Source organism: Sabethes cyaneus, chromosome 2, assembly GCF_943734655.1.
Source record: "Sabethes cyaneus chromosome 2, idSabCyanKW18_F2, whole genome shotgun sequence".
Classification (NCBI taxonomy): Eukaryota; Metazoa; Arthropoda; class Insecta; order Diptera; family Culicidae; genus Sabethes; species Sabethes cyaneus.
This window is the reverse complement of record NC_071354.1, coordinates 215956757-216533472: the sequence shown is the minus strand read 5'-3', so window position 1 is coordinate 216533472 and position 576716 is coordinate 215956757. Positions and strand designations below refer to the sequence as shown.

At 40.3% G+C, this 576716-nt stretch overlaps 7 protein-coding genes and 1 long non-coding RNA gene across 12 annotated transcripts; 4 read left to right on the top strand and 4 right to left on the bottom strand.

The window, feature by feature from the left end:
- The first annotated feature begins 16479 nt into the window (after nt 1-16479).
- Nucleotides 16480-56848, top strand: LOC128736986 (myosin light chain kinase 2, skeletal/cardiac muscle-like). The gene is made up of 6 exons (XM_053831509.1): nt 16480-17326; nt 45325-45619; nt 45803-45944; nt 46338-46433; nt 46491-46594; nt 56245-56848. The coding sequence occupies exons 1-6, from the start codon at nt 17293-17295 to the stop codon at nt 56585-56587; spliced, it is 1014 nt and encodes a 337-aa protein (XP_053687484.1). The 5' UTR covers nt 16480-17292; the 3' UTR covers nt 56588-56848.
- Nucleotides 56849-64924: 8076 nt separating this feature from the next.
- On the bottom strand, nt 64925-100908 carry LOC128733917 (nuclear factor NF-kappa-B p110 subunit). Of its 2 annotated transcripts, none has more exons than XM_053827788.1 (9): nt 100087-100908; nt 76917-77198; nt 76245-76841; nt 76075-76179; nt 75470-76009; nt 75126-75390; nt 65884-66337; nt 65254-65823; nt 64925-65188 (listed from the first exon to the last, which is right to left on the bottom strand). In XM_053827788.1, exons 1-9 carry the CDS (start codon nt 100130-100132, stop codon nt 65084-65086), a joined length of 2964 nt encoding a protein of 987 aa, XP_053683763.1. In that variant the 5' UTR covers nt 100133-100908; the 3' UTR covers nt 64925-65083. The 2 variants fall into 2 exon arrangements, with proteins under 2 accessions (XP_053683763.1, XP_053683764.1); XM_053827789.1 differs by lacking the exon at nt 100087-100908 and adding an exon at nt 95222-95513.
- Nucleotides 100909-109709: 8801 nt separating this feature from the next.
- LOC128737052 (uncharacterized) lies at nt 109710-112404 on the bottom strand. The gene is made up of 3 exons (XM_053831599.1): nt 112336-112404; nt 111822-112196; nt 109710-111733 (listed from the first exon to the last, which is right to left on the bottom strand). The coding sequence occupies exons 2-3, from the start codon at nt 111969-111971 to the stop codon at nt 110510-110512; spliced, it is 1374 nt and encodes a 457-aa protein (XP_053687574.1). The 5' UTR covers nt 111972-112196; nt 112336-112404; the 3' UTR covers nt 109710-110509.
- Nucleotides 112405-113360: 956 nt separating this feature from the next.
- On the bottom strand, nt 113361-114039 carry LOC128737967 (uncharacterized). Its single transcript, XR_008412064.1, has 3 exons — nt 113908-114039; nt 113536-113804; nt 113361-113469 (listed from the first exon to the last, which is right to left on the bottom strand). It is a non-coding gene; the product is annotated as an uncharacterized LOC128737967 (long non-coding RNA).
- Nucleotides 114040-127814: 13775 nt separating this feature from the next.
- LOC128736643 (RING finger protein vilya) lies at nt 127815-129127 on the top strand. Its single transcript, XM_053831130.1, has 8 exons — nt 127815-127935; nt 128000-128064; nt 128132-128254; nt 128323-128538; nt 128598-128621; nt 128681-128851; nt 128913-128936; nt 129008-129127. Exons 1-8 carry the CDS (start codon nt 127815-127817, stop codon nt 129125-129127), a joined length of 864 nt encoding a protein of 287 aa, XP_053687105.1.
- An 8806-nt stretch (nt 129128-137933) lies between these two features.
- On the bottom strand, nt 137934-505016 carry LOC128734974 (serine/threonine-protein phosphatase 4 regulatory subunit 1-like). Its single transcript, XM_053829397.1, has 12 exons — nt 504464-505016; nt 496206-496293; nt 200789-200898; nt 155632-155783; nt 147418-147573; nt 144986-145156; nt 144740-144919; nt 143164-144677; nt 139426-139873; nt 139244-139366; nt 139038-139173; nt 137934-138967 (listed from the first exon to the last, which is right to left on the bottom strand). The coding sequence occupies exons 1-12, from the start codon at nt 504471-504473 to the stop codon at nt 138573-138575; spliced, it is 3483 nt and encodes a 1160-aa protein (XP_053685372.1). The 5' UTR covers nt 504474-505016; the 3' UTR covers nt 137934-138572.
- An 8957-nt stretch (nt 505017-513973) lies between these two features.
- LOC128736642 (tubulin polymerization-promoting protein homolog) lies at nt 513974-514409 on the top strand. The gene is made up of 2 exons (XM_053831129.1): nt 513974-514191; nt 514283-514409. Exons 1-2 carry the CDS (start codon nt 513974-513976, stop codon nt 514407-514409), a joined length of 345 nt encoding a protein of 114 aa, XP_053687104.1.
- A 9780-nt stretch (nt 514410-524189) lies between these two features.
- LOC128738731 (zinc transporter foi) lies at nt 524190-576233 on the top strand. 4 transcript variants are annotated; one of them, XM_053834069.1, is made up of 5 exons: nt 524190-524339; nt 525817-526012; nt 559851-560520; nt 573458-575086; nt 575185-576233. In XM_053834069.1, the coding sequence occupies exons 3-5, from the start codon at nt 560017-560019 to the stop codon at nt 575332-575334; spliced, it is 2283 nt and encodes a 760-aa protein (XP_053690044.1). In that variant the 5' UTR covers nt 524190-524339; nt 525817-526012; nt 559851-560016; the 3' UTR covers nt 575335-576233. The 4 variants fall into 4 exon arrangements, with proteins under 4 accessions (XP_053690044.1, XP_053690043.1, XP_053690042.1 ...); XM_053834068.1 differs by having other exon boundaries at nt 524190-524369; XM_053834067.1 differs by having other exon boundaries at nt 524190-524571.
- Nucleotides 576234-576716: the final 483 nt, after the last annotated feature.

Sequence of the window (576716 nt, the reverse complement as noted above, 5' to 3'; positions counted from 1 at the left end):
TGTCATGTTTTTCACCCGATCGAACGGCTTTTCTGCTCGGATTTGTGTTTTGTGCAGTGGCGCAACGTTAACTGGATTCGTATGGAGAGAGTTTACCTTTTAATTTAATTTAAATTTATTTACAAATCTTCGTTTAATTAATACAGACTATCGCTACATATTATTTATTCTATATTTTGTACCCGTGCAGTCAATGGACTTTGGACGAGAACACTATAAAAATATTCTATGTCTTCTATTTTCCGAAAAAACTGCAAAGGAAATATTCTGGTTTTTTCTCAGACATCGCTTGTTTAAATCTTTATAACTATTGACCCAAGCATCATAGAATTAAAATTTTTGGATGAAAATGTTAGCAAACTTTCTTAGCGGTTCAAACAAAGTATCTTCTGGAAAAAGTTTGTGATAGTGGTGGAGAAAATCTGAAAAAATAATGTTCTAAATTATGGTAAATTATCAAAATACTTTCTTCTTATTTAAAATTCCAAATCTTTTAGTGGTAAAAATTGCTGTTTTTGTTCTTGAGTCCGTCCATATCAGTTAGCTCCGTGGTACAACGCTGGTCTAACAAACCAGTCTTCAGGCTAGGCCAGAATCTCGGCTAGGCGGTGCTGCTAGATAGAATCAGTAGGATTGTTGCACCAGCCCCATAATTATCCTGTACTCTAATAGCCGACTGCTAAGTCTGTCGATAAAGGCTTTGCTTTGCATTTGTTCTGGAGTCAGGGCCTAAGGTTCAAGAGTTAAATTAATTCTAAGAGCTAAAGATATAGACACGAAAAGAAAAATTTCGACAGACGTGGAGTAGGCAGTTGTAAATGCCATAACAATGGTCAACATGGAATATAAACAGTTCATTAAACATTATCAATAAAATAATTAAAATTAAAGAAATCCCGAATCTGTCACTATCCGATTTTTATCATCCTTAACTTCATCATGGGGGAGACAAAACCGGGTTATTGCTCTATTTTGATAAATTGATTTTCTGATTTTTTTAGATTCGCTTCAGTGGCTTGTTTGTTTAGTTTAGTTTAGTTTATTTGCTCACAAAAACTTAAGACTATTATCTTTTATGTTCACGATTCGACTAGATGAAGTGTTGTATAAAATGGAATTAAACTAAATGGAAAATTAACAATAAACAACAAGAATATAAAAATTAAATTCTAATCAAAATGCTCTAGACACGCCTTCTTAAACCCTATTCTTGATTTGATTTGTTAAACAACATATATCGACGACTTAATTTACTGATCATGATTATTAGATTATTAACTAGTTATCAACGATTTATTGATTTATTGATTTATTTATGGATGTATTGGTTTATTAATTTTTTTGATTCAATGATTTTGGCCTTTGCAAATTATTTTTAAAGCTTTTGTCACCCCCTTCCCCCCTCTTTGAAATTGGTATGAAAAATCGTGGGGCAGAAAACTAATTTGTCGGACATAAGTCAAAATATTTTTATAAAATCAATTGTCTGTGGGCTCTACAGCCTAAAAAACTCGAAAAATGAAAATAAACGCTTCTAACACGGAACAGAAATGGAAATTTCGAACAACGGAATTTCCGAAAATCGGCAAAAAAGTTTTCATTCGATGTTGTATTTTTTGCATGGAAATTAATAACGGATATATAAAAATCAAGAATAGATTTAGCTTTCACGTTTAAAGTTTAAGTAAAAATGCTAAAAACGCAGTTTTTTTGCTCGATTAAAAAAATCTGCTTTTTTTCGCCCCCCCTCTTCAGTTGCCCAACTCCGGAAGGACAAAAACTTTTTTATATATTTGTAATGGTTTTATTGATTTTTTAAATTTTTGATTTATTTATTTAATGATTTGTTGAATTTTTAATTTATAAATATATTGATTCATTGATTAATTATTCTTTGTTTTTTTTTGAATTTTAGATTTGTTGATTTATTGAATTATGAATTGATTGATTTTTTAATTTATCGATAAATTGATTTATTAATTTATTGATTTATTAATATATTGATTAATTGGTAGGAGAAGGGCGGTAAAGACGGACACCTTAAGATAAAGACTCAATATCTACTCAAATATAGCTGTATTGATCGCAATTTTCGTACAAACCTTTAAGTCAAATAAAGTTACAACGTGTGTTGGAAAATTTGTTCCAAAATTTATGCTTTTTTTAAATATTATAAACAGCATGTTTAAATCAGAGCTTCTGCGCATGGGCGGGAAAGACGGACACTTGATATGGTAAAGACACTCGCAAAAAGGTGTCACGCGTCGTCGAATTTTCAGTACTAAGAAAGATTAACATATTTCGTCATGTATTTAGGAAAGAATTCGTTTGGGAAAACCCCTTCCCCTGCCCGATCCCCTTTTTGAGCGAAAAAATAAAATGATTCCCTTCAATATTTTAATTGATGACGAATTAATCGTTTCTCAAAGTTGGCCTGTTCCAACTGTTATATGACTTCTGGTTACTTTTACATATATAATATGTAAGTATTTGCATTGTTAAATCGTTGTTGGGCAAAATGGGCTTAAAATCTGTGTGTCCATCTTTCCCTACCGTTGGGTGTCCGTCTTTCCCGACTTGGATACCATTTTTTCAAACTTCAATATTTTTTTACTGAATATTCAAAAATCCACCAGGTTTCCATGGATATTCAATGAAGGATCAAACTAACGCAATGTCGTCGGGTTAGCATGAATATGTTGTTTTTTAACGATTTACCAGCTATTTTCTTCACACACAAAATTACATCGGTTAGCGCATCTACGCATTTTTTCTTTGTTTTGCTTATAAATTTGACAGCTGCGCTGCTAAAAATCGACAGTTTAATTCAAAAGTGGTAATTTAGTCTATAGAAATATTTCCCATCATTGATTTGCTTAAAAAATTATTGTTTATGAAATATGACAAGTGTCCGTCTTTCCCGCAGTGTTCGTCTTCACCGCCCTTACCCTATATTGATTTATTGATTGATTTATTGATAAATTGATTTTTAATTTTTTTGATTTCTTGATTTATTGATTTTATAATTTCTCGATTTTTTGATTTTTTAAATTTTTGATTTATTGATTTAGTCATTAGTCATTAATTTAATGACTTATCAACTTTGAACCACGACCCAGTTATCTATATTGTTATCTTTTAAATAAACATCCTGTATCGGTAGTACACTTCGGTTTTAATTAATAAACCATTATAATCTACCCTAGAGCACAGAGCAATAATTTAATCTTTGAAATTACCAAGATAAAGCTTTACAAAAAATAGCTTAATACTAATCTTTTCTATGTTGAGTTTTGCTTTTTATTAATAATAAAAAGTAAAGCAAAAACTAGCAATTTTAAATTAAAATTATATTTAAACATACTTTTAAATTTGAACCGCACTATTGAAAGTGATGCGCCCTAGTAATGCGCGTCATAAACAAACATCTCCAGCGACCGGTGCCGGTCCGCCATCGCTGCTAGGTGAAAAAGGGTTTCAGTTGTATTTGTTTTGATCAAGTCCGCTTCGAACGCCAGCCAGCAGCAGCGGCTTTGCTTCAAAACAAATACAACCAAAACGCACTCCCGTTTTCCTGGTCCCGTATTCGGGGCCAACAACCGACCCACTCGTGGGACCGGCATCGATCCAACTAGAGGTGCTCGAGCCGGATTCATCGGATGAATTTTCAATCCGGCATTTCCGACATTTTTGTTGCAAAATCGTCCGACAACGGATTCGAAACGGACCGACATGTCGGATCGATGTTGAATTGACAAGCAGAGTTGTGGAATCGATGTGGAATCAATATCGGACCAACCATTCTTACAGGGATCCCTCCACGTCTGGCGTCTCTCGTCTGGGACGGAGCGGTAACTCACTCGGGAAGGCCTTTTCAAATACAACCAGAAGATTCCTCTGTAAGTGGGATAACCCTCCACGTCCCCGATAGACGGAGGGGTCCCCCCCCACAGGGTTGCCCACAGATACCATGAGAAACACAACCAAGGTATTCAGAGCCATAGGGTATTATACAGTAAATAATGGTTGCCAGGACAAAAGATTGTTAAAAATTGAAAAACTTTTAAAGATTCAATTTTTAACTGACCGAACTTATAAAAGGGCTCAGGCTCGATAAACATATCATTTGATGTTTGGAAAAGTAAACGACAATAGTGCGCGAGAATCGTTTTGTCCGTTACTATTTTAAATATATATTTATATCGATTTGATTATTGTCGGTGAGATAAAAAGGAAGATTTTGTCGTGTGTTGTGTAAAGTTAAAAGGACTAAACTAGGTAATTGTCAAGTGGTTAAAAAAAAGTGTATTGTGGAAAGTAAAAAGTCTATTGTAAAATCTATTGTTTATTCTAGTGTTAAGCTATAAAAACACAGAAAGAGCTAAAAGCGAACAATTTACAAACACGTAACGAAGAAACAAACGTGGATAAAAAGAATTATAAAAGTAATAGTGCCGATATACAAGGAAGAAAAAGGTAAAAATAGTTTTAAGCAAATTATAAAATGTGCAAAAGTAAACTAAGGCTGGTGTAGGAAAAACTAAGGCTGGTGTGTGAAAAAGGCTAATATCCCTCGAAAAGGTCCTCGAGGGGCCTTTTATTCTTGGACTATTTCACAGGCGCAGAACATCAGCGCTAGCAACTGTACCCAGTGAGCCTGCGTGCCCGTCAGCATTCGGCGCAGAGCGAGTGAATCGGTGTTCTTGGCCGTTGGATCGTTTGGTACAGGCCGAGTCGCAATACCATCCGGTGTCTACTGTTGACCGTACCCGCCGCAAAAGCCTCCCTGCGGCTAATTCAACATATCTGCAATTCGAACACCCTTGCGTTGTGTAACGTAGCTGTTGATACACTCATTGCGGGACGAGAACAATACCCCGTACCATCAAGCTACGGTAGCCGAGGCCACTTTGACCACATTAACATCAAAATTGCCGTGTGTGGAAAAACCGTCGTCGGTGTTGAGAGGAGAAGGTCGTTCCACCAGCCTTAGATAAGCAAGTAACCTAGATTTAAGCCAAAATTGTCGGGAGAGGGCAAATAAACCTGTAAATTGTATACATAATCTAGAGTTTTACCAACAGCGTCACCGTCCTCTAATTTTAACTTCACCTTGATTGTAAATTTCGTTTGCGAGCTCGAAAGGAGTTTCAGTCCTGGTCGTTTATTTTTCTCCTGAGGTGTGACCCGAATATAAACTCGATCATTGTGTTTCTGGTAGCATTATTCATCGTGATATTATCCTAATTGTTGGATGATTTCCATCGGTTTCTGTTTGCGACGGAAACACTTATTGTATTTAGGAATAGCCGTGACGCACAACCGTTTCTATCCGTTTTAGCACCATTACCCTTCCCTTCCCTTCCCGCTGAGCAGTTTGTAGGGTTACAACAGGTACACGAAGATATATGCCAAGTAACAATGTTGGTTTTATTGCGCACTTATGACGGTTCTGGTGACCAAAATAAGTCATAAAAACCGCAATAAGAGCGCAATAAAACTCAAAATGTTACTTGGGATATTTTATACCTATATCCGTTGTTTTATGTACCCAACAAGTCATGTGCACCTTGTGATTGGCTATGGCTAAGTCATTGAAGATGAAAACATGGAGACTAATGAAATTATCCAGCCGTTGGAGGAAAATGACACTAAAGATACAACAAAAAACACTAAAGATACATACAACGGCAAAAGCCGAGTACTTGTGGTAGATGAACGACTAAGCGTAATTTCCGAAAAGTTTTACTGGATCAGCAGGCTGCCGAATTTGGTGAAATACGTCGTTACATGTCAGATTGTTCACGCTACGCATTAAAGCAATATAAAATCAATGAGCAGCTATTTCAGCTTGAACAAAAGCGGTTACGTTTAAAGGAGAAGTTTCTCCTCAAAAAACTTGTTGGAAAAACAGAAACTAAAAGCCGAGGAGCTCTAGATGCAATTGAAGATGCTGGAATACAAAAAGCAGAAACTTGACCTTGAAATGATGCAAAGTAATGTTAATACCGCAAATAGGAATGTCAATAATGAAAAATGTGATTCATTCAGCGAATAAATTTTAATTTACGTAATTTCTAATTGTCAATTTAATATTAATCCTAAAAGATACCAATCCCCTCGTCTCAATAGGTAAAAGATTCTTTACGTCGTTCGTTCTGACTTATACTAATTTGATATCAGTGCTTGGGAAGTACACCGAAAAATGTGAAAAGGCATTTCACAACATTTCTTAGGACCGCGACAAACCTTGTCCAATTTGATGTCCTGAAGGTGAACAGTTATAAAAACGTGAGCGATCAACCCTGCCTTTTGCCCGAATTTGAACTTATTCAAATGTGATGTCTTGTATGAAAAACGGCTTGACGGAATATTCATGCAGGTGACGTGATGCAGCAATTATCAAAGTGAGGAAGAATTAGCGACTGTCTGATCCGAAAATAGGTTTTGGGTTTGCTGCTTTACAATTAGTTGCATGCATTTGTTTCTATACTTTTAATTGTATTGCTGTCAATTGTGAAATAACTGTCAAACAGAGTGTCAAAAAGAACTATTACTGTGTAGAAAACGTTAGCTAATTGATGCTATTTTAACTGTTGTAATTTCTAATCGTTGTTCATATGTTTGTTGTTATACTATTAAAAATAGTTCAAATATCATTCTCAATATGACATCATTTGCTAATGCGGACAATGCACATGAACACGATTTGTTTGTACTGATCTAGCGTGTTTAATCTGTTTCACATTGCGTTTCCCGCATTTTCCGAACGGTTATAGTAGAAATCCGATCGGAAAATGAAATATTCGCTGCTTGCAACTGCCAACTGAATCAAACCACCAAAACAATAACAAAGAGCAGGGCAGCCAGTTCACACAAACTTCAGCATATTTAGGATTGCTAGTTGTTCAAATTGAAAACTAACCCCGTTAGTTTGCATGAGGAATCGTTCAAACGAACGGGGGTCCACTGTATAATAGAAGTCACACATTATCAAAAAAATATTTTAACAAAACTCATTCCGAAAAACAACGTTTATCGTTGTCAGGAATGCACCTCTCATGCCAAGAGGTGTTGTGTAAATACAATCGAAATGGAATGCACAATCGTTTTAATAAAACTGAAAAGAAAACTGAATGAATGGTGCGCAAGTGAAGAAATGACGTGAAGATTCCTTCTTTACACTTTTCAAATATTTCAAAGCGTTATATTCGCATGTTGCTTCAAAAACTAAAAAGCTCCATTGATATAGAGTGAAATCCGCCCCCGCGCCACCCTCAAAGAGCGTGTAAATATTTACAGTAGGAATGCAGCTAACAAGATATCGTCGATTTTGGTGCCATTGCTGTTGCAAAACATTTCTGATATAATAGATTACGATAGAATTTGAATTTATTTTTTGTTTATATTATCATTTAGATAACAATCAGCATCCATTTACCAAAAATAGAAATCAAGTTGTGATATTATAAATACATGCCTGCCGAAAGCGACTACACAGCGACTCGTTCCAAAGTTTTGGCGGATTTACTACTTTGTGGCATAAACAAAATTTTGCTTAGGATTAGGATGTTTCCGGGAGGGAAACAGTGTAGTTTCTAGACTGCCGACTGTCGGTGCTTATCGCACAGTTTTTGCACAACCAGCTTCGCTGATGGTTTGCTGTTTTGTTTCACTTTTGCTCTCTTTGTCATGCCAGCTGCTCGAAATCGAGTGTGCCGCGTGCCAATGTGTGGGGCGATTAATATTCAAATTAGGTGTATTTTCTTCGGTTCACTGAAACAGCCGCTGACCGAGCATCGGTCGGGGTGGTGGGGGTCTGGCAGCGCAACGCGGGTGGAAAATATTACAACAATTGAACAAAATGAAATCGGTACAAGCGAAGCGGTGTTCTAAAAATATTTCAGTCAAGCCGCTCGCCCTGCGCTCTGCGACGTTCCCGCATGCCGCAGATCGTGGTTTGGCCGTTTTCACCGCACCACCGTGCGCGAGATGGGTTCTTTGTCATGAACTGTCGGCACGGGATACACATTAGGCGGTCAGCTGACGGAGCGAAAGCCTTTCCTGAAAAGAGTGGAGTTTTCTAGACAGCAATGATAACTTGTAAAGTCAGTCATTTTTTCTTATTTCACAGAAATTTAACTACAAAGGTTAAATTAACATTGCCGATTCGAGGAAATTAGAACCAGCCACACCGAATTTAAAAGTTTCTGGACTTAATTTGACGAATTTTTCTATTGGCAATGCTATCCTGAAATTACTGTCAAGAAATCGTCACTATCGATCATAATCGTAGAGATTTAACAATGATCCTTTTTAATACCATGGCTCTGCACTGCACTGTTCATATAGATCCAGACTGAGGATCTATTTCGAGGAAATTTATATGCACAAATGTGAACATATAGTATTTTAAGTTTATCCGAGATGGCTGTCTAGTATCAAATGAAAACTTATGATTATTCTGAATTTTTTTTGGCAAGTTTTAATGTAACTATTTCCATGGAGGTGCGATATACACCAGAATTTCGAAAACTAAAACTGAGAGCTAAGTTAAAAAAGCAAAGCCATCCCAGGTAGCCAATAAGCATTCCTAATGCAATTTAAATGTAAGCCAATAAGCATTTAAGTTGCCCTAAATGCTACTTAAATGCTACTTTGGCAAAATAACCGGCTACTTTACTGCTAGCCGTCTTATAGCGCTGACAATGCTTATTTGCAGCCGACAAGAAGAATTTAAATAGAATTGTGGATGCCAATTTACAACAGTTATGCAGTCAGAAGTCTGATAAACAGCAACCTGCAGTATAAAACGCCAGGGATGCTAGTACACGATTGATTTACTACTTATACTAATGCTTATTGGTTACCTGGGTACTGGACTATGGTAGTTAGACTGTTTATTCGCCGTTGATCAGCTCTCCAGCGGTTTTGTAGCTCAAGTACAATCTGGGTAGCAGCCGCATTGACCGCTTGGTCTGTGCCTAGAGGCACGGACGAGTGACTCACGTAAAAAACTACGACCTTTTGCAAATGTTTATCATGCAAATTTTTAATTTACCGTATTGTAATAAATGCTCTGAAACAATCCTATACATTTAGACAAGAATAAAAGAAAGAAGTTCCACCACTAACATCATCATCAGGCCACAATCAGACTTCTTCTAGTGATTGGTGACGATATCGCATTTTGAACATTTTTGTGCGACATAGCATTAGTCAACTTTAGCTAACTGGCTTGAAACTGGTATGCTGTTGACGCATGTTAACTGGTTCAAGGATCTTGCGCAATATATAAACGTAACGTTGTAATTGGACACACAACTTACGGTTGAAAGAAAAAAATATAAATAATCTGGGCTATCATTCTGGGCTGGTTCATTCGTCAATTTCCTTGAAAATAGTTAATATATAGCACCATTTATTGTGACAGGTTGATTTGAAATATAATTATAATAGTATAACAACAAACAAATGAACAACGATTAGAAATTACGACAGTTAAAATAGCATCAATTAGCTAACGTTTTCTACACAGTAATAGTTCTTTTTGACACTGTTTGATAGTTATTTCACAATTGACAGCAATACAATTAAAAGTATAGAAATAGTTGCTTGCAACTAATTGTAAAGCAGCAAACCCAAAACCTATTTTCGGATCAGACAGTCGCTAATTCTTCCTCACTTTGATAATTGCTGCATCACGTCACATGCATGAGTATTCCGTCAACCCCTTTTTCATATAAGACATCAGATTTAAATAAGTTCAAATTCGGGCGAAAGATAGGGTTGATCGCTCACTTTTTCATAACGGTTTACCTTCAGGACATCAAATTGGACAAGGTTTGTTGCGGTCCTAAGAAATGTTGTGAAATGCCTTTTCATTTTTTCCATACTTCCCCCGTACTTCTTTTCATGTACTTCCCAAGCGCAGATATCAAATTAGTATAAGTCAGAACGACGTAAAGAATCTTTTACCTATTGAGACGAGGGGATTGGTATTTTTTAGGATTAATATTAAATTGACAATTAGAAATTACATAGATTAAAATTTATTCGCTGAATGAATCACATTTTTCATTATTGTTGACATCCTTATTTGCAGTATTAACATTACTTCGCATCATTTCAAGGTCAAGTTTCTGCTTTTTGTATTCCAGCATCTTCAATTGCATCTGGAGCTCCTCGGCTTTTTCTTTCTGTTTTTGCAACACAACCTGTTTTTTGAAGAGAAACTTTTCCTCCGTTAAACGTAACCGCTTTTGTTCAAGCTGAAATCGCTGCTCATTGATTTGGTATTGCTCTTGTGCGTAGCGTGAACAATCTGACATGTAACGACGTATTTTACGAAATTCGGAAGCCTGCTGGTCCAGTAAAACTTTTCAGAAGTTACGTTTAGTCGTGCATCTACCACAAGTGCTCGGCTTTTGCTTACAGTTTGTTTCCTGAGATGTATTCAATGTCTTCAATGTCATTTTCCTCCAATGCAATGGCTGGATAATTTCATTAGTCTCCATGTTTTCATCTTCAATGACTTAGCCATAGCCAATCACGGGTACACACGACTTGCTGGATACATAAAACAACAGGTATAGATATAAAATATAGATCTTCGTGTACCTGTATGGCTGTATGGTCCACGGTTCTATTCAACAATAGCAGCTCTATGATCGCTTCATCATGACTGGAAATCGAATTTAACGTGTGTGGTCCACCACCTGTGGCTCGCATCTCCCTGCTGTTGTGCTGAAGTTTTTTTACGCTTGCCCTTTTATCGGAACATATCTACAAAAAATCATTCGATTCGATATTCGATAAATTAGTAGTAAATAACTGCCATATCGCAGCCGATTTTACCGGTGGCCCCAAACTGTTGAGCTCTGCTTGGGCTCTTCTACAAACAGCAACACAGGGCTCTCTCGTCCCAGTTAAGCGGCCGCCTCTTGCAATGTCCGTATACTTTTCTAGGAAAGAAATAAGAAAGTTAGAACGTTAAATCACCGCAATATTATGATTTGAGATTGCTTGATTCTTTTCGGTGAAATGATAATTATGTTTGTTTTATGCGTGACGCGTTTCAGCCTACTGCATTCTTTCGGCCATCTTCGGACGCCTGCGGAAGTGTAGAATTTTATTTATTTTAGAAATAAGAAAGCCTATTTGTTGTTGATTCGCCTTTTTGCTAAACGTAGAAATGAAGATAAATATGGTTATTGAATTAAAAACTAATTTATATTCAAACTTACTCCATTTTCGTTGAATCTTTTCACCTTTCAAAAGCTAGAACAGGGCGCCCGCAAAAAAAATAACCATAAAACAAAGATAAAAATTATTGTAACAGTAAGATACAAAATACAGTAAAAACAATAAAATTTATCGTCAGAAAAAATAACCAAACGAGCAAACTTATTGTTGTCCACTATAACTTTCATGGTTTTTAGAGATTCTACCATAAAAATGACGGGTTGTTAAGTATCTTAACAATAAAAAAAATCTAGTTTTTCGCGAACAATAATTTCAACAACACAGAAAGCGTTACCGTGTCATGCTTTCCAACAAACGGGTGCATATCAGTTTAATCAGTCAGAAATTGGATCAATATTGGATAAACGTTGTGGTTGCTCGTCATATTCTGGTTTAAAAGTAATGCTTTAAGATAGATTCTGATTAAATATCAACTACCGTCAATGGAAAATAATAACTGGCCAATATAACGGAACAGTACCGGATTGTTGCATACATTTGCCTACTCGTGGTGAGCTGATGCTATAAAAACTGCGGTCTCTCCTTAATGGTCAGTGCAATAAAATGAATGGCCTGTGTATTGGAATCGCTTTTAGCCTGTGATATGTCGTTCTGTTGACGGCGGCTGACTTTCCATCTATCTTCATGTACAACATTGCACGCATAAGTGCCATATTACCATCTGTATTTTAAATTTCGGCTGGATGTTCCAGCCTCTGCACGTCAATTCTGCTTTAGGAAAACTGAATAGCAATATCTTCTGTATAAAATCTGCAGCTTTTAGCAGAATACTGTAACTTTTGTAAATGCAATTGTAAATGCAAAACATACACGTAATACTTCCTTTACTTTTTCGGCGACAATCCGCTTATCGAATCCATGCCGAATTCAGGAGCCGTCTCCACATTACTCGGTTTTGAGCTACCACTCTCCAGTCGCCCCTAACAACTCGTCAACAGCGCTCATCCTCGAAGTCGTCGACCTCTGTCGGGTTCTCTGCTAAATATTGTTTTCGCTGGTCTCTCATCCGGCATCCTTGCTACATGGCCAACCCATTGTAGCCTGCCGTATTTTAGTCGCTTCACAATATCCGCATCTTTGTACACTTGGTATATTTCATGTTTTATGCGCCTGCGCTACACTCCTTCGTCTAATATGCCGCCAAGAATTGATCGCAGGATCTCACGCTCGAAAACACCAAGAGCTCGTCGGTCACTCTGTTTCAACGTCCACGCTTCGTGGCCATAGAATGTACGGAGTTATAGACTACGGGTCCTCGGCTGGCTACGTATTCCGTAAAAGGACCTGTTGGCAGCCGCTATCCGCCTTTTTACTTCACGGCTCACGTCGTTGTCACATATGTCACTAACGTACCAAGGTAAACAAATTCGTCGACCACTTCAAAAGTATCTCCATCTGTCACCACCACAATTCCAACATCCGAAGGGCTACCGCGCTCTCTACCAGCCACCATATACTTTGTTTTGGTAGAATTTATGATACGCCCTATCCTCGCAGCTTCCTCCTTAAGATGCGTGTACGCTTTGCTATCCTGACGCTTGATTTTGAACCATCAAGGTTAGCACGTATCAGCCTAATCAGTTTTGTTGGAAAACCATGTTCAAGCATAATCTGCCACAGCTCGTTTCGTTTAACTGAATCGTACGACGCCTTGAAGTCTATAAACAAATGATGAGTCAGCAAGTTGAATTCCCGGAATTTATCGAGGATCTGTCGCAAGGTGAACATTTGGTCCGTGGTGGAGCGTCCCTCTCGAAAACCACACTGGTATTCGCCAACAAAGGCTTCCTGCAACGCAAAGTGGTTCAAACAGCGAAATACTTGATCGTGTGATATTGCGCCGAAACGTGAAGTGTTTCGCATGTAGTGTTTCTAGGAACATTTATTGGTATAATAAGCCCCTTCTTGTGAGAGAAATCTTTGGTTGATTAATTCCCTTAAAAGTGAGATACGAAATTTATTTTCTCGTATATTCGGGATACAGGTATGGTACTTTCGGCAAAGTGGTAGTAAATATCAATACAAACAACTTTGTCAAAGACAGCATACTTGTATCTCTTCATGGAAATTATCTATAAAGCGTTATTCGTGGACAAACGTTTTAAAACAGTTTTTAAACCCTGAGTTATTCTGGCCAATTTTTACGTGCTCATAGTGTTCTAGAAAGTTGTTTATCTTGCTAAAATCAACGTTTCTGTAGAACATTATTATATGTTATTTTCTAAAGTTTCGGAGATTTGGAGCTTTTTTGGTGAAAAATAGTACTTCTGTGAGCTTAAATATTTCCCAAGGTGGCAAATGGTGGCAGATCAAACAACTCCTATTTAAAAGTACAACGAAAAACCTGTAAAAGCAAGTGTCAATTGACTGTATCTGTTTGTATCCTCAAAAGTTATAGTTGTTTTAAAAATCCTTCTCAGTCATGCCATGTCTTGGGCACTCCCCATATGTCCTGTCGAGAAGATTATAGAACGCCTCTTTTACGTCATCGGGCTTGTCGTTCGTCGATGCGTACACATTTATCAGACTGTAGATAAAGATTTTGCCCTTAATTCTCAACACGCATAGACGGTCATTGATGGGCCTCCATTTAATGACACGCTTCATTTGTTTTCCATGTAATACGAATCCGGCTCCATGCTCTGCTTTATCGCCGCCACTGTAGTAGATGTGATACTTGAATGTCGTACCCGCAATAGGATCTACTGTGCGGAATTCACGTTCTCCCGTCTTCGACCACCGCACTTCCTGGATGGCTGCAATCTCGACCTTCGTCTTCTGCAGCTCTCTTGCCAGGATACCCGCACGTGCCGGTTCAAGTAGAGTCCTGACATTCCAAGTACCAAGTTTCCAATAATCGTTGTCCTTTTTCTTTTGCCTGGCTCCATGCCGATTATCCGGTTGTAGTTTCTTTCCTGAATTTCTCCTATCGAAAGTTCTTTCAGCATACTACCTTACTGGGGCTGCGACGCCTAGTCTCGCGGACAGGGCTGCTGTCTTGGGTATAGCTGGCGAGACACAGCGTTTCATAAGTCAGCCGTCCCCTCCGGATCAGTCGCTGTTGTATGCCGCCCCTAACCTGGAATACATCCGCTTATCTAGTACGGAAACGGCGATTCACCGTGCAGTGCAAGCACCGTCGCGAGCCGCCTCCAACATGGAGTCAGACTCTCACGGCTGGCAAGGCTGTTCCTTTTGCCAACACTCAGCAGATGCATGAGTGCCTCCTTCCCTGTCGGTATACGACCTTAGCTTCCACCGGGGTTGGTTACCCGATCTCCACCAAGGTTGCTCGTATTCCGGCTGGTACCACGAGGAAGCATGGAGAGGAGTTGCTGGATAAGAGACTAATGACCACTGCGGGGTCTATGTTATAACTGCAGGTACGCGAGGTACCGATGTTACGCATTACCCAGCCATTTACCAACCTAGATGCACGTAATATTACTCAGAAATATTTGGTAGGCAGTCATTTTAGCAAAAGCTGTCAGCTGTCACCTTCTACTAGTGATGTTCTATTACCCGTAGTCAACGGTTAATTTAAAACGACTTGATCGCTTACTTAACGGTGCATGCGGCTACATTGGGTGCAACTTTAACTAGGTATGAAACCATTGTAGTAACGATATTTTTGGAGTCTTTTTACAAATAATTTTGGTTTGCTAAATCCTCCAACACAACGCAGTAAATACACGTGATTACTAAAAACTATTATGAAAAACCTACTTTGCCACTGTAACACAAAACCACGGTGTCAAAAGAAGAGATAACTTCTGTTTTCACAAAACTTTTAGTGGTCGCTCTTGTTCGCGCATCAAAGCAACCGATCTCTTTTTAATTTTTACACTGGTTTTACGAAAAAAATTCTTAAGATAACATTTTTATAACGGCAATTTTTTACAATTAACGTAGGAGACAGTAAAAGAAAGTAATGAAACATATAGCGAATTTGTTTATTCAATCTGAGTTGGAATCAGATGAATTTTATCTGTCAGATAGAAGCAAATAAACACAAAACATTCATCCAGTTCCAACCTGGATTGAATAAACGAATTCGCTAATAGATGTTGATAGGATCCAACAGAATGGGACTAGGCATGAAGAAGATGGAGCGGAAAATTAAGTAAGCAAGGATCATTGAACGCTAAACACGCTAAAGAAATTGTGTACCGCTTCTTTTGATCCAAGCTAGGGTATCCGCGGATCGAACCAAGCTATAATCGGAGCCGATTATAACCGGATTCGAACCCACTTCTCCTCGGAGGCCCTGTAGATCGCAGATGCTGGTGGAGTTTAAAGTACGTCGCACGCTTTAAGGGGGTTATGAAGTCTCCCTATTGTCCAGTCCGCTGTAGTTCAAAGGTTCATCACTACCAATCCAATTCTTCCAATAATAATTAGTGCTTAAATCGATGATGTCGTTGCTGAGAAAATCACAACTATTACTATACTTACTAAATGCACAGCAGTAAAAGAGAACAACCATGATTTAATCAACTATCCGCTGCCAAAAACTGTGAAATAAGCCTTCATGATGCATACGAATAACCCTTCACGCGGCCATGACTTACGAATTCGCAATATTTATTAAAATTTCCTTAGGCCGCGTCAAATGCTCCGGTTGTGAATTCAATAGTAAAGAAGATTTATTATCTTACTTAGCACATTGTTCATGTTGTGGAATAAGTACAACCTTAAAAAAACATTTTTCATCCGAAAAAATCCTTGTAATCGGCGGTTGAACCCGATAGAGCGGCGACTACAATGTTTCTTCAAAATAGATTTAATGATATACTAGAATTGTTGTGAGATTAGGTATACTTTTAAGTTAGGCCTACAAAGGGTGAAAGAACGAAAAGAATCCGATCCGGATCAAGCAATACGACGCATATTTCCAACCTATTGTTATACCTACACACACTTCGCGTCCGCCGGTCGATAGTAATAACTTCAAAGTTGACATCCGTGCCGCGGACATCGTGGCCCTCGCGCTGGCGCTGGTTGAGCACGGGAGAATCCTCGAAATTCTCCTCCATCTCGCAGCGGCATGGCGCGCTGTGGATTATTCTGCTCTGCTTTTGAAACTTTTCTCAAATTTTCCGTTCGAGAGTCCCTTCGCCGATCCGCGAGTGGTTTTTGCACCACTCGAGCGAGAGCACTTGACTTTGGCGCGTTTCCCACGGCGGACGCGTTTCGGAAGCGCAGATTTTGGCCGATTTTCGATTTTCACTTTCTGTTCGAAGTATTCAAGATCACACACAACTCGGTCGGTATTCGGTTCGTCTGAAATCGCATTATTCGACTATTGCGTTTGTTTCTGTGTCTGTGCGTGTCGATGTAGGTTTCGGTAGTTGAAAAATAAATCTCCAAACCTCGTATCAGTCGACTTCTGCGAGCAACTTGTTAAGCTGTTAGTGTAAGAAGAAGGAAAGTGAAAGCATTGCGCATATTAGTTATGATCTCGGATTTCCATCGATAAGCTAGTTTGTTGTGCCATTTGTTTGCCAAAAAAGTTGAAGCTGAATGAACGAGTTTCATACAGAAGGATAGCACCGGAAGTGCAAACGAACCGCGAAATTTTCTAATAAATTGCCAGCTTGCACTGTGATTTTGTTTATAATTTCTGCTGCAGCTGAAAGAGTAATAAATCTTTCCGAAGAGGAATTCTAACTGAGGTTATCGGGGGACAAGAAAACCTCGCATCTGTTACAATTTATATACAAATTCGACTGCGGCTGAAAATTCCGCGTCACACTTAAGTCGTGAGTGCGTGTGTCTGTGCCTCTGTGTGTATGTGCTGAAAAACGAAGAAACTCTGAAAATTTACGACTTCAATGGCCATCAGACCAACAGAAGAAAGGAAAATTGTTCGAATGAGAAAATAACTTCAACCTCACCAGAGGGTGTTGAAAAGTGAAAAGTGACCTTTTGGGGTTGAGCTGGGCGACATTCCTGCCTGCACGTAGCGACTGGTAGATAGATCGCGACGTAACCGCACAAGAGAAGCAGCGTCCTTTCCAGTCCATCATGATCAAGGTCGACGAAAACTACCCTACAGTAGGTACGTTTACGCTGAAATGAAATTTCATTTTAAGAACGCAACAAATACCTCATAAATACACAGTAAATCTCGCTAATTGATGAAGTAAAACGAGCGCAAAATGAGTTATTTAGTAGTAAATCATGGGGCAAATATCTCGTTCCTCAAACATGCAGATGAGTAAGTTCCGATCAGTTTTCGCAGTCTTTTCACACACGTATAGGAAACGCAATAAAACCCTTGCTTTTCCATCGATCGCCATTCAAAAACCGGTGGAGGCGCGCAGGTGGTTTGCTCGCACGCTGATGAAATATTTGTTGGCGTTGTTTTGTAAGCTAAATAAAAGTAAACATTCTGTTGATTTATGACGACCAGTAAAATCATATTCGGCAAAGAAAGAAATATTTTTCCTCGTCTGATTGCTAACCCATGGTAAATTGTTTCCATTTTACATTTATTTTCAACTTGCAGTTTATCTTTTTGTAGTCTAACGATTGAATTTTTAATTGGTAATTTATATTGAAATTATATTTAGAGGTCAAAAATGTGCGTCACTTAATCAAGCGCGTAGTCTATTTTATTTGAGGCAAAGATGGGATGAGCTGTCAAAACCCACTATTAAAAGCGCAAGGGTTAAACACGTCGGTCAGCTGGAATCCGTGTTTTCAAATATAACCAACAGATTTTCCCTGGCAACAGACACCTGACTGTTTACCAAAATATTTTACTGCCGTCGACATAGTAGTCCAAGGAATAAACCGTCATCAATTGACTGTGACAAATGAATGAAAAAGTGGATCGCGGCAGTTGTAGGTAGCGAATGCTAAGATGTGACGTTCGAACTTAACCCAATTGTATCCAACAGAGCGAGGGTTCAGAGCTGGTGAATAAATTTTTACGTTTTGCTTACTAACCGTGGTTAGGCGCTCATCCTTGATCTGTCGGCGACTATTTCATTTCGTCAGGTAGGTACGCCAACAACCAACCTGGCGTGCACTCAGGCAGCAACTGCCGCCGCTGGACGGGATTTAATTGCCCAATAAATCAAATCAATTATTACTAAGCATTTAGAGCTAGAATAGTTAGCGGTACTCAGACGATGAAGATTCCGTCTAGTATAATGGACCGTACGATACAGATGCTTGCATTAAATATTTTGATAAATTGTTTGAAATTTGATTATAAAAATAAAATGGGGATGGTTTCTACTCTAAATTTAAATATAGTTTTTCTTGTTCTCAAGTTCAAGCGGTGTTTGGAAAGTGGGGCATGTTTCGCTGTTTATTCAACACCTATGAAACTTTTGTTTTTGTTTTGCCACTTGTGATAAAGCACGGTTTTTAGCAGTAAAATGACCATATTAGGCCGTATGAATAAAAGTGTTAGAGCAAACTCTCCTATAGGATTTACACGGGAAAAGCAATAAGCAAACTGTTTTATTCATACGGCCTATTGACTCGACTGAAAATAAGTACACTCCGCCAAAGTGACAGACGAACATTTCTTAGTAGACCAGACATCCATCTATAGGTTTCAAAGAGGTTTAGAGAATACTCCAAGCGAATTTGGTCTTCATTCGTCGTAGAGATACTACTAAGACCTATGTTCCAGTAGCCTTACAAGCCATGAGCGTGTGTCCCTGTATCAGGAGCGACTCTTAACGATATGAAGCTTCCTCAACCCTTCTTCTTCTTCAGCAGCATAGAGCCGGGGTGGCTCGTGCTGTTTCAAGCACTCGTCTCCATTCAACTCGGTCTTGGGCCACTCGTCGCCAGTTTCCTAGTCGTCTCAGAAGTCGCAAATCGCTTTCGACCTGGTCGAGCCATCGTGCACGTTGGGCCCCCCTGTTCCTGGTGCCGGTGGGGTTGTTGAAGAGGACTATTTTCGTCGCACTGTCATCCGGCATCCTTACGACGTGTCCGGCCCACCGTAGCCTGCTAACTTTCGCTAGATGTACGATGGGAGTCTCCCCAAGCAGTGCCTGTAGCTCGTGATTCATACGCCTCCGCCACTCTCCGCTTTCAGTTTGTACTCCGCCAAATATCGTCCGCAGCACTTTCCGCTCAAACACGGCAAGGGCGCGTATGTCCTCCGTAAGCAGCGTCACGGCTTCAAGTCCATAAAGAACTACCGGTCTAATAATGGTTTTGTACATTGTTAGCTTCGTGCGGCGGCGTATGCTTCCTGATCGTAGCGTTTTACGAAAGGCAAAGTAGGCCCGATTTCCCGCTTGGATGCGCCGCTGAATCTCCTTCGTCTATTCCCAATAGCAGCAAATTTCGTAGGTTAGTACCAGGCAAGCTTTATAGAAGCCCGTGCTACTACGGATCAAATTTTCATAATCCGAAAAATGCTCTAGAAATTTCAGGAGTACAACGTGCCCACGCTCCATATTTTTGTGGATTTCAAAGCAACATAAGATACGGTCGACCGTGAAGAGCTACGCACAGACTAAGCTAAGGCAGATAATGCACGAGGACAATTTTTCGGACAAACTGATCCGACTGGTGAATACCACCCTAGAGTGATTGATTTTACTACGTGTGTGTTTCTGGGGCACTTTCGAGCTTTTTGGGACTCAGAGTGAGTAAAGGGCCAAACAGAATGCTGTGTCAACGCATCCGTCACTTACTGTGGGAAAACTGTCAGAATAACGCTGACTGACGCGTTGACGTAGCATTCTGTTTGGGCCTTAACTTTCGACTCATGCAAAGGGTTGCAGCAAGGAAATTTACTGTCCCGTATGCTATTTAACATCGCTATTGAATGTGTGATCCGGCGAGCAGGCATCGAAATGAGAGGAATGATCTTAGGCAAAACTAGCCAACTCCATCTTCGCAGATGACTGTAACATCATTACTAAAAATGTTGGGACGGCGAAAGCACTCTGCGTTAGACTAAAAACGCAGCCTAGCAGAATTGGGCTAAGAATCAAAGCGTTGAAACCCAAACGTATGGTGGAAAAAGACGCCAATTAAAACAACGTTTTTCTATTTTTCGAAACGGTGGTTCTACAATTGATTAAGGACGGTAGGGGAAAGTAACGAAAAGTTTTTTGAAATGGAGGGGAAAGAGTGGAAAGGTGAGGGGGGGGGGGTAATTAGTAGCTACGCTTAGCAGGTTGTCGTTGTGACTCCTACCTTTTGTCTAATGCTGGAAGGTGCATGGGTCGAATCAAGCTATAATCTGAGATTATAACCGGATTTGAACCCACAACACCCGCCAGGGCATGTGGCTCGCTGGTACTTGTACCTTTGAACCATAGAGGCGCTGGACAAAAGGAGACTGCACAACCCCCCTGTTGCAACACGGCACTCCCCTGTTAAAGCAGGCTGGTTGACAGACCCCTGGCCTGACGTTTGCAAAGTGAGCAGTCTGACAGACCCTTGGTCTGACGTTCCGTATCAGATAGAGAAGAAAAAAATGTAAACAATGTGATATGAAAATTAATTACAAAATCATTGCGCAAGTGAATAATTAAGCTATAGCGAGAATTTAGATAACGAGGATTAAAATAGAGTGCTGAGATACGGTTTGTTGTCTTTGATACAGCAAAATAGATCTGTAAGTAAAATGATAAAAGTTATGGTGAAAAAATAATTATAGTTATACCTACTTACCTGCAGCAAAGCGATACCTGTAAAAGAGAGGTTAGTTAGACGGAGATTACTTACTTGTTGAATCAAATTGAAATTCGACCGGGAAAATTCCTGTAAAAGAAGTATGTTGAACAAAACCTAGGAAAATACTTACATTAATACTTACCGTGTTTCTTCGCAGAACGTGAAAGTTAAGGTAGTTTGTAATCGATATAGCGTGAAGCAGCAGTGGAAAGTATAGGCAGATTAGAGGAATTAATAGAACCACTTCTTGTAAGTACATATTAAGATGAAATAATTTATAAGACTAATATCGATAAAATTATTGTAGTTTGAGCGACATAAAATAAAGGTCTGCTACAAAAAGGGTTTCTTTCGAAACATTCTCAAAAAGAAGGTGTCACATATAGGACACAGAGATGTCGATCCAACCTCGAAATACGTCTTCCGATGCTGAATCTACTGCTGACGAAACGGAGATGAACTTGACTGCGACGCCGTGCGAAATTTGTGGACCGTCAACTATCAATGAAGAAATGATAGAATGTGATGGATGCGAAAAATGGTTTCATTCCCGCTGTGTAGGAGGAGTCGACATATCAAAGTCAGCTAAGTGGTACTGTAAGGGTGCGGCTTGCCAGCAGCTGGCTCAAGAGTACAAAAAGCAGCTGAAAGAGGCTTCCAAAAGGAAGAGTAAGGGCCGTAAGAATACGGACGAAGCTGATCAATTTCCTGTCGATCCGGGAAAAGGCGTTTCCAGTATGGAGCAGAAAATAAAAGCACTCAAGGAAAAGCAAAAGCGGATGGAGGAGGAATTGGATGCAGAAATGATGTTGAAGCAAATGGAGAGAAAAATGATGCTGGAAATGGAGAAAAAGAGGATTGAAATGGAAAGGAAGAAGCAATCGGAAGAAGAAGAAGAAAAGAGACTGATGCGGGAAACAGTTCTCAAAGAAAAGTGCGAGCAGATAAGGCGAATGAAAGCTGATCAATTGGCATTTGAGAAGCAAGTAGCAGAGCTGGACCGGAAGTTGAGCGAACTGAAGAATGTGTCACCGAAGATCACGCGGAAACAGAAGTGGAAAAGCTGAAGAAACCTGAAGAAGGAAATGCCGGAGAGGATTCCGAAGATGAGTTCGACGATTGCGAGCGTGACAGCGATCAGTCTAAATTATCGGCTAGGGCGCACAATGTCGCTATGATAGAGCAGAAGCAGATTGGGCCTACGAAAGCACAGTTGGCAGCAAGGAGGGGCTTAGCGTACAAACTTCCTACGTTCTCTGGTAAGCCATCCGAATGGCCACTGTTTTACGCGGCTTACAAGGCTTCGAACGAGATCTGCGGTTATATGGACCATGAAAACCTGGTTCGATTGCAAGAGTTTCTGACGGGCGATGCTCTAGACTTGGTCAGTGGGCAGCTGCTTCTTCCGCAGTCTGTCCCAAGAGTGATCGAAAAGCTTCGTATGCACTATGGTCGTCCGGAGCAACTGCTTAAAAGTCTGCTTGATAAAGTCCGCAGACTAGAGTCACCAAAATCGGACAAGCTAGCTAGTTTCATTCCCTTCGGAAACGCGGTAGAGCAGCTGTGTGAGCACTTGGAAGCTTCGGGACTTCAACAACATCTGGTTAATCCGCTGTTGATCCAGGACTTGGTCGACAAACTACCCGACCCCGATAAGCGAGAATGGGTTCGGTATAAGAGGCACAAAAGGGAAGTTACCTTGCGTACCCTGACGAACTTCCTCATGGATATAGTGGCGGATGCATGTGAAGCTAACGTCAGCTTCGACAATGAGTCAGAGTTCAAATCTAACGGAAATGGACAGTCTGCTAAAGTGAAGCTGATGGAGAATAGAACATTTTTTGATGGCAACGAATCCGATACGTTGAGTATTGAGGCGAACGAGCGTAAGATCCTGAAACCCTGCAAGGTATGCCAGAACACGAACCATCGTCTGAGGAATTGTCCAGAATTTAAAAGGCTTTCGTATTCCGATCGGTTAAAGCTGGTGAGACGCGAAAAATTGTGTTGTGTGTGCCTAAATGAACACGGTGGACAATGCCGACTTAAAATCCGCTGCAATGTGGGAGATTGCAACGAACAGCATAATGCATTGCTGCACCCGATCGGAAACGTGTCGGGATTTAATGCGCACATTCAGTCAAGCGAGTCGGTTATGTTCCGAATGATACCGGTGCGGTTGTACAGCGGTAACAATAAGCCAATTAAAGTGCTAGCGTTCCTAGACGAGGGTGCTTCAGTGACATTGGTGGAGAATAACTTAGCGAATCGGTTGGGCATCACCGGTGAGCAGGAGGGTTTGACGATCAGGTGGACAGCCCAAGCAACAATGTGAGTTTTATTGTACTCTTATGGTGGTCTTCAAGACCAATTTTGGTCTTAACTGCCATCATAAGAGTGTAATAAAACTCAAATTGTTACTTGGGAGCAGACGTCACGCGAGAAGAAACAGAGTCTCGGCGGATGAATATATGGGCGTCAGGCGTTGGAGTGGGCGCGAATAAGAAATTGCTATTGCATAGTGTTCGTACTGTGCAGAAACTATTGCTGCCGTGTCAAAAATTGGATACGAGCGAGCTAGCTACACGTTACGAACACATGCGAAATCTGCCGATTGAGTCGTATGACGAACAACCGAAACTGCTGATCGGACTCAACAACATTCACTCCTTCGCTCCCTTAGAAATGAAGGCTGGTGGAGCTAACGAGCCAATCGCAGTGCGATGCAAGCTAGGGTGGACGGTGTACGGACCGAAATGCCTCACGTTAGCTGATACAGACTGCTATATTGGTTTCCACCAGGAGATTAGCAAAGAAGACCTCCATGATTTGCCTAAAAATCGCTGCACTCTTGAGGAATCGCTGATAGCAGTCCACCAAGAATCTAGCGAGGACAGAAGAATGGACAATAAACGTCGCCAAGAAACTCGGCCGGTCAGTTGCTTAGGCTTCGACAACCTAGGACCCTCTAAAGTGCTGGTGAGCCGGCGAAAGACGCAGTGTAGCAAATGGCGGAAGAGAAGCGTAGCAGAAGCGGTAATCCAGCGAACCGATGGACGAATCCAGCAAGCGAATATGGGAGCTGCGAATATGTCAGAAGGCAGTGTACAGAGGTGTGCTTGGCAGTGTTGGAGATTGAGTAAATCCAGAACGACCAGGAGTACACTGGATGTTACGGGCGGGGGTGTTGCAACACGGCACTCCCCTGTTAAAGCAGGCTGGTTGACAGACCCCTGGCCTGACGTTTGCAAAGTGAGCAGTCTGACAGACCCTTGGTCTGACGTTCCGTATCACATAGAGAAGAAAAAAATGTAAACAATGTGATATGAAAATTAATTACAAAATCATTGCGCAAGTGAATAATTAAGCTATAGCGAGAATTTAGATAACGAGGATTAAAATAGAGTGCTGAGATACGGTTTGTTGTCTTTGATACAGCAAAATAGATCTGTAAGTAAAATGATAAAAGTTATGGTGAAAAAATAATTATAGTTATACCTACTTACCTGCAGCAAAGCGATACCTGTAAAAGAGAGGTTAGTTAGACGGAGATTACTTACTTGTTGAATCAAATTGAAATTCGACCGGGAAAATTCCTGTAAAAGAAGTATGTTGAACAAAACCTAGGAAAATACTTACATTAATACTTACCGTGTTTCTTCGCAGAATGTGAAAGTTAAGGTAGTTTGTAATCGATATAGCGTGAAGCAGCAGTGGAAAGTATAGGCAGATTATAGGAATTAATAGAACCACTTCTTGTAAGTACATATTAAGATGAAATAATTTATAAGACTAATATCGATAAAATTATTGTAGTTTGAGCGACATAAAATAAAGGTCTGCTACAAAAAGGGTTTCTTTCGAAACACCCCCTTATTAACGTAGCTACACGGGCTGGGCTATTTTTAGACACAGATCATGGCCCAGCCAGCACCAACTCGTATATCGATGTACGAAAATTATAGTTGATATTCTATCGTTTATAATGCTAGTAGCTGATAAATATACGATTTTCAGTACAAAGTTGTATAGCTGTGTGTAGCTGGTAGCGCTTAATCGGCTACAAAAAAATATTAATATATCCGGATATGAATATGGATATGGATATATATGATTCGCGACTCCAGCGCAACTAGCCGAATGTAAACAAATCGTTTTATTGCACCATCTGCCTTAAAAAGACTGATAATATCAACGACAAGTCTTCTGTTTTAATGGATAGAGTTATTTAAAACAAGTTTTTAGTTATGGGCGATAGAAGTGTTTAATCAAAACAAAAGACAATTTGCAGTTTAGCCCCTTTCATTGTTATGAAGTAACAGGTAATCGTTTTGTAAACAGGTGATAGTAAAGAGCGAAACTGCGTTGTTTTCAAAACACAGGCGCATGTAAACAGGCGAAACCAAATAAAAAAATCAAGGCAATGCGAAACAGGGCTGGCGAATCTCATTGTCAAAATGCTTTGAGGCTTATTTCCTAGAAGACACATCAATTTTTTTGGTTGAGTTCCCGTTATCAAACCAACCATAGCAAACGGGACCTCGACCAAAAAAATTAATGTGCTCTAAACCAAATGGAGTAAACTCTATTTGATACTGTGGACTTCTTTACGCAAAGCTATTAGGTTTTTGTGTTTTGTTTTCTTAAAATCTTGCTTGGTACAGGGGAAAAAAGGTAAAAATATGGTGAAAATAGGGGAAAATGAGCAAAATGGGGCACTTCTCGATGGCAAACAGGAAAGGTGTGGGCACCACGCGATTCTCCAGAAAATTTTACATAAGATCACCTACTTTTTATCAGCCTGTATGCCGTATCTTAATTGCGTCTGTTTTTTAGTTCGTTTTTGCTCATAGTGCACTGCTTGGAAGGATTCTCGACAACGTCGAAAGTCGAAAAAGTCTACCGTGGGCCGGCCACGTCGCAAGAATACCGGACAATTTTGTAGCGAAAGCTGTTTTCTTCAAGAACCCCACCGTAGCTCTATACTGATAGAGGAGATCTGCCGAGTCAAGCGAAAAAAATAGTATATGCTGTAGTGGACTGGACACGTAACAAAAATATGCAATGAGCGACTAGCAGAAGCTATTTTTAACGGAGCACATTTTGAGTTATAATATGCAAATCCAGTTAAAATTAATGATTATAGTTTAAAGCCAAGTTAGTAGTAGATGAATGTTAAGTCGAGATGCATGAGGAAAACCAAACATCGTAATATCGTTCCTCGGACGAACACGTGTGTCCGGGTTTCAAATCACAAACAAGGAACATTAAAATGTTCCTTGTTTTTGTCGTTCATTTGCAAAGATTGAATTCATTTAAATTGCCGCAAACGTTGGCACTGGCTCAACACAGTCTAAATTTTAAAAACAAACGAAAGTAATCAAACCAGACGCCAAGTCGTTGTTCAACTTGAACCTGAATCTCGGCGGCAAATGTCGCTGAACTTTGACAGCAAGTCAGGTGCAAGGCAATGCTAAAAACCATCGGACCATCGGCTTACCAGAACACATTCGCCAAAACAACAGATCGCCGACACCCGGCACTGGCCGGCTCGCTGGCCGACAAAGCTACGGGGTGCTGCGAATTTTCATCATCACTTGCACCAGCTAGACACCATCCATCGGACGACGTTGTTGCGATGACTAATGAGCACTAATTACGCCAGGAATAACGTCGTCATCGGCCAACATGCGGGCCAACCTTCGGTGGAGCTACGAGCGACTGTCGCAGGATTGTGGACAACGCGAACGGTTAATTATCGAAATGCTTCTAAAACGGCGAAACTTTTACAACTTTATTCGTTGAATATTTTTGAAAATTTGATTACTCCCTTACTCGCCAAGAAAAGTCTTGTTAACTAAGAGGTTTAAGGCGAGAAGACAGCACTAGAAAATAACGCATATGATTATTTTGAAAAGTAACCAAACTCGCGGTTGCTCTTTTAGTGAACAAAGTTATTTAACCGAAAACCTGTTTCAAAATCTTTTTCAGTAAATTTAAACACGTGATTCATTTTTTATCCTGTTGAACACACAGACTAAATAAAGAATTTTTTCCTAAATCAGCTCGATTTACCATCCATTTTTGCTACTCTCTCTTGCCCCTACTGATAAAATTTAAAAGATAGCTTTTTCAAATACCTCGGTTTAGTATCACACCACATTAATATAAAATTAATGCGGAGCATTTAATGTGAGCAAAACTGTGAAGTTGAAAATGTGTTAACACCATTGTCGTTGCCTTACTGCTTCCGCTCGAAGAATAGCAATTTTCTTCGCTCAACTCCTACCTTATTTCAGTAACCTTAAACTAGCAACAGCCAGTGTGTGAAAAACACACACCCCACTCGTTCATTGCTCGCGGCTTCCTCGAACTTGACAGTCAAATTTTTTTAAATAACAAAACGCAGCATCCAACAACGCTGTCATAGTGTAATTGACGTGCCATTTAATGGTCAAAATTTTTAATTTCGTTCAAAAAACATTTAGCAAACTGTTAATAGAATAAATTGGCAATTAGCTATCTATTAATCAAGCTATAATGGACCTTTTTTGCACCGAAAAGAATTCCACTGAAAAAATTATTCCCAGTATGGCGCAAAACACAATGCGTTCCCACTGCCGGCTGACGACGAACAGGAAAACGACAGCAGGAAAGTGTGAACTTTCGCGTCTCAATAGGAAATGGCCTTGGCAAACTAATTGACTTGGATCGGGCTAGGGATCGCGAGTTTCGAATAATTTTGGCAACCTCTGCTACCGAATATGTTGGCGTCACTATCCGCCACCATCCGGCGATCCCCGAGTGATATAGTTTTTCGCATCACCATCTGAGCACTCGATCGGTTCGGTGGTACAGTTCATGTACGCTAGTACGTAGGTGTAGTAGACTGATTCAAAGTTTATTCAAAGTCTGCGTGTTTTTTTTAAAGTTTTCAAAGTTTTTTTATTAAATATAACTTATGTTTTATATTCGTAAACATATTTTGACTTCGTGAAAAAAAGCCAACATTTTTTTTAAAATCGATGAGCCAAACTACGGTCATACATATTCAATGACGTATGACGAGCCAAAAACAAATGGTTGTTGTTTATTTTGATAAATTATTTATGTAAGTGTTTTCCTCAGCGCAAAGTCGCAACATAATCCACTATATTTCAAAGGAAATTTGTCGTATCCCAGTGGTTTTATTGTACGCGATAGATTGGCCTAACTTTGCTACTGCCACCGGAGACCGACTGTGTAATCCTTTAGGTGGCGCCGCCGGGCAGATGTTCGTTGACATAACAATAGTTTATTTAAGTGAAACGGAGCCGGTTGGTTTTGGCTGGCTACCACTACCACAACAATAATGACAGACACGGAACCAAGCGCTAGTTCAAGGCAGAATTCACAGGTTGTTTGAGGTTTGCTTAAGGTACCGACCAGATGATGAATTGATAGGCGAAAAAGATGAAAAGATAGGATTGTGTACATGTTCGGCTAATTTATGAGCAAGAATTTGTTTTCATCTATAATGCTTCAAATAGTTTGAACTCGACCGTCACTCGGTATTACGTATTAATCTTGATACTACTAGGAAGCTGGGATGGTTACTAAGTAAATACCAAAAACAGGTGGACAAACAGCAAATTTAGAAACTGACTTAGAGCAGGTTTATAGGAACGCGACTTAGTTTTAAAAGCAAACAAAAGTGGAATTGGTTTCATTACGGTCTATTTATAGTCGGTGAAAATAAAGTGATAACAACTAAAAACGATCGTTATTTCAATGTTTAAAATGTACCAAGCGTCCGCTTGTAGGCCGCTATAATAAAGATGACTACACTCTAAAATATCGACACGTGCCGTGTTTTGAGTGAAAGTTTAAAATCTAAATACCATTAACCCCCCCTGGTGCAACCTCTGTACTTTAGTCAGAACATTTATATTCTGCACCTCGGTGATATAAATGCGTTCACAGTAAAAAAAAATTAAATGTCTCACACACAATTGACAGTTAAGTTGTCCAGACGAATTGGTAAAAAGCAAAAACAATGTAATGCGTTCACTCTTGCCCAACCGCTTTGACGATATAGCTCATAAGCAAATTACCTCTCACCAGCATCCAAAATAGACTGTTTTAGTCGGAATTACCAACAGGGTTTTCTACAATCCGAAAGTTGAAATTTCAAAAATATGCACGTTAGACAAAATTTCAAAATGTTGTACGTATATGACAATGAATAGAGTTAGGTACCGAATATTCAGATTCAAAATGTATTCACTCAATGTGAACGAAGTGACATTTACATAACCGAGGATTCACGGTACATAAAAGTGAACTTAAATATGTATATGGGTCATTCCACGCGAAGTGTCAAAGCCCCGTGTAATCGACCTTCACGAATTTGAACCAAATTTCGTCACATTGTTCGTTTTCGGTCAGAAAGCAAAAATCGAAAATTTGGTGCCGATCGGACATTTCCTCGATTAATGGGAGCGCCTCCATTTTTAAGAAAAATACCCTTTCTTGTCAAAACCTCTTATTAGCAAAATAACTTTTGTTTGAAGCAGTGATTCTCTACGCAATGTAAAACTACTTCGCCATATCGGGAAAGCATTTATACAATATATAGCAAAGTTTTTCTTAACAGTGGTTCCAGCTTTTCATCGAACGATTGACAAAAAGGGGGTTCTCTTGCATTCGGATCGATAACCGTTGATATGAAGAGTGCGTAGTGGTATGAAAAGGCGAGTTTAAAGACTAAGGGCGAGTTTAAAATAAGTAAACAAGCTTTGTTTCTCTGTCATCCTAGGAACTTCGTAATTACGTAAATGCCTCTACAGCAAGTTTCCTGATTTCAGTTCATCATTATCCTATTTGTGCGGTAGAATTCTACGTGTGCAGCTCGACTCCTGTTTCTCTTCCCAGTTTACCAACTGCACGGGTGTCCCTCAAGGCAGCAACATAGGACCTCTTCTGTTTGTATTGTATTTCAGTGATATTGTGACGCTGCTTGGAGTGGGATGCAAACTGATGTATGCAGATGATCTGAAATTATATTCGGTGATTCGTTGTGTCCGGCTGCAGAAGCTCTTGGATTTGTTTGTCGATTGGTGCGGGAAAAACTGGCTTGTGATCAGCATCCCGAAATGTCAGGTAATGACTTTCCACCGCATCGGCGGTCCAATCGTCTACAACTATCAAATAAATTAACATGTACTCACTAGAGTTGATGAAGTTAGCGACCTCGGGGTACTGCTTGACGCCAAACTCACCTACAACTTGTATCACACCACTGCACAGTGGTCCAAAATGGCGAAAAGCGGAACTTTTTTCCTAGTGTATTTTGCTTTCATTTTATCATGTATGGTCTTCCGCACTTTTGTTCATATGAGTATCTCCTTTAATCTAGCACTATCAAAAGTTAGTTATTGCTTACTATAATGAAAATAAAAATAATAACTTTTTTGTATTAGGAAATATAGACATAGTTTTTTCGGCAAAGTTGTAAATATTGTAAAAACAAGCAACTTTGCTGAACTAAAGGGCATATTCTTTGAAATTTCTTTAAAAATTAGTTTTTCACTCTTAGCTTTTGTTAGTTGCATTTTACAAGAATACAATGTTCTAGGCAATTATAGAAGCTCTCAAAACACACGTTTTTGCAGAAGATCGCAAATCTCTAGAACTTTTACTTTCTAAGTTATCGTATATTCAAGCTTTAAATTTCCGTAGCTTCACGAGCCTATGGGTAAAATGGGGCAAGCGGATTTATGAAATCAGTACTTCATCTTAAACCTTAAGTCGAGTACTGTAAACTTATATGGGTTCCGCTTGTCCCTAACCACCAAAATGAGAGTACGGCTAGCATACGTTTTATGTGTTTCGCGTTCGCTAAAGGCTCGATACACGTCCATTTTTTTTCATAGATAGACACTCCATACTCCGATAAATGTCGTCTCCTGCGATCCAGACACTCGAGCGTCGTAGGAACGTTCAGCAAGCAGTGTGTGTGGCGAAGATATTAAATGGCGAGATAGATTCACCGACAATCCTGTCTATTTTCGACTTTCGTGTGTCGCAACACTCACCTCGATCGACTGAACTACTACAGCCGAATTTCCATCGAGCAACACTTGGATTCTACGAACCCATAACTGCCTGTATCCGTATCCGTACTTTCTCCGCCGTCGAAGCCTTTGATCAAAGGTTGTCCAAATTTACACAAAAATTAAATAGTGTAAGATTTTTATGAACATGACTCCGAATATTCAATAAGGCATTTTTGTTAGTTGAATTTCAATTAAACAAATAAACATTTATTGGAAAAAATAAACACCTATCAGATTTTTACGTACCGTGAACGAACGTAATTTCAATCAGCTCCTAACTTCAATCACTCTAGTAAGTTGTCGATTTTTAGAAGATTAAATCAAAAACCATAATTAATGAGAATCCTCATGATCAAAGCTTGCCTTTGAATTAATTTTATTTTAATCTTTTTCTTGAGCGATTAGCATTAGAAACTGTTCGGAATTACTTGCGTTCACGGAAATTGCATTGTATTGCGTGCAAACTACATTGAATTCATGTAGGTTGGATGGAAAATATTCACATAATAACTTTTCCTGTAATTTCGACGTAGAAGTTATTTTGAGTGTAGATTTTGTTTGGTTTTGAGGGCCAATAGTTCCGTAATTTGCTGATCGATCTAAATAGGGTAGAAGACCAATTTTTAGCCTACTAGGCGGAAGTCTGAACAAGCTATTTCATACAAGTTTTTATAAAAAATCGTTTGCTAACATTTACAGAATATCTGAGTTCATTTTAGTATTAATAACACGCTTTTAATTTAATTTATAGGCTCCATAAATGATAAGCTTGCTGCGATTATTTCAAACCTGTCGGTGTCTGTCAATTCTATTCTCAGCCAATGTGTATTCTATTTCCAGCGTATAAAAACCTGTATGATTTAAAATATAGCAATCCCCCAAATAACGCATTAGATTAGATGATACCGTGAACCACCGTTCGTTTGACCAGTTTTAATCTGAATACTTGTTAGTTTAAACCCCGCTGATTTGCACAACGTGCAAATTAAAAATGATTCAAATGTCATAATTAACATGACATCATTTGCTTATGAAGACAATGCACATAAAAACGAATTGCTTGTATTGATCCAGTGTGTTTAATCTGTTTTACATTCCGTTTTCCCAACGATTCTGATTCTCTGCTTGCAAATTCCAACTAAATCAAACCACCGAAATAATAACAAAGAGAAGGGCGGCCTGTTCATACAAGTTTCAGCATATTTGGGGTTGCTAGTAGTTCAAGTTTAAAACTTACCCCCGTTGATCAATGAATGAAATCAATGAAATCAATGATGAGAAGTTGATCAATTTAGCTCTTAGTCCGTTATTTCGGTATTCGGTAAAAACTGAAAGCGAAGAGTGGCGGAGGCTTATTAATCACGAGCTACAAGCACTACTTGGAAAGATTCCCACCGTCCGTCTGGGCAAAATCGGTAGGCAACGATGCGTCGGACACATGATAAGGATGCCGGACGAAAACGGTTCACTTTAACCACCCTACCGACCGCTTAACGTGCAAGATGACTCGGGCAGGTCGAAAGCAACTTCTGAGATGCTTAGAAAATTGGCAACGAGATGACTGAAATGGACTGCTTGAAACAGCACTAGCCACCCCGGTTTTATGCTGGCGATGACGACAATGGGACATATTGAATGGGACATACTTTTGGGGTTTACTGCCTGCGACGTTATAAAGGTTCAACTACCGTGATTACATCTCTCCACAGCATCAGGGGTTCACGCCTGATCGTTCAGTGAACACAAACTTGGCGGAGTTTACTGTAACAGGCATCAGGAAGATGCAATCTACACAGACTTAAAAGCAGCGTTTGATCACATTGATCATGACATTGTCATTAAAAAGCTTCGACATCTAGATTTTCCCTGACAGCTTTGTGCATAATTGGGATCTTAGCTTGAAAACAGAATCCCACAAGTTAAATTCCGTACCACCTGATTGCATAAATTTTTTTAACTGCTCCGGTGTTCAAAAAGGCAGCAACCTCGGACCTATCTTGTTTTTCTTGCTTTTTAACGTTGCAGCCAATGTTATATAACGGTAAAATACGAACGTGGTCCCAAAATTTACAACATCGTCGAGACTCTCGCTGACTGCTACCTTCTTCAAGCCCATTTGCATCGATATGCAGAGCGGTGTGAAGTTAACAAGATTATCCTTATCGTAAGGATGTATGTCGTTATATTTTTTTTTTTTGACGTAGGCCTACATCTTACGACAAGGTTTAGGATAGGGTGTCATTCCAAAAAAATCGAAAAATACGAGCGGCACGAAAAAATAAAAGATTTTGAGCGCTAATAGCTTAGTGGTTTCCAGGTCGATTTTCAATATTTTTACGCCAATCGATCGTAAAATCCTATGAAACCTATTAATTTCAAAGTATGTACTATTGAAAATAATGAAGCATTGTCCAACTGGAAATCGCCGCTTCGTGATTGGTTGGAAGATTCTTTACGATGATCTAAACCTATACCAATTTGATATTTGCGCTTGGTAAGTAAGCTAAAACAAGTGACAGAGCTTCCTCGTCTCAACAAGATTTCTTAACACGCGGTTAAACCTATACTATTTTGATGTCCTTGCTTGAGAAGTATGCCAGAAAGAGTGACAAAGCAACCTCATGCCAACAAATTTCTTACGAACACGATTAAACCTAGTCCAATTTGATTTCTGTGTTAGGGAAGTGTACCAGAAAAAAATAACAAGTCCATTGTCCCAATAGATTAAAAATTCTTTACGGCGAGACACTTAAACCTAAGCAAATTTGATATCTGTGTTGGAAAAATACGCTACAGCTATAGTGCTCGATTATAATATGATGTTGTATGAAGACGCAGGTTTGCGGTTTCATTGGAAGTGTAATGAAAAGATGTACTGTTGATAAAATTCAATGTGGGGAAACCATTGGTAATAAAAGCAATCTTTAATTTCTATAAGGTAACAGGAAAGCAATAGTTTGTGTTCTAGATTTTATTAAATTGTTTCCAAATTCACATAGAAATAACTGAAATCTATTAAGGATTAAACGTATACAATGTTACTACTTTGATAAATGTTACATACAATGCATGCAGCATGTATGTATGCTGCCTAGAACATGGATACATGCTACTACCACTACAAAGAGACTTACGTAGCCCTGCGTCACCTACATATGTGGTCGTGTCTTGTACACAACCTCTCTGATTTTTGTAATTTTTTTATCACAAAGAGAGTCAGGAAGTCTTCAGCTTTAACTATGCAATCGTAAATCACATCTTCGAGCGGACAGAAGATCCAAAAAGCTCAGGGATGTACTTAAACTTAAAACTTACGTTCCGACGGCAACAAGTATAAGAGGTTGACCGAACTTTTTGGAGCATCTTAATAGAATACGAATCTTGAAATTAAATAAAAGAAATAACTTTTTGCAATTTAAATTCCACTATTAATATTCGTGACAGATACGTATTTCGCCTACACTTAGATTCCCAGTTGCGAAAATCGAACCCAGCTTTGTCACATTGATGATTTTAAACCTTAAATCTTCGTAAGATTTTCGACCCGTCCTAATGCATTACAATCCGTGCAATGCAACCCGTGCTGAGTGGAAGATATGTCGTTAACAAAACAGCGCTTACAATTATTTCGAACAATTTGGATGCAGCTGATAAACTGGTTATTCTACGGTAGTTTGGATCATTTCAACAGTCACCACTCTTAAAAACCGGGAAGCTATACGAATGTTTCCAGAATTCAGGGAATTATCTGCAAAACACGGCTTGTTGAAAACGGATCGTGAGACGGTTCGATCACTTTAACCCAATTTTGATTTATTTGACAGTACCGTCTCAGCAGACTAAAATTTGATGAGACATTTGTAAAACTAGTTATTATCTACAATTTTGCTGAATAAAGTTTTGCTTTATCTTTCGTATTTACGGTGCTACAATGCTAGTATCTTTTTAGTAACTAAATGAACGTTCGTTTAGTCACTAATGAGTGACTAGCATTGTAGCGTCGTAAACACAAAAGATACAGCAAAACATTTTTCTGCAAAATTGTAGATAACCACTAGTTCTACAAATGTTCCATACACAGCTTTTTCAAATTTTGCTCGTTTGAGGTGGTACTGTTCAATGAACCAAAATTGAATCAAAAAGATCGAACCATCCCTGGGCGCAGTCAGAATTTCCATGCAACGGTACAATAAATCGCCGTTATAAATCAAAAGAAAAGTATTTTGATGACTAACACGAAAACATATGACAAAGCTAATTTTCTGTTCAAGATTTCGTTGACCAGTGAAATCAATAGTCTAGCTTGGTTGGCATCGTACATGAATAAATTAAATTAGTTGCTCAATTATAGAATCACCTAATTACCCCCATATAAAATTTAATCAAATACCATTCTATAAATTACAGCATAACCGACAATATTCATGATTGACTTATTTCAAACTCGTCCTGCCACCAGCGCGAGAAACACGTGCCTGACTTGTCCGGGCCTGCCTGATTTGATGTACATAGGAAAAGCCAAGTTTCCCGTTGTTAGCTGTCGCAAATCATTGATGGACGAGCCGAACGGATTAGAAAAAAATAAGTTGCTCGCGCCAAAATGATAGAGAGTCCTCTATATATTGCAATCCGTCATCAATGTGCGAAACGTTGCGCGCATGACTAGTGCCGGCACAACTATATCGACCTATAGGAAAAACGATCGTAAATTTTTCCCGCCGTTCAGAGTGCCAAGTCGCGAACTGTCGAGGAAATGGTCCCTAAATAATTAAACTGCAGATGTTGCCTAACTGGAATACCCGCCGAAAAAGTCGCCGTCGAACCGCGGTACCGTTGAAAGGCTTATTATTTTGGCCCAACGTCGGTCATTATAAACAGACACCATAAAATATGGTAAATGTTATTTGTTTTGGGAACTATAAACATATAGTCTCTCAACTGAGATACTTTTTGCGGTAATTCATAATCCTGAAATACGCCGCTCCGTCTAGGTAAACTGAATTTTATTTAAGTTAATTCCGCAATTCTACCGGAAGACGGAACGAAAACCTAAGGTAAACAGTTCAGCGCAACCACAACGGCCGAACAGAGTGCAGTTTAGTAAAAAAAACTGAATGCCGAGCTCACCGAGCAAAATGTAGCATGAAATACTATGGCTTTGGCTCACTGTCAACTTGAATTAGGACTGTAATAGCTTATTCATTTGGAACCGGAGAGAGTGTACTTCCAAACTGTAAGTAATTTTATTATATGACTGACATTGTGCCATATGGCGATGGACGGATTTGAATAAGTTTTTTTAATTTACGGAATATGAAAAAACCGGCAATTCATAAATTTTTGCGCGGTATTAGGTTCAGTCTCAACAAACGCTTTAAACAAGTCAATTGATCAAGCGTCTCCTTCAGAAAGAGTAAGTAGTAGGACAAACAAACAAACAATTCTGTATGTAATCAGATCAATGTTTTTCTGTTTTACTTCTTATGCTTCCGGGAGTCATTTCGATTTCATTCATCGAAACGTAAATGACCAGATTTCCGCACGTCCACTTACTTTCAGCTCAGCTGAGGAATTTCGCACAGTTCTTAACTCGAACATAAACATAAGCGCCAACCAATATAAACAATTTCGGTTAATCACCGCATGAGGGACGGCGATCGGTTGCGCATCGGTGGAGCCGCTAGATGATTTACTATATTTGGGTCATGTATATAATCCGAACAGGTTGATGCTAATTAAGTGGGTGATGCTTTATGATCTATTGCTTTAACCCCTTTGTTTTGTCGATGATCTATGAAATCAAATGTTTAGGCAAAATGTTGGATCACGTGCATTAATTATAGAGTTTACTAACATTTAGCAGAGTTTAATGTTTATGAAAACGTTTCCGGTCCCGCTTTGATGATTCATTTGCTTCTATTTTTCCATTCGTGAAATGTATAAGTATGCTGTAAACCTGGGGGGATTTTTTGTGTGGGAGAAAACACGTTTATCGATGCAACAGAAGGCAGAACCTCGAATGTGGGAAAGTTGAAATGACATAAATAGCAAGCTTCTGAATCTGAACCTTGCTTGTTTATATGTAAATAATTGCGTGTGCGTGTGATAAATCCTTGCTCTACTTATGGACAGACATTAATAGTTTAAAAGTTGGTATCGTGTAATCATTCCCTACACGATTATGAGTCATTTTAAAACATACAAGACGTCCATTTAGTTTACGATGGAGTATTCATAAAAATTCGGTTCAGTAATTTTTGAATTTCTTCGTGTGTTCCTCTTTGAATAGTTTCCATTCAGTAAATCTTGAAATTCGATAGGTGATCAAAATATATGAGGCAAATCGTTTGAAACGATCCATTGTGCCAGATTCCGGTAGAGCAGAGTGCTAAATCTTACACTTCCTCCCTGCCAGATCGTACAAAAGTTGGACAATGTCCAATGTTGAGTGCGATTGAACAGATGAGTGAAAAATATGAGTTGCTGCGACTAACTGGATGTGGCTATAGATGTTACAACATATTTAATTGCGGATGCTTGCCTACTAAAAGCTATTATTAAGTCGACTAGAGGAATCCCATATGGTGTAACTTTCATCTTGTGAAATTATGCAGAAGAGCTTACGAGCCTATAAAGGTTACTCTGCATCCGCAAGAGCTGGAACAAGTCCCGTAACAACGTTTCCTGTTTCGGCTTAATAAAATGCTGTCAAAATCAAAATATTGTCAACTTATCTGAAATTAAAGAAAAGAGAAAACTTTTTCCAAATTAAATTCCACTATTAATATTTATTCGCGACTGGGAAAAATTAAAATGAATCAATATTTGCAAACAACAATGATTAAAAGCAAATTCTACCATACGCATTAAAAATGTACTAGTTTCGGATGATGATAACAAAAAGTACAATGAAATAAATATTCCTTACATCCTGTGTTTATTAACAATTCTATGAAAATGCTTCGACGCCCTGCCGGGTGGCAATTGGCCTGAATCTTAGCCGTGGTTGATGAAAAGACGGATGTGGGTATGTTCTTCAACTCTTTCGTGACTTTATCTCCAAGATCAATTGCTTCTTCGTTTTGGCCTCGAAATTTTTGGCCCGTTTGCCCAAAAATTTTCTATCAGTCGCAGCTTGGGGACATTGGGACGGTTGACGGTCTTCGGTGCAATGTTTATCTTCAACCGCTCCATCTCCTCTAGTGATCCCTTGACGTAATGGGCCGAGGCCAGATCCGGCTAAAAGACCTCTAGATGAAGGTGGTAACTAACGGCACTCCGTTTGGGTTATTGCCTGCTGCTCATATATAGCCTCGGTTGACGCTTCCCATTGACGATTGTCCGTTCGACTGGTTTCTCCTGACCCCAATGCACCTTGCTCTCGGTCTTCTTCTTCAGCGTCTGCTGCACTTTACGGTCGTCGGCCGAAAACATACTTATGTTCGACGCTCTCGCCTTTTTCCAGAAGAGTGTGAACATACCGGATCGACTATATCTGGCGGACACGAAGTGCCTCATGATATCCAACTTCTTCGCTCCGGGGTAAAAATGATAGTACGAACAAAGCATCGAACGTAGTTGCTTATCAAATAATTTTCGTCATGGCTGCCGCAAATAAACTGATAACGCTGTCAAGTTTTTTCTGTACACAAAAGGCCCGCTACTGTTGGCGATGCATACGTAGATTCACCACCATCTTACCATCTTACTTGTTATTTGAGGTAAAAATCGACACGTCTTTGGAACACATTTCAACTGTTGGTTAACGCTGTGCTAGTGCATATAGATTCATATCACTTCCACTAATCTATTTATATAATCTATTTATATCTGTACTGCAAACCAGGTCTCTGACAGGACGTCATAAGAGGCTTTTCGGTAACTAAAAACAGGTTCCTGACAGGACGTCATGCTTTCGTAGCAATGGGTTGTATTCTCAGTCACCTCACTGGTCGACTGCTGGACTGCTCGATTGCTCAACTGGTTGACTAGACTGCTCGACTGGACTGGTCGATTAGACTGCTCGACTGGTCTACTCGGCCCGACTGCTCGACTCAGCTGCTCCACTGGACTACCTGACTCAATTGCTCGGATAAACTGTTCGACTAGACTACTCGACTCAACTGCTCGAATGAACTGCTCGACTCAACTGTTCGAATTAACCGCTTGACCCGATTGCTTGACTAAACCATTCGTTTCGACTGCTCGACTCAAGTGCTCGACTCAACCACTCGATTCCACTGCTCGACCGGACTGCTTGACTGAACAGCTTGAGTTAACTGCTCGACTAGACTGCTCGACTTGACTGTTCGACTCGACTGCTCGACCCTACTGCCCAACTGCTTGACTCGATTACTTGATTCGACTGCTCGACTCGCCTGTTCAACTCAATTGCTTGTCGCGATATATGGTCGGTGTTATATCAGACCGGACCAAGTCGCAAAATTTCAAAAAATGAGCTAATGATAGTAAACGATCAAGAATTTTCTAAGTAACATTTTACCACTGACAAACTGACGTGACACGGGCGTTTCATTTTTGACTCGACCACTTGCTTACAAGCGAGCGATAGGTTATGTCAAACAGCAGAGCGATGTACAAAGGTACGGGAGACAGATTTATGCAAAATTCAATTTGTTTCACCGGAATGTTCAATTTTTATCAATTTTTCAATAAATAACCTGTAAAACCAATTCTTATGAAATTTCGCAGATATATTTGCAGTGCTAGAAACGCACGATTACAAGTTCAATAAAAAAACAACTCATCTATCAGGCCTAATTTATCAGGCTACATTACCTTTCAAATGAGACTAATAACGTATAAATCGGTTTAACCATCTCTGAAAAACAGGCGATCATTTACAACTAGTCAAAACAGGTTTTGTTTAAAACTTTTAAACTGTTTGTGTATTCTTAATAAAACTCCTTGAAAATTTTTATGGTAACTCAAGCTTTGATTTGATTGTTGAAATCGGTTGGGTGGTTCCAGAGAAAATCGTGTCTCGTAGTTTTCATATGTTTCCAGACAAGTAATAGCGGACGAATGGTTTAGCCATCTCTGAGAGACAGACGATAGAAAATAATGATGTCGCGGAAGGCTCATAAAATTCTGCAATAACAGCTTCTGGCGCCAGTGTAATGTTTATAGGGTAGAAGTACCAAGTATCGTAGTAGCACCCATTACGGTAATACGAAAGTGTTTATTATTATTTTAGGACGGATAACATGCTTTTCTTGATTCTGACATATGTTTTTATACAAGAACTAACTCTCCTGTGTTAATTTCTTAAATTATTTTGAGGCTAAATATGTTTCTTATGTGAAACCCCATAGTTTGAAAATTTCGTATTAATAAAAGACTTGATTCTTAGTAATTCGCTAAGGTACACGTAATCATAATTGTGATGTTTTTGATATTTAAACTACATTTTCCGTAAACAAAACTACATGGGGGAATTAGTTATAACCTTCTTAACGTTGTAAATTAAAAAAATAACACGACTGTATTCAAAAATAACTATTTTTCTGTATTACCATGATTGGTAAAATTTCACTACGACGCGCCTATCATCGTAGTAGGCTATTAGTAGGCTACTAGTAGACTGTAGTAGGCTATTAGTAGCAGGCGCCTATTATCGTAGCATACGAAAGCACCATTTTTCTCCGCTGTCACTTTTGGTCATAGTGCGTTGTTCACCGGGTGTGATCGAAAATTAACTTGCCCTTATTAGCTTTTGCTATTATTAAAATATCAGGTATGAACAAAAATTGATCATATATTGCTTATCACATAACTACAATATTTTATTTACGTTCTACGATATGGGTCCACAGCGAAAGCAAAGCAAGTTTAGTTACGCAAGTTCGAGATTTCGAATCCCATATCTTTTATATGCAGGAGAAATGTGCTGTCGAAAATAGAGGAGCGGCAAATTATCAGCTGGTTGAACAGTGTGCTGGATCGGGATTTTACTGTCCCCCCACCTTCTGTTTGAAGATAATGAGTACCTGACGTCAAATGAGCCGATTACGCCATTCCGGAATAATCGGTCAAGTATAAAGACACTTGTAAGTAACGAATTCTATTTAGGATCAGTAGGGATCACGAGAGAACCCGTTGAAAAATTGTGTGAGGCAAATGGTGCTCACGTTTTGCGGTGTTACCTCTGATTAATCAAAGTTCTCATGATAATCAGCCTTCCGATCCCAAAAAGTTCTGAAACGTTTCCATGCTTACCAAATATGTTAGTCATTTTCAGGCCACAAAAGAATGGCTGGTTTCATGTGTCAAATTCTTGGTTTTCTATCCGCACACCAGAGGTCATATACGAACCCTATATGAGGCAGCGTGCACTAATTACGTACGTCTTCCTGCTTTAGGCAAAGCTTTTCGAGCTGCTTTTGATAATGCTCCATGTCGCAATGGTACTTTCGCTTCCTCCTTAGATGTGTTATTTAAACTATAAATTATTTTTAACAATAAAATTAACACAAACGTCATGTATTTTTCGTTACTCATTTTGAATTTATTTGTAATTATTAATTGATTTTTACGAATTAGTCTTTGATGTTCTAGTATATTACTATAATTGGTACACATATAACGAAATGCCAGAAACACTGCTACTATATTTGGTACATTGCAATGATATTTTCATATCAAGTTTCTTAGACCTGTAATCAAAAAATCTTCAAAACTTAAGCTTGATTCATTTTCTACTGATCCCAAATTACTAGAACACTTATAGGTATTATACGTTTTGACTCATAATTGGATATTTATACGAAAATTTGTCTTAACGGATGACATATCTCCACCATATTTGGTACATCTACCCTAGTCCATATATATCAGCGCTAGAGGTAAACTGTTATAAATGTGTAAATCATTTAGTCTAGAAATGAACCATCTAGTTGGGGAACTAACGTGGTGTGGTGGTGACGCTAGTATATTAAATGATTTTATTTCGAAATTTAATCCAAGAATTCTCGAAAAATCTGTTCCTGAATGAATGTCTGTTCTCTGTGGTTAGGACACACTCAGGTCGGCTTCAACCTGGTCATGCCGTCTAGCACGCTGGGCCTGTCTAACTATTCCTGGTGCTGGTGGGGTCCTTGAAGAAAACGGATTTCACCACACAGGCCTCGGACACCATCGCGACGTGGCCGGCCCTCCGTGGTCTACCAACTTTCGCCAGGTGACGACAGGAATCTCTCCAAGTAGTGCATGCAGCTCACGATTCATACGCTAGTGCCACTCTCCAGTTTCCATTTGTACTCCGCCAATAATTGTTCAATAGTTCGCCACATCTTTCGTTCAAATACGGCAAGTGCACATTTGTCTTCCGTATGAAAAGTTGCAATCTCAAGTCCGTAGAGAACAACCGCAACCGGTCTGATTAGCGTTTTGTACATCGTCAGCATATGCACCTTAATCGAAACAATTTGCGAACAGAAAAGTAGGCTCGACTTCCAGCATAAATGCATTGTTGTATCTCATTTCTCTGGAGCCTCTTCCCACCATATATATTTGGTTTTCGACTCATTGATTTGAAAGCCAGCCCTCATAGCCTCCGTTTTCGGTTTGGCGCAGATTACCTCCGCCGTCCCAAGGTTTCTAGTAATGATATCGAGGTCATCTGCGAATGCTAGGAGTTGGCTTATTTTTCCGAAATTCGTTCCTCTCGTTTCGATCTCCGTTCACCGAATCACACCTTCAATAGCGACGTTGAACAACATACATCACAGTCCATTCCCTTACCGCAGTCCTCTGCGCGACACGCACGTAGCACATTACTCGCTCCAAGGTAACTTTAATCAGCCGCGTCAGGTAGTCCGGAAACCGTTATGCCATAGCTATTTGCGTTCGACTGTATCGTATGCTGCCCTGAAATCCACAATTATATGATGCGTGGACATGTTGTACTCCCGGTATTTCTGATGGATTTTCCGGAGAGTAAAAGTGTGAATGTAATGTGAAACTAGTATATATCAAATTCTGCTTGGTTGAGGTGCAAAAAGGCAAAATCGAAGTGATAAGAGCATGCGAAGTCTGCTTTTGATCACTACGCCTCGGAAAGCCGCAAAGTTGATGCATCCCTGGCCGTTATCGTTCGTGTCGATGGATGTGTAAACTATGTGGCCCGATCACCGATCTATACCTACATCGCTTCCCTGCCTATCTGGGAATTCAAATCCCCGTTGACGATCATGATATCCCGTGGCGAACTGCTGTCATATGCTGCCTACGGCTGCGTACAGAAAGCTTCCTTCTCGTCGTCGGGTCTACCTTCGTATGAACAATACACGTTTATGACGGTGTAATGGAAGAAACTATTTTTTATCCTCAACATAAACCTTTCGTTAATCGCCATCCAATCTATCACGTAATCTTGTATTCTGCCCATCACTATCAAAACCCGTACTCAGCTCATTGATCACTCCACTGCTCTGGTAAAATTGGAACTTGTCGCCACGGATCCTCCACACCTCCTCGCCTTTGCAACAAATCTTCTGCAGTGCCACAATGCCGAACTTTCCGGGTACTAACTGATCGTGTCGCCATTCACGGAGTTACAGATACAAAGCATCCATTCTATGTTCTCATTTCGGTGTCTTTGTCCCTACTTGTATGTTCTAAGTCGAATTTTTTTGATTGTACGTAGTGTTTTATATTTAGGTAAATTGCGTTACTAGGGCCAGGTGGGATGTCATCTTAGGTGCAGTGCCGAGGCAACACATTTCTCAATTCAATCGGCCGCTCCGGATCAGACGCTGTCGTGAGCAGCTCCTAACCTGGAGAACAACCGCGCACTTGGTTGAGGAATCGTTAAGCCACCAAGAGCTGCTCCTGACAGACGCTCAAGGCAATTCCTCGTTACTATTTACACTCCTACCAATACAGAACAAAGGCCAAAGATTGGTATGACACCAACAACGTACAGTTGGATCAGTTCGCATTGTTTCATACTTAGTACATAATAACAACATATTTGAATAATTTTCACAAATCTCAAGTGACAACAAAATAAAAAGGTGTTAGAAAGTCATTTTTATTTAGCTTAAAGTTTTGAAAGTAATATTTTTACAAATGAAAAGATAATATTTGTGTCAAGCAAACCGTTTGCCAGAAGCACTTTGAAAATGATGTTTTCAGTTGGGTGAATGATAAAATGATTCATTATTCAAAATTGCTAGTATAATGTGAAACGACCGATTTAGTTAAAGTGAGTATTTGTCCAAATTTTATTATGTACTGTATGAATTTTTTTTAATCCCACGAAAGTTTAACTTGTAAAATGTAAATATGAATATTAAACTTCGAAATATGAAACAAACCATATTGCCATGCAGCAAAATACACAACAAATACTAATTTATATGCGGCATAAGTCATCGTACGATAATGATCGTTGCAAGATTATGGTAACAAGTGCACAAACTAGGATGCTATAAATAACGCCGGCTCGTCGCGACAAAACAAGCGCAGAAATCACAACGCGAGAACGAGGGTGGGTTCGTAAATTTTCCGAAACCATTGGAACTCTTGTGGAAAAAATAACTTCTAATCATGTCGAAACGCACTGTTTACATCTGTCCCACACGTTGAACCAAGCCGAGCCAAGCCAAACCGAACCAGCCAGCCAGCCAGACCGTACACCGCAAAATGTAACGAACCCATTACGTGTTTTCTGTTTTCATCTCTCGGCCAACTGGTTGGGACCAAAAGCATGCGTCAGAACATAGCAAAACGTTTGCCCCGCGTCAAGGCAATCTTCAGTCTCTTTAAATAAAACACCATTAATCCGTCAGTCGCACATATTTCGCAGGATCGGGAGCACAGTGCGGGAAATTTTCGAAAATTTGGTTGAAAATTTTGTTTGCAAATCCATTTAAGCTACTGGATTAAGATTTACTTCACTAGCATTTCCCCACACTGACAAGATATTTTCCGAAAAATGTGTCCACCCAGCACTCTATATGCGGTGTGTCGTCGTTCGCTTGCAGCTCCCCAAACGGCGCATAAATAATCAGCTCTGAGTGGACGCAAACGCCAACGAAAAACGACCACTTGCCGGCCGTCCCTCGCTTTGACCGGCCGTAGACGCGATCGACATGTGGCTGCGAAATGGATGCAGTCATTCGAGCTTAGTTTACAGTGTTTAATCCGACTTCCATAAAATCCACAATCAAACGATCCAATTTGCAGTCCATTGCGAGACTGTGGAGGGGGGAGGGGTTTGATGTTTTGATTTCAGCTTTTAACGGATCTCTTCCATTTGGCGTTGCTCTTACAGATCTCGCACCGGCGTTCCCGTACCGGCAAGTGCAGCTCAAGCAGGACGTAGACCCGCGGCAATCGTTTGACATACTTCCCGAACTGGGCCGGGGGACATTCGGTACCGTATTTCTCTGCAGGGAAAAAGGAACCGATTTAGATCTAGCGGCCAAAATTGTCCCGTACAAAAAGAAGAAAGATCGAGCCGATGCCATCCGGGAGATTGACATCATGAGCTGTCTACATCACCCACGACTGATACAGCTATACGATGCATTCGACTACGAAAATAAAGTCTATGTGATACTAGAACTGTAAGTACCGTTGTCGTAATCGTCGTCGTCGTCGTCGTCGCCGCCGGTTGACGGTATGAATCACATGTCGCCACTGTGGCTCCCGCTGAGATTTATGATTCATTACGATTCATTTTTTTTTTTTTTTTTTTTTTTTTTTTTTCATTCATATCCTCTACCATCATACACCATCGTCTCTTCCAGAGTCCAAGGCGGAGAACTGTTTGAGCGAGTCATAGACGACGACTTTGTGCTGACGGAGAAAGCGTGTGCCGTGTTCATGAGACAGATTTGCGAAGGTATGGAGTACATCCACAGTCGCAATATAATTCATCTGGATATGAAGGTTGGTATACATGGTCGTAAAAATAGTGACGATCTCCTCGGGCATGGTTTAAATGATATTTTCATCCACAAATTGTTCAGAATCTTCTTAGGATGTGCAAACTCCGATTCTGAACAATTTGTCAGGAGATAATTTATAACCAGATATAAATTGGTGAAACATAATCGAAAATGTTATAAATTTTCTGCACTAAATCTGAATTTATGGGAACCCTGAGAATTTTATATCAATTTTTGGTTCTACTTAAGTTTAGAGCGTGTAGAGTGACAACTAATGTTAAACCAAAGCAGGTCATTTTATTGTAGATTATTTGATCACAAATCTAAGGAGGCTTCAACTTTCAAGTGTTTCATTATTTTCTTGCTTATTGTTAATATTTTGTTATGTTTTTAGCCAGAAAATATCCTGTGTTTAACAAAGACTGGAAATCGGATTAAAATCATCGATTTTGGTTTCGCCAGACGGTATGACCCCGATAAGAAGCTTCAGGTAAGTATTAAAGGTAACAAAGTTTTCTAAAAATATTAGCAACAAAACTTTTTGTAGGTTATGTTCGGTACCACAGAATTTACCGCGCCCGAAGTTCTCAACTACGACGAAATATACTTCTACACGGACATGTGGAGCTTAGGGGTAATCTGTTACGTTCTGTGAGTAAAAACAATGCCTTTCCATCCGTTTAAAGAAATTTTGCATGGTACTTCAACCTTAAAACCAAATTCATCAAATAACTACCTTCTAAATTTTTGCTAATATAACATTAACAAATCATGTTTGACTTATTGCATGAATACTTAACGAACTAATAACAAAATCCTCTCCCAACTATTCTATAACTGTCATAAATTCATAAATTGACTGATAATTATTAATTCGCCCTTAGTTAAGTTCTAGACAGCAGACAGCATTGCTGATCTTTCAAACCAAACTTTCATCTGTCCTTCGTTTCGACCGATTAGTTCTTCGACGTTCCGTCTTCCATTGTTAAAGTATTACATCAACGATTATTTGGTAGTTTACACTCTTCACACTATTTAACATTTCTTCTCAGCCATCTGCAACGGTAGAATCAGGACTACTCCAGATGGCTGTCCATTTCTTTGTTTTCTTTTTGGAGTGACCTTTCCCCCTTTCCATTACCGTACTATGACGATGCACTATTAAATATAGTGTTTAGGTATCTCTTTAATTTCGGAAACTGACTAACAAACCTTGCTGGAATATTTCAACCAAGAACCTATTTATCCTTTATTAGAATTAGAAGATCACTCTTTTCAAGCCTTTATTCCACAGAAGCGTTTGCGGACGAGAAGGTTGTGCGTGGTCAGTTCTTGGTAACATAACGTTTTAACTTTGGTTTTTATTATCGATAATCGAAATACACTGGTTTCCAATTTTACTCAAACTGAGAAAGTAATATCCATGAAAAAAAACTGATTGATAATAAACCATCGGCATCATTAGTTTGTCGAGAAAAAAAGTGCACAGCAAGGGCTGTCAAAATGCATTATTATCAATTAGCTTTTTTTGGGTATTTTTCTCACAATGCCATTCCAGCATTACACGAAGATCTACTATCGACTAATTTTCATTTACACACTATTACAATAATCCTGATATAAATTCAGTTGAACATTTGCTCCCTCACGGCCTGAAATGCTTGATATTTTTATTTTATTGGGGGTGGGGGTTGACTCCGATTTCAGACACTTAAAGAATTGTAATATTTTTGGCGCGGTCATGATATGCTTATTTCATTCGTGAGGCTTCTTCATTAAACAACATTGTTAGATCAATTTTCGAGTGGAACAGTGACATCCAAAGTGCAGCTCGCGAATCGCAAGCGGCACCCTGAAACGGTTCGTACTCCCCGTGGACTGGTTTGAGAGATGGTGGCGAAGAGTTTTTAATGATTTATAAAGCATCTAATTTAGTCATGATGCCTCGAACAATTCTCTTCAGTATAAATGCTGTAGTCAGTTCTAGCATGTGATTGTTGGCAGTACGAGGCTTTCAGAGCGAGATTTGATTTCGCCCGCACTATGCAACCACTAGATAGGAATATTGCTTACTTACTTGATTAGCTTTGTGTCCTAAGGCAAGGCCTAATGAACGAAATTTCTCTAATTCACTCAGTTGTGAGCTACCGCTCTCACCCTTGGACTTGGACATCTCTGCTTGCCACCAGATCTCCCTGCACCTAATCTAACCATCTTGCTCGTTATGCTGCTGGTTATCTCGATCTTGTGAATCTGAAGCAAACTTCATCTTCACAGAGTAATTGTCCGGCATTCTTAGAATATGCCCTGCCAACCGTATCCGTCCAGCTTTAGTCACCTTTTGAATGCTAAGTTCGTTCGCAGCACTCGTCTCTTGAAAACTTCGAGTACTCGAGAGTCTTTCTCGGGGATTATCCGCCTGTCATTCCCGCACATCCAGTCTAATGAGCGTCTTTTATTAAGTACACTTTGTACGAGTGTTTAGTTTGTTTGATAACAATTGCTTGAGAAGTGCATAGTAAGCACAACTTCCACTGAAAATACGCCTGAGCTTCTCACGACTGGTGTCATTGATACTGCAGACACCACTGAGCCAAGATAGACAAATTCGTCAGCTACCTCAAACTATCGGTTTCTGTTCAGAAACCGCCTCAAATATTCTGCCGACAATGCCATGTCGAATTTTCTTAATTTGTTGAAGTTCGTAGTTCGTACCCTGCGAGTTAATATCTGCAGGCATGAGAGCCCACCACCGTGACGAAACCCTTTGAGGGACTCGGATGAACTCGACTATCCACCCGAAATCCGCACACTGCACTGTGTAACATCCGACGAGGATTTATTGAGTCTGATCAGCTTCCCATTCCCAGGAAAGCCGTTCTCATTCATGATTTTTCATAGTTTTTTGCGGTCGATAGTATCATATAGGGGAATTGTGTATAACGTGCCCCCCCCTGGCCAATGTGCCCCCCCTTCGTTTTTCGCTAAACAAGCGAAATCAAAATGCAAAACCACCCAGAAACCATAGTATTTGATGGAACTAGCCTACTATGCAAGTATGACACTTGTCACATGCTGTAAAAACAAAACAAAAATAAATTTGTTTTTGAGCAGCTTCCGATGTAACTTTTGGCGTCATTTCCATAAGCTATTTTCTTGTCAAAATCTATAAATAACCGGTTGTTGCGATTCGATTGCGTAAAGTGAACTTCAAAAAGACATCCCTGCCAAAAATAACGGTATGAAACGCTTGATTTGCTTTAGCATTTAACATTTTTTCAAATAAGTAAAAGCAGGCCAATATGCCCACTTGCGGTGGTGCAATTTGCCCCCCTTGCAAATGTGGCTATAAACATAGGTAAACAGATCTAAGTTGAAGCCAATTGCCATTATTTAATTCAATTAGTATTGTAGAGCAACCGTGGTGGGAATAATTTATTACCAACGTCCAAATTCTAGGTAATTCAACTACCCGGTACAAAACGCCACAGCTGCAGTATAATGTGCCCCATGCAGAAAAGAAAAAGTGCACCAGAAGGCCGAAACTAGGTTTATTTTACGTAAAATAACGATATTTTGCAAAACAAAGGAAATAGTTTTACTTTTTACAAAATAGAGTTGGTTTGTCACTGGTAGAAATACTCAAATTACCGCATTGGGCATATTATACCGCAGGTGGGGCATTTTACCCCGCGCAGACGAGAAACACAACATTTAGGTGCTTTAATTAAATAATTCATAGCATGTTTATTCCACAATACTAAATGAAATAAACAATTGCAATTGGTAGTCAGCTTAAATACCAACATATACACGTGGTTGAAACGTTAATTTGGGGACGTATAACGGAGATATATCCATTTATTCTTAGAGGGGGCACATTATACACATATCCCCTACAGCTTTGAAGTCAACGAAAAAATGGTGCGGAACGTTGAATGGCCTTTATGAAAATGATTTGGGAGAGCACTTTATAGGCGACATTGAAAACGGTGATCGCACGATTGTTCTCTCAGTCCAGCTTTTCGTCTTTCTTGTAAATCTAACACATAACTCCACTCTTCCACTCAATCCTACGGTAGCCGTTGAGTATCTTAAATTCTTTCAATCAGCTGACGCAACTTAATCCCGATAAATCCAATTCGATCTGCTACTCGTTCCAGCCATTGTTCTTTAGCTGATTAATGACGTAATTCTTCACCTATCAGGGGGGCTGGCACCTCTTGCACGTTTGCCTTCCCCACTGCCATGGCTCTCTGTCTAGGTATCATTAACCCTGACAGCCGGAGGATGAATGAATTTTTTTTTTTTGAAAGGCACCCCGTAGGCCCCCTCCAGGAAAATTTCCTAGCTACGCCAATGCCTAGCGGTCCTCCAGATAAATATTTTCCCATGAAAATCAACACTCGAGCTTCTTTTGAGTGTACTTTCATGATAAAGTAATCATTTGCTCGATCGCATCGTTTTTACGATGTTGCCCGTTAGAGGGTTAAGATGTTCCTCGAAGCGCTGCTTCCGCCTTTCGGTCTTCTCACGATCATCCATCAGGATCTATCAGTTCGTATTCCGACACATTTAAGCTCGCGATATGAAGCCGGGATACGTTTAGTTTCTGGTAGAACTTTCCCATTTCCTGAAAATTGCGAGTTACACCAGCTCTACATATACCTCCTTTTCTACAGGGCACATTTTTTCCGAAAGATTAGAGCTCACTGCATCTTCTTCTGTCCGTGCTTTTCCACGGTTTGACAAATGACACCGTGTATCTTTGCCATCCAAGCAGCGCTATCACATCCTTCAGTTGATCCATCCGTCAGTGTTTCCGCTCCTTGTACCTATAAGGATATTCTCTGCCACGCTGTCGATAGCTGTTTTTGTAAAGTTCCATAAGTCCTCAAGAGAGTTTTTTGATCAGTCCGTCCTCTTCCGGCGGTGCAACTCTGAGCGAATGCACCTCATTTTTGGCAAGATCAGGCGGCTCCAGTTACGCGAGATTTGACCGAAAATGGCCTAGGTACTACTACCGCAGAACTCTACAAAAATGGCATGGGACTACCAGCAAAGTAATTTCAAGGAATAAGGCAGAGGAGAACTTCCGGAGGAGTAAATAGAAGGTGTAGTTTATCCTATCTACAAAAAGAGTGATCGGCTCGATTACTGTAATTACCGCGGCATTACACTGATCAACACCACCTGAATGTTGTTACGCCTTATATCCCCAATAGCAATAGATTACGTAGAGCACTATCAGGCGGGTTTTATGGGAGGCTACGGTTCAAATTTCCAAGCTACGACAAATCCTCTAGAAACGTCGGGAGAACAACGTGCCCACGAATTTTCACGCCACGTAGATTTCAAAGCAGCATACGATACAGTCGAGCGCAAGCAGCTGTGGCAGATGTTGACTGGAAATAATTTTCCACACAAACTGACGCGGCTGGTCAAGGACATCAAGCCGATTCCTAGCCTTCAAAGACGACCTTGATATCATTACTAGAAACCTTCGGACGGCAGAGGTGATTTACGCCAGACTAAAAATGGAGACTAGGAAAATTGGGCAGCGTTCGCGGGATGAGGAGGACATTTATCGTCATGCCAGTCATTCCGCTGATTCCTTTCCACGTGTCCGAGAATGTTCTCTGCTACGCTCTTGGTTACTCGTATCCCGGTTGGTACCGCTTGGAGGAATGGATAGAATTGTTAGTCTCAAAATTAAACTTGAAATGATTCTTGAAACTGGACTTAATATTTGAAGAATTCGAAAACTTGAAATTGGACTTTAAATTGAAATTAGAGTTAATCGGATATGGAAATGGACTTGAAATAAATCTTAAAATGGGATTTAGATTGAACTTAAAAAGAGACATGAAACAGGGTATAAAAATAACCTTGAAATAGGAAGGTGAATTAACATTAAAGTTAAAACGAAACTTTAAATGGAACATTAAATGGGTTTTGGAATGATACATAAAATTGGACGTGCTATTGGATTTGAATTAATTTGTACTTGGTTTTCTTCAAATTGAACCAGAAATTTTGCTTTGAACTTACAGTAGGATTACAAATTGTACTTGAAACTGATAGCATTCGACGTGAAAGCGAACTAGAAATTTAACATGCCAACCCATATAACAATGTGAGTGTTATTGAACTCTTAATGCCGTTTTCATTACCAAATTTGGACATAAAATCTATTTTAAGAGTGTAATAAAGCCCAAAATGGTAATTAGGAATGGACACTGACTTGAAATTGAAGTTTTTACATGAATTTATGAATTCGGAGTTGAAATTCGACTTGAAAAACGAAATCAATTGAAACTTAAATTAAAGTTGACTTAGGAATTGAAGTTGTAATTTGAGCTTGAATTTTTAAATTGTGACGTGAAGTAGAACATGAAAATGAAGTTGAAATCGAACTTAAAATTGAATTTGAAATCGCTATTGAAACCGAACAACAAATGAGATTTTAAGAGGGATACGAAATTGGTGGCTTGCTCTCCATTCTCTCCCTCATTTCCTGTTCTCTCTCCTTTTTTTCCCTGTCGCTCTCCTTTATCTCTCACTCTCACCTATTCTTCTCTATCATCTCGTCGTACATCTCTCATTGTCACTACTTTCTCTTTCTCTCTCACCTCATTCTCTCACTCTTATCTCTTTCTCTTTGACCTCTTTTTCTCTGTCAAAACTCTCTATCTGACCTCATTCTCTCTCACACAGCTCTTTCTCTCACTTCTTTCTCTCTTTCATTTCTTTCTCTCTCACACACACGTCTTTCTCTCTCTCTTCTCCTTATTTCACCTCATTCTCTATTTCACCTCTTCTCTCTCACTCACGCACTTCTCTCTCTATCACTTCTTTTTATCTCCTGTAAGACTTGTCCGTCAGATGTCTGAGAGTTAATTCTAGCTGGAGCTACGTGCACTCCCGAATAACGCTTGGATTGAATTGAATTCTATAAACGTTTTTTTGCAGTATTACGTTTATTTCGAAACGCAATACCAAGATGATACGAGACAAAAAAATACTTGCAGTTAGCTATACAACCATGATTAAACTATTTTTAAAACAGTTAACAGTTAATTAAAGTAGTTAACCGTGCCTTACGTCTTATAAAATTACTGTAAGTGTTTCTACGTAAAGGCATAGCAATACATTAAACTGTGGTTACTTATCAAACCACAACAAATCTTTTAGTTCTATAGAGGCATTGAAATGGTAATACCTTGACTAAAGAGATTTATTGCTGCTATTATGAAAAATACTAGAATGCTGGACCAAATTGCTATATATTAGCATTTTCCAGTTCGCAAACAAACATTCATTAAAGCAAAGTGTGAGTTGCAGAATGGAAACTATTATCAATCGGTTTTCTCGTCATAGAATGTAAATAGAATGATTTCGCTAGAAATTGAGATTGACTAATCGAATATTGTTTCAAAAATTTTAAAATTTACAAAACTTTTGAAAGCGCGTTGATTTTATTCACGTATCATTTCAATATACACAATAAACTTTGATGCACATATGCTGCACAATGACGGAAAATGCTGAAAATTTATTATCAATTCTTTTGGTTATTTCATTATAGTCGTTATAAGGAATGGTACGATCACTTTGACTAAATTCACATGCATTTGGCAATACCGTCTCAACCAAGCAAAATTTGACAAAAATTTTTATGAGACATTTGTAGGATTAGTTATTATCTACAGTTTTGCCGAATAAAGTTTTGCTGTATCTTTTGTAGTTATGGTGCTACAATGCCAGTAGCTCATTAGTAGGTAAGTGAACGATCACTTGGCTACTAATGATCTACTAGCATTGTAAATACCGTAAACAGAAAAGATACAGCCCAACTTTATTCGGAAAGGTTGTAGATAATTCAATCGTCCCATATGTAACTTTTTTAAATTCTGCTTGACTGAGACAGTACTGTCAAATGAACGTGAATTGAGTCAAAGTGATTGTGCCATCCCTGGTTACTATAAACCGAATAGTTCAGGATGATCTGTCAGTAAAACTTTAACTTTCGTACTTAGCACGCCATAATTTGTAGCCACTGTTTTAACTTGCATTCTATTTTTTAAAGCTTTTGTGGCATTTTGTTATTCTGTGATTACCGATTACCTTTACACATAGGAATCTATAGGAATCTTCAAAGCGATCAGATAACGCAATAAATTTGAAATCTCTATGTCCGTCTTCCATTCCTTTGGGAATTAACCTGGACTTGAATACTGTATTTCAGACTGTACAGTACTGAAGACGCAGTACAGGTATACCTCGATATAAGACAGCCTCGTTATAAAACAACCTCAATATAAGACAATTCGATATAAGACAATTTTTGTCTTATATCGAAACAAATCCCTTTGACATAGCTAATAACGATGCCAGAGTTAATTTTTCATTCCAAAATCAGCGTCATGAGGATGTTCATTATTTCAAAATAACTCTAAAAATTGTAAAAATGTAATAGTTCAAACAATAATAAATAGTTCAAAAGATGTAAACACACATCACAGAGCAAAATTGGCGACCGCTAAGGCAAATTTTTTTGAAAAAAATCATGTTTCGATATAAGACAATTTCGATATAAGACAACTTTTTGAAATTATAAATTGTCTTATATCGAGGTCTCCCTGTAAATAAAATAAAATAAAATAAAAATTTCAAACTCTAATGTTATTTTTACTGTATATTCAAACAATCAGGATTAAACTAACTCAATGATGGAGACAGAATGCGAAAATATTGCTCTTTGACTTTGATTAGTTATTTTCGATGAAAATAATGTAACAGATCCGGTATTGATTCCAAGATCTCATGTTATGTGTATATGTATATTTACAGAAAATTTAATTAGAGATTTTAAACTCGAAAAATTATAATGGAAACTTTGATTTGATTTTCTACTACTGTTATATACAATCATTATCACGTGTGTCACTCACGTGCTGACTAGTGATTGCCTCATTCTGTGTGCCTCGCTCTGGATATGACTGCCATATGCCATCCGTCAGTAATATTCCAATTCTTACTCCCAACTGTACACTGAATGTTCCTCTCAATGCAAAATATGTAGCATTAACTTTTATCAATAATCCAGTAAGCATGGATTAGCAGTACTATGATAAATAAATCATTTCATCAAGCAATTTCTCCTAACTATGTTACGACTATGTTACAGTCAATTATAAAAAAAATCTAAATTTCCAAGAACAACATTTCAGTATTTTTAAAAAAGTTCAGAATTTTATGAACTGAATAAATATTGGTGTAACTACTTAATTTTAAACTTTTTTTAAGATTTAACTTTTTTATGTTTTCTTTGTATTCAAACCTACATCATGTTTTTCAAAAAAGAAATGCTGCTTGCTGGTCTATCATTTTCCCACCAAACAAATATTTCGCATTCTTTATGAGGAGGAATATAAAAGATCCCCTGTTCAGAATTCCCGCTTACGTAGCAGCATGCCCGAGAAACTTCGAATGGCTAACCTCAAACCAAGCTAAGCTCTTGTTGCTTCCACACCTACCTGGCGAGATGAAAATCTTGGGTTTTCTCACAATATCTCCGCTGCCTAGATTATCTAATCTGTTGTAATACCCTAACACATCACCGAAGCCGCCACTCACGTTGTAGGCAAACTGGATATATAGGTATAGATTTACAATTCCGGCGATAATTGCAAATTGAATACTAATTACGACATTACACCCTGATCTCCGATGATCAGTTGTGACCGACTGGGAAAATACTAGCCAGTACTAGCCACGCTGCTCTCAGTAGATCTTCCAGAAAGAGCGCACTGTATGTTAACACTCTTCCACCCATGGACTAACTGACTGACAGGTCAATTGAATTGGAAATGATAATTGCTTTGTAGAACTTCAGCAGTACTGCAAATACCAACGTGCTTATTGTACAGAATTTATTGCACTCGTAAAATTGTATATAAAATAATATACGGAGTTTTTCCCAATATTAAATGTTAGTACAATATAAATGTAAATAGGATGTATCTTAACTGTACCTGAACTATAGTTTGCAGTTAATTAATAAATTCCTGATCGGATTTTGTTGGCCACTAAAACACACTGAAATTGCAAACTAAACGATATTTGACACACGTAACACGCAACTAATGTCCCTGGTTTTGCACTACAGTTCAATAACACCACGTAACTGCAACAGATGCACTGTACAATGCTATCCCCACCATCCACCAACCACCACCACTCCTCCCAACCCGAAAGACACCCTCTCAACCATCTCGTCTATATTCCGCTTTTCACAGACTCTCGGGGCTATCACCGTTCGTGGGCGAGAACGACATGGCCACGATGAACAACGTCCTGCAGGGTAAATACTCGTTCAAGTACAGTTCCTTCGATGCCGTATCCGAGGACGCCAAGGACTTTGTCCGCAAACTGCTGGTGCGCGATGGCTCGAAACGGCTCACCGCCAAGCAAGCCCTCAAGCACAAGTGGCTCGCGGAAACGGCTCAGAACACGACCGAATTATCCATAACAAAAACAAAATTGAAACGTTATGTTATTAAAAAGCGATGGATCAAGGCAGTCAACACGATCATCGCCCTGCGGCGGATGGGCGCCAGGATCGACTTTGATCTGATCTAAGGGGGCGGAACGGTGGTACCACGACCTCCCCGTGCGTGTGTAGGTATTTGTGTATAGTTTATCAACGACGAACCGGCGACAACGGGTTAACAGTAAGGATGAGACCAGTAAAAACGCTTGACAAAATTTTAATTGTAGCTCGTAAGGTGTAATTATCGTGTTCGTAATTAAATGTGCACTTACTTTTACTTTTAACAACAACCGTTCAACTCGAGTGAAACTAGATTTATGTATATAAATACCACTGTTGACGTTTGTCAATACATAGCAATAAAGTGATAATGATAGTTATAGATGTATTTTGCTCTTTAGATTATTTTCTAAATGTTATAGCTTGATTTCGGTTAACGCTCAGGTAGGTATTATTTATTTGATTACTTCGATATTTCTATTTTTATTTCATCGAAATTTTGTAGGTGTAAAGGATAAGTATAGTATACTTGTAGTTCGCAAAAATCCATAAGTACCTTTCGTATACGTGTTTAGAGAACGAAATCCAGGGACGAAATGATATGTCGATCATTGTGGCTTGTCTGGCAGCGCCACCCGCCACCAACTGATTTTCTGATTTACCAACACCTTATTTTCTGATGTTTATCGTTTGATTTTAAGGATTTGTTCAACAAAACCGTACCTTCATTCCTCTAGTTTAATCAAATACGAAGAAACGAAAAAGCACATTTTGTTGAAAAGTAACCATGAGTCTACATAAACTTTTAAAATTATGGAGACGCCTTGTTCATTACACTTGCAATAGTGGTTCCGTGATCGATACAATCACTATTTTCCCCACAGTAGAATTAATAGATAAGAGGTATAGTAACTATTAGGTGAGTCTGCAACTACGTATTATTTCGATAATAACTTCTGTTTAGTAATTTTTTAACTTGATTTCGTAATCATAATTCAGTTGAACAAAAACTCAGAAGGTGAAATTCCGACAATGGAATATAGCGCCGGGAGTTTACTTTTTACTGTGCTCAACGGGATGTCATCTTGTGACTGTATATAATCTAAATTTTGTGATTTTTTCGAATTTATCCAAACGGTTTCAGATACATGTTCTAAATTTATCGCCATGATTCTGCAATGTGGTCAAGCCTGTTTTAATCAGAATCTCGATTTTGAATTCTGATTAAACTGTTCGCTTTCATCCAGTCTGATTGAACTTCAGAATAAAAATACTAATCAGAAGTTGTTCGATCAAGAATGTACAATTGGAGTGAATGTCCATCTTTCGGAATAATTAATAGGAAAAATTAGATTTTTTAACATCAATAAACTCGTGTTGAATATGAGTTTTATAAAATATATAATTATTTCAAAGAATTTTCCACAGTTTTCCCCTCTAGACTACGTGAAGTGGCAGTTCTCGATTCGGTTGCTACCACGTTTGGCAATTAAATAAACGTTCACTTGGCAACCAAGAAGGTGGCATCACAAACTTAGTTTGTGGTAGCAGCATTGTTGCACCGTAAATACAGCATGATACAGCAAAACTTTATTCAGCGTAAACGCGATAGAAAATGGTACCATAAGGCTGTTGGAAATTACGAAATTTTCAGTTTAACGAGAAATCCTTAACTTTTCGTCGGAAAGCCCAATTTCGGAAGCAGTTGTTGGTCCCAAAAGCGAGGTTCTGTTTTCAGGCACTGCATTCTTCTTGTCAACCTGAACACAGAGAATATATTTCAACGAGCAGAATTTTTGTTTCAAACAAAAAATTGCTTTTGAAATTTACAGAATTAATGCCGACTTATTTCCCCTTAGAGCTGCCGGTGGTTGTTATCGTGTTTCGTAATTCTCTCTAAAAAGAAGTAATTCTTAAGGTTAAGGGGGGCCCATAACAAAAACGGCGATTTTTTTATCATCCAATATGACTACATCCAAGATGGCCGCCAAAAAAATACTGCGTTTGAATGCCCTATTTTTCTACTTTACAAAACTATGCCATTTGTCGGTTGTTTCTTTGCAAATTTAGGAAATATCACATCATATAGATCTCAAGGTTTACTAAAAAATCACCTTTTTGAAACTTTCGGGCCCCTTGGCAAACGAGGGGTTCACTGTTTCGAGATATTCAAAGTGCAATTCTTATGTTTTAACTATTTTCAACCAATCAAGTGCAAAACTTCCAATATTTGAAGACCTCGTATCAGTAGTGGCCCGGTTTCAGCGAGAATTACTTAAAGGTAAACTTGCAATTTTTTATAACGATAGTCTATCTAACTGACGAAGGGGAACTGTGGCAAAAGTAATAAAATAAAGGTCTTAATAGTATCTGTAAGACATGACAAGACGTAAAAAAGAAATAGCGGTAAATTAGATAAGGGAGGGTCACCCAGCAAGCATTGGGTGCGCAAAATTGGCATATCCGTGGTATTTAGGAGACGATATACGTGATGAGGAATAAATATACGAATATAGACCAACCTCGTGTTTTTAGTCTTGACCTTGAAATTCGGTCAAACATATTTTATTAATATTAAGTAATTTATTAATATTAAGTAATTATTAATATAAATTATATACGATAATATCCGATTAAGCACAACCCGCTCTCTACTGCTATATGATTTTGTGCTGAATATCGTATGTATATCAGCTATTATCATTATATACGACTGAAAATCAACTTGGGCAGACTTTATTAAGCTTCAGTTACGATTCTGAATTTGTTAAGAGTTATTTACGATAAATTTCCGTTATTGATGTACGATTAGGCGCTAGCTGGGCATTGAAGCAACGCTTATTAAGTTTGTATAACGTTCCCCTTTACCCAAGCTGGGAGACGCGCGAATCGAACCAAACTATAAAGCGAGCCAATTATAACCGGATTCCAACCTAACTTGTTCCCCAGACCCTGTGAAGTGTTAATCTATACCTATAAAAATGAATTTCTGTCTGTCTATCTGTCTGTATGTTCCTTATAGAATCGAAAACTACTGAACCGATCGGCGTGAAAATTTGCATGTAGGTGTAGGGGAAACACAAATTTCTGTATAACTCGAGAACTAATAAAGCAAATGGAACAAAATTTGGCACGTGGTTGTTTTTGAAGGCAGGAATTTTTTTATGATGGTTAGAGCCCCTCACCGCTGTGGTAGGGGGCTATGGACTCTCATACAAATAAAACAGAATTTTTTGCGTAACTCAAAAACTAATCGAACTCGAGAAATTTTAGACTCTTCCATAAAACATTAGTCAATAACAAGACCCCCAAAAACTATCGATAGTAACACTAGATGATTCCGGGAAAGACGGCCGCAGGCCGCGAGTGTTGCCGGCGACCCTGTGTACTAAGTTACAATTTTGTCACGGTTTCTCTAACCATACAGCAAAAATTATCGAATCATAATTAATTTCACGAACCCTTGTAGCTCTTTCTCACAACCAATCGTTTCTAGCGTTCCTCAAGGTGCGATTCTTGAACCCATCCTATTTTCCCTCTATATAAACGACCTACCAGATGTTGTTTTAAAGTTTTACCAGATACACCGTTTTACCGACGACGGACAGATCTATTTTGATAGTGCTGACTTGACTTCTGAAGAAATGTCGGTCAGTATAAATCACGAAATCACGACCATAGGCCTAGTAATCGAAACCGAAAACCATGTCTAATTCTCCAGGATAGCCCAACAGAATTTGTCACGAATACCTGGATATTATAATCGAACTAACTGAATGCCCAATCTTATTTGGGGCCCCTTTATCTCTCAGCACCAAAATGCATAAACTATTATAATGGAATTGTCCATAATCTCTATATATAAAAGTGAATTGTTGCGAGCATTGCAGTTTAGTGTTTCGTGTTCTAAGATTTTCTGTTGTACGGATAAATTATTACAGTCATTTGGACATTACTCTTTCCCCCTCCTGTTAGCTCCCGCCGGTCGGCAACCTCCCTCCCACGATCAGCTCAGTTTAGTAACCATCGCCATTTCAACGCCCCCCCCTCCATAACCTCCCCACGCTCTTGCGCAACTACAATCAGTCTAAAGAGCAGAGACTCCCATTTTACTTATTTTGACCTCCCTTGTTAGGAACCACCACTCCCCCCACCCCCCACTTTTGTCATCACCCAATGATAATTCCTTTATATCAAGGATTACATGTGCCAAGTTTGATGGAGAACGGTCAAGGCGTTCTAGAGGTATGCCGCTCTCCCCTCACCTTCTTCTTAGGAACTACCCCCCTCCTCCTTTTGACAACTACTCGGGCGCTAATTCCATGATGTCAAGGAACATGTATGCTAAGTTGTGTGAAGAACGATCAAAGTGTTCTGGAGTTATTCCGGAACATAAAAACAAATGTTCACTTTTGTATAAACAGATATTATGGCCGAACGGGTAAGAGAAGAGAGACGAAGAGAATCTCTCATTTGCAGTTAGGACCTACACTCAAAAAAATCGGCACGTCAAGTTTAAGGGAAAACATAGGTAATTCTCATCCATCACTCTTTTCATGTAACATTCACGTGAATTATTAGTAACTCGCACTCATACTAACCAGTTTACGTGCGATCCCGGTAAATTTTATCAGCTTTCCCATTAACTAGTACATGAAGTTCATGTCAGTTGCTGTACAGAATTTTACATGATTTTTCACGTGGATGCGACGTGTCGATTTTTTAGAGTGTATTGAAAAATCAGGTCTTATATGTTTGAAGAGATAGAGGCAAAATGTCTTCGACAAAGTGTCTCTACGTTTTATTTTCTACAAGTTTCTCGAAGAGGCCATTTTGTTTTATTAAATCAATAAAAAAAATATTTTGTTACCTCCCTTTATTTCCTTTCAAAAGACATGCTACGACTTTGATTATAATAATATGGCATTTTATTTATGTTTTCGCACCTAAAATGCTGCTGATCAACTGTGACTCGCTTCTGCATCGCCATTTCATGATAACAAATGTCATAGATCGATGCGCGAGGATAGTGTGAGTCATAACTTTGACAAGTGTATCTTCAAAATGTCAGTAAAACACCCTCGTTTAACGGGAGAACCTCCATTTTTAAAGAAAAGACACGTTTTTGTCAAATCCTGTTATTTTCATTTACTTATACATATAATTGACCAAACTCGTGACTTTAGTCATGACCTTGAAATGCGGTCAGGCATATATTTTTTTGAAACGATAATTCTACAATTGATGAAGGGACGGTAAGGGAAAGTAATGAAGAAGGATTTTTTCGGGAATGAAGGGGAAGGGTGGAAAGGAAGGGGGGGGGTAATAGGTAGCTATGCTTAACAAGTTGTCGTCGTGACTCCTATCTTTTGTCCAATGCTGGAAGGTGCATGGGTCGAACCAAGCTGTAATCAGAGATTATAACCGGATTTGAACCCACAACACCTGCCAGGGCGTGTCGCTCACTGGTACCTTTGAACCACAGAGGCGCTGGTCCAGCGTCCCTTCATCAATTGTAGAACCATCGTTTCAAAAAAAAAATATTATACATATAGCCGGAAATATTGGGTTAAGAAAAACACACCCATTTTTACTGTGTGAACTGCTTCCTGTTTCACCAATTTTTTGTCAAATACCTTGTAAAATAGTTGATTAACGAAGTCATTATCTTCCACTTGAGTTCTAGGGGTTTGATGGAATAGCAACTGATTTGCATAGTAGGAATGGCGTCCCGTAACGCTGGAAAGTGCTTATTGGACATTTTCAAAGAAAATTGCCCAAGGAATTCGATGTTATTTTTTAGCAACAGTACTGCCAAATATTTTTAGCACGAAATTTATTTACTGTTTTACAGTCTTCGGCACAAGGTAGTACTGACTAAGTATATCTTTAACTAACTTCCATCTGCAATTCGTTTTTTTAATATCGAACACGTGTTCGAACTTGGTAACAATCTTCAGGAATAATGTTAGGGGTTATTCCGATCACATTGAGTTTGATGGGTTGGGTTGGAGTCTAGAGAAACGTTCGCTCGAATTCTTCGAGGCGCGTACAAATCTATTTCTTTTAAGAGATAAGTACTGTCGATAATTTCCATATAGCAGATCGTAAACATACAGTATCTGTGACGTACGTAAATCTTCTTTCGGCTATCGTGCAAGGTTTTAACTACCGACAACAATTTTCCTAAGCTGGAAAGCTGGAAAAATAATATCTTTTTCGAATTCCTTTTGGCGATTTTCGATCAAAATATGAAAATAGTGTCTTTCTAAATCTAATATTTTCGGAGATATACCTACATGTATATTGACTATCCAATTAGCTTCGGGGTAAAAATGCTGGCCCAAAAGGCCATTCGTCGTATGTTAGAAGTAGAATCGTTACACTGGCCCCGTAACGGTCCTGTACTCTAATAACCGGCTGCGAAGTCTATCGATAAAGAAGGGTCAAATTCTTTGGGACGTTTATACCCATGGCTATTTCTAAAACTTTTAGACGATAATGATAAGGTCACATTACTGTAACACAACACTTCCGGTGCACGAAACACAACGTCACGTGAATTGGAAATAGATAGATACTGCCTATAATCGTATATCAGTTTCATATGCATTTTCATCGTTTTTGAGTTAAATATTAGATTCTCTCTTTTTCTTGCTTTACTATCCATTAACCCATTATGACCCAGCGTATGATATATCATACCTCGTCTTCAAAACCTGTTTACTGCTGAATTTCAACAGTTAGCATTGTTAATATATCACTACAAAAGAGATAAGACATCAATCTGATGTGTGTGTGATATAATTTGTCAGTTTTTGTCATTTCATCTGTATTTTCAACAGTGCAAAGTTGTGACAAATGGCGGAAAAAAAGTTGAAAAAATGGCGAAAAAATTTTTGTCTCCAAAACGCATGAAAAAGTCTACATTTAGTGACGAAACATTACCTGACATGTAAATTAGTATTTATATGTAAAGTCTATCACAAAATTCGATAAGAAATCTGCAAAAAACCTTGTAATTTGTTGGTTTGAAACTGAGCCTATAAAATATTTAACCTGTGATATTTTGGCCTTGAAAGCATTCCAAATGACGATTTTGCGTTTCCCGACACATTCGAGCCATAATATAATAGATTACAGAGTTTCACTTCATTTGGTCCAAATTTAGGTATACCCGGGTCATAATGGGTTAAGAATATAAAAAAGTTGTTTTTATTCCAAAAAGTCTGAAAAAAATATGAAGCCAAATTGTCCTATCTTGAAAATAATCGCATATCAGTCCCACCAAAGGTTTTTCCTGGGTGTGGACATATATTTTTCTTCAATCCATTTAAACAATATTTGTTTGTAGTTTTCACGCTATTTAATTATTAAAAACCATCAGTTAATTAATAAATACAGGGTTGTTTCAAATAAATTTCGTTCGAAAGTTAATTGAGTAGTTTTCGTTAAAACGGGGCCACTATTCCATTATATTATGTCGAAAAAATAGGAATAAACTACGCTCAACAGGTGAAATAACCAAAACCTTCAAAAATGCCTTCAAACACTGTTTTCTCAACTCGATGAAATTGCAGATGGGACTGATATGCGATTATGGGCAGGATATAAAATAGAAGAACACGTTCCCATTATTGGCGACGATTGACGATTAACATATTTTAACAACTTTTTGGACGTTAAAAATAGATGTATCAGAAACCTGAAATATTCGACTCATGTGATGCAACGAAAACAACACAATTCTTCTGTGCAACTGTTTCGATGTATTTCTGGCGACTACGTGTGACTAATCGTAAAATGTAAATTAGGCAATAAATATCGAATTATCGAAACCGCAAAATAACGAGTTCGATTCTGACCAAAACCATAATCTCTTCCGGTCAAAACCGGTTACCTTTCCAATTTGAATCACGTTCCCCCAGATTGCGAGAAATAACTAGTACACTTGCAATAAACAACTGTATGGAAGATTTCAACTGATAAAAGGTAAAATAATGGCATATATTATTAGCTCTGTTAGACTGTAGTTCAGACAGTAAATATCGAATGTAATCGAGAAGCTATTCACCGTGTAAATAAGAAATGACTAAAGCACGCGTGCAAGAATGTGTTAATTGTAGTAGACACACTGTATCGGAATGGATTCACGGTTCACTAGAAACACGTGCATTGCCGCATCACGGCACATGAGAAAAAACAGGTTCGACGAGCCTGTACAGCAAAGCCCGCAATCAATACACGTGCTTAGCCTGGTGCTAGTTATGAAATATCGGTAAGCGATATATCACTAGAGGTTCTAACAACCCCCATTTCAGAGAAATAATAGTTTCGAGCGATCATTTTTTATACCTTAGCAGATAGAGTTGGGTTGGGTAGTAAAATGGACATAAAATTAAAAAAGAAAACTTTTTATACCAAAATATAACCATGGTTTAATATACTTAAATTATCAAGTAAGATGCACATTGTATGATAAAAAAAATCACTAGCATTGATATGATGGTAGACAGCTGTAGCTCAACAAATGCTTGAGCAGAGCTTTGATATTCTGTAGGTTGATCTTTCGGGCCGGAGTACGATCAATTCAATTTCCGGCACACCATTTCGTCGATTAAATGAACGGCATCCTTCTGATCCAGCGCCTGTAGCATCTCTATCAAGTGGTCCAGTTTCATTTTTTGCATCTACATATGTAAAAGATAAATTACAATATAATATTTGTTTTCCCACGAATTACTCTCGGGCCTACCTCAAAGCAATTAAGCAGCATGCCGGTGGGATTCGCTGACTGTTCCCAGATGGCGAAAAAAGCGTTGAATTCAAGCAGTGAGCCGAGTTCCTTCCACGTATGATCGTGGTTTAACAGCTCGCAGAGCTGCGAAAAACACTCTTCATCAAACATGTGATCTTCTACGGTTTCCTCCACCGTCAAATTGTAGGGCACATTCTTAAGTGGCGTTAACTCGGTTGTCTCTTCACCTTGAACGGTATGTTCCTCCAGTATCCTTACAACTTCACCCCGATCACAAGTTAAATTCATCGATAGAAGCATACCTTCGGTTGACGCAGGACTACTACCGGGAGTGAGCTGGCCCTCCTGCAGTTCGGAGTCTTCATCATCTTCATCGGTGGAGGATTCTTTCTCCAACATACCTCTCGGATTGAATCGGAGCAGCTCTTTTATAATAAGTTTGTTATTCGAGTTCGTCAAGTGCCGGGCACCTGCCAACTGAAGCGGAGTGTAGCCGGCGTTGTTTGGCTCGTCGGAGAGGCTCTTGTCTACGTTTTCCAGAATGTAGTTAACCATATCAAGCGAATCCTGTTAAAAAATAGTCAAAAATGTTATGCTTATTTAAAACAAAATTAAAATACTACTTACGCTTTCCACCGAGATGTGAAGAATGTTGTTGCCGTGTTTCAGATCCCGTACCTTGTGCGAACAACCACTATCCAACAGCAGTCGCGTAATCTTCAGATTCTTACAAATGACCGCCAAATGTAACGCGGTAACACCGTCGTCGTTGGTTACATCCACCCGTGCTCCAATTCGTTTGCAGTGGTCCATCAGTGTGCCTAAGCTTTCGATGGCTCCGTCAACGACGGCCCGGTGCAACACGGAATTCCCACGATAGTCACAGCCATTGATATTAGTCCCGGCGAGCAGCAGTGCCTCAACCACTTCCACCAGGTTAGCGGAAACAGCCAGATGTAGAGCACTCTCGTTGCGATCGTTTATCAGGTTCAGTAGTTCGTGCAGCCGGTAGTTCAGCAGTAAATCGATCAGTTTGCACACGATGGTGACGTTTCGTCGTTCGATTGCCTTGTGGAGACAGCTGCAAAACGGAAAGCAGACGTAAGTTGTGACGAAAAACGTGATAGAACAGTGGTGTTAGTGCTAATTTGTTTGAGGTGAAGCTCGGGCGTGCTTAACTTGCTGTAAAAATATTATTTAATTAGTGCGAATTTTAATTTATTGGATTTTTGGTAACGTTCAGTTTATCTATTTATTTATTCGATAAGATAAATACCGTTACAAATTTGGAATATTCATAAGGGTGTAGATGTTATTTTACTACTTTTCTTACACAAATTAGCGGTTCGCTGCTGTAACGTTCTAAGCCGCTCACGTTTTAAAATATGGTCAAATGTAAATTTCATTACAAAATTTATAAACTATGTTCGTGACCTCTCTTTTTCAGAAATAATTTATAGTCACACATATTTATATATATTTTATTATATTATATAATTTATAGTCCACAATCATGGGTCACACACAATTATAGGTCATTTAGTTTTATCTGCCGATTAATGTGAGAATATGATACTAATTGATCGATAAAATTATTACTCATAAGTAGCACTAATAATTTGATCAATCATTTGTGATATTTAAACAGAAATTAGCTTCTAAAGCCAAAATGACCCACAATTGTTGGTGACCCATGATTGTGGACTAGCTGTACTTGATTTCAATACCAAATTATAAAATCATCATCAATCATTGGAGAGCGGTAGCCCTCAACCGAGTAACATGGAGAAACTTTGTTCAACAGGCTTTGTCTTAGGACGGCAAGCCACCTAAGTAAGTAAGTAAGTATATCTCGAGAACGGGACGGAACACCTCGTGGTTTTGAGTGATTCTTATGTAAAAAAGTCTGAGGTACACGATGGTGTTGAAATTTTTGACATCAAATTGTACTCATTGAGAGAAAAATACAAATTTAGTTTTCAAATCGCAAATAAAAGTATTTGGCAGCGCTGCCGCAAAAACCTAATATTTTTTACGGATTCCTCAGATGATTTCCCATGAAAATGTAGAAAAGAGTTTTTTTCTCAAATGAATATTTACGAAGATATAAGCAAAAGAAAATAACCGAATTTGACGAAAATGATGCTTTTTTGATGATGGGGGGGTTCTTAAAAATCGAGGGAAAGTCCAGTTGGCACCAAACTTGGGGTTTTTGCTTCCTGACCCAAAACAAACAATCTGGCTGAGTTTGGTGAAAATCCGAGAAGGTCGATTACAAGTTTGTACTTTTTCTCGGTCACTTGACGTGGAATGACCCATATGTAATATGACGAAATCGGCAGAATTTTCAATGGGGGTTATCATCAACATCAGCAATTCAATGGAAGAAGTATTATCGAAGTTAAAAGTGTCCTGATTATATCCAAATCTTGTGTACATGTTATTTTTCGGAAGATCTTGGACTCGTACTTTTTTTATAAGCGCTTCGAGTGGTCCCATCTAAGTCATAATAGTCCCAAAAGTTACAACTTTCACCCATTTTTGCCTTTAGAACTTTTATTGAAAATTTTTAACAATTACTAATCACTGAGCCAATTTTTATCACTTTGATATCAAATAAAATTTTGACCTTAAATAATTATTCTTGTAGTTGAGTAATTCTCGCTGAAACGGGGGCATTACTGACACGAGGTCTTCAAATATTGGAACTTTTGCGCTTAATTGGTTGAAAATGGTTAAAAAATAAGAATTACACTTTTGATACCTCGAAATAGTGGACCCCACGTTCGCCAAGGGGCCTAACAGTTTCAAAAAAAGTTGAATTTTCATCAAGTCTTGAGATCTATATCATGCGATATTTCATGAATTTGCCATGAAACAACTAACAAATGGCCCGGTTTCGTAAAGAAGAAGAACAGGACTTTCAAATGGAGTAAAAAATTTTTTGGTGGCCATCTTGGATTTAGTCACCATATTGGATTTTATCAAAAAATGGCCGTTTTCACCATGAGCCCCCCAACCGATTTTCATTTTAGGATCACCATTGGAAAGCTGAGAAAAAATGATGTAAGAAACATTCATAAAATTAGGCGTGCAATAGCATTAACTGAATAAAACAATCAGTTATTTGTAGCAAGGTTCACAATTTTCATATAATAATTAAGATATTTCCAAAATATACTATGAAATACACTACAAACGACACGAGTTTGTAAAGAGGACAGATAGGGTTTATAAACAAAGTAAAAAAAATTAGCAGCCATCTTGGATTTGGCCGCCTTGTTGGATTTTATCAAAAAATCGTCGTTTTCGTCATGATCCTCCAACCGATTTTAGTTTCAAGACCACCATCGGAAAGCTGAGAAAAAATACTATAAGAAACATTCATCAAGTTAGGTGTGCAATGGCATTAACTAAATAAAACAATTAATTTTCGGTAGCAAGATATTCCATTATATGAGCGTTGTAAACCAAACAATCAATTTTTTCTTTTATTTAATGCCACTACACATGTAATTTGATCAATGTTCCTTATAGCATTTTTTCTCAGCTTTCCGATGGTGGTCTTAAAACTAAAATCAATTGGGAGGATCATGACGAAAACGGCGATTTATTGATAAAATCCTGCATGGCGGCCAAATCCAAGATGGCCGCCGATTTTTTTTCACTTCGTTTATAAACCCTATCTCTCCTCTTTACAAAACCGTGTAGTTTCTAGCTTGTTTTATAGCAAATTTTGAAAATGTCACATAATTATATAAAAACTATGAACTTCGCTACAAATAACTGATTGTTTTATTTAGCTAATGCCATTGCACACCTAATTTTATGAATGTTTCTTATAGCATTTTTTCTCAACTTTGCAATGATGGTCTTAAAATGAAAATCGGTTGGGGGCTCACGGTGAAAACGGCCATTTTTTGACAAAATCCAATATGGCGACCAAATCCAAGATGGCCGCCAAAAAATATTTTACTCCATTTGGAAGTCCTGTTATTCTTCTTTACAAAATCGGACCATTTGTTAGTTGTTTCATGGCAAATTTATGAAATATCACATGATATAGATTTCAAGGTTTGCTCAAAATTCAACTTTTTTAAAACTGTTAGGCCCCTTGGCGAACGAGGGGTCCACTATTTCGAGGTATCAAAAGTGTTATTCTTATTTTTTAACCATTTTCAACCAATGAAGCGCAAAAGTTCCAATATTTGAAGACCTCCTGTCAGTAGTGGCCTCGTTTCAGCGAGAATTATTCAGTTTTAAAAATTTCAAAAATATTAATTTTTTCGTGTTTCCATGGTTTGAGGAAGGAACTATTTTTTATGTTTTTCCAAAAAACTTTTTTCAATAGCTATCAAAAATACAAAGAGGAATGAAGTTTTGTTTTTGGTAAACATTTTAAAAAGTGAAACTGCGTTACATTTCTGGTTCCATTCTCACAACTTAATGTCTAAAAAATTATTTCTCAAAGACTAAAACAAACCAGCTTTCTAGAAAAATATAAAAAGTGGCGGTATCTTTGGTCCTCAAACCATAATATCACAAAAAATAAACAAATATTTCTAATGTTTTTGAAATTCCATTGTACAATTTTTCTTGGTATGCTCATTAACATTCTGTCGGTGCATATATGCTGTACCTTGGAGTCAATTAGACCCCAAAATTCAAATTGCCATATCTTAGTGAAATCTCAACGGATTTTCTAACTTTTAGACAATTTAATGAACTGAATGATAAAATGATGAATGGTGACTTGATGAGAGGGGATCTTTTACAAAAGCCCAAGCGGCACACATTGCGCTCTTCTGGTTGCAGCAACTTATTTACGACTGAAATTAGTAGTCAAATATCGGTTGGTGCAACTGCTTTGTAACAACTGTGTTAGCAAGGAGGGGTTGTAGTAGAACTAGATCGAAAAATTTTCGGATTTATTAATATTTGTGATCTATACCACCTAGAACGATGCTTTCTTCTACATAAATATACGCAAACAAGAGATCTTTCGAAGAAATCTGTTGCAAATATGGATTCTCATTAAAAAGCTGGATCTACATTTGAGTGAAACTGTTTGGAGTCAATTGGTGTTTGTGCAGTTTGAAGCGATTAAAGGAAATTATGTGTGTCTGTACATTTGTCAAATGGAAGGTAAATAAGGACTAAATATATAGGAGAACGATGATGTCTAGAAAGATCAGGTCGTAAATTTAGTAGCTAGATGAAATGATTTAATGCACAAAAGGCCGTACCAAAAAACTTAAAGTTAATTTTTTTAAAGACAATCTTTACAATAAACGAAGTATGGTACAAGCAAATGAAAAAATTACAAATATGCATAGTATCCTTAGGGTAGGACAAACGTGAAAGGAAAAGAGCGAAAAATTAATTAATTAATATGATAGTATACAATACTATCATATAGTATAGTATACAATAATGCGTAGCCATTGAACCACGTGAGGACTGACCCTAAAACCAAACCATCCATATTTTGACAGATTTAAAGGTTAATCTCGAAAAAATGCAGGCACACAAAAATGTTCCCTTTGAACAAAAATTTTCAAATTTTCACTGAATTATATTAGAAGTGTATTTAATCCCGGTAGGCATTTGTTGTCAAGATTATTCAGCTCAAAATCTTTCACACCCGCAATGAAGTATTTCACCACGCACACATATAAAGATTTTTTGACATTAGCTGGGGCCCTCGCTGAGGCTGTTTGCAGTAGGAATAATATCAACAACATCCAATTTCAAACTCCCGGATCCTCTCCTCCACTCTTTGCTCTTTTCTCACTCCTACATAAACGAGCCTCAGCTAATGTCATTCTCGTTAGTGACGAAACCGCAAAATACTTCCATGAAAGTCCCGTATTATTCAGGAACAAATCAACCGCAACGATGTGAATGTGTCCTGAACCGGTCTGGAGAACGTATGATTATGACAGCAAACCACTAAATGCAGACAAGCAAAGGCAGCTAATCATAAACTCACTCGAAAATCTTTTCAAACGAAGCCGGAAATCGTCAGAGAGAAACATGGCAAAAATGGCAGAAGTTTCGCGATCCTCTGTTCAGAAAGCAAAAAAGAGAACTAATGTGAAAAGTTTGCAGACGTTCGACCGTAACGCGAAGCAAAATGCTGGAGGCAAAGAAAAAGAAGCTTTGCTGATGAAATTCGATAGCGTCGTTTTGACTGAAGAATCATCCTAGACAAGAATCGACTTCTGAAATAATGAATCAGGAAATTTATTGAAACGAGTACCGCCAGAAGAGGCTTCTGCCTTTTCTAGAGCAGTATGATCAAGACTGGTATTTTCTGATCCGACCTTGTGAGCTGACACCATTCAAAATCGACCAAACAGTGGTACAATGACAATGGCGTCACTGTGGCTTCCAAGAAGTGGAATCCAACCAATGAAACTCGAGTCATTTAATATCTGGACACAATGTTTATTTTATTGCAGCGCTCATGGTAGTCGGTATTTTATTGAAATGTTTCCTCTTTCAGTGCTCAAAAGTTCATCACAACTCGTTTTGTTTCAAAGAAGTTATACTTAATGGATACTTGATGGAAGCCGAACCGAAAACTAATAACGGACGTCCACTCTGAAATTACGACGTTCAAAAACCACGAAATCCTTAAAATTGACCGAATTGACCATGTGCAGGGTTCTCAAACAATTTCGTGAGCGGCATACTGTTGACCGGCAGGACCATAGCAAGCGTCTTACTGCATCGGAAGTTGAATTTAAAAGTGTTAAGAAATTCAATGCCGGCTAAAGCACCGTCAGTGGTAGCATTCATCTGCGAAAAGAATTTCAACCTCTCCGGGGTAGTATGATGATTTGTGCTATTCGAAGAAAAGTTCGAGATTTCATCGAAACATCCGAAAAAATCTATAATTTCATTTTTTTTTCTTTACAGTGAAATAAATGGTCTTCATTTTGAGTACTCAACATTTTTATTTCATTGAAATGGTTCCGAAATAAATCAATTTTTTGCGTCCTGATATTAAATGACTCAACCTTTACACAGGCACGAAACCCAATTGAGGAATACTGGTCGATGTTAAAGAAGAAACTAAACAAGAAGAAGAAGAAGGCTGGAACTGCAAATTGGCTGCCAAACAAATGGAAAAGCTGGCAGAATAATGATGAGCGGTGGCGGACGAGGTAGGACTAACCTCAATAGAAACACCATTCCCAGTCATCGATCCAGTTTCCAAGAACAAAAACAACCCTTTCGGTGTTTTTTAACAGCTTGGGTCAATCGTGACTTTTGCGGGGTTCGGATTTAAACCCGGGTCCTGAGCGTGAGAGGCGTGAAAGCTAACCACTACACTGAAATTGACCCGTTTTTCGGTATTTGAAATAAAAACAATTTTATATTATTTGTTTTCACATTTTTATTAACCAATCGTACTGGATAAAGATAATGCTTTATGTAAAATAAATAATGTGACAAAATATTGTCCATCGCCAGTGATTGTTCTAGTCTTGTAGAAGCAAATAAATTCCACGAATCCGAAAAAGGCTGCATCCCTCGTGACCAAGAATAACTCATGTCAACGAGTCGTCATTCCTTGGTCAGAGGTGAGGTACATTCCGGTGGCGGCAAGCCCCGTTGCTTCCATCGAAATAAATAGTAGTGGGACGGTTCCAAGTCTGATGAATATGGCGGGTGCGGTAAAACTTCGCAGTAACTGTTCTCCAAGTACATTTATAGTACGGTATAGCATTCAGTTTTGAATTTGATGTACAAAAAGCTGTGTGGCACCCAATTTCCTACTATTTCGGTGAACATGTATCGCGGCTAGTCAAACGAAAGCTTATTTTGTGTTTGGCGAGGATCTGTAGTAAGCAGGGTCTCTAATTTTACGACTTCATTTTTTTCTTTTTGTTCTTGATATCCAAATTGTAATTGTTGAGGTGTGAAATCAATTCGAATCTCGGCGGTACTGCTAGATAGAGTCCGTATGATTAATGCACCGAGGAGCACGGTGCTAGCGGACCCTGCAATATTTCGTTTTTTGTTATTTTCTATCTAATGCATTCATATTTTGGGCACGTGACTGAGCTGTTAGAAAACTCGGGATCGGTACTTAGGCTCTGTACTCGGGATTCGTATTGTAGCTCAGTACGGTCCGGAGAGCTGGTACGGTGTCACTCATAAATTTGGTGATCGGTGCGCAATACAAGTAAGAATTTTTCGTCAGACACCGCAAGCAAAAGTTTCGCTTGTTCCGGATGACGTCTGTCCGATCCTTACTTTTTACTGGGATGGTTACAGCCTACATCTTTATGAAAGACAGTGTTTGCCTTTAATAAATGAATACGAGTGAATGAATTGCTCGTCTGCCGTTCCCCGGCACGGTGTCGCACAGTGCGCTCCGAACACATATTACACAGCATCGGCCAAATGCATCGAAACTGAGACTTTGCGTGCTCAATTTTCACAAAACTTTTCGAAATGATTTTCTGCTGACCGGATGCCTAGAGCCCTAGATAAGGGCTTCAGTCTCATGATTACCGAATGCCAAGAAACCTGATTCGTTATCTTTGGTAGATCATAATAAACGACGTGGATGTAAAACAACGCGCGAGACTTTCCGGCGACGACGACTTTGTGAAAATGATCAAATATTCAATTATATTTCATGGTGACAGAGTCCTCGCGTGCGTTCTGTTCGTGAGATCATACCAAGAACCAATGGTCAATAGCAGCTAGACGGTATCGGACTAACATTGCTTACTCTTTCCAAACTGGTAGCATTAAACAATGTAATTGACCTCAGAATTTAATTGGGTAGGTGCATTAAAAATTGCACAATGACAAGCTCACACTCCGCATTTGTTTGAGTTTTGTTCATTTTATTATGCATTTCTGGTTATTGACGGAGCTCGGCTGGTGATGTCTAATGAAACTTTTATATATTTAACCTTCTTAATCTTAACTAATAGGTAAACACGTGTGTGGTAAAGGAAACTCGACGGCGCATGCAGGGGTGTGATACGAAATAAAGTAAGCTGACGCAACGCGACGGATGGATGGCAGCCAGCCAGGTGTAATGCATTCATTCATTTTATTACATGCGGTGTTGTCCCGTAATATTGTTTTCTCAGAATAGACAAACGAGACACGACTAGACTTCGCGATGCACACAGGTCGATAAAACTACGACGAGTTAGTCCAGGGCGCATACCGGTTGCAACAGACAACGAACCAAAACAACCCAATCACTCGAGACAGTGAATGTCACTATTCACGTGGATTCACAGACAGTAGCGCAGTTGAACTCATGTTAACAATTAGTAATTTTCATTTGTTGTTTTTGAAGAACGTAAAGTTCTTCAAAAAAAAAGCAAAATGTGTATTATTTGTACACATTTGATCCGGCGATAAATTCAAGTTAAACATTCCAAAATCCACGATTCGATTGAAATACTATATTATTGTCTTATCAACTCATATATTATACATATAGCAACGTTTCAGTGCTGGTTAGTTAAAAATTAAAACCGATACTCACTAGTCTTAAAAAATAGTCACATCCAGTGAATGATGATACGAGTAACAAACACATTTACATACAAGTAAGCAAAACTTTCGGATCTAATTAAGCAAATATTCTTAACTAAAATAAACAATAGGGGGAGGAATTCATGCTATTCCCAATAATGCCATTCAATTAAGGTACACATACAAAACGCGAAAGTGGCAATACAATTCGCCACTTCGTGAGTTAATTTAATTTCCTAGCAGCGCAGCGGAAGAGCTAAACGATCTGGTTAGTAACAGCAACCAAAAATATAAAATAAAATAAAACAAGCACGCGCATTCTAATTCGCAATTTAATCCTGCGTACTCACTTGACTTTCTGCTTATTGGATGACATCCACAGAGCCGATATTAGCTCTCGACATCTGTCGTAGTCACTTCGAAACAGCCTTATAATGGCTAGAATCTTTTTCAGAATATCTACATCTTTTGCCTGCTGGTTCTCGCTTAAATATGCCTCCAGAGCCCGCTCGAAACGGGCGGCCTCCCCATCGACCTGGGCAGCCGAAACGGCATCCGTTTCTAGCTTTGCCAGTTCCTGCGCTTCCCCGATCTCGTTGATGAGCTTATGCAACTCTATGGAAATCCGAGAAACACCATTAATCAATCGTCCACAGGTGAGTCGAATAGCTAGCGCACAGCTGAGACAAATTACCTTCCGAGTTACAATGTACGAAATCTTTGAAATCATTCGAACTGAACGAAATGTCACCGGCGATCGTGGTGGGAATGTGGCTCTCCAGAATTTCCTGAATAATGCCGGACTTGTTGAACTCCTTACTGATGGTCCCCGGCTCCGGCATGTGGCCCTGCGTCTGCACCATCGGGAATGGCTGATGAAGCGGTGGCAGCCGACTCGGACCGGGTACCATTTCGTTGGGAACGACGGTCGGTATTTCGCAGGAAACGTTGCCCGAGTGTACCCGTTGCCGTTTGCGCGATTGATTCACCAGCGTTACCATTCCGGGACGGGGTTTGAACTTAAACGGAACCGGTTCGCTTTGGCACTTGTCGCGGGGTCGGAACAGCTGCATGCACACCTCCACCGGTTCGGTGATGTCCTTGTTGTGGTAGGCGGGCGTTTTGAAGGCGATCGCATACTGATGGTGTACGTCCGCCTCCGAGAAGGAACCCCACCCGTGCCAGATCTCCCGGTCGAATTCGTCCAGCTCGTAGAAGCGGATTTTGATGTTATCTAAATCGAGTAAAAGAAAGTTTGTAGGGGATTAGTTATTACGCCAAAGGATGAATTGAACTTACTTTTACAAACTTTTTCAACAAACATGAAGATTTCTTCTCCCCCATCGACGCTGCCAACGGTAGAACTGAGTCGACAGATTTTGAGTTCCCCCGTAAGTGCACTTTCTGCAAAGCAACATAATCAATGGTTAAACGTTATACTTAATCAAAAGCAAATATAATGATCTTACTCATGTTATTAATGGGATTGGAATACACCGGCTCGCACAGCTGGGTCCACCGTCCCGACACCGGATCCACTTGGAATGCCTGGAAGCAGAGACAAACCTGATTCAGGTTCATCGTTTTTGCCATTTCCGCCGCCTCTTTCTGCAGCTGATGTTCTTCGCGGAGCGAAAGTTCTCGGTTCATTTCAACCATTCGCTGCTTTTTGATTTTTCTGCACAGCTCTTCGGCGATGTTCTTTTTCGCCGTGTGAATTATTCCCATGCCCTGAAAGGTGGCAACGTAACCGGTTTCAACGTTCACGTCAATATCGTGCGGATCGTTCAGATCGATCTCACCGCTTTTGATCACCAGGTGGTGCGAGTGAGCTGCCCTTTTGGACGGATCCACCTGGTACAGCGAGCATCGCACTTTTGCTTCCCCTTGAAATCCTCGTATTTCCACCGATGGGAACGTCTTTTTGCTCTTTTCCGTGTGGACACCCATCAACGAACCGTGCGTGCCGTGCATTTCGGACTGATACCGAAAGCGAAACTTGTCCACTGGTTGCTCCAAAATCACCAAGTGAGGCACGGTCAGTTCAATGCGTGGTTGTTCAGTCACTGCAATGGTAGGTAATAAATGTTAACAAACCTTCCGACCTTCGCCGTTCGTTCGTTCTTGCGCTGTTATCTTACCGTTTCCTTGAGCAGGGTAGTTGAATGTTTGCAGTCTGCCATCGTCCCCCACCGTTTGGGGACTGTAGTAGTGGTAACCGGTGGATATGTTAAGATTTTGCATATTGAAAGAACTCGTTTCGCTGAGTGTTGACTGCGGGGACATATTACTGGTGCTGGACGGAGAATTGCTCGAATAGTTCTGGTTGTTGTTCTCACTGGTACTCGGCGACGACGTCGAAGATTCCATCGAGAGCACCGAATAGGTCGGCGAAGACGACAGCTGCTGCTGCTGTTGTTGCTCTGCACGGTTGGGAAAAGAAAAGAAAAATTAGATCACAATTGACGTCAGTCAGTAAACCCGCCCGCACTCGAACGTGTGTGCCCGGCAGGAGACTTCGACTTTCAATCACTCGCGGCAGAGAAAGGCACGAACCGTGATTCATTCACCGAGCCATGTCGCACTGCTTCGGCTTCAAAATGCTGTCCCTAGCCTGATTAAACAAAATCTGTATTTCCCAGACCGTTCGGAAACGTTCTGCCATACTTCGCACGTGAGGTTAATTCTTGGTTGCAGCAAGCTACTCATTGAGGAAAATACCAGTGCCAATAAGATTTCTGAAAGACATATGACGTGTCCGGTGGAATGTGGGTTGAATCTCGAACTCAATTATATTTAGGAAAATATCTCTTCAGAGAGGTGTGTCATCAGGTGAGCAATTGTAGAATGTAAACAAAACCTACAAAATTTGGCACTTCATTACTATAGTACTTGTTAAGGTATTTCACAGTTCAAATTTCCTCTTGAGATGAAGAGGTCACACTAAAGAAAAGTCGACTTGAGTTGTTAATGTTGTTGAAGATCCAGTAGCAATCTAACTTACTGAGAAAAAGTAGCCTCTTCATTTGAACTATCCTATTAAAAAAAAATTTCCCAAAAACACGACGCGAACCAACCCAATCAACAACCAAACTAAAAGTGGGCCAACATCTTCGGCAGCGATTTAGTAAACTAATAACCCCGTGCAGCATGGCAATGACTCAGAGATCCAATTGTTCTTCACACCACTTTATCTATCGACTGCTCTACTATCAATCAGCCAGGTCACCACAGCCGGTCGACGGCAGTGCGCCTCCTCAAATCCCTTATCACGCGATACCCCATCACAATGACTCCTCCAGTGAGAATCCGCTTTTGGAGCCATGAATCATCATCGTCGTCGTCTGCAAGTAGGCAGCACCTCCCAAAACAAAACACAAAACTGCAAGCCCCCCCGAAAAACAATATTTACCTATCAAGTGACGACAAAATTGCGTCCACGGAGTCCCGTAGCCGTACATCGCAACTGACTTTATTTGTTGTTTGCTCTAACCGCAGACACCGCACTTCCTAGAGGGTTTATGTAATAGTCCAATAGTGGCCCGACCAAATACTCCCGAAACTGTAACACACTTTAGTCAAATGACGCTCAGCTGACGCCAAACTTATGGGACTCGCGAATCACGTCCAGCGCTTGTCGTTGTTCGAAGCGAAATCAATCTCGGAGGAAGTAAGTTATCGGTTTTGTGGCTCGCGCGCACACACACAATTGACCCGATATGCTGGACTGTCATGAGTAGGTCTCACCTGGTCTAGCGACCGGTCTTATCATTCAGCCGGTGGCTTATCAGCTAAGGGGTTCCACATATGCACAACGGTTTGTTGTCCGGTTTGAACCAAACCTCCACGACTAATTCGTTCCAGCTCGTCACCCAAATACTGTTCATATCTCTGTTCGCACATACATATTTTGCATGTGATTGGTGAACTTTTTTCCGCTATCGGAGATTTCGTTATCATGATTACTTCCGTTTCTAGATATGTTTTACTAGTGAAAGAAAAAAAAAGGGTGAGAGTACACGCGCATGTTTGAAATTCGTCATCAAAACAGCCAGCGTGCGAACCATGGGTAGCAAATCAATGTAATCTTTGGCGCTTCGAAAACGTTACGTCAAGGAAACGATATCCATCTGGCCCAATTGAGGGATGCCGGCTCGTGTTGACAGTTATGTAAACAGTCATGAATCGTGGAAGTGATAAAAAAAATGTAATCTTACCTTGTTCCAGATAGGATTTCCAGGAAAGAAAACATTGGCGTTTTCGCAGTAAAATGTTATCAACACTAATTATAATCATTAATGATTTCCGTTATTGAATTTTGTTGTTTGAAAATTAATACCCTAATGAACATTTGAAAGTTCAAAGTCCAGTTTTGAAATTCCTCTTTCATATCAACGCACAGAGAAAATCAGGTTGAAGTGATTTATTATTTTGACATCGGTAATAGGTATATGTTTTGTTGCATATACAGAAACATCAGTACTCGAGAAAATAGCGATTGTCGATTAGATATCTCATGTCTCTCAGAGGTCATATAGCCAGTTCGTGGAATTGCCCAAGACTTCAAGACTAATCTTTATGTCAGAGCTCTGGCCTTATTATTTTGCAGGATACCAGCGAAGCCTATGTAGTCGGTCTGTATGGAGATTTAAGATACTAATCGATGTGCCATTCATGTCAAGCGCATCTTAAGTCAATTGGCTTTCGTCTGATCTCAACATCGATGAAACATAAGTTAATTATTTAATTTATTTATGCTCTTGCTTTTCATCGACTACAGGTCAATTTACTTTACTTTTTTGGGAAGAGTAAATGCTTCATGTGACAAATGAAAAATTTGATGAATTGAAAAATCTTGAACTTACACTAAAAATATTGACTAAGCGAAAGTGAGAGTGGAACGCTCTTAATTTCTAGCTGAGCCAGTTAGTTTAATCAATTACACCACTAAGCCGTCTGATATTTCGCTTAGTCAATATTTTTAGTTTAAGAAAAAGATGTTCAAGCTTTTCATTTCTCACGAAGTATTTACTTTTTGCAAAAATAAAATTACTTATATTCGATAAAAAGAAAAAAATCTAAGTTCTCACTTTTTTCCAGCGCCTGCTGATTTCTTACAAGGAGTGCTACAGTTCAATGGCGTACCTCACCGGATAGAGGACATTCTAACGAACGGTGGTTTACAATAAGCAAAATATTTTATCATATTAGCGATACTAACTAGCGAGCATTTTATTCTGAAGTGTTCGAAGTTTGAGACTGTTCTAAGTTTAAATCAGAACGGTATAAAGTGGATCTCGACCGACGCGACGATTCGAATCAAAATAATGATAAAACAAGTTAGGGAGTGAATTCGTCGGAAACCTACATAATCCGGGCGGGCCATTAATGGACAAAAGCTTAGGTGCAGAAAACAGCGAATTAACGAAGAAGCAGATACAGGCTAGAGTGATATGAAGTTGGAAGCTGCTGCGAGGGAACGACGATTGAAAACCCTTTTTCCGATGAAAAAAAATGTGTTTGTAACAAAATACTTAAAACAACAAAATGATCGTCTATTCGCAGCGTCGTTTATGGCGGCCCATGCTACTACGGATCAAATTAATCCTCCAGAAATATTGAGAGTACAACGTGACCACGCGTCACATTTTCGTGGGTTTTAGAGCAGCATACGATACAGTTGAACGCGTACACCAATGGCAGACAATGCACGAGTACGGTCTTCCGGACAAACTGACGCGGCTGATCAAAGCTACCTTGGTGGAAGTGCAATGTGCGCGTTTCGGGGACACCGGGAATTCCTTTCGAATCACGCAGAAGGTTGCGGCAAGGGGATGGACTGTCCTGTATGTTATTCAATATCGTTATTGAAGGTGTGATCCGGCGAGCGGGCATCGAAACGATAGGAACGATCTTCAGCAAGAGTTGCCAACTCCTAGCCTTCGCAGACGACCTAGACATTGTTACATTATTGAGACGGCGGAGGCAATCTACACCAGACTAAAAATCCCGCAGAAAATATGCCTAAAACCAAAACAACAGAAAGCTGCGTTGTGGTTAACAATACGGGAAACAATATTTCCTTCAATTTGAGATATGAGAATGCGTGCTTGTTTGTTTTTAAAAAACAATTGAGAGAAGCACATTGGAACAATCGGAAAGTTTTCGTGAATGAATTCGGTGGCAATCTAAATATTTGTTGAAAACAAAAATTTAATTTAGATAGAAGACTTATACGCTAAAAGAGTAGAAAAATATGGGAGTAGGATACTGTGATTGAAAAACATGTACTATTATTTTATTATTAATTATCGTTAAAAAAAAAAGCTGAAAATTGAACCTCCTTTTCCCTCCGCAAGATGCTTCAATCTGGGAGCATGCGCCGCCGCATAAAGCTGACGATGTACAAAACGCTAATCAGACCGGTAGTCCTCTACGGACTTGAGACAATAACTTTGCTTACGGAGGACATAGGGTATGTTGCTACATCGTCGTAATTGCCTATTCCCGTCCTATCCAACACAAATTATTAAAAATATCAGCATTTTTATGACACACAATGCAAAACTAGTTATTCCCTAATATTTTAGTTAGTTGTCTATCATACGCGATCAATCAAAGTGAGCTGAGATCCATTTAAATGCTTTTTATCATTAAAGAAGTCCTACCAGCCAAATTTCCTACGTTTTTTCGTGCGACGAAAAAGACAATGTCGGCTAATCGTTTTAATTTCCGTCATTCATAAAATGAAAATAACTCACGCAAGGCATTGTCGTTATTTTACAGCCAAGAAAACTTGCCTGACCTGCAGAAATTTTGCAGAATAACCTTTTGTCATGCCGTCCTACACAAATACATGCGCGTTAGCTTCGTCAATGTTGTTGTGATTTTTAGTTCGGACGATGAAAAATTTTGATGGACGGATTTTAAAACGGTACGACGAATTTGAGAAATGAAGTCAGTTGCGTAATTTCAATAATATTCTTTAATAGTCGCTTTTCAGTGATTTCAAACTTCACGGATCGGAAGGTAAGTGTGTTTTAGTCAAATCAGCACAAGAACTTTTGGAGTATTCATTGAATCCATCCAACGAATGATGAAAATTAGAATGGCTTTACTTAGTACGACGGGAATTAGAAAAAAAAAACCCTACGTGCACTAGCCGTATTTGAACGAAAGGTGTTGCAGACTATTTTTGGCGGAGTACAAACGGAAAGCGGAGAGTGGCGGAGGCGTATGAATTACGAGCTACAGGCACCGCTTGGAGAGATTCCCGTCGTACACCTGGCGAAAGTTGGGAGATTACGGTGGGCCGGCCACGTCGCAAGGATGCCGGACGACTGTGCTGTGAAATCCGTTCTCTTCAAGAACCTCACCGTTACCAGGAATAGAGGGGCCCACCGTGCTAGATGACTCGACCAGGTTGAAGCCGACTTGCGTGTGTCGAGACGCGCAACGAATTGGTGACGAGTAGCCCAAGACCGAGTACAATGAAGAGGTATTCTTGGTACGGCAAGAGCCACCCCGGCTCTCGGCTGCTAAAGAAGAAGAATAAGAATAGTAACGGTTTGGCTTGAAATTTCATGGAATGTCTATCTTCCGCTATCGAAACTGAGATAAAAATGAACGCTGTTTTCGAGAATCATTTGCTAATTCATGCTACGAAAGCAATCCAAGATGGAAGCTACTGCTTTCAACAGGATTCTGCTTCTTCTCTGTCAAAAGTAACACAAGTGTAGTGCTATCCGAATTTTCATATCATTCATTCATTCTTTCATATCCACACCTTGAGGAAAGAAGCGAACGAGGTTTGCAGAGAAGCACTCGACTGGAATCCACAAGGACAGCGTAGAAGAGGCAGACTCAGAGGCTCATGGCGACGCAGCCTAGCCAACGATATTCGGGCTGTAGACGAGACCCTGTCCTGGCGACAGGTAAAAGCCATGGCGGGTAACCGTCAGCAGTGGAGATCTCTAATTTCATCCCTTTGTTCTGCCGGATAAAAAAAAATCTTCCATATCAATTTCATATCATCACAAGAATGGCTTACGTCTTCACTGGATCTCAATCCTTTCCAATATTATACCTGAGGATACTTGTTTACTGAGCATGAAAATTGGAAGCATAGTCAAACTTTGGAATCATCCAAGCAAGTTTTGGTTACTATTTGGGACGATATGTCTCAGGAAATCGTGCCAGCCAGCTGGATCATCGTTTCATCGTCATCGGATGGGAATCTCTTCATGTATTTGGTCTCCAAAGCGGTATTTTTAGCCCAGATCTCTCCACTTTCAGTCTGGCGTAGATTGCCTTCGCTAACGCAATTTTTTTGGATATATTATTAAAGTCATCTGCAAGGCCTAACAGCTGGCTGACCTTTGCCAAAAATCGTGCCTCTCGTTTCGATGCGATGAGTACAGTATGCAGCCATCATCTTGTTCCAAACCCTCGCCGAGTCTAGAAGGGATTTAAGAGTATCCCCGCGATGCGCACGAAACACATGACTCACTCTGATTAACTGCGTTAGTTTGTCCGAAAAACCGTGTTCGTGCATTATCTACCCGAGCTGGTCTCGATCGACTGTACCGTATGCCGCTTTCAAATCAATAGAGATCAATAGTGATGCGTGGTGGCACGATGTATTTCCGACGTTTCTGCAAGATCAGCCGGATGGTAAAAATTTGGTCCATAGTACCACGAGCTCTCACGTAGCTTGGTAATTCCCTATAGAAGCTTGTGCTAATGGTAACAACTGGCGTAAGAGGATCTGGGAGACTCCTTATTTCTTCTCAGTTGCACGACTTTGACGGTATATGCCAGATGCGATTATTTTATAAATGGTCGGTGTTAAGTTAAGTCAGTCCGGACCAAGTGACAAAACTTTGTTTTCGAGAAAAACGCGTTCAAAGTTTGCTGCTCTGTATGGTTTATAGATATCAATCGTTCGAAATCATCTCATAACTCTGGCTGTTTGCAACATTTATGTAGTCTGATTAGAGTAAAATGTACCTTAGAAAATTCTTGACCGTTTGCTGTCATTAACTCATTTTTTTAAATTTTGCGACTTAGTCCGGTCTGATTTAACACCGACCAAATGATTAAAGAATAAGAAATGGTGGCTGAAGATTAAAGACGAACGATTCGATTTGATTCATAGTTTGTAATTTTTAAATATTAAAATATAACCTTTGCAAATAATAAAAGTGTTAATTTTGAAGCTCTTGTTTTGATTTTATGCGACTCTCGAGTGACTAAGGTTGATTGTCAGTAATAATCAACCTAAGTCACTCGTTACTAAATATAGTCCTAGTTTCTTCAATGAAGATAATCTGTCCTTAAAAAGGTGCATAGGCAGCAATTTAGTGCGGACAAAACTATTCATTTTGCGCGATTCAAACTATTCGAAACAATAACGAGCCAAAGCGTTTTTTAATTTGACGAATCACTGGGGACGAATTTAGCTCAGTTTACCGCGAATTGAATGATACATAAGATAATAATAAGATTTCGAGCAAATATTCCATTTCGCTATATTAAAACAGCTTTTAATCACGTAGATCACTACTCGATTTTTATGACATAATTCTCTGCGCATCTTTATAGGTACATATATTGAAATAAAAAATGACGAATCATAAAATTTATCGAATTTTTCGAGCGCTCCGCTAGGAACAAGTTTGGGATCATTACTGCATAGTAAGCCGCGATAGGAGAAGATTGAAATATGCTTTTTAAACATCGAATTGAAATTGTTTGAAGTTCTTCTTTACAAAATTAAGGCTGCTTAGTAACCTTAAACTTGAAGTAACAAAACTTTTTTGTAATAACATTTACTGATGCTTTGTGATTCACACCAACTGTAAATATTTTCCATATTTTTAAGGGTAAATTTAAAATTGGCTGCTCTAGAGCTAACAAATCCATTAGGAAATTCTGCAGTAAAACTATTTTCCAATTTTGTGAACCGCCCTGATGAATAAATGTAAGAGTAAAACCAGCCACAGGCTGAAAACCTACGAGATAAAGTATAATTATAATAACAAATAAAGGTTTTTTACCGATTTTTGATAACAGATTTAAAAACAATCACACAATTTTTTTACAGACACGAATGCACCAAAAGGTATAAAGAGACTCTAAGTCTCAAACGGACTCAAACATCATGAAAACGATCCGATCAAGCTAATGACTTTTATTTCATGAAAGTACAGTTTTTCATGTCTAACGGTGACCTTCATATTTTATCAAGTCTGTTATTATAAAAATTTCAAATAAAGCGTGTAAATTACACACAGAAAATTGTTAAGGTAGATTATTTTGTTCTAGATATCTTTTTTCATCTAATTATAAAATTACCAAAATTCGCAAAATATTTTTTTTCCGAAATTTTCATGAATAGGGTATGTTGCTGCTTCGTCGTAATTGCATATTCCCGTCCTATCCAACACAAATTAATAAAAATATCAGCGATTTTTATGACACACAATGCAAAATTAGTTATTCCCTAATATTTTAATTTGTTGCCTCCCACATGCGATCAATCAAAGTGAGCTGAGATCTATTGAAATGTTTTTTTCATTAAAGAACTCCTAGCAGCCAAATTTACAACGTTTTTTCGTGCGACGAAGAAGAAAATGTCAATTAATCGTTTCAATTTCCGTCATTCATAAAATGAAAATAACTCACGCAACGCATTGTTAGTATTCTGCAACCGGAAAAACTTGCATAACCTACAGAACTTTTACAGAATAGCATTTGTCATGCTGTTCAACTCAAATACATGCGCGCTAGCTTCGTAAACATTATTGTGATTTTTAGTTTGGACGATGAAAAATTTTGATGGACGGATTTTAAAACGGTACGATGAATTTTAGATATAAAGTCAGTTGCGTAATTTCAATCAAATGCTTTATTAATCGCTTTTTAGTGAATTCAAAGGGCATGGATCGGAAGGTAAGTGTATTTGAGTCAAATCAGCAGCATAGCTTTTGGACTATTCATTAAATCCACCTAAGAAATGATGAAAATTAGAGTGGCTTTCCTTAATACGACGGGAATTAGAAGTAAACCCTACTTGTTTTTTGAAAAATGATAACTTTTGAACGCATGGACAAAATGTTATACTACGATGCAATTCTTGAGATAAGAACTTTTAAAGTCGGTAACATCATGAATATTTGTCTTCGCAATCAATATAACAATATTGACTATTACCATGACTATTATGAAAAAGGTGCGCTGACAGCCAGCATAGTTTGTAATATTCATGGTGACAATGCTGTAACCATAACTAAAATACAAGCAAATACAATAAACTACCATACAAAGCTAGCTCATTAGAACGTAAACATCAAAAGCGCTACTGTCATTTTATTTCACAAATTTTATTCTTTTACGAATTTGAATACCACAGAATCACCATCATCATCCGTAGAGTAACAGTAGCAGCAAAATGGTTTGGTCCTATTCTGGAAACATCCACCAATACTAGTAAAAATGGAATGAAACTCTTCGATGAAGTTGAGTTAAACCGTCACGTAAGCAGTGTATTCCTGGTCCTGGACCAAGAAATCGAACGCCGACCATAAAACTCAAACTAACCATTTGGAAAAAGTTCGGTTCACAAAGAAGCTTGATATCTGGGTGACGCGTGATTGATCGTAACAAATTTAAAGACCGACTTTCTACTAAAACGAAATGGAGTTCAACCTGGTTTGAAGATGTTGATAAAGTTAAGATAATGTCATACGAAAACGGTCATGCTCTAGAAAATAAAATTTTACAGTTCATGATGTGTAAAACCGTTGCTTACATTTTTGAAATTTCAACTCTATTACCCAAAGCTCAAGAACGATGGGCAGAAAATTGGTTTTCGCACTACCATATAGCGCCATTTCACACTTCAACTTCCACTCTGGCGATATCGTTTTGAATCGATTGAGTAGATAAAAGCCGAATGGAAGAAGTAATTGAAAGTTATTCCGGAAATCGAATTGAGCAAGCGCTTTGGGAATTGCAAATTACGCAGCCATAAGTGTACTGCATCGGAAGACGCCTAATTTGGAGGAGATGAACAAGGGTTAGAAAAAAGGCGCTTATAAAAATGCAAACTAAAGTCACCTTTCAGGTTTTACATAGCCGCATTGAGTATGGTATAGTCTAATATACCCGAGCAGGAAGTCAAATCAAAAGAGTATCTTACCAATATTTTATTGCTTTATGATCGGATGATAAATTTTAATAAATATTAACAAACATAATATATGTTGAGTATGTGTATATGATATATATGATTTGGTAGTAGGATGAGTTTAATAAATGATTATGACATCATATCTTATTATGTCTTTAAAATAGTCGGTGTTAAATCAGACCGGATCAAATCGCAAAATTTTAAAAAAGAATGAGTTAATAACAGCAAACGATCAAAATTCTAAGCTGCATTTTGCTCTAATCAGGTTGCATGCATGCATCTCAAACAGCCAGAGTTATGAAATGATTTCGTACGATTAATAGCTATAAACCATACAGAGCAACTAACTTTTTTTTGTTATTCTTCCAAGTACGTCAGCCAAAACAAGATCAAATTTTGATGTGAAGTTATTAGATTTTTATAACGTAGTTTGATTTTGCCTTTTACCGCTGCTCGAGTATGTCAGGATTCTGCATGTTCTGAAAATGTTGTTTACAAAATTTCAGTTTCAATTATAATTATTGTTATTATTTTTCAATCTTTTCTGCTTATAATAATTGTAATGATTGAAAAAATTGCCATTTCAGTATAGCAGATGTAGGTTTTAAGTTACGCCAGAGCCTGCATTAACTTCTTATCTACTATGCAGTTACTGCAGTTCAATGGATTTTTATAAATGTATTATTGGAGTTAAATTATCGTAATAAAACACTTTTTCCATTAATGTAACTGCATTTGTACGTTGCTGCTATGGTTTGTAAATTGCCACTAATTGGAATGCACTGGTCAAACATTCGGATTGGAATTTTCTATAATTTCATACCTTGGACCTAAACGCTCATTTGCAGCGGAACTGAGGAAACTTTGAGTTTTTCCGCAAAATGTGTATCGGAAACGCATATGATGGCGGAAGCTGCGCACAGCAGGAACGGTGCAGTTCCTCCAGCTGCATCCGGTATTCCTGTTTACAGTTCCTGTCGAAATGCAAGCTTGCGTCATTTCGGGTGTCCAAGATCTGGCACTCAGCGCGGACCGGCACGGCATGATCGGTCTAAACGCTATAAACGTTTTAATAAAATTTCGGAAAATACAGAAAGTTGGCAGATTGTTGGCTGCACGCGCAAAAAAAATCACCGCGAGTATCGTTTTCAATTGCTGACGGGTAATTAGGGTACATCATTAGGGGCAATTAAAAATTTGCAAGAACACGAATGGACTGCATGCCAGTGAATGGTGCGAACAATCGGGGTTAGCGCCGGTCAAACTAAGGCGAAAGATGCTCTGTACAAGTTGTACATACAGTATACATGATGGACGAGACTCCTGCTGGTGTACATGAACCATATATGGATAAGGACGTCAGCAACGATTGATCGTTTATCAGAGCTCACTTTTGCGGCAATTATGCCGTCTTCTTCATCTTTGCGCCGATAAAAGATGTCTAGTAAAACGATTGGTTATTCCTATTTCGGGAAAAGAGGGTTTCTACCTACTGTTATTCAAGCAAACCAGACAAAGTTATGTTTTGAATTATTTTTCGTATTCTTCCTGATAGGTATCGGCTAGACTGGCTGTCCGATCTGGCACTATCCGAGACAGTGGAGTGCCGCTTAATTGATATAACTGCGCTCTACGTTTTGTTTTTCGTCATAAGAATTAATTTTTATTCCGTTATATTTAGATTTTTTGTGTATAAAACAAAATCAGAGTTATAAAAAAATTACTATTAACTACTGTAGTACAGTAGCAAGGGTTTATGCTCGTTTGAAATTGGTACTTTAGGTAGAATTAATTTATGAATTATTCAAACTGGGAAGATGCGAGTTATTCACAGAAAATTACTAGTGTATTTTAAAACTGCATTTTATTCTGAGTTCACATTTAATTAAACTCGGATTGAAATTGTGAACATTTGTTTGTCTTATTAGTTGTAACATAACTCACATACGGTGGGAATATATTGCAAACAATAATACAAGAGCAATCATTTATTTTGCTTTATTGTTTACTAAAATCGAGTAAGCTAAAAAATTGTTAGTAAACTTGAAACGTTTCGAAATACCGACGTTTGTTAATTTAATAAAACTGTAGTTAATTTTGCTTGGAAAACTGTTTGAAAGTTTAAATCACTTTTACTTTTTAAGATAACCAAAGTAAAACCTTGGTGTTACATTCCGCATTCAAAACTTAACTTTCTCTTTCTTATTCGACAGACTTCGGTGCCAGCTGTTAGAGTAAAGGACACTTCCTGCGCTAGTGCTGCGATCCTATTGACTCTTACAGTCCCTCACAATCGAGTTGCGAACATTCATGTAAATCTAGCATCTTCCGTCATTACGATCATCATATCATTCTTCATCATATCTTACTTAACGCGGTATAAAATCCAGTACAGATGTACCCCGGTAGTTTGTGCCCTCGTTAGTACGTACACTTTACAAGACTCTTTTTTTTCATTTTACTGTTTTCAAAGGTTAAAATTTGTTTGTTAGGTGGACCTTTAATGCTTAGAATTTTTTATAAGTTAAAAAAGTACTTAGGAAAGCTTAGGGGATAACATAACATGTAAAAATTTAGAAATGTATATTTTTTTAGTTTTTAAGTCATAAATTAAAAAAAAAAGTTGTAAGAATGCAGTGGAGACGCGTGGTCTTTTTTACTTGCAATGAAACGAATAATTCTAGCAAAAAAAATGCAAATTTCTGGTTCATCTGTATGTAATTATGTCTGGGAGAAGCCATCATCAGTTCAAAGTCTTGCCAATGTATGTGGCTGGAATTGTAGTAGATAGAAAATAAATTGATGTGTAAAGTAAATACATACCACTTTAATATGTAGTTATTTATCGATACGTGCCAATTTACATTTTTTGACAATATTAAACATTATATAACAATGCACAATGGGCAAAAACGAGCTCGTAATCCCAAGAATTAGAAGCCGCTGGTTTGGAATCCGACAGGTACCTATTCTTATGTAAAAAAAACGCAGGAAATCGATTGGTGATGGTTTCATCCTGCGCAGACTTTGGGAAGTGGTCCATTTTGCACAATTTTCCCCTAAAATCGTGTTAAAAGCTAATTAAATAGTATAAATACATATTTGCAACCCGTGAAACGAACTCAAATAGCTTCCAAATGTTGTCAAAAAATCAGAAGAATCAAATCTCATCTATTCCATACTGTGCGAAATGCAGGTATAGTCCATTTTGTCCAATTCATCCCTAAATACACAATAATACCTAATTAGAGCGATTAAAACTAATTGAAAGACAGGGGAATAAGCTCGAATAGTACCAATTTATTCGAAAGACTTTTAAGAAGAGTTGATTGTCATCGATTTAGTACCGTGATGAATTCATAATCGGTTCGTTTTATTCTGATTCTCTCCTAGATCTACAAAAACACGTTCAATTGCCATTGCGTAAAAAATCGTAATTTTTCAACGATGGTGTCTTTGGAGAAGTTTCTCAAAAAAATACAGCGCATCTTTTCAAACTATCAAGGTGATCTTATATTCATCTATCAGGGTGATACAAATTTTTGTTTTTTTGAATACGTCAAAAGAAAATTTTTTTTTCAGAAAAATTATAGAACACACTAAAATGAGCAACTTTGCCGAATACAGTAACTATCTATCTTATGCAAGTTGTGGGATATAATGATTTATTTAAAAAGTACACTTAAAAATCAATTCTGCACAATAACTCCGCATCCAATTAATTTATTGCTTTCAACTGTTCTCATAAGTTATTCAGTATGTTAAAATACACATTTTCTTGAAGACTGTTTTTAGCTTTGAGTTAGTTTTAATCGTCTTAGTTAGGTTATCTATGTATATGGGGGTGAATTGGGCAAAATAGACTATTATTGCATTTCACACAGTATGGAATGGATGGAATTTGACTCTTGTGATGTTTTGACAAAATTTGGAAGCTATTTGAGTTCGTTTCACGGGCGGCAAATAAGTTTTTATACTGTTTAATTAGCTTTTATCATGATTTTTGGGTAAAATTGGGCAAAATGGACCACTTCCTGAAGTCTGCGCAGGATGAAAGCATCACCAATCGATTTCCTGCATTTTTTACATAAGAATAGGTATCTTGTAAGATTCCAAACCAGCGGCTTCTAATTGTTGGGATTACGAGCCCGTTTTTGCCCATTGTGCAATGTTTTAAAATTAAAAATTGTGATTCGATAGTACGTACATTTCGATAATACGTACTCTAACCGAAACTGGAATGTACTTACTATCGAGGTATACTTGTTTTTTTCAATAATACACAAAAGTAACATAAAATGCATAGCAAAATTACACCCAATTTACAATTGCGATATTGACTAAAATGGAAAGTTATTTTCACGTCGTTTAAATTCCAACGCCCAATTGGTTCGTGAAGACCATAGTTGGTGCTGTGGGAATCAACGCATAAAACTTTCTAAGCTGTTGGTTCCGTTGTGGCTGAAGAGAACAGTCTAAATGAACCTAAAATTAAAATAGAAGAAAACTTGTCCAATTTAATTCTACTATGTATATTTTATTTACGACAGATACGTATTTCGCCAACGACTTGCAGGCTTCCTCAGGGTCTATTTTCGAACTCTTCGTTTTCGAGTTCGAAAACGGACACTGAGGAAGCCTGCAAATCGTAGGCGAAATACGTATCTGTCGTGAATAAAATATACATAGTAGAATTAAATTGGATAAGTTTTCTTCTTTTTTAATTTTAGGTTTCGTATTCTACTAAGACGCTCCAAAATCTTCAGTTAGTCTAAATGAAGCCACGACAAAATGGCGGGACACTCAAAGGTATCCGAAAGGATTTTATAAGCGGTCTTGGCAATAATAAATTTTCGCCGCTGCTGATGAACAGATAAAGTTCCTCGTAAGGTGGCGATGCATCCAAGTAGTGTGCAAGCTGCAATGATACGCCGTCAATATATTCGTAATCGAAAACTATTGGATGCTTATTGCGGTCATTTCTGGATGCTGATTAGCATACGATTAGTCAACTAATTTTTGCCATCTCATACAATCTGTGGCGGTCTCTATTAGCGAATAAATTTTCACGTCATCGGCATAGCACAACCTTGTTCCAGGAGAAACCAGTGGAGTGACTTCGTCAAGGAACGACTAGAATAGTAATGGTCCTACAATGCTACCTTGAGGTACTCCTGAACCGTTTTAAAACCAGCTCGATTGAGAAGGACCCAGTTAAACGGCAATTTTTGCAATTGAGTAAGTATGTGCTCAGCCAGCAAAGGAAACTGGATGAGACTCCCAATTTGTCCAGCTTGGCTAGCAAGATATCATGGTCGACACTAGCAAATTCCATCAATCGGCGTCGATCTAATTACCCTGTTACGTACACATAGCGAGGTGAACTCTAGTAAATTAGTTTTCACTGTATGAAATCCTTGTTGGGAAGGGAAGTGGAAATACAGCTTTTCACGTGACACAACAGATATTCATTGTCAATTGACTCAAAAATCTTAGAACAAGCGCATAGGGAAGTAGATAGTTACTGCGCTTGTCACCTATTCACTCTATTTGAAAATAGAGTTTATAGACGATGACCTCCAACTTTCAAGGAAACTTTTACCTTCATAGAGTAAGTTTAAATATATAAATAGCGTACATTAATGTAGGATAATTTTGAAAAATAGTCCAAGTTATCTATGGGACACATATAGAGCTAACCATCATTTACAAAATTGTGAATAGAATTGTGATTGTGGGATGATAAGGCCACAGCCCTGTTGTTCCCAAAGTGAGCGCTCAGTTAGGCAACAATAGAGTAGCGACCTTGTAGTGCTGCTAAAACTATAAAAATGAAGCAGGACACAATCTACTTAAAATCACAAATGTTCGAAGAAAAATTTTCCAGTGGCTTTGATTGAAGTATTGCTAAAGCCAATGGCATTTAGCATTTGTTTTTACAGGAGGTACAAAAAACGAAATGATGGGTCCGGTACCGATAATATGTAAGTTTGTATAAATGTATAATTAGGTAACCATGTTAGGAGGTGCGGGATCGTTGAGGTTTTCAGTTCCTGATCTTGAAACTGTAATTTTAGACACTCATTGAACCACACGTCTTTATTTTCAAGTATTATATTATTAAGGCTAATATTTTTGGCAGTTTAAGGGCGAAATAAGGCACTATATCCTTGACCAATTGTAGTACGGCTTCTGGTATAAATGCTATTAGTTCACTCCCGTGGGTCTAGAGCATCACTTAAAATTTATGAGCAAAGATACTTCCAGCGACGTTAAATAAATTATCATCTCTATGAGACGCGTTTGGTATGGGACGTCCACGCTTATTTCCTTCCCCTCGTGATTTCAAGAAGTTGAATGGTATTAGGTATTAGTTCCATTTGATTCCCTAAAATTCTCTCTGCGGTGCAGTTGGCCTGGTCGTTGACAAAAAAATGATTGATAATCGTCATTTTCCAGAATGCTTTCAAGAATTGGCTGCGCTAGTATGAGATTAGTGATTAGATTAGAAGGTACAAAAATGAAATAAAGCGCAAATGGCTCGAAAATTGGAGTAGTAGGAAGTCTATCAATTCCGTGGACACTGCATCCAGCTTTCGAACGAGCAAGTGGCTGGATATTGCAGTAAACGTCGAAATCGACTGGAAAGTGCCTGCATACTTTGCGCCGTTCTTCTTTTAGAAAGTCTAGAAACACCAAGTACCTAATCAAACCAACTATCTCTTAGTTCAAGTTTTAATCCACAATCAAATTAAACAGACGGACACCAAACATAAGTTCTCTCAAACTAATATTGGTTGAATATTTTCAATTTTCAAAGCACATTACATAGACACATTGAAACACAATTGCTGGTCTAACAATCCAGTCGTCGTATGTTCGAATCACGGCTATTGGCTGTGCTGCTGGATAGAGTCAGTAGGATTGTTGCATTAGCCCCGTAACTGTCCTGCACTCTAATAACCGGCTGTGAAGTCTTTCGCTAAAGAAGAGTAAAGTCTTTGAAACGACGTTTTAGCCTAAGGCTTTGCTTTTTTGACAAGACACATGACCAATTGTTGTACTTGTTTTCACTAATAAACACATGATATATCTTAAAGATACGGAAAATACATGTTAGATTAAGCTTATTCCCATAAAAACGAATTATTATTGCTAACTATCCCATTTAGCTAAGCATCGAAGGTAGCTTTCTTCTAAAAGAAAAAGCGATGAAGTCATTTTTCTTGAATGCCTCATGAAATTTATGTTAGAATGTTTTGTTAGAATTTTTTCAGTAAACGAAATTTTTCACCAAATAAACAATATCAAGTTAATTCAACTAGAGTTCATCGAGACCATCATAAACTCCCGACCTAAATCTCTCAATGTTGAAATATATAATTTAACACTTAAAGGGTAACATACAGAGACTATAGATTACAGAGGCGACAGGCACTCAAAAACCGCTAAATTTTGAATCATAGCGGAGAGTTACTTTTATTTATAATGGCTTTGATTCAAAATTTAGCGGTTTTTGAGTGCCTGTCGCCTCTGTAATCTATAGTCTCTGTGTGGTAACAATAACAAAACTTTATCACTGGCATTAATTAATTAATAAAATAACTTCATTTTCTGACTGACCTCCGCTGGCTTTAATTTTGGGACCTTATTATCATGGCGCTACCGCTATTCACATTCAGAAATTGCCTTATGAACCAAAGTCTTTGTGAACTTCTGTTTCGTGGATTACGCCATCAATTATTACGACATTAAAATATTCCTCGGTGGGTGATTCATCCTGTTACTATACAGAACTTTTCTTATGAACTACTTATGCAAAGAGGCAACCACTAATTATGTGTGGATCAAACCGTGAATCACAATCTGCCTTTTTTTAACATGAAACATGCACCAAATACAATCATGTGAATCGTTTAACTAAACAATCAAAACTTCACAAACTTTTATTAATTTATGAATTCAAATCTACTTAATGAAGTATCCAAATATCTCACAGTAACATTTTAAATGTTGGTCGTAAAATAAATTTTAACATAAAAGTTAGCAATCTATTTCGAGAAGCGCATGAAAATAAACAAACCAGCATCTTTCAGAGAAAAAAAACTGTAATTTTTTGCCACCATAACTACACTTAACAGCATGAAACACGCTGTTTTCACAAGTCAACGTACACACCGAAGCCACAGTTTAGCCGGCCGCACATCACTTATTGTCAACACCTCCAAACATTCGGTTCGGCTTCAAAATTACCTCATTGCTGCTGTTGTCGCCGCTTACAGGTACAATATTTACGACTAGAATCGACCAACCAACAACGGGCAACCACCACTTGAACTGAAACAATGTTTACTATCAGTAGAATATATCTGCGAGCACCGGCGTTATGCAAACTGTCTGTTCCGTATCTATCAAACTTCTGTTCTCACTGGCACAGCACCACCGACCAGCCCCGGCCAACCGAAACGAACTGAATTGACGTACTTCGGCGCTGTCGCACTTTTGGTAAACCTACAATGTGTAAGGTAGCTGCCAAACAATCACGTCACAACAGCGACGTAATTGCGCTGCTTTGGCGGGTCAACCGGCGAATGAGCCACACCGACCACCAACCGTACCATTTATCACTCTGATGTAATAATATTTTCTCCGATGCTCCGCCAATAAACGGTTTGTACGGAGAGCCACGACGCCCATCACTCGGCCGGCTGCATGACTAATCTTCCGCAAACCTCATGTGCGCGCTTGTGATATCTAGCGTGCTAAGTCAATAGCGCACACACGTGCTGACAGTTCTCTCGCGCTCGCTCTCTTTCTGCAACAAATTGGCCTGGAGCAATTGGGTTTGCCGAATTTCCGAAAAACATGGTAAACACACAAAATTGGCGTAGATACCTGTCGCGTCTTCATCGCGTCTTCGCACTTCACACTTCGCGGTCGGCAAACGTCATCAATCGACATTCACCACCCGATTGGGTCGATCACAAAAAGAAGGAAATACACACATCCGAAGCCAAACTCGTTTCTTCAAAAGCGACTTTTGCACGCCGTCATTTTATGGCAGGCAGGCAGGCTCAGGCAGAGAAACAGAAGCAAACAAACCGGCAACCGGCTGATCGTTACCGAGAAAAAAAAGCCAAGATCATGTATGTGTTTATACATAAAGTGGGGAATTCCCAGCCCCGAAGATCCCCGCTTCTCCGCCATGTGCACTCCCCAGTCCAGCCCAGCCCGGCCCGGCCAGCCGACTTGACACCGCGTCTCTCGTGGCGCTACATTGTTAAATCCTCATCATATACGCGGTAAAGGGTGTTGCAATGGAAATCTGGCCGATATCTAAAAAATCTGAACACCACTCATTTTGCGGGTGCGTGTGCGTGAGAATGATACTATTTTGATTTTGGCATTTGCTTTTTAAATAAAAAGAACCAAAAACTTCAGTCAATTTGCTTCTTAGTTATCAAACTGGCGTTCGAACGATCAAAATTTCGCTCGCGAAATTCTAAACTACTGGCATTTTAGAGAACGTTGTTAGTTAGTTGATCAAATCAACTGTCACCAACGTGGTAAAAGTGCTCAGGAAATGTTTGTGGATAATCAAGTCAAAGCCTGGATCGGAGGGTAATTGAATACCAAAAGCCGCAGTAACAACAAAAACAGTGGCCAGCGCGTTCAAGCGGAACCCCAGCTTGTCCGTCCGAGATGTCGTAAACAAGCTGCAAGTGTCGTCTACAACTGTGCAAAAAACTTTACCTTCTCTTTTTATACGCAAAACTTCGTAGACAGCTGTTAGTGTACAGAACAATTGCGGGGCTAGTGCTACGACTCTGTTGGCTCTAACAGTTCTTCCCAGTCGAGATTCGAACATGCGATACCTGGTTGTTTAGACCAGTGTTGTTCTTTAAGGCCAACTGTGAGGCTACAACCGTACTTCGTGCTAAAAAAAACGAGCCGAGCTGCCGACTTATAAGAAGGTGCTGACTCCAAATCGCTACTATAAATAAAATAAGACGGCCGAAACACGCTGTACATGACGACGATGACGATGAATCGAGCGTAGTGATGGACGACGAATCCTGCGTCAAGGTAGACCTCAAACAGCGTCCTGGGGAGGAATTTTAAACGGCAACCCGAAAGAGAAAGTAGCAGAAATTTTCAAACATATGAAACTGTCGAAGTTCACTAAGAAATACGCGACAAAAGCCAAAAACCCATTTCGATTTTTGCCTGATTTAGTGATTTTAAGTCCTTTTTCAAAGTGTTTTTCAATACAATTAATGAAATTCGTAACCGGAAAAGTGTACTTGGTCGTAAATTTCAGCTATAATTTCATATAAAATGCACCTAAACTATCACTGACGGAAACCCAGGCAAGGTAAAATCAAACAAGAGATCGCAGCCTTTCTTGAAAATCAAAAACATTCGTTTGTACTGCTCTCCGTGATCCAAAAACACATCCGGCAACTGGACGTCCTTGGAAATCCACAGCTAAGAATGTGGATCACATTGAACGGCTGTCCAAAATTGATCCGTTCAAGCCAGCATCTACGATAAGGGCTGAACTGAGTTTGCCAGTGAGTTCCAGAATAATTTAGAGCCGACTTGTTGAAAAGCAGTGCATCGGTAGCATTCCAAGAACAGTACCCATCTCCAAGCTCGTCTGAAATTCGCCATTCGACTGAATTGGACCCAAAAAGGGTAAGAAATGGCGGAATATTCTGTGGTTTGTTGGTACAACAGTGAATTTGGTTGGATCCGTCTCCGCCCGAATACCTCTGCTTTAAAACCTCAGTGCACAATAAAGCCATATTTAAACATGAAGGAGGAAATATCATGAACTAGGGATGTTTCTTCTGGTTTGGGACTGTTCCGGGTTGTATTCAGAAATACAATCGATAATGCTGCAGTATTCGGAATGGGAAATGTCGTTAGATATACTGCTTGATCGATCAAGAAATGGTTTTAAAAACAAAACTGATCTTATGCAATGGCCGACACAGTCACTTGATCTGAATCCAATAGAGAACCTAGGGCAGATCATTAAAAATTCCGTGGGTCGTGTGAAATCAAAGCAAAGGGAGGAACTGTGGATCAAAATCCAGAAAGCATTGTATGCTAATGCTGCGCTAATGTCGCTAACACATGTCGAAGCCTTGTTGAGTCCATACCTTGGAGAGTACGTGGAGGTATCCGAAACAACGGATTATATTGACCGTCACTGTATGTACTCGTAAGTTAAAAAGCGACATTTCCATGGCAACTTGTCCCATCAACCAGGAGTTTTAAGCGAACGAAGGCCACAGTCTTCAAAATCAAATCAAAGCGTGATTGTTTCGTGCTGTTTTGGCCGGATTTATAATCCTGCCAATATGCAACAAAGCGCTTGGAGAGGTACGTCGTCATCAATCTTCTAGATTAAACCTTCCAAACACACCATGCTCCGCTCAATCAGAATACTTTGGAAATCATCGCCAAGCGGAACCTCAAAAAAACCCAAAAAACTATTGAAAGCAAGAAGCTGTCTAAGTCAAACTGATACTCGGTGTCGTGGCTGTACAAAATCTGCTGGCAGGAGCTAAACGAATTCGATTAACTTGAAGCTTAGCTGAACATTGCGTCTCTGTTTTATACTAATTGCACTTTAAAATCGAAAATAATTTGAATTTTTCCACAGAAAATTCAATCAATTGTCCACTTTTTTGTCCAAATTTCGGTCGTAACACCCTTTACTCGAGCCAAGCGCTGCACACTGTTCCATACTGCAGCAGCTCCTCACGAGTGAGATGAGAACTAAGCGCCCAACAGCCGATGCAATGGACCGGATTGGATGCTGGTGTTGGACTGTTGATGATTAACAATCGAATATATAACAAAACTTCTTAACCACTTCAGATGGTGTCGCATTCTCATTTCTTAATAAACGACAATGATGATGGTCCACTCATAGCCACCGTCATCATCGCTTATACCGTCTTCCTTTATTTCATCGCTGTCGATTAACTGCCGAGAGCAATGGGCTTTCCCAATGTCATACAAGTTTACATTTTTTCTTATTTCGAACATCGGCCGGTTAAACTGAGCGTCGGATATAACTGCGCAAGCCGCTTTGCATGCTAGTCGCGTGCTAATGTGCATATTTAGCTTGTGTTTATACCTGTTTATCGTGAAACATACAGGGAACACGTTCTACCGTGCTTAGCACAGTATGCATCCCCCCGGAAGAGGGCTGGGATTAAGAGGAACGAGAGGTGTGTAGGGACTAGAAATCACAGACAATTGGAAATGTGGTCACGGTTCTAGGAAACCCCCTCTCAATTATTACGAACCATGCGGTCGAGCATATCAAATGAATTATTATGATTATACGTTCTAAAGTCGATAAACCATACCCTCTGGCAGGAGCTTTCCCAGGGTGGATTACTAAATTCTACATGCGCATACATTACGAAAAGTCCATATGGGAAAAGTTTTTCATTCATCTGCGCTATCTGCTATTTTAGTGTTATATTTACTCCAGGTTTTCCCCGGTATTAAAATATTTCAACATAACAAATGTCAGAACGCTGAACGTCTATCTAAAAGATGTCAAAGGTGTTTTGGCTCTGTGTTGAGTCATAGTAGGCTAAACGACTTCTGTGATAAGAAAAGTTCGAATGTCAAATACCCTGGAAGATTAGCTAAAAACTTTTGATCGCACAAGTCACGTGCACAAGTGCAAGTGAAATAGACAATTCTCATTATATAAGCAAACGTGGAAAAGAAAAAGAACCTAAGCGTTGACTTCCACTTGCAGGCTATCGAATTTTGACTTCCAATCATTTTAATAAGCTAAATTAAATTATTGTTTGCATTAAAGTTTACGTTTTGTGAGATGAGAAATCAATCCGTCGTTACTTTTATAAACAAAAATAACAAAAACGAGCAACTAACTCGATTAAAAAGGTTCATCACGTCTAAAGCAGTAGGAAATAGGTAGGTATGATAATCATCGATAACCTTAACTTTTTTTTTCAACAACAACAAAAACAAGATGCGTGGTGATTCATAACCAGTCTGATACATCTAGTCCGGGAAAATAATAATAATAGCCAACTTCCGAACCGAATAAAATCACTCACCGAACAATTCATGACGATAACTGTCCAGGTTCAGAAGCGTCGACATGATAACCGATGACCGAAATCGATGATGACTGTTCCTCCGATGATTTTAGCAGCGTTGATTTATTATCACTTATATTTTTGCTTCGCTTATCTTTTGCTATCAAAACACACTTAACGCAGCGCAGCCGTGGAACGGATGACAAACACCAATAAAAAAGTGGTTAAAAGTGTATGGATCGAATCGAATTCACATTCGAATCTGGCCTTCAGCATACGATGAACGTCGCCCAAGCGAACGAATATTCGGAACCGTGTTTCTTCTGCACTTCCCTCTTATCGCATAATGTGACCACCCTGTGCCAGCTCTAAATACTAATTTAGCAGCAGTAACAAAAAACAAAAATTAAAATTAACGGAATCGCACTCCACCGCATGAACGGTAGCAAACACTTGTCACTAATAGTATTCAATGTTTTCGTTTTGTTACTCGCGCTTACTAGCTTATCTGCACTTTAGAGCTCCGTTTTTCCAATCAACACTGGGCTCCCAAACTGCACATCACACAATCTATGCTGCAACACTCTCTGTGGAACTACGTCAAAGTTTGCACACGATCTACGCCGTTCAAGCTCAGGATCAATACTAAACTTTCGCAGCAGATCCTCGCGTCACTGAAGCAACACTGATGCAGCGATGAACACAGCGTCGAGAGCCAGACCCAGAATCCCAAACAGCTCCGTCATCCTCCGCGCTCCGGTCGACTAGATCGCGAAAAATACACACGGAATAAAGCGATTTTTTTTTTTGCTTTTGCTGCTCTGTGACTGGACAAACTAGCTAGCTAGCAGTCGTCGTCGTCGTCGTCGTCGGTGTTAGCTCCGGCAAGCGATCCAACCTTTCCAGCGTACACGTACTGCGCCGCACAGTCAATAGCACTGAAACTCGTTTGCGGTCGATCGCAGTGTGATTCCCCGAAACAACTTGTTTGCACTACATTCATACGACAGACGGAGCCGCCACAGCAGCGGTTCGCGCATTCGCCGACGAGGGATGAAGCGAACGCGAACGACACGAGATGATGTCATCACGCGAAGTTTCACGCGAACGCACACACATTCGCCTATAAATTAAAGCCCAACGCAAAACTTGCGACACTCGTCATCAAAGCTCACCGAATGTGCCGCCCAGCAGTAGGTCCACTACAGTTCAGTACTATCAGCTTATCATCGACCGGAGAATGAGTTGCCCTCAACCGCGAGTACATCATCACGGTCAGTTTTGAGAACCAGAAGTAGGCAACTAATGGAGCGGAGTGTGTTGCACTTTGAAGCATGTTATTCTATAGAATTGAACCCTTTTAGTAAACATTCAATCAAAAGCGTAGTCGTTTTCGCTTTCTCATGTCAATTGTTGAATGTTCGGCCAAATCGAGTCACATTGTTATTAACCAAGCGACTCCGTTGAAGTCACGAGTGAGTGCTTAACTTCATACCATAATTTTCGCCCATGTAAAGTAAATGGTATAAGACGTCTTAGGTGAAAAAGCATTTGCAGAAAAAAGGGACTGCTGCTGAAAACACATCATTTTTTTACCAACTAACTCCTGATAGACTTTAAAGCTTTAAACCGACCTTTTTCCAGTTTCAGTAGACAATGGGGAATTTCTTTTTCTAACTGTCACCGTCAAGCTCTGATTTATAATTCTTTGAACTCGGCAACCTATCCGTGTTTCGTCTCTAACAACCAACGCTTTCAGCATTCTAAACCAGAAAAAAAAACTCTGTTCAGCTTTTCCCCACGGGACATCGAGGTCATCATCGACCGGGTACCGATAGGTACCGGGTATCGATAGGGTAGAAATCCGATGTTCGGGCCCAGTAGCCTACACATCGCCACGAACGAGAACGGCCAACGATGTATAAACCTCGCAGCTTCCTGAGGGCTTTCTTTTCCAGCAAAGATATCCACGCAGTCACTTTCGAAAACCGGTTATCCGGAATATAACCAACATTCGTTCCCTTCTTCTTCATTAGCATAGAGCCGGGGTAGCTCGTGCTGTTTCAAGCACTCGTCTCCATTCAACTCGGTCTTATTAAGCCACTTTCCTAGTCGTCTCAGAAGTCGCAAATCGCTTTCGACCTGGTCGAGCCATCGTGCACGTTGGGCCCCCCTGTTCCTAGTGCCGGTGGGGTTGTTGAAGAGGACTATTTTCGTCAACCTGCCGTCCGGAATCCTTACGACGTGGCCGACCCACCTTAGCCTGCTAACTTTCGCTAGATGTACGATGGGAGTCTCTCCAAGCAGTGCCTATAGCTCGTGATTCATACGCCTCCGCCACACTCCGCTTTCAGTTTGTACTCCGCCAAATATCGTTCGCAGCACTTTCCGCTCGAACACGGCAAGGGCGCGTATGTCCTCCGTGAGTAGCGTCACGGTTTCAAGTCCATAAAGAACTACCGGTCTAATAAGGGTTTTGTACATTGTTAGCTTCGTGGGGCGGCGTGTGCTTCCTGATCGTAGCGTTTTACGAAGGTTAAAGTAGGCCCGATGTCCCGCTTGGATTCGCCGCTGGATCCCAAGTACACGAACTCCTCTACCACTTCTAGTTCGTCGCCATCAACGGTTACCGTCCGTGGAAGACGCGCGTTTGTTTCCTTTGTTTCATGTATTTAGTTTTCGACTCATTTATTTTTAGCCCAATTCTCCTAGACTTCGCTTTCAATCTGGCGTAGATTGCCTCCGCCGTCGCAAATTTCTTGCTTTGATATCATTATCGAAGTCATCTGCAAAGCCTGGAAGTTGGCTACCCTTCCTCTCGTAAAGATCGTGCCTCTCGTTTCGATGCCCGCTCGTCGGATCACCCCCTCAAGAGCGATGTTGAACTACGTGCAGGATAAACCGTCACCCTGTCTCAACCCTCGCCGCGTCTCGAAGGGACTCGAGAGTGTTCCAGAGATGCGTATGAAATATATCTCTCGATCGAATGTAGCTCTAATCAGTCGCGTCAGTTTGTCCGGAAAACCGTGTTCGTGCATTATCTGCCATTGCTTGTCTCGATCGACTGTATCGTACGCTGCTTTGAAATCAATAAAGATGTGATGCGTGGGCACGTTGTACTCCCGACATTTCTGCAAGAACTGTCGGATAGTAAAAATTTGGTCCGTAGTTGCGCGAGCCCCCATGAAACCCGCCTGATAATTCCCTACGAAACCTTGTGCTATCGGTGACAGCCGGCGTAACAGGATCTGGGAGAGTACCTTGTAGGCGGCGTTTACCAGCGTAATACCGCGATAGTTGTGTAGCTTAAACGCTACGTAGATAAAAAAAAAGCACAAGATGGGTGTGTAGAAGTTTATTACTAAAACTAAAATCACTATCTACAAGTTTTCCTGAATCACACTCTCAACCCCTACATTTTGGATCTGAATCTAGCCCCCACCGGGGGATAAACTTTCTGCACTTTTCACTTGAGTTAGAATTTTTCCTAGTGGCGTTGCCGCCCGTATTTATAGCAGCTTTTAATTGTTCGTAGTAAGAAGTACTAGAACAGTTGCTGAGAAAAACAAAGAGAGAGTAGAGCGGAACTTAAGTTCTATGAGAGTTTCAGTTGGCGCGCGAAACCTCTCACACATGTACTAAGCTAACTCCCATCGCACGTTCGACGTACAATGTTTGTTATTTTCCATGTGCAAACGTTGGCGCTTGCCCCTGAAACTGTCATAGCAATAAACTTTATAACCGCACCGAAAGGTAAAACTTTCGCTGCCGCGGAAGCTTCGGTCAATGTTAACCGTCAATGCTACCGTTGGTCAATGTTACCCGTACTGGGCACTGACGCTGCAGTTGCAGCAGTCTAGCCGATCACCCTTTTTGTAGATGGGACAAACCACTCCTTCCATCCATTCCTCTGGTAGCTTTTCCTCCTCCCAAATCCTCGAACAAACCCAGTGTAGAACCTTTGCTAGCGTTTCTCCGACATGTTTAAAAAGCTCTGCCGGTAGGCGGTCCTTCCCAGCGGCTTTATTAGTCTTCAGCAGCTCGATTTCTCGTTTGACTTCTTGGAGATCAGGTGCTAGGACATTACTATCTTCCATGGGCGCTCCTAGGTTAATTTCCGTTCCGCCTCCTTCTGCGACTTCGCCATTGAGATGTTCATCGAAGAACTGTTTCCATCTGTCGACCACCTCGCGCTCGTTTGTGATTAGATTACCTCCCTCATCCCTATACATGTCAGGTTTCGGTGTGTAGCCTTTCCGAGTTTGGTTCACCTTCTCATAAAACTTGCGCGTGTCATTAGCTCGGAATAGTTGTTCTAATTCTTTACGATCTCTGTCCTCCTTTTGGCGCTTTTTTCTCCTCAGGATCGTGGTCAACTGGTTCCTCTAGCTCGTCGATATTTGGCCAGGTTCTCTCTAGTGGCAATACTTAGATAATTTTTCCAAGCAGTTTTTTCCCCTGGCATTCCCCATCAAACCAATCATTTTGTGTACTCCGAGGGTCAATACCTAGTGCCGGCCTCTCCGATGGCCGAGCGTATTCTGCCTAAACCGTCTTCGAGGTTTGAAGCACCTAACTCCTCGGAAGAAGGCAGTGCCTCATTCAGTATTCGCGCGTAGTTCTCGGCAACTTGCGGGTTATCTAGCTGCCTGATGTTCAGCCGAGGAGGGTGACTTTGACGCGTCCAGTATACGGTGGACAGCTTTGAGCGCACATGTACTGCTACTAGGTAATGGTCAGAATCAATATCCGCACCCCGTCGGGAGCGTATGTTCGTGATATTAGAGAAAAACCGGCCCTCTATGAGAACGTGGTCAATTTGGTTCATTGTACGTTGGTCAGGTGATCTCCAGATGGCTTTGTGGATATCCTTGCGTGGGAAAAAGGTGCTTCGGATCACCAAGCCTCGGGAAGCTGCGAAGTTTATACATCGTTGGCCGTTATCGTTCGTGTCGTTGTGCAGGCTATGGGGTCCTACCACCGGTCTATACATTTCTTCCCTACCGACCTGGGCGTTCATATCCCCGATGACGATCTTGATGTCTCGTGACGAGCAGCTGTCGTACGTTGCCTCCAGCCTCGCGTAAAATGCTTCTTTCTCATCGTCGGGTCTACCTTCGTGCGGACAGTGCACGTTCATGATGCTATAATTGAAGAAATGGCCCTTTATCCTCAATACACACATTCTCTCGTTGATCACCTTCCAATCTATCACGCGATCCTGCATTCCGCCCAACACTACAAAGCCCGTTCCCAGCTCGTTGGTAGTGCTACCGCTCTGGTAAAACTGAACCTTTCCGCCACGGATCTTCCATACCTTCTCTCTTCTGCGGCAGAGCTACAATGCCCAATTGGCCGGGTTCAAGCTGTTCAATCAGCATCCGCCCGCCACCTGCGAAATTTAGCGATCTGCAGTTCTAAGTACCGAGTTTCTACTCCTCGTCCTGGTTCTGTCACCTAGGTTGATGCCGAATATTCCGCTCCGAATTTGCTTGAATTTTGTAAGTTATTTAATTTAGGTGTGTAGCCGTACTGGGGCAACACTACCGAGTTTCGCGATGGGCCTGCCATCTTATAGTGCCGAGACTAACTATACCTCCTTCCCGGTTAGTATACGACCTTAGTTTCCACCGGGGTTGGTTACCCGATCTCCGCTAAGGTTGCTCGTATTCCGGCTGGTACCACGAGGAGTTCGCGATCGGAGTTGCTGGATAAGAAACTAACGATCACTATGGGGTCTATATTCCGCATTATCCAGCCATTTACCAGGCATTCGTTTCCTACGGGGTACCAATTTCGATGCGGATCATTAGCTTAAACATTCGGCAATTAGACAACCCACGATTTGCCGAGAACTACGCGCGCCTACTGGATGAAGCTCTACCTTCCTGGTTTGACGATTAAATCCATCAAGCAAAATATCCAGCATGGCCACAAGGGAGAATTTCGCCAAGTGTGGAATGAGCTATAACTATAACAATTATTCCAAAATAATTACTTGCGCAAATTCTTTGAGAGGTGATCAATAGCAAGAGATTTCAGGGCAGCATACGATAGAGTGCGAACAACTACGGTAGATAATGCACGAGAACGGTTTTCCGGACAAACTGGCGCGGCTTATCAAAGCTACCCTGGAGCGAGTGATGCGCTACATGTGGGTTACGGGGGCACTCTCCAGTCGTTTCGAATCGCACAGAGAGTTGCGACAAGGGTTTGGACTGTCCTGTATGTTATTTTACATCGCTATTGAAGGTGTGGCAAAAGTAACCAACTTCTAGCCTTTGCAGACGACTTTGTCTTCATTACTAGAAACCTTGGGACGGCGGAGGCAATTTACGTCAGAGTAAAAATGGAGGCTAAAGGATGTCCCACATCAAATTGCGCCGCGGAAGAAACGCTGTATAAAATTATCCATTAGGTATTTTCTCTTGAAAATTTGGGTAGAAATAGTTTAGAGTGTATTGTTTTTACTGTATTTTTATCGCTGCGTTTTTCGAAAATTGGAAAAATGACGTCACCCGAAAAGGAACGCCGCGAATTGATTTTGGACAAGCATCTGAAATATCCTCAACTATCTTATCGGGATATCGGAAAACAACACGGAATCGTGCATTCAACTATGAGTCGTGTGGTAAAACGTTACTACGAAGCTCTGAGCATCGAACGGCATTTAGGTAAGGAGAATTTCAGTGCTTCGGTCTGGGATGTATGTATGTATGTATGGGAGTAACCACACCATCACCTCAAGGGTTTCTCATTGTATGCAAGTAGAATTACTGCAGAATCGAATTTATCTTTGTAGCAACTTTCATGTCAATGCTGTTCGTGAAGGACCAAAAGGGGTTGGGTGGATCTATAAGCAATGTCGCTCATATGATTCCACGTGAATATAAGACACTCCTTCCAGCATAGACTTCCGGTGTCTAGATACATAACTTCGCTGTGCCAACTTATCTTGCGTGATAATTTGTATGCTAGAAGGGCGCGTCAAAATCTTCGCCGACCTTATATAACTTGGGCTGAGGCTCCTTCTCCTTCCCCTTTACGATAATGATGGTATATGGCAATGTAATAAAATATGTGTTATATATACATTATATGAAGGTATATGGACAAAAATAGAACAACCTCACTAGCAGTCCTTCGAATGGAATAGAGTTGCATCATTTGAGTTTACATGAGTGCTTCCATTATTAATTTAATTTATTTCTTCTGGAATCCATGAGCATTATTTAAACTTTATTCGGCCCGAGATTTCCCTGTACAGTAGGAGGTGCTTGCTTCATGAGCTAAAACGAAACAGATAATTAAAATAACTTATGTAACAAGGTCGTGTGGCTCAGGCGTCATCCAAACCCGCAGTTTGAGATCAGGCAGTCGGGAACCACCCATCATCGCACCTCTTGGAGTTTGGCTACTCAATAGAACATTACCGGGTAAGGCCACGTGGAGGCGCTAGGTAGGGGCTTGGAATGGCCTCTTTTGCCTTTCCCATTTCATACCCTCCAGTGCTTCGGTCAGGGATTTTCCAGGGTTTGATGTTCCAGAGGAAATAAGCAAGCAGAAACTTTTAAAGGTTGCCAAGAAATACATGATTTGGCAAGCGACCTGCTCACAGGGCCGGCGCTTTCCTTAAGCAAAACAAGCAGTTGCTTGGAGCGCCACTTGGAGGCGCCATTTCGGTTACATTAAAAAAACTGGAGCATTAAATAAATGTGTGGCTAATATAAAACTCTCCTCCTAGCCAGGGCTGTCCTGCACTCAGTGCACCTACTTTGCTTATTTAACTGTAACACCTCAACCAAGCAAAATTCGAAAATGTTATATTTGGGGCATTTATAGAGTCAATTATTATCCACAAGTTTGCTGAACTAAGTATTGCTCTATCTTAAGTATTTACGGTGCACTTGGTGCACCACCCAGTGTGAACTGGGAGTGTGCCGTAAATACTTTAGATAGAGCAATACTTAGTTCAGCAATAATATGGATAGTAATTAACTCTATAAATGCCCCATACATAACACTTTCGAATTTTGCTTGGTTGAGGTGTTACGCAGTTAAATAAGCAAAATTGGTGCACTGAGTGTAGGACAGCCTTGCTTCTAGCACTCTGGATTTATTTTAAATGCCCCGCATTTCGATCGTTGCTCTTCTGATAACGCTTTCAACCGCAATGTTGAATAGCAGGTAGGAAAGACCATCTCCTTGTCGAAGTTCCCTGCGAGATTCGATTGAGTTCGTCAGTCCACCCGAAATTATCACACAGCACTGGATCCCACCCGGCACGTAGCCATGATAAGCCTAGTAAGCTTACCCGGAAAGTCGTTTTCGTCCAGAATATTCCATAGCTTTTGTCAGTTTACACAATCATATGCTGCTTTGAAATCAATTAAATTGAACAGGTGATGCATAGAAACTCCGAATTCGAGGCAATTCTGGAGGATCTGCTGCAGAGTGAAGATTTGGTCCGTTGTAGACCGGCCCTCCATGAAGCCGGTCTGAATCTATTGGCTATTAGCGACAGTTGAAGGAAAATGACTTGGGAAAGTTACATAGTGCTTCAGGATAGTAATTGCTCGGAATCCACAATCCACAATCCAACTTATCGCCTTTCTGGTAGATAAGGTAAATAATGCCGTCTATCCACTCCTTAGGTAGTCGTTCCGTATCCCATATCTAAGCAATCAATTGTTGCAAACAGCTGACCAACTTGTCCGGGCCCATTTTTATAAGTTCCGCTTCAATGCCATTCGTTCCTGCTGCTTTGTTTTTCAGCCGCTGGATGGCTGCCCGTCAACGATGCGTATGAAATGCAACAGAGCGTCTGACTGCATTTCAGTCAAGAAGCTCAAAATTGATCGTTCTTTGCTAGTCCTGATGATACTATTCAGCAATATATGGGACATCGCAACTTTTCCGGTAGACTGGACGCAGGGATATTAGTCGAAGTTCTAATTAGATAAGACTAAACCACATGGTTGGTCTATGTAAAAAGCGTTTGACCGACTCAACCATGAAACCATTAGGCTTAGGAGAGTTCCAGACAAACCAATCCATCTTATCGACTCGTCAACCAAATTGACCTTAACCTTGCCAACAACATTGCCTTACTCACCCGCGTTGCACTAACTAGATGAATTTCGATGAGGTCTCTCTGTCTGTACTGTTGCAGGTTTTGTCAACCATTACCTACGATACATCATTCGAGTGTGGTAGTCTCACATTTAAATCTACACGGTCAATCTCACCAGCTTCCAATAGAAAAAGAAACTTAGCAGAGGTGAAATCAGATCGGAGATACCTTGGGTAGAGAAGCGAACGAAATCTCAAAGAGGCACCCGATTATATTACTTCTTTTATTTTTTTTTCTGCTGTCAGGTCCTTTGGTTCAGCTACTCATCTGATTTATCTACTTTACGATGGCCATCGAACACAAACGCCTCTATTCTACATACAGATCGGAGCCGGATCCGATCAGAAATTGTGCTTCGATCGGAATACATCGTATGCTGTAACACACGTCGATCGGGACGTTTCTGATCGGAATGCAGAATTGAGACGAAATTATATAGTTAGGCAATTTTTATGATAGTATAGATTAAAGTTTATTTCTTACGCACGTCCACAATATTACTATTAAATTAAAATCCTTTGAAACAATTTTAGTCCTACACACTAACAACTGGCTGCGAAGTCTGTCGAACAGAAGCTCAAATTCTGGAAACGAAATGTACCGCCTTTGCTCCGACAAACTTCACAACCAACCGTGTGTCTCCACTAATTACAAACAACTAGCCATCCGTCTCCATACAGCATAATTTGTAAAACAGTTGACTATAACTTTAAAATGTTTAACTGAGAAATAATGTCTTAAAATTAAAGCTAAAATCTAATACAGTACCAGTAAACAAGACGGATGCAGAATGTTAAACGATCTTTATTTTAAATGTACTGTTTACTACTTATGATTTACAATTCTATGTTATAATTGCTATGCTGTCTAAGGACAGATAGTTAAACTCAAATAAATAATGTGAAATAAGCAATATTTTCAGTTCAAATAGCTCATCTTAACAACTACATACCTATCAGGTATAGCGTATTCTAAAAAGTTTTCAAGAAATTTTCATGGTATTTTTGCCAAGGCACAAACTTAAATATATCCAAAACAAAATATTTTTTTGTTGATTCCAACTACAACTAGAATTAATGTCATACATTTTTCTTAATAAGAAAGTGTTTCAACCACTACAACCTACAGCTTCTCATCGGTTTCGATATGTTTAAACAGGTGCATTTTTCACTGTACAATTTCTACGGCTTCCCTAGTGGAAAAACTATTAGGTATAAACTGTTCATTTAATGTCAGCAAAATGTCATCGTAATGTTTTGTTTTTCAAGCTCCCCTTTCCTAACAGCACGGTTCTCTTTTCACCCTTACTCATGACAGCCGCACCTTGTCGGCACTCGAACCGGACGATACCCAAGACCTGAACGACGGGGTAGCATTTCGTCGTCGTTTCGAGTCACTTTCACCGGTATGGTCAGCACCAGCACCACCTGTCGTCGCATGTTCCTGTCGCTTACCGCGTTCCTCGCGAATCTTTTCCCGCAAGGACCGCAGCTTGCTGGGACTGATTAAGCTGGAATCGGAAAGTCTCTTTCGACTTGAGGGGCTTTGTGCTAGCACCAGAAAATTGGTTTTCTTTTTTTCACTGCCAATGCGTGGAAACAGTTCCAACGAATGCCGGCGGGTTGCGGGATAGGACAGATTTGCCACTTCTGGTTTCTTCTGTTTGATCTTGTCTTCCTGTTGTTTGTTTCTAGCATTGGCACGGAGTTTAGATTTGGGAAATAGAGCTCCATTGACCATATCGATGGTAAGCTGGGACAGTATACTCTGCATTCGTTTCGATGGTTTGCATTTAGGATTCTGATTATTTCCATCTTCGGAGGACTCGATTAGGAGAACTTTTTTATCATCTTCAGATGTTTCCTTGGCATCCTTACAGTTTTCATTCACAGGACCTAATACTTTTGATTCGCAAGAATCGACGGTACTAGTTGAACCCAAGAATGCTTGAACGTAATCTTCATCGCCTTGCTGGCTTACATTGCGACTGTCAACCACGACCATAGTACTATCGCGTCCACTGGAAGCAAAACTTCCTTTGCTCGAAGATGGAGATGAATCAACAACTTGTTTTTCTGCGGAATTCCCACAAGTTGCAGCCGCCGTTCTTAAATTGTCATTAGCTTGAGCATTTATTGTAACCGTGCTTAATGGTGAAATGGTTGAGTTCGATAACTGCTCAACAGTATCGGAATTTTCCACTTTAATTCGTATTGGCAACAGACGAGTTTCCTCCGTTGGTACCGTGGGTATAGTTTGGTTAGCGGAAACCTCTAGCACCGAAGACGAAACTGAATTAACCCTCTGATTGACGCGGTTGGACTCAATGGCCCGTCCGGTAACTGGCGCATTCGAAACTCGATTGCTCTGAAAGGAGAGTGGATCCTTCATGATGTCGATTCCGTTCTCGATCAAATATTGGCGCAACTTGGTATCGGATTCAGTAGCCTGTCGCTTGAAGTTATAGGCCACATTCAGCTGAACAATGCACAAATCACATATCATCGGAGGAAGGTTTTCCGCTTCATCGATCTATAAAATATACCAATACATTTTAAGATTAGGTAGATGATTTTCCAAGAAATCGCTTCGTTCAAAGCATTGGTCATTGTTCACTTACCTTCAACAGTGTTACGTAGCGCAGCTTTTCCGAAATTCGGTTCAGTGACGAAACATTATACAGGGCGTCAGGGCGAACTGATTTTTGAAATATGTGCCGAGAACCCTCGGTAAGACATATCCGACATATTTTCAAAAGATTTTCGTTCATTTTTCTATGGTGTTATGTTATCCAAAACAGGAATACTACAGCAGTGACGGAATGCACTTGAAGTCTAAATACCGATGCAGATAATACACTAAACGGACAACTGGTGCTGTTGCTCGCCTTGCTCTCCAAAGATGGTATGTATTAGATTTTTCACTCTTCTATGCTGCACTGTCCCGTTGTGCTCGTTTTTTTGCTTACGGGGCGAAACACAACGCGAAAGATATCCTAAGTTTGACTGGAAAATGGCGCGTTACTTTTCATTCGTTGATTTCTAGGAAAATCTTCAACTATTCTACACTGGCAAATAACGAAAACGTCTCTTCAACCAATTAAGAACCTTTTTAGCACTTTACAACCTACTTACGCACATTCCTTCACAAACTTTTTACTTCATTACAATTCCATTCAACTAAACTGTGCTTCGCAGTTTGCACAAAATCTTTCTAGACAAAGTTTTTAGTTTAACGTGAGCAAAAGCAAGAAGGAAGTATTTTTACTTTTATCGTCACCCACAGAATGACAGTTCATTAGGGGATTTTTTGCAAGTGCAAACAGGCTATGAAATCTCTTGTGGCTCCATCGTTCCATCCTACTTCGTCAAAGCCAATCACTCACACAATCATAAAAATGTTCTTTTCCTTTTCGAAGCAGAATATTGGATGCCAATCTGACGATCTCGCTTTGTCATTGAAAATAGCACGCAAGTGCGAAAAAGATGTTTGTAGCCACATGTTTCTGTTTCACGCGCAGTTCTATCAGCTGTCTCAGCAAGCCCTGCGGTTGGGAATGTTGACGAATGGAGTTAAACCCACCCTCACGCTCATTTATTTTAACTCTAAATTGAGTAAAATTTAAGTTAGAATTAACAAAAGAGCGAATGTCGCAAGCGTAAACAAACTGAGTGAGGGTTGATTTTCCTATGCTGGCCCAGCAAAAAATAACTCTCACTCGTTTTGTTTACATTTTCGACATTCGCCCTTTTGTTAATTCTATCTAGAATTGTACTTAGTTTCGCAAAATGTGGACCTACTCCGAATAGAGTACACAGCAAAAAATTTGATGACAATATTACATCAAAACGATGCACATCACTCTTTCCGACCGTTTGTTGAATATTACACGAATATGCTTTATTTAGAATGATGTACACAAAATCGTGTAATGGAAACGACACGTAACGACAAAGTTGTAAAAAAAATCGATGTACTTAACAACGACGTAATGACCAAAATGTAAAAAAAATCGATGTACTCAACAACGACGTAATGACAAAGATGTAGAAAAATCGATGTAAATGACAACGACGCGGATTTCTTTCAAATAATTTGATTTGATTGAATTATTTATTATTTTTTATTAATTATTTGATTATTTAGTAGTTCATTGTTTAAACAATAACCAGCAAGCTTACAGGATAGCGCGAATTCCAACTTTTGCTTTGTCTTTCGTGGAGCCTTTTTCTTCGAGCTAGACTCTTAGTCGCTACCACGTTGGAAACCTGCGAAAAGAATAGAATTTGATGAGTTTTGAAACGACACACTGATAATAATAGCACTCGCTTTACCTTGTACGCGTTTGAACCGTTGCTAGCCGGCCCCCTTGTAGTCATCGGCGTCGTTTTTTTTCCTTTTACATGCGAATTTACATTACTGGGAGTGTAGCTGCGGACAGGTAGTGGCGATTTGTGACCCCACCCATTGGTTTTTGGTGATGATTTTCGCGATCGGATCCGAACCATCGCCCTGACGTCCGTCACAATCAACTACGCGTTGATCAGCACGATATGGATGTGCAGCTTCTAACGTCATGGTTGCCCGAGGCTTACATTTGCACCTAGTAGAAAATATACATAGACAATAAATAACTAAATTCTTAAATAATTACTGATTGGATTGAAAATATTTTTTTGTTGGAAATAAAAAAAATAAATCTATACCTATAGGCAGTGGTTGGAGAATTCGCGAAAAAGTGATCATTTGAATCGATGAACATCCCTCATGAACATACACTATTCGCCTGCCTCGCCGATAATGCACGCATCAGCTTTGAATTTTATCACGAACAGAACCTCAATGTGAATATCAGAATTCGTTCAAAAATTGAATATTGAACATTGAGTGTGTTCGATTTTTTGGATACAGAATGCCCGGGGACGTCGGAAATTATTCAAAATAATATTACCACGTACAGAGAATAGTTTAAAGTAGTGTTAGTGGCTTTACAAGCAGCAAAAAGCGTCCAATCGCACTTTTGCGTTGCTCACGATATTCGTATATTCAGCGATGCTACGAAGCGTGAGTGTATGTTGCTCATTGTTATAGGCGAATTGAACCACTCGCGTAGCTGTTTTATCATGATAAAAACCGTTTGCCGATGCTCGGCGTATCTATTCATTTTGCGAGTTTTCCAACCTCTGCCTATAGGTAAAATGGATTTCTGTCTGTCTGTCGGTCGGTATGTTCCTTATAGAAACGAAAACTACTGAACCGATCGGCGTGAAAATTTGCATGCAGGGGTTTTTGGGCCAGGGAAGGTTCTTATAATAATTATAGACCCCTCCCACCACTAAGAGGGGCGGCTCCCAAACATGTGAAATAGAAATACAAATTTTCTCATAACTCGAGAACTAATCAAGCAAATGGAATCAAATGTGGCATGTGGGGATTTTTGGAGGCAAGAATTATTTCCATGACGAGTTGGGACCCCTCCCCTTTTAAGAGGGGGGGATCCCATACAAATGAAATACAAATTTCAACATAACTCGAGAACTAATCAAGCAAATGCAACCAAAATTGACATGTGGGGGAATGAATCATCTAAGGTTGAACTCCTAAGAAAACTTGCAAAACTCGAGATTGTGACAAAGATCATTCGAGATTCATGATTTATGTACAAGACAGTTTAATTTGTGGCAATACGAAGTTTGTCGGGTAACCTAGTAGATAAATAAATAAAACATTTTTTTGTTCGACTATTTAGTCACTTTAACTTTGGTCATTCGCGACATCGGCGGGATTGGGTGGGATTTGAACTCGTGTCCTCCGCGCCTTCTCGGCTTCGCAACAGTGCCAGCTGCAGTGCCACGATGCCACGAACCATTTTCGTGGTTCTAGCTGTTCGAGCAGCACCCTGTCGTCAACCATGAAATTTAGCGATCTATAGTTCCAGGTATCAAACATTCAATCTATGACCTTATTTAGTCGGTTTTGTCCATGCCGAGTGCTTCTAATTGAATTTTCTTGACTTTATAGTAATTTGTCGCTATTACTACAGAGTCTCGTGATGGAGCATGTTAACAAAAGTAATTACACTAAGATCGTTAGTCTTAGGAGAAAATTTATTATTTCAACTTTCGTGTATATGGCATTAGAGTCGCATTCATAGTAAGCGAGTCCAAAACAAGTTAGCGTAGTGTTGAACAAAGTTATAGAGCATTTTGAGTAAACTTTGCCGAAGAATTAAAATCCCTATAGTTTATCGTTGATATGCTGGGAGAGTTTATAGTTTTTTGGTCGGCGAGGACCCTAGAAATTCATTTTTTCTTCAAATCTCCTTTCTATTTCTTTCTATTTTTCAATTCCTTCCGATCGAACACGCTAAGTCCGCGAATTAAATCCGTCGGCAAGCTGGAGCGTTCGAAGCACGCTCATGGTGGCTTACGGGGTACGCGATCGCAAGAGAGCCTACTCTCCAATCATGCTGTGATGTACACCATCTATCTTTCTTGCATCGGTGCAATCGGAATGGTCCCGATATATGCCTCCGTTCTCGGCCGAAGACATTGCTTCCAGGTGCACGGCGGTCCTCACAAGGAGCGGTACTATAGCTGCGGATCTCGCCTGAAGTGGGATCTTTGGATACACAGTTTGCGAAAAACGATTGCACCTAACGCTGAGAATACCAGGCGAATGGACAACTCACCCAAAATGTGGGTGTATGAAGCTAAAGCATTACTACCGAAGAAATGAGTTGAGTACTTCAACTCTCCGGACATGCCGAATATAAACGTTATAACGGTTAACGTTAACCAAGGCGAAAAAAACGAGAAACTGGTGCGCTGCGTGAAAATCCCAATTTACGAAATAACCTCCCGGACATTCTTTGAAGATTGGTACCCGATCATAGCGGAAAAGCACGATAGTATGAGCAAAAACTCTTCTAAAGAACTCATTCCTACGTTAAGGATAAAGTGTCGCTTTCAAAGCATAGATATTCTTCCCATTGAAGTTTACCAGGAATTTCTGGATTACCTGAAGGAAAATTATAAGATTGTGAAATCTTGAACCTGTGATTGGCGTGAAAGCTAAAAACTACAAGGTATGCAGCCCTAAGGGTTCTTCTTCAAGGGAACTTCATTGCCAAAGTTGCTCATTGCTGTGTTTTCATGCCAGTGAAATGTTTTTAAACGTTCTTTTTCTTTTCGTCCGGATGAATTGAATCCCACAACTGCGCCCTTTTGCACCGATTTTTTCAGAAATTTGCAGCAAGCGAAGTTTCCAATTACATTACTTGGCAGCCATATTTGAAATTTTAAACTGGTTGTCAAAGTTTGACAATGAGATTCCTTTTTGATGAATCTCAGGCACACACCCATATGCATATATACTGTAAATACATTATCTGAACAAGTGTGATATTTACCACGCGCACTGCAGCGACACTGGCATTCTATATATATTGATTATACTGTTTTACTAGTTTACTTTCACAGCTTACCGCTTGCTATATAGCAAAAAATATGGCACATACGCAAAAATTTCTGTTTCATTTGATGAGAGTCCTTATCTTCCTACCACAGAGGCGAGGGGTCTCAAACCTTCATAAAATAAATTCATGCTTCCAAAAACTCTCACATGCCAAATTAGGTTCCATTTGCTAGTTTTCGAGTTATGAGGAAATTTGTATTTCATTTGTATAGGAGTCCCCCCCCCCCAAATTTGGTTCCATTTGCTTGATTAGTTCGAGATTTATGTGGAAATTTGTATTTCATTTGTATGGATGCCCCCCCCCCCCTCTTAGAAGGATAAGGGGTCTCAGTACACCATAGACAAAATTCTTACCTCCAGAAACCCCCACATTCCAAATTTGATTCCATTTGGTTGATTAATTCTCGAGTTATGAGGAAATTCGTATATTGTTTGTATGGGAGCCCCCCTTCCTAAAGAGGGGAGGGGTCTCAATTTATCATAGAAAAAACCTTGCCTTCTGAAACCCCTACATTCCAAATTTGGTTCCATTTGCTTGATTATTTCTAGAGTTTTGAGAAAATTTGTGTTTCATTTGTATAGGAGCCCCCCTCTTACGCCCCCATTAAAATTGCTCGTTTACCGATTGGTCATTTTATCTATCCAACGACATATAAATTGTTCAGTTTCGTTCAGTAGTGTAGCAGGTATTAGCATTTGAAATCTTTCATTCAAACGTTACACTTCTATTTTCGTTTTCACAAGGTGCTACCCAGTCCCAGTATAGTAAACAAAGACATAGTCCTACGTCAAAAAACATAGGACAAGCACTGGTTTTGCTGATGCACGCACAGGGCATGGCAGCAGCATTCTGACCGATGTTGCTCTAGATTTGCTGCGCGTAGGCGACCAACGGTAAACCCGTAGAGGCGATTAACTTTCCACTAAGAGTATGGAAGCTTTTCTCAAACTGACCGGAAAACAGTACCTACAGGACACTCTCTCTGCTCCTATATCGGATATAATCTCCTCAGATCGCGATTGTTAAACAGATCCTTCAAAGGCAAATGGCTTCTTGTCCCGTCAGCAGCAAGCATTGAGAAATGTGGTGAAAACTGCTTGGAGCAGTATTGTTGACAGCGGCAAAAACTTTCCAATGCAACTGAGATTGCTTCTCAACATTGCGCGAGCGATTGCAGTTACTCGATCGTGAGGATATGGCTGACAATCTGATCTGTGCGTCAATTTTCCTACGCTTTCTCTGTACAGCGATTCCGTCACTTATTCTTTTCAATTCAACATCACTGAGCTTCCCTTCGTGCGAGCAACCCGTAATTTGACGCTTTTCGCAGACTCTTTAAACGTTGGCCAATTTCTCGCGCTTCTAAGGCAAGGAAAATTTCATGGAATTCCTCAATGATTTTCTAGAACAGGAAGCTCCCTGAATGAAACAAGTTTTTCACAGTATTTTAACCCGTACCCAATCCCCACTGCATTCTTGTATGGACTGGCTACATTGACCGAGACAAACAGCCCACGACTCTGAACTCTACTTGCTGAGAGCATTCAAAAGTTTCCAACATCAAAATAAAGAGATGCTCTTCCGGCGATTCAAGAAGCAATCACGTTTGCTAAGGATACCATCAACTTCATCACCACTCAGCAACAAAAAGAATCACACTCAAAATCAGAACACAGTAATTGTATATTTAGTAAAGCTAGGCTAGGAATGAATCGGGGTGCCCTGACACCAACTTCGCTAGAGAATAATATCTTCCGTTATAACGATCTGACGGTTCAACCGCTGTTGAGCCAAAACCAAAGTATGAACCCTCAGCAACACTCGTACACCTTAAGTATGAATTCTGCTATTTCAACGTAGTCAGTGCAAATATTTAACATCACAATGTTTTCAGTACCAATTCCAACGAGAACAAACATCACTACCCAATTACACTCAAGTCTTTTTTTACACGGTTTGTTTTTTTCGATTACTCGAAAACGGTACAGCTAAAGAACTATTTACAATCTACGTAAGGAATGTCGAGCTACTCCCAAATATATTGAGAAATAAATGAATGGTCTCTAAGTAACCCCGTTCTCAATACTCAAAAAACTAAACCGTGTAAAAAAAAGTACTTGAGTGTAGCACTATTCGAAACTACGGAACCGTTTCGCACTATTACTAAATACCTAGTAATAGTAATTTTATCAATCAATGAACAGCCATTTTATTAATGACAGAAAGAATATTTTTGCAAAATATTAATTCGTACTCACTTACCATACATGTCCGACTTAAAACTAAGCCCAGTCAATCATCTCACACCTCACCCTCCTCTAGTCCTCAATCGCAATCGCCCTCCGAGAGCATCCCAGGGCGCCAACCTGCCCGGTATGAACACAACCGATCCGGACGTCCGGATGGACTACATCGATTGTATGTTTGGTCAGTTCATCGGAGCTAATGCCGGGTTGGTTACTACCGGTAATTTTGATACCCGCAATCTTATCCGATTTGCTGGGTTGATGATGGTTCCTTGATATGGGTTTGCTGCTGGTTGCAACCAGTAGGGCCAAAGATTGTGGTGGCTCTACCAGGATCGGAACAATCGGAATGACTTTTCCATCGACCGGCTTCACTGTACCTATAATCGTACCTGACGTCCGGTTCATCGATTCGTTGTTGCTTTTACTAAATTAATATTAAAGGATGATAAACCACTCAATAAGGATGATAAATGCTCAATCGGGTATTTATTTTATTTGTAAACTCACACGAAAGATGAAAACAAACAACGCGAACAATATTGAAAAGAGAAAATTCGGAAAATTCCTGTCTTGAACTTCGTACAAACGTTACGAACAGTCCGAACAGTCAAAACCAAAACCGACAAAACGCGTGCGAGGCGTGCGAGATTGCCGTTGCCAGCAGTAAAAGAGATTTCCTAAACTGCTCGCACTTACAGCAAATCTCATGCCGAACTGTCAACGAGTGATGTGATGACAAAAGCAAAATTATTTCCCTCCCTTTTCCACGTAATCACAATCAGTGTTGCTATTTTCATTTGAAATGCAGTAAAATGCCGCCCATGTGGCGTAAAATAGCGGGCTGCGCGCATAATATTACACAAATTGCACGTAAATGATGATGTGCACCATTTATGTGTAATATTACATCAATTTGTGTATAAATTTTACGTCGAAACTGTGATAATATTACACGAAGTTGATGTACCAAAAAGTGTATGTAATTTTACACGATTGTAGGGAATATCACATGATGTTGTAATATTGTAACAGATTGCGTGGAATATTATGTTTTTTTTCTGTTTACATCTAATTTATGCGTACATCGTTAAAATTCCGTCATTTCCGATTACAATTTTTTTTACTGTGTAGTTATGCTGTTACTCACTTTTGAGTATAGGTACATGTCAAAGCTAAGTAGTTCTTACTCACTTCTCATTCCACATGAATTAACCAAACTGAGTATCTTTTACCCATTTCTGTTATTTCAACTCGGTTTGTTTACGCTTGCGACATTCGCCCTTTTGTCAATTCTAACTTCATTTTTTGAAAAATCCATCAAAAACGCGAAATGCAAGAATCTTGTAAACAGTTTGCAAATAAAACTCTGGCAGTGACCTGGCAAATATTTATGTCAACTTGTTGCGAGTGTCAATCGCAATTGAGCTTGCTGACGTTTATCGTACGCACACATCGACGCGCGATTTGTTGTTGCTGTTGTTAGATTTTACATTGATTTTACACGTTTGTTTTTGTTTTCCCCCAGTTATACCCCGGTAAAAAAACATACGTTTGAGTGATAAACGATAAGTTTTTGTAGCCTTTTGCACTGGGCTTAGCAAGCTCTATAAATTGACACAAATAATTGACAGCTCCCTGCAAGGATTTTACTTGCATGCTCTTTGCAAGTTTCTTGCATTTCGCGTTTTTGATGCAATTTGCAATATTTTATATTGTGTACACCGACGAACCGACATGACATCCCATACATTTTTCATGAAAAACTTGTGTCCGAAAATTTTGAATCAAAATACGTTAAACAGTAAGGGCCCAGACACAATACATACGGATTTTACTACGTTGCGGAAATTTGACAGAAAACCCATGTAAAACCTGCCAAATTGCCGCAACGTAGTAAAATCCGTATGCATTGTGTTTGGGGCTTAACACCATCTGCACAACGGATCACTATTTCCCAAGCAACCAAAAGTTCGAATATTACTTGACACGCGAACTCGAAAGTTCATAATTAGTTCAGATTAAGTTCCCTGGAACTTTCTTGCTAATTAGTAGTGTATATCAAGTATACGTGGAACTAAATGCTTTAAGGGGATCCCTAAAGGGGCTGCAATATGGCAGGATAAATGGCTGCCGCTTGATTTACGCACAGGTCTGCGCCTTAAAAATGCATCTGTGTTGGTAGTCCCTACTTTCGCAATATAGTTCGTGTGTCCAGTTACATTATAATTATTTGAAATGTGTCTCTCCACATATCGACCCGCTATACATGAAATAACGTGTGGCAAAGTATACCCAGTAAACCATTTGGTTTGTATATCTCGATTGCAACTGAGATGTACGAAATCATATCTGAACGAAAAAGTTATATTTCACGCCATATAAGAACATATATGTACCAAAGTGGAGGCGATATACGTGCGAAAATTTTGACAACTATTTGTAATTCTATTTTGCGTAGTTTTTATAACACGCAACTAAATACTCCTGAATATATGATTAAGATATAATCAAATATTGCAATTGTCTATCCTGCTTTATAATTCACAGTCATGAATTGTATATGAAGATACGCACGACTGCAAAACAACTTATTGTTCACTTCGGTTTGACATACTCTAATCATTATACAATTCCAATGTGAAATTGACATGAAAACGATTTAATGGGAACTTTCTATTACGATTTTGTGTTATCTGGGTACTCGCTATTTCAAAATAAATCAATTCTATTATACCGCGCGTAGCATGCACAAACATTCTGTAATTGTATAGTTTTGAATGAATAATAATAAATTTGTTGGTGCACGAAAATTGCAACATCCGCGATTTCTGAAAAACCGGCAGCACGGTATCCGATCTGTCATTGACGTGGTTATAGCAGCCCGGTGTCACCAATACACTCTCACATATGATTTGACAGTACCCCCATACTGATGGGCCCCTCGTTGCTGGGCCCCAAACAACAATGGCCGCTCCCACGAATGACACTTCCAATACCAACCTATACAAAAAAAACGTAGCCAACATAGAGCGGGCCCAAGCTGACAGCTTCATAGATGGGCTCAAGCTGACAACCGAGTCGGATGTGTAAATTGTTAAATTTTGTTAGTTTTAGTTCGATTTTAGTCAAGGTTTTAGCATCACATAGCCAATTTCAGGCAGACAATTAATGCGAAATACATGAAACTGTAAAAATGGTTAGATAAATTCGTTTTGTGAAATCGCATTGCGTTTGCCGCCTTTTTCATGTGAGCAACGAAAATGTGACGTCATATCAGCCCCCTGGCCGCTCCATATATTTTCTATGAAATGATTTCCCGCCCAGTGTTTTGACGTTTCAAATTGCAGTCATAGAAAAATGGCGTCGTGCCGGGGGGTCGGGTTATAGTCAGCGGAAAAAACAACAATCAAAATGCCGCAACAAAAACTGACTCAGTTTGGGGAGAAAAACAGCCTACCAGATTCAATAACTGATGGTAAATATCATTTTGATAAGTGCTCTTTTATTATGTCATATTCGATCTATTTCAGATTTCCAGATTTTCGTCCGGACTGCCGGGATCATCAAGCTTCGACGTACAAAAACGCGTATCATCGAAATACCGGCCGTACAATCTAAACAGGTCAGTTCACAGGATTGCACTTGCAGTGCTTGCCTAAAATGGATAATATTTTATGAAGCAAAAGGTAGTGAAACTGAGACTGCTCCTCCATCGCAAGTAAATAAATCATTGGCAGAACAGGACATTCTGAACACTTATAGCAAAGTTCACAATTTGAAGCTGCTAAAGAAAACTATCAGAAGGCGTAAATATGCGGAATTGTTTCCTCTCATTGTCGAGCAAAAACAAATCACAACTGCTCCGAGAATGCAGTAAGTAAAGATATAGCTTTTACAAAATAGAAAACCCTACCAACATATATTTTAGATTATATGCAATTGATGGCGACAAATACGCACAGGTCGACGTATTACATTGGAAAAAGCTCGAGGGACGACGAATAATAAATCTTGACCATACTTTGAAATGGCTACTTCTAGCTCAAGCTACACATGCTAGAGAATGCTTTGGACTTTGGTGCCCAATCGGCGAAGACATTGAAGAAATGCAATCGACCATTTATATGCAGTGCAACGTTTGTAAAAAGTTTCTTTGTGGAACTTGTGAAGGCTCAACAGATAAATCTCGCTTACGATTATGTGCCAGTTGGGCTACGTTGTGCTCGGGAGGAAACTTTACTATGTCTCAAGAATTGTTCTCTTTTCTAAACATACCTTTTATGAACAGTTCTGCATATTCAAAAGATGAAATGGCGATGGATGATACTATTGAGACTGCTCTCACAGTATTTCTAAATGCTGCTATCGAACAAGAGAAGGATGCAGTGAGTAGAGCTTACGCAGCAAGGTTTGCCAATCTGAAATGATTCAACAATTGACTCTTGCTGTGCACTGGATGGTTCGTGGGGGCAACGTAGCTACGGCCATAGATATAGTTCTGCTTCAGGCTGCGCTGCAATTATTGGCTGGCGTACCAAAAAAGTATGTTTCGTTCGATGCAGAAATAAAAGATGTACTGCTAGATGTACTGTGTGTCTCCGCAAAAATAATTCTCAACAACAGCAAAAAAAAGCAAACATAAATGCTATCGCAATTTTTCTGGTCCTTCTGGAGGAATGGAGCCAAGCATTGTAATTCAACAATTCAAAGAAGTTTTCGAAAAGGGACTGAGATTCACTACAGTAGTAACTGATGGAGATTCGACCACTGTAGCCAAATTAAAAAATGAGTGCGTTTATAGGCACGAAATAAAGCAACAATTATGTTGCAATCATACGACCAAGAGCCTTGGGGAAAAACTACGTGATGTAAAATTATTAACAACATGTCTTGAATAATTAAAATAATTTTAATTTATATTTTAGATCAAATGCCCCAAACATCTTTCGGATATTTTTTCCAAGTCGATTGAAAGGATCACAAGAGATGTGCGATGCGCTATAGTTCATTGTGCCGCTGAAACAAATGGTGACGACGTCGAGGGTTTACGTAATGATATTAGAAACACCCCATTCCACGTTTTTGGATGTCATGAAGAGTGCCGATCCTATTTCTGTAAATATAAGAATGAAACTGATGAACATAATAATATAATACTTGAACTGAAAAAAAATGGAGTATGGGATCATATACTAATTGCTGTGGAGCAGATGGCTGCTAAATCAGAATTTATAAATGAAAATAAAACTAGCAACTTGTAAGTTCAACTTGATAAAACACCAAACCAAACCAACTTTTACAAACTACTTTTTCAACTTATATTAACTTATATTCGTATTATCATTTATTTTTAAGTACCTAGCTATTTATTCAAAATCCATGAAATTTTAGTATCTATTTCATTGTTTCTCTAGGGCAGAAAATTTGTTTAGCAGGCTATGCAAGTATAATATGGGGAAAAGAATAGACACTATGAGCCGGGGATCATATCAGCGCAGAGTACCCTACAACATAACGAAGGGTACGGTTGGCATAAAAAAATCATGAAATGTTTTACAGGGTAAAGTCCTGGATACTGGATGGAAAAAATGATGGCAAATAAAAACAAATCTTTACAGAAAACAAGGGCGTATAAGAATAGTTCTAATTGCTGCAGACGGTCGAAATTGTCATATGATGGCATAGATTTAGATTACGGAGAAAAAGCAATAGAAACTATGGAAAATCAAAAGAAACCGTTTGATGCAACTGAAATAATAAATAAGTACAAGCACAGAGAACAGACATCCAGGCTGGCATACCCAACCTGTGTAAATTTTTGTAACGGCCATTTCGAAATAACCCCTCGTTCACGTTAAAGTTACCCGAAGTTACCCCTCGCATTTGTTGGTTTGGCGATTCGTTTGATGGCGGCGCCACCCGCAAGCATCTGTCAAAACTGAAATCCAATATATTTCTTTCCCTTTTTTATTTATGCAAAAACCAAAAAAAAACATCAAAAGCTCATCAGTAAACAAACCGAACGAAGGGAATGGTACAAAGGTTTGTTGATACTATCGAAACTAGTGTGGTATCGATAGTATCGTCAAACTTCATTGTTAGAAATGATTTGCGATTTGTGACACACACGTAGCAAAATTCGGTCTTCTTTTGATGTTATCGTGTTGTTATGCTAATCATCATTATTATTACTGTTGATGTTTGACTAGTTTTGTTCGAAATAGTATCCGTCAGATCATCGATAAATAGCCCCGTAATATCGATAGTTATTTCAAGTGTTATCTCTCATCGTTAATTGACGGAAATACTTGACGGTGATTGACAGTCAATTTAGTTTGGCGATTCGTAGGCTAGGCGGCGTTTGATAACTGTTGTAATTTTAACGGTTTTTCGTTTGAATTTTTACACAGAAAATTACGAAAAATTTGTTCTAGCTTGGATGTCTGTTCTCTGTGCTTCAAATAAAACACATTCATTAAAACACCTGGGCAGTAAATGCCCAAGTAACAACGGTAGCTGAATTCCAAGAGCAATGGCTGTTTACGGGTTGGTTTAAGGCGATCAAAGCTGCTAAAGTAAGCACTCAAATGGTATTTAAATAAGCGATGTTTAAGCTACTTTAAGTTTTTCAAACCAGTTCTCTCCCAAAAGCTGATAAAAAAAAAGCTTAATAGCGGATTTTTCTGCTAAACAATCTGCTTCTAAACAGCCATAAACATCAAACCGTTTTACGGCTGCTTAAAGGTGTTCAAATGTAGAGTGGAAGCTTTTCATTATGCTCACAGCTTTCAAACTACTTCAGGGCTGCTTAAGGGTGTTAAAGTGGCTTTACAAACTTCTACCAAGTTTTCTTTCGGCTCACAGCACACATACTGTCAGATCATAGAATTTCGCAATTCGGCTGACAGCAAAAGTTTGTCAGTTATCGACATTATCGACTACTTCAAGCTAGGCGGGCTAGGCTTCAGGTGTAAAGATATTCTCACTGTTTGTTCTGCAGATGCAAATGGGGCGGATCATACGGTGAGTGCTTATGGATCAAAAGATGGCGGGTTCAATTCAATTCCCGGAAAAAGACATGCGTTTCTAATTTAGCTAGCTTATACTTATACGAATTAAAGTTATTCGAAAATAAAAATATCGCGTTCGACAATGTTCACGGCAAAATAAAAATGACGCATTCCATTTTTTTAAATTTAAAAATAGATTTTTTTGGCTGGAAAAGCAGATTGCAAAACTATTTCTCGCTCTAAAAATAGAATTTACAGCATTGCGCAAATTGGCTATTTAAAAGCGCAAAAAAGTTTATATTAACCTTCATTGCAGCTTCGAAAGCAGCTATTAATTAGCCTGAACCACTGACGAACTGACATGACACTTAGAAGAAAATCCTTTAAAAACCATCGTCCTACACATTTTGCTTGCACACTAGCACCCTCTGTTATGCATGTTGCGGAGTAGCTTGCATTTGCAGGGTTTTATGCTGTAAGGTTTTGTACATTTGAATGGTTTTATACTGAAAACTCAAAGCAACACTTGCGCGCCGCGGTGTGGCCATTTTGCGAAACATGCTTTTTTGAAAAATGAGTGGTTTTTGATTGGACGATGGAATTATCGCGAGTGTCTCGTCTGTTTGTCTGTGCCTGAACCTTGATAAAACCACCAGATTTAGATGTTTAAGAGCTGAAAAAAGGTTTTTATTTCCAAACCTAAATCACAGACTAACAGACGTAACACTGAAGCCTCATCCCATCGTCAACAAAGACGATCATTTCAAATTTTCCCTTAAGCCAACACTCAAACAACAGTCGCCGCGTGAGAAAGCCGCTCGCCTACGCTGGCGCTGTTGTCAGATAATATACAAGTAAATTTATAGTATTGCTAAATTTATAGCAACTTACTCTGCGTAGCGCGAAGACTGCACCAGGTGATGCTAGTGTTTTTTTCAAGTTTTAGGGGGTCAATGAAACGATGTTTTGTTAGAAAATTTGTTCGGGGTGTTACGTCTGTTAGTCTGTGCCTAAACCATAGATCAGCCACAGGTTGAATAAAATCGTTTGATCAGCCTGAAATTGTTACTTGGGTAGTTTCCACCGGGGTTGGTTACCCGATCTCCGCTAAGGTTGCTCGTATTCCAGCTGGTACCACGTAGAGGTAGGGGTAGGAGTTGCTAGATAAGAGGCTAGGGACCACAATGGGTTCTGTTTTACGTGTTATCCTGCCATTTACCAACCGAAATGGGTTGCGGTCGCTTTTTTGAGCGTGCAGTTTACTTCATCAGGCACGGCCGCAGCGTACCGACTCAAATAAACTTTGTAGCATTTTTTAAATGCGGCATGCAGCGTGGTTCAGCTTTGAGACATGCTTGTTTGGAATGCTTGAGAACTGAAAAACGCGAATTCGATAATTTGACAAAAAGTTATGCGTGAAAAGCTGGCTTTTCTGCAGCTTTCGATACCTATAATATCGGAATAAAAAGTATCGATATCCGATAATATCCCGTGCGGTGAAACATCGATGCCGGATACTCGATATATCGAATAAAAATATCGATACGTCCTTTATCGATAACATACCGCACATCCCTACTTGCTAGCAAGCAACTTTCGTCTTGCACTATAATGCTATAACTTTAGTTATAACACTTTAGTGACTTCTAGCAAGGCCAAGATGATCGCCCTGCCTGAATACAAAAGAAGATGCTTCGTCTGTTTCCTCTATTTCCCACCGCGCAGGTCAGGGTACTGTTATAGCAAATTTATAGCCAACTAGTTTTATAACACAGTTGCCACAGAGCCCTCAGCCAAAAAATTGTTTACGCGGAAACCACGTGGCAGTGAATCCGTTCGTTAAAAACGGTAAATAGGTTTGAAAAACTACAATCCTGATGGCGTCAGTACAGTGGATTCATTGCAATCTGTGCTATTATCTACTGTCACGAAAAGATCGAAAATTTTACACGACAAGTTGTTTACATGTAATTTGTAAAAAGTGTACAATTAACAGCAGTAAGTACTGTATATGAGTAGCAGTATTCTCCATCCAGTACTCTTCAATTATGTTCATTTTCAGACCGTGGAACTATGTGCCCCGTTTGTCAAAGACAAGGGATTCGTTTTGCCGAAATCTGTAATTCGGTAAGTGGAAAAAATAAAACTTTACTGTCATTTTTTTTCCACAACGTCGTTTTTCTTTCGCTTTTAGATGGATAGTAAGATAAAAAATATGTTTAATCCCTCACCGGCTACAGTGCTGGAATCGGCCATAAATACCATGAATTTTCAGTACAAACAAAAGCAACATCTAATCAATCAGATAATTGCAGCCGTAAGTTTTCGTTCGTATGCCCTCAATAAATATTTATAGCCGTTAATCGTTTTTACTGTTATTCAAAGGAAGAGAAAACGGCAAAACTCAACCAAGTTGAGCAACGTTTCAAGCAAAAGATAGCCGAATGTCAGCAGAAGTACCAAAAGCTTCGCAACTACCGGAAAAATCTAATGGATCAACAATCTTCCCCGGAGTTTTGTGCGCAAAGCGAGAGAAGCTCCAAGGCCTCACCGCAGTTTTTCGATAGTCCAATGAGCAGCGGTGGATCGAAGGCTAGCAACGTAAGTTTCGAACTAATACGTCAAAAATTACCTAATTTTGCCAATTTGTTTCATTCTAGCGCGATTCTTTTCTTAATATGAAGGTAAAAAAGAGTTGAATAAATTGTATGCACTGAAGCCTAACCCCCTTTCTTCAACCCAGGGTGCATCAACATCATCAGGATCTCACAGATCGGAGGGCAGCGGTGATCAGCGTAAAATGGATCAATTTGCTTTTCCGAGATCCAGGGAACAGATGGACCGACAACAGCACCCGAGACACTCAGTGGTCTTTTCCGATGGTCACTCCAGTCGATCGAGCACCGGATTTCAGGTTCAAGATTATAACCTGAGTTTTTGACATTATTTTACAACGATTTTTCTTTTTGTTTTAGCGAGACTCATTCCTGAACATGAAGGTATGCTTTGTGACAGCGATTATTACTGTACCGCTAAAATTAGATCATTTTTCTGATCTTATTTTTATTAGGGTGCTTCAATGTCATCCGGTTCTAACAGATCGGCAAATTTTGGAACCACACCATCCAGTGGTGGTAATTCAACTTGTAATATCAGCGAGCTGCTCCATGGAATGGCACTTGATCGCTAGTGGCGTCTAATGAGCAGGATGGGTTCTTGACAGTCAGCCGGTGTGGTTGAGGGAATTTTTCTTTATGGAGTTTTGTTTACTGATACTCCATTTTTTTGTTATAATTGTTAATTTGTTTGGATGTTGAACTCATTGTATTGTACGTCACTGAAAGTGACATTTTGTATTTGTCCTTGATTTCGGGAATTAATATTATGCAAATACTGTTTGTTCTCTATCAGTAACTTCAGTTTTACTGAACAGAGAGACATTTCAAGTAATCAAATATCAATTATAATGAAGTACTTTATCAAACTTCCACAACTAACTTCCACAAAGTTCCACAAACAACAAAAAAAGAACGTATGCGAATACCAAACTGGTTTTCGAGAGGGTCGCTCAACGACGAATCAATTGTCTACTTTGTGACAAATCCTGAAAAAATTCCGAGAGTAAAACCTACAGACTTATCATCTGTTTGAGGATTTCAAGGCGGTATGCGATTCAATGAAACGGAGTGTTTTGTGGCAGATTGCTGCTTAAACATGGTATTCCGACGGAATTGATTAAATTGATGTCGGGTAGACTAAAGTAAAGGGGATGTCCTCTTAGCTTTTGGGCGTTCAAAAGAGAAACTGGGACGTTAGGCTTAATATTATTTTGGTATTAAATGGTATTTTAGGGTTATTAAACGACCTGAAGTCCAATAGTTCTCAAACTCACACCAAAATAGTGCTGAATTTTTCGAGTGCTGCAATTAATACTTTACAATACGCTCCGCATTATATTGGAGAAGATCAACGCACTCCAGGACTCTTCTGCTGGTGTTCATTGACTTCGAAAAGGCGTTCGTCCGCCTTAACCACGAAAACATCTGGGGCGCACTTAGGCGTAGAATAACTCCAAATAAGCTAGTCCATCCTATCAAGGCTTAGTACGAGGCGTCCTCGTGCAAGGTTTCGCACAACGGCGTCTTGTGCTACTACTGGCGTGAGACAAGGCTGCATTTTATCACCGATTCTGTTTCTCATTGTTATGGATGAGATATTAGTTGGAGCAATTGACAGTAGGCCAAATCGAGGATTGCCTTGGAAACCTCTAACGATGGAGCAACTAAATGGCCTCGATCTAATCGATGACATTATCTTGCTCGCATAGATGACCTCTCCGAGAGCGTGAACACTGACAATGCCACCAACTTCACAGTAGCGGGACAACAAGTTGAGCAGGTAGATGCTTAATAGCCAGACAACGACCGATGGTGGTACCACGCAGTGCTGTTCAGTCCTATTCAAGGAGCTTCAAACTCCACTATTTCATGGTGTCTACGAGAGGGGCTTAATATAAACCCCTCCAAAACAGTCGTGATATCATTTACTAAACGGAGGAGACATACTCTTTCTCCCCCTACACTGAATGGAATCAGACTAAGCTTCAGCAATGAAGTTAAACATCTGGATATTAATCTGGATCATAAACTGAACTGGACCGGTCACCGGTCATACTGGATGACGTGCCTCCGGCCTAACATGGATGTTCCGTACAGTGTAATTGTTACTAATCGCGCTGTATGAAGCGATGGAAGGCCTGGGTCGCCGAGGTCATTAAGGAGAATCATCATCAAAAGAAGAGGAACCCTGAAGTCCGCATCGTCAAGGAACTGAAAGAAAAACCAGTATACTACGTGAAGGCAGACAAAGGTAACAAAGTGGTTGTAATGAAGAAGGAGGACTACGATCACCAGATGTTAGAAAAAATTAACAACGGCCCAAATAGATAACAAAGAACGGACCCACTATCCGAAATAGTTAAGCGAGTTAAACGTACAATTAAAGAATGCCAACAGGCACTAGGAGATGATATCAGAAAATTACGGACTTCAAACCCTACATTACCCAGAATAAAAGGACAACCCAAAATACACAAACCAGGAATGGAAATGCGGGAAATAATCACGGCAAACGGATCACCCACGGTAAAGATTGCCAAGTGGTTGGTAACCGAGTTTCAAGGAATGCCTATAAAGTTCCCGAGCCGTTCTGTCAGTAGCACACGAGAATTCGTCGAGTACCTAAAACATCGGGAGAACTAGCAGAAGACGACATAATGGTCTCTTTCGATGTTACAGCCTTATTTCCAAGCGTCCCCGTGAAAGAATCGATAAGCCTCTTGGAAGACTGGCTATTGAAACAGCATGAGGATAACGCATGGAGAAAAAAGGTGGGAGGATATTTGAAGCTGACACGTTTGTGTATGGAGGAGAATTACTTTACATTCAGGGATAGTTATTACAAACAACTGAAAGGTGCACCGATGGGCAATCCTATATCACCGTTTCTGTGCGAACTATTCACGGCTAACCTTGAAAACAAGCTGGAACAAAACCAGGTACTCCCAACAAGATGGTGGCGCTACGTCGACGACATGTTTAGTATCATCAAAAAAGAAGAGCTGGAAACCATTCTAGCAGCCATGAATGGTACACAGGAACACTTCACATATGAAATAGAAAAAGACGGAAAACTTCCGTTTTTTGGATATCATAATAAGACAAATTGAAGGCACAGAAACAGAAATGGAAATTTATAGAAAACCAACAAACACCAAACGAGTTATACCTAGCTCATCTTACCACTTCCACCAACACAAAATGGCAGCTTTCCATCACATGATACATATAGGATGGAAACATTACCGTTAAGTAAACTAGGAAAACAAAAAGAACTAGCACACATTCTCGAAATAGCAAAACTAAACGGATATAAAGAAGCGACAATCCAGAACATGATTTCCAAAAAAAAAGCTTCGTGGTTTTCAGCTAAAATTTGTGTTTAAACAGCAATATGGATGGATCTTTAAAGCTGCCATTGATGCTTATCGGAAAGCATAAAAATCCAAGACCGCTTAAGTACCTGAAAGAGCTCAAGCCATCAAAAAACGCATGGATGTCCAGGTAGCTGTTTGAAAATTGGTTCTTTGAGCAATTCGTACCGTTAGTCCAAGCGTTTTAGAAAGAGTCTGGTCTGCCTCCTACGGTTGTACTAGTACTTGATAATTGTTCCGCTCACTTTGATGTCGAACAGCTCAAATCAAGCTATGGGGCAATTTTTACAAAGTTCTTACCTCCCAACACTACGGCCGTTATACAGCCTATGGATCAAAATATCATACAGATGATAAAGGCACGCTATACCGTAACATAATGATGAGGGAAATCCAGAGAAGAAATGGAGATTTTCATGAATGTGTTAAAACAATTAACATTAGGGATGCGCTTTTCTGGATTGCACAAGCATGGGAACTGGTCCGTGAAGATTCTATCAGAAAATCGTGGAATCTTCTGAGCAGAGCAGAGTGACGAAGATGATCTTCCGCTAGCAATATTAAGAGGAAGAATAAGAGCAATCTCGGAAAGAATACAGGAGTCTGAGCGAGTTGATGAGGAAAGCGCTGGGTGTGAATTGCTCACAGGCGACGAAATCGCGGAGCGAGTTCTAAATTCGTTCGATGGTGATGAATTATTGTGTGGTGAAATTAGTTCTACGATCGACAGCAGCCAAAATACCGATGAATTATCCGTACTAGACGATGAAACACGTGTGACTGATGAAGTGATGAAGCCGCGTTGAATGGAATGGACGTGTTGATTAAATACTTACTTAGGGATGAAATCAGAGATCTCCACTGCTGACGGTTATCCGCCATGGCTTTTACCTGTCGCCAGGACAGGTTCTCGTCTACAGCCCGGATGTCGTGTGCTAGGCTGCATCGCCATGAGCCTCTGGGTCTGCCTCTTCTACGCTGTCCTTGTGGATTCCAGTCGAGTGCTTCTCTGCAAACCTCGTTCGCTCCTTTCCTCCTCAAGGTGTCTTCGATCCACTTCCACGTACGTTCACGAATTTCTGTGGCTATCGGCCGTTGATGACACCGACGATGGAGTTCCTCATTGGATATGTTATTACCATAAAATTCTGTAAACAGCTCCCCATGGCGTCCCATGACGCGTTCAAGGTCCGCGTTGTTTGAACCAATCTTCGCGTTGAACTCGCCCATGTGAAATTGGATGTCCCCCTTCGGGATTTTCTCAACCACGCTGTTCACCTGGCTGTAAAAACTCTCTTTCTCCTGCAGATCGGCAGCATCTGTTGGCGCATAGCACTGGATTGCTGTAAGGTTCCTAACGCGTGTTCTGAATCTGGCAACAATTATTCGCTCATTTATCGGTTCCCACTTCATCAGAGCCGCATGTGCCCCTGGGCTCAGTAGGAATCCAACTCCTCTTTCTCGAGAAGCATTTTCACCTCGTATGCCAGAATAGAGCAAGACTTGCCCGGATGATGTCCTGTGTTCGCCAGTACCCGGCCAGCGGACCTCGCTCAGCCCCAGGATTTCAAGCTTCAGACGGCTAGGTTCGCTTGCAAGTTGAGCTAGCTTGTCCTGTTGGGCAAGGGTCAGTATATTCCATATTCAGATTTCGTGTTTTCATGCTAAAAGTCGTTGCCAATAATCCAGAGAGATTTCTTCTTTCATTTTCGTTAACTTTTTTGTGTTCCGGTACAGTAGGCTGTTAACTTAAGGTCCTTATCCCACTCTATCGCCATCTTAATGTAGGCGGGAGCCACTGTGCCCCCTTTCCTGTTAGCATACGACAACCGAAGTTGCGTATTCTTTACCTTTCCTCGTCTCCTTACAATCCCTTGCGATGTGGCCTTAGCGGTGACATTTTCTGGACATTTTGGATCTTTTGCCTGAGTAGGCTGGTCACGATTGTGACTATGCACAATCGACGCAGGTTCGTACAGGTACGATTGTACTGTACATTTCTTGAGATGATTCCGCATTCAGCAGCAGAATAATTTCAGCTTCGCTTTCAGGTTCTCCTGTTCGTCCATAGCTTCGAAAGTTCCATCTGGATTCTTCACATGTTTGACTGTTTTCCAAAGCTCTTCCTAAAGAAAAGTTTTCGCTGCAAACTTCTATTTCATTTATTTATTATTATTATTAATCAACGGGCTCAATTTGGCCCCAATGATTGTCAGGTTAACACAAAGATAGTCAAGTCGAATTAAGTGAATAAAATTCTATCCAACGTATACAAACAGATCTTAAAATAACTGTATTTTCTTCGAGGTTTACCTCTCCCGAAAAAAGCGAGTGAATCTGCCCTGTAGTATCCGTCGTGGCAGATGAAAGTCGAATAACGACGATACTTGATTAAAGGCCCGCTGCAGACCGCCGATAGCGCCGTTCATACTGTAGTTAGTGCGACGAGGTGGCTATCTCAACATTGCATTGTTCCGCAACGCTCGTGGTTGAACATTTATGTTAATCTGTCCCAACAGCGCGGGGCAGTCAATTCTCCCTTGTAAGCTATCTGCGATAAACAGTGCTCTGGAGCTAGCCCGACGAACACGGGGAGGTTCTAGATCGATCAGTTGACAGCGGCTTTCATAGCTAGGAAGACGGGACGGGTTTCTCTATGGCAATTTTCGCAAAGCGACTCTAAGAAATCGACGCTGAACGGACTCGATTCTTTCAGCGTTGTTGTTGTAGTTAGGATTCCAAACAGACGAACAGTATTCCAGAACTAACCGCACCAGCGAACAGTATAGCGATTTGAGGCAGTATATGTCAGAAAAATTTATCGCGATCCTAAAGATAAAGCCTAAGGACCTTGAGGCTTTAGCGACAACATACGAGATATGACTGCGAATCTAAGATAACACCCAAGTCTTTAATATGCGAAACCCGTTCAATTACTGTGCCCTCGAGCGTATAACGAAACAGGATCGGATCATTCTTACGGGAAAATGTGATTGCTGAGCACTTCTCCGAGTTCACTATCATACAGTTCTCGTCGCACCAAGTGGCAAAGCCCTAGAGTTGATTTTAAAGAAAGTGACAGTCGTCAGCCGAGCGGATCCGAATGTACATTTTAAGATTATCTGCATACGAAAGTCGTGGGCCCTTAATGACTAAATTAACGTCGTTGAAATAAAGCAGAAAAATCAGAGGACCTAGATGGCTTCCTTGAGATATACCTGATGAGGCTGCATAGCTATCGGATCGACAATCTCCAACGGCAACCACCAGCTGTCGATCGATGAGATACGAGAGAAACCATTGCAAAAGGTTATTGTTAACACCCAGTCTATGTAGTTTTGCAATTGTGATGGCGTGGTTAATCTTGTCAAAGGCTGCCGACAGGTCGGAGTACAAAACATCTGTTTGAGCTCTGTAGCACAATACATTGGCCATTTGGGTATAATTCCGAATGCATGTGCGAATTTGATTCGGCTGGCGAAGTTGTTGTAAACTTGAATGCATCTTAAAATTGAGCCAGGAAAAGCTCATGGCCAAAGCATATTGAGGTTCAGTTGGAAAACCATTTGTTACGGTGTACTCATTTTATGCAGGGGGAGGGTGAGGCATCTTGGTATAAACCATATTAGAGGAATTGTCTGAAGTGTGTTTTGTTTACATTTTACTCGGGTAGTCCATACCCTCCGTTAATAATGTAAGACACAGCAGATTAGTAGTGGTAGAGCGCTGGAACGTGAAGCCATGTTGATCAACACTTAGATATTGCTTACAGTGGGAAAGCAGAGGTTCCATGACCCCCAGCTCGAATAGTTTCGAGACTGCGCTCAACGATTGTGTACAGGGAAAATATATGCAAATTTCCAACACGACAGGAAAATCCCACTGGAAATGGACATTTGCAATAAACGAAGCAACGGTGTCAGCAAGCAGTCTATATGTCTCTTCAGGAATACGGAAGGTACTCCATCGGGTCCAGGATTGAAGGACAACTTGAGCATGGTCGCAGCCTTCGAAATCATCTCGACATTGATGTCGATGGAACCCAGCGTTTGACCATATATTGGAACGTTGTTGGCTGCTACGGCAACACGGTTCGCGCTCAATACCTGATTGGTGAAAACACTTGCAAACTTCTTGGAAAAGAAACGGCATGTATCCTGAGGAGTGGCAGCAATTTCCCCGTTGTATTCCATTAATGATGAGAGCCCGGACTCTTTGCGCTACTCGTTTACGTAATTCCAGAAAGACTTCGGGTGATGCTTCAATCTTCGTTTAATATTGTGTATATTAAATATATATTAAATATATAGATTGTTTATCCTCGTACAGTGGAGTTTTAGTGAAAGCGTACGAAATTTCGTGAATCGTCTTAATGCTGCTCTTTTGTATGACTTCAGACTGCGTAGCTCATTCGTGTGCCAAGAGGGATGAGATGTACTGCGGAGACTACTTTTCGGTACATGTCGATCAATATATCAGGACATGAGTGAAGGTCTGCGCAGCGGCTTCGACGTCGTCGGGATCTAGTTTGCCCAGTCAATACTAGACAACAAATCATTGATGCTTTGTTGAACAGCTTTACGGAAATTATATGAGATAGCATCTGGACATTCATTGAAGTCCTGAAGGAGTTTATCTTCTATGCAGACGATCAGAGGAAGATGGTGCGGAACTTCCATGATAACCAATTCGTTCTTCTGATCAACTATCTAAGGCGGGCAGACTTGATCGGGCGTACGAAATTCCAGTGATTTCACTTCCAGAACTGGTACTTGCACCTTCCAATTAGAGCAATAATTGCAATAATCAATAATCTTGATAAGATCGGAACCGATAAATTAAAGATTAATCATGACAAGATTTAGAACACGAGTTGGAAAACCATACTGCAATCCGGTGCTATGCGCCAACAGATGCTGCCAGTCAGCGGGAGAAAAAGGTTTCTTCAGTCAGCTGAACAGTGTGTAGGTAAGCAAATCCCGAAGCGGGACATTCAAATTTACTTGGGCGACTTCAACACCAAGTTTGGCTTAAAATGTGGACATTGACTGCGTCACGGGCCGTCATGAGAGATGAGTGGATACGAGGAGCTATTTAATACAGAGTTTTGTGGCAATAACAACATGGTCCTTGGGGGATTGCTCTTTCCTCATAAACCCGCGATGGCTGGACACCAAACAAAATTGATAACATCTGCATCAGCAGAAAGTGGAGTTATATTGTCCAACGACGGGAGGAGAAAGTAGGGTGTCGTCAGGACGTCAGCCGACTAGAGAATCCTCGCCGGATCGACGAGCGGAGAAAAGCGAAAAACAGCATTGAGCGAGCGCGACCCAGAACGGCTAAGCTAGAAACAAACAAAACCAGTAAACATATGACGCCACTACTCCACGAGGAAGAGAATTCAAGGCACCGGTGGTAAAGGCCAATAAAACGCGTTACCGTCGATAGTCAATACTTGGAACTTCGTGTATCGGAAGACACAACACCGAAAGCTTCTCTCTTGCTAGGAATTGTTTTCTCATCCAGAATTGTACCAATAACTGTATTATCACTTCCAAGAAGCTGTTGTGAATCAATCCCCTCAAAAACACCACCAATTCGGTTGGTAGAACCACGTACGTTTCGATAATATATCGGCAATCGCGCCTTTTCGTGCAATATTGTTGAGTTAGATTACGGTTTTTTTCGTTTTCCGTATAGTCTAGGTTTATCACTGTACCCTGTGCTGCTCAATTTGGCAATAAAAGCCATACTCTCTCAATCTTCGATGCTGTTTCAGGTGCTAGATGCTGTTTCAGATGTGTTTTTGTTTTCGTTTCAGAGCGCATGAATTTAGTACTTAATTTTCTTAGCCTGAGTAATTTTAAATTCTCATCCTAGAAATTACTCCTTCCGAGTAAACCTAAAAAACTGACTCCTCAAATCCTCCATAAATTGCCTTCTTTCAATTGTCTATTTCACACCACGAACGCACACTTGGCATCATTTCGATTAACTACAATATATATTCATTTAGCTTTCACATTGCCTAGGTAAAGTCTTTTGAATTGCATCGCTTGATTTTTGTTTGTTTGTTTGTTTGTTTACTTTTGTTTTGTGTGAACCTAACAGTTGATACCATCATACTGCTACTAATAGTTGTTGTCGATAGTTTATTTCGAACATAAGAACTCAACATTCTAGACATTTCTAAACAGATTGCTCTACCCCTACAACCCGATATCTCTCTCTCGGTTTGTCATGACCGGATGCCATGCTATGGTGTTATGTTAGAGCAAATAAAATCTAAACAGTCTGATGTAATAAGCTTTTAGTATGTATCAGAAAACACGCTCACGCTTTAAAATTGTACTTTCAGAGTAAAAAAAACATTGGATCGGCTTAATTGAGCTACACACAAAATTAAAAAAATAAAGAAGAAATACTTTTCTTAACACTTTTGAATCGAATTAAAAGACAATTACCCAGACAGGTTTTTTTTGTTCTATACAATTGAGCGCTGGGTAATGCAAATTTAAATTGAATTGAATAGCAGGGAACTAAAACTGTGAACTAAGAGCTAATAATTTCAGGTGGTTGACAGATTTTGTTCTTTCGTTCCTAGTAGGTGTGTGTGTAATATTGTGAGCGATGCCATTCATTAAAACTCATACTCCTGCTGCTGGTTAATATCGAAGTACCAAGTATCGTTGCTCAGGACTGGAAACTCCAGCTGCTGTGGTTGCAGTTGCTGGTGGTGCTGATGCTGACGTTCCTCTGGGCTTGCCGTCGCTGCCGCTGCCGCAGCCGCCGATAAATCGACGGCATGTGGTGGCGGTGGAGGAGACGACAGCGATGAGGTGGAAGAAGTCGACGAACTCGAGTTGGAATCGGTAATGGCAATCATTTCCGGAGCACCAACCGCCACGCAATCATCTTCCTCCGTATTTTGGTACCCATCGATGTGGCCACGAACGTCCCGGTCCGGATCGGAGCGCAGCTTGGCTAGCACCTGCTCGATGGCATCGGCATCCGGACAGGTCGGCGAAAAGCTTGCTGCAATGGTATAGGACGATTGTTATAATTGACCTAGAATAATAGGAAACAAACCCCGGTTGGTACTTACCGTGTGGCAGGATGATGTCTTTTAGGCACTTGCCTAGTTGTATTCTGACATTGGGAACGGCATCATTCACAAGGGCTAGCACATTATTGAGCACATATTTTCGGAAGGTTTCGACCTCGATGTTACCAGTCTCCAACTGTTGGAAAATTAGAACGGAACATTTAGTAAGAGTTCTGGCTGCGGAATTTGAATGATTAAGTTTTTACCATTTTGCCTGCCGTAATAATATAGGTCTGTCGACGACGCCAGAACACGTTGTTGGCAAAGTGTTCGGTAAAAAATTTGAAAACCGCACCATTTTTCTGGAACTCTGTTGTACACTCAACGAACTGTAAACCAAAGTAACGGTTAGTAAACCCCTCTGTTAGTAAGAACATACGAAACTCACCGCATCCACTCCTGCTTTCCGCACAAAATCGTACTTATCCATCATCAGGCGCATCGCCAGTCCCGTCAGGTACAGCAAACAATTTTCCTTACGAATCTTCGTGTGGATCTTCACCAGCTCAATCAGCTGGCGGGCGATTGCCTCGCGGAAACGCCAGTTCATCATGTTCAGCGGTGGCTTCAGACAAAGGCTTAGCTGATCCATCAGCGTTTCGTGTTCACTTCCATCGATAACCTTCAAAAATTCGGCCAACGTATTGACCACCTCGATTTTAATCTCGTCCGAATCCATCAGGAATTCCGTGTACGGAGCCACCAAGTCACGGGTCGCGTGTTCGCGACCAATAATCAGTGCGACCTTACTGATGGAGGCAGCCATCGTCCGGCGGACCGTGTTCTGAATGTCGTTGCACAGCGCGAAAAAGTGGCTGCTCAAAATGGGCCAAAACCTGAAAAAACAAGGATGATATGCATTTAAAATGACAAGTTTTCTAAAAAACAGAACCTACAATTTATTGCTGTTTTAGGAAAATATGAGAATACGAACGCGTGTCAAATGAAAATGGCCAAATTCTTGGCCTACTTTGGCAAAGTTAAGATTTTCAATGCTAAAAAATTCAAAGCTTGTTAGATAACCTCCTAACGGCCTAAGACTTGTCGACTTCTCCGCCTCCAAGAACATGGCCATACGTAGTACCTTCTTCCAGCATAACCTCTACCAACGGTACACCTGGAGATCACCCAACCAAACAGAATCACAAATCGACCACGTTCTGATAGATGGTCGGCAGAACCTATCCGGGCGCTAACATTGATTCGGATCACTACCTAGTGATAGTAAGAATACGTCAAAAACTATCTGTTTTAAACAACATACAATACTGGCGCCCGGCACGGTATAATCTAGCGCGACTGAAGCAACCGGAGGTCGCCGAAAACTACGCGTTATCTCTCGAAACCGCGCTGCCGGAAGAGGGTGCGCTGGATGAAGCCCCTCTTGAGGTCTGTTGGAATGCCGTGAAAACAGCCATTAACAGCGTAGCGGAGAACGTCCTAGGCCGTGTAGCACCGAATCGACGTAACGAATGGTTTGACGAAGAATGCCAGCAGATATTGGCTGAGAAGAACGCAGCGCGGGTACAAATGCTGCGTAGAGCCACCCGTCAGATTGTGGAGCGATACAAGCAGAAGCGGAGGCAGCAAACCCGACTCTTCAAGGAAAAGAAGGGCCACCAAGAAGAGAATGAGTACGAAGAACTCGTACAGCTGTACCGCTTTCACGACACAAGGAAGTTCTGTCAGAGACTCAACGGATCTCGTAAAAGCTTCGTGCCGAGGGCAAAAATGTGCAGAGATAAAGATGGAGATATCTTGACTGACGACCGTGCGGTTATGAAGAACAACAAAGCAGCGGGAAAGGATGGCATTGGAGCGGAACTTATTGAAATGGGCCCGGACAAGTTGGCCGGCTGTCTGCATCAACTGATTGTCAAGATTTGGGATACGGAACGACTACCGGAGGAGTGGAAAGACGGAGTTATCTGCCCTATCTACAAGAAAGGTGATAAGCTGGATTGTGAGAACTACCGACCGATCACTATCCTGAATGCCGCCTACAAAGTGCTGTCCCAAGTCATCTTTCATCGACTATCGTCAATAGCCAATAGATTTGTGGGAAGTTCCAACGGACCAAATCTCCACCCCGCGGCAGGTCCTCCAGAAGTGCCGCGAATTCCGAGTCCCCACGCACCACCTGTTCATCGATTTCAAAGCCGCATATGATAGCGTAAACCGACAAGAGCTATGGAAAATTTTGGACGAAAACGGCTTTCCGGGTAAGCTTACTAGACTTATCATGGCTACGATGGATGGGATCCAGTGCTGTGTGAGAATCTCGGGCGGATTGTCGGACCTATTCGAATCTCGCAGGGAACTTCGACAAGGAGATGGTCTCTCCTACCTGCTATTGAACATTGCGCTTGAAGGTGTTATAATGCGGGGCACGATTTTCAATAAATCCAGTTAATTTATCTGCTTTGCTGACGACGTGGATGGACTAAAACGCGAAGCAGAGAAGATTGGATTGAAGATAAATACGTCTACAACGAAGTATATGCTGGCGGGCGGGACCGAGCGCGACAGGGCTCACTTGGGTAGTACCGTGGCCCACGCAGTACCGGCCTCTGTTGGCAGTACCGGCCAACTCACTGGCAACAGAGGACAACAATACCAGCCGTGAGATTAAAAGACGTATTATTAACGGAAGTCGGCGTTTGTTAGCGTTTGTTAGAGTTGAGTCGAGAAAATCCCAAGGCTAACAGGTATGAAATTTGAGCAACAGATATGAATCCTATGAGGCCAATGTTTTGAAAATATCAAAACATTAAATAGGAGATTTATCATGACCATTGATTTCAGGAACATATTACATGAGATTCATAGACGAACAATATCAATATACCAATGACAAGATATGGCAGATACTGGGACGATTATGGGTGTCCTAACAAAAATTTTAGGACAAGTAGTATTTTCTATTTTAGTTAATCACATTACAAAATGGAGAGCGATTTCTTTACAGGCTATGTATAAGAGTTAAAGAATTCAATATAGCAAACAAGAATAATTTGATGACTGCACCAAGAATGTAAAAATAATCTATAATTGACCTAGAATAACATATATTGAATTGTTCATTTTACGCAGGGGGAGGATGTGGCATTCTGACATTTATACCTTACTGGAGGATTTGCCTGGAATATCTAATGTGTGTTATTTACACGTTATTTGGGTAATTGCCGGTAGTGTGTAACTGGAACAGGGAGAATATGTAAAAGTTGGTTGACAGCTTTTCGTGTAAATAAGGTCGGTGATCAGTCGTGTAGAAGGCGAATTACAGAATTTCACAGAATTCACAGAAGAAGTTTGAAGTTTTCGAGAAGCTTTGACGCTACGTAGCAATGACGGCAGCGGCGCTGGGCCACACTGTGTCAATGAGTTGACCAAGGTCGCAAATGTGGTTTCAAAGAGCCGAAGCGATTCTATGAAGAGAGAGGCATTCAAATCGCAACCCTTTATAATAAGAATTTGATTCAAACCTTGATACAGCAACCACGAGGCATAACGAACGGGAGCGCAGGATTCCTTACGCAGACGCTTGTGATAGACCCTCGCAAACAGCTTGAATGCCCTCTTTGCGAGGGTTTTTACGAGATTTTTGACCGCTTCGATGAATGGAACTGAAGCAAAACGATGTCTGGCGTCTATTTTGCCGATCAAGACGACATGGGGTTTTCGCATCAAGGAGGATAAAAATGGTAATCCAGCCAAAGATTTCAGCAGAAAGCATGATTGGATTACATAGATTGGAGATCTATGTTTCGGTTGCAAGGATGGAGATGATTCGGACTGTCCTTTCTGTAGTAGTTACCTAGACGTGAAAATGTGAGGTTTCGTCTATGAAAACCTTCAAGAGAATGTATTCACAATATTTGTATTTGATCTACGAGTACAACCGTAATTGTTTTTTAATGACGAAGACCGTAGAATGCAAAAGGGTGGAACATATTGATGTCATGTTCTAGGAAACATTTACTTGACTAAAAATTAATTTTTGGTACCTAGTTTTTTGTAAGAACGAAAAATTGAAAGATTTTTCAATTGGAATTTTGCGTGGAAATAGAATAATAGTGAAAACTAATCTTTACGAGATACAATTCTAGCTAAAATTTCTACTTACTTTTCGCCAAAAGTCAGCACGATAGCGGGAAAATTAAATGCACAATCGTAGCAGAGCTCCTTGTTAATGTTCTTCATGTGGACAAAATCTTCCAGCAGGTTCCATTCCACCTCTTCGTTTTGCCACTTGATTAAATCCTTGAGACGGTCACTTTCCTTGCCAATGGCAAGAGCACCTATACCGACACTGACGGCATCCAAATGTTGATGGAACGATCCGACACTTCCGGCGCTGAACTTTTGGTGCTGATGCTGCTGTTGCTGCTGCTGTTTCAGATCGGAACAGTAACGTTCGACGTCGGTGTCCGGTTTTTCAGACTCTGAATTATTAATGCTACCGTAGGACGAATCGCTATCGTTGGCAGGATCGTTTTCGGGTGTGACTTCGTCCGTTGTGGACATGGTACTCGTCTCTTGCGCTTCCGAGGCCACTTTGGAATTATTATTTTTATTATCCTCCTGGCACTCCAATTCAGTTTTGGCAATGGGAGCCACGAAGGTAGAGGAAGCAATCGGCATGGAGGCACTGATTGCATTGTTATTGCTGATATCGGAATTCTTATTGCTATCACCGTCTTTGCCGAGCGTATCCGCATCGATAAAGTCGAGATCGAGTGGCAGTTCCGGACTGATGTACCAAAATTGGTGCGAATTAAAGCTTTGATCAACGGACTCGTCCTCGGATGGGTGTTCGCCGAAGTGTAAATTCTGCTCGGAAGCTCTTTTCTCCGGTTTTTTCTCCTCCGTTTCAGGCACACGTTGGTTATTGTTAGCGTTACTATTAATGGTGCTATTTGGTTCGTCAAACCTAGCGGTTCCTCCTCCATCACCGTCGTCGCTGCCACCTAAATTAATTTTTATCTGCATGGCTAGCATCGAGTAGCTGTCCTCGTCCGGAGCCCAACCCCCGAGATAGTCATCGGACTCGCTGTCACGACCGTTTCCGGTGCTACCTTGTTTGGCAAATGCATCGGAGAAATTGTTCTTCAGCGGCCAGCAGTAGCGTAGAAAGCGATTTAAAGGATTCTTTTCGTCGTAATTTCTCCCACCACGGTGCAGCTGAACCGGCGGAGGACCACAAAGCGAGCTGGACGACAGCGACTTCCTCACGTAGTACTTGTAGGAAAAGTCGGAAATTTTCGAAATACCTCCATCGTCCGAATTGGACCCAGTGGATAGCATATCGGAAGAACGGACGGCGTACACTATCGAGTACAAGTACACTTCGACGTTGATCATTTCGTCGCCGCGGGCTTTCCAAGGCTCCTCGTTAGATTTGACCAGCGACAGCAAAGCGTAGCGCTGAATGGAGTCCCGAAAGCGCTTCTCGTAGCACTCGAAGTTTTTCAGCAGCACATCCGCTGACGGCTGGTTTCCGTAGGTAACGCGACGCATGTCCAACTGCTGGAAGCTCTGATGATCGGCGGCATTCGTCACCATTAGCTCTAGGTTACTGTTGTAGGCGAGCCCAAGCACTCGCAGTTGGGTGAAAGTTGTCAGGAATTGGCCTAAATTCTGAGGGAAACAAGCGATTTGAAGCGGATTGATTTGATGATTTTTTTCGCAGACGAACTTACCTTTAAAGCTGCTACGATGACCCACTGACTGGGATCAAACATAAACTTTTTCATCGCCGGAACCAGCACCTTGCGACGTTTATCCAGCGTGCAGAGCAAAGCAACGATCGGTAGTACTTCGGCGCAAGCTTTGCGCACGGTCCATATCTCATCGTCGCACAGTTTCATGAAAATTGGCAACTGAAATGTTGGTTTTTTTTTGAGAGAATTTCGAACCCAAAGCGCCGTCCAGTTTGTCTGGCTTACCATACTCTTTTCGAACAGCTCATCGCCGAGCACTTCGCACATTACCGGAAAGGCAGTGGCACACTCTCGTCGGACGAAATGCTCCTTGCAGCGACACAGCTCGAGGAACCGCTCGTACACCAGTTCGTACGTTTTGGCATAACCCACGATCGGGACAATCTTTACCATCAGCTGTTTGGGTCGGCCATTAAAGCAAAACAAAACAAAAAAAAAAACGATGCTCGAATCATTGTATTGTTCGCATAAGTTTCAAAGTTTTAAATTGATAAAAGGGTTGAAATTTCGGGCAGCACATTTTTGGCGATAGTTGGTTGAACTTTTCGATGACAGCTGGAATGGATGATAGCAACAAACACTTTTTCAGCCCCTCGTTGCCTAGTGAGTGATAGTCCAGCTCATCAAAGCTGGCTGTGATATGGAATTGCAAAATTGCCAAAGCACCATTTCACAGCCACTTTGTGAGGTTGGAATACACTCCGATATTGGGAATCACTCAATTAACACAAAAAATAAAGCACATGAATTCACTTAGGTGCTAGCTTCGGTTTTTAGCGATGATCACGGAAACCGTATCGCTCTTCAAAGCTGGCTGTGATATGAACTAAAATATGAACGCATTTCACAGCCACTTTGAGAGGAGACACAGCTTCCTCGCAGAATAGCTTAACGCACTGATTTCGATGATGGTTCGTCACATCCTATCCTAGACAGAGACAGTATCCGGATTCGAACTCGTCAAAATGGCTGTGATATGAAAATTAAAACCGCACACAGCACAACCATTTTTACGAGGCGAACACAGGACATTCAGTCGGTTTTTTCTTTCACTTTTTATGCGCTTTTGTTGTTCTACTATTCTCAACTAATGATGATATTTACCACCCGACTGAGCTCATCAAAATGGCTGTGATATGATGGGGACGTTTCTAAGACGAAGCGAAACGCAACAAAAAGCACATAGCCACAGCCAATTGATGACCTCAGTCAAGCATCCGGACTCTCCCCGTGAAGATCCTTCACGGGAGGATCACTATCGAGAGCGGATGCGGTGTGGTCTTCTGTGCACTGTGTGTCGGGCGGGTGAATTACGTCACGAATCACGAGATGTTCTGCAAGATTTTGTGTGATTGAGTGATGTGTTGCTCATCAAAGCTGGCTGTGATAGCAATTTAAAACACGGTTGAACTAAAACAACCAAATTTGATGCCAACACAATTCACTCTTTAGTTGCGTCGAACGCGTCATTTTTATTACAGTTGTTATGAACTTTAGAAGTGTCAAACGTACATCAATTCTACGCACATGCCATTAAAACTGCACACCGAAAGTCGGACTTCCGTTGCGCGTCACTCAGTCTACTAAACCGGCAGCATCAGCAGCAGCAGCAACAGTTTCTCTCTCCGTTCGCCTCCGTAAAATTATGTATTCATCAACATGAAAGACAAGGTAGTGAGATCCCAGTGCATCAGGGTAAAACTATCTCACTACCCATGTCTTTCTTGCCGCCAAATACCGGCAATGGACGGGAGAAAGCTGCCTATCAAACTATCCAACATCACACCATAGTGCTAACACGGCGCTGCTGCCCAACGCCCAACACGCCACAACCAAAGCTCCATCAAAGGAGTTCTACACGGTAGCTACTAAAACACACCACACTCCGGCTGCCTGCATCGGCTCCAGCATCGTCATCATCATCATGCTATCAGTGCTGCAGCGGGCCAACTTTAGTTATAAAATAATATGAAATCATATTCCTCGCCAAACAGCATCCACCTAACATTTGCTGTTTTTTTTGTTGTCTTCGCCCCTGTGTTGATATTCTCCCAGCGGATCGCATGTCATTCATCTTTATCATCACTATAGATCGTGATGAAACAGTATGTCGGCAAGCAGTCCTCTAATGCCCGCACCAGCAGCACCATCCCGGGGAAACCCGGGGCCTCCCCCAGTTGGCCTTAGTGAGCCATCATCACTAGAGTAACATAATTCCTCTTACATTATGCACATTTACGACTAACAAACACACATACACACACAATGAAAACAGAACGCTATTACTTTCAAGCCACTACAATACGGTCGGTCGGTCCTCTCTCTACAGCCCGAACCGGAAGGATGTTGCTGTTCCTTTTATGCGCGCTGCCATCATCACCACACTTGCTTGCTTGCTGCCCCAGGACTCGTCGCATCGTCATCGTCGACGACACGTCGTATAGCAAAAGACGAATCGATATTATATAACCTCGTTACAACTTCATTACTATGCTGCCTCATTTTGTGCCCCAAAGAACAAACTACCAACCAACAACCGTTCGCTCTGCGTCTGTCTCCCTCTACGGACACCAGCCAGCAGCGGTCGGCCGGCCGGATTCACTACACTAGCTGTGTAAAGGGTAGCAAGCAGAAAAAAAAGGAGAAAAAAAACCTACGTGTATGAAGATCGCGTACAGTTCCTCGTCGAACGTGTCCAGCGGTTTGCGGCTGAGCTTTTCCACCACCGGGCAGACCGTTTCCTCCGTGGTGGCCTTGTCCAGGAAGCCCTTCTCGATCAGGTAGCTGAGCGTTTCGAAGGCACCGCAGCGAACCTGCGCGAAACAAAAAAAAATTGGGGAAGAGAAAAAAAAAGAAGGTTGTATTAGTGACGAGAAAATGATTGATGCTGGAATTATAGATGAAATTGCCGGGATTAATTACGTATCAGTAAACCTGAAGGAAAGCGGAATAGAACGGGAAAGCCAAACTGATATTAGTTACGTTTTACTTTCCGCTTTTTGTTTTTGATGAATACTCAACAGTTTCTTAGAATGATGCATGGATCGTGGTACAATTTATAATCATTTTTTTGTTACAGCACTTAGCTTAGTAACAGGTGAAACACCCTGTCATGGATATAGTTATCAAGCATTTCCCCAAACTCTTTTGACACCGCGAAAGAAAAATCAACAATTACCAATTTGCGATTTCTGGATCAACTTCTGAATGATAAGGTTTAGATCAACAGTGAAACGAGGTAAGGGACGGAAGCTAAATTTGTAGTAACAAAAATGCTAAACCAGGAATCACCCAGAATGGGTTTACTGTTTAGCTATAGAACAATGCCATCACCCACACCATAATGATGGATTATTTATGTGGAAAAACGCTCAGAAGCATTATTCTTCTATAAGGCAACACGTGCCGTACAGGTACACTTAGAGCTGGCGGACGACTTTTGATTTGCTTGAAAATCAACAGAGAGAATATAAGTGACCGTTTTTATCACCACACTTTGGCGGAGTCTGGGAATGGATGGTATGGGAGGTGTTAAACCAAACGTTGAAGCCCCTGACAAAACCCAAGGAAAATGGGCTACGAAACGCATTTGTAGAGAATTCAGCATTTACTGAACTCCCGACGACAACACGGTGCAGCACATTCCATTGGACGGAAATGATGACGAACTCAAAGAAAAAATCATAGGTGCTACCGATCCGATAGACATATGGATAAACATCTTCGCTAAACCGATTAATCGGAACAAGCCGTGCTGTGGAATGTCAATTCTCAGCATTTTACTGGCGAAGCGTAGAAGATGAAATGATCTGCTCTCTCTAGGTCGGGAGTTAACTTCTCCGAAAAGCGTGGAGAATTTTTCCTTTTGCAATGATATCCTCTGCAACCGAATTTTCTGCCCCCGAATGCACAAGGTGAGTGGTTGCAAGAGAAAACAGTATCCAAGCACCATTCGGAGGCAGAGCAAACAGTTGAACAGAAAACGAAAGCACTTGGTCGTTGTGAGAAGCAGATTTCTCCGTCTCTTCAGAGTTGAGATGAGCAAAAACAAGCCTGCGCGGTGCGCTTGGCACGTGTCCCATTTTTTTTAAATTTAATGTAAAACAGTAACATAAAATATTGCCCGCAGATGTAGCCCGGAACTCCGGATTATTTATTTTACAGGCCGGTTAATTGATTGCGTAAAACTAGATCCAGCCTCAATTCCAATTTTAGGTCCGTCCAGTTTCTAGCTTAATTTCTAGTCCAAGGTGAAGTATAATTTGAAGTCCAAATTAAGTTCAATTTCCAGTTCAGACCTGAAATTTGAAGTAGAGCTTCAAGTCTAAATGGACCCAAACTTGATTGTATGCCAATACAATCGATTCGATTTCAAGTAAAATTTGAATTTAAAGTCTAATTTCGTGTCCGGTTTAAAGCACAATTCCATGCACAATACCAATGTCGAGCTTAGCTGAGGTACAATACCCATAGTTGCACTCCGTGATTGGCCAAACCAGTAAGATTGCACAAAGAACCAATTGAATGGCGTAATTAAAACTTTACCTCCAATTTTAAGTCCAATTTCATTTGACTTAAAGTTAAATTTCAAGTCTAATTTCACTCACATTTCAAATCCATTTTAAATTCTGATTTCGAGTCCAATGTTAAGTTCTCTTGTTCAATTTTGAGTATGATTTCAAATCCACTTTCAAGTCTGACTTAATTTTATTTTCAAGTGAAATTTTAAGTCTCCAATTCCATGATCAGTTTTATGTACAATTTTAAGTTCAATTCCTTGTCTCGTCTTAAGTAAAATTTCAAGTTTAATATTTTAAGTCTAAATAGCCCAATTTTGTTGCTGATTTCTACGCCAGTTTCGTGTTCAGTTTTCTGGTCAATTTCGTGTCCAGTTTTATGTTCAATGGCAAGTTCAATTATTATTTTAATTTAATTCCAATTTCAAGTAAAATTTTAAGTCTATTTTGAACAGCGATTTCAAGTCCAATTTCCAGCAAAATTTCAAGTTTAATTTTAGGTCCGATTTCAAATAAATTTCAAGTAAGGATGGGGTTACGCGCGCGACTGTAGTCCCCCCACAATGGTCCAAAAGGGTCAAAAGTGGAACTTTTTTCCTGCCGTCTTTCACTTTTATTTTATCAATGTCTGTGTCTTTGGAACTTTTGTTCGTAGGAATACCCACCATAATCTGAAACTGTCCAAAGTTACTTGTGGTTTGCTATGATAAAAATAAAGAAATAAGTTTTTTGTGTTGGAAAACACAGTCCTAATTTCTTCGGCAAAATTGTAGAAAACATAAAGGCAAACAAATTTGCTGAAGAAATGATATTTCTGTCTCAGTAGGGTGTAGAGATACAGAGCATTTATTTTGGATGTTCTTGTTTGTTATGCACAGCTTTTCTTGGTTGTACTTTACAAGAACATATAGAGATCTGCAGTCCCCTGCAAAAACGTGTACTTTAAGTGCTTCGATAATTTTCTAGAACAACGTATTTTTGTAAAATGCAATCAACAAAAGTTAAATATGAAAAACTAATTTCTTTCTAAGAAAAACTAAGAACTTTCCAAGAGAATGCTCTACAGTTCTGCACCGGTTAGAGATAGAAATGTTATTTCTTCAGCAAATTTGCTGGTTTTTACATTTTCTACAACTTTGCTGAAGAAACCATGTCTCTAACATAACTAACATAAAAATTATGTTTTTATTTTTATCATAGTAAGCCATGACTAATTTTTGACAGTTTCACATTATGGGGGGTATTTATACGAATAAAGCTGCTGAAGACCCGAAATGCTAAAATCAAAGTAAAAGACGGTAAGAGAAAAATTTTACTTTTTGCCCTTTTAGACTACTGTGCAGCGAAGGTACGGATTTGCAGGATTGAGGTAGCGAGCAATCAGCGAAACCGACTGTTGTTTGCGGACCAAGACTAATTTAAAACTACTTCTCGGGCTTTTCCGTCTCTTGCTAGTTACCTTACTGATGTGAAGGCCTTTTTGTCCGGAGAGAAGAGAAGTGTTTCGCTACAATTAGTATTTAAGCTTCTTGTAGCAGATTATTTCACGGCCTGGCCAAGTCTTCTAGCTACCCGGAAAAAGATAACCATAGCACGAAGATAAAAACTATTGTAACAGTAGGATACAAAATACAGTAAAAACAATTAAACTTATCGTCAGAAAAGATAATCAAACCATCAAACTTATCGTAGTCCACACCATAACTTTTATGGTTTTAAGAGATTCTACCATAACAATGACAGGTTGTGAAGTATCTTAACAATAAAAAAATCTATTTTTTCACGAACAAAAATTTTCATTTACAGTGAAAGCGCGTGGTATGGTAATGGTAATTTTTTTAAACGAAAAAACAAAATGTAACTAAAAAAGGCAGTAAAATTGTGATGAAATACGGCTAATTCTATTGCATAAAACAAGAAACAAAAATATGAAAAAATTTGAATTTGGGACACCTTTACAATCAATTTACCATCAGTTTCAATGTCCACCTAGCCTCCCAGTTGGCTTCGAGGTATGACGCTGGCCTAATAAGCCAGTCGTCGTATGTTCGAATCTCGGCTGGGAGAGGCTATTAGAGTCAATAGGATCGTAGAAACTAACCCTGCAATTATCCTGTACTCAACAGCTGGCTGTGAAGTCTGTCGTATAAAAACAGAAGGTCAAGTTTCGATAACGGAACGTAGCACCTAGGCTTTGCTTTGCTTTCAATGTCCACAATCAAAACTGTTGTAATCGCATTGTTTCTACTACAAAATTTAATGTAAATTTTTTTATGGGTACTGGTCTCACTACATGAAGGTCTATTGGTCCCGAGGAGAAATTAAGGAATAATTCTGCAATAAAAGTGCTAAGGGAGGTTTGATTAACTCAAAGTTAGCTTTGAAACTAACCAAATAACTCCATATTTCCTTTTCGATTTGATTTCCAATTTCCTGTCTGGTAATTTGAAATAAAGTTTTAACTTCAATAATAAATCCAATTTCAATTACAGTTTGAACTTCAATTTCATGTCAAACTTCGTGTCCGATTTAAAGTCCAATTTCAAGTAACATTTTAAGTCTGATTTGGCATTTCAATTCCAGTTTTAAGTCCAATTTCAAGTTCAATTCCATGTCCGATTTGAAGTAAAATTTCAAATCCAATTTTGAGTCCAAACAGCCCTGCTTCGCTGTTGATTTCAACGCCAGTCTCGTGTCCAGTTTTCTGCCCAGCTTTGAGTCCAATTTCATGTCCAATTGCAAGCCCTGTTTTAAGTCCAATTATAAGTTTAGTTTAATTCCTATTTCAAGTAAAATTTTTAGTTCAATTTCAACTACAATTTCCAGTCCAATGCCAGCAAAACTTTGTCGTCCGACATTGAAATAACGCAAGCAAAAGCTTTGTCGAAAAATTCTTAATGGGATTTTAAGTCTGATTTCAAATCCAATTTTAAGTCTACTTTATTCTAAATTTCAAGTAAAATTTGAACTCTAGTTCCAAGTCCAATATCAAATTAAATTTCATATTGAAATTTAAGTCTAATTTAAATTCCAACTGCAGGTTCAATTTCATGTCCAATTTTAAATCTCACATCCACTTTCAAGTCTGATTTAATTTTAGTGTCACGGAAAATTTTAAATCCAATTTCAATGCAATTTCAAGTCTAATTTCAGGTCCATTTTTAGGTCTAATTTCAAAAAATTTCAAATGGAGTTTAAGTAATTTTTTATAACGTTAGTTTTTGCAATCGACGAAGGTAACGGTAAAAGAAAGTACACTGAAGTCGCTTTTTACGCGACTATTTTTACGCGAATTTCGGAATTTACGCGGTTTTTTACGCGAATTTCGGAATTTACGCGGTTTTTTACGCGATTTTCGGAATTTACGTGGATTTTTTACGTGAATTTCGGAATTTACGCGGTTTTTTACGCGAATTTCGGAAATCACGCAGTTTTTTACGCGAAATTCGAAATTTACGCGGTTTTTACGCGATTTTTGGAATCTACGCGGTTTTTTACGCGAATTTCGGAATTTACGCGGTTTTGATTTACGCAGGACGTATCCTTCGCGTAAAAAGCGACTTGAGTGTAATGAAATAATGGTGTTGATAGTATCTCAACGGAGACAAGGCGTGACGGGGAAAGAACGGAAAATTAGGTAAGAGAGGGACATTGAAGCAACGCTTATTAAGTTTGTATAACGCTCCACTTTACCCATGCTCCATGGGGATCCGTGGATTGAACCACGCTAATAATGGGAGCAAATTATAACCAGATTGGAACCCAGCTTTTACCCCAGGCCTAGTTGAAAAATAATTAATACATCAGTCCATTTTCGCTTCCGATTCTTGTTTTCTAACCATGATAACGAAAAGCCCCCATAGCAATAACACTCTTTTAACGCATTTGTTAAACCATTTTAACGTTTTTAGTAATATTTTGGTTTATTTTCGGTTCTAAACGACAACAGGAACAGGGTCATAGGATCACAGAACCACAACAAGAGCGTAATAAAACTCAAATTGCAAGTGCTTCTACTAATTTGTACAAATCATCAAATGGATGGCCTCATTTGCCCTAGCTCTAGTCCATTCGTCCTATTTGTAGAAAAGCACATCTACTCAAGTGTAAAAACTAACAGAGGCCTACAAGGTGGTGTTCTCCAGAATCCTGTTCTGTAGACTGGGAGTCGCTCCACGACGGAATGCATCAGTCACTAGGAAAGTTGCAGGAGTACAATTTACTCATTACTCATCATCTGTTTGTGGACTGTAAGGCAGCGTACGAGCCGATCAACCGAAATAAGTTGTGGCAGAAAATGCTGGAACATGGTTTTCGAACGAAACTAGCTGGATGGGCCAAAATTCTGTATTAGAATAGAACAGAATAGCCTGAGGTTTCCCCGCTTTCGTGACGTTGGATGGACGGCAGCCTTGGAAGGTGCAGTACGAAGAACAAATGTGGAAATATCACACATGCTATCATCGATATCATCGGAATCAACTGCAGGACAACAGAAAAGATCCGTAGTCTTTTAAATTGGAAGCAGCGAAATTGGGGCTCACAATTAGTACGGCCAAAATGAAGTACAAGGTTGGTCGCCGCGAATCAAGCTTTTAGCGGATTACGTGGCCAGCAAAAATCTCATAGTTTACGAATTCGTATGAAACTCGTGCTTTACAGAACAACTTTTCTTCCGGTGGTTCTTTGCGAATATAAATCATGCTGGACGTTGAAGGAAGCTGATCGACGAGTGTTTGGGGATTTTGAGCGTAAAATTCTGCGATGGAAAACGGAATGTGGGGCAGACACATGAATTGCAAGTTGGAAAAGGAAAATTGAATCAAGATGTACAAATATGCTTGCACTGGGCTGGGCACGTGGCCAGAATGTCCGATGAAAAAGTAACCAAAACTATGTTCAGCAGAGAACCTACACGAGACCGGTGACCTTGGGGAAAATCCAGCACCGTCAAGCCCAGGACCGCCAGTACTGGAGGACCTGATATCGTTTCGCACAATATCGATAACAGGTCGTTGCCACTAAAGTGAAGTAAAACTTTGCATTGTAAAACCTTTTGCCTCTTGGATTTGATTAGGAGTCGAGCATCGACTTCCCGTTTTAGCAGTCATTCCTACTCCGAAAATTTCAAAGCAAATTGTTAAGTTTATCGTAAGACCAGTTCAACTGCTGTCCGCCATAATGGTATTCAAAAATACGTCGGATTTAGAACAGGATACCAAGGAAGTTTTACGACATTTGCTGTAAACTTTCAAGCCAGCTTCAGTTGAAGTCAGGCACTATTTGTCGATGTTCAGTAGACTAACTAGTATATGAACGTATGAACGTCTTTTATTTAAAAAAAAACCAATAATCACATCTTCACGGTCCACAGAATTCAACCTCTCGACAATAAAGTGCACTAAAAATCTAAACAACAGCAAACTTTTCCTCTAACTTTAACTCCACCGTACAACTTCTCCCAAAGAGGGACTCTGATGACCGATATCCAGTGTGGACGCCGTGCCGCCGCCACCGCCCAAGGTGTTGTTCGAGATTGCAGGATTTTCCGATACCGAACCACACAAGCACACACAGTTCAGTTCAGCAGGTTATCGTTCCACCGAAACAACCTACATCGAACAAATGACTGAATTCTGAAACAAGTGTGCCCGTTGGGCGCGCTGGTGGGCGGAAAAACAAGACATAAAACAATAATCAACAGTCATTTTATCGATAATAAAAACACCCGCCGGCGTTGTTCCACTTCTATCACCCCTCCCCCTGCGCTCGTATCGCAGCCTTGCCTTGCCTTGTCCTCCGCTGAAGGTGCGCGCAGCAGTCCCTCATAGCTTCGGGACATTTTCACTGGTCTGTAACGAGTGGGCAGGAGTAAATACACTTTTTCGCATCCTGCGCGCTCGCTTGGTATGCTTGTTCTTTCAACCAGAGCGGCGTGCTGGTCGGCGTTTGTTTTTCACTGGTAGTAGACAGCCTCGTCGTTTGGCCAAACCAAACTCGGGCTCACAGATGAAACGACAGGAGCAGGCTCACCATCGCACCACCCCCATTTGATGTGGGCGATGCGATGGCGATGGTACAAGGTGGCAAATGGTTGTAGTCGACGGTGACGGTGATTACGGTTTGGTGCGGCTTTGGTTCACTTGTTTCATCCACTTGTTGATTTGTTTGGTTTTGCTGTGCTAGTGGAAAAGCGCCCGGACGAACGTTAAAGGTAGCAGAAGAGCGCACTAGCACCAGCCGGAGCAGATCCTTTTTTGTGCGGTGTTCGCAGTTTGATGGTTGTTTTTGTTGAATTTTAAAGCGTAGAGATGTGGTAGGTACTTGGAATAATAGCCTAGAATGGACACTTACCCCTGGTTCATCTGTGAGGTAGCGGATGGTGATGTTCAGCACCTTTTCCAGCACACACCGGCCGAACTCGCTGTTCACGCTCTGTTCCCGATCGAGACAACTCACGCAGAGCCGCTGCAGCCATGATGATAGACTGGATCGTACCGAGATTTCTGCAAATAAGAGTGTAGAAATGGATAAATTGTTAGTATTCAAATGAACGTTTCTGGATAGTTCTGGTATAAAACGGCGGCGTACCGTACGCGGTAATTATGTTTCACCGAGCGAAACCTTTATAGCTTTCGGCAAGAAAAAAAAAACAGTGCTCAGTAAAGGTAACGAAACCACGCCCACTTTATTATAAGGCACTACATGCAATCCAGCAGCCGTAGCAGCAGCAGCAACCTGCCCATTTGGATGAGTGTCAGCCGGTCCTTCCGTTGCAGCTTGCATGGCGCAAGCAAGTACTAGCAGCAGCCTCACCGTGGAATGCGCGAATGCTTACGGATGTGAAAATATGATAATTACCAGGACTTGCATTTATCGTACCCGACCGACGAACCCAGTCCGTCCGTCCTTGGCGGAGGTATTCAGGTGGAGAAATTTGCCATATTTTGGCTTCCTCAGGGAGGAATGGCTAACATTTTGTGTACGAAAATAGCTCATATTAATTTTTTTCTGTGAAATAGACAAAGCTATTTCAAATAACCTCCATTGATGGAAAATCTGAATTTGAAAAATAACTATTTTAAAATCGAATTCATCCAACATGTTACGGAGAAGCAAGGACCAATAAACGAGACAAGCACATTAAGTTGTTCAGAATAACGAAAGAAAATTAGGCAATTGTGGATTCCCATTCACGATTCACGATTCAATTTGTGATGAATGCTTCTTAAAAGGCAAAGCATCCGCACCACTTTTGCTAACAAATTACTTCCCATCAAGTAGAAGAAACAATTATCCCCGACGACGATTAGGCTTCTTTGATATCACACCCTATACAAGTTTCCTAAACCCTGGTTCCTCGGTGAAGGAAATAGCACACTATTTGTTCATCCGAGTCGGTGCGAGAAAAGTATAGAAACCGAGAACGCTTTGTGTGAGAAACCGGGTGCGTGTTGTATATCCTTCGAATACCTACAGCAAACAAAATCGCTAACGGGGCAAGCAGACCCGGCAGGCAGCAGCAGCAGCGGCCCAGTTCGGGGGGTGTTTCACCAAATAGGAAATTAATTCACTATCGATGGAAATTGACCTACAAACAAACGGGACGATTTTACTCTATCAGAAAGGATGGATGGGTGGGTAGATGGGTAGCGTTTGCTTGCCGCTTGTATTACTGAGGTGGTGGTAAAGAAATTGAAATGTCAAGAATTTACTATGTGATGATGTACAGGCCACAGGAAGAGGTTGTGGAAAATCGATACCAGTCTGGGTGAAATGTGAAAGGTCATCCACCATTGAAGCAGAAACTCGGCACGTGTCGAAAGTAATCGTATGGATTGGAGAAAATTTGACTTTCAGTTGAATGCAATTGCAAACCACCAGAGTTAAAATATGTTAGAAAATTGACGAAACATCAAAAAAATATATGGAAAATATTCCTGCTGTGGATTTACTAGAGAAAATACATAGCATAACATGACAAAACCGGATGCGCGACGTTAGGCATACGCACTTGAGGCATACAGACACTAGGCATAATGGATATTAGGCCTAATGGACGATAGATATATTGGACAATAGGCATAATTTACCAAACTTCGCTCTCCTATAAAACCCCTTGGCAGCCATTAAGATTGTTTGACATAACGTCGTTTGCCATAAAAACATTGGCATATTCATAAGGGACCATTGGCATAAATACGCAAGGTATAACGACCTTTTGGCAAAGGCCGAAAATGTATTTGGTCGAAACACGAAAGACCAAATCACTATTTAGCCGACTCACAAAAGACTGAAACACAAAAGACCGGATCCGTACTCACCTGAGTTTTAACGAAAAATATTTTCTCGAATAAAAACGAAGCAAAGCCTAGGTGCTACGGACCTAGGGATCAAGTGCTCGTATCTACGAATTTTCATAAACTTCATGGAAATGGTTGAAAGTTCTTATCAGTTAAAAACCTAACGAATACGCTACGTACAAGTGAATAATAATGAAAGTTTCTTAAAAAGTTCTTCTGAGAAAAAGAAACGAACAAGATTTACGATAATGCACGATGCTGTCAATAGGAACTTGCATTTTTCACAACAGATAGAATTTCTTCAGTATTTTATGCGTTGATAGCAAGATGTTCTTAACTTTCAGGTTTTCTCTCTCGGGCCGTAGCATATTCACATTAACTCTGTTGGATTATGGCAAAAGGCGAAAGATTTTCGTTTCAATTTCTTCGTACATGTTGATAGTTCCCAATATAATTACTGTAGTGCGATAGGGCTCTAAAATCCTTTACTACCGTCAAGCGAACAGAGCTGTTCGTAGTAATTTGTTTATTTGTTTAATTAAAAATTCAACTAACAAAAATGTCTTATTGCATATTCTAAGTCATGTTCATAAAAATCTTATACTGTTTAATTTTTGTAAAAACTTATACGACGGTTCGTTGAACTCAAAAAGGCTTTTAACGGCGGAGAAAGTTCGAATGCTGGCCGTTATTGGTTCGTAAAATCCAAAGGTTGTCCGGTGGAATCGCGGCTGCAGTAATCCGGTCAATCGAAGTGAGCGTTGCGACGCACGAATGTTTAAGGCAGACAGGATTGTCGGTGAATCGATCTCGCCATTTAATATTTTCGCCACACTGCTTGCTGAACTTTCCTGCGATGCTCAAGTGTCTGGAGACCCAGGAGACGACATCTATCGGGGTACGGCGGTAGATTTGCTGGATCACGCCAAGGTAAATCTCTCAACGCAAGCCTCACAAAATGTTTTTGAACTCGTTCGATGCGTAGATTCCATGCCAGCTGGTAAGGGCACCATACCAAGCAAGCATTTTCAATGAGTGGACGTACTAATGAACAATATAGTGCCTTCAGACAGTGTGGATCATTGAAATCATGAGCGACTTTAGCGATGAAACCTAGTTGTCGAGAAGCTTTTGCTATTGCAGTGGTGCGATGCAAGTTGAAGGTGAGTTTGGCGTCAAGCAGTACCCCCAGGTCGATAACTTCATCAACTCTAGTGAGTACATGTTCATTTATTTGATAGTTGTAGACGATTGGACTGGCAATGCGGTGGAAAGTCATTACTTGACATTTCGGGATGCTGATCACAAGCCAGTTTTTCCTGCACCAATCTACAAACAAATCTAAAAGCCCCTGCAACCGGACACAGTCATCTATAGAACGAATCACCGAATATAATTTCAGATCATCTGCATATATCAGTTTACATCCCACTCCAAGCTGCGTCGCAATATCGTTGAAAAACAACACAAACAGGAGAGGTCCCATGTTGCTGCCTTGAGGGACATGATGTCAAAGCAGCAACAAAAATAACTACAAAAACGTCAGAAAATAATCAACGGAAACTGTCAAAAACTAAGGTCAAAAATCGAAGGGGGAACACGACGGAAATCACATGAAAATATGATGAAAACGACGAAAAGAAATCAAAACAGCGTCAAAAAATGAAAAAAAATCCACAAATATACAACTAAAGGACGAAACGACAGTAAGAAAAACAACATTTTGATTGTCTTTTTTCACATGCCAGAAAGGCATTGGGTTAAAAGGCCGCTGCGAGAGTCTTTTGTGGCAGTTTGGGTTGTCTTGACAACCAAAACAGAACAAAGAGAAAAGGTGCCTAAAAGGTGATGAAAAGACAACCAAAAACGATGGAAACATAACCAAAAACAATTAAGAAAAATCAAAAAAATGACGATACCAAAATGAAGGTACCAAAATAGCAACAAAAGGACGACAACAACGGTAAAATGCCGAAGAAAAGCGACGCAAAATGCAAAAAACGGTGTCAAAAACTGACGAACAGACGACGGAAATGTCATGCAAAACGACCATAAAAAGGCGACAAAAATACGACAGAGAGATGAGAAGACAAAAAGACGTTGTAGAGGCGGTAAAAAGTGATGACAAGTAGATGAAAAGCTGATGAAAATAAAAGATAAAGCTGGTAAAACGCCGAAAAAATGACAAAAATGTCAAAAGCGTCGAAAAGAATACGAATAGATGTAGAAAAGGCGACGAAGAGAAGATTAAGTGACAACAATTCGGTGACAAGATATGCCATAATAACCTACAAATGAGAACAAAAAGACGCAATTAAAAGTTACTAAAATCGCAACAAGACAATAAAAAATTAACAATTTGACTAAAAGACAATGCTATAATGCCAGAAAGGCAGATGTTAAAGAGAACGAACCACCACCGAACCGAAAAACCACACGAAGGAAAAGATCAAAAACTCAAAAAAATATTTTAGAAAGGAAGGGAGTGTCTGGTGTAGGAAAACATAGATAAAAGGCGAATGATGAAAGATCAACAACGAAAGTCGAGAATAAGCGTCCTTAATTAATTTAAGTCAAATCTCAAATGTTTGAAATGATTTATTTCAAAAAAATACTAATTTCCTTCAAATGCAATTAAGGACAAAAATGCAAAAACCTACAAAATAAATGTGATAAAGAATAATTACACAAAAAGCTGAGTTCATCCGTGTTAAAAGAAACTCTAGTATTCTATGATATTCGGTCATGTGTATTTCGCCCATTCGTAATTCGGCCATCCGTGAATCGGCCATGCCTAATTGTCCATTATGTCTAACGTCCGCATACCAAATGGGGTACACCCGACATAACCCACCTTTAACCCATTATGTCCTAGCGTATGGTATATCATACATCATCAATCACGGATTTTCAACAGTGCAAAGTTGTGACAAATGGTGGAAAAAAGTTGAAAAAATGGCGAAAAAAACTTTGTCTCCAAAACGCATGGAAAAGTCTGCATTTTGTGATGAAACATTACCTGAAATGTAAAATGGTATTTATATGTAAAGTCTATCACAAAATTCGTTAAGAAATGTGTAAACTGCTTTGTAATTTGCTTACTTGAAACTGAGCGTATGAAATATAAAACCTGCGATATTTTGGCCTTGAAACCATTTCAAATGACGATTTTGAGTTTCCCGGCACATTCGAGCCATAATATAATGGATTACACAGTTTCACTTCATTTGGACCAAATTTAGGTGTACCCGGGTCATAATGGGTTAATGAGATCACTCCAGAAATGTGGGTTACTTTTTACTCAAAGATTTTCGAAGAGAATTTTCTTGGACAAGGTATTTTATGAAAACCATTCAAGAAACTCATAGAACTATACAGAGAGAGTCATGATCACCGAGTTAAAATCAGCAAAGCTTTAGGCTTAAACTTCGCAGCCGGCTGTTACAGGAGGATAGGACAATTACGCAGCTAGTTTAATGGTCCTACTGACTCTAGCCGCACTGCCAAGCCGAGATTTGAACATACGACGACTGGCTTGTTAGACCAGCATTGTAGATAAAAGCTAACTGGGTTGTCAATTGATCGCGGAGTTGTAGTACTCAAATTGAGTGCTAGTAATATGGAGGAGCAGTGTTTTCAACAAGACGGTGCAACATGCCACAAGAGAAAAAACTGAAAAAAACTGTGAATTGGCCTCGAATATCATGCAATTTAACCAAGACTGACCAAGTGCTTTCATTTCCGGTTCAACCGTTTGCTCTCTTACAACCACTCATCTTGTGCGAGCACAACTACAAAAAGAGTTAATCTTTTTTTCACAGCACACATTGGAGACTACAGAAGATAATAATATCGGACAGGTAATTATACTGACTGAAATAATTGGCATTGGACTTTAAGAGCATGCATTCTGAGGTGCTCCGGCAGAAAAAGAAAAAGAAACAAAATAGATGTTCATTAGATGGCACAGCAAAGCAACCAAACATGGTCTGAAATTTCAGGTTTCGTATTCTACTAAGACGCTCTAAAAACTTCAGTCAACAAAACATTGCAAAAAAATTCTCTTCGCTTTTCGGAGAAGGTAACGTCTAACAGAGAGAGAGAAAGCAAAGCAATTCCACTTCTGCACTTTACTGTAAAACACTGAGAATTGAGATTATTTGCAGAACATGGGGTAAGCCTGCTGGTGACTGCTTCCTGCATCTTCAACTTGCACTTCTTTATCGTCTAGTACTTTTGTATTGGACATTTCTAAAAAAATGGTGGATTCAGCTCTCCTAGATCTCATTGTTGTTGTAGCATTGTAGCGCGTCCTAATGCCAGTTTGCTAGATCAGGCCAAAACGTCACGGGGCCGTTGAGGTACTCCTTTTTGCATACTTCCGATTTCATGGTCTTATTCATTAGAAAACGTTAGCATTTTTGCCACAGAAACAGATCCCTAATCATGAAATGTTTCGCGAATTTATCCGTTAAAACAAACTTTAATCTGCTAGGAGCAGGAGTGCAGAATTCAATCCCCTGCGTTTGATTGAAATTGACTTTCGTATAAGCTTCATCACATCAATCAGCACACATCATACCTGGGGGGCTCTGTAGCCGCAAGGTTACCGAGTCTGCTTTGACAAGCGAATGGTCATGGATTCGAATCTTAGTAGAATCAGGCCATTCGATGTCAAAGTGACTTTAGCATGGGTTTATTCTCAGGCCCCTCATCGCCCTTCCTTCATGCTGAGTTTTATATTATCCCGATATGGCCTATTGACAGTGCAAAAATGAGACCCTTATAGTAAAAATGCACTGGTTTGCTACGCCAGGGATGACTATAATTGGGGACTGCGCGCTGTCATGTGGAACGAGGTGGGTAAAGTAGAGTAAAGCATTGAAAGAAGGGTACCCAATTACACACAAGCACGCATAAAAAATTCAATAAGCATACCGCTCAATCAATAGCGACTATAGCCAAAATAAATGCAGTGCGGGTTATACAACAAACACCCGGGCGATATCACAATAGATCTAACCATACTGGTCGCAGTGATGAGTCCATACAGGAAAAAAAAAGCTTCATCACTCTTAAACGATACCTGTACCTACTAGCACCATTCCTGTGATACTGGTGGAGATGCGAGTGTAAAGATTCGAATCTAAAAATTTACGCATTGAAAGGACTCACACCACCAACAGTCAGCAATGAACAACCGTCATATACCATCAGAACAACAATCCTGCGGGTGGAGGAGGGCATTTGCGAAAATTCCTGTCACTAATTTTTAACATGCATACAGGAACGAACAGCTGATACGAACCCACCAACCAACAGTCCGTTCGTCCGTTGCCACTCGTCATCACCCACCGCTGCTGCTGCGCTCGCTGTATCGCAACAAAACGTTTTTCCCACTTTGTTTACCTTTAAGTCGTTGCTCTGTTTTGATTCAACCGAAAAGCGGATTGTTTCTGGGACAGCTTCCAACAACCAGGAAAGTACAGGGAAAAAAACGTCAGTACAATTTCACTTTCATTCAACATACAAATACACATACACACACATACAAAGCAGAGCGTCCTACAGTAAACTTTCCGTGCGACACGCACGAAACAATATTGATTTATCCTGACAGGGGGTGTTGTGGGTGGGTCAGACTGTGTTGGTGCGTACGTGCGTGTGTTTCTCTGCGTAGGCGCGGGAGCGGACGTGCGTTAGTAAGTGCTGTTTCGTCATCCCTCCCGTCCCGTCCCGTTGCTGTTTCTGAACTCTCTCACGCTTACTATCCACCCGCGCCCGCCCGCCGTGTCAAATTGGTCATGTTTGCGTTTGCAGATGGAAATCACTTTCGCAGCAGCAGCAGCACAGCGAAGGTTTTGTTTATCTTTCGATGGTCAAACTGACCTTTCCGCTCGTACGCGTTCTTGTATTACCACAACAACAACCATTTCAGTTCACCAACCATTTTGAAGCTTCAAAGATCAAACGAAAGGAATTTAGCGTTTTGACCTTTGATCCCTCCGACCGGAAACACTGTAAAGTGAGAGGTTTTAACCCAGAAAAATAAATCTATTGGCTGTGGTTTCAATGTTTGGCAAATTAGCATACTTCTCTTGTTATTTCTTCGTTATCTGATTCCAGCAAGATTTCTGCTCAGCTCTTAGATTTATGTTTTGCTGTACATATCATCTGCTATCTATCTGCTGTTCCAATCCTCTTATCAGTGTCGTGCCCGTGCACTACACCGGGGACGCCAGCGTCCTAGGTCGGTCGGTTGGATTTAGGAAACCAACACATCCGTACGGGCCCGTCTCGCTCTTCTTCTGGCTCGCTGACGAGAGTAAGAGTTATCCGGGAGCGAACATCCTTTTCCTGCTATCGGAATTTGTTGAAAAATTGAGATGTTGTTGCGCATTTTCTTCACGCCTTTGCCTTTTGCACACTACACCCTACTTTGAGGTTATGTCACTTCAGGCTAGATCCATATTTTTATAGTATTTTACCCGTTGCTAGCATTAACTGATATTTTGGCCTAAATTGCTAGCTAGCTTGTTGCAATCACAATGCAAACAGATGGATAGGAAACGAAGCGTTCTAATGCACACCCAGCAGAAAAACTTTGCAAACGACATCTGATAATGCTGCCTTCTTTGGCAATTGTACGTACATTTCAACACATCACAAGACCTGCATTGCACTTCAACATAAACATCAAACAAAAAGATGGTGTAAAACATGCAGAACATTTCACCTGTCACTAGCGAACATCACAAAATCCAACAGCAATTGTTTAACCGTGCTTATCACCATTCAGTAACTCTAAATTACAACCTTTCGTTCGCTTCCAATTCGGAGTAGAATTTTATAACGTCTCGAGAGACGGACCTCGAATACAGACACACGGACACCGACACACCAGCACAATACAGCATCCGACGCGTCGTGGCGAAAGGAGAGCGCGAGGCTGATGTGGCTCTCAACCGTAGAGCACGAATCTCATCGTAAATCGTGTGTGTGGTATCAATTGAAGAGATTATTTCGCAGTGCTGATGCTGTTATCACTGCTGCTGAGCCGGAGCGTCGTCGTTGCTCGAAATTTTCGGTCAGCAACGGGTGGACGCCAAAGTAGAGCGGAAGTCAACAATAACAACAATTATCGCCGTAAATCTGGGAAAAAATAGTAGCGAAACGAGAGAATAATCCGGCGATGGCGGAAGCACCAGCAAATGTTGTAGGAAAAGGAGTGCATTTTTGGTTGATACATCCTTTGAAATTTTGCCGGGGTGAGTGCCGGGGAAAGCAGGATGTCATTAATAGGATTTTGGTTCGGTGGATATTGGGAGTGTGGGTGGCAGTGCAGAGTATGTAATCACAACTTGTAAATTAGTGCCAAAAGTACATAACTTCGGTTCCGTGTGCAGCAGAACAGTCAGTCAGTGGGGCGAGCAGTGCGGTGCGGTGTCGCGAGACAAGTGGATTGCACTTCGAATGGGTGTGGCGCGGGCCAAAGTTGTTGGGGCGCTACTAGCTAGTCACAGTCACAGCTCATAAATTATTAACTGATAGCAGTTTAATTGAGAAGCAACAGGTTTGTCAACGCGACCACCGCACAGCGACATAATTGTTGATAATGAGATAGTTAGCATTCACCGGTGGTAATCTTGTATCGCAATTTTGACGGTACGTACCTACCGTGGCACAGTTACGGCTATGCAACAGTTTGAGCTTGTTGCCATCGTTAAAAGTGATGATTGGTATCTATGAAACAGACAGTCTGATGTCTATTTTATTTAATGGAACGATTGTCACTAGTTTAGTCTGACTCTTTAGCGATTAAACTGTTTAGTTTAAGAATTTTTTAAGCTCAGCTTTATTTGGTTTTCTAAGGTTTTTAACAGATTGCGTTTGTTTTATTTTTGCGATCAAAAATTTGTCACGAAAATTGGATTAAGGATGCAATTAAACTGAAATGCACACTCGAAGGAACTAGATGTCACATTGAACGTAAATTTTGGGGCCAATATGATATCGACTGCTTGTCCAAACCAGTAAGCACTTAAACCAACCGACAAATATTTCCCATGAAAGTATGAAATAGATCCTAAACGCATCCATTTATTGAGTGTACCTCAAGGAAGCAATGTCGGACCTTTACTATTCGGCTGATAGTCAGGATCTGAGCAAAACAACGGCTACTAGTGGAGCGGAAAGAGAGTGATATGCCAAATTTTTGCGCTGCAACAGATCCTGCAAAAGTGTCGCGAATATCAAGCCCCTTCGCACCACGTATTCATAGATTTCAAGGCCGCGTACTATACTATCAACCGTGAAGAGCTATGGGAAATTATGGACGAAAACAGCTTTCACGGGAAGCTGACAAGACTGATTAAGGCCACGATGGATGGTGTACAGTGCTGTGTGAGGACATTGGGCGTGTTATAAAGCCAGTTTGAAACACGCAGGAGACTTCGACACGACGATGGAATTCCCTGTCTCCTATTCAACACCGCGCTAGGAGGTGTTATGAAACGTGCGGGTTTTAACATGCGGGGCACGATCTTCAACGAATCCAGCCAATTTATCTGTTTCCCGACGACTTGGACATTGTCGGAAGGACGTTCCAGGCAGTTGCTGAGCAGTACACTCAAGGCTTTTTTTACACGTTTTTTTTTATTACTGAAGAACAGTGCAACTTAGGGAACATTTACAAAATACGTGACATAGGTCGGGCCCTTTCCAAATGTATTGAGAAATAAAAGCATGATCTCTAAGCTGCTCCGTTCTTAATAATCAAAAAAAATCCAGCCGTGTAAAAAAAGTACTTGAGTGTATACCAAAGTAGTGGTGAATCCGTCTAAAACCAAGTACCTGTTGGCAGGAGGAACCGAGCGCGATCAAGCTCGCATAGGTAATGGTGTGGTAGTCAACGGAGGTGAGTTCCCACATGCCAAATTTGGTTCCATTTGCTTGATTAGTTTCAGAGTTATGAGAAAATTTGTATTTCATTTGTATGGGAGCCCCCCTCCCTCCTAAAAAGAAGAGTCCTAATTCATCATGGAAAAAATTGCCTCCAAAAACCCCCACATGCCAAATTTGGTTCCATTTGATTGATTAGTTCTCGAGTTATGATACAATGTGTATTTGATTTGTAGAGGAGCCCCCCTCCTAAAGTAAAGAGGGGTCCTAATTCATCATAGAATAAATTCTTGCCTCCAAAAACCTTCACATGTCAAATTTGGTTTCATTTGCTTGATTAGTTCTCGCGTTATAAGGAAATTTGTATTTCATTTGTATGGGAGCCCCTCTCTTGAAGGAGAGAGGAGTCATAAGTCCCCTCCTAAAGAGAGGAGGGGTCTCAATTCACCATAGAAAAAATTCTTGTCTCCTAAAATAATCACATGCCAAATTTTGTTCCATTAGCATGGTTAGTTCTCGAGTTATGCAGAAATTTGTATTTCATTTGTATGGGAGCCCCCCCTCTTAGTGGGGGGAGAAGTCTCTAACCATCATAAGAACCTTTCCCGGCCCTAAAAACCCCTACATGCAAATTTTCACGCCGATCGGTTCAGTAGTTTTCGATTCTATAAGGAACATACGGACAGACAGACAGACAGAAATCCATTTTTATAGGTATAGATTCTATGGGATATTTTATTATGGTCGCTATAAACCAAATCAATCAGGATGATCTGACAGTAAAACTTCACTGATGTTTTTTCAAGTTTACAAAGCTAGGTGGACTGATTTAGCTTTTCGGGCTGGAAAAGCGAAAAGCATTATCAAATTATGGCGGTGGCTGTCAAGCAGCGAAAGCTTAACCGGTTTTTTTGCTGCTTTCTGCATAGCGTCTTACGACTACTTGAGCTTATAGCCTGACTCTTAAAGAGGTTATAAAAATCTTCTGAAAAATGCCTTTCGACCAGGCAGTTTTATAGCGATCATCAGGAAGTTCTGGTGGAGCGCATAGTTTTATGAGCGGTTTTATGAAATAGGTTATGGAAACCGCTAGAGGAACCTAATAAAATTTAGAATTGTGACTTGGGTTCAGCTTTGTATTTGTAAAGCGTGTAGGAAGCGAGCTGCAATTCTAACCACGAAAATATGGTGTCCTGTCAGGGACCCGGTTGTAATTACAGACGAAATACGACGTTCATTGACCAATTTTGGTCATTAAAACCGTCATAACAGTGTAATAAAACCTTCACTGTTGCTTGGATTTCTGTTTGTCAAATTAGAATCAGAATTAGAAGAATTAGAATTAGAGTACGCGTATAAATAAGTTGTTTCTATAAAATAGAAAATGGTTCCGAACAGAAACCACTCATAACAACAAACCGAATTGAGAGGAAAGTGAGTTTTAACATTAGGTAAAAGAACTTCAATGTGGGTTTTATAGCCTTCTTATTGCAGGTTTAGTGGCCAATTTTGGTCCTAAAAGCCATTATAAGTGTGTAATAAAGCTTAAATGATCAGTTGGGATTACTGAGAAAAAGACACCGATTAAACCTAAAACAAAAACGAAGTAACATCGAGATGAAAATTAAGACAAAATTTAACCTATTTTGTTGGAGTTAACCATTTGATTTGTTTCATCTCAGTTTTATCTCATTTTTTTTATTTTTACTTTAGATTTGGCAATTTGGTCAAATTTTATTTTAATAGAAACAAAAACGAAGATCAGTTTTAACGATAAACAACTGCTTGACATAAGAAGAAGGAAAAGAAGCTTCCCCAAATTAAGTGAATGGTTAAAAACTGCAGTTAATGACATCATCTAAGATTTAAGAAGATTTGAAAGAACGCGGTAAAATGAAAAAAAAAATCAAAATAAACTGGTAAACAACATTAAAAACTGTACTTCCGGTATATCATTTACATTAGTAGAAACGCGGACCCATTTTGCGCCTTCACTAAAAACCCCGCACAAGAAGTCGGCCCCGTACCGTTGCCCACCGCCGATTACAATCCTTGCTTTTGGGCGTTACGCCCTGGCGGAAAAATGTCCTCCACACATAAATCATCTTTTCCTCGAACCGAACCGTACCGAACGGGCGATGGATGGCAGCACTCAGTCACACCCAATCACACTTGCTAGTAGTCTGCTGCCACCACCGAGGAGCCGAGAGTCCGCAGCCCGCCAGCGAGCAGTTTTGCAGGTCGATCGGATGGCGTGTTCGTGTCCCTGTTACTACACATTCGGTAACGCAAAAGGACACGCCAACCGTGTCTTGTGCTATCAGCGAAGCTTCTGTTTTCATTCTAAAGGTTCGATCGCTCTTTCCTTACTCGATGACTGGTTCTCGTTCGTGTGTATGTGACAGTGTCAGCAACTTATGTAACTTTCGAAACCGTGGTAAAAGGGCGTCCTCCACGAGCAGAAAGAAAACCGTATTGACTCTCCAAGATTCCGGGATGGAGAGGGAGAGGAAAATTCGATTAGGCGATTTTCCAAATAGTGAGCGAGTTATCTAAAATAAAAGTTGACACAGTAGGAGAAATCCGAAGAGAGAGACAGGCAAGGAGAATTCAAGAGAAAATCGAACGTCGACGGTGTTCGATGCTGATAACAGACACCACCACCAACACCGCGCTCTGCTGCCTGTAGCGAAACAGTTACACAATGGAAAAGCGCATCCTTTGCGCGCTTTGTCGGTGTGCGTTCTTGCGCGAATGCTGCGCGTTGTCTGATAACGAATTGCCTAAGCATCGCACAGCCAGTGGAATAGGGCGCAATAATAACAGAGAGCAATCCCTTCCGTTTGTTTGTTTGTTGGGTGGGCTGCCGTTGAAACTTTGCCAGTAACTCGGAGTCCTGTAGGTAGCCTATAGCACTGAGCACGAGTGGGTGGCAAACGGGCGTGGTACGTGGACGGACGGTGCGGTGTGCACCGAGTGGGTGGCACTGTAAATGGCAAAGGTTGTCCGTCCTGCCTTGGCTGGCTGGCTGGCTGGCAGGCAGTCAGGCAGTGCGTGGTTTGGAAAATTGCTGGCAGTAAAGATGAATTATTGAATAGTGCCGAATTTTGGAACGGTGGAACGAGTGAGATTAACACACTTGTACGTTAGACCGTCGCCTTGGCGCAGCGATACATAGTTGCTGGATGGTGGTTGCCTAGAAGGTGGTTGGCATGGATCGTACGAAAAGGACGAGAGGAGGGTGTCACTAATGCTCACATTTTTCATATGCGTAGAGGAATGGAAGATTCCATGACGGAAATGGCCGACGGATTGGCCCTTTTTGGGCGCTACCGTTGTTGGAATTGCGTTTTGTTGGGGGCATAAATATAGGACTACCGAAATATATGAAGAGAGAGAAAGAGTTACTGACGGAAGAAGTAAATATTCCGTCTTGCGGCTCTGCAGTGCATTAATAATGCAGGCCGGTTACATTGATGGTGAAGCCTTGTAACAGAGTTCCGGATGCCAGTGAGAAGAGACCGTGAGCTTATGGGGTTTTGTTCTTCTCGACGCAGCACTAAATTGATTTCGTTTCATACGACGGTTTGCCTGTTGGATATTTGAACTTAATCCTTCAATTTGTGCAATTTTTGAGTGATGTTCGTCCATAAGGCAGGGCGTTTCTATTCTCCATATTTCTGCTCCTAAAATTTCTGAAGATTTTTTTTATCTCCGTTAAGCACCATGTTTGATGCCAAAACTATTACGTAGAATGCACACTTTTCTTTTCCGTGCGAGCAGAGGCTTAGCCTGAACGGACGGAACCGGTTCGTAGAAGACGGATCCATTCCCGGGAAGTCGTAAAACGATCGCCAATAAAGTGCAGCCGTCCAGGGCGCGTGTGTGCTTGCTTGGCGAAAAGGGCTAAAAGCTAAACATTAGAAGCGCGAAGCAGCAACAATGTTTTGCACGCCACCGCCAGCCAGCCAGCCAGTCAGCCAGCCAGTCAGCCAGCCAGCTGCAGCCAGAAGGGTCAGCCGGCACTGGGCGGGCACTGTTTATGTTTATGGAGCAGTTCAAGTTTATTAACACCACCCAAGATGCACGGCCGGCCCATTCCGTTCCGGCAGGTTCGTATGAATGAGGTGTGCTGTAGGCTTTCGCTGAAATTGCACTCGGTCGTGTGTCAGGTTATTTTTCATTAATATTACAAAGAAAAAAGTATTGGGTGGACAATGATTGATCTAAGAGAAACAATAACCGAACTCAGAAAACAAGTTGTTCCTTGAAGAATAGATTAGGAATCAGCAGTTTAGGAGCTATAGCGTTGACGACGGCAAGTCTTAGCAATACTTATGGCATGAAATCAGAACTTCAGAAAGGGTCGACAACTTTGATAAACGGGGCTAGTGCAACGATTCTTTTGGTTCTATCTAGTAGTACGGCCCAAGCGAGATTCAAACATACGACGACTTTGTTAGACCAGCATTGTACCCCGAAGCTAACACTTTTCATACATATTTTGACGTATTTCTGTCGCACTGTTTATTACTCGAAAAGTTATGGGCGAGAACTGGTCGCTACTGTCGCTGAAATCAATAATTGCAGCAGCGAATCTTTCTAGTGCTAGGTTTCAGTGAATCTGAATCAGTATTACTGATAAAATTCCAAAGAAAAAACACAAATTATGTATCGAGTAAAACAGCTTGTTCACATTCTCTTTTTACCTCCTTTGTTGATACTGAATTAGCACCAGGAACAATGTGTTGGCATGCTTGTTCAATGAGATCGCTGAACCAACGCGCTCGTCATGTTGAACGTTTTACTCATCAGCTTCGTAACGGGTTTTCATAAATTTTACGGAAAATTTGTTTCAATTACAAATATCACGCCAAATGCAGTGAATAAAATTCCGAAAATCTTAACTTTACTGTTTATTAAAAAGTGAAGATTTACGGTAATACTGCCGTACTGTCAATGCGAACGTATGCATTTCCACTTTTAGTATTATATTCTTTACTTTCATACTTTCACTCTCTGACCGTAGCATATTCACATTAATAAAAATACTGATATTTTTCTGGTTTAAATACGCGAAAAAGTGAAATAATTTCGTTTCTATTTGTTCGCACATTTTGACAATACAACAATACGCAATACAATTTCTGTCGTGCGATAGACCATCAAAATCCTTAACTATTATCAAGCGAAAAAAGTTGTTCGTTCTTTTTAACCACGTAGCTAGAATTCTAGTTCTATTTGTATTAGTTAGCTTTAGTCTCTTAGGCGATAATTAAAAGCCTTCAGAAAACATAACAAAAGCGCGATGAAAAAAGACTAAAATAGGTAGAAAAGACAACTAAGAGATGGTAAAAAGAGGGCGTAAAAAGGATGATGAATGAGATAAAAATTTGATGAAAAGTCGACGAAAGACGACAAAACTATGACGGTAATAACCAAGAAATATGATGCAGCAACCAAAAACATGACAAAATGGAACAAAAAACTTTTAAAACGTGTTATAAATTGATGAAACATGCAAAAACGACAAAAAGATGACGAAAGAACGACTAAAAGCTAGTAAACAGACAGCATTGTTGTTGTCAGGGCGATGAAAAAATTAAAAAAAAGGATGAAAAGACCAAAGAACTTTGCTAAACGACAAGGAAGGATGATATAAGGATGACGACGAAACGCAGAAAGGACGACTAAATGAAGAAGAAATGACGCCGAAACAAATGACGGTGGAAAGATATTAAAGACAACAAAAAACGAAAAAAGCGTCATACATGCCAAAAACATATATAAAAACCTTTGTTATAGTATAACAAAGGTAAAAACGACAAGCAAGTGACGAAAACTCGACGAGAAGATCGCAAAATGACAGCGAATACGCAGAAAACGCACCAAGGAAATGACAAAAGACGGCGAAAAGGCGCCAAAAGACAGTGATAAGTCGACGGAAAGATGACGAAAAAGTGGTGACAAGTGAGTAAAACGACTAAGGATGACAAAAATATGATGAGAAACCGCCGAAGAATCGACAGAAAAAGAAAATAAAAACGATGAAAAGGCTATAAATAGATACAGACTAGGCCTTTAAGGGGGACGTTAATGAAGTATGAAGGTCTGTGCCAAGGGGAACGAACCAGGGGTTCACGTAGGACTACGATGCGGGTATAATTCGACAATGCTTGACAATTCGAAAATTAATATTTTTTGAAACGGTGGTTCTACAATTGATGGACGGTAGGGGAAAGTAATGAAAATTTTTTTGGAGTGGAGGGGAAAGAGCAGGAGGTGAGGGGGGGGGGGGGGTTCTTGGTAGCTACGCTTAACAAGTAGTCGTTGTGACTCCTACCTTTTGTCCAATGCTGGAAGGTGCATGGGTCGAACCAAGCTATAATCTAAGATTATAACCGGATTTGAACCCACAACATCCGCCAGGGCATGCGGCTCGCTGGTACCCGTGTGCCCATGAACCGCAGAGGCGCTGGACAAAAGGAGACTGCACAACCCCCTTGTTAAAGTAGCGGCGTATGTGGTTGGACTACTTTTAGACACAAATTGTGCCTCTTCCTCCGTCAACTGTTGAAAGCACCGACCGAGAAGTTTTAATCTAACTTTTTTACTGTTAGGGACACTATGCAGGCCCGCAAGGTACTGCGCGTGACGCTGTTCGCCTGTCAGCGTGTTGGTCGCGATTCTCAGGGCGGGTTTTCGGAGAAAGGCTCCGAAATGGTGAACTGAAACGTTGGTTCTACAATTGATGGGGGGACGGTAGGGGAAAGTAATGATTCCAAGGTCAAAGACTAAAAACACGAGTTTGGTCTAATTCGAAAATGTTCAGCAGTTTGTTACGCAAATTTAAAAATGTCTGTACTCTGTATATCATATTGTCAGTTTTTTAGAGTTTGTAGTTCCACTAAGAGTTAAAGTATTAGTCTAAAATTACACACCTTGTAATGATTAGTGATGATTTCGCACTTTGACAATTTTTGCATGACTTGCAGCACTAGTCAACTTTAAGTAACTGGCTTGAAACTGGTATGCAGTTGATAAAGTTAGTTTACTTAAGGAGCTTAGTTACAGCTATTGTTAAACCGAAAAAAAACCATTCTGGGTTGTCATTTACAACACTGATTCGCATTCGGCAATTTCCACGAATTTGATAATAACACCATTCATTGTGATTGTGATAGATTGATTTGAAATATAATTGTCTTACAACTAACATGTAGACAGCCAGTTAAAATATCAATTAACTAACGTCCTCTGCATCTTACTAGAAATTTTCGACGCTTTACTTTACAGTTATTTGCATACTTGACAGAAATACAATCGGTACTAGGTAAAGAATTGCAAGCAACTAACTGACGCAAAGCAGCGATTGAAACGCTCAAAAACTATTCTCGGATAAGACAGTCGCTAATTTTCCTCGCTTTAAGATTTGCTGCATCACGTCACATGTACAAATATTCCTTCAGCTCTGTTTCCGTGCAAGACAACACTTCCGAAAAAAAATTCTTCCGGTATATTGATGCAATCTGGCAAAAGAAAAGGACGATCACTCACTTTTCTATGACATTTCACTTTTAGGACATCAAATTGGACTAGATTCAATATTTAAAGATAAATTCGGTTGAAGCAAAGGGGTGGTTTTGTATTCTGGCGTACTTCCCAAGCACAGATATCAAACTGGTTTAGGTTTAAATGGCATAAAGAATCTTCGACCTGTTAGGACGAGAGGGTTTTGTTACTTTTTTTGTAAAAGGAAACCGCACCAAACAGATGGTGTGTTTAACTGTCGTCCCTGCCTGTGAAGCAAAGTAATCGCCAAGAAAATGTATGGGGAAATTTGACCTTGAAATTTTTTGTTAATTTTCACACAAAAATTATAATAAAAACCACATAAATGCTGCTTCTATTATGGATCGATTGGTATTCAAAACATCAAAATTCATTCATAATTGGCAGAGCTATTAGTGTTCAGAATCACATTTGGTGGTGCTTAAGATAGAGTACTACTTAGTTCAGTAATCTTATGGAAAATAATTGATTCTATAACTGTCCCATACATATTGTTTTCGAATTTTGCTTAGTTGAGCTGTAACAGTTAGATAAAAGTAAAATAGGTGGGGTATGTTGCTGCTTCGTCCTAATTGCCTATTCCCGTCCTATCCAACACAAATTATTAAAAATAGCATTTTTATGACACACAATGCAAAACTAGTTATTCCCAAATATTTTAGTTTGTTGTCTATCATACGCGATCAATCAAAGTGAGCTGAGATCTATTTAAATGCTTTTTATCATTAAAGAAGTCCTACATTCTTACGTTTTTTCGTGCGACGAAGAAAACGTCGACTAATCGTTTTAATTTCCGTCATTCATAAATGAAAATAATTCAAGCAAGGCATTGTCGTTATTCTACAGCCAGGAAAACTTGCCTGACCTGCAGAATTTTTGCAGAATAACATTTGTCATGCCGTCCTACACAAATACATGCGCGTTAGCTACGTAAACATTATTGTGATTTTTAGTTCGGACGATGAAAAATTTTGATGGATGGATTTTAAAACGGTACGACGAATTTAAGAAATAAAGTCAGTTGCGTAAATTCAAAAATATGCTTTAATAATCGCATTTCAATGATCTCAAAGTTCACGGATCGGAAGGTAAGTGTGTTTTAGTCAAATCAGCACGAGAACTTTTGGAGTATTCATTAAATCCATCCAACAAATGATGAACATTAGAATGGCTTTACTTACTACGACGGGAATTAGAAATAAACCCTGCATTGAGTGGATACCTTACTGAGAGAAATAGTCGTACGTCAGGAATATAAAACGATAAAAAGACGTTAAAGCACTGGAACATCAAACAACTGGCAGGTTCGTCAAATCGCCACTAAATTTTATATTGATTGATCCTACACAGCTGCTTTGAGGCACTTCAGACGTGATTATACAGTAACACAGTCTCCGATTGTCACAGACGTCGAGCCAGTTTAGCAACGATCCTTGAAATTCTAGTTATATGCATAATCAACAGGCTAATTTTATACCCTAATGATATTTAAATTGATTAAAATTGCTCTATAATTACATTTATTTGCTTCCCTGGACAAATTGAAATCAAACTCTTCGGGAACTCTACTGAACAATCGGAGAAGTTCAACTTTTCTACCGTAGATTTCGTAATTCGTTCGTCTAGCTGGAATTTGCGGAAATCCAAGGTTTCGTAAAACTCTTCGTTTTACTTGAGTTGGATATTTGTGAGTAAAGCAGGTCATTTCGTTCCATCAGTAAGCACGCCACACACGAAAATAGCACGGGCAACGTTGCGTTCGAGTGTCCAGATGCACGAGTTGGCAGCGTAGAAGAGCAGCCGGAACGGGCCTCTCCGTGGAAGGCGTCGAAGGGTAAAGCGCATAAATTTCCGCTGTACAGCTTCGATTCCACTTCATTCTGTCCCATTGCTATTGAAGCATACGGGCATCAGTGATAAAACTAAACTGGCTGAAAGTTTTCATATCATTGGCGAAAGACACAAACGGAGAACTTTCAGTTTGTAATTCACATCGTTGAAGTATATGAGGAAAATCAATGGTCCGAGGTGGCTACCTTGAGGGATCCCAGACGGAGCAGCTAATTCCTCATGATAATTAGCAAAAACAAAGTACGTTCAGATCAAACAACAACAGGGTTTGTACTCAGATATTTTCTGTTATTTAGTTAACAATAAATATACGTACGTACGTACGTAAAATGGCGTGTAAAATTGGCAATGGTTTGTTGAGGGAACATGAATTTTTTTCTATCCAGCTTTGTTATAAATTTCAAAGCAACTAACGCCATTATGTTTGAGCTTGACTCATGGTGGCCGGACGGCCAGAAACGTTTCCGCTAATGTGTTTTTCGTGAAATGACCTCATAATCGAAATCCATTATCATAGCGTGATGGGTTCTATTATCTACATATTGGCGTTACTTCTACAAAATTACAACATTTGGACTAAGCAACTTTTAGAAACACTGAAAACTACACATGTTGTAGGTTGTATGCATTTTTCTTCTTCTCAACAATATCACGATTTTGTTCTTTTGAAGATGTGAATACTTTTTGAGTCGAAATCATAAATTACGCTGCTAAATCGACATCGGCTTAGTGGCACTCAAGGTACTAGGAGAAAAGCATCAATCGTACCAAGCATATGAACAGTAAATTTCCGTTTGCATACGATGCTCTTTGAATGATTTCTCGAAGCATGTGCCGCTGTCTGTGGTGTAGTACGGGCGTGCAGGATTATATGGAACGCACTGCTGCAGAATGGTAAACTTCTTGGAAGTCAATTGGATTAGAAGAATGGCAATGTTCACGGGAAAGTACCGAATTATGAGCTGCTATACCACTAATCGCAAATTGAGACAACTTCTTGCTTATCCTGGATGTGACCAGGAAGGTCACGTTGTGAAAGTCTAGCTTTTCCTTTGCCAATAATTTTTACTTTCTAGAAAGACACAATATGGTTTCGACTTGTAGTATTCCAGCGTAAATTCTGTTTAATCTTTCTACATCTGTCCCTTTGTTGATTGGGTTTGGGACATTGTTTATACGACGTACATCTATAGTGTATCTAGTGATGATCGTTTGTAGCTTTGGTCTAATATTTTGGTAGTTGTGAGGAGAGAGTCTATGTTGTTCGTTCAGGTTCAAAAATTTCCAAACTCTGTATAACTCAAGCGCCAGCACTTCTCGTTCGCAGCAAATGGAAGTTTTGTGCCTTACAAGTTAATTGAATTAATATTGTAATGGAAAGCAGCAGTAATTTCGCTCTTAAAAGCTCACTAAACTATTCAATTTACAGCTGGCATATTAAGGAACGGTCGTTCATGAATCACAAATAAGCCTAACCTTGTCCTAGGTAACGCCCCCGGTATCTAATGAACTGCCGGAACTTTTTCGTTGACTGTGGAAGTTACTAACCTGCAAAAAGAAAAAAAGAAGAAAACAAAAATCAGTACGGAAACAATAACATTAAATCTCCAATGTTAATGAATAGTAATTTCGGCAGATATCAGGGCAAATAACCATGAAACATCACAGGGCAGCAACAAAAAAAAAAAAAAGAAAAACAAACCGAAAACGGTTTGCGAACAAATCGTTCCCAAAAAATATACAATTAACAAGTAATCCCATTCCGACTCATCAGCAGCGGGCAATGCGGAGAGGTACTTAAAGATGAGCAACCACTTTGCCACAAATCGAAAAAAAAAGGTTTTTCACTTTGATTGTGCGAGATTTTATCTCCGCTTAACAGTGTGGCGAAATCTGTACCACAAGAAGTCGAACAAACCGAAACAACCACCGAAAAAAAAACAATTCCAGTGGCAGAAAGTGCACACCACAGTTTGGTAGGGCAACAACAGCAACAATATAGTTATAAATATCAACGACCTAGAACTAATATGCGCCGCTGCTGCTGTGGCTGGGGTAGCGAGCACTAATTATAGGTAGTTCCCGACTCTAAAACCCTTGTGGTTTTATCAAGACCATTTAGACCGGCCTCGCACTGGTTCAGCTGACTGATGATGGAGGAGGCGTTCATCAAATTCGTTGGGTAGAAAAAGGGGAATTGCAAACTTTTGTAAATTGAAACACATCTTAATTATTTACAGTAACGGTCGTGAAATTTCTCTCTGTCGGATGGAAGCTAGGATCCACTGGACTGACTGGTCGGTCGGTCGGTCAAGCTGTCAGGTCACTGCATAGCAGCATTAATCAGTGACCAAGGTCCATGGTTCGGCGGCGCTGCGCTGCTGTTGTGATAATTGCCACTCCAATTCCTTCCGGTCGAACGGTACCTACTGCCGGTCCCGTGGTGGGTGGGTTCAAGTAATTTTTCTCCGCCATAATTTATTTGAGGTATTACTGACAATTAGAGTTCCGGCGCTTGAGAGTTACGGGCTACGGCCAACGCACGGCTGCACAAAAGATTCCGGTGGGAGATTAATAGGCTCATTTTCTAATCTGGGCGAGCGCGCAGCAATTGCGAAACCTGGCCCTGTCTCGCTCGGGCGAGGACGAGAGGACAGCGTCGTATGCCATGTGGTGCCATGGCACGGTACGGGACGATGTGGCATATGGAACGGAACCGTCCGTCGACGGAATAACGACGACCGACGACGGCTGTGAGGATGTTTAATAATTCATTCTCAGCGGAGCGTTCGGGTGCGGCTGTGCGTAGATCATTTGTTAACCCGGAAGGAACTCTTCTTTCCAGGTTCACTATATAGTGTATAACGTTTGCTACCGAATCACGTAACGAGATTGATCTATTATGTTGTAACTGTAAAAACGTTTCATCTATTAGCAAATTGTTGAACTTGAACTAAAACTTATTCGGCGATTTTAAAAACATAGAATATTAGATGACAGTGCAGCATGGGACTAAATGAGCATCCTGTCTAAACTTCATCACAGCCAAAACGAAACCTGCGACATCCGAGAGCATGGCATCATCATCGTTGACATACTTTCACGGACGGGATTTCAACTTTTATCGTGTTTTTATTGTTCAATTTTCCCGCGTGTTGCGCGGCGTCGTCCTCGGTCGGTCGGGTGCAGACTTTTCCCTGCCGCCGCCGCCGCCGCTGCCCCGGCATACTAATTACCGCATCGGACTCGGCCTGATCGCGCCGAGTGGTGATCCGCGGTCCTAGGTGGCCAGGATACCGGCAGGGAGCAGTCTGCACTCTAGCGGCGGAAGCACACTGTCCTGCAGTGTGTATCGAGGCGCAGCAAGTCTTGTGTCCCGACGATACACCGATTTGTGTCGCACTTTTTGGAAGTATTTTTAGAAAAGTCACCACACATCCACACAAATGTTGCGACCGGCCTCGCCTACAATGTTTCGGCTGGCGGCCAGACTGTGATGTGTCCATCGGCGAACGTCGTCGGCATGCTCAGACGGCAAGGAAACGCATGTCGTCACAAAATTGGGGAAGGAAGAAATTTGTCGGCCGAGACTGAGAGGTCGTGCCAAGAGCCGCTGCAAAACTGGCAGTAGACGGTGTCATTCACTTTCTCGACCGACCGACAGTTTCCCAATGTCTCTGCTGTGCAGGTTTTTGTCTGACCGAAGGTGCTACAAATCAACAGTACTCCGAACCTAACGAAAACAAAAAAAAGAATCAAAAATCTAAAGCTAGTTAACTCCAAATAAAGGTTGTCGAGAACAATCACACTAAATGGCCTATCCTTTTTAAACAATGACAATCAATCTTCGCTCTTCAAAATCAATGAGCCCTGGCTGAAAGTCTTTTTTTTATTTTTGTACCCAACTAATGACGCAGAACGGCACAACATTGTTGCAATTGTCTCCACGGTATAAAACAAGCACTGCCCTCTGGCTCCAGAGCTCCACCAGTGCCGGAGCTACATTGGCAGAGAAATCCCATTCATAAAATCAAAGAAGCGTGCTGGTATGCGCGCCTCTCTAATCACAACGTGAGCTGAATGTGTCATTCCACCACAACCGATAGATAGAGAGCCCCATCATTTTCGCATTACTCTAACGGATTTTGGGGCCCAAAAGGCTGTACGTCCGTACGGGACCACCATTTATCCCCGCACAATAACAACAGCGGATTGGGTTGGACGACACAAGTCCAACAACCAACGACGGCTTGCATGCGTAATCGCCACTGCCACCGCCGAATCCGGTTCAATGGCGACTTGGCGTTTTTGTTTGTTTGCCTGCGAGCCCCGATCGTTTCGCGATGTCGAGAATGGGAATCCATTTTTTATTTAATGGCGCATAAATTGTCCCACACACAACGTGCATCACCGAAAATTCACCACAAATACCTACCGCACAATGCGATACGGCATGCGTGCTAGCCCGATTATATTTATCGTGAGAATGGTAATCTATCAAATTAAATTTACGATTTATTGGTAATTCATTGAAATGATAAAGCCGCGTGAATCTGCATAGAATGATACATTTTCTCGAAAATGTATCATTTTGGATTGAAGAACTCAAGAATAAACTGCACTTTTATGTTTTAATGTTTTTCTATAAAATGAAGCAAATAGTGTGTAAGTGTATTGCCTGACAGGCATCAATTATATTTTTATGTGCTAGCTTTATTTTGTCCATTAGTGCTAGAATGCTTGGCTAAAAGCCCTCTATTGGCACAAACTTATTACAGTTTAGTTCTTTTCCTTTTCGACATATGAAAATTGCTGTTCAAACCGTACTACGAAAGCTGAATCGACTAGACAATTGACAAATTTGTCTGCTAAATATCTTTAGGCATTTTGTAAACACTTGTTGAATAACCGACAGGGTAGAGCTTGGCTCTATCCAATCGTGTAATTTCAGTAACAATTTCGATTTTCTACAGGGAAGCAGTTTAGGATCATTACTTTTCCTCATGTAATAAAACTAATAACTATCGCGGAATTTCAATTCTAAACTGGCTTTCAAAAATTCTTGAAAAGATAGTCAACGATGATGTTGTTGATCATGCAATGAGCCCAATGATTTTCGAACATCAGCACGACCCAACACCAAACTTTATACAACCACAAATTTGACAGTATCCGTCAACTCGCTGATAAAGAGTATAGAACGGAGATGATAGGTTTAGGCAACAAAGTTCCACACGCACTCGCGGTAGAAAAATGAGGTGCATGGGCTTACCACAAACGGGCCGATACAGTGGATCTGATCATGTCTTGCCGAAGGCCTCAGTTTTGTCAACATCTATGATACTTATTCGCCTTGTTTCAAAAAAGTTACCATTTGGCATGCCCCAAGGTAGTCTTCTAGGACCTTTGACATTTTTACTTTTCTTAAAAGAGCTGTACAGTTGTTTTAGCTCCTATAACTTGTTACTTGTTAGTGATTCCAGATTCAATGAGCATATCTCTTCGATAATAACTAAGGCCTTCGTAATTCTAGGTTTCGTGCAAAAAAAGAAACCTGCGCATTTCAGGATATTAACGCGCTCAAATTATTGTACTGTACACAACAAAAAATGAACCCAAAAACGTTTAATAAGCATCAAAAAGGCAACAAAACATTTTTATAAAGACAACGAAAACGAAAAAAGACAAATATAAAAACAGAAAGACGACCGAAGAACGAAATAAACGAAGAGAAAACGACAAAATAATGACGTCGAAAGACGCCAATAATTGCAAAAAGACGACAACAACAACAAAAAGCCGCCGAAAAAAGCGACAAAAAAGGCAAATCTAAGGGTCGACAATTCACAAACAGATAACAGAACAGAAAAATGCGAAAATTAAAAGTTTGTGAAAAAAACATCTGAAGACGACAAAAATACGACTGAGAGATGACAAAAAGACGACAAATACGAAGAAAAGCCGTCAAAAAGATAAAAAACATCATGAAAAACCGTCGAAAAAAGACAACAATGAAGTGAAAAGACGTTAGAAAAACAACGAAAAGACATCAAATAGACACTTTTTCTTGCTTCCGTGCCACCGTAAGAGCACCACAATACGAAAATTGATGGACAATACACAAACACGTATCGCTCTTACAACATTCAACATACAACATTCAAATTTGAATGTTGTTAGAGCGATACGTGTCTTGTCCATAAATTTTCGTATCAAATAGACGATGAAAAGGCGAAGAGAAGACAGCGTAAAACAGTGAAAAGACAATGAAAAGAACCCCCAAAAATGCCAAGAGAAGTAACAAAAAATAGCAAAACCAGAGGCAAAAAAGGCAAACAGAGGACGAAAAAGCGAAGAAAACACAACAAAAAACCATGAAAAGACGATAAGAATACGACAGAGAGATGACAAAAAACAACAAATATGAAGAAAGTTAACGGAAACAATGAAACGGGGGCATGAAAAGAGAGCAAAGATGAAAAGTTAACAATAAGACGACGAAAGACGGAAATAACATGAAAAGACGCCAGTTTTGGAGTGTTTGAGAGCTCAAGTAAAATTTCAAAACAAAAAAAAAAGGTTTAAAACGATAAAAAATGGTTTAGAAAGCGTCAACAAATTGTATGCTTTGTTGATGCTTTTTACGAAAATGAAAATACGAAGACGAAAATGAAAGTAAGATGAATACATGGTAAAAACACGAAGAAAAAGCTGTAAAAAGAGAATATTTTTGTTGATAAAGAATGACGAAAAAACAAAGAAATGACAACAAATTGACGACGTAAAAGAAGCAAACAACGAAAAAACGACAAAAACTGTAAAAAATCACCGAAAAACGCGACACAAAATGGCAAAACTGGCAAAACGGTAGATCAATAATGACAAACAGAGGACAAAAAAGCAATGAAAAGAATACAAACACATGAAAAGACGACAAAAATACGACAGAGAGAACACAAAAAGGTGACGAACGCGTAGAAAAGACAACGAAGAGGTGATGAAAAGAAGGCGTGAAGACGACGAAAATGCAATTTATATATAATTGTGAAAAAGTGACAAACAGATTACGAAAATACGATGAAAAGTTGATAAAAAAGACGACTCAAGACGACGAAAATAACATAAAAAGACGCCAAAAGAGATACAAAAAAAGAAAAAACACGAAAATGAAAAAAAAGATAAATATAGGATTAAACACGACGAAAAGGCAGTAAAAAGACAACATTTTTGCTGATGAAAAATACCTAAAAATAAAAAATAAGAAAACTTATCCAATTTAATTCTACTATGTGTATTTTATTCACGACAGATACGTATTTCGCCTACGACTTGCAGGCTTCCTCAGTGTCTGTTTTCGAACGTTCGTCGTAGGCGAAATACGTATCTGTCGTGAATAAAATACACATAGTAGAATTAAATTGGATAAGTTTTCTTATTTTGTATTTTTAGGTTTCGTATTCTACTAAGACGCTCCAAAAACTTCAGTGATGAAGAATAACAAAAAAAAAGATATAACGATAAATTGAGGACTACTGTTAAAGAAGGTCGCGATAAAAGCGACAAAAGGTGGAAAAACGGAAGGTCAAACAACAACGAACAGACCACGAAAATGAGATAAAAAGATGGCAAAAAAAACTTTAAAAGATGACTAAAATACAACAGAGAGATGACAAAAAGACGACGAACACGTAGACAAGACAACGACGGGGTAAAAATGACGAGAATGCAATGAAAATGTAACGAAAATACATTATAAAGTTGACAAAAATAGAATGGAAATAACACAAAAATGTGCGAAAACCGCAACAACAACAACCACGATAGAAAGTGACGAAAATACGATGAAAAGTTGACAAAAACACGACAAATATAGGATGGAAATAGTACGAAAAAACGCCAGAACACCTACAACAAAAATAAAAAACACGACATAAAATAACAAAAAGACAAATAAAAAGCATCAAAAAGGTAACCAAAGGAAACGATAGTGAAAAACATGATATATATACGATGACGAATATACGATAAAACACGACGAGAAGATACAAATAAGATAAGGAAGATAATAACAAAAACTAAAAAATGGCAAATTGACGACAAAAAGACGCAAACAACAAAAACACAATAAAAACTGCAAAAAAAACACCGAAAAAGCGACAAAAAGTGGCTAAAGGGGAGGCCAAACGAACGACAAAAATGCGATAAAAAAAATGGCAAAAACTTGGAAAAAAGACAAAAATACAACAGAGAGATGACAAAAAAACGACGAGCACGTAGACAGGACAACGAAGAGGTGATAAAAAGGAGACGTGAAAACAAAGAAAATGCAATGGAAATATGACGAAATAGTGATGAAAAGATTGCGAAAACACGATGTAAAGTTGCCAAAAATAGGAAGCAAATAACACAAAAAGATGATGAAAAGAAACCAACAAAAAGCGCGACAAAAAATGATAAAAAGCGTAAAAAGGCAACAAAACATGTTGAAAAAGACAACGCAAACGAAAAACAGAAAGGACGGTTTGTTGTTTTGACAATAAGCAGAATGATGAAACAATGTTAAAAGAAGTGACGACAAAAAAGCATTGAAACCGCCGCTAGAGACGATACAAAGATGACAAAAAAACGAAGAAACGCCGACAATCAAAAATTAAAAAAAAACAACAAAGAGCCCCCGAAAAGAGCGACAAAAAATGGCAAACAACGACAAACAGACGACGAAAAAACATGCTAAAAACGAAAACAAAAAACTGAGACAGAGAGACGACAAAAAGGCAGTCAAAAGACAGCAAAACACGAAGAAAAGGCAACAAAATAATGACGACGACCCACACAAAAAAAACGACAAATCTCCGCCGAAAAATGCGACAAAAATGGCAAAAGCAGAGTTTAAAAAACTATAAAAATGCGATTGCAGGATAGCAAGAAACATGAAAAGGCGACAAAAATATGACAGTGTAATGACAAAAAGACGACGAATACGAAGAAAAGACAATGAAGAGACGATGAAGAAAGGATAACGAAGAGGATGTAAAGATGAAAAAACTGGAATGAAAATATACGATTATGAAAAAAAGACATCCAAGAGATGACAAAAGACGGTGAAAAGGCATCGAAGAGACCACAATAAAGTGACGAACAGACGATAAAAAACGACGAAAAGACAGCAAATAGAACACAGAAAGACGACGAAGAAGTGCCACACAGATAGCGTAAAGACGACGGAAATGTATGATAAAAAAAAAATGATGACAATTACGCAAAAAAAACGACAAAAAGGTGATCTTGAATTTGTGCCTGAAAATTTGTTGGTGCGTTTCAGATATGAAATGCGGAACAATCAAATAGAGTAGGAGCTAGTAGATTTCAGTGTTGGTACTAGCAAAGGTATTCATCGCGGCTGAGGAAGATAATAGTAAGCTTTATATGATTAAATTTGACACTGCTTCACATTTATGTATCTGTCAATAGTAAATTTTTACGTTCTCAAGCCATTGCCTATTGCTACTATTGTGCTTTCCATATCCATTCCGTTGTTTCGTTTAATAGCTCGCAGCGATCACTTCCTGACGGCGCGGCCGTGAAGAAGATAAGGTTTTAATTTGGTCTTTCGTTTGTGCTAAAATTTCCACCAACGCCGGCTGGAGATTAATCCAAACCCCCGCGTCTGAATGTGAAATAAAAGTTCCCGTCGTCGTCTGTCGTCTTGCTACCGTCACACCGGCATTATTCACAACGTGATGGGGGGACAAACGTCTGTTGGGTCTCCCCGCTGATTCGGTTCAGTTCGGTTCGGCTCGGTTTGGGAAAGTGCATTCTCTAGTAGACAGCACCGTTCCGGGGGAGCACGCTAACAACCGGATGACAGGCGACGAATTAAGGGCGGGCCAGTAGTGTGGGGGAATTTCGCAACAACTGCACTATAGTAGATGCAGTGGCAGCAGCCGCGCGCCCCGGGTTGGTGAGTTGCTCTAATAAAATAAATCCGGCTTGATTGTTCTGCTGTGTTTTCGGGTGCTCTGTATGTGTGGTGAGAGACAGAAAGAGAGAGAGATAGAGTGAGGGAATCCGGCCTGGCAGCAGATCCGCTACTTCCGATGGGAAATTGTTGCATCAGAACGCACCGGCTGGCCCCGGCCGCGCAAACCGGAGGTCGCGCGTGGAAACGTGAATTTACATGGGAAGACTTTCGATTTTATTCCACTTGCGAATGGTGTGGTAGTAGCATCAGTTTAATCAGATGCTTTGAAAAAAGTCTGCGCTTCTGCTGGAGTATTGTGGACCGAGCACGGAAGAGACGAAACACAGTGGTGTTTCCTATTGCGCCGGATGCAATTAATTTAACCGTAATGATTCACCGGGCGATACTCGTGGATCAACGTCACCCCCACCCATGGCCTGGATGCGAAATTCAACGGTACTGAGTGAGTGGTGGCTTGGGAAAGTTCCCTAGCCCAAGGTCAAACTTTGAGAGTAATTTTGAGGTTTTTTTTTGAGAAAGTTTAACTACAAATAGACAAACGACGATCCATTCTAAAACTTAATGTTTTGTATTGGAAACAGCAAAGCCAAACAAAATCAATGGTTCCATACGTGCCACCGGAAGTTCACATCGAAATCTTTCACTGCCAGATTTTTTTTTTTTTGGCTTGGTGAGGAAAGTAACAACTTCCTCCCTGCTCCGTGCTAAACGACGAGCGGATCAAGTTCTGCTTTCTAGTGAAAGTGACACCCCCTGCCCTGTGCTGTGCTGGAGGATAGCAGTCAATCGATAAACCATAAACAAACAATCGGAGGAACGCTATCAGATTACTGACTGTGCCAGTTCCACTCTATTGTAGCTCTGATGGACAACTGCAATCCACCCGGTGCCGTCAGCGTTTTTCCTCGCACTCCACTACGTACGAGGATCGCACGGGGAAGCAGGATGCCCGCGCGTGACAATTGATGATATTTTTTCCCGTTATTTGTGTGTTTTCGCTTTTCCGCCGTTTACGCGGGGAAGAGAAGAACCAACAGAACGAGGAAAATCAAACCGGGACGGTGGAAAAACGCTATTTTTGTACCGTTTCGGAGTAGTACCACCTCACTGCCGCCGGCCTCCAGCTGCCAGCCATACTCCCAGCAGTTGGATTACATTTTCGAAGGCTTGTTCTGCTCTGCTGGGTGGCTGGCTTGCTGCCACGCGCGTGCCACTCAGCGTTTTTCCCGACCGTACCAGCAAACAAACGTAGGTAGACTTTACTGCCAGTCACAGCCAGGAGGGAAGGAAGGGATTGCCTAAAAATAGACTGACAACCGGAGTCGACTCCTTGGAAGAGCCGCCGGCAACTGCAACAGCACAAAAGACTAACGATTCCAGCCAGAGAGTGTGCATTCGAAAGTGCTATTCTGGGAAGATTTGAGGAATGAAATTTGTGACATTGTTGTACCACTCCCTACCTCGACACGTATCTTCCGTCCCGAGCGGGTGGGAGGAGGAAAAATCTACGAAAGGAAACCTGTACCGTGCCGGGAGTTGCGGAGGAGGTGATAATGGTGTGGTGCCCTCCCTCGAAGATCCGAATTACATTCTCGGGTGTCTACTAGTAGTAGCAGCAACGGTGAAAAACAGAATCGAGAGGGAGATACGCCTTCGAGACAACTGCTGGCGAACGGTCGGCGTTTTGTCACATAGTCGTCGTCGTCGCTGACAATAAAAACCGGCAAGAAACACCGCGTGATTGTTGTGTTTATAAATGGAACACAGTCGGAACTGCTGCGACTGTGGCACCAATGCTGCGCTCTTGTGTATACTATTTCGGTAGGACGTACGATGACGACGAGGGGAGTAGAGAGTGCGCGATCTGTCAGTTATCCATCCTCCAGGCGCGCACATTGCACATAGTTAGCGTAGAAAGATCGGGTCATAGGCCAGCGGAGCAGGCGGTGGTGGCAGCAGCCGCGACCAGTAATAAGAGAAATGAATAATTTTAAGAACAACTTCCTTCCGTTTGCGTCCGGTCGGTCCTCGCGAGATTCGTTCGCTTTGCTGGGGAGAAGAAGTATTTTTAGCCGCCGCCGCCGCCGATATGATTGTCTCCGTATGCCGTCGATCACTCGAGGAAAGGTAGCAAAAAAGGGACACATAAATAGACGACGGTGATCAGAAGTAGGTGGCGTAAAGAGAATTATTGCAATCTAATCGTAACTGATGTTTTAAAGTACACAAAATTTACCAAAAATAACAAAAACGGAATCAATGCATTTCAACTACGAAACGTACGGGAGAGTAAAAAATTACAATCCAGCTTCTACTTTGTGCAACCTTCACTCTGCTGGTGGTGCAAATCCCATTCATAAATTTCCACTGCCGCTGGCGACGGCTAGGTTCGAACTAATTGATTGCTTCTCTGTTACACGCTGCGTTGTAACGTTGTTGTTAGTGCGTAGGCGCCTCCTCACGATGGCATTCATTACCTAACTGGGAAATGGAGCCGAACGATCGATGCGTGGTCCCGCGATATTAGCCCCCCCGCTCCTCCCAGTCCGTCAGGGGCGCCGGATGAAGTCGGCACAGTATTGTACAAAAGATACCGCTAGGTTTAGGCGTTTTATTGCCCCCACCCATCACCGGTGCCGGTCGGTAGAATGTTGACGGAATGGCGGGCAATCGAGCGAGGTTTGTACTTCGTCGTTCAGCATCAGTCACCACCATAGGTGACAGCTGTGAAATATATGTTAATCTGCAATTGATTATTACACGCTTCGGCTTTTGAGAGAGTGTCGAGAAGCGCACCCATTCATGACGACGACGACGACGACGGCGGCGACGCAGCGGGAACTGGAATGGTAGCATGACGACACTTTTTCCACCGTCGTCGGTCGTCCGCCCTTGGTCTCGGGAACCGAAGCTGATGAAGGTTCACTGGTCGTAGGAGTCATCCTAGTAGCGACAGCACAATCCCGCAACCCGCGGATAATTTGCACCACACGGTAAGCCGCAATGCGTGGCCGGAAGTGGTGGTCTAACCGCGGCAGGCGTTTAGTTGAGGTGCAGCACAAGACATGGTGGAACCGGCGGCACCGGGCGTGCGGTGCAAAAATTGCTCACGCTTTTATGAATGAGTATGGCCTTTTCCACAACGGTAAACGCGGCAGAGGAATGGAGTGAAGAAGAGATGCCACGCGGGAGATACAAGCCGCCCCACCACCACCACCGCACACTCACGAGATTAAGGCATCAGTAGTAGAATTGATTTCCGGCCGCTTCGTGACGCCAGGGAGGCCGGGGAATGGTTTCGTAAACAAACATATTTTGCGCTGTCTTACGCAATTTTGGAGCATTGCACCGGATTCGTGCCAGCCGCCGGTCGGTCGGACGGCCGTTCAAGTTCTGTCGGGCAGATTCTAATGAAGGTAATATGTCACTTGTCACTCACGTTGCCGCCAGGCCGGGCTGGGCCGGGCTCGGGCCGGGCATTTGCGTGTTGTGTCGCCGCGTCTCACGACTTCCGATTTCGCATTGTTTGTCTTTGTCTGCATCCAAAGGCACCGAGTACATTATTGTGTACAGTCGGTCACCGGAAGCAACCAAGTGTTGAACCGGATGCTAACGGAAGTTTGTAGAACACCTACTACGAGACGGGAAGCGTGTCTGTTTCCGTGTAGTGCAATAATTAATGGAGCTGCTAACGAGCTGATTTCCTCCTAATCTTGCGTAATTGTTACTTTTTTCCTCCAACTTCTTCTATTATCAGCACATTTTTTGCAGAATTGAATTTATACATCTTCGTTAAGACTTTCGTAAAACGTTTGTCTAAATGGTGGAGGCAGACTCAGTTAAATTCAACACCTAATACATATCAATTTTCGTCGCAGAATTATCATGAAATAAAAGGGGGAGATGTTGAGCTGCGTTACTTTACCCCGTGTAGAACCATGTAGAAGTTTCGTTCTAGCGTCTAGCGTTCTCATACGTGCCAATTGCTCTGACTATGTGGTCTACGACAAAGGGATTAATATTGCTGCACCGCCAGACTGCAATGTACAGTCAACTGTCTCGAAGACAATTACGAAGTACTTACTATGATTTGGCCGCGAATTGTGGGTACATGTGGCACCTTGAGGAAGCACGTATAGTTTCAGCAGTAATCTATGCTGCTTTGACTTGTCCCCTGGCCCCGTCTATTGCATTCCTTAAAAGAGTTGCAGCAAGCTACAGAAAATGCAGAAAGCGATGATTCTTGGAGCCTGTAGCAAAGTAGCGGAGCTTCCTGAATCACCAAAACTATTCTAATCGAAGCAAACTTGCAGATAATTTGCAGATTCATCATCTGTTTGTGGACTTTGAGGCGACGTACGATTCAGTCAAGCAAAATGAACATGGTTTTTCAATGAAGCTAGTTACGCTGCTGATTCGTGCGACGCTGGGTGGGTCAAAATCATGCGTCAAAATAGCGGGTAAGACCTCAGCCGCTTTCGTGACGTTAGATGGACTGACGCAAAGGGGACTCTCCAACCTACTATTATACATTGCTAACCTACTATTATACATTGCTTTGGAGGTTGCGTTCATGTTGGTGTTGTTCTCTCCATTGATTCATTCTCGACAATAGTGAATGAAATCAAATGTGAATCATTCATTTATTTTGAACTGCCGGCAACGGCAAACGAAATTATAATAATTATAATTAATTTGCTTCAGTCAGATTTTGGTTGATTTAAAAAAGCAGGCATCTTAAAAACTTAGCTTTAAGACCTAAAATATCAGTCAAGATCAAGAAAATTGACTGACAGGATAGTCGAACAAACATTCAGCACAGCGATTCATGAATGAATTCTTTTGAAGGATAGAAAACTGAGAAAGACAAACACTGTCAGTAGTTCAGTAGTCATGTCTATGGACTGATGTTGCGTTTAGATGCGTTTTAGATTCATGCAGGGTTGTCAATTTTTTCGAGTACTGGAAGAGGCTTTTAAGCCTTTTAAATGGGAGGCGGCGAGACTGGGACTTACTATTAACACTGCCAAAATGACGTACATAGTTGCTGGTAGAGAACGTGGGAGTCCAAACGAAGTATTAGAGAAATTCATATCCCGTACTTAGTCCCATACTTTGCAAATTCGCACAAAACCACTAACCCTCCCAGTATCCCTTTACTGACATGAATCAAAGACGCCAAAGGAAACGAGTACTTGGGTTTTAAGCATAGCTTGAATTCTGTGACTTGGCGGCAAAATGGAAAATGGAATATGGTGCTGACGCATGAACCACAAACTATATCAGGTACATAAATATACTGATATGGTGAAGGTAGTACAATGTGGCAGGCCGCGATGGAATGGGCACGTGGTCGGAATGCCCGACGAAAAGGCAGCTAAAATTATTTACAGCAGAGCACCAGGAAGGGGTTATAGAGTTCGGGGCAAATCACGCACCCAATGGATGTGCACTGTCGAGGGCGAAGCACGTTCAGCTGGTGTTCGAGGGGATTGGAGAACGGCAGCCCAAGACCGCAAGAACAAGAAAAAAATGAAGGCTTCGAACAATAATAGTCTTTTAACTAACAAGCGAACTAATTACTGAAACGCACTCCATGAAATGAGCTACATATGACGATTAATTTTATATTCCATCGACTAAATTTTCACACGAGACGTCAGTTTCGATTAACGTTTTACGAACACATTTTACGTTCAGGACATCAAACTTGCTTAGGTTGTCATTCGGAAAACAATGCCTCACCTTTTGGGATGGAAATACTTTATCATTGTTCTGCAGACATGGAAACGAATGAAATCGCAAATGCATATGGTTGTCGTTCCAGACTTGGGAAACAAAAAGGGTTTTTTTGATCTACTTATATAAATATCTTTCGAGCTGGTTAAGAAATGACCGAGATTGTACTCCATTTTTTATTTTTTGAAATGATCCCTAATCTGCACTATTTTCCAGTGAGACGTAGTCCTACGTCAAAATTTTACTCATGTCCAACTTCTTTTTTTGCCTCCTGATCAGTGCTTAGAAATTTCATATTCAATTTATGCAATACGGCTGAACTGATGCAATATACTGCTCATTCTTGGCTGTTTCTAGTACAAATGAATTGAACCCAGCATTGCCAACCTGATAGCCAAGCAACAATTCAAACGAATTACTTGCGTTCATGTTTATGTTGTTCTCTACATCCTTTTTGAACTGCCGAACAACGGCGAACGAAATTACAATAAACGTAAATATTGCTATTGGTTCATCTTCAAAAGTAGACAGTTTAAAAAACTAAACTTTGAGATCTAAAGTATCAGTCAAGAGCAAGAAAATTGCCTGACAAGCTAGTCAAGAAAATTGAGAAAGATAAATACTGTCAGCAGTTCAGTAGTCATGTGCCTGGTAAAAGAAGGCGCATAACTGTATGCGCTGGCTAAATGCGTTTTATATTCGCCTTCATGCAGGGCTGTTTTTTAAAAATGGTTTGTAATAGCATAAATGGCTTTTTTTATAACGTCGAAAAAAGAAATTTGCGGGAAAATTTATCCCTATAACATAGATTTTTGCAAGAATAGAATTGAGAATTGAGAATTCGTTACTTGCCCAATAGCGAACAAAAACGTTTCACATGATTGGTAAAACATTATTAGGGTTATTTTCAATAACGCATATCTCACAGAACATTTCTACACAGTGTTCCACAAAGTAGTGTATTGGATACTTTGCTGTTTATTTCGTACATTAAGGGGACCTCAAAAAAATACATTTTTTCATTGATTTATTTCTAAATTCAAATATCTTGGATAAATTCATTTAAAAATCTGCGTCTGAAACCGTTTGGATAAATTCGAAAAATGGACAACGTTACAACTGTTTGTACCGAGCGTGGCGTGAGCTATTGTTCAGTGAACGAAAACTTCAATAGCGTTTTACTCGAAACTATGTTTTAAAAACTGGTAAAATAAATATCTCAAGAACTGCTCGAACAAAGCACTTTGCGTATATATGTGATTTAAAGCGTATAAAATTATTTGATGTTTAACCGGGTTTTGTTTCACGATACTGTAATTTTTGTACTTTTTAGAGAAGGTTGAAGTCAATTTTTAAACTAAAAAACTGACTTTTATGTTTAATATCCACCATTTTTTTGTGCATTCAAATCTTCCAAAAGAATGAATTGAAGATAATTTAATATACTTTCAAGTCGTTATGAAATTTTTCATTTCGGATAAGCTCGGGCCCAGTTTTTATTTAGGCTTATGAAGCCGTAGGGGAGGGCGAGAGAAGTTCCGGTATGAAGACAAAATTATTAACGCTAGTCTAAAGTGCAATGTTTAGACTGTAAAACACCCAAATCAATTCGTTGTTCATGTTTTATAGAAAAAAAATTGTAATGAGGTAAATAACAGGAGTTAAAACTCCTATACCCCGGTAAATCCACAAATTCTATCAAGTTTAGAGATCCATCCCCAACCGTTTCGTAAGTTTTCATGATTTAGCTTATTGTTTATATACGCAATTTTATGAAAAATGTTAAATTGTTTCAAAACAGAGCAACCAACAACTTGATAATAAATATTCTTGCCAGCTTTCTTAAAGATAACCACAATCACAGGACGAAACGTCGGACAATCCAAAGGCAAAGTGTCGGCAAATTATTTTTGCGGAACAAATCTTTTTTATTTGACAATTTTTTAGGTTTTACAATTCATAGAAATTGAAATTTGTTTTACATACTCCTAACGATGCAAAAAATCGCTTTCTAGTTTGAACAAAACCTACAAATAATCAAAACTCTTCCAAAGATCCAGCAAAAGTACAACGCTAACGGAACATCTATTACTGTATATCTGCAGATTACACGGCCCACAAGCTCTCAAAAAACTAGAGAAAAAAACACGAAAATCTTCAACGCCAGCGGAAAACGCATCACGAGAGAAACGACGGTGCGCCAGCCAGAAACACGCGACTCACGTCGGTTGGTCACGGGCTCGTAGCACCGCGGAACGGCTGGAAGTCGACTTCGGCATCGACCATTAAATCAACGACCCCCAGCAGATCCACATATATACAGACACACACAGGATCCGCACAGCAGCAGCGGCACGACCGGCAAGGCAAACGCAGGCGTCTATGCCGTGGCACGCGGTTCTATTTTTCCCCGGTACCACATCATGCAACGTCTTTCCCTTTCCAGGGCGAACTCCCGGCCCCGGGAACGGGCGGCGGCGGTGGCGGCGGCGGGTGCCAACATATGGTTTAGTGAGATGGAATGCTCGCACGCCATCGCGGTCGATCTTCTCTGTTTTCATTTTTAACGTTCCGCCTGTCTACCTCCGCGCGCGCACTCGCTTGTTCCGTTTGCTCCCTTGACAGGGCTCACACCTTTCGATGAACCCCACGGGAGTCGTAGGTATGCTAGCGTAAACTGCCTGTGTGCACTTCCTGCCGCTCAGAATTGACAGCGATGGGCGGCGGTAGCGACGACGGCGACGGGCATGGCGACGCCGACGGCGGAGCCTGTAGCAAAGTAGCGGAGCTTCCTGAATCACCAAAACTATTCTAATCGAAGCAAACTTGCAGATAATTTGCAGATTCATCATCTGTTTGTGGACTTTGAGGCGACGTACGATTCAGTCAAGCAAAATGAACATGGTTTTTCAATGAAGCTAGTTACGCTGCTGATTCGTGCGACGCTGGGTGGGTCAAAATCATGCGTCAAAATAGCGGGTAAGACCTCAGCCGCTTTCGTGACGTTAGATGGACTGACGCAAAGGGGACTCTCCAACCTACTATTATACATTGCTAACCTACTATTATACATTGCTTTGGAGGTTGCGTTCATGTTGGTGTTGTTCTCTCCATTGATTCATTCTCGACAATAGTGAATGAAATCAAATGTGAATCATTCATTTATTTTGAACTGCCGGCAACGGCAAACGAAATTATAATAATTATAATTAATTTGCTTCAGTCAGATTTTGGTTGATTTAAAAAAGCAGGCATCTTAAAAACTTAGCTTTAAGACCTAAAATATCAGTCAAGATCAAGAAAATTGACTGACAGGATAGTCGAACAAACATTCAGCACAGCGATTCATGAATGAATTCTTTTGAAGGATAGAAAACTGAGAAAGACAAACACTGTCAGTAGTTCAGTAGTCATGTCTATGGACTGATGTTGCGTTTAGATGCGTTTTAGATTCATGCAGGGTTGTCAATTTTTTCGAGTACTGGAAGAGGCTTTTAAGCCTTTTAAATGGGAGGCGGCGAGACTGGGACTTACTATTAACACTGCCAAAATGACGTACATAGTTGCTGGTAGAGAACGTGGGAGTCCAAACGAAGTATTAGAGAAATTCATATCCCGTACTTAGTCCCATACTTTGCAAATTCGCACAAAACCACTAACCCTCCCAGTATCCCTTTACTGACATGAATCAAAGACGCCAAAGGAAACGAGTACTTGGGTTTTAAGCATAGCTTGAATTCTGTGACTTGGCGGCAAAATGGAAAATGGAATATGGTGCTGACGCATGAACCACAAACTATATCAGGTACATAAATATACTGATATGGTGAAGGTAGTACAATGTGGCAGGCCGCGATGGAATGGGCACGTGGTCGGAATGCCCGACGAAAAGGCAGCTAAAATTATTTACAGCAGAGCACCAGGAAGGGGTTATAGAGTTCGGGGCAAATCACGCACCCAATGGATGTGCACTGTCGAGGGCGAAGCACGTTCAGCTGGTGTTCGAGGGGATTGGAGAACGGCAGCCCAAGACCGCAAGAACAAGAAAAAAATGAAGGCTTCGAACAATAATAGTCTTTTAACTAACAAGCGAACTAATTACTGAAACGCACTCCATGAAATGAGCTACATATGACGATTAATTTTATATTCCATCGACTAAATTTTCACACGAGACGTCAGTTTCGATTAACGTTTTACGAACACATTTTACGTTCAGGACATCAAACTTGCTTAGGTTGTCATTCGGAAAACAATGCCTCACCTTTTGGGATGGAAATACTTTATCATTGTTCTGCAGACATGGAAACGAATGAAATCGCAAATGCATATGGTTGTCGTTCCAGACTTGGGAAACAAAAAGGGTTTTTTTGATCTACTTATATAAATATCTTTCGAGCTGGTTAAGAAATGACCGAGATTGTACTCCATTTTTTATTTTTTGAAATGATCCCTAATCTGCACTATTTTCCAGTGAGACGTAGTCCTACGTCAAAATTTTACTCATGTCCAACTTCTTTTTTTGCCTCCTGATCAGTGCTTAGAAATTTCATATTCAATTTATGCAATACGGCTGAACTGATGCAATATACTGCTCATTCTTGGCTGTTTCTAGTACAAATGAATTGAACCCAGCATTGCCAACCTGATAGCCAAGCAACAATTCAAACGAATTACTTGCGTTCATGCTTATGTTGTTCTCTACATTCATTTTAAACTGCCGACGACGGCAAACGAAATTACAATAAACGTAAATATTGTTATTGGTTCATCTTCAAAAGTAGACAGTTTAAAAAACTAAACTTTGAGATCTAAAGTATCAGTCAAGAGCAAGAAAATTGCCTGACAAGCTAGTCAAGAAAATTGAGAAAGATAAATACTGTCAGCAGTTCAGTAGTCATGTGCCTGGTAAAAGAAGGCGCATAACTGTATGCGCTGGCTAAATGCGTTTTATATTCGCCTTCATGCAGGGCTGTTTTTTAAAAATGGTTTGTAATAGCATAAATGGCTTTTTTTATAACGTCGAAAAAAGAAATTTGCGGGAAAATTTATCCCTATAACATAGATTTTTGCAAGAATAGAATTGAGAATTGAGAATTCGTTACTTGCCCAATAGCGAACAAAAACGTTTCACATGATTGGTAAAACATTATTAGGGTTATTTTCAATAACGCATATCTCACAGAACATTTCTACACAATGTTCCACAAAGTAGTGTATTGGATACTTTGCTGTTTATTTCGTACATTAAGGGGACCTCAAAAAATTACATTTTTTTCATTGATTTATTTCTAAATTTAAATATCTTGGATAAATTCATTTAAAAATCTGCGTCTGAAACCGTTTGGATAAATTCGAAAAATGGACAACGTTACAACTGTTTGTACCGAGCGTGGCGTGAGCTATTGTTCAGTGAACGAAAACTTCAATAGCGTTTTACTCGAAACTATGTTTTAAAAACTGGTAAAATAAATATCTCAAGAACTGCTCGAACAAAGCACTTTGCGTATATATGTGATTTAAAGCGTATAAAATTATTTGATGTTTAACCGGGTTTTGTTTCACGATACTGTAATTTTTGTACTTTTTAGAGAAGGTTGAAGTCAATTTTTAAACTAAAAAACTGACTTTTATGTTTATTATACACCATTTTTTTGTGCATTCAAATCTTCCAAAAGAATGAATTGAAGATAATTTAATATACTTTCAAGTCGTTATGAAATTTTTCATTTCGGATAAGCTCGGGCCCAGTTTTTATTTAGGCTTATGAAGCCGTAGGGGAGGGCGAGAGAAGTTCCGGTATGAAGACAAAATTATTAACGCTAGTCTAAAGTGCAATGTTTAGACTGTAAAACAACCGAATCAATTCGTTGTTCATGTTTTATAGAAAAAAAATTGTAATGAGGTAAATAACAGGAGTTAAAACTCCTATACCCCGGTAAATCCACAAATTCTATCAAGTTTAGAGATCCATCCCCAACCGTTTCGTAAGTTTTCATGATTTAGCTTATTGTCTATATACGCAATTTTATGAAAAATGTTAAATTGTTTCAAAACAGAGCAACCAACAACTTGATAATAAATATTCTTGCCAGCTTTCTTAAAGATAACCACAATCACAGGACGAAACGTCGGACAATCCAAAGGCAAAGTGTCGGCAAATTATTTTTGCGGAACAAATCTTTTTTATTTGACAATTTTTTAGATTTTACAATTCATAGAAATTGAAATTTGTTTTACATACTCCTAACGATGCAAAAAATCGCTTTCTAGTTTGAACAAAACCTACAAATAATCAAAACTCTTCCAAAGATCCAGCAAAAGTACAACGCTAACGGAACATCTATTACTGTATATCTGCAGATTACACGACCCACAAGCTCTCAAAAAACTAGAGAAAAAAAACACGAAAATCTTCAACGCCAGCGGAAAACGCATCACGAGAGAAACGACGGTGCGCCAGCCAGAAACACGCGACTCACGTCGGTTGGTCACGGGCTCGTAGCACCGCGGAACGGCTGGAAGTCGACTTCGGCATCGACCATTAAATCAACGACCCCCAGCAGATCCACATATATACAGACACACACAGGATCCGCACAGCAGCAGCGGCACGACCGGCAAGGCAAACGCAGGCGTCTATGCCGTGGCACGCGGTTCTATTTTTCCCCGGTACCACATCAGGCAACGTCTTTCCCTTTCCAGGGCGAACTCCGGGGAACGGGCGGCGGCGGTGGGTGCCAACATATGGTTTAGTGAGATGGAATGCTCGCACGCCATCGCGGTCGATCTTCTCTGTTTTCATTTTTAACGTTCCGCCTGTCTACCTCCGCGCGCGCACTCGCTTGTTCCGTTTGCTCCCTTGACAGGGCTCACACCTTTCGATGAACCCCACGGGAGTCGTAGGTATGCTAGCGTAAACTGCCTGTGTGCACTTCCTGCCGCTCAGAATTGACAGCGACGGGCGGCGGTAGCGACGACGGCGACGGGCATGGCGACGCCGACGGCGGTGGCTGCAACATCATATCTGGCGTATATTCGTCGAGAAGTCGAGGGGCACAGACTTTCCCTCTTCAGGGGCTAAAGATAGATTTTTAATTCCAAAAATGTACAGCAAAAATAAATAAATACCGTGCCGTTTCGGCTGGCCGTTTAAATGGATGGCTGCAACGGACTTGAAGAAGACATTAGACGCACACATGGAGTGTGCCTGCAAGGGATGCCAGTTGATTTTTCACGTATCTGAGCAGGAAATCTACTGGCAGTTCGAAGATCAGTCGAAGGTAGAAAGTCTAGAAAATTTTGAAAGTGGATGGAAAAACTGGAATTGAACAACTGGCAACCCTACCTAGCGATCTGCTAGAATGGTGATGCACTCCGGTATGTCTACTCCGCAGAACTTCGGCCCCACGGTGGGGTCTTACCAGTTCTACAATAGTTAAGACAAGCGAACATAGTAGGTACGATCGATTACGGGTAATAAATCTTTGAGTGAAAAATGTCAAAACCGAAACGGTACAACTGCATATACAGAAAAAGGAAGGGTGCTAAATTTAGATCCAAATTTAACTTCAGAAACTAGGGGTTCGAGAAAACGCCATATGCGATCTGAATTGCCAGTGTCGAAAGGCTCGACTTTCGACGAGTAGCCGGAATGTCTCCCTAAAGAATAGCGATCAAACAAGCCAATATCTTACAGGAAAGTCTAAGTTTAAAAATTTCACGAAGGAGCGATAACGCCAAACTTTAACCGGAAATCGCCATAGCCAAAATATAAACTGCTCCATAAATCACAGCGCCACCAACCAGGGTTGCATGACGTCAACGACGGCCTCATGTAAATTTTCGCCAAATTGTTCCTGTAGCAATAACCACAACGGGCCAGAACACAACAAGAATGAAACGTACCACATGCATGCCCATCATATGTGTGTATGTGTGCGTTTGTTTGTGCCGCGCATTTTCAAGGCGCAATTTCGAACGATCGAGTGGTCATCATCTAGGGTGGTTCTCACGGTTTTTGCGCGGTGCGAAAAAAAAGTTCCGTGTCACATCCGCGATCATTCTACATATCTTGATCGTCACCGTCAAGTCCCGGACAACATTGTATCTCGGTGAAAACAAATTTGCGATACCACCGAAACCGGTACTGCCCAAAAGAAATAAATTCTCTAGCGAACTCCGTCGGACCGGGCCAGCCAGCGGCGACGAAAATATTTTGGCAGAACATTATCACCGATTCCGTCCGTCAGCCGCGCGCGCGTCTCCGTATCGCAGCAAAGCAAGTCAGTTTAATTTCCCCACCGGCCGGTCCCTCCTCCGGGCTCGTTGGACAGACCTTGGTGGGCACACCAAAAAAAACGTAAACAAAAATTTCAATCGCATTCGCACATGCACACCGCTATACCGGCGGCGGCTGTAAGAAGAACACACCGCGGACAGAAGCAACGAAGCAAAAATTCGCCGGTGAAGACGACGATGGCTGAGCGGTTCAACGACCGGTCGGTCGGTCGAGCCGGTTGCGAATTCGGCCGTGGATCCTTGCGGCATTGCGGCTGCTCTGTATTTTTCCTTCATTCAAGGCTTACTCTGCAAGTCGGTCTACCAAGCGCTCAGTACAAAGGCGTTGCTTTGTTATTGTTTGACGCTGCTGGCGACGACGACGACGACCAAAACGACATCCGGAGATCGCGCAACTGCTGGGTGGCAAATTTGTATCAATGAATTCTGAGTTTTTTTTCGCGTTGGGACCAGCAGCGATGATCAGCACCGATGGTGGGGCAACCGAAAATTGGAAAATTAACTTCGGATTTAGTTCTGCAAAATGTCACCTGCAGCGGCGCTAAATGAAGGAGCATTGCCGGGGAAACGGGATGGACTGAGTCCTATTAATAGGCCGCGTCATCCAAAGACAGCGGTGCCGGCGACGGTAGGCGTTAGTTGACTACTCTTGGGATGATTGATTTGTGCGATGGAACGACCGGCAGCGACAGAACCGCTAGCAGCGGTTCTCTAGTCGGCTTGGTATGATCTATGTTGCCCCCGTGGGTGTACTGATCGTAATTGATAATGAGTTGCCCAAAAGAAGTTTCTAGAGGACACCGCCGATTGGTGGTACCGGGGACACAATGGCCACTGTGATTTACGCGGGCAGGATACTGACCTGAATCGCTGGATACGATGTCTAGGGTGTTCAGGATCTCCTTGTAATCTCGGCTTAGCACGTACGGCTGCGTGTGGATGATATGTTCCAGGACGCGCGGGTAGTTTTCTCTGTAAAAATAAAATAAAAAATAGAAAACAGAGTTAGAAATAAAAGGAAAAGAAGAATATTTGTCAAACTAATTATTCAAGAGAAGTTATATGTATTATTTAATATCAATCTCATTATCATTGGCATTGACACTTGATGTTGGGCAAATCTTCCAGATTCCAAATTTAAAATCACTATGCGTCTCCATCAAACTATTGAGAAACTAGAAATGACGCATAATATATACCTAACTCAGCAATTACATCAAAAAAGTACAACGATTTCATTAAAATCTTGTGTATCTGTTCATTATCTGAAAATTTGAAATCCTTATATTCTTTCTTATTTGATGCCCACGATGCTTAGGATGATACCAAAAACCCTCCACTTTTGCTTTGAAACCGGTGCACAGTGGTCCAAATAGCGAAATACGTGATCGTTTGATATAGCGCCAAAACGTGAAGTTTTTCACATATAGTACTTATAGTATATAGGAGTACTTATAGTACTTTAGGAACATTTCTTGGTAGAACAAGCCCCTCCTTGTGAGAAAAATCTTTGGGTGAATAATTCCCTTAAAAGTGAGATACGAAATTTATTTTCTCGTACATTCGAGATACAGGTTTGGTACTTTCGGCAAAGTTGTAGTAAATATCAATACAAAAAACTTTGTCAAAGACACCATACTTGTATCTATTCATGGAAATTGTCTATGAAGCGTTATTCGTGGACACCCTTCAAAACAGTTTTTAAACCCTGACTTATTCTGGTCAACTTTTACGTGTTCATAGTGTTCTAGAAAGTTATTTATCTTGCTAAAATCAACGTTTTTGAAGAACATTATTATACGCGATTTTCTGTAGTTTCGCAGATTTTGAGCATTTTTGATGAAAAATAGTACTACTTTGAGCTTAAATATTTTCCAAGGTGGCAAATGGTGGCAGATCAAACAACTCCTACTTCCCCACGTGTCCCGAAACCGTGGATGTTGAGGAAACTGCAGAACATGCTTTCTTCATATGCCCTCGTTTCGCGGGCGCTAGAAACAACATGATGGCAGTGAGCGGACAGAACACTACTCCGGATAACTTAGTCCAAAGGATGTGTTCCAGCTCGGACGTCTGGGTAGCGGTCAATGCGGCTGCTACCCAGATTGTACTTGAGTCACAAAACCGCTGGAGAGCCGATCAACAACGAATAAACAGCCTAACTACCATAGTGCAGTAGTTATCTAAGAGAGTGCGTTAACCACAATAGCCCCTCCTGGAAGTAATACCGATAAGGTGGTGCCAGGGGCGATTGAGGTTGAAAACTCGAGTAGGGTTTTAGTGGGTCTGGATCCTCACGCCCCATTAGGGAGGTCGGGATACCTAACCCCCCACCCTAAGTTGTCTTCTCAGGTGTCTGATAGTACCGTATCTTCTAAGGTGCTCAGCAGATTTCCGATTTCCCTACTCGTAAAAAAGGGGTTTAGAGTACACCCGCGGACCAACGAAATGGGGCTAAGAATTATCGACATTGCCGCCTTCAAGACCATGACTGTACGTAGTACCTTCTTCCAGCATGGATTCCTACACAATTACACTTGCAGGTCACCAAATCTGACAGAATCATAGATGGACCACGTTTTGATCGACTATCGGCACTTAGTGGACATCATAGACGTTAGATCGTATCGAAGTGTTAACGTTGACTCGGACCATTACCTAATGATGGTTAATACGCGTTAAAACTCTCCGTTCCGAACCTCGCACGACCGAAACAGCTAGACGTCGTCATAAACTTCGCAATTTTACTCGAAGCTGCGCAGCTGGAAGTGGACGAAGCCCCACTCTCGGACTGTTGGAACAACATCAAAACAGCCATTAGTCGTGTAGCGGAGAAATTCATCGGGAACGTGCCACGGAATCAACGCAACAACTGGTTTGACAATGGATGTAGCAGGATGATGGATGAGGAGAACGCTGCGCGGGCGGCATGCGTCAGAACGTGGAAAGATACAGACAGAAGTAGATTTAGCGAACCCAAATCTTCCGCATGAAAAAGCGCTACCAGGAAGAGTAGGAGTATCTGAAGTTAGACCGGCTGCATCGTTCTCGGGAAACGTGAAAGTTCTACCAGAAACTGGACGGATCTCGCAAAGGCCTTCTACCGCGAGCCGAAATGTGTCGGGATAAGAATGGCAGTATTTTTACAGACGGTCCTAAGGTAACCGGAAGGTGGAAGCAACACTTCGATGAACACCGATGAATGGCGCCCAGGTGGAAAACTATGGCGGCGAGGAAAGCAACTTCAACGGTACGATAAACGGAGAAGACTAAGGAGGACTGTGAGGCTTGTGGATTCACCGTGCGACCACTGTTCTGAATGTCGCCTACAAAGAGCTGTTCCACATCATTTTCCGCCAACTATAACCAATTGCGAACAGATTTGTTGCGAATTTATCAAGCTGGCTTTGGTCAACAATAGATTAAATATTCATACTGCGGTAAATGCTCCAAAAAGACCCTGAACACAGAATTCCCACGCGCTATTTGTTCGTTGACTTCAAAGCTGCATATGATACCATCAATCGAAAAGAACTATGGAAAATCATCGACGAAAACGGTTTCCCCAGGAACCTGATCAAATTGATTCAATCTACGATGGATGGTACACAGCGCTGTGTTTGGATTTCGGGTGGATTGTCAAGTTCATTCGAACCGCTGAATACCTCTGCAGTTTTGGGAAATTCGAAGCATTTGGGTTCCCAATTCAACTATCAAAGTTTTATTTCGGACGTGGGGTTGCCCCAGCGGTTGGTTTTGCGACTGTAATCGATGGTTTTGGAATATTTTTAAGTTACTTGCTGTCTCCCCCTTCAATTAGATATGGAGCTAGCTTAGTGACGCTGTTCCTGCTGCTAATAGTAATACAGCCTTTCACCAGCATTGGAACGTCTTCCTGACACTTTCACATCAGCTAAGTTAGAATATCCCACGATAAACTTCCCATAGACAAAACTCAGCTGCTATTCCCACCACCCCAGTAAGTTCCCATTAATTAACCGAGTTATCAAGACTCCAAGTCGCGAACAAGTTGTGGGCTTTTTTCATCAGAGTAAAGGGCAAGCACAGGCTAATAGAAAAGATGCAGCTGTGAAGCTCTTCAAAACTACTCTATCTTACAGAAACACAGACACATACAAAATATTCAATGAAAAAAAAAACGTAAGTGAAGGGTTACCATCGCATCACCGTCCAGGTTGGTAGCGATCAGATCAACGAGCGCGCAATTAGCGATGACGATGATGACGAGGCAGTACTTTTCTTTTGTTTGCCGGACCAGCAGCAGCAGCAGCAGCAGTGAAAAAATCGCGAATCGTTCGCAATTTTACCATCTTCCATTCGCTGGGAAATTCCATTTCGCTGTATTTAAAAGCTAACTCTCTCCCTGCCGATGATGCCGGTTGGGGTGATTTAAAAGAAGCGAGAATCTGCGCTGCGCTGCGCTGTGCTGCCCGCCCGGTGAAGTTTCCCGCTGGAGAAGTTCACGGTCGCGGTCGGTAGTAGTGCGGAACAATCTCTTTCCCGGACGGGGGGAGTGGGGGGAGGATGGGAAGGATTTGGTAAAGAAAGACGCGGTGAGCGATGGGGATGCCGGCCGGCGGCGGAGGGAGCACATCACCGCGGGAGGAACTTTAAAATTGCGGAAATAATGAGCCGCGATGGAAAGAAATTCGCGCGCATTCGCAATGTAGGAGTGATGAGCCGGTTTCGGTTGAAAAGCCAAATTTTACAGCGAGTGATGAGCGACGCGGACGCTCCACATATTATTCAGATGAGATCGAACCGCGGCGCGAAAAAGCCGACGACCGAAAATAGCACCTCACACTCTAAGTTTCGGTTTTCGTTGAGCCGGCCAGAAGCAGAGTGTTGATCAATCGACGCGAATCTACATGTGCGAACGGTTTTTTTTTCTTCACTGCTTTCCTTCTGCTAGTGGTTTTGTATATTCGACTTTAGTTCTCTTACTTTGTTGATTTTTTTTTCGATTGGTTATTGACCTGGTTGAAATTGGGTTTCGCATTACCATCTCTCCTCGCAGTTACCGCAAGCCCCGCCAACCACAAACACTAGCAGCGAGGAAGCTTCCTGATGATGCGATGGTGTGAATCCACTGTTTTTTCGTTTACGCCAATTTTCCCGTGAACCGGTCCACTGCCACTGCCGAAAACGTTTGCCTGCCCGCTGGACGCTACTTTAGCACACTCACTGTTAGAAGACAGTTTTTTCCACATTGGTGGTTGCAAAAATTGAATAAAAGATTATGCCTCACATTTTCCGGTTCGGGGTTTCCCCGTTTTGGTTTCGGAGTTTGGTTGCTTTTTCTTGTGCCGCCGCCAAGACGGTTCCTGTTGTACCGCCTATGATGGGAAACCTGGGTGGTCGTCGGTCGGTATTGGACGTACATAATTGCAATAGAGTTGAACAAATTGATGTGCAATCGCTCTTTACACAAGTTGAACTATCTCAAAATATCTGCCATCTGCATTTTGTACCTAGTGAAGATTCATGTTTTTTCTTTTATTCTCTAACAATTTTTAATTGTCATATTTTATCGTGTGGTGAAATAATTTCCAAATATTACTTTACCATCAATCAGTTTCCAAAACAAGATCAGCAGAAAACAGACATAATTATTCATTTACGAGTCCAAACTTTCACTGAAGGTTCGCAAAGTATAACTAACGATATCTGCGAAATTAATTTTCATTAAAATATTTTTTGGTTAAAATATTTTTTGTACCCGCGGGTCTCCCAGCTTGAGTAAAGAGGAACGGTACACAACTACTTAAACGTTGCTTCAATGACTCTCCCTCACCTTATTTTCCGCTCCTTCTCCTTCATGCCTTGTCCCGTTCTGTTTGGATACTATCAACACATCCCCTCCGTCGATTGTAAAAAACTACCGTTTTAAAAAATTACGAAAATCTTTACAATCGGTAAAATGGGTCATAAGTTTTTATAACTTTATAACTTAAAAGAAGACCTAAAATGGCACCAAGAATCGATTTTGAATGTAAATTTTATACCGGAAAACGGATATGAAACGGGCCTAAAGACGAGTTTCTGAATGATGCTCAAAACACTTATCAAAATGGACCTAAACTTATACCAAAAATTTGATCTAAATTTGATTTGATTTGAGCGTTAAAATTGGTTCTAAAAATGGACCAAAAATGGGTAAAAACATGGACTTGAAATGTTACCTAAAATTGGACCATTAAAAAGACCTAGAAATGAACTTGAGCATTGACTTACAATAACCTGAAAATGGACCTAAAATACCTTCATGAATCTAAGAATAGAGCTACAAATAGGCCTAAAATTAAAATAGGCCTAAACTGCCTATAAAATAGGCCCAAATATAGGAAACTTCAAAGAAAATCGGACTATCATGCTAGTAGCAGCAGTAAACATAAACCTAAAAATAGACGTCCAAGTGGGCCTCAAAATAAATTTAAAAATGAATCTAAAAGTATTCCAAAAATGCATCCAAAAATTATTTGAAAATGGATCGAAAATGACTTTGAAAGGGATCTAAAATGGAACACAATATTGTCCTGAAAATCGATTTAAAAATGGACTTAAAACAGTCCAAAAAAGGATCTGAAGTTTCACCCAAAAATGGACCATAAAAAAGGTTGTAAAAATGACGCAAAAAGTACTTGAAAATTGACCTAAAATGTAAATTAAAAGAGGCCCAAAATTGAATTTAAAATATACTTGAAAATAGAAATGAACCTAAAAATTTGCTTGAAAATGAACTTTAAAGTTGACCTACAAGTTGATCTGAAAATAGATTTAATTTTTTTCAAGTATTTTTAGTAAATTCTCAAATCTGAATAAGGCCATTGCAAATCATCATCACACCCCCCCCCCCCCCCCCTTGGAAATTGGCTTAAAAAATCGGTGGGGCAAAAAAATACTTTGAAGGATATGAGTTAATTTTTTTTTATAAAATCAATTGTATCTGGGCTCTACAGCCCGAAAACCTCGAAAGTTGAGTACGAGTTGAGTTAACGCTTCTAGCACGAAATAGAAATAGAAAGTTCAAACAGTGAAATTTTCGAAACTCGGCCAAAAAATTTTCTTTCGTTTTTGTCTTTTAGTTCGTAGATTTTTGCATGAAAAATAACGACGTATTTATGAAAAGCAATAATAGATTTGGTTTTCACGTTTAAACTTTAAGTAAAAATGCCTAAAATCCATATTTTTTTGTACCCTCCTAAAATCCATATTTTGTTTTGATACCCCCCCTTCAGTGGCCCAACACCGGAGGGACAAAAACTTTCTTAAATATTTGTGATGGCCTAAAGCAAATGCAAAAAAATCCTCGTTTACTTAAGGTACCCGGGGCAAGTGGGACCTAAAAATGCACAGTTAGGGTTTATTTGACTGTGCGATCTGTACCTATGATTATTTCGAAATTCTTTCAACACAGAATCTCTTCAGTGGTATCACTTCGAAGATTTAATTGCGGAAAATCCCCATAAATTTATATGAATAGAATCTGAGGGACAATTTTCAAAATCATGAGCAACATAAAAGCATAAAATAACAGAAAATTGTGTATGTTAATATACAGCAACGTTAAAGCATTGCAAGAAGCAATCAAAGACAATGTTTCAACGAACGGAATGGTCCATCTGTCTGTATGACCCTTATAGACTCGGAAACTTCTGAATCGATCGGCGTGAAAATTATCGTGAAGTATGCGGGAGTTTTTGGGGCCGGAGAAGGTTCTTGCGATAGTTCGAGACACCTCCCCGCTCTTGAAGCGGGGGCCCTCACAAATTTCTGCATAACTCTAGAACTAATCAAGCAAATGGCATCAAATTTGGCATGTGGAAGTATTTGAAGGTGGTGAATGACCATTGCACAGTGGTCCAGAAACGAAAACTAAGTGGAAATTTACTTTTGCGGCTAAGCGATTCAGAATAGCTTCCTGCAATGTTCAGCAAATTTCTTCAACTCTAAAAGACAATTAATGTGAAATCAACAACTAAGTTCCAGTTTGGCTTGTAAACACATAATACATAATAACTTTTTTTTGAAAAGAGATAAAAGGATAATTTTTTCGACAAAGTTGTAGCGAAAGATTATATAAGTAACTTTGCCAAAGACATAGTAGCCGTATTTTTTAAAGTTTCTATTTCACAGGGCATTTTATATGAAGGCCTCCTAAAAATCACTTTTTCGCTAATTACTTCAAATTTAATGGTTTTATTGCATCATAATGTTTCACAAAGTTGTTTCTGTTATTAAAAGACAAATTTTTGTAGAACATTGTATGTAGAAAACTCATACGTATAACGAGTTATAATGTTTGTCCTGTGTTTTCCTGTGTTTCTCAAAAAGACACTATCGATAGTAGATTAATGACATTTGCAAAGTAATGAAAATTGAAAGATTGATATGTATCCAAAACTACTGGTGCAGATAAAAAACTGATGTTATATCCGAAATTCGAAGACTATTTGGTCGGTGTTAAGTCAGGCAAAACAAAACGCTGACTTCGATAAAAACGCATTCAAAGTTTGCTACTCTATATGGTTTATAGCTATTAATCTTTCAAAATCACCCCATAATTCTCGCTGTTTGTAACATTTTCGTGATTTGTAATGTAATGTAGCTAAGATTCTTGATCGTTTGCTGTCATTAGGCCGTATGAATAAAACAGTTTGCTTTGCTTTGCTTTTCCCGTGAAATCTTATGGGAGAGTTTGCTCTAACTCTTTTATTCATACGGCCTATTAACTCATTTTTTTAAATTTGGCGACTTGGTCCGGTCTGATTTAACACCGACCATTTTATGTGACAATTAGAAGAAATTATGTCATGGCACGACAAATTTCTTTTTTACTATTGACTTGGCTCTAATCGACTTCAAGAAGATATTGGAAAATGTTCCATAGTGGAAAATGGCCCAACATGGAATAATTGAAGTGAAATTAGGTCATTGCAAATTATTTTTAAAGTTTTTGTCATCATTTTAAAGTTTTTGTTGTTTGGGGGGGGGAGAGGAGAAGGGGGGGCCCTTGGAAATTGGGTTGAAAAATCGGGGCACAAAAAAATAATTTGTAGGATATGAGTTAAATTATTTTTATAAAATCAATTGTCTGTGGGCTCTGCAACCTAAAAAAACTCGAAAAATGAGTGTACGAGTTGAGTTAACGCTTCTAGCACGAGTGCGAAATTCAAACAGTGGAATTTTCGAAAATCGGCCCTAACAATTTTCTTTTGTTTTAGTCTTTTTTCGTAGATTTTTGCACGGAAAATAATAACGTAGTATATTAAAAGCAAAAATAGATTTGGTTTACACGTTCAAAACTTGAAGTACAAATGCCCAAAATCCATTTTTTTACTCGATTAAAAAAGTCTCTTTGTTTTTTTTCGCCCCCCCCCTCCCATCAGTGGCCCAACACCGGAAGGACAAAAACTTTTTAAAATATATGTAATGGCCTTACTCAAGTAACAGAAAAAACCAGTTTTTTGTTTTCACATATGTTTGAAATAAAATTTCAAGCTTTCAGAAACGGCTAAGTTTTTTCCCGTTTGCCCCTTTTTGAAATATTCTATTTTGAAAAAGACTAAAAAACACAGGAAAAATATTAGAACTCGTTCTACGTAGAAGTTTTCAACATTCAATGTTCTACAAAAATTTGTCTTTTGACAAGAGAAACTACTTTGTAAAACATTATGATGCAATAAAACCATTAAATTTGAAGTAATTAGCGAAAAAGTGATGTTTGAGAGGCCTTCATATAAAACGCCCTGTGACATAGAAACTATAGAAAATACGCCTACTACGTCTTTGGCAAAGTTACTTATATAATCTTTTGCTACATCTTTGTCAAAGAAATTATCCTTCTATCTCTTTTCAATAAAAAGTTATTATGTATTATGTCTTTACAAGCCAAACTGGAACTTAGTCGTTGATTTCACATTAATTGCCTTTTAGAGTTGAAAGTTGTTCAACATTGCTAACCATTGTAGGGAGCTATTTTGAACCATAAAAATTTTTCCACTTAATTTTCGCTGCTGGACCACTGTGTATTGGTAAAAACCACATTAAATAAATAATAATAAAAAAAAAGTATTTGAAGGTGGGACTATCATACCAATGAAATACAAATTTCAACCAAACATGAGAATTATCTGGGCATCTAAAACACAAAATGTGTATTTCTCGGGTAAGAAGCATGTTCTGATAGAACCCCTCCTTAGTCAAGGAAGGGGGATGCTTGAGCTAGTCTCAGTGCTTCACAAGAAGTTCACAAGAAGTTAATCTAAGGTTATGCAAGAAAACTGACAGATATGGCGAAGTTTGAAGATAAAATTTTGGTCTATGAAATGCTTCTCACAGAAAGAAAAACCATAGTAGAAAATACCGATTCGTAGCTGTTGCTTGTGAGGACTCATTGCGCTCCTCTGACCAGTGCACTTAAACTATAAGAGTGACTTTTGCACTGTCAAGAGGCTTCTTCGGGGTAATATAGAATTCAGTATGAAGGAAGGGTAATAAGGGGCCTGAGAATAAACCCAAGCTAAAGCCGCTTGACATCGAATAGCTTGATTCTACTACGATTCGAACTCACGACCACTCGCTTGTCAAAACAAACTCGGTGATCTTGCAGCTACGGTGCCCTCTGTTTCATTTAGATTCTAAATTAATGCTGTTTTGTCTCGCATTAATTTATACTTTGACTAACAAAATAAGCTGACCAGCTTACTTTTCAGTTGTTTAGAAGTTCTAAAGTGTTGTTAAGAAATTCAAAGTAGGTTACTAAAAACAATTCAATAAATAAATAAAAATACACGGTTTAAGAACCCGTGCCCTGAATTTTTGCGTTGAATTTTTCTCTGAATGAAAAAAATGCTATAAATCGAGTTAAGCCGTTAAAAAAATCGCAGTAAAACTCGAAGGCGGCGGCATCGTTAACTTCCACCGAAAGCGATTCCTTTTCTTTCGGCCGAGACAAATATTTGCTGACACGACGCAAACATGTAAAGCCGCGCGGCGGCGGCGGCGGCGGCGTTGCTGCTTGCCTGCCTGCCTGCCAGTGCCTGGAGAGAAAAGTCATTGCACGCCGAACATACTTCTTTTCCCGACGCCTCCCGGCACCACACCACCCTCTCCACCAGTCAGTGACGACTTCTACACCGTGCTGGCTTACTGCAAGGAAGGAAGAAAGGAAGTAACGAGAACCGCAACAGCAACCCAAAACCGGTGAAGAAACATAAGCCTGTGAGCTCAGTGAAAAGATAACGGAAAAATGCGTACAGACAAAACAGAGGCTACCAACCATCCAGCCAACACCAGCCAGTCAGCCAGCCAGCGCCAGCATAGTCCGATTTCCGCAGCGCCATACTTGTAATTTTTTATGTTCTGATCGTCGGAGGCTTCGACTGGTTGAGCTTTTACTGAACATATTTATAATGTTCCCTAGAGGGGTGTACCGACAGACACGCACTTCACTAATGCAAGCGAAAGTTAAACCGAGCGGACGTCCATTTAAACCGTGACGAGTCCCTGCGTGTACCTACGCGTGTGTGTGCGTCTGTATTTACGCACCGATAAATGCATTCTCCCAGACGCGGATGATATAGGGGGGAAGCTTTCGCAATGCGTTCGCCGCCACTATCGGAGTGCTCAGCCGCTCAGGGTCAGGGGGGTGAGTGAGCCATACTCAGTCAGGTATGGAGGAGTTGTTTTTGTTGTTGACGGAAGCCTTTACCTCCACCGGACCGCACCGCACCGCAACGCAACGCAAGCGTCGGAAGCATCGGACTTTAATCCAATCCAGTTGTTTTTCGAATGAGGCCCGTTCGTTGAGCACTTGCTGAAATCTGGGTCACCGCTGCAAATGGGCTAGAAAACGAAGGGGCAGAAGACATCTGATGAATGGCGATTGAGCACTAGCCAGCCAGAGCCGACTTCCGCGAAACTGTTGTGCCTGCGTGTATCAATGCCACACCAGCGCTAATCGAACGTGTTAAGTTGCAATACGTGACCTGCTATTATTGCCGGGTCTCAATGATTCCACTTTCCTTCATTAGCAGGCAGCATCTCATTGAGAAATCTTCTATCGCCTGTCTCTGGACTAGACGACGAGCAGTCGACCGTACCCACATTCGGAAATGAAAGCTGCGAACTTCGCAACTGTCGCAGATCGTGAACGAGAATAGATTTCTTCGAGTCAACTTTAATTTCAATAGCAGTCAGTGGGACTTCAAGTTTGCACAGGATCGAGGGGGGTCCTGGAACTGGGGGTCGGCATTCTTTCTGCGGTGGAGCGGGGTTCCACTGGCGGCGGCGACGGCAGCGGCGGCTCTTCCAGTCGCGCTGTGTAATGCCATCCGATACACGACGTATGGCTGTGTGTAGTGTATATGGTAAAATATGCATAAAAGCTAACTGTAAATGTTGAGCAGCGGAATGTAACAAGTGTTTATCGGCGCGCTGTTCTTTTGAAGATGCGACGACACGATGAAGCGTAGCAGCAGCAGTGGCCCCCAGCAGGAATGGAGTGCAGCAGCAGCGGTTGGGGGGTGGAGAGGAGAAAGGGATCTCTTGGTTGACCAGCCAGCGCAGCGCAGCGGTGAGGCAGCCGGTCAATTGATGCACCGTTCGTTTTCGATCCCACCGATCAACCAGCGAAACCGTGGCACCGGTAGGAGGTCCTCGAGCTGTGGACGGGAGGCACTCGAATCTTGATGTTGGCCAGTAGGTATATACCTATACAGTCCGTCCGCTGACGACAGCCAGCCATGTTGCCTCTACCGACCGACCGGACGGTAGAGTAGCGAACGGTGATGTCTTGGGTGGGTAATTGATTGTTCGCTGTTGTGGTGGATCGAACTGCAACTGGATTCATCGTGGCGTTCAGGTTAGAGAACTTCCGCAATTTCATAGCTTTTAGTTTTTGGGCCTGTGACTGAGAGAGTTTTAAATTTAGTATCAAGCTTTATACAGCATAATTTGGGTTTTATTACACACTAATCACGGTTCTAGAGAGCAAAATTGAGCAAAAAAATCCAATCGCAACGAAGCTGCGAGGCTTATGCTACAAATCCAAAACTTCACAGGGCCTTTGTGTGCTTTGATATATGGCAAAATGTGTTTTTTCAGGCTCGTTTTCTATTAGCTCTTCGAGCTCACAGTCTGATTTGTAACGAAAACTTTGGGGTTTTGGCTGTAACTGTAACTGTAGATCCCTTACTAGAGCAGGAGTTTCCTAGTAAATTAGTCAGTAAAAAAATTATTCAAATTTTCCAGGAACATTTCTTCGAGTCGTGTCCAAATGGAACCTTTGCCCAGGAAGCTGCTCAAAATCCATCTTCACATACACAAGTCGTTCGTCCACAAGGAAGCATCCCTGGTACTTCGCCAGAACCTTGTTGTACAACTTTCTGGCCTGAATGTCCCTGGATATTTTTTTTCTTTTTTTTTCGGCTTCCGTTTGTTAGTTTTTTTTATGAAACCGTTAAATGCTAAGCCAGCCTTCATCTTACCTAAAAATTGGAAAACTTTCTAAACAAACTGCTGTCGAAAGATTTCAAATATGACTGCCAAGAAGTCGAGATCTTAAGTTAATCGATCTTTGGATGGTATATTGACAAGCTTTATGGTAGTACATGAAACGCAGGGAAACTAGATCCAACGAGTACCAAACATAAAATGCCTAATTACGGAAGAAACAGCGTAATCTCATGCGTTCTAAAATTCAACAAAATATTTCCAGGCTACTCACCGCATGCTTCTAGCTTTATGGAATTTGTAATTTTTACTATAAATGTAATAAATGATAAGCAGCATAATTAGAAACGCTATTGACTTATCTTTATAATTATCCAAAAAGTCTTTTTCTTAACAAGTTTAACTAGCATAGTAAACTGCAAAAGAAAATTTAGTCAAAAGGTCTTTTTTTTACGAGTAGGGAAATCTGCTGAGCACCTTAGAAGATATGGTACTATCAGACACCTGAGAATACAACTCAGGTAGTGGGGTTTGGTATCCCGACCCCCATAATGGGGCGTGAGGATCCGGACCCACTAAAACTCTAGTCGAGTCTCCAGCCTCAATCCCCCTGGCACCACCTTATCACTTCAGCAAGGGGCTATTGTACTTAACGCACTCTATTAGATAACTACTGGACTATGGTAGTTAGGTTGATTATTCGCCGTTGATTGGCTCTCCAGCGGTTTTGTTGCTCAAGTACACTCTGGGTAGCAGCCGCATTGACAGCTCCCCAGACGTCCGAGCTGGAACACATCCTTTGGACTAAGTTATCCGGAGTAGTGTCCTATTCGCTCACTGCCATCATGTTGCTTCTCACGCCCACGAAACGAGGGCATATAAAGAAAACATGTTCTGCAGTTTCATCAACGTCCACGCATTCGGGACACGCGGGGGACTCCGCTGCCCAAACTTGTGCAGATACTGTCTAAAACAACCATGCCCTGACAGAATTTGTGTCAGGTGGAAGTTGACTTCGCCGTGGCGCCTGTTGACCCACCCGGATAGTTCCGGGATAAGTCGGTGTGTCCACCGGCCTTTTGTGGAATTAGACCATGCCCGCTGCTATGTGATCATCGAGGCCGATCTTGTGGTACTCCGTATGCCTCTTGTTCCACGTTGGTTGAAGCACCCTAGGTCCTCGTTGATGATGATGCCAATAGGCATCATACCCGTTAAGACGCAGATTGCGTCATGTGAAATCAAGCACATGATACGATAGGTGCTTTCCAGCTTGGCTGGATACCTTTTGGTACCTAACGCCGATGACCACACCGGCCCGCCATACCTGAGTATGGACTGGATCACGTTGGCTAAAAGCCTTCGCTTGCTGTTATATACCGCAGAGCTATTAGACATCATACGAGACAATGCCGAAATAGCTGTGGAAGCCTTCTTGCAGGCATAGTCGACGTGGCTTCCGAATTTGAGCTTGTCGTCGACCATGACTCCCAGGAGTTTTAAGGACCGCCTTTACGAAATAGTGCAGTCCCCGACACTGATATTTGCTTGCTGTACCGACTTGCGGTTGTTCACCACGATAACCTCCGTTTTATGATGCGCTAGCTCCAGTTTCCTGAATCGCATCCAATCTTCAACAATGCTTATAGAGTGGGCAGCCGTCTACTCAACCTCTCTGATAGATTCACCGTAGACTTCTAAGGTGATGTCGTCCGCAAAGCCGACAATCACCACCCCTACCGGGAACTTTAGCTTCAACATCTCGTCATACATGACGTTCCGGGCCCGGTATGGAACCTTGCGGAACCCCTGCGGTGATTGGAACGCACTTCTGACCCTCCTCCGTGTTCTAGCATAGCACACAATTCTGGAAATAATTTTTCAGAATCCTGTACAGCGACACCGGAATTTGGACGTTCCGAAGCGAGTTGGCTATGGAGTCCCAGCTAGCGCTATTAAACGTATTTCTCACATCGAGCGTGACAACTGCGCAATAGCGGATACCTGTCCTCTTGCGCTGGATCGCCACTTCGGCTGTCTTAGTGACAGACAAGATGGCATCCACCGTAGATTTGCCTTTTCGGAAGCCGAATTGGTTTCTTTACAAACCGTTTGTACCCTCAGTGTACTGTACGAGTCTGTTAAGGATAACCCTCTCCAGCACCGTGCCGGCAGTATTGAGCAGACAGATCGGCCTATATGCCGAGGAGACACCCGGAGGTTCTCCCGGCTTCGGCAATAGGACCACGTTCTGTCGCTTCCATCTGTCCGGGAAGAGTCCATGCCCCGAATAATTCGGGAGCCTCTAGAATAGCTGCTTTAATAGCCATATTCGGGATTCCGTCCGGCTCCGGTGCCTTGCTCACCTTTAGGGATTTAGGTTCCTCGTTCGTAACCGTCGTTTCCTCTCCGACCTCTAAACCCACGTCGCCCACGTTACTTTGGATGTTCGGCATGGAGGCCGACCATCCTACACTATGGTCTGAGATACTGGAGTCGAAAGGTCTGCACCATCCTCACCGAAACTAATAACAAATTAGAGTCGCCGACTCGCTACGTCAGTTACTAGATTAGTTCCGGGAATAAAACAATACAACTTGTAGGCTATGATGGGCCTATTTGCTGAATTGAAGGCTGCGTACGATTCAGTAAAACGAAATAAGCTGTGACAGATAATACTAGAACATGGTTTGTCGACGAAACTAGAACTAGGCTGATTCGCACGTTGCTGGATGGGTCAAAACCATGCGTCAGAATAACAGGTTAGACCTGAAACAGAGGGGATCACTTTCTAATCTGCCATCCAATATTACCTTGGAAGGTGCACTACGAAGAGCAAACATGGAAACGAACGGGACTGTCATCACGAGATGAAATATCACATGCTTCTTAGTTTTGCGGATGACCTCTGCGCATGCGAATGATGATACCTCTAGGATGATACCTCCTTCGGAATCGGAAGCGGTGATATTGGGACTCTCCACTAAGACTGCCAGCACGAAGTACATGGCTGGAACACGGTATTGATCTTAGCTGAAGCTCTAATGGTGAACGATATGAACTATTGAAGGACTTCATATATCTTGGTTTGTGACATGTGACAACGACGTAAGCCACGAGACGAAGTAAAACGGCGAATTGTCAGTTGAAGTCCCGTAGTTTGCGAATTCACACAAAAGTGCGCTCAATAGATTCTCAGATTTCCAGTGTGCTCTGCAAATACAGATTCAGATTCTACTCATTCTCCCGGTGGCACTTTACGGACATGAATTGCAAATCCTGTAGGAAGTTGATCGACGAGCGCTTGGAAATTTGCGCCAGTACTAAAGGCAGCTAAATGGAAAATGGAGTGTGGCGCAGACGAATGAAGCACGAGCTGTATCAAGTGTCCAAATAAGCTGATATAGTGAAGATAGTACAGTGTATCAAGCTGCGGTGGGCTGGACGCTTGACCAGAATGTCCGACGAAAGAGTAGCCTAAACTACTTTCAGCAGAGAACCAAAAGAGGCCATAGACACAGACAGGCAGACTTCGCACCCGGTGAATGTGCGCTGTCGAAGATTATGCACGCTCAGCCGGTGTACGAAGGGATTAGAGAACGGCAGCCCAGGTCCAGGAACGATTGTATTAAAGGACAATAGTTCGTTCGGCGCGGGATCGATAGCAGACCATTGCTACTAAAGTAAAGCGGGCAACAAATGTACAAACAAGGTACAAATAAGAAAGTGGTATTTTTCTCCTTCACTATAGGGATTTCCGGAGAAAAAACACCTCGCGTAACCTCGAACAAGATCTGACCCTCAGCTGGTGTTCAAATAAATGTGACGCAAACTGAACAAATTTAAGACATAATTGAAACACAAAAACACCATTTTTCTGCTACATTTTTCGACTGCAAAACCGAAAGAAACTGCATTAAGTAAATAAATAAACTTTCCAGAAAATTCTGGAAATTTTTTGTGTACTTGAAAGTTTAAAATAAGAACTAGGCTGAACATTATACATCCATAAGCCGGAAAATTAATTAAACTACGAAACGGAAACCTGATAACATATTCTTGCCGTAATCAAAACAATCCAAAGAGAATATTAATTGAGCACTGAACCTGAACCGTTGGATTTTTTTCCGGGATGATGAAATGATTTGCTCAACTACATCATAGTCACAAGTTCATGTACTCAATAAAGAAAGGTTTCCAATAATGGTGCACTTGCCCTGTGGCATTCGAACACCTGAGATGTTTTCAAGCAGCATTTTCTACATTGCCTCATTAAATTTACGTGTGGAATTGCAAAAAATCCAAATGTATCGTCGGCCGGCATGCCTAGATTCCGATGTAAAAACAAAACTTTTTCTTTTTCTCTACAGTAAAAAAAAAACACAACAAAATTCACACGAAAAAACGCACGCACTGCCCCATAAACATCGCTCTCGAGGGGCAAACGCCGACAAGAAAATAAAAAAAAATCATATATAATATATACATATGAACAACTTTTCATGCCCGATAAAGGAAGACAATCCTCAGCATAAAAATAATAAAATTACCGCAACTCGCATTCCATTCGGCGAACCGCACCGAACAGCATCGGTTCGGTGCGGTGGCCGGAAAGAGAGCTGTAGGGAAGTCAAGTCGTCTGCGTCTCCTCTGTCCACACGCGCAGCGCAGCGCATGGAACACAGGCAGAACGTGGACACAAAACAATCCGTTCCACCAATACTGGCCGACCGACCGACCGAAACCGACGCGGCCAGTTGCTGAATGCCATGCACGGCATCGGATTGTCATCTCTATCTCTTTCTCTGCGGCCGAGCGCCGCCGCATACTGTCAAAGCGCAACGACATTGACAGATTGTGCCGTTGATAACCTCCGATCGTCGTCGTCGTCGTTGTCGTCGCTCTTCGGGTCTGCTTGGGGTCGATCAACCTGCGCGAGGGGGTCTTGAAAAATTTACTACTATATTTACAACATTTCGTTCAAGAAGGCCTACAGCGATCGCAGTGTCCGCTGGTGGACCTCCGGTTGGAGCTGAACTGGACGGACGGTGCGGGGACCAATGTTGTTTTTCTTCGATCTCTTTTCATTTCCATTTCTCCAATCAGGTCCGGGTCCTAGCGGCGAGGGCCTTCGCCGAGGCCCTGGAAACGGGAGGAGGCTAAGATTCCATGGAGAGTGCAGCTCCGAAGCCTTTTCTCCTCGCAGCCAGCGTGAAGCGAAAGGTGGAGAAAGAAGTCGATCGCGATCGTGTGAAGAATTCCGCGCGTTGGGTCGAAAAGTTGCCCCGCACTCACTCACCGGTTTACCGGTTAGGATCCCTTCCCCGGCCAACGGAAAGGGTTGGCGGGCGGTTGTTTGGAATTCACAAGAATCCTCCTGGGAAACGAGCGCGCGCGACACGCGCGGTGGCGAAGGCAGCGATCGAAGAATGGGCGGACTGAAACCGGTTCCGAAGCAAAATTCCAGCGCCGGGCGAAAAGGCAACAACACAAAGCCGGGGTCCGCACTGTGCGAGCGAGAAAGGCCAACAGCAGCAGTGCGGCAGCGTTCGCGGGTTGTTCGATGATGGAAAATGTACCGTTTGTTGATTGCAAGCTTTTTGCTTTCGCGCCGCGCGGCGCGCACTCCACGGGGAAACACAACAGTGAAAGATGTGCGAAAGCTCTTTCTTTCTCGGGCTCGAATGGTTGATGTTGAAAGATTTGAGGAGTGAGCAGGAGAGAAAGAGAAAGCACGGACGCTGGCCTGGCCTGGCCAGGCCAGGCGTAGGCAAAGGGGAGAGAAAGCGGTTGGTTGTTTTGCTTCCTTCGGCAGTGGCGGCGCGGTGACGACGGCCGCAGAGGAGGCAGCGAGCTGGAGCTGGAAATCGCGGTCATTAATAAACCGGGTGGTCTGGAATGCACATATCGCTGATGCTGATGCTGTTGTCGTTGTTGTTTTTGTTATTGTTGGAGGCTTAAGCAGCTCCGCTCTTTGCGTGGCTGCTAAATCGGAGTTTCGCAAAAAGGGTCCGTGATTTGCGTGAGCGGGTAAGCTGACGGCGGAACGGAACGGGGAAGGAATAGTTATTGCAAGTTATTGAAGAGAGAGAAAATAGTGGCCAGGCGGAATTGGAAAACGTTTCGGTTTGACCATATGGTTGAAATTTAAAAGGCTCACGTTACTGCTTAAGCTTAAGGTAGTGCTGCTGGCCGAAACCAATTGCGCGCAAACAAATGGTGGTTACGGTAAAAAAAACTAGAAATATGAGAAACATTTTCTGCGTCTAAGTTTATCTTTTTGCTCGACAGAAATCAATTCCCAGCATCGTTAACAGCTAGATTGAACTATGAAATGGTTCTGTTAGCAAAACTTTATCATTAAATGTTAATCATTTCACTTTTTCATCACTTTTTCAAAATGTTTCCTTCTTTTTCTGTCTCGTAGGTAAAGTGTATGCCCTTATGTGGGCTGTTTATGATCGTAAAAGTGGTTTCCAGTTTTTCTTTTTTGGGTATGTTGAAAACGTCATCGATGTATCGCCACGATCTTTTCGGAAGTAATTGTTTTTGTTCCAGCTTATTTTCAAGATTAGCCATAAACAGTTTGCACAAGAATGGTGATAGCGGATTGCCCAGTGGTACTCCTTTTAACTGTTTGTAAAAGTTAAGCTGTTTGTACACATAATCGTCAGAGCAGTGTCCCCATGTTTCAAGTTTCAATTCAATCTTCCAAAATGCTTACCGATTCTTTCACAGGAACGCTACGGAATAAAGCCGCAACATCGAAAGAGACCATCATATCGTCTACTGTTAGTTCTCCCGATGTTTTTAGGTGTTCGATGAATTCTCATGTGCTACTGACGAACCGACTCGGCAATTTTATGAGCATTTTTTAGAACTCGGTCACTAACCACTTGGTAATCTGCTCCGTGGTTAATCCGTTTGCCGTGATGATTTCTCGCATTTCGATTCCTACTGCTTGTGTTTGGGTTGTCCTTTTATTCTAGGTAATGTAGGGTTTGATGTCCGCAGTTTTCCGATGAAGTCTTCTAGCGTAGGTTGACATTCTTTTATTGTGCGAGTAACTCCTTTTACTATTTCGAATGTAAGATTCAAATGTAGGGGGTAGCATTCCAGAGTTTTTGTGTTAAATTTCCTGTAAAGGCATTTGCATCACACCCTATCATAAATTGAACGTTAATTTTTTTACAGTAACTTATAAAATTTGTAACCGACGGAGCAGATATATCAGTGTCTCCAGGAAAATAATCTGAAGCAATGCATACTTCTGTCTTTCTTCGGGTCATTGGTACCTCCACCAGGATCGCAACAATATCTTTACTTATAAATTCAGTAATGGGAACAAACTTTGCCTTTCTATTGGCTAAAATTGCGGTCTTAGGTTTGGACACTTCGCCCTTGAAAGAATGAGATTCGAACAACGAGGGTTTTTCCATGCACCTCCAAGTCAATCAGCATTCGGCTTAGAAACTTTCAATAAAGCACACTTACGAAACTCATAGCCGTAGAGCGTATGGGTTTTTTGCGTATAGGTATGGGATTCAGAGTATGGGTTGCTGCGAAGAAATGTTGACATAGCAACGCTCGCGAACATCACCAGTCAGCTTGTCAGACACAAATTCACCATTCCGTATTCTGTTGCCATAAAGAAATTCGATTTCGTTTACTGTGAAGTCAACAGTCGTTAGACAAGCCTCCATCAACTTACATTCTAGGGCTGCAGTCACGCCTTATACCGTGTCTTGGGAAGACTTACCTAGAAGAAAGCAAAAAGAAAATATTAGTTAGAAAGATGTAATAAATTGGAACAATGTATGAGTAAATTATGTTAAACGCCCTCTAGTGAATTAGAAAACCCTCGAATCCCACCGGAAAGACTATGTTCAAGCTAAGGATATGATACTCCGGTTCTAAGCGCAGGGCCTCGGCGATGTAACCTACGCATCAATTCGTCGTCGTCGTCGACGTCGTTCCAGTTAGTCCGACGATCGATGGCGCCGATCGAGCGAGACCCCGCGTACGCAGGCAGTGCGGCACTTTCAAGACCCAACAAAGTCTCCGGAACACTCGCATGAAATAGCACAGGGCCAACAGCTTTTCGCAGCTCCCTGGACCCAAGCGAGAAGAAGCAGGAGAAGCACATAAAATTCCAAAAGCATAAGTCTTCTCCTCGATTGCAGGCTGCGGCGTTGGAATGTTAAGCGCAAACACCGATTCTTGCGCCGACTTCCCGCGACCGACGACGGCCACCACAAAACAGGCAGCAGCGGCGGCGGCGGCGTCGGCTTCAGTGGCTGAAAAATGCTATAGTCTATGTTTTTGAATCGATCATTGCCCTTCTGACTGACTGCACGATGCTTGCTGCTTCTGTTGGTTGGTTCTTTCATTACTCGCCAGTAGTGGGTACCATGCCATGCCGGGTCGCGCCGGCGATCACGTGTGAGTGTGTGTATGAGTTTGTATGTTCACCATACATTCGGTTTACGGTACGAAACGACACCAGTCAAGCTGAACCTCTCGCTGAACAGCGCACTCAACACACCAACCACACATATCGCTCGATGCTGGCTGGCGTAGAGTGACCCTTTCAGCATTGAAAACATAATTTTTTATGGTCATCAACGGACCTTGACATTTTGTGGATTCTACTATGTAACGTGATAGGGGAACATCTCATATCTCACGCACTTGTCGTACTGATTAACCGTTTAGCATAACTTTTAACTAATATATATTCTAAATTAGCCACTGATATGCATAGCTTTCTTGGCTAAGCCACCCTAACATAAGCATAGACCCTCGCCATATTCTGGCAGGCACTTCGATGGCAGGCAGCAGTCGTCGATGGTTGTTTGCTCGGTCGTTCCCTGTAGCACGGAACGGACGGCCTCATTGCCCGAAGGGAAAAGACAGAGTTGTTTTTGTTTCGTTCAACCGGACGTGATGTGTGTGCGTGTAAATCCCAATAACATGATTACAACGCCAGCAAAAACAACGACGACGGCGACGGCTTACGCTTGGTAGTGGTATTTAATTGCAACTCCCGAAAAAAGCATAAAAAATGAAAAACAAAACGACGATAGGCGAGATATCACAACAAACTTATCGCAGCTCGGTTGTCAAAACCGATAGGACTGTGATAGGAAACTATAGAAGGCGTCATCTTCTATCTAATAAACAATCAAAACGACGCCCATCTCCTATTTTGTAGTGATTGTCATTGGATTGGGCGCACGGCTAACATCTCTATCAAGGCCGAAATGTTTTTCATCAACACAGCAATCACATGACCAACTTTTTCCTTGATTGAAACATTACAAACAACATTAATTAGTGCTTGGAGTCCTAATCGAGTATATTTCTCGAATATTTTAACTGTTCTTACTTTTAGCAATAAAATATCGATGTCATAATCGAAAAAGCCTGTTACCGCTGAAAAACGACGTGAAAAATTGACACCAAGCTGCCACTAATCCGGCTCAGCCCAAAACCCGCGTGCCATGCCTATTGCCGGCTTAGTCAAATATTTCACCGGACATTACTCATCCGACGAGCTGACCTAAATTTTTCGACTGCGAATTCTGAAACCATTTTCCCACACATCTCAGTTTGCGCAGTGATGATTAAAGATGCGGTGGGCACACCGAACCGCAAACCGGTTCCATATTTGGCGCAAACTCCCCCTCTACCACCCCTTCACCCACCCCCTCAACCTACCACCTTCTCTGGCCGAAACAAAATGCCAAAAGGTGGTACTGCGCACTAACCTACATTACTTCGGGTTGTCGTGCACTGACAAAATCCAATAATACCATCCAGTGCCGCCGTTCCCCTCCACACCACGCGGCGGCATTGATGTTTCGGTTGTCGTTTCCAAAATCGAAATAACATATAAACAAACAAACTAGTGAACGAAACAACAATAGCAATAAGCTAAAATTTCACCTATCGTAGCATGCCAGGCAGCTGGTTTTTTTGCTTGTTCCACTCGGAACAAGGTCAGTTCCATGACGTGAGACTATTCGGGTAGGTATTTGTGCATATGTTGAAGGCACGGTAGAAATTCCGCAGAAAATTGGCAAACTGCGCCCCCCTCCCTCCGTTTCGCCTTTCTCAGGTGAGTAAGGAGAAACACAACAAAAACAATAAATAACAAATCAACTCAAGCTAGAATTGAAAAATATTCGGCTGACATCAGCGCACATCGATCGTGTGTACACAATGGGCGCAGGCTTCGATCGAAGCTGTCCAAAATGTCACCATTTAATCCAGCGCTGAATGGAATAATTAAACCAAATTGCGACTTGAAAATTGCGCTGGAAACCGCCGACCAAATTTCCCCGTTGTTGGCAACGCGTTCAAGTTCGATGTTCGCATTTTGCCTGTTTGACACCTTTTCTCCGTTCCTGTCCCTGTCCCAGCCCCAATCCCGGTCCCAGTCCCAACCCAGCCCATGTGGAATTCCTAGATCTGACTGATTGCACACATCGTCATGTCAGGAACCGTTTGTTTTATTGTTCAAACATAACTGATTGCTTATAGTGGCCGTACCCCGGAGGAGTGCCCTCGCTTGCTCACTCGCTCGCTGGTTCGTGTGTTCCACAGCCAAGTGCAAATGGGTAGAATTATAAGCAAAATGTCATTGTCCTATGCACGGCGACCCAGGCAGCCAGCACTGGACTCGACTCTGGTGTCGTCGTCTGTGTCTTCATCGCGGTCATCGTCTACGTCTGGGACTACTACTAGGCTAGTAGAGGTGCCGGACACTGTGGAGTCCGAACCGCCCCGCCGTATGTCGAATGGCAATTTCAATCCCCAGAAGGCACATAAGAAGAAAAGCCAATCCTCCTAATGCAAACTCGAAAGTCATTTGTGTCGCATGTTTCGCACTGGCTCTCCGTCGATGATGATGATGATGATCGGCTGAAACAAAGCACACGGGGCACAGAGGGGGGCCAGGACAGGAGCAATGACATGAATTAATCCATCGGTTGTATTTGCACAACAATTATTATTGGCGGGAATGGCCACCATCATCCCGACTGCGTGCCACCAGCGAGGCCTTCTCCTGTTTTGCGATTGCGGTAGTTGGCAGCAGAATAAGACACACGCGGGCACTTGGATGGTGTCAGCAGAGACGAGACGACCTGTTGATTCGATGACGACGATCCGGCCGACCGATTGATTGGTTGTTGGTACGCGCAAAACGGAAACATCATCGTCGTGACCATCAGCAGCAGTGTTTACTACCTACTTTTCGATCGGCTTTGAAAGGTATCCCCGCTGATGTCATTTGAGACGGATTCGTTGTCCAAATTTAGAATATAAGCATTACTTTGATAAAAATAGGTTAGAATAAATTTTGCATTTTGTGAGAAATATATTAACAGACTTAGGTTTTTTGGGAACTCCAACATTTTCTAGAATAGATTACTTATCGGTGAGATTAGCGAATCACGGCAATCTATCACAAGCTCAGATTACACTATCAAAACGTGAGAGGTTTGCGTACGAAGATCGTTAAATTGTTGGTTGCCGTCTCACATTCAGAGCATGGAATATTCTTTCGTAAACCTGCAAAAGCAAAAGCAGATGCAAAGAACAAGACTATGCACTTGCATTTTTCACAGCAGATAAAACTCTTCACGATTATATGCGTTGATGGTATGATATTCTTCACATTCAGGCTTTCGCTCTCTGGCCGTAGTATATTTACATTAAAAATAATACTGCTAGTTTTCTGCTTGGAGTACAGGAATAAGCCAAATTTTTTCTTTTCTATTTCTTCGCACATTTCGACAGTTCCTAGTATGATTTATGTCTGCGATAAAACTTCAAAATCCTTTACTATTGTGAAGCAAATAAGCTTCTTGTTTATATCTCAACAGCGGGAATCCTGGTCCTTTATGCAAAGTAAAGTCTTGGGCAGTGCTTAGGAATCTCATATTCTATTTATGCATTAAATTGAAACATACAGATGAAATGAATTGCCAACCTGAAGCCAACGACTCGAGCGAATCACTTGCATTCATGTTCGTGTTGTTCTTTACATTCATTCATTCCCGGTGATAGTGAATGAAATAAAACGTGAATCATTCATTCATTTTGTACTGCCGACAACGGCGAACGAAATTACAATAAACGTAAACATTATTCCGAAGTTTTAATGAATTTCCCTTAGCCAGGTTTTGGTTGATTTTAAAAAGCAGGCAAACTTTCAGATCTAAAATATCAGTCAAGACCAAAAAAACACAGGCTAGTCGAGCAATCATTCAGCACTGCAATACATGAATGAATTGTTTTGAAGGGAAATAGTGAGAAAGAGAAATACTGTCAGCAGCTCAGTAGTCATGGTCATGGGCTGACAGATAAAAAAATTACTGCCAGGGGTAAAAGTGTATGCGCTGAATGCGTTTTATATTCGCCTTCATGCAAGGTTGTCAATTTTTTCGAGCCCTGGGCTTGGGTATAAACGTCTTGATCCTTCTTTATTCATACAAACTTCACAGTCGGTTAGTAGAATACAGGACAATTTCGGGGCTAGTGCCACGTTCCTATTACCTAGCCGGACTGGTTAAGAAAGGCGATCGCACGACTGTGGAAAACTACCGAGACCAGCATGGATTTTTTCCAGGACGGTCGACTACCACAAAACTCACAGAGTTCACATCATTCTGCATCCACAACATGGAAAACGGCACTCAAATAGGCGGCCTTTGACCGTGTGGACCATGATTTGCTTCTGGCCAAAGTGAAACGGATGGGTGCGGTACCGACCTTTGTAGACTGGCTGAGGCCATATCTGATTAACCGGCGACTTTCTGTGAGACTAGGCAGCGCACGTTCGAATCAATTTTCTAATCGATCTGGTGTCCCGCAAGGTAGCAATCTTGGGCCTTTGCTGTTTTTCACTATTCTTTAATGATGTATGCACTACCTCGAGGATGCAGACTTTTGTATGCGGATGATTTGAAGATCTTCCTCAGTGTAAAATCTATGGAAGATTGTCGCGAGCTTCAAAGGCTTCTCAACAACTTCGTCGACTGATGCAAAACGAACGAGCTCCTCATCAGTGTACGTAAATGCTCGGTCATCTCTTTCAACCGCAAAAAACACCCGATTCAATGGAGCTGCACTATCGATGGCGAGTCACTGAATAGAGTCTCAGTTATCAAAGATCTGGGCGTACACCTGGATGAGAAGCTCTTGTTCCGTGAGCATTACTCGTACATAATAGCGAAGGTCAATAAAAACTTGGAATTTATCTTTCTAGTCACCAAGGAATTTCGGGATCCATATTGCTTGCGCGCGCTTTACTATTGCCTTGTGTGATCCGTAATGGAATACGCAGCTGTAGTGTGGAATCCTTATACAGGTATTGGGTCGTCCAGATTGGAAGTCACCCAGCGCAAATTCGATCGATACGCGCTTAAATATCTTCCTTGGAGAAACACATACAATCTGCCTCCGTATCAAGAAAGAAGACGGAAAATTGAAAGGTTCTCTTCGTTAGGAAGGTTAGGTTAGTCGGCGAAATAGCTTGCCCAGCGATCCTGGCTCAAATCAACATCAGTGCCATCCCAAGTTTTCTACGAAACAGAGAGTTTCTTCGACTGGACCTTAGACGCACCGAATATGGCCAGAATGAACCCATTCGTGTTATGTGTTGTTTGTTTAACAGTGTAACAATTAAAAAGCCATTAGAAACCTGAGACCTCACTAAAATAAAAAAAAATGTCATCCAAGAGACGGCGTGAAGACGACAAAAATGAAATAAAAAGACGACGAAAAGACGCGGTTACAGACAGTTACAGAAAAACAAAACAAAAAACTGGACAAAACGCGACAAAAAGACGCTTAAAAAACGTCAAAAAGACATACAAATGTGAAAACATACAAAAAAGACAGCGTTTTTCAACAAACAAGGCGAAGAATGAATGGCACAAAAAGTGACGAAACAATAAACGAAGACAAAAGAAAAGATACTAAACAACGTAAAAAAGACGACCATATAAAGACGAAAAAGTGCCAAAACTGCAACAAAAAAGGCGACTCAGGAAGACAAAAAGCCGTTGAAAAAGCGAAACACGACATTGAGCCGACAAAAAAACGAGGAATACAAACAAGCCGCAAAAACTTACAAATGACTGAAATCGCAAATCGCTGATATATAACAAATCGATGAAAAAGAGCTAATATCTACCAATAGGCGTTGAAAAAACCAAAAAAAGTTCGATAGCAAAGACGACAGGCTATACATAGCAAAAATAGGCAAAATTTAAAGACAAAATACGAAAAAACCAAATCACGAAACATGAAAAAAGAAAGGCGAATGATTCAGAGTACACATCCTTGAAAAATTCAATGAGGAGGTGTTCATCCGTGACTAGAGGAAACTTCAATCTAATAGAAAATAGTACATATCGAAATTAATGTATACTTTTCAGCAAAATAAACAAATACTACTGGCAAACCTTCAAATGCAGCAAAAATCTCAGTTAATCCAAAGAGAAAATAGATGAAAGAACGATGAAATGACAATAAAAAGATATTATTAGTGACGTTTTGTCAACAAAACGACGCAAAAATGGCAAAAAAGTGACGTGTCAAACTAACAAAAGCTAACGAAACGAAGACAAAAAAGCATAGGAAAGATAACAAAAAATCAAAGAAAAGAGGACAAAATTACAACGAAAAAATGCTAATTAAAAAGACGACAAAGGCGACAGAGAGCCACCAAAAATGAAACAAGAATGCCAAAAACAGACGTCAAAAAACGATGAAAATACAATGAAAAGTCGACAAAAAGACCATGAGATGACAGAAAGGCGACGAATACAAAGAAAAGAGAAAAGATGGTAAAAGACGCCGAAAGGACAACGTAAAAAATACGAACGAGTGATGACAAATAAGCAAAAAGACGACGGAAAAAAACCAAGAACGACAAAATTACAATGAAAAAACGCAGAAAAAGAATCAAACAAAAAATGTCAAAAAAGATAATAAAAAGTGACAAAAGATAAAAAAATATAACAGAAAAGGTGATGAAGATACGATGAAAAACGGCAAAACAGCAACAAGAAGTACCAAAACAGACTACAAATCACCACTAAAAGATGCCAGCAAGAGCAATCAAAAACGCAGCAAAAGATGAAAAAAAATGAAAACAAATCGATGACAAAAGAGACAAGAACTCATTGTAGTTACAAGAGAAAAATGTTATAACGAAATAAGATTGAAAACCTAAATAAAATATTATTTGATTTGCAGAACACAATCTGCTCGTTAATGCAAAAACTTCGAGCGACCTAGTCAAATTTCCTCAAGTGAAATGCACTTTCTCTTCTCTTAGCTTCCTAACTTCTGCTGGGAATGCTGATTATTTTCAACATATTTTTTTCATATTATAATAACATCTACAGCAGACTGAAAACAATTTTCAAAGCAAAAAGTCTATTATGAAAGGCACTGGCAAACTAAGCCAGTGCGACGATGCATGGGAAGGGAAGTGACCGCGGCGCGGGACGGAAGCAAAACGGTTTATGAATGAGCTTAGCACCAGCACTAAACTAAACAGCAGTAGGCAGGCAGGCAGTAGCAGTCGTAGTGAACGAACGGTGCTGCGGCCATGCTTAGATTGAGCCGCAACAACTAGTGCATTGACAGTGTTTACTATATGTACAAAATACCCCTTTCCCCTTCCTGTCCGTGCGTCCATCCGTCCGTCCGTCTGTCTGTCTGTCTGATGCTGTTTTGTTGCTTCCATACACAGAAAGAACATGATTACGCTCCAGCAGTACCAAACAAAGTGGCGGTGGCGGCGACGGCTTGATGATTCGCAAGAAAGAAGCATGAATGAATTTCGGACATGCGGTGATCACTTGCGGTTACTAACACTACTAATGCCGTTTTTAATCCTATCATAATAAGTACCACGCAACCAGTCCGAGCCAGTCAGTCAGCCAGTTCGTCAATTGCCGAAGTAGCACTAAAGCACTGACGGACGAACCGTAGGCTTCCATCAGAGTATGAGAAGTGGTGCATGCAGATAATGATAGTAATATGTGACTGAATTGGGTGGCCGGAAAGGAAGGGAAGGGGTTATAAATACTAAAAAATAACACTGGCTCTACTACAACACTTCTACTGGGCCCTTCTTCTGCAGCACGGCAGGCCTCCGTCACCCACCAGCAGCAGCAACTAGTAACAACGAGTAACGGTAAGCATTGGCAGCAGCAATAACAAGCCTTCGGCGTTAAGTATACAATGAAAGTATCGCACATCACACCGTGCTATGCTGCAATGCTGTGCACAAAGGAGGTGCCAGTGGAGCGGGGTTTAAAAAAACATGAATGAATTTTTTTATGAATGATTTTAAATGGAGCGCGAGCGATTGAGCTTTGCAAATGCAGGATGTTACGTAAGAGATTCTTTTAAGCAGATGAAAAAATAGAGGCTCAAACCAGCGTTGCGAAATAGAATCGAAAATATAGTTGAACTTTCGTCACCGAAAATATGGATGTGAAATGTTGCGTTGTAGTTGAAGCTTCAGCAAAGAGAAACCATTTTAAAACGTTAGTTGATGATACTTCATTTGATAATAGTGAATAGATGAGTCATTCGGCATATTCCTCGCGATCCGAACGTTCGGAGCACAAATATTCCGTTACAATCACAGCGCAACACAGCAATAAATTTCAACTATTTCATTCATAAATTTTGACTTCGAAAGCACGACACCACCACCGGTATCAGCTAACATGTTATCTCCCCGTGTCAGTCGACCGACCCAACGAAAACCTTGGCTCAGCGGTTCGCAGCATCCTTCATTCGGCGGGTTCAATGACCTCCTGCCTGTTGCGTGGCATTCTGCCGCTGATGCTGCTGCTGCGCGTCAAAATCACTGCCAGCGCGGCGTTAAAATTCCTGGAAATGTTCCCAAGCTCTCCGTTCCAAACAAAACACACAGAAAGCTCCTCACAACCATTTGAATATTAATTTTTCAAATTTAAATAAATCCACTGCGCGCTACTCGACGGCGACCTGCAACTACAGCAACAAAAAACCAAGCATGTGAAAGGCAACGAACAGAAAAAAAGCATTTCCAATCAACTTGAACTTCAGCACGAAATCTTGGGGCCGTTCATTATAGAGCTCTATGATTTGCCTGCCTGGCCGCGGGAAGCGTTCCCATCTCAGCCCTAGCAGGCCGCCTCTGTACGGCTTCGGTGCCAAGATTGAAGAAGCGGCTTCAGCTCGTGCACAACACCGTCACTCAGTCAGTCAGTCAGTCAGCCAAGCAGCCAACCAGCCAACAAGCCAGCCAGCGCCCCGTGAGCGCCTTCTTTTTATCAATGGATTTAAAATTTTCATTCATTAATGATTCCTTTAGCTTCTTCTTCGACGCTCTCTTCACCGTCGTCGATCGCCGTCATCCCATCCCAGCTCGGCAGTGTGTAGCGTGTGGCTTCCAGCTCAAACTGGCGCGCAGTAGAAGGAAGAAAAAAAATATAATCAACAGATCCCAATGTGTGCTGTGAAGAAAAAAAAACGTATGTAACGCAATTCGTGACTTCCAGCAAGATGCGAGCAGAGATCAAGTCCGTCATCAGCAGCAGCAGGCACCACTACTACGATCAAGAAGCGCCCCTTCGATCGTTATTATACTATACCGCGCGCCAGCCTGCCAGCCACCCAAGCCAGCCACCGAAAGCCTGTATCGAACGTAGCAAAAGTTAACTGCTTAACTGCGCTCTTTACGGTACGGGGCCCAACTTCAACTATGATGAGGGCTTTTCAGGGTGCGTTGCTTCTTTGTTGTTCAAAAAGAAAAAAATCGTACGTCATTTTGAGGAATGTAAAATGTACTTTATTTTCCGCTAAAAACCTTCACATCTCCAGATCTCTACTGAATATTATTCCCGTTGATCGTTCATCGATCTTAGTTTCATCACCACAGCGACAACTACCAAAAAATTCGAAAACCTCAAACGTTTGTTAATCTTCACTAATTATGCTGGTAGTAGTCCGAAGGAGCCGATCCGGAGCACCTTTTTCCTGGTGATCCGAAGCACCTTTTTTCCGTGCAAGGATATCCACAAAACCACCTGGAGATCGCCTAACCAACGTATACAATGAACCAAATTGACCACGTTTTCATAGAGGGCCGGTTTTCCTCTGACACGTACACGAACGTACGCTCCCGACGGGGTGCAGATATTGATTCTGACCATTACCTAGTAGCAGTACATGTGCGCTCAAAGCTGTCCACCGTATACCGGACACGTCAAAGCCGCCCTCCTCGGCTGAACATCAGGCAGCTAGATAACCCGCGAGCTGCCGAGAACTACGTGCGAATACTGAATGAGGCACTGATGCCTTCTCCCGAGGAGTTAGGTGCTTCAAACCTCGAAGACGGCTGGAGCAGAATACGCTCAGCCATCGGAGGGGTACTAGGTATTGAGCCTCGGAGTACACAAAATGATTGGTTTGATGGGGAATGACAACAAGCGGTGGAGGGGAAAAAACTGCTTGGAAAAATTATCTAAGTATTGCCACTAGAGAGAACCTGGCCAAATACCGACGAGCTAGGAACCAGTTGACCACGATCCTGAGGAGGAAAAAGCGCCAAAAGGAGGACAGAGATCGTGAAGAATTAGAGCAACTATTCCGAGCTAATGACACGCGCAAGTTTTATGAGAAGGTGAACCAAACTCGGAAGGGCTACACACCGAAACCTGACGTGTGTAGGGACGAGGGAGGGAATCTTATCACAAACGAGCGCGAGGTGGTCGACAGATGGAAGCAGTTCTTCGATGAACACCTCAATGGCAAAGTCGCAGAAGGAGGCGCAACAGAAATTAATCTAGGAGCGCCCATGGAAGATAGTAATGTCCTAGCACCTGATCTCCAAGAAGTCAAACGAGAAATCGGGCTGCTGAAGACCAATAAAGCCGCTGGGAAGGACCGCCTACAGGCAGAGCTTTATAAACATGGCGGAGAAACGTTAGCAAAGGCTCTACGCTGGGTTATTTCGAGGATTTGGGAGGAGGAAAAGCTACCGGAGGAATGGATGGAAGGAGTGGTTTGTTCCATCTACAAAAAAGGTGATCGGCTAGATTGCTGCAACTATAGCGGTATTACGCTGGTAAACGCCGCCTACGAGGTACTCTTCCAGATCCTGTTACGCCGGTTGTCAGCGGTAGCACAAGGTTTCATAGGGAATTATCAGGCGGGTTTCATGGGGGCTCGCGCAACTACGAACCAAATTTTTACTATCCGACAGATCTTGCAGAAATGTCGGCAGTACAACCTGCCCACGCATCACATCTGTATTGATTTCAAAGCAGCATGCGATGCAGTCAATCGAGACAAGCTATGGCAGATAATGCACGAACACGGTTTTCCGGACGCGACTAATCAGAGCTACATTGGATCGAGTGATGTGTTTCGAACGCATCTCTGGGACACTCTCGAATCCCTTCGAGTCGAGGCGAGGGTTGAGACAAGGGGACGGTTTATCCTGCATGCTGTTCAACATCACTCTTGAGGGGGTGATCCGACGAGCGGGCATCGAAACGAGAGGCACGATTTTTACCAAGAGTAGCCAACTTCTAGGCTTTGCAGATGACTTCGATATCATTGCCAGGAACTTTGCGATGGCGGAGGCAATCTACGCCAGACTGAAAGCGGAGTCTAGGAGAATTGGGTTAAAAATAAATGCGTCGAAGGCCAAATACATGAAAGGAAGAGGCTCAAAGGAAACAAACGCGCGTCTCCCATGGATGATACCGTTGACGGCGACGAATTAGAAGTGGTAGAGGAGTTCGTGTATTTGGGATCGCTGGTGACCGCGGTCACCAACACTAGTAAGGAGATCCAGCAGCGCATCCAAGCGGGAAATCGGGCTTACTTTGCCCTTCGTAAAACGCAACGATCAGGAAGCATACGCCGCCGCACGGAGCTAACAATGTACAAAACTCTTATTAGACCGGTAGCTAGTTCTTTATGGACTTGTAGTCCATAAAGTTAAAAAGCTAATAATGTTGTGTAAAAAAGTCCTCAGAATCGAATAGGGTTTATCTCATTTAGTTCAGAGCACATTTTTTTTGGTTGAGCTCCCGATATCAAACCGACCATACCAAAGAAGAATTCAATCAAAAAAATTAATGTGCTCTCTAGATAAGTGAGATAAGTCCGATTCTGCGGACTTTTTTACACCAAATTATTAGGTTTTTAACTTTTGTTTTCTCAAAGCCTTGCTTGGAACAGTCCAATAAGGGTGAAAAGTATTAAAAATAGTGGAAAATTAGCAAAATGGGGCACTTCCCGATGATAACCAGGAAAGGGGTCGGAACCACGCGATTCTCCGGAAAATTTTACATAAGACACCTATACTTTATAAGCCTGCAGGCCGTATCTTAATTGCGTCTGTTTTTTCTCTCGTTTTTGCCCATAGTGCAATGGTTTCAGGCGTTGTACTTATGAATCCCCTGTCACGTATTTTCAAAGCCACCATTGCATTTAATAAAAACTTGAATATGAATATTTCGCACTTTTAAACATTCATTTAAACAATGGCACTCACAGATTCTTACAAACATACATAAGCCAGAAATGCAGTTTACATTAGTCTTTAATCTAATGATCTGATATAGTCTTACGTCACCCTCTCGTACAACCTTTAGGGCCGTATACTTTGTAGTTTTTTACCAGTTTAGAAGTGTGAGTTTTTGATTTTAAAGCATTCAGTGCTGCTTGACTATCTGAGCAAATACAGATATTTGCATTTTTGTACTTGTTTCTTTTTATGCACATTGACACACATTCCATTATTGCACATATCTCTGCTTGAAATACAGTGGGATATTTTCCTATTGAAGCTGAAACGTTAATCCTTGGACCTGTTATACCAGCACCTACAATGTTATCTTGTCTTGATCCATATGTGCAGCAAACCAGTGATCCTGGGCGAGAATCCAGCTCTCTGGCACTCCAATCAGAGTGAATAAAGTCAAGAACTCGAAACTTTTGATCGAAGTAGCTTGAGAATACTCAAGTGTCCAACAAGATCGCCATCGAGGAACCTAATGGATCGTTTGAGCCTTGGAACACTTTTTACAGCATCCAATTGAATGAATTGATGTAGAGAAAGAAGATTGAGTAGAGTTTCTAAGGCTTCAGAGGGAGTGTTACCCATAGCTCCTGTTATGGAGATAGTAGCAAGCCTTCCTAACTTGATCAACTTAATTTGAGCTGTTATTTGTTTTGGCATCAGATAAGCGATGCATAAGTTATTTAGGGCTTAACTATATCTAGTATATCATGTTTGGTTTATGACCCTATTTTTTCCCAAGGATTCTTTTACAAACCTTTTAGGGCACTTTGCATCTATTGGTAAATGGCACAATTGTTGTTTTCGCAGTCCCTCTCGTTTGCATCATGATAATGTGTTATTTTATGCACATTGCATTCTGCCAGAGATGATAGTATCGTATTTACCGCGGACTATAATAACAATGGCGTCCGCAAATCCAATTATTTAAAATCTTTTATGGTTCAGTTTCACGAGAAGGTCATCAACTACTAGAGACCACAAAAGAAAGGATAGGACACAGGCTTTGACAGCTGTTACTTTTACTTCTGTGTCACCGAGAATTTTTGGGTTTACTATATACTTCAAATTCAAAATTTCTCATCACAATAACATCGAGAAACGGGACTCCGCCGTTCTGTTCTACTTCATTATGCTATTGATAATATCTAGAAAAAAGCTCGATTTCTTTTTCCTTGAAGTTACAAAATTTTGTTTACCGATACAATAGCTTTTGTATTATTATAAAAATTACTGCTCGTTTAGATAATTAAATTCATTACAGACTGTTCCAGAAATTATGGATCCAGTCATTAAACGCTGCCATTTCCCGATCTCAAATTTAGTCCACATTTGTTGCTGCATTCTGTTGTTTAGTTATATCTGTCAGCACCGATATATTCTTCTCGCAGTTCCAGCAACAGTGTACGCAAACTTCGCAGCCAACCGTTAATATATAGGATAATAGATTACGGAGCTAGTGCAAGGATCATATGGACTCTAACAGTCTATTAGCTATTGGTATAAAACTAAGGCCGGAGAGCGTTCTGAAGCCTACCTACACATAAATCTCGTCATAAATCAAAATGCACCGGGTGGTGCAGTTCAGAATGCGGTCATATAGCTTTCCGACCCTTGATTTAGCACAATGTTGCTGCTTGGGAGTTTATTTTGGCATTTTATGCCTCAAAATCGCGTATGTGCTTAATCAGCCAAAACATTCCTCTGCTCGTGTTAAATTTCTTGTACATTCGCGAACAGAGACAGATCTGTTTTTATAGATATTACTAGGGCATACTGATCTGATTCGAGCTTGCTAGAACGAGGGTTTTGTCCGCTTCTCGGTAGCTCTTTTAGGGAACACTCATTACCGAACTTTTCAAAGAGGCATTTCACACTTTCGGAACAAAGCTTTTTAGTTTTTTTTGGCAGATTGATTGTATGTTTTACATTTTTGGCTGCAATAAATTTGCGGGAATTTCTTTCTAGTGTCCGATTCAATACGCCTCTTTCGAAAATAATTTTGTGAAAGTCAACAAACAATTTGAATTTGTATTTCTGACATGTAAACGAAATATACTGTAAATACACGTCAAAAAATGTGCCAATAGTTGTCGGTAATGATGTATCGAATGTTCAAAATTACTTTTCGGTACACTCCTTAGACCGCACTTCAATGAAACAGTCCTTACTTCTTGCGAGCTTCAGAAGTCCCATTGATGGCAAAATAGTCAATCACATGGCATTAATTTTACCATTCATTCTGCTCGGACAAGACACAAACTTCTCGTTAAAATCATCATCAATTTTCTAGTCACCACTGTTCGTACGGGCAGCAAAAAAAAATTGCAACCTTCTTGATTTCCATCGCTTCCTCCTTATACTCAATTGCTGAACTGTCGTTGGTCAAGCAGCAGCCCTAGCAGGGTAGGGAGCCATTTCCCCTTTCCCACCCTGGCCATGGCTGCTGGGGCTGGGGCTGGGCTATTCCGGTAAAACCAAATCTAATTTCACATTCTGGTCACGTACCCATCCCGCGCGCCCGACTTCTGGGTAAGTGCCCAAACGGCCACAAAACCACCAACTGTCACCACTACAGCAACCACCACTCTGTCACATTGCCGTGCCACTGCCCAATCTTTGCAGTATGACGGACATGGTGGTGTCATTAACCTTGGCGCAAAAATCATCCGGGTTTCGGCAATTTTTTTTCTTTTTGCTGTTGTTGTTCGATGATGGATCTGGCATCCAAGGGACTAAACCGCGATCGTGGGACTACAAATTACTTCAAATCTGTTACTCAAATACCCGGTAGAAAGTTTCAAACAATTAAAACAAAGTGATCCTCAAATTCATACATTCAAAGATCACAGTTTTAAAACTGTTTCATCTAATCCAGGGCTTAAAACCGATCAATCCGAGCGAGAGTAAAATAAAAACGCACGCTGACTGCATCAGTACCTAGTGTATCAGGCAGGCAGGCAACACCAGCCAGCAGAGGAAGAACCTTATTGAAACACATGTGCGTTTTCTAAACAGAAAACAGTCGCTTCCGGTCTGTGCTTTCCCCCTTCCACTCGCCGGTTTCCTCGCTTGGCCGACCGGGTCGGTATATTATCCGTGCATTTCATTCACTCCTTAGTTTCGGCATTCGGTCCATTTCCAGCCCAATGTCGATGACGCGCTCTCCGCTCGTTTGCTTCAACAATCCCAGGGGTTGTCTGTTTATTTGAACTGTAAACCTCGAAACATGAGCCGTTGTCGTTTGTATTGCGGGTAGCGGACCTTGAACTGGCAACCCTGCCTCGCGGCATGCTAGCTGCGGAGCAGTGGGCTATGAACAAATTCGCGAAAAATATCAACAGCTTAGAAACGTGCCAAAAAGCCAGGCTACACGAGTATTCATTAGTTGGAAATGAGAAAAAAAAACGGTTTTGAAGTTTCATTGAACTTTAACACTATTCCTCATGTGAAGAATGGTTAGTACGAGTTAATAAAAATATTTGAACAGTTCTGTGTGAAGCGCCTAGAGAGCTGTACCACAGCAAGAGTGAACGAGAGAGACGAAATTCCTTCGGAACAAGTGGCTGCCAGAGCGGTAACGACAAACGAACGGGTCTGCAGAGTAAATACACATACCATCGCAATTCGGAGAAATGCCAAAAAGTTTGAGGCGCATTGGTGTTCGTGAGTTACTCGAACGCGCAATTGAGTGCCATACATACTGTGGTATGTGTGCTTTGACGGTGGATTGTTTACTCTCAGTACAGCGAACCGAGCTGCGATTGGTTCGATTTCCAATCGACAATACAGTGCTCTCGCTCCCTCTCGCAGGCGAGCTGGTGTTCGTTCTCCTTCAAAATTATTTGACCACTCATTCCGTCACTCACCCATACACTTCCCAAGCCGGAGAGTGTGTTGCACAACAAGAAATAGAAACAAGCTTTCAGAGGCACTCGGGGTGCAAATGTATGCGGCGCTCAACCAAACGAGGAACAACAGTAAGAAGAAACCTTCGGTACTGCTGCTTGCTGCTGCTGCGGCGCTGCCTGCTATGAAGAAGCAAACCACCAACGAGACACAAAAAAGAGGAAAAAGGCATGTCATTAGGCTTGGTGGCAAATAGACGACGACTGCTGCCTGCTATTAGATTGCTTTTTTTCTCGACAGATTATATTATGGTGTACATACATATTTCTGTCAGTCAGAAAACGAAGTCGCGCAATTTTTTGATAAACTAGATGGCTAGCTAGGTAGCAAGCAAAAGCAGTGGAAAGCCCCTCCTGATGAGTAGATTAGCCACAGTCGCAGATTTTTCTGTAGAATCGAATATGTGATCACAGATGGAAGATATTTTTTGAAATTGTTCTGAAAAAATTGATCGAATAAAATTTGGTCAATATTATATGTGATCACAGATGGAAGATATTTTTTGAAATTGTTCTGAAAAAATTGATCGAATAAAATTTGGTCAATATTCTTTAATTATCAGTAAGGAAACTTGAGCACCCCTCCTTTCACAGGAGTGTGTGTACAGCCTCTATTTGTTTCTCCCATTTTCTATTTAGTTGTCAAAATGGCGTCAAAGCAAGACGAACAGCGTATCTCATTTTACTCGTAAATAAATAAAATCCAAATTATTCCCACGTTCACTTGGTGAAAACACTAAAAATGGTTGAATGGGCTATGATAAACGTTATTAATATCGGAAAACACCTGAAAATTGACAGGAAACTCGGAAGGAAGGAAATATAAAGTCTAAACCAGGATTGTGCGGTGAAGGAAGAGTGGTCAGCGTTTTAATCGTAATTTTAACCCTTACATCAGAGGACAAATCGGGAATATCATATGCAACGAAGACCCGAGAATCGAGCCGGACTGTCAACATAGGTTACGGTGGAACTCAATCAAGATGATAAGCAAAACACCACGGTCAAAGCAAAGGTGCGTAAGTTGTGATACGAAATTGTCGATCAAAGTTTGATGGCGTCATAATGGAAGATGAAACATACATTAGGGCGAGTTTTAAGCAACTTTCAGATCAAGTGTTACGCCATTACCGGAAAAAGTAAGAGTCAAAATAAGTTTTAGTTGAAAATGTTGCCAAAGTTCATGGAAAAATATTTGCGATTAGCACCTTTGGGCTGGAAAGCAAAATTTTTGGGCACTGTGAACCAAGGTATTTATTTGAAAGAACGTTTGAAATCCCGCCAAAGTTATGCCCAAAACAAAATAAAACAGTAGGAAGTTACAAGCAGTTTGAAGCAAACTAATGTTTAGCATCAAATAATGTAGATACAGCAATGGTACAAAATCTGCTGTACAAACCTGACGTTCGTATTTGGGAAATCAAGGCCTAATCAAATAATTTTCCTGTATTTTATAGTCATTGAACTTCAAAAAGAAATAAAGTTTGATAATTTGTATAACAACGTAATCCGTGAGTACCAATGATGTTTCAGCAATTTTTTGACCTAATCGTAGACCTAAATTGGTAAGGTTTTTTCAACATAGACGAAGATATTAAGCTTGCCTTAAAAACAATCAGCTCAACTTCATGTGCATTCTATTTTTCCCGCTTTAAAAGTCGAAACTTACAGTTTCGGTGCGCCTCCGGCTTGTGTCCGCATCCGCAGAGCATAACACAACAGAAGCTTTGGCCACAAACAACAGAAGGGAACTCTAGTATGTAATATCGTGCTTTCTTCTTTCAGCTTAGCACAACCACCGCCGTGCACCCACCGGTCAGCGCTATCCCCGTCCCTCCAGTACATCTTTTATCGATAGACGTGCGATGTCTTCTCCAATATCTTATCCATCGAAGCAGCAGCAGCAGAGCTAAAAGGCAACAGAGAAAGAAACTCACAACACACCAACCATCCCGTCCGTCCGTCCATCCATCCTATGCTTCCTTTGCGAAGCAACACCGAAGGCCGAAGAAGAGGCTACTTGTGTAAGGCATATATTTTGCTTTTTCCTATGCCTTCACTGGTGTGTGGCAGCCCTGCTGCTCCCTCAACATCACCATCACATCACATCACCACCGGCAACACCGGGCACCGTTCACCACCGGGCAACAACGAAGCGGCGGCGGCAGCATCATTCAGTAGTGCTTTAGTCCAAGTCCAAGCCAAGCAACACCGAGACTGGCAAGGGCACAATTGCCAAGGCGGCGAAGAGGAAGCGGGTGAGGTGAAGATTCCATTCGCGACAAGCAGGGCTCCTCAGGCTCTGCGGATCTGCGCTTCACCTTCTGTGTCGGCGAAGTATGAAGATCCGAGACAAACAAAACCAAATCGAGCGAGCTTTCATCGAAAAATACTCGCGCGCACATACATACAGCCTGCCTTTTCGACTAAGGACAAGAAGAGACCAACTAGGAATGAGGATAGCAGGAAGAACGCGGGACAGTGAAGGCTGAACGTTATAAGAAAAATATCTTTGTTAGGGCGTTTCTTTCCCACGCTACTTTCTCCGTCGTCATCGTCGTCTTATAGCCCAAGAAGTCGTCGGGACTCGGGTGACCGATGATGGTGATTAAGGTGGTGTTGGTGACGCGGTAACGGAAGAGCTCTGCCATCGCCGAGAGCCTGAGCGTTCGAGGTCGGTCGGCCGTCGTCGTCGTCGTCGAAAGGCACGCTTCCCGGTTCTGTAAGGCTCTCTCCGCAACACGCTTTTCAATTGGATGGGCGCGGGAGCTTGGAATGTGAACAAGTTTTCCTATCTTATTTCTTAACCATGATCGATATTTTAAGAGGCTTTTGGGATACGGCAGAACACAGAAGTAAAAAGTTCGAGCCAAGTTACACTTCCACGGTGGGAAGAAAATCATCGCTCCAGGAAACTGGACCACCAGTAGAATAACTTTATCCTGTACGGGGCATATTTCTGGGTGGCCTTCACTACAGCAACAGCAGTAATGTACTGTACTGGCGCGGTGGGTGCGTTGTGAGTGTAAACAATTATTAAAATTTATTCCTGTCATTGACACTGCCGTCACACAGCGCCACCGTCGCACTCAGTCAAGGCTAAACTGCGTAACGCAACCTACAATGTGTGCGTTTATTCGTCTTCAAATTTTGGATCTGTTTGCAGCCTGTTATCAGTGTGCGTGCCGAGTGACAGTCGGTTCCCGGAAGTGAGCCACACTATGTGCGCACAGGAAGGGAGAATGTGTGAAATGTCTTTGCACGCTTGCACGTAGCTACGTACAAACACGCATAGAAGATGATGGACAGAACCTGATATCCTGGAGAAAAATGGAACATTCACTCTCACCTTCTGCCCGGATTAAATCGAAAAGCCCGGAGTGCCAAGCAGAGGCTACAGGGATTCGTCAGAATTATCGCAGGGAATTCAGCTGAATTTGTAAGCAATTATTCAATGAAAACTGAACTGCTTCGGTGTTCACGAAGCCATTATTATACACAATTCAATTTTATATCCTTACTCCTGACGACGCACTATCGCATTCTTTTCTGCTCCTTTTGTTGACGTTTTCTGCGGACGACTGTCACAAAACGATCAGAAGTGGCATTTTCGCCTGCTTATGCTTATGCTTTTTTCCACTGACCATCACCGCCCGCTGCCAGCCAGCAGCAGGACGGATCGGATGTAGAAAAAATTCATCACAGCTTTTCTAAGCGCGCACGATTCGCACGCATTAGTGACACAAACGACAATCGGTTGATTCAAGTTTAAAAAAATAATCCATTATGTTTAGGTTAAACTTGAGTAAACTAAACTCAACATTATTTAACATTAATTTTTTCACAAAAAATTAAACGGTTTAAAAGTTTTTAAAAATGCGGGAAAAATATGCAAATTCTGGTCGTCGTGAAATTAAGTTGACTATACCTTGTAAAAAAGACTCCGAATGTGCACTACAACGAAAAAGTTCTAGGAATATTTGCTATTCAACTGATATGCAACCAAAATAGTAAAAATTGTGCACATTGATGGACACTCTATGAAATATGTGACATTTGATACTGTGCATTTCAATTGAATAAAAATTAATTCATTTAAATTCATTTGGTGTCATGTCCACTATCTACAACAAATCATAAAACGCAGGAAAACACTAAATTCACATCACTTTAATCACCTTTTATTACAAGATATCGCTTCAAAGTTCAAAGTGAGGTTATCGTTGCGCACCATTCCAAACCGGTTTACTTTCAAGACATCATATTAGTCCTGGTGGAAGTGATAAAAATAATTTCCGTCCTATTCAAACAGGTGACCTTAGTCACTTTTTTGCGTTAATGGAAATCACCAAAATTCCAGTAGCTAGGATGCCTGGCCAACTTGGCGTACCATCTGAAGATTTTCTTCGCTGCCGATACAATTAGCCATTTCAACATTGAAAGATGAGATTCGTTTCGGCTATTCGGTGGTACTATCAGACGATCCACAAAGATGACTGAAAAGTTGTATAGTTATTGATTCTGTAAAATTGTTCCACAAAACCCGAGTTACTGAATGGTCAATAAACTCAACGTTAAACAAGCCATCTGTTGATTGCGGCCATGACGCGATGCGTTATCCTTGCTACAGCTGATCTGTTCAGCTCCATGATTGGAATGTTCAATTATCATTTCGATACCCTATCATAGGTCAATGTATTATGTCTTTACAAAATTTTCTCTGCTGTCACTTGAATGATCCAAGACTTCAGTTAACGATTTTTTTTACACGGCTGACATTCTATGTTCTTTTATGCTTGATTGATTTGTAATGCGTACCGAATTTGTAGGAAATAACAGACTATTTATCAAATGAGTTATTAAACGTTTTGATTCTGCTTGATTCATTTATAATACATGCCGAATTTGTAAAAAATAACACTATCAAATGAGTCATTAAACCCACCATACAACCATGTGTTGCAAAGTCAAGGCAATAAAGCTTTTTTTTCAAAGATTTCTACTGAATTTACTAAAATTACGTTTTGAGAAACATTTTGATTTACATTTTTTATAGAACGATCGAAAAGATTCCTCAAACTTTTTTCATAAATTTTTTATTGTCAATCAAATAAGAGCATTCTTCAAAGTAATCTAGAACAAATGTTGCAATGGTAAATGGCAAAAACCAGTGTTCTCTAACATGGTAAAAAATATTGCCAAAGTCGAAAACATGTCAAAAATGGGAGGCACTTTGATAAGAATCATTGATCTACGAAAAGAAGATACAGTGGTAACCCGATTTTGTCACTCCCCGATTTTGTCACTCCCCGATTTTGTCACCCCCGATTTTGTCACGTTTTTGACCCGATTTTGTCACCCCCGATTTTGTTACGTTTTTTACCCGATTTTGTCACGCTTTTGATTTATCAAAAACTTAGTATGTCAAATGTGTTAGAACACTGTGAAAAGAATTGTGTTCAACAAGTTGATTATCGTGGAGTTTCCATAAAAGTTGTTTCTTATCTCCACAACTATAATAGCTAGAAGGTTACTTTCTTTGGCAAAGTTCTTTATAATAATCTTCTCAAAAGTTTTGTAGAACATTGTTTTGCTCTATCTCTTACTGCTTGAAAAATAAATTTTCTATCTTACTTTTAGGGGGGTTAATCAAAGAATCGTTCATACCATAAGAAAGAGCTTCTTACGCTGTGAAATTTCTCTGAACATAGTTAACCAGTATAATCAACCATTTCTTCGCAATTAAAAAACGCGTGTTTTCATACCTTTGGGAGTGCTGTGAAAAGGTAACAAATGTCCACAGAGAGGTAGAAGGAAGTGCGACGTGTCCTAAAAGTGATCAGAATGAAGTATATGTAGTTCGTTCTAAGTTATCTGCAAAAAAATAAAAAATTGAAAAAATACCCGATTTAGTCACTGCCCCGTTTTTGTCACCCCTAAATTCATCATGGGGGTGACAAAATCGGGTCATTACTGTACCGCTAGTTTCAACAAATCAATAAACTATTCTCTATAAGTTGTTTGAATGCAATTTCATAAGTTTTTCCGCATCATCATTCAAAAAATACTCTTCAGCAAAATTTCGCAAAGCAAGCTCGATTCCTCGATGTAAGAATCACTGCTTTAAAATACACAAAGCGTTACATTCTAACACCCAAGTTTAAAAATAACACGAAAGTTTTGATTGAATTCTAATCTTTAACAAAACAGTTTACTTCCAGGAATTTAACTAGGTCTAGATTCAATCGAAGGATTTTATTATCTCTTCATGACCCCAGACCTATCCTGGTCCTTGCCACTATCCCATACGCGTCTATGGATTGGGAGAGACGGTTTATCACTTGGAGATTTGAGACTGATTTCTTCACATTTTTCAAATTTTTGTTCATCTAATCAGTGTGTAACTTGTTGCATCGCTCTTCTGTGTATAACCATGCAAATTTCAGTAGTGACTACTCACAAGAAAACTGTCTAGAAAACTTTTTGATCGATGATTTTTAAAATTCATTGTGAAATGGCTGAGTTGTAATCGTGCAAAATGTAATCACCTTTCATTACATTTTCTTCGTACTTCTAAAGTACATCACAGATTAGTAAACAAAAACGTAGTTCTTCGTTAAAAGACCCAAAGAACGGTAGTTGGAGCAAGGCAATTTCGACCCAAAACATCGAAACACAGTAGCCTAGATTTAACACTCGCAATAGCACACAGCACATAAAAGATTTCCGTCTGCGAATTTTAAAACTTATTTCACACACCCCTTTCTGTGAGCCGAAACACATAGGTCAGTTTTGCATTTGGCGGGTGTTAGCGGTTTCTCGAATAAAATAAGAATTTCATGGAAAAACCAGAAGCGTGCGCTTTCAGTCGGCTACTCTACTTCTGCTGCCTAATATGCTGCGTTAGGTTAGCTTAGAAGAGATGGGATAAACACATGGCGCGGCGCTCGGGTGAGTTCCCGCATTTGCACACAGTAAAGTAGAGTAGTACAGTGCCGGGCAGAGGGATCGTGAGATTTTTTTTTTTTGCTTTCACGACGATCCCCAGCAGCTCCCTTTCGTGACGATACACACTGATAACACAATTCCCACGCAACAGCATCAAAACGCCAAAGAAAAAGGGTGTCTCCCATGTTAATTTTGCACACATTCTTTCTCACTCGGTGGTGCCCCGCTCTCATCACTCCCAAGAAAAACGAGCAAAAAATCGTGTGCTCTTATTGGTAGAGCTCCACGGGTGCTTTCTGGTTTGGGGCTTGATATAGGTGGTCTGTTCTAGAGTGTCTTGAGGGATGAAATCGAGAAGATGGCACAAGCTCTCGCCCAGCAGCGACGGCACGGCGTACAGAAATTGAAGAAGAGCAGCAATCAGCAGCAGCAGCAGCAGCAGCAGCAGCAGCGGCAGCGGCACAAGTTCGGACTCTCTGATTTGAACAAAATGGCGGCCCGTGTAAACAACTACTATCTCACACCCGAAAATAAAAACATTTTTTTCTTGACGTGCACTTGACTTGCTAGTTAGGTTCTTCCCCAAAACGGCGTATAGGCCCATTGAGAGGTCATCTGATGCTAAGTAGTAGGCACTGCGTTTTTGTTTTTCATTTGCACTGACCAAACACATTTAGGTTCTGCTGTTTCAAGCTTGTTTCAGTTTTAAATAAAACACTAAAATATTTTTCTTTCACCGAATCTCGAGTTATAAATTCTATTTTCTGGGTAATCATAGCACATTGATTCGGCAACACCACTTAGGGCGAGTCACCACCATTGGCCATGGAAAGTTAAGGCTCCGCTTGAGAAAAACCCTGCACCACCATCGGAACGGTCTAATGAGTGAGCGCGCGCACACGCACGGGGGGTGAGGGTGTTTCACCAGAAGGCACACAAAAAAGGGTTGAAAACACTGGGTGTAGTATACTGTAACAAAATCAATTTACTAACCGATGATCGACTGGTCAACACTTGATTGAGGGCACATTTTAGCAACCATGCAGACTCCTGGTCAATAGCAAGCTCATCAGCTTCCGCTTTAGAATCACACCATAGAGATAGACCAAGCTGCACGCTGTTTACTCCTGGGAAGGTGAAATTGCTGGAATCATCCCTCGCACTCGGATTGACGAAGGTTTAGCTGCTGTAGTTCCCATAGTTCGCTGGCGTTCAGGACAGAAAAAAAATCGGTCACCGCTCCCGCGCGCGTTCTCGAGCGCACGACACTTTTCTTCGAGGCGCTAGAATCACGGCCAAGGCTCTGCGTTATACACTCGACTTCCGGCCACTTGTCCACGCACAGAGCACTACCGACTTCCGGCGCACCACCCAGAACCATTGTACAGTCGTTCCCGAAATCCGAAACCGCCGAAAAATTGAATTGTTGTTAATTTGACACCATTTTTCGCGCAAATTATTAATCACAAAACACCCGAAACAGTACCTCCGTCACTAACGCATCTAACCAAACTGCGAAGCGTGTGTCTGTGCAAAGCTAGCTACACATCGCCGAGCACGGGCCGCCTGTGTTGGTGCCCTTCTCAGGCACTCATTCATGGCTTCGGTCCGGATGTGTGAACCAGAAAGCAAAACACACACCACAGTCCCGCTCGAAGCCCCGTGGTTTAATATTGGTAGCGCGCGTTCCTAGAAGCGAAATACCGTAAGCGAATGAAGGGTGTGTATGGCGGAGAGAAAAGCGAACATTCTTCGCATTTCCAGACAGATCACAGGGTTGTTAGCATACCCTCTCGTTAGGATGCATAACCGAAAATAAAATTTGCAGGAAAAGCCTAGAAAAAAGATTTTTACTAACCAATTTCTATGGCTACTTGCATTTATTGTGACAATTTTTGTAACAAATTATCATTTCAATCCAACCCTACTACACAAGCCGAATGGACCGACCGACCGATCGTCGGTCGGGTTGCTCATCGTAACTCGACTCGTGCTCCTATCACCTTCGTCATTAGTGCCACACTGCTACACACTCGCCCCCGGTGAGACTGTGTCCGTGCGATACGGTGAGTGATCCTAACGCGTACGCTAGTGCTTCACACTGGCATACACCGCGCACCGTTGCATGTTTATTTTACGCTCGTCTGTTCGTCGGTTCTTTGCTGTTCGTTCATTCTCTACCAACCAACCGACCGACCGACCGACAACGGTAGTATTACTACTACTACGCACACGAGACGCGCGGTTTGATTCATAATATATTGTATTCCGCTGCGACGGCCACGACGATGCCTACGACGGACGACGGCGACTACTACTACGACGACGACGACGGCAACGAACAAGCAAGACTCACTCATCGCACCCATTGAAGAAGGATCGGGCTCGTACGGGAGCGGAAGCGAGAGAGCGAAAACCGAACCGTTCTCTCTGTCTCTCGCTCTGGCTTACTCGCAGCGCAGCAGCATGCATACATCCGTCCGATTCCGACGGACGGACGGACGGAGCGATATGCAGGCTGGCTGGCTGGCTAGCTAGCTCCTTTGGCACAAGCAGCAAGCGGAGTGTACATTGGAAAAAGGCTCCGACGAAAAAAAAATACAACTTCTCTAGAGTTCACTCCGCTTCTAAATGCAATACTCTGGCTTCCAAAACAAAACGACTGATCATTTCTACTTCCAATCGTCGAGTGTGAACTGGAAAAGTGCGTAATTGTGCAGCAGAGAATATTTAAAATAATAAAGAAAATACTACAAATTAGGCAAAAAACACCTTTTATTTGCAATTTCAAATAAAAATTTGATCGTACAGTTACTGAAAACAAAGTCACGGAACTACCGCCCAAGTAGCACACTTTTGTCACTCCTGGTTGCTGCAACCTATTTATGACTGAAATTAGTCATTATTCCGTTATCGCAACTAGTTTAAAACAACTGTGCTAGTCCCGTTTTGGAGAATATTTTCGTTCCGAACAGATTGTTGACTATAAGAGGACATAAAATTATTATCCATATAACTTAAGTTTGAAATCAAAACAACAACAGCTTTGTTGTTTGTTCAAAATTCAGACCGATAGGTTTGGTTGTTCGATTTGGTGCAAACGGAAATTCGATACCTGTAATTACGGAAAACATGAGCTTTCCGACCCGTATCATTACGGGGCGCTGTGAGGAATGTTAAAGCACGTTCGGAGCTAGAACAACAGAAAAACATTCTTTACAAGGTTGTCTACTACCCACTGACTATCTAACTTTTAAGATTTTAAAAGTTTTAAAGATTATGATTTGCTCCAGGCTAAGGAGACACGTTTTCATTGTCTTCAAAGATTACACCAACTACAGTTTGACCTAATCCACCGTGATGTTACAACGTTCTGGCTTTTCTTTTTTCAGGATTGTGCTTTTAACTTTTTAGCAAAAACGGCGGGAAACTTCCACATATTGCTGCATTGCTGTTTAAAAGCAAGGAAACCTAGGTATATAGCGTGACGTTACAAAGCGCAAAAAAATTAGTCCTTTGGTTCTGTTGTTAAAGAAATTAATATTCTTCGTTCTTTCAAATCTCAACACCGATTTGATGAATAACTCTACGCACCTTGCGTTGTCAGCCCCCCCAGGTAGCTCCGGGGTACGATGTTGACCTAACAAGCCAGTCGTCGGGTGTTCGAATCTCGGCAGGGAGGTGCTGTTATAGAGTCAGTAGGATGCTTGCACTAGCCTCGTAATTGTCATGTACTTTAATAACCGGCTGCGAAGTCTGTCAATAAAGAAGGGTCGAGTTCTCAACAGGATGTTTATACCCATGGCTTTGCTTCACCTTTTACCTTGCGTTGTTGCAACTTCCAATGATTGGTAGAGTTAAGGGAAGGGCGGTGAAGACGGGCACTGCGGGAAAGACGGACACTTGTTATATTTCATAAACAAGTATATCGAACGTTGCTAGTTCTGTGTTTGACTTACCGCTAAGTTTTCGTTATTTTATTCCTGCTTATCGGTCGGTTTTATGGTTTCTGATTTGTGCAGAGTGCAAATGAAGATCGCTTGCGTCGTCTCACAATTGAGTTATTAATAATCGACCATAACTGAAGTGAATTTCCGCGAGTTTATATTTCAAGATTTGATTCGATTGGTTTGTTTACATTTTGCTGTCACAGAGTGATCCTAAGATCGTTATCGGCGATTGCGTAGTGCACACGCTAAACCAGATTGAATAATTTTTGAGTCATCTAGACTAATCTTTCCGCTTGTGACCGCTGTACTCAAATGATGAAAAAAGATGAGGATCATCTTAAATGTATGGGCTTTCGTGCCTAGGTCTGCAACCAACCAGTGCGCGGGTCTGAACAGCCACGGTGACAAGGAGACTCCCAATAAACCGGTTACCGGTACTAGACCTGTCGGAAACCAAGAAAAGCTTGTGGCCAGCCCCTCGCCTAAGTTATTCTGAGTGTATCTCTCGCGGTTCCACCCCGCCGTGACTTCTGATGTCGTAGAGAGACTTGTACGGGACGGTCTACAAATGACGGATGCGATTCTAGTTGTTCCGCTGGTGAAAACCGACCTTCAATCGCTCAACTTCGTTTCGTTTAAAGCTGGCTTTTCTCTGGCGTACAAAACTGCGGTCTTGAACCCTGATGCTTGGCTACAAGGGATTATATTCAGGGAATTTGACGATGCTCGGGCGAATTCAGTGGTATGGCTGCCTCCTATTGACCCAGCTCCTGCTAGTACTCCATCGGTTGAACCCCGCGCCAACTCCGGCTCCGGTTCATCATCGGTCACTCCAATGGTGGTTACTTCTCCAGTCTCTTTAGGACACCCATCGACTTCGGGTCTAGCGCAGACTCCTGCAGTAGGCGGATCATAATTTACGGAACACCGACGTCACAAGGAGGCTCATTGATCCTGCCTGTCGACTGTTGCTCCCCCAACCGCAACCGCTTTCTTCAGACGACCGCTTATCTCATCAAAAGATGTGATACTGGGACGCACTGTAGTTGGTATCGCAACTGCCTTTATTTCTAAAATTCGTCGTACCATTTTAAAATCCGTCCATCAAAATTTTTCATCGTCCGAACTAAAATTTACAACAACATTTACGAAGCTAACGCGCATGTATTTGTATAGGACGGCATGACAAATGTTATTCCGCAAAATTTCTGCAGGTCAGGCAAGTTTTCCTGGCTGTAGAATAACGACAATGCGTTGCATGAGTTATTTTGATTTATGAATGACAGAAATTAAAACGATTAGTCGACATTTTCTTCTTCGTCGCACGAAAAAACGTAGGAAATTTGGCTGGTAGGATTTCTTTAATGATAAAAAGCATTTAAATAGATCGCAGCTCACTTTGATTGATCGCGTATGATAGACAACAAACTCAAATATTAGGGAATAACTAGTTTTGCATTGTGTGTGATAAAAATGCTGATATTTTTAATAATTTGTGGTGGATAGGACGGAAATAGGCAATTACGACGAAGCAGCAACATACCCTAACTGGTTTTTGGTAGGCAATACGCCTTTGATAAGCTCCAACAATATGCCAATAATCAGCTTTATTACCACCTATTGAATTTTTCGAAGGGTTTCTTTATAACTGTTATGGTTTGTACCATGTAGGTGCGTTCGGCCTGCCGGAAAATTAAACAACACGGGCAGCACAATAAAAAATGGGCCTGAAATAGTCGCAGCAACTTCATCATTTCTCGCGACTATAACTAAAATTTAATACGCGTTTCATTAGGACCAAAATACACTCGAATAATCAGTAAATGTTCCAACCAACTGGTATAAAAATCTTGTCTCGAATAAATATAGTTTCAACGTAATTCCTGAATATTGTTTAGGCTACCGCTTGATAGGCCGAAAATACCCACACGTACCTTCTACGTTGGCGTGTAGACTTTCGCTTGTACGCATATTGTTAAAAATTTTGCACTAAGGTTTGTTAGCTCTTTTTATTTGAAATGGTTTAACCTATTACACTTACGAATTACTGCATGCTTTGATTCTAGTGATCAACTTACCTGGAAAATAAAGAAAAAAATAAATTAATATTCAACTTGATATGAAGAATAATTGATATCATTTCTTGAGAAATATGTGTACTATATGTTAAAAAAAAATTGCAATTCTTTTCATTAACAACGATAGATAAAAATAATTTTAATATTTATGGTACATATTATTATTGACGACTGTAAATCAATCCTGCTATGAAAACAAGTATTAGTCATCGTCGTTAGTGGCATACAGTCGAGGTGTCTCGTACTGTTTCAATCAATCATCACCATCCAACTCGATCGTGTTGCAGGGTGTTTCAGGACTACGATTTGGTGTTTTTTTTTTGCTTCTGTTCAGAGCAGGATGGTTTAATTCTGAGTATAAAGGGTGTCCCACATCAAATTGCACCATGGAAGAAACGCTCTAGAAAATTACCCATTGGGTATTTTCTCTTGAAAATTTGAGTAGAAGTAGTTTAGAGTGTATTGTTTACACTCTATTTTTATCACGGGAAGTTTTTCGAAAATTGGAAAAAATAGCGTCACCCAAAAAGCAACGTCGCGAATTTATTTTGCGCAAGCTCCTGGAAAATCCTCAGCTCTTTCATCATGAATGATGAGACTTACGTCAAGGCGGACTTCCGGCAGCTTCCGGGGCTACTGTACTTCACCGCCCAGCACAAGTTTGATGTTCCGGAGGAAATAAGGATGCAGAAACTTTCATAGTTTGCCAAGAAATACATGATTTGGCCAAGAAATACATCATGTGACAAACGGAGTGCGCCGTTCGTGACTACCGGGACTGTAAGCGGGCAGATTTACCTCAAGGAGTGTTTACAGAAGCATCTGCCTTCTCTGTCGAAGCAATACGAGGGTTCTACGATCTTCTAACCGGATCTACCTTCGTGCCAATTATCAAAGGATGTATTGGAATGGTACCAAGCCAACGGTGGCACTTTGTACCCAAGAACATGAACGCCTCCAACGTACCGGAACTAAGGCCCATCGAAAAATACTAGGCTATTATGAAGCAGGTACTACGGAAGCATCCCAAGTAGGTCAAGTCTGAAGAAAACATAAAGAAAAAGTGGATTTCCGTACAGATGAAGCTGCAGCTAGGTTGTACAAAACTTTTTGAGCGGAGTTAAGTGTAAGGTGAGCTTACTAATGGGTTATATTTTGTTGTCTGAAAGTTTGAAAAGGATCGGTCAAATAGGTAATTTTCTACAGCGTTTATTTCGTGGTGCAATTTGATGTGGGACACCCTTTATTTGTACATATTTCATTTGAAGTGCAATTTTCAACAAACTAATGAACATTGTTTCGTAGTTCATACAGAATTTAAAAAGTTACAAGCATGGATGCAAAACGTGAAATAACAGTTGAATTTTTTTTAAAAAAAGCTTTCAACCCCCGCAAGATTTTGCGAAGGCTGGAATATAGCGGCAGTTTTTTACAATTAACGGAGGGAACTGTAGAAGAAAGTAATGAAACACAGAGTCGATAGGATCTAACAGATTGAGATCAGGCGTCAAAGGGAAAGAGCGGAAGATAAATTCTCGCGTAATTTTTCGAATAGACCTATGTGACAATGAGAGATTCTTTTCGCGTCTCTTCTCTTTCGTTTTTCACGACTACATAAATGCATAGAAAAGAATTTTTTCAAAACATTTAGCTAGCTACTGACTCCGGCAACCGATTCATGCAAAGCTGATGTGTTAAAATGCATTAGTATCGCCGTAAAAAGCGGAAGAGAGGAGACACGAAGTGAATCTCTCATTGTCGCATGGGTCTATTTGAAAAGTTATCCTAGAATTGTACTTGTACAGTAGGTTGGATAACTTGGACAATAAGCTTGCTTACGGAAGACATACGTGCACTTGCCGTATTTGAACGAAAGGTGTTGCGGTGTGCTATTTTCGGCGGAGTACAAACGGAAAGCGGCGAGAGGCGCAGGCGTATGAAGCACGAGCTACAGGCACTACTTGAAGAGGTTTTCATCGTACACCTGGCAAAGGTTGGGAAACTACGGTCGGCCGGCTACGTCGCAAGGATGCCGGACGATTGTGCAGTGAAATCCGTTCTCTTCAAGAACCTCTCCAGCTCCAGGAATAACGGAGCCCAACGTGCTAGACCAGGCTCGACCAGGTTGAAGCCGACCTGCCCTAGCCCAAGACCGAGTACAATGGAGAGGAATTCTCGATACGGCAAGAGCCACCCCGGCTTTCGGCTGAGATGGATGCATGTGAATATGAAGTTCTACTTTAATGATGTGCTGAGGAGCTATTAACTTCTCTACGCTTCGAAATTGTGTGGTAGCTTCATGCCGTCAGTCGAAGTCTATTCAGGACTGGTTTCAGGCGAATTGAACCGATCGCAAATCGTCTATAAATGGTTTGCAGTATCACCTGAGAAACTGAACCCATTGGATTACATTAAATACAGCTATGTGGGTTCTAGAACGGGAGTTTTGACGTAGGACTACGTTTTACGGCAACTTTTGATATAGGATGTCATTCCAAAAAATCAAAAAATGCGTGCGTCACGAAAAATGAAAGGTTTTGAGCGCTAATAGCTCAGCGGTTTTCCGATAGATTTTCAATATTCTTACACCAATCGATCGGAATTGACCCAAATGAAGAAAAGTATGGATTCTTGATGTTGAACTAATAAAAAATTGAAAATAATGAACCTATGTTTTACCAGAATTCTCGCTTCGTGATTGGTTGGAAGATTCTTTACGATGATCTAAACCTATACCAATTGGATATCTGTGCTTGGGAAGTAAGCCAAAACAAGTGACAAAGTTTCCCCATTTCAACAAGATTTCTTAACACCGCGATTCCGCGATTAAACCTAGACCATTTTGATGTCCTTGCTTGGGAAGTACGCCAGAGAGAGTGACAAAGCCCCCTCGTGCCAACAGATTTCTTACGAACGCGATCAAACCTAGTCCAACTTGATGTCTGTGTTAGGGAAGTGTGCCAGAAGAAACGACACAAGTTCGTTGTCCCAACAGATCACAAATTCTTCACTGGAGACGATTAAACCTCGGCGAATTTGATATCTGTGTTGGAAAAATGTGCTACAGCTGTAGTGTTCGGTTATAATATGACTCTGTATGAATACGCATGCTTGCCGTTTCATTAGAAATGTAGTGAAAAGATGTGCTGTTGATAAAATAGGATTGAATTGGTAAAGTCCCTTCAACGTGGGAAACCATGGATAATAAAAACAATCTTTAATTTCAGTAAGGTAGCAGGAAAGCAATAGTTTGTGTTCTAGATTTTGTTAAATTGTTTTCAAATGCACAATCTTTTGAGAATTGAACGTATGCAATGTTACTGCTTTGATAAATGTTACATACAACGCGTGTAGCATGCATATATGTTGCACATAGCGTGTATACATGAAGAATCGAATGATTACAAGCATGAATACATGCTACTATCACTACAAAGAGATTTACGTAGTCCTGCGTCACCTACATATGCGGTCGTGTCTTGTACACTACCCCTCTGATTTTTTACAATCAACGGAGGAGACGGTAGAAGAAAGTAATGAAACAAAGATGTTAATAGGATCCAAACAGAATGGGACCAGGCGTGAAGGGGATAGAGCGGAAATATCATATTTTTGAGCACGTTTCACGATTCTTTTGTGCGTTTATTTACTGACACAAAACTTGAACCTGCGATGAACCGGTGTAATCAAAACCGTGGCTTCGTGGCGGCTTCACTGAATATAGGTTAATCTTTTCATAATATTCTTATTAGATTCTGTAATTTGTATATTAATAGGATTTTCTGATAACCAGGTATACTTACTAACTTTAGTGGTTATTGATACATTTTACAATTATGTTACTACTAGTGAACAGTTTTTGGACGAATTTACAGCTGATGTTTTGGAGCGGAGGAGATTATTACAAATCAACAATAGGTTTCCTACGCACTTTTCTCTATATATTATGAAGTTTTTAATACCAGATATCCGCCATATCGGATTTCAAAACTGTGTCGAACATCCATTTTTGATTTCTTACAAGAAATGCCAACATTGTCGTTTTTTCATTCGTTCGTTTATTCATGTTGGATTTCAAAATGATTTTTACTTCTAACATCTACTCCCGTTCTAAAACAATCGGTATTAACAGAGCTTGTATACAAAATGTTGAACCAGTAGGTGCCACATTGGATTTTAAAATGGCGTTAAACATTGATTTTTGACTTCTAAAATCATCTCAGCTTAGTAAAACTTGAAAAAGTCATGAATGAGGCACTATAGAGCTTATCATTATTTTCAAAATTGTTGAATTCAATTTTAATTTTTTAGTTTTCAATTCTGCCCTCTTTTGAAAATAGGGTGTGATTTAAAAAGAAGTATAACCTCAATATTTGGAACACAACGGACTAAGATAATTTAGCCATTGCCAGCCATTGGCTTAGTTCACTGTGCGCACCGCACCGCACCGGTGAAATCACGCAGGAATGGCACCGAATGGTCTACTATTTACAATTCACTGTCGTGTAGTTCCACTTACTTGTGCCAACCGGTCTCGGCCAAACCAACGAACAGAGGCATTCACTAGCTAGCCGGTCGGTCGGTCGGTCGGATCGGATCGGATTGGACAGACATACATATACACACATGTACTGAAACATTCCAGGCAAGTTTGCTGAAAGTTCAGATGAGAGACACGAGATAAAAGATTGGCAAAGTATTAGCAAGTCTTCGCGTCGCTGGCAGCTTCCCCCCGGCGGCAGCCACTCGAACGACCCTCCCGGACCTTCCTCACTAATTATCGATTTCATCTGACTCGTCATTGCGCAGTTTCTTAAGATCTGTTTATTTTCCCCTTTCCCTGACGTTACCTTCCGCAGAAAAAAGTCTACCACCGAGCCAGCTCGGCGGTGTTAACTTTTTGATTCGTCCGCCAGCAACATCAACACTAACTAACGCGCTGAACAACTGATGTAGTTATCAGTCTTTAATATCTACTTTTAGCCTCTTTTGCTAAACTACTTTTTCAAATTGAATTGCTCTAGCACGACCGACCGCAACTGACCATCAGGTAGCAGCACCCGTTAGCTGGGAACGCTGTGGAATGTATGTGCAGTGCATCTCTGCTGCTTTTCTCGGCACCACAATACATTCGAGGGTATGGGTTTTTTTGTGCTACGGGAGAGAGTCTACAGAAGAAGGGACCTCCAACACAGAGCCGTTAACGGCACTTTCCGGTACACACTAGTAGCCCACATATCGATGCATGCGTGCTGCTGCATCCTCCGCACTCTTCGTCCGCTGGCGAAATTGGAACCATCGGAAGCAGGATGAGCTACGCAAATTGAACGTTGATTGTCAGGTTTTATGAATATCTTCTTTTGATGCTACATTGTACCAAACAGGAGATAGCGAGTGTCTCATAACTTTACTTTAAAACGGTCTTGAATAAATATCTAGGGGTCACGCAATGAGCTAAGTTTACACGAGAAAAAGTATTCTCGTAAGTCAAGTCAACTTACAAGCCACAGTAACTTAAAATAATGGCCACAGTGGTGGCAGTCTTCTTACGAAAAAAAAAAATTAGAAAGTTTTTTTTATTAACGCATCACATGGTTGACGTAGAACTATGTTGCGAAAATTTCGGTCGGTGAAAGCTTCCCGCGTAAATGTAGTCGGGAGTTACAGTGAGATATGTTTTACTCCTAAAAAATTCGGAACAGTCTAGTACGCCGCAAACTACAGAATCACGACGATTGCGTATTAAGAAAGGCATTGTTGCACAACGCCCGATGCAAGATAAGGCTTGTTCGCGACAAAATCTGGACAACTCAATTTTGCAATAATATGAATTTGCTAGAAACTTAATCCATGAAACAATTTTATATCATTTATGTGTGTATCGTTAATAATTATCAAACAAATTAACATTATTTATTTGGTCTGCATGAAAAATTGGCGAACTTTGGATTTTACCCTTGCCATGAGGGTCAGTGCAGACTTGTTGGCAACCAATTTAGCTGCGTTTGTCCAAGATTTTCGAAATTTATCTATAGTTGTTGCTTGTTGTTTGTGCTGGGACAGCTCTCTCTTCACCAAAGCCCAATACCGCTCGAAGGGGCGTAACTCTGGACAGTTAGGTGGATTCGCCTCCTTCGGTACAATATGGACTCCATTAGCATCATACCATTCCAAAACATCTTTGGCGTAGTGACAGGATGCCAAATCAGGCCAAAACAGCGTGGGCACATCATGGCTGTGTAGAAACGGTAACAATCGTTTCTGCAGGCATTCTTCACGGTATATTTCCTTGTTAACCGTTCTCGTAGTGATGTAACTTTTGCTTGCTCGACCACAGGTGCATATAGCCTGCCATCCTAAATATTTTTTGGGGAACTTGGCTTTCTTCTTTGTCCTAAAATGCTCTGCAACGCCATTCCGTTTCATGGCAATGTAAAAAGACATACAAGGAAGCTGTTTAAATTCTTCTAGGACATACGTTTCATCGTCCATTATAACGAATGGAAACTTCGTTAAATATTCGCGATAAAGCTTACGAGCGCGTGTTTTAGCCGTCGCATTTTGCTTATCATTACGGTTTGACACAGTCCTCACCTTAAAAGACTTCATGCCTTGTCGTTGCTTAGAAGTGTGCACGAATGTTGCCGACATTTTTATTTTACGAGCAATGGTACGTACAGAAAGATCTGGTCCCCTCCGTAATATTTGTCTTACCTTCGCATCCTTGTGGTGGTTCCTCGGATCCGTTTTTGTTCCACTTCTCTTCTTCCTAGCAGTTGTCAAGCGAGTATCGAACGATTTTAAAACACTGTGAACAGTGCTTGGAGGAAATCCAAGCTTTTTGGCAAGTTTTCCTAACGAGAGATCCGGATTTTCATTGTGACGGCACACAATTGCTTTTCGCACCTGCTCTTCTTTCGACGCCATTATACGCTGAGCGCTTGTAATATAAACAAGCGTTATATTTTCAGAAAGAACAGACATACGTTTACCACTCTGCAAAATATTTCACTCATTGTTAATGTATTTCCGAAGCTGTGTGTGTTTAGGGGTGTCCAAATTTTGTCGCGAACAAGCCTTAATAACCGTGCATCAAATCTCGGGTAATTTTTCAAATAGACCTATGTGACAATGAGAGATTCTCTTCGCGTCTCCTCTCTTCCGCTTTTCGCGGCTACATAAATGCATAGGAAAGAAAATTTTCATTTCAACATTTAGCTAACTAGTGCCTCCGGCAACCGATTAATGTAAAGCTGATGTGTTAAAATGCATTAATATCGCCGTAAATAACGGAAAAGAGGAGACACTAAGAGAATCTCTCATTGTCACATAGGTCTATTTGAAAAATTACCCGAGAAATGTATTCTGGTGCAAAATGTGCTACGTATGTGTTCTCGTACCATATACGAATCAATCGTAATGATAACATTTGCGATAGAAAATAACTGTATGAGTGTTTTTAAATGGTATGAATTTCCTTATCAGTTACGAATACAGTTTGACGAATATATTTTTCTTAAAAAAATACGAAATTATATTCTCAGCGCATATATGATAAGGAATGTTATGATGGAATCAAGTGAAATACAAGATTTACTGAATATTCTAACAATGCCCTTCATGAGAGTGGTGAATGGCCCGTTGGTTAAACTGCTCTATAATAAACTCAACAACAGCAACAACAACAATGCAGTTCATGACGTGTTGCAACAACGTTTACTGAAACATTTCGCACTACTGCAGACCACATTTTATTGAAACTTTCAAAGGAATTAGCTTCTCTACAATCCTGTTTGAGATGTCCTTTGATTATAGCCCAGTATGTCAGTCAATGAGCCACAGTTCTGGGCAGTTTGGTGGGGTTTGACATTTTTCAACAACATCAACTTTTTCAGTTCTGAGCAGTGTCAAATTTACAGTAAAATTTTGAGCAGATGTTAGATCCGATCAATGCAATGGAGGATTCTTGTGTTTTTGCTAGATAGACTGAAGTCATTTTTAATGCCCTCCGTCCTGCAGTCTTCGCCGTTGATCGTGACAGTTGTGAAATATGAAGAACTTCTCAATCTACACGAGCAGTTTGCTTGCGGTACCAAGGACTTCTTTCTAATTTTTTTCTGTTCAGACGTACCGTACGTCAACAGGAGCACTTGTCTCTTGTACAGCAGTATAAAATTGCAAGCCCGGACTGTTTTCTACTCGGTCAGTGGGATAGAACCAAGCAACGCGTTGCCGATAGTCGGCCCGCGTCCGACAAGTCTCGTGATCAAACTACCACCAAGTGTGTATTTTCAGTGCAATAAAGACATACAAAAATTATATCGTCGCATAGGAGTGTGTGGTGCGTTTACACGGAAATGATAGAATTGGGTTGGACGGGGTAACATTGATCAGTTCAGAATAGTTTGCAGAAGTTGTTTATTTCACTTATTTATGCGAATGGTACATATGATCAATGACACCCCGATGATCAATGTTACCCCGTTTTACGGCATTAGACTACCTAATATAAAGGGCGGCAGTAGATTGGTGGGTAAAACATTAGGGTATTAATTAATCATTCTTCACATCAAACACTTCCTCTCTTTCCAAAAAAACTGAGCAAATTGTCAAGGTCAGTATGCATTTATAGAAAACATATTACATTTTCCGAAATTACTATTACAGTGTGATTCAGGTTTTGTATCACTTAACCAAGGTACGGTACAAGTTATACTTTTATCTAATGCTTACATCCTTAGGGACATAAACGACTAAAAATTTTGAAAAATCCATTATTATTTTATTTCAGATTTTGATTCTACAGTCTTTTCCACTTATTTTGATACTAACTTTGTAATCATCCGACCACGGGAAGTGATCGAAAAACGATCATACACTTAAGCATTCCAGTATGGCGTGAAACAACCGCGACGGAATAAAACGCCGCTTCTGAAAACCACCATTTTCAACCTTTATGTACCTTTTTCTCAGAAACTATACAACGTATTGGAAAAAAAAACTTTTTTTGTTTACTTGGTAGTAGCTTGACAAAGACTTTTATAACTTTTGAGCTTTGTAAACGAAACACAGCCAGAGAAAAACAAAAAAGGAGAAAAAAAGATGACTGAAAAAATAAAATTTTGTCTTCTTTTTCTTTTTTCTTAAAGCTCAAAAGTTATAAAAGTCTTAGTCAAGCGGCTACCAACAAAACAAAAAAAAAGTTTGTTCCAATACTTTGTGTAGTTTCTGAGAAAAAGGTACATAAAGTTTAAAAATCGTCGTTTTTCAGGAGCCGCGTTTTATTCCGTCGAGGTTGTTCTACGCCGCTCTGAAACGCTTATGTGTATGATCGTTTTTTGACCACTTCCCGTCGTCGGATCACTGCAAAATTAGTATCAAAATAAGCAGCAAAGACTGCAGAATCAAAATCTGGAATAAAAATTTTTTTTAAAAGTTTCAATCGTTTATGTCCCCTTAAGATTAAAAAAGCTCAATTAAAATCGTTTACCTGTGGATTTGTCTTATTAGGCACAATCGTTTGTTGAAAGCATCGTGTCAAGCACGCACGACATCTTGTGACTTATTGTTCCATATATCTTCTAATCGCGCTTAAAAAAGATCTTAAATCATCCTGTCAGAACCGCCAATTTTTCTACGCATATAACCTCATGTAAAATATTTCAATGGGCTTAGATAGGGCAGAATTTACTATTTTTAATCATTTTTAATACAATTTCGAAGCGTAGGCAAGTAATGAATGAAATGGAGAAAACAACTAGGAAAAAGCGCCTAACATAGCTCTAGTCATCCCGAGCCCCTACCCAGTGCTTCCACGTGGCCATATCTGGAAATACTCCAATTTGCATAATTAAGTAGTCAAGCTAACAGGTGCGGGCTCGTTCGGGCTTTCAGTTCCTGACCTTTCAACTTTCTTGACTTTATTTTCAAGTGTTATATTAATTAAAGTACATTATTTTTGGTAGTTGGTGTTTCTAATCCAATTCCGGAGAGCGAAAAAAGGCGCTATATTCTTGGTCAATTGCAGCTTGGCGTCTGGTCTAAATGCCATTGGTTCATCCCAGAGGATCCGGAGTATCACGTAACCTTCATTAGCAAAGATACTCCCATCGACTGTAAATAAATCATCTATATATGAGAAGCGTTTGGTACGGGAGGTTCACGCTTTCATCCTTTCCCTTTGGTTTTAAGGAGTTGAATGAAATTAGGTATTATTGCTGGTTCCATTTAATTCCTTGGAATTCTCTCTGCGGTACATGCTGCGCCGTTGGCCTGACCGCTGACAAGGGAAATAATTGATTCAAGTAATCGTCATTTTCCAGGATGCTTCAAAGTATTGGCTGTACAGGCAAAACATGACAATCATAATGGTTTTGTAATGTTAATAATTAATAATTGTCAATTACTGACAATGTTTTTAAGAGTCATTTACTTACCTACTCCAATCTAATCTAGTCTAATCTTATACTAACACAGCCAATTACAGAGACTATAGATTACAGAGGCGACAAGGCACTCACGAGCCGCTAAATTTTGACCGAAAGCGGAGAATTACCTTCATTTATGATGGTACTCTCCGTTTTGATTCAAAATTTAGCGGATTTTGAGTGACTTCCCGAGCAAGGATTGACAACAAAAGTATGACTGAAGTTTTTGGAGCGTCTTAGTAGAATACGAAACCTAAAAAAATAAAAAATAAGAAAACTTATCCAATTTAATTCTACTATGTGTATTTTATTCACGACAGATACGTATTTCGCCTACGACTTGCAGGCTTCCTCAGTGTCTGTTTTCGAACTCTAAAACTTTGCTCGGGTTGTCGCCTCTGTAATTGGCTATAGTCTATATGGGTATAGTCTCTGTAATTGGCTGTGTTAGTATGAGATTAGACTAGATTAGATTGGACTAGGTAAGTGAATGACTCTTAAAAACATTGTGAATTAACATTACAAAACCATTATGATTATCATGTCTAAAAATAAAGAAATAAGTTTTCTTATTTCTTTATTTTTAGGTTTCGTATTCTACTAAGACGCTCCAAAAACTTCAGTCATGATTATCATGTTTTGCCTGTACATCTAGTTTTTCCTTTGAAATGCCAGATAGCTTCGCTGCATATTGGTCTGGTTGTGGGAGTCTTGCAGCAAAAACAGTTTTTCGTCAGAAAACATTGCTTTATTATCTCTTGTGTCCATACGTTGGATGCCGGCCCTTTTAGTTTGCTGCATTTCCAAGCATTCGTTTCCTTTTATCGTATTATTGTTAGAAATTAAATTTTTTGTCAATAACAATAAATTTCAGCCTTGATTCCACTGTTTGTTTACCCAATTTACGCCGTTTGTGTACTTCTATCTTAGAAACTTGTTGGTTTCTTGGACTCTTGGAAATTCTCTCATTAAAGATTAAATGGTTTAGTAACACTTTATGAAAGCGTTTACAAGATACATTCATTTTAAACGGAACGTCTTAACAATTCATTCAAAATGTAGGGTTAAAGGTTTACTGTTCAATGGTTACAAAGCACACAAGCCTCAAACTTGACGAGAGTCCAATTGCACCGAACTATACAATATAATCCCTTGATAATTATTATTAAATACGGCAAAAATACAATCAATTGCCCCTCATTAAAAAACATTCACAATTTTACACCTAAGATGTGCATTAAGAGCAAACAAGTAAAATGAGCTCGAATAAAATTAAAGTATAAATATTGCATTCTCCTGTTGTACGGTTATAATTTGCTTCCTTTAATTTGATGGACTTTCGTTGGTTCTCCTCGGCCACAAACTGTTTATTACATATAAAAAAAATATGTAAAAATTTGATATGCAATACATAGGCAAACAGCAAAACACTATCTTTTGTCAAGACAATGAACAGTAAAACGTAATTAGTGAACGCATGCATATCAGTACAAATATCTTGTTCTGGAAATTATAGTTGAAAAAACAACAATGAGACATTTGGTGTCAGCTTTACGAGAGGTTAATGTTGTTTGCTTATCTTTACTGCATATTTTACAATATCCAATTATATAAGAAATTTTATTAACACATTGAAATTAAAACCGAAGCTGATGTGTATACGCATTGGTAATTTGTCAATCATTAAAATGGTAAATTAACTTTCCTCGGTTTGGTAAGAAATTAATATTTATTGTCATAAATTTGCCTGCGCAATTTGCGTTGCTTCCTGAACGGGGTTCCCATTACGGATGGACCTAATAAGAGCACTGTATATGACCCACAAACAGAAACGAAGAAATTCTGTCCATTTCAGGTGGCATTTTTTTCCTGTCCCGACATGAATCCCTTAGCATTACCTTACCTAGAGCAGCAGCCGTGTGAAATTACCGCGAAAGATTTTTATTGTAAAATTTTGCTTGCTCATCGTGAGTGAGTCCAACCCGGCCTTTGCCTAGGAGCATGAGCTGGCGGCGGTGGTGAATGGAGCTGGATGATAGGCGCACATGTTGACAGAAATTTTTCTTCCTTCTGTCTGCAGTTGGCCGTGGTGGGCTCCCAGCCGCCACCACCACCACCACCCGTCAAGGACTGCGCGATGCGATCCGATTCGATCCAATGCGCGGGGAAACCCACTGAGCACACGGACGGACGCGGCCGATGTCGGTCGGGTTGTGTGCATGTTTGCCAGCCCGACTGGAGACTCGTAATTTAAATTATTGAAAAGGTCATCTGTCCGTCTACCGTCACCACTTGCGGTTGCTGGCTATAATAGTTTCACTTTTTATTATTATTTTCTTCGGCTGGTCTTGAGCGGTGTTTGGGGTGCTGATGGTTTTTTCCTCTTTCTTCCGAGGAGGGGGGCAGTTTGCTCATGAGTCAACGTCGGTCGTTTTACCCGATGAGAATCGGTGATAAATATGGTGCAACCGTTTTCCAAGAATCGATCAATAACGATGGGATTAGGTGAGTTTTTAGTGTGAGCTTTTTTTGGCAGAGTAATGCACAGGGGAAAATTTGACCTATTTTTCCATTAGGTTGTTTCTTCAGACGTTTAGGTGTGTAGTATAATCTGAAGGATATCGTTGTTATCAATCTCTAAAGGTAAAAATTATATTTTAAAGAGTCAAAAAATGGTTTGTTTTTAAGCAAATTATATTCAATTTCTGGGATTTCCCAAAATTGTTCCGGAATACATACTTGCCGCTAATTACTTTGGTACGGTTCGAACCGTTTGTTGCTAGGTGCGGCCAATTTTTGGAGTTCACACGACTGTTAATTAGATTAGATCCGCGGAACACCTTTCGCCGCTCATCCGCTTGCGAACCGGCGGAGCAAAAGAAAATAGGTGCCTTAAATCGGATCTACCATTCCCGTTAAACGCTTTCGGTACCGTCGCCGACAGTGCGAAGGCGCCACGTGACGTTTTACAGCCGTTAGATTAGTTTACCCATGGCGGCGTTTCTCAGCTGCAGCACATGCTTCCGGACACCCTGTGGATGTTTGCTGCCGATTCGCTACGGTAGCGAGCTGTACCGTTTCATGAAAGTTTGCTAGAGATTTTGTTACAGTTATCGGTTGACATGAAGCGAAAATGCAGCCTAATTGCATTTAATTTTACTCAATTTTCTGAATGCTGTAGAATGCTGCATTTTGTGGATTTATGGCAGTATCTTTGAAATTCTTGAGCATTGAATTTGGTTTCCTTGAACAATCCTAAGGGGTTCCAGCAATTTATGCGAATTTCTCTAAGAATAATAATGATTAAATTTAATTTCTCTACAATAATCCACGCAATAATTCAATTTTGAATGAAATTCTAGAATATTTCATCGAACTTTTATGTCGAATTTATGTCACAAATTTATTTAAGTTTTTTACATGATTCTAAAATATTTAGTCGATCTCTTTGAAAAATTCTAGTAAGTTACTTTGAAAGATTGAAACATTTTAGAGAAAAAAAGAAATTTTTCTGTTAAATTTCATTGTTTTTTGATTATTCTGACAGATATACGCGTTTTGGCTACTGAAAGCACATTCTGCCGTAATCGTCCACACGGATTTCTTTTCCGAAATTTGCAATATCTTCCATATATGAATTTTTTGAGGTTCTTCAAATCACGCTAAAATTGCGTAAATCAAAGCTCAAATTTTCTGTGATATTTTCTGTCTAACCGTTTCTAAAGGTCAATTCAATCTGAAATATCTGGACGCATTGCTCATTTTACTAGAATGCTCCTAATGGTCAGATATGGAAATTGTTGACAATAGTTTGTTAATAAAGGCTTCCTGTTTCAGTAGCGAGAGTTTGGTTACATTTCATTCGTTTGAAAAGTTTTATTTGGAATACCCGACATTGAAAATTTGCGAAACCATTGTAAGTACAGTGTTTCCAGAGGTTTCTGTGAACAGAAAACTATCGTCCACATGAACCACAGTAAACTTCGCAGTGGAACTTACGATCGGAAGCTGCCTTTGAAAGGTGTTGAGATTCATTGTAACAAACCCGGGACTCTCGGATGGCGATAGACCCATAAAATATAATTTCAACAAGAGCAAAGTCTGGAGAAATTGTTTGCGTGCAGGTTATCGTTTACTTCGTGCCTGGCAGCAACCCTTAAAGCAAACCATAGTATCTAGTCAAAACTCGCACTTGGGAGTTGTACAATAGGGTTCTGACGAAGTACAAAGGATACTTCCTTATGGATGACGAAACCACTCGCGTGTTCAGTGTTAAACAGAAGGTAAAATACCGACCTTCAAGAAGCATGTTTTGATCTAGAAAATTCAACTAATCGTAGAATACCAGTCTATTAGATTAAAAACTTCGTACTTTCCAGTTAGGACTATTTTTCATTCAATTTAATAAGGAAGATGGGATACGTGCCCCAGCACTTCAGTGGACGTGAAAGCAGGTCTGAAATTAGACTAAATTGATTAATTCAGTTGACAATTTGGGCTTTATTACACTTTTATGATGACATTTAAAACCAAAATTGGCCATGAAAGCCGCCATTAGAATACAATAAACTCACATTGTTACTTGGGAGATGAATTCGGGGTATTTCATTGGGTAGTGGGTCAATTTAGATTTGAAATCTGACCTCAAATCAAACTAAAAAATGGAATTTGAGTTGAATTCAAAATTGGACTTGAATTTGAATTTCAAATTCGAAATGAATTAGGACTTGAAATAGGACAAGAAAATACAACTTTAATTGTACTATAAATTTTACCTGCGATTAGCATTTGAAATTGATCTTTAAAGCGGAACTGAAATTGGACATGAAATTAGACACGAAATTTTTCTTAAAACATGATTTGATATTGAAATTATACATAACGTTGGACATGAAATTGCATTAAATTTTAAGGCAAGTTTATCTGAAATTTGAACTTAAAATTGACCTCAAGGTTAGACTTGAATTTGGACTTCAAATTGGCCTTCAAATCAGACATGACATGAAATTGGAATTCAATCAAATCTATATCTATACCTATAAAAATGGATTTCTGCATGTCCGTCCGTATGTTCCTTATAGAATCGAAAACTACTGAACCGATCGGAGTGAAAATTTGCATGTAAGGGATTTTGGGACCAGGGAAGGTTCTTATGACGGTTAGAGATCCCTCCCCCCACTAAGAGGGGGGGCTCCCATACAAATCAATACCTATAAAAATGGATTTCTGTCTGTCTGCCCGAATGTTCATTATAGAATCGAAAACTACTGAACCGATCGGCGTGAAAATTTGCATATAGGGGTTTTTGGGACCGGGAAAGATTCTTATGATGGTTAGAGATCCCTCCCCCCACTAAGAAGGGGGGCTCCCATACAAATGAAATACAAATTTCCTCATAACTCCAGAACTAATCAAGCAAATGGAACCAAATTTTACATGTGGGTGTTTTTAGAGACAAGAATGTTTTCTATGGTGAATTGAAACCTCTCCCCGCTTTAGGAGGGGGGGGGGGGCTCCTATACAAATGAAATACAAATTTTGTCATAACTCGAGAACTAATTAATCAAATGGAACCATATTTGACACGTAGGTGTTTTTGGATCCATGAATTTTTTCTATAATGAATTATGACCCCTGTCCCTTTTTAAGAGGAGGGGGGCTCCCATACAAATGAAATACAAATTTGCACATAACTCGAGAACTAAGGAATTTTTAAGGATTAGGATTGATTTTCTCGTATATTCGAGATACAGATCTGGTACTTTCGGCAAAGTTGTCGTAAATATCAACACAAACAACTTTGTCAAAGACACCATAAGTGTATCTCTTCATGGAAATTATCTATGAAGCGTTATTCGCGGACAAACCGATTAAAACAGTTTTTCAACCCTGACTTATTCTGGTCAATTTGTACGTGTTCATAGCGTTCTAGAAAGCTGTTCATCTTGCTAAAATCAACGTTTCTGTAGAACATTATTATACGTTATTTTCTAAAGTTTCGGAAATTTTGAGCTTTTTTAGTGAAAAATAGTACTTTTTTGAGCTTAAATATTAATTTCCCAAAGTGACAAATGGTGGCAAATCAAACAACTCCTATTTAAAAGTATAACAAAAAACCTGTAAAAGCAAGTGTCAATTGACTGTATCTGTTTGTACCCTCAAAAGTTACAGTTGTTTTGAAAATCCATCTCGGTCATGTTTACATAACAATTAAGCTGTACTTCGGATGCAAAAAACGTCATTTTGTTTACGTTGACAATCTCTTTCTAACAAGTTAAGTTACCAGTAAGTTTTTCGCCTATTTGCGAGTCGAAAATGAATGTAGACTTAAAGTTGTTTGACGCAATTCAAAGAGAAAAGCTTCCAAATAATTAACTTAAGTTTATTTTGTTCAATTTTGCATTGCTCTCTCCTTTCGCATTTTTCCAAAACAACATTTGATGATGAGTCACCTCACCTACACATTTATTTAACATAATTAACTATATATGACGTACTACTTACTTAGTCACTCCGAGAAAATTCTTTCATGACTCGGTCTTATGTGACTGTTGTTGAAATTCGGCCATTCGTGATTCGACCATTTGTGTTTCGGCCATTCGGTATCAGTCCAATAGAAGTGTGTTCTTTTGAAAAGACATCAGTCGAAGAAATTGAACAAAATAGGCATAAGTTAATTATTTGGAAACTTTTCCCTTATTAATTGCGTCAAATAATTTTAAGTCTACATTCATTTTCGACTCGCAAATAGGCGAAAAAATTGCTGGTAACTTAACTTGTTAGAAACAGATTGTCTGCATAAACAAAATGGCGTTTATTGCATCCGAAGGACAGTTTAATTGTTCTGTAAACATGACTGAGATGGATTTTTAAAACAACTGTAACTTTTGAGGAAACAAACAGATACAGTCAATTGACACTTGCTCTTACACTTTTTTGTAATACTTTTAAATAAGAGTTGTTTGATCTGCCACCATTTGTCACTTTGGGAAATATTTAAGCTCAAAAAAGTACTATTTCTCACAAAAAAAGCTCAAAATCTCCGAAACTTTAGAAAATAACATATAATAACGTTCTACAGAAACGTTGATTTTAGCAAGATAAGCAAATTTCTAGAACACTATGAACACGTAAAAACTGACCAGAATAAGTCAAGTACAAGTACGATGTCTTTGACAAAGTTATTTGTATTAATATTTACTACAACTTTGCCGAAAGTACCAGACCTGTATCTCGAATATACGAGAAAATCAATATCGTATCTTACTGTTAAGGGAATTAATCACCCAAAGATTTCTCTCACAAGAAGGGACTTGTTATACCAAGAAACGTTCCTAAAGACACTACATGCGAAAAACTTCGGCGCAATATCACACGATCATGTATTTCGCTGTTTGGACCACTGTGGACTGGGAAGGAGCCAACAAGGGGGACGAGGAACGTGTGTATGAATGTATGTTCCGCCTTAACTCCGGAACGCTTAGACGCTTCTTCATCAGACATGGCACACATGTTTTCTGACATTAAAGAATCGTTGCAAGGGGTTGATAAAAAGGGAGACGGTCTTTTACAAAGGAGGAGGAAAGGTCAAATGGGGCACAAAGCTCCCTATTAATGAGGAGAACGTGCTACTCAAGCCACAAGCACTGAAAGTTCAAATGGGAAAAGGGGTGCGTTTCTCCTGCATTTGGAACGATAGCAGTTGTACAAGTGGTTGGGCGACAAGACAGGATCTTTGAAAGTGGGGAATATGGTGACTGTTGACAAGGGGAAGCATGCAAAACGTAAAAAAGGCTTTGTACCACTTTATGTGGGTTATCGAAAAGATGACAAATTTACAAGTGGCTGGGGTACAAGAAAGGAAGAGCTGACAAAAGGTAAATACATTCAAATGAAGAAAAATGGTTTTGTTTCTTGCATTATGAGAATTTTCGTTACAATAACTTGTACTTTACAAGTGGCTGAGAGTCAAAGTAAGTTCGAGTAAGACCAGACAATCAGCTAGTTGGACTAAAAAGCAAAACCTTGGGCTTTAACCTTTTTCTTAGATTTCAACCTTCTTTATCGACAAACTCGCAGCCGGTTATTAGAGTACAGGGCAATTACAGAGTTAGTGCAACAAGTGCTAGCAGCTCCGCCTAGCCGAGAGACTGGTTTGTTAGATCAGATCAGTGAAGTTTTGATCAGATTTAGCTAGCTGTCACTACAGGCGAAAGACAATTCAGTGGTATCGCTACAACGGGGTGGATCGGTAGAAAAAGACATCAACCCTCGCCGTTTTCGGCCGATCGAGTAATATTTGGAAATTATGAAGCGGATGCTGAAAAAGAGAGGCCATATGACTGGGGATACTCCAGCGATGAAGAGATGACGGAATAAAATGACAGTTCAGGTTGACAAACAATGTATCTAGCTCTCTGTCCAATGAGCTGATTTTGTGCGTCCAGACATTAATAGAATCGAGTTTTATTGGCGTTCGAAAAAGTATTACTAAATGATGGAAATATCAATATGATTTTTTGCGTAAAATATGTCAAATGATACCGTATCGGCTGGATACCACGCCCAAAGGGTTTCTTTTTAAGAGCAGACCATTTATTAAGTGATTTTTCCACATTTTTGTAAGAATTAGAGCGCTGTTCAGCAAGTGCGTGTCCCATCGATGCAAATAGGTGGTGGCTAAGTCTAGTGAGTAGTCTCCATGTAAAAGAACTTCCTAAGGAACTCATTTTGTCGTTTACGTCGGATTTGCAGCGTGTGATGGAGCATCGTCATGCAACTACTAAAACACGCTTAGGTGCCTTTTTGGTACTTTCTGATCGTTTTTCACTCAAAGTATTGAACATTTGTTAGAAAAATTGAAAATTATTTACGAGCGTCTTAGTTCGCGTTGATCATTTGTTGTCCGTAGCGTCCATCAGTATTAACGGTTTCGCCAAGTTTGAGTAGCTCATAGTAGATCAAACTCTTCTGATTCCACCGAAACACAAAGCATTGTTTTCCGTCCACAATGATTTGGCCGTACAACTGATGTTGATGTTTCCCCTGGATTGATCCAAAATCTTTAATGCTTGAAATTCTGAAAAAACGTAAATCGTTTTTTTTTTTGCAAACCACTGCAGCTACAATCCGATGGAAAAATGACTTTCTTTTGTATCTGGTGAGTAGCATTTCACATGTGATTTTTCGATCTTCGTTCGAGTTTCGGTGAAGTTCACCGTAAACTTCGACAAGCATTCGATGCTATCCTGCAGCAGTTTTCTTTAAAAATGTAGCAGAAAATCAATGTGAATTTTGACTTCTAGACACAAAAACCGACCTATTCAAAGTACCTTAAACCTATGTTGCAGAGTCAACTAAAACTTGTTTTGTTCTGAGTTGTAGATATCAAAACTAGGCAATGTTGCCTAGTTATACATTATTATAAGAATTGCATTGACAGTTAGAGTCACTTGTTGGTAAATTCTGGTGCTATATTTATATACCTGGCATGTGTTTTGGATGTGGAGGTGGAGAAAACGAAGTGAGGACCCCAAGATGATTAAAGATCTACTTTACTGACTTTGACGCAAGCCAATTTTGAATTAAGTAGGAGTCTTCAGTCAAAGTTGAAAATTCATTGTTCCATTGTCACGTAAGAACTCTGTAATTAAAAAGCTGTAGTCGGACCCGTCTCACTTTTATGTGAGGGAATAATTTAAAAGTCTGCTGTAATTCAACTTAAAAAAATGAAACTGTTGTAATTCCAAATAATGCTTTATACGAAAAAATAGACATGTTCTCTATGATATGCATGAAAGTATTGATTTTTTGTTCGGTAGTTCGACACGGTATTTTTTCTTATTAAGGATGTATTATCATTTTTCCGATCACAAAAAAATGTTCAGAATGTTTGCCCAATTGTTGCAGCTTCCTTATAATCAAATTAAATTTTCAAAAAAATACTTTTTGTGATTATTGAAGTTACTAAAATAATACACCTTAGGAGACAACATGAAGCATTTTAATTTTTATTTTAATAATCCTCTACCAAGAAACTTGCAGTAGGGGTTTTTATCTAAAAAAAAATCTTAAGTCAATTCAAGCAACGCAAACATATCTCCGGTTGCGCTTGCGGACTTCATGAATGAAAATTCTCTTGTAGCCGATCGTTAATCTGATTACGTACGTAGTTGGTCGGAGTGTTCGCTTATCATCATGGTGTGGGTTTTTATTGTGCACCACCACGCGTGAAACGTGAACAAATTTTTTTTTATAGGCACAAACGCAAGCTTACTCCTGTCCTGTGCCACACCAGAGTCAAGCCAGTCGGTCGGTTCGGTCCCGGTCGGATCGGTACCCGCTCGCTGCTGCAGTTGACGACGACGACGACGACGTTAGTCAGTGGTGATGATGATGATAATATTACTTTCGAAAGATTAAATAGAGATGACAGCCGAACAATCTCCTGCTCTCTGTCTCCCGTTAGCCCGTACGTACGTCCGATGATGATAGCTCCCGAAACGGAGGATTAAACGCTGATAATTTTTGGTCGCGCATATTTAATTCAAATTGTAGTCTCTGAGCTCGCACACACACACATACATTCGCTGCGGCTTCGTCGTTCCTTGGTTGACGGATGCGATCACATCGATCATGCGGTACAAAGTGTGGACTTGGGCACATGTACATTCATACGCTTAGACCGGCGCTAATCAAATTGAATCGATTAGCTGCTGCGCTACATTTGAAATCGTTATTTTTCGACGACTTTTATTTACTGTGAGGGAGGTAGGAAACGCCTACAAAATAGATGCTTTTCGTACATGAGAAATTGGTAACGAGTCCGCGAAAGTAATGGCACCAAGCCGACGACGGGTGTTGAAAGTAAATTGGTTGGAAAAGAATTTTATACTTCGGGATTCATAAAAGAAACCTTCATAGGGTACGGAAAGGTATTTTCAACCTATTAAGCAATTGTTTCAATTTCTTCAACCTAAGCCTAGTTCTAGTAGAATAACAGGTGGTTTCAATGGACTTTCAATAAAAAAAACAGCATATTACTTACATTTTTAGAAAAAATTGTTATACATTTCTAAGTTTTTATATCGGCAAATTGTTTATTTAGCAAAACAAAAAAAACAGGCTGAATTTAGACGTAGTCTGAAAATACCCTCCCGTGTCCTACCTGTTTAATCGTTTTTAATTTTAACTTCGGGGCTCAATTTGGATTTAACAAAAGATTTTAAAATAAATATGTATTGGAATTCTTATGATAGAATGGCGAATGGCCTGTATTTTGCACGAGAGGATTTTTGCCAGTCCAAAAAAGTAATGACCACCATGATTTCGAAGTTTGGTTTTAACCTTTCCTGGCGAATACAAGTGCTACTTTTGAGAACGACGCTCCACAATGACCAAAATATTAGGAGATTGCTCTCAAAACGATGATCAACGAACATCTGCATTATGTAGATAGGTATATCGTGATTATTTATTTTCAGTGTCGATGACAAAAATTGACTAATCAGTAATTTTCGGATCGATTGGTCACTTTTTGCAACGGAGTGGTTGCCCATCCGAGGGTTAAATGCTTATGTTCAATTGCCCATTTGCTAGAAAAGCCCGGGTTATATTAGAAGACCAGCATATAACGGGCAAACCCTAGTCCCGAAGAATGAACAATTGACAATTATACACATAATCTTGTCAGCTTTTGCTGACTGAAAACGACTGAATATGATAGCCAGGGAGTGTCAGGGTTAAAATAAGGTCCGTATCCGCAATACTCTGCACACCCAAGCAAAATTATTATACGGCAGATACCTTAGCCACGATCCTATTGACTTTACAGCCTCTCCCAGTCAAGACTCGAACATGCAACCAGGGTTGCCACATGCACAGATTATTCTGTGTTTGACAGATATTTGAAAGAAATCGCCTGTACAGAATCTGTATGCACAGAATACAGATTTTCGCCAATTACACAGAATAAACAGATTTTCGAGCTTTCATATGAGAGTGAAAGAGACGGAAATAGTCAGCAAAATGACTCTCCGTCTCTTTCACTCTCATTGTTTATCATTGGACAGATTTTTGCACAGATATTTTTCCTCGGTGCACAGATGGCCAGATTTTTCCAACAAAAAACACAGAATTTTATGTGGCATCCCTGCATGCAACGTCTGGTTCGTTGGACCAGTTTCGTACCTTGAGGTTATAAATGGTTAAGCGCTAGACGGCTAGAGGCCGTGAGTTTTGCCGGCCACTGCCAGAAACTACTCTCGAAGCAAATCACCTTTGTCTAGGGTCATTTATTCTGCTAGGTATTATTCTTCAGTTAGATCCGAATAAGCGATTGCGAGTAAAGACGGATCACACTTACTTTTGCGAGCAGACTGAGAGTCATGGATTTTTTCAGATGGTTATCCGCAAAATAGTACTTTCCGCCTAACAGAACATCCCACATTACAGTCTACCGCAAATTGATTTTCCGCGAAATAATGTTCTGCGAAATGTTATGCAATCGTTCAAAACATTATTATTCTGCATTGCTATAAAAAGTTCGAACGTTGCGCTTAGCTCCAGCCATAAAGTTTTGTACAGTCTCTTCAGTGAGATGGTGGTAACTTGGTCCGGATTTGTTGCAAATGCTTGGCATTTTTAACCTCCTACTTTTTCAATTACTTTGCACAAAAATCTATTTTTTGAAATGATGATTCTACAATTGATGAAGGGACGGTAGGGGAAGTAATAAAAGTTTTTTTGGAATGGTGGGGAAACAGCGGAAAGGTGAGAGGGGGTGGGGGATATTGGTAGCTACGCTGAACAAGTAGTGTGGCTCCTACCTTTTATTCAATGCTGGAAGGTGCATGGGTCGAACCAAGCTATAATCTGAATCCTGTTACAATCTCTGATTATAGCTTGGTTCAACCCATGAACCTTCCAGCATTAGACAAAAGGTAGGAGTCATGATAACTACTTGTTAAGCGAAGCTATCAATAACGCCCCCCTCACCTTTCCGCTCTTTCCCCATCCTTCCAAAAAAATTCATTACTTCCCCTACCGTCTTTTCATCAATTTTAGAACCACCGTTTCAAAAAATATTAATAGAGTAAGACGGTGCATGAGTGCGATGTTTGAAGTTGTCATCAATTTTCGTGAGACATAAAGACGGACGACAACACAATATATTTTATAGTGATGAAGTAACTGAATGTCTTCACATTCAACTGTAAATCATCTGGAATAATAGTATTATGCAAAATAAATTCTTCATTCTTGTGATCAAGTACCGATTCGCACTTTTACCCCACTAGCGGGGCAAATGAAATTAGCATAGCAGTAGCTAACAAAACCATATTATCTTCAACCTGCGGTATGTTTCGGTAAGGAATATTCTCAATTTGCACCTTTTCTATTTTGCGCTATTAGCTATACATTTTTGCCTCGTCCATTTACGTTAGATTCAAGCTGTCAAAACAGTCACCCATCCATGCCGATACAGTCAATTTACTCGGAATCTGCATCGATAAATCATTGAATCGCACTTTTACCCCTCCTTACTCTATATACGCCTGACCGCACTTCAAGGTCAGGACGAAAAACACGAGGTTGGTCTATGGCAAAAATCTATACAATATTATCTTTTTTGGATCAACGATCATACCATGTTGAAAAAACTACACTTTTTCGGAGCAAAATTACTGTCGGAGGTCAAAAATCAACGGTTGACGCCATATTGTAATCCAAGAAACCGGACTTTTGCTGTAGTATTTGACATGAAATCCCCTTTTTGTTCTTTTCTTTTTTTGAATTTAACAGCTTGGATCATTCGTGACTGCTGCGGGGTTGGGACTTAAACCCGGGTCCACGGCGAGAGAGGCGTAAATGCTAACCAGTACACCGAAATGAAAATTTCACCAAATAAACACAATACAATTTTCTAGCTCGTGATTTTATCGCCAAATTTTGTCTATCGTCGCAGTTGGGGGCTGTTTTAATTTTATATGACTTTATTCCGGAACGTAGCTTTGATTTCTGAACGAATCCTAGCGACATTTCTATTTTTCGAGCTATAGTTAGAATACAGAAGTTTGGATTCTAACAAGTGCTTCACCTTCCTAACCATAGCACGATGTCTGCTTGTCCAATATTTTTATCGCTTCTTGGCTGCTTTTCGATGTTTTTTCTTAAGTGGACTCATCACTGCGACTAGTACTGTTGATCTATTATGATATCGCCCGGGAGTTTGCTATAGCCTGTACTGCATTTCTTTTGGCTATAATCACTATTGCGTGAGCAAACAATTGGGAGTAATGAGAAGTCTGATAATAAACCCATACCAAAGCATCTTTGACATCGAATGGCCTGATTGTACTAAGATTCGAATCCTCGAACATTCACATGTCAAAGCAGACTTCTTTGCGATAGTTAAACAGTCAGAAAACGTTTTTAGTATAAAGGGTGTCCCACATCAAAATGCATCACCGAAGAAACGCTGTAGAAAACTACCCGTTGGATATTTTCTCTTGAAAATTTGGGTAGAAGTAGTTTAGAGTGTATTGTTTACACTGTATTTTTATCGCGCTGTTTTTCGAAAATTGGAAAAAATGGCGTCACCCGAAAAGCAACGTCGCGAATTTATTTTGCGCAAGCACCTGGAAAATCCTCAACTCTCTCATCATGGATAATGAGACTTGCGTCAAGGCGAACTTCCGGCAGCTTCCGGGGCTACTGTACTTCACCGCCCAGCACAAGTTTGATACGCCGGAGAAAGTAAGGATGCAAAAACTTTTAAAATTTGTCAAAAAAGACATGATTTGGCGTTGCTCATGTGGCAAATGGAGTGCGTCGTCCGTGGCTACCGAGACTATACGGACTGAACGGGCAGATCTACCTCAGAGTGTCTACAGAAGCGTCTACTTCCTCTGTTGAAGCAACCCGAGGGCCCCACGATCTTCTGGCCGGATCTAGCTTCGTGCCACTATCCAAAGGATGTCCTGGGGCAGTACAAAGCCAACGGAGTTATTTTCGTGCCCAAGGACATGAACCCCTCGAATACACCGGAACTAAGGCTCATCGAAAAATACTGGACTATTATGAAGCAGGCACTACGGAAGCATCCCAAGGAGGTCAAATCTGAGGAAGACATGAAGAAAAAGTGGGTTTCTTTACAGAAGAAGCTGCAGCCAGATGTTGTACAAAACTTTTTGAGTGGAGTTAAGCGTCAGGTGCCAGCATACGGTTATGGTATTGAAGGTAATTGAAATAAATATACCAAAAGCTTACTAATGGGTTATATCTTATTGTCTGAAAGTTTGAAAAGGATCGGTCAATTAGGTAATTTTCTACATTTTTGTTGTCATCTTGAAAACTGAGTGCAAAATTTTTCGTTTGTTTATCAGAATATAACAATCTGATTGTAGAAACATTTCATATAAGCGGCTATTATCAAACGATGAATTATTAAATGTTGTTCAATAATTTCGAGGTATTGTTGCGGGGTCCAACATTTCATGTTCACCAAATAACCCGAAAAAACAGTTCACAAAAGAGTGTCATTTGTTTCCGACTGTTACTCATATTACTTATCATTTTCAATTTAACGATTGAAACCCAATTTTAGCTTGATCTCTAGTTACTAAATAATGAAACAATTTAACAGAATATTAACAAAATCTATATGAAGAAATATCCGTAGATTTTAAAATAACAAGCCAACCAAGTACCTATCAAGAGTTCTTGACAAGTAAATTTCTAGTCTTGAAAAAACTGCATTCGCATTCCAGATTTCGCTTTCGGAATTAGATTAGAAGAGATAACCGTGCCTAAAGCCAAAACGGGTCGAAATATTTCCAACGAAGAAGACCCGTTTCTGTTATCCTTCATCCGATGAGCACAATGCTCAATGGATGGCAGCAGACAAAATTCCTGGAAGGAACCTGGAGTTTTACAAAACTACCTGACGTGCGCTAGGGCGAGGGTGATGACATGTACCGGTTACGGTATATTGAATGCACTTTCTGACTTTCGACTGCGTTTGGCATTTTTGTGTTTAATTCATTAGTGACATTGGTTTGACGAGAGATCGTATTCATTTATAGTAACATACAAAAATAGATTGTGCATTCTTACCATTATTTTAGCATAACTTTGATGTGAAGTATACATACCTGAAAGTGAAAAAAGAAATCTAAATTAGAACTAGTGTATTGTTGTGAGTGTTAATGAGATACATTTAATTATTTAGATTACACAAAATATTCACATTTAATTAGGATATTCACTATTTACGTCTATTGCAAACAAACTATAAGCTCCACCGTGCATCGCATAGAACAATTGACAAACGCCATTTTGTCTTTCATTCGGGTGTGTGCCAAAAAGGTTGTTGCGAATCACGCCAGAAAGTGCGTGTCGCAGGAAAAAATCCCCAACTCACGCACAATGCCGGCACTCTTTTTTTTTTTTTTGCTTCACTATCTCTATCACTCTCTGGCGGCTCTCTATACAGCAATCGATGTCCCAGGCAGGCAATCCGTCAATCTCTCTTTTCAACCCGCGAATCAAACCGGCTCCTGAGGAAAGATCATTCGATCTGTATTCGCGTCCACCGTATGCTAAAACGCCACACATACACCGCGCGCGCAGAGCGCGATCGACCGCGGTGTGTTCGCTTATTGCTGATGGACAATCCGACCGGGGCCGGTGATAGACCAAAAAAAACGGTGCAAAAATAAAAACCATCGCGGTCTCAGACACAAGCGTTTGCCTTCTTACACTTGAGAATACGACGACGACGACGACAACGCCGGCCGCTAGTGTCGTACGATCGATCGCTAGCATGATTTGCCACCACATGGTGGTTCCACACGTTCGACGGAAATAAGGCTCTCTACTACTATTCGGGCGCCATTTTATTTACCCCGGGTGAGGGTGATTTTCGGCAAAAATATCCCACGTTGAAGTGATAGACCAAATAGTTCTAACGATAATTTTAATTAGTTCATATGATTAACTTGTTTCATATGAAAATTGACTCTTAAAAATAATTAAACTGTAAATGCAATATAATACACTTTTTTCTCATACCTATATTTGTACTAAAACTGACTGAAAATTTTATTTTAAACCATAAATTAGTTTGATTATTTTTAACATTTACCTTTCCAGCAATTTTGCATCGTCTTTTTTGTCTCTTTTTAGCTATTTATTGTCTCTAATCGTCTTTTGAGGCGTTTTTTGTTGCTCTAAGCCTTAATTTGTAGTCTTTTTTGACATTTCTTGTCGGTGTTTTGTCGTCTTTTTATCGTCTCTTCACCGCCTTTTCTGCATTCATTTATATTTTTGTTTTTTCGTTTTCTATTGTCTTTTTTGACATTTTTGTCGCTATTTTGTTGATTTCTCGGCGTTTTTTCATCGTATTTTTGTAGTCTCTTGTCTTTTTTATTCGTCTTTTCGCATACTTGTCATACAGTTTTGTCATTTTTCCGTCGTCTATTTGCTGTCTTGTCGTCGTGCTTTTGTTGTCTATTCGTTTTTCAATTATCGTCTTTTCAACGCCTTTCCGCCATCTTATGTCATCTGTTTGTTGTCTTTTCTTCGTCTTCGTAGTCTTTTTGGATTCTATCTGTCGTCTTTTTGTGGCTGTTTAGGACTAGTTAGTCGTATTTTCTCCGTTTTTTGTGTTATCTTTTAATCGTCTTTTATAGTCGTTTCGCCGCTATTTGTGTTATTTTTTTGTCACGTTTTTACCACTATTTCGTTGTCAACAAAACCCGATTTAATCCACCTAGTGGTGACAGGAACCTTTGTTATACCATCTTATATGTCATTTGACATAGGCATTTTCAGTTAAAATATTATTTTTGATTTGTATTTGAATTTGTAATTGTCATAAAACTGACAGAGTCAAATTATATACGCATCACTTTGAACTAAATTCTTATATAAACTGTTTCTTAGGGCCAGCCGTTCTCAAGTTATTCGGATGTGAAATCTCAAAATTATCTATTGGAGTCAACACATGCAAAGTATCCGATAACCGTGTAATCGACTTTCACGGATTTGAACCAAATTTTGTCAGATTGTTCATTTTAGGTCAGAAAGCAAAAATCTTAAATTTGGTGCCGATTGATACCTCCATTAGTGATACGATTAGTGGTAGTACCTCCTTTTTAAAAAAAGACCCGTTTTATCAAACCTTTTTATTTTTTACTTACAGATAAACCTGGAAATCTCGACCAACATGTCAAAAGGTCCAATGTGCAAACGAGAGATTCTCTTTGCATTTCTTCTCTTATGCTTATTACGGCGGTATAAATACATTTCAACCCAATTACTCTAAAGGATAAGCTTTCCAATAACACCAGTAACCGTTTCATGCAAAATAGACGCATTCAAGTGCATTTATGCCGCCGTAATAACCGTAAGAGACGAGACGCTTTGCTAGTTATCATCTATATGCATCCTATCGATAAACAATTTTCAGAGTGTATTTTAACCTACACTCTTAAATGATTCTACCTGTAAATAGGTCGGATTTAGTTAAAGCTAGGTTGAAACTACTCAAAATGCCCTTAAAGTGTACAAACTCAAACTTTGGGTAAAAATTTCAACCAATTTTGGCTACTTGCTACCGATAATTGAATTATTCTCTATGACAAATAACGCAATTTTAAGTTCCTACTACCAAATTTTTGGTTGAAAAACTACTCAAAATCTGAGTTTGTACACTTTAAGGGCATTTTGAGTAGTTTCAACCTAATTTTAACCAAATCCGACCAATTTACAGGTAGAATCATTTAAGAGTGTACTAAATTACTTTATAGAATATAGGAAAGCAATGAAAACATCGTGTACAGAATTTTTGAGCAGAACTGATTTTAAAGTGGCTGTTAGCTTCGGGGTACAATGCTAGCCTAACAAGCCAGTCATTGTATGTTCGAATCTCGACTGATCGGTGTCGCTACAGAGTTAATAGGATCTTTGCCCTAGCCCCGTAATTTTCCTGTACTCTAATAACCGGCTGCGAAGTCTGTCGATAAAGAAGGGTCAAGTTCTGAAGGACGTTTACACCCATGGCTTTGCTTTGCTTGATTTTAAAGTGGTTTCTTCAAACAAATCATTAAATTTCGCAACCAGTAACAGATAGATAGTTACTATATGCAGCAAAGTTGCTTATTTTAGTGTTCTAGAATTTTTGTGAAGACGCTATTTTTTTGGACGCATGTAAAAAACAAAAATTTGTGTCACCCTTTTAGGTGGATTCACGGTCACCCTAAAAGTGTAAGAAAATGTGCTATATTTTATTAATTAACTGCTGCAAAGAAACATCCGTTGAAAAATTACACATTTTTACTATATTATTCTGTTTTAAAGGTTTAGTCCAATTAAAGGTTTGGTCATTAAGGTTTTCTAGAATAAATTTCATCAATCATTTTTAAATATCTTTTGACCAGTAGAACCAATCCTTATGAAATTTGGTAAATACATTTGCAGCGTCAAAACCTCTCGTTTAATATTAAAACAATTGAAACTAGATAAATTATCTTGGTTAAAATCGCTATAAAGTATTGTAAATTTTAACGCGTAACTTCAATTGCTCATAACTTTCAAACTAAAAATCCAATCAAAAAACCATTCAATAGTGATCTATCCGGCTATATTACCTTTCAAATGAGACTAATAGCGCATAAATCGTCTTGGCCATCTCTGAGAAACAGGCGATAATTATTACCTTGTCAAAACAGGTTTTTAAGCATAACTTTTAAACTACTTGTTTGTTTTCAATAAAACTTCCTGAAAATTTATATAATTTAGCAAGAGCTTTCATTTGGTACTAAGATCATTGAAATCGGTTGTGTGGTTCCGGAGAAAATCGTGTCACGTAGTTTTCACATTTTTGCTTATAACTTTTAAACGAAACATTGGACCACAAAGCAATTCAATAGTGATATACTAGGCAATAATACCTTTCAAATGAGACTAATAACGCATAAATCGGTTCAGCCATATCCGAGAAACAGGCGATAGAAAATGAGCTGCACACACACACATACACACACACACACACACACACACACACACACACACACACACACACACACACACACACACACACACACACACACACACACACACACACATACACACACACAGACATTGCTCAGTTCGTCGAGCTCTATCGATTGGTATATGTGATTCGGCCCTCCGGGCCTCAGATCAGTTTCGTGTTTTTCGACCAATTTCTAAACCTTTGTTATATCCTATAACAAAGGTAAAAATGTTGATTTTCTACTGACTTTTTCTGCCATTCGTCATCTTTGTACGCATGTTTCGTCACGTTCTTGACCCTTTTTAAACAACTTTTTGTTGCTTTTAGTTGTTGCTGTTTTGGCGTATTCTCATGTTATTTCCGTCTTATTTTGTGTTGTCTTGTCAAGTTTTCATCACTTTTTCGTCATATATTCATCGTATTTTCATCATCTTTATGCCGTCTTTTCGCTGCCTCTTTGTTGTCTTTTCTTTGTATTTTAGTTATCTTTTCATCACTAGGTTTTCTGAAGGGTTAAATGTTCAACCGTCTTTAACTACCGCTTAAAAAGAGTAAAGCTAATTAATGCAAATAGAATAAGGATGACAGCTACAGTAATGTTCCGAATTTGTCAGCTCCCGATTTTGCCCACCCCCACTTTTGTCTTCCCCCGATTTTATCAGCTTTTTATCCGATTTTGTCAGCCTATAAACTTTGATTAACTTTTGTGCTTCTAAACATGATTTACTAAACTTTTCAGCCTGCTTAAAACTATTCTGGTTCTCTGGGAAGAGTTTTTGAATAAAATGATGCCTTCTTGCGAGTAATTCGGGGTCAAAATTGGGGTATTTTATAGTAAAAGTTCAAGCAAAGAGAGAGGTATACTGCATTCAGCAATGTTGTGTATTTTTACTATTTGTACAACCTTGTTAAACAAGAAAAAGTCATACAACAACTACAAAAACAGCTAGAATTGAAAAACTGATTTTAACGATTTTTCATTCATGAGAAATACGATTTTTCTATCTTTGCTGAAGAGATAGAAGGTTACTGTCTTCAGCAAAATTTCTTGTAATAATATGCTGTAAAACATTGCCGAACGCATCAATGTGTTATATTGAAACTGGAGAAAAATAAATTGTTTATCGCACTTTCAGGGGGAATAATCAAAATTTGAATTCCGCTGGACGATCGAACTTTTAATTTCAAGAAACTCTTCTAAAGGTTCCACAAATCTAAAGTTTTCCTGTTCAAAGCTAATGCGCACCAAAGAAGGTTCTGGACCAGTGTGCTGTGCCCGGTTGATTGAGCTTTCGGTTGACCGATTGAGGGTTAAAATTTTATTTTTAGTAGAAGTTTTCGATATTGCAACTGCAAGGGCTTAAGTCTTGAATTTTGAAAAAAAAATTGAAAAAAAAATTCCCGATTTTGCCAGTTTCCCCATTTTGTCAGCCCAAAATTCAACATGGGGCTGACAAAATCGGAACATTACTGTATTTGCTTATACAGCACAACCTTATAGCTTCGAGGTACGATGTTTCCAAAGAATCAATTTAAGTTTTATTAGGTTCCTCTAGTAGTTTTCATCACCAATTTCGAAAAAACCGCTAATAAAATTATGAACTCCATTAGAACCTTCAAATGACCGCTATAAAACTGCTTTCGGACTAAGAGACCCACCCTTCAGGAGGTTGTCATATCCTCTTTCTTGAAGAGCCAGCCCGCAAGTTCAAGTAAGTTTATTATGAACTGCTAAAAGCAGCAATAAAACCAATTATGCTTTTCGCTGCTTGACGAAAAGCTTGAGACAGGTTAATTGACTTGAAATTATAAGGCTGTGGATAAAAGAGGTAAAGTTTTACTGTCGGATCATCCTGATCGGTTTAGTCTACAGCGATCATAACAAAGTATCCGAAAAAATATATAAAAAAATTTCGCCGGTTTCCATAGTTGTGCAGCATATGCACATTAAATAAGTGATAAGTGGGTAAAATTTACGCGCTGTCAAAATTTTGCCGTTTTTGAAAATCAAAACAAAACAAGAAGGTATGTATATTCGATTAGTAAATCTTTGTTTCTATCAAAATCATTCATTTTTTATCAATTAGGACCCATCCCCTGTTTAGGAGGGGGGCTCCCATTCAAATGAAATACAAATTTCCTCAACTTGAGAACTAATCAAGCAAATGGAACTAAACTTGGCATGTGGGGGATTTTGGAGTATTAAATTTATTTTATGATGGTTAGAGACCTCTCACCCCTGTGGTAGGCGGATAAGGACTTTCATACAAATAAAACAGAACTTTTTGCGTAACTCAAAAACTAATCGAACTCGAGAAGTTCGGGACTCTTCCATAAAACATTAGTCAATAGCAATAGTTCAATCAGGATGAGACGGTCGCGAGTGTAGCCGGCGACCCGCCATCGGAAACGTCGGCCACTGGGGGAAGGGGAGTGGCAACCCCAGCGCAGAAATCACCACTGTCTACCTTTATTTGTTTTCCTAGGTCTACCGACCTCTATTACTTTCCTCCAGTTGGGTCCAAACGAGCGACTGCGAGTAAGGAGAGGATCACCCTTGCGAAATGATACTTTCCACGAAAACGTTTTCCGTGAAATGGTACCTTCCCCTTAAGGTTGTTCGCGAAATGGTATTCGGCGAAATGTTGTACAATCACGGCGAATATTGCTATCCACTTTCTGGCTAAGCAATGAGGGGAGTTGTTTTCTACTTTACTGTGAAGAAAAATTGCAAATTTGTATATTAACCTACCCATCCCAGGTAACCAATAAGCATTAACATAAGCAGCAAATCAGCGTATCTGGTATTTTATACTGAACGGTGTTGTATATTAGCTTTTTGACTGTATACTGACTGACGGTGTTGTAACTTGGGATCCAAAATTCTATTCAAATTTTTCGTGTCGGTAATTAGCTGCAAATTAGCATAGCATTGTCAGCACTATACGAAGGTTAGCAGCAAAGCAGCTGTATATTTTACCAAAATAGCCTTTAAGGCAACTTAAATGCTTATTGGCTTGCATTTGAATATCATTGGTGATGCTTATTGGTTACCTGGGATGCTTAGATAGTTCCGTAACTGCCAAAATGAATCATCTAAGGTTGAACTCCTCAGAAACTCCTCCGGCAAAAAAATCATCCGAGATTCATGATTTATGTATAACACAGGTTAATTTGTGGCAATACGAAGTTTGTCGGGTCAGCTAATAAAATAAATAAATGTTCAGCAGTTTCCGTAGTTGTGCGGCATATGCACATTAAATTTTATCGTGCATGTGTTGTAGGCAAGTAGTTTTATCGTGGTAATAAACCAACCACAATATATTTGAATCGTTTGTTTGAGAAACCCCACAAACGCCATTTTTATGAAAATTGACTTTTGAACAGTTTTCGAATCCTTGAGGATATCTACACCTTCCCTCAAAATTCCTGACAAAGTTAGTTCCACGAACCCTTTTTAATTGGGGTTGCAAATATCCGTTTGTTTGAGAAACCCCACATATCCATGTTTCCGATAATCACCTAGAGTGGCGCTGCGATAGGTACAAAATTATCATTCAATATTTACGAGCAATATTGTAAGCAGTATTCGCAATACAATTCAATAGTATAAAAATGTCTTCGGAATCGAAAAATTACAAGTTGGACACAGTTAAAAAGAAGAAACATAGTGTTCGGCGGACTACAGAATACAAAGCGAAAAATTAAAGCGAAAAATTAAAAGTAAAAAAACGGCGAACAAAATAGAAAAGAAAAGAATGTTTTAGCTGAAAAAGTGAGAGCTGATTGTAAAGGCAGATAAGCTTGGAGTAGTTGGTCGACAAGATAAACGTAAATAAACCACTCTTGTAATCTAGATACGTTCTCAGGAAACGCGTAAATTATATAAAAAACTGAACGTATGCCGCAAAGGCAGAATTTATCGGAATAAACATAGAGGGATCATGCCGGATGATCGTGAGGTGATCAAAATGTGGAAGCAGGACTGTAATGGGCACTTGAATGGCGCTGGGACGGAATATCAAGACAGCATGGAGAATGACTACATCAGTACGGTGAATCCTGGTGATGTGCCGACCATCACAATAGGTGAAGTAATCGATATCATTAAGCAGCTCAAGAACAACAAGGCACCTGTCTATCAACGGCTGAGAGTCAAAATCTGGGAAACATCTGGGCGATCGACAACGTACCAAATCTTTGTGCTGCGACAGATCCTCCAAAAGTGTAGCGATTACAAAATCGCTGCGTACCACTTATTCATAGATTTTAAGGCTGCTTTCGATACTATCGACCGTGAAGAGCTATGTAAAATTATGGACGAAAACGACTTTTCGTAGAAGCTGACAGGACTGATCAAGGCCACGAAGGATGGCATGCAGTGCTGTTCGAGGATATCAGGAGCGATTCTATAACATTAGCCCGAATATCACTAGCCCGAATAACACAAGCCCGAATAAAACACATGCCCGAATGCAACACTAGCCCGAATGTAACACAAGCCCGAATGCAGCACGAAGTAACATTAGGAACCTCGTAACCGCAAGGTTCCAGAATCTAGTTTGATGAGCGAAACTTAGTAAAATCAAAACCACTCTACTCAAGGATGGGATTATTCTCAGGTCACTCATTATCAATCCTTCGTGCAGAATTTTATATTATCCTAATAATGCTTCTTATACAGTTTATATACTGGTAAGAGGAGCAATTGAGAACGCATCAACCAAGGATCATAACCTCATGAGGCCTCGCCAGAGTTATACAATAGCATACTGATACAATTAGAGATAAATCATTCTACCGAATTCCAATATATGGTTAATAAATAATACGGATATGTATAGATAAAAATCTAAACAGAAAAAATTCTTTTGGATGAATCAGCCCGACTATGCCTTAAATCATCCAGGAAAAATTGTTAAATAGTCGCAGATTATATTTTTTTGTACATATTGCTATTAAGTCAATATATTTACTTTTTTATAAAAATATGTCTGATTTCGTGAATGTTACTGTTAGAAACGTAATTATCAACTTTGATTGGCTGGCTACGAAGTCTGTTGTATAATAACAGAAAGTTAAGTTTTGAAACGGATTGTAGGATCCAGGTTTTGCTTCCGGATCAGTGTTGCGAAGCCCACACTCGTGTGGTCTAATTTCTTCACATTACTTACTTACTTATTCAGCCGAGAGCCGGGGCGGCTCTTGTCGTATCAAGAATCCCTCTCCATTATACTCGGTTCTGGGCTTACTTACTTTACTTTAGTGGCAACGGTCCGTTACCGATCCTGCGCCGAACGAATTATAGTCCTCCAGTACCGTCGGTCCTGGGCTGCCGTTCTCCAATCCCCACGAACACCAGCTGAACGTGCATCGTCTTCGACAGCACACACCCACCGGGTGCGGGGTCTGCCTCGGAGTCTACGGCCTCTTCCTGGTTCTCTGCTGAAAATAGTTTTGGCTACTCTTTCATCGGGCATTCTGGCCACGTGTCCAGCCCACCGCAGCCTGCCACATTGCACTACCGTCACTATATCAGCATATTTGTATACTTGGTACAGCTCGTGATTCATGCGTCTGCGCCACACTCCATTTTCCATTTTGCCACCAAGTATAGATCGCAGAATTTTACGCTCAAAAACCCCAAGCACTCGCCGATCAGCTTCCTTTAGCGTCCATGATTCGTGTCCGTAAAGGGCCACCGGGAGGATTAGTGTTCTGTAGAGCGCCAGTTTTGTGCGAATTTGCAAACTACGGGACTTCAGCTGGCTACGTAATCCGTAGAAAGCCCGATTCGCGGCTGCAACTCGTCGTTTCACTTCGCGGCTTACATCGTTGTCACATGTCACGAGTGTACCAAGGTATATAAATTCCTCCACTACTTCATATCGTTCCCCATCTAACTCCACCTCGGCACCAACACCACTTGAGCTCCCACGTTCCCTACCAGCAACCATGTACTTCGTTTTGGCGGTATTAATGGTAAGTCCCAATCTCGCAGCTTCCCTTTTAAAGGGCCTAAAGGCCTCTTCTACTGCTCTACGGTTGATTCCGATGATATCGACGTCATCCGCAAAACCAAGAAGCATGTGAGATTTCGTGATGATAGTTCCATTCCTTTCCACGTTTGCTCTTCGTAATGCACCTTCCAAGGCAATGTTGAATAGCAGGTTAGAGAGTGCGTCCCCTTGCTTCAGTCCATCCAACGTCACGAAAGCAGCTGAGGTCTCACCCGCTATTCTAACGCATGATTTGGATCCATCCAGCGTCGCACGAATCAGCGTAACTAGTTTCGTCGGAAAATCATGTTCTAGCATTATCTGCCACAGCTCATTTCGTTTAACTGAATCGTACGCCGCTTTAAAGTCCACAAACAGATGGTGTGTCTGCAAGTTGTACTCCCGGAACTTGTCTAGCAACTGGCGCAGGGTAAACATCTGATCCGTCGTGGAGCGACCCTCACGTAAACCAGCTTGGTACTCGCCGACGAAGGACTCCGCTAGCGGTCTCAGTCTGCAGAACAGGATACGGGAAAGCACCTAGTAGGCAGAATTGAGCAATGTAATTCCTCGATAGTTTTTACACTCCATTCGATGTCCCTTTTTGAAAATTGGGCAAATGAGGCATCCAACCACTCCTCCGGCATTTGTTCTTCCTCCCAGATCCTGACAATGATCCGGTGGATTGCTTCGTACAGCCGCTCGCTCCCCGCTTTTAGAAGTTCAGCCGGGATACCGTCCTTCCCAGCAGCCTTACCGTTTTTCAGCTCACTGATTGCCTTCTTAACCTCCTCCTGTGTTGGTGGCTCCACAGCTTGACCATCGCTTACAATTTCTATCCTGTCCCTGCTGATCTCCTCATTTACCTCTCCATTCAATAGTGTCTGGAAGTGCTCCTTCCACCTGGCTGCTACCGCCGTTTTGTCGGTAAGCAGGTTGCCAGCACTATCATTGCACATCACAGGCATGGCAAAATTCCTGCTTCTCACCGTTTTATAGAAACTCCGTGGGTCGTTGCTGCGCCGGCAAGCACGTGCTCCTCGTACTCGCGTTTCTTTAGACGATGGATTCTTTTTTCCGCAGCTCTAGTCTCTCTGTATCTCTCTCTGTTTTGACGCGTTGCCGCAGTGAGCATGCGACTCCTGGCCTGGTTCTTTTCGTCTGTCACTCTCTGGCATTCGGCATCAAACCAGCTGTTACGCTGTCTTCCACGCGTCGTGCCTACCACCTCTCTCGCTGTTGTTTGGATGGCACCATGGATGTTCCTCCACAGCCCATTTATATCTTCTTCTTCTTCTACCTGCTGTTCTGCGATTCGCTGGTGAAGCTTCCTGGCGTACTCCACTGCAACGCCGTCTGCCGTTAACCGCTGGATGTTGAAACGCAGCGTCCTTTCAGTGCGAGCTTTCGCCGTGTTCGACAGCCTTGCGCGAATCTTACTCACTACGAGATAGTGGTCAGAGTCGATATTTGGTCCACGAAAAGACCGTACATCGATAACATCCGAAAAGTGTCGACCGTCAATCAAGACATGATCGATCTGAGAGCTAGAGTCTCCATTTGGATGCCTCCAGGTTTGTTTCCGAATATTCAAACGTGGAATGTAGGTGCTACAGATCGCCATCCCTCTGGCCGCGGCAAAATTTATGAGCCTCAGACCGTTATCATTGGTCGACAGATGCAGGCTATGTCTTCCAATAACTGGACGGAAGAATTCCTCCCTCCCGATCTGCGCGTTTGCATCTCCGATGATGATTTTCACGTCGTGTTTTGGGCACTCTCCATAGGTCCTCTCAAGCTTGTCGTAAAACTCGTCTTTAGCATCATCGGATTTATCATTTGTCGGTGCGTATAAGTTGATTAGGCTATAGTTGAAGAATTTGCCCTTAATCCTCAACACGCATATACGGTCATCTACGGGCCTCCACCGGATAACTCGTTGCTTTTGTTTTCCCAACTGCATTTATTTATGCATTTCAGTCTATTTATGCAATTCAAAAGCCACCGTTATTCCATTTACCTTTTATTTTTAATAAGTAAATGCAAACCATGATAAAAATTTCCATTAAAAAGTACAGAACTTTTTCTAAAACTTATTATTCTACTTCAAAATTCTTAATAAATAATATTTAGCGCCCCTCTCCTCTTCTTCTTCTTCTTCTTAACGGTACGTACTAAATTAACATCCCCAGTGATATATGGTAGCAAATTACATACAATGAACATCTATCACAATATGAAAGATCACAAGTTTGAATAAAAACGGTCCAAAACTGCTCAAGTGCACTGTCAATTTCTCGTTTGTTTGAGAAACCCCAAATATCCATCAATTTTAAGGCCTTGTAATTTTAGCTAGAATCATTATTTTGATCAAAATATAAGCCTACATTATGTATTTTAGATACTATCATAGAACCTCATACCAAAAAATATAAGGATTGGTTCAAAATTTTGAGAAAATCAGTTTTTTGTTGTTTTCCAACAATAGTGCCTAGTGGACTTGTGGGGTTTCTCAAACAAACGATTCATTTGCTTTATCAATAATTTTATTATGGTTTTGCTACTAGCTATAAGCACGGCTTAAATATAGTATATTTAAGTCGTGGCTATAAGTATGTTTTCACTCGTATCATCTTGGTATTGTGGTATTGTAAAAACCATAGATAATGAATGGGTAATATAGCAAGGAACCATCATAAAATTTAAAAGTAATCAAGCGGCATTAGAATTGTTCATTGGGATGGTAACGTTTTATGGCGGCCGGATGGCCAGAAACACGCGTTGTTTTTTCTGTATAACCACAATTGAAACCTTCTATTCGGATTCATCTTAATATAAAATTTAAACTGATATAATATATTGAATTAGATATTGAGATGTTGTCTTTGATCGTTAACTTGAACATTGAAAATTGTGACAACAAAAGAGGCTAAGAGTGTACTCCATCATTCTGATATATGTACTTTTCCCCCGGAAAAAATGAATGAAGCGATTGAAGCGCTACGTTGATGGTTGTTTCAATTAAAAACACAATCAAAAACACCAAAAAAATACTCCGTGAAAGAAAAACAAAATGATTGCTGCCGGATGGTCTCGCGGTTCGCGGTTACCGACCTCAGCCATCAGACAACAATCGATTGGGCTCAGGATAAACAGCAGCAAAGCGGCTCATTTGCAGTCAAAACAACCAACCCCATCGTGCAAGTATGCGGATCATCAACAATCGTGTCGATCTTGGCCCATCGTCGGATCGTCGGAGGCCCCAGCGCAGACGCGGACCGATTCACTATCTCAAAACCGGCCGCATTTTACCAAAAGCAGCATTCCTTTGATCACATAACAATGGAGCAAAATGGATAGTGTTGGCAGTTTCCTATAGACAAAGGTGCGGTGGCGGCGGCGGCGACGCCGCTGGAAGGCAGGTAAGTTTAAAATATTCCAAATATTTCAACTATTTGCGCCGCGAGGAATTTCTTGGAAACACAAACTTTCTTTTCTTTCTCTCGTCGCGCTTCACGTGGGAAAAAATCGCCGCGCCTCTCTTTCACACCGTCACACACACATACACACATTCACCAATAACTAGTACACGATTTCTATTCGATATTGGTTCTGTTATGATATGCTAACTGGCTCAACTTTGAATACCGTTCTCCCAAGCGCAGATATACGATCTTTATGTGGTCTAGCCTGAACAACGGTTGAACGTCGTCGTCGTCGTAAGCGCCACCAAATCTGGCGTTCCCTTTGTCGTGGAGGCACCGCGATTTCCTTTGAGTATGCTGCTGCTTCCTTGCTCGTTCCCCAAAACAACATTTCGTGCACTCATTATTTACTGCCTGCCGCAGCATCGTAGGCTGGCTGGACGAAACGGCATCGTAAACAGAACCAAAACATATACATACGTTCGGTTTCGGTAATAAAGTTGAACTATGCGATAAAAAAAAGCCCTCGCTGGGACTGGCCCTGTTTTGCATTCCGCAGTTATGTTTGACTAACTGCTTTTTTTTCGGACAAGCGACGAAGGTTTATGAACACTGGGTCTACAGACCCGAAGCAACAGGCAGCTAAGATTGTTGCTGGTTAGCGCGATAAATTCATTAACAAGTGACAAAAGTTATGCCGTTGGTAAATAAAAACAAACGAAGGACGCCGTTACGTGCCAGAAATACTCTCCCAAGAAAATGATCTGACGAATAGCTGCACTGGTAACGGTTCAACACCTTTCCGAAGAAGCACCCAAAATCCATGACGCATTCTGTGCACCTAGCCACCAACAACGATGACTAGCCTAGCCCTTAAAAATGTGTTCAAACGATAAAAATTTAATAGGCTTTTAATTAAGTTACGGTTAATTTATCGGTTCCTTTTCGAAGGCTTGGCGCCGTCGGCGTCGTGTGGGGGCAAAGCGAAGCATACGACGGTAGCCGACGGTTCTTGGTGGCGGGGCAGAACCCCAAAGGAAGAGAGGCGCATCATAATACGGTGTATACAACAAGTCCCTACCGCTAATTAATTAGCAATTCACTGCACTGCACCGAGCGAGGCGTTCTGATTGAGTTTCATTTCTGACGCGTCGCGAACCAGGCGGGAGGAATCGAGCAAAATAAAAAATACGGTTTCGTGTTTCTTCAATAGCAGAAGATTAGAAGATACTTGGACTCGAGCTTTCGGACAGACGAGAATAAAAAGACATTTTCCAAATACCAGACGATTGCACCAATTAAAAGTGGCTTAATTTATATTAATAACCGAACACTTGAACGAAGGATCTCACCTTAGCGATACACTGCACGAGATATCATTTGGAAGTCTAAACTTATAATGTTTGATTTATTTCGTGAAACAAGAGTGCATGAATCGAACCAAAGTGAGAAAGTAATAACGGGTTCGTTTCTCAATCACATTGAAAATCTTTCGAACAGGATTTTTTCCGCACATAAGATTGTAGAAACTTCCAAAATGTAATTAAGCTTGCGGGTAACTACGAGTATAAGGAACAGCGAAGATGGCTCAAAAACTTCAAATCGTTTTCAAACGTTAATCACAGTACCAATCAATTAGAACATTTGGAAAAATCCAAACCACAAACAACCGCCTAATACAGTTCATCTTCACATGACTTCAAACGGAACCCGTTTGATGGGACCCCTGTCAGTGTTGTTAAACCGCCTGCTACATTCGCGGAACCCTTTCGTCCCGGAGGGCATGATTTTCGCTTTCCGCTAAGTACATAAACCGGGTGCACATAGCAGCACACGCACAGCCATACATACACAAACACCCGCACGCTCACATAAACCAGCCAGTGTCAGCCGGGCACCCTCTCCTATTTCTGTTTAATCAATCCCGATCCGGTCCAATCCGGGGCCAATTCTTCAGTTTCTTTCCTCTCCTCTGGTTGGTGGTTGGTTCCCAAAGCCAGCCGCCGGATCAGACAAGCCGGATATAATCATCCGTTGAGAAAATTGGCTGTTAATGGAAAGCAACGCCCCCGAGGCACTATTTTCATTTTGTGTCCCGAAAGGACGACAACGCCAACGACGACGACGACGACGACGGCGACGACGCGCTTTTCTGCCGAGTTTCCAAATGCCGGAGCACATTGTATACAACATACTATTTAAGACGGCAGCGGGAGATATGCCCGCCGGTGGATGCACAATGGTGGGGCACAGCCCCTCTTCCGCTGCTGCCCATTCCAGTTCCACGCGTGACGAGGGGAAATTAGTGCACGGCAACTTGTTGCTGGTTCTTCTTGACGTTGCACATGGGCGACGAAATTTGCTCATTATCCTTGTTATGTAGCGAACGGGGTGCTGTTTTCGATACTGACGTTGACGCTGGTGTTGGTAGGTAGGAAGTTTGTTGTTTTGATCATTTCTGTTTAGTCCCTTATCCACCAAACACTGAACCTGCATCTGCCCCCCACTTGCTGTTGGCTCCTCGAAGAAGCACGGCTCTACACGCCACATGTTCGATGGCGCCGATAATAAGCAACGGTTGATGGAAATCTAATTTTTCGCGAGAAAATGACGCTAGGGCGAAACGACTATCATTACGGTCTAAAGTGATAGTTTCTCACCGCTTCAATTATATGCTTCATTACTTCGCATGCTTAAGGTAAAGACCACTTAGGTTAATTGACCTGAGAAGGCGAACTCGGTCGAACGTGCTCTTTGCGGGGCCATCTTCGCTAAGTTGTTTATTTGGAAACTTAATCTTATTGATAATACTGAATAAAAAAATGTCGAAAACGTAGTTTTACTGCCACAATAGCGGATTAAAAAAAAAGAAATTCCCATCGTTAGATTTCATTCTGGATTTGCGGCACAATCTGCATAAAGAACTAATTTTTTAAATAACTCTCGGGTTATCCATGGATTTTTGATGTTTTGTAGTGAACCGGAAACTCTCTAAGGTGCTTAAAAAGCCTGAGATTGTTATACTTTCAGATTTGCATTAAGAGCAGCCTCAAAAATCCGGCCGTCCGTGTTACTGCAAAGCTCGAATGTTAGTTCTTTGGTTATCAATCTTTGTACAGCGTGCTGATTCGGTCCCCGTTAAAAAGTTCACGCGACGAGAAAAACCGTTTTTTTATGGCTGCAATTCGATGATTCACAATAGGCGTTATCAGAATAAATTCATTTGTTTACATCATGACCTAACCGGAAGAAACATAATCAAAATTCCGGGCTATCCGCTCGTCAGTTGACAACAAAAGTGGCAAAAAAGCAAAGACAGTAGAGCGTGAAACCCACTCGAAAGAATCTTTTTTTTTTACCGAATCTGGAGTAGTCTTCGCAAAAGCAAAGCAAAGCCTTGAGCTTAAACGTTTTACTTAGACTTAATCCTTCTTTATCGACAGACTTCACAGCCAGTAAAGTACAGGACAATTACGGAACTAACGGGTGGCACTAAAATTTTGAAATTTTTTTCTCAAGCTGTCAAAAAAAGACAAAGATACATGAAGAAGATCTAATTTACCGTAATCGGCTGTTCGGCGTAGCTTCCGTTTGATGTCCGAACAGGAGCGTTATACGGCCGTCATGTCAACTTTGCGAATGTATCTCTTGATTCTACCAATCAACTGTTTGCAATTCGTGGCTCTCCAGTTATTTTTGTACACCAAAGAATTCAAAATCCCGAAGAAATCTTCGATTGGGCGCTCTGAGACAGATTTTTCGGGTCGTGGTTTTTGGGTAAAAATGGGATCGAATGGGTAGTCAGGAGCGATTGTGTTTTTTGACGTAATGCGATGATGCTCTATCCGGCCAAACACGTATTGTCCATCTGCATGATGTTTTTGTAGAAACGGGATCAAAATTTGCTTCAAACATTCGTCTGGTGCGTCTTAACTGATAGCCAACCTTGGCTTGTTGTTGAAGAAACGAGAAAGAGAACGATGTCCTTCTGCGTCCATAATTTTGGCTAGTTTTCCACTACCTTGCCTGCGAATAATTGTTGGGCATCTTAGGATATGGTAAACAGTCGAAGCGGCAACATATTTGCTTTTTAAATGTTGTACCGTATACTTTTTGCCGAGATTTCCTTTGCAATTCGTAGAATTGTACAACGCGCTCCCGAAATGCTTCTTGTTTCGACGCCATTTTTAGCAAAACTGGGCAATCATAAACAAAACAAAAAATATTAACAAAAAGAGGAGAGAGAGAGAGAGAGAGAGAGAGAGAGAGAGAGAGAGAGAGAGAGAGAGAGAGCTAACAAATACATACTCTCATTTCTCTCTGAGCATAAGCATTGTTGAGCATAAGAGCCGCGAATAAATTCCAAAATTTCAGTTGCCACCCGTTAGTTTTCGCGACGCTCAGACTGCTAGAGGAAAATTATTATTGGTGCAATCAAACACTCTGCCATCGGAATCCATACGAAAATGGCTTTCTTATGGCGAAAACAGATCGGTTTTATCCTGGTAGATTTCAGAGCTTATTTATCAATACATCTTTGAAGTCCGAGAAAAGTAGGGTAAAATGCCTTTCATTTGGCCAAAATTGCTAGAAACAGATGCGTCGTGCGAACAAAAACCACACCACCCAAGTAACAATTCTAAGCTTTATTACATTCCTCTGGTAGTTTTCATGATCAATTTCCTAAAACCGCTAATAAAAAACTATGAGTTCCACCAGAGCATCCTGCTGACCGCTATAAAACTCTACCTTCCGCTCAAAGAGCCCACTCTTCGGGAGTTTTTTATAACCTCCTTAAGAATCTAGTTAGTCACAAGCTTAAGTAGTCTATCACGCTCTGCAGAAAATAGCAATAACACCAATCATACTTTTCTCCGCCTGACAGTAGCTGTCAGTACCATAATTTATTGAAGCTTTTCGCTACAACTATAAAGCATACACCTTGCTCTGGTAAAAAGTTAAACCAATCCACCAGTTAACTTGAAAATACATCCGTGAGCATACAGGTTAAAGTTTTACTATCAGATCAACCTGTTCGATTTGGTTTACATCGATCAGAATGAAATATCCCGTAGAATAATTAATAATTTTTCAGCATTATTCGTTAGTTTGCAGCATATGCGCATTAAATTTTATTGCATATTGATATGATAGGTGCATAAAACGCGTCATCGAAATGTTGCTATTTCTGAAAACTGGTTGTTTTAACAAATTAAATATTTCTAATTAGTCAATCTCAATTTCAATCACAAAATCATGTTAGTTGCTTCCTGTGACAGGAAATCCGATTGATAATTACTTTCTTTCTGCAAAACGCTTTGCTTTGATGAATTTTTGTTCGCGAGCTAAAACAAAATATTAGAAAATGGTAAGGCCTCGCTTAAAAAATGATTTCGGTGTTGAACTCTAATATTCTTCATAATATGTAGCAGCAATAAATCTGATTCGTCATGGTTTCGTTACCGTTTTAATAGCTCTATAAAACTAACAGATATATTGCGGTTTGACATGCAACCGTAATAAGATCAATTTTGATAGGTGCACCATATTGAATTGCTACGCCACACGCATGGTAAGTTTATAAGAGACGTGGTGTAGCTAGTTTAATCGTAGTAAAATAAGCAACCACAATTAATTTGCTTCATTAACAGTTTTATTATTGTTTTATAGCTAGCTATAATAAGTGTGTTTTGACTCGTATCCTCTTGGTATTGCGTAATACCATAATAAAACCAGAGGTAATGATAAATACCGCAATAAAACCTTTATAAAATTCAAGTAAAACCACGTGACTTTAGAATCGTTCTTTGGCCATTGTAGTACTTATAAATATATCTTTCTTTTGACATCAAAAGAAAAGTCGCTGTGGTTTCTAACGAAAAGAATGCGGTCGATATCCCGGAAAGGGCTGTTTGACGAATGGTCTTTAAGAAAAAGCTGTAAATGTATGATACGAAAAATGGTTAATTGGATGAAATTTCGATAGGGCACGGGAGGGTATTTTCAGCCTATTAAGCGATGGCATCTATTTTTTTCGGCCTATGGCCTAGTTCTAGTGGAAGAACAGGTGATTTTGACATTCTTTGAATAAAAAATAGTAGATTAGTCTTGAGAAAATAGTTATAACTTATTAAAGTATGTCGGCAAAGTCTTTTTATTGGCGAAAGAAAAGGCAAATAGACTGAATTTAGAGACCTGCTGAAAATACCCTCCCGTACCCTATATAGACCAAAAATATACTGGTTTTTATGGCAAATAGAACTCCAACCTACAATAGAGCTTTCCAGTTATGTGTGTATTGGTGCTTGAAAATGAGGCAAACAAATGAGGCTTAAATACCAGCAAATTTTCAAAATATGTGCTTGAATTTAGAACAGGATGGAAAATTTGACTAAAATATGTGCTCTGCAGTGTGGCAAACGGAGAAACACAACTGCTAATCGCTATTTTTCGGTTTATTCCTCCAGCAACAGCTGTTCCCCAAAATGAGGTAAACATCATGTATATACACGCATATTAAATAAATTTTCGTGTTCGCTAGTGTGGGTGCTTGAGCTGTCAGAAAGCTCTATTGTCGAAAGACGGTCAACCGCCGCACCCATGTATTAGGCAGTCTAATATCTAGTTTGTACTCTTCCAACTTCGCCATTCTCCACAGACTTACTCAGCGACAATATTGTTTTTTGTATGGCTGCTCTTGTTTCTGCCGCTCAGGAGATAGATGGTTATCTACTCGGTTGGTACGATCGAAACTGCAGTAGGTTGCCGTCATCGCTCACGGCAAGTCTGGTGATTTACCACCACATTTGTTTCTTTTGACGTAGGACTACGTCAAATTTTCCCATATATTTTCTTCATGATTATCTTGCTTTATTGGCAGGGAAAACAGTAAAACCAGACACCAACTGTGTAATGTGATTTCCTTTTCCAAAAAAAATAAAAAAGAAGAAAACCACCCGTCCCAACAGGTCGAAGATTCTTTACGACGTTCAAACCTATCTGAAATTAAGGAAACTTGTTCCAAATTAAATTCTACTATTTTTATTTATTCACGACAGATCCGTATTTCGCCTACGACTTGCAGGCTTCATCAGTGTCTGTTTTCGAAAACCGAACCTCCGAAGCCTGCAAGTCTTAGGCGATAAACTTCAGTTTAAACCTATACCAATTTGATATCTGTGCTTGGGAAGTACGCCATAGTGCAAAAGCATTCCTTTTATTCAACCGATTAAACATTGAATCTAGTCCAATTCGATGCTCTGAAAATGAAACATCATAAAAAGTTAGCGGTAATCCTTTTCTTATGCTAGATTGCGTCCATGTACTACAAGAACATGTTTGGAACTGTTGTCCTGCACGGAAACAGGACTGTGCATGTGACGTGGCGCAGAAATTCTCAAAGCGACGAAAATCAGCGACTGTCTTATCCGAGTCAGCTAGTTGCTTGCAATTCTTTACATAAATAGTTTCAATTGTAATTCTTTCAAGTATGCAAATAGCTGCAAAGAAGAGTGTCGAAAGGAACTAGTAAGATGCAGAGGACTTTAGCTAATTGATATTTAAGCTGGCTGTCCACGTATTAGTTATAAGAGAGTTATAGTTCAAATCAATCTATCGAGGTGTGTTGGTTGGAATCCCACCTGCCAAAGAATATACATGTTTGGTCTATATATAAAAATTATCCAGTTCTGAGCCACAGATGTCCGGAATTGGCCATTGTTGCCATTGTTAATTAGGCTCACACAGATTTCGTATGATGAGTTTTCGTTCATGTTCGAAGCTAGTCGTTTCCTTAGTCTGAGGGATTCTGGAGTGCTCCGAACATGTCCTGATATGACCAACGAGGCCATAGATAGCTGATTTGGCACTAGTTTTTCAATTCTAAGCTAATTTATGTTGACGCACGATGCGTTTTTGCTCATGTTTGAAGCTAGGCACTTATCCTGGGGATTACCGGGAGTCTCCGGGGCATCTCCAGACCTGGTTCTATTTATCTAATTGTTTAATTTGAGTGAAATTTGAGGTATCATATGATAAGTTTTTGTTCATGATTGATCCGGGCGATTTTCCCCAGCGGTAACTTAATCCGGAATATTTCTGGATAGTCTCAATACAACACAAAACTTCTTGAATGGTCCCTAATGGACATAGGTTGCTGAGATGTATGGTCATTTTAGAAGGGTTATTGAAGGTTTTTATTTAATTTATATTAGCAATCTGCCCTTTAATACTTCAAAACGGCGTAACTAAAATAATTTATCCAACGATTCTTTTATAAATTTCACTGACACTCTTCATGGCAAGACAAACCAAAATGGCATTAATCGGTTAAATTTTTTTAACCCTAGATTGACTGACAGAAAATCCGACAAAATTCGATCAGCCGGAGCACCCGGTTTTTATAAATAAAAAGTTGTTACATTTCAATTCACGTAAAATTACATAAATTACAAGAATCTGAAGGCTTCTGATGATATTTCAAAAGGAACAGTTCGACACTGGAACTCGAAAATTCCGTTCTAAGGGGCATGGGTACAGTTGACCCGGTTGATCAATCGAGGGGTAATAACCGTCAGAGTAATCGTATTAAGCATTTTAGGAAAAATGTTATAATGAAGCTCAAAACTTTAAACTCAAAAACAAAAGTCAAAACATTGATAACATATATTTTTACGTGTTTTTGTTTGTTTGAGGACTTAAGGGAATTTAATTTTTATACTATTAAATGCAATTATTTGGCTGTTGTTAAAGCAATTGAACATTGTCATCAAAATCAATTTCATTTGTTAGTTGCTAAGCGTGTAGGGCGCTATATCTCTGCATATTAGCGTTGATAGGAGGAAATGCTTATCAACTTAGGAACTATATGGGCTTGTTTCATTATGCCTGATTTTTGTTTTCAGGTATAATAAATTCAAATTTGTCACGAGGTTTTCGAGTCACTTTAAATCTCGCATGTGCATAATATTTTTAGATATAAATTATCAAATTATGGTTGTATATGAGCACCAATGGCATTATATTAAATTTATTAAAAGGTATTTTTTAAAGGTATCTTAATTTTCGTAATTACTGGCTTTACCAGAAAATTTTTGAATAGTCAGGTTAGTCTCATATAACTCCCCCCATCTACTAACAACAATTCCTTTCCCGAAATACTTGTGAAGATGCAGAGGATTCCCTGGTCTTTAGTAGCAACAAGTATTGGACTAACATTCCTTCCCATCCCTCCAGGACCCGCATTCGGACGTGGCCGGCGTCGGTATTGATCAGCATGCAGGGACCTGATAAGGTTGCACAATGAGGAATAGCGTTCTGTCCCAAGTATGCTCTTTCCAGCCATCATTTTGCAATTTTCATCGGTTCTGGTCAATAACGGAGTAGCAGCACACGGGCGGTATCCTATGCTTATGCTTATGCTTATGCTTAAAATCAATTTCATTTGTTAGTTGCTCTTTTTTTCAAATCCCGCAAGTAAATAGATTTCAAATTACCAACCAAACTTCGGCCTCTTCGCGGGGCTCGTAATAAAAGACCAGTCCAATAAAGCTTACTCTATTTCACTCCACCTCACAAGGCTAAAAGAAGCGTGAAGCTATCTCGGGAACAGGATCGAAATCTGCTGCGTGTAACGTCGAAAGAGCTCATAACGCCGATAGAAGGCGATAAAAAAGCGACATGGCAATAAAATTCGAATTTACCGTCATCGGCTTTACAAAAGCCCAATCCGTGGCACACCGAGTGGCCCGAGCGAAGGCTTTAGAACCTGACCAAAAAGGAAACTAGAAAGGCGAAAACAAGTGACCATCCAGCCAGCCAGCGGGAGCCGGCGGCCAGGCGAGAACAAATCTAAATTCATATATTATCAATTTAATATCCGTGAGAGAAATTTTTCTCCGATGCCGGGCTATTTCATATGAGCTTAGTAGGATCAACAAAAGTTTACAAATGTACAAGAAAAAATGTATAATGTATGTTGAAAGTGAAATTGAAACGTACCGACACATCGTAAAAAGTTTAATGTGTATTTATTAATACATATTTAAAAGCAACAATCTAGTTCGGTCGCACGAAAAGTGATGGTCTCACAAGCCAATCATCGTCTTAGTATCAGTGAAATATCCTACCATTTTTCATCGAGTTTTGTACACTAAATATGTGATAAAACTTTAAATAACAAATTATTACAAATAAAACTAATCTACAAATAAATTTGGATAAATTAATTTACTTGTTGCTTTTCATCTTGTTCTCGTCCATCAGCAGCAGATCCACGGTACTGGTCACCAGCTCCGACCGGTGTTCGTTCGAGCGCCGCACGTAGATCTGACCGTTCACGGTGAACACATTCTTCAGTTTGCCCTCCCGTTTCATCTTCATGGCTTCCGCTTTCAGTCCCAGATTGGTGCGGGTCAGATTTTCATTCACAAAAATTCTCGATCCACTGTCCAGTCCGATATCGCGCAGACTGAGCGCCTTATGGTCCAAATAGCGGCGGTAAAATTCGTGCCTTGCATTGCGAAACACAAACTGGACCACGATTATCGATTCGTTTGGAGTTTTCTGACTCGAACCGGATTTCGAGCTGGAACGGATTTTCAAATTATCCAGGATTGCCTGACTGTAGCGTGGAATCTTCAACTTTGCTTCACTACCGGAACTACCGGCGGCACCGTTCAGCAGTCTTGTGATGTACACTAGCGGAATCTCCTGGTCCGAAAACTTCAGCACTTTGCAAATCTTCACAAAATATTCACGCAAATTCTCTCCCTGTCGATAGGGAATACCCATCAGCACCAGTTCGCAAATCTTCCCGGATCGCTTCTCATAATCCTGGCTCGCTTGGAACAGCCGATTGGTTTGCTTAATCTTCCGATTGATGCTATCGATCTTCTCCTCGATGGCACAGCGCAGATCGCCCACCTCCGAGATCAACCGATCGAATTTGCAATCCAGCGTTTTGTTGGTGTTGATCGTATTCAGCTGGTTGCATCGATTAACTTCGGCGGCACGCCGACTACTGGCCAAGATGGCGGCCAGAATTTCTGCGTACGCATTATCGTTCAACTCCTGCTGCAGCTGCTCGTCGTCCTCGTTGACGGTGTCATCCAGCAGCAGCATCGGCAGTCCACTGTTTGGCATGGTCGGTGGAGATGTTTGTCGTGATTTCTGCACACTTTTAAATCACTGCAAGTGTCTGAATGCAATCTAAGTCGTATGTCTTTTGCTATTGTCTATTGTTGTATCTTATCGCCTTCGAAAAACACAAAATTACGCTTTTTGGTCGATACAATGTCAGTGTTGATCCTTTCGTGTAAAGTAGTTAAAGTAATTATTAACACAATTAAATACAAAACTCAAATTTAATTCAATTGAACCAACAAATAAAACAACATAAACAGAATTCTTTATAGAACTAAACTTAATATTACTTTAAGTGTTCTTATTCAGCTGCAAAACGAAATAATTTATAATTGAAAAAATAATCATTCCAACATTTTCAAACTCAATTTCACCCCTGATTTCAGCCATGAAAGGTTAAATTTCCTTTGGCCAAAAATATTTGAGAAAACTTACATCACAGGAGTTTCTTCGTACCAGCAAAAAAAAAGCAAAGCAAAGCCTAGGTGCTACATGCCATTATCGAAACTAGACCTTCTGTTTTTATACTACAGACTTCGCAGCCAGCTGTTAGAGTACAGGACAATTGCAGGGCCAGTTGTTACGATCCTAGTGATTCTAACAGCCTCGAAGATTCGAACATACGACGACTGGCTTATTAGGCCAGCGTCATACATCGAAGCCAACTGGGAGGCCTCCTTCGTACCAAATAAAATCAAAAAATTAGCTGACATCCCACACTGAAAATATAAATCAATACAAAGTAGTTTTCCTTATAAAAATTGTTCTAGAGATGAGTAGAATTGTTGACGAATTTACCAGAAGTATGTTGTAGGTATATGTGAAAAAGATATTTCGATAAACAAGTGCAAGTCGATAACAATCAAATTTGCTATTGAACTGGAACTTTTTAAGAAACATCATATGGTATTATTTTGAACTAGCTGAGTGCCCGAACTTGCTCGGGATTTGAAATTAGTTCGGTGTTTAGCTGAATGATAAACATTCAACATAATCAGCCGATTTACAAAAAGGTTATGTCGTCAAATGCTTTATTTTGCCGAATAGACAATTTTTTTCTAATTTTAATGATACTAATGGGTAGAATGTTTGGTATGAGGATGGCAATGCTTGTAGTTCGATTTTAAAAATGTACATTGTTTGATGGGATGCGAACAACACAAAGGTAATGGTGCGGTGCCAAAAAAAGAAAAACTCGCGACCTTTGGCTGGTTTGATCATCGGAGCGTATGCTGTCCTTACTCGATATCGCTCATTAGGACTTAGAATTAAGGGATTGTCCCTCTGGTTTCGGTAATTCTGGAAAACCGGTAGAGCAGTTATTTGCATATGTGAGAGGCGGCCGATTCCATTCTAGCTCAATAATCTTAATGGCTCTTTCTTCTCCTCTCTATCATAACCCACTGATCCGAATCACTCATCCAAAATATCCATTCAACGTCTCGTGCAACTCAAGTTACAAATACTGCGGCTTGAACTACCCATCATGACCCTATCGCCCAATTGAAGACTTATTCACCTCAGCATCAACAATCAGCAATAAAGCCACTCCTTCACTCACACCAACTCCATCAATAAACTCTACCATCGACCACTCAACTACCCACTAACTCCATCTTTCAGTCAATCCGTCCATATATTCTCTCCTAATCGATTCCCGAATACACTGCAAATACTCAGTCGTTCTTCATGGTACTTTGAAAAAATGCCAGCTTCTGTAGCCCGAAATGTCCTTATTGCAGAGATGAAGCATTGAATTAAGACCTGTTTACTTTTTTTTTATTTTTGAAATATAATTTTTCAACGCAGCCTGCTGTTATAGTACAGGACAATTATTACGATCCTACACGTACAGCCTCATCTAGTCTTGATTCAAACATGAGACGACTGGCTTGTTAGACCAGTGTCGTACCTCGAGGCCAACCGGGAAGTCGTGGCAGCGATCTCAAAAACTAAACTTATCCTTTTGATGTTGTCCAATTCGGTTTCGTTTGTCTCAACGTGTTTTGTCTACTATTCTCTACTACAGCTTACTTATTCCGGAGCCTGAGCATTCCGGAGCAATATGCCTGAATTGATGCAATATATTGGTCATTCTTTGCTATTTCTAGTACAGATGAAATGAACTCAGCATTGCCAAATTGAAACCAACGATTCGAGCGAATCACTTGCGTTCATGTTCGTGTTGTTCTCTACATTTATTCATTACCGACAATCGTGAATGAAATCAAATGTGAATCATTTATTCATTTTGAACTGCTGACAACGACAAACGAAATTAGAATAAACGTAAACCTTGCTCTGAAGTTTTAATTCATTTCCTTCAGCTATGTTTTTGGTTGATTTTAAAAAGCAGACAGTTTAAAATACTAAACTTTGAGATGTAAAATGTCAGTCAGGAGCAAGAAAATTGACTGACAGGCTGGTCCAGCAATCCATGAATGAATTGATTAGACGGGTGAAAAAGTGAGAAAGACAAACACTGTCAGCAGTTCAGTAGTCATGTGCATGGGCTGACAGATAAAAGAATACTACCAGGGATAAAACTGTATGCGTTTTATATTCACCTTCGTGCAGGGTCAATTTTTTCGAGCAGCGTATTTCAGATGGGGCAGAACAGGATCAACGCGAATGCTTAATATTAGAGCTATTTGAATTATGGTACAATCTAACTAAGCATTTGTCGGAGATATTCTGTTTTCAATATCTGAATTTTCTTTCAATTTTTTTGCAGAAATCTGTTATGGAACGGCACCAATAAAGTAAGCGAGATTCCGATTTTGGCACTGGTAAAGGTGATTGTTTTTAGTAACAGAAATAATTATAAAAAACTATGAGCTCCACTAAATTTTCAGTAGTTTCTGTAGTTGTGCACCATATGCGCATTAATCCTCTAACGGGTAAGATTGTCTATAGATGGTCTTCGCTTTTGGAGCTCCAGAGCTATTTACAAAATTTGATTTGAATTGTCAATATAAAAATCTGTTCAGAACAGATTTCTTAATTTTGATTTTGATATTAATATCATAACATTCTGACCATGCGTTCAAAAGAGCCAGAATTCAAGAAAAATTCAAAAAAAAATATTGCGCGAATATTTTCTTTTTTTACTTTTGCAAAAAAAGAACATTTGGACCAAAATAATTGACCTCAAAATTTTTCTATGAGTAATTTGCAGGCTTAATTTCAATTTTGTAACATACTCAAGTCGCTTTTAATTCGAAAGAGACATTCCGCGTAAATTAAAACCGCGTAAATCCCTAAATATGCGTAAAAATAAACCGCGTAAATTCCAAAATTCGCGTAAAAAGCCTTGTAAGATCCAAATCTACGTGTAAAAATAAAGCAACTCCACGTAAATTTCGAAAATCGCGTAAAAAACCGTGTGAATTCCAAAATTTGCGTAAAAAACCGCGTAAATTCGAAAGTTCATGTAAAAAAACCTTGTAAGTTCCAACGCTTTGTGTAAAAATAGACGTTTTGAGCACATCCGCGTAAATTCCAACAAACCGCGTGGAAAGCAATGGCTAAAATTAACGCGTTATCAAAATTTCGCAATTTTTGAACACCAGTTGTTATAAGATATGTGTCGCATACATACAAGTAGCCACAATAAAGTTGCTTGATGAACAGTTTTATTATGGTATGCTATGAGTAGGTAGGAGTAGGAGTAGTACATGAGTACTCCTATTAGTAGGTTTTGACTAGTACCATCTTGGTATTGCGCAACGCCATGATAAAACCAGAGGTTTATCATTTATATCGCAATAAAACTTTATAAAATTCAAATAAAATCAAGCGGCTTGCTTGGGTATTAAATGTTTAAACGCAAAGATCCGCCCGCCGTGGAGTCGTGCCTGGAAAACAATCCTGCTAATTTTTAGTGATTTGTTTAATGTTTTAGGAGATTACGAATTTTATATCTGATGTGCCACAAGTTTCACATCTTGGCCCAATATTATTAATTGTATTTATCAATAGTATGTATCAAATTTTTTGGAAGATTTGGATAGTGTCTTCGACAAAATTATAATTTAAACTTCATTATTTTTGGTTATCAACATTCACCGAAAATAATCAATGAATCTCATAAGTACTTTTCTTTTTTGCAACGTTGATAAACAAACTGCTCAACAGCGTTTGTGAGATTTCTAGCTCAAGAATTTAAAACTCAAGGTAGTGAGGGATGATTCCTCCTCAGAATAAAAAAAAAAGAGAAGAGAAAAATTCACAGTTTACCCAGTCGCGATTTATTCTGCTCCGTTCTGGTTAAATTTTTCTCTTGTTTGCTGACCGCGATTGCTCAGCAACCTACACATGGTTCTACTCATTGAGGAGCAAACTGAGCAACAAAATGGCAATACACTTTTTAGCTGCCCATGATGCGGACACAAAAAAAACTCTTTAGACTGCTGGCAGCGGCAACAGTGCAAAGAATGTTGCCTATGACGATAGTGGATGATAGATGTGGCAACATTGGAATTCCCGTGCAGTTGCTGGTGATAAGGATCTTTTTGTTTCACTTTTACACGTAGATACTGCCGTACGAGTGATTTCGAAAGTTTCTTCTTTTTCGCTCAATGAGAAACTAAAGTTTCTCAGAAATAGAAACAAAGAGAATTTTTGGTCTATTTCTCTTTGTGTGGATGTGTTTCTCATTTGTGGCAGCAGTTCTGCGAATTGTGTTGAAAGAAAAAAGTAACACTTTTTGCACAATGAGAGAGGAAATGGCAAGCCTGCATTATATTAAACAATTGCACAGTTTTCAATTTTTCGATTTTAACACTCGAATTTTTTTCCTGAAAGTAAATTATATTCGGGTCATATGGAATATTCCGAATATACCGAGTGGTCGAGAAAAAGTTTTTTGTCAAATTCAGTTATTTTTCTGTTGTTTGAAACGCGAATGTGTCGCGTATGTTGCCGCGTCCTGTCCACGTAGTGGAGCTTGAAGGTTTAGTTAGCAATCCTAGTTTGACCGTAGAGGACCTGCTGAACTTAGGAATTGGCCAATTGAAAGACAGTCCGGACAAGATACTAGACTGCATGCTATCACATAAATGCTTGATATCGTAGTCTATACCCGTCAAATTAAGTTTGGGAAACGTTCTGCCTAGCCACGTATACGTTTATTCCTTGCAATTCCTTGTTTATTCTTTTACCTTGTAAAAGTAGTCAGGGTAGGGCCTTTGACATATCCCACGTACAAAATCTGCGGTAATAGAATCAAACGGTCCTTGATAAAAGCATAACAAAACCTAGGTGCTACATTCTGCTTTCGAAACTTGATTTTCTGTTTTTATTCTACAAAATTCACAGCCAACTGTTAGAGTACAGGACAATTGCGGGGCTAGTGCTACGATCCTATTGACTCTTATAGCCTCTCCCAATCGAGATTCGAGCATGCAACAACAGGCTTGCTAGACCAACGTGGTACATCGAGGCCAACTGGGAGGCGCACAGTGGTCAAATTTTGGAAAAACGCGGACATTAGAAATTGGGTAAAAAATGCGTAATGTTTCAAGGTTGGTGTCCTCGAAGAAGTTTAATAATAAAATATAGTGCATCTTTCTGCACTATTAGGGTGACCGTGAATTCACCTATTAAGGTGATACGAACTTTTGTTTTTCAAAAAAAAAAATCTGCCAAAAGTTACAGAATTAGTATGTTCTGCAACTTTTGGAAGAAAACTGTTTGTCGCTAGGACGCATATTTAATAAGTTATAAAATATTAATGAAAAAAAAATTGCAATATTCAAAAAAAAAATTTTCAATTTCGGGCAGCTTCGCACAAACCACCATTAGGTGAAAGTACTATATTTTATCTATAAAAAAATATATCCATCAGGAGCTCTCCTAAGGAATCTCAGAAAAATCAATTGAAAAATGTGTTATTTTTCGATAAAATTTTTTATAACTCATTAAATATGCATCTTCGAGAAAAATAGTCTTCAGAAAAAATGATACTTTAGCATACTGAATAACTTTGTAGAACATTTGAAAGCAATAAAAAAATTATGTGCAAAGTTATTGAGCATAATTGATTTTTAAGTGCTCCTATTTTGGCACATCATTATATTTCGCAACCGGTAAGAGATAGATAGTTACTAGATTCAGCAGAATTGCTTATATTAGTATGTCCTGCAACTTTTTGAAGAAAAATTTTTTTTTTTGAAATTTATTTAAAAAAACAAAAGTTCGTATCACCCTAATAGGTGAATTCACGGTCACCCTAATAGTGCAGAAAGATGCGCTATATTTTATTATTAAACTTCTCCAAAGACACTATGCCTCAAAAATAACTCATATTTGGGTTATAACAAAAACTATTGTGATTTTGGTGTTTCCATTAGGGTGATACAAATTTTCGTTTATTTAAATGCATCCTAGCGACAAACCGTCTTCAGTGAAAATGTGTATTTTAGCATAGTGAATAACTTTGTAGAACACTCGAAAGCAGTAAAAAAAATCGTGTGCAAAGTTACTGAGCATAATTGATTTTTAAGCGCACCTTTTTAACACATCATTATATTTCGCAACCGGTAAGAGATAGATAGTTAATGTATTCAGCAAAGTTGCTTATTTTAGTATGTTCTGCAACTTTTTGAAGAAAAAAACTCTTTAAAAATTATTTAAAAAAACAAAAGTTCGTATCAAACTAATAGGTGAACAAGCGAATGGTCGTGGGTTCGAATCTTAGTAGAATCAGGCCATTAGATGTCAAAGTGACTTTAGCATGGGTTTATTCTCTGGCCCCTCATCACCCTTCCTTCATGCTGAGTTCTACATTATCCCGAAAACGCTTCTTATGGTTAGTATACTGGTATGAGCACCTAATGAGGTAATGGTTTTGAACCTCAGGAGGACTCACCAGTGCTAACTATAACGAGGCGAAACAGGTTTGGTTTGGTATAGTAGGACATGCATCGAAGCATGGGTAAAACCCTCAACACTTAAGCACGCATAAAAAAAATAAGCTTATCGTTTACTTCAATAACGATAAAGCACAGAAATGCAGTGCAGAATACAGCATACACCCGAGCAACATTACAATAGATCAATAATGTTGTGGTCAAAGTGATAAGCCCATACAAAAAAAAAAATAGGTGAATTCACGGTCACCATAATAGTGCAAAAAGATACGCTATATTTTATTATTAAACTTCTCCGAAGACACCACCCTTGAAAAATTACACATTTTTTACCCAATTGCTAATGTCCGCGTTTTTTTAAATTTTACCACTGTGAGGCGCTTTAAATGCACCTGCGTAGAAATACTCAAAAAGGTCACTCCTAGTGAGACTAAGTTATCAAACATGACTGAAACCAACGAACAACTCGAGAGATCGACCACTGCTGGAAGGTCTAGAAATCTTTCTTCTTTTAGGCTTTCCGAAAAAGGCCTGAATATAGGGCTGTGTGGAATGAGAATCAAGAAGTGTGAAGCAAACTCGTCAAGGAATTGCTAGATTGAACTCACCCGAGGAGCTTTTAGAAACCTCTAGAAACACCATTCAGCCAAAATGTACACTTCTGAAATTTTCGAATATTGTGGACTGGATTTTTGAAACTTTAACAATTATTGATCCTCTTCAACCTCTTCTCATGGCATTGCTACCTACAAGTAGAACGTGTTTAAAGCAATTATTTGCCAAGTGGCTCTTCCTTGTGGCCATTGCACAGTGGTCCAGCAGCGAAAATTAAGTGGAAAGTTTTTTGTGGGTTAAAATAGGTCCCTGTAATGTTCAGCAAAGTTGTTCAACTCTGAAAAACAATTAATGTGAAATCAAGGGCTAAGTTCCAGTTTGGCTTTTAAACACATAACACATAATAATTTTTTGTAGAAAAGAGATAGAAGGATAATTTCTTCGACAAAGTTGTAACTAAAGATTATATAAGTAACTTTGCCAAAGACACAGTGGGCGTATGATTTTTTCCGTTTGCCCCTTTTTGAGAAATTCTGTTCTGAAAAAGACTAAAAAACACAGGAAAAACCTTAGAACTCTTTATACGTATGAGTTTTCAACATGCAATGTTCTACAAAAATATGTCTTTTGATAAGAGAAAAAACTTTGTAGAACATTATGATAGAACCAATAGAACCATTAAATTTGAAGTAATTAGCGAAAAAGTGATTTTTGAGAGGTCTTTATATAAAACGCCCTGTGAGATAGAAACTATAAAAAATAAGCCTACTATGTCTTTGGCAAAGTTACTTATATCATCTTTAGTTACAACTTTGTCGAAGAAATTATCCTTCTATCAATTTTCTACAAAAAGTTATTATGTGTTATGTGTTTACAGGCCAAACTGGAACTTAGCCGTTGATTTCACATTAGTTGTCTTTTAGAGTTGAAGAAATTTGCTAAACATTGCAGGGAGCTATTATGAATCGGTTAGCCGCAAAAGTAAATTTCCACTTAGTTTTCGTTTGTGGACCACTGTGCATTGTAGCTTTTGTCATGATGGAGATACACCCTCTGGAGCAGGAATGGAAAATCAGTGATTTTGATCAAATCTGTAAGTTATCGCCACACGCAGCGATCATGGCAAACAGTGAATCATAAGCTTCATCAGCAGTCGATCACAGTGTTTGATTTTACTTAGCTGCGAGAAAAAAGTTTACGCTTGAATCTGAATTTGATCGTTCCTTTGTTCTTAATCGCTAGAGACGATTTTCTTCCATCCCTGCTCTGGAAACTTGTACCGTCCGCCCAGAATTCTCAAAAGGTCTATCTAGTAGGTTTAGTAGAGCGTAGAAGCAAAGCATAGGTATGTAGAGCTCTGTCAAACGCAAAACGAATGCGTATGCAATGCAGGGGGTTACGCGGGACAGAGTCTGTTGTAGATTTGCTATAGACGTGAGCTCTACAGGGTGTTTCACTACTATACATAACATTACATGATTATTCTCTAACTCTACCTAAAACTCTACAGTGGATATTTGGTTTTAGCCGTATCGAGAAGGGTCGATTCTGATTGATGGACGAGTTCTCATATTTTCCATGGGGGATTTTCTACTGTGTGTTTACTTTCCTAATACGAGTTATGATTGACGGAAGTTTTTGGAGCGTCTCAGTAGAATTCCTTAGTAAGCAATCATTCGTTCAGTATAACGTCGCATCATTAAATTGAGCTCCGTTGTGTTAGCTTTGTAAATCACTGTTGTTTAAAATAAAGAATAATGAGTCTAAGACAACTCCTTGTGGTACCTTTCAAAGCATACCTTCTTGGAATATTTCCATAAATCAATGGCGATACCATTCACGATGAAAAGAGTGTGAATTCTTAGGAGACTACCATGAGAGCGATTAGCTTTCAACGCTTCAGATATCTACTAGATACTACTTTTTTCCCAGTCCAAACCCGGATACTTTTTGAATACTCCTCGTAGATCAATATTGTATTGTGTTTGTCGAAAAATCCCAATTATAAAATTCAAAATTGCAAATTTAAATGAATTCAAGGTTACATTCCCGTCAACAAACCGATGTTTTATTAAAAACGGCTTTTTTTCATAATTTATTTTTCAATTGTTTTTTTAAGAGTACTTTTTCATCGACTTCAAATTAGTCGTCGAATGATCGGAAATGCTTCGAAGCCCGATTTTCCCACCATCACTCGCCACACCACCGGGGAAAAGCAGAAGCAAACAGTGGCATCGCTGGAACCCGAACACGAGCTGTAATCAAAAGCCGCAAAAATGAACCCACAACAAAGTGCCAAATGAAGCAAAAAATCATCATCGCATTTTTCTCTTCATCACCCAAATTTACTACGGCAGGCAAAGTGGTATCAAAAGGCCTCACAAGTGTGACATAAATGAAAAATGAGTAACCAGCGGGTTTCCTTTTTTGTCGTTTTTTAACTTTTCCTCTTTTTTTTTTGATAACTTTTTTTCTCCATCTTTCGCGTTTGCTGGTTAGCCTCAAGAGGGAGACAGCCACTGGCTGGTTAGCCTAGAGTGGGAGACCAAACTCGCGAGGTTCAAAGCAAAACAAAATTAGCTTGATGAAAAGTCTATTTTTCCACTCACACGGCTACCGCGCGTCCTCGTCCAGCAAGCACAGCAAGCGAGCGAAAGGGTGTTGAGCAAAAACAGGTAGAATTGAAAATTTTCCAGCTCGCGCTGGCTGGTTGTAACGGCCAAACCCAAAAGGATAATTTCTCTTCTGTGCCGATATGGAGAAGAGCCGACTACACGCGTCAAGTAATATTTTCGCTAAAGTGCGCTTGTCTCCTCGAAAATACTCATCGCTCGCACGTACCCATACACAGACCGTTAATACCGTTCGACGGTTTGAGACGGTCCTGGAAGTGCAGAGAGATTAAAGTTTCCGGAGTGAAAAATTTTTGCACATAAAACTCAAACCGAATGGCACTCGACGGAAACATTTCGCTGCACAGAAGAACTACACACCCTTTGGCGGTCGGAGAAAGAGAGTGAGCGAGAACAACCAAGGACGACGACGACGACGACGACGGTGTCTACACTGACGGTCAACCCCACCGACTTCGCTCCAGCCTACCTGCCACTGCTTCTAGCTGCTTCGGTTGGGAGCTTTCGTCCCTAGCGAACCCTCAACTGGTAGGGGTTAATAAACGGAAAATTATCGATCCTGATGGTTGTTGGTCGGTCGGTTGTAGTCCAAAACAGAGAGCGAGACGCAGCCGCTCGCTGGTACATTACAACCAAGTGTACGATGAATGATAGTAGGTACTAAAGGGCGCAGCGAGCAGGCTGGTCGGGAGCCTAATAGCTGCCGAGCAGTGTGCCCAGATTGGGTGCCCGACTCCGGACGCGGGATGGCATTTGCAATTTATGCTCAATCTAGTTTGTTTTTAATGTGGAACAGGTGGATGTTTTAACAATGCCCGCTTCCACTTTGATTATGTATTATGAAATACTTGGATTTGACGCAAACGCGTGCCAAAAACCATCGGTTTGGCAGCACTGGACATTACTACCACACTGCTCACAACATTAAAAAGCACTCGGCGCTCCTTCTAAAGTAATCAAATCGGGGTGTAGAACCTGCCAAAAAGCACACAGACTGTCAACTTTTGACAGCTCGCGTCCTGTACGATGAATGCATGGGAATTTGAAAATGTTGGAATGATGAAACGAAATGAAACAACTAAAGATGACAACTTACTCGTAAAAGAAGACGCCAAAAAGCTACATATTCCGTTTCGACGGCTTCCTACGCCTGCCTGTACGTTGGCTAGCCGTGTCAGACAATATATCTTCAAATACATAACATTTTTTCACATCTCAAACATGGCAACGATTCGGTCGCCAGCAATGCATATTTCCGGTGGCAAACAGCCTCGCGCACTTAAAATTTCATCACCATTCTGGAAATCCTTCACTGCAACACAAATTACACCCAACAAAACAGTCCACAAGTGCCAAAAACTGCAGAAAAATCTCGCGAAAAAAAACACGCACAAGCCGGTTCGAGCGATTGAAAATCCTAGTGGAATCCTTGCAATCTACAGCGAAGCCAACGCCGTTGCCGTTGCCGCAGCCGTTCGTCGTCGTCGTCGTCGCCCGTTCGTGTTCGTAACGCACACGCAGTTAGTCGGTCAGCCAACAACGATTATACCTATGGAGGATCTCGCAAAACAGGAGCAGAAATTTTTCCCGTTTTTCCACGAACAGCCGCGTCCCCCCGCCCGCGCGCGCTTGTTAAGTTACCGCCGCCACACCGATAACAGTGTGAAAGAGTATCTACACGGCACTGCTACCACTGTGGTGGTAGCGTGAAAAATTTTGGAGAGTGCGAGAGTCACCCTCGGCGCTGGCGGTGTGTTTTCCAGTTGGTGCCATCATTATTGGTTGGGGATGTAATCGTTCTTCGCTATAGCGAAGCGAGCGAGAGAGGGAGAGAGAGTGATCCCGCGAGAGGGAGAATTGCCGTGCGTCCTGCCTGCATGCACGGAAAACACTGGAAAAGCTTATCGTCACACAGTGAAGTACGGCATTGGGCTGTGCCGGTTTGTTGGAGAGTTGGTGGCCACCGACATGGTGTGTTAAGGCTGGTCACAAATAAATCTTTTTCTGTTTTGAGCTTGTGACACGGGGTTTGTTCGCTTTTTATAAGCTGTAATCGTGGGCACTCGTTTTTTCACATAAGCAAAGTACTATGGGACTCCATATTTACGTAGCAATTATCGTGATGGAGTCTAAATATGGGAAATGTTTTAGGAAGCTTTTCGCATTGGAATTGAACGGTCATCTGCTTAATGAGTACGAAAACTTACGAATCAACAAATACTGTAAATAATACTTTATAATTGTTTTGATCGGAAGCACTTGCCAAGGACACACTGTGCTTCCGAACATAAGTCTTCTAAACGTAAGAAGAAAGAGCCACAATGAAAACTTTCGCTCTTGCTCTCCGTATTTCACTCGCTTTTCCACCTCTTATTTTGGCGTATTTGTTTCGCCAAATTTGAAATCCTTGCTAAACCATTTCGGCGGATTCGACATGAAATAGACTTGGCAGCCTAGTCTAGTCTAATCCATCAAACTAAAAACTGTAGGCTGAATTATGATATTCGCACTTCACTTCTATTCTTAAATTATGTTCAATCCTGTGTGACTCTCGTTATACGGCGAAAAGCTGCAAGAAAAACGGCTGACATGATTTGTTGGCACTGGTTGCGATCGCTGGTTTTAATGTTTTGTTTTCGTGTGGGCTCAGAGTAGCTCATTCTAAGATAGATTTCAAAAGGATTTGCTTCCGTGTGTCGCCGGTGTCCCTGCAAAATTATGCAAAATCAATGTCGCAAAGCAGACTACTCACCATCGAGAGTTTTACGACCTAGAATAATGCTACAGGAAGACTCCTATTCAACGCAATACGCTGCCATCAATCTTGATGGCTGAATGACAGTAGGTTCCAAGAGGCCGGGTGAGCTTGAATTATAATAACCAGATAATCGATCCACATTTTTCCCAAAACTGATATAAATAATCAAATGCAGTTAAGATTTTGTCCATTTGGCCTTTAACTAAACTTGGTAACTGCCGGTCTGCCGCGTTTACAAATACTTCTAGTGTACCACAGGGTAGCAATTTGAGGCCACCTCTATTCTGTATCTACATAAACGACGCAGCCTTACTACTCAATGAAGGTGCCAAAACCAAGGTTTTTCGACGCTGATGACTTGAAAATCTTTTTTGTAGTTCGACTAATCGAGGACTGCAGAATGTTACAGGAGTTTCTGGGCTTGGTGCATAAATAATCAATTAATTGTGCATTCATCGCACCAGACGCGTAATACATTTTGATTACGTATTTCCGGAACCACAATGGAAACGGCGGAACAAATGAAGGATTTTGGAGTCATACTTGATGAAAAACTCACTATGAAGTCTAACATCTCTGCCATAATTGACAAGTCCAGTCGTAGTCTTGGATTCATATTTAAGTTCGCCGGTGAATTCAATGACCCACATTGCTTCAAAGCACTCTATTGTTCTATTGTACGGCCAACGAACTATGGCACTTGACAACGTAAATGTTAATAGTTAAGTAATTTTTGAATGTTCATTTATACCCCAACTGTCCGAAGAATCATATAAATAAATAACTAAACACCTAACTATCTTGGGTTCGATATTCGACGTACGAAAAGTATATCATAGAGAAGGTATTTTATTAAACTTTCAATTATTCTAATCACGGGCGTAGCTTGAAATGATCCTTGAGGGGGGGTACCGTACGAACCTGACAATGTACAAACCCCCTATTAGACCGATAGATCATGCTCACGGAGCACTTACGCGCCTTCGCAGACGACATTTGGCGGAGTACAAGTTGAAAGCGGAGGTGCATGAATCAAGGGTAACAGATACTGCTTGGGAAGACTACCAACGTGCAACCCCACCGGCACCGGCACAGAGAGACTCAACAAAAAACTGCGACTTGAGAGACTCCATTTCCCAGGCGACGAGTAACCCAAGATCAACCCAAGATTGATGTTTTGTTCCAATTTATTAGCGAAAAGATACTTAAATTTAGCAGGAACATCCCATCGTGGTGTGGTCAGATAAAATTGCTCAAAATCTATCTTTCACGAATGTTCCATCGTATACGAGTAAGCTTTCTTAGTACATCTTAGTCAGAACCTGGTCGTACAGCTTTCAAGCGCGTGTTCCGCGTTTTTTTTTTAACGAGTAGGGAAATCTGCTATCAGACACCTGAGAAGACAACTCAGGGAGTGGGGTTTGGTATCCCGACCCCCCTACTGAGGCGTGAGGATCCAGACCCACTAAAACCCTACTCGAGTCTCCAGCCTCAATCCCCCCTGGCACCACCTTATCGGTATTACTTCAGGGAGGGGCTATTGTGCTTAACGCACACTCTTAGATAACTACTGGACTATGGTAGTTAGGCTGTTTATTCGCCGTTGATCGGCTTTCCAGCGGTTTTGTAGCTCAAGTACGATCTGAGTAGCAGCCGCATTGACCGCACCCCAGACGTCCGAGCTAGAACACATCCTTTGGACTAAGTTATCCGGAGTAGTGTCCTGTCCGCTAACTGCCATCATGTTGCTTCTCACGCCCGCGAAACGAGGGCACATGAAGAAAGCATGTTCTGCAGTTGCCTCGACGTCCGCGCATTCCGGACACTCGGGGGACTCCGCATGCCCAAACTTGTGCAGATACTGTCTAAAACAGCCATGCCCTGACAGAATCTGTGTCAGGTGGAAGTTGACTTCGCCATGGCGCCTGTTGACCCATCCGGATAGTTCCGGGATAAGTCTATGTGTCCACCGGCCTTTTGTGGAATCAGACCATGCCCGCTGCCATGTGATCATCGAGGCCGATCTTGTGGTACTCCGTATGCCTCTAGTTCCACGTTGGTTGAAGCACTCTACGTCCTCGCTGATGATGATACCAATAGGCATCATACCCGCTAAGACGCAGATTGCGTCATGTGAAACTGTGCGGTACGCACTCGCCACTCTTAAGCACATGAGACGATATGTGCTTTCCAGCTTGGCTAGATAGCTTTTGGTACCTAACGCCGATGACCACACCGGCCCGCCATACCTGAGTATGGACTGGACCACGTTGGCTAATAGCCTTCGCTTGCTGCCATATACCGCAGAGCTATTAGACATCATACGAGACAATGCCGAAATAGCTGTGGAAGCCTTCTTGCAGGCATAGTCGACGTGGCTCCCGAACTTGAGCTTGTCGTCGACCATGACTCCAAGGAGTTTTAAGAACCGCGTTGACGAAATAGTGCAGTCCCCGACAGTGATATTTGCTTGCTGCACCGACTTGCGGTTGTTCACCACGATAACCTCTGTTTTATGATGCGCTAGGTCCAGTTTCCTGGATCGCATCCAATCTTCAACAATGCTTATAGAGTGGGCAGCCGTCAACTCAACCTCTCTGATAGATTCACCGTAGACTTCCAAGGTGATATCGTCCGCAAAGCCGACAATCGCCACCCCTACCGGAAACTTTAGCTTCAACACCTCGTCATACATGACGTTCCACAACACCGGGCCCAGTATGGAACCTTGCGGAACCCCTGAGGTGATTGGAACGCATTTCTGACCCTCCTCCGTGTTGTAGCATAGCACACGATTCTGGAAATAATTTTCCAGAATTCTGTACAGCGACACCGGCACTTGGACGTTCCGAAGCGAGCTGGCTATGGAGTCCCAGCTAGCGCTATTAAACGCATTTCTCACGTCGAGCGTGACAACTGCGCAATAACGAATACCTGTCCTCTTGGGCTGGATTGCCACCTCGGCTGTCTTAGTGACAGACAAGATGGCATCCACCGTTTGCCGCATCCAGATTTGCCTTTTCGGAAGCCGAATTGGTTCCTTGACAGACCGTTTGTACCCTCCGTGTACTGTATGAGTCTGTTAAGGATAACCCTCTCCAGCACCTTGCCGGCAGTATCGAGTAGACAGATCGGCCTATATGACGAGGGGACTCCCGGAGGTTTTCCCGGCTTCGGCAATAGGACCAGGTTCTGTCGCTTCCATCTGTCCGGGAAGTGGCCAGCTTCCAGGCATCTATTCATTACTGCCCCGAATAATTCGGGAGCCTCTAAAATAGCCGCTTTAATGGCCATATTCGGGATACCGTCTGGCCCCGGTGCCTTGCTCACCTTTAGGGATTTAGCGATATCAATGAGTTCCTCGTTCGTAACCGTCACTTCCTCCCCGACCTCCAAACCGCCGTCGCCCACGTTACTTTGGATGTTCGGCTGGGAGGCCGACCATCCTACGCTATGGTCTGAGATACTGGAACGTCGGCCGTGGGACGACTCAGCGGTCCTCGATTCTACACGCGAGTGGGAATGCGAGCCATCGCGGGTGATCGGTATCGGCTGCAATGACGACCGAGAGCGACGACCGTGGCCAGGGATGGAAAATCAGCGACTTTGATCAAATTTGTCAGTTATCATCACACGCACAGATCACGATCCGTACAGTGCATGACAAACAGTAAATCGTTAGCATCGATCACAAGATTTTGCTCTCTAAACAGACTTAGCAGTCGATCACAGTGTCACAACTTACCTAGCTGAGAGAAAAAAGGTTAATCATGTTGTTGGTTTTGAGATTCATATGCTGCACACAACCAATCGTCTGTGTCTGTTATATTTCTTAACGCAATCATGCCGTGAACAAGATCTGCCATGAATAAACCTCATCATAATCTGTACAGATCGCGACAAAGTGTTTGGCGCTTAGTAATGTCAATGAATCTGAATCTGATCGCCCTTATGATCTTGATCGCCAGAAGCGATTTTTTCCATCCCTGACCGTGGCTGTTAGCTAAATGCACACTCGCTGCGAGTGAGAGTCCGACAGTCATGCTTATGTCGGCATGTTCGTTAGAACGAGTGCGCGTGTGATCAAATTAGACCACATACGTGTGGGTTTCGCAACACGAGAGTAAAATTTTCAACACAGCGAGAGCGTTGGTTCAGCGATCTCATTGAACTAGCATACCAACACATTATTCCTGGTGCTAATTCAGTATCAATGAAGGATGTAAAAAGAATGTGAAACGCATCATTCGCAAAATTTTCTCATTTGATGGTTCACAGGCTAATTGAATTATACATTCAGCTACATGGCGCATATAGAAAACAGGGTTTACTCTACGTAGTGCTAGTTTTTGCAAGGCCGTCTGTTTTATACGTTTTAGCGCAACGCAATTACTGGAGCAAGAAGTGAACCTATTGGTATTCCAAATTTTTGGCTGAAAAATCCACCATTATACTGGGAAAAAAATTAATTCCAACACCATTTTTAGCGTTTGCATGAAACTACAAATGTTGGAAATAATCCAGTGCGAGCCGTTCCTAGCATTTCTCGGCCGTGTTTATAAAGGTCTACCGGTAGTCGGTCCTTACACCAGCACGGTTTTGTTGGTCTTCAGCAACCCGATTTCTCGTTTGATTTCTTGGAGATCAGGTGCTAGGACGTAACTATCCTCCATGGGCACTCCTAGGTTATCTTCTGTTTCGCCTCATTCTGCAGCTTCGCCATTGAGGTGTTCATCGTAGAACAGCTTCCATTTCCCTCCCTCGTTCCTACGCATATCAGGATTCGGTGTGTAGCGCTCACGAAATAGGTTCACCTTATCGTAAAACTTGCGCGTTGCATTAGCTTGGAATAGTTTGTTGCAATTCTTCCCGACCTCTCTCTTCCTTGTGGCTCTTTTTCTCCTCAGGGTTGCGTTCAACTGGTTCCTTACTCGTCGTTATTTGCCCAAGATATACCGTCTTCGAAGGTTGCAGCACTTAACTTCTTAAAAGAAGACATTGCCTCATGCAGTATTCGCGTATAGTTCTTAGCAGATTGCTATTTATCCAGCTGCCTAATGTTCAGCCAAGAAGCCAAGAAGGGCGGCCGCCTCAACGGTCGTCTTTCCAGTTCGTTGGTGCCATCGCTCTGGTAAAACTGGGCCTTTCCGCCGCAGATTTTCCAAATTTTCTCTCCCTTGCGACAGATTTTAAGACACCTACGAAATTCAGCGATCTACAGTTCCAAGTGCCGAGTTTCCAATCGTCGTTCTTGTTACATCCCCTGTTATGAACCACTCCTAGCCTGGAGTACAGGCTCTCCCTAGGTCGAGGAATATAGACCCGTCAAGAGCCGCGCCTAATATGGGGACAGACACTCGTGGCAAACAAGACTACTTCTTATACTGACACTCAGCCAGTTTTTCCGAAAAAGAATGCGAACGAGCCTAACAGCATTGCCAAATATTATAATGCAAAACTGTAGGCAGGTCATCTTAAAAAGAGTAAAAACGTCGCAACTAGTTTAGACTGATTGCGATACTGCGCGAATGTTAATCAATTACCTGTATTACTATGTTTACGATCGTTGTAGTGGGTGTACGGGGGAATATAGAATTCAGCTAGAAGAAAGGGTAATGAGGGGTCTGAGAATAAACCTATGCTAATATCACTTGACGTCGAATGGCCTAACCATATCATGATTCGAACCCACGACCACTCGCTTTTCAAAGCAGACTCGGTAATCTTGCGACTACGGAGTCCCCTAAGGACTACCGTTACATAAAATTATTCGAATTTACTAATTCATTATAAGTCAAGACAAACAAACGAGACGGAGACCAAGTAAAATTTTGCCAGCTGCATTCGAATCACAATGCTTCTGAATTTCGAATCGAAGCATCAATTGAGCAAATTTTTCAATAAAATTGAGCCAATGCGGTCTTACAAAACAAGTGCATATGTTCAAGAAAGAGCATTAAAGACAACCGGCGAATATTCAGCCACCCCCTTCCGGTGGATGCAATGAACATCATCATATGTCACAGCATCATTTAATGATAAACCTCTTGTCAACACCAACGACGTCGAACCAAGTGAACTCTTCCAAGGTAACCACGAAGAAGCGGAAAATGCGCGTGTTTCTGTAAAAATGTCATCATTTGGGAAACTGTGTGAAAAGAGCTGCGAAACAAAAACGAAAACAAAAACCCACGACCGACGTTTGCTTGCCCCGTTCATAGAGTTTCCGGCATCACCTCCGCCGCCGGTTAGGAAGCTTCCTGCGGAAGATTTTCCGCTTTTATTGCCACGCGCGAAAGGTGCGGTTCGCTGATAGGTATGGTACCTTATACAGGTATACCTCGATATAAGACAGCCTCGTTATAAAACAACCTCGATATAAGACAATTCGATATAAGACAATTTTGTCTTATATCGAAACAAATCCCTTTGACATAGCTGATAACGATACCAGAGCTGATTTTCCATTCTGAAACCGGTGCCATGAAGATGTTTATTATTTCAAAATAACCCCAAAAATAGTAAAAACCTAATAGTTCAAACAATAATAAATAGTTCAAAAACTGTAAACACATAACACAGAGCAAAACTGGCGACCGCTAATGCAATTTTTTTTTTGAAAAAACCATGTTTCGATATAAGACAATTTCGATATAAGACAACTTTTAGAAATTATAAATTGTCTTATATCGAGGTATCCCTGTACCTTATACATACCATACGAACCACCTACCGGAAAAGCACAAAAGCCGGTAAGTTTTTACTGCTTCTCGAAACGCTTGACACGGCATGAAGAAGCAGCGTGAGCACTTGGAAAGTTGCGCGCTAATTGTTCTTACGGCTCTTCAATAGCTGCTCTTACCACCATTTCGTGTAGGGTAAGGTAGGGTAGGGGAAGAAGGGGAACCCGAGCGGACGAAGAGGCGCGAGAATTTTTACTCACTTTTCAAGGGGTAAACGGAGTGGAAGAAAAACTTTTACTGAAGGTGATTTCTAGCGTGGCTGTGTTCAGTGGGGGTAGTTTTGAGATGGTGGTTAAGCGATTTTTAGTAACTTCCAGCGTGGCGATTCCTATTTTTAGTGACCCCAAATCGTATTTTTAGTGACCCCAAATAAAATCTCTATCCTGCTTCGACTCCCATTTACAAGCTTTATCACTTTCCTTTTGAGTTTGACATTGATGAAGTACGGAAAATGATTCTTTCTTTCGTGGTTAGATTCTACAAAGACGTTGTACAGAGGAACTTTAGTTGATAAATATATCAAGGAAATACAAAAACATAATTTCGTAATAGATACTTAGACTTTTTTTTGAAAATTGTTAAAAAAACTCTACCCATTTAACTAACGCCAGATTGAACGATGAAATATCCAAGTAAGATAATTTTCAATAAAATTATAAATTTAAGTTCAAAATTTAGATATTCAGTTTCGAACATCAACATGTATGAGTAAAAATCAAAAAATTGGCACCTTAATTTTCGACATTTATTTTTTGCTTTTGTCTATAAAACGTAAATGATTTTCAAACCCAAAAAAGCTCTTTAAATTTATCTACACTATACGAAGAAATGTACCCTCCATCCGGGTACATATTTTATTAATGTTTTACTCTACTACAGTACGAGGTTAGCAGTTGTGTGAAATAATATTCGACAAACTCGATGATGCGATTTAATACATCTTTCGATTCACCCACCAACACACGACTCGCGCTAGCGAGAATGGTGGTGAGTGCCGACTGCCGCTGCCTGCTCTACTTGTGTCACTCTGGCTGAAATATGACAAACTCTGCAGCCGCCACACAGCCGTTGTCGCCACCATTATCACCGCCGCCGTCGTCATCGTCGTCGTCGTCGCTCGACGGTACACGCTGCCGCCCTCTTGGGGATCGACCGGATGGTAGACGGCATTCGCGTGTTGGAGCAAGCGCGTTCAACGACAACACTCACCACCAGATCCGCGGCCGCACGGGGCACTCTTCTCTTGAGCTGGTGTGAAGAAAACTTTCCGAAGTACAAACCCGCTGGAACTCTCGTGCGGCATCGCCGCCGCTGGACCTGACACGGTTCTTTCGGCCGTTTAGACACGCTGCCGCTGCGATTGCTAATACGTACTACTGGCACTGACAGTGGCACAAGGCGGCTGCCTGCATGTGTGTCGGAATTAGATCAGTGGTTGAATGATTTCCTAACCTCATTTCCTAAGCTCAAGGGCGAACGTTGCCTTTCCTCCCCAGCCCAGCCAGACATTACTGGCGGCCGTCGTCGTCGTCTCGGTAAAGCAACTGTCGGTGCTGCTGTTGCTACTACTACAACAATTGCCGCGGCCACCGCTGCTGCTGCTGCTGCTAATACTAATATCAACCAGACGGCAAATACTAACACACTACCTACTTCTAACGAGTGTTTTTCGGCTCTGACAAGGCTAGCCGAAAATGCGCATTAGCTGCGTCGAAGCAGTCTGCGTAGATTGGAAATTTTGCACGAAAGCAATGTTTGTGCTAAGTAAATGGCGAAATCGAATGGAAGCTTCAACAATGTCAATTGAGCAAAAATTTTGCACGGTTTTCTAATGATGAGTCATCACTTTACGAAATAAGAAAGAAAACAGTACGAAGATGACATGCAAAACGCGTTTCAATGGCATAGGATCGCCGATAATGAACCGAAGCTGGCTGACAATAGATTAAATAATTTTAGGTCAAACTGAAGAAATGGAATCAATCCATTATTCCGTCTTAAAATATTGGAGTTAGTTTAGGGTTCATCTTGCATTAAAAATAGCAATAAACTATACGTAAATTTTAGAATTGAGAAATTGTATCAGAAGAACAACTTTTAAGATTCTAATTGGCGAAAATGGGCATAGACAAGAACTGCTGAAATCGATTAGTGATGTTTAATGGAACGTAAATCTGTAGTTCGCTTCCAAAATATACATTCATAGTATGGCCAGACTAGATGCGAAAGCCTTTAATTACTGCCACGAAGAATCGACCAAGTCTTACTCGTTCAAACATCTGCAGACAACTGGCTTGGCTCAGCAGACAAATTCCAGCGTTACGGGATACCATCCCTACTATGCAAATCAGTTGCTATTTCACCAAATCCCTGGTATCAAGTGGAAGACAATGCCGTCGTTAATGAACTATTTTTCAACGCATTTGCCAAAAGAATGGTGGAACAGGACGCAGTTCACACAGTAAAAATGGGTGCTAATTGTATCCCGCAACACTGAAATGTGTCCTATGTGCCTGTATTGAACTATAGTTGCAACTATCTGTTTAATCCCAGTTATGATGAGTTTCATACACAGTAACTGTGGAAAAGCGACAATAAACCGAAAAATGAGAAATAAAGATAGAAGAAAACTGACGTGTGTGAACGAACGCTTTGACAACCAATAAACCCAAAATTCTCAGAAAAGTTAAGGCAAAAATTAACTTTTTAGAGGGTTGCATGAGAGCTAATATTGACTTAACTTTTCTGAACAACTTTTCAGAGAGTTACTTTTCCGAGAGTCCACTGTAGTTACATCTGTATTGACAGAACCCGCTTTCGTCATGTAGTCAGTGCTTTTAATGCTGTTATAATTACTCCAGTTGGCCTACAGGTACGACGCTGGTCTAACAAGTGCTGATCTAACGTATGTTTGAATCTAGGCTGGGAGAGGCTGTTAGAGTCAATAGGATCGTAGCATTAGCCCGGCAATTGTCCTGTACTCAGTTGGCTGCGGAGTCTGTCGATAAAAAAAGGCTCAAGTCTTAGAAAGGCGTTTAAGCCAAGGCATTGCTTTTAGAACGAAAAGCTTACAATCATCCGGATTAGTTTACCACCCCAAGAATTATGCAATGGCGGGCTGAAGCATGGATAAATCCGTATGTTTTGATAAAGATAACGAACTGCATTTCAAACTCCGGTATTTGAGATATCTTACCAACACTAATGCAACTTAGGTAAAGAGGAGCGTTATACAAACTTAATAAGCGCTGCCTCAATGACCCTTCCCTATCTAACTGTCCGCCCTTTTTCCTTTACGTCTTGTCTCCTCTGAGATACCGTGACCGGTCCTAATTCTGCGCATTTTTATTTTGTGTAAGTATTTTTTAACATTGTGCATAACTATGATCATTGTGTTATTTTTTTATAAATATCTGTTGAATATTACGCTATTATTCACAAACGGACCATAATATTTGAGAGTGAAATAATTTAACGTGAAACTGAAAGTATTTTTTATGGCAGAAAACATCGTCGTTAGCACCAACGCTAAGATTGTCCTTCTAGAAAATTAACAAATTTATGATCGAAATTCTTTGCAATGATCAAATTACCTAGCATAACTAGAAAAAATAATTAGTTTTAGTCCTGTTTTAGACAAAAAGAGTGTTTGCATGCATTGCTTTCCTTAGAAAAATGTGATGCAATAATGCGCAGATTTAGGCACAGATTTTTTATTCATGTTCCAAATTCTGCGCAGTAGTATATCCTACGAAGAAATCGCGAAAGAATATGCAACCTCACCCAAATGACTGAGGTATAGAGGCATGAAAATTCAAGTAGAATCTTTAACTTGCATTGATTGGAATCCTGTGCTGTGTCTCGGGGTCCGAACCTACGAGCGCCAATTCATGAAACCGTGTCTTCTATTTTTTTAATGTCCAACCTCATAGGGCTGTCAGAGAGTGGGGAAGTGGTTTTTATATGAAAACACAATTTTTAGTATTACTCTACAGTGTAATGTTCAGTATGCAGAAAACCCGAATCAATTCGCCCTTCACGTTATCGATAATAAAATATTTTAAATGAGGCAATCAAAATGATAACAATATTCCTTTGCCACCCGGACAGCACAAGAAGGCCGTATCATGGATTTAATTATGGTAATGGCTAATGCCGGATTTTTTGGTATGCTTTCAGCGTATAAAGACATAAAAAGCATGGCAGGAGTATTTATTTTCACTTTTTAGGTGCGCAGAATTAGGAACATGGGCAAGAAAGTGCGCAGAATTAGGCACTGTGGATAAGTTTACAAAACGAAAAATATACTCAATTGTTGGTCGACCTATAATTCCCATATTTTTTACCAGATATTATAGACCGTAGCACTACAAGTTGCTGCTATCCACGTTGTTAATTTAAATCTAGAATACTAAGAATAGCGGAAGAATCATAAAAATGTCTTAACTGTGCAGAATATGGTACGTTCGCGGTACTATCAACACCTTTGTTTCATTACTTCTTACTACCGTTCCCTCTATTGAATGGAAAACTACCGTTATAAAAAAATTAATACTTCTGTAAACCTTCAAGTAAACGTTTCACATTGGATGTTCAGTACACTAACAGACGTAATAAAAGTAAAGTCAAAAAGATGCGTTTTAAGCGCATACAGCCGTCTGTATCAAGAGAAAGCGAAAGAAAAACAAAACGGAGCGCATCGTCTTGAAAACTGCGCAAAGTGTAAAAATGCTTGTGCTCTTATTTGCTCCGAGGAGGATTCATGCCTGATCCTCATCAAGTTTGGTGGGTGCAATACTCTTCCCTGCAAACATGGGTAGGAGTAAAATTCGAACCATATTTGTCCACTGTGTTCCACTGTGCTTAAATGGTTTGCTCGTTTGGACTCGTTCAACGTTAATTGGCTGATCTAGTGAACTATCCTAAAACCATGATGTGTGATATCCTGAAATCATTTGAAGAAAGCTTCGACAGGAAATCTGGAAAAAAGAAAGGCTCTTTTCAATTCGAGGTGGTCGTTGCGAGCCGGAGGAAAAACGATGGAATATGCTATCCGCAATGCTAAGCCTGAAACAATCAAAACTTTTATCGTCTATCGTTCATGTTTATCATAAAATTATCAGTTTTAATGTCCTCTTTCCAACACCTAAGTTAAAAGGGGTTAGTCTTTTGCTAAATTTTTATTAGGCTGTCTATTTTATATTGCCAAAAAACGAATATTTTTTGCATAATTCAAAATCTGGCAAAACCAAAATTGAAGTCTCACTCCCGTTTTATTTGTTTTGTTCAATTACATGAATGAGTTTCACCAGAAAAATTTCTATAAAATTCAAATCTTGTCAATGATTAGAGAGCTAACAAATGGTGGAAAAAATGACTTCAAAGATTTCGACTAAATCTTCAAAAGTGAGAAAAATCAATTTATTCTTCGTCAAATAAACGTTTGTCTGCAGTTTTACTGGCAATGATTGAAAACTAATCTGTTTTTGTTTTGTCTTGTTTCCGGTTCTTCTCCTGTATTCAATTAAAATAACGAAACTTCATACATAGTAGTAGTCAAACCATTTTCTGTTTTGCCGTCCGTGCCTGGGATGTTAAAATAGCTTTGGAGAAAATTACTTCATAAAAATTTTCAAATAAATTTTCAATATCGAGAACAAACGAACGTTAACGAAAAGTGGTTACGTTTTGCACGCTTGCTTCACTCGGATCTCCAAAGGACTGAAGAAGACTGTAAGTACCAGTTGAAATACATATCACCGGAGTATGTGCGTTAGTGGATAATTTGAATAGCTATGTTATAGTTAGAATGTAATTATACAGGGTGTCGATTGTCCAGCGAAAATGAAATTCCCTGACTTTTTTCCAGGTTTTTTCAGGTCTATTTCGAAAAAATCCAGACGCAAAATACCTCGTTAATTTCTCTTAATAAAGTGGCCTAATTGGTTGTTTACTCTGAGTCCTTTTGTCTGTTTGGTCACATGCAATTAATGGGTATAAATCAGCTTCAAATATTTAACTATGCAAAACAATTATAAAAATTGATCTTTAGTTTAGAACATAATTTGAAGAAACTTTCTGTTACAAAACCCGATTTGTCTGAGCATCTATTTCGATTTTTTATCAAAATTTGTTATCAAAATTCGACGGATATTGGAAACCAGAACTTTGCTGTTTTCAGCAAAACTGGTATGACAAATCCTCGTTTGATGCTCAGGGCATGCATATTGTTGCATAGGTCAATAAGTGCATGCCTTATCTCTGAGTTGACTACTCGGGATATTTGTGCAGTCACAGTAGAACTCGTCGTGGATGATGTCCATAGGCGCTATGTCTACTGTTCTGCATACTTACCACACGATGGACCGTCTCCCAGCGACGATTTCAGAAATGTAGTGAGATGCTGCCAATATAATGGGCTTCCGCTCAATGTAGGCATTGATGCCAATACCCATCACATCATTTGAGGCAGCTCGGATATCAATCTGAGAGGCTCTGATTTGATGGATTATGTGAGTATTACGAACCTTGGAATACTCAACATTGGCAATTGTCCAACTTTCATACGAGCTGGTAGAGAGGAAGTGTTAGATATAACACTCTGCTCTAACAGGATCAGTCATGAGTTGGCACAATGGCATGTTTCAAATGAGACATCAATATCTGATCATTGCTTTATATATTTTGATCATTTGGGTGTCTCCTTGAATGCTGCAACATTACGTAATCCGAGATTTTCCGACTGGGAACTCATTGAGGAGGAACTGGCGACGAAATTTCAAGGATTCGAACCGACGATTGAGTCATCGTTAGACTTGGATGTCGCTGTAGATGTCACAACATCAATTGCGGACGCTTTTGAAGTAGCTTGCCCGCTAAAAACTATTAATACGACTAGAGGAACACCATGGTGGAACTCTCATCTCGCGGAACTAAAGAAACGATGCAGGAGAGCCATGAATAGACGTCGTAGGGATGGCGTGGAGCCTTTCAAGCAGGCCCGGAAAGCCTATGCAAAGGCTCTACGATCATCAGCACGCACGAGCTGGCACAGGTTCTGTAGCAACGTTTCCAGTTTCGGCGAGGCAAGTCGACTTAATAAAATACTGTCAAAATCGAAAGATTATCAGGTTAATAACATTCGAAGTTCGAACGGCGAATACTGTTCGAATAACAATGAAATCCTGGAATGTCTCTTTTATAGTCACTTTCCAGGGCTGTGTGGAAGCTGAAGTTCGAAACGATCCAGAAATCGTTTTAGGTGGCTTAGACTCATGGCCTTTTGCTCGGATACTTGTCGCAACTGAAGCGATTGAGTGGGCCGTTGACAGCTTCTCTCCATACAAAGCTCCTGGAATGGATGGAATATACCCTATTCTACTGAAAAAAGGATTTAAATACTTCAAACATATTCTGAAAAGGATGTTTGTTTGTTGTATTGCTATTGGGTACATCCCAACTCAATGGCGTGAAATAACCATTAGGTTTATTCCTAAAGGGGGACGAGCGACATACGAGCAAGCCAAAAGTTTTAGACCAATCAGTCTAACGTCTAGTCTACAACCACTTTATTACACGATGTGGTGAATAAAATGAGGTTGCTTTTTGACAAAAGAAATCTTGCTTAGGTGCTTTTTTGGACATTGAAGGCGCGTTTGATAACGTATCTTTCGCTTCCATTTTGGAGGCTGCTCGTTATCATAATATGCCTACAATAATCATAAAGTGGATAGAACAAATGCTTAGTAACCGATTGGTTTTTTCGTCGTTACGGCAAGCAAGTATTTGGAAGCAAAAAGTTTGTGGATGTCGTGGAAACGTGGTGCCGAGAAACTGCACTTTCGGTAAATTCGAGCAAAACATCTATCGTCTTATTTTCAAGACGTAGAAATACCAATGGAGCTCGCGCTCTGCGCTTTTACAATTCTGATGTTGATGTTGTGAACGAGGTGAAGTACGTGGCGTTGATTCTCAACTCCAGGCTTGACTGGTGCACAAATATTGATTTCCGAATTAAAAAAGCGTGCATGGCCTTTCGGCAATGTAGACGAGGAATTGGCAACTCTTGGGGGCTTAAACCTAAATACATACCCTGATTGTACACGGTCGTTGTTAGACGTATACTGGCGTATGGTTGCCTTGTATGGTGGCGGAGGGGGAAGTTGTGACTTTCCAGACAAAGCTAAACCATCTTCAAAGGATATGTTTAATGGCAATGTCTGGTGCATTTTAAACCTATTGCATGTCTGGTGCAATATTAAACCTCTACACTTCCACCTGAAGCAAGATGCACTAATATGTGCTTATCGACTACACGCGATCGGCCTTTGGCAGTCTGTGGATGGTTCCACTGGTACAACTCGATTGTGGTCGCAAATTGTTGCTGACGACAAGTTTGCCCTTGCTCCTAGCGATGTAACGCTCATGCGTACTTTCCCGTATAGGACTTTCTCAAGTGACTTTCCTCCTAGAGAGGATTGGATGTCAGGCTACATGGAAAGGAAAATTTCCGACTATGTGGTCTGTTATATCGATGGTTCCTTGTACGAAGGTCGCGCGGGTGCTGGTGTTTACTGCCGTGAGCTGGAATTGGAGGAATCCTATTCGTTGGGCAGTTACTGCACCGTTTTTCAAGCTGAAATCTTTGCAATTGTGTGCGAAGCTCAGTTTGCACTTCAGAAAGAACTGATAGGCAAGATTGTCTACTTCTGGTCTGATAGTCAAGCTGCTATAAAAGCCCTTTGTTCGGCTAATTCTAAATCTAAAACAGTCATCGCCTGCCACACCCAATTAGAAGAACTAAGCATTCTAAATGCCGTTCATCTGGTTTGGGTTCCTAGCCATTCTAGTATAACCGGAGCAGAAAAGCCGGTTTTCGGACCGGAACCTGCTTCACCAATTGCGGCATGTTGGATAAAACAAAGGATTCGATCTTGGTTTTCATGAGAACATGAACGTTATTGGAAAAATCTTGAAACTTGTCGTCAAACGAAAAGTTTCATTGTTAAACCTTGTGAGACGGTTGCGAAATTTCTTTTGCAACACTCAAAGGCAAATTGCAGTATTCTTGTCAGATCCCTAACTGTCATTGCAGACTTAATTATCAAATGGCTATGTGAATCCGACTACGGTACACCGTATCACGTAATTTGCAACTGTCCTGCGGTAGCACAATTGCGTCATAGGATCTTTGGATGCTACGTCTTAAATGAATTTGATTTTTGGAAACTAAAATTACGAGACATTTTGATGTTTCTTGCTGAAAGCGGCATTGAGCTATAGGCTCTTATTTATCATGAGTGTACTCCCCAGGGGGTGTTCTATTGATAAATTAACTACCAAGGATTGCAGTAACCCCTTGGGGGTACAAAAATCTCTCGGTATGTATGTGTTTGTGTTTGTCCAAATCCATCATCCGCCCCTTCCTATTCCTCCTGTTTTCCTTCCCGTCGTCATCAGGTAAATGATGACACGGGCAAGATGGGCAAGGCATAAATCATACACATGATTGTGAGGAACGTGCTGCTCGAGCCAAGATGCTGATACCTGATAATCGTATTTCAAAATTCTTTCTTGTCTGGTGCCTTACTACAGTGCGAATAACTGATTTCATAATTCCCGATTTCGTCGATTCCTCATTTAGATCTAGTGATCAGTGATCAGTGATTCTAACCTATTTTAGAGTTGATTGTTTCGGGCAGTGTAAGTAGACGAATTACCTACATCCCAAATATCTTTTTAAATTTGCAAAATTTTCGGGTCGTCTTACTACGATTATGTGCAACAAAGGAAGTTGTGCGCCTTTTTAAGTTTATACCTTCTAGAAATGCATAATGAATATGATTAATAAGTTGATTTCAGTTAACCTTTTTTATGATGCTGAAGGCACCATAGACGAGTCGCAAATGTTTTTTTTTCTAGTCAATTTTCGACGTTTACCATTGTTTCTTCACGGTAACGCTAGAAAACGAAGCCTCAGCATCGAAAAAGAAAAACCATTACATCGCCTTATGTTAATTTTTGTTAATAGGCACATTGCGATTTGAACTTTTGATGCATACTTCGGAATTCTGTCATGCTGAATTCGACTGCATTAGGTTGTCGGGTTTCAACTTTCATGATACTTGGACTTGGGTGGCCATGATACGGTTAAATATATTCAAATAAACTTTTTACTTAAGAAACCATCTTGTTCTTTAATTGATCTCGCCATGAAGCCTAAAACATAGCTCTACCAATGAAATTGTGACAATAAAATGAGTTGATTGGCGATGGATATTCTTTAAATGATTCAGACAGTTCAATTTCATACTTTCCTCAGCTTTTCTTATTGTCGTGTAATTCCATCAGCTACAAATAGGATTATTTTGGTCTCTTCAATAACCTTCTTCCGATCGACGATAGACCACAAAATTGTGTCCATTTCCGACGTGACTTCTTCAGTGGAAATTTCCTCTGGAAATCTCTGTACAGTTAATCGATTCCGAACTGTTAGCTATCAATTTAAGCTCAAATTTGATTCGAATCTGTTTCGCTAATAATTCAGGAGCTGGTAAACCCTGATCCTGCTTCACCTTCCTTAATCATTCTTATTTATGCTTTTGCACTATTTTTGAAAAAGCGATTTAGTGATTTCATTTTAACTTTCACCAAATCCATCATATTCTATTATCAACTTTCAAGCACTTAAAAGTTTTTTTACGAAAAGTCACTGAGAATTGCAACAATGCAGTGACATTAGCATAAAAGTAAAGTAAACAGCTATTATTAACCAAAAGAAAATATATAAAAATAATTAAAACAATTTTTAAACAATTCCCAGAATGATTGAAAATTTTCTAAGGTAATTTTCTAGGATCTGTGGCATGCTGAAGCGAAAAGTATTTTAAGTTAGTGTTTCTAACGGAAACCAAAGAAACTATGGCAAGATCACTTTATCACCCCTAATACAATTCTAGACAAAATTCTAACTCGATTTCTTATCGGCACTTTAGTTACTTAAAAGAAAAAAAATGTTAAGCTCCAACTAATAATTTTCAAGTTAGTAGAAAAGTTTCATTTTACAAAAAAAGAAACACGGTGGTGAGCTTCACCCCTCCCAGGGGTGCTCTCTCTCTGCCTAACTCCACCGTGGGTGCTAGTAGGTACGCAGTGTATGTATGACAGGCCGTCCACGCAACATCACCCGAGTCCGTCAAATTCAATCTTCTGCGCGATACAGAAACCCCAAATCGCAGCTTTGTATGTTAGCGCTCGTGGGATCCACGCAACATTTTTGCCATCTTACCACCGATCGAAATTGGCGAACGAACCGGTGGAGTCACGCCGTACTTAATTCGCGAGTGCTCCCCAATCATACATGCCATACACACACCCACTCAAGGCACACTCAGCAGCGGCCACCCAGAGATTTGCTGTGTTTTACTGTGTGCGACGGGGGACTCTCAGCCAGCCATCGCACACACCAGCAGAGCAATGATGGCGAGATTGTATGCTGCGAATGCGAATACGAAATGTAGGTAGGTAGGTAGGTAGGTAGGTATATAAAAAAGAGTGCCGAGTAGCCGCGGCCGCTGCTGGCTGGGCGAAAAAACAAAATGAAAGTTCGTCCACCAAACTGGCGAGCCGCTGAGCGCGAGAGAACGCGCGACGACAGCCGGTGGAGTGGGTGGGTGGTGGGATGTGGATGTGCGAATGGTGGTTTGGATCCACCATGCTGGATGCGCGTTCGCACTCGTCCGACGCGATGCGGCGATGGGGTGAAATTGGTGGCAGCCGACAGTCAACTTCCGACAAATTGGGAGCTTTTCCGGTGCGGGGAGCTTAAATTAGGCACGTGCTAATTGTAGTGCGCTTTCAGTGTCTGTTGTGTTGTCGCTCAATGGCCGCGATGGGAATGGGAGACATCGGTCTGTCAGTATACTAGTGCAGGACCGGCCGGGGGTGGCTATTGTCGCCGCTGTTCGCTGTGCGATGGGTACCGATCATTTTGCGCAGTTAATTGAAGGACTGCTGCTCCTCGGGTGGGTGGCCTTGAAAGTGGAGCTAGTGTTTTTTTCCTGTTTCATATTTTTATTTCGTAACGACGCAGAAAACAGGATCAATGATAAAAGGCAACATTGATGGAACATTTTTTTATGTTGCCATGTACGGTGTGACGTACTCCCGTTCACAGTATCGATAGTAGAGATGTTCCGTCAAGTTTTCACGCTGTGAAAGATGACTTACCTGAAATAAAAGAAAAAAAAACGGCATTAGAAAAACACATAGAAGATGAGAAAAATAAATAGAGGAAGTTTAAACATAGAAATATAGTTGCTGATAACAACAACAAATTGCTGCTCTCTATTTTACATATTAAATAGCTTTATTTTATTATCACTAGATTTTATAGATAGGAACAGTTTCAACCAAAAATTGTATGTATTACTATTTTCAAAAAATCGGAAAAATGGATGCAGTTTAATTACAGGTTTAAAACCGGTTCCTTGCCAGCCAACATTTAACATTTTAAACGTATAACAACCATAGGCATGCTGCGGGCCAAATCAGATCACCCATTAATGCCGCGGGCCGCAATAATCTCTGGCCATTCTTGTGCATAACAAAATGTAAAATATGCGACAACAAAAACCATTTTCTAGGAATCACCACAAGATTTCAACCGGAAAACAGTCAGATTCACAACATACGCGAGGCATTACAACAACGACTAAACTGAGGGACTCCTATTTCATCAAAAAATTTCATAAGTCCACCATCTTACTGTGAAAATCGTTACTGTGAAACAACTGTACTCGAAAAAAATGCAGGGATCAGGAAAAATGCAAATGAATAAATATATGTTAACTATGTTTTTGCAAAGTTGGTTTATTCAACCTCCTCTCCTAGGCTAAATGCCTTGGATTTATCGCTTCCCATCAAATCCTGTGTGCAACACTTACGCCATCTTTCTTACACACTGTCATTTTTCAAATCCTGATCGTTTTTGGAGATCATTCCTATTTTACGGAGCTTGCCCTTCATAATCGCCCAGATATATTCTATTGGACGAAGGTCTGGCAAGTTTGGCAGAATTTCCTCCATCGGCACGAAAACATCATCGTTGGCTTTGTACCACTCCATCATCGGATTCGCGTACTGGCACAATACCAGATGCGGCCAAGAGTGTCACCTTCGTGGTGCCGAAGGAAGAGCAGCTGGCGCTGCTGGAGGAATTCTTTTTTATATAATTCAGATCGGCTGCCACACCAAGTACTTCTTGACAAATTTGTCGACCTTCTTCGTTCCGGAGCTTCTCCGAAATATCCAGACGGGTCTTGTCAACGAAAAACTCCAAGCCAGGGATCTGCTTGGCGTCCGCTTTAATGTACCTACGTCTCGTCGTCCATTATGATGCATTTCGGCTACACTCGCGGTACAGCTTCCGGGCACGGGATTTGGCCACCGCATTTTGTTTACCGCTTCCGAAAAGTGCTTTCTTTACCTTGAAGACTTTTAGGGTCCCACCACCAACTTAAAATAGTCTTTTTACCAAAAGAATTCACCTCACAATTGTGTGGGCTAGTGCTTAAACGGGTAAACAACATCACCACGCTTAGATTAAAATGGGACACAAATTTGGCCCAAACTGGATCAAAATTCGACCTCGTGTTTTTAGTCTTGACCTCGTGTTTTTAGTCTTGACCTTGAAATGCGGTCAGACATAGGTATAATTAATTTTTTTTTAAACGGTGGTTCAACAATTGATGAAGGGATGGTGTGACCATATTTTGCCACGGTCACAATAAAATCCTTTGGTCACTGGGCCAGCTTGATTATTACCCTTATTTATATTGTTATTTTTTTGTAAATATTGTAAGTAAATGTCTGAATGTAAAATAAATGTCAGTTCTCTGTGCTTGCATGTTTGAGAGACGTTTATTTTATGTTTAATAGCCCAAGTTGGTGTCCTCGAATATTATTTATTAAAAATTGTTTTCCCTGTTATTTATTTAAATTATTTTCCTTTTTTTTGTTATTTATTTGTTGCATGTTATATTTTTTGGTTAGTTTAGTTTTGCTTGATATTATTTAGGATTCAATTTTATGGTTAGGGATAGATTAAATAAATATTTTGCATGCAACGTTACTTTAAAATTATCATACAGTTAAAGTTTGATCGGGACACCAACATAAAACGATAAAAATTGTCATAGATTTAGTACCATCAGCAGCCGTAGGAAAAACAACGGGGCAGCGGGATGAAATGCAAGGGGGGTTCAGGGCGGAAAGCGGACCGAGGATGGTTAAAAGCACCCGCAACTGCCGGCGCGAGAGATCTTGTAATTAGACCGTGAACCCGGAGGTATACAGTGCGCGAGGTCAAGGGACCCACCGAATCAGGCCAAACACAGTGTCGTGCGAACGCTAAGCCTACCGATAGCCTACCCGAACCGTACGAGCCGTAGCTAGTGAGCCAGTATTGAAATCGCAAAGGGGACTAGCTTAAGGTCAAAGGACCGATCGAAGAGTGTCGTGAAAATTCGTCCCACGCCAGTTTGGACGCTAATCCGCAGTTTTATTTGTGCGCAGTGCCTCTGGGTTGCGATTCGGTGGTTCGTTATTAGGCCTAGATACGCTACAGTGCCCCCGTCGGTGAAACAATTCTTGGCCAGCTTGGCTAAAACTTATTTACGGCCGTGACTATTGGTTTTGTGCACCCTGTCATCATAGCGGGACGCCGCTGCGTCCGTTTGTACCTCCTGTAGTGGATTCAACCCCTGGATCACCCCTCGCATCACCCGTCACCAAAGTCGACCAACGAGCAGCAGCAGCAACCATCCCGGCACGCGGGGAGCCAGAAGGAAGTTTTCCGGCGAAAATTGCGCAAGTAAAAGTGACCTACTAACCCTTGTTTTAAAAAAAATAAATGTATGGTCTGGTAATTTTCGAGCTGTAAATTTATTTAAATTTGCACTTCCTTTTGCTTGTCTTTGAAGTTTGCTCGTTATAGTTATTCCGCTCAGTGACCATTGGTGTTGGCGTGGGTTGTAAGTCCGCCATTTTGTAGTTTTTTCCAGGAGACCAACCAAGACGACCCAAGCCGGTAAGAAACAAAGGCTATTGTATTAAAGAATTTATTCATTGTGTACAAAAAGATTTGTAACAATGGTAGGGGAAAGTAATGAAAATTTTTTGGAATGGAGGGGAAAGAGCGGAAAGGTGAGGGGGGGGGGGTTATTGGTTGCTACGCCAGGGCCCTGGCGGATGTTGTGGGTTCGAATCCGGTTTTATTCTCAGATTATAGCTTGGTTCGACTCATGCACCTTCCAGCATTAGACAAAAGGTAGGAGTCACAACGACTGCTTGTTAAGCGTAGCTACCTATAACCCCCCCCTCCCCCCTCTCTAACCTTTCCGCTCTTTTCCCACCATTCCAAAAAAAAATCATTACTTTCCCCTACCGTCCCTTCATCAATTCTTGAACCACTGTTTCAAAAAAATATTAAAATTGGACTGAAATAGGACCAAAATTGGGCTAAATAGGACTAAAATTAGACCGTAATTGGGTGCGAATTTAACCAAAATAGGACTAAAATCGATCCATAACTGGACCAATAAAATTGGGCCGAAAATGAACCAAAATTATCCCAAAAGAGGACCAAAATTAAACTAAAATAAGCCCAAATTCAGATCAAAATTGAGCTAAAAGTTAATCACAACCGAACCAAACCAAAGTTGAACCCAAGCTAAAACAAAATTGCAACTAAATGGGATTAACTGAACCAAAATTTGACTAAAATTAGACTAAAATTGGATCCAAATCCTAATTAGACCAACACTGGACTACAAGTGGACCGAAATTGGGCCACAATTAGATCAAGATTAAACCAAATTTGGACCCAAATTGAATCAACATTGTACCATAATGCAACCAAAATCGCACCAAAAGTCAAAAATATCCCAAATATGGATAAAAATTGTAAAAAAATCGGTCATAAAAACAAAGCCTTTGGCCTTTGCAGCCGGCTATTAGAGTACTGAACAATTACGGGACTAGTGCAACAAACCGAACATACGACGACTGGCTAATCAGTCGTAAATTGAACCAAAATAAGACCAAAATTAAACTAAAGTTGTTTCGAAATTGAACTAAAATTGCACCAAAAGTAGAGCAAACTGAATCAAGATTATACCAAAGTTGGGCTAAAATTAAATACAAATTACACCATAATTGGACCCGAATCGGATCAAACTTGGATAATAACTAGATCAAAATTGGACCGGTCTTAGGCACCAAAAACTGAGGAGGAAGATATTCAGGTGCGTTAAGTTCAATCCAAGCATCTCCATCCGGAATACGGCTAGCAGGTCCGAATTGCCAACTATCGACCAAGCGGAATATTCTCGCTCAAGAAGGCTATAGGCCTTACAGTGCCAGTAAACCGCGAATCGGCACTTGAAGCAGAATTTGGTAGCCAAGAAGCGTACTAGGCGTTTGTACGAGCAAATTTTGACGAAATTCAAAGGATGTACACTCAAGTCGCTTTTTACGCGTAAATCAAAACCGCAAAAAATAACGCGAAGATTCCAAAAATCGCGTAAAAAAAACCGCGTAAATTCCGAAATTCGCGTAAAAAACCGCGTAAATTCCGAAAATCGCGTAAAAAACCGCGTAAATTATGAAAATCGCGTAAAATACCGCGTAAATTTCGAAATTCGCGTAAAAAAACCAAAACTTCGCGTAAAACAAAAACTTTGTGGATTTCAACACTAGGCGAAAAAATAGACGTTTTGAGCACGTCCGCGTAAATTCCAAAAATCCCGTAAAAACCGCGTAAATTCCGAAAATCGCGTAAATTCCGAAATTCGCGTAAAAAAAAACCGCGTTAATTCCGAGAATCGCGTAAATTTCGAAAATCACGTAAAAAAACCGCGTAAATTCCGAAATTCGCGTAAATTCCGAAAACCGCGTAAAAAACGCATAAACTCCGAAAAACGCGTAAATTCCGAAATTTGCGTAAAACTGCGTTAATTCAGAAAATCGCGTAAATTTCGAAAATCGCGTAAAAAACCGCGTAAATTCCTAAATTCGCGTAAAAAACGCGTAGATTCCGAAAATCGCGTAAAAAAAGAAAATCGCGTAAAAAAACCGCGTAAATTCCGAAAATCGCGTAAAAAACCGCGTAAATTCCGAAATTCGCGTAAAAAAACCAAAACTTCGCGTAAAACAAAAACTTTGTGGATTTTAACACTAGGCGAAAAAATAGACGTTTTGAGCACATCCGCGTAAATTCCGAAAATCGCGTAAAAAACCGCGTAAATTGCGACAATCACGTAAAAAACCGCGTAAATTTCGAAATTCGCGTAAATTCCGAAAATCGCGTAAAAAACGCGTAAATTCCGAAATTCGCGTAAAAAACGCGTAAATTCCGAAATTCGCGTTAAAAAAACCGCGTTAATTCCGAAAATCGCGTAAAAAAACCGTGTGAGTTCCGAAATTCGCGTAAAAAACCGCGTAAATTCCGAAATTTGCGTAAAAAACCGCGTTAATTCAGAAAATCGCGTAAAAAAACCGCGTAAATTCCGAAATTCGCGTAAAAAACGCGTAAATTCCGAAATTCGCGTAAAAAAACTGCGTAAATTCCGAAATTCGCGTAAAAAAAACCGCGTAAATTCCGAAATTCGCGTAAAAAAAACCGCGTAAATTCCGAAAATCGCATAAAAACCGCGTAAATTCCAAAATTCGCGTAAAAAACCTAAACTTCGCGTAAAAAAACTTTGTGGATTTTAACAATACGCGAAAAAATAGATGTTTTGAGCACATCCGCGTAAATTCCGAAAATCGCGTAAAAAACCGCGTAAATTCCGAAAATCGCGTAAAAAACGCGTAAGTCTCGAAAATCGCGTAAAAAAATACCGCGTAAATTCCAAAATTCGCGTAAAAAACCGCGTAAATTCCGAAATTCGCGTAAAAATAGTCACGTAAAAAACCGCGTAAAAAACCGTGTAAAAAGTGACTTCAGTGTATTTTAAGGGACGACGAAACTTACGTGAAAATGGATTTCAAGTAACTTCCGGACAAAAATGTTACATTGCAACTGGACGTAGCGCACCCGCAGCACCATAATCGAAGGCCATAATCTGGTTATAGCTGTGGACTGACGACTGATTCTTTCATCACTTCCTCAACAATGACATCAAGTTTATACCATGGATGAATGATTGATGAAATAGATTTTGCCATTCATTCGTAAACATAAGGCTAACGTTATATTTTGACTTGATTTAGCTAGTTGTCACTACTTTAAAGTGGTGCTAGAACTGTATTCGGCTCATAATGTCGATTTCGTGCGAAAAGCGATGAACCCTCCAAATTGTGCGGAGTTTCTCCCCATTGAAAAATTTTGGGCAACTGTCAAATAACGACTTCGGCAAAGTGGGGAGACAGTCAAAGGTGCTAAAGAAATGCGTTCAAAGTGGAAAAAACGTGCTGATTCCGTCGCATCTTCAACTGTACAAGGTATGATGAGTTCTATTAAGAAAAATATTCGAGATTTTATCAGAACCAAAGAAATAATGTAACACTGTGAAACTTAAAGCTGAATAAAAATAGTGCAACCCAGTCATTTATGGGTTTTCTGCGATACTCCAGTCCCCTGTTATATATTGTCCTACGCGTCCAACTTTACTTTTAGCCAGGCTTTAAGTGAATCGCTTTTGCCGTTCTTGAGATATTTATGCTACCGACTTCGAAAACCTTATTGCGAGAAAAACGGCGTTAAAGGTTTTATTCACTGTGTAATTGCTCTGGACGCGCGCGATACAAAGAGTCATTAATATCATTAAATAATTACAACATTAAATCATTTTAATATCAAATCATCGAACCATTGACGGACTCCGTCTGTAAAAAAGTTAGGTCTTCAATGCTTAGTTAAAATGTTATAATTTTTTTATATAGGCCGATGTCCGATTTCTTCGTAGTTCTCGTAGTTACAGTTTTCTGTAGAAGCAGCGGACCTCGAATTTTATAAAAAAAAATTTGTTAATTGTTATTGTTATTGTTACCCATATTGAAAATTCTGTGATATTCTGCGACCTTCGGTCCATTTTGTGTCTATTCGCTGTAAAACTACCGCTTTTATTTACCTTATACTTAGGTTCTAATATTTATAGCATGCCTGAATTAACATAAAAGAAAGCCCTGTGTGAAGAAAGCATTATTTAACTCTAAGGTAGATTAAGTTCGCTGCTTTTATTATAATTTCTCTGCTGCAGTACACACACGTGCCCTTGCCTGTCAAGATGGACCAATTTGTCAGTATTGCTGGTATAATTCCCTAAGACTCGCTCTCCCTCGTTGATTGCATCCAGTGTTGTTTTTAACAACAAAGTCCAATAATATGGGTGCAAAACCTAGACCGCGTGCTCCCAGCAGCGTTTTCCCAAGTCAGATATGTTAATGTCTAAATGTCATCTATACAGCAGCCAGCGGAAGAAAACGCGCGCGCGGAAATAACTCTCCCCCTCTGTCTAGCGATTAGAAGTTTTACCTCCATGCATCACGAAGTGAGTGCAAGCACGTGTTGTCTTGTCTATCGGTACTATACACACCTTTCGAAGATGCCACCGCACTCGAATTCCGGCCGTCCGGCTTTCACCACTCCGGCCGACTATGTTCCGTCGCGTCGAGGGCAAACCGTTGAAATTCCAGTCGCGTTGATGCGATAGATTCCCCCGGAATCCGTCACTGACTGGAAAACTCAAGGAGTTCGTCTGCTTTCCACACGGTTCACGTCAAAACGGGACGACGCAGATTCGAGGGGGACCATCATTTTCCCGCCTCACTCCCATCCATTACCGTGGAATGTACCTTCCCCCATCTCCATCACGGCCGTAACGAACCCCAGGGATCGAGTAGCACCGTAAGTTCGAGCGGAAGAAAATTGCACTCGGAAAGTTTTTTTTCTTTTCTTTTCTTCGAACGCACGCCGCATTACTCTCCCTCATTATGGCTCTAAGCTGGTCGTTTTCCGAATGAATTTTTCCTGATGGGGGAGTTAGTTGTGTTTTCCAGTGTTTTTTTCTTTTCCTTTTCACGCCGAAGATCAATTTGTACCGCATGGTTTTTAGCTGTCCGCCCTCGTTGTGAATAGCTTTATGCATTGTGGAAAAACGGTGATGTTCTTCTTTATGGAGGTGTCAATTTAGCACGGCAGCGACAATACGGCGGAATCTTGGCGATTGTCGATCTGAACTGCAGTTTGAAGGTGGTTTTATAGATTAAGAATGAAATCAAAGTAGACGATCAATATTGTTTCAAGGAAATTTATGGTTATTGTAAGTTATAAAACTGTTCTAATGGAACCATCCGTTTTATCTGTGTTTACAGATGTAAAGTTGAATCATAACAATTAACATAAAATTCAGTCAAATAAAACGCATCTGATGAACTATATTGTTGAGTTTATGTCGAAATACGATTTGGATCATGGTATTAAATACATTGCTTTTTGTAGTTTACTACAATCTAGTTAATGTGATAAGGATTAAACGGCACGATAAAAGGGTCGACAATGCCTATAACACAATAGATTATTATGTCACGGTCGCGGTGAATGAAGTTTTTCAACCACATAGGTAACAAATTTCAGTAAAAAATAGTAATAAAAAGTGCTTATGAACAAATGACATTAAGATTAGTTTGCTAATTAGTATATCTAATTAGAATGCAAAGCTTCGAGAAGAGCTCATCAGTTCAAGGGTACATTTCTACATTTCAACTCTGAACAGAACTTTGGAATCACTTTTCATTGACATAAATTTGGCGCCTAATTTGTAAATATTCTTCTAAAATTGTAAAAAAAATCTTCTCGTTTAGAAGCTAGCTAGCTAGTTATTGGACTGGTTTAGATTGTACCCTGTACCTTAGGTACAACTTTAAACAACTTTGAAAAATCGTGCAGTAGAAAAAAATATTCAGCGATCATTAAGGGTAAGCTGAAAAAGGTAACTTTAAGTTCGACTTTAAAGTTCTCTAATAAAAATATAAAATGATTATTTTCAAATCTACTTACTTACTTAATTGGCCTAACGTCTTACGACAAGGCCTGCGCAGTATAAATTCTCCATCTGTTTCGGTCCATGGCAACTGATCTCCAGTTCCGCGGACACCCAGTGCTCGCAAGATCTCGCTCCACCTGGTCTTTCCACCTCGCTCGTTGTGCCCCTCTTCATCTTGTTCCTACCGGATTTGATGCGAAAACCATTTTTGCGGGATAGTTGTCCGGCATTCTAGCAACATGTCCTGCCCAACGTATCCGTCCAACTTTAACCACGTTCTGAATACTTGGTTCGCCGTAGTGACGCGCGAGCTCGTGGTTCATTCTTCGCCTCTATACACCGTTCTCTTGTACTCCGCCAAAGATGGTTCTTAGCACCTGCCGTTCGAAAACCCCGAGTGCTCGTAGGTCCTCTTCTAGCAGTGTCCACGTTTCGTGCCCGTAGAGGACAACCGGTCTAATTAGCGTTTTGTACAGTGTGCACTTTGTACGGGGGCTCAAATTGTTCAACCGCAAGTGTTTGTGGAGTCCGTAGTAGGCCCGACTTCCGCTGATAATACGTCTTTTAATCTCACGGCTAGTATTGTCGTCCTCTGTTGCCAGTGAGCCAAGATATACGAACTCGTCGACTACCTCGAACTCATCCCCATCGATTACCATGGTACTGCACAAGCGGGCCCTGTCGCGCTCGGTCCAACCCGCCAGCATATACTACGTTTTAGACGTATTTATCTTCAATCCAATCTTCCAGCATCCACTTCGTCAGCAAAGCAGATAAATTGACTGGATTTATTGAAAATCGTGCCTCGCATTTCGATCGCCACTCGTCTTATAACACCTTCAAACGCAATGTTTAATAGCAGGCAGGAAAGGTCATCTCCTTGTCGAAGTCCCCTGCGAGATTCGAATGGGTCCGACAGTCCTCCGGAGATTCTCCACAACACTGGATCCCATCCATCGTAGCCATGATAAGTCTAGTAAGCTTAGCCGGAAAGACGTTTTCGTTCAAAATTTTCCACAGCTCTTGTCGGTTTATGCTATCATAAGCGGCTTTGAAATCGATGAACAGGTGGTGCGTGGGGACTCGGAATTCGCGGTACTTCTGGAGGATCTGCCGCAGGGTGAAGATTTGATCCGTTGTAGACCGACCCTCCATGAAGCCGGCCTGGCAACTTCTCACAAGTCTATTGGGTATTGGCGATAGTCGATGAAAGATGACTTGGGACAGCACTTTGTAGGCGGCATTCAGGATAGTGATTGCTCGGTAGTTCTCACAATCCAGCTTATCACCTTTTTTGTAGATAGGGCAGATAACCCCGTCTTTCCACTCCTCTGATAGTCGTTCCGTATCCCAAATCTTTTGATGCAGACAGCCGGCCAACTTGTCCGGACCCATTTTAATAAGTTCCGCTCCAATGCCATCCTTTCCCGCTGCTTTGTTGTTCTTCAGCCGCTGGATGGCTTCTTTAACTTCCCTTATCGATGGGGTGGCACATCTTCGTCGCTTGCTGCACCAATGTGGTCACTTCCTCCGCTATCATGGTCTTCCGTCTGCACGCCATTCAGGTGTTCATCGTAGTGCTGCTTCCACATTTCGATCACCGCACGGTCGTCAGTCAAGATACTTCCATCTTTATCTCTGCACATTTCGGCCCACGACACGAAGCCTTTGCGAGATCCGTTGAGTCTCTGATAGAACTTCCGTGTGTCGTGAAAGCGGTACAGCTGTTCGAGTTCTTCGCACTCCTTCTCCTCTTGATGGCGCTTCTTCTCATTGAAGAGTCGGGTTTGTTGCCTCCGCTTCTGTTTGTATCGCTCCACATTCTGACGGGTGGCTCTACGCAGCATTTGTACCCGCGCTGCGTTCTTCGCAGCCAATATCTGCTGGAATTACTCGTCAAATCATCCGTTACGTCGATTCGGTGCCACACGGCCTAGGGCGTTCTCCGCAACGCTGTTAATGACTGTTTTCACAGCATTCCAACAGTCCTCAAGAGGGGCTTCATCCAGCTCACCCAAAGCTGCTGGTGTTATTTATTAGCTATGACTATCGATGAAAAATAACAAATGATAAGTTGTTTTAAATAAACCGATTATTTTAGACGTTTACGTGCATCGTTTCAACTTACCCCGTGTAGCAAGCTTTAATATGAGAGTTGACCTTTCGCCAGTTATAGATGGAAGTGATAGTATTCCAAAGTTGTCGCGAATAAATATAAATAGTGGAATTTAATTTGGAAAGTTTGACTTTTTATTTTAGACTCCATACACTTATTTTTCGACAATTGATATTATACGAACAACTTTGACTTATATCCCAAAAATTTTTTTTTTGGTCCCCATATTTTTCAAGCCAATTTCAAAAATAAATAATTTAAAAATATTTGGCAATGGCCTTATTGATTTAACTTGAACTAAATTAATATAAACTATTTGAACATCAAAGGCATTTGTTTCGTGTATTGTTTTTACTTAAGGGGGGACCCTACTCTGGAAGACCGAAAAATAATAGATTTTCGTTTTCAGATGCTAATTTTTTCAGATGCTAGATTTATAGTTAAGTGTTCGAGTATTTTGGTTATTGGTTAAGGTATATTTGGAGATATATTTTAAGATTATTATATATTTTAAGATCAGTTTTGAATGTAATTTCAATTTAATTATATCTCGGTAGCCAGTTTTTCCAAGTTTTTATTGTATAGCAGTACGAAATATGGCTAATTTTTATCTAAATCGTTTAGTAACTCGCTCTGTATAGAAGATACGTGTACACTTTCTTCTGCAAAAGTGTGTAACTTTAATAGATGCAAATGTTTGCAGAACACTATTTTTCCCTAAATCACATAGTTTTGAAGCTACAGTGAAAAACCCGATTTGTGGGGGTCCGTCATGAAAGACGCTTAATATCTCAAAAACTGTGATACTTAGAGGAATAATTTTTTCAGCAAAAAGCTTCATAATAAGATTATCTAAAACTTTCTAGAACATACTATAGCTCTATATCATCAAATTAGAAAGTTAAATTTTGCAGCACCTGTGTGTGAGTTCCGGACTAATACTAACCACCAGTTGTTGCGTCTATTGATATACAGAAATTCTTCCGAAGACGCCATATTGAAAAAAAAAACACTGTGAAAAGAGTTATTAAAAAAGTTCACGAATCCGAGCAATCGAACCACTGTGCATTGGTTAAAACTTTTTATTGTTCGTGGCAGTCGTGAAAATTATGAAAAATTACGGGGTCCCCAAAGTCTCAATGCGATGAAACTTGCATATTTTGGCAATAAGAATACAATGAACACACTTTAATGCACAGAATTGCCATTGTAAGCGAAAGAAAGGAATAAAACTTATTTGCAAATCCAATTGATGTCATAATGACATAATCAATTATTTTTAGATTATTAGAGAATCGATTAACTGGCGTCGATAGTGCCGAATTATCTAAAATTTTATTGTTTAAAAATTTCCAACAAATTTAATTTATTACGGTGGTTGGTGCTTAACCAGTAAATGTGCCACACGTGAATATCTAGTTTTCCCGTAATATCCATCCAAGATCGCCTTAAAAATTCTGTTAAAAAGTCATACTCCGCTTTTGAAAAAAAAAAGAAATGAAAATAACTAGTTTTGGGCCCGTAGTGCCCACAGGTGTTTTAGAAAGTGCACTCAGTCAGTTAAAGCGTGAAAAATAATTCCACTGCGACCCGAAAGGGAAAATGGGACCAAATTTTACCAATAAAGCAAAGCAAAGCCTAGGTTCTACATTCCGTTATCGAAACTTGGTCTTCTGTTTTTATACGACCGAGTTCGCAGCTAGCTGTTAGAGTGCAGGACAATTGCAGGGCCAGTTGCTACGATCCTATTGACTCTAACAGCCTCTCCCATTTTACCAATATATTCTTTTATTAAAGACTAATCTAATGTTGTTCTTTTAAGGCTAGTTGCGTAGAAATCGATTCGATTGAACAACAATGGAGATAGAGCTGAAAATGTAACTGCAAACTGTAGACTCGGAAGTTTCACATCAGAAACAGTTAAAGACAACCAGCAGTATTTTCAAGCAACACCGTTTGCTGATGAGTATGGAGTATTGCGAGTGGGTGGTAGGGCAATAAATGCGCTGGACCTTTCGTACGATATGAAGTTCTCGATTATAATGCCTAGAAATCATCGAATTACGGGACTATTGTTGGATTTCTACGGTCATGCTAATGATGAAACCATAGTCAACGAAGTGCGTCAAAAATTCCACATTCCGCGATTGAGAGTCGAAGTTCGTTTGACCAGAAAGCGCTGAATGTGGTGCCGCGTATACAAAACAACGCCGGTAGCACCAAAAATGGGGCCACTTCCCGCGGTACGATTACAACCATACGTACGCCCATTCACTTACGTAGGTAAAGACCATTTTGGACCGTATTTAGTGAGAGCCGGTCGAAGCGTAGCGACACGATGGGTTTGCCTTTTTACTTGCTCACAATAAGAGCTATCCTTCTTGAAGTAATTTCCAGTTTAACCACCGATGCATGCAGAAAAGCGATTAGAAGATTCATAGCACGGCGGGGAGCTCCGCAATAAATTTAGTCCGACAACGGTACAATTTTTTTAGGGGCCAGCCGTGAACTACAAGAAGAAATTAAAAGAATTCTTACTGATTTTGGATGTACTTTCACGAATGCTCAAACACTGTGGTGGTTTAATCCTCCTGCTGCTCCCCACATGGGAGGCTGCTGGGAGAGGATGGTTTGGGCTGTCAAATAAACGCTGGGATGCGTCCCAGTAAAGCGAAAGCTGGACGACAGCCGAGAGCATGGTTAACTCCAGACCATTAACGTTCATCCCACTGGAAACGGCCGAGAAGGAATGTTTAAAATTTTCTACAGCTCAATTCCAGCGGTGTGCGAGAGCCACAGAAATTTCCAACGAATGGCACTGAGGAATAGCTGGAACATGATAAGGCATACGCTGGACAATTTCTGGCGACGTTGGCTAGTGGAATATCTACCAACTATTATTAGACGTACGAAGTGGTTTAAGGACGTGAAGCCGATCGAGGAAGGAGATCTTGTTTACGTATCAGACGCAAACCGGTGGGTACGTGGACGAGTGATTCGTATAATTCTTGCAAAAGATGGAGTAGCGCGTCGAGCGGCGTTTTAAAGAGGCCTGTTGCAAAGTTGGCTGTGCTGGACGTAGGACCTAATGACGCTGAATCAGAAATTGAGGCTACACGGGGGGAGGATGTTCGCCGCAACAGCCCCTTGTATTGAACAACCCTAGCGCGACTCAACGTGAGCCACTATCATTGCCCAACGGATCTACTGACACTGACAAATGGGATACTTAATGATGATGATGATGATGATGTTTGAAGTGTCAAAGTGAATGATATGCAAATTGAGTAAGCAGGAATTCTAAACTAAATTAATTCTAACTGAAGTGATATGCAATCGAATTATTTGATTTTCTAACATAAATGTCCTTACGAGATAAAGTTATAAAAACACTTAAAAATATTAAAATTTACTACTTACACACTACTGTTACAGGCTAAACTTATTGAATAGTATACAGTGTGGCATAGATTTAAAGTTAAAAAGGAGACTAAATTGTAAGTTAAAATCCTATTGTTCATTATACAGTGATAGAATAAAACCTAAATTTATAACTTTGAGCTGATTACATTCCACACTATCTGGAGTGCTTTGCTGCAAGAACTCCGAAAAGTATCTATCCCAACATAGCCTTTGCTACATCATTCGAAAAGCATTAGCTGCAGGCTGTTTCCCCGGTGCTTACTGGGTTGTAAACAGCGAGTTTGAAAGACGTTAATATCCAGTGATTGATATCTTTTCTCTTCCGTTGGGTTTAAGATAAAACAGTTATTTTTTGCTTTGTTAAACGGCAGAAGGAGAAGTCAGTTCGTTTATGGGCACAACAAAAGAATCACAACATTCAGTTGGGTACATATACATGTTATTTATTGAATGTTGACTAATAGCGAATTCATAAATTAACCTGATTTCGTGCTAATTCGAACCCGAAATTTATGAACGATACGGGCAGTTTGACAGATCGATCCGTAAACCGTAATGCTAGACAGTTTTAACCTGCGCTTCAAACTGAATGCTGTCAGTTTAACCGAAATGCAATCTCGGTTAATTTATGAACGTTTTGACAGCACTTCGATTAAAACTGAGTGCTAATTGCCCTGAGCCAGGTTAATTTATGAATTCGGTACGCAGATGTTTATTGCTGCTTCAGGACTAGTCACTGAAAATGCAAAGCGGCTACAGCTTAATTTAAAACTTGAGGGACAATGTATCAAAACAGAGCTAGCATTGAATCTATCAATATTAGGTAAAAATTAAAAAACCACAAGTTAGAGCGTCCTGAGTTAGAGCGTTAGAACGCATGGCGAATTGTGCCATCGTTTAAAATATTAAAGTGGATCTATGCTATAATCCTATATAAGGCAGTGGCTGTATTATATAGTCATCAACGAAAAATATTTTGCTCGCTTCTCTAACAATCTTGTTTTACTATATTTTGAACTCAATAGGTTGGTTATATTTTATTTACGGTTCATTGCGATAGATTATGCAGAATGGCACGAATATTCGAGAAAATGTTTTTGGGCTTAACAGGACATATTGCCTTCAACGTTTTGCGCTAGATGGGCAGTGGCAACTATGTTGCCCCCCATTTTTTCACAGCTATTTCTTCAATAACAAAATATATTAATGCGTATTCCCACCTTAGAACATTATGTTTTTTATTGAAGTTAGAGTTTATTCTACATGTATCGAATTGAAGCATACACTTTGACCTAATAAAGTTCAAATTCAATATCTTTATACGAAAACTATAGGAAGGTCCGCAGTAACAATAATAAGGGGAGCGTCTGTGTCTATAGTTAATACATTCGTAGTCCTATGCCAAGCCTACGTTTGTGTCCTGGAACACAGAACCTTCTACTTTTATTTCCTAAAATTTCGTGACGATCGTTCAACTTTCAATTACGACCTTTACCGTGGGTTATTTCTATTTTGTGTTTTTGACGGATTCTGGTGGGAATACGTACTGCGTTAAACATCGTAGATAATTATGAAATTAAGACACTCTTTTGCCGTCATTTTTAGTCTGAAATTAAATAAAAAGAAAACTTTCCAATTAAACTATGTATATTTATTCGCGACAAAACATACATACATAGTAGAATTTAATTGGAAAGTTTTCTTTTTATTTAATTTCAGGTTTCGTATCCTACTAAGACGATCCAAAAACTTCAGTCAGTCGTTTTTAGAACCAATCAGTTACATATTTGACTCGACCTCCACAAATCTTTGTTCGATTTGGATGTAACTAGTCTTAAAAAAGCCACATCAGATTGGTCGTTAATGAGAAAATATATTGATGAAATTTGGTTTAGCTCTCCCTGATATGTTTTGGATTCCCGGTGAAATTTTGTTCCATTTTCCGTGAGATATTTCGGGCTCTCGGAGACACTGCGATCCGGAATATCTTCAGGAAAATGAAACCTAATTTTGCTCTTATATTTTCTCATTAGAGACTAATCTGAAGCATTTCATTTAAGATTAGTTCGAAAAAACCAACAAAACATCAAAGAAAATAAAGCTACAATGTAGCAGCAAGTACCCTCATTTTTGATGTCGGGGATGTTAGTCAAAGTTTATGTTACCGTAAAAGCACTATAAATTTTTCAAGCTATCATTGAATGATGATCGATTGTAGCCTGTCTAGAATTATTTTCCTAACGTTCTATAAATAATATTGCTTCCAATTTCAGATGGACCATAGTCAAAAGTCGTTTTCAATGGTTTCAAAACCAGGAAAAGTTTTCGGTCTGAAAATAGTTTGTAAAAACCTGGGTAAATTATATAAAAGTCTGCAGAAATCTAAAGAGAAGTGAGCAAAATTTTTAAAAACAACGATAAAATCGGCCATTAGTAAACATTTTTGTCCTTCTTTAGAACTTACCTTCATTTTGAAATGCAAACCTTTGAAGTTAATGTAGGATATTTTCGTATATTTGAAAGCTAAATTTATGACCTAAAACAAGCTCAAAAACCAAAGTAATCTATGCAACGAGATAACAGTTGCTTTTATAAAATAAATAATAATTGATATCAATTGAAACACGTTGAAAGAAATCTTTGGTGATAAAAAAGTACATCCGTTACCAGACCGCATTCAGTAAAAACCAATGAAGTTGTTATAAACACAATACAAGTAATTGTCATAAATTTTTGAAAATCTGTCAAAAACACAAGAATCTAAGCATGAATTAGAATGCTTAACTTTATTAATATATTAACATCTTATTGATTATGATAACTAGCTGAAAACCATGCAAAAAGTTACCCTAACCTCCACTAGAGTGCTTTTTTAGAATTTTTCTTACTTAACTAAATTTCAAGAAAAGACATTTTCATTTTAATTGAGTTATAATATTCATCTTTGAAATTAGTATTTTGTGACATTTTAAAAATTTTCGTAATTTAAACAGTCATTTTAAACATTTTAACTATTCATTTAATGCCTTAAAAATGCAGACTTTTTCAAAACAACAATTGATCACATAGAACAAAAAAACCAACATCTCTCCTAGCAACAAAAGCGAATCGCCGCATGGCGGCCGGCCGAAACCACCTCGCGCCATTCGACTCAGCGCGGGAAGCAAAATGGCCGGCGCGCGCTCGTGATATCACCAAACTTTCGCGTGGTCGAAATTGCGCATCTAAAAGACAGCGCGCAGCAGCAGAGCAAAATGGGAGCCGGCCGCCGAGCACGGTCGCGGCACTCGCGGGGCTGGAAGAACAATAAAAAATCTTTATTCGCGCATTTCTTTTCGCTAATTTGACTGACTCCCGCCCGCGTGTGTGTGTGTTTGTTTGACGATGTGTGGCCAACCAGCTGAGTTCCCAAAGAGATTCGACGAGGACGGAGGGCGATCCGGAATGCCGTGCGCGCGGTATTGAGTACTCTACTGCCTGCCGCGGTGTAATCTGTACTGTGTCGATGTCGCGCACGCGAATCTAACACAGACAGCCCCCGCCGCTCGGGGCGCTCTGGAGGGAACTGGTGTCGGTGTACTGTACGGCACTCACCGATTAGTCCGTAACACCAGCGTGGATTCGGGGACTACTGTCGTGGTGATTGTTTTACGTGTGTCTCAAGTCGCGCGTCTCGTGACGTCGGTCGATGGATGATGGTAGTGCCACAGTCGCGGGTTTAGTGTTTTATGTATCAAACGACGGACGGCGGCGACACATCGTTTGCGGCGGATGCACGTATGCGGTGGCGGTGATGGCGGTGATGGAATTGGAGTACCGAGCATGTATGAGCGTCGTCGTCGGTCGCTCGCTCACTAACTGTGCCACACAACACCACACAACAAAAGGAAGGAAACGAAAGAAAATGACGACAACGACCAAATGAATGGTACAAGGTTAAAGCTTACTACGCAGATCTATTTTTTCGGGGTTATATGATACCGATAGGATAGCAAATTTGTTCGAAATAGCTAGGGCTTGGGGACACTTTTGGGATGCAGTTTGCAAATAAATAAGCTAAAACCAGGAGATAGTACACCTGCCATTTGTTTTTTAACAAGTGAATGGAATAATTGAATATCAGACACTGTTGAGGATAATTAATTTATGTTTAAAGAGGTTAATAACCTCTCTGAAATAAGCAAAATATTAAATCAACGAGAAAATTAGTGGAAAATTTCATTTAATTTGATACGATATTGCGATAGAATTAAATGACATTTTTCCGAACATTCGCAAAAAACGAACAAAACAAAAAATTATGCCTGAAAAGGTAAAATTAAATTAATAAAAATCTCATTAGAATAATTAGTTTGTTGAATTCAGATTAATTTTCTATGCGTCCACATAAAAAAATTGAAGTGATTTAGAGTAAGTAGATAACATTTAGTAGAAGACTACAATCAATCTCTTAGTTAAATAAATTCAAATGAATAAAATTGATAAATTTTACAAAAGATGAAAACATTGTAACTTTATTGTTCGTTCTTTGAAGCTTAGCCATTATACTACATATATTAGTATCTGTGGAAAACAGATTTTAACACAAATTGAATGAGAACTAGAGTCTTTGTATTAATGTTAATCACATGCTGGAAAACGTATAAAGTTTAGGACTTTTGTCTAAATAATTCTGTTTTAGTGTTAATATTGAAGACTTTTTACAGTTTAGGTAATAAATGTTATAATAACTAGTAATAACTAGTTTTAAGTAAGAAAAATTTAAGTAAGAAAAACATCCATGCTTTTATGTGAATGTTACCGCAATGAACTACCCATTCACATACAGGAGTTAGTTAAGCTCGTTAACTATTCATAATATGAAATGTAACTACATATTTATCTAACTTTACTCAAATTTTATGCTTTGTAGGTCTCGTGAAAGATTTTACAACTTTTCATTAAGCATACGTTTGTACACACTGACGACGACTAAAAAGAGCAAGCTCGTCATTTTGATGCTTTCCAATCTTGTACGATCCCGACTGAACGAGTTCACTACTGTCTGCTTACCCCTGGCACGAAAATTGATTGATAGTAGCCAGTCCGCATATAGGTGCAGATGTCATCTGTGTTTGTGAATTTAAGAAAAAAGAAGAAGAAGAAGCAGACAAAGCATCACATTTTTCAAACAGCGGGTTTCCCACTCTCCTTGTATCGTGTCCTGTCTTATTTATTTCCTTATCCTTGAACCGTTAGTGCCAAGCTATAATCTCAAAAGAAAAACGATGCTTTATACTTGTATTCGGGAATTTTGTAAAGAAATGCACCACCGTTTTTGTAGCAGCTTCAATGCAGCTCAAACTGCAAAGTTTAATAAATTCAGTTACTTTCATATCAATACATCAATTAATTATACCTACAATTTGATAGTTTTTCTTCGCCTCTTGCACGAGCTCAGCCAATCAACTACTAAACAATTTATACCGACACTAGCCTAGAGCATAAATATCGTTTTAGGCTATTAGTTAATTGCACATATTGCGCATGTAAGCTACTTACAATTCTAGTCACGGCCTATATCCATTATTCTAGTCGCTCTTCTAGTCACTAGTTTAAGGAACTTTTAATTTGCTTGTGTTGTCTTTCCGTAGTCACTAATCTAAATACAAATACTTAATTAAATCGATTTACTAACGATTTACGATTGATATTTGCAATTGTATTAGATCTTCCGAACCACTTGATCTGATTTAATAACTGAAAATTACAACTAAAATTGATACTAATTGGTTTTATCTATCTGCACTTTTACGATGTAAACAATCAACGATTGTCCCACCGTTATAGACCGGTTACCTCTCAGTAACAACACACCTTCGTAAATACATTGGACACAGTGCTGTCAACAACTTGTTTTTCCTCTTATCACTAGCTGACCCGACAAACTTCGCATTGCCACAAATTAACCTGTGCAGTACATAAATCGGGTATCTCGGATGACCTTTGTCGCAATCTCGAATTTCGCAAGTTTCTGAGGAGTTCAACCTTAGATGATTCATATTGGCGTAACTATGAAAGCATGGCTAGTTTAATATACAAATTTTCAGATCTTCCTCACAGTAAAGTAGAAAAACAACTCTCCCCATTGTTTAGCCAGATAAAATAAAACATTTAAATATTCGCCGTGCATGTATAACATTTCGCCGAATACCATTTTGCGGAAAAACAATTCTCGGATGACCATAACGCGGAATATAGTGTATCGCGGAATACCATTTCGCGAACACCCTTTACGCCAAATGTAATATTTTACGGAAAACCTTTTCGCGGAAAGTACCATTTCGCAGGGGTGATCCTCGCCTTACTCGCTGTCACTCGTTCGGACCCAAATGATGGAAACCAATAGAGGTCTGTAGATCTAGGAAAACAAATAAACCTAGACAGAGGTGAGGGCAGCGGCCGGCGCTTCCGACGGCGGATCGCCGGCAACACTCGGCGTGTAGCCGTCTCGCCCTGAATCATCTAGTGTTATTATAGGTAGTTTTTGGTGGTCTTGTTATTGACTAATGTTTTATGCAAGAGCTAAAATTTCGCGAGTTCGATTAGTTTTTGAGTTACGCGAAAATTTCTATTTTTTTTTTGTATAAGACTCCTTTCCCCTATCACAGGGGTGAGGGGTTTCAAGCCATCATAAAATAAATTCATGCCTCCAAAGTCCCCCACATGCCAAATTTGGTTCCATTTGCTTGAGCAGTTATCGAATTATGCGAAATTTTTTGTTTAACTTGTATAGGAGCCCTCCCCCCTCTTTAAATGGGGAGGGGTGACAATTCACCATAGAAAAGAATCCTGCCGCGTAAAACCTTTACATGCCGAATTTGGTTCCACTTGCTTGATTAGTATGAGAAGCCCCCCTTTTAGAAAGGGGAGGGGTCTCAATTCGCAATGGAAAAATTTGCTCTCCACAAAAACCCTCACAAATTCGGTTCCACTTGATTAGTTCTTGATTTATGCAGAAATTTGTGTTTTATTTGAATGGGAGCTCCTCCTCTTAGAGGGGGAGGAATCTCTATCCATCATAAGAAGGGGGGCTCTGCAGCCGCAAGGTTACCGAGTCGGTTTTATAACACTGACCCGAATACTAAAAGCCCAAATACCACATGCCCGAATGTAACAGTAGCCCGAATGTCACAAGCCCGAATGTAACACTAGAACGCGGGGGGACCTCGCAGATATCACATCTGTCTAGGGCTATTCATTTTCCTAGATCTAGTTGACCTTTAGTTATTTTTCCCTAGTCCTCGTATCAAGTTACCTTTTTAAAATAAAGCCGCCTAGTTAGGTTCGAGGTACGATGCTGGCCTAACAAGCCAGTTATGCTCGAATCTCGCCTAGTCGGTGCTTGCTAGATAGAGTCACTAGGATCGTTGCACTAGCCCCGTAATTTTCCTGCATTCTAATAGCCAGCTGCGAAGTCTGTCAATAAAAAGGATAATATCTAAAGACGGTATAAATCCAAGGCTTTGCTTTTTTTTTATAAAATAAAAAGCAGCGAAAGCGCTGAGCCGGCCGTAGGTAACGGCAAGTGTTGTCCGGTGACCCGCCGTCGAAAACGCCGGCCATTGCGGGGAGCAGCCCCCCCCTCAAAAATTAAATCTGTTTAGGTCTATTCGCTTTCCTAGGTCTGCTGACCACTAGTTAGTTTTCCCTAGTCCTCGCATCAATTTAACTTTTGTAAAATATAAAGCGGCGAAGCCGCTTTTTGCGACTTTCAAACTGAATAAGCGGCGGTCTTTTGTTTCAGTATTTATAGACTAGGTTAGAGCGAGGGTAGTTTTCAAATAAAGTTTACATAACAATTGATAACAGCAGTTAAATTACTATTGTTGTGTCTTATTCTTGAGTATTGTTGGGTTTTAATAAACCAAAAGCAATATTGCGAATCGAACGAGAAGTCAACTCGCGAGAGAGTATGAGAAGTATAGCATTCAACGGTTACTTCGCTCACGCAGTTGTAAAAGAAACAGTCGCCGTTGCTGTGTGCAGACATTCTGCTACCCACACACTCGCGGACGCACAGTCTCACACCGTCTTTCTGCGTAGCTTATTCGCGAGTCGAAGAACTCATGAGCAATCAGCTGCCCGTGAAGCTAATGAAGAACTGTGATACAAATTTTGCATTACTTTTTCTTTTCTTCGTCATCTTCGCCTTCGATTCTATTCATGGGCGGGAGTGCGAACCCTCGCGAGTAATTGATATCAGCAGCTTGGGCTTCAACGACGAACGAGAGCGACAACCGTAGCTATTAGCTAAACACACACACGCAAAAATTCGTTGCAATGCATGAATAAATAAGAGCGAGGGTCTGAAAGAATGAGTAAGCGTCTGTGAGGAAATTAGACCGCACTAGTGTGGGCTTCGCAACACCGATCCGAAAGTAAAGCTTGGGTGCTACACTCCGTACACCTTCTGTTTTTATACAACAGACTTCGCAGCCAACCGATTCTGCAACCTTGCGGTTACGGAGCTCCTAATGTTACATTCGTTCTGGTATTACATTCGGGCTCGTGCTGCATTCGAGCTTGTGTCACATTCGGGCTTATGTTACATTCGGGCTAGTGTTATATTCGGGCTTGTGTTATTCGGGCTAGTTGCTTTCGGGCTAGTGGTTTTCGGGCTAGTGGTATTCGGGCTAATGTTACAGAATCGACTTTGGCATGGGTTTATTCTCAGGCCCCTCAGCACCCTTCCTTCATGCTGAATTCTATACCCACGCTGGCGAATAGGAGAAGGTTGCTGCAACGTTTATTTGTCTTTTATCTTCTTGGAAACAATATTGACTGCCCGGAGCTGCTGGAGCGGCTTCAAATCAACGTACCACCCAGGCTTACCCGTCGATCGGACTTTTTTCGGCTTCCAATGCATCGCACTCTATTTGGCCAGAACAATCCTATTGACGTATGTTGTCGTGAATTCAATGTAGTGTCTGACTCTTATGATTTTAATATTAGTAGAATGACTTTTAAATTTAGAATAAGTATGTATTAGAATTAGGAACTGTCTGTGCGATACCATCGAAGACTAGTAAATAAATAAATAAATAAATAAATAAATATATTATCCCGATAAGGCCTATTGACAGTGCAAAACTGACCCTTATAGTTAAATGCACTGGTTAGCTGTGCCAGGGCACTGCAGTCCAAAAGGGCGAAAAGTGGAACTTTTTTACTAGTGTCTTTTGTTTTCATTTTATCATTTATGGTTTTCAGCACTTTTGTTAGTATGAATATCCCCCTTAATCTAAAACTGTCAAAGGTTAGTCATCGCTTACTATAATGAAAATAAAAAAATAACTTTTTTGTGTTAGGAAATATAGACATAGTTTCTTCGGCAAAGTTGTAAATATTCTAAAAATAAGCAACTTTGCTGAAGAAATAAAATTTCTATCTTTATCGAGTGCTGAACTATAGGCCATGTTCTTTAAAACTTCTTTAAAAACTGGTTTTTCATACTTAGCTTTTGTTAGCTGCATTTTACAAGAATACAATGTTCTAGGAAATTATCGAAGCTCTCAAAATACTCGTTTTTGCAGAAGACCGCAAATCTCTTGGACCTTTACTTGCTGAGTTAGCGCATATTCAAGCTTTAAATTTCCATAGCTTCACGAGCCCATGGGGTAAAATGGAGCAAGCGGATTTATGAAATCAGCGCTTCATCTTAAAGCTTAAGTCGAGTACTATAAACTTGTATGGGTTCCGCTTGTCACCAACCACCCAAATGAGAGCACGGCAAGCATACGTTTTATATGTTTCGCGTTCGCGAAAGGCTCGATACACGTCCATTTTTTTTGTGTTCGTAGATAGACACATGATTTCTTCGGCAAAGTTATAGAAAATATAAAGATAAACAATTTTGCTAAAAAATACATTTCTATCTCTATGGAGTGCAGAGCAGAGGTCCTAGAGATTTGCAATCTTCTACAAAAACATGTATTTTGAGTCCTTCAATAATCACCTAGAACCATATATTCTCATAAAATGCAACCAACATACGTTAAATACGAAAAACTTATTTTTAAATATTTCCAGGGAAAGTACTCTACAGCTCTACACTCCATTGAGATATAAATGTCATTTTTTTAGCAAAATTGTCTATCTTTATATTTTCTACAACTTTGCTGAAGAAATCATGTGTCTATCTACGAACACAAAAAAATGGGCGTGTATCGAGCCTTTCGCGAACGCGAAACACATAAAACGTCTGCTTGCCGTACTCTCATTTGGGTGGTTGGGGACAAGTGGAACCCGTATAAGTTTATAGTACTCGACTGAAGCTTTAAGATGAAGCGCTGATTCCATAAATCCGCTTGCCCCATTTTACCCCATGGGCTCGTGAAGTTGTGGAAATTTTAAGGGGACATAAACAACTAAATTGTTTGAAAAAGTCAGAAATGTTTTATTTCAGATTTTGATTCTGCATTCTTTTTCGCTTATTTTGATACTGATTTTGTAATGATCCGACCACGGGAAGTCTTTGCTAAGCTTCTACCAACAAAACAAAAAAAATTGTTCCGATACGTTGTGTAGTTTCCGAGAAAAAGGTACTTAAAGTTTGAAAATCGTAGTTTTACAGGAGCGACATTTTATCATGTTGAGGTTGTTCCACACCGCACTAGAATGCTTATGTGTTCGATTGTTTTTCGGCCACTTCCCGTGGTCGGATCATTACAAAATTAGTATCAAAATAAGCGGAAAAGACTGAGAATCAAAATCTGAATTAAAAAATCAGAGGGGTGTGTACAAGACACGACCGCATATATAGGTGACGCAGGACTACCTAAGTCTCTTTGTAGTGATAATGGCATGTATTCATGCTTGTAATCATTCGATTCTTCATGTATACATGCTATATGCTACATGCGTTGTATGTAACATTTATCAAAGTAGTAACATTGCATACGTTCAATTCTCAAAAGATTGTGCATTTGAAAACAATTTAACAAAATCAAGAACACAAACTATTGTTTTCCTGCTACCTTACAGAAATTAAAGATTGTTTTTATTACCCATGGTTCCCCACGTTGAAGGGATTTTACCAATTCAATCCTATTTTATCAACAGCACATCTTCTCACTACACTTCTAACGAAACGGCAAGCATGCGTATTCTTACAGAGTTGTATTATAACCTAACACTACAGCTGTAGCTCATTTTTCTAACACAGATATCAAATTCGCCGAGGTTTAATCGTCTTGCAGTAAAAATTTGCGATCTGTTGGGACAACGAACTTGTGTCATTTTTTCTGGTACACTTCCCTAACACAGACATCAAATTGGACTAGGTTTAATCGCGTTCGTAAGAAATTTGTTGGCACGAGGGGGCTTTGTCACTCTTTCTGGCGTACTTCCCAAGCAAGGACATCAAAATGGTCTAGGTTTAACCGCGGTGTTGAGAAATCTTGTTGAAATGAGGAAACTTTGTCACTTGTTTTGGCTTACTTCCCAAGCACAGATATCAAATTGGTATAGGTTTAGATCATCGTAAAGAATCTTCCAACCAATCACGAAGCGAGAATTCTGGTAAAACATAGGTTCATTATTTTCAATTTTTCAATAGTTCAACATCAAAAATCCATACTTTTCTTCATTTGGGTCAATTCTTAGAAGATTTTCAGATCGATTGGTATAAGAATATTGAAAATCGATCGGAAAACCGCTGAGCTATTAGCGTTCAAAACCTTTCATTTTTCGTGACGCTCGCATTTTTCGATTTTTTGGAATGACACCCTATCTCAAAACTTGCCGTAAGACGTAGTCCTACGTCAAAAATTAATGACTTTTTCAAAAAATCTAGTTTTTTATGTCCCCTTAAGCTTGAATATGCGATAACTCAGCAAGTAAGGGTCCAAGAGATTTGCGGTCTTTTGCAAAAATGTATATTCTGAGAGCTTGCCTAGAACATTGTATTCTTGTAAAATGCAACTAGCAAAAGCTAAGGATGAAAAACCAATTTTTAAAGAAGTTCCAAAGAATATGCCTTATAGTTCAACACTCGATAAAGATAGAAATTTTATTTCTTCAGCAAAGTTGCTTGTTTTTACAATATTTATAGCTTTGCCGAAGAAACTATGTCTATATTTCCTAACACAAAAGAGTTTTTTATTTATTTTCATTATAGTAAGCGATGACGAACTTTTGACAGTTTTAGATTAAGGGGGATACTCATTCGAACAAAAGTGCGGAAGACCATAAATGATCAAATAAAGGCAAAAGACACTAGGAAAAAAGTTCCGCTTTTCGCTCTTTTGGACCACTGTGCAGGGATGGCTATAATTGGGGACAGCGCTGTCATGTGGAACGAGGTGGGTAAATTTAAAGTAGAGAAAGCATTGAAGGAAGGGTAAAACTCAATTACACACAAGCACGCATGAAATTGCCGTGTATGAGCGGAAGTGCTGCGGACGATATTTGGCGGAGTACAAACTGAAAGCGGAGAGTGGCGGAGGCGTATGAATCACGAGCTACAAGCACTGCTTGGGGAGACTCCCATCGTACATCTAGCGAAAGTTAGCAGGCTACGGTGGGCCGGACACGTCGTAAGGATGCCGAACGACAGTGCGACGAAAATAGTCCTCTTCAACAACCCCACCGGTACCAGGAACAGGGGGGCCCAACGTGCACGATGGCTCGACCAGGTCGAAAGCGATTTGCGTCTTCTGAGACGACTAGGAAATTGGCGACGAGTGGCTCAAGACCGAGTTGAATGGAGACGAGTGCTTGAAACAGCACGAGTCACCCCGGCTCTATGCTGCCGAAGAAGAAGAAGAAGCATGAAATTCAATAAGCATATCGCTCACTCAATAGCGATTATAGCAAAGAAATGCAGTGCGGGCCATACAACAAAACACCCGGGCGGTATCACAATAGATCAACCATACTGGTCGCAGTGATGACTCCATACAGGAAAAAAACCATCATACCATCATACAGATCAGTCTGTACGTAAGATGGCTAAGGAACTGTAAAATTCGCCATCAACCATGAAGAATATTTAGAAAGAAGATTTTCGATTGATTCCACACAAAAAACAACGACTGCACGGTGTGGCTGAAAAGCAGAAGGTTGCAAGAGTCGAAAGATGTCGGCACCTGCTCAAGCGGCACAGTGATTGTAAAATTCTTTTTTTCGGACGAAAAAATGTTCCTGCTACATTATCACTACAACCAACAAAATGATCGCCTATATGCAGCACATCCTTCTGATATTCCTCGGGACAAACTGGCTGCTGAATGGTTCAATAATGTTTCCAGGGTGATGGTATGGGGACGTTTCTTCCAAAATTTGAAGGTTCCATTGCTGTTCATCGAACCTGGTATTAAAATCAAGCCTAAATATTACCTTGACAATGTTTTGTAGAACCATTTGCTTCTCATCGTCAAAAACTCCTACGAAAATGCACCATACTACTTCCAACAAGATTCTGCACCGTCTCACGAGACGAATTCTACACAGGCTTGGTGTGAAGACAATTTTCCGTCTCGAAAAAGTGGCCTGCTTCTTCTCCTGATTTAAATCCTCTCGACTTCTAGATGCATGGAGTTACATGCTAGGCAAACTAGGGAGCACCAACGGATTGACAGTGAAAAGTTTCAAGCAACGCTTGGAGAAGATTTGGGATGAAATGTCTTAAGATATCGCGCGTGCGAGCTGTAAAACATCCAAGTCATGAGAAAGTTTTTACGAGATCACGTTGTCATGCCAATATACTGTAAGCGAGCAAGTAATAGTCGTACTTTTCGTGACAAAGCTGACACGGAGGTTAATTTCCGGTCGGGCGTCATCATCCGTATTAGAATGGCACATAGTTCACAAACAACTTCCAGCGACAGCGTCAGCAGCTTAACCCATCGATTTCGAGATTCCAAGAACAAAACAGTTCGAATTCCTCACGGCATGATTCACACCCACCGCCGCCGACTAAATAGCTGGTTGTGCAATACGTCAAACTAGAACATCGTCGTCGTCACCGCGAGATCGGTTCGTCATAGAGTTCAAAACCTGCCAGTACCATGGCGTGGCGCGAGTGAGTAATCCGTCACTGTAATTTAATAGTTTCGGATGCCTTAGTCACTGCGTCAGTCAGTCAGTCAGAGCCAAGCTAAACCGCGCCAGTGGCGTACCGTGGCGAATTGTTGACACGCTCGTACTAAACGCAGGAGTGGTGCCCTAGCAACCCACACTGGTACTAATACTAGGTACTGGTTAGTAGATGCATTGCCGCACAGAAGTCTAGCGCCAGTGCGCTTAGCCAGCAAAATTCACGTGCTTTTCATGGCAGTTTTCCCGCGTCAATACGCTATCGTACAGTTGTACACGCGAAAAGTCGGACGAACACATTTGCTTATTATATATTTAGCTAACTTTTCATGCAAGTTACAAAGAAAACTTTAAAAAAGTGTAGTGCTTTTACTAATAGTTACTAATTTTTAGCGTGCACATCATGCAATATGGGTGAATTAATCACCCATAACACTAAACGCGGTTTACAGACTGACTGTATTTCTGTATCAAAATAGTATTTTGGAATCATCCCTTTACTCGGTACCGGTGGATGAATCAGCGGTTGATTGGCGAATGAACCGCATTTGTTTTTTTAACATTTTCACGGAAATCCGAGTGAGTGTTGTTTATGATAGGTCGTCAAACGTGTACTGACCGGCAGGAGGTATAATGAAAGCATCGCATGCACTATAATCCTTGTATTAGTATAATCTCATGGGACTAAAGATGCTAGTTTTGGCGGCTGTCGTCAATTGAATTTCGTACTTTCTGACGAATTTATCGAACAATTCACTGCATTTAATTTTTCATTTACTATGACCTCATATAAATTTTTGATTTTATTACTTACGAACTATCCAGAATACTTAAAACATACCTGAAAGATAAAAAAACAGACAATTAGTAACAATTAAGTTGATCGACGGTGAGGTTTTTTTTCCAGAAATTCATCATGCGGGTAACATCAACAACTTTTCAAAAGTGCTACTATAAAGAAAAAAAATCATCAAACCAAAAGTGCCCGCAATTTACTTATCCAGAGCTGGAGCCCTTCCCAGCCTCCCGGAACGCATACGTTCAAACACAGATCGAGCACAGAAATTTCTGGATGCTGCGGTGTGCTGTGCTGCGGACAGCCGCTCGTTATTCCTTCGCCGCATATTATAGGTTCAATAATCTCTCTGGAATTCCCCGACAACTCCGTCGACTCCGATGCGATGACGACGTAGACGCATTCAGTTCGGACTCGAAACCCTAAGAGAATGAAAAACAGATAAAGCTCGCCTGCGCCACCAAGACAACACAAACGGTGGATAGCAGCAGCAGCAGCGGGCGGACGGACGGAAAGATCCCGGCAGACGAGCGCAAATACCGAAAAGGGCTACAAACCAAACTGCTAACAACATTCGGACAATCCTCATCTCGCATTTGTTGGTCGGTCGCGTTGCGAGGAACCGTGAAGAGATGCAAACAAACGTGTATGACGAGTTCTCACACATAATAAGACAGATTTTTACTCTTCCGACTGAAGGGTCGCCCCGAAAGTCCAACGCGCCATGCCGCGTCGCGGAGAGGAGCTCGCCGAAAAGGAACACTGAGCTGGAACAACAAGACAGTCATCCTGGCCGTCATCCTACACAGATTTTGGGATCCGCGCGCACAGAAACCGTGCGGAGTGTGGAGAAAAATGAGATTTCTCAAATCGATTAAATCTGATGCTGACGAGACCCCATCGTTGTCATCGCGGAGGCGGTGCTGGCGGTGGCGGTGGCGGTGGCGGCGGTGGTGGGCCGGCTTGGGTCGAGGAAAGAACCTCCGGCGGCTGCTGGTGCTGGTGCTGCTGCTGCTGAAGGTGTTCGAAGGCGCAGTGGAATGCGCCGATGTATAGCCGACCTGCCAGCCAGCAGCCTGCCACAGAGCCAGCGAGAAACCGTTTGTGGAAAAGTCGATATTTATGATTGTTTGAAGTGACCGACGCGAATCACACACCAAATCAGGAGAGAAATTTGTGGCGCGCCACCGACCGGTGGCAGGGCTGAAGAACTTTAACCGGGATCCGATGGATTGAGATTTTTTTTCTGGAAGTATTGACCATGGATCAAAAAATTATCTGGATTGTGTCAAATTCGGGATGAAAATTGAAATTCATAAATTCGTTCACGCTAAGCAATCCACATCCCTCGTGTAAAATAGTTTTAAGTGAATTGTTCTAGTTTCACTTCAATCAGAAAAACCATCAAATTTAAAGTAAAAAGTAAAAAAAAGAAATAAAAAATAGATGGGAAAGACATTATAAGTAAAACTTTGTTTTCGAACACGTCACTAAAGAGTTACTAGCATTGTAGCGCTGTAACTACAATAGATACAGCAAAACTTCATTCAGCAAAATTGTGGATAATAACCAGTTTTATAAATATTCCATATATCACTTTGTTAAATTTTGCTCGACTGAGGCGGTACTCTCAAATGAATCAAAATTCAGTCAAAGTGATCGAACCATCCCTGCCCTGATTGATCTAGATCAGTTGAAATTGCACAAAGAACCATCAGAATGATGCTTAGGAGTAGCAGATCATTCACAGTGTGCATTTTCTGGTGCATCTAATTCTTTGTGATGATCATTAGCAAAGCCGGCCACGCCCATGCAGGTCAATTTAGGAAGGAAAGGAATGTTAGGCCGACACTTGCTGCTATTAGAGATCGAGGAATCTGCATCATCCACGAGTGTCACAGGAAGGAGTTGTTGTTAGTGGAAAGGAATTGATCTGGATCCACTGAGGCAAGTGGTGCTATCTCTGTCATTCGAGCTCGCGTACGAATCCGAAATACCGATATAAGAAAAAATCATGCGAAGACATCAGTTTAGCGCACCGAAAATTATGTGCTATCAACATATTCAATTCGTTTGAAATCGCGCGCGGGCAGTTACTGAATACCGATTTGATGCTATGCACGAAAGCCGTCCTGAGACAAACGTGTCTCTTTGGCAATTCCATCAAAAACTTTTGGCATCCTTCGATCATAAAACTTACTTAAAAACTCTGAATACATTATTAGGAAACTGTATAAAAGCTATTAAGTTTTTGATATTCGACAACCATATGATAGAAATTACGCGGTATGTTCCTAGGTAACCGATTTCACGAGTCAAATGCACGTTTATATGGCTTCAACAAAAGTTCCGGTTTGTAAACCGGAAATAATGACCTTTAAAAAACCGCTGTCGGAAAAATGCAACGAGTGAGACACGAAAGCAAACGATGCTAAACTAGCATACGAAACGATATTCTGTATCACTCAAGTCTTTTTTTCACGGGGATTACGTAGCGCGTAAAAGAAAACCGTATAAAAACCGCGTTAATTCGAAATATGTTGTAAAAAAAAGTGTAAATTCAAAAATCGTCATAAAACACCGTGTTAATTCAAAAATTGTCATAAAAATCAGAGGGGTTGTGTACAAGACACGACCGCATAAGTGACGCAGGACTACGTAAGTCTCTTTTTAGTGATAGTAGCATGTATCCACGTATGTACTAATACAATTCTTCATGTACATCAAGCTAAATGTAGCAACTGTTGAGACTAACTGCAGGTTGAGAAAATTCGATTCTTTTTAAATATATGTTAATAGACTCAATCTTGACTCAATGACTCAAATCTTATTTCAACATCAAACACTGTTTACTTCTATATGTATTTTGATGACATCAAAAAATTGTTATGTTAAAATGGCTTGACTGTGCTGTAGGTTGGGAAATTCAAATTTTTGCAAGTCGATAATTTTTACTCATTTTCATGATTGCAAGCTACTATATAAGTGAGTTAAAGTTGTTTGGAAAATGGTTTTCCTGTCTCATGCCGAATTGACGATCAAATAAAAATTGACATCACTGCGGATCAGGCAGGAGGCTTGTCTTGTCCATCATTTTCGAAAGAAATTAATCTAAATGTAATACTTGACTATTGTAACTATGTGTAGAATTGCAGGCAACTAACTGACGTAAAGCAGCAAATGAAACGTTCAAAACTATTCACGGATAAGCGAGTTGCTGATTTCCCTCGCTTTGAAAATTGCTGCATCAGGTCACATACACAAATATCCCTTCAGCCCTGTTTCCGAGCAAGACAACAGTTCCGAACAAATTCTTGCAGTATATGGATGCAAGCTGGCAAAAAGAAACCTTCAGGACATCAAATTGGGCTAGATTTCATGTTTAAACGATAACACCGGTTGAAGAGGAGGGGTGGTTTGGTACTCTGGCATACTTCCCAAGCACAGATTTCAAATTGGACTAGGTATAACCGCGTTCGTAGGAAATTTTGTTGGGACAAGGAGAATTTGTCACTCTTTCTGGCGTACTTCCCAAGCACAGATTTCAAATTGGACTAGGTTTAATCGCGTTCGTGAGGAATTTTGTTGGAACGGGTTGACTTTGTCACTCGGCGTACTTCCCAAGCACAGATATCAAATTAGTCTAGGTTCAATCGTCGCAAAGAATTTTCGACCTGTTGGGACGGGGAGACTTTGTCACTTTTTTCTAATAATACGCTGCGACCAATCACGAGGATTGCCAACTGGACAATACTTCATTATTGTCAATTTTTCAATAGTTCGTATTTTGAAATCAATAGGTCTCTATATCGGGGTTTTTTTTTATTCAGTTTGTTTATTTATACGGCTCGCGCACAAATGTTTAACGGAGCCAAATTTTTCTTATGTGCAGTAGGGAAAAGCCCGCGGAAGTGACACATACATTTTGTGTCTTCTCCCGTAGGCATAAAACCTCTCATCTTTTCAACAAAAATTAATTAGGTAACAATTACAAAAAACATTAATGAAGATTACTTAATTACTAAAAATATTAACATTCTAATTTGTATGAGTTTACAAAAAACAGGTATGGAGGTCTTGAATATGGTTTCTTGTAATTGTTTTCATACTTCAAGTTCTAGTCACATATGTGGGTTGTCTTATAATCCTTTTCTAAAAAGATAAAAGAAAGTGCTAAATGGGGATACGAAGTATAGTAAAGAGCGAAACTGCGTTGTTTTCAAAACACAGGCGTATTGTAAACAGGAGAAACTGAATTAAAAAATCAAAACAAGGCGAAACAGGGCTGGGCGAATCTCATTGTTAAAATGCTTGAGGCTCATTCCAAGGGGTTAAACTATAAAACTTAGATTTTGAGCTTAAATGCACAAATTTAATGCAGTATTGTTGTGAAATTATAAGATTGATTTATTCTACATCAATTTATGTCTTTAAACTCGATTTTTGTAACTGTTGTTTAAATTACGATTTGAAAATGTACTTGCAAATTATCGCAGTGATATTCCTCATTGTTTACACTTTGCTAGTTGCGCCCTAATCGCGAATCACTCCGTATATGTATTTTTATAAGAATCTGTGAGTGCGATTGTTTAAGTGAACGTTTAAAAGAGAAGAGCGAAATATTCAGCTTTGAAAATACGTAGACGGGAGTTCATAAGTACTACGCCTGCAACCTTTGAGACACCACTTGTGTGCATCATAAAGGTTGAAATGGTAATGAATGACCAATTTCTGTTTTATTTGTAAGAGAGTGCTTATCCACCTATCACAGGGGCGAAAGGTTTCAAACCATCATAAAATAAATAAATTCAAAATAAATTCATGCCTCCAAAAACACCCATATGCCAAATTTGGTGCCATTTGCATGATTAGTTCACGGGTTATGAAGAAATTTGTATTTCATTTGTATTCTTAAAAAGCAAAGATTCTAATCCACCATAGAAAAATTTCCCCTCCCCCCCTGTTATAAGACGAATGGGTCTCATTATACTATAGAAAAAATGTGACATTTCTGTCTCTATCGAGTGCAGCGTTATAGAGCATTTTCCTTGGAAATTTTTAAAGACTAGTTTTTTGTACTTAGCTTGTTGGTTGCATTTTACAGGAATACAGTAGTGACCCGATTTTGTCACCCCCATGATGAATTTAGGGGTGACAAAAACGGGACAGTGACAAAATCGGGTATTTTTTCAATTTTATATTTTTTTGCAGATAACTTAGAACGAACTACATATATTTCATTCTGATCACTTTTAGGACCTTTCGCACTTCCTTCTACCTATCTGTGGACATTTGTCACCTGTGCTGTGAGGTCCCACAGGTATGAAAACACGCGTTTATTAATTGCGCCGAAATGGTAGATTATACTGGTTGACTATGTTCAGAGAAATGTCACAGCGTAAAAAGCTTTTTCTTATGGTATGAACGATTCTTTGATTAACCCCCCTAAAAGTAAGATAGAAAATTTATTTTTCAAGCAGTAAGAGGTAGAGCAAAACAATGTTCTACAAAATTTTTGAGAAGATTATTATAAAGAACTTTTCCAAAGAAAGTGACCTTCTAGCTATTACAGTTGTGGAGATAAGAAACAACTTTTGTGGAAACTCCACGAAAATCAACACAGTTCTTTTCACAGTGTTTTAACACATTTGACATGTTTGAAAATGATTTTCAAACTAAGCTTTTGATAAATCAAAAGCGTGACAAAATCGGGTAAAAACGTGACAAAATCGGGTCAAAAACGTGACAAAATCGGGGGTGACAAAATCGGGGAGTGACAAAATCGGGGAGTGACAAAATCGGGGAGTGACAAAATCGGGTTACCACTGTATACATATGGTTCTAGGCGATTATTGAAGGACTTAAAATACACGTTTTTGCAGAAGATTGCAAATCTCTAGGGCCTTTCCTTACAAAGTTATCGCTTGTGGCTCGTGCAGTTAAGGAAACATAAAGCTTAAATAAGCGATAACTTTGTAAGGAAAGGTCCTAGTGATTTGCAACCTTCTGCAAAAACATGTGTTTTGAGTCTTTCAATAATCGCCTAGAACCGTATACTCTTGTAAAATGCAACCAACATACGCTAAATTTGAAAAACTTATTTTTAAAGAATTTCCAAACAAAATGTTCTATAGCTCTGCACTCGATAGATAGAAATGTCATTTCTTTAGCAAAATTGTTTATCTCTACATTTTCTATAACTTTTCCGAAGAAACCATGTGTCTATTTACGGACACAAAAAAATGGACGTGTATTGAGCCTTTAGCGAACGAACGCGAAACACATAAAACGTATGCTTGCCGTACTCTCATTTGGGTGGTTGGGAATAAGCGGAACCCATAAAAGTTTATAGTACTCGACGTAAGCTTTATGATGAAGCGCTGATTTCATAAATCCGCATGCCCCATTTTACCCCATGGGCTCGAGTCGTGAAGCTATGGAAATTTAAAGCTTTCAAGAGAATTGCGGTCTTCTGCAAAAACGTGTATTTTAAGAGTACCGATAATTGCCTAGAACATTGTATTCTAGTAAAATGCAACTAAGAAAAGCTAGGTATGAAAAACCAATTTTTAAAAAAGTTTTGAAGAATATGCCCTATATTTCAGCACTTGATAAAGATAGAAATTTAATTTCTTCAGTTAAGTTGCTTGTTTTTACGATATTTACAACTTTGCCGAAGAAACTATATCTATATTTCCTAACACAAAAAAGTTATTTTTCTATTTTCATTATAGTAAGCGATGTCGATGACTAACTTTTGACAGGTTTAGATTAAGGGGAATATTCATACGAACAAAAGTGCTGGAGACCAAAAATGATAAAATGAAAACAAGAGACACTAGGAAAAAAGTTCCGCTTTTCGCCCTTTTGGACTACTGTGACGTGGTATCAAAATATTTTAATTTATATACACACACGTGATAAAGATTGAACAAAATGAGAATGAAGAGTGAATAATAGGAAAAGAATGATGAGAAGTAAGAAACGAATAGTGAGAAATAAGAAGTACTAAGTGAACAATAACAATTAAGTAGTGTAGGTATTCACTGAGGAAGCCTGCAAGTCGTAGGCGAAATACGTATCTGTCAAGAATAAAATATACATAGTAAAATTAAACTGGATAAGTTTGCTTTTTATTTAATTACCAGGTTTCGTATTCTACTGAGAGGCTCCAAAAACTTCAATTAAGTAGTGAGAAGTGAGTAATGACCAGCCGTTAGTGAGAAGTGAGTAGCGAGTAGTGAGAAGAGAAAAATGAGTAGTGAGTAGGGTGTAGTGAGAAGCAAGAATTGAGTATTGAAATGTGAGACTTGAGTAAAGATAAGTGAGAAGTAGTTGAAATGCATCCAAATGCCTCGTGTTCTGTGTCGGGTTTGAAATAGAGACACTACAGTTTTGGCCATCTCAAGTCCCTACCTAGGGCCTCCGCGTAGTCATACCCGGTAGTACTGAAATTTGAAATTGAATAACTGAGCTAATAAAATTTTGGATTTTTTTTTCTCAAGCTGTCATAAAAAGACATGGAGACATGGAGAAGATCTGATTTACCGAAGTTAAAGATACATTGTCCTAATTTGAAAAAAATTAGTGTACCGCCATCCGGGGTGAGATTGTGCCACGGGGGTGAGATTGGGCCAAAAACCAAAAATGTTTATTTGTGAAAATTTATTATATCTATAGAAACTGGTGACCTAAATTCAAAATGATCATAAGCATAACATATTTATTCATAATTTAGAATGGAACACAGATAATATTAGCAAAGTATTTTGCCTAAACAGGATTTCAAAGTTCGCGATCAAAAATACTCGGAAAAAACGCTTGTAAAAAATGTTCCGTAGAAACCAACCCAAACAAGAAATCGCATCGACTAGCTATTTTGAAGATATATAAACTAATCATTTACAATGTGTTGAAAGGTTATTATGCGTTGGATAAGTTTTGATTACGAAAATGATATTTTTCGAAGCTTTGTACTTTTCGAGCTTCATGGGGGTGAGATTGTGCCAAGCCATAATGATTGATCCAATTTGTGGATTTCACATACACAACAAAAATACGTCAGTATACACCAGAACACTTACATTCTTTACTATTGAGCACAATATTTTGACAGATTAGATTGCCTCATCCATTTTGGAGCAAACGGCATCATAGCTCTGCTAAATAATTTAAACTAATTTTTACTTTTTCTCTGGAAATTTCAGATGCTTTGAATAAACACTCAAATATAAGACGAGTATATTATAAACTGCTAGTTTTAAGAGGGGGGAGGGGGGTGGGATTGGCCACATGTTCCGCGGCCGCGGGTTCTCGAACGAAGTAATGGTTACTTTTGTTAAATGATCAAATAGGTATGCCACGTTAGGATTCACGCCCTCCATATATCTCCCCCTTGTTAACCCTAGAAATGCTACTGGCTATATAAAGGCTGTTCATTGACTACGAACTCATTTTTAGTTATTTCAGAGCTCCCCGGGTTATTTTCGTTCACAGTTTTTGTATGATGCGTAGTTTTTGGGCGGCCCCCTGCCCCTAACAGTCCACTTAGCTCATGGACGGCCCCATATGAACTACTTTATACTAACATTTATGTGTATTGTTTATAAACATGCTAATGTTCACTGTTTAGGCATTTACCTCGACTTTATGTTTTTGGCACAATGTCACCCCCTAGAAGGGGTGAGATTGTGCCAAAGTTCATGCTCTTCCAGTAAAATTAGGTTTCATTGTAACTAAACCATCTCTACGGTAGTTGTTAATTGAACAATTTAGTATATATTGACAGGTTTGAAATCAACTTAGTTTCTAAATTGTGTGTATACTGAGCTAAAGAACAAAAAAATATGCTTTTTTGGCACAATCTCGCCCCGGATGACGGTACATTTGAAAACGGTCCGTAATCCGAAAACGTCCGTTCGGCGAAGGTTTCGTTTGACGTCGAAACAGGAACTATGTACGGCCGTCATGTCAACCTTTCGTATGCGCTACTCTTGATTCTATCAATCAACTGTTTGCAATTCATGGCTCTCCAGTTATTTTTGTACACCAAGGAACTCAAAATCCCGAAGAAATCTTCGATTATTTGCACTGAGACAGATTTTCGGGTCGTGGTTTTTGGGTAAAAATGGGATCGAATGAGTATTCAGGAGCGATTGTGTTTTTTTGGCGTAATGCGAGGATACTCTATCCGGCCAAAACACGTATTGTCCATCTGTATGCATTGGCGTAGCTAGAGGGGGTGCCTGGCGGACCAGGCCCCCTCCAGAATTCTGCAGGCCCCCTCCAGAAATTTTCCCCATTGGAAGCATTCGTCTCCATTCGAATTAGGCTTCTCGTCGCCAATTTCCCAGTCGTCTCAGAAGTCGGAAATCACTTTCGACCTGGTCCAGGCATCTTGCACGTTGAGCCCCCCTGTTCCTGGTGCAAGTGCAGTTCTTGAAGGGAACTATTTTCGTCGCACTGTCGTCCGGCATCCTTACGATGTGTCCGGCCCACCGTAGCGTACTGACTTTCGCCAAATGCACGATAGGAATCTCTCCAAACAGTGCCTGTATCTCGTGATTCACCTGTCCACCACTCTCCGCTTTCCGTTTGTACTCCGCCAAATATCATCCGTAGCACCTTCTGCTCGAATACGGCAAGGGCGCGTATGTCCTCCTTATACTGCTTTGAAATCAATAAAGATGTGATGCATGGGCACGTTGTATTCCCAACATTTGTGTAAGGTCTGTCCGATGGTGAACATCTGATCCGTGGTTACGTAGGTCCCCATGAATCCCGCTTGGTAATTCCCTACAAAACCCTGTGCTATCGGTGACAGGATTATAATGAAATTTTTCTGGAAGGCACCCCTAGGCCCCCTCCAGGGAAATTTCGTAGCTACGCCAATGTCTGTATGATGATTTTGTAGAAACGGGATCAAAATTTTCTTCAAACATTCGTCTGGTGCACATCTTAAACGATAGCCAAACCAGAGGGCTTGTTGTTGAAGGCACGAGAAAGACTACGATGTCCTTCTGCGACCATAATTTTCGATGGTCTTTCACTACCTTGCTTGCAAATAGGTGTAAAGCATCTTAGGATATGGTAAACAGTCGAAGCCGCAACATATTTGCTTTTTAAATGTTGTACCGTAAACTTTTTGCCGAGATTAAGGGCCGCGAAAAAATTCCAAAATTTTAGTTGCCACCCGTTAGCGCGAATGAAATTTAGCATTCATGCGATCAGTCCTAGTATAAAAAGTGTGATCTCAAAAAATAAATTGTTTTACAACTTTTGCTGAATCAAGTGCAAGTTTTTCAAGTGCAAGAAACAAAAATTACGCAAAATAAATATTATAACTTAAGGATACTACACGGTTCTACTACAACCCTGAATGATCCCGCGCCTTGTTTCATCTACATTATAAGGTCCAGAGGAGATGAGTTTCCGGAGCCTGTGTGTATCTTCGCGTCATCGGACTTCTGCTGCTGCTTCGGCAACAACAACAACAACAACAACATCATCATCATCGCCGTCAACAACAACTGTTGAATGAATGTGTTAAGCGACGCGCGGATGTACTGAGCTGGAAGACCGTGTGCTACCAATGGGATGTGTAGGGACTCTCCATCAGGGTGGTTTCGTCAATAGTGATGCTCCTAAATAACTTTTACTACATTTTTCTAATCAGCATGGGATTTATAACCAATGATTAGTTGGAAAAATTCACATTTACTTTCAAATGACCAATGAGATGAACTCAAAATCACTGAACTGAAAATGCAACGGCGCAACTAAACTAGCTTTGACCCTAGGTGTGTATTATAAAGTATACATCAAACGCAACAAAATGTGCAACGCATCCAAGTGGCGCGGACAGGAGACAGAAGGCGCAGGCTTGTTGGTCTGCCTGCCTGCAGGAAAACGGGTAGGTACGAATGGATGGGAAAAAAATAACAAGGAACAAATTTCCAAGAAATTGAGAATCGAAAACAGAAATTCAAAAACAACAACTTTCAGACGCGTCTGGCGCGAAGGCGGGCGGAGGCTACGAATACGAAGAAGGTGTTGGGAGTTGTTTTGAATCTTTCCTCTTCCTCATGCACCAGCACAGCGGCAGCAGCAGCAGGAGCAGCAGTCGGTATTCCTTCTTAGTCTTGATTCGTACGAAAGTAGATGACGGGACAATGAATGCCAACAGAGAAGATTAAAATTGCATTCTAGAGAACGGTGGTCGACGTGGTGGTTTATCCAAGTGCTAAAAGTGGTACAGTTTCAAAAGCGGTGTTCTTAGGACTTGCCGGCTGACTTAATGGAAAACGAAATTCCTACCTAGCGGTTGTACCGTTGATCATAATTGTGGTGGATTAGTGGTGCAACGTACGCAACTTTTTAACTTTAAATCCAAATTCAATTGTAACCATGGAATAAATCAACGTATTTCTAGGCTCCATAGCTTCGAATTAAAATCCATTTACAGCAACAACTGCGACAAAGGTCGCACCGAATTCCAGCCCGGTCATCAGACGGTAGCCGGGTCAGATTTCATCGGAAAGGAGCTCCCGCCGCCACGCCGCCCGCGGAGGAAGCAATCTGGCAAATGCTGTCGAAAATCAGCTTCTTCCTCCCGCTGCTGCTGCTGCTGGTTCACGCTGTGGCCGGTTTTTCGCGACCTCGGCAGCAAGCCGCCAACCAACCAAGTACATCAGATCAGAAAATTGTTGCATTCGACGCGATGCAGCAGCGGTCCGCGTTGCTGGCATGACTTTTCGGTATTCGGAACAAAACCACAATACGACCGACTACCTACGATGATTTTCAAATTTCAAATACCATTCCCGACGTGCCGGAGGCTACCTGAAGGCATCGCGCGCGGTCGGCCGATCAAGGCAAAAAAAAGGGAGGACAAAATTGGACAGAGATTGATTGTGCAAAATTCCTCGGCAACTGGAATGGAGAGTGTGGTATCTACCTACGGTAGCCCTGCGCTCCTGGCTGGGGTTCTCGCTCGGGAGGGTTCAATGATGCGACCTACGGTCATGTCTCTTGTTAAACGGTTTGCTGGACTGGTGTACAATAATTGAAATTGGATTGCACTGGATTAGTTTGGACCTGTTAATTTTGAATCTATGAAGAAAAAAATGTTTATGTTCATGGAATCTCTTTGTTCTGCACAGCATAAAAATACGCGGAAAACGAAGATTTTTATTATTTTCAATTCTGCTTCATATCTTTTACTGAAAAGCTTATGGAAATGCCTTTTAATTGATACCAAAATCATTGAAATCGGTTTAATGGTACGAAAGTATTGACTTTTTCAAGGAAAAGGTTGGAAAAAATGACGGCTTTTGGCACCACTTCAACTCAGAAAGGGGCATCCTAAGCGTCAAATAAAAAAAATATGAGTCTAAATTTATCCGGAAAGGAACAAATTCACAAAATCTGAACCAAACCAAAGCACTTTCAAATTTTCATGGAACTGTTATTATAATATCTTCTAAATATATAAAAGTGAACGTAAGTATGCATATTTCGCCATAACTCCGGAACACCTGCACTGGTCTTTATCAAATCTAGCATACAAGTTCCTTGATATAATCAGCATTGAGAGGTTTACATAAGGAGGTGCGCCAGCCCATAATAATGGGGGAAGGTCCAAATTAGCAAAAAAGAACTATGTTTCTCTGGCATTTGGACCGACGGTAGTTGGACAAGTTTTAATTGACAGTAGGAAGGGAGTCAAAATAAGAAAAAAAGGCTTTGTTTTTTTATTATAGGAATTTCGTGATAGATTTTTTACATTGAAAATGTCTTGAATTTCACTGATGTATTGCAAACTTGTCCCAAATTTCAACTGTTATAAGGTTCCGGTAGTGAGGTGGCGATTCTTTTCAGCAGCAGAAAAAATGCAAGGTTTTTGACAACAATTTTCAAAACCCTATATTTCTTGTCGAAAACGCAGTAAATTGTATTTATATGAATTACATCCATGATTAAGTGATTCAATAGGTCTGCAAGGTAAAGTTAGTCCAGCACGACATGGGCGTTCGCGGTAGTCGACAGACGCTTTAAATCATAGAATCGCACACGCCGACATCCAACCCCCAAGACCACACAGCTAGTGTGCAGTATTTGTAATGGGAACCCGTTGTCAAACCTTAAAGATCGACCGCTGTGTAACACCCCGTTATCACTGCAGCCTGCATAGATATATATTTGCTACTCACAGTGGTCCAGAATCGCAAAAAAGCGGACATTATCAATCGGGAAAAAATGCGTAATGTTTCAAGGATAGTGTCTTTGGAGAAGTTCATTAATAAAATATAGCACATCTTTCTGCACTATTAGCATGAGTAAGAATTTACATATTAGGGTGAAACAAACTTTTGTTTTTTTAAATATAGCACCTACAAAAAAATGATGTAGTGACTTTTAAAAAAATCTGAATTTTCATAAAAAAATACTGAAAAAAATCAAAATTATTTCCTACACAAAAAAAAGCATTAAAAACTGACTTTCAGAAAATATTTTGAAAAAAGTTTTCCAAACAAAAACTTTTTCAAGTGCTTACCGGGACAAAGAGATATTACAGTATTTCCAAAATTATAGCACCTACAAAAACCCGATTTAATCCACCTAGTGGTGAAAGGAACCTTTGTTATACGGTCTTACTTGTTATTTGAGATAGAAATCGACACGTTTTCGGAACATAATTCATGTATTGGTTAACGTTGCGTAATGCATTGGTTTACATAAAATTTTTGAAAATTGAATAAGTTTACAAATTTTGAACAAAATAGAAATACGTTTAAATTTTGATAGATCCTTTTTTCATAAAATTGCTGAGTAAGGATAAGTAAGTTGTTATTAATTTGAGTAAGTGGAAATAAAAGTAACTTGTATGTGGAAATCTTATTCTTTAACATATACATTGCCTAGTAAAGGTCCTGTAATGCCATTCTATTTGATTCACATCAATAGAGTTTTCTTGAATAATTTTCATCAATTTTTATTAACCTTCAGTTACTCACGCTGTTGTATTTTGTACAACACGTGTAGGTTTTTCAACGCCATATTGTTATAAAGTTACAAATCGTTGATTAACTAACGTATATTCTTCAATAAACTTATTCTGAGCAAAATGTCATAATTATTCAATGCATTAATAATTTAAATTGCTGGGAAAATAGATCAGCATAAACCGCCATCACAGAAACGAAACAATCAGCATGCGAGGTGTACCGCAATTTACCCCAAGTGGAATTTTCTCTCGTTTCTTCATATGGAAAAATGGTGTCTGTATGCAGCAAAACTAACCAATGTAAAATGTTTAAAATATATCCGTCTGCTGGTAGTCGAGAAATTTGTAGTCAAAATTAAGGTATTTTTTATAATCAATGTTCTACAGTTCCTAAACAAGCAAACATAGAGGTATACTATATTCAGCAAAGCTGTGTATTTTTATCATTTGTACAACTTTGTAATACAAGAAAAAGTCATACAACTATTACAAAAAGAGCAAAAATATAAAAACTGAGTTTACTAATTCATATATAATAAATACGATTTTTCTATCTTAGCTGCAGAGATGGAAGGTTACTGTCTCTAGCAAAATTTCTTGTAATAATATGCTCTATAACTTTGCAGAACACATCAATGTGTTATATTGATACTGAAGAAAATTTTTTTTTTAATTTCACTTTTAAGGGGATTAATCAAAGTTTAGATTTCACCAGACGATAGAGCTTTTAATTTCAAGAAACTATTCTAAAGGTTCGATAAACCTAAAACCAAGTTTTCCCAGTCAAACCTCTAGTGCGCACGTTTTCTTTGGTTTGGGGATATAGTGCGCACGAGTAACTGTGTTACAAAAGTAGGCGCGAGTGTTCGAGGGTTAATATCTTTTGACCGGTACAACCAATTCTTATAAAATTTTGCATATATATTCGTAGTGTCAAAACCTCTCGTTTGATATTAAAATAATTGAAATTAGGTAAATTATCTTGGTTAAAATCATTATAAATTATTGTTAATTTTGGTGTGGTGTATACGGTTGCTCATAACTTTCAAATTAAACGTCCAATCAAAAAATCATTCAATAGTGATCTATTAGGATATATTACCTTTCAAATGAGATCAATAGCGCATAAATCGGTTTGGCCATCTCTAAGAAACAGGCGATAATTATTACCTTGTCAAAACAGGTTTTTTAAGCATAACTTTTAAACTACTTGTTTGTTTTCAATTAAAAATTCTTGAATAATTTAGCTTTAATAAGGGCTTTCATTTGATACTAAGATCGTTAAAATCGGTCATGTAGTTCTAGAGAAACCCGTGTCACGTATTTTTCACATTTTTGCTTATAACTTTTAAACGAAACGTCGTGTCACGAAGCAACTCAATAGTGATCTACTAGACAATAATACCTTTCAAACAAAAGTAATAGCGAACGATTCGGTTCAGCCATCTCTGAGAAACAGGCGATAGAAAAAATCATTACATACATACACACACACACACACACACACACACACACACAGACATTGCTCAAATCGTCGAACCCTATCGATTGGTATATGTGACTTGGCCCTCCGGGCCTCGGATCAATTTCGTGTTTTTCGACCAATTTTTAAACCTTTGTTATAGTATAACAAAGGTAAAAATGATGTATAAGTGACTTTTAAAACAAATTCTGAATTTTCATAAAAAAAATACTGAAAAAAAATATCAAAATTTTTTCCTACACTGAAAAAAAAGCATTTAAAAACTAAAAATCAATTTCCAAAAGAACGCCATCTCAGAAATTGATGAAATTTTTTTTAAAGATAGATAATTATATGGCCTACAAATCCTCCATACATTGCAAAATGGTCAAATTGAAGAGAAAAAAAAAGAAACAGAATTTTCATCAATTTCTGAGATGGCATTTTTTTAGAAATTGATTTTTAGTTTTTAAATGCTTTTTTTCAGTGTAAGAAATAATTTTGATTTTTTTTTTCAGTATTTTTTTATGAAAATCCAGAATTTTTTTTAAGTCACTTATACATCATTTTTTGATAGGTGCTATAATTTTGGAAATACAGGTATACCTCGACAGTACGTACACCTTTGATTCGTTTAGCGTACGTATTACCGAAATGTACGTATTATCGAGGATGCGTACTATCGAAGCAAAATATACGTATTATGGAGGGTAAGTATTATCGAGGGTACGTACTAACGAGGGTACGTACTATCGAGGTATACCTGTACTGAAATATCTCTTTGTCTCGGTAAGCACTTAAAAAAGTTTTTTTTTAATTTTTTAAAATTTTTTAATTTTTCAGTATTTTTATGAAAATTCAGAACATTTTCTAAAAGTCACCCAAGGATCATTTTTTGTAGGTCCTATAGTTTTCGAATTAAATCGTTTATTCAAAAAAATTGAATGAAAATTCCGCACTTTCCAAAAGCTAGTCTAGAGCTTTTTACACACACAAAGTTTCATTGAATTCTGAGAGGGTCGTGCCAACCTTTGGTCGAGTTGGCGTGAAATCTGTCAATACATTCTCATGAACAGAATTTTTGTTCATGATGACTCAGTTCTCCTTAAACGCTCATTCATAATTCTTGATTTGATAGTTTGTTAATGATTCCCTGGAGATTTTTAATTGATAATGATTCATTGATGATGCGCTGATGTTTTTTTAATGATTCTTCGATGATTTTTGAATTCTTTGATAATTTCCAGATTCTTTGATGATTCCTAGATAATCTTCATTGATTGACGATTCTGTTGTGTTTTGACGATGATCATGTTTTTCTATGACTCTATACGTGGCTATGACGTGTAGCTTACGGGAAGATAGGAAATGTCTGATGCGAAGAATGATTATTTGAATGAACTGGAAAATTTCAGTGCAGACTAAAAATATGTTGAGTTATGTAATAGCAGGTGGAGGTCGCACCCACACTCTTTTAGTTGATACCCGAATGTTTTACTCACTAAACTACTGCCGCCCGTTATATAAGTTAGTCTAATGCCTAGTTTTGTCTTATTCTCTCAATTTTATCATTCCCGTATACACACCACACACTGCTATGCGATGATATTATTATTTTTGTATGACTGCTCTTTGCTTCTACCGCCTAGAAGATAGACTGTTATCTACTCGGTCAGTGCGACACAAGCAGTGCGTTGCCGACAGTTACTCCAGCAAGTCTCGTGATCAAGGATGGAAATTCAATGATTTTGATCAAATCTGTGAGCTATCGCCACACGAATAGATCACGATCCGTACATATCATGACAAAACAGTGAATCTTTAGCTTTAATCGCAAAATTTTGTCCTCTTAACAACTCGTTGCAGTGTTAAATTTCATCTAGCTGCAAGAAAGAAGATTATTCATGTTGTTTTTATTGAGATTTACGCACTGCACACATTCGATCGTCTGTATCTGTTTTATTTCTCAACGCAATCAATCAATGAACATGATCTGATATAAGGTTTATCATAATCTGTACAGATCGCGACAAAGTATTTGTCGTATACAAATAGCAATGTCAATGAATCTGAATATGATCGCTCCTATGGTCTTTAACGCTAGAAGCGATATTTTCCGAAGCGATTTGATCATCTGGGACAAATCATTCAACTCCAGGACTGTCCCGCAAAATCCGAAACGTGTGAGCAGCCTATCCTAAGAGTGATAGCCACCAGTTTGGCACATGCCACAGGTAACTCATTCTTTCCAGTGACAGCATAATCAATTGCTTAGACTTAGACTGCACATAAGAAAAGAAAAACAAAACAAAAGCAAAACAGAAGCCAAAAGCTATTTCCATCCGAACAAAACTGAACCGCGTTAAACGCAAAGTAATGCGCTGCTTTTCTGATATCAGGCGTCATAAATTTTCATCAAAAGGCTCATTCAGTTAGGGAGGCACTTCTAGAAAAAAGGGGAGAAAGTTTCGCATGTTATGCCGAAGAATGGAAGAATAAAAGACAAAGCGAGAGCGAGAGAGACAGAGAGCGCGGGGAGGGAGAGTCACAGAGACAGAAAGGCACACAGTAACACCAGCACACTGAGAACTGATGGTAGAAAGGTGAAAGTATGAAGAATTTATCTAACTAATAATATAAACGAAGGCGTCAAATTTATACGGCATTATATGCCATTAGTGCGGTGGGTTGAATTGGTAGTAGGGTGTATGGATGGGAAAGGTTGGCTCGGTAGCATGAAAAAGGTGCACAAATTGACGTCATTGCCAAAAGAACTCACCCCTATAAAGGGAAAGTTCAATGTGAAGTAATGAAATGAACCGTAGCTATTAAGTGATAGCTTTTTTACGGGCGACTTCAAAACACAGAAACATTGGAAATTGGAAAAACTATTCAGTATTCAGTGTATTATACCTATAGGTTTATACCTGCAGAGGGGTATTACACTGGCAACACTGAATCCCACTGTCGCTGTGGAATGTGTCGTCTTAATGCACATCCTCAACCTGCTGCTGCTGCTGTCCAGCCTAACTTGATCACGTTCCTCTCCACCCGCGCGGTTGTCCCGTTCAGTTTAAACGCTCTGTCCACCAGCTTCCCCGCGACTGTCCAGAGAGTTCAGAGTGCGGTGATTTTTCGGACAAAATTCTCATCGCACAAGTAGCGCGCCTTCCTGGAATTGATTCATTTTTTTCTCGTTTTTTTCCTCTGTTGTTATTTTTTATTTTTCCATATATATTTTGTGTGCTGCTCGTATTCATTTCGGTGGGTTTTTGGACGAAATTCCTCGCCGACTTGTTTGGGATTATTATTGCCTTTGTTGCGCGCATTCGTTCGGATTTTTAGTGCCCTGAGACAACGGCGGTGGTCGTGCTGGTATCCGGCCGGGCCAGGCCAGGCCAAGACCAGGCCAGAATGAAAATGCATTCTAAGACCCCTTTCGGGCAGGCATTTTCGGCCGCAGAGAGACTCGACTGACTTTGTTGATGTGTTTGTTGGTCGCTCATTTTTTCGCCCTGCTGGTTGTTACGGATTTTCGGAGGGCTGACGGACGATGTTTTCGCTGCACTCGTAGGCAATCTCGGCATTTTGAGTCGCATGCAGAGTCTTACAAGATTGACCATTGCGCTACAATAATGGTGGAATGTGTGTTGCCTGGTCGTCGTCGTCGTCGTCGTTGTCGAGCCGAGAAAGGCAACCGTCGGACTCACGATTGCATCGTCGCGTTGTTTTTGACTGCAGTTTGGTTGGTTGGCCAGTTGGCTGAGAGGGACAAACAACAAAAACTTCGCGACGTCTGCGTTCAACGACCGCGACGAAAGTTGAGGATTCGTGCATTCATCTCCGTGGTCCAATTGTATACAAAGTTGGTAGGGATTGAAATGTATGATGGTGTATTCTGAGAGATTAAACTAATATTTCAATTCATTCCAATGTAGGTACTTCAAAGTTCGATTACACTCCGCTGTTGAAAAATGAATCTGTTCTGACTCTTACTCTATGTGATACACTTTCATTTCAAAAAAACAAGGATGTCCTTGTTCTCCATCAAAGCGTCCCTCTTTCGGTATCGTTTGTTTCACGATATCGAAAATTAAATTTATTCATTAAAATTGTACGCGAAACAAATAATCATATTAGTCCGCCTCGGCTGCTTTTCTTTGTATACATTTATACATAATTCAAACTGCAATTGCTTTGAAGTTTACGAGCCGGAGCAACGGCGTTCGTTCATTCCGCGAAGCTCAGAGGCTCAGAGGCTCGACAAACCTTCGCAATCAGGGAGCATCTCGGTTGGTGCCGCGTGTCCGCAGGAATGCTTCCGATTTTGGCGCTCGGTTCGCTCGCTGTCCTCCGTGTGCTGTGGAAGAGCTTTGTTTGTAGCGCATTTCAATGCGAAATTAATTTCGCCTTAGTTCTGTTCGTTTTTTTTTCTTTTCCGGCCATATTATTGGGAGGAAGGAAAAACTACTATTGTTATTTTTGGTGTAATTCTAGTGCTATCGTTGTTTCACGTTAATAATAGCCATAGTTTGCGATACCCGGAGGGTCTCGAAAAACGTCTTTTCGTATTTTCAACGAATTTGCATGCCAGCTTCTTTTCTTTGCTATGTGTCATAAAAAAGAATTCACCATGTTGGACTTCATTTGCTATCCTAGATCAGGGAAGCGGGGAAGCAAAAGCTTATTAAAAACCCGATTTAATCCACCTAGTGGTGAAAGGAACCTTTGTTATACGGTCTTACTTGCTATTTGAGATAGAAATCGACACGGCTTCGGAACATAATTCATCTATTGGTTATCGTTACGCAGTGCGTTGGTTTACATAAAATTTTTGAAAATTGAATAAGTTTACAAAATTTGATCAAAATAAGAACACTTTTAAGTTTTGATAGATCCTTTTTTCATGAAATTGCTGAGTAAGGATAAGTAAGTTATTATTAATCTGTTGTTATTAATCTGAGTAAGTGCAAATAAAAGTAAGTTGTAAGAGGAAATCTTATTCTTTAACATATACATTGTTTAGTAAAGGTCTAGTTTATAGGTTTTTGAACTATGCATAGTTTCCTGTAATGCTATTCCACAGAGAACAGACATCCATTCACGAACAAATTTTTTGGGAATTGTTGGATAAAATTTCAAATTAAAATCACCTAATATGCTAGCGTCACCACCACTATAGTTTCCCAACTAAATGATTCTTTTGATTTGCACACTGACAACTTTTGGCTCCTCTGGCGCTAGTTTATATGGACTATAAGCGTTATGCTAGCGCCAGAAGCTAGCTGTTGTGAGTTTAGTGTAGAATTTTATGCGCCTTCAGCGACATCATCACTATAGTTTCCCAACTAATTTGACATAAGTTTTATCCAAGTGGGGACCTTTTGCTTGGATGTCTGTTCTCTGTGGCTACTCTATTTGAATCACATCAGTAGAGTTTTCTTGTATAATTTTCATCAATTTTTATTAACCTTCGGTTACTCACGCTGTTGTATTTGATACAACACGTGTAGGTTTTCCAACGCCATATTGTTATAAAGTTACAAAACGTTGTTTAACTAACGTATATTCTTCAACAAACTTATTGTGCGCAAAATGTCATAATTATTCAATGCATTAATAATTTAAACTGTTGGGAAAATGTATGCAGCAAAACTATCAGCAAATGTCAAATGTTTAAAATATATCCGTCTGCTGGTAGTCGAGTAATTCGGAGTCAAAATTGGGGCATTCTTTATAATCAAAGTTCTACAGTTCCTAAACAAGCAAACATACAGGTATACTATTTTCAGCAAAGTTGTGTATTTTTATTACTAGCTGACCCGACAAACTTCGTATTGCCACAAATTAACCTGTGTTGTACATAAATCATGAATCTCGGATGATCTTTGTCACTATCTCGAGTTTTGCAAGCCCCCCAGTGGGCGGCGCTTCCGACGGCGGGTCACCGGCAACACTCGCGACCGGCTCGTCCTGAATGTTTTTGTGGTCTTGTTATTGATTAATGTTTTATGGAAGAGTCTCGAATTTCTTGAGTTGGATTAGTTTTTGAGTTTCGCAAAAATTTCTGTTTTATTTGTATGAGAGTCCATATCACCCTACCACAGGGGTGAGAGGTCTCTAACTATCATAAAATAAATTCAAGACTCAAAAATCTCCTACATGCTAAATTTGGTTCCATTTGCTTGATTAGTACTCAAATTATAAGGAAATTTGTATTTCATTTGTATGGGAGCCCACCCTCTTAAAAGGGAAAGGGGTCGTAATACACCACAGAAAAAAAATTCTGCCATCTAAAACTCTCACATGCCAAATTTGGTTCCATTTGCTTGATTAGTTCTAAACAAATTTGTATTTCGTTTGAATGGGAGCCCCCCCCCCTCCTAAAAAGGTAAGAAGTCCTAATTCATAATGGGAAAAATGGTTGCCTCCAAAAACACCCACATGCCAAATATGGTTCCATTTGCTTGATTAGTTCTCGAATTATGAGGAAATTTGTATTTCATTTGTGAAAAAGCCTCCCGTCTTGAAGTGTGGAAGGATCCTAATTCACCGTAGAAAATATTTTTGCCTCCAAAAACCTCCCAATGCCGAATTTGGTTCTATTTGCTTGATTAGTTCTCGAGTTATGGGGAAATTTGTATTTCATTTGTATTGGAGCCCCCCCTCCTAATGTGGGAAGAGGTCCTAATTCATCACAGAAAAAAGTCTTGCCTCCAAAAACACCTACACGCCAAATTTGGTTCCATTTGCTGGATTAGTTCTCGAGTTATAAGGAAATTTGTATTTCGTTTGTATAGGACCCCCCCTCCTAAAGTGGGGAGGGGTCCCAATTCATCATTGAAAAAAAAATTGTCTCCAAAAACACACATATGCCAAATTTGGTTCAATTCGCTTGATTAGTTCTCGAGTTATGAGGAAATTTGTATTTCATTTGTACAGGAGCCCCTCCTCTTAAAGTGGGGAGGGGTCCTAATTCACCATAGAAAATTTTCTTGCCCTCGAAAACCTTCACATGCCAAATTTGGTTCCATTTGCTTGATTAGTTCTCGAGTTATGAGGAAATTTGTATGGAAGCCCCCCCTCTTAAAGGGGAGAGGAGTTATAATTCCTCTTATAAAGAGGGGAGGGGTCTCAATTCACCATAGAATAAATTCTTGTCACCAAAAAAAACACCCACATGCCAAATGTTGTTCTATTTGCTTGATTAGTTCTCGAGTTATGAGAAAATTTGTATTTCATTTGTACAGGAGCCCCCCCCTCTTAGAGTGGGGAGGGGTCCTAATTCACCGTAGAAAATTTTCTTGCCCTCGAAAACCTTCACATGCCAAATTTGGTTCCATTTGCTTGATTAGTTCTCGAGTTACGAGGAAATTTGTATGGAAGCCCCCCCTCTTAAAGGGGAGAGGAGTTACAATTCCCCTTATAAAGAGGGAGGGGTCTCAATTTACCATAGAATAAATTCTTGTCACCGAAAACACCCACATGCCAAATTTGGTTCTATTTGCTTGATTAGTTCTCGAGTTATGAGGAAATTTGTATTTCATTTGTATAGGAGCCCCCCCTCCTAAAGTGGGGAGAGGTTCTTATTCATCATAGAAAAAATTCTTGCCTCCAAAAACACCTACATGCCAAATTTGGTTCCATTTGCTGGATTAGCTCTCGAGTTATAAGGAAATTTGTATTTCGTTTGTATAGGAGCCCCCCCCCCCCACTTAAAGTGGGGAGGGGTCCCAATTCATCATAGAAAAAAATTTTGTCTCCAAAAACACACACATGCCAAATTTGGTTCCATTTGCTTGATTAGTTCTCGAGTTATGAGGAAATTGGTATTTAATTTGTACAGAAGCCCCCCCTCTTAAAGTGAGGAGGGGTCCTAATTCAACATAGAAAATTTTCTTGCCCTCGAAAACTTTCACATGCCAAATTTGGTTCCATTTGCTTGATTAGTTCTCGAGTTATGAGGAAATTTGTATGGAAACTCCCCCTCTTAAAGGGGAGAGAAGTTATAATTCCCCTTATATAGAGGGGAGGGGTCTCAAATTACCCTAGAATAAATTCTTGTCACCGAAAACACCCACATGCCAAATTTGGTTCTATTTGCTTGATTAGTTCTCGAGTTATGCAGAAATTTGTGTTTCATTTGTATGGGAGCCCCCCCTCTTAGTGGGGGGAGGGGTCTCTAACCATCACTAAAACCTTTCCTGGCCCCAAAAACCTCTACATGCAAATTTTCACGCCGATTGGTTCAGTAGTTTTTGATTCTATAAGGAACACAGGACAGACAGACAGACAGACAGACAGAAATCCTTCTTTATAGGTATAGATTTGTACAATTTTGTAGTACATATAAAAGTTATACAGCAATTACAAAAAGAGCAAAAATAGAAAAACTGATTTTACAAATTCATATACAATAAATAAGATTTTTCTATCTTCGCTGCAGAGATAGAAGGTTACAGTCTTCAACAAAATTTCTTGTAATAATATGTTCTATAACTTTGCAGAACACACCAATGTGTTATATTGACACTGAAGAAAAATAAATTTTTTATTTCACTTTTAGGGGGATTAATCAAAATTTAAATTCTACCAGACGATAGAGCTTTCAATTTCAAGAAACTCTTACAATGGTTTAATAAACTTAAAACCAAGTTTTCCCAGTCAAAACTCCCTTGCACACGTTTTCTTTGGTTTCGGACTATTTTGCGCGCGAGTAACTGTATTACAAAAGTTGGCGCGAGTGTTCGAGGGTTAATATCTTTTGACCGATAAAACCAATTCTTATGAAATTTTGCATATATATTCGTAGTGTCAAAACCTCTCGTTTGATATTAAAATAATTGAAATTAGGTAAATTTTCTTCGTTAAAATCATTCTAAATTATTGTTAATTTTGGTGTGGTGTATACGGTTGCTCATAACTTTCAAATTAAACGTCCAATCAAAAAATCATTCAATAGTGATCTATTAGGATATATTATCTTTCAAATGAGACTAATAGCGCATAAATCGGTTTGGCCATCTCTAAGAAACAGGCGATAATTATTACCTTGTCAAAACAGGTTTTTTAAGGCTAACTTTTAAACTACTTGTTTGTTTTCAATAAAAAAATCCTGAACAATTTAGCTTTAATAAGGGCTTTCATTTGATACTAAGATCGTTGAAATCGGTCATGTAGTTCCGGAGAAACCCGTGTCACGTATTTTTCACATTTTTGCTTATAACTTTTAAACGAAACGTCGTATCACGAAACAACTCAATAGTGATCTACTAGACAATAATACCTTTCAAACAAAAGTAATAGCGAACGATTCGGTTCAGCCATCTCTGAGAAACAGGCGATAGAAAAAATCATTACATACATACACACACACACACACACACACAGACATTGCTCAAATCGTCGAACCCTATCGATTGGTATATGTGACTTGGCCCTCCGGGCCTCGGATCAATTTCGTGTTTTTCGACCAATTTTTAAACCTTTGTTATAGTATAACAAAGGTAAAACCATGGGTTTTAAAACCAGGAGTGTATCGCGTTAAAGATTTATTATTGCAATTGATTTCAGAATTCATAATTATTCATTCAGTAATTAAAAATCTGTTTTATTTGATCTATGACGTATGTTGGTTGTTATCAAATGGAATGCAAAAATAAATTAACCAATACTTGCCAGTTCCTTTCCATCGAGTAACGAAAAACTATCTAATACATTAAACTTTTGAGACTGATAGTGCTCAATAACAAAAGTCCCACCGATGGCAGAGACTGAACACGTTGCACGTTTGTATAATTGATATATAGAATACTGTGGTTTAAGGGTTACGTATTACTTTATTATTAAGGGAATATTACGCCGAATGCCCGCCATTCAATGCGTTTTATAAAGCCAAATGCTCTTCAAACATGAAAACAATTAAATCTCTCAAATTCCCACTTGAGAAACTTGATAACAGGACGTTGTCCTTGTAAATATCACCTGAAACTCATCGGTAAACTTAATGAAGTTACCTGTCGCTTTTGTAATCCCAATATTGAAAGCGTCGAACATTTGTTGTGCGACTGTGTTGCACTATTTCAGAAACGACGTAGATATCTTGATAAGGGGCTGACTCAGTACTCTGATATTTGGAATGCTGCTTCCAATCAGGCCATCATTTGCATACATTTTTTTCAATTTCGGGCAACTTCTGGCAAGCCAACAACTTTCATAGGAAAGTACTATAATTTGTCTACAAAACAAAAACAATTTCCGTGAAGAGACCTCCAAAGCATCCTCATGTGATAAATTCCTCATTTTGATAAAATATTTTGTAACTCATTAAATATGCATTTTAGTGAAAAACAGCTTTCACAGAAAATGTGTATTTTAGCATACTAGAATAACTTTGTAGAAGCATAATTGATTTTTAAGTGCTCTTTTTAAACACATTGCACAGTGAGCAGAATCGACCGAAAAAACGGAACTTTTTGTTGCCACTATTTTTAGGGGGTAAAAAGTGATTTTTTTATGTAAAAAATCACGAGAAATCGATCGGCGATGGTCTCACTCAACGCGCGGCAATGACGAGAAGTAGCTCATTTTGTCCCATTTCCCCCTATTTTCTAATAGTTTTGAAAGAATCGTGTACAAACTCTGAACTTTGAGATTCCATGGTAAGGAAAGAAGAAGAACGTTGGGAAATAGATAGATGAACAATTTGATTTTGACATAATATAATCTAGAACTAGAAGTCTTTTTTGCCCCATTTTCCTGAAAAACTTGATCGTCCGCTGGACAGTCCACAATGAGCAAAAATGAGCTCGCAATTACAATTGAATTATCCATACGCAAAAATTGCATGATATCATGATAAAAGTAATAGCGAACTTGTTTATACAATCAGGATTGGAACTGGATGATTTTTATCTGTCAAATAGGAGCAAATGAACACAAAAAATTGCGTCGAAACAAGTAGCATTTCGGCAGCGCGTTATACACTTCTACGAACAGCCACAGAAATCTCGGCAAAAAGTATACGGTACAACTTTTGAAAAACGAATATGTTGCGACTTCGACTGTTTACCATATCCTAAAATGCCCAACAACTATTTGCAAGCAACGTAGTGAAAGACTATCCAAAATTATGGTCGCAGAAGGACAACCTTGTCTTTCTCGTGCCATCAACAACAAGCCCTCTGGTTTGGCTATCTATTATGATGTGCACCAGACGAATGTTTGAAGAAAATTTTGATCCCGTTTCTACAAAAACATCGTGCAAATGGAAAATACGTGTTTTAGCCGGATAGAGCATCATCGCATTACGCCAAAAAAAAAACTCAATCGTTCCTGAATACCCATTCGATTCCATTTGTACCCAAAAACCACGATCCGACAAATCTGTCTTAGTGCGCCATAGGTACACGGTCATAGGTAGTCATAGGTACACGGGTACTAGCGAGCCACATGCCCAGGCGCGTGTTGTGAGTTCAATTCCGGTTATAATCATAGATTATAGCTTGGTTCGACCCATGCACCTTCCAGCATTTGGCAAAAGGTAGGAGTCACAACGACTCCTTGTTAAGCGTAGCTACCAATAACCCCCCTCCCTCACCTTCCCGCTCTTTCCCCTCCACTCCAAAAAATATTCATTACTTTCCCCTACCGTCCCACCATCAATTGTAGAACCACCGTTTCAAAAAATATTAATATTAATGCCTGACCGCATTTTAAGGTCAAAGACTGAAAACACCAGTTTGATTTATTTGTACAACATTTTTAGATATTATTTTAGATATTTTACCTCTTATGGCAAGCACGTCAATACCACATTCAGATATGCAGTTATTCATCAAAAAATATCTGAATCTGGTATTCTTCAGTAATTTTCCCCTGCTCAGGGAAAACTGATAATACAAAGCGAAATCGAAAAACATTGCTTAGGTCGAAAATTGGCAACCACGAGGGAATCTTCCACAAAATAACCGATCGGTGCTGGGCGTCCCCAGGACCTGCTAGCGAATGGGGTTGACTGTTTTACGATCCCAAATAAACAACCGATTGAAATATATTAGTGTAAACATTAGAATTCTTCATTTCTCTACCAGGAAATGGTTCATTTCGGTTAATTTTGATATTAAGAGTTGGTTTAAAAACTTTCTATTTAAACCAAATCACTTCATATTGCATTCATAAATAATTCAGATTTCATAGCATTGGAATAAACAAAAACCTGATTTAATCCACCTAGTGGTGAAAGGAACCTTTGTTATACGGTCTTACTTGCAATTTGAGATAGAAATCGACACGTTTGGTTAACATGAAATTTTTTGGAAATTGAATAAGTTTACAAAATTTGAACCAAATAGAAGCACTTATAAATTTTGATAGTTTCTTTTCTCATGAAATTACTGAGTAAGTTGTTACTAATGAGGGTAAGTGCAAGTAAAAGTAAGTTGTAAAATGAAATATTATTCTTTAACATATACATTGCGTAGTAAAGGTCTAGTTAATAGGTTTTTGAACTATGCATAATTTCCTGTAACGCCATTCTATTTGATTCACAACAATAAAGTTTTCTTGAATAAATTTCATCAATTTTTATGAACCTTCGGTTACTCACGTTGTTGTATTTCGTACACCATATGTAGGTTTTTGAATGCCATATTGTTATATAGTTACAAATCGTATATTACGTATATACTAACGTATATTCTTCAATAAACTTGTTATGAGCAAAATGTCAGAATTATTCAATGCATTAATACTTTAAATTGTTAGGAAAATAGATTAGCATAAACCGACATCACAGAAACGAAGCAAGTAGCATGTGAGGTGTACCGCAATTGGCCCCAACTGGAATTTTCTTTTGTTTCTTCATATGGAAAAATGGTGTCTGTGTGCAGCAAAACTACCAGCAAATGTAAAATGTTTAAAATGTATCCGTCTGTTGGTAGTCGAGTAATTCGGGGTCAAAATCAGGGTATTTTTTATAATCAAAGTTCTACAGTTCGTAAACAAGGAAACATAGAGGTATACTATGTTCAGCAAAGTTGTGTATTTTTATTATTTATACAACTTTGTAATACATGAAAAAGTCATACAACAATTACAAAAAGAGCTAAAATAGAAAAACTGATTTTTCAAATTCATATACAATAAATAAGATCGCTTCGTTGAAGAGATAGAAGGTTACTGTCTTCAGCAAAATTTCTTGTAATAATATGCTCTAAAACTTTGCAGAACACATCAATGTGTTATATTGAAACTGAAGGAAAATATATTTTTATTTCACTTTTAGGGGGATTAATCAAAATTCAAATTCTACCAGACGATAGAGCTTTCAATTTCAAGAAACTCTTCCAAAGGTTCGAAAAACTTAAAACCAAGTTTTCCTACTCAAAACTCTAGTGCGCACGTTTTCTTTGGTTTTGGGCTATTGTGCGCGCGAGTAAACCGTGTTACAAAAGTTGGCGCGAGTGTTCGAGGGTTAATATCTTTTGACCGATAAAACCAATTCTTATGAAATTTTGCATATATATTCGTAGTGTGAAAACCTCTCGTTTGATATTAAAATAATTGAAATTAGGTTATTTTTCTTGGTTAAAATCATTATAAATTATTGTTAATTTTGGTGTGGTGTTTTCAATTACTCATAACTTTCAAATTAAACATCCAATCAAAAAACCATTCAATAGTGATCTATCCGGCTATATTACCTGCCAAATGAAACTAATAGCACGTAAATCGGTTTGGCCATCTCTGAGAAACAGGCGATCATTTGAACCTTGTCAAAACTGGTTTTTTAAGCATAACTTTTAAACCACTTGTTTGTTTTCAATAAAAATTGGCGTGAAGTTTAGCAATAGTAAGAGCTTTTATTTGGTATTAAGATCGATGAAATCGGTTATGTGGTTCCGGAGAAAATCGTGTCACGTAATTTTCACATTTTTCCTTATAACTTTTAAACTAAAAGTCAGACCACGAAACCATTTAATAGTGATATACTAGGTAAAAATACCTTTCAAATAAAAGTTATAGCAGAAGAATCGGTTCAGCCATCTCCGAGAAATAGGCGATTGAAAATTGAAGCGCACACACATACACACATACACACACACACACAGACATTGCTCATTCGTCGAACCTGATCGATTGGTATATGTGACACGGCCCTCCGGGCCTCAGATCGACTTCGTGTTTTTCGACCAATTCCTAAACCTTTGTTATATTGTATAACAAAGGTAAAAATAGACTACCGCCATCCGGGGTGAGATTGTGTCACGGGGGTGAGATTGTGCCAAAAAACAAAAATGTTTATTTGTGAAAATTTATTATATTTATAGAAACTGGTGACCTAAATTCAAAATGATGATGAACATAACATATTTATTCATAACTTAGAATGGAACACAGATAATATTAGCAAACTATTTAGCCTAAACGGGGTTTCAAAGTTTGCGATCAAAAATACGCGGACATAACGTTTGTGAAAAATGTCCCGCATAAACCAACCCAAACAAGAAATCGCATCAACTTGCTATCTTGAAGGTATATAAACTAATCATTTACAATGTATTGAAAGGTTATTATGCGTTGGATAAGTTTTGATTACGAAAATAATATTTTTCGAAACTTTGTACTTTTCGTGCTTCACGGGGGTGATCAATTGCATTCGATGCATTTCACATACACAACAAAAATACGTCAGTATACACCAGCACACTCACATTCTTTACTATTGAGCACAATATTTTGACAGATTAGATTACATCATCCATTTTGGAGCAAACAACATCATAGGTCTGCTAAATAATTTAAACTAATTTTTACTTTTTCTCTAGAAATTTCAGATACTTTGAATAAACACTCTAATATAAGACGAATATATTATACCGTGTATAAACTGCCAGTTTTAAGGAGGGGGGATAGGCCACATGTTCTGCGGCCGCGGGTTCTCGGACGAAGTAATGATTACTTTTGTTAAATGATCAAATAGGGATGCCCTCTTAGGATACACCCCTTCATATATCTCCCCCTTGTTAACGCTAGAAACGTTACTGGCTATATAAAGGCTGTCCATTGACTACGAACTCATTTTGAGTTATTTCAGACCTCTCCGGGTTATTTTCGTTCATACTTTTTGTATGATGCGTTGTTTTGGCCGACCCCCTGCCCCTAATAGTCCACTTAGTTCATGGACGGTCCCATGTGAACTACTTTATACTGATATTTATGTGTATTGTTTATAAACATGCTAATGTTCACTGTTTAGGGTTTTAGCCTAACTTTATATTTTTGGGCACCTTAGAAGGGGTGAGATTGTGCCAAAGTTCATGCACTTCCACTAAAATTAGGTTTCATTGTAACTAAACCATCTCTACGGTAGTTGTTAATTAAACAATTTAGTATATATTGACAGGTTTGAAATCAACTTAGTTCCTAAATTGTGTGTATACTGAGCTAAAGAACAAAAATATATGCTTTTTTGGCACAATCTCGACCCGGATGACGGTAGCTCCAAAATATACCTATCGTCGAAAGATTGAAAAAGTGACGTTATTGCCTACCTCTATTGTTCTCTAAAATAAATTAAATCAGAAATTTCTGATAGTAAGCATGAAAAACTTCCAGCTCATATCGGTTAATTCCTCCAATTGCTCGATTGCGAGCAATTACCCCTTCTACTTAATACAAATGAAAAGTCCTCTTGTCACACACAAAAAACAAACGAACAACCACGCAAGTACGTTTCGTTGTGCTTTTATTTACACACATCGCGACGATGAGCTAAAATGAAGACACATTCCTTCGTCGTACCGCTCCACACCCAAGCACCCAAGCTGAGGACCGCGTTCTACCGTGTCGTCCGCGCTCCCATTCGACTGGTAGACTGGCACATTGCAGGCCCGCCAGATGAAAATAATGCGTTATTGCTCGGATGCATGCAATGCAATGTTGCCGCTAACTTGCTGGCTGGTTGGCTGGCTGGCTGGCTGGCAGGCTGCCAGACGCGGTACGTCTTCTACCAGTTTCGGTCGTTCGGCGGCCAACTAGTGAGTACCGTTTCTGCCAGACAGATATTAGACGCATGTACTAAGCGGCAGGTGGAAAGTCGGAGGCAAAGGGCTGAGGGGACACGACACTGCAGCGGAAGTTTCATAGTAAACATCACAATCATAAAAGATTATCGCGAACCGCGTACGGACGGATTTTCATTCATAAAATCGTGCGCGCTGTTTGTGCGGTGCAGTTTGAACGAAAATGCACCGATCGGCTGTCGGCTGACGTACCGTGGTGATGAGGTGCAATTCGGTTCTCCGCGGAATCGAACCAACAACGCCGCCGCCCGTTGCATTTGGTTGAAATGTTCGCTGTTCGGATAGGGACGACGACGGTGGGTTTTGCCGGGTTGATGTGGTTGCGATGCGCTAATGACGACGGCTGCCACACGGGAAAGAGACTCGACCAAAAAGGTATAATGGCAATGCAAAAATGCACTTGACGGTTGCTGAAGGGACATAAAATATCCAAATGACGAACGGGAAAGAGGGCCAAAGAATGTAATTTCATGGCGAATGGCGTTGCTGGGAGATGCCTTCGCTGGAATCGTCAATCCACCGGTTTTGACGCTGCAAAATCATTCCAGCAGCGCGAGGGTGTGACATATTTTGGAAGCATTCTCAACGAGTTTAGTATTAAACTTTTGATTCGAGACACCCTTTGGCAAAGGGTTTCAATAATGATTGTTGGAGGAATGTACACCAATAGATGCTTGACAGACCATATTGTCTGCGCGTATCTGTTGGTTCTTGCCGGTCGGCTGTGGCCATCGATCCGCTGCTGCTGTGGCTACCAATTGCCGATCGATTCCGGACAAAGCCGACGGGTGAACGGGCCCACTCCACACATTCCGAGACGAAGCGACGGGGGCAACGCGGTATAACCACAAGTTAATGCGCTTTCCTGAATGAAATATTTTTATGTTCTGTTTGCTTTTCTGACTGCTCTTGTGCACAATTCAATATATGCATGCACCACGCCCGGCCCGACAAGACGATGTGGTCGACAAGTTGGAGGATTCGTTTGCATTCGACCACTATTAGTCTCCGGTCGTCGTCGTCGTCGGTATTCCGCATTTTTCCCACCAATCTCCGGCCAACGAGGACTGATTGGAAGGCGGGACGATAGTAACTTTGTCCAGTGTAACCGCCAGCAGCACCGGCAGCAAACAGGCTGACCGTAGAATGGCCCCAATAGTTAGGTACGAGAGCGACGACGCGGTAGGAAGTGATGGGTGGTGTCTGTAAGGAACGACGCTCCGAAGGGATCGTCAAACATCTTTACAAGGGATGCAAAGAATAATTAAATTTATAATGAGGGAAAGTCTACGATAATAAGTTTATTGTCATGCATCGTTATATGTTCAAGTTTCCATATCATATTCTTAAGAATGAAACGTTACGATTGATTGGATTCCATAGACTGATCAGAATAATGATTAAAACTAACTTAACGAGCATTAAATATTAAGTTTGGAAAGAAAATTACCTCAATTATAGTTGTTATTGATTAATTCTGACAAATTTTTGAAACGCAGTTAATAAGATAACTCTCACTATATAATTATTAGGAACAATAATTAATAAACTCATGGAACAAGTTAATAAATTGCAGCAAACTCAAATCGTCATTAAGTTTATCGCTAACGAATAGTGCTTCCATCAATTACAGAAACAGAAGGCAGTTGTAACGGTAAGGAACAAGGTGTCTTCATTAATTTCAAAACAGAAGGGGACGCATGGCTGTTTTCAACTTGCATTATAGGACATCAACACAAAACGGTGAAAATTACTGTGAAATAAACCAGTGCTGATAATAAAATGCAACAACATAGCTTAAGATTCCATCATGACACTGAATTATGTTTTATTTCACACAAGAAAAATGACGTTGATGAGCATGTTGGTAGAATCTGTAAACCGGGAAAAACCTTTTACTTTTACTATCAAATTATTAATTGCAAGAAGTAACTTAGTTTTTACACAGTTTTTCAATTGATTTGCAGGTCAAAAACAAATTTTAACAAATCTGGGTAGCAATGAAATAAGGCGACACGAATATAAAACGCAAAGCCTTGGTGCTGTATTCCGTTTTCGGAACTTGATCTTCTGATCTGATTTGACGGACTTCGTAGCCAGCTGTATGAGTCACCGTAGCCAGCAGGGCACTTACATGGCTAGTGAGACGATCCTTTTGACTCTTAGAGCCTCTTTCAGACGATATTGGAATACGAGACCAGTGTCGTACCTCGCGGACGACCTGACCGCGGACGGACGGCCCAGCGGATATGATGCGAATCTAATCCTTACCATTACATAACAGCATAGTTTTGAATTTCATAGTACATACCTGAAAATGAAAAGAAAAGATAGGTTAGAATTGGTATATTATCTCAAACAATCTTTAGTAGTTTACTCGCTGCGTGACGATTAGTTATACAAATCTATTTATATAAGAGGCTTATGTCTGTACCGAAAACCAGGTCTCTGACAGGACGTCATAAGAGGCTTATCGGTAACTAAAAACAGGTCCCAGACAGGACGTCATGCTTTCATAGCAATGGGTTGTATTCTCAGTCACCTGCTCACCTGTCACCTCAGACTGCTGGACTGGTCGATTGCTCAACTGGTTGACTAGACTGCTCGACAGGACTGGTCGATTAGACTGCTCGACTGAACTGTTCGATTCGACTGCTCGACTCAACTGCTTGATTGGACAGATCGAATTGACTGCTTGACTAAACAGCTCGATTTAACTGCTCGAGTGGACTACTCGACTTAACTACTCGATTCGACTGCTTGACACATTTGCTTGACTTACTACTCGACACGACTGCCCGACTTAACTACACGATTGAACTGCTCGACTGGACGGTTCGATTCGACTGCTCCACTGGACTGCTTGACTGGACAGCATTTATCTGCTCGACTCAACTGTTCGATTCGACACTCGACTCAACTGCTCGATTTAACTGCTTTATTCCACTGCTCGTCTGGACTACTCGACTCAAGTGCTCGATTCGACTGCTCGAATGAAGTGCTTGACTCAACAGCTCGACTAGACTGTTCGACTTAGCCACTCACCCGACTGCTCAACTCAACTGCTTGACTTAACTGTTTGATTCAACAACTCGACTTAACTGCTCGATTCAACTGCTCGACTGGACTACTCGACTAAACTGCTCGACTCAACTGTTCGACTTAATTGCTCGACTGAACCGACTGAACCCGACTGTTCGACTAGACTACTCGATTCAACTGCGCGACTAGACTACTCGATTCTACTGCTCGACTGGACTACTCGACTTAACTGCTCGATTAAACTGCTCGAATCGACAGCTTGGCTCAAGTGCCCAACTCGACTGCTCGATTCAATTACTCGGCTGGACTGCTTGTCTGAACAGCTTGATTTAACTGCTTGACTTCTGCTTGATTCGACAGCTCGACTTAACTGCTCGACTGGACTAGTCGGCTCAGCTGCTCGATTAAACTGCTCGACACGACCATTCAATACAACTGCTCGATTTGATTGCTTGACTTGACTGTTCGACTCGACTGCTTGACTCGATTGCTTGATTCGACGCTCGACTCGCCTGCTCAACTCGATTGCTTGTCGCGATATCATATGGTCGGTGTTAAATCAGACCGGACCAAATCACAAAATTTTAAAAAATGAGTTAATGATAGCAAACGATCAAGAATTTTCTAAGCAACATTTTACTCTAATCAGACTATATAAATCTTGCAAACAGACAGAAGTTTTTATTCAGTTAAATAAAATCCAATACGACCATAAAAACTATTTGTTTCAGTTTTCGGCTATGACTATTTTATGTACAGCATCTTAGAACTATATTATGCAATATAAGAACTCAAAGAACTAATACGAAGATTAAACATCTTCGCAAACACTGGCCAATGGAATGTATCCGCAGTTTTCGGAATTCTGAACAGACATTTATATTTTCCGGATCGTAAGATTCGGGCTCAACTAGTTAAATATATTTGGAACGGAGATGCCAGACTGTGTTCAAGTTATTTTTTCGTTATCAGTCATAAATATGTTGAAACTAGCTGGTTGCCCGATCTTGCTCGGGGTCCCTTTGTCTCTCAGCCACTTGTACGTCTATTATTGTAACGAAAATTCTTATATTGCTCTTGTCCTCAATTTGAATGTGTCTACACTTTGTCATCTCCCCCGTCCTGTTGTGCCCCAGCCACTTGTATACCTGTGTTCTTTTCGGTAATCCATATGAGCGAAACAAAACATTTTTTGCATTTTGAACCTCCTTCTTGTCAATGACAACTCTATTTCCTCGTTTCAGAAATCCCCTCTTGTCGTCCAGCCACTTGTTTATTTGTTTATTGTACAACTGCTATCGTTCCAAATGCAAGAGAAATGTATCCCTTAACCCATTTGAACCTGCCACCACCTTGTAACAGACTGTCTCCCTCGTTTGTCAACCCCCCTGCGCAGATTCTTTTATGTCAAAAAACATGTCTAGCAAAAGATGATTGAGGAAGAACCGCCCATCGTCCCACCACCCTGTTGGCTCCTTCCCACTCGGCTCCCCCTTCCGTCACGCAGCTAACGGGATCGGTCTAAATGTACTAAATACTAAGCTGGTTTTTGTGATGGTTACTCCACGACAGATCAGATATTCAGTACAGTTACTAGACATGTTCCCGGAGTACAACTAGCGACTCTTCAACTGTTTGTGGATTTTAAGGCGGCGTTGGTTCAGTCAAATGAAATCAATTGTGGCAAACAATGCGATAACATAGTTTTCCGACGATATTTGTCAGACTGATTGGTACTACACTGGATGGGTCGAAATTATGTGCTAGAATATAACATGTGAGACTTCGGTCACTTTCGTGGCGTTGCGTTGGATGTACTCAAGCAAGGGATTGCATCTGGTATTCTCTTGCATGCTGTTTCACATTTCACATTGCTTTGGAGGGTGCAATATGAAGAGTAGCATGAATAATGAGATATACTCAAATGCTGAACCAGTGTCTCGAGCAATCGTACCAGGGCTACCAAGCTTTCGATATTTGATTAGCAAATCATATTATAATTATCGCACAATTATAAATTACCAACTGACCCGACAAACTTCGTATTGCCACAATTTGAACTGTGTTGTACATAAATCGTGAATCTCGGATGACCTTTGTCATAATCACGAGTTTTGCAAGTTTCTGAGGAGTTCGTGGGCAGTTTAATATACAAATTTGCAATTTTTCCTCACAGTAAAGTAGAAAACAACTTCCCCCATTGCTTAGCCTGACAAAATAAAGCGGATAGCATTTAAATATTCGCTATCCTTACAAACAATTTCGCCGAATACCATTTTGCGAAACACCACTTCTCGGTTGACCATAACGCGGAATATAGAATTTCGCGAAAAACCTAACGCGGCATTTCCCGCCATTTCACGGAAAATCTTTTCGTGGAAAGTACCATTTCGCAGGGGTGATTCTCTCCTTGCTCGCTGTAGCTCGTTCGGAAAACAAATAAACCTAGAAAAGGTGATCTCTGCGGGGATGGGGGCTGTCCCCCGCAGTGATCGACTCTTTCAACGGCGGGTCACTACCAACACTCGGGGCCTGCGGCTGTCTCGCCCTGAATCATCTAGTGTTACTATAAGTAGTGGTCCTGTTATTGACTAATGTTTTCTGGAAGAATCTAAAATTTCTCGAGTTCGATTACTTTTCGAGTTATGCAAAAATTTCTGTTTTATTTGTATGAGAGTCCTTATCACCTTACCACAGGGTGAGGGGTTTTGAACCATCATAAAAAAAATCTCGACTCCTACCCGCCCACATGCCAAATTTGGTTCCATTTGCTTGTTTAGTTTTCGAGTTATGAGGAAATTTGTATTTCATTTGTATAGGAGTCCCCCTCCTAAAGAGGGGAGGGGTTCTAATTCAACATATAAAAAATTCTTGTCTCAAAACTCCCCCACAAGCCAAAATTTGATTCCATTTGCTTGATTAGTTCTCGAGTTATGCAGAAATTGAGTTTCATTTGTTTGGGAGCCCCCTTCCCTGACCCTAAAACCTTTGCATGCAAATTTTCACGCCGATCGGTTCAGTAGTTTCCGAGTCTATAAGGAACATACGGACAGTCAGACAGAAATCCATTTTTATAGGTATAGATTTTTGAGCGTCGAAAATTCATGAATAAAGGAGAAAAAATTGGAGTTATTCCATTTAATTGTACTAAAAAACTATATATATAGTAGAATTCAATGGAATTACTCCAATTTTTTTTCGTTTTAAATCGCGTATATTAGTGTAATAAAACAGCGTATATTTCAAAATTGGCATAAAATTAACAATTCAAAAACCGCGTTTAATCTGCGTAAATTTCAAAGATCACGTAAAAATATGTATATAAAGCGACTGCAATAAATGGCACATAAAAGGCATAGCTTTGGGCTTTGATTCGACAAACTTCGCTGCTGGCTATTAGAGTACAGGACAATTACGAGGATAGTGCAACAATCCTACTGACATACGACGACTTGCTTGTTAGACTAGCATTGTACCTCGAAACTAACTGGGCTTCGAAGCTAGCTCTTTTTCCTTGTTGGTTTGAAAATCCATTACTCATGAGTCAGTAAAAAGACGTTTGACGAAATAAATAAATACATAATGCTCATTAGATGTGCCATCAAGTAGGTGCATATGTGTATATGGTCCAGATATGACATTGGCTTGAACTAGCCGCAAAAAATTTTGACATGATCCTTATTAAAATCCACACTTGAAAGTAGTTCACAGCTCCCCTTTTGCTGATATAATTTTTTTCCCAACCATCACAACCGCTTTTCGGAGGAACCCCTGCCCCTTCCCCCCTGAGTTCGGTAACTCTATCGCCATCCGGTACGTCAATGACCCCAAAATCAAATTTCAATCCTCACTTCCTGTCTTCCGGGACTTATCGGGCATCGCGGGTAAACACAGACGTAAATAGTTTAATGTACAGTGTCAACGCCGTTCTGAATTGATAATAAATCATGTTTACCGAACCTTATCGTGTAAACCCATCGTCGGTCGGTTGGTTGGGCCGATTTTTTCTTTCTTACTTTCCAGCGATCGCGTCCCACAAAACATGCACTACTGACATTATGGCCGCGGCGTTAAATTCATTGTCGATTACGTGTCTCGCGGACCTCGCTCGGTCGGTTACGTTCTGTGAGACTTTCTGTGTTTACTAATTATAATATTTTTACTACCACCAGAAAGAAAACTAGCACAAATACTGCCCGTGCACATATGTGAAGGAATTCCGAGCGAGCGGGGGCAATACTAGCAGCACCGGTCATCCGAGGTTTTAGCTTGGGCGAAAGGGCCCCGACGGGCAACGGGGTTGCACTATAACCAGACAGGGCAGAGGATGGCCGCGACGACAGCCGGCGGCGACGGCGGCATGTAGTGGGCGAAGAAGAAAAAAATACGTTTTGAATGAGCTGAATGAATGAAGCAATTTCATTCATGTTTTCTCGGGGCGCGCGTGATGGCCAATCTCATCGCGATCGACGTTAGCGCGGTTGAAAGTGGCGGCCACGGCAACGGAGAGGCGGCGATAGCCCTTCAGTTTGCCAACCCTACTGCCAGTGCTACTGCCGCCGCCGCGCCGCCCCGTCGTCCTCACCGAGCGGTGCGGTACGTATAGTGCAGCACACCACACACGCAGCGTTGTTGGTGACCGACGCAATAAGCGTCCGAATGAATGCAGTAATGCACCGTGGCTGCTGCGGGGGGCGGTGCAAAGGGGGGACGGAACGGAGAGCTGTACCTTATACTAACCTACATATGAAGAATGCGAAGGCAGTACGATTTTACTACTGCACGCTAGTGGTTTACGGGTTTCTAGGAAAACAACAGTAACTTACTATGCACCGACTGATGTCGGTGTAATAACATTGTTTGTGTAGGTTTAGGTTGGACGTAGGTGAAAAATTAATTTCCTATTATCGACGAAGCTTTGATGGTTTCGAATGTTGTTTTGCAGCCGTGGTTGTGACGCATTAGGAGGTGCTCTTAGTAGTAAATCTACATATTAGCTGAGTTCTAAACGGCAGTCTCCGTTTATTACCAATAATCTCCACTTCGCAGAATTGATGGACTTTTTTATTGTATTTTAGCTTGATACATGCATGAGTGATCAACTTTACGTGCTGTGCCAAAGAATGAAATCCTTGAATTGAACACCTTACGTCAACATTCATAAGTCATTAAAATAGTTGCATATCGATTGGCAGCTTGACCGAGGGTGCAGTACTTTAAACTGAAATCGTTAAAATGGATCTAAAACTAAAGGCTGCTTAATGCTATTATTGCCTATTCCCGTCCTATCCAACACAAATTATTAAAAATATCAGCGATTTTTATGGCACATAATGCAAAATTAGTTATTGCCTAATATTTTAGTTTGTTGACCATCATACGCGATCAATCAAAGTGAGCAGAGATCTATTCAAATGCTTTTTATCATTAAAGAAGTCCTACCAGCTAAAAAATTTCTACGTTTTTTCGTGCGACGAAGAAGAAAATGTCGACTAATCGTTTCAATTTCCGTCAACATTTGTCATGCCGTCCTACACAAATACATGCGCACTAGCTTCCTAAACATTATTGTGATTTTTAGTTCGGACGATGAAAAATTTTGATGGACGGATTTCAAAACGGTACGACGAATTTAAGATATAAAGTCCGTTGCGTAATTTCAATAAAATGCTTTAATAATCGCTTTTTAGTGAATTCAAAAGGCACGGATCGTAAGGTAAGTGTGTTTGAGTGAAATCAGCAGCAGAACTTTTGAAGTTTTTTTTAAATCCACCTAAGAAATGATGAAAATTAGAGTGGCTTTCCTTACTACGACGGGAATTAAAAATAAACCCTATAAAAACTTTTCCAGTTTCGAAATAGAAAGAATCAGCAGTAAACAGTAATATGAAAACATGTGAAAGCTGCTATGCGATAGGCAGCGAGTGTTCTGCTTATATTGCTGTTATTTGCTTCTATGCGAAAACCTTTCCAAAGAAAAATAAAAGCAAAAAAGACGGTGTTACCAGTTTTGATCGCCGAATCGTTCGGACTTCCACTTCTGTTCTGTGATTCTACAGTAGCTAGTACGTTATCGATTCGGCGGCGAATGAATTACGATCCTCCAGTGCTGTCGGTCTTGAACTGCTGTTCCCCAATCCCTCGAACCCTAGCAGAACGTCCATCGTCCATTACAGCGCACATCTATCGAGTGCGAGGTATGCCCCGAGGTCTACGACCACTTCCTGGTTCTCTGCTGAAAATAATTTTGGCTACTCTTTCGTCGGGCATCCTGGTTACACGTCCAGCCTACCGTATTGTACTACTTTCACTATATCAACATATTTGTGTACAGCTCGTGGATCATGCGTCTGCACAATCCATTTTCCAAGCTGCCGCCAAGTGTTCTGTAGAGCGCGTTTTGTGTGAGATTGTAAACTTGTGAACTACGTAATTCGTAGAAAGTCCGAATCGCAGCTGCAATTCGTTGTTTTACTTCGCGGCTTACACCTTTGTCAAATGTTACGAGCGTGCCAAGGTATATAAATTCCTCCACTACTTCATATCGTTCCCCACCCAGATCTACCCCGGTACCAATTTCCACCATTTGGATTCCCACGTTCCCTGACAGCAACCATGTATTACGTTTTGGCAGTGTTAATGGTAAGTTCCAATCTCGCTACTTCCCATTTAAAAGGCCTAAAGGCCTCTTTCACTGCCCTACGCTTGAGTTCGATGACATCAACGTCATCCGCAAAACCAAGAAACTCGTGAGATTTCGTGATGATAGTCCTGTTCCTTTCCACGTTTACACTTGGTATTTATTGCAAGCCAATCTTGAATAGCAGGTTAGAGAGTGCAGTGCTTCAGTCCATCCAACTTCACGAAAGCAGCTTAAGTCTCACGCGCTGTTCTGACGCATGTTTTTGACCCATCCAGCGTTGCACAAATTAGCATAACTACTTTCGTCGGAAACCCATGTACTAGCATTATCTGCCACAGCTCATTTCGTTTAACTGAATCGTACGCCACCTTAAAGCCTACAAACAGATGCTGAGTCAGCAAGTTTTACTTTCGGAACTTGTCTAGTAGCTGAGGCAGGGTAAACATCTCTGATCTGTCTTCGAGCGACCCTCGTGAAAACCAGCTTGCTACTCGCCGACGAAGGACTTCGCTAACTGTCTCAGTCTACAAAACATGACAACGTTTTTCAGCTCGCTAATTGCCTTCTTAACCTCCTCCTGTGTTGGTTGATCCACAGCTTGACCATCTCTCACGATTCTTATCTTGTTCCTTCTATTTTTCGTATCAACAGCGTCTAGAAGTGCCCCTTCGACCTAACCGCTATTGCCGCTTTATCAGTAAGCAAGTTGCCAGCACTATCATTACGTATCACAGAAATGGCAAAACTCCTGCACCTCATCGTTTTTTCGAAACTCATTCGTTGCTGCGAATCTTTCCTCTTCGCCGACGACGACACACGTGCTCCTCGTACTCGCGTTTTTTTAAACGGTGGTTTCTTTTTTCCGCAGCTCCTTTATCTTTCTCTGTTCTGACGTGTAGCCATAGTGAGCATGCGACTTCTGGCCCGGTTCTTCTCATCTGTCACTCTCTTGCATTCGTTATCGAACCAGCTGTTACGCTGTCCACGGATCGTGCCTACCACCTTTCTCGCAATTGTTTCAATGGCACCATTGAGGTTTCTCCACAACCCACTTAGGGTATGTTGCTGCTTCGACGTAATTGCCTATTCCCGTCCTACCCAACACAAATTATTAAAAATATTAGCGTTTTATATGACACACAATGCAAAATTAGTTATTCCCTAATATTTTAGTTTGTTGACTATCATACGCGATCAATCAAAGTGAGCTGAGATTTATTTAAATGCCATTTTTCATTAAAGAATTCCCAGCAGCCAAATTTCCTACGTTTTTTCGTGCGACGAAGAAGAAAATGTCGACTAATAGTTTCAATTTCCGTCATTCATAAAATGAAAATAACTCACGCAACGCATTGTCGTTATTCTGCAGCCGGGAAAATTTGCATGACCTGCAGAAATTTTGCAGAATAACATTTGTCATGCCCAGAGATGGCACGATCATTTTGACTCAATTCACATTCATTTGACAGTACCGTCTCAGCCAAGCTAAATTTGACAAAGTTATGTATGGGACATTTGTAGATTTTGTTATTATCTACAATTTTGCTAAATAAAGTTTTGCTGTATCTTTTGTAGTTACCGCGCTACAATGCTAGTAACTCATTAGTGACTAAATGAACGTTCACTTAGTCACTAAAGATGTACTAGCATTGTAGCACCGTAAATACAAAAGATACAGCAACACTTCATTCAGAAAAGTTGTAGATAATAACTAGTTCTTCAATCGTCCCATACATGACTTTTTCAAATTCTGCATGACTGAGACGGTACTGTCAAATGAATGTGAATTGAGTCAAAATGATTGTGCCATCCCTGGCATGCCGTCCTACACAAATACATACGCGCTAGCTTCGTAAACATTATTGTGATTTTTAATTCGGACGATGAAAAATTTTAATGAACGGATTTTAAAACAATACGACGAATTTAAGATACAAAGTCAGTTGCATAATTTGAATAAAATGCTTTAATAATCGCTTTTTAGCGAATTCAAAGGGCACGGATCGGAAGGTAAGTGCGTTTGAGTCAAATCAGCAGCAGAACTTTTGGAGTATTCATTAAATCAACCTAAGAAATGATGAAAATTATTTGTTCAATCCTTCTGGCGTATTCAACTGCCGCGCCATCTGCCGTCAACTGCAAGATCTTGAAATGTAGCGTCCTTTCAGTTCGAACCTTCGCCGCGTTCGACACTTATTTTACTTTACCAGCCGAGAGCCGGGGTGACTCTTGTCGTATAAAGAATTACCCTTTATTCTACTTGGTCCTGGGCTCCTCGTCGCCAATTCGGTGCGCGTCTTGACACACGCAAGTCGGCTTCAACCTGGTTGAACCATATTGCACGGTGAGCCCCTATATTCCTGGTGCCAGAAGAGAACGGATTTCACTACACAGTCGTCCGGCATCCTTGCGACGTGACCGGCCTTTGGTAGTCTCCCAACTTTCGCCAGGTGGTCGACGGGAATCTCTCTAAGCAGTGCCTGTAGCTCGTGATTCCTATGCCTACGCCACTCTCTGTTTTCGGTTTGTAGTCCGCTAAAAAGAGTCCGCAAAACCTTTTGTTCAAAAACGGCAAGTGCACGAATGTCTTCCGTAAGCAAAGTTACTGTCTCGTAGAGGACTACAAACAAGTACGTAGAGGATGCTCCTTGATCGAAGCGTCATGCGGAAGAAAAAGTAGGTTGGATTTCCAGCTTGAATGCGTCGTTGGATTTCCTTATTCGTATTATTGTCGGCGTTGACCAGAGATCCCAAATATACGAACTCATCAACCACTTCTAGTTCATCACCGTCAATAGTCACTGTCCGTGGGAGGCAAACGTTGCTTTTTCTGGAGCCTTTTCCTACCATATACTTGGTTTTCGATGCATTGATTTGTAACCCTATCCTCCTAGCCTCCGTTTTTAGCTTGGTGTAGATTGTCTCTGCCGTTCAAAGGTTTCTAGTAATGATGTCGAGGTCGTCTGCGAAGACTAGGAGTTGGTTACTCTTGCTGAAGATCGTTCCTCTCGTTTCGATGCCCGCTCGCCGGATCACACCTTCAATAGCGATATTGAATAACATGCAAGACCAGTCATTGTAGTAGATATGGTACTTAAAAAAATGATTGTAATAGGGTCTACTGCACGGAACTACCTTTCTACGGGAATTTGGCCGCCGAACTTCCTGAATAGCAGTGATCTCCACTGCAGCAAGCCAGCTCGTGCCGATTCGTGGAGAGGTCGGACATTCTAGGTACCAAGTTTCCGCCTGCTTCAGTATGTACATGGAGCATTTCCAGGCATCATCCATCGATCATCATCGTTTGACTTAGATCTTCGAGGAGGCGCTAGTGGTCCAGAATTATATTTGACGCTCCTCCCCATTTCATACGCTTTACACTTTTGTACACCTTTTCACTTATTATAAATTTTAACTACGTTAGTGACTTTCCCTCTCACCAGTCAAAAGCAACACAAGACTGGTGTCGTCAGAATTTACCTCATTCCATTTCATCACAAGAATGGCGTGCTTCTCTCAACATGCTCAGTAAGATTAAACGGCATAAAAAGTCACACATTACAATCATTCAAGCATTCAAGCAAATTTTGGTTATTATTTGGGACGATATGCTTCATAAAACATGTCTCTGTAGCTGGAAGTGTAAAGTTAACAGAACATAAGTTGCAATATTCGGGTGTAATTGATGCTCAATTAATGCTAAATAAAGCTCCTAACGATGAACTTGATGCTTCATTGTTTTGGAAGAAAAGTCAACGTTCTGCTAGCTTAGGATAAAGTTAGCAGCACTATGTCTGGAAATAGTACTTCCGGTACAGATGGAGAAAGCTGAGTATGAAAATAATTTGGAGCTCAATTGACAACATTCGTGCAAATGACTGTTATAAAATATTCATAAAATCAACTTTCCAGTTTCCTTTCGTCAAACAGTTAGTTAATTTGTTAATATTTTGAATTCAAATTGTAACGAGCAGTAGCGAGTCGAGTCTTCAACCTCCTTCAACCAACGCCATCGATTTGGACTCCTCCCTACACTTATTTGCATCCAATGAATGCATTGGCAAAAACCTGGCGAGAACCATGCTCAGATTTCCCAAGGACTTCACCGTCATCAACCGTTGCGTTGTTGTTTTGAATCTCGGAAACATCGTCCATTGCTTCTTCTGGTCACTCCAATCACCGGCGACTGCTGCTGCTGCTGCAGCAGCATAGGCTTTTCTTCCCCAACTGAGCACTGATTTAATTAACATTCCAACGTGCGATCGCACCGGAGTTACTTTTTCTTCCAACAACGCAAGCAAGCCCATCGTTTCCCTCCCCGGCAAAAGGCAAGCCCCATCTCCTACGGAGATCTCGATTAGATCGGACCAGAAGCGGCCTCTTTTGTATCGAATGCTTACATATTTTTATTAACATTTCACTGCTAACACGGCTGTCCGGAGAGGTTTCGCACCAGCCCGAAAGGGCTCGCGATGTTACGCGGAAGAGCGCAGCCAATCAGTACAATTAAGAAGAAGCCCACTAATAAGGGGTCTTTCGGTTTGATCCCCAATAAAATGAAAATCAGAAAAATTGGAGATTTTAACTTAAAAATCTCTACTTATGAATAAAATATCTGGTTGCTTTGGTAGAAGGTTGATTTCAACAATTCATCGTTGCCCTCTGAGGCAAAGTGATCGGCACTTTTTGCTCGGGTGTTCCTTTCCGTCCATTTGACTGCTCCAGTTCACCGACTGCCGAAAAAGGATGCATACAAATTATAACTTTGTGTCCCGACTCATTTTTTCCCTTACTTCTCCCCCATCAGAGTGCTGCACTGCGTATGCTGATGAAGCTGCTGCTGCATCCCAGGGAGCCACGAAGCGAAGGTATACGCGTAACACCTTTTCGTTGGCGCCGAAAACTTCGATCGAGATTCTCAGTAAATGGGTAGAATGACGGCGATCCCCTAACTGCAGTAAACGAGTCACGAGTTCCTGGCCATGACCGGACAACTCAACCGCTAGATGAAAGGTGAGAAAATTGGTTAACCGAGTTGGCGCTGCGCTGAGTTGTTGTTGTGTGGCATGAGGATGTAGCATCGTTTCATCTGGGCTGTTTACATATCCCACACGTCGCAGTTTTCACTCATTTGGTACGCAATTAGCACCCACGGGCTAATGAAAGTTCGTAGTCATGACGGTACAATTTCAGCCAAACCCTTGACTCGATGTTTTGGAGGTTCGTCAATGAATCGAGTAGTGGCTTTCCGTCCGTCTGTGGGGTCTGCCTCGAAAACACTGATAATAACAACAACAACCAACCAACGCAACGGTATGACTGGACAGAGCGAAAGCGGCAATAAAAACTATCGTTGACGCAGTTTGTGATGTGTGTAAACAAACAGACCTATCGGTTCATCGTTGTTATTGTTATACATTAATTCCGCGAGTACTCGAAGGTAAACATTGGGCGCACTGGAGAGCTCTTAATTACATGCTCTCCAAAAGTACACAAACGGGGTCGAACGGGTTGCGACGCGCGTCGCGTCAGTTGATGATAAGGGTGAGAACGTAAAAAGCTGCGCAAATGATGTCGTCGGCTCGTAGCAACTTCAGGACTCGCCCCAGCTCACCCCCGGCCCAGGTTCAGTCAGTCTAGGGTGGCAATAAGTAGGGCAAATGAGCATATCAAAACTATTTAATTAAACATATACGGCGTATTGTGTTGGAATATTGCTCTGCTAAATTTTCGTTAGAAAACTATAGATAATTAAATTTGCCGTTAGGATATTCAATTATGATAGCACCTATTGACCAACAATAATGAAATTATTGTTTGGAAATAGTGAAACTTTCAGCTCAAATTACATTAGTTATAGTAGTGCATATGAAGAACAATAACATGAAGAAACTGCGAGGGTTTTGATTCATTCAATTTTAATATTTACAAAACGGCAAACTATCAGACTTTGCTTTCATTTTGTTTTCATTTTTATTGAAAGAAAATGTGTTGGCAGATTCTATATATGATGTAAATAAACCTTCAATATTTAAATTAATATATTTTCACTTAATTTTTTTTCTAGTAAAATAGTTCAAATTATATGATGATAGCAAAATGGTGATCATATGATAGTAAAATGATAACTAATTCTGCTTTCCTATTAATATTGTGTAACAGCAAGATTAGTATTCCGTTTGATATTTTTGATAGCAAAAGTAGTATTCAATTTAATTTCACGGCGTGGAATTTTTGATATCAATTTTGATATTTTAACCGCTAAGTCGACCAAAATAAAATCACACCCAGTATTCAAAATCCCTTACATCAAGATATTAAATTTTGTTTTCAATTTGCTCTAAAACTTTGCTCGGGAATGTTGTCAACAGCTTTTTTATATTGAAACGTAAGAGTGAAACATTGTAAAAAAACTATGATATAACGTTGCAATGACTGTCGGATTTCACGCCAACGCGACCAGAGGTTGGCATCCCGGCAAAGTTTTAGAGCAAATTGAAAACAATACTCGTTGTGATTTCATTTTGGTCGACTTAGCGGTTAAAATATCAAAATTGATTGCAAAAATTCCACGCCGTGAAATTAAATTGAATACTACTTTTGCTATCAAAAATATCAAACGGAATACTAATCTTGCTGTTAGACAATATTAATAAAAAAGCAGAATTAGTTGTCAATTTACTATCATATCATCATAATTTTGCTATCAGCATATAATTTGTACCAACCATTTTACTAGAAAAAAAATTATGTAAAAATAGATTAATTTAAATATTGATGGTTTATTTACATCATAAATGAAATCTATCAACACATTTTCTTTCAATAAAAATGAAAACAAAATGAAAGCAAAGTCTGATACATCATCAGTGTCATTTTGAGTTGGTAACAAAACATATTTTCTATTTGATTTCAACAGCAATAATTTTGATATACATACTTTTGTTGCCAATCCTTACTCGGGATGACCCTCTCAAAATTGTATGCAACTTTGTGTGTGTAAAGGGTTCATGTAAATAAACAACTTTGCATACTTAGTTTTTCGAAAATTGGTCTAGACTTTTGGAAAAGAGGCGAACCAGCCGCAGGCTGAAAATCTCTCTAATATAGAATAAAAAAAAAACTTTTGGAAACTTTCGGAAAGGGCTTAATTTTTTCTCTCTTTTTTATTATAAAAAATATAACTCGAAAATTACAGGACCTACACAAAAATTATCTATGTGTAACTTTTAGAAAATCTTCTGATTTTCATAAAAAGTACTGAAAAAAATAAAAAATTAATTTCTACACTGAGAAAAAAGCATTTTAAAAACTAAAAATCGATTTTCCAAAAAAGGCCATCTCAGAATCATCTGCGGTTAAATCCGCGGTTTATTATTTCGATCCGATTTCCTTCGCGGTTGTTATTTTATCGAGGGGACCCTTAAGGCCCCTTCATTATGGTGACAGCGGTGGGATCCGAACCCACGCCATTTCTGACTGGTGTCGAAAAAACGAACGCAGCAAATGTGTTTTATGAGAAACTAAAAAAATCGCGTTGAGTTACCGCCAGTTAACGCGTTTAGGAAGTGCTATTTTTAAGAAGAAGTGGATACCATGATTACATAAGTACGAGAAGACGACGGAAATCAACGACGCCGATGTGTCGCGCAAGACGCCAACGGGCTCAATATCAGACGAGCCATTAGAAAAGACTTTTTTTTGAGACGCCTAGGTGAGTGGGAGTGGTGAGCCGCGAGCATCGAGGATTGGCGGGGTTCGAAGGAGACGAGAACCAAGGGACCACAACCGTGAAGCAGCAAGTGAATACCAATGACGACAACATAAAACGAGGAAGGACGACCTCAATTACGAGAAATAAAGAAGCAACGGAGGCGCCCGGTCGGCATAAGTCAATACTGACGAAATTTTCTCCCATACAGTTGCTTACATTATCAAGCAGTGTCAACAATGGCCATAAGCAGCGGGGCACTAGCTAATTACAAGAAGAAAAAAATTATAATCAGAAGAACATTATTTTATAATCAATGTATTTTGATTTTATATTCTAATTAAAAAGGTCTAAGTGTTAGAAATTATGTCGAATAATATTATTAGCCAAACTGGCCTTTGCGCACCTTCCATTAATCATCTTGGTGAGTCAGCAGCTTGGTAAACAATCGATAGTGACAAGAAACGAATAAATATATATCGTCTTAGAACTAATATTTAGAATTAAACTTAAAATTAGGCCTTATTGCTAGAGCCTGTGCTTAATACTAAAATCAGTGCATCCTGACAAGACGCCTGAAATTACTGTATAATTGATACAAGTGTACAGAAAAGCAGATGCAATCGGTGAAAAATGAAAATTGCTTTATGTGCATTATCTTACGCTATACAAATAACTCTAGGTCTTACCACTAGAACCTACTCGCTACATTAAAAATATTACAAATTCAACTAAACGTAAGTAACCTAAATCTATCTAAATACATTCATGGACTCAGATCTGCCTGAATACAGATGAAAACGATATTACGTTAGTATGTAAAAATCTAGCAATTTAGTATTAATTATGAACTATTTACAATATTTACAGGAAAATTATATTCCCTTTGTCAATCATATGAATCGGACGTGTTTTATTCATTTCCGATAGAGAATAATAACTTCGGAAAAATCCCGTTGAACTGAATTCTACAAATATTGAATTGAATTTTATATATATTGTATTTACTATTGGAAGAGTAATTATCAGCCACCCGCTATTGAGTGTTTTTACCATTCGTTTCTTCACTTTGATTTGCACACCAAGTGCCCATTACCCACCAGTTGTCGAGCATCTCTTCCAGCGGTGCTCAACAGCTCGTAAGGGGGGGGGGGGGGGGGGAGATGTAGCGACCCTGCCCGCTACTCTCCCATATACTAATCCCGCCTGGCGAAGGAAAAAATCCTGGATCAAATCAGGCCATATTCAATCACATTCCATAACATTTTCATATCACGCCATCAAGTGGTGTTGAGCCCAAAGTAGGATGGTCAACGCCCGGCTCAATTTACTTAAATTATTTCGAACAACATTTCCAAGAAGCGAAAGCCTTTTGCGTTCTGGAAACAGAAATCAAACATAAGCCATCAAAGTGCTGATTTTGCGCCTTTGTGGCTGACGAAATATGGACACGCTGTTGCGCAATCGCAACCAAGTCGCTAGCCTCTTGGGTATCTAAGAGTTGCATTGCACAGCGTGAGAGTAAAGCCGAGAGACTTCTCACCTAATTCAAATTATTTATCAGGGTTCTCTGTCGTCGCAAATTCGAGCGACCGGATGAACACCTGAGTGAAGGTGAAGGGCGATGGCACTCAGAGGCACTAAAAGTCTGAGGTGACATTGCGATTCTCGTTTCGAGTGATTTTCGTTCGTTTCGACCACGTTAAATGAATGGGCAAAACGAACCAAAATCACTTGAAACGAGAATCGCAATGTCACCCCTGTTTCCCCCGTTGTCGTCCTCATGAAACTTCTTAGTTGCTGCAAGACAGATAAGGAACACTCCACCGTAGTTGTTGTATTTATCTATTAAATCAAATTTAAGCGTAACAACCGTATGGCAAATACGCTTAAAACGACAAAAATTTGCAGAAGACCACAAACAATATGTGGTAGTAAGTTGTTCAGCTGAACCAGCAAATGTGAAACTTTTGCGAATAATGCGTACAGATATGGCAACCGCGCTCTATTTTCATATCGACTAGAAGTTATTTCACATTCTCTTTTTACCTCCTTCGTTGATACTGAATTGGAACCAGGAGCAATGTATTGGCATGCTTGTTCAATGAAATCGTTGAACCAACGCCCTCGTCGTGTTGAACGTTTTACTCATCAGCTTCGCAGACAAATAAATTGGAATCGGCGCAGACCATATGAACATGTAGTAGTAAGTTCTTCAGTATAATCCCTGAAGTAGCAATACACTCAAGTCTTTTTTACACGGTTTGTTTTTCTCGATTACTCAAGAGCAGTGCATCTTATGGACTATTTACAAATTACGCGACGAATGTCGGGCGTCTCCCTAATGTATTAAGAAATAAATGAATGGTCCCTAAGTTGCCCCGTTCTAAATAATCGAAAAAACAAACCGTGTAAAAAAAGTACTTGAGTGTAATGAAATAATGTACATTCTAGTAAGAATGTACACCCAATTCTTTTTTGCAAGGACTTTTTTACACGGATTTTTTGCACGACTTTTTTTGCACGGTTTCTCGAAATAACACGGATTTTCGAAAATTTAACCAACAACAGTTGTACACTCAATTCTTTTTTTTATACGGAATGTTTTTTGCACGGTATCTCGAAATAATACGGTTTTTTTACTCGGTTTCTCGAAATAACACGGTTTTTTACACGTTTTTTTTACACGGGACGAACCCCCGTGTAAAAAAAAAAATTTGGTGTATACTGTCTTAATAAGATTTGTATTGCGTGTGCGTCGGTGCAAACGAAATCATGGACGACGAAAATATTTTTATCCGGCTGACTTTTGAACAAGCTGAACATGCGTACGAGTCACCACTGTGAAGATTGGAAACTACGAATACGAATCATAGAGCTTCATCTTGATATCAGGTGCACCTCAAGAAAGCAATCTCGGGCCTCTGCTTTTTCGTTTGTTTTTCAATTACATCTGTTTTATCATGCCAGTGCATATTACTTTATGCGGATGATATTAACTGCTTCTTGTGATACGACCCATTGCAGACTGTATTGAACTACAACGATATCTGGATGGTCTGCTAGAATGGTGCTCCCATAATCAGCTGACCCTGAGTATACCCAAATGCTATGTGGTCTTTTTCACAGGCAGAAAACAATCGATTCTACGGGACTGCATCATATCTTGTCATTTGCTCTCAAGAGTATTAACTTTTAAAGATCTTGGGACACTGCTGTCCTTCAGAGATCATAACTCACTAATTATTGCACAGGCGTACAAGAATTCGGAAGAAATTAGGAAGGAGTTCACTGACCCATACCCCTCTGAGAGCAATTTATTACTGTCTTGAGCAATTAGTTTTAGAACTCTCAGCGATATGTTGGGCCCCTTATGCAGAAATTCGGGTTGCGGTGGTACAGTGTAGATCTCTACGACATGACCTCAGATCTCTACCTTGGCGGAACCCAATAGAACTTCCTTGTTACGTAGAACGTTGTCGTTTGCTTAAGACGTGCATTCGAGGAATTCGAGGTGCATACTAATGGACGACGAATCTTGCATGAAACTCGATTGTAATTCCTTCTGGGACCAGGTCCATTCATGTATGAAACATCCAACATGCGGAGGGATGAAGTGATCGACAGAATGGATGGAAGCAGTTCTTCGATGAACTTCTCAATGGTGAAATTGCAGAAGGAGGCGGAAAGAAAGTTAACAGATAACACAAGATCGTAATAGAAAGTGCACATTAAGTCGTATGCATGTCAATTATACATTGGAATTGCATAATGGTTAGAGTATGTCAAGGCGAAGTGTACAATAATTGTTTTGCGGTCGTGTGTGTCGTCATATACAATTTATGGCTGTGAATTGAAAAGCAATATATATGATTGTAACATTTAGTTATATCTCAATCGTATATTGAGGATTATTAAGTTGCGTGTTCCAAAAATTGTTGTATAGAATGCAAGATAGATTTATCAAAATTATTGCACGTATATTGCCTCCACTTTGGTACTTATAGAATAGGGCGGGGCATAAGTGCGATGTTTGAAGTTGTCATCAATTTTCGTGAGATATAAAGAAGGACAACATAATATATTTTATAATGATGCAGTAACTCAATGTCTTCACATTCAACTATATATCATCTGCGGTAATAGTGTTCTGCAAAATAAATTCTTGTTTCTTCTGATCCAGTGCCGATTTGCACTTTTATCCCACTAGAGGGGCAAAAGTACGAATACCGCGGGGCAAAAGTGCGAAGCTCGAATCCATGAAATTAGCACATCAGTAGCTAACAAAACCATATTATCTTCAATCTGCGTTATGTTTCGGTAAGGAATATTCTCAATTTGCACCTTTCCTATTTTGCGCTGGTGTATTGCAGCCTCCGTTAGATCGAAACTTTTCCAGACGTTTGTTTTTTGTTTCATCAGCGGAAAAACATTGTTTTCCTTCGGCCAACATCTGTGGAGCACACAGTTTTCTGCAGATCCTCCATTTCTAGTATCTGTAATATAGATGTAATCGTCCATGAATCGCACTTTTGCCCTGTCCGTGAATCGCACTTTTACCCCGCTAGGCGCTTGACGGGGTTAGATTAAATTACGGAAAAGCAAAATATATTTTGTAAATTCTTTTCACCGTATTTTTAAAACAGATATGTGAGTGATGTAAAACGCTGCTACAAATTTTCAACAAGTAATATCCTCCTGTTGATATCGCATTTGCCGTATAACGAAAAACTACATCAAAACCGCCCCAAAATAACAGTTACTCTATGTTCTTATGTGGTGTGAAATATAACTTTTTCGTGCGGATATGATTTCGTATCTCTCAGTTGCAACCGAAATATACAAACCAAATTGTTTACTGGGAGGATGCTCGGCTCGACCGCTGCAGTTATTGTGGCTTAACGCTGGTAAACACTACCTAGGTACTCTTAAATCCTATCACGCCGCCGGTCACTGACAGCACAAAGTTGGAAATTATCAAGTGGGCATCAGAGGGGATCGTTGCAACTACGAAACAAATTTTTACCAGCCGACAGATCTTGCAGAAATGTCGGGAGCACAACGTGCGCACGCATAACATCTTTATTGACTTCAAAGCAGCATACGATCGCGTCGATCGGGACCTGGGGTGACATTGCGCATCTCGTTTCGATTGATTTTGGTTCGTTTCGACCACGTTAAACAAATGGGCGTCTCGAACCAAAATCACTCGAAACGAAAATCGCAATGTCGCCCCTGCTATAGCACGAACACGGTTTCCCGAACGAACTGACGCGACTGATCAGAGCAGCATTGGATCGAGTGATGTGTTTCGTGTGCACTTCGGGGATACTGTCGAGTCTCTTCGAGACGCGACTAGGGGTGAGACAACGACTTGGGTGGCTTGTTTTGCTACCAACGATTTTGCAGCTCTATAGCGCCATAAATACAAATCATAATTCAAATACAAATTCTTCAACAATATTGTAGATAATAATTAAATCTACAATTGCCCTATACATTACTTTTTGTAATGTTAAAGGAACAAATCAACCATGCAATCAATCCCTTATTGCCCACAAATTCGACCACTTGAACATTTTTGGGCAGAAAACGTTCAACAACTTTAAGGGCTTGTCGCTTAGATGTCTGTGATGAACCTCATTGAGAGCGTTCCCAGGAAGGAGCACCAATTTGCTTACAATCGATAAATAGCAGAAATTAAGAACACTGCATTGTTGTACTAATCTTATTTTAACTTTTTCTGGAATAGTCTTTATTATAAAGTTATATTAATTGGCTTTTAGACCAATTTTGTCATGGATAACTGCCTTGTAATGCTTGTTTCAAATAGCAATGAATCATTTAAATAAGGCATTGACCAAACTCGTGACTTTAGTCATGACCTTGAAATGCGGTCAGGCATATATTAATATTTATTTTTGAAACGATGATTCTACAATTGATGAAGGGACGGTAAGGGAAAGTAATGAAGAAGGATTTTTTTTTTTCGGGAATGAAGGGGAAGGGTGGAAAGGAAGGGGGGGGGGGTAATAGGTAGCTATGGTTAACAAGTTGTCGTTGTGACTCCTATCTTTTGTCCAATGCTGGAAGGTGCATGGGTCGATTACAGCTTGGTTCGACCCATGCACCTTCCAGCATTGGACAAAAGATAGGAGTCACAACGACAACTTGTTAACCATAGCTACCTATTACCCCCCCCCCCCTTCCTTTCCACCCTTCCCCTTCATTCCCGAAAAAAAAAATCCTTCTTCATTACTTTCCCTTACCGTCCCTTCATCAATTGTAGAATCATCGTTTCAAAAATAAATATTAAATAAGGCATACCAAGCGTTCGAAAATAATCTGTCGCATTCCAATCGCAAGTTTTTTATGATAATAAAAAAACAATTTGAATATGCTACGATTACTCTACCCCACTCACACAGCCCTGGCTGTCGGCTGTTGGTTTCGATCAAAAAACTTACCATTAATCATGTGGGGCGATTCCAAAGGTCGAAATAGCTGTCATCTTCTCGGTGACTGCGCACTACCACAAAGCCTCCATAATAATCAGAAGCGTGTGACTGCTCATTCACAAATCCAAGTTGACGTCAACTGCTGGCGCTATAGCACACTGCATCATCCAGAAGCAAATCCGGTCACATCATACCGTACAGAAGACTGATACGGGAGCGATAACAGCACGCGGGCCTGTTTTCAATAATCGAAATCCATTCATTTTTAGCATACCACACCACCGTCGAAAAAGGACTACCACGTTTTAGCTGGCACACAATCTATTTCCAGTATTCAGGGCGGCTGGCTGGTGGCATTTTCGACCGCGATTCTTTTCCTGCATGAAATACAAACAAACAAACAAACAAGCCAAGAAGCCACACGAACAACGGGTTCGTACGAGGTAACGAGGAAGAAAACTAACGTAAAACTCCACAAATGCCGCGCGAGGTGTAAACATCAATGGAGTAAAAAATGGCGCCCCTCTTTTTATGACAACCGGAAACACTTTTAACATTCCACACATTTTTTAACCGAATCACCGCACACACATCTCTGAAACGGTTCAAGTTATGGGAGGCCTCATGGCAGCTCAATGAGTAATGTGGTTGCGGATGGTGATGGAGTACGCTGAGGGAGGAAGGGAGGCTGGAAGCTGAATGCCCCATCATCGTCGTCAGCATCATTGTGTACCATCATCCATCGATAGGGCACGCTGCCGCCAGTATTCAAACCACCAGGCAAGGCAAGGCAAGGCATGGCAAGACCTACGGACACGCTGAACCGGACCCCGGCAATAGGGAAAAGGCGTACGTTTGTAGATGCTTACTATTTAAATGAGAGTTGAACACATGAACTTTGTAGCGTGAAGACTGCTGCGCTGTGGTCGGCCGGCGCTGCGATTGCTTTTTAACGACTGACAGCGCACGCTTGTTATCAGCTCTCACGGTGCTGCAGACGCGGAGGATGGATGGTCAACTTTGAAGCGTCGTTAAATTCGTCGAATTTTAGTAACTGTACGCGAGCAACTATTTAATCCATTTTTTCCACACGAATCACAACACCAATTGGAAGACCTCTTACAGTACTCCCAGTGCAGAAAGCTGAACTGAATAAAATCCTCGAAGATTTACATTGTACAGCTTCCAGCATGTAATCCGTTTTAGCTCTCGTGGAGAGGCACAGAAGAAACAGGCTTTTCTGTTGACTATTAAGTGAAAAATCTACGACAAGTGAGAAATTTTTCCCCACTGTGTCAAAGGAATGCAACTTTGACTCCACCGCCTGACATACTCCGTTGCGTTGGTTACTCCGCAGAGACCATCACCATCACCGAGGGGGCGGAGCGGGTGGAAAGGGCTGCAAAACAAAGTAACACAACAAACGAACTAGCGGACGCACTGGTCCGCATGTATGTTGATCAAATATTGATACTGATGTAAACAGTTCCAGTGTGTGTTCCCGTCTGATGCTGCTCTGGGTGTTGCATATTTTTCCCTGTGACTCCGCGCGCATCTCTTTGGCTCCCATGGGGGGCCCTTCTTGGAATTCCAGCTAGCAAGCGGCAATAGCGCATACCAGCACTGCACCGCCTCCTCCTCCTCCTCCCACTACTATACCGTCCTTTTTTCCAGGCTTTTCTGGTACGTGCGTTCGTGCGTAAGTTCAACCGCATCCTCTGACGGTTGGCAGCGCGTTTTGTATATTTAACAGATCTTTCACCGAGCCACTCGGCACTCTTTGCGGTTAGATGCCAGCCAGTACGCGCCGGTCGGCACCCTTCGTACCACTCGTCCAGCCCGTTTATCATTCAGCGAAAGGAGAGTATTTAACCCACTTTCGGTGGTTTGCCGCACGTTTTTTTCCCGCTCACCCTACCACCGACCGCGTCGTGCGTGCATTCCGATAGCTTCTAGAAGACTGCCTCCGCCAATAGTCGAGACTCGAGACTCACCAGCAAGCAGTACATCCATCGCTCATCATCGACAAGTTCCATCGGCTAGCGAACCGCCACAGCCAACCAGCCAGCCAGCCAACATAAAAAAGCGTCCCCGTGCCGGCCGCGGCGATGGTAAAGTGGAAGGAAAAGACTGACTTTTCAAGCTGGGCGCATAAACCACATATTTCTTTTTTGCACCGCATTATTCCCCATAGCCCCCTCTCCCTATCTAACAGGCTGGCTGAGGGGTCTAGCTGTGGGTGGAGTGGAGGCAGTAACGCACCTCAGCCATTAATATGGAAGACCGCGTAGATGCACGGGTGGAATAACAAACGACAAATAAAAACTGATTGGTTTCGATGGAACAGTTAGGTTACACTGACTGGAGCAGTGTGAAGCTATACCGGCAAACTTGATATGTTCCTCAATCCCAATAACGAAATGTTTGGATTGGAATGTATCCTTTTGTCGTCTCGGAAAATACATGAAATCCGTGCAATGCAATGTTTTGTAATGCATTGCTTAGTTTGGTGTTGTTTAAAATACTGAAAGATTAATGGATTAAAATTTTATAAGAAAGAACAAGTACACACGGTTTACACAAATTGGAGCGCTTTTAAATTTCGATAGGATTTTTTACATGAAATCTCTGAATGTTTTGCTTCGAAAAAATATTGTAAGTTTACGTCTTCTAACATTCACATAAATGGAACATCGTAAATCATATAAAATTACGTGTTATTTCACTTAAAGGCTTGCTTATTACGTTTGGTTTGAGGTAAAAATAGGGTATGTTGCTGCTTCGTCGTAATTGCCTATTCCCGTCCTATCCAATACAAATGATTTAAAATATCAGCGTTTTTTATGCACACGGTGCAAAATTAGTCATTCCCTAATATTTTAGTTTGTTGACTATCATCAATCAATCAAAGTAAGCTAAGATCTATTTAAATGCTTTTTTTCATTAAAGAATTCATAGCATCCAAATTACCTACATTTTTTCATGCGACGAAGAAGAAAATGTCGACTAATCGTTTCAATTCCGTCATTCATAAAATGAAAATAACTCACGCAACGCATTGCCGTTATTTTGCAGTCGGGCAACTTGTATTAACAGCAGAATTTTTTGCAAAACAACATTTGTCGTGCCGTCCTACACAAACACATGCGCGCTAATTTCGTAAACGTTGTTTTATTTTTTTTAGGACGATGAAAAATTTTGATGGACGGATTTTAAAATGGTACGACGAATTTAAGAAATTAAGTCAGTTGCGTAGTTTCAATTAAATGCTTTAATAATCGCTTTTTAGTGAATTCAAAGTGCACGGATCGGAAGGTAAGTGTGTTTGAATCAAATCAGTACAAGAAGTTTTGGAGTATTCATTAAATCCATCCAAGAAATGATGAAAATTACTATTACTATTACAGGTATACCTCGATAGTACGTACACCCGCGCATCGTTTAGCGTACGTACTATCGAAACGTACGTACTATCGAATCACAATTTTTATGGTAAAGTATTATTTTTATTATACTAAATATTGTCTAAAACTTGCAAATTAGATAGATCAGATCAGATATTGTAAAATAAATAATTATCTTAGTAAAATTATTTTGAAAAAAAACTGCAAATGTTAAAAAATAGTTGAAAAGTAAAGCAAAAGGAATCCAAAAACACTTATTTTTTCAAAATTCTCTATCAAATTGAAAATTTACATATTTTAATCGAATAAATCTAGGTAAAGGTTTGGTACATAGTTGTAAATATATGCTAGAATGAGGAAACATGACAAGAGGAGCTCTATAGCCGTCGTTCGGGATATTTCATTCCAAATCCACTAATATCAATCGAGTGAGCTTCCAGTCTATATGCTGGACAATAAGCTGAGTAAGTGCTATGAACAGAAAATAGTTAACTACAGTAATCGAAGCTTCAGCTGTAAGCTGCGTAAATTGGAGAAGTTCCTATAAGGCTGTTTATCTGCGTAGAAAAGCATACCTGTCCCATGTGAATATTGATCGATTTTGAGAAAAATACGAAAGTAGCTTATTTATATCCTAATTTACCTTACAAACTGTAATTTAGACGGACTTTGTTCGAAAAATTTTCCAAAAAATATCAAACATGAACAGTTCCATATGCAAAATAAAAGCATAACTGTCCCATAATAATATTGTCCATTATAAACATTTTCTTTTTGCCAATTTAGGTAACAATATTCTTTTAATTTTCGCCTCTATTGAGTGTGATAATAACTTAACAAAAAGATAATATGACAGTAATATTTATTTCTAAGTTTATATCAAAGTTCTACCACGTTTTTTTCTTAATTGGCAAAGATTTCACACAGGCACAATTTTCTTCGGCGATGACAGAGAGAAGAGTATTTGATAGAGCGACTTTTCTCTACGTTTCGATTCCACAATGTCCTTTATGGTGATTTTTTTTTCATTTGAGAAGTTTTCAAAAAATAGCACGTGTTGTTTTTTCGACAGCAGAGCATACTTGAAGTTCGAAATTCAAACTTCATCAAGTTTGTATTTAGCAGTGAAGCTGTCCTTTTTACAATATAGTCTTTCGAATGCCTTCGAGATATTGGGATTTATAAATTGTGTATTTCGAAACCAGATCGCGACGTCTTTCTTGGCTTCTTTAATCACGATCTTAAAGTCCTGAAATATTATTGGAGCGTTCCGGTTGCGCATACATTAGCATAGGAACTATCTTCCGCCATGTACTGTTAAAAATTTAAAAAAATACATGTGGGACAGACATGCTTTTATTTAGCAAACGCTTGTAAATAAAAGCATAATTGTCCAATCTTCGAAATTCTGAGAAAAAAAAAATGCATTTGTGTTTAACTTTACAACAAAATTAATGGATAGTTTAATTACTAGTGGATAGTTTAATTACTAGTGTAACGTAATTTTTTCTCCGAAGAAAGTAGAATAATTCTTGTATAATGACGACAACATATATTCTCCCGTCGCAGTTGGGAAGAATGCGAATCGCAGAAAAGGTGAATTCTCTGAGCAAAAATCTGCAAAATCTAGTAGCGGCCATGAGTCTGTCCGGAATGCTTAAATAACTGTTATTTAGAACGTATATTTGATTAATTTACTATTTAAGAACTGTTTTTAATTTTAAAATAATGGTTTTTTACATAATAGAAATAAGTAATATTATTCAAAAATTTGTAATTATTGATTACGTATTTGCTTGTATTGACTCATAAATATTCATAAAAATGTTTCTGCTTTATATAGAAACTAAAAAAAATCATTGTTGGAAAATGTACGTACTATCGAGGCAAAATGTACGTATTATGGAGGGTACGTATTATCGAGGGTACGTACTAACGAGGGTACGTACTATGGAGGTATACCTGTACTACGAATATTAGAAATAAACCCTATAAAACGGTTTAAAAACGTTTTGACTGTTTACGTTTTATTTAACCCATTTCCTCCCAGCATTGCGAAAACGCAACGCGCTCTTCTATCGATTCTAGCGACAGTTAGGTTAGAAGTATCAACTTTAACCCAAAGAAACTAATAAAGATTACAAAAAAATCTAATCGACCTGTTTTTACACAAAGCTTAGATGTTACATATAACAAAGTTACAGCCGTGTGAACATAACAAGTCTTGCCAGCCAGCTCAAACTAGTAACTTTGCCCCCGGAATGTGGAGACGAAACCACTTAAAACGGGAACATCCATGATAGTATTCCTGCAGTCGAATCTAATGTTTTAACCTTTCCGAAACAATAAAGCTCTGTTAAAACTTCATACCACCCCTCCGACTCCCTGTAAGCAGACGCGTTTGCATTTTTTCAGAGTAGCGTTGCGGGACATAGGGTCAAAATCAAAAACGGGTTTTCCTTGGTTGATCTAAAACAAAACTTTCCTGAAAGTTTCAGTTTGTTATCTTTGATGGAAAAAGTTTGGGGCTTACTGGGTTAATGGAAAAATATATCGGATTTCAGTTTACGTCGAATGTGAGATTCATTTTTTCGTTCTGAGTACAGAACCGCAGATATTGGCAACCCGGCCAGGCGAAGTGGAACAAACCCTGATAGCTCACCGAAAAGGTGAAGCACAACTGTCATGTTGAATAAAGAAATTTATAATTGATACCGGAAGCGAAGCAATTGTGTAGAACACATGTAAAGTTATAAGAGATAACGAAATTGGAATTTTTTGATTATTAAAATTTATTTGCTTATCTAATGTTAGTAAAGGTACATTGATAAATTGTTAAAATTATTAGTTCTTAGTTATGTCTTAGGCTGATCGAACTAGGAGGTCGTATAAATGTGATACTTACATCTCAATTTGCCCGAAGCGCACTAATTTGTAAGTAAGGAAAAGTTTGTTACCAGAAATTTAATAATTAATTGAGTATTATCAATATTCTACTTTGAAGCAACACTAAATAAAATGCTTTCTGGAAAGGCGCATATTTTTTTCGGAGCGAACAGTATGTTATCACATGTTACATATTACGAAATATACTATAGAAAGAGTATTAAAGTATGGGAGTATTAATTTTATTTAAATATTTACTTTCAGAAATGTACGATTCTCGGTGACTTTTCTGAGAATTACTATTTCCTGGCAACTGATGCATCACTGAAACTGTTGAGATTAGAAACTTTCAACCCGTTTTGCTACAACTATGTATGTATGATTTAGCCGGTAATCTCTTTTTCGTCATACATTGCAGCCTTAGCAGTTCATTAGTTTTATATAGTTAAGTTTTAATAACAAAACCAAAACCATTCAAAAATGTTGTACAAATCAAGGAGACGAAGTATTTATAAATCATCAAATAACTCGGTATCGAGAAAAGAGCGATTCCATAACAATTCCCTCACTAAAAATTTCATCAGCATTTATTTATCTCGAATGCATTAAAAATCCAATTCAAATCCAGTTCAAAAATAATCCAAATCCATTCCAAACTCAACCCAAATACAATCCAATCCACAACCAATTCAAATCCGATCTATATCTAATCGAAATCCAATCCAAGTTCAATACACATCAAATCCAAATTGTATTCAAATCCAATCCAAACCCGAGCCAAAAAAGCTTCGGGTACAGACGTTTTTAAGACATGACATATGTCTATCTAGAAAATTCGCAGCCTATTAATAGCGTACAAGACAATTACGGGGCAAGTGCGACGATCATACCAAACATACGACAATTTGCTTGTTAGATCAGCATCGTACCTCGAAGCTAACTGAGCGGTCAATTGAAATCCAATCCAAATTCTATTCAAATCCAGTCCAAATACGATTCAATTTCAATCCAAATTCAATTCGAATCCAATCATCTTCCATCTAAAATCCAATCCAAATTCTATTCAAATTCAATCTAAATCCAGTCCAAATTTAATCTAAATCCAATTCAAATTCAATCCAAACCTAGACCACATTCCATCTAAATGTAATCCAAATCCTATTCAAATCCAATCCAAACCCAGACCAAATCTAATACGCAGCCTATTCAAATCTAATTCAAATCCAATCCAACCTTAATCCAAGTCAAATTCTAAATACAAACCAAATCCAATCCAAAACATATTGAAATCGAATCCAAATTCAACCCAATCACATCCAAATTCAATACAAATTCAATACAAATTCAATACAAATCCTATTCAAATCCAATCCAAATTCAATATAAATCCTATTCAAATCCAATTCAACTCCAATTCAAAGCAAATTCGAAATCTAATCCAAATCCAATCAAAATCCAGTCGAAATTTTATCCAAATACAATGCGAACCCAATTCAAATCCTATTCAAATTGAAATCCAAATCCAGTCCAATCCAAATTCAGATCAAATCCAATCCAAATCTAACACAAATCAAATTCAAACTCAATCCATATCCAATCCAAATCCAATCCAAACCCAGATCACATACCAAATCTAATCCAAATTCAGACCAACTACAAACCAAATATAATCTAAATCCAATCCAAATCCTATCCAAATTCAGTCCAAATACAAACCAAATCCAATCCAAATACGTTTCAAATCAAATCTTATCCAATCCAAATCCAATCGAAATCTAATCCAAATCCAGACAAAAACGAAACCATATACAATCCAAATCCAATCCTATTCAAATCCAATCCAAATCCGGTCCATAACCATTCCAAATACGATCCAAACCCAATCCAAATCCATTCCAAATCTAATCCAAAACCTATCAAAATATTACCCAAATCTAATATAAATCCCAAGTCCAATCCAAACCCAGACCAAATCTGATCTAATTCCAATCTAAATCTAATCCGAATACAATCCAAATCCAATCGAAATTCGAATCAAGTTTAATCCGAATTCAATTCTAATCCAAACTAAAGAGCGACCAAAGGCGCTGTAACCTACGTTTTTACCAACGGCAAGTAAGTAAATGTACTTGTTCTATCCCCGAGGGTCCGGAGCATTAATTAACCTTACTAGCTAAATACTCTCAACAAAAATCAAAACTTAATCAACTTAATTATTAATCAGAAGCGGTTGGTACGACACGTCCCCGTTTCCTCTTCCCCTGTAGATTCGAAATGTATCTATGTATGAATAACTTATTCACACAAGATTGATTTCAATGAATCGTCTCTGCGTCAATACTTCACAGTTGGCCTGGCCGATTTAACTTTTGCGAAATATCTCGCATGTTTCGCAAATGTCAATACTGACAAGAAAATAATTTGAATTAGTTCTATGATTAGAAATAATTAAAATTATTTCCAGGATTTGTGGCTGTGATGATATTAATCAGAATAAGAATAAAAATTCAATTATAATCCAATCTAAGACCTATGCAAATCCAATTTAAATCTGATCCAAAAGAAGTAAGGGTTTCATAATAAAACTAGAGCTAACTATTAAGAAACGTTCCACACCACGAAACGAAGTAGTTCTGAATAATCAAAACGATCGTAAGCTCAAAATACGTTCCAAAACGTTCAACGTAATTTTAGAATAACTGAAATGCGCTTCCAAGACATCGAAATTTCATCCCAAAATAAGTCAAAAACTGCCGAATAACTCTTTTAATGGCTAAAACAAAACCTAAATTAGAACTAAAATGGCAGAAGGCTTTCAGAAGTCAAAGAATCGCTAAAAAGAAAATGATCTAAACAGAAGTGCAAAATAAAATAATAACGGTTCTTACGGTCAAAAACACCGGAATGAAAAAATTAATACTTTACTAAAAACCAGAAAAAAACATGAAAATGATCCCAAAATATGCTTGAAGCAACGAGGTGTTAAGTCATCAGGTCTGACTGATTTCAAGATTGCTACTCTGTGTTGTTTATAGCTATCAATCGTTCGAAATCATTTCATATCTCTGGCTGTCTGTACCGTTTATGTCATCTGATTGAAGGAAAATGTAGCTCGGGAAGTTCTTGATCGTTTGATGTCATCAACTCATATTTTTTAAATTTTGCGGCTTGGTCCGGTCTAATTTAACACCGACCAAATAAGCTTAAAATAGTCGAAATACACTACAACCAAAATCGCTCCCAGAAGTTAGAAAATGGTCTAAAAATCCAAATATGATCCTAACGTAAACTTGAAATGACCAAAAAGGCTTCCAGAAGCCGTTTACCTAGAATAAGTATCAAATAGTAACGACCTAAGAAATGATCAAAATAAACTCAAATGAATTTTGAAATGGGAGTCAGGAAATAGCTGAAATATGGCTATTAAGAAAATGGTTCCTAAAGGGCAGAAAAGGCCATAAAAAGTGACCCTAAGATAAACTTACAATGTACGAGAAAACGCTTTCAAAGACTAGAAAGGGTCAAAGCTTTTCTAGATGCCACGAAAAAAGCAAAAACAAAAGAATGAAATGACCACAAAAGAACATCAAACGACCGAAAAACGTTTCTGAATATTAGAAAAAGGAAAAATGAAAGGTAATAGCAAAAATGGTTAAAACAGGGTTATAAAAGTCCAAAAACAAACCGAAATACATTTCTAAAAATCATCAACCGATCCCAATAGAAGTTTAGAATAGCTGAAACACTCCTTTAAATGTCTGACAAGGTAAAATAAATCACGCAATAAAACACCAATAACAAACACCATAAAACAAAATCTCCGATACTCTTTCGAAATAACGTAAGTGCAAACGATAACAATGTTCGCCTGCAAAGAATAACTGTTACTCCCTCGGTCTGTTAACATTTTCCATTACGTCCTTTTTTAAAAAGTACCCCAGAAATGTTCCCCAAATAAGTCTAAAATGGTCTAAATAGTCAAAACGCACTGCTAAAATCCACAAAAAAGCCAAAGAACTGCTTTCCTGATATTTTGATGATGAAAAGTAAAAATTATTGCAAAATAGTTTGAAATGGTCTCTGGTTTTTTTGTGGATTTTAGCAGAATCCAAAAATTATCCTAAAATTTCAACGATGAAATGTGAAAATTATTGCACAATAGTTTGAAATTGTCAAAAACACTGGTCCAGCGATCAAAAAAGCTCTTTAATCAGTGATCTAAAACCAAATTTAAAAAGACCGGTAAGCACCTTAAAAAATGATTTTCATATAAGCTAAATTGGACCAAGAAACAATTCTAATTGCTGGAAAATGCTCCAAAAAAGAGAATGATTCAAATATATAAGCGGAACGAAACGAAAACACCTACAAGTCCAAAAAAACACCAATTTGGACATAATCATAGTTGACCGCTCCAACAGCTCCTTCCAGTTGGTCTCGAGATACGATGCTGGTTAACAAGCCAGTCGTCGTACGCTCGAATCTGGGACAGGCTGTTAGAGTCAATAGTTCGTAGAATTAGCTCCCCAATGGTCCTGTACTCGAACTCTAGCTGGCTACGAAGTCTGTCGTATAAAAACAGAATGTCCAAATTTCGATAACGGATAGTAGCACCAACATAGGCTATGCTAGGATACTTGACCGGTCGTATTGCACTCGTTAAATTACATGAATCAAAATCGTGCTACTTCTGTATTCCTAGTGGAGTGCCTCAAGGCAGCATATTGCGACATTTAACGTTTGTAATTTTTGGATGATTCCAGAATAAACTGACCAGATTATTTCTACATGAATGTGGACATACTCAATGGCAATATAAAAGAAAATTGCTTTCGTAACAAATTTATATTAAGACGGCTTAATACATGTATTTTTTTGCATCTGAGCGTTTCAACATTCAAGTGAATCAATGTGAGACAATTTCCGGGATACTTGGTCATTCGGGACAAATCATCCAAATCCGGGATTGCACCGCAAAATCCGGGATGTCTGGTTAGCTTATTCTAGAATAAGCTTAACGTGAACGAAAAACGCTTACAACGGTCAAAAACGAAAATGACTCCAAAATAAGCCTAAAATCGCCGAAAATCTAGAAGCCAGAAAAGATGAAAAACGAAAATAATCCTAACACAAGCTTTGATCGAAAACCGCTCCTAATCAAAATAAGCTTACACCAGCCAAATATCAAACAACATTTCTTTTATTTCATGAAACAAGTCACCTTCCAGTTGAGGTCACTGACCATAATAGGTACAGTTAGTTTCGAAGTTTTCCCCCCGCCAAAACATTTCCATTTGTTAAACCAATAAACAGTTTAGTGAAAATGGTCGTTATCATGTGCGGGAAGAAAAAAATCGTGTCACAGTTTCCGCTGAAGTGCGGCCGCATTTTTCCAATCCCAATCTCACCGTGGTGTTTTTACTCTATCTCTTTGTCTAACGCAGTTGTACTCCGAAGTCGGAAGATAAATGCATCTGACAATTGTAGTAGGATGCTTGAGTACGAAGGGAAAATACCAAATTAAAGCTACGAACATCGTCTTGCAGATGTAACGGCACAGATTTGCTGTGTGGAGGTGATGCTTACCGTTGAAGCTGTCGTTTTCCAAGGATACGCACGAATTAAGGAGAATGATAAATAATGGCTCTGCTCAGAGTAGGAGGAGTGCTGCAGGCGGCGTCGATCATCTGCATGTTGTTGTTTCATTCCATGCGTGTAGTTTAGCTGGTAGAATTCCTGCTACTCCTACAAAGAAAAAATCGTTCCTGGAGACGAGCTTGAGCCCGTGAACTGATACGACAAACAACAAAATCATCCGGTACTGTAGCTTCTGCCTGTCGCATGCCATCACACATTTTCGATATTGTTGACAGGAAGAAATTTTCCGGTCGATGTCACGTTGGTTTGGTAGCTACTCTACTGATCGTTGCGAGGCAAGGCGCCCCGCGAGGAGGTGAGAGGCAATTCGGTGGAAGTAGCATTTCCTCATTAGGACGACCGTGTCGTCACATGGAGGGAGTATGCTCTCGAATCTCGTACTTAGATTTCCTTTGCGTTTTGCGCTCGAGGGTCGGAAAGAAAATTAAGACAACATCGCGCGCGCGTACTGATTATCATTTATCATTTTTTTCCTGTGTGGGGTAGTCCTAGAGCTAACGACCGAGAAGACAAATTGCTTTACCATATTTACCGGCCGGGTGTGCAGCTTGTGCATCATCTTTGCGCATTCGACGAGTAGCTTGCAGCAGGATGTGAGCGGGGAAAATTTGAATTCCCTATAATGATGAAACTTGTAGCTGCTTCATTCCGGTAAAAGTGCTTAGGATCTTTTTTACAAGTATCATATTCTTGAACGCTATAAACGCAAGTGGTTACTCTTTAGTAACTTCGGTTCACTTCTGGAATTCAAAACGATTTCATGATATTTCATATTATGTTTATGATTAGCTTTGTCTCGATGTTGACATAATTTTTAAATTAAATTTAATTTTAATATTTTGGTGCTATATAACCGATAGCAGATAAAGGTTCATCAAATTTAAAGTCGTAAAAATCATCTGCATTCAGCATTGTACTGCCGTGAAAAGAGGTTGACCACCGGACCACCAACAGCGATTGAATGTTACACATTTCCAAATGCTTTTTCCGTGACCGTCTTAGAATTCATTAATTTCTCCAACTTGTCAACTTTAAACTAACGAGCTCATAATGCCTACCAATCAAAAGCAAAATATATGAATATGTGGGGAACGTTGCTGCAAGTTGAAAATAGTTTTGGTTTTGATCCATAAAAATGGATAAATTCCATTAGACTTTACGGTTTGATTATTTCTCTATGAGAAAATTTGTCGTCTACAAAGTTGTGAAAAATGGTTAGATCTAGAAAAAAACCCAAGACACACACATATGAATCAACTTTTTTTTCCAATAAAACGACAGTAACGGTTCGATGCAGGGCTTACTCGAACAATTAGGTATAATTTCCCACAGCTGTGTCACACTGTCCGGCCCGGCTCTGTCAATATAATTTCGCAAACTTTTCCCAAGCGTGCAATTTCAGTCCAAGACCAAATAATGAAAACATAACAAATGTCCGTAATAAATCTCCGAACCCTCCAATATTTCATAGCACCTTCAATCGCCGTCGAACAATGAAAGAAATCGAAACAGGCCCAGCACCATTAGCGAATCAAATTTGCAAGATACATGCGCTCCTTCCGCCCGATCCTTATTCATTTCCCTCCGGCGGCAGGCAAGCAAGCACACACAAGCAGTGCGCTAATTTTTCTTCCAATCAGAAGGACACTAGACCCTGCACATGCCGTTGCACCTTTGCATCGGTTGATGTATTGAGAAAGCGCCTCAAAATCCGCACGTCCATTCTCTCCCCTCAACAACCCCCTATCTTCTAGCTAGCCATTCATCTGCAAATTCAGTTGGTAAGCAGGCGCAAAAAATAAGATTACAATCGTTGGAAATTATACCCAAAATAAGAAAATTTGGAATCCCTTTCGCCGGAACTAACAAGCGAACACATATCCCAATAGGACAGGACCACGCGGCTGCAAACCAACCATAATGCATTTTGCTGCACATCTGCATCGCCGGGCAGAAATCTTTACGGGGATCTTCTCGCAGGAGGCTTCACTCCGTGCGCCTTTTGTTAGTTTTTCCTTCGGTTTCTCTTCGAACAGAAATTCGCAAAAAAAAAAATGTAAAACCAACAGCTTCACCTTTTTTCCTTTGCCGTTTCGAGAAAACACCTTGTGTGCGATCGTGATCCTTTTCATCAACCATCGACTAAGGGAGCTAAGGAGCTTCGAAGAAACGACCAAAAATCGGAGAAAGCTGCAACTCTATTGACGGTTTACGGTTTACGGCGAAGAAAAAAATGAGAACCCTCCTGATTGGAATACAGTTTGGCTTCATTAGTTCATTTATTGTTACCGGAAAGGCCATGTGCCACGTTTAACCATCCGAGCCGAGATCGACAGAATGCCTACACACACGTCACGGAGTGACGGTGGAAAGTGCTGTCAATCGAAGAACTACCGCCGTGAAATGAGAAAAGAACCAAAAAATAATAATTTAATTCGATTCTTGAGTCTTTTGTTTCTTTTGAAAGGATTTTTAATGAGGCGTCAAGTAAGAATCAGTGCGGTGACGTTATTCCAAGTTTTTCAAAATAATAAAATTCAATCAGCACTTGCGTAACTAAACGGTAACCAAATCGGATTAATTTGCATGATATTTTTTTATAAAAGTACAATTAATTACAAAATTGGCGAAAAATTCAAATCACACGAAACTCTTGATAAACATCAGATGGCGATAGTCTGATTCGCCCAACACAAAACATATTACACAAATAAAGACATCTAGTGAAAACTTTCACAAGACCCCTCCCACGTAACATCGAAGGTTTTCTGACGTTCTTATGATGGTTTTAACGACCAAAATTAGTCATAAATACCAATATAAAAGTGCAATAAAACTTAAATGGTTGCTTGGGCTGGGATCCAAGTTTTTAGGTTTTGAAACCGCTGAGCTAGAGATTTCACGAAAATTATCACATTGAATTGAATTGGATTTTTAAGCCTCAGTTAAAAAATAGCAATATAACAAATTTTTTACAATTACAATGTTGAAAATACAATTTTTTAAAATTGCGAGAGAAATGCCCGACGTTGAATCACAACTTTGCTGGACACGCCATTTCAATCTGACGAGATATTTTCGATTCTTTTGATTTGGACGTAGATTGGATTTGGATTGGTTTAGAATTAGATTTGGATTTGATTTAGATTGGATTTGGATAGAATTTGAATTGGATTTGGGTTAGATTAGGATTGGATTAGAATTGAATTTGGATTGGATTGGATGCGGATTAGATTTGGATTGAGTTTGAATTGAATTCGAATCGAGTTATGATTAGATTTGGAGTGAATTTTGATTAAATTCCAAAAGGGCGAACGAAAAGCATCTCAATAACTTTGTGCACAATTTTTTTATTGCTTTCGAATGTTCTACAAAGTTATTCAGTATGCTAAAATACACAATTTCTCTGAAGACTGTTTTTCATGAAGATGCATATTTAATGAGTTATACAAATTATTATCAAAAATTAATACATTTTTCAATTGATTTTTCTGCGATTGCTCTGGAGTGCGCCTGATGGAAATATTTTTTTGATAGATAAAATATAGTACTTTCACCTAATGGTTGTTTGGTTTGTGCGAAGCTGCCCGAAAATGAAAAAAAAATTTGAATACTGCAATTTTTTTCATTTATTGTATAGCTTATTAAATATGCGTCCTAGCGACAAACGGTCGTCAGTGAAAATGTGTATTTTAGCATACTGAATAACTTTGTAGAACACTCGAAAGCAGTAAAAAAAATCGTGTGCAAAGTTATTGAGCATAATTGATTTTTAAGCGCTCCTCTTTAACACACAATTATATTTCGCAATCGGTAAGAGATAGATAATTAATGTATTCAGCAAAGTTGCTTATTTTAGTATGTTCTGCAACTTTTTGAAGAAATTTTTTTTTTTTTGAAGTTTATTCAAAAGAACAAAAGTTCGTATCACCCTAATAGGTGAATTCACGGTCACCCTAATAGTGCAAAAAGATGCGCTATATTTTATTACTAAACTTCTCCGAAGACACCACCCTTGAAAAATTACGCATGTTTTGCCCAATTGCTAATGTCCGCGTTTTTTCAAAATTTGACCACTGTGGGCTAGTGCAAAGATCCTATTAAGTCCTATTAGATCCAAAGTCGAGAATCGAACATACGACGACTGGCTTGTTAGGCCAGCATCGTACCCCGAAGCTAACTAGGCGGGTTCGCGAAACACATAAAGCATATGTTTGCCGTACTGTAATATGGGTGGTTGGGCTTGTAGTCAATGAAAAATAAAGCTTTGATAGGCGATAGCTCACGGTGTTCAAAATACCGTTATTAAAAAATAAAATAGGCAATTTAAACGGCAAATGCCAGTTGGTTTGTATGGCTATCCTACGCATCTGAGCCAATTTTTAAAAAAATCGATCGACGAATTTTTGAGTTACGCCCTTTTGAAGTTTTAAAGGGCAGATTGCTCATATAAAGTAAGTAAAAATCTTCAATGACACTTCCAAAATAAACGTAAATCACAGCCAGTATTGATTTTGTATGCAACATATGCCCATTGGCGACCATTTGAAGAGTTTTACGCTATATTGAGACTAACCGGAAATGTTCCGGATTAAGTTATCGCTGTGGGAAATGGTCAGTATCAAACATGAACAATGACTTATCATGCGACACCTCTCTACTATTTACAAAACCGTGTCGTTTGTAGTTTGTTTCATAGCAAATTTTGGATATATCATAATAGTTATATGAATATTGTGAACCTTGCTACAAATAACTGTTTGTTTTATTCAGTTAGTGCCATTGCACACCTAATTTTATGAATTTTTCTTATAGCACTTTTTCTCAGCTTTCCAATGGCAGTCTTAAAATGAAAATCGGTCGGGAGGCTCATGGTGAAAACGGCCATTTTTTGATAAAATCCAATATGGCGACCAAATCCAAGATGGGCGCCAAAAATTTTTTTACTCCATTTGAAAGCCCTGTTCTTCTTTAAAGAACCGGGCCATTTGTTAGTTGTTTCATGGCAAATTTATGAAATATTACATGATATAGATCTCAAGGTTTGCTCAAAATTCAACTTTTTTTGAAACTGTTAGGCCCCTTGGCGAACGAGGGGTATGCTATTTCGAGGTATCAAAAGTGTAATTCTTATTTTTTAACCATTTTCAACCAAATAAGCGCAAAAGTTCCAATATTTGAAGACCTGAGCGAGAATTACTCAACAGTTAAATATGAGAGACTAATTTTTAAAGAACTTCCACAGAAAATACGTTAAATCTCTGCACCCAATACAGACAGAAATGTCATTTCTTTGGCAAATTAGTTTGTCTTTATACTTTCTACCACTTTGACCAAACTCGTGTTTTAGTCTTTTGACCTTGAAATGCGGTCAGGCGTATATTAATTTCTTTTTTGAAACGATGGTTCTACAATTGATGAAGGGACGGTAAGGGAAAGTAATGAAGAAGGATTTTTTGGGAATGGAGGGGAAAGAGTGGAAAGGAGGGGGCAGGGTAATAGGTAGCTACGCTTAATAAGCTGTCTTTGTGACTCCTACCTTTAGTCCAATGCTGGAAGGTGCAGGGGTCGAACCAAGCTGTAATCTGAGATTATAACCGGATTTGAACCCACAACACCCGCCAGGGCATGTGGCTCGTTGGTACCCGTGTATCTATGAACCACAGAGGCGCTGGATTCCAGCGGAGCGTAGCTATCTATTACCCCCTCCCCCTTTCTTTCCACTCTTTCCCCTCCATTCCCAAAAAATCCTTTTATCAATTGTAGAACCATCGTTTCAAAAAAAAAATATTTCCACAACTTTGTTTTTTTTATGATAGTAAACGATAGGGGGCTATTACTACGAACAAAAGTTCCGAAGACACTATGTACATTGCTAAAATGGAAGCAAAAGACGATAGGAAAAAAGTTCCACTTTTCACCATTTTGGACCACTGTAGATAGGGTTTGGATTAGAATTTGATTAGACTTGGATAGGATTTGGATTGAGTTTGGATTGTAATTGGATTGGATTTGGATTTGGATAGGATTTGGATTGGATTTGGATTGGAACGGATTGGATTTGGATTGGATTTGGATTGGATTTGAACTGGATTTGGATTGGATTTGAACTGGATTTGGATTGGATTTGAATTGGATTTGTTTGGATTTGGATTGGATTTGGATTGCATTTGAATTGGATTTGAATTGGATTTGGATTGGATTTGGATTGGATTTGGATTGGATTTGGATTGGATTTGGATTGGATTTGGATTGGATTTGGATTGGATTTGAATTGGATTTGGATTGGAGTTGGGTTGGATATGGAATGGATTTGCATGTGATTTGGATTATATTTGGATTAGATTTGGATTGAAAATAGATTGGACCAGAGCTGAATTTGGATGGGATTTCGATTGGATTTAGATAAACTTTAGATTGGACTTGGATTAGATTAGGATTGGATTAGAATGTGATTTTGATGTGGATTTGGATTGGGTTTGGATTTGAATTTGGATTGGATTCGATTTGGATCAGAATTGGATTTGGATTAATTCGGATGAGGATTGGATTTAAATATTGGATTCGATGTGGTTTTGATTTGGATTGGATTCGACGTGGATTTAGATTAGAAATAGATTTGAATTCAAGTGAATATTGAATTTAAATTGGATTGAGAATAGATTCGATTTTGATTGTCGTTGGATCGAATTTAGATTTGGTGTGAATTTGAATTGGTATTAGATCGGTTTGATGTGGATTTGAATGAAATTTCCATTGGATTTGATTCGAATTTAGACTAGATTTGCATTGGATTTCCATTATATTTGGATAGGTTTTGAATTAGGATTATGTTTGGATTAGGTTTCAAATAAGCATTTAACTTCGAAAAAATTCGTCAGATCGGCACGAAGCGTTCTGTGTGTGAATGTACTTAAACAAAATTATTCATGGTTGAAAAGAAATAATTACATCCAGTCTATTTTAAGGTTCAAAAATAAAATTATGAAATGTAATGAAATAGAAAAATAAAAATATTCCATACCAACAAACAAAGGACATAGAAAACAAAATTATCAACGAATTATCGTAAAAAAGGCAAAAGATACAAAACAAGATAACAAAATGGATGAAAGATTTAAGTAAAATTACCGCAATATATAGAGCAAATTATTTTGCATTAAACTGTTAACGGTTACAACCCTGTTCAGTTCTTGTTATTGGATCTACTTGGGGTTTTAACCTCGGGTTCCCATGGGAACAAATCGCGACTATTCTTGCGCTTTACCCAACGACAAGGAATTACATGGTGAAATACTTTTACGGTGGATTAATGTGGCACGCAGTTTATGATCGCCGCCACGAATAAATGAACCAGCCGAAGGACAGGCAGCAAACAATTACGGGCATTGGACAGTAAAGATTTGCGCTGATTCTAGTTTCTCACATAGAAACCTTGTACGACGTCTGTAAGGAATCCAACAGTCAAAATGTTCAGGATAACAAAAACTCTATAAAAGGATCGTCTTTACTGAGAAATAGGAATTCTCGGGATAGCAAAAATTGCAGTTTATGTTGGAATAATTATTTCTCCTCTTAACAGGAGATTCAGAGATATTTAAATTAACTACTTTGTTCGAATTCATTACTATTTGCTTTGCTAAACCGCATCATGTACTAGAACTGACTAAATTTTCGGATGATCAATCACAACGCGCAAACAAACGAAAAGTTTCCCTCCTATTATTAGAATTTCCCGTAAAATTTCGATGCAATTTCATTTTCCGCGAGCTTCCCCTCAACTCCCTGCCGGTAATATTTGTCCCGTAACTCAAAACAAGATAAAAAGGCCTCAGGATCAGAGATTTTTTTCCGCTTCTTCTACTACTTCTCGCCCGTACATTAGACCCATATCTCCGCGGGGCAATCAGTAGCCGAGAAAGTTGCAGTGGGCCGATCGCAAGGTTTCCGGCTTTCCGGCAATCACAAAGATGCGTACGGCCCCGCCGAAGGAGGCAGGCAAAACATATAAATTAATCTAATTTACACCTATTATTACGGCTATCCAGAATCATGCCGTTTCCGGATCGTATTTCTTTCGGTGTGCTTCCACTACCAAAGCGAAGAAGTTTGCCAAAATAATATTTACCCTCCCTCTTCGGTCCCTCATGGTCGGAGAATGCTTTCACTTTTTTCCTCCGGTCTCTGCTCGTACTTGCTGAATCTTGGCAGGCAGGCAGTCAGCGAGTGTCCCTTGTTTATTCTCCCGGCAAGCCGGTAGTTAATGCTTCCAATGCTTCGAGGGCACCCCGTAGCACTTCCGAAATCGCCAATCTTTCGCAGCGTTCGCATTGCTGCTTCCTTTTGGACCATTTCATCTTTTGACAGTCAAATATTTAGGTTACTGACGGCGGGGAATCGTTTGATGCACCGGAATTTGCACCCATCCTATAGCACGCATGAATAGATGTGCTCTACTTTTTGGCACTGTTGCTGTTCGTTTGAGTCCTTCCGGATTTCCACCCTATTATTGATGTGTCACGCCTGTCTCTCCACTACTCCCGGCGGAGAAATGTTCCCATGATCTTACCTTTTCCTGAATGCGCTACAAAGGGCTTTGACGATCAGAAGTAAAAGATAATGAATGCAGAAAGGAGGTGAGCCGGGATAAATTGAATGTGCGAAATACATGGGTGCGGGTACTTTCTTTCTCTTCCAAGGAAGGAGAGCTTACAATTCTACGCGGTAATGAATTTCATTGCCGATACAATAAATATAATTAACTGGGTTGCAAGATTTCTCACCAACCAACCGATGGATGGGCCGAAAATTATGTTGCTTGGAATCGGGAAGAAGCTTAACGCGAATCGGGGGGATTAAAAGGGAAAGAGTTTCTAATGCGGGAATAATTTACTGTCGGAAGAGAAAAAGAAAACTTTGCGCTGAGAAGGTTTATCATCGGAAATCTGTTTTTTCTTCTGTTATTTTTATGTCACTGTACTTTTGTATTGTTGTTTACTTTCGAAGTAGAAACTTTAGGAGATGGTTAATTGGACTCAAATGTAGCTATTGGAAATGGTTTGGTGCGATAAATTCTTAGATGTTCCGCCATTGACGAGTCGCTTTCTAATGCAATGACAACAAAGGCTGGGAAAATTTTGCAGAGTGGATAATTGAGCTCAGACGAACGGAGCTTGCAGCAGTTTTAGGAAACCAGGAGCCAATTAAAGGATTCTGATATTTCGATAAATAATGGTTTGTTATTACCAACGTTTTAACAATTTCCATAAAATGATTGTCAGTTAATTTACCACAATCAAACATCTTACTCTTTGCTGTAGATCTACGAACGCCCATTGACTTACCTGAAAAGAAAATTGAAAATAAAAATTTTAGTACCATAATGATAATAATGATAGTTGCATGAAGTGAATTTAATCAATTTAGAACGGTCAGTGTGATCCTGACAGCAAAGCAAACAGGAACTTAAAACTGCCAAATACATGAACTGTCATCTAACTCTTCCCGTCCAAAATAAATGTATGCCTCGTAAATCGAAATAAAAATCACCAAAAAACGAACGGACAATAATCATTTAAATTAAAAGCGAAGATACTGATCATAAGGCTGGCTGCCGGGGCAAACGAACCTGTCGCTTCGACATTACCAACAAACGACAAGCGTTCTGCTGTTAGAAAGATTCTCGTTTCGGAATCGAAAACCGACCTTCCGCGTCTCCCGCACACACCTGTCCCCGTCTACGTCTTCTACTGACCCGGCCCGGCCGGCAGCCCCAGCAATCGTCGCCGGTGCAAAAAGGAAAAGATCCATCGCAGCACCTGTCTCCGATGTATGTTTTCATTACAACATCCGCAAAGCCGTCGAACCCAGAACCCACGGCCGTTTACAGTCGCCCCCTGTACTCCCAGTCCCAGTACTCTCACCCCCAAAGCATGCCCCCAACACACTTTCGGAGCACAAGCTGCGTCCAAAATCGACTTCGGCACGAGCCAAGATAATTTATTTCTCGATAAAAATTTCTCCCCCAGCGTTCGTTTCACAGCAGCAGCAGCAGCAGCAACTCATCTTCAACGGCGGATACAAGCAGGAACCTTCGCCGAAGGGACCCTGGCAGTTCGTTAGTGCAAAAAAATATGACCAGCTGGTCCAGTCAGTGCCGGAGTGCGTCACAGGACTTCTTACCCTTTCGTAGTCGTCAGTTTGAAGCAGATACAATTCGCAGGGAGGGCGTGAAAGTCTGTACATGTTTAAGAGAAATTAATTCAGAACACATTTACTGCTGCTGGACAACTACACTATCATGAAACAAGAACTTCCTTTTAATTCTGCTATCAAATACGCACACAAATTTCGGCTATTACCGACAGCCTCCATTCGGTGGTGGGCTTTGTGGACTGTAATTATTTTTAATTATGCTTTCAATTATGTCATTTTTAACTGCGAAACCATCTCTTATCGACTAACTCACACATCGGAATTGATCAACATCCAACGCTTGTCCAAAATCTTTTTTTTTCTGTAATTCCGTTTTATCCCTTTTAGAGCAACGAAAGGTGGACAAAAAGCCAAGTTCGTAGGCTGGTTGGTGGCGTGTGAGGCTGCAGCAGCAGTGGAAGGAAAAACCACGTGCTTCGGATTGCCGGATTTGCAGCTGTCGGCGTGCGCTTCGCTTGCACCGGGCTGGCCAGGCCTCTCCGAGGCCGAGCGCATTACACCCGCACTGAAGCAAACTGAAGCATAGCATTATTAATGTGTGTTAGTGGCCACACAATGGATTGATGGCGAAATATAATTTTGACCCTTCTGGGGTTATGAGGTGTGTGGTACCAGTCTTGTTATAATTTTGTATAAGATTTTTTGTAAATTTTGTTTATAACAGGCAGCCACGTAGTGAAATACATCAACAACAGTCGGCGTCTTTTGAGGGTCTTCAGTTTGGCTTCCCATTGCACAATAGTCGGAAAATTGCGATTTTTGGCCAAAATTATTTTTTAATTTCAAATTGATACTAGATTATATTTGTTACAAAAGAAATGATTTAAACTTATAAGAACTCATATTTAGGGTGATTTGGGGAAAAATGATCAAATGTTTTCGAAATAAATATTTGATTGACAAAAAAAAAATTTTTTTTCGCGGGGATTCTCCCATTCTCTCATTGAAACTCTCTTCAGGTACTAAATAAATTTAGTAACACAGATAATCAAATTTGTTGAAAGAGTACTTAAAATTTTAAAGATTTGCTAAAAATATGACAATTTTAAAATTATTTTTTTTCAGAAAACGTCAAATTATAGCAAACTTTTAATTCATGTTTTGATAAAACATACTTCGAGCTTTCAGACGCACTTTAAGAAACTGCGGCGACAAGAGGCGACAAGAGTTGTTTTTTTGATTAAAGTTTATGAGAATTTCATTTTTATTATAAGTAGCCTATGGCGCTCCTCATTGAGTTTAAATTTGTTTTCATTTCAGTTTTTAATAGACCAAGATATCAGTTTTAAAATGATATATAACAATAATATTTACATCCGCGATAACTATTTAATTTTTTGACTTTTTTAAAATGACTTATTTTTCAAACTTTTGAAATGGGCAACTTTGACGGCTTATTTCTACATGATATTTTTTTTCTATCAAAATTTAATTCGCGAATCATAAAAATATAGATAATTTACTACAAAACCGCGTTTAAACATGTGCTAAAATGTGAAATTTTACATTCGGCAATTTTGGCCGCTACTTTATATGGGGCCCTTCTTATGTGCATTGGAGGGTATCAGACAGGAGGTAATTTAAGAAAACTATAAACGGTATAGAATATTCTTTCACCACTTTAACATTAGTATAATGTATTTGCATTTGACTTGTATATAGAAAAATGTTAAGCACGGAATTGTCGATCTATACTTGGCCTTTCGAAGCATTACAGAACTTCGAAGTCTCCAAACGCAAAACACAGAATAGCAGAAAACACCAAAGATTTCAAAAAGTCACTCAACTTCCAGAAATATGTACAACCTTTACTGCATCGAAAAGTCATTACTACTCTTCGAAGAAGAAAAACCCGATTTAATCCACCTAGTGGTGAAAGGAACCTTTGTTATACGATCTTGTTTGCTATTTGAGATAGAAATCGACACGTCTTCGGAACATAATTCATCTACTGGTTATCAGTGCATAGTGCTTTGGTTTACATAAAATTTTTGAAAATTGAACAAGTTTATAAAATTTGAACAAAAAAGGAACACTTTTAAAGTGTGGTAGATCCTTTTTTCATGAAATTGCTGAGTAAGGATAAGTAAATTGTTATTAATCTGAGTAAGTGCAAATAAAAGTAAGTTGTAAGAGGAAATCTTATTCTTTAACATACATATTGTCTAGTAAAGGTCTAGTTTACAGGTTTTTGAACTATGCAAAGTTTCCTGTAATGCCATTCTATTTGAATCACATCAATAGAGTTTTCTTGAGTAATTTTCATCAATTTTTATTATTCTTCGGTTACTCACGCTGTTGTATTTTGTACAACACGTGTAGGTTTTTCAACGCCATATTGTTATAAAGTTACAAATCGTTGTTTAACTAACGTATATTCTTCAACTAACTTATTGTGAGCAAAATGTCATAATTATTCAATGCATTAATAATTTAAATTGTTGGGAAAACGTATGCAGCAAAACTATCAGCCAATGTGAAATATTTAAAATGTATCCGTCTGCTGGTCGAGTACTTCGGAGTCAAAATTAGGGTATTCTTTATAATCAAAGTTCTACAGTTCCTAAACAAGCAAACATACAGGTATACTATTTTCAGCAAAGTTGTGTATTTTTACTATTTGTACAATTTTGTAGTATATGAAAAAGTCATGCAACAATTACAAAAAGAGCAAAAATAAAAAAACTGATTTTACAAATTCATATACAATAAATAAGGTTTTTCTATCTTCGCTGCAGAGATAGAAGGTTACGGCCTTTAGCAAATTTTTTTGTAATAATATGCTCTATAACTTTGCAGAACACATCAATGTGTTATATTGACACTGAAAAAAAATTGTTTTTTTATTTCACTATTAGGGGGATTAATCAAAATGTAAATCCAACCAGACGATAGAGCTTTCAATTTCTAGAAACTCTTCCAAAGGTTCGATAAACCTAAAACCAAGTTTTCCTACTCAAAACTCTAGTGCACACGTTTTCTTCGGTTTGATGCTATTTTGCGCGCGAGTAACTGTGTTACAAAAGTTGGCGCGAGTGGTCGAGGGTTAATATCTTTTGATCGGTAGAACCAATTCTTATGAAATTTTGCATATATATTCGTAGTGTGAAAACCTCTCGTTTGATATTAAAATAATTGAAATAAGGTAAATTATCTTGGTTAAAATCATTATAAATTATTGTTAATTTTGGTGTGGTGTATACGGTTACTCATAACTTTCAAATTAAACGTCCAATCAAAAAATCATTCAATAGTGATCTATTAGGATATATTATCTTTCAAATGAGACTAATAGCGCATAAATCGGTTTGGCCATCTCTAAGAAACAGGCGATAATTATTACCTTGTCAAAACAGGTTTTTTAAGCATAACTTTTAAACTACTTGTTTGTTTTCAAATAAAAATTCCTGAACAATTTAGCTATAATAAGGGCTTTCATTTGATACTAAGATCGTTGAAATCGGTCATGTAGTTCCGGAGAAACCAGTGTCACGTATTTTTCACATTTTTGCTTATAACTTTTAAACGAAACGTCGTATCACGAAACAACTCAATAGTGATCTACTAGACAATAACGCCTTTCAAACAAAAGTAATAGCGAACGATTCGGTTCAGCCATCTCTGAGAAACAGGCGATAGAAAAAATCATTACATACATACATACACACACACACACACACACACACACACACACACACACACACACACACACACACACACACACACACACACACACACACACACACACACACACACACACACACACACACACACACACACACACACACACACACACACACACACACACACACACACACACACACACACACACACACACACACACACACACACACACACACACACACACACACACACACACACACACACACACACACACACACACACACACACACACACATACACACACACACGCACACACACACAGACACACAGACATTGCTCAAATCGTCGAACACTATCGATTGGTATATGTGACTTGGCCCTCCGGGCCTCGGATCAATTTCGTGTTTTTTGACCAATTTTTAAACCTTTGTTATAGTATAACAAAGGTAAAAAGTGGAACAGAACCTGGAGTTTAAAAGTGGCTTGAATGTTTATTGAAGTGTTAGCAAATAGTCCTCTTCTCAAGTAATCTCGTAGTCACCTCTGGCGTACCACAGGGATACTATTTTGGGATTCTTCTTTTAACCATCTAATGAGTTACAGCATTGATGACCAAACTGTAGCACAAGTTTCGGCATGCGACTCTTAAATATGGTACTTGCGGCCCGCGGACTGGTTTGATGGGTGGTGGACGGGAACTATAGGTTGAATTTATTAATGTCAGAAGTCATTTCGGGCCGCGAAACTATTGAGAAGATCTGATTTAGCCCGCATTATGCTAATACCGTGGTCATCAATGAGTAACAGGCTGAAAAGGATGCGATCAAGCTAATGACTATATTTCTCTGAAAGTATCCTCAAAAGTAGCACAAGTTTCGTCTTTTATGCAATAATAATTATCTGGATGAGCGCCAGGGAAGAAAAACTCTAGAAAAATGTGTCCAACGTTCTACTCGGGTATTTTTTCAAGTCAGATATACATCACAAAATTCAAATAAAGCTCACTACAGAAAACTTTTAAGGAAGATCATTTTTTTCACAACAAAACAGAGAAATTAACTCAGACATAAAGCCTTTTTTACGTTTTTGAATCTCTCCGTTTTTAATGGCCACTGTCTTCCCCCTTCCAGAAATAAAACAACTTGTACTACTGCTATCGTTCCAAATGCAAGAGAAACGCACACCTATACCCATTTGAACCTTTCTCTCCCCTTGTAAGAGACCGTCTCCCTATTTTGTCAACCCCCCGGCATAAAAGAATCATGCCAAAAACATGTGTTTGACAAACGCCGTTTGATGAAGAACAGTCCAGAAGTTCCGGAGCTATGGCGGAATATACATTCAGACCCTCACGTTCCTCGTCCGCCTACATGTCGGTTGCTAATTATGCATCGGTATGCTCAATGAAAATCGCTATGATGGAAACGAAACAAAGGTTTATTTACCATATATTCCCTCTCGGTGGAACCCCCCTATTTTCACAAAGTCAGTTGCACAACGTCTCTATTACTTATTTAGATCTCTCCCTCCCTTGTTAGGGATTCCTCCCTTTTGTCAACTTCCCAGTGCTGATTCCCTAATGTCAAGAAACATTTGTGCCAAGTTTGATGAAGAATTGTCCAAGCATTTCGGAGTTATGGCCTCCCCCCTGTTATGACTCCCCATCCTTTGTTATGACCCCCCATCTTTTGTCAACACCTTGAGTTCTGATTCCCTTATGCCAAGGAACATGTGTGCCAATTTTGATGAAGAACCGTCCAGGAATTTCACAGTTATGGCCTCCCCCTGTCATGAACCCCACCCCCTCCCCTTCTCTTCTTGACAACCCAAATTCCTCGAGAACGAACCTTTTGTTATGACCCCCCACCCCTCTTTGCTAACACCCTGAGTTCTGATTCCCTTATGCCAAGTTTGATGAAGAACCGTCCAGGCATTTCGGAGTTATGACCCTCCTCCCCTTGATACGACCTCCCCCTCTTATCAACCCCCCAGTGCTGATTCTCTCATATCAAGGAATATGTGTGCCAAGTTTGGTGGAGATCGGTCAAGGCGTTCTGGAGTTATGGTGAAACATACAAACATACAAACATACAATCATACAAACATACTCACGCTCACTTTTATATACATAGATATTTTAATGTTATCCTTTACATCGATGACAAAAACGTCGCGCTTATGCCCCGCCTTAATCTACACAAAATTATCTTCAGCGGTGCGAAACTTCAAAGAAAGTTCAGAAACACTACATAGGGTATGTTACTGCTTCGTCGTAATTGCCTATTCCCGTCCTATCCAACACAAATTATTAAAAATATCAGCATTTTTATGACACACAACGCAAAACTAGTTTTTTCCCAATATTTTAGTTTGTTGTCTATCATACGCGATCAATCAAAGTGAGCTGAGATTTATTTAAATGCTTTTTATCATTAAAGATGTCCTACCAGCCAAATTTACTACGTTTTTTCGTGCGACGAAGAAAATGTCGACTAATCGTTTTAATTTCCGTCAATCATAAATGAAAATAACTCACGCAAGACATTGTCGTTATTCTACAACCAGGAAAACTTGCCTGACCTACAGAAATTATGCAGAATAACATTTGTCATGCCGTCCTATACAAATACATGCGCGTTAGCTTCGTAAACATCGTAACTAAAAATCACATTTTAGTTCGGACGATGAAAAATTTTGATCGACGGATTTTAAAACGGTACGACGAATTTAAGCAATAAAGTCAGTTACGTAATTTCAATAATATGCTTTAATAATCGCTTTTCAGTGATTTCAAAGTTCACGGATCAGAAGGTAAGTGTGTTTTAGTCAAATCAGCACAAGAACTTTTGGAGTATTCATTAAATCCATCCAACAAATGATGAAAATTAGAATGGCTTTACTTACTACGACGGGAATTAGAAATAAACCCTACTACCGTCAACACAACCTAATTCTGCGCACCCCACATTTCAACTTCCAAATTCCTACAAATTTTTACCTTAATTAACACATCTAGGATAACATGTATGCTTAGAGCTATTGATTTGAGAATGCTATGATTTTTAAGGAAAATATGCGATGTGCAGAATTAGGAACCAACCATGCGCAGAATTTGGTGCGTTTACGGTAAGCTATAAAAAAATTCAAAATAATCTTTTCTTGTTTGCCAATTTATGGTTTTCAGCGATCAAAATTTCAGGATAGCTTTTTTATTGTTCCTGAGTTGTGGCCACCTACGAACTGATTGGAAGATCTCGTATGACCAATATACATTAAGGCCCAGACGCAATGCATTCTGTTTGGGCCTTTACTGTCCTCAACTCTGTATACCTACAAAATTTTCTCCCGCTACCTGTTTCATATTTTCTTGATAAATTACGAGAATTCTACCACACTTGTAGCTTCGGCCTTTTTTTATAGGCTTCAAGGCGGCGTAATATTCAGTAGCAGTAAGTATCAAGCGTTAGAATACTGGGTGAGATAGCACACTCGTTTGTGACGTTAGATGGTTTGAAGCAAGGTGACGGACTATCAATTTTGTTATTCAACGTTCCATTGGAAAGTGATTTTTAAAGCGCTTGCGTGCAGAGAAACGGTACTATCATCACGTACCAAAGAAGAAAAATTTGACGAATTGAATGCTTATCTTCAATTTCCGACGCACACGCTTCAAACTGACAGCAGTAATATCTGGCTGCTGAAGCACAAGTGAAAATTCTGCCCATGACAATAAGACTCCAATTATCTCAAACCGAGGAATTGACTTTAGTAAATTTCAGCAGTCTGCGTTGGTTTGTAGCATGTGCGCATTAAATTTTATCGAGCATATTGACATGATAGGTGGATAAAATCATCGCATCATCGAAATTTTGCAAACTGGTTGTTTAAACAAAATAAGTATATTCAGTTAGTCAATCCTAATTTCTCAATCATTTTAGTTGCTTCCTGTGACAGGAAAACCGATTGATAATGTCTTTCTTTCTGTAAAACACTTTGCTTTGATGAATTTTTGTTTCCGAGCTAAAACAAAATACTAGAGTATAGCAATATGGCCTGGCATAAAAAATTATTTTGGCGTTAAATTCTAATATATTCTTCAATAAATCAATAAATGTTTGGTCACTGTCAGAGTGTTACCGATTTAATCTATAACTATAAAAATGAATTTCTGCCTGTCTGTATATCTGTATGTTCCTTATAGAATCAAAAACTACTGAACCGATCGGCATGAAAATTTGCACGTAGGGGTTTTTGGTGTAGAGGAAGGTTCTTATGATGGTTAGAGACTCCTTCCCCCACTAAGAGAGGGGGACACCCATACAAATAAAACACAAATTTCTGCATAACTCGATAAGTCATCAATCAATTGGAACCAAATTTGGCATGAGGAGGTTTTTGGATGCAAGATTGTTTTCTAGGGTGAATTAGGACCCCTCCTCCCTTTAGGAGGGGGGGGGGGGCTCCCATACAAATGAAATACAAATTTCCTCATAACTCGAGAACTAATCAAGCAAATGGAACCAAATTCACGAATCCGAAGTAACGAATGACCCATGCTGGTTAAAGTGACTATAATCTAACCAAAAAAAGAGCATTAAGTGACTAATGCATGGCACAGTTGGGTTAACTTTAGTCAACAAATCTCTATCTCATCCTCAAGCAAGCCAATTATAATTCAAAATTTTAATTTAAAATCTCCAAAGCGCTTGTTTAAAGTTATCAACACAACATAAATCGTAAAAAAATAAAATTAAGTTAAAGTCACATTTTCTGCGCAAAAACTATGCTTCAAAAGGCATACGCCAACATATCCTTAAAGTACTAAAAATGCTTTTTCCCGGCCACCCCCTTAGCTCTCGGGCAAGCCAACTGTTGGAGTTGGACTTCATTCGATGTGTCTTAAACCGTCGGGCAGCTCAACAGCAAACGTCAACCCCTTTCTTGTGACGTTGAATGGCCAACTCTCGACAGAACAACCTCCGGATACAACCCCGCAGCAAGGCATATCACCGGAAAGGAAAGGACGACGAGAGGCGGGCGTGGCGCGACAACGATCAAGTCTCACAATCAATGTACGGCAGTCGTCGTAGTATAGGTCTCGTGCCACGTTCGACAGCCACCTTGGCGCACAACACATGGTCTCCCGGTTGATGGTGGTAGATTTGTTTTACTTTTTTTTCGGGACAAAGTAAGAAGCAGCATATTTCCTCAGACACGCTGCGACAGCTGCATCATTTTCGGTGATGAATTTAAGACCCCTCCGCGGCGGTGCGGTGTGCTGTGTGTTGCCGCAGTAGCCTGACGGCGAAATATTAAGGCCCGGTCACAGACCTTTAGTCGATTGGATTGGACGGCTGAATACGACTGGAGGATATGTTGGATTACATACATCAGACCTTTTTTTTCGTTTGACTGAACACTGAACATTGGGGCGTCTGCTTCTAATTATATGAAAATTGACGAAATTAATAGCCGACAGCCGAAACGATTCGAATCAAGCCGGGTAAAACGTGTAGCGTCACAAAGGTCTCAAAATGTCCACTTTAAAGGAACTGTTATTAATAACAAAAATAATTAAAATCGACCTAATTGGAACTGCATTTACACAATGGTTAGCAACAACCGCAGACAAACAGCCAACCATATCAAAGTTAAAGACCTTTACCAAAAAAAACGGCTGCATTTATGTACCCGTCAACTTCCTAAGTACTTCCGACGTCAGTTAAATTCAAATCAGATGTGTGCTAGAAACAACCAGATTACATCATCAACGAACAAGATTTAAATACGAGCCTTCGTTCAGGACGTGAAGAGGGCATGTCATCTGCCGGTGCTTGGTAAACAAACAAAGTTTTTTTTTATGTTGTTGTTCTCGCTCTCCAGTCACTGGACGGACAATGAAAGTGTCCCGACCATTCAAAACCCCTAAATCGATTGCGGATTAGAATTTGTCCAGGCGAAAACCAGTTTCCCGTTTTTAATGCGGCTGCTAAAAAGGATAAAGCTGTTCAAATCTCGCCTCTCCGTGTTTCGGTTCGGTTCGGTGGCATACACACCACACGCGACGGAATTTCTACGCAGATTTCCGGGTTCATCCGGGAAAGGGGTGCAGCAACACGACAGCGCAGATACACGACACTCGGACAACGACATGCCAGCATGTCGCCAGCGATGACCGATGGAAAATAGAAATTAACAATATCGCACAATTAAAATCTAATTTTCGATACCCTTTACTTGCGAACGGGAGCAGACGCCGAGAGGCGCGCGGGTCGGGAACCAGTTTCGGCAGTTCGTTCCTGGAATGGGGTGAAAAACCTGATGCCGTAGACGGCTCCTTTGTTGTAGGGCAGGCAATGAAAACCACCACCGACCGTTGGAAGCTTGAAGAGATCTGCGCATTGAGACAGAACATTTTTGCATACGTTCTGAACCCACCCTTTTGTTGATCCACACAAAAAAAAAGAATAAACACACATACAACTAACAGCAGCCGTCGAAGGGTTGAAGGTCCAATTTTGCAACCGGCATATGCAATGATTTGCTTCGGATTCCGCTATAATCGCGTTAGAATTAGAATCGCACAGACGCGCATTTGCCGAAAAGTTAGGGCATTTGTTTTCATCCTGGCTCTGCAGAGCCAGACAGGCGCACGAAAGGAAGAAACGCGATGAATTCAATTGTGTTGCAGTCTGGGTCACAACATTACAAAGCAGAACAACACTGTTGAAGCCTTGCAAGCGGTTTCCATCAACGCCATCGTCATCTCAGGCTCAGCACAGCACAGTGCCTGCCTGCCTGCCTGTCGAGAACACTCCGAAACTAGCGCGCAAAGATAGACGACGTTGAAGTAGGTCGGGATTTGGCCCGTCGCGACGCGTTTGTGCCGCTTCCTGTGCACCATCATCAGCATCATCATCAAAGTTCTTTCCGATCTGCCAGCGCAGCGCGAAGTTCTTTTTATGGTTGTCATTTCGCGATTTTTCTGTGCGAAGAATGGCGGCAGCAACAGACGACGTCCGCGGCGGTGTCAGAGACGAGGGATAAAAAAATAGAATACATACACTGCACTGACACCGATTCGCACAGCACTCGACGGTGCAGCACAGCCTTTATGCAACTATTTTGGTCCCTTCTTACAGTCGGATCAGAATTGCTTCCTCGGAAGGAAACATGCTGGGCTGGGCATTTGACAGTGATTGTGATGGTGCTTTTCAAGTTGGTCCGGAATTATGCTAGCAGTTTAAGAAGTTCGTCCTTTTTGCAAGAGCTGGAATCATTTTGCCTTGATAAAGAGGTTCATAAAAATAATCAGAATTAAGGTCAACCCTTTCATTATTTTGCAAATATGTATTCATTCATTTACTATTTGATGGGGCTTTCAAATGCAAATATGTAAACCGTAAAAGCATGGTACAACTCTGCAAATTTAAAAAATAATGGTTCCATACTCAAGGAAAACTTCGAAAATTGCAATATTTTGATGGCGCTTTGATTTTATCCATATCATATCGATATGCACGATAAAATTTAATGCGCATATGCTGCAAACCAACGGAGACTGCCGAAAATTTATTAATTTTTTTGTGGGATATTTTATTACGATCGCTATGAACCAAATCGATCAGGATAATCTGACAGCAAAACTTTAACTTTTCTGCACACGGATGTACACTCAAGTCGCTTTTTACGCGAAGGATACGTTCCGCGTAAATCAAAACCGCGTAAAATCCAAAATTCGCGTATAAAAACAGCGTAATCCGCGTAAAAACCACGTAAATTTCAAAATTGGCGTATAAACCTTGTAATTTCCAAACCTGCGTGTAAAAATAGACGTTTGAGCACATCTGCGTATATTTCGAAATTCGCGTAAAAATAGTCGCGCAAAAAGTAACTCCAGTGTATTTTTAAGTTAACAAAGCTAGGTCAATGATTTAGCTTTTTAACCCAGTAAGCTGTACGCTGAAATTAAATTTGACTTTAGATATCAAATTCAGTGCTTAGAAATCTCATATTTAATTAATACAATACGCATGAATTGATGCAATATAATGCTCATTCTTTGCTGTTTCTAGTACAGATAAAATGTACTCAGCATTACAAACCCTGACAACAACGATTCGAGTGAATCACTTGCGTTCACGTTCGTGTTGTTCTCTACATTCATTCATTTTCGACAATAGTGAATAAAATCAAATGTGAATCATTCATTCATTTTGAACTGCCGACAAAGGCAGACGAAAATACAATAAACGTGAACAATGCTCCGAAGTTTTAATTAATTTCCTTCAACCAATTTTTGGGTGATTTTAAAAAGCGGGCAGTTTAAAAAATTAAACTTTAAGACCTAAAACATCATTCAAGAGCAACAAAATTGACTGACAGGTTAGGCGAGCAATCATTCAGCACTGCAATTCATGAATGAATTGTATTGAAAGGTAGAAAACTGAGAAAGATAAATACTGTCAGCAGCTCAGTAGTCATGTCCATGGGCTAACAGATAAAAGAATACTACCAGGAGTAAAATTGCAGGCGTTGTATGCATTTTATATCCGCCTTCATGCAGGGCTGTCAATCTTTTCGAGCGCTGATTAAATTAGAGTTGAATTCGGACATGGACACGAAATTTTATTTGAAATTAGGATTGACATACAGGCCGGACTCGATTATCCGGGGATTCGATTAACCGGGGATTCGATTATCCGGGGATTCGATTATCCGGGTTTTTAGACTCGATTATCCGGGTGAAAAAAAATTTATTTTTTTTCAATGATTTATTTTAAACCTTAATGTTACAGTTACAGTGCTACATGATGATTCCAACTTGACAAGTATTGATACACCTCCCTAAAGCTACAAAATTCCTTTCTTATATTCCTTTTATCGGCGAACAAAACAAAAATAAATCCTGCGATGATGGAATCAGTTTTTTTACTTAAAAATCATCATCATCATCATCGTAATCATCAATAAAAAAAATTGCAAAAAAGGAATTTTATGACTTTAGGGGAGATTGATCAATAATAAAAAAACGTTTATAATACTTAAATATTGAAAAACATAACATACAAAAAATAATATTGTACCAAAAAAAAATTATCAGTGGAAAAAATCGTAAGAAAGGAATTTTCTGACTTTTGGGAAGATAGATCAATAATAAATAAAACATTTCTGATACCTAAAAGTCAAAAAACTTGATATGCCTAAAAAAATTTTGTACCAAAAATGATGATTCGATTATCCGGGTGATTCGATTATCCGGGCTGAAAACAAAAATTGTCACCCGGATAATCGAGTCCGGGCTGTATTTCGCCTTACTCGTCTGTTACTACCTTACGTTTTACCTCTTTTCTGTTGTTTTTTTTTCTTTTTTTTCGTTTTTTCACTTTTTCTTTTTCTTTTTCACTTTATGTCACAAGCTTTGTGTTTCTGTGTTCAAACTCTCCCCCTTCTCGTTTTCCATCTTCGTCTGCTTTTAGAAGCCCTGGTTTTTCTTCTTCTCTGACATGTTTACTCTGTTTTCTCCCTTTGCTTTCCGGTTTTCCTATTTTATCTCCCATTTTTCGTCGCTTTCTTCTGGGTCCGTTTTTCCTGTTTCTCTTTTTTTTTCTTTTTTTGGTCCATTTTTCCATCCTATTCCCGTTTCCCAATCCCATTTCATCCTATATTTCTCCATTTATATCCCGTTTGATCATTTTTTGACGTAGGACTACGTCTTACGGCAAGTTTTGAGATAGGGTGTCATTCCAAAAAATCGAAAAATGCGAGCGTCACGAAAAATGAAAGGTTTTGAGCGCTAATAACTCAGCGGTTTTCCGATCGATTTTCAATATTCTTACACCAATCGATCGGAAAATCTTCTAAGAATTGACCCAAATGAAGAAAAGTATGGGTTCTTGATGTTGAACTATTGAAAAATTGAAAATAATGAACCTATGCTTTACCAGAATTCTCGCTTCGTGATTGGTTGGAAGATTCTATGTGATGATCTAAACCTGTACCAATTTGATATCTGTGCTTGGGAAGTAAGCCAAAACAAGTGACCAAGCCTCCTCATTTCAACAAGATTTCTTAACACCGCGGTTAAACCTAGACCATTTTGATGTCCTTGCTTGGGAAGTACGCCAGAAAGAGTGACAAAGCCCCCTCGTGCCAACAGATTTCTTACGAACGCGATTAAACCTAGTCCAATTTGATGTCTGTGTTAGGGAAGTGTGCAAGAAAAAATGGCACAAGTTCGTTGTCCCAACAGAACGCAAATTCTTTACTGCGAGACGATTAAACCTCGGTAAATTTGATATCTGTGTTGGAAAAATGTGCTACAGCTGCAGTGTTCGGTTATAATACGACTCTGTGAATACGCATGCTTGCCGTTTCATTAGAAATGCAGTGAAAAGATGTGCTGTTGATAAAATAGGATTGAATTGGTAAAATCCCTTCAACGTGGGAACCATGGGTAATAAAAACAATCTTTAATTTCAGTAAGGTAACAGGAAAGCAATAGTTTGTGTTCTTGGTTTTGTTAAATTGTTTTCAAATGCACAATCTTTTGAGAATTGAACGTATGCAATGTACTACTTTGATAAATGTTACATACAACGCATGTAGCATGTATATATGTTTCATAGAGCATGTATACATGAAGAATCGAATGATCACAAGCATGAATAATTGAATACATGCTGCTATCATTATAAAGAGACTTACGTAGTCCTGCGTCACCTATATGTGCGGTCGTGTCTTGTACACAACCCGTCTGATTTTTTCCGTTTTCTTCGGTACCTCTATCGGTTTTCTCGCAATTTTTCTTTCCGCTTTTGGATTGCTTTTTTTCACTATCTTGTTTCCCACTTTTCCTCTCCTGTTTTCCCATCTTTTCTATCAGGTTTTTTTCTGTCCCTCTTTCCTCTATTTGTCTCGTTTTCTTCCTTTTTTCTCTCGTTTTTCCTTTTTTTTCTGCCTGTTTCTTCTCTCCCTACTTTTCCTGCCCTGTTTTTCTCCCTTTTCAGTCCTGATTTCTCTTTGTTTTTCTCTTTTTTGTTCCAATTGCTATCTTTTTTCTTCCATTTTCAAATCCGTTTTTGCTCTTTTCCAGCCTTTTGATTTCTATCCCGTTAACTTCTTTTCTATTTTTTGTTTTCGTCTGTTCGGTACTTCCTCTTATTACGTCCTGTTTTTCTTCTTTTCCTGTCTTGTTATTTTTCATTCCTCTTTTACTCTTTTTATTATTTCGTTCTCAATTATTCTGCTTTCATAGTTTATCTTTTTCTCGCCCTCCTTTTTTATCTCAATACCTTTTTTTACTCTGTTTTGTCACTTTTTCTGTCCAGTTTGTCCTTATTTTCCACGTGTTCTTAAACGTTTCTCCTTCTTTTCTTTTATTTTTCTTCCGTTTTTCCTTTTTTCTATACAGTCTTATCTTTTTCGTCCTGCTTTCCCTTTGTTTTCCTCCCCTTTTTTACCTTTTCCACCTTTTTCTCCTTTATGCCGCGTTTCCCCACCCATTGCCACGATTTTTCTTTCGTTCTTTTTTACTCTTTTTTATGCCCGGTTTCTTCTGAGGAAATGCTTATCAGCCTAGGGACTACATGCTTCAAGAAGTGCTTCGTTGGTTTCACTGTGCCTGGTTTTTACAATTGGTATGGTGACCAAACGTCCTGATTTACCACGAAATGTCCTGTTTTCGCGTGCGTTGTCCTGGTGTCCTGATTTACAGCGAAAAATCCTGCTGTACTGAAGAAATTGAAGCATAAATGTTTTTAGAGTCCTGTTATGTCAGTCTCTCAACAAAAAAATTATCTTGTCTTCATAAACATTTCGATGCCTGACTCCATGGGACATCAAGATCGTTGTCGGGGTTATGAACGCCCAGGTCGACAGAGAAGCAATGTCAGACTGGTGATCAGGACACGAATGAGAACTTTGTAGCTTTCCGAAGCCTGGTGATCGGATGCACTTTCTTTTCAAGCAAAGCTTTCGACAAGGCTACCTAGGGATCACCTGACCAACGGGTATGGAGCCTAATCTATCGAGTTCTCGTCAATGACCAGTTTTTTCCAAATAACATCAACATGCTTTCCCTACGAGATGCAGATATCACCCTGAATGATTACTTAGTACCAGTAACTATGCGCTCACACCTAACAACGGTATACAAGGTGCTCCCAGATTTTATTGCGGCGTCTTGTTGTACCAGGCTAAAGCTCCCGGGTGCCCGTGCTACTAAGGGTCAAATTTTCACAATTTCTCCCGAGTTGTCGGGAGTACAACATGCCTGCGATATATATTATCGTGGACTCTAAAGCAGCGTACAATACAGTTAAACGTGAAGAGTTATAACACTTAGTGCACAAGAACGGCTTACCGGACCAACTAACGCGACTGAGTCGTTTCAAGCTGTCCTTTGTCCTTTGGACTGTCCCGTATGCTATTTAGCATCACTATTGAAGGTCTGATCCGACGAGCGAGCATCGGAACGAATGGGACGAACTTCGACAAAAATAGCCAACAACTTGTCTTCGACTTTGATATCATTACTAAAAACTTTTGAGACGGTGGCGGCAATCTACGTTAGTCTAAAAACGGAGGCTAAAAGGATTTGGCTAAAAAGCAATGCGTCGCAAACCGAAGGGGCTTCGAAAAATATATAGAAGAACCACTCATAATTCGGGTAAGGAGATTCAACGACGCATTTAACCCTCTAACGGGTAAGACCGTCTGTAGACGGCCTTCGCTTTTGGAGCTCCAGAGCCGCGTATGAAATTTGCTTTTGATTTTCAATATCGAAAATGTGTTCCGAACAGATTTCTTGACATTTTGATACTAATATCATAACATTCTGACCATGCATTCAAAAGTTATCAGCTTTCAAAAACAATAATTCCGAAAAATTCCGAAAATAATTAGGGCGCGAATTTTTCCTTTTTTACTTTTGTAGAAAAAAGACATCTAGAACAAAATGATTGACCTAAAAAGTTTTTCTATGAGTAAATTTCATGCATTATTTTAATTTTGTAATATATCTGAATTGAAAAAATATCTGGGCAGAGTGTTAGACATAAAAAAGGAAAAAGAGAAATTGGACTTTTTCTTACCTGGCGCTCCTCCAGATAATTATTTTTGCATGAAAATCAGAACTTAAGGTTTTTTCGTGTGTACTTTCATGATAAAATAGTCATTAGCTTGATCGCATCGTTTTTACGGTGTTGCCCGTTAGAGGGTTAAGCTGTAAGTCAGACCTTCATTTTAGACCGAAAGACTTGTAACTGTAGCCTTGTCAGAAAGCAAAAAATAACTCAGCACTACTTGAAGAGATTCCCATCGTACGACTAGTGAAAATCGAGAGGCTACGGTGGGCCAGCCTTGTCGCAAGGATGCACCACCGGCACTTCGAAAAGAGGGGCTTCGAATTGAGGACGAATAGTCCAGCACGAGCACGATAATGTTTGTCTGTGCCTTTCCAGATTATTTTCCTCTGGTTTTCGGTATCATTTCGACAGTAGTTAAGTTTGGCTGGCTCACTGAAACTCAACTGAAACTACAACAGTTATCTGTATGGTTGGAGTGGTACATTATCACGATCATCATATTTGTCCAGCATTGTACTGTACCTTCTGTAGTCTAAGCACAAGAAGCAAGAGGTTAGGTTAGTCGATTTCTCGAATCTGAAGCTTCTTCGATATGTTTGGGCAAAAAATGTCCAGATTTTTAGTTGGACCGATGTGACCACCCTACTGTTAGGTATTGTGAAACAAATAACAATGTGAAGAATTATCTTTATCTTCATAAAAATCGCCAAAAATTTAATACTATTTCGCAGTGGTCAATAATCTTAAATTAATTTTGTTTTTATCATTCATAAGGCAAATTATTATTTTCAGTTTTCGTCAGTGGTGCTGAAGCTCGGACTCTGAGTGTTTTGATGAAAAAATCAGCATCGCTTTCTGTCGTGCCTCGTTCGTTGTAAAAACTTTGACGACAACCTTTTCCCGAGGCCGCGACAATTTTGCAGTCGTAAAGTCGAGGTAGTAGTTTTGAATTGTAGTTTGTGTTATTGAGCACGTAAACTAACGGCATGCGGCAATTTACAATAATGTTTGTCTCAGGGGGAGAGCCGAATATATAAGTCCCGTATCGTGGTGGCCGGACGCCCAGATACGTTACTTGTGTGATTTTGGTATAAACCGTAAATATACCTAATATAGGCTCGTGACGTGTGACAATTACCCTTTATGTTTATGGATGGTCATAACTCGAACGTTAAAAAAAATAATCGTGAAATTTTGTTTTCAACTTTTCTTTGTTTAGGCTTTCAATATATGGTGCACAGTTCAAAATTTATGAATAAGCAATGTTCAATTTCCGGATAATAGGATAATTGTAGGATAATATGCAGGATAATTTAAAAACAATCCTTATTACCTTCGAAGGAAAAATCAAAATTGTACCATCGTGGATACTCTGGTCTATTAAATTTCATTAGAAGTTTAACAAGTTCTCAAACAACCAATCAAATATCCCTAATGAATGAACTGTTCGGAATCTATCGCCACGGTGCATGGTAACACCTTGCGAGTGCCGCACCAATCAAGCGCGGTTGTTTATTCCGCGAATCTTCTCTCCAGACCAGACGGACCAAGCCAGACCAGACCGACAGCGAACGGGTTTCGGTAAAGTCGTCGACCGAAAATGGATTCGTACATGCTGGGTTCATTACATCAGGTTTTTTTCGCATTATAGACGCACACACACGAGAAAGATAATACATTGTATCTATTTGCCATACGCGCGTTCACCGAACGAAGAATACTGCTGTGCAGGTCGCCCTTTATTTTCGTCACATCAACATTGTAGCGGCAACCGACAGGATGGTGGAACCGTCTACTCAACTAGTACTTCAGGTTATGTTAATGCATCACTCCGTCAGTGTTGATCTAGAGAGCATGCAACCCAACTAAAGCAGTGAGATACCGTTTTTTCCATTCCATTCTTCGCCCTCTGCAGCCCTGCTGCAGTATTCGCTACTGGTCCGAGGTGCAACGTTGTATATGCAACGTGGTACTACAACAGGAATGCAAAAGTTATTTTCAAACTAATTCACGTCTGGCTAGACTGTCTGGGGGACTTGCTCTACCTATTCCGTTGATGAAGATGATGGCGAAAAGATGTCGGGAGAATGCGAAATTCGGTCCAGACTTGGCGAGCGATACGTGAGCACAAGTTGCAGAATACTAATTCCTGGGAGGGAGCTCCGGGAGCTGTCGGTATTGTCGAGTTGACCTTACTCAGGTAGGATGAACATTTTTATTTCGAAAAAAATGTCAGAAAAAATGAAAAACAAAGGAATGACCACTGGAGAACGAAAATTTGCTACTTTTATCTTGATGAATTAATTACCAGTTTTTAAAATTCTTACATAATGCACAGTTCATGCTACAAAACTTTACTAAAATAAAACAGAATAGTTCTACAGTACCCAATCCTACCTTCACCCTTAATCGCTTAACTTTGTTGAAATCGTAATGAACTGCTTCGAATATCGAGCAGATGCTGTACCTACCCTTATTTTTCAACAAATTCCCTAAAGCCGCCCGAAAAAAAAAGATGTATGCATTTGGAAAGCCATAAAGCTGTAAACACGATGGCAATAATGAAACAAAATCTTCCGGTTTTCGGAGTTTCTCCTACAGCATGTTTAAGTTTTGTTCTGGAATAGCCATATATTTGTACTACATGCAATTTTCGGATGCAAATGCACTTTGAGCCTGTCTTTTGACTGCCAGCAACCATCCAGAAACGAATAGTTCTTACACATATATCTGCTCGGAAGGCAACTGCAAAGCAGCAACAGCAGAAACAACAACAGCAATAGCAACAACACAGCAACATTATGCTTAACATCTGTCTGTTTTTGGCCCAAACCGTAGAAGCTCTTTCTCTCTCTCTCTCTGTCTTTCTATGCTATGCAGCAATATTCCTGTACAGTTTTGTGACGTGTCCCAGAAGTTTCGGTTTGTGCTGCTCGAGGCGGCTAGGATGCCAGGATGCAAGGGGAAAAGCGAAAGTCAAAACCACGACACACCGAGGAAAGAAATGCATTTTCATTCGCCGGGTGCAGCACAGTGTCCTATTATGCGAATGAGAACGGCCAAACCCAAAAACGCGTATACGTACGGTGTGTGCTGCTGCTGGCTGGGACGGCGACGGACAGAGGGAACTCACCCATACCACATCATCGCCGACAGGAAATTCACCACCGTGCGGGGAGGGGTGATGAAGTGGCAGTAATCAAGGCTTGAAATGAGTACTGGAAAGTTTGTGGATGGGTTGAAATTCATCATTTCTCGATTAGCGCCGATGATCCGGTTCTGGCCAATAGATTTTCGCAATATCCAACGCGGCGCTGTTGAAAGTTGTTGACAGTCGCGCCGTTTATTGCATTCGGCGGTATTGTGTTGAAGTTTGTTTCGATTTTTAAATAAAACATTGTTCTGTACTGGGAACTTTTTTGACTGCATTTCAATGGTTATAAACTGCATGTTAAAGCATGAACAGAATTTTGTCACATTAATATTAAATACAATTAAATTAAATACAAGTAAATTAAACTTGTTATTACCTCAAACATCCGCATTTGAGCATGAGACATCGAAGCTATTTTGAGAAAAATGAACCTTTTTTCAGGGAACTATCCAAAAATCTTAAAAATAATTGGTTGTTTTCAAAACTTCAAGTCTTTCTCAGACTTTTAAAAACATCCCACAAACAAACAACCGAATCGCAATTTGGATTTTTTGAAATCACAAAAACGGTAGCTAATGGGGCATCGAATCCGATGTTTGCTACTTTACAGAACTGACCTAATCAATATTGTTTCGGACTGTGAGTCCGAGTCGCAAACATAGGAATATTCGTGAGACAACGATGTATAGATGACAGTGCCCTGGTTAAACCTCCTGCGCCACAGTTGATAGTGGCATATTTGTATATAAATGTAAGCGGAGACTCAAGCCAATTAAGCCAGATTACAGTCAAGACAGGCATCAGTAATCTAGTTGTATCTCATACAGTTACATAGCGTACATTTAGGCGTTTTGATCATACATTCCGGTTATCTCCGTCATAGTGAAACAAGACTATCAGAGCAAAAACGTGTTTTTTTCAAATGTGCTAGTAGGGATGAAAAGAAGTCAAAAGAACAAAATCGAAGCAAAACGAGCATGCCAAGCCTATCTGCTGGAATAACGGCACCAGTTTTAGCTTTCGCCCACCCTTCAGACTAGAATAAGATGCAAACAATACTTCTGGGGGTGGCGAAAATTGGATCTTGGGGTCGAAAACTAGTGCCGCACACATACATCACAACATACATAAATACGCTTGATGTGGGTTATGTGAAACTTACAATTTCTCATGACTTTGTAGAGTAATTCGACTGATTTCTCATCATCTAAGATTATTGTCTACCAGCGCCTCAATCCTTACTGGTTTGTTCGAACAGATTTAGGTACGTCACTCCGTAAGAAGTGGTCTAGAGATGTCAAATCACACGATCTAAGCGGTCAATTTACAAGTCCAAAACGAGAAATTAATTCCTGACCGAATTTGCCTCAACTGCTCCATTGTTTCACGTGTTGTGTGGCAAGTAGCGCCGTCTTGTTGAAACCACATAATGGTGGCCATATCTAATGCTTGCAATTGAGGCAAAAAAGTTCATAACCAACTACCGGTAAAGTGGCGACTATTTTCATCTTTGAAAAATTGAAAAAATACGGACCTATGATTCCGCCGGCTCATAAACTGCACCAAGTTCGGACAGTGCTTGTATTGTCTGTGGCCGCTCCTCACCATGTAACCATTTTGTCTGTTGACGTACTGTGGTGTAGCGCTAAACACTTCGGTAAAAAGTAGATAATCTTCAAGTTGCTCCAAGACGTTGAAGTATGTCATTCGGCAGGTTTTAGGCCAAGACCCTCACATTTCTGATACAGTCCAATAAAATAATTGTTGAGTTTGTTAGTCAACACTGACGGTTACGGAAATATTCTTCTACATAATCTGTGAACTGCGAAATTGGTCCACCGTGACTTGCTCACTAAGTCGCCTATGACGACCACAAAATGCTGCAAGTTGACAAAACACATTTTACACTCCGCCAGGTCAGGTTCCACCTGACTCTAACCATCTTGATAGCTGCGCTACTGATCGTCTTGTTCCTACCGGATTTGAGGCAAACACCATCTTTGCAGGGTAGTTGCCTGGCATTCTTGCAACTTGCCCTGCCCATCGTATCCATCCCAAAAGCTTTAGCCACCTTTTGGATACTGGGTTCGCCACAGAGTTGTGTGAGTTCATGGTTCATTCTCCGCCTCCATACTAAGATCGTTCTTAGCACTCGTCTTTCGAAAACCACGAGCACTCGCAGGTCCTCCTCGAGCATTGCCTATGTTTCATGCCCATAGAGAACTACCGGTCTAGCTACCAGCGCTTCCAATGAAATGGCAAACGTGCGCATACATATGGAATCATATTACAACCGAATACTACAGCCGTAGCGCAGTTTTCCAATACAGACACCAAATTCGCCTAGGTCTCGCCGTGAAAAATATGCGATCTGTTGGGATAAAGGACTTTTGGCATTTTTCCTGACACACTTCCCTAGCACAGACATCAAATTGATGTAGGTTTAATCGCAGTTGTAAGAAATTTTGGTGGTACGAGGAGACTTTGTTACTCTTTTTGGCGTACTTCCCAAGCAAAGACATCAAATTGATCTAGGTTTAACAGTCGTAAAGATTCTGCGACCTATTGAGACGGGGAGATTCTGTAACTTTTTTTAAGGAAAGTAATCGAAATCACAGTAAACAGATGGTGAATTTATTAGTCGTTCCTGCCTGTAAAGCAATGCGATCACGAAGAAAATGTATGAAGATATTTGACTTTGAAACTTATCATTGAATTTAGCGATTGAAAAAGAAAATTTCATTAGAAACCACATAATTGCTACATCTATTATGACTCGATCGGTATCTAAACCATGAAAATGCATCCATAATTGGGAGAGCTATTAGCGTTCAAAATTTTTTATTTTCGTGACGGTTACAAGAATCTAAATTATGGTATGACACCCTGTTCCAGATGTAGTCCTACGTAAAAAACGAGCATTCAAAAAATTGCTGGAATATTTTCACCTTTAAATCACCGATGAATGGTTTTTAGGGCAAGAAATGGCAAAGAACAAAAATTATCCCGAATTAAGTAATAACCTTGCCTCAACCATTAACCTCAAAGATTCGCCAATATCTGCGATCCACAGCGCACGGATTCGAATACATGCGGACATTAGCAATTGGGTAAAAAATGCATAATTTTTCAATGGTGGTGTCTTCGAAGAAGTTTAATAATAAAATATAGCGCATCTTTCTGCATTATTAGGGTGACCGCGAATTCACCATTAGGGTGCTACGAACTAGGCTAGGCCATTGCAAATCATATTTAAAGTTTTTGTCACCCCCCCTCCGCCCCCCCTTGGAAATTAGCTTGAAAAATCGGGGGGCAAAAAAATAATTTGTAGGATATGAGTCAAATTTCTTTTTATAAAATCAATTGTCTGTAGGCTCTACAGACTGAAAAACTCGAAATATGAGTCTCCGAGTTGAATTAACGCTTCTAGCACGAAACAGAAATGAAAATTCGAACAATGGAATTTCCGAAAATCGTCCAAAAAAATTTTCCTTCGTTGTTGTCTTTTTCGTATATTTTTGCATAGAAAATAATAACGTATCTATACCTATAAAGAAGGATTTCTGTCTGTCTGTCTGTCTGTCTGTCTGTCCGTATGTTCCTTATAGAATCGAAAACTACTGAACCAATCGGCATGAAAATATGCATGTAGAGGTCTTTTGGGGCCAGGAAAGGTTTTAGTGATGGTTAGAAACCCCTCCCCCCCCTAAGAGGGGGGGCTCCCATACAAATGAAACACAAATTTCTGCATAACTCGACAACTAATCAAGCAAATAGAACAAAATTTGGCATGTGGGTGTTTTCGGTGACAAGAATTTATTCTATGGTAAATTGAGACCCCTCCCCTCTTTATAAGGGGAATTATAACTCCTCTCCTCTTTAAAAGGGGGGGGGGGGCTTCCATACAAATTTCCTCATAACTCGAGAACTAATCAAGCAAATGGAACCAAAAATGGCATGTGAAGGTTTTCGAGGGCAAGAATATTTTCTATAGTAAATTAGGACCCCTCCCCACTTTAAGAGGGGGGGCTCCTGTACCAAAGAAAAACAATTTTCCTCATAACTCGAGAAGTAATTAAGCAAATGGAACCAAATTTGGCATGTGGGTGTTTTGGAGACAACAATTTTTTCTATGATGAATTGGGACTACTCCCCGTTTTAGGAAGGGGGGATCCTATACACATGAAATACAAATTTCCTCATAACTGAAGAACTAATCAAGCAAATGGAACAAAATTTGGCATGTGAAAGTTTTCGATGGCAAGAATATTTTCTATGGTGAATAAGGACCCCTCCCCACTTTAAGAGGGGGGGCTCCTAAATACAAATTTCCTCATAACTCGAGAACTAATCAAGCAAATGGAACCAAATTTGACACGTGGGTGTTTTTGGAGACAAAAATTTTTTCTATGATGAATTGGGACCCCTACCCACTTTAGGAGGGGGGGCTCCTATACAAATGAAATTCAAATTTCCTCATAACTCGAGAACTAATCAAGCAAATGGAACCAAATTTGGCACGTGGAGGTTTCTGGAGGCAAAAATATTTTCTATGGTGAATTAGGACCCCTCCCAACTTTAAGACGGGGTGCTTCTACACAAATGAAATACAAATTTCCTCATAATTCGAGAACTAATCAAGCAAATGGAACCATATTTGGCATGTGGGAATTTTAGATGGCAGAAATTTTTTCTATGGTGAATTACGACCCCTTCCCCTTTTAAGAGGGGAGTTCCCATACAAATGAAATTCAAATTTCCTTATAACTTGAGAACTAATCAAGCAAATGGAACCATATTTGGCATGTGGGAGATTTTGGAATCTTGAATTTATTTTACGATAGTTAGAGACCTCTCACCTCTGTGGTAGGGGGATATGGACTCTCATACAAATAAAACAGAAATTTTTGCGAAACTCAAAAACTAATCGAACTCGTCAATACAAGACCACAAAAACTATCTATAGTAACACTAGATCATTCAGGACGAGACGGTCGCGAGTGTTGCCGGTGACCCGCCGTCGGAAGCGCCGCCCACTGGGGGGCTTGCAAACCTCGAGATTGTGACAAAGATCATCCGAGATTCATGATTTATGTACAACACAGGTTAATTTGTGGCAATACGAAGTTTGTCGGGTCAGCTAGTATATTATAAGCAAGAATAGATTCGGATTTCACGTTTAAACCTTTAAAAAGAATTCTTAAAATCAATGTTTTTTTTGCTCGATTAAAAAATTCACTGTTTTTTTTCGCCCCCCCCCCTTCAGTGGCCGAACACCGGAAGGACAAAAACTTTATAAAATATTTGTAATGGCCTATTTTAAAAAACAATTTTCTCCAAAAGTTGCACGATTTTTTTACTGTAACTCCCTATCTCCTTCGCTTTACGAGCTAGAAAATTTATTATCAAAAATTAACACATTTTTCAATTGATTTTTTCCGACATTCCTTTAGAGATCTCCTAACGGTTGTCTGGTTTGCGCGAAGTTGGCCGAAATTTAAAAAAAATTAAATATTGCAATTTTTTCATTTATTTTATAATTTATTAAATATGCGTCCTAGCGACAAACAGTTTTCAGAGAAAATGTGTATTTTAGCATACTGAATAACTTTGTAGAACACTCGAAAGCAATAAAAAAAATCGTGTGCAAATTTATTAAGCATAACTGATTTTTAAGTGCTCCTTTTTAACACATCATTATATTTAGCAACCGGTAAGAGATAGATAGTTACTATATACAGCAAAGTTGCTTATATTAGTATGTTATGTAACTTTTTGGAGCAAAAATTTTTTTTCTGAAATTATCAAAAAAAACCAAAAATTCGTATCACCCTAATAGCTGAATTCACGATCACCAAAATAGTGCAGAAATATGCGCTATATTTTATTAAAAGTTCTCCGAAGACACCATCCTTGAAAAATTACGCATTTGTTACCCAATTGCTAATGTCCGCATTTTTTCGATTCTGAACCACCGTGCCTGGGGAGCGCCTGGGGGAAAAGTTGGATTTGAATCCGGCTACAATTGGTTCCCATTATAGCTTGGTTCGATCCACGGATCCCCCAGCTTGCATAAAGAGGAACGTTATACAAACTATTTTTTTATACAAACTTAATAAGCGTTGTTTTAATGATTTTCCCTCCCTTACGTTATTCCACTTTTTTCTCTTCACGTCTTGTTTCGCCCATGAGACACTATTTACATCTGCACATCACTACTTTCTTTTATCGTCTCCTCCGTCTATTGTAAAGACTACCGATATAAAATTTTTTTTTGTGTTCGTTGCCCGTTTTCTACCATGCACAGTGGTCCAAACAGCGAAATACGTGATCGTGTGATATTGCGCCGAAACGTGAAGTTTTTCGCATGTAGTGTTTTTTGGAACATTTCTTGATATAATAAGCCCCTTCTTGTGAGAGAAATCTTTATGTGATTAATTCCCTTAAAAGTGAGATACAAAATTTATTTTCTCGTATGTTCGAGATACAGGTTTGGTTCTTTCGGCAAAGTTGTAGTAAATATTAATACAAACAACTTTGTCAAAGACACCATACTTGTATCTCTCCATGGAAATTATCCATTAAGCGTTATTTGTGGACAAACCCTTTAAAACAGTTTTTGAACCCTGACTTATTCTGGTCAATTTTTACGTGTTCATAGTGTTCTAGAAAGTTGTTCATCTTGCTAAAATCAATGTTTCTGTAGAACATTAACATGGGTTATTTTCTAAAGTTTCGGAGATTTTGAGCTTTTATGGTGAAAAATAGTACTTTTTTGAGCTTAAATATTTCCCAAGGTTTGTAGGAGTTGCTCACGGCTCAAAGAATACATGCATAGATTTTTGTAAACAATTGCTGCCTGTCTATGAAAAACGAAAGAAATCTTGCATATGACGAAGTGCAATTTTCATATGACGAACTCCCGCTGGAGCATAAAAAATTGTTTTACCGAGAAATCTAAGTTATCCGAAATATTTTATCTGCCTAAGTGAATGATATGTACAAACAAAACGTGTCAGATTCATCTCATACAAAAAACTTGCGTACTTTCGAATATAATTCTTTTAAAAACTTGAAACAAAGCATGAATCGTGTTTACGTATGCCGAACAAGGTCCTCCGAATAGGTTAGAAAACATGTCACCACTGGCTATCATCGATAACAGAACATTTTGTAGGGAATTGTCAAGCGGACTTCATGACAGCTCGCGCCACTACAGACCAAATTTTTAGCATTAAACAAATCTTGCAGAAGTGTTGGGAATATATTCATGCCCACGCGTCGAATCTTTATTGACTCCGAAGCAGCATACGATACTGTGAGATCGATACCGTTCCGAATGCGGAATGTAACACCAAATGAGACGGACGTGTTATGATTGTAATCAAGCTCAACATTAAATGGCCGCTTTTTCTAATAAGATAAAAAATTTCTTCTAGCATTCAACTAATCTGCTAGCGTTTTAGGCGATAACGATAGCGTTTCAAGTCGAATATGTTTGGCTAATTATTGGATACTTTTCCTTAAAAAGTAACGCGAAAAGAATTCTAATCAGAAATCTTAGTGGACGATCATATTACGTATCCCTGAAAATTTGCAACGTAAAAAGTTCATTTTGACGCGCGCGCGGTGTGCGTGCATGTCACGCCATCTTGTTGAAATTAAAAGTTTTTGGAAACTTCATTCCCGCATTTCCACGGTTTCTCGTTCTCATTTTTGATAAAACATCGGCCCTATAATAGTAACTTGCTGATCGTCCAGTGCTAATGAGATGTGACGGTAACAAGCTTGTTTACGACGGCGGACTCTGCTTTTACCTTGTGGGCATCGACGAATGGCCTTTTGGCTATGTACGTCAAGCTAACAACAGCACATCAATTATTTCAATTTATTTTTACGACATCATATTTGTCAAAGTCATTCAACCATTTTATCGACCATATTTAAAGATGGTGCACCAGTCACAATTTGAGTTATTGCAATTTTATGTAATAATGATATTTATTTAATAACTTGCAGCCCCGATGACAGTTTCGGATCGTTAAAACGTTAACTAAATAATCGTCAACTGAACTTAACTTTTACGTGGGATTTTTTTTTGGATATCATAAATATTTCGTCCATGTTTTTCATGGTTTCATGGTTTGAAAATCCTTTGTTTTTTCTTGGAAAATATCTAAACAAAAGTTTTTCGAAATATTAAACATTCACCGATCCTTCTACTTCCTATAGCTTCGAGCTACCTCTTTCGGAGTCGCCAAACCCTCTCTCCCGGAGCCCGAGAAACCGTCTGCTTCACGACACCGTCATTATTTAAATTGTGGCACACGCGCGTAAATAACCGCTTGTTACACGCATAAGTGCACTGAACCAATAAATATACAATTAAACGGTATTAAGCGGCAATAACAACGACATATAAATCTGCATCCGCATGCCCGTATTAATAGCATTATGATGGCACTCTGGTGGCCGAATTTCAGCCTGGCATGCAACTGAATCGCACTGCATCGCGCGTCGGTTGTCTTCGGATGCACAGAAACAGGAAACGGCACACTCTACGGCGCTGGGCTACTCATTATAGTGTGTCGGTCCTCGGCGTAACAGCGACGGCGGTGGTGGTGGTGGTGGTGGTGATGGAGGTGCTAGCGACGGTTATCTTTTCCCTCAAATGTGTCATTTTGCACCCCTCAACTCAACGTTCCGTTTCGTTCTTTGATCGGCCTACCACCAAGGCTGGCCTGCCGGGACGACCTACGGGATGTGTGTCGATTCGATATCATACACATGCACACCGTTCAATAGTGTCACCGTGAACCGGAAGGTATTTTACAATTTTTCGGAACATTCTATATTGTCGCTGTCCTTTTCTACCGGGATACGAGGATACGAGCAGTGGAAAATAACTCGACTTCATATATTGGCCGATCCCCGGAGCCGGGGAGGTTTCACGGATAATTTGCATATTTTATAGAATTATTAGAAGGAAATTTATATACACCACAATTTAATGTAATTTATGCGAAACGCGAAAGGGGATAAATATTTTCACTGCCGATGGATCCCGGTTAGCGTATGTGAAAAAAACAGCCCCGAATCAGGGTGAGCGTAGCTATTTCATCTTTTGCAGGTTTTGTTAATTACAAATGAAGAAATAGTAAGAAACACTAGAAGAGGTAGAGCATTTTTCCGTACAGCCAACGATTACTTTCAACTTTCTAGGAAACGCTATATAATTAAAAAATGTCCAAGCAGAACAAAGGACAGTTACCTTATTAAGTGGTAAGTGGTAATTGCTTAAATGAATAGGAAGAAGAGTTGAAAGGTGAAAATAATATAGGAAGGGTAAAAGACTGATTACAATAATTAACCATCTAGGACATTCCTGTCCTTTGCATGTTCGCTAAAATTGACACTAAATGTTTCAGCGCTGTGGCATGCTATTAGGAAGAATGCAGCTGCATGTTTCGGCTAATTGTTTTAGAAAAGATTGAATATATAAAAAGAAACCCAAACAATCAATAGATTAATTGTTTCAGTCAGTCGGAAACCACAGAAAAATCTCAGCTTGCCAACATAAGCTGATTTTTCAAATGTGGCAGCCAGCGTTCCGCACTTTCCCCCGGGCAGCATCACAGAGACATCCTAGGACAGCGGAAAATATTCGCTTTGTTCTGTCCAGCTGTGCGAATGTGAGACTTTTGACACTGTTGAATGATGGTGTCAAAATCTGCACACCCGCCCGAACAAAGCATAAACATCGCATCAACCGAGACAGACATCAACAGAGCGCGCACGTTGCACGTTGCTCACACCTTCATCCACTGCAGCAGAGGCAGCCAAGGCACGTTATTGATGAAATATTTTCGACATCTGTTCTACTTAAAATGTGATCAATTTTCTATTTATCTCTCCTTTCCCCGGGGCACGACGAGTCAAACTGAACTCTTGGTGCACTTTTTTTTATTCGAGGGCGTTTTCGATGCTTTCACTTCTCAATGCTAGCAACGTTTGTCCACCGCAGAGAGCCCTCCTAGCTACCCAAAACGTCGAGAGGACATTTGTCCTTTTCGCGTAGCGCGTCAAAATTAATGACTTTGAACCACGCAGGCTGAGAAGCTAGAATTGGACACAACAGCCGCATTCGAGGGAGCGATGAAGTTATCATATTTCTGGAACAATTATCACGAAAACGTGCTATACATTAACATTCTTGCTTGTCACGGTCATCGGCATCATCGGCATCATCGACAGCGAAAGCTGCGTCATCACAACGGTAACAGCCGGCTAGATCAGGCAGTTTCCCAGTGCAACATTCGACGAGAGTTAATTGAATTCTTTGCTTGACAATGTTGCATCCCGGTATCGAATGGGATTTTCACCCGGCTACGACAACATACTTGAATTTTTTAGCTCGAAATGGTTCTTATTATTCATCAAAAATTGAGGAAGAATGGAATAAGGAACTTGAAAATTGATTAAAGAAAAACAATAAGCATCGAATTGATGTTAAGCAACACGATCGAAGCTAGGATGTAGTACCCTCCAGAGCTTACATCTCAAAAATAAATCAAAAAAATGCCTTCTAACGAGGTCCGGAACGATGCACTCGTGCAAGCAATTATCCGTCTTTCTTACAGATTATTGTAGGTACATACTTGCAACAAGTTGCAATCCAAGCGTACCCATCCTCTCGCACACAGCTGGACGCGCAATCGTTGCTGCCAGTGGCTCCGAGCACGCGTACCTACCAATACCTCCGCCGTTCCCATCAATCTTCGTCCTGCTGCTATGGCTGCTGGCTGTTGGTTACTTGTAGGTTGAAGGCTCCGGATCATATCGGTATAGGTATAGGTATGTTACAAATGTGCTCTCACTCAACATAGCAATAACAAAAAGGCACACGCCATCGCACAGTGGGGAATCGCTGGCCAGCAGCCAAAAAATGAAAGTTCATTTCGATTCTCCGTTGTATTTTTCCTGTGATTCTATACTATTGAAGTGTTCAAATCCAAAATTTTAGATCAACATGACAAAATTTGAATTTTCTATGAATCTTGAAAGTATGCAATCTCAGCATGTTTTAGCGTTTTTTTGAAAAATAACCCAATATTTCAAAACATGCTAGAAGTCTAATGGTAGCTCGGATTTCAACGGTATTTAAGGAAAAGTTCTTCAAAAAATAGTGCTGAATAAAACCCATTAAGTGAGTATGCAGTAATTTTATCATAGTATGCCACAATTTTAATTTTCATTAAAAAAGTGCCATATTTTCGCGTAAAACACGCTTAAAAGTTTTGAAGCCAAGGTTCGCCACTATTGACACTACCGGTAAAAGTTAGCGTAAAATATAAGCTTTCAAATGGATATAGTCTCATTTAGCGCAGAGTAGCGCAGAGCACAGATGTTACGCTTGTAAGGCTACTATATCAGAATTCAACAATATAGACAAAATGCAAACACACAAAGCAAACGTAGGATATCTTAATTATGGGATATCTCCTTTACATGGTTGGATAAGCTGCTTCGAATGTATGGTCCATATTGCATATTGACTAGATTTTAGAGCTTGGAGGAAATCTGGAGGATACAGCGATAGTAATGACGGAAATACAGCTCGAAGATCTTATGCCAATCCGGGTATTAGTTCTGGAATCACGGGTATAGATATGAAATTAATTAAAAGGTTGACAAATTTTCTTATAGCAAGTTCTTGAACACATTATTTCAGAAAAATTCGAAACTTATTGTTTGTATACCAAAAACCTTTATGTCAGGGTATTGTCCTCATATAATACGTCCACTGCAATGCAAAGAATTTGAATTTGCGGTCATAAATTAATCTAGACAACCATATTGCTAATAGGACGAATGACAGAAGAAGCACCAAAAATAAGTTTTTTTGTTTAATTATAGTCACTTCAACAACTCGGGTCATTCGTGACTTCTGCGGGGTTGGGAATTGAACCACGGAACCTCCTCAGTGTGAGAGGCATGAATGCTAACCACTACACCGGTATTGACCCTCACGAAAATAAGGTTATTGCCTTATGCTAAAAATAGTGATAAAAATACAAGACAATATTTACATGCAAAAATGAGTGTGAAAATACAAATAGTGATAGAATTATTCGTCTTCTTATTTCTCCGGATAAAGCTTATAGCTTCTTCGAAACGGAAAAATGTAATTAGAAAAATCTTTCTGAGAACGCTATATTACTATTGAAGACGAAACGTGAAACGAGTGATTTTGCAGAAGGAGAAGAAGAAAAAGAGTAAGAAGAAGAAGAAGAAGAAAAAGAAGAAGGAGATAAAGAAGATCAAGAAAACTAATAAACGTTTTGATTTTTGATTAATATTGAGTTATATGGATTTTGTGTTGATTATTAAAGCTCATACTTGCTTTGTATTGTTTTATATAATGTTTTATCCTATAAAATTCCATTTGCAATAATTTTCCAAATGACCCTCATTTCTTATACGTCATTATACTTAAAAAATACTTGAAAAATAGTTGAAAATTCTCCCTAGCACAAAAAATATACGTTCTAATGCAAAATAAACCTGAAATTCGGGCTCAGCACCCCAAAATTACTTAAGAACCACATATTATCCTTGATTTAAAGAGATTTTTTTGCTTGGCCAGCATTTGTATGGAGTCGCCCCACTGTGCATCGCGAGGAGACGCACGAGCTTCAAGCTCAACAGCCACCAGCCAGGTTCCATCGAGCAACAACTGTTGCCCGTTTCGGGGTTGCCGGCTTTGCTGCGAGGACTGTACCACACCACGCCACCCCAGTCCCAGTCCGTCTTCTTGACAGCCGACAGGTGCTAATTTTCGACTTTTGTTTGCTGCTGACTATCGTCGTCGTCCGTCGTCCGCACGTACCCTACAACTATACAGGCTCTATACACTCGACTCTCCAAGAAGTCTCATCTGCTGCTTCATTCGCATCCTTCCCCGGCGGGTCTCGATGTCGCTTAGCCGATGCTTCCTCGTCACATTCCCGGCACCGTCGTTCGGCTTGCACCTTTGGCATGCGTTATTTCAGCATTCATCCTCCGAATGCGGTACAACTGTGATCGGACCTCGCCGAATTTGAAAGTTGTGTGTATGTATGTATGTATGCATGATTGTGTTTGGCTACGAAGATGATCAGGACGAACCGTTTGAATCCACCTGGCAGCAGAGCAGAATTGTTTCCTTGCTTGGCAAAGCCAGTCCCGAACAAGAAAATCATAATTCGAGGATTATTATTATTATTATGATACCTAGTACAATACAAAATGACTACAAACATATCCATGTTCATTGTCGGTGAAAGAAAAACTGCCATTAAACTCATTATTTCCACAGTAATCGAGGAAAAATATAATCTGAAAAAAGATTTCCACAAAATTCTCTGCGTCTGTTAGGTTCTATAGAACACAAGGAGATCGTTGCTTTGCCATATTTTGACTATTTGATTTATATTTTTGTATTTTTTCCTATACCTGTCATGTCTAAGACATTATTGCGTTAAAATTAAATTCTTTCACATTGATGTTCACATTTCGACTCCAATTTTCACTTCTGTTAAGGGGGCATAGTACTTTTTACATCATATTTTTGGCCTTATTTCAAATATTTTTTTCTTGATAATGCGAAAGGCGAATCGATTCGGGTTTTTTGCATTGTAAACATTGTATTTTATACTAATATTTACAATTTTGTTTACATATGGAAACCTCTTCCCCCCTCCCCTACGACTCCTTGAACATCATCATTCGAAAAAAACATGAATTGCGGTACCATGGATTGGCACTCGAGGGCTTATCCAAAATGAAAAATTCCAAAACGACATGAAAGTATATTAAATTACTTCGTGTTTGACCCATCCTTTTTTTGAAATTCGAACGCATAACAAAATGGCGGATATTCAAACATAAAAGTAAGGTTTTTAGTCGAAAAAATTGACTTTAAACCATTATAAAAAATACAAAAATTACAATATCCAAAAAAGGATGGGTCAAACACTAGATAATTTGATTGGCTTTGAAACAAAAGAAGAATCATGAGAATTGCTTGAGCCGTTCTTGAGATATTTATGGTACCGACTTTCAAAACCTGGTTTCGAGAAAAACGGCGCTGAAGCTTTTATTCACTGTGTAATCGCTCCAGACACGCGCAGTACAAATAGCTGTAACTTTGTCAATTTTTGGAATTCATCCAAACGGCTTCAAACACATATGGTCAAAATGTTAATCTTTTGATATAAACAATAAAAAAAATTTCGATTTTTTAGAATTGAAAAAGTACTATGCCCCCTTAAGAATTCTTTGAAAAATATTTTTACTAATTCTTAACATCAGGAGTCAGTTTATAAGCATCTCTGGTTTCATGTTAAGAACTACATATCTACGTCACAGCATGGTTTTTTCCTGGAATGGACCAGCGTTTTCAAGTTAATGCAGTCTACACTGACTTGAAGGCTGCATTTGATCGCGTGGACCATGCAATTCTGCTGGCTAATCTTGATTCTGCATGACATCTGCATGACTATAAGCATCCCAAAATGTACCGTCATCAGTTTCTCCCGGAAAAACATACATTGGTATGCGACTACCGCATCAATGATCAAGTCTTGCAACGTTACTGATCTCGGAGTTATTTTGGATGAGCAAATAACGTTTAGACAACATTACGAGATGATCATCAGCAAAGCAACTCGACAACTGAGAATGATACTAAGGATTGGCAAAGAATTTCAAGACTCTGGAACATTGCGCGCTTTGTACTGTTCTCTGGTTCGTCCCATTTTAGAAACAAGATGCGCTGTGTGGGACCCCCACTATGACTTCTGGTCTCAACGAATTGAAAGCATTCAGAAACACTTCGTCAGGCAAATTTCCCATATGCTGCCTTGGAGGAATCCCGAAAGTCCACCATCTTACGAAAACCTATGTAGTTTAATTGGCATTACCTCACTTGTACAACGGCGGAAAGATATCATCGCTAGTATGGCACACAAGATACTAGTGGGAATATACGATAGCCCTGCTGTACTTTCTTCACTCTAACTGTATTGCCCTTTGTGCCCTCAACGACATCAACAGCTTTTACGTATAGGAACACACCGTTCCAATTATAACCTGCAGAAGCCAATTCGACATTTGGCTGTAGAATACAATCATAGTAGACTACATTTTGAGTTTTAGTACTTGACTAATTGTAATTATATGTGTATATATGGAATTTAATATAATATGTAATGTAATATGCTATTTGCTATTGTCCCAAAATGTATTTATGGTTAAGTTAATGATAAGTTCACCATGTGATTGAAAAACTGCTGAAAAGATGCTGGGTTTTTATGCCTCTTTGAGGATGCGTGATTTGGGCATTCTCAAGGCGGCTCTTCCTAGCCAGCATTTCATTTAGACCAATGAGTCGGTTGAAATCTATACCTATAAAAATGAATTTCTGTCTGTCTGTCTGTCTGTTCCTATGTTTCTTATAGAATCGAAAACTACTGAACCGATCGGCGTGAAAATTTGCATATAGGGGTTTTTGGGGCCAGGGAAGGTTCTCTCGATGGCAAAAGACCCCTCCCTCCACTAAGAGGGGGGGGCTCCCATACAAATCTATGCCTATAAAAATGGATTTCTGACTGTCTGCCCGAATGTTCCTTATAGAATTGGAAACTACTGAACCGATCGGCGTGAAAATTTGCATATAGGGGTTTTTGGGGCCAGAGAAGGTTCTTATGATGGTTAGAGACCCCCCCTACTAAGAGGGGGGCTCCTATACAAATCTATACCAATAAAAATGGATTTCTGTCTGTCTGCCTGACTAAGAGGGGGGGCTCCCATACAAATGAAACACAAATTTCCTCATAACTCGAAAAGTAATCAAGCAAATGGAACCAAATTTGGCAAGTGGGGGGTTTTGGAGGCAGGATTTTTTTTAACGATGGTTTGAGACCCCTCACCCCTGTGGTAGGGGGATAAGGACTCTCATACAAATAAAACAGAAATTTTTGCGTAACTCAAGAACTAATCGAACTCGAGAAACTTTACTCTTTCATAAAACATTAATCAATAACAAGACCACCAAAAACTATCAATAGTAACATTAGATAATTCAGCGCGAGACGGCCACAGGCCGCGAGTGTTGCCGGCGACCTGCCGTCGGAAGCGCCGCTGCTGCGGGGGGCAGCCCCCGTAGAGATCACCACTATCTACGTTTATTTATTTTCCTAGATCTACTGACCTCTATTACTTTCCTTCAGTTGGGTCAGCCTGCGAAATGGTACTTTCTACGAAAAAATTTTCCGTGAAATGGTACATCCCGCGTATGGTTTTTCGCGAAATGGTATTCTGCGAAACTCTATATTCCGCGTTATGGTCAACCGAGAATAGGTGTTCCGCAAAATGGTATTCGGCAAAATGGTTTGTAATGGTGGCGAATATTTAAATGCTATCCGCTTTATTTTATCAGGCTAAGCAATGGGGGAGTTGTTTTCTACTTTACTGTGAGGAAAATTTGTATATTAAAACACCCATAAACTCCCCAGAAACTTGCAAAACTCAAGACAAAGGTCATCCGAGATTCACGATTTATATGTACAACACAGTTTAATTTGTGGCAATACGAAGTTTGTCGGGTCAGCTAGTTATTCAATAAATATCAAATATCAGGAGTCAGTGACTTAATTGAAAATTACATTCAAGACGTAAAATAAGCGGAAAATCTAAATATGATTGCTGTTCTATACAATTGGTAACTTTCAGCGTAAGTAAAATGGATTAAACAACAGGGATGGGAGAAAATTAAGAAGACGCTCCAAAAACTTCAGTCCAAAATTGAGAAGTAAAAATATCTTAGGGGCCTTGCACTAATTACCTACTTGTCTACAGCAAATTATTATCGGCTGCAAGAAACTCCATTTCAGCTTAACTTTCGCTGGACGAATCTTCTCCGTCAAGAGTATCCCTGTCTAACAGCACCTCAGCTTGGCCGTCTACTTCAACACAACACAGGACACTTCCGAGGCGATGCGGTTCGTAAAATTTTCTGAAGGCGAATCCTTTCGCGTAATGCTCGGTTCATGTGTTTACGTCTAGGTTTACGTCAACATATGCCTCATCAGACGATAAAATTGTGGTTGAGCCAATGGTCAATGGTTAATGCTAATAGGTAGGTATTATTGCACTATTTTTATTTCTAATTTCTATTTTTGGGATGAAAAAAAACTTGTTCACGTGGACATATTCCATACCCCCTCCCTCCCTTCCGTGGACAAGTGTAAATATTTCCATACCCCATTTCCCCCCCCCCCCCCCCCCCCCACTAAACTGTCCACGCGGTATATGGATGGCCCCCTATGAAAATTCCTATTACACAAACGAAACAAAGGTTTCTTTCATATATCGCTCCTCGGTGGAACCCACCGCTTTGCTAACAGTCACTTGCACAACTGTAATCGGTAAATGCAAGAGAAACGCAACCCTCTTTACTTATTTTGACCGCCTCCTTGTGGGGGATCACCCCCCTTTTATCCAACCCTCAATGTTTATTCCCTTCGCAAGTAACAATTTGAGTTTTATTACACTCTTATGATGGCATTTAAGACCAAAATTGGTCATTAAGACCACCGTAAGAGTACAATAAAACTCACATTGTTGCTTTGGATTATGTCAAGAATCATGTGTGCCAAGTTTGACGAAGAACCGTCCAGGCGTTTCGGAGTTGAGGCCTCCCTCCCCCTGTAAGAAACTCCCATTTTGTCAACCCCTAGTGCTGATTCGCTTATGTCAAGGAACATGTGTGTCAAGTTTGGTGGAGAACGGTCAAAGCGTTCTGGGGTTATGATCTCTCCCCCCTCCTGTTAGGATTCCCCCTCCTTTTGTCAACCCTTGAGTGCTGATTCCCTTATGTCAAGTAACATGCGTGCCAAGTACTCACGCTATACATCTATACCTATAAAAATGAATTTCTGTCTGTCTGTTTGTCCGTATGTTCCATATAGAATCGAAAACTACTGAACCGATCGGCGTGAAAATTTGCATGTAGGGGTTTTTGGCGCCAGGGAAGGTTCTCATGGGAAGGGAAGTTACAGACGCCAGGGAAGGTGGTTACAGACCGCTCACCCCACTAAGAGGGGGAGCTGCCATACAAATGAAACACATATTTCTGCATAACTAGAGAACTAATCAAGCAAATGGAACCAAATGTGGCATATGGGTATTTTTGGAGGAAAGAATTGTTTCTATGGTGAATTAAGACCCGTCCCCTCTTTAGGAGGAGAATTATGATCCCTCCCCCCTTCAAGAGGGGGGGGGGGGCTCCCATGCAAATGACATACAAACTTTCTCATAACTAGAGAATTAATCAAGCAAATGGAACCAAATTTGGCATGCGGGGGATTTTGCAGGCAGGATTTTTTTATGATGTTTTGAGATCCCTCACCCCTGTGGTAGGGGAATAAGGACTCTCATATAAAACAAAACAGAAATTTTTGCGTAACTCAAAAACTAATCGAACTCGAGAAATTTTAGACTCTTCCATAAAACATAACAGACAGTAAAAAGACCACCAAAAACTATCTGCAGCCCCCCGCAGAAATCACCTCTGTCTAGGTTTGTTTGTTTTCCTATGTCTACTGACCTGCATTACTTTCCTTCAGTTGGGTCCGAATGAGTGATAACGAGTAAGGAGAGGATCACCCCGAGGATCGAAATGGTACTTTCCACGAAAAGGTTTTCCGTGAAATGGTATATTCCGCGTAAGGGTTTTCGCGAAATGTTATATGTTATCACAGCGAATATTTAAGTGCTATCCGCTTTATTTTATCTGGCTAAGTAACGGGGGGATCGTTTTCTACTTTTCTTTTGTCGGAAGGTTTGACCACTACGACCATTATTTTGATCTATTGTGGTATACTTCTTCTTTTGTCTAGGTATTAGTTGCCGACAAAACACTATTGATGGAAGTGTTCGTCATTGTCAATTCATACCTCTTCTCCCAGTCCGGCATTGCACTTCTTATTAAGTTTATTACCTGATTGGGAAGGTCCGAAGGTTCTTAGTCTGCGAAGAGTTAGTGCACTGCACTGGCAGAGCAGATGTTCTGCAGTTTCGCTTTCGAATTCGCAGAGTTGACAAGTATCATTATCCAGCCTACCAATCGTTTTGAGATGGCGTTTGCTCGGACAGTGACCGGTAAATAGTCCTATTTATCATACTTAGTTCGGTTTTCTTCAAATTAAGCAAGTTTTCTACTTTACTGTGAGAAAAAATTGAAACTTGTTAATTAAACTACCCATACTTTCATAGTGACGTAACTGCCAAAATGTATTATCTAAGGTTGAGCTCCTCAGAAACTTGCTAAACTCGAGATTGTGACATATTCACGATTTATGTACAACACATTTTAATTTGTGGCAATACGAAGTTTGTCGGGTCAGCTAGTATATCGATAAAAGTAAAAAATCAGCATTACGCACAGATATGCATGCTAATACATTGTATTTGATGCGGAAAACTGGCATATCCGTACTATTTTTAAGGCGATATACATGATGCGGAATAATCATACGCGTTTCTTCTATATAAGTATAATAGGGTAATTGATCTTGAATGGACCTATTTAGCGCTTTTTAACACCACCACTCGCACTCCTGCTCAGTTTACTCGTCATTTATAAATAATATGTGGTGATGTTACTATTTGTTGGAAAGTACCACCTTTTTTCTACATTATCAGTACTTTAAAAATGTATAATTGATGAAACTTTTATTAAATATATCGTTTTTAGCCAAAGCCTATTTTTGATCTTGAATGGACCCAACATGATCTTGAATTGGACCTATTTTTGATTTTGAAATGGACCTAAATTTGGATTGTCATAGTTTCTTCCATGTAAATGAACAAAATAATAACAAAGAACTTTTTTTCAATAGTACAACTATACTACTGCTATTTATTAATAGGACACAAGGTTGAACAGCTTTTACCTTTCTTATACTCTGTTAGAAAGGTATGAAAGTCGGTTGAAAAATTTGAAATCAGTCACAGTCGCCGAGGGTCTTGTTTTTATGTCAGCCCAACAATTGAACAATGTTTCAGTGACTTGATATGCGTTATGTATGTATCTGTGTGTGACATTTGTATATTGGAAATTATTACCTGTTGTTCAGATATGGTTGAAACGATTTCTACGTCATAAAAAAATTATGTCGCCTATTAGTTTCAAAAATTTAAACCATTCATTAAAAATATGTAATATAACTTGTATTAAACGTAGTTTATTAAGTACAGTGGGGTTCGAGTTTTTATTTAGTGACTACATATTTCGAAAGGTCAGACTTTTACTGACGTAGGACTACGTCTTACTCCAAAGTATCTAAAGGTTTGCGACAGCCCCTGTCGAACATTTTGAATATAAAACCGTTGCAATCGTGAAAAATTCGTTAATTAGTGGTAATTATTCAATTTTTGACACATTTATATGCAATTTTTTCAGTTAAAAAATGGTCTAGATTTTGCCACGGTTTCGATTTTGGCAATATAGGCGACACGCATTTGTTGTCAAATTCGAAATCATACTGTAAATGGTGCTTGAAAAAATTAGACTTGGTAATTCTACTAGGTTTAAAGGTAAGGTTAGATACAAGGTTTTAATTTTAAATGATAGTCGATGAAGAACTGTAGCAGATAGAAAATAGGTGAACCTTCCTATTTTCTATCTGGTACAGTTGAATATTTTAGATCTCAGGGTCACTCAATTTCGGTGGACAAGGAGGTATTAATTTTGTCACAAGTCAGAGGGGAGAGGTGCTTAAAGAAAACTTTACATCCCCCAAGAAAAAAATCAGAGGGGTTGTGTATAAGATGCGACCACGGATGACGTAGTACAACGTTAGTCGGGTTGCATGATTTTGAATATTTTACTAAACTGATTTTTAATCGATCTGTCAATCGATCAAAAGGTGATGTGAAGTCAACCTGCTTACTTATCGGCGGAATATAAGGTCTTTGCCAAATATTTTTTAAGTTTTTGTCACCCCCCCTTTGGAAATTGGCTTGAAAAATCGGGGGGCTAAAAAAAATTTGTAGGCTATGAGTATAAAATCAATTGTCCGTATGCTCTACAGCCTGAAAAACTCGAAAAATGAGTGTACTTAACACTTCTAGCACGAAACAGAAATGGAAATTCGAATTCGTAGTTTCCGAAAATCGTCCAAAAAAATTCTCTCGTTTTTGTCTTCTTTTCGTACCTTTTTGCATGGAAAATAATAACGTATATATTAAAAGCAAGAACAGATTTGGCCCTTGCCCCTACGGCTCCTTGAAGATAGTCGTTCAAAAAAACCATGAATTGCGGTACCATGGATTGGCGCTGGGGGCTTATCCGAATTGAAAAATTCCAAAACGACATGAAAGAACATTTAATTATCTCGTGTTTGATCCATCCTTTTTTAGAATCCGAACACATAACAAAATGGCGACAATTAATACATAAAAGTATGGTTTTTAAGCGAAAAAATTGACTTTAAACATTTCTAAAAAATACAAAAATTACAATATCAAGAAAAGGATGGGTCAAACACTAGATAATTTTGTTGGCTTTCAAACAAAAAAAGAATCATAAGAATTGCTTGAGCCGTTCTTGAGATATTTATGGTACCGACTTTCAAAATCTGGTTTCGAGAAAAACGACGTTGAAGTTTTTACTCGTTGTGTAATCGCTCCAGACATGCGCGGTACAAATAGCTGTAACTTTGTCAATATTTGGAATTCATGCAAACGACTTCAAACACATATGGTCAAAATGTTAATCTTTCGAAATAATCAATCAAAAAATTTAGGTTTTAAAAAATTGAAAAGGTACTATGCCCCCTTAACAGAAGGCAGTTAGTATCCCTCTTATCTTTTGATCCATATTATCTTTTAATCAATGATGGTTAAAATTTTTGTACAATACCGATTTTGTACAAATTAAGTTTATATTATTTTAGGCATAAAATGACATATGTTAGCTAACTAATTAGGAAGACTTTTTAGTTTCAAAACTAGGGGCTACAATATACAAACACTATGAAGCAACTACGAAAAAGGATGAGTGATAGTTAGTTTTATCAATATAATTAAGTTTTTATTTAGGCTATAAATCAAGCCTACTTTCAATATCCCGTGCTTATAGATTAATTATAAACGGAGATACTATAGTGACAACAAGCAACGACGAGTTCGTTAGTGGTAGGCAATGATAGCTACCGTCAGTGATGTCTCGGAGCGCAAAACTAGGTCCATTCTAAAATCAATACTAGGTCCATTCAAGATCAAAAAAGGGGGTTAACATTTTTCAAGAATTTGAAGATTTTACTGGTTTTACTGAACTTTTAAATACCTAAATTGAAATTACACATATTTTAGCATGATTTTAAGAGTATTGTTTTATTTCAAACCAGAAGGGTTCCGGGTAGTAACAGTTTGAAAATACTCTATGGTGACTGCCAAAACGCTGAAAAACAGCTACTTTTAAATACGCGGCAATAAAGTAGTTTTGGCTATAGTTTTAATTTAATTTTAGTATATTTACGTTCAGAAATGATTAAAGATAAACATAAAAGCTAAATACAGTACAAAGACTTGATAATTATATCCTAAAATTCTTATTTAAAAATAGGTCCATTCAAGATCAGAATTCGACTAGGTCCATTTCAAAATCATTTACCCTACTATAATATACGACAATATCCGATTAGGCGCGACTATGTTGCTATACAATTCTGTGCTGAAATTCGTATGTGTGTTTGTTATTAACATTATATACGACTGAAAAACAACTTGGGCGGACTTTGTTAAACTTTAGTTACGATTCCGAATTCGTTAAAAGATATTTACGATAATTTTGGTACATTGATGTACGATTTGGTGCTAACTGGGTGTTTACTATTAAAGTTCGTATCAAGTCTTCTTCTGCATTTTTTAATTTTAGATTTACTCCAGGACATCCTTTGAATAGTGGCACGAAGCAAGATTCGGCCAGAAGATCGTAGGGCACTCATGTTGCTTCAACAGAGGAAGCAGACACTCCTTGAGGTAGAACTGCCCGCTTACAGTCCCGGTAATCACGAATGGCGCACTCTGTTTGCCACATGAATCGCTTGCCAAGTCATGTATTTCTTGGGAAATTTTGAAACTTTTTGTTTCTTTACTTGCTTCGTAACATCAAGCTTGTGCTGGGCGGTGAAGAACAGTAGTCCCGGAAGCTGCCGGAAGTCCGCCTTGAGATACGTCTCATCATCCATGATGAGACAATGAGGCTTTAACAGCATCTGGGAGTACAGGTGACGCCATTTTTGCAATTTTCGAAAAAACTGACAGCGATAAAAATACAGTGAAAACAATACACTCTAAACTACTTCTACCCAAATTTTCAAGAAAAACTATCCAATGGGTAATTTTTTACAGCGTTTTTTCCGTGATGCAATCTGATGTCGGACACCCTTTACCCATCTAATCCTGTGCAACACTTGCACCATCTTGCTTAAACACTTTCATCCACTCTTTTTTCAAATCCTGGTTGTTTTTGATGACCTTCCCTGTTTTCCTGAGCTTACCCTTCATAATCGCCCAGAATTTTTCTATTGGGCGAAGTTCTGGCGAGTTTGGTCTTGATTTGCCTCGTTCGACACGAAAACAACATCGTTGGCCATCACGGGTTTCGCGTAATGGGACGATGCCAAATCCGGCCAAAACGAAGTGTCTAGAAATTCGTGAGACCGGAAAAAAGGACAGCAAACACTTCTGAAGTACTTCTTGGCAAATTTGTCGACCTACTTCTTTCGGAACTTCACCGGGACATCCGGTCGGAACTTCGACGAAAAGCTGGGGCAGGCTGGGAATCTACTTGGCGTTCGCTTTAATGTACGTCTCGTTGTCCATTGTGGTTCCTTTTTCCTGCATCCTAGTGCGGGATTAGGCCACCGTATTATGTTTATCGGTTCGGTTAGATGCCTTCCTTGCCTTGAAGACATAAAGTCCGGCCCGTTTCCTTGTATGCTAGACGAACCAGATGGAAGTATTGACCTTCTTGACCACGTACCGAATCGAAAGGTTCAGATTGTGCTTGAAAATGGTAAAATGGTCGATTCCCAACTATTTCGCGATCCACCTTTGGGACTGGCCGTGAGATTTTCCACGACAGCGCCTATAATTTTCTGTCGAAGCACTCCTTGCTTAGAAGCGATCTCGATAACCACTTGACAGATTATGACGAAATTTTGTACATGTAAACATTACACTCTAAGTTAGTTTTACCAAAAATTTCATCAATTTTTACCCATGAAATAAAAAGTTATACATAAAAGAAAGTGTTGCATTTTTTTTTAATAATTTACAATCTATAGTGGCCGCATGCCTTCACATTCCATTGCTGAATGTGCAGAGGCAACACCACCTTGTAACAGCGAATGTTGAACTAACAATCCATCCCGTCCTCCCCAACGACCACAAGGAAATGGCAGGTACCATTAATACTCTACTTAAAGACATAGTAACTACATCGTAGTTACTGAATTGTTGTACATTAAAGATGGTAAATTATCCCAAAAAGCTATATGTGTGTTCTCTGTGTAATTTAGTAAGCTTAGATCCATCACTGAGGAGCAAGTAGGATGTGTATAGTCGTTCATGCTGATACCTATACTCAATGCTTTAATGTTTTCGTTTTGATAATTTATATTTCAATCAACACTTTTGTCATTAATCGATTATTTCCACTGTATTTCGGCTAATTATGAAAACCAAACGGTTTAAATTTATTTGGTTTCGGCTTGATGTTGGCCTCTTTTAAGACGTGTACAATGCTTTGATGATCTTTTCGACTTCGTTTAATACCTACGTTCCTGGCTTCTTTTAAATGTACTCTCAAAAACTAGTCAGTTCTATTGAGTCTTACAGAAAAATGAACAATTCATATTAGGTACTTAATAAATGTATAGTCTGTCTAAATTGTTCTCCGATCAAACATCAAAGGCACGAAGTTTCACGACTCATTGCACAGCTTTTCCAAGCGAATCAAAAAAAAAAAACAAACTAGGTTGTTAATTTATATTTTATGGTTCTCACTACCGACTTAGTTTCAAGCATTTCCTCCCCACTACCCGCCCGGGAGAATTGAAATCGTCCACCGCACTAGGTAAGGGGTCTTCGGCACGGCATGTTTTGTCCAAAACGCAAACGGCAGGCACGGAAAAAGTTCGCTTCTATGCTGCAGCAACCGCTAGCGGGGCAATTGAATTAGATTATTCATTTGACAACTGGTGTGTTGAGTGTTGAGACTGTTTTTTGTGTGTGGTTTTCTCCGATAGTACCGTGGCTTGGCAGCCAGCGTCGGCCGGCGGTCATTGCTATTAGCACGACCGCAGCACTGCACTGCAGAGGGGGCGCGCGAACGGCCCGAATCGCACGCGGGAATCAAGAAATAATAATTTCGAATGTGATCCTTGTTATTGCCTTCGCCTTCGATAATGCTCGTTATTTCTCCATTATACACACGTAATACGAGATGATGATTTTAGTGCTTCTTGCTTGCTTGACGTCCGTCCGGTTCGGCCGTCGAGGGTTGCCGTTTACGTTTTATTTCCTGAGTTTGTTGTTTATTAGGACTCCGACGCGAAAGTTACCACAAACGGGCCATTCGATTTGGACCCCCGTTCGGGCTCGTGCTACTTTTTCGTTTAAACCCAGCGCAGCGGTAACCTTCTGTTCTACCTTTGTCAGTCACTGCTCGTGATGCCGCCGCACCATCCGCCATCGCATTGATGCCGGGGGCATCGTGACGCGAGGAAAATGCACCGACGACGCCGTTGCACACATCTCGTGTGTTGTCCATGTGGCGTATAAGATTACCATATAATTTGAAATCGTGCCAAATATTCTAGAGGTAATTTGAAATTTAATGCGGCTTCTTTTTCAAGGATAAACAAAGGTTGAGTAGAACGAACGAAAAAGTAATGTTTAGATAAAGTTTATTAACATCTTTCTACAAGGCAACCCCGTGGACCAGCGCAGCGTGCATTTACAGTACAATCTCATGAAAATTCAGTGAAGCAACTGGATCTCGCCGTATCTCCGAAAGCTAAATTCAATTTGTTCATAGAAATAATTGAATTTCACCACGACCAAATACTGACTCTCTTCAGCGAGTTGCAGTTGCTTCAGTTCAATAGTAATAAAATCAAATCGTTCCTATCATTCATGTATAAGAATGCTTCTTTACGAACGTATCCGCCGGCAGAAAGACATATCGCATCCACCGCTCGCAGCTCGCCCCGTCCCGCCCCACCAGTCAGCCAGCCAGCCAGCATCATCATCGTTCCTTTCATACAAAGTATTTTCTAGCCAAGTGAGCCACTTTCACGGACAGAAAATGTTACACTTCGATCATCACCCTTTCTTGTCTGTCAACTATAGAGCCGTCGCCGCTTGCCAGTAGCAAAACTAGTCCAATCAATAGTTCGCTTTCCACACTCGCTTCTTCCACGACTTCGAATCATTGCATTGTGAGTATAAGTCTCGCGCGTGTCTTCTGAATGCATCATCCGAAACGTTGGGTTGGCCTAAAAATTTTCTTTTAACTTTTTTATTCCTAACCCAAAACACTGTTTGAAATAAAACAATTCCAACTTGTAATGTCAGCTCAAAAAACGGAAATTTAAAATCAATTTCTTTAGGTTTTCTGACTACCCTACCGCAAGCAGCAACTAAATCAATAATAAATTTTCAAAGACGCTCTACACCGGCTCTGTTGGCTAACAAATCCTGTTAGCAAACTACGTATCTGTTTGTCCTTCCCAAGTATTTTTCTTTTCTGGTCGATTACACGTCTGCAAATGTAGTTGATGCGCAATGAAAACTCTCCACAAACAACCATGGTTCACGCCAGATAAATCCCGCACCCGGAAGTGTGTCTACTACTTCGGATGGTATACCGAACCAGGGCAGGGGCAATCAGCAGGAGGGACTTTTGTTTCGTTTCCAAAATCCACTCCTTTCGTACGAATTTCTCGCACCACCAATAAAGCCCATCGCCGGTTCGGTTCATCTTTTTCCATCACCGCAGCACAGCCGACCGCCACCGAGCGCCAAAAAATGAAAGTAAGTCAGATGAACCCTCCGGTCCGGTCCGGTACCGGCACTGCAGTGCCGCCCGCTCCCCAAACCGAACCGAAGACCCGTCCTTCGTCGTCGTCGTCGATCCTGTTGGTCCACCAACTAACCGAAATAGATTCGCAAAACAAATGCGAAAAATTTGCGATCGTCTAGACTGCGCTAAATATACGTATCAGGCGGCGGCCGCGGCTCTGTTGGCGGTGGTTGATGGTTGGTTGGTTGGTTGGTACGGCACGTTTACCAGACTTCGATCTTCGCTGGCTGGCCACGTACGGACGACGGAACCGAACGACCATCAGAACGACCGATCTTCGCAACATTTGGTGCATCAAGTTGTTGCTGGTAACGATGATGATGATGATGATGATGATGGCGGCGAAGACGACGCTGATGATGACGATGATAATGAGAATGGTGATCATCGAACGTGTGGCAATCTCGCGAATGGTTAGCAAACTAGACACCACAGATTGGTGCTATATTTGTCTCCAATGGAAGCCGACAAGGATCACTATAAATAGCCATCTTTTTGTGGACGAATTCGAATGGTCGTTGTTTTTGGACGTTACCGTTACTTCGTTGTTGCTCTCGATGGCTTCTGGAGAACTTCATAAGATGAATGAATTGGGAACAGTGCGAGCCACAAGCGCTTTGAACCGGCACACGATGATAGTGAACAAGATATGGAAATTTCGACAGCATACGCTAAAATAGATGAGAACTGATTTATAAAATATAAAAATAATAAGACAAAGATTTCCATTTTAATTTTGAGTGGTTAAGGCTTAAGGAGAAATCTCGAAAGCGGTTTTTAATTGAATTGAAACTTCTATTCTATTTATGAAATGTGTTCTCCTCATTCAGATTGGTACATTTTATTTTGCGCTAAAACCTACTTTTGAAATTCGAAAATTCAGTGACAACTCATTTCCTCTTAAAGTATTTTGAAAAGTGTTGGCACAATTCTGAAAAATTTGACACTCCATAAGAGCTGGCAAACTATTTTTGAACGCACAAAAGTAGGCCTATTTTAGAATTAGTTTTACACAGGAGAAGCATAAGGTAGTCAAAATAAAGGTTTTTCGCTTTCATAAAAAATATCAAATACCTATCTATTTAGGTATTCCAATTTAATTTTGATGAAGTTACGAACTTTTATATATCTCTAACCGTCTGCTGGACACACTGTTGATCAATCTGGTCGACCATTTCCTTTCACCACCACCTTCTTCACTGGAGTACCTTCGTCAATCTTTTTCAATTTCCGCGTAACAACAATTGCTCACTAATATTTCTCGATCAGCGAAATTGGAGGCAATTTTTAGGTGAGTTAAGGAGTGGCTACTAGCTAATTCTGTGCGCTTTCTTTGGTAAATGGAATAACGTGTATTTTCAAGATTTCTTGGTCATGGACATCTCCTCGAGCCGTGATCACATAAAACTTTTGCTAGGGAAGCTGCCCAAAATCTATCTTCACACATACGTTTTGTCCTGGCGCCTCCACGCAGATCTAAGTCAAATGATGACGGTCGATGGCCTTACCCGGAAATGCTTCATGTACCTGCTGAAGCAACTAAGCTAGGAGGGGTGAACTAGAGCGCTTGTTCTCTAGGTGAGGGGCGGCTCACACAGCGTCTGTCTCGAAACGGGCGGCTGAATATGAAATATTGTATCCCGCAAGCTATACCTAAAATGGCAGATCCATCAGCGGGATGCAGGTATCGCGACCCCGGCGGTATACCGAAAACTCAATTACCACGAATAACGAAGAAAGAAATTCAGGACGGAACAATCGGTATCGGACACGGCAAGGGACAAGGAAACGATTAAGGGATAATTGGTACCTGGAATGTCCGAACTCTCCATGAACCGGCACGGGCTGGCTTGCTTGCTCGAGAGCTGCATCAACTCGGAGTGAAGATCGCTGCTATTCAGGAAGTTCGGTGGCCAAATTCCGGAGAAAGGGAGTTCCGTACAGTAGACCCTATTGCAGGCACTTCCTTGAAGTACCACATCTACTGCAGTGGTGAAAAAGCAGAACATGGAGTCGGTTTCGTAGTGTTGGGAGTACAAAAGCAACGAGTTATCCGGTGGAGGCCCGTAGATGACCGTATATGCGTGTTGAGGATTAAGGGTAAATTTTTCAACTATAGCCTAATCAACTTATACGCACCGACAAATGATAAATCCGATGATGCTAAGGACGAGTTTTATGACAGGCTTGAGAGGACCTATGGAGAGTGCCCAAAACACGACGTGAAAATCATCATCGGAGATGCAAATACGCAGATCGGGAGGGAGGAATTCTTCCGTCCGGTTATTGGAAGACATAGCCTGCATCTGTCGACCAATGATAACGGTCTGAGGCTCGTAAACTTTGCCGCGGCCAGAGGGATGGCCATCTGTAGCACCTACTTTCCACGTTTGAATATTCGGAAACACACCTGGACGTGGACGCATCCAAATGGAGACTCTAGCTCTCAGATCGATCATGTCTTGATTGACGGTCGACACTCTTCGGATGTTATCGATGTACGATCTTTTCGGGGACCAAATATCGACTTTGACCACTATCTCGTAGTGAGTAAGATTCGCGCAAGGCTGTCGAAAACGGCGAAAGCTCGCACTGAGAGAACGCTGCGTTCCAACATCCAGCGGTTAACGGCAGACGGCGTGGCAGTGGAGTACGCCAGGAAGCTTGACCAACGAATCGCTGAGCAGCAGGTAGAAGGAGAAGATATAAATGAGCTGTGAAGGAACATATACGGTGCCATCGAAACAGCTGCGAGAGAGGTGGTACGCACGACGCGTGAAAGACAGCGTAACAGCTGGTTTGATGCCGAATGCCAGAGAGTGACAGATGAAGAGAACCAGGCCAGGAGTCGCATGCTGACTGCGGCTACGCGTCAAAACTGAGAAAGATTTAGAGATTAGAGATTAGAGCGAGTACGAGGAGCACGTGCTCGCCGGCGCAGAGGAGCGATACGCCAGCAACGACACACGGAGTTTCTATAAAACGGTGAGACGCAGGAATTTTGCCATGCCTGTGATGTGCAATGATAGTGCTGGCAACCTGCTTACCAACAAAACGGTAGTAGCAGCCAGGTGGAAGGAGCACTTCCAGACACTGTTGAATGGAGAGGTAAATGCGGAGACCAGCAGGGACAGGATAGGATTTGTAAGCGATGGTCAAGCTGTGGAGCCACCAACACAGGAGGAGGTTAAAAAGGCAATCAGTGAGCTGAAAAACGATAAGGCTGCTAGGAAGGACGGTATCCCCGCTGAACTTTTAAAAGCGGGGAGCGAGCGGCTGTACGAAGCGATCCATCAGATCATTGTCAGGATCTGGGAAGAAGAACAAATACCGAAGGAGTGGTTGGATGGCCTCATTTGTCCAATTTTCAAAAAGGGACATCGACTGGAGTATGAAAAATATCGAGGAATTACATTGGAATTCTACCTACAAGGTGTTTTCCCGTAACCTGTTCTGCAGACTGAGACCGTTAGCGGAGTCCTTCATCGGTGAGTACCGAGCTGGTCCTCGCGAGCGTCGCTCCACGACGGATCAGATGTTTACCCTGCGTCAGTTGCTAGACAGGTTCCGGGAGTACAACTTGCAGACACACCATCTGTTTGTGGACTTTAAAGCGGCGTACGATTGAGTTAAACGAAATGGGCTGTGGCAGATAATGCTAGAACATGGTTTTCCGACGAAACTAGTTACGCTGATTCGTGCGACGCTGGACGGATCCAAATCATGCGTTAGAACAGCGGGTGAGACCTCAGCTGCTTTCGTGACGTTCGATGGACTGAAGCAAGGGGATGCACTCTCTAACCTTCTATTCAACATTGCTTTGGAAGGTGCATTACGAAGGGCAGACGTGGAAAGAAATGGAACAATCATCACGAAATCTCACATGGTTCTTGGTTTTGCGGATGACGTCGATATAGCGGAGTCTAAAAAGTTTAAAAGGGAAGCGGCGAGATTGGGACTTACCTTTAACACTGTCAAAACGGTTGCTGGTAGAGAACGTGGAAGCCCAAGTGGTGTTGGTGCCGAGGTGAAGTTAGAAGGGAAACGATATGAAGTAGTGGAGGTATTTGTAGACCTTGGTACACTCGTGACATGTGACAACGATGTAAGCCGCGAAGCGAAACGACGAGTTGCAGCCGCGAATCGGGCTTTCTACGGATTACGTAGCCAGCTGAAGTCCCGTAGTTTTCGCGCAAATTCGCACAAAACTGGCGCTCTACAGAACACTAACCCTCCCAGTGGTCCTTTACGGACACGAATCATGGACGCTAAAGGAAGCTGATCGACGAGTGCTTGGGGTTTTTGAGCGTAAAATTTTGCGATCTATACTTGGTGGCAAAATGGAAAATGGAGCGTGACGCAGACGCATGAATCGCGAGCTGTACCAAGTATACAAATATGCTGATATAGTGAAGGTAGCGCAATGTGGCACACTGCGGTGGGCTGGACACGTGGCCAGAATGCCCGACGAAAGAGTAGGCAAAACTATTTTCAGCAGAGAACCAGGAAGAGGCCGTAGACTCCGAGGCAGACGGCAGACCACGCATCCGGTGTGTGCTGTCGAAGACGATGCACATTCAACTGGTGTTCGTGGGGATTGGAGAACGACAGCCCAGGACCGACGGTACGGAGGACCACAATTCGTTCGGCGCAGGATCGGTAATGGACCGTTGCCACTAAAGTAAAGTAAAGTAATGTAAAGTAAAGTACAACGCCTGGACGATTCTTCATCAAACTTGGATTACAGGTTCTTTGACATAAGGGAATCAGCACAAATGGGTTAACAATGGGTGAAGGGGTGGTTCTTAATAAATGGGGGGGAGGTCCAAATAAATTAAAAATCCGCGTTTCCGTTAACATTTTTTGACGTAGGACTACGTCTTACGGCAAGTTTTGAGATAGGGTGTCATTCCAAAAAATCGAAAAATGCGAGCGTCACGAAAGATGAAAGGTTTTAAGCGCTAATAGCTCAGCGGTTTTCCGATCGATTTTCAATATTCTTACACCAATCGATCGGAAAATCTTCTAAGAATTGACCCAAATGAAGAAAAGTATGAATTCTTGATGTTGAACTATTGAAAAATTGAAAATAATGAACCTATGTTTTACCAGGATTCTCGCTTCGTGATTGGTGGGAAGATTCTTTACGATGATCTAAACCTATACCAATTTGATATCTGTGCTTGGGAAGTAAACCAAAACAAGCGACAAAGTTTCCTCATTTCAACAAGATTTCTTAACACCGCGGTTTAACCTAGACCATTTTGATGTCCTTGCTTGGGAAGTACGCCAGAGAGAGTGACAAAGCCCCTCGTACCAACAGATTTCTTACGAACACGATTAAACCTAGTCCAATTTGATGTCTGTGTTAGGGAAGTATGCCAGAAAAAATGACAAGTTCGTTGTCCCAACAGATCGCAAATTCTTTACTGCGAGACGATTAAACCTCGGCGAACTTGATATCTGTGTTGGAAAAATGTGCTACAGCTGTAGTGTTCGGTTATAATACGACTCTGTATGAATACGCATGCTTGCTGTTTCATTAGAAGTGTAGTGAAAAGATATGCTGTTGATAAAATAGGATTGAATTGGTAAAATCCCTTCAACGTGGGGAACCATGGGTAATAAAAACAATCTTTAATTTCAGTAAGGTAGCAGGAAAGTAATAGTTTGTGTTCTTGATTTTGTTAAGTGGTTTTCAACTGCACAATCTTTTGAGAATTGAACGTATGCAATGTTACTACTTTGATAAATGTTACATACAACGCATGTAGCATGTTTATATGTTACATATAGCATGTATACATGAAGAATCGAATGATTACAAGCATGAATACATGCTACTATCACTGCAAAGAGACTTACGTAGTCCTGCGTCACCTATATATGCGGTCGTGTCTTGTACACAACCCCTCTGATTTTTTGACATATTTAACATCTCTATGGGGTCTATTTTACATACCTGCAGGCTGGGATGGCTCGATCACGTTGACTCAATTTTGACTCATTTGAAATTTGAATTTGTAAAAGTTATTATTTGTTATGGTAGATTTGTAGAACCTATGTGTCTTTATATTGGCAGAGAATAACATTTTTTTATTTTGTGCCTTTTGTAAACGTTCCGGCATGCTCTTCACGATCAAGATTTTCCCAGGCTTCCAGAATAGATATTCTTGTTTGTTACAGATTCATCGACTTCGATAGAATTATCAAGTCAACCAATTCTCGATAGGATTAGGGTCGGGGCTTTGTGGAGACCAGAGATGGAAAATCAGTCATTTTGATCAAATCTGTGAGTTATTTGGACACGCACAAATCACGATCCCTACAGTACATGAGAAACAGTGAATCTTTAGCATTGATCACATCTCTAAACAGTCTCAGTAGTCGATCACAGTGTTACATCTTACTTAGCTGCAAGAAAAAAGGTTACTTGTATTGAGAGTCAACCAACACAACCAATCGTCTGTATCTGTTATATTTCTCAAAGTCATGTAATAAACATGATCTGACATGACATTTATCATAATCTGTACAGATCGCAACAAAGTATTTGTCGCTTTCAAGTAGTGATGTCAATGAATCTGAATCTGATCGCTCATATGATCTTGATCGCTCCATCCATCCCTGGTGGAGACCATTCCTTTGGTACGAGAATGAGTCTATTTATGTTGCTGTGTGCTTTGAGTTATTGTCTTGTTGAAACACAAATTGATTTTCCAAGTCAGTTCTGATCAATGAAACTCGCGATATTCAAGCAATTTTTTTTATGTATTAGTCTGTATTAGTATAGATTAGTCAGGCTTCGCAGTACTTTGAATATAATGTTTCTGAAGTTCCTCTCTTAATCTGTGTCACACATGAACCCGCCAGCTTCGATTAAATCATTCAAATTTCGAACCTTCATCCAATATTGCATCGGCTTATATGCATGCTCCACAGCAAACCTTATCCTTTAAGTATTGTTTATGAGCGTATTGCCGTTTCCAGAAGTTGGGAATTTTGAAACTCTCGCTTTGGGAAAAGTAGAATTTCAACAAAGTTCCAAGCGCGTCAGACATTAATAATCATGGTCAGAAATATTGTCTTCATTTCTTTGTAGGAATAGTTTAGAAATTTGCAAATGTTATAGTAGATTCTAGAGGAAAGATTTATGTTGCATTTACTGCTGGTAGGATGAGTGCTATGCGTTCCTGTATGTAATCTCGTCTCGGATTTTTTTTTGTATGCCAGGAGGGCACTGGGTTCAAAAATGCCACTGCGACAGTCACGAAAATTGTCTTTTGCGGCTGGCCCGATTATTCCTTCGTCATAAACCGAATCATCCTTTCAGAGCACCAACTTCTTCATCACCATTTACAGGTACCAACTCTTTTCTGTTATCAATCGTACTATTTGCAGTTAGTTAGTCGCTTTAAGATTTCCTCAGTTGAGTTGAGTCAAGAAACGCCTCGAACATAAAAATATTCCAAAGTTTTCATTTAACGGCAGAAGAAGAAAAAGTGAAAAGGTCTCCGTACTCTGTATTTCGTCGGTTTGTTTTTCAAGAGCTTCGAATAGTTTAATTGCGATGTCTAAGCTTTGAACATCAGGTTGAAACATGAACTGCAGCGCTTCACGTGTGTCTCATACAACGGACCAAATTTAGAGCAAAGATGTTCTAATGAATCTTAAATAAGTCTATTTTAGCATCTGCTTGCTTGAATACAGTCTTTAAGTATTGTGAATTTTTTGAAAAATTGATCTATGATTAAATTAGACCTAAAACGGAAAACGTGTTTGGAATCAAATCGATATGTTGCACCGTTCTTCGTGCAATCGAGAAAAACAAATCGCATAAAAAGCGACTGTACTTTAGGGTATGTTGCTACTTCGTCGTAATTGCATATTTCCGTCCTATCCAATACAAATTATAATATAATATGCTTTAATAATCGCTTTCAGTGTTTTCAAAGTTCACGGATCGGAAGGTAAGTGTGTTTTAGTCAAATCAGCATAAAAACTTTTGGAATATTCATTAAATCCATCCAACAAATGATGAAAATTAGAATGGCTTTACTTACTATGACGGGAATTAGAGTTTTTTTTAAATAGGCAGTGACCTAGTGATCTAAGATTTCAGCATTAATCGCAAGCTATTTTTCTGCAAATTTTTGCAATCACCATCTAACAAACTTACTTCTTATCGGATCGATATCGAAGTTTTATTTTTACTACATATAGGAAGGTTTTAATTTAAAGGAATATTTGGTAGAATTTTTTTGGTATTTTGGTACGCTAAAAGTGGCCGCTTTTAATGATTACGGTTGCCGCCGGTATTACATACCGGAATATTTTGTTATTGACATATTAAAAACTGTCAAACTGTAATAAAATTTACAAGACATTTCCCTGTATTATTTCTTACAAGTCGTATGTAAGCAATCAGTTAAATGTAATGGCAGTTTTATCTTATGTATACCCGAACAAAAATATGTAAAATAAAATATATTTCTTCAAAAATCAGATTTACGAAAAAAAATGTTTTTTTTTCTGTTTAGAATTCATACCTATTTAGATTACAAATTAATAAAAAAAATTCTGGAAACCTAAACCGTTTTCAAAAATCCACTTACCGTTCGACAACCTGCGAGGACGTAGCGAAATTGTTCAGCGAATGGATCGGATCATTCTTCTTGAACAGATATCCAAACGAGTCGGCCGCTGAAAGAGAAATAAAACGCCATTCAATCCAACAGTCGGAAGCAGGAATATAAAACATCGCAAGGCGAAATACATGAATGAAAAAGTGTATGTACAGGTCCAATGTTTTGAACCATCGAGCGAAAACTTAGCCAGGACAACAACCCAACCGCACTCGCGTAGTATCATGTCGATTCACCGCAGGCACATTCGGCGCTGCCGGTGCAGCTGTAATTTGTCGACATCATCGTTCCCTCATCGCATCGCTATATAGGACGCGTTAGTAAAAGTTATGGTATGGAAAACACTGTTTGAAAAATAATCGTCGATTTCTTATCATTCGGTGTATGAAGAACCTTGAGAGCTCACAAATGCGTCCCAGTAATATGTAATGACGTCACTTGCCAAAAAATAAGCGAATTCGAATGTGGAATGTGGTGCTCTTATCAGTATCAATCCCAGATATTGAACCGACTGTTCTTCGTAAATACAGTACCAGTTCGATTTTGGCACGTTTCATTTTTAGAACGGTTCGTTTTTGGCAAATGTCACTGTTATTTAAAAATCGCGAAAGTTTTTGTTTATGTTTTTAAATAGTTATGGCATTTCGCAATGTTTTTTTACGTAGGACTACGTCTTTGTTTACTATACTGCGACTCAGGGACGTAAAATATACTGGTTGGTGACCAAAATCTGAAGACATCATTCGGCAGATTTCTAGTACAAACGCACCGAGGAGATATACCAGAATAACGATAACATCGCTTACTCGTCGTGTCGTACACTGAGAAATTTTTTCGTATAGTTTCTATTTGTTTCACACATAGATTTTTGCTATGTGCCCAGTAAATGAACTTTATGTGCCAAACAATTACCATTTATGTGTTTTTAAAATTTATCTTTAAAATTTGCACATCCTATTCATGTGTACTTCTGGGCGGATTGTGTTTATATGTGGCACATAATAATCATAAGGATTTTCATATGAAAATTTTCCATTAGTTATGTGCGGATTATTTTGAGTGTACACACTTCGAAGCGGCAAAGACACGCTTCAATATTCTAGCACCTTGCATGGTTTTTGGTATTCTCGTTCACTGCTTCTTTCGTGTGCCTATAGCTTTTCCTCAAATAATGCGGATTCAAAGAAAAACGTATCCAAAATTGAAAACAAACTCTACTGCATCTATTCTTGCAAGATCTTTGAAGTAGTGATCAGCCACAAAACCGTACCATAATGCAACAATTTTCATTACATGAAGTTCAGGTGAAAAATGCATCAATAATTACACCTTATTCTCTATCGCTTGTCCATACTATCCCAGCTAGCACTGTAAGCAAAAAGCGGCGAATGCCTGTCATTTCTATATTGTGACATCTTCTGCGACTGGTCACAGTGAAATAAGAATGTTTGCTTATTATCATCACGTATGTACGTATTCGAGCTAGTTTCAAGAACGCATCAATAGATAGGCTCTCTCGATACAGAAACAATACGAAGCGACGGTATTGGCTGAGATTCTGACATGACACTGCATACTGGCAAATGTATAGAAAAAGTGTAACCGTTTCGGTCCCTGCTGGGACTGGGTAGCTCTTGGTGAAAACGAAAATAGAAGTGTAACGTTTGAAGAAAGATTTCAAATGCTAATAACAAACTACTAAGCTACTGAACGAAGCTAAACAATTTATATGTCGTTGGAGAGATAAAATGACCAGCATTTTTATGGAGGGCGTAAGAAGGGGGCTCCCATACAATCATCATCATTAATCAGCTCCAGGCCGTGGTTTCCTCTGCTGTACGAAGAAGTTGTCTCTATTCCACTCGGTCCATGGCCGCAATTCGCCAGCCACGTAGTCTGCGTAGGGTCCGCAGGTCGCCTTCCACTTGATCGATCCATCTTGCTCGCTGCACGCCCCGCTTTCTCGTTCCAGTCGGATCGTTATTGAGAACTTTGTTAACCGGGCTGTCGTCCGACATCTTCACGACGTGCCCAGCCCATCGCAGGCGACCGATTTTTGCGATGGGCGGTTCCCTGAGCAGCTGATGCAAGTCATGGTTCGTTCGCCTTCTCCACGTTCCGTTTTCCATCTGCACTCCGCCGTAGATGGTGCGCAACACCTTCCATTCGAAAACACTAAAGGCGCGTTGGTCCTCCACGAGCATAGTCCATGCCTCATGACCGTAAAGGACTACCGGTCTAATCAGCGTCTTGTAGATTGTTAACTTCGTGCGGTGGCGAATTTTGTTCGATCGCAGCGTCCTACGGAGTCCAAAGTAGACACGATTTCCTGCCATAATGCGTCTTTGAATTTCTCTGCTGGTGTCGTTGTCTGCGGTATCTAGTGAGCCCAGATACACGAACTCTTCTACCACCTCGATTTCATCACCGTCTAAATGAATCCGGGGAGGGAGGTTAGCATTCACTTCTCTAGAACCTCTTCCTTTCATGTATTTTGTTTTCGTTACATTAATGAGAAGTCCAATACGTTTGGCTTTAGCTTTCAGTCCGATGTACGTTTCCGCCATCCTCTCAAAGGTACGTGTAATGATGTGAACGTCGTTAGCGAAACCAAGAAGCCTGACGGACTTCGTGAATATCGTGTCACTCGTGTCTATCCCCGCTGTTCTTATCATACCCTCCAAAGCGATTTTGAGCAGCAAACATGAAAGCCCATAACCTTGCCGTAACCCTCTTCGAGATTCAAAGGGACTCGAGACTGCCCCTGATACTCGAACAACACACATTACTTGATCCATCGTCGCCTTGACCAATCGCGTTAGTTTAATCGGAAATCCGCAGTAGTGCATAATCTGCCATAGCTGATCTCGATCGATCGTGTCATACGCCGATTTGATATCGATGAATAAATGATGCGTGGGCACGTTGTATTCGCGACATTTCTGCAACACTTGCCGAAGCGCGAAAATCTGGTCCGTGGTGGCACGGGCACCCATGAATCCCGCTTGATATTGCCCCACGAACTCCTTTGCAAATGGTGATAATCAACGATATAAAAGTTGGGAGAGTACCTTGTAGGCGGCGTTCAACAGTGTTATTGCCCGGTAATTAAAAAAATCTAACTTGTCGCCCTTTTTGAAGATCGGACACACGATTCTGGTACCTCCTGGAGGTCGGGGGCTGGTATTCTGTCGTCTTCTGCACGTGCTCTAAGATTTATTACCATATCGTCACCTTCATGTTCAGCTACATCGCTGTTAAGGTGCTCGTCATAATACTGCTTCCACCTCTCGATCACCTTCACGTTCGTTCGTGAGAAGATTACCGTCTGAGTCCCGACACATATCGGCCTGCGGCACATAACCTTTGCGCGAGCGGTTTAACTTCTCGTAGAACTTCCGTTTATCGTTAGCACGGTACAGTTCTTCCATCGCCTCGCGATCTCGTTCTTCCTGTTGACGCTTTTTCCTCTGGAAGACCGAGTTTTGCCTGTTCCGTGCTTGTTTATATCGCTCCACATTCGCCCTCGTACGGTGTTGCAGCATTCTCGCATGTGCTGCATTCTTCTCCTGCACTACTTACTCGCATTCGCCGTCGAACCAATCGATTTTTCGGTTCGGATTCAATGTACCTAGTGCCGCTAGAGCAGTACTAACGACATGCCAAATTTGGTTCCATTTGCTTGATAAGTTCTTGAGATATGAGGAAATTTGTGTTTCATTTGTATGGGAGCCCCCTCTTAGGGGAGAGAACTTACATAATAACCTTTCTCTGCCCAAAAAACCCCTACATGCAAATTTTCAAAGCGCAAGCGACCTGCGACGCAACATATTTTGCTGTAGTTATACGCGCAGCCCTTTTTCGCCCGGACCAGGACTGTGCATTTAGTAACATGAGCGAAGTCGCGTCGCGTCGCAGTCGCTTTTACTCTATACGGGGCCTTACGTACAAAACAAACATAGTATTATCAATCCACCGAAATTGGAGATTAATGAATTTTAAATCTCTTTAATCAATAAAATATCCACAGAAAACAATCACGCAATCTCAAATCATTCTACTTTTGTTGGTTGGGGCTGACACTTGATAGGCCAATAAAACATATGATTCGTATACCTTGTAATACATTGAGCATTTTAATTTTGTATTGAACAAACAATAGTCAAATTTAAAAAACCGTTCGTTTGTGGCTCGGTTCGATTTTAGAAAATACATTTTTCAGGCGTGTTGCCAAAATTTGCCTAAGGTTTTTCAATGTCGAAACATTTTTGTTTGTCAGAATTATTCAAATATATCCTACCTACTTATCTTAGTTAAAATTAATTAACACCTTAACCTAATTAATTCAAAGTTTGAATTATTTCATGTACTGAGCAGAAACCCTCTCTTCGTATTTCAGTTTGTATGCATCAAACTTAGTTTCCAGGGTGTCCAGGGCAGCGAGCATATGCACTTCACTTGTTCTCGTCCAGGGGAGTAGGTTCAGGATCATCCATAGGCATTTATTTTATACGCCATTGCTGTCGTCTTCGATACCGACTTGTTTCGCTGGATTATGTTGGTAATTCGATGGAGTTGATGGATGATGGACCTTCCTTTTCGGAATCCAAACTGTTCCTCCAGGAAGACACCATTCTCATCGGCGAACGGCGAATCCAGCTTTGGATTGACTACTCAAACAGCTTGGAGAGAGCAGAGAGCAAGCTGGTGGGCCGATAACTCTTTTAAACATCAGGATCTTTCCCCGTTTCAGCACTGGAATAACTTTAACTAATTTCCACCTTGAAGGGAAGTAGCCTAGCTCCCAGCATCGGTTGAACAGGTTTGCTACGAAAGTAAATGAGCTGTAGCTCAAGTGATATTAAACGTGCTATCGAATCCGGGGGCCTTCATGTTTTTAGATCCCTTGACATGGCCCATCAGCTCGTCAGCGGTGATTTTTTCTTCCTCAGGTACCAAGCTGATCGATCGACCTCGGCGACTCCCTCGGCAACAGAGTACTCGTGTGGACTGACGATATTTTGTCCCATATGGTGAGACATTACAAACTGCTGACCCATTGTGTCCACCTTTTCACTTGGAGTGATCAGCAAAATTCCATCGCCTGAGCCACCTGACGCGACAAGAGGAGGGACATGTTCAGGCTTCTTTTTGAGGACCAGCTGTTTTGCAGCTGTTGGAATTCCTTGTTTCTTAACTCTCGAATTCGCTCCTGGATAACCCTAGAAAGACTGTTTGCCATCGATTTTTTCTGCCGGTCCCCAGTACGCTGATATCGGCGCCGGTATACATTACGCAGCCTCATCAGATGTTTGGTGGTGGAATCTGTTTGAAGAGAGGTGTTCACCTGCAGGTGTTGTTCTGGGACCGCACTTGCCCGGGCAAACGGCAATCGCTCGCTGGAGGGATTCCAGCGCTTGATCGAACAGTTTCGGTGTATGCAGAGACTGTTCGGGATCGATGTTGTCGTCGAGGAAGCTTTGAAACTTGATCCAGTTGGCACGATAGTAGTTTCATCGGGGCCGACTGTCCACCGTATCGGTAGAGGCAGTTAGCTTCAGTGTCACCAAGTAGTGGTCGGAGGACAGCTCTTCGAAGCAGAGATGCCAGAAGTGAAGACATGTCTTCATTTTGAAGACATTTTTGTTACAAAAAAGTGAAATAAATGTCTTCACTTGAAGACATGTGAAGACATGTCTTCACCCTGCAGTTTAAATGGGCGGAAAGCCGAAGGAAGACAAATGAAGACATTTTTCCTTGATTCGTGAAGACTTTTCAAAAAATCACCTGGCATCCCTGCTTCGAAGACTTCCGGTACTGCGGAGATGGCCATGATTGTCATAAAGATGCCCAAAACGGAGTGGACTCCCGATCTGGAAATTCTAGTCGGACTATCCGGCGCCAGGATGTTGTAGTGACGTGCCTCGAAATCTTCCGCCAATATGGTCTTATTCTGATTTCTTCTTCGGTTGCCCCACACTTCATAGCGAGCATTGAGATCACCGGCAATGATGTATTTCTCTCGCCACCGAGTTAGTTTGCCCAAATCGGATAGTAAATTAGTGGCAGTACCGTTCTGAGCCATGGTCTGTTTGGGACAGTAGGCCGCAGTTATGTTGATTAGGCCCATCGACTGACTTCCTACTGACCTCCACTCCTATGGCCTCTATGATTCTCCTGCACTTGTTCAGGCGTGTCTCAAAAGTAGAAAATCGGATAGGTAGAGGCTGACCTCTGGTTTGAGGTGAGTTTCCGTGATGATGGCGATGTCGATCTTCTTCACGTTGAGAAAGTCGATCAGTTCAATATGCTTGTTCCTCAGTGATACATGGATTAGCTTGAATACTAATTCCGTTATCGAAACTTGACCTTCTGTTTTTATACGACAGTCCAGCTGTTAGAATACAGGACAGTGCGGGGTCCTACGTCCTACGATCCTATTGACTCTAATAGCCTCTCCTAGCCGGGATTCGAACATACGACGACTGGCTTATTAGACCAGCGTTTTACCTCGAGGTCAACTGGGAGGCAGTGAGCAAACGTTCCAATTAACTATGGAGAGGGCTTCACGGTCCATATTTGTTGACGATGGAGATTACAGCTTGGAGCTGCTCAGCCAGTTTTGCAGGAACGCTTAATGGTGATTGCTTCCGAGATGAGTTGGACGAGCTCTTTTGTCGTGAGAGGGGCACCGGCGTACGACAGACCAGGTGCGGTGAAACCTAGATCTGGAAAGGTAGTTGCAGCAACGAGGCGAGGCTGGGCTGAAAGGGAGTTGAAGGCCGTATGATGAGGTGTTGAATTCGTGGCGGGGTTTCGTTGGTTTTTGAGAGGAAGCGGAGGTACATTTGGGACCTGCCGACGGGGCTGAAGAGCAGGATACTCAGGATCCGTGTTGACCGGAGGTCGGCGATCGGTTCGCTTGCGACCAGGTTGGTTGTTAGTTGACGCTTGCTGACGAATCCGTTTAAACTCCGATCATTTAGGGCAAGAACAGCTGGTGGCGCGAAGATTCCCTTCGCAATTGGCACACTTCTCGCAACGCGGACCCATGTAGAAATTTTTGGTACCGTGACCAAGCCGGAGGCATTTCGTACATTGCGTCACATCGCGATGCTGCGGGCGGTAGGGCTCCCACTTCACGATGATTCGGAATAGGTCCCGGATGTTGCGCAATGCACCGATGGTAGTGGATCCCTTGACAAGGTGGACAAGAAGTCACTGATCCCGTGAGCTGTACTTGGGTTCAGCTCGACGATTCATCGGGTAGATGCCCTGAGGCTTCAGTCCAACCCTCTCCAGTTCAGTTTGTATGATTGCCACCTTGATTGGTGGCAGACCACGTTTTGACGGGTTCGCTGCTGCAACATCGACGACCGCGCTGCGTTCTTCTTGTCTAACAACCTCTGGCATTCCTCATCAAACCAGTCGTTACGTCCACTCCTTGTAGCGAACCCAATTGTAGCAAGGAGTAAAGAGGAATCCTGCCAAACTTATCAGAATTATGCAGAAGATAATCCTAATGGAACAATTTATTGTAGATCAACTTTTGAAACATTTGTTATGTGCAAGACTAGTTATACATATGATTAAAATGTTTAATTTAATGGACAAAGTAGCCTAAGTCCCCATAGCAAAAAAAATATGTTAAAAAGGGTTTGAACATGATAATGAATGAACCCAGCTAGACAGACATTACATTGCAATAAATCTGTGATTTGTTTTCCAGATCGCACACTATGAACAACATAACTGCAGCTTACAGTACATCAACAAAAATCAGCTAAAACATAATTAGCACTTGTGTTGTCAACAAAATATGTTTTTAAAAAAAGAATGAGCTAGAACGTTAGATAAAAAACGCTTTTCGAACCATGGCTTGGTTGGTTGCTTTGCTTAAAAGATATTAAAATGTCCTAGATTAAAATTTGCTCTTATCACTGACTTCCATAATACCTACAATGTAAGTCGCAGCTGTAGGTATAGGTTAAAGTCAATACAACTGCAATCAGTCTAGCAAACAGAATGACGAAAATTTGAGCCAACAAAACAAAAGACGTAAAATATTACATTTTCCAAATGATAAACAGTTCTCAGGAAACGCTCTTGCACCTTAATGGGTCATTCTGTTCTAAATCCTTTTCATCAAACGAGCTTAAGCCGTAGAACCCTACAAGATAATTTGCGTACGAACAAAAAAACAAAATTATTCACTTCGTGCTACTTACCACTAAACATGTTTGCTGGCTCTACTCAAGCAATTTCCCCACACACAGTGTATCCTGTTCAGTCAATTTGCATAGGAAGCTGCCCCGCTTTCCCGATACACCACCAGCAGGCACAGTATACTAGCGGTATTTTGCTGGCTTCTGCAGGTCAACCAACACTCCTCCTATAGCATAGAACTATTATTATTTGTTGTCACCAAAGGTCAAAAATCACGATTCGACCAATCGATACCGAATGGCACACGCACGCACGGTCACCGACAACCCGAAACGGGAGCGAAAAATTAAGACGGATATGTGAACACACCACGGTCAATAACCGAGCGCGCAGCAAAACAATAGAAACGGGGTCACAAAGGAGCAAAACACGAACTTGCCAATTGCACTGCACCTCTGCGCTAATCCCCGGGAAAAACTTAAGAAAAACAAAACGCACGGAACGGAAAAACGTAATTTGCTTTCCACTGCGGCACGGGGCGACGGCAGATTTACCGAATTTTGCACAATTTTACGAAGTATTTACAGCGCAAAACTGGTAATATTCCTAAATCGTAGCACCATAAAATTCACAGCAGAAAGGATAACACAATTTCTATCACACACACACAATAACAGTTATGACAGTCGTCGCCATCAAAAGTCTCAAACTTGACGGTCTTATCAAAATGTTCAAAATGGCCTTCAGCATTCAAGGTGTTAGCGTGGTAAGGTGCGGATGTAATGCTCAATTACAGCCCAACCATTTGACGCAATTCGCTGGCAAAGTGCCAGCGTTTTGCTTATTCGTGACCACAAAGTTATTGAGCTTGCTGTCGTTTACCGTATACGCACACATCGACGCGCGTTTTGTTGTTAGATTTTACAAAGAGTGACTATTAGAGTGACTATATACAGAGTGGCGACAATGTCAAAATTGGAATGATAATTATCTGTCAGTGTCATTCCAATCGAGCAGACGACCTATCCAACGCGTATGCAGGAAAGAGAAAGAAAACCCTTGGAAAAACCGCATTGCATACATTTGGGATGACTTGTCGCCACTCTGTATATAGTCACTCTAGTGACTATATACTGAGTATACCGTGGACCCCCGTTCGTTTGACCGTTTTTAATCTGAACACTTTTTAATTTGAACCCCGTTGGTTTGCACGACGTGCAAATTAAAAATGGTTCAAATGTCATTCTCAATATGACATCATTTGCTCATGCAGACAATGCACATAAACACGTTTGTTTGTACTGATCTAGCGTGTTTAATCTGTTTCACATTGCGTTTTCCCAACGATTAGTGTAGAAATCCAATCGGAGAATGAAATACTCGCTGCTTTCAACTGCCAACTGAATCAAACCACCAAAACAATAACAAAGAACAGGGCAGCCAGTTCACACAAGTTCCAGCATATTTAGGGTTACCAGTTGTTCAAATTAAAAACCAACCCCGTTAGTTTGCATGAGGAATCGTTCAAACGAACGGGGGTCCACTGTATATAGTCACTCTAGATTTTACATTGATTTTACAACACGCGCACTTTTAAACAGCCATTTTGCACAATGTTGTCAATTCTATTTTTAAAACCAGAAATGGTTATGCAATATGCTTTTCCAGTAGCTTAAGGCGGAACCGAAAGTGGCTAACGTTATTGTGTTAGTGCGACAAACACTGTACTGTACATCTCATGTGTTCGTTAAAAACCTAAACGTTTATTTGAATATTGCATTAGTATTGGTAATATATGTCAAATAGCGGAGCTTGCAAACATAAACAGCTGATCCACAGCCAACTGCACTGACTACAAACTTCCCGAAAAAGGCTTTGTTTTCTTTATCAAGGCATTCCGATTCAATCAAAATTAACAGCAGCAACTGAATAATGTGTAGGATCCACTAGGATGTTCAATTAATCCGCTTGCATCGGATTGCGTTTTTGATTCCTGCGTTTGCGTTTTGTTTGTTTACTTCACTCTAAGCTCATCGATGCGGCGAAAGTTGAAAGCTCTTTAAAAGCTCATTGATGTGACGAAAGTTTAATACTGTGTTGCTGCTTTTTCGGAAATCGCTAGTTCAACGAAATATGTGCGTAACCAAATATCTATTAACTAATTCCAAATTATACATTGGTCGCTTTTATGAACACGTAATGATCGATATGATCAGTTAAATTTATTTTCCATTAGCAATTATGTTTTGCTGAGCGTTTATTGATACATAGCAGATCGATAAATTGAATTACAAGTTTTAGGAAATTATAACAGCACTGGAAGCACTGATTACGTAGCGAAAGCGTGCTCTGCCAATACAGATGCAGATTTGGCGAGGCGCCAAACAATACATGCTTGGAATGGTAGCCATTTACCCAGCCATCTTTGAGCCACTTTCGGTTTCCCCTTAATCAACGTCTCATCAACCTTTATGCAGCCAAAAAAATTTATTTTGAAATTTAAAAAAATGGAACGCGATATTTTTATTTTGCCGTAAACATTGTCGAACGCGATATTTTTAGGGTACCGCCAGAGCGCAAGCGACATGCGATGCGACGCGACATTTCTTGCTGTAGTCATACGCGCAGCCCTTTTTCACCCGAAGCAGGACTGTGCATTTAGCAACATGAGAGCGAAGTCGTGTCGCGTGTACTCTGTACCCAGTAAACCATTTGGTTTGTATATCTCAATTGCAACTGAGGTATACGAAATCATATCTGAACGAAAAAGTTATATTTCACGCCATATATGAACATATATGTACCAAAGTGGAGGCGATATACGTGCGAAAATGTTGACAACTATTTGTAATTCTATTTTGCGCAGTTTTTATAACACACAACTAAATATGATTAAGATATAATCAAATATTGCAATTGTCTATCCTGCTTTATAATTCACAGTCATGAATTGTATATGAAGACACGCACGACTGCAAAACAACTTATTGTTCACTTCGATTTGACATACTCTAATCATTATACAATTCCAATGTGAAATTGACATGAAAACGATTTAATGTGAACTTTCTATTACGATTTTGTGTTATCTGGATACGGGGCCTTAGTGTCGGATAACTTTAATTCGTATAAGTAAACTAATTAAGAATGCATGTTTTTTTCGGGAATTGGGCCTAAAATTTGAGATAAAAATAATATTTTTTTCAAAAGAACGATAAAGCTCCACGTTGTGACTAGGAGTGCACAGCTTTTTCTTTTGCAAAACACACAGTTCAATCAAAAATTCAAAAGCAAAAAATAAGCTACAATTTCTTCCATGACATTACAGATCTATCTTGACATTAAGGAAAAAGTATATTTCTGGCAACAAGGATAACTATTTTTCCACTGGCAATCCTGGTTTGACATTAACTTTGACAGCAGTGAAACAGCCGATCATTTTGACAGTTCACCTTGTCTCGGTTAGTTTTGCAAAGTGAACTTTGCTGCTTATTTGTCGCGATCCGAGGGTAATGGCTTCAAGAAACTGCCAGTTGGCTGCTTTTCACTAGCAATCGCTTGGTTTTAAGCCTAGTAAAGCGATCAATAGCTAGGACCAGGGGTGACATTGCGCATCTCGTTTCGAGTGATTTTCGTTCGAGACGCCCATTTGTTTAACGTGGTCGAAACGAACCAAAACTACTCGAAACGAGATGCGCAATGTCACCCCAGAGCGGCCCGCTTTCGTTGCTCCCCGTCTATTTCTAGCTTTACGCCACTGATTGTATTCCCCTGCCGCTACAGCCGATTTCACTGCATCTTCACTGCAGCTGGTTGCTCCCGCTGCTGGTTTGTCTCCGCTGCTGCTGATTATCCTCCGGTGCTGCTGCTTACTCCTCGAGACTTATTGTCAAAAGAAATAACGAGAAATGCAAAGCAGCAGCTAGCAGCTGTAAACACGCAGTTGCATTTCTGTTCTTCCTGTACGAGAAGTTTTCATCAACCTCTCCAACGGATACTAGTTGTTAATGGAAAGTTCCACAACTAGCGGCGTGTTGATCAAAATGTGGACAACATTGATATAAGCAAGTGTGCTGTAGCTGGTGCCAAAAGAAGAAATGCTGGAGTTTATGCTCAGAAATCCTACATCGTATTTTAAAAACTTTATGTGTTTTTATAAAGGATTTAGGATAGACGCTTGTAATCAAAATGAAATAAACACAAGACGTAAACAAAACGGCTTTCGTGACATTTGAAGACAAACTATGGTTTCTTTTTATAATGCGTGTTGTCTTGGCACAACCACGCAGCGCACTATTGATAATTGGTTGCCCTATATAAGGTTGCCTAGAAAATTAATTTTTGTTTAAAATTTAAGAAAACAAAAAAAAACGTTTTTTGACGAAAATAAGCCAAAAATATAAAATTTAATATCGAAATATGTGTTTTTAGCCCTAACTTTATCGATACAGACTAAAAACGAGATAGGGCTTTAGGACCCAATTGAACCCGCCACTTTCTGGACCATAATATCCGGCACAATTAAGAAAAAATGACAGGTGCTTGAATTGGAGTTATCAAAATTTCTTCGGCAAATTGCAAGATTTTTTCTTGAGCTGTTTTCTTTTCAGCAGCGTACCCCGCTTTAACTGGTTTTGAGTGCCTTGTCGCCTCTGTAATCTATCCAGCTTTTTACGCGCTATAATGGCAGACAGTAGAATCCATATATATAGAATCCTAAAAATAAAAAATAAGAAAACTTATCCAATTTAATTCTATACTAGGTGTATTTTATTCACGACAGATACGTATTTCGCCTACGACTTGCAGGCTTCCTCAGTGTCTGTTTTCGAACCTGAGGAAGCCTGCAAGTCGTAGGCAAAATACGTATCTGTCGTGAATAAAATACACATAGTAGAATTAAATTGGATATTGCTGATTGCAAGGAAAATCGTACCATTCAAAGTGCGATATCGCTCATAAAAGTGCTATTTTGCATTAAATGGTTTCGGTATCTTCGGCGCACTTTTTCGTTATATTCCAAGCAATAAGTGCGCCGAAGAGACCGAAACGATTTAATGTAAAATAGCACTTTTATGAGCGATATCGCACTTTGGATGGTACAATTTTCCTTGCAATTGACTATAAGTTTTCTTATTTTTTATTTATAGGTTTCGTATTCTACTAAGCCGCTCCAAAAACTTCAATATATAGAATACCAGTGTCGCTGCAGTGCTCGTGGTAAATATCACACATTTGAAAATTATGAATTTACATTGTATGTGCATATGTGTGAGTGCTCCAATCGAAACGGGAATATGATTGTCAAACTGGAAAGGCAACCCAAAAGAACGAAAGAAAGAGCAACACTGCCGTACAGAAGGAGAGTGCCAGATTTGATGAATGCCATGGATGCAGAGTTGTCAAAAAGATTGTTCGCATATTACGAAAACAATTTATTAGCGTCCGCCATTATAAAGGCCCAGACACAATGCATACGGATTTTACTACGTTGCGGCAATTTGACAGTTTTTACATGGGTTTTCTGTCAAATTTCCGCAACGTAGTAAAATCCGTATGCATTGTGTCTGGGCCTTAAGCGTCGATGACACTGGACGAGTTTGTAAGTTGCTAGTCAGCGATCTCACGAGTGGGCGAGTTAGCGAATGCGCGAGTCATGATGACACACAAATCGGCAAGTAAGCTAGTATGCGAGGGCTTTTGATAAATCTAAAACGTATTAGGCAGCGATGCCGGTCATACAAACAAATCGTTGCTAGATAAACGATCAAGTTTAACGTACACAATGTACAATTTACATAAGAGTTATCTTATGTTATTTAATTCTAACTTCTTCATAGATGTTTAAATGATAAATATGAAGTATTACGAGGAATTACTTCAATTAATTCACATTGCATTTACAATTTCAAAATTAGTAAAAATATTTGGCATTTCTGGTGCTATAAAATTAATAATTTAAAAACCCCCTCGCTGCGTCGCTAGTTACTCGCAACTATGATGCCACACAGCTACCCAGGTAACCAATAAGCATTAAAATAAGCAGTAAATCTGTCGTTTATTAGCATCCCTGGCGTTTTATACTGCAGGTTGTTGTTTATCAGCTTTTTGACTGCATAACTGTTGTAAATTGGCATCTACAATTCTATTTAAATTCTTCTTGTTGGTAACTAGCTGCAAATAAGCATTGTCAGCACTATAAGAGGGCTAGCAGTAAAGTAGCCGCATATTTTGCCAAAATAGTATTTAAGTAGCATTTAAGGCAACTTAAATGCTTATTGGCTTGCTTTTAAATTGCATTTGAAGTGCTTATTGGTTACCTGGGTAGTGTGCTAGCCAACAAGCGCACACGCCATCGAGTAGCGAGTAAAGTTGAGCAGCATTCAACTTTACTCGCTACTAGCAAACAATCTGCTAGTCAGCTAGTGTGCATGATGATACAGGGCGAGTTCATGATCTACTCGCCAACTCGCTTACTAGCAACCTAAAAACTCGCCCAGTGTCATCGACGCTTTAATGCGTAAAAAGCTGCTCTCAAGGGGTTTCCAGTAAGGCGTATAAGTGCGTAGTAATCAGAGATTACTTTTGTAATCATTTACGATTTAATTAGGTAATCAATGGTAATCAGCATAGTAATCAATGGTAATCTTAAGTAATCATTGCTAATCATGATTAACTTTTAGTAATCACAAGAGATTGATTACTGGTAATCAGGAAAGTATTCAAAGCTTGATTCAAAGGTAACTTTTTTCCTTCATAGGTGCGTAGTAATCAATGCTGTTGGAAACCCCTTGCTTGCTCTCTCAACCGTTTTGTGTACATTTTTTAGGGGTTTCCCTTGGGGTTTCCAGTAAGGTGTATACACCCCACTGTCACAAATGTCTTTCCCATACATTTTTCGTGTAGCCAACATCTCATCTAGCCCACAACAAACTTTGCCTCGGACAAAATGTATTTGTGAGTAGCCCGCTCTAACTTCAGCCTCGGATGAATCTGTATTGGTAAGCTCCCGAACAAAGTTACTCTTTTGCTTTTTTTCTTTTTGTGTCGGACGTGTAGGAAGCGTAAAAAGATGTTAGCTACTTCTTTACCCTTCAGTTTCATACGCCTGGGTGTATAAGTGCGTAGTAACCCGAGATTACTTTTGTAATCAATTACGAAATAATTAGGTAATCAATGGTAATCAGTAGAGTAATCAATGATACTCTTAAGTAATCATTGGTAATCATGATTAATTTATGGTAATCACAAGAGATTGATTACTGGTAATCAGAGGTAATCAGTAAAGTAAGCAAAAGTAACTTTTTTCAAAGCTGCGTAGTAATCATTGCTGTTGGAAACCCCTTGTGTACATTTGCAACATTCGCCCTTTTGTTAAATCTGTCTAGCAGTTTTTTCGCTTTTTCCCGCGTTTCGAGCAGTGCTATAATGTTTTTCGAAAAGTTTGGCATCGCTTCGCTAGTGATTTCCGTTATTTCATTTTGATTTTCCGATTTTTTGTCATTTTGCTGTTTGGTCATTCCTTGCTTATTTGTCCAGTTTCCTCTTTCCTGGTTTTGTACCTTAATTTGCGGTTCGCGCTAGGCGCAACTCAATTTTTTACCTTTGAACAGTGTGTCTCTATTCTATAGAAAAGTTTCTATAAAATCGGATCGACGATATTTCCAGATTTTGGTCATCCATATATTGAAAAAGGCACGAAAATAATGTACGGACCAAAAAAGAATCAGTCCAGTGAAAGTGTTAGTTCCGGTTTGGAGTTAACTACTTTAGAATGGTCCGAGAGTAGTCGCGAATCGTTGTCTGCCGTTAACAAAGATCAGAATAGAAACCCAGCAAAGAAATTGAAAGATTCCGGAATAAATCTCACCGCAAATCTGTTAAAAAAGGTACGTAAGGAGTGCAGCTATGTGGTGAGATAATATCTAGGATTAGGTTTTTTCTTTATTTCACAGAATTTGCGAAGCAAGTTGCGTTATAAATCGAATACGGCAAACAAGTCAGAAGCACCTATTGTCAATTCTGACTTATCTAAAATTCCTGACACTTCGAATAGAATTAATTTAAGTATAACTAAGAGTCCTGGTACAATGCAAGAAGACCAAATAAACATACGAATTAGATGTACCCGAAGTGCCTCACTAGTTTCTTCAACAGTTGTCGACAAAGAGGAAACGTTGAAAAGAACTGGAAAGCCTGCACCAACTTCAATTGGGACTAGAACAACCATCGGCGCTAAACGTGTCAAGTTCGATGCAAGTCAAACACTTTCAGCAACATCATTCAAAGAAGGTAATTAGCTACTAAAACCTGATATGCCCAAAAATATTGGGTGCTCCATTTCTGTTGCAGTTTTCATATAGATATGTTTGATCACAGCTTTTCTGTTATGATATATCTACATCTCCAATTGTTTGTTACAGATAAGACCCTACTTATCCGATTATGCGACTTATCTAAACAAAAACTTTCGGAAAACAGTCAGTGTCTTGAGGAAAAAAATGAGAGTTGTACAAAGCTGTTGCCGAAATTTGTTTCAACTCCAAAGACAAACGTATCATGCATTGAATCTGGCACCGCCAGTAATCTGCGTACTCGCGGATCCGCTTCATTTATAGATTCATCATCTATTGGAATAAATGCTAGTATGAGTGAAGAAATTCAGAAAATAATCGACTTAGAGAAGAGGAAGCTTGAGCTGCAATATCAGCAAGACCAACGGAACAAGAAAAACAAAAGCAAGCTTCGTAAATCGACAATTAAAAAACTACAGACTACGATTCAAAATACCATTAGAGAGGAACTAATGAAGTTTGTACCAAAAAAGGTTTCAAAACAAAGCCACACGCGCCACCCAAAAACCACAATTATCAAGCACAAAATTATTCGGAAAATTGTTCCAAAAAGGCAAACATCGACAGCGGATAAAGAAATTCAAGTGAATATTTCTACAGGAGTTGACTATGCCGTCCAGACAGAACTAGGAGACCAGTACGTTTACACTCGTCGGCACTTGTCTGCCATTCCGGAAAAACCAACGGTATTTGTTCAAGATATGAACTTACAAACAAAGCAAACAACTATGGGCATCGCGCGCCGTTCCCTGCGAATTCGAGCTTATAGTCAACATAAAGACTAGAAGCATTACCCAAGGTTAGTCAAAACTCATGTTCGAAATTGTTAATCGCAAAAGTTGTTGATTTTTTAATGGTATATTTGTTTATCGATTTAACATTTGAATAAACGTTTTTCTCATAACTACTGATCTAATAACTGTTGGCCAAAAACGGGCGCACGCGTAGGTCCCATACGCGAACCACGTTCCTATACACAAACCTATCCGACCTATCTCTAAATAGTTGCTTACGGTATTGTTCACTTAGCAGCCATCACCCGTGGTAGTTGTTTATGCGTTAACTCATAATCACCCTCGCTATTTGGTGCGTTCTCGTTTTCAACATGCCATGGTAACGAAAAATAACCATTATCAGCTATTAATCGGTAGTGAAAGAATGTTCACTTTTGGCTTCCCTCTAAATTCCCCGTGGAGAGAAAATTAAGAAAAGTTCAAAATGGATAAATTGCCGAAAACCGTCGCCCCGGAACTACCTTCGCTCGAGGCAATGTTCAGCTCGTTCGCAAAGTATCGCCCGGCGCTTAACTCTTTCCAAGGTGACGGTCAAAGGATTCTGCTGTCGCAAAGTGACGCGTGGATGCAACAAGCTTTGCTGCTCGGAAAGGAGCGGCCTTTCACGCTAACCGAGACCGGGGTTCTCTTCTTTTCGTTCAGGTAGGTCGTTGATGGATTGCTGTCGCTCTGTTTGCGGCACCTGTTGATCGATGTATTAATGTATGTATACTTTTGATACTTATCGTTTTAGCAAATCGAGTCTGGATTTCGATGAATTCCAACAGTTTCTGGAAAAGTTATGTGACAGCAAGAACATTGATGTGGAGAAAGTAAAACTAAGTCTAGTGAGTTGTGGCCCTCCAGGCATTGTTTCCTGACAGTATCGTGGACACACATTGTTTGCTTATTTAAATCATGTCATCGGGGATGTTGCGTTCGCTTCAAAGGACTGAAATGGCATCGTTCGTTGGGGTCTTTGCAGCCATATAATAAGAAAGCTAAAGATTATGGTTTTCAAAATCATTTCAATAGAAGAATACTGCCGCTACTCGCATAACAGTCCCATTTTCTATCGAGTATCCTATATAAATGGGACTGTTACGCGTGTAACAGTCCCATTTAAATAAGATTTAATAAACATTAAAATATTGAAAAGATAAGAGAAGATAAGGGAAACAGAAATTAAAATCTTCTAAATCTGTGCTTTAATTCTACTACCATGTCATTGTATAATGATAAATACGCATTTCGATCGCGACGTTATATCGTCTTCAGTATCAATAAGTTTACGGTATAGCAGCCTAAGCCAAGGCAACGAAAAAGGACTAATGATTGGAAGCTTGGAACATGGAACTGCAAGTCTCACAATTTTCTGGTAAGTACCTGCATCCGTTGTTACCAAAATTCGGTACCATCGCCCGCCACGGTATAATCTGGAGCGACTGAAGTTACCTTAGGTCGCTACTGAGAACACGTATTGGCTTGAGGCTGCGGTGCCAGGTGAGGGAGAGCTAAACGAAGCCCCTCTCGAGGACTGCTGGGATAGCGTTAAACCAGCCATCGAAGGTCAGAGCCGTAGCGTGACATTGTGGCGCCCTTGGTGAAAATCCATTTGGGCACCCCCTTGTTTCAAAGATCAGTATTTCTTCCAAGTTTATCAGTTTTTCGTATTCGCCCTTCCTTTATCCAATACTTTGCCGCTTAAAGTATCGTATCTCCTTGTGCACCGTAAACTCCGAAAAAACAACAGCGGCTTGAACATTCTCTTCTCGCTGATCGTCAGCCACAGAAGGATCTTCTTTGGAGAGATTTTCTTGACGTCATCGCTTATTTTCTTGGTGGGGGACGTAATGTACTTGGTCCTCTGCCAGTCTTTGCCGCTCAACGTCAAGTACTTTTCGTCACCCATTATTAACGCGACATTGTGCTTCGTCGAAAAGATGTTTTTCAGAAATCCGCTCGCCGGGTAAGCCTAGGAGGTACGTTGAACCGAATCTGACCTAGTAGCTCCGGGCTATACAAGTTATTTTCCAGAATATCGTAGATGAATAATCGTTGCAATACACTTCTCATATTTGTCAGAGTAGGTAGACGTATAAGCAGGCATCTGTTTTCGTACGGAGGTAGACGAACAGGATCATCCCAGGGTAACCTGAGCAGAGCGTACCGAACGAATTGACACTGGATTCGTTCTATCCGGTTGATTTGAACAGCATAGTAAGGTGCCCACACAAGCACCCCGTATTCAAGAATACTGCGCACGAATGAACAGTAAAGCGATTTCAGACAGTAGATACCATTGAACTGCTGTGTATTCCTTTTGATAAAGCCTAGCATAGCGTAAACATGCATAATTTATTGTCCAAGAGGATGCCCAAGTCCTTTACAGTTTCGACACGGTTTTCTGAATGATTGCGTGCTACTCAGACACAACCAGCATTGACTGACGCTTTCGCAAAAAAAATATGTCCAGTTTGGCCCAGTACTTCACTGTTTAACCGGTTGCTCCGATCTCCCGGCCCAAGGCGCGGAACTATGAGACCATCTTGTTCTCGATCTTCAGCTTCTGACAGCACTATCGGGTGGCCGGAATCAGATTTCCGTTCAACGCTTTCGCCTATCTCGCGGGGAACGATGTTTTGCGAGATTGGATTTTTTCAGTGGATACGAAGTGCTCCCCCATGTCCAACTTTTTCATTACGGGGTGAAGCTGGCAGTACGAACAAAGCATCGAGCGTAATTGTTTAACTTTTTGCCATGGCTGTTGCATGCAAATCAACTGGTAGCGTGGCATGAAAATTCGCTCAGTCCAGCTTTTTAATGCATATGGTCGTGAATACAGAGTTTCCACGCACAATTTGTTCGTTGGTTTCAAAGCCGCATATGATATCATCGTTCGGAAAGAGATATAGAAAATTATGAACGAGCTTTCTCAAAAAGCTCATCAAAGTGATTCAAACTACGATGGATGGTACTCAGCACTGTGTTCAAATTTCGGGTGGATTGACAAGTTCATTCGAATCACGTCAAGGTGATGGTCTCTCATGCTTGCTGTTCAACATAGTGCTACAAGATGGTATTAACCGAGCCAATATCAACACGCGGGGCACGATCTTCAATGAATCTAGCCAATTCGTCTGCTTTTCGGATGACATGATGGATATTATCGGCAGAACATCTGTGGCGGTGGCTGAACAGTACACCAGACTAAAGCGCGTAGCAGAAACAAATAAGTTAGAGGTCTAAGACAAAGTACATGCTGGCCAACGGAACCGAAGACGACCGACGCCGCTTGGGCAGTAATATGATGATCGAAGGCGATGAGTTTGAGGTAGTCGACCAATTTGTCTACCTTGGCTCACTGATAACGGCGGACAATGCTACCAGCCGCCGCAAACTGAGACAATCCATACCCTCTGGGAGAGGAGGGATGTCAAATGTATATATGTTATACAGAATGGACCCCAAAAACTTTCGGGAGGCACACCCGCATCACCAATCTGATGTTAAATGTTTGCGAATATGCTGCCAGACTGATAGCTTCTGATGATCTTGATAAGATACATCGAAAAATTGTATCGATGCAGATTGAACATTAGGCCACCGTGAGACATATTTTCGATATCCAAGAGCACCAACGCTGTCGGAACGCGAACTGTTCTTCCAGGAAGATACCATTCTCATCAGAGGGCAGAGAGCGAACTGATGGCTCGATTGCTCATAGAAACAGCAGGATCTTTCCCCGGTTTCAGATAATGTCCACATTGAAGGCAAGTAGCCAAACTCCAAGCAGCTGCTGAACGGATTTACTACAAAAACAAATTAGCCGTTACTCAAGTCCTCGATCTCGATGTTGAATGTGCTAACGAAGCCGGGGGCCTTCATGTTTTTAGATCTCTTGACAGGACCCATCGGTTCGTCAGCGGCGATTTTTTCTTCCTCGAATACCAAGCTGTCTATTATCGATTAACCTCGGCGACTGCCTCAGCAACAAAGTACTCGTTTGGGCTGTGAGTGATATTCTGTTCCAGATTATGAGATTATGGAGAAGGATAGGTTTTAGCCTCTTCTTGAGGACCTTGGCTATGGACCAGAATGGTTTTTAATAAGGTGTAATTTGTTGGAATTGTTGTTTCTGTTGGAATTGCTTGTTTCTTAACTCTCGTTAACTCTAGCGCCTGGTCATTCCACTGGGATTCCAGCACCTGGTCAATCAGCTCCGATGCATCAAAAGGCTGTTCGGAATCGATTCGCATATCGAGGTAGCAAGTTTCAATACCATAGGGTAGTGGTCGGAAGATAGTTTTTCGAAAACCTCTGGTGCTGCGGAGATGGTCATGTTCGTTGTAAAGATGTCCAAAATAAAGTGAACTCTCGATCTGGAGATGCGATGTAGACCTCCTTCACGTTAAGGAAAGCGAGCCGCTCAACATGTTTGCTTTTCAGAGAGCAAGCGTTCCAATTAACTATGGAGAGGGGGTTACGGTTCATATCTGCTGACGATAGCTTGGAGTTGTTCAGCTAAAGTCTAAGCTAAGGCGAGCGTTTGATGGCAAAGCTCTTCCGCCATGAGAGTGGCACCGGAGGCAACACCGGCATGCGACAGTTCAGGCACAGAAGTAGAGCCTAGACCTAGAAGGGCAGAGGCGATACTGGACTAAACGGGAGTTGAAGGCCGTTTGATGAATGGTTGAGTGCGTTACGGCGATACATTGGTTCTTGAGAGGGAGCGGGGACTAGTTTAGGAAGAGCAGGATACCCGGTATCTGTGATAACTGGAGGACGGCGGTCAGTGCGCCTGCGACCGGGCTGGTTGTTTGCTGATGCTTATTGTCGAATTCTTTTGAAATCAGATCGGTCGGGGCAGCCATGGCTGTTGGCACAATATTTTTCTTCGCAGATGGCACACTTCAGCTCAATGGCACCGTCTTGTTCATAGCTTGCAGTCGCGTGCACTCTGTAGGTGGCCTTACTTATATACTTTTTCGGCAGAAGTTCGATTATCGAATCAGTGCCGAATTTAGAATCCGCTTCCAGTTCCAGCCATTCTCCAATCGCCTCTAACGCCCGCTGTTATAGCATCCTCATCAATAGCGTACGTGCTGAAGTGTTTGTAGCGTCTAAGTAGAATACGAAACTGTCGTATCCGAATCCAAAACACATCCTTGGTTCTCGAAAATAGCACACAGAATGACTTCGCTCGTTACTCTCGCGTTCCTCGACCTTACGGGAAACGTTGTCCCACTCAATAGGATTATATACATGGCTGCCAGAAACAATATCGACTCAAAGTTTGGGCAGTGCTAATATTTTGAAAGTGACATTATTGTTTTATATTTAAGTTCATAACTAAGCTAGCTATGATTACTCTTGATTTGATCATAAACATTTGCTTACATTCAACCATGTCATTGCTATTCACTACAGAAACCTGAAATTAGAGCAAAGGAAAACAATATCCACATTTTCGTAAAGCAAAGCAAAGCCTAGATGCTAAATTCCGTTTTTGAAACTTGACCTTCTGTTTTTGTTCTACACACTTCGCAACCAGCAGGACAATTGCGGGGCTAGTTCTATGACTTTATTAACTCTAGCAGCCTTTTCCAGCTGAGATTCGAACATATGACGGCTAGTGTCGTACCTCGAAGCCATCTGGGAGGCATCTCCCAAATCTCCCACATCTTTGTATAGTTGGTATATTTCGTGATTCTTGCGTCTGTGCTACACTCCTTTTCCTAATATGCCACTCAGAATTGATCGCAAGATCTTATGCTCAACAACGCTAGTAGCCTAGAGTACCACCGATAGAATTAGTACCTTATATGTATGTATGTATGGGGTTAGCCACCATCACCTCAAGGGTTTCCCATTGTATGCAAGTACTGCAGAATTGAATTTATCCACCTAGCAACTTTCATGTCAATGCTATTCGTGAAGGACCAAAAGGGGTTGGGTGGATCTATAAGCAATGTCGCTTATATGATTCCACGGGAATATGAGACACTCCTTCCAGCATAGACTTCCGGTTTCTAGATATATAACTTCGCCGTGCAAACTTATCTTGCGTGATGATTTGTGTGCTAGAAGGGCGCGTCAAAATCCTCTCCGACCTTACATGACTTGGGCTGGTTACCACATCCCTCATCCAGTCTTTGATTCATTCGGTACCCTGATACTCCCTCCCCTCCCCAATGCTATCTTGATGTTGGCAACCTGGTACAATTAATATGATGAATATAATGTATAGGGGAATGTCGTCGTGGTTGGGCCATCTTTTGATCCACAAAGTTCTTATTAATAGCACGTAATAAAGTGCTTAAATGTTTAAGTGTTATAACTGTGAAACTTTAAGGTTCTGAGTTTCCAATTATTTAGTGATTTGCACATTTATACAGTTTAACTTTTAGGCATTTCAATATTTAAATGCTTGACTTAGTTAGTTTGTATTCAAATTTATTTTAATGCTTGAATTGGATATTTATAAGTTTTGAGTATTTGGTAGGTAATTGTTATGAATGATTATTAAGGTGGGTGAATGCTTGCATTTTTATCTTTGGGATCAGTGACAGTATTGATGATGATAATGGTATAGAATTGTGATTGATGGTGATATGCATGGTGGTTGTTATGATAATGGTTGTGATGATGATGGTGAAGATAATGAGGATTATAATGCTGATAATGGCGAACATGTTGATGATTATGATTTTAGTGGTGCTGATGGTGTAGTGGTATTGGTATTAATAATGAAAGTGATGCTGAGCCAGCCTCAAGATACTTGTATAACGATCTGTTGCTTTGCTTCGATGTCTTCTTTTTTTCAACATATCAATCTATATGAATTCTTCATGCACCTGTACAGTGGACCCCCGTTCGTTTGAACGATTCCTCATGCAAACTAACGGGGTTACTTTTTAATTTGAACAACTGGTAACCCGAAATATGTTGAAACCGCTGTGAACTGGCCGCCCTGCTCTTTGTTATTGTTTTGGTGGTTTGTTTTAGTCGGCAGTTGCAAGTGCGAATATTGCATTTTCTGATCGAATTTCTATCTTAATCGTTAGGAAAACGAAATGTGAAACCGATTAAACATGCTAGGTCAGTACAAACAAATCGTGTTTATGTGCATTGTCTGCATAAACAAATGATGTTATATTGAGAATGACATTTGAACCATTTTTAATTTGCACGTCGTGCAAACCAGCGGGGTTCAGATTAAAAAGTGTTCAGATTAAAAATGGTCAAACGAACGGGGGTCCACGGTACTACGCTGTATGGATTTGAGAAGCAGCGTACTAGAGTGTTCATGATTGTTATTTTGGAGTATCTGAATAGGACCACATATGTAATAAATTTTTCTTTTATCAGATCAGATATATATATATATATATATATATATATATATATATATATATATATATATATATATATATATATATATATATATATATATATATATATATATATATATATATATACAGTAGAGATTTGTATAACGCGGATTTGTAGAACGCGGATTTCTATAGCGCGGGTTCCATGATATTTCTATAACGCGGTTTTCCGCGTATAACAAATACACGTAGCATATGGATATTGAGTTAATTGGGGCTAAACTCGAATTTTGAGCGATTTTGAACAGATACGACCGTGGTGTCTTTTAAGAAGTTGTAGGGCACATAACAGTTGACTCTCTAAGTGATATACGGAAACCACAAAGTTACGGGTTGGCCTGCTGGTGGGTCCGGAATATCCGTTGAAATTCTCGTATTGGTAAAGTTGGTTAAAATTGGTGAAATATTTTTGAAGTGACTAAAGTCGGGTAATTGATACGAATTAAAAAAAAAGTAATAAATAAACGACCTTAGAAAGCCATAAGGTCCTCCGGAAAATTCAGAACATATCGTCAATATTTTAAGTGTAATTTGACTACACTAGAAGTATATTTCGACTATTTGTGATTCAATTTGACCATTGGATGGTTTACCGGGAGAAAATCCAAAGCTTACCTGAAATTGGTAACTGGAAATGAAAAAGGTTTTTAATTTGTAACAGATCAAAATGAAATGGAATATCAGCAATCCTCAACTAAATAGGCCGCTCACGACTCGACGTGGCCGCCAAAACGTTCCCTGGAAAATTAGGCTTTGCCGTCAAAGTGGACAATAAGTGAAAATTCATGTTGAAGTCCGCGTTACAATTTGAAAAAGGTTTGATATAAACCATTTCGGATTTAGAAACAGAAATGATGCGAATACTGCAAATGTTCGCTGGCAAATAAACGAGGTTATATCACAGAGAACAGACATCCAAGCGAAAGGTCCCCACTTGGATAAAACTTATGTCAAATTAGTTGGGAAACTATAGTGATGATGTCGCTAAAGACGCATAAAATTCTACACTAAACTCACAACAGCTAGCTTCTGGCGCTAGCATAACGGTTACAGTCCATATATACTAGCGCCAGAGGAGCCAAAGGTTGTCAGTGTGCAAATCAAAAGAATCATTTAGTTGGGAAACTATAGTGGTGGTGACGCTAGCATATTAGGTGATTTTAATTTGAAATTTTATCCAAGAATTCCCGAAAAATTTGTTCCTGAATGGATGTCTGTTCTCTGTGGTTATATCGCAAGTTTGTTGAAATTACCAATTTTGCTAGTGTAATTTGATAGATGTGGTAGAAACTGACATACATTACTGACATACAGGTAACATTTACTATACTTATAAATCTAATGGCAAATATATTAACCTTTGTATAAGCTCTTCACTAGGTATTGTGCTCTTCTGGGAGAATTTTAACAGAAATCTAACCATCGTAGTTAGCCATGGCCATTCCGAAATCCGCGTTGACGGTATCTAATATTTTTATGGTTTTTGCCTGAGAAAAAGTGAGAGAGAAGTGTTATTGCTTTTGTCCTGGACAATTCAGAATGGGGCTTCTTGTAAGAGCGAACAGGCTACGAAAACTTTGTTGCTTCGTCAACGCGATAAGCAGTTCGATGCCCTTGATCATCAAATTTAATCATTTAATATCGGATCTTTTGATGCATTTCATAATGGCCAGGTTGAGTCATAAACCGCTGAATTTATATTCCTATTTCACATTGTTCAATTCGAGGTTGAATGAACATAATTCCGAACTCAGAGAACAATTTTCGCTCGTTGACCACTTTTACGGATGTTCCGTATTTGTCGGAGAATCGTATGTTGGCTTCGTAATAGCACGGATTGTTCACTTTACTTATTTTACGCCAAATAATAAGCCATAGGGACTTTAAAAAGAATTTGGAAGCTATGAGAAGACTTCACAGAAATGAAAATTTACCGGATGTTCCGGAAGCTCTGGAAGACCAAGGGGCGATTTTTTCTGTCTCACCAAGCATCTGTAAGATGGAAAAATATATACTTGACATCTTTCCCAAAGGAACCATGGTCGTGTTGATTCAAAATTTCGTAAAATTCAGGTATAGCCCCAATTAACTCAATTTCCATATGCTACGTGTACTTGTATAACGCGCTTCTTATAACGCGGTCCCAATTACCCGCGTTATACAAATATCGACTGTATATATTTATTTATTTATTTATTTATTTATTTGTTCCTTATAATTCTGTTCCTGGTTTTTCCTTTTTCCTTATCGATTTAGTACCTTATAGAGCACAAATTTCGTTCGGAGTTGCAGGTTACGACCCACTACGTATTCCGCAGTAGACCCTATTGGCAGTCGCTATCTGCCTTTTTACTTAACGACTAACATCGTTGGCACATGTCACTAAAGTAGCATGATAAATTCGTTGGCCACTTCAAAAGTTTCGTTATATATTTATTATCACCACAGTTCCATCGTCCGAAGGTCTACCGTGGCCACCAGCGATCCCAAATACACCAACTCATCCACCACTTCTGGTTCATCGCCGTTAACGATTACCGTTCGCGAAAGACGCATTTTCGTCTTCTTTGAGGCTCTACCATTCATGTATTTGGTCTTTGGCGCATGTATTTGGTCTTTTTAGCCCAATCCTTCTAGCCTCCGCTTGCAAAACTTCTGGCTGTAAAACCATCTGCGTAGCCTAGGAGTTGGTTACCTTTACTGAAAACCGAGCCTTCCATTTCGATACTCGCTCAAGAACGATTTAAAAAGCATGCATAATAAGCTATATCAGTGTCATCACTTAGCGACTCGCTAAGCTAATAGCGAGCTAGCAGCCAACAAAAACTGTCTAACAATTGGATAGATTGTTTTCATTTTGCCTTAGAGTTTTTTATCGACATGAATAATTGTAAGCTTTTAACTTCACTTTTTGCACTAACGTAAGAGCTGACGACACTATTAACACAAGGCATAACACTTTTTTATGTTTGTAAGAACGATAAGTGTTATGCCTTGTGTTAATAATGAATAATTGTTTTGAATAAATTTTTCGTCTTATAAAGTTCACGACTGGTTAATCAGGATACTTGTCGAGATATTTTCCATTTGAAGTTCCTCACAGTGTAGAGAAAACGCTCAATCCTCAATGTAATGGTGCGCCATCGGTTAGCCCCCTGCTTGACAGTTTTTGCATTTTTCGCCAGCTCAAAGGCGCACCGCGCACGCACACTCCGACAGCCAGCCAGCAGCGTCGAGTCGACTACTGGTCCTGCCAAAAACATCAGCTTATAGTGGAAAGATTACGTCCGCGTTTTATCGTGAATCGAAGTGGCAATTCTAATTATACGCGTATTATTTTAGTGTTCGCTTGTTCTCATCCAGGAAGAAGTGTCGATATTATTTCGTGAAGAGTGCTATATACTCTGTGGATTCGAGGTGTAGTAGATATCCACCACTAAGCAACTGGTAGATTGTCGAGTGCAACCAAAATTTGCGTGAAATTATTTGATGCCTTTGTGAACGATTAAATGAGTATCAATCAAATTTCTTACTCTATCGGTATTCACTGCTGCAGCTAAGTGTAACTGTTCTGGTATCAGCAGATTGTTTGTTGTTCGAAACATTTGTTATCAGCACGCGTTCGATTAGGCGATTTTCCAATCTCCTGGTAGGTGGCATTCACCATATCGCCCATGCCGGTTCGTCTGCGACTTTCAGCATTTTATGGCAGCCGGTGGGTGGTTCTAAATGGGATCCAGCATTTTGAGAACATTCCTCTGCTTTTTCGTTTTATTTCAAGCATTTCAAGTAATGTGACCGTGAGAAAAATTGTCATATGCTATTTGTGGGAAATAAGTAGGTTTTTTTCTCTGAATGTTGTCGCTAAGTGATTGAGGGAATTTCAGTTTGAATTATTAAACACGTCAAGCGCACAGATAGAGAAAGGCACTTGAAGTAAAAAATGTAGACATTGACTTTCCGCTTTACATGTGTTTTATACATTTAAAAATTGCTAAGTTAATTCTGACTTGCGTAAAGAAAATTTTAATTGTAAATGATGTGTATAATTTTAAAATATACTTTCCTACTTCAAAGTAGTGTAGTTCAACTTTCGGAATAATTTACAACTGTTATAAGAATTACAATTATATTTGACTCAGGTCGAACTGATCTTTCCGTTTTATCGTTGGTTTTAAAGGTTCTAATTCAATAATGAACAATCAAATTTAAATTGACAGTATTTTTGTCTAATTTACGATTGCATGGCAACACTATTCGCAACCTCTCCTTTGCAGCGTAAAATGACTGCTCCATACTCCGTTCCGATTGATCAGTTTCTGTTCATCATCTCCGTTGAACGGTTGTGCAGTTTAGTTGTCCTGCAGTCTCACTCCCCTACTGGGAAAACCGGTGCTTTTGTGGAGCACAAACATATAGCAGCTGTAATCGCAGCATCTTTTTCTGCTCACTAACCAGCATCTGTGTGGTAGTTGTACATATCACTGAGCAGCAGACGCATTATTTTAGAGCTCCACTCACTCCGACAACGAAACCTTACACAGGACTGGAATTTTTCAATGGTGTTTTCCTCATAACATGGTTATTAACGGTGTGCACCTTGAGGACAGTGTGATATTGTGTAATGCGTAGCATTTGCATCGAAAGCGAGTGATGGAAACTTTCAATTAGTACATCCAACAGTGCCCTCTTACTTTCTCCTTCCATTGAACCACCCACTGCCTTTGCCACCCACTCCTAGGCTGATGTACGAGTACGACCGAGACCGGCACTGTATGTGAGATTGTATGGAAGGAAGATCTCGACTAGAGTGCGTGCATAGCGTTGAATTTATCCGCGGAAAAACAGGGCTCTCGAAAATAGTTGTTTTGATATTTCAATGTGCTTCTTCTAGTGGTTGTGTAATTCCATACTTTCGCTCGTGTGCAAAAAGCGAACGCAATTAAACTAGCTAAACTACAGCTAATCAAGTGCCCAAAGGGATTCAAGAAAGTTATCAGTGAATAAGGTAAAGGCTGGTTAATTAAGCCAAATTTGTCTCGCTTCGGAATTCGTTTGGAGGAATAGTTCATTGTATGCAACAAATAAGGGTGAGTACATCACTTTTACTTTATCATTATACGGTGTAAGGTACATTCGTGAGTAGTTTCGGCTTTGGAAAGGTGGACTTGAATTTTATTCCAAAAATGGATACATCATTCATGAAAATACCTCCCCCGCCAGTGCATGTTCATGTTGCTTGCATAGAAACGCGCATACAATGTTAAAATAGTCCTACAGATGAGCAAAGAAACCATAATCGAAAGCTGGCTCATATTTTGTCGCCGTTGTTGCAGTCTGCTTGGGACCGTTCTAAAATTAGTGGTTGTGTCCACATCCAGAGTGTTTCGCACGTTTATAGTTGCATTTGTGAGAAATATCTTCGGTTGGATAAGATTTTATTCGAATATGTGTGTACTTACTCTCAATTTGCGAGAGTCGGAGAGTGAATGAAAGTCGTGGAAAGATGTTTGTTTTCGGTTCTACTGTCAAAAAACCGACAAGCGCAGAATGCGGTTTTTTGACCACGTTACAGGTATAAGTAGCACAAGGCAGGATGGTATATTATCAAGCGTTGCCGCAAAATAGTGAATGAACTAACTTTTCTGCGATTTTGTTTCTTTTAGAAAAAAGGAACAGTCTATCTGCTCCACTAGGTGGAGGATATTATTTTTTACGTAGACGTAAAACTGACGTTCTAACACTAAGCTGCTGTTCTGATTGTGAAATGTCCCGCTAAAGTGCGTGATAATCTCCTCTTTTCGATCAATTGTGTCGTTTTGTGTTACAATTTATTTCCCACAAAAGACCTATCGTGCTTTGCGCCAGCTGTTTTCCTACTTGTTTGGCAGCCAAACTGCCTTTTTACCTAAACTCCTTGTCCCTTGTACTCTTTTTTCTTCAGTTCGACCTTTACAATCGATAAATTTTTCTAGCTCCGGAGTGTTTAACCTACTTCTGAAATCCACTCCTTGAGAACAACAGTGAAGTCATTGGCGTTGTACTACTGTTTGGTCAAATCCTCCATTCCTTCCTAGTTTATGATTTCAGAAGTTACGAAAGCGTTACATTGAAGTCCCGATATGCAGATTACTGCCCTTTCAGCTTGCCTCGAGGTACTACGCTGGTCTGACTTGCCAGCATTCGCGTCTTCGAATCTCGACTGAGAGGCTGTTTAAGCGACTAGTAGCACTAGCCCTGCAATTGTTCTGTACTTTAACAGCTGACTGCGAAGCCTGTCGAACAAAAACAGAAGCTCTAGTTCCGAAAAGGTATCATCAAGGCTTTGCCTTGCTTTTAGCTACAGATTGCTCCTCACCAAGCAAGGGTTTTTTCGGGAACTTTGACCTCTTTGTTGTATCGAGGTACATATCCAAAAACGGCTTTACAGTACGTTTCATCTTCTATCTAGCTGTAAAATTTTCTACAACTCTACTCGACCACGCGGAGGGAAGAGGGTTTGACTGAGTAATGTGAAATTTTACGGGACTAATTTGGTAAAGCATCTTTCATCTTAATGCCTCGAAACGGCTTTATTTAGGTACCTCCGAAGAACGAGCAGATAACGGGACTAAAAAGTTTGTATTTCAGTTGTTTCGCGGAAAGATCAACGAGTGAAAATTGCTTCTAGGTTTAAGCTAAAAGCTTTCGATTTGTTTGACTAATGACTTTCTGGCGACAGTGTCTTGCTCCTCCCGGTTGGCTTCGAGTTCTAACACTGATATAACAAGCCTGTCGTCGTATGTTTGTTACCTCAACTGGGAGAGACTGCGGTATATGCAGAATAAGTTAGATGATTCTTAGAGATCCCAGACAGCAGTGTGTACTGTACACATTTGAAAATAGGTGCGAGCGAGACAATGCTAAAACTTCTGGTATTCATTGACCGTTACCTGCGGTATATCCTTTAACCCTCTAGTGCCCAAATTTTTGATTTGCTTGAAAAATTTTTAAAATGCTCATTTCGTGGCCAGAATAATGGAAAAAATATTCTCTAGTTACTAAGTTCAGGAATAGTTTGATTATTTATAAAAATTCGTAACCCGCCAATTGGCGGGGTTGGGCACCTGGGCGCAAAAAAGTTGCAAAATCAAATTTTTCGATTTAATTCGGGACATCGATTTTAGAACATCTATAACAGTGCTAGTATTTATGAAACTAGTTATAATGAGCTTCAACTGAAATTTTTGACCATCTGGCCGATTCCAGGTCCCGGACAAGTTCCTTCGAAAATCCGTTCCGTGCTTGAATCAGAAAAGAAACTCTCCCCGGGCCCGGAACCGGTCATACGGCCTCTGTGAGACATGAGATTATCGCCAATCGCTATTTTGTCGAGTGCTGATGTTTTTTGATATGCGACACGACATAATTTACTGATGTTGAAATGTCCCTATATGAGAACCGGTTCCGGATTTATAATGCCCCCCCGGATTCGGATGGCGCGCACCTCATAACTGCGGCAAAGTAACTGATATGTCTACAGTCGATGATATGTTTACAAAAATCAACAGATTTCAAACAAGTTTTAAATATTTGGCAACTTTATCTAAAAAAGCCATGTCACGGTCGCCCAAGGAACTCCGGAATAACTCCGGGACCATATAACATATGGCTATTATCTATAGATATTATGAAAATAGAAAATATTTCTGGAAAAATTTCCAAATTTGGTGAAAAAATATTGAAAGATAAAAAAGTTACGGCCATTTTAGTGAATTTTGCAATGCTAAAAATGAAGTAGACCCTAGAGGGATTAATCGAAGCGTCTTGCGGAGAAAAACTAGACTTGACTTCCAGCTTGAATGCATCATTGAATCTCCTTACCCGTAATATTGTCGGCGGTGACCAGAGATCCCAAATATATGAACTCATCAACCACTTCCAGTTCATCGTCGTCCATAGTCATTGCCCGTGGGAAGCGAATCTTTTGAAACAGACACAGAAACAGTTGTATTTTGAAATTTGGCAATGAATTCAGCAGAATCACCACGATCTTGCTTATTGATGTCCTTATCAGTAAGCAGTTTGCTTTTGGGGATTATATTACTCCGAATAGTACCCATTCGTATATTCCTCTCGTTCCTCTCGAGTTGAGATATAAAATCAATGGTAATGTCGTATAATAATAATCGAAAAATATGATTTTTAAAATCCGGTAAAATTTTAGAAAGGCGAACAACAACATTAGTAGTTGCTCCCAAGTCAGTATTGCCTACACCATAATATGCTTTGAAACTATAACCTTTGAAAAACCTTTAGAGTCTGATAGAACATGAAACTTAAATCCTCATTTATGTGATTTGTTTGATAAATTGGGTTTTTCATTTTTGTAGTACACTTTTGTTCACTATAATCTTTTATCGACTGGTAATTCATTCAACTTGTTCATTAACACAAACTGATTAAGCGGTATAGATTAAAATTTGCGGTCAAAATGGTCTATGATAGATCCCATTTTGAATAATATTGTCTTGCTTATCAAGATTTTGTCGTTAAGCAGTAAAATTCGCCGGGTTTCAATGAATCTGTTTCTTGGTTATAGGGTTATGGTTTTCAAATACCATAAAATGCAAAAATGTTTTGTACTATAGCTATAAAGCGTTATATTGCAGCTCGTCAAAAAGGCGCACTGAAAATTAGGTGATAAGTCCTGTAAATTCCCCTTCCATATTGATGCCACTGCATGCTTGTGTATTTTTCAAGGCATATAAAAGAAGTTAACAAGGCCTATAACAATAATTTGTACCTTAAACTCGAAAAAAATCAATAAATACAACGAAAACAACACGTTGTCAAGTTACCAAAAAAAAAGTTGACGTTAATGCCCAACCCCGCCAATTGGCGGGGTCAGTTTCTTGATAAAACTCGGCCAGTTCCTAAACTTTTTATCGCAAATTTCCTTTTTTACCATGAAGTACAATTTATCAGCTACTCACCAATAATTTTTTTGTTTATTTATTCCAAGAAATAAGCAATTTACAACAATTTGAATTTCACTCTGCAGAGCAAAATAATTTTTTTCTCAGTTTTCTGGCATTTTTCAAGTTCCGCGCGAAATATCTGTTTCAAATCAACGTAATAAAACTAACAAACCACTCGAATAGTTAGATTAGACTATAATGAGAAGGTATGGGTGGATCTCAACATAAAACGAATAAGCATAGTAGATTTACAACGATTTTGCTGAAGCCCGCCAATTGGCAGGGTTGGGAACTAGAGGGTTAAGCCTGGTGGCCTGACAGCTGGATGTTCAACGAGAAACTCCGTCGATGTCATCAACGGGCAACAGAAATTCGGGAACACACTTTAAGGAGAGGACCGAACGAGCTCTGCAGAGACGCACTTGATTGGAATCTAACAAGATAGAGGCAGATCCTGAGGCTCTTGCGACGCAGTTTGACTAATAACCATCCGGGTCGAGAACTTTTGCTGTGGAACGGTGAAAGTTATGGTGGCTGGTAGTCGGTAATGGAGATCCCTGATTTCATTGTTTTGCTCTGCGAAGCCGGTAAACCTGAACCAATAAGATAAGCTAAGTTGAAACTTGCTATGTCTCTTGAAAGGCCTTGTAGAATGCAAACTTATTCAGCCAAAAAGTTCTGGTTCCACTGCTCAGCTGGCAGGCCCCTCACTTCTGTGTCTTCTGTACAAGTATGACAGTTTGATATAAAAATCAATGATTTTTTCCATCATCTGTAAAGTCACAGGTGTAAGACTGGTTGTTCTGTTTGGTTTGGAACTTATGCTGTCACGTTTTTCAACTTTAGGAATGAAGAAAAACCGGATCTTATCAGCGGCGTATTATCAGCAGAAGTCGAGCCAACGACGGACTCCACAAACACTTGCGGTCGAACAATTTGAGCCCCCGTACAAAGTGCACACTGTACAAAACGCTAATTAGACCGGTTGTCCTCTACGGGCACGAAACGTGGACATTCCTAGAAGCGAACCTACGAGCACTCGGAGTTTTCAAACGGTGGGTGCTAAAAACTATCGTTGGTGGCGTGCAAGAGAAAGGTGTATGGAGGCGAAGAATGAACCACAAACTCGCGCGTCTTTACGGCATACCCAGTATTCAGAAACTATCCTGCAAAAATGGTTTTCGCATCGAATCCGGTAGGAACAGGACGGGATACAGCGAGCGAGGTGGCAAGACCAGGTGAAGCGAGATCTGGCGAGCACTGGGTGCCCGCGGAACTGGAGACCAGCTGCCATTTACCGAAATAGATATAGCAACATATTAGGAAAGTACTAAAGATCAGTACACCTACATAAACAAATTACGCTCTTTCCACTTCACGCCTGGTCTCAATCTGTTAGATATCTAACTAATCTAGGATATCCTATCGACTCTTTGTTTCATTACTGTCTTCTATCGTTCCTTCCGTTAATTGTAAAATCTACCGTTAAAACCCTAATTATATGCCTGACCTCATTCAAAGTCAAGACATAAAAACAACGAGGTTGGTCTATTCCATAGAAACGGGGCCTTTCCCCGAACACCCGCGTTGAGAATTGCGGCTGACACGCTGACAGCATAGATACCATTTTCACAGATTTTTTCACACGCATAAATTTGGGACCCACCAATTTTGTCAGTTCCTATGAGTCCTGGTTCTACCAAGGTGTCTGATAATTAAAGTACTTCATAGACTACGTATATTACAGAAAAAATATACTAGAAAAATTAAATATTGCGCAAAAAATGATAGGGTCCCGAATTCATGCGTGTGAAAAAATCTGTGAAAATGGTATCTATGCTGTCAGCGCGTCAGCCGCGATTCTCAACGCGGGTGTTCGGGACTGACAGACGAACAGCGTAAGTCGCAAGCGCCTGCATAGTGTCGTCGTCCCGTCAGTAAAACGAATTAGATTAAACTTCTCGATCGGTGGTTTCTACAGTAGACGGAGGAAGAGACACATTTTGTGTCTGCAAATAACTCAACCTGCCAAGGATTGGTCCTTAGATAGAGATGATTTCCGGCGGCCATTTGCTTCGAAACAATTTGCATTGTTGCCGAATTATATAAAAAATTTCCAAGAACGGTACAGTAAAGTACAGCATAAAGTGTTGTAAACAGTAAAATTCATAGTAACCGTAATGTTTTTACATTAATATTCGTTATGCATTTCTATCCGGGCTGCGCATACTTACTTACTTATGTGGCTTGCCGTCGTAAGACAAAGCCTGTTGAACAAAGTTTCTCCATGTAACTCGGTTGAGGGCTACCGCTCTCCAATTCCTCGGACACCGAGTACTTTCCGCCAGATCTCGCTCCACCTGGTCTAACCGTCTTGCTCGCTGCGCTCCTGGTTGTCTTGTTCCTACCGGATTTGAGGCGAACATCATCTTTGCAGGGTAGTTGTCCGGCATTCTTGCAACATGTCCTGCCCATCGTATCCGTCCAGCTTTAGCCACCTTCTAGATACTGGGTTCGCCATAAAGCTGTGCGAGTTCATCCTCCGCCTCCATACTCCGTTCTCCTGTACACCGCCGAAGATCGTTCTTAGCACTCGTCGTTCGACAACTCCGAGCTTTCGCAGGTCCTCGAGCATTATCCATGTTTCATGCCCGTAGGGAACAACCGGTCTAATAAGCGTTTTATACAGGGTGCACTTTGTACGGGGACTTAGTCTGCCTGACCGCAATTGCTTGTGCAGCCCATGGTAAGCACGACTTCCGCTGATAATACGCCTCCGAATCTCCCGGCTGGTATCATAGTCCGCCGTTACCAGTGAGCCAAGGTAGACAAATTCATCGACTACCTCAAACTCATCGCCGTCGGTCAATATACTACTGCCCAAGCGGTGTCGTTCGGCCTCGGTTCCGCTGGCCAGCATGTATTTTGTTTTAGACGTATTTACCTTTAACCCAATCTTTTCTGCTTCGCGCTTTAGTCTGGTGTACTGTTCAGCCCAGGGCTTGAAAAGGGATCGCAAGTTGAATGTGACTGCCGTGAATGCGAACTTTCCGCATTCAAACTCCGCTTTTTGAACGATCATTTGACTGTTTTTTGAATCCAGTCAATCTCCCGCTTGCGCTGCTGCCGTCTTACAATTCATGCGGCATCTCAGCAAAAGCAAACAGTCGATCTCCCGTTTTGCTTTGCGCTTTGAGAATATAAACTGCAAACTGACTGGAAGCATACGGTGACGTATTTTTTCGTTTCTCTTTTTGTCTCCAAATCGGCTGCTCACAGTAATAGTTTGTCACCCGGACGGTGGTCCGACGCAAGCAAAATATTCGTTCGTATTGGACGGAATCCGACCGACTTCTTCCATGCACATGTAGTGGTTGTTTTTTTGTAGTATTGAATCATACGATTGTGCGGTTGCTTTTTGTTAGCGTGGTGATTGCCAGTCATTTGACTGTTTTGCAGTCATTCGCTGCTCCAAACGGTAAAGGCAACTTGATCGAAACAAAAATGTCAAAAAATTTGAGAGCGCGTTCGTTCTGTTGCGTGCGATCGGCGTTTGACTGAGCAAACTGCCAGTTGTGTTATGCATAGCGTTCGTATTCCACCTCTAAACGGACGGTGTGAACTTGAATGCGCGTTGGTGTGACTGGTGTGTGAGGTCGAAGCCCTGGTTCAGCCACCGCCACAGATGTTCTGCCGATAATATCCATGTCATCGGCAAAGCAGACGAATTGACTAGATTTGTTGAATATCGTGCCCCGCGTGTTGATATCCGCTCGGTTCATAACACCTTGTAGCGCTATGTTGAACAGCAGGCATGAAAGACCATCACCTTGACGAAGCCCTCTGTGTGATTCGAATGAACTTGACAATCTACCCGAAATCCGAACACAGCACTGTGTATCATCCATCGTAGATTTAATCAGTTTGATGAGCTTCCTGGGGAAGCTGTTCTCGTCCATCATTTTCCATAGCTCTTTCCGGTCGATGGTATCATATGCGGCTTTGAAGTCAAGGAATAAATGATGCGTGGGAACTCTGTGTTCACGGCCCTTTTGGAGGATTTGCCGCAGTGTAAATATTTGATCCGTTGTAAACCGACCTTCGACGAAACCGGCTTGATAAGTTCCCACAAATCTGTTCGCAATTGGTAATAGACGGCGGAAAATGATTCGGGACAGCACTTTATAGGCTGCATTGAGAACGGTGATCGCTCGATAGTTCTCACAGTCCAACTTGTCGCCCTTTTTATAGATCGGGCAGATAACCTCATCTTTCCACTCCTCCGGTAGCTGTTCTGTATCCCAAATTCTAACAATTAGTCGATGTAGACAAACGGCCAGCTTTTCTGGTCCCATTTTAATAAACTCCGCTTCGATGCCATCTTTTCCAGCTGGCTTGTTGTTCTTTAGCTGCATGATGGCCTCCTTAACTTCGCCTGTCGTTGGGGCTGGCACCGCTTCCCCGTTTGTTGCACCGTCGAAATCGCTTTCCCCGCCGTCACGGTTCTCCGCATGGGCGCCATTCAGGTGTTCGTCGAAGTGCTGCTTCCACCTATCGGTCACCTCACGATCGTCCGTCAGAATTCTGCCAGTCTTATCCCAACACATTTCGGCTCGCGGCACATAGCCTTTGCGGGATCCGTTCAGTTTCTGGTAGAACTTCCGCGTTTCCTGAGAACGATGCAGCCGCTCCAACTCTGCATATTCCTGCTCTTCCAGGCTGCGCTTTTTCTCCCGAAAGATTTGGTTTCGCTGCATCTTCTTCTGTTTGTGTCTTTCCACGTTCTGACGCGTTCGCACTGCACATCTTGGCCGCCCGCGCAGCGTTCTCCTCATCCATCACCCTCCTACATTCATCGTCAAACCAATCGTTCCGCTGATTCCGGGCCACATGCCCGATGGAGCTCTCCGCTACACTCCGATGGCTGTTTTGATAGTGTTCCAACAGTTTTCGAGAGGGGCTTCGTCTAGCTCATCCTCTTGCGGCAGCGCAGCTTCGAGTGGATGCGCGTCGCCGCAAGGCTGTTTCAGCCGCGCGAGGTCTAACCGAGGCTGGCGTCGATACCGAATGTTGTTCACAACGGAGACTTTCGGGCGCATCTTAACCATCACTAGGTAGCGGTCCGAGTCAACGTTAGCGCTTCGATAGGATCTGACGTCGATAATGTCTGAGAAGTGCCGACTGTCGATCAAAACGTGGTCGATCTGTGATTCTGTCTGATTTGGTGACCTCCATTTGGTGTACTTGTGATGGATTCTGTGCTGGAAAAAGATACTACGTACGGCCATATTCTCCGCTTAGAATGTTATTGAAATTTCGCGTTATAATTCGTTTTGGATAACCAACGTATTTTGGACCCCTTCAGTAACTGTACTTAATTTGGACACTTACAGCAAAATCATATGGAACAAATGTTCACGGAGTCTCAGCAACGCTTTCGGTTGAGGCTGGCCGATAACTTACAATTTAGTCTAGTTAGAAGTAGTGTTGGCTTTACCTCCATGTTATCTACCGGACTGTTTGCGAGGCAGACCACGGATTCAACGCCCCGGATCTGGCGCAGAAAGCTATCAATTGAACTGCGCACCGAAAACCGTAGAAGAAAAGATTGCAACGTGGAAGCAAAAAAAAGCAATTGCATATCGATAAAGTGACGACAAATAGGGTACGGGAGGGTATTTTCAGCAGGTTTCTAAATTCAGCCTATTAAATTTCGCCAATTAAAATACTTTTCTGACATACAATTTTAATATGTTAAGTATGTATATGTATGTATATGTGGGGTTAGCCACCATCACCTCTGTATGCAAGTAGAATTACTGCAGAATCGAATTTATTTACCTAGCAACTTTCACGTCAATGCTGTTCGTGAAGGACCAAAAGGGGTTGGGTGGATCTATAAGCAATGTCGCTTATATGATTCCACGGGAATATAAGACACTGTTTTCAGCATAGACTTCCGGTTTCTAGATACATAACTTCGCCGTGCAAACTTATCTTGCGTGATGATTTGAGTGCTAGAAGGGCGCGTCAAAATCCTCTCCGACCTTATATGACTTGGGTTGGTTACCACGACATCCCTCATCCAGTCTTCGATTCATTCGATACCCTGATACTCCTTCCCCTTTACGATAATGATGGTATATGGCAATATAATAAAATATGTGTTATATGAATATACATTATATGAAGATATATGGATAAAAATAGAACAATCTCACCAGCAGTCCTTCGAATGGAATAACCCATCATCGCACCTCCTGCTTGACTACTCAATAGATAGAGCGTTACCGGGTAAGGCCACGTGGAGACGCTAGGTAGGGGCTTGAGATGGCTGGAGCTATGTTGGACGCTTCCTCATTTGCCTTCCCCATTTCATACCTACATACAATTTTAATATGTTATAAATATTTTCTCAAAACTGTAAGTAATCTACTATTGTTTATTCATAGAACGTCAAAATCAACTGTTCTTCCACTAGAACTAGGCCATAGGCCGAAAAAATAGATGCAATCGCTTAATGAGCTGAAAATACCCTCCCGTGCCCTACGTGGTTAGTGCGAGCCATTTAGCCATTTAGCCTGAGCCTGAGAGATATCTTCATACGTGCCAGTCATAAGAATGAAGCGAGTAACTCTCATCGATATCGCTGTACCGCAATGTGCAGCTTTCTCGACCAAAATCACGAAGTACCATGAAATGGCCGACAAATTAAGGAAATTGCGGCACCTTGACGAAGTTTCTATGTATAGTTCCAATAGTAAACTCTGCTACTGAACTAATTTCCTGTACTCTATTGCATTCGTTTGAAAAGCTGGAGTTGCACAACGAGCTGCAGAAGCTTAAGAAAATTGTGATTCTTGGAACCTGTAACATAGAGTGACCATAACTGTAGTTCAAGTGAAGCAAAATTAAAACGTTACTGTGTTTAAGCCTTTCATCCCATGCTGATTTTTTTTCGAACGGACAACTTTTTCTAGTGTACCAGAAATATGAATACATTGAATTTCATTTAATGCACAAGGTGAAGAGAGGAAAATTTTTTGGCTTGTCGAGAATTTAAGTAATAGAGTAATAATTTGAGTGGTTTTCAATGCTTTCAATGGTCGTCAAGATTCTACTGGAATTTTTACACAAGTTTTTTTTCGAAACCAACGATTCTAAGAAATGAAGCGGTACTTATTGCGTGACTAATTTAGAATCAATTGCCTACAACTGTGGGGTCTACCGTCGTATTCAAATCAATTAAATAATCAAAGTTCGGCCACTGGCGAGACTGGTCTGGCTTCAAATTGTCCTCCATTGAACTGGAATCTCCGATTCCACGCTCGGTCCAATTAGTGCGAGTAGTCTGACGATGGAATAGTCTTGGTTCAAAGTTTTAGAAATGGACAGACGGAAACTAAATTTAATCAATGCTCTATTGTGTGGACCAACTTATTTAATTGCTATCGATTGCGGCTGAAGGGACAGTTCTCTTCAGCAATTTTGATAGCAAAGATGTGTTCGGAGGACATATTCTAAACGATTAGACAATATTCGAATTAGGTTGCGCAATTTTCCTACCAGTATTATCACTGATTTAAAAAATCGGTCTTCTACGTAATTTCTTCCCCATCAACCAATTGTTCAACGATTCCATCGGTGTATCCAATCGGAACTAATTGAACCCAGACCGAAATGCAATCGTTCGCGGCTGCCTGGCCTGGCCGCTCTGCGGAGGCGGTTAGCAGGTATGTGCTGACCATATCAAAGCAGTTCAAACGACTGGCTGACGTCGGTTTTTTGATTCAATTAACTATAGATGGTTGCGAACAGGTTTTGTTTGTCTGTTCGAAGCCGGTTGATTTACCGCCAAAGTGGAACCGCGCAAATAGAGTCGACTAGCTCTACATTTTTTTCGGTCACTATACTGTCAGCTGGTGACGTTGGGCGCAATCCCACGACCCCCCTTGTCACTACGTGATTGAAAACTGCTGCTGCATGTGTCACTCACCACAATAGATTTCCTATTTTAACAATGGAGTATGGAAACACTTTAACCCTAATTGGTAGTCCAGCAAGCTACGTTGGAAGTGACTGAAAATGGCGATCACTAAAGGTAATTTGAATTGTCGTCATCCGGCCACACTAATTGTTCGGTTGTGGGTACCCGAATAAAAATGTATAGCGAAAAAACATTAAATTTCACTGTTACAAACATTGAAAAACTTCGAAAAACCACATTGCAACATTGAAAATCTTTGTAAAAGTTACACTGAAGTTACCATGAATATCACTGTTTTCACAGTAAATTTTAATGGAAACCGCCAATTTTACAGCGAATAAGGGGGTGATTAAGTGATGTAACACTAAATTTTTCGGCTTTTTCCCATACAAATAAAAACCAAAAACAGTAAAATTTATGGTACATTCACTATAAGTTTTACACTGTTTTACAACGAAGTTACAATGAAATTTAAGGTGAGTTCTGAAAAAAAAAATTATAGGCTTTCGGATTATTAGGACATATTTCATGTATTTCATGTTTTTGAAGATATAATGAATTTGATAGGCTTCGAACTATTATGATTTTCGAGCCGCATTCATCGCTCATATTAGGAAAGTATTAGAGGTCAGTACACCTACATAAACAAATTCCGCTCTTTCCCATTCACGCCTTATCTCAATCTGTTATATCCTATCGACTCTTTGTTTTATTACTGTCTTCTATCGTTCCCTTTCAATTGTAAAATCTACCGTTATAAAAACTTAATTATATGCCTGACACCTCATTCGATGTCAAGACGTAGAAACAACGAGGTTGGTCTATTTCATAGGAACGGAGCCTTTCCCCGAACACCCGCGTTCAGAATCGCGGCTAATATGTTGACAGACGAACAAGTAAGTCGCAAGCGCCTGCATAATGTCGTCGTCCCGTCAGTAAAACGAATAAGATTAAACTTCTCGATCGGTGGTTTCTACAGTAGACGGAGGAAGAGACACAATTTGTGTCTACAAATAACCTCAACCTGCCAAGGATTGGACCTTAGATAGATTATTTCCTGCTTCGAAACAATTTGCATTGTTGCCGAATTATATGAAAAATTTTCCAAGAACGGTACAGTGAAGTTACAGCATAAAGTGTTGTAAACAGTAAAATTCATTGTAATCGTAAAGTTTTTACATTAATATGAAAAAATTTCTAAGAACGGTACAGTGAAGTTACAGCATAAAGTGTTGGAAACAGTAAAATTCTTAGTAACCGTACTGTTTTTACATTAATATTCGTTATGCATTTCTACCCGGGTAGAGATTAGAAATAGATTATTGAAATTAAATCGGAATTGATTGTATTGAGTTGAAAAACGACGCAGTTCTGAAGATTTTTTTAAACTTAAACAAGTGTAGATATTGATGCACAGCAGCAATATCAAATATCAAACGATTGCAAACAGGATGAGACGAAATTTCACACTTCCTGCTAAACTTTTCTGTGAAACTTCTAAAATACTAAATAGGTGTACGATTTCGTTTTGAAGTCAAAACAAACAGGGAAAGTTAGCTTGGACTGTTTAACGTTTGCGAGAATGCTGACCGGTAAAAGTTTTATCCGTTATTGAAATTCTCACTGCTGGGGTTCGATTCAAATGCAACATGAAACGTTACTAGCGAAGCATGTTTCGTCTAAAAAGGGTCGCGGAAATCAGGCAATATAATCATGAGCGACGCTGCTTTGCAGCACTAGGTATCATAAGAAGCGTTAGGAGTAGGAGTACACTTTTAATGTGAGGCCAGTAAGGTTATGCAACTGCAAACTAAATTTCATCGAATTTAGTGACTTTCCGAATTTAATTAATCATACGTATTCAGCCTCTAATAAAACAAAAAGTAGAATAATTTTTTTTAAAAAAGCTCGAATTATGTTTAAATTTGCTTGAGACTTTCCTTAGACTTCTGTCTAATCGAAACATTAACTTAGACATACCACCATCATCACTGGCGTTTCGGAAGCCAGAAACCATTTTCGTTAAACGATACATACGTTTTACGATTACTGCTATTCATTATGTCGATGTCGAATGTTTATGATGCACGTAACTGGCAACGGCGCTAGTTTTCCTTCGTTCGCAGTACGATAGAGTCACACCACGGGGAGAAATGTCGAAAAAGCCGAAAAATTCTACTAATAAACCAGGTATAGCTTATCAGATATGTTTTTTTAATATCGTGCATAAGTTTTATAAAATTTTGTTTGTCATTTATTAATCTTTTAGTGATGAAAATTTCACGATGGATTCAGTTCTAAAAATACAAAAACTCAGATGGTAATTAAGACAGCAATTAAAGAAATTTATTTTTAAGCGCCTTTTTCCGACTTATTACCCATCTTTTGTATGTGGCTTTGTTAAATTTTAATGATCTATGCGGGATTTCAGACAGCTTTTGTTAAAAACTTACTTCTATTTACTTACTACTTACTTTTTTTTGTTATATTATAATCACTTTAACCAGCTTGGGTCATTCGTGACTTCTGCGGGGATGGGATTTGAACCCGGGTCCTCGGCGTGAGAGGCGTGAATGCTAACCATTACGCCGGGACTGACCCCCTACTACTTACTTACTTCTTACTTCTACCAGCCAGAAGCCGGGGAGGCTCTTACCGTATCAAGGACTCCTTTTCACTGTACTCGGTCCTGGGCTACTCGTCGCCAATTCGTTGAGCGTCTCGACACACGCAAGTCGGTTTCAACCTGGTCGAGCCATCTAGCACGTTGGGACCCTCTATTCCTGGTGCCGGTGGGATTCTTGAAGAGAACGGGTTTCACTGTACATGCACAGCCGTCAGGCACAGGCATCCTTGCGTCGTGGCCGGCCCACCGTACTGCCGTCATATGCGAAAGTGACGTAAACGCCAATTGTTCAAAAATGGCTTTATTTCACCAAATGGTGCTTCACACAGCTTGTGCTGTTGAGAACTCAATACATTTTCATCGAAAACAATACAAAAAATTGAAAAAACAAAGTGACGTAACCGCCACTTCGCTGCAAAAGTGACGTTACAGTGTTAATTGTGATCTAAGTCATTTGGTTACACATTATTTTAATTGTTTGTGTCATATCTGATGCTTTCATTGAAAAAATGACTCAATTCACCTAAAAGTGTAACTTTGCTTTTCTCATATTTAGAAAATATGTTGAATATTGACCCAGGTTTATGCATATCGGAAACACATCCAAGTTGTTCCAATATGACCAGAAAAGCCTGCGATGGCTGCCAATAAGTAAGTTAAAACAATAAATTTGATATCCCGCATAATGGGGTTTAGTCCAGATCGGAAAGTAAACATTTCCTCTGGGGCAATTTGTAAAATGTCTGAAACTATTGCTCAATAGTATAATTGATTATCCCGCAAACATAGCATTTTGAATATTTTGTACGTTATTGAACATTAGAATAAGCGCTTTATATTTAAATTATACACGATCAACTTTCATAAAAGTCAGTTTTAGGGTTGCTTTTTGAAAAGCTTCAGTATGGTCAATGTCTTCGGATGACATGTCGGCAATGTTTTCGGAAATATCATTAGTGCAAGATACAAGGAGATGCATGCATCCTAGTGATAACCAGTCATCAGAGAAAATACATTTTAACATAACGACTTTCGTCAGGTGTACGGTGGAAATCTCTCCAAGTAGTGCCTGCAACTCGTGGTTCATACGCGTACCACTCTCCGCTATACGTCTGTACTCCACCACAAATAGTCCGCAGTACCTTTCGTTCAAATACGCCAAGTGCAGATATGTCTTGCGTAAGCAAAGTTGCTGTCTCAAGTCCGTAGAGGACTATTGGTCTGATTAGCGTTTTGTATATCGTCAGATTTGTGCGGCGGCAAAAGCTCCTTGATCGAAGCGTCTTGCGGGGGGAAATAGGCTCGAATTCCAGCTTGAACGCGTCGTTGAATCTCCTTACTCGTCTTATTGTCGTTGGTGACCAGATATCCTAAATATACGAACTCATGAACCACTTGGAGTTCATCACCGTTAATAGTCACTGCCCGTGTACGTCCTGTACGTTGCTTTTTCTGGAGCCTCTTCCTACCATACATTTGGCTTTCGACGCATCGATTTGTAACCACATCCTTCTTAGTTTTTAGTCTGGCGTAGATTGCCTCCGCTGTCCGAAGTAATGATGTCGAGGTCGTCTGCGAAGGCTAGGAGTAGGCTACTCTTTCTGAAGATCGTTTCTCTCGTTTCGATACCCGCTTGCCTCAATAGCGATATTGAATATCATACACGACATTCCATCCCCTTGCCGCAAACAAAATAAAAAATACAACAAGTGTAAATACGGTGGAAAACCCGTTCGCGAGAGGAGGCACCAAGCGTTCTCCACCAAGGGTAGAGAAGGATGCAACTAGAAGCGCTAGCGTGTGGGTGACAAAGGCAGCGGTATGCCTACCACGCCGGACACAGCGATGAACAGCCCAGCGCTAATCAGGGCGATGGAGAAGAATAGAGACGCTGTACCTAAAGTGGTAGCAGCGTCACAGCAGCTCGATATAATAATCGAGTTCCCGTTAGGTCGCGGCAATTTTTCCAAGGACCTGAAGCAGAACTTACTTATGCTTCGAAGAACCTTGAATGCAGCGACCAAAACGGACAACGACATAGTGGCGCGTGCAGGAGAGCCGAAGAAGGTGACCGTGAAGGCGTCGAAGGCAATACAGACGGACGCATGCCTGTTGACGGAGTGCCGCAACGCGGCCCAGGAGGCCACGGAAAGCGCTACCAGCAGCGGTAAAGCGTCCGCCAAGCCCAGCTGAGACAGTCCCCGGGGGATAGCACTGGTGGACCGAAAAAACGCCTGATCGGTAAAAGCTCTCAGGCTAGCGGGTTGGCAGAGCTGTTTCGGCTGTTTGATACCTGGCAGAGCTAACCGATGAACCAGCGAGAAACTCCAAGACGGGTGGCCCATGGGCCAAAGTTAAGGCCAAGAGGAAAGGCGTAGGAGGCTCCAGTAAAAAAACAGCTCCACCTTACCGGCAAGGAAGCGAGCGAAGAAGGGTGACGCTCTTATCCTGAAAACCGACGGGTTTAAATACTCGGAGGTTCTGATGGCCATGAGAGGAGACGCCCTACTCAAGAACCTGGGCGCGGACATGCAGAGCATCCGCCGCTCACGCACGGGCGATATGATCCTCGAGTTAAAGAAGGACGCCACCAAGAAGAGTTCCGCATACCAGTCCATAGCGGAAGGAGTGCTCGGGGACGGAGTGCAGGTACGTGCTCTCACACCAGCAGTGACTCTCCAGCTTAAGAACTTGGACGAGATCACCGAAGTGCGCGAGGTCGTACAAGCTCTCAAAGAGCAAAATGGAGTGGTGGTGGCAACCGAGGCGGTTCGCCTACGCAAGGATCCGGCCGGGACCCAGGTAGCCACCATACGACTTCCGCTGACTGACGGAAACGAAGCCCTGAAAGCTGCTAGGCTAAAAGTGGGGTGGTCGGTATGCCCACTGAGCGTGCTCAAGCAGTCGGAAGCTTGCTTCCGGTGCTTCGAGCACGGACATAAAGCCTGGAACTGCAAGGGGCCAGATAGGAGCCAGTTGTGCAGGAGATGTGGCAGTGCTGGACATAAAGCAAGGGACTGCGCGGAGCCTCCCAAGTGCCTGATCTGTACCGGTAAACGGGACGCAAAGCACGTAACGGGAGGTCCAAGGTGCCCGGTCGGTGGACCGGCGACTAAACCACGTTCATAGTGCAAGTGACACAACTCAACCTGAAGCACTGCAGCAGCTGCTACACCAAGCAGTTTCCGAGTCGGCAACGGATATTGCCATCATCTCGGACCCATATCGCGTCCCTGCCAAAAACGGCAACTGGGTCTCGGATAGGTCTGGGACGGCGGTTATATGAACGACAAGCAGGTTCCCGGTTCAGGAGGTTGTGTCAACTGCAGACGAGGGATTTGCGGTTGCCAAAGTGGGTGGAGTGTTCTACTGCAGCTGTTATGCTCCGCCGAGTTGGTCGATCGAGCAGTTTACGCGGATGGTAGACCGAGTATCAGTTGTGCTGACTGGTCTAAGGCCGGTGGTTGTGGCGGGCGACTTTAACGCTTGGGCGGTTGAGTGGGGAAGTCGTCGCACGAACCATAGGGGTCGGATTCTGCTTGAGGCTCTGGCAAAGCTCAACGTAGACCTGACCAACGTCGGCACCACAAGTACCTTCAGTAGGAATGGTGCAGAGTCTATTATCGACGTGACATTCGGCAGTCCTGGTCTGATAGGAGACTGGAGGGTAGACAATGGCTACACTCACAGTGACCATCAGGCAGTCCGCTATGGTGTCGGTCAGATAACGAGGCAGCAGACGGCGAGTAGAGCCGACACTCCAACCACCCGTGGATGGAAGACATACTTCGATCCCGAAGTATTTGTGGAAGCGATCCGAAGAGAGTGCGGTGATCGCGGCATGCCCGATCCGAACGCTGATCATTTGATTGAGGTACTGTCGCGAGCATGCCATGGATAGGAAAAGCCGACCTAGGTATGGGAGGTCACCGGCTTACTGGTGGACATCTGCAATTGCGGAACTCCGCGGAGTGTGCTTTCGTGCGAGGAGAATTATGCAAAGAGCTCGTTCGGACGAAGGTAGGGCTGAATGTCGAGTAGCACTTGTCGCTGCACGCGCAGCGCTTAAGTGTGGGATAAAAGCTAGTAAACGAGCCTGCTTTGAAAGGTTATGTGCTAGTGCTAATGCGAACCCGAGGGGTGATGCCTACAGGGTCGTAATGGCAAAGACCAAGGGCGTGATGGCGCCCGCAGAGCGATCGCCAGAGATGCTGGAGTGAATCATCGAGGGCCTCCTTCCGCGCCACGAGCCAAGGCCCTGGCCTCAGACCGCTGAGTCGTCCCACGGCCGACGTTCTAGTATCCCAGACCATAGCATAGGATGGTCGGCCTCCATGCCGAACATCCAAAGTAACGTGGGCGACGGCGGCTTAGAGGTTGGGGAGGAAGTGACGGTTACGAACGAGGAACTCATTGAGATCGTTAAATCCCTAAAGGTGAGCAATGCACCGGGACCAGACGGAATCCCGAACTTGGCCATTAAAGCGGCTATTTTGGAGACTCCCGAATTGTTCGGAGCAGTAATGAGTAGATGCCAGGAAGTTAGCCACTTCCCGGACCGATGGAAACGACAGAACCTGGTCCTATTGCCAAGCAAAGCAAAGCCTGGGTGCTAATTCTGTTATTGAAATTTGACCTTCTGTTTTTGTACGACAGACTTCGTAACCAGCTGTTAGAATACAGGACAGTGCGGGGTCAGTGCTACCATCCTATTGATTCTAACAGCCTCTCCCAGCCCAGATTCGAACACACGACGACTGGCTTATTAAACCAGCGTCTTACCTCGGCGCCAACTGGGAGGCCACGACGGATGCGTTGACGCAGCGTTCTATTTGGCTCTTAACTGTGCTAAAAAATATTATTGCGAAATTTGGTAAAAAGGATATAAATAATCTAATTAAAACCAAGTCCACATAGAAAAAATAGTCAAAACTTATATTCGGGCCATTGCATTGGTATTAAAAAAACCGGCCATTTTGCCGAAACCGTTCGCTTGGCTTGTTGATTGTGTAATTAAATCGATCCAATAACCTAATGTGGTAGAAAAATACAGAGGCCATGCCCTTGCTTGTTGTCTGTTGTGTCTCTGGACGGTTTGACCATCTGTCGCTCACTCTTATTCATTTGGCTGACCTGAAGCTTACGTTTTTATTTTAAACGGCATCGAACAGCGCTTCGAGTCACCAAATTCACCAATTCGCACTATTGAACATGGTGCTTTCGATGCTTCGTGTAAATGAGTTGCCGTCAAAACGCCTAGCGATGAAGCCCACGTGAAAGACTTTGTCCGGCGAACTGTAAGGTAGCGTAGTCCACTGATCTTCAACATAAATATGAATATGAATGCAGCAATGCGAAGCATTGCAGCAATGCATGGCAATGAACCTATCATGTCAAAAAGAGTTGAAGATATTCAACGATTGGTCATGCTTCCCACCTCTTGTATGAAGGGCCAAAAGGGAATTGGTCGATAAGCAACATCACTTACACGTACCAGGGATTTAGAGAATCTCCTTCCAAGGACTAAGACGCCTGAGTCAATCGTTGAATAAACCGTCTTAATACAGAATGACTCCAGCAGGTGTGGAGAAGAGGACGCTCATTATCCACGATGTGTTGTTAATCGGGCCAAGATTAACCCTAGAAAGTTGACTGTTTCACTCTCCCTAGGCCCACCGCTTCAAACAAGTGTTCTGATGGTTCCTCCCTCTTCCCCATTCTAGTTTATTTATGAAATGTGGTATATATGGATACAAATAGAACAATCTCACCAGCAGACCTTCGAATGGAATAGAGTTGCGTGCTTTTAGTTTCCATAAGTGCTTCTAATAATTAGTTTATTTTTTTCTTCTGGTATCCAATATCCATGTGCAGTATTAACACTCGTATTGGTCAAAGTTTTATATAGCAGGAGGTGCTTCATAAGCTAAAACGAAAAATATAATTAAAATAACTTATTTTATGCTTACCTATTAACAAGGTCGTGTGGCTCCGCCGTCTGCCCAAAACCTCGATTTTGAGATCAGGCAGCCGGGAACCACGCAGTATCGCACCTCCTAGCTTGGCTACTCAATAGAGCATTACCGGGTATGGCCACGTGGAGGCGCTAGGTAGGGGCTTGGGATAGCTAGAGCTATATTGGACGCTCCTCATTTTCCTTCTCCATTTCATACCCAGGTCCACTGATCTTCAACATATACGAAAACTACCAGTGTATGCTGATTTTATTGACATTTATGCACTCACAACACTATTATGTTGCTCGAAGGTGAGCAGTACCCTGGGTAACGGTTCTTTTAAGTAACACCGAACCTTCCTTATTGAACAGTTTAATCTGTTAACCGGTTGTAGCTATTTTTAATCCAAAATTTTAATTTTAAATCTGTGAACTAGAAGTAAGTTAATGTTGGACTTAACCTACAGAAGAACATCACGTGCACAGCACAGCATTTCGATTTGTATATGTTAATACCTAGCTCGTCATCGACTTCGAGGTGCGTTGACCCTGACGACAATCACTTATCACCTGAATTGTTGCTGTAAGCAGAACAACGCCTCATATCTGCGGGTATTCTACGACTTGGTGATATAGCTTTACCATTTTGGTTTGATAAAAAAAACCTCAATCTGGAATAGAATTAGAGAAATTGTTTTATTCTTTAATGAATAATTCATTCGGTAGGAGGAGAGCGAAAATAAGCTAGATTGCGAAAAATACTTTCCTTGCATTTATTCGTTTAAAAACTTGCACGCCCAATTTTTACGTGAGACGTAGACTTTTCTGTTATTAGTTACATGTCTGTAAATATTGCAATAAAAAAATAGAAATAAAGAAGAAAATTTTTCGGTTAAAGTTCTTTTATTATTCTGAGAGGGGTATGTATTTCGCCCACGACTTACAGTCTTCATCAGTGTCTGTTTCGAACTAATTCACAATCTTTTCTCTCTAAGTCCGTCTTTTTATACCATTAGATTAGGTTGAGCATGTATCCATAAATTTGGATTAGCACAATAGTAGTGCACGTCATACGTAAATAATTAGCGTACACGTTTTTACGACTTTCGTAGTTTTTGAATCTAAATATAAGTAACAGACAAACAGACGTACAAAACTCACCTCACATGACTTGCACAAAGAAACGAATCGTTACGCTATACTGTCGCTTAGTCAGCATTGTTCGACTGCCGTCTCGAAACTTCCAACATACGGTGTAAAACGCTGACTCATATCGATTCCGAGCACAGACATCGCATTTCGCAACGACTGTCGCCGCAAGTTAGTCACCCGCCGTTCGTAGAAAGAACGAATGAACGAAGTCACTACCGTCTACAGTCCATTCACGTTCGTCCACTTACGTTATCTACCCGGGTAACAGGTCTGTTCATCGGTGTTGCTTCTACTAGCTCTAGTAGTAAAAGTAAAAGATAACGAATGCCGTTCATTCGACCCGAATGCGTCGAGTGTCGGTTGGTTATGTTTAGAACACATTTAACGCCACGTTTTCCGCGTGGTGGGTTTAGTTGTCTTTGTGAGTGCAGTTCGTGCAGGTTCGCTCTGGCTCTGGCCGAAGTTTGTTTGCTGCTGCGTTGAGCTCCCTCGTTCTACAGTAGTTTGGCACAAAAAGTGTGGTGGTAAGTAGCGTTAATGTGCGGTACAATTTTATTTGATGGATAGAGAGAGAGACTAGAGAGCTCCGTTATTTTATTATGCTTGTTTAAAATAAAATGTCAATGTTGCTGCAATAAGATATGCATCATAACGCCGCGTTTTCCGCGTGTCAACGTCTTTCCGTCAACGACTGCTTTACTTTTTACTTCATCATGTGATGCTATTTGCCGTTTATGCAGGGTTTCACAAACTGTTTGCTCAGCGGTGCGGCTTCTCTCTATCTCTCGCTCATAATGTTGGCTCACATTTACTTGCAACTTGTGGCGTGTGATTTTTCTGTCCGTTTTGCTGTGAACGTAGTGCGAAGAACTAGGGTAAATGACCATGGCATAAAATCGTTGCTCGTTTCGGCTTGAGTCATGAGGATTTTAAAATTTTAAAAGTTGCTGTCTCACAACCCTAACTCAACTGCACTTCGATGATAGAATTCATAATAATTTGAACAAGTATGTTACGTAACTTGAAAAACTATTTCTTTAATAATTTTTACTACGCAAGATTTTTACTGGTTCCACTCTGAGGTCATTTTTTATTAATTTTAAGCAAGCAAAATTAAGCTGTCCCGGAACAGGGCAAACCAAACCTTTCCTGTTACATTATTTTCTCTCTGCATATTGGTTGCACTAATGCGGAGTCTGGGTCTGGATTTCGAACTGCAATATATCATTTTCAAAATGCTATCCTGCGCCCTAGCGTAGCACCAGTGGGAAGGAGGCTTTCGCTTTTCGCGTATTAAACAGGTTTATGGTTTTGTGTTTGGCCCCGCCGCGGTACAAAAGTTTTGCTCATGCTGCTGCAGCATGCAAGATGAGGCCGCGTCGCTCGCCGCATGCAGGCGTTGATTATTGAAAAACTTTTGAAATGCAGACAGGGCTCTTCGCGTTGTGTTTTTAGCGTCAGTCTTTTTATTACATTTGGCGAGAATGTTTTTTTTTCTGATGTACGTACCTACGGCAGTGCAGTGAGCGAACGCGGCATGGTACCGACCACCAGCGTGTAACGGCGATGCCGCGCCGTGGACTGGACTGGGGGTACGAGGGATTTTTGCACACTACTTAGTTTTATGCGATTGTTTATGCCACGAACATCAACGACTCGTCGTTAAACGGTTGGTATAAAACATAGTTATCGTAAGCCATTTCCTTCCAGATGGTTTTGTGCTTTTGTGTGAGTGGTTTGCATTTTAGCGTGTGAGAATTTGAGTAAAGTTGATTCATGCCGGTGCTGCGGATTTTGAACTGTAAGTAGCCTTCACGTGTTTCAGTTGATTTGCAAGTCCACATGGTTTTCAATTCAAATAATGTTGAAGCAAACATACATTACTAGTGTTCTAAATATTCTATATTGGCTGCCTGGATACTACTTCCGTTTATTATAGAGAAATTAGATTTTCCAAAAAGACTAATTTTGATTGCAATTAAATTAACATTAGCCTCTACACACTCTACAGTGTGGTTGTAATCGGATTAAATTTCATTATTTCCAAAACAAACTATGTACGTAACCAAGAAGAGTAGGCATGAAAATCATATCCCACTTGTACCTATGTGACGTTATCGGCTCTAATTTTCCCACTCAATTTGCAAGCCATCACATAGCAGTGTTGTCTGTCTGTCACATATCTATATCGCACAGTAGTATAGGCTGGCGCTGGCTACAGCTTTATCGAACGGCTTCGGTCGAGTATGGGAAAATCACTCTGGACATATATTATATTTATAAACAAATGTAAATGAGAAAGCTTGAACATCAACAAAGCACCCGTTTCGCAACCATTTCTGCATCGTCGCGTCGTCCCGCTCGTCGAATCCAGCAGCAGCAGCAGACAGGTGTTCACCGGCACCGGCTTGATGCACACCGGCGGTATGCGCGAGAAGGCAATCAATTCACCAGAAGCCACGATGCATGCAGCAACATCGAGCAATTGTATCGAGCAAACCGTGTGAGTGCACACTGAGTTGTTATCGGAGCTAATGCTTATATGAATGGATGTGCCGGCTTTTTGTGGATTTGAAGCATGACAATTCTAAAGTGCCGTATTGAAATATTGTATGTACCTATTGTGAAAATATACCCACAATCGCGTGTGGGTTTTGAATTGCAGCAGAACACAATTGCTTTGTGATAGCCGCAATCGATGGCATTTGTTCACAGTCGTTTGGTAATAATTTTAAACGCTAATAAGTGGATGTTCATATGTGTTTAAGCTTCTCGCTCCTTCAATAATTACAGAATTATAGCTGACAAACGAAATAATGGAGAACCTCACGCAACCGGTCGGCAACTTGAATAAATATCGTAAAATCGGTGCTTACAGAAAAGGTTAAAAATTCTTAAAACTTCCTGTGGCAGAATCGAATCTATGACTGTACCGGACCATATCCATGATTGAGGGAGACCTCCTTTCTTGTTTTTTTTTTTGTAAAACAGAATTTGTTTGCCGACTTCTGTTTCTGCTTGCGCGAATTTCGGAATTTACAGGGTTTTGATGGACGCGAAACGTATCCTCGCATAAAAACCGACATGAGTACATTAAAGTCGCTTTTTACGCGGTTTGTTTTTTACGTGACTATTTTGACGCGAATTTCGGAATTTACGCGGTTTTTACGCGTATTTCGGAATTTACGCGTTTTTTACGCGAATTTCGGAATTTACGCGGTTTTTTACGCGATTTTCGGAATTTCCGCGGTTTTTTACGCAATTTTCGGAATTTACGCGATTTTCAGAATTTACGCGTATGTGCTCAAAACGCCTATTGTTTCGCGTAGTGTTGAAATCCACAAAGTTTTTTTTACGCGAAATTTTGATTTTTTTGCGCGAATTTTGGAATTTACGCGGTTTTTTTTTACGCGATCTTCGGAATTTACGCGGTTTTGTACGCGATTTTCGGAATTTCCGCGGTTTTTTACGCAATTTTCGGAATTTACGCGGTTTTTTTACGCGCGATTTTCGGAATTTACGCGTATGTGCTCAAAACGCCTATTGTTTCGCGTAGTGTTGTAATCCACAAAGTTTTTTTACGCGAAATTTTGATTTTTTTGCGCGAATTTTGGAATTTACGCGGTTTTTTTACGCGATCTTCGGAATTTACGCGATTTTCAGAATTTTCGCCATTTTTTTCGCGAATTTTGGAATTTACGCGGTTTTGATTTACGCGGGACGTATCATTCGCGTAAAAAGCGACTTGAGTGTATATTTTCTATCAGCGGATCGCTTCAAATCGCACTGTGGCTTGCGGCAAAGGTTGGACCATCTTGTTTGTTGTTTAACATTACCATTTGCGATGGCGGAAGCAATCTACGCCAGACTAATAGTGGAGGCTAGAAGGCCACCGAATAACGGGTGGCAACTAAAATTTTGGACTTTTTTTCTCAAGCTTTTAAAAAATGACAAAGATGAATGAAGAAGATCTGATTTACCGACATTAAAGATATATTATCCATTGTTGAAAAAAAATTAGTGTGCATTTGAAAACGGTCCGTAATTAGCTGTTCGGCGAAGCTTTCGTTTGACGTCGAAACAGGAGCGTTGTACGGTCGTCATGTCAACTTTGCGAATGCATCTCTTAATTCTACCAATCAACTGTTTGCAATTCGTGGCTCTCCAGTTATTTTTTTACACCAAGGAACTTAAAATCCCGAAGAAATCTTACTGAGACGTACTGAGACAGATTTTTCAGGTCGTGGTTTTTGAGTAAAAATGGGATCGAATGGGTATTCAAGAACGATTGTGTTTTTTTGGCATAATGCGATGATGCTCTATCCGGCCAAAACACGTATTGTCCATCTGCCTGATGTTTTTGTAGAAACTGGATCAAAATTTTCTTCAAACATTCGTCTGGTGCATCTTAATTGATAGCTAAACCAGAGGGCTTATTGTTGAAGAAACGAGAAAGAGAATGATGTCCTTCTGCATCCATAATTTTGGCTGGTCTTCCACTACCTTGCTTGCGAATAGTTGTTGGGCATCTTAGGATATGGTAAACAGTCGAAGCCGTAACATATTTGCTTTTTAATTGTACCGTATACTTTTTGCCGAGATTTCTGTTGCAGTTCGTAGAAGTGTACAACGCACTCCCGAAATGCTTCTTCTTTCGACGCCATTTTTAGCAAAACTGGACAAGCATAAACAAAACAAAATATACTAACAAAAAGAGGAGAGAGAGAGCTAACACATACATACTCTTATTTTCCTCTCTTTCTCTCGTTTGTAGTTGAGCATAAGAGCATCGAAAAAATTTCAAGTAACCAAGTAGAGACTCAAAAGAGAAAAACGCATTTAATCAAAATGGTCGATCTGTGTTTTCATCGGATTTGGTGACCGCCAAGTGTATGAAGTTCATGCTGGAAGACGATACTACTGTCCTTGAAAGCGGCAAGGTCCGTAAATCTTGAGCACCGTCCGTTCCTGAACGTATCGTACCGTGGAGCCCTTTCAGCACACCTCATGCCGTGTTGAAGACGAACTTGCGGCTCTTCAAGACGCCGGAGAGCATTCGAGTGCTCCCTTGGAAGTTGAGTTGAGTTTCATGTCCCGAATTTCTAAACCCTCGTCCACTTTTGTCGCACAAGCAGGGCCCGGCATCGTCGAAACAAGTAAATGAAGCTGACTTTCTCTTACCTTCGCTTCATACATGAAGCGACTTGCTATGAGTGCTTACGGCTTACTTTCTTCTAACCTTTCTTACATTTCGTACACGCAGGTACTGAAAATACTCGATTTATGAACCTACTTTTCAAACCTTCTTTAGTTACAGGAAAATAAATGAAATGAATTTAGGATTTGATTGAAGGTAAATCTATACCTATAAAAAAGGATTTCTGTCTGTCTGTCTGTCTGTCTGTCCGTATGTTCCTTATAGAAACGAAAACTACTGAACCAATCGGCGTGAAAATACGCATGTAGAGGTTTTTGGGACCAGGAAAGGTTTTAGTGATGGTTAGAGACCCCTCCCCTCACTAAGAGGGGGGGCTCCCATACAAATGAAACACAAATTTCTGCATAACTCGAGAACTAATCAAGCAAATAGAACAAAATTCGGCATGTGGGTGTTTTCGGTGACAAGAATTTATTCCATGGTAAGTTGAGACCCCTCCCCTCTTTATAAGGGGAATTATAACTCCTCTCCCTTTTAAGGGGGGGGCTTCCATACAAATTTCCTCATAACTCGAGAACTAATCAAGCAAATGGAACCAAATTTGGCATGTGAAGATTTTCGAGGGCAAGAATATTGTCTATAGTAAATTAGGACCCCTCCACACTTTAAGAGGGGGGGCTCCTGTACCAAAGAAATACAAATTTCCTCATAATTTGGAATGTGGGTGTTTTTGGAGACAAAATTTTTTTCTATGATGAACTGGGACCCCTCCCCGTTTTTGGAGGGGGGGTTCCCATACAAATGAAATACAAATTTCCTCATAACTCGAGAACTAATCAAGCAAATGGAACCAAATTTGGCACGTGGATATTTTTGGAGACAAAAATTTTTTCTATGATGAATTGGATCCCTTTCCCACTTTAAGAGAGGGGGCTCCTATACAAACGAAATACAAATTTCCTTATAACTCGAGAACTAATCACGCAAATGGAACCAAATTTGGCATGTAAAAGTTTTCGAGGGCGAGAATATTTTCTATGGTCAATTAGGACCCCTCCCAACTTTAAGAGGGGGGCTCCTATACAAACGAAATACAAATTTCCTCATAACTCGAGAACTAATCAAGCAAATGGAACCAAATTTGGCACGTGGGTGTTTTTGGAGACAAAGATTTTTTCTATGATGAATTGGATCCCCTCCCCACTTTAGGAGGGGGGGCTCCTATACAAATGAAATACAAATTTCCTCATAACTCTACAACTAATCAAGCAAATGCAACCAAATTTAGCAAGTGGGTGTTTTTGTAGGCAAGAACATTTTCTATGGTGAATTAGGACCCCTCCCCACTTTAAGAGGGGGGGCTCCTATACAAATGAAAAACAAATTTCCTCATAACTCGAGAACTAATCAACCAAATGGAACCAAATTTGACATGTAAGTGGTTTTGGAGGCAAGATTTTTTTCTATGGTGAATTGAGACCCCTCTCTTCTTTAGAAAGCGAGTTATGGCCCATCTCCCCTTTAAGAGGGTGGGCTTCCATACAAATGAAATGCAAATTTCCTCTTATCTCGAGAACTAATCAATCAAATGGAACCAAATTTTGCATGTGGGAGTTTTAGATGGCAGAAATTTTTTCTATGGTGAATTACGACCCCTTCCCCTTTTAAGAGGGGGGCTCCCATACAAATGAAATTCAAATTTCCTTATAACTTGAGAACTAATCAAGCAAATGGAACCAAATTTGGCATGTGGAAGATTTTGGAGTCTTGAATTTATTTTACGATAGTTAGAGACCTCTCACCTCTGTGGTAGGGGGATATGGACACTCATACAAATAAAACAGAAATTTTTGCGAAACTCAAAAACTAATCGAACTCGAGAAATTTGAGACTTTTCCATAAAACATTAGTCAATACAAGACCACAAAAACTATCTATAGTAACACTAGATCATTCAGGACGAGACGGTCGCGAGTGTTGCCGGTGACCCGCCGTCGGAAGCGCCGCCCACTGGTGGGCTTGCAAAACTCGAGATTGTGACAAAGATCATCCGAGATTCATGATTTATGTACAACACAGGTTAATTTGTGGCAATACGAAGTTTGTCGGGTCAGCTAGTATCTAATAAACGTTTAATTAGATGCGTCCGTTACATTCCGGACCCCATAAAACTGCTAAGTTTTATCAAATAAAATTCAAAGGATCGCATTAATTTTCTATTCCCTACGATAAAACTGAACCTTGACGTGGTGTAGGGATTTTTAACTTATCAGTAAATGAACAGCGGTCACGTTTACTTCTGAATGTGGGTATATAACAAAATACCTTTATGATTTCAAGTGGGACTCGGGGTAAAAATTTACTAAATGTGATTGTTGCGTTGTTCAGATAGGGCCTTTAATCCATTTAAGAATAAAGCCAGTATGGGGATCTCTTATAATCATTAGATTAATGTTTCTGGGGCACATCCTTATCTATTACAGTTCTCACAAACATCTCGAAAAAATTGCCGGTTTGATTGAGTCGGCCGGGGGCTGCCAAGGTCGAAACCGTGCCAGGATCGAGACCCTTTTTTGATATGAGGAATATAATGTAAATGCTTCAGAAATTGACTGAATGTCGTTGGTCAGCGATTACAACCATTTTATGTTTAAAAAGTCCGCCAAGGGCTGTCCGTCCGGTGCAAGTGGGTTGTTGACACCCTGCGGTAAGACGTAGTCCTGCAGCAGTGGAAATATTATTGTTCGAAACCACATAACTTTTTTTCATGAACATACTGGGGGCATCATTTTTTCGTCATTTAAAGGATGCGTGCGGAAGCTGATTGATGTTTAAGCATATTTATGGATGTGAAGTGTCTTGTGTTGCCAAAAACGGATACTTTTGTTGCCAGAATCGAGGCATGCCCGAATCGAGCCATGCCGGGATCGAACCGTGCCAGATTCGAAATCCAACTGTACATTAAATTCACATTAATAATATTTCTAGTGGTTGGTTTTTGAGGTTTAGTGACGGAGATCCGTTGTAGATACTCCGCACTGGCTCTTTGGACTCGAGAGTTGGAAAGCGGGTGCGACTCTATATTTTAAAGCTTCTGTCGGCTACCGCGTACGTCCAGGTCGTGCTGCGCACCATTTACTTTGTAGACCTGTCTTGGGACAGTGCTCAAATGCTGGGAGATGTGAGATGAAAAATTGCCCTGATAAGTCCTGCCCTGATAAGCCATGATAGTCACTAACGGTCCAAAATTTGTTTTCCTATTGGTTCGTTTGTGGTTGTTTGTGTTGGAAAATTGATAGTGGGCGGTAGTGATAGTGACCGGTGTTTGGTGGGGCTGACGAATCTTCTACTTCTTCACTATACTACATTTTACAACTCAAGTAGTATAAAATGTCCAGGGCAAAGCACATTTATAAATTCGCTCTATTATTTTTCTTCTCGTCATCATCATCATCATCATCATCATCATCATCATCATCATCATTATCATCATCATCATCATTTTGTTTAAAATATGGCATTCCGGCCTTTAGCAGAGAGATCTCAGAGTCAGTTCGTGGAGTCCGCACAGGGCCGGAACGCCTCCGCCTGCAAGTATAGGCGAGTCCGGCTATGCTTGGGGCTCCACCTGTGTTTAAGGTGTTAAGGTGTTTAAGAACTGATGTTTAAGGTCTCCCTGACACTTTGTTGCCATCACAAAGGGGCCCAGCGCAGAGTTTTATACGCTATTAAGCAACCAGTTGGATAACCCGAAAAAAAGGAAAAAGGATCGCATTAATTTTCTATTGTTCCTAATTGGATTTGTCTCAATTCGCTTTATGGGTTCAGTTGATTCTTACTAGTCTTACTAGTGTATCTAACTTGAAACATGCCTAACTTCATCTCTGGAGCCACCAAAATGTTACCGCTAGGGGTATTAGAAGAGAGTAATTCAGACACGCCGTAGAATTCTTCTCGATCCGAAAAGTTTCTTTGAAGTTTTTTTTCACCTGCTGCTAAGCCTTTCGAAGAAGAGAAGGACCTTGGTTTGTAGGTTTAAAGAAAAAATATTTTAAGGAAACTCCTATAATAGAAGAAAGTCGAGTTTTCTCTCTTCTAATACCTCTAGCGGTAACAAGATGTTTTCGTTGTTCTTGCATTTCTTTTCGGTGCTTGTGCACCAATAATATGTCGAAAGACTGGTGAGTAAGAAAAAATGTCAAATGTTTTAAAATTTTTGTCACCAACCAGTACATTTTACGTCCCTGATAAGTAGTTTTCGAAAGAACGAAGTAGTGCTAAGAACGACCTTCGGCGGCGTACAGGAGAACGGATTATGGAGGCGGAGGATGAACCTTGAACTCGCACAGCTCTATGGCGAAACCACTATCTAAAAGATGTCTAAAGCTGGACGGATACGATGGGCAGAGTATGTTGTAAGAATGCCAAACAACTGCCCTGTTTGCAGGGTACCATCTTTGGATGGTGTTTCCCTCAAATCCGGTAGGATCAAGACGACCAGGAGCGGAGAGTACTCGGTGTCCGAGGAATTGGAGAGAAATAGCCCACAATCGAGTAAATTAGAGAAACTTTGTTCAACAGGCTTGGTCTTAGGACGGCAAGTCACCTAAGTAAGTTTATATATGGCTCGACCTTTTGATTGACACCGGAGTCCTTTTCGATTTCTGGTTCAGTTTTCTTTGCAGAGTCCTCACCTCTTCGAGCCATCATGCTTAGCTAGCTTTCACAAGCTTCAGCCGCTCGCAACTCATCTTGCTGAAAAGGTCGCTAAATTGATTTATACTTAGATTTAAGTAATTTTTGTTGTTTTGAGCTTGATGTAAACACTACTTTTGTAAGTTACTGCTGCGAAAAGGCGGTGCATTTTCCTCGTTTTTATCTACTATCATAATTATTAAAATCAAATCGTTTCCATATTTATCCAATTTGATGATTACGATTTGATAGCTTAATTTACCGAAAGCAACGAGCAGTTCCGTGCAAATAATTGCGACTCTGTGACCGGTCGTCGAAGCAAAGCTGTTTATCACGCAAAATGCGAGAGACCAGCTTGCCATCCATCCCGTTTCAAGAATTGTCCATTCGAATTGTTACCAAGTCATATCGATACATTAGGAGTCCGATAAGATAGTGAGTCAAAACCATGCATTCAAGAAATTATTTCTATGAACTTAGTAGAAATATGTTCTTTTCTTATATGCCGAAAAGATAACAAGTTATAGATTGATACATGTTATGTGTATTAGTACTTAGAAATCATTTTGCGTTGCTAGTCGATCGTATCATATTTAAAACTGTTATTTTTTGTCTTATAGTTACTGTGATTGATGTATATGATGTGAGTTATTTTTAGTACCTTTAATAACGAGTAATTCACAAAGTTAACAGTTACTTTTTGTTATCAGATGCAGTATTTGCAAAGCGCAATCTCAAAAACATTTGAGCGACGGCCACAAGATGGCAAATAATCAAGAGTTTGAATAGATAATTAGCCTGTGTTTTTCTTTCTACATTGTTGCTATCTAAATGCTGTGCAGTATAGCAATTTCATGTGAATCAAATTCTAACGTATGTGTACATAAACTTGTACCGCACTAAAATGAGTAACCTTCCGTTACCTGATCTGCTGCCAAGGGGCTCTCAGAAGGTGCAGAGGAAATTGTTGGATCGATGATGTAAATCATACCCACAAACATAATTATCCATACGTACAGAACAAACCGGCTAGAGAAACTTTTCTGTGCTTTGTACGCTGAATACGTTTCTGATTTTGGTTACGGATAATTTCAAACTATTAATAATTAAATGTGTGTAAAGTTTTATAGCGATTGTTATAACCTAAACTTAAATAGGTAATTCAAGAACAAAATCAATAAAATGTCAATATAAAATCCGTTACCGATAAAATTACTATATGCATCTGTAAGTATAACGTCATAACAAACAAAATCCTCCACATCAATCACACCAATTGCGTGTTCCATTCGCAATGAAGGTTGCTTTTTATTGCTAGCCTCTAGCCAGCCAGCCAGCCAGCCAGCCCTCTTGCCATCGTTTTTCCATTTCGCGAGCGATATCAGATTGACCTACCTTGAATCGTATCACCAACCACCTCCTCCAACTGGTAGCGTTTTTCTGGCTGCCCAACAAACCTCCGGCGCGGCGCCTCTTCTTGCACCACTGTCAAGGTCGGTCGGTAAACAAACATCGGGGTCTCTAGGATATCTGATGTTTTGATGTTGTAATATAGAGGTAGGCGCAGAAAATACGAAACAGTAAACGCGAATGAATGACTGATTAGCGTGCATGTTTGGATTTAGTGGCTGACATTGATTTGCATTATGCTTTTCGAATACGCGATGCCATGCCACCAGTCAGTGTGACCCATGACTAAAATATCCTAACCATATTTTAATCGTGAGTGAGACCGAATGTCTGCTGCGTGTTTGATGGCTGGAGATGAATTAATTATGAACTGGAAGTAAGTTATTATGGCATTTTCGTTGTCTGGATGTCTACGGATTCAATAAACGAAAATCGATTTTCCTAGATTCAAAATTTCCGGATAAGATCGGAATTTACGTTTGAATTATAAAAAACCACTTGGTAGAGCTCAATCAATTCTCAGCTCAGCAGCAGCCACTGAGTTCAAAATGTGATTGAAATCTCTTCCTCAAAAGTCATAAAATCCGGAAGCGTCCTTCAGCTTGACATGCATTGTTGACATCGGATACGGCGTGGTTGGTTAAGTAGTTTGCATTGCGTGGGAGGTACGCAAGAATGGTCCAATCGAGTAATATGAACAAGCGGAGGTTGCTTTGCCAAACGATAGTAAAACGCATTCCGATTCGGTCATGGACTGTTATTGTTCCGTTCGTCTACATATGAACTATTCAATACTTGTCTCGAAAGGAATAAGAATTTTCGATCCAGTTGGGTTGTTCGGTATTACTAGCACGACTATTGCATGCAAGGTTAAGACACATCGCAAAAGGGGGATCAATTGGCAAACCTAATTACATATACGCACATTCAGTAAACGGTTTGTTGAACAATCCACTCACGTTTTGTTTTTATTTTTATTTTCAGACATAATTGAAAGTCCATACAGTCGTAATCAATCGCTTGAAATCAATGGAAACGTTAATTCATTCTTCGGAGGGATAGAGGAGATCGAACGAGTGGTTCAGTAGCGAACGAGCATTTCACAATCGCACTTTCGTTCCTTATTTACAATACCGACGACGGCACAATAATGGCCCGGCATATAATGGCGGTGTGCGTCGTGTGTTTACTGTGTGCCGACCATCTACCCTGTAAACAGCATGATGATGATCCCGTGCTCGGCCGCTTGTCGACCGCTGCCAGTCCGAATACACTGTACCGAAGGGAGCCCGACTTTCGGCGGCTGGACGGATCCCGGTATCACCTGGGTAGCGAAAAAGCTCGCTTGGTAAAGCGGCATAACCACCACAGCGATCACCATCACCACGATCACGGCGAGGAGGACGACGAGGATGAGGACGATTCGGTGTACAGTCGAGCGGCACGGGAGAAAATGGATAAATTCATACGCAAAATCTTCGGCGAGTTTGGCGACGCACAGTCAATGACGATGGACGTAATCGGTTTCGAGAACATGATGAAGCGGCTGAACATGTACCGATTGGTGACGGACGGGGAGGCGCACCGGCCGCTACCGCCGTCCGCGACGCAATCGGTAACCAATGGCGAGCACTCGGATGGAGACGATGGATCGGTAAGGATGTTATGTCATACCATTACGACTGACTGCGCTTTGCAGTAAAATTTACTGACTAAATGCTTATTTATGAAGGTGTTCATTTTGTAATTTCAATACGTTTCTTGTATTAAGCTGAATGGGCGATGGAAAAACTTTTTACCTTTTGATAGCAGCCGAAATACGAATTTGCCAAGTATTTTGGGGAAGTGAATTTGGTTTTATAATCTATTTTAAAGTGAATATTTGTGGTATAAGAAGAATTAAACGGAGAAATCCCTTTTTACTCATATTTTACTCTTAAGAAATTCAATCAGCAAGTCTGCCTCTAGTCTCTATTTTCAATACAAATATACATCATTTCGTAGTCACCAAACAGGAGATTTCAGCATCCTCATGTCTTTCAAGCCCATAACATAGTTTCCGTTAATACGTCTCTAATAAAAATAATATAAAAAAACTTAGTTCCGAAAGACGTCACCCAGATCCCAGATGGGAAGAACCAGGCCAAGAGTCGTATGCCCACTGTTGCTACATATCAGAACAGAGAAAGGTCTAGTTTCTACAAAACTGTAAGGAGTGAGGAGTACAAACGGTGCTGGCAACTTGCTAATTGACCAAACGGCGGTAGAAGCCAGGAAGGAGAGGAGAACACGGAGATCAGTAGGAGCAGAATAAGAGTTGTGAGCGATCGCGAAACTGTTGAGTCACCAACACTGGAGGGGGATAGGAAGGCAGTTAGTGAATTGAAAAACGGTATGGCTGCTGAGAAAGACGGTATCCCGGCTGAACTTCGCAGAACGTGGAGCGACTGTACGAAGCGATACACCAGATCATTGTCAGGATATGGGCGGAAGAACAAATGCCGCAGGAGCGGTTAGATGGTCTCATTTTCAAAAAAGGACGACGAATTGAATATTTAGATTTACCCTGCGTCAGTTACTGGACAAGTTCGACGAGTACAGCTTGCAGACTCAACAACTGTTTGTGGACTTTAATTGTTCCAACCCAACTACTGAATAAACCAACATTTTCGGGAGAATAAACAAACGTTCTCGGGTTCTCAGTGTATTGCTTATAACGGGGTTGAAACTGTGAAAAAAAACAGAGCAAACCCGTCACCTAAAAGTGCATTTCAGAGCGAAACTAAGTTCAACCTGAGTGAAACAATAAATATTTTGACAGCCGTTCAATTGAAACTAGAGCGACCCTAGCAATTCAGTCAAACGAAACGAGCTATTGCAGATAATGCTAGAACATGGTTTTCCGATAAAACTAGTGCAGTTAATTTGTGCGATGCTGGATGGATCAAAATCATGGGTCAGAATTGCGTCAGAATCCTTTTTCGTGACTTTCCATGTACTGAAGCAAGGCTGTATCTTCTCTAACCTGCTATTCCACATTGTCTCTGAAGGTGCATTACGTAGGGCAAACGTGGAAAGGAACGGGACTATCATTACCAAGGTCCTGCTAGGCAGCCATGTTTTTGCAGTCAACATCTAACTATTTACGTAAATGAAACAGCATGACACCGCTATACGTTCTGTTCGTTACACTCTGCAAAGCCGGTATGCTGGCAGATGGCTATTATTTTCAAATCATAGCCAGATTTTTGCCATCGGAATAAAACGCTAATCAGACCGGTAGTCCGATATGGACTTGAGAGAGCAACTTTGCTTACGGAAGACATACGTGCGCTTGCCGTATTTGAACTAAAGGTGTTGTGGACTGCTTGGAGAGATTCCCATCGTACACCAGGCGAAATTTTGGAGACTCCGGCGGATTGGCCACGTTGCAAGGATGCCAGACGACTGTGCAGTGAAATCCGTTCTCTTCAAGAACACCACCGGCACCAGGAATAGAGGGGCCCAACATGCTAGATGGCTCGACCAGGTTAAAACCGACTTGTGTGTGTCGAGACGCGCAACGAATTGGCGACGAGTAGCTCACGACCGAGTACAATAGAATTCTTGATACGGCAAGAGCCACCCCGCCTCTCGGGTGATAAAACAGCAACAACATGAGATTGGGACTTACCATTAACACCGCAGATATGATTGCTGGCAGGAATTGGGCTTTCTACGGATTAGGTATCCAGCTGGAGTCCCGTAGTTTGCAGATTCGGTGGCCCTTTATGGACATTGTTCTTAGACGCTAAGGAAAATCGGCAGCTCCGAATCAACACAGTATTGAAGGACCATTTTTCGTTCGGCGCAGGATCAATAACGGACCGTCACCATTAATGTAATGTAAATTATCCAACCAGTGTCAAGATCAAACCTCAAGTCCTCAACACGATTCAGCGTCTGACATCATAGTCATGTTGGAACAGATATTAACCATTATCAACAAACTAGCAACAATATTGTAAATAATAATAAACTCTACAAATGCCCTACACACTACTTTTTCGAATTATGTTTGGTTGAGGCACAAAAGAGCAAAAACTAAGCAAAAAGAGCAAATCCCGCTTGACTTCTACAATGATTGAATTACTATAAAAAACTACAATACTCGCTACGGTTCTACAACCACTTTGCTATCGGACAATGGAACGCTATTTGCTGGTGAACGTTTCCAAAAGTTATGTAGCAGCAATGGAATCTCCGTCACTTGGATGCATCTTAATACCCGCAGATTGAACGATTTATTGGCTCCCTGAAGCGAGGACTCAAGAAGTTAAGTGTAGGAGACAGCCCGTCAATATCAGAGCATCTCCAAACCTTTCCATGTATGTATCGAATGACGCCTAATAATAATTCGATTCACTTGAAGTCTTTAGCAGATGTTTTCATGTTAGTCCTACAACAGGGTGTCGATTACCTGGAAAATCAGGGAAAACCTGGAAATGTCAGTGAAATTCGTTTCAACCTGGAAAAGTCAGGGAATGTCAGGGAATTTCATTTGAAGTCAGGGATTTTTGGTATGGGAAGAAAATATACCGGATAAGTTATGGCATCGCCTTCAAGTATCCGGCACCTTTTTATTTAAGGCCATTGCGTGTGTCCAAATCAAATATAATATGACATGTTATTTTTACTTGCGTTTTGCTATTCTGCTGTGTACAAATCAACGGTTGGATCAATTTGATCGGTTTTGGGTTTAAAGGGAAGAGCTCACAATCTAATTGATCATTATCAATATTTTTTGGATTCCTCGAAATTAATGGAATATTTAGATCAAAAGTTGTGTATAGAAATTTGCTTCTTTTTTCATACCAGATTGGTGGATGTTGATACGCAAAGTGCATACTTTGTTGGAAGAATACTTTTTTTGTTTTCACTGCGGCCAATTCAGCAAGATTGTTAAAACACTCTTCGATGCTTGGAGAACAAATATTCATTTATATTTAGAAAAAATCAGCATTTAAAACAAGCACATTTTGCCTCTAGATAATTCCAGACTTCCGGACCGAGATCGGACTGTAATTAAATCGAGGACTAGTCAAACTGTACCAAGATCAGTCTGTAAAAATTAGCTACGATATTCAACCTGAACGAGTCAGAACCCGGACTTTAATTTTTATTCTCATATTGATCACTAGTTAAAAGCCACGCTCCATGCATATTCGAATGAAAGACCATCTCAGCCTCAACATTCTGATTCAGTCTAACAAATCAATCATATCTTTGAAACTCGACTGCGAGCAGAGAGTCGATAAAGTCGCAAACCCGAAATTTTCCTAAATATCAAAAGTTGGCTGCAAGTACCTAGGTCGAATAAAAGCAAATAATGCAACGATGCTGCGTTGCTCGATTCATCGTTATGTCATTTGTCATCAAAAGTTTTTAAATTCCTAAGGAACAATTATTTCCGTAAATTTTCCCAACAAATCGAAATAGCTGCTCAGACATATCGGGCTTGGGGTCAGAAAGTTTCTTCTAATTAACTAACTTCTATATTTATTGTTTTGCGTAGTTAAATGTTTGAAACGGATTTATACCTATTCATTACTTGTGATCAAATAGACAAAACGGCTTATCCCACCACCTTTTGGCAATTGGATAATCCAGCAGACTATTTTCATTTTTCCGAAAAGACATCTTGCAAGTTTTATTTAGCTTAATTATTTAATTTCGATGTGCGTTAATTAGGTTCGAATTAGTTTTAATTTTGCACATAGAAATTTCGCATGAAAAGATGAAAAGGAAAAACGAACTCATTAGAAAATAATAATTTAAGAGTACCAATTAAGCCAAATGAACACTTTAAAAAGGGAAATTAACGAGATATTTTGCGTCTGGATTTCTTTGAAATATACCTGGAAAAACCTGGAAAAGTCAGGGAATTTCATTTTCGCGGAATAATCGACACAACAAATAAACAATAAATCTGTCATACTTGACAACTCGGGATTTTCTGGTAAAACCAATTCCAGGATGGCCACAGACTCGGGAAAAGCGGGAAATGCGGGAAAAAGTCGGGAATTGGAACCTGTCGGGAAAAATGCGGGAAAAAGTCGGGAATTTTATGAAAATTGCTATAAATTGGGAATTCCTGTATTTAAGTAAAGATGTTCAAGTTGAATATCTTGATAGAATCTGGGAGACTTGTCCAAACCCCTACAATCCTGAAACACATGAATCTTTAGACCTCAAACTAAATCTTCGTACGAGGAATTTCCTCCACCTGTAAAGACGAACTGAAACCCGTCTGTAACTGTGAGCGTATGGCACTCTCTGTATCAGCTTTTTCGTAATAGTGGTGCGTGGAGGGTACAGCATTCCAGTTGGTTTCAAGGAACGTCGCTGGACTTGATCCCTTTGTTCTGCCGAACCACAAGCCAACGGATGAACACATCAGAAATTAAGTCATGAGCAATAAGATAAAAACGGGGAATATTACAATAATTCAAAATACTGGACGCAGTGGTTCAGTTCGGCAACAGAAGAAGAGAGCCCCATTTATTGCAAACCGTCTCCTTCCAGTTAGCCTCATGGTTATTAAAAAAAATTTAATACTTCTTTCCGCACGTATAACAATTTTTATTGAATAACAATTTGTATAAGTTAAGTGCTTTATATTTTTACCTTAAAGTAGTCAGCTTTGATCTGTAGATTTTTTTACGAGAGATGTTTGAAATCAAAAAACGGGTAGCAAAAAGCAAACGTGCAAAGTACAACAACTGTGCCCACCTGGTTATAAGCAAGTGATCGTTTGCTTGTGAGATATTATGTGTCATTAGTGAAATGCCAGTGTCATGTCAGTTCCGTCAGTGATTTGGCCTCCTAATGTTGTGTTTGATATGCTTTGTGGCCAACTGTTAGTGTGTAGCAAAATTGATAGATTCGATCATTCGACGACTGGCTTATTTGATCAGTATCGTACCACGAAACCAACTGGGAGGAGACGGTTAGTAATAAATAAAGCTTTCTTCTTCTGTTGCGGACCTGATCCACTGCGTCCAATATTTTGAATTATTGTAATATTCCCCGTTTTTACCATGTTGCTGATGACTTAATTACTGATGTGTTCATGTCCTTTGGCTTGTGGTTCGGCAGAACAAAGGTATCAAGTCTGGTTGGTGGACGGTTATCTGCCATGGTTTTCTGCCATCTGCCACATGTCGCCAGGTGAGGTTCCAATAATAATCTGAATACAGTTAGCAAGACCACGCCGTCAGTAGCTTCTAGATCTGCTTCCTCTGCTCTCCTATTGAGTGTCTTTCTGCCGATTTTTTTCCATGTGTGGACTCATTACTGCGACCAGTATAGTTGATCTATTGTAATATCGCCCGGGTGTTTGCTGTATGACCTGCACTGCATTTCTTTTGCTATAATCGCTATTGAGTGAGCGATATGCTTATTAAATTTTATGCCTGCTTGTGTGTATTGAGGTTTACCCTACTTTAAAAGCTAGATCTGCTACTTTACCCACTTATTCCTCGCTATTATAGCCGTCCCTGGCGAGGACTTATTCGTACCTCTGACCAGTATACTTAAACTATAGGAGGGACATTTGCACTGTCAAGAGGCTTCAGAGGGTAAATATAGAATTTAGCGTGAAGGAAGGGTAAATGGAGGGGCCTGAGAATAAACCCATGCTAAAGTCACTTGACATCGAATGGCTTGATTCTACTAAAATTCGAACCCACGACCACTCGCTTGTCAAAGCAGACTCGGTAACCTTGCGGCTACGGAGCCCCCCAATCTGCCGATTTCGTTCGCCCCTCTTCTCAAAATATATCAGATCCTTCTCCACTTACGCTTCCGAATCTCTGTTTCTATGTGGCGATATTGACGATAGAGTTCCTAATTGGAAATCCAAGTGTGAGACCACGAATCCTGAATGATGCAGAACGAAGACCTGCAGTTGCCTCCACCGACACGGACCACGTCTTGCAGGCAATCGAACGAATTTCACGTTTAAATTGAAAATTCGTATTAGGATCGGTACGGTAATCTGATTTGTGTGTCGAGCCCAAATTCCCAAATTCCATAGTCCCAAATCCCTGGCCATCCTGATCTAACTTTGAAATTAGATGCATTAATAATGTTTAATCTCACTGACTTGGTCGTCGCGACGTTGAATATGAGACCTACTATCTTGGAGTTGTCATCAAGGTTGTTCTGCACAACATATTGTCGTCAGCAGAGCAAGAGAATGTCGTCGGCCAAAGTCAAAAGCAAAGCAAAAGCAAAGTCTTGGGCTTAAACCGTCTATAGACATTATCCTTCTTTATCAACAGACTTCGCAGCCGGCTGTTAGAATACAGGAAAATTACGGGGCCAGTGTAACAATCCTACTGACTCTATCTAGCAAGCACCGTATAGCCGAGATTCGAACATACGACGACTGGCTTGTTAAACCAGCATCGTACCTCGAAGCTAACTGGGCGGCAAAGTCAAAAAACTCCAGGGTAATCCTCGGTCTGGTTCACTGTCAATGGTTCCAATTAAAATCTCGTCCATCACAACGAGGAGCAGTTGCGGTGACAGTACATATGTAGCCTTATGTCACTTCTGCAGTAACACATATAGGGACCCGACAGGAGGCCATCGTGCAGCAATTTGCACTAAAACAATGAGATAGACTACTTTATCAGGAACGCATCTACGCCTTAGTACGCCCCATATGTTTTCATGTTTCGGTCGAATGCTTTCTCGAAATCAACAAGTACCAGAAGAAAACAGGTCAGAATTTATATCGATTGGCAGGGAATCTAGTTTGCTATTGCCGGAGAGCAGCGTCGATCTTCTCTCGGATCCGGTTGAGGATTACCTTACAGAGTACTTTGAGAGTAATGCAAAGCAATGTGATGCCACGCCAGTTACCGCATTCAGTTAGTTTCTTAGGGACTTTGACCCATATGCCCTGCATCCAGTCCATCGGAAAAGTTGCAGTTTCCTTATTGCTAATATATTGCTAAAAAGCTGATGCATCATCTGAGCTAACAAAGATGGATTTGCCCAGGCTTCATTTTGCTCATCTTGTGCATACAGAGGCAGAGTAATCTGCTTCTCACAACGATCAAATTGTTTTCGTTTTCTGTTCAACCGTTTCCTCTCTCTCCGAACGATGCCTAAATACTGTTTACTCTTACGACCGCTCATCTTGCGCAGAAGGCGGAAAACGAAAAGCAGAGCTAATATTTTCTTCGCACGCTGGAGACACGAGTCTATTTGCTCCGTGTCCCAAAGAGAATATGCGTTAGGCAATTATATGGACTGGAACGATTTATCCTGTGACCTTGAGAGCATGCATTCGGTAGCGCTCCGGCAGAAAAAGAAAGTTGAAACCAAACTGATGCTCACTCGCCGGCAGAGCAAAGCATCAAAGCATTGCAAAAACAAAACAAAACTCGGCGAAGGTAACATTCGACTGAGAGAGAGAGAGAGAGCAAATCGATTCGTCTTCTGTGCTTTGCCAGGAAAACGCCGAGAATTGAGATATTTTGCAGAGTACGACAGAAGCCTGCGAAAATTTGCCACTAGCGGAAGGCTGTAAAAAGTAACGTCGTCATTCATCAGCTAGATATTTGACCCTGGCTCTCTAGTCCTGCTTACAAGACCTCTTAACAGCCCTCCTCAGCTTGGCGTATCATTGACGGACTGCTGTCTTAGCTAATCCTTGTTTCGCTAGGCTGTCAACAAATTATTACTCTCGTTTCCGCAGTGTCCAGGCACCCTGAATAATGAAACTTTGTTTTGGCGGGAAAGTTCCCTTAGTTGTGCTGCACTCTTAAACTAATTTGGATGCACACTTAGTGGGCTTGAGAGCCAGTCGTGCCCAGGCTGTCCATAAAGATACCTGATTTTCGGCTACTACATTATTTGAACTTCCACTTCTGTTTCGTGGCAGAATCGACGAGTGCACTCCATAGACTCATAGTAGAGTAATAGTTTCGATCCTTGAGCTCTGCTCTGCAAACTGCAATATACACAGCATATGTTACCTTTATAACAAAAAAATGAAGGAAGTTTCTATCGGGAACAACTTGAATCCGATCGGGAAAATATCGGGAAAAAGTCGGGATTTTTTTTCAAGAAGTTCTGTGGCCACCCTGCAATTCCATCATTTCCTCATTTAAACCATTTTAAATGAGCAGCATGACAAGCAGTTTACTCAGCGACAGAGAGCAGTTCGTCGTGAGTTCTTTCCTGCTGACCCAGCGCAGAATATCATCACGACAACAAGAAGCCTTCTGAACCGTGATTTAATTGAATTTATTATATTATATCTTCAACTTTGAGTTGTACAGACAATTTTATTAAGCCTAATAGTAGTTGTATACTACGTTTATAAACAAATTTACTGATGTCGAAATAATACGCCTTACCGGCATCATTGAATACACGGCAGCACATGGCCCAAGGTTCCTTGTACCCGTAGTTTGTGCGATGAGAAGGCTGCTTCAAAAGGAAATGATTCCGGATTTGACACGGTCGTTAGTCCGAAAACAAAAAGTCTACAATAATTTCCTTCTCGCAGCTAACGAATGCAGGTTCTTCAGTTTCTCACAGGCTGGTAGATTTAGAGGATCGTTCCATGGCAGAAAACGCAGAGCGTATCTCAGGACTTTTTTTTTGGATAGCCTTCGTTCTATTGATGAATGATGATATGGTGCCCATACAACAACAACGTATTCCTGAATGCTGCGGACAAGTGCACAGTACAACGATTAAAACACGTCTTCTTCTTCTTCTTCAGCAGCATAGAGCCGGGGTTGCTCGTGCTGTTTCAAGCACTCGTCTCCATTCAACTCGGTCTTGGGCCACTCGTCGCCAATTTCCTAGTCGTCTCAGAAGTCGCAAATCGCTTTCGACCTGGTCGAGCCATCGTGCACGTTGGGCCCCCCTGTTCCTGGTGCCGGTGGGGTTGTTGAAGAGGACTGTTTTCGTCGCACTGTCGTCCGGCATCCTTACGACGTGTCCGGCCCACCGTAGCCTGCTAACTTTCGCTAGATGTACGATGGGAGTCTCCCCAAGCAGTGCCTGTAGCTCGTGATTCATACGCCTCCGCCACTCTCCGCTTTCAGTTTGTACTCCGCCAAATATCGTCCGCAGCACTTTCCACTCGAACACGGCAAGGGCGCGTATGTCCTCCGTGAGCAGCGTCACGGCTTCAAGTCCATAAAGAACTACCGGTCTAATAATGGTTTTGTACATTGTTAGCTTCGTGCGGCGGCGTATGCTTCCTGATCGTAGCGTTTTACTAAGGGCAAAGTAGGCCCGATTTCCCGCTTGGATGCGCCGCTGGATCTCCTTACTAGTGTTGTTGTCCGCGGTCACCAGCGATCCCAAATACACGAACTCCTCTACCACTTCTAGCTCGTCGCCGTTAACGGTTACCGTCCGTGGGAGGCGCGCATTTGTTTCCTTTGAGCCTCTTCCTTTCATATATTTGGTCTTCGACGCATTTATTTTTAGCCCAATTCTCCTAGACTCCGCTTTCAGTCTGGCGTAGATTGCCTCCGCCGTCGCAAAGTTCCTGGCAATGATATCGAAGTCATCTGCAAAGCCTAGAAGTTGGCTACTCTTGGTAAAAATCGTGCCTTTCGTTTCGATGCCCGCTCGTCGGATCATCCCCTCAAGAGCGATGTTGAACAGCATGCAGGATAGACCGTCACCTTGTCTCAACCCTCGTCGCGTCTCGAAGGGACTCGAGAGTGTCCCAGAGATGCGTACGAAACACATCACTCGATCCAATGTAGCTCTGATCAGTCGCGTTAGTTTGTCCGGAAAACCGTATTCGTGCATTATCTGCCATAGCTTTAGAGCAGCTTTAGCATTAAAGCACGTATATATCTTGGAAGGTTTGAGGTTTCTTTTCACAAAACCAAGAAGTGCGAAAACCTTAGCTGTTATCGTAGATATTTGTTCGTTGAACCTAGATTTACTATCAATAGTAACGCCCAAATCCTTAATAGCTTATACTCGGCGTAGATGGCTTTCCATCGTTTCGCAGGGAATCACGTAGACGGCTACAAGATATGACGCAACATTTCCTGACGTAAACTTGCATACCATTTAGAGTACTGGTGTACTCTCGTGGGAGAGAGTTATTATCGCTTTGGAGAGCGCAACCGTCGTCTTAATTTCACGGAATATCTTTATAACTCGTCTGTGAACATAAGTTTAGAACAGGTCAAACGGCTGCACAGTTCGTAAATAAAAAGTACAAATATTGAGGGTCCTAGATGACTGCCTTGTGCGCACAGGGGATGGCATCTCGAAACAAGCCGTTGATAGACCATTGATGCTAGCAAAAGTGGATCGTTCGTTAAAGTATGATTGAATTCACTGTTTTAACCAGGTTGGCAATCCCTTACACCTTATTTTTTCTACTGCCAGTGCGTGTGGAACTTTGTCGAATGCCTTGCTGAATATCACAATTATTCATACTTAAACGGATTGCTACCGCACACGTCGGTCACATCTGAAGGAGTAAATTCATCTTCTTTGAAAATCAATCTGTTGAAAGGATAGATACCTGTTTTTATAAACCTGTTAATGGCATTCGACGGTGTGGCAGTCTCAATGAATGCCTCTCCCAGAAGGCTGCTAATGTCATTGAGGGTTACAACTCTCCCAGGGGTTTTCTTAAGAAACCTTTCGGTCGCTTGGGAGAGGTTTGTTTATAGTGGTCCCATGAAGGAGACATCCAACGGCTACAGTTTATGACTGCAGTGCGGTGGGAGACTCACAACCGTAACACTATTCTGCTTAGCTTTTTTAAAAAACGCAAAGTTTTTAGTGTGTGATGCATGCCCATCCAGGATGATCAGTGCTGGGTGTTCTGGAGACGGCCGAATATGCTTCATAAAATGATCAAACCACAAGTTAAAGGCCCATAAAGCCCAAGTGGCGCTGGCGGTCGTTCAAAAGAAAATAAATAAAAACAAACAAGTTAAAGGAATCAACTGTCATCCATCCACACGAGTTACAGCAAAACAGGGTATCTGGCGGAGCACCAATCTTCAACTTATCCCTGAGCCTTTCATGAGAATCGGCGGCAAAAATTGTCCAGCTGCAGACACAAATGCATGCCGTAAAAAGAGTATCTCGCTCGGCAGACGTTATGCATCCAACTTGTCGCCTTCCTTTTAGAGCCAATACTTTTGATTGTTTTGTTTGAACCTATAAGTAAAGACAATTTAGTTATAATACCTAATCCCAACCTTGAATTTATTATACCGTCATAACGCAAGTCTCAACAACGTTGTAAATTTTGCTCGGCAGGAACTTAATATCGTCCAGCACATGCTGCATCGTATCAAAATAATCACGTACGTGTACTCGTTAGGCCCGCGCTGCTGATGTGGCCTCTGGAGATCGCAAGGAAAGCTCCGGATGCCGTTTTCTTAACCCATAGAGCCAGACGTGTCCAGCTAGCTCGGATTTCTTATCGAATCGATGCTTTATTCCATTAGATTCCATTAGATGTAGCTAGTTGGAATGCGGTACTCCGAATCTCTTTCGGTGTAAATCCGTAGAACATTTTATCCATTTCGAGAATGTAATTTGATTGTTTACATTTGAGACCTTTTAACCATATCTGGTCATTCAGGCCTGAAGAATGTAATTTATGAGTTCCTGCTCTTGCTGCTGCGTAAAAATATGTTCGTGCCCCTGCTGCTCCGTTTGCTGTTTGTGTAAACTGAAATGTCGCTTCAAGGTGTTTCGAGTTGTTCCGTACTCAATAGCGGCTCGTTTTAGAGATATTCCAGTGTCAACTGCTTCGATAGCTGTGGTCAAGCTAGTTTTGGTTCAGCTTTGTTTATGTTTTTGGTACACTTTGTGTATGTTTTGGGCGTCTATTTGGTTCATAATCATATTTTAGTTACAGAGAACGAATAGCAATAATGCATGAAGCTAAAACGGATCATGACAGCCACCTGTAATAGGGGTAAGATCGCAAGAATATGAAAAATCTAACCTCAAAATTCATTTGTAAGACATCAATTACAAATGAATTTGGAGGTTAGATTTTTCATATGCTGGCGATCTTACCCCTATTACAGGTGGCTGTCATGATCCGTTTTAGCTTCATGCATTATTGCTATTCGTTCTCTGTAACTAAAATATGATTGTGAACCAAATAGACGCCCAAAAACCAGGGTGGCCATCTTGCCCCATATGGCCATCTTGCCCCACATTACCCTAAAATGAGCAATAGAAATAAATCTCTATTTTCAATACTAAATAAACCTATATCGCTAGTAGGTTGGTTTTGAGGTACGATGCTGGTCTAACAAGCCAGTCGTCGTATGTTCGAATCTCGGCTGTGCTGCTAGATAGAGTTAGCAGGAGTTTTGCATTAGCCCCGTAACTGTCCTGTACTCTAATAGCCGGCTGCGAAGTCCAATCCCACGACTTTGCTTTGCTTTGCAGGTTTGCAGCCTCATGAGGGCATGCTATTTCCCATATATTGATGCTTTTAAATTTTTAAGTTTTCTCCGAACAGAAGGGCAATTCTCAAATACTAACAATGTTCCATTCTCTTCTAATTTTAGTGCATCAGCAGTGTCGATTTTGTGCAGCAGATCGCAATGGCAAAGTCCCAAACGGTGACTTTTAAGGCGGCAACGGCGACTAACCAATCTGGAGCAAACAACGATAGTTCAACTAGCGGCAGCAGTAGCAGTAGCAGTAGCATAAACCCTACTAATAGCGGCACCAGTTCTAGCATAAGCAGCAGTAGTTATAACTCTAGTGATAAAATTCCCAATAGGACTAACCCCAATATCAGCACTAACAGCAGCACGAGCAACAGTACATTAAGCGAACTGGATCGGTTAAAAGCGTCAATTCGGTTCGATCGACAGGATCTATTCAACATTTGTCCGATTTTGTTGGCACAACTAACATCGAAGACTTCCCTAGAACGTGCCGGATGCATCGACCCAAGCAGCGTTCCTCAACTGAGCAGACTAGCGGAGGGTTCGTCGGTTTCATCCGTGCATCACGCGGGAGAACACGCGTCCTGCTGTGATTCTATCGAACTATCCGTGTGGATTTACTCAACCTTGGCAGTGTTAGGTGTAAGTTTATGTGGTTTACTTGGCGTTGCTGTGATACCCTGTATGGATAGGCATTTCTATCAACATGCGCTCCAATTTTTGGTCGCTCTAGCCGTGGGAACATTGTGTGGTGATGCGCTGCTTCATCTGCTTCCGCACGCCATGATGGAGTCGACAATGTCAAATTCGCATGACGAGATGATGTACAAAGGCCTAGCCGCCGTAGCAGGGATAGTTTTCTTCTACTTTATGGAACGCTTCCTAACCGTCATAGCTGAATGGTACAAACATCAGGAGAAAAAGGATAAGCCATCCTCGCGGGTTCGAGTAATGCGTGATCCCGATGCCAGCTCATTGCACGGTGGTTCTGGTGGGGAGAAACAATGCAAACACAAGTACAGTTCCTATCCCTATTGCTACGATGAGATCGCAATGGATACCAAGGATGATCATCATGAACATAACCACGTCTCAAATCACGAGCGCCTAAACAACCATAATAGTGCAACGGCTAAATGTGCAAATCACGGAGAACATGGAGACCACACAAGCGAGTATCTGAGTCTTCAGCAAGGCAACGGAAAGGAAGATCTGGGCAACCTGGATAACAACACTGTGTCAACCAATTTGGATGATGCATCCATCGAGAGCGAGCAGGCGAACCACCATCACAACAAGCCGAAAATGAGACCGGAAAATTATACCATTATCCTGCGGGAGCACGAAACCAAACACCACGGCCACTCGCACACGCATGGGCATGTGCATTCACCGCCCGGTTCGCTCTCGGCCGTCGCCTGGATGGTCATCATGGGTGACGGGCTGCACAACTTCACCGACGGCATGACGATCGGAGCCGCTTTTGCAAACAACATTGCCGGTGGGTTTTCGACCGCCATTGCGGTGTTCTGCCACGAGCTACCGCACGAGCTCGGCGATTTCGCGGTACTGCTGAAGGCCGGGATGTCCGCCCGGGATGCCGTATTCTACAACCTGCTGTCGTCAGTTCTGAGCTTCGTCGGAATGCTGGTGGGAATCGTGATCGGACATCAGCCGGAAGCGTCGGCTTGGGTGTTTTCTGTTGCAGCCGGGCTGTTCCTGTACATCGCGCTGGTCGATATGGTGAGTGAGCTTTTCATTGATGACGATTTTTTCGACAATATGTTTCCTTTGCTTCATAATGCAATTATGTAATAAATGTTACTTTTGTTATGTTTTAGATCCCGGAGCTCACGTCCGCCCACGGGGCCGAAGATCGTTGCAAAACGTCGGAATTTCTGCTGCAATTTTTCGGCATGAGTGCCGGCTTCGGCATCATGCTGCTGATTGCCACCTACGAACATGATCTCAAAGAACTCTTTGTCGATTAGTGGAACCACTATCGTGACTGTGTAGACTTCACCAACCAACACCACCACTTCGCATTTTATTATGCTAGGTACTTTCACCTCTCCGAACATAGAACATCGTTTGCAGACTAAAGTGTTATTGTCGATGTTTTATACCTACATGTGTTTAGAACAGATATGATTTGAGGGGCTTCGATTAAGATTCTGGTAATTCTACTCCGAAGCCAACATTCTATTAATCTAAAATATTTTTATATCATAAAATCACCATAACAGCTAATGGCGAAGTATTGTGACTAATGTTAAGTGAACTTTCTGTTGCTTCAGGGGAAAAGAAAAATGATTGCCTTTCGAATTTAGCTAATCATCAACTCTAGCAAGGAAAGATCAAAATTTTAGTTTCTGAATCACGAAGCTCAATTTTAATTAAGTTGTATTGATACAATACAAGACGCAATAAACGTAAGTAATAAATAGGCATCTGAAACAGCAGTTAGCTTTCTATCTCAGCGCCGGACATCATCTACATAGCCCTGTTCGACTTTCCCTCTAAAACGTTTTATTTCGTGGCTTTCGTGTACTTTTTTTCCGAATCATATCTTTGCTTACACGTGAAGAATACAAACAATGCATTTAATACATATCAGTTGTTAACAAAAATTTTATTTCCGGGAAATTCGCTTTTAAGAACCATTTTTTCGCATACATTTAGTTTGCTTTTGCACAGTACCATATTGGTTTCTTAGCATTAAGTAGGAAGATAACAAATTTGAGTATCCGTTTCCACATTCGGTTGCTTACATAAAAAATCTAGGTATTAAATTAACACATAATAAGGTAAAGCCTCGTTTATTTGCTTGGTTTAAGCTGAAAAAAAAAACAAATAAAATCAATGACCTACAACAAAAGTGAATAAACCAGTAGATTTAACACTAAAATAACCTAGCTTTCCTGTTGTTAGTCCGAAATTTTGGCTCGAAACTTTTAAAAATGTGTTTCATCGCAGTAACCCTAGCGTTTTGGAAATAAATTGACATTCTGGTTATTACGGTACCACTCAGAAATATAGCAAAACGAGTGAAAAGTTAAAAATGTCAGTTGGGTCGCTGTTGTTGAGGTCATCGGTAACTAAATTTGCCAGCAAAGGTGCTACTGGCTTACGTTACCTTAGTGCAAACCCCAGTCGGTCAGTAATGGTACCGACACCGCCGGCGGATAAAAAGTGGTTTTGCGGAGAAATTTGGAAAGCGTTGAAAAATCTCAATCTCGACCGCTGTCAAACGGTGAAGGAACCACCACCAACTAAGTCATCAAATGTGGGACCTGCTAAAGGAAGATCACCGCTGATGATGACCTCCGATCGGACGTGGTCTCAACAGTTTGTGATTGTACGAGACCATAGC

What these genes read in the sequence shown, in the direction of transcription:
- LOC128736986 (XM_053831509.1), top strand. Translation starts at nt 17,293, where the DNA reads ATGATCAAGGTCGACGAAAACTACCCTACAGTAG. An exon ending in TAATTCATCTGGATATGAAG is followed by an intron (nt 45,945 to 46,337) that starts GTTGGTATACAT and finishes TTATGTTTTTAG; the next exon opens with CCAGAAAATATCCTGTGTTT. An exon ending in ACCCCGATAAGAAGCTTCAG is followed by an intron (nt 46,434 to 46,490) that starts GTAAGTATTAAA and finishes AACTTTTTGTAG; the next exon opens with GTTATGTTCGGTACCACAGA.
- LOC128733917 (XM_053827788.1), bottom strand. Translation starts at nt 100,132, where the DNA reads ATGTCGACGCTTCTGAACCTGGACAGTTATCGTCATGAATTGTTCG. An exon ending in TTATCGTCATGAATTGTTCG is followed by an intron (nt 77,199 to 100,086) that starts GTGAGTGATTTT and finishes CCAACCGTGCAG; the next exon opens with AGCAACAACAGCAGCAGCAG. An exon ending in TCCAATAAGCAGAAAGTCAA is followed by an intron (nt 66,338 to 75,125) that starts GTGAGTACGCAG and finishes TCCGTTTTGCAG; the next exon opens with CTGTCTCCACAAGGCAATCG.
- LOC128737052 (XM_053831599.1), bottom strand. Translation starts at nt 111,971, where the DNA reads ATGAACGAAAATCTTTTGAAAATATGTCGGATATGTCTTACCGAGGGT. An exon ending in GCTACGTAACACTGTTGAAG is followed by an intron (nt 111,734 to 111,821) that starts GTAAGTGAACAA and finishes TATATTTTATAG; the next exon opens with ATCGATGAAGCGGAAAACCT.
- LOC128736643 (XM_053831130.1), top strand. Translation starts at nt 127,815, where the DNA reads ATGGCGTCAGTACAGTGGATTCATTGCAATCTGTGCTATTATCTACTG. An exon ending in GTGGATCGAAGGCTAGCAAC is followed by an intron (nt 128,539 to 128,597) that starts GTAAGTTTCGAA and finishes GTTTCATTCTAG; the next exon opens with CGCGATTCTTTTCTTAATAT. An exon ending in ATTCTTTTCTTAATATGAAG is followed by an intron (nt 128,622 to 128,680) that starts GTAAAAAAGAGT and finishes TCTTCAACCCAG; the next exon opens with GGTGCATCAACATCATCAGG.
- LOC128734974 (XM_053829397.1), bottom strand. An exon ending in ACCTCACAGATGAACCAGGG is followed by an intron (nt 147,574 to 155,631) that starts GTAAGTGTCCAT and finishes TGTTTCGCGCAG; the next exon opens with GTTCGCTGCGGTGCCTTCGA. An exon ending in TCATCGTAGCAGCTTTAAAG is followed by an intron (nt 144,678 to 144,739) that starts GTAAGTTCGTCT and finishes TGTTTCCCTCAG; the next exon opens with AATTTAGGCCAATTCCTGAC.
- LOC128736642 (XM_053831129.1), top strand. Translation starts at nt 513,974, where the DNA reads ATGGATAAATTGCCGAAAACCGTCGCCCCGGAACTACCTTCGCTCGAG. An exon ending in GTTCTCTTCTTTTCGTTCAG is followed by an intron (nt 514,192 to 514,282) that starts GTAGGTCGTTGA and finishes TTATCGTTTTAG; the next exon opens with CAAATCGAGTCTGGATTTCG.
- LOC128738731 (XM_053834069.1), top strand. Translation starts at nt 560,017, where the DNA reads ATGGCCCGGCATATAATGGCGGTGTGCGTCGTGTGTTTACTGTGTGCC. An exon ending in CGGATGGAGACGATGGATCG is followed by an intron (nt 560,521 to 573,457) that starts GTAAGGATGTTA and finishes TTCTAATTTTAG; the next exon opens with TGCATCAGCAGTGTCGATTT. An exon ending in ACATCGCGCTGGTCGATATG is followed by an intron (nt 575,087 to 575,184) that starts GTGAGTGAGCTT and finishes GTTATGTTTTAG; the next exon opens with ATCCCGGAGCTCACGTCCGC.